Below are 489,221 nucleotides of genomic sequence, written 5' to 3'. Positions count from 1 at the left end.
CCCCAGTCTCAGGTATGTCTTTATCAGCAGCATGAAAATGGACTCATACATTAAATTGGTACTGGTAGAGTGGGGCACTGCTGTAGATACCCAAAAATGTGGAAGCGACTTTGGAACTGGGTAACAGACAGACATTGGAACAGTTTGGAGGGCTCAGAAGAAAACAAGAAAATGTGGGAAAGTTTGGCACTCCCTAGAGACTTGTTGAATGGCTTTGGCCAACATGGTGATAGTATTATGGACAATAAAGTCCAGGCTAAGGTGGTCTCAGATGGAAACGAGGAACTTGCTGGGAACTGGAGCAAAGGTGACTCTTGTTATGTTTTAGCAAAGAGACTGGCAGCATTTTACCCCTGCCCTAGAGATTTGTGGAACTTTGAATTTGACAGAGATGACTTAGGGTATCTGGTGGAAGAAATTTCTAAGCATCAAAGCATTCAAGTGGTGACTTGGGTGCTGTTAAAGGCATTCAGGTTTATAAAGGAAGCAGAGCATGAAAGATTGGAAAATTGCAACCTGACAATGCAATAGAAAAGAAAATCCCGTTTTCTGAGGAGAAACTCAACCTGGATGCAGAAATTTGCATAACTAATGAGGAGCTGAATGTTAATCCCCAAGACAATGGGGAAAATGTCTTCAGGGAATGTCAGAAGTCTTCATGGCAGCCCCTCCCATCACAGGTCCAGAGGCCTAAGAGGAAAAAGTGTTTATGTGCTGGGCCGAGGGTTCCTGTGCTGTGTGTAGCCTAGGGACTTGTTGCCCTGCATCCCAGACACTCCAGCCATGACTAAAGGGCGCCAAGGTACAGCTCAGGCTGTTCCTTCAGAGGGTGGAAGCTCTGAGACTTGGCAGCTTCCATGTGGTGTTAAGCCTGTGGGTGCACAGAAGTCAAGAATTGAGGTTTGGGAACCTCAGTTAGGAAGTCAGACTATCTCTGTTGTAGACAATATGATTCTATAACTAAAAAACCCTGAAGGCTCTGTCCCAAAGCTCCTAGATCTGATAAAGAACTTCAGCAAAGTTTCAGGATACAAAATCAGTATAGAAAAATCAGTATCCACCAGGAGCAGTGGCTCACTCCTGTAATCCCAGAGCTTTCGGAGGCCTAGGCTGGGGGATCACTTGAGACCAGGAGTTTGAGACCCACCGGACCACCGTGGCCAAACCGCATCTCTATAAAAAATACAAATTAGCCATGCATGAAAGCACACACCTGTAGTCCTAGCTACTTGAGAGGCTGAGGCACAAGTATTCCTTGAACCTGGGAGGCAGAGGTTGCAGTGAGCCAACATCACACCACTACACTCCAGCCTGGGCGACAAAGTGAGATTCTGTCTCAAAAAAAAAAAAAGTGTTTCAGTCCCACTGGACCAGCCTGGGCAGCATAGCGAGATCCTGTCTCTATTTTTAAAAAATAAATAAATATAATTAAATTAAAACAGAAAATTGACAAATGGGACCTAATTAAACTAAAGAGCTTCTGCACAGTAAAAGAAACTATCGGCCAGGCGTGGTGGCTCACGCCTGTAATCCCAGCACTTTGGGAGGCTGAGGCGGGCGGATCACTAGGTCAGGAGATCGAGACCATCCTCGCAAACATGGTGAAACCCCATCTCTACTAAAAATACAAAAACGTTAGCCAGTCGTGGTGGTGGGCGCCTGTAATCCCAGCTACCCGGGAGGCTGAGGCAGGAGAATAGCATGAACCCGGTGGTGCGGAGCTTGCAGTGAGCGGACATCATGCCACTGCACCCCAGCCTGGGTGACAGAGCGAGACTCTGTCTCAAAAAAAAAAAAAAAAAAAAAGAGAAAAAAAGAAACTATCAACAGAATAAAAAGACAACCTACAGACTGGGAGAAAATATTTGTAAACTATGCATCCAACAAAGGTCTAATATTGAGAATCAATAAGGAACTTAAACAAATTAACAAGCCAGAAAACAAACAACCCCATTAAAAAGTGAGCAAAGGACGGTCGGGTGTGGTGGCTCACACCTGTAATCCCAGCACTTTGGGAGGCTGAGGCAGATGGATCACCTGAGGTCAGGAGTTCAAGACCAGCCTGTCCAACATGTTGAAACCCCATCTCCACTAAAAAAAAAAAAAAAGATACAAAAATTAGCTGGGCATGGTGGCAGGCACCTGTAATCCCAGTTACTCGGGAGGCTGGGGCAGGAGAATCGCTTGAACCCGAGAGGTGAAGGTTGCAGTGAGCCGAGATCACGCCATTGCACTCCAGCCTGGGGGACAAGAGTGAGACTTCATCTCAAAAAAAAAAAAAAAAAAAAAAAAAAGAGCTAAGGACACGAACAGATAATTTTCAAAAGAAGACATATACTTGGCCAACAAGAAAAAATGTTCAACATCACTAATCATTAAAGAAATGCAAACCACAATAAGATACCAACTCACACCAGTCAGAATGACTATTAAAAAGTCATAAAGTAACAGATGCTGGTTTGTAATCCCAGCACTTTGGGAGGCCAAGGCAGGCGGATCACCTGAGTTCAGGAGTTCGGAGCCTGGCCAACGTGGCAAAACCCCATCTCTACTAAAAATACCAACAATTCGGCCGGGCGCGGTGGCTCAAGCCTGTAATCCCAGCACTTTGGGAGGCCGAGATGGGCGGATCACGAGGTCAGGAGATTGAGACCATCCTGGCTAACACGGTGAAACTCCGTCTCTACTAAAAAATACAAAAAACTAGCCGGGCGAAGTGGCGGGCGCCTGTGGTCCCAGCTACTCGGGAGGCTGAGGCAGGAGAATGGCGTGAACCCGGGAGGCGGAGCTTGCAGTGAGCTGAGATCCGGCCACCGCACTCCAGCCTGGGCGACAGAGCCAGACTCAGTCTCAAAAAAAAAAAAAAAAAAAAAAATACCAACAATTCGCCAGGTATGGTGGCAGGCGCCTGTAATTCCAGCTACTCGGGAGGCTGAGGCATGGGAATCGCTTGAACCAGGGAGGCAGAGGTTGCAGCGAGGGAAATCGTGCCATTGCACTCCAGCCTGGGCAACAAGACCAAAACTCCATCTCAAAAACTAAACTAAACTAAAAAAACAGATGCTGGCCAGGCCCGGCGGCTCATGCCTGTAATCCCAGCTCTTTGGGAGGCCAAGGTGGATGGATCACCTGAGGTCAGAAGTTCGAGACTGGCCTGACCAACATGGAGAAACCCCGTCTCTACTAAAAATACAAAATTAGCCGGGCGTGGTGGCACATGCTTGTAATCCCAGCTACTCGGGAGGCTGAGGCAGGAGAATCGCTTGAACCTGGGAGGTGAAGGTTGCAGTTGGCAAAAACTGTGCCACTGCACTCCAGCCTGGGTGACAGGTCCTCACTCTGTCCCCCAAACTGGAGGGCAAAGGTGAGATCACAGCTCGCTGGATCCTCGACCTCCCAAGGCTCAGGTGATCCTCCTGCCTCAGCACCCTGGAGTAGCTGGGACCACAGGTGGGCACCACCACGCCCAGCTAATTTATTTATTTACTTATTTTGAGATGGAGTCTTGCTCTGTCGCCCAGGCTGAAGTGCAGTGACACGATCTTGGTTCAAGCAATTCTCCTGCCTCAGCCTCCTGGGTAGCTGGGACTACAGTCACATGCCACCAAGCCCGACTAATTTTTTTTTTTTTTTTTTGAGAGATGGGGTTTCACCATGATGGCCAGGTTGGTTTTGAACTCCTGACCTCAGGTGATCCACCAAAGTGCTGGGATTACAGGCATGAGCTACCACACCCGGCCGTCCAGCTATTTTTTATATTTTTTGTAGAGATGGGGTTTCCCCATGTTGCCCTGGCTGGTCTCGAAATCCTGGACTCAATTTATTCTCCCACCTCAGCCTCCCAAAGTGCTGGGATTATAGCCATGAGCCTCCACACCTGGATTTTTTTCCTTTGCATATATATATACACATACACACACACATATATATGTATATTTTTTCCTAGTTATTATTATTTTGAGACAGAATCTCACTCCATCACCTAAACTGGAGTGCAGTGGTGTAATCTCTGCTCCCTGAAACCTCTGCCTCCTGGGTTCAAGCAATTCTTGTGCCTCAGCCTCCTGAGTTGCTGGGATTACAGGCACCCACAACCATGCCCAGCTAATTTTTGTATTTTTAGTAGAGACAGGGTTTCACCATGTTGGCCAGGCTGGTCTTGAACTCCTATCCTCAGGTGATCTGTCCCCCTGCACCTCCCAAAGTGCTGGAATCACAGGTGTGAGCCACAGTGACTAGCCATTTTTTCCTAATTTGTGACCCAGAAAATCCTGTTTAAAATCTGCCATCTAGTGTGGGATTTGTAAAATGACAAATCACCGGACACAATCGTGTGTTTATACTAAGGCTTCTCTCCTGAACACCAGGTTTAAAACTCTTCAGCATCAAATGACATTATCCAGTAAAGTAGCATTAAAAGTGGTTACCCATTTGGTTTTACTTATAGTTTTAGATAGATAGATAGATAGATAGATAGATAGATAGATAGATATAAGTATATTGATATGCAAGGTAAAATTTTTTTTCAAGTTAGAGCTTTTGATCAGCAGGATATGGTAGTATAGGAAACCTTTAAATAGCACAGTAAGCTGGAAGGAATGTGGCTCAAAACTGTAATCCCAGCGCTCTGGGAGACCAAGGAGGAAGGATTGATAGGAGTTCGAGACTGCCCTGGGCAACATAGCAAGATCTCCATCTCTAAAATAAATAAAAATGAATAAATAGCAAAGTAAAAGCTATCTCATAAGTAATTTTTACTTATTTATTTATTTATTTTTGAGACGGAGTCTCGCTCTGTCACCAGGCTGGAGTGCAGTAGTATGATCTCGGCTCACTGAAACTTCTGCCTCTTGGGTTCAAGTGATTCTCCTGCCTCAGTCTCCCAAGTAGCTGGGACTACAGGCTCGCGCCACCACACCCAGCTAATTTTTGTATTTTTAGTAGAGACGGAATTTCACCATGTTGGCCAGGATGGCCTCGATCTCTTGACCTCAGGTGATCTGCCCGCCTTGCCCTCCCAAAGTGCTGGGATTACAGGCATGAGCCACTGGGCCCGGCCAAATTTTTATTTATTTATCTTTGAGATGGAGTCTTGCTCTGTTGTCCAGGCTCTAGTGCAGTGGTACAATCTTGGCTTGCTGCAACCTCCACCTCCTGGGTTCAAGCAATTCTCCTGCCTCAGCCTCCGAAGTAGCTGGGATTACAGGTGCACGCCACCATGTCCAGCAAATTTTTGTATTTTTAGTAGAGATGGGGATTCACTATGTTGGCCTGGCTGGTCTCGAACTCCTGACCCCAAATGATTTGCCCACCTCAGCCTTCCAAAGTGCTTGGATTACAGGCATGAGCCACTGTATCCAGCCAGTAGTATAATTTTTGTTTTCTTTTTTTTGAGATGGAGTCTCGCTCTGTTGCCCAGGCTGGAATGCAGTGGGCCGATCTCGGCTCACCACAACCTCTGCCTCCCAGGTTCAAGTGATTCTGCCTCAGCCTCCCAAGTAGCTGGGACTACAGATGCGCGCCACCATGCCTGGCTAATTTTTGTATTTTTAGTAGAAACAGGGTTTCACGAGGCCGGGCGCGGTGGCTCAAGCCTGTAATCCCAGCACTTTGGGAGGCCGAGACGGGCGGATCACAAGGTCAGGAGATCGAGACCATCCTGGCTAACACGGCGAAACCCCGTCTCTACTAAAAACACAAAAAATTAGCCGGGCGAGGTGGCGGCGCCTGTGGTCCCAGCTACTCGGGAGGCTGAGGCAGGAGAATGGCGGGAACCCGGGAGGCGGAGCTTGCAGTGAGCTGAGATCTGGCCACTGCACTCCAGCCTGGGCGACAGAGCGAGACTCCGTCTCAAAAAAAAAAAAAAAAAAAAAAAAAAAAAAAGAGGGTTTCACTATGTTGGCCAGGCTGGATTCAAACTCCTGACCTCATGATCCAGCTGCCTTAATTTTTGTTTTCAACTATGAAATATATTTTTAACAAACTCAGACCAGGTGCAGTGGCTCACACCTGTAATCCCAGCACTTTGGGAAGCCGAGGCGAGTAGATCACGAGGTCAGAAGATCGGGAGCATCCTGGCCAACATGGTGAAAACCCGTCCCTACTAAAAATACAAAAATTAGCCAGGGTGGTGGTGCGTGCCTGTAGTCCCAGCTACTCAGGAGGCTGAGGCAGCAGAATCGCTTGAACCAGGAAGGCGGAGGTTGCAGTGAACCGAGATTGTGACACTGCCCTCCAGCCTGGGCAACAGTGCGAGACTCCGTCTCAGAAAACAAAAAACAAAACCAAAAACTCAAGAGGAAAAGAATATTCTATTTACCCAGGTACACACTATTTACTCAGGTATTTACCCTTTTTATTGTTCTTCATTCATTTCTTATGTTCCTAGCTTTCTTCTGATATAATTTCTCTTATATCTGAACTTCCTTGGCAATTTATTCAGAGGAGTTTTGTTTGCAACAAATTCTCTTAGTTTCCTTGTATCTAAGCATGTCTTTATTTCATCTTTATTCCTGAAGAATATTTTCATTGAATTTTGAGGTGACATCTCTTTTTTTTTTGTTTTGTCTTTTGGTGACATCCTTTTTTATTCAGCACTTTTTAAAGTTTTTTTTTTTTTTTTTTTTTACTTTTTAAAAATAATAGAGACAGGGTCTAACTATGTTTCCCAGGCCGATTTTGAACTCCTGGTCTCAAGGGGTTCACCTGTCTTGGTTTCCCAAAGTGCTAGGATTATCGATGTGAGCCACCATGCCTGGCCTGTTCAGCACTTTTAAAATGTTGTTACACACACACACACACACAAATACATTTTTCTTTTTTTTCTAGTGGCTCAATAACAATAATAAAATGTTTTTATTTATTTATTTATTTCAGAGACGGAGTCTTGCTCTGTCACCCAGGCTGTTATGCAGTGGAGGGATCTCGGCTCACTGCAACCTCCTCCTCCCGGGTTCAAGTGATTTTCCTGCCTCAGCCTCCCGAGTAGCTGGGACTACAGGTGTGTGCCACTATGCCCAGCTAATGTTTGTATTTTTAGTAGAGACGGGGTTTCACCATGTTAGTCAGGTTGGTCTTGAGCTCCCGACCTCATCATCCGCCTGCCTCAGCCCCCAGAGTGCTGGAATGCAGTGGGCAATACACTGTCTTTCCCTGGCTATTTTCAAGGTTTTCTTTGTCTGTATTTTCAAAGTTTGATTGCAATCTATCTCAATTTGGATTCATTTGGGTCTTTCTTTTTTATTCATTTATTTATTTTATTATCAAACGGAGTCAGTTCAGAGAAGCTTTCTGGGTTTTTCCTCTTTAGGTTCTGCTGGCCCTTGTGAATGTCAGTTATTGTCTTTTGCCAACATTTAGAAAAATTTTAGCCATTGTTTCTTCAAATTTTTTTTTGTACTGCACTTTTTCTCCTTTCCTTCTGGAACTCTGATGTCATGAATATCAGCCCTTTGGTATTGTTCACTGATTCCTGAGACTCTTTTTAGTTTGGTGGGGTGGGGAATTTTTTTTTTTTTTTTTTTTTTTTTTGAGACGGAGTCTCGCTCAATTGCACAGGTTGGAGGGCAGTGGGGCGATCTAAGAATCGCTTGAACCCAGGGGCCTTTGACTCTAAGGTCCTCCTTGAGGCTCCTTCTCCTTCCTTGGGGCATTTGACCCAGAAAATAAGGTCAAAAACTGCTGCCGCAAACATCTCCAGTGCCAGTAGCCAAGGTCTGGGGAGACCCATAGGGTCTTACTAGGAGGCTGAGGCAGGAGAATCGCTTGAACCCCGGACGTGGAAGTTGCAGTGAGCTGAGATCGTGCCATTGCACTTCAGCCTGGGTGACAGGGTGAGACTCTGTTTTTTTTTTAAAAAAAACAACCGGAAAACCTAGGTCTAGGTCTAAAAAGGAAAAAAATCAATCAGCAAACATAAGTGTGACTTTTTTTTTTTTTTGAGACAGAGTCTGGCTCTGCCGCCCAGGCTGGAGTGCAGTGGCCCGATCTCAGCTCACTGCAAGCTCCGCCTCCCGGGTTCACGCCATTCTCCTGCCTCAGCCTCCCGAGTAGTTGGGACTACAGGCGCCCGCCACCGCGCCCGGCTAGTTTTTTGTATTTTTTAGCAGAGATGGGGTTTCACCGTGTTAGCCAGGATGGTCTCGATCTCCTGACCTCGTGATCCGCCCGTCTCGGCCTCCCAAAGTGCTGGGATTACAGGCTTGAGCCACCGCGCCCGGCCATAAGTGTGACTTTTAAGAGACATCCTTGTAGAAAAAAATGCTGCTGACAAAGGATTACTAATATGAAAATAATAAGGGATGAAACAGACTAAACAATACAGCTGCTAGGTAATCAATTAATCCTCTTGTCTTAAGTAGAGCTAATGAAATTAGGTTGACTCAAATGGTTTTGTCAGTGGTGGGGGCTTTACCCCTTCAATGGCATCACTGAGGCACTTCGTTCAAGCAAAATCACATCTACCTTGTACACAACTATCACCAGCACTCCGCACAATTCAGGGCACATGGGAGGTATGAGGCACATTTTCATTTATCGAGTTAACGAACAACAAGGATTATCAAGAGTGTGCATCTTTAGTCTCACAGTTATCTTATGTTGCTGTTAACTGTTATTAAATAAGGAGAAGCTAGAACAAAGAATAGTATTTTCTGCTTCCTTTTTTGTTTTTTTGAGAGGGAGTCTCACTCTGTCGCCCAGGTTGGAGTGCAGTGGTGCGATCTTGGCTCATTGCAACCTCTGCCTCCTGGATTCAAGCGATTCTTCTGCCTCAGCCTCCCTAGTAGCTGGGATTATAGGTGTGTACAACCAAGCCCGGCTATTTTTCAGTATTTTAGTAGACACAGGGTTTCGTCATGTTGGCTAGGCTGGTCTGGAAATTCTGGCCTCAAGCGATCCACCTGCCTTGGCCTCCCAAAGTGCTGGGATAACAGACGTGAGTCACCATGCCTGTCCCAGATTTTCTGCTTTCTATATGGAATCCGCAGCTAGTCAAATTCACTCGACTTGTTGGGGTGGGGGACACCTGGCAGCTAAGTGACTCACTAATGTGAAATCCTCTCTAATTTTTCTTTTTGAAATAAGGTCTTGCTATGCTACCCAGGCTGGTCTCAAACTCCTGGGCTCAAGCAATCCTCCCATCTTGGCCTCCCAAATTATTGGGATTACAGGTGTGAGACATCACATTCGGCCCCTCTCCAGTTCTACATAAAAAATCAGCTTCATCCAGATAACAACACTGTGTTACCTCTAAGGGGTGGGGTGGGTGGGGAGGCAGACTGACCTCTGGAGACTCAATAGCAACATCGTTTGGAAAAAAAAATATTTCCAAACATAGGATAACTCAGGATCTAATTCACATGTGATTTCCTTGAAAAACTAGTAACAGCTGCCAGGCACAGTGGCTCCTGCCTGTAATCCCAGCACTTTGGGAGGCTGAGGCGGGCAGATCACGAGGTCAAGAGATTGAGACCATCCTGGCCAACATGGTGAAACCTTGTCTCTACTAAAAACTACAAAAATTAGCTGGGTGTGGTGGCGTGCACCTGTAATCCCAGCTACTTGGGAGGCTAAGGCAGGAGAATTGCTTGAACCCGTGAGGCGGAGGTTGCAGTGAGCTGAGATCGCGCCACTGCCCCCTCCAGCCTGGCAAAAAAGTGAGACTTCGTCTCAAAAAAAAAAAAACAAAAAACTAGTAACAGCTTAATTTTTAAAAATATTTATAATAGAGACAGGATCTACTATGTTGACCAGATTAGTCTTGAATTCCTGACCTCAAGCAATCCTCCTGCCTTGGCCTCCCAGTGTACTAGGATTACAGGCATGAGCCACCACCCCCAACCAACAGCTTAATTTCTGCCAGGTAAGGCTGTCTTTATTGTCCTTGATGGAGGTTTGGGCACACAGACTCCAGGAGTGGTGTGCTCCAGGGTTGTGGGGAAGCAGAAGAGTCCTTGGGATGCTGAGAGGGGAGAAGGACTGCAGAATGAACCAGGGCAACGTAGCGGGTGGGGAGGGCAGGGGACGCCTGGGGCACTGAGAAAGCTAGGCAGGGCTAATACCCTGCAGAAACATGCCTCCAGCAGATATACGGGATGGTGGTGCACAGCCAGCCCTCTTCCTCCTCCTATTCCTCCTGGTCCACCTCCTGGTCCCTCTCCTCCCCTGCCCTTTCACCTTTGACCCCATGGATCTCTTGGCTACTGGCACTGAAGATGTTTGCGGCGACAGTTTTCGACCCTATTTTCTGGGTCAAACGCCCCAAGAAAGGACAGGGAGCCTCAAGGAGGGCCTTAGAGTCAAAGGAGCATCTCAGGATCAAGAGTCAGGGAAAATTTAATCTTTATGATGATAATGTTCCCTCCAACCTACAGTTCTCAAACTTTCTGGTCTCAAACCTTCTTAATGTTGAAAATTGTCTTCATGGGTATATCCATCAATATTTGTTATATTTTAAAACTGAGAAAAATTTAGGCTAGCGATGGTGGCTTGCACCTATAATCCCAGCACTTTGGGAGGCCAAGGCAGGAAGATCGCTTGAGCACAGTGGTTTATGACCAGCCTGGGCAACATAGTGAGACCCTGTCTCTACAAAAAATAAAAAATTAGCCAGTGTGCTGTTGTGTGCCTGCAGTCCCAGCTACTTGGGAGGCTGAGGCTGGAGGATTGCTGTAGCTTAGGATCACAGAGGAGCTGTGATGGCACCTCTGCACTCCGGCCTGGAGTGCCCTATCTCCAAAACAAAAAACAAAAAACAAAAAACTGCCATCTATATTTATTGTATTATATTACATTATATTATATTTTATTTTTTTGAGATGGAGTCTCACTCTGTTGCCCAGGCTGGAGTGCAGTGGCATGATCTTGGCTCACTGCAACCTTCGCCTCACGGGTTCAAGAGATTCTCCTGCCTCAGCCTCCCCAGTAGCTGGGACTAGAGGCGCATGCCAACACGTCCGGCTACTTTTTGTATTTTATTTTATTTTATGTTTTGAGATAGAGTTTCGCTCTTGTTGCCCATGCTGGAGTGCAATGGTGTGATCTCAGCTCACCGCAACCTCCGCCTCACAGGTTCGAGCGATTCTCCTGCCTCAGCCTCCCAAATAGCTGGGATTACAGGCATGCGCCACCATACCTGGCTAATGTTGTGTTTTTAGTACAGATGGTGTTTCACCATGTTGGTCAGGCTGGTCTTGAACTCCCAGCCTCAGGTGATCCACCTGCCTTGGCCTCCCAAAGTGCTGGGATTACAGGCATGAGCCACTGTGCCTGGCATACTTTTTGTACTTTAGTAGAGACAGGGTTTCACTGTGTTGACCAGGCTGGTCTTGAACTCCTGACCTCAAGTGATCTGCCCACCTTGGTCTCCCAGAGTGCTGGGATTACAGGTGTGAGCCACCATGCCCAGCCAGCCATTTTATATTTTAAAAGAGAAAAGTTTAGGCCAAGTGTGGTGCCTCACACCCAAAATCTCAGCGCTTTGGGATGCCAAGGTGGGAGGATCGCTTGAGACCAGGAGTTCCAGACCAGCCTGGGCAACATGGTAAAACCTCGTCTTTAAGAAAAAAAATTAGTCAGGTCTGGTGGTGCACACTTCTGGTCTTAGCTCCTCAGGAGTCTGAGGTGGGAGTGCTGCTTGAGCCCCAGGGGTTGGGGCTGCGGTGAGCCAAGATCACTCCACTGCATTTCAGCCTCAGTGATAGAGCAAGACTCTGTCTCCAAAAAACTAAACCAAACAAACAAAAAACCTGAGCCCAGGAGTTCGAGACAATTTAAGACACAAGAACATAGAAATATACATTCTCTTAGCCTTCAGGGCAATGGAGTTTTCTGGAAACACTCCACTGTATGCTCCTGAGTGAATGGTAACGGAAAAGTCAGATAATGTCATAGTATTATTATAAAAATGGTTTTAACCTTGCCAGTTTCTGGAACAAATTTTGAGAACCACTGCTTCAGAAAATCTATGCCTGCACAACTTAGAGCAGGGCCTTTGCTGCCTGAGCAGCCCGCTTTGATCCAGAATTTAGAGGGAGTGTCCTGGGATGCCATCCCTATCACTGCCTTACTGGCATTTGCCCTTTAGTCCACGGAGGATTTCTTTCTAAGAAAGAACAGAGGCTGGGCGTGGTGGCTCACACCAGTAATCACAGCACTTTGGGAGGCTTAGGCAGGCAGATCATGAGGTCAAGAGATCGAGACCATCCTGGCCAACATGGTGAAACCCCGTCTCTACTAAAAATACAAAAATTAGCTGGGTATGGTGATACGTGCCTGTAGTCCCAGCTACTTGGGAGGCTGAAGCAGGAGGATCGCTTGAACCCAGGAGGTGGAGGCTGTAGTGAGCCAAGATTGCGACACTGCACTCCAGCCTGGCGACAGAGTGAGACTCCGTCTCAAACAAAACCAAACCAAACAAGACACACCAAGTCAGTTGCTGAGGATAACCTTCACTTGAAAGGAAAATAACAGGCAAGGTGTTGGCCAGGTGCAGTGGCTCATGCTTGTAATCCCAGCACTTCGGGAGGCCGAGGTGGGCGGATCATGAAGTCAGGAGTTCGAGACCACCCTGGCCAACACAGTGAAACCCTATCTCTACTAAAAACACAAAAATTAGCTGGGAATGGTGGTGGGTGCCTGTAATCCCAGCTACTTGGGAGGCTGAGGCAGGACAATCATTTGAACCTGGGTGGTGGAGGTTGCAGTGTTCCACTGCACTCCAGCCTGGGCGACAGAGCTAGACACCCTCCCAGAAAACAAAACCAAAAACAGGCCAGGCGCAGTGGTTTACACCTGTAATCCCAGCACTTTGGGAGGCTGAGGCCGGTAGCTCACTTGAGCCCAGGAATTCGAGACCAACCCGGGCTATGTGGTGAAACCTTGCCTCTACTAAAAACACAAAAATTAGCTGGGTGTGGTGGCACATGCCTTTGAGGGAGGCTGAGGCAGGAGAATCACTTTAATCCCTGAGGCAGAAGTTGCAGTGAGCAGAGATCACACCACTGCACTCCAGCCTGAGCAACACAGCAAGACTTGGTCTCAAAAAAAAAAAAAAAACAACAATTAAAAAATAAACAGGAATTGGCAGGGCACAGTGGCTCACGCCTGTAATCCCAGTACTTTGGAAGGCCAAGGCGGTGGATTACCTGAAGTCGGGAGTTCGAGATGAGCCTGACCAGCATGGAGAAACCCTGTCTCCACTAAAAGTACAAAATTAGCCAGGCGTGGTGGCACATGCCTGTAATCTCAGCTACTAGGGAGGCTGAGGCAGGAGAATCGCTTGAACCTGGGAGGTAGAGGTTGCAATGAGCTGAGATCGCGCCATTGCACTCCAGCCTGGGCACTCCAGCCAGAGGAAAATGTACTTGCTGTGGTGTAGGCCAAGAAGAAAATGTAAGGCAATTTGTAGAAAAGCTGAGGTTCATATTAAAATAATGAACAAGAATTTAGAAAATTTTTTAGAGATAAGACAGCTCTTCACAGCTGAGCGCGGTGGCTCATATCTGTAATCCTAGCACTTTGGGAGGCCAAGGTGGATGGATAACGAGGTCAGGAGTTTGAAACCAGCTTGACCAATATGGTGAAACCCCGTCTCTACTAAAAATACAAAAATTAGCTGGGCATGGTGGCACACGCCTGTAACCTGAGCTACTCAGGGGGCTGAGGCAGGAGAATCGCTTGAACCTGGGAGGCGGAGGAGGTTGCTGTGAGCCGAGATTGTGTCATTGCACTCCAGCCTGGGTGACAGAGCGAGACTCCATCTCAAAAAAAAAAAAAAAAAAAAAAAAAAAAGAAAAAAGGCTCTTCACTAAGCAAAAGCACTTGAAGTAAAAGTGAAGCATAGCTTCTGTCTTATTATAGGAAGTTCAGGAACAAAGTTAAAGTACATCACTGGTTTCCAAAGAGAGAGGAAAGAACCTCTTAATTATAAAAATGATGTTGCTAAAGTCTTGAATAATTCTCTTAAGTTTGACACTGAGGAGAAAAGTAATAGAAAAGAAATTGTATTATCCGAATTAGCCAATGGAGAGCCAGGGGCTCACCAAGGTCAGAAAGTGAAAGACAGAGAAGGCAGTTCTAGCTGCTAGTACTGCATAATAACCTCAAAACGTAGTGGTTTAGAGGAGCAATGGTTTATCATTTTTTACTATTCTCTGGGTTAGCTGACAGTTACCTGCTGGTTTTGCCTGGGCTTGCTTTTGTGGCTGCATTCAGTAGGAGGTGGTTGGGCTGGAAGGTCAAGATGGCCTCACTTACCCATCTGGCAGCTGGTGCTGGCAGTCCACTGGGTGGGTACCTTGGTTATTTTTTAACGAGACCTCCCATCCTCTGGTAAGCTAGACCAACTTCCTTACATGACAGTCTCAGGACAGTATCATAAGAGAGTGAAAGCAGAAGCTGCAATGTATGTAACGTCTAGCTTTGGAAGTCACATCACATCACTTCTGTCATATTCTGTTGATCAAAGCAAGTCAAAAGATCAGCCTAGGCCGGGCATGGTGTCTCATGCCTGTAATCTCAGCACTTTGGGAGGCTGAAGCTGGCGAATTGGTTGAGCTCATCAGTTAGAGACCACCTTTGGCAACATAGCGAAACCCCGTCTCTACAAAAAATACAAAAATTAGCCAGGCATGGTGGTGCACACCTGTAGTCCCAGCTACTAGGGGAGCTACTAGGGAGGCTGAGGTGGGAGAATGGCTTGAGCCCAGGAGGTGGAGGTTGCAGTAAGCCAAGACTGCACCACTGCACTCCAGCCTGCACCACTGCACTCCAGCCTGGGTAACAGACCCAGACCCTGTCTTAAAAAAACAATAATAATAATCAGCCTAGATTCAGCAGGTGGGGAAATAGCTGACCTCTTGATAGAAGGAAGGGCAAAGTCACATTGCAAAGGATCATGGGAGGATCTTGTGGCTACATTTTACAATTTATCACCACAGGGAATGGGTATGACAAGGACCCAAACTATATTAACATTAGATCAAGAAGACAGAACCCATTTGTAACTTTAGCTGAGTGATGAGATCTCAATTATGCATAATCAGAACACTTAAGGAAGATGAAACAGGATAGTTGTTCACTATAGTCAGCTCAAGGCCCCTAGAAAATGTATTATAAAGCTGCAAGCTGAAAATCGAGCTCATTAATCAGACAGGATACCTTCTGGAAGAATTTGAGTAGAAAAGAAAAATCAGAGCAATCAGGTATGGAGAAAGGGAAATATTAAAATCAGTGAATTCAATAAATAAACTACAGAATGTGAAAATATCTTACAAGACAAATTTTGTTCTGCAGAAGAAAGCCCAAGACAATTGGGTCCTTGTTTGTGATACCAAAAGAGCTGTTGCTGGAGAGATTAAGCAAGCCACATTCCTGAGTTAAAAATTAACAGAGGAGCCGGGCGCGGTGGCTCAAGCCTGTAATCCCAGCACTTTGGGAGGCCGAGACGGGCGGATCACGAGGTCAGGAGATCGAGACCATCCTGGCTAACACGGTGAAACCCCGTCTCTACTAAAAAATACAAAAAACTAGCCGGGCGAGGTGGCGGGCGCCTGTAGTCCCAGCTACTCAGGAGGCTGAGACAGGAGAATGGCCCGAACCCGGGAGGCGGAGCTTGCAGTGAGCTGAGATCCGGCCACTGCACTCCAGCCTGGGCGACAGAGCGAGACTCCGTCTCAAAAAAAAAAAAAAAAAAAAAAAAAAAAAAAAAATTAACAGAGGAACAAGTAAAACAAAAAAATTGGTAACGTTCTCAAAAGCAGGGACTTTTTTCTTTTTCTTTTTTTCTTTAGAGTTTCGCTTTTGTTGCCCAGGCTGGAATGCAATGGTACGATCTCAGTTTACTCCAATCTCTGCCTCCCGGGTTCAAGCGATTCTCCTGCCTCAGCCTCCCGAGTAGCTGGGATTACAGGCATGCGCCACCACGCCTGGCTAATTTTGTAATTTTAGTAGAGATAGAGTTTCACCATGTTGGTTAGCCTGATCTTGAACTCTTGACCTCAGGAGATCTGCCCACCTCACCTTCCCTGAAATTATAGATGTGAGCCACCCACTCAGCCTAAAACCAGGGATTGTTAAAGCAATTTCCAAAAAGTTACATTGTGGTCTCTTTCCAACTAATATATGAATTTCACTTATAAACGCCAAGTGTTCTATTTCCTGTTATAATCAGAGACTTTATAAAAATAGCAATAACATATCTGTGTTCCTCAATGAAGAGATCTTTTAAGTTCATGCCTGAGGTGGAGGAGCATTTTATCCCTCAGTGATGAAAGATGTCCTGTGATATTCCAGGCACTCTATGATCATTAATGGAAGAAGTGTGCTTGGACTGAAACCCATGCCTCACCCTAGTTCTAGGGGACCACTAAGGAGTCAGAAATAGCAGCTGCTTTTGATCTGAGCCCTGATGTAACTACAATACTAATCAGTGTCTCAAGAAGTTCCTCTCCTTCTACCCCAACGGATGGCTTGGTTGACTCTGGCACAAATCCTAATCCTTATCAGGAATGGCCATGATAAGCTCACCTAGAGCAGAACTTCTTCCTGGACCATCTTTCCAATGACAAGGATTTCATGGACCTAAAACTTTTCTTCCACCTCTTATTTCTGAAAGTCTTCCAACTCAGGCCTAAGAGTAAGCATACCTGGCATTTACCTGAAATAATGGACTTGTTCCGTGATTATTAAATCTATAAACACTGACCTCTATCTTTCATTTGTAGTGTCTTGGTCTATTTCGTGGTGCTATAACAGGATACCACAGACTGCGTAATTTATTTTTATTATTATTTTTAATTGAGATGGGGTCTTGCTATGTTGCTCAGGCTGGTGTTGAACTCCTGGGTTCAAGTGATCCTCCTGCCTCAGACTGCCAGAGTGCTGGGATTACAGGTGTGAGATATCTCACCTGGCAGACTGGGTAATTTATAATAAACAAATTTATTGGCTCACAGTTCTTGAGGCTAGAAAGTCCAAGACTGAGGGGCTGTATTAGGTGAGGGACTTTGTGCTGCATTATCCCATGGCAGAAGGACAAAGAACAAGAGAGAAGGGGATGAACCCATTCCTGCAATTATGGCATTAACTCATTAATGAGGGCAGAGCCCTCATGGACTAATCACCTCTCATTTTTCCTGTATAAATAACATGCAAATTTGATAAAGGTAAAGGTAAATAAAAACAGTATTATTATCATTCAATGCTTTTTTTTTTTTTTTTTTTTTAGACGGAGTCTTGCTCTGTCACCCAGGCTGCAGTGCAGTAGTGCAGTGGTGATATCTTGGCTCAGTGCAACCTCCGCCTCCGGGGTTCATGCCATTCTCCTGCCTCAGCCTCCCGAGTATCTGGGACTACAGCCGCCTGCCACCGTGCCTGGCTAATTTTTTTTTATTTTTAGTAGAGATGGGGTTTTACTGTGTTAGCCAGGAAGGTCTTGATCTCCTGACCTCAGGTGATCTGCCCGCCTTGGCCTCCCAAAGTGCTGGGATTACAGGCATGAGCCACCGCACCCAGCCTCATTCAATTATTTGTATTTGTCTTCTTTTTTCTTTTCTTTCTTTCTTTCTTTCTTTCTTTCTTTCTTTCTTTCTTTCTTTCTTTCTTTCTTTCTTTCCTTCTTTCTTTCTTTCTTTCTTTCTTTCTTTTTTTTTTTTTTTCTGAGATGGAGTTTTGCTCTTGTCATCCATGCTAGAGTGCAGTGGTGTTATCTTGGCTCACTGCAACCTCTGCCTCCCGGATTCAAGCGATTCTCATGCCTCAGCCTCCTGAGTAGCTGGGATTACAGGCACCCGCCACCATGCCCAGTTAATTTTTGTATTTTTAGTAGAGACAGGGTTTTACCATGTTATCCAGGCTGGTCTTGAACTCCTGACCTTAGGTGATCTACCTGCCTTGGCCTCCCAACATGCTGAGATTAGAGGCATGAGCCACCGCGCCCAGCTTTATTATTTATATTTGTAAAAAGTGTAGTGTACTTCAATAGATTCAAAATTAGACTATTATTTAGAAGTATATCAATTTGCAGCCAGGGCAGTGGCTCACACCTGTATTCTCACCACTTTGGGAGGCGGGAGGATCACTTGAGCCCAGGAGTTTGAGACTAGCCTCTACGAAAAAAATAAAAACATTAGCCAGGTGTGGTGGTGTGTGCTTGTAGTCCCAGCTGCATGGGAGGCTAAGGTGGCAGGATTGCATGATCCTAGGAAGTGGAGGCTGCAGTGAGCCATGATAGTGCCACTGCACTCCAGTCTGGGCGAGAGTCAAGATCCTGTCTCAAAGTCCAAAAAAAAAAAAAAAAAAAAAGGCAGCATATAAATTTGTTGCATTATATATATTTTAAGAAACTTGGCCGGGCACGGTGGCTCAAGCCTGTAATCCCAGCACTTTGGGAGGCCGGGACGGGCAGATCACGAGGTCAGGAGATCAAGACCATCCTGGCTAACACGGTGAAAGCCGGTCTCTATTAAAAAATACAAAAAACTAGCCGGGCGAGGTGGCGGGCGCCTGTAGTCCCAGCCACACAGGAGGCTGAGGCAGGAGAATGGCGTGAACCCGGGAGGCGGAGCTTGCAGTGAACTGAGATCCGGCCACCGCACTCCAGCCTGGGCGACAGAGCGAGACTCCGTCTCAAAAAAAACAAACAAAAAAAAAAACAAGAAACTTACAAGTATTGGCCAGGCATGGTGGCTCACGTCTGTAATCTCAGCACTTTTGGAGGCGGAGGCTAGCGGATCACTTGAGCTCAGGAGTTTGAGACCAGCCTGGCTAATGTGGCGAAACCCTGTCTACAAAAAATACAAAAATTAGGCCAGGCATGGTGGCTCATGCCTGTAATCCCAGGACTTTGGGAGGCCGAGGTGGGTGGATCATGAGGTCAGGAGATCAAGACCATCCTGGCTAACACAGTGAAACCCTGTCTCCACTAAAAATACAAAAAGTTAGTCAGGTGTGGTAGCACGCGCCTGTAGTCCCAGCTACTTGGGAGGCTTAGGCAAGAGAATCACTTGAACCCAGGAGGCAGAGGTTGCAGTGAGCTGAGATCGCGCCATTGCACTCCAGCCTGGGCGACAGAGCGAGACTCTGTCTGAATTAAAAAAAAAAAAAAAAAATAGCTGGGCATTATGGCACATGCCTGTAATGTCAGCTACTCAGGACAATGAGGCACGAGGCACAAGAATTGCTTGAACCTGGGAGGTCAAAGCTGCAGTGAGCTGAGATGGCACCACTGCACTTCAGTCTGGGCAACAGAGCAAGAATCTGTCTCGAAAAATAAAATAAAATAAAATAAAAACAAGTATTGTCTCCAAGGTTATCTGATAATCTGGACATTAGTTCCCATTACATATAAACTTCAAGGGGAATCTATGTATTGTTTATACAGCCTTCCATTAATATATTGCAATTGGGATTTAAAAAATAGAATCTAAATAAAGAATTTACTATATGGCTAAAATGTTTTCATGATAATTCAGAATATGGGGGTATTTTGATACATTAGGGACACAACGCTGCTCTCAGTGCCACGAGTCCAGTTGATTTTCTAGTAGGCTGTCTTCAATTTCCAGACTGTGAAGCACTTAATAGATTCACACAGTGCTTTACAGCTTTTGAAGTGTTTTGACATTTTATCTTCCTTAAAATTAAAAAGTGCTCAGTGAAGTCCGCAAGGTTAGTATATCCACTTTAGTTCTTCAGGTTAAAAAAAGTGATACTCTAATTTACAATGGTAAAGAAATGTTATTTGTGCATCTGCAAATTCTGAAGAAAATGGATTTCAGGTTTCCAGATTTTTTATTTTGGTGCACAAGATTGCTATTATAATATAGCATATGGCTTCCAAAAGACCCTAGCTGTTTGATTGTGGGCATATTAATCTCTATGCTTCAGTTTCCACATCTGTAACAATGAGGTATTAACAGTATCTATTCATTGAATTATTATATTTAGTTAATACATGTGAAGCTCTTAAGACAGTGTCTAGCTCACTATAAGTTATAAATAAATGTTGGGCTGCATATTTATTATCTGAGCATATCCAATTTACTTGTAAGGATGGCTGGGATCCTGACAATACACGCACACATTTGGAAAATTCCCAGTTGAGTATACGTTAGGCAAGTTCAGAAGTGTGTGTGGCCAGGTGCAGTGGCTCACGCCTGTAATCCCAGAACTTTGGGAAGCCGAGGCGGGCGGATCACCTGAGGTCAGGAGTTCGTGACCAACCTGGCCAACATGTCGAAACCCTGTCTCTCCTGAAAATACAAAAATTAGCTGGGCGTGGTTGTGGGCTCCTGTAATCCCAGCTACTTGGGAGGCTGAGGCAGGAGAATCTCTTGAACCCGGCAGGCGGAGGTTGCAGTGAGCCGAGATCACGCCACTGCACTCCAATTTGGGCGACAGAGCAAGACTCCGTCTCAAAAAAAAAAAAAAAAAAAAGTGTGTGTTTGGGTAGCAGAACTTTGTTTTTAACAACTAAAGAAATATGGTGACCCAATTATCCCGTTAGCCTTAGCTCAATTAACCACATTCCATCTGTCCTCACAATGTTCATCCCAGTGAGAAACGAGTTCAAGGGCGTGGTAAATGGTGTCGATATATTTTTAAAAAGCTGATATCAGTATAATGTAACAGAAAATTCAGCATATTAGACAGCCCAGCTTTGCTCACTGGTGTGAAGATATGCCTAATCTTTCTTAGCTAAGACGTTAGAGTAAGCGCCACAAGGGACCCAGCTGGGAGCTCTGCAGGAAGTTTAAAAAAAAAAAATCATTCAGCTTTGCAAAACATCTGATGCTCAACCATCTGTCTTCTGCAGTACAGGGGCTTAAGGTCTGGTTGGTTCCTTCTGACACCTCAGAAGGCGGAGTTACAGAGGAGAAGCAACAAGTTGTAGGACGTTAACTTATCTCAGACGCTGGAGGCACCTGCATTTCTAGTCACTTCAGTTCAGGCCAAATTGTTATCAACTCTAGTTTTTGAGGGACCGCCAGCCCGGGATTCCTATTTGGGTCACCTCTGTGCCTCCTTAAGAGCACACTTGGGCGGGTCGGAGCGGGACGTGCTCGGTGAAGGGTGACTCGAACACCGGACAGTTTCGCTTCCAGAGGCTGACAAAACGCTCCTGCTCGGTAGTTACTTGTTAAAGGTTTGGGACACGCAGATACTCTTCGCCCATTCGGGATCTCCCTTTGTGGGAAGGATGCTCAGAGGTCCCGGCCACCGGGTGAAGGGAGAACAGGCATACAGCGCTGTCATTGCCGGACAGCTGCGAGCCCCGACTTTCTCGCCAGGCTCTCCAGGACATTCCGAGGCTCCACCCCTGGCAACGCCACGCTGACGTTCGCGCGTCGGAGGCCGCCATAGGTGCGCGTCGGAGCCCAGGAGGACGTGTGGCGCGTGGACTACATCAGGTCCAGCCCTGCGGGACCCCAGCAGGCGCTTCCGGGCAAGGTTCTGTGCACCTGTTTTCTCCTTCTACGCGAGTACCTTCCCCCTCCGGAAAGACTGGGATATGCCTGTGTCCAAAGGACAAGAAGATGCGAACCAGCAAGCCCAAGTTAACCAAAGCGCGGAAGTTGAGCCCAAACCAAGAGCGTGCCGGGCACCTTTAAGCTGTTTGTAAGCTCACGTGATTCACCAAGTGCTGGCCCCAGCGGTCACGTGACGGCGCGCGCGCCCTCGCGCAGGGAGAGCCGGCGGTGCGCGCGCCTTCGCCGCTGCCTCCCACCCACCGCCTCGACGGGAGGGTGAGGCGCGGCGCAGTGATCGGGCGGCCGGGGTCCTGTGCGCGTGCGCAGCGAACAGCTGTCACCTAGTGCGGAACAAGTCTTCCGAATTTCCCAAATCTCCCTGGGCCGGAGGCCACTGTCTTCTTCTTTTCCTCCTCCACCGGGTTGTGCTCTCGCCCCAACCCGCGCGCCAGGTAACCGCTTTTCCGGAGTCCGGAGGACGGGGCGGGGGGAGGGGCCGGAGAGGTCTTCCCGGCACTGCCCCCCTCCGCGTGGGGCACGGGGGTGCTGGCGTCCGGGCGAGCGGCGACGCCGGGGCAGAGACGCTCCGTCCGTGACTGCCGCGACTGTCACGCTGGGGAGGGAGCGGCCGGCCGCGGCCGCAGGGGAGGGATGCGGGGGCCGGTGACAGCCCGCTCCGACCCTTACCGAGGTTCGGTGCCCGCGCTCGCCGTTTTCCCTGGATCCGGAGTCGGAGTCGCCTCCTTGGGGCACAGGAGCGCTCGGGCGGTCCGGGGATGCGGACCTCTTAACGCCCCCAGTCGGTCTGTGGCTGACTCCAGGAAGGCCGGGCCTGGTGCACCCTTCGGGGCCCTCCCTTCCCTGGGAGTGTCACGACCCGCGGGGTGAGGGTGGGAGCTCCTCTCTTGACCACCCGTTGCAGGCAGTCAGCCCGTCATTCGGGGTCGTCTTCAGCCCTCGCGGCTGTCCTTTTGGTGTTTCTTTCCCCCGGCATGGGGCCATTTCTTCTTGCAGTGCATGGAGGAACCATGATGCGGTGTAGACAGCGGGTGCTTAATAAATGCGAGTTGGATTAGGGCGCGTGGACTGCCAGGCACAGAACGTGGCGTGCAGTGGGGACGTGGAGGAGGGAGCCACACAGGCCGGGGCTGCAGGCTGGAGCTTGGGGTTTTCCTGCGTGCTCTGCCAGTAAAGCCAGCAGGCGGGATTCAGATGCTTTCCGCGTGGACTCGATGCTCGGCTCCCTCTTCGCGGCGCGGTGCAAGCCTGCGCTGACTCGCTCTGATTGTGGGCGATTCCGGGAGGGGTTTTGTCAGGTTTCTTTTTCCGGAAGAGACAGGGTAAACTTTTTTTGCACTTGATAAACTAACCTCGAGAGGTGATTTATAAAGCACTGTTCGGAAATGTAGGTTAGAAAAGCAGAGTCACCTTTATCCCGGTGAAAGTTACTAGTAGGTTCCGGCCACTTAGGTTCACACTAAACTTTGCCCTATTTTCACCCATTTCAGTTTGCGGTATTTAAAAAAATGTTTAAATTCCGGGCAACTTGGCTTTACTGTTTCTATGGCAACGGTGACTGATACTCTCATTTCGAAGTGCTGTGGTTGAAAACTAGTGTTTTTAATTTTTAAAGATCCATTTTTTACTAGCAAGCAGTCGGCTCTCCTTTGCGATTATCGCTTGTTTTCTTACCTTGCTGGCTTCCGCGCATCCCTCCCATAGTTTGTTTTGGAACGGATTACACGGTTGTTCGGGTTTTTAGGTCCTTTTTCTCCCAATTTCAGTGTTATGAAGAGTTTTCACGTAAGCTTTTACTGTACCCCACAAACTTGGTAATGCAGTACAATTTAAACCGAAGTCTTACTTCTTTTTATTAGCAGACTTTAGTCAGTTGCTTTTCTAAAGTTGAAAATCAGGCCGGGAGCCGTGGCTCCTTGTGCCTGTAATCCCAACACTTTGGGAGGCCGAGGCGGGTGGATCACCTGAGGTCAGGAGTTCAAGACCAGCCTGGCCAAAATGGCGAAACCCTGTCTCTACTAAAAATCCAAAAATTAGCCGGGCGTGGTGGCGGGCGCCTGAAATTCCAGATGAGATAGGAGAATCACTTGAACCCGAGAGGCGGAGGTTGCAGTGAGCCGAGATGCGCCACTGCACTCCAGCCTGGGTGACAGACTGAGACTCCATCTCAAACAAAAAAAGTAAAAATACAAATAAATAAATAAACAAATAAAAAATAACTTTTAGTAAATGAATAGTCTTGTGCAACCATCACTACAATGAATTTTTAAAATTTTTTTATCATCCCCAAAAGAAGCTATGTTCCTATTAGCTGTCATTGCCTAGTTCCCTCCAGTTCTCTCCCCTTCTATCCCTAGGCAACCACTAATCTGCTGTCTGTCTCAATAGATTTGGCTATTCTGTACATTTTATATATGTGGAATCATACACTATCTGGTCTTTTGTGAGTGACTTCTTTCACTTGGCATAGTGTTTTTTAAAGTTCATTCATGTTCTGAGGCCGGAGAATGGCGTGAACCCGGGAGGCGGAGCTTGCAGTGAGCTGAGATCCGGCCACTGCACTCCAGCCTGGGCGACAGAGCGAGACTCCGTCTCAAAAAAAAAACAAAAAAACAAAAAAACAAAAAAACAAAAATAAAGTTCATTCATGTTGCAGCCTGTATCAGTACTTCATTCCTTTTAATGGCTAATATTCTATTATGGATACATCACATTTTGTTTATTCATCAGTTGATAGACATTTGTGTTATCCCTACTTTTGGCTGAATAATGCTGCTATGAATATTTGTGAACTAGTTTTTGTATGGGCATGTGTTTTCTTTACTCTTGGGTATATATATTTATAATTGGTGGGTTAAACATCTTCTGTTGAATGACTGCATGCATAAGGAGCGATAGTCTTGGGGAATACTCTTTCAATCCTTGAAGGATCCTGTTGACCTTTCCCTGCTCCATTACCAACTTCAGTTCTCTAAAGTGAGGCTTTATCCTATGGCTAGTGCTGTGTTTTCTTTTTCTGGATGTCTTTTTTTTTTTTTTTTTTTTGAGATGGAGTCTCACTCTGTGCCAATGGCACGATCTCGGCTCACTGCAACCTCCACCTCCCAGGTTCCAGCGATTCTCCTGCCTCAGCCTTCCCAGTAGCTGGGATTGCAGGCACCCGCCATCATGCCTGGCTAATTTTTGTGTTTTTGTAGAGACAGGGTTTTACCATGTTGGCCAGGCTGGTCTTGAACTCCTGACCTCAGATGATCTGCCCACGTCAGCCTCCCAAAGTGCTGGGATTATAGGTGTGAACCTCTGCGCCTGGCCTCTGGATGTCATTATTAAGATCATCCTGTTCTTTTTTTTTTTTTTTTTTTTTGGAGACAGGGTCTAACTCTGATGCCCAGGCTGGAGTGCAACAGTGGCACAGTTTCGGCTCACTGCAACCTCTTTGCCTCCTGTGCTCTGGCAATCCTCCAGCCCCAGCCTCTCAAGTAGGTGGGACTACAGGTGCATGCCATCATGCCTGGCTAATTTTTCTGGTCTTGCCATGGTACCCAGGCTGGTCTCAAACTCCTGGGCTCAAGCAGTCTGCCTGCCTCAGCCTCCCAAAGTGCTAGGATTACAGGTGTGAGCCACTGCACCTGGCCTGATCATCCCTTCCTGTTAGCACAGTCTTTATACTGCTCATGGTTATTCCCTTGATATTCACTTATTTGCTCTATATTTATTAGGGATATAGTGATAAGACACGTACATTCTGTGCTTTGATTAAGCTCAATATCTACTGAAAAATTTATGTTCCCTTTTGTTAAATATTAATATTTAATGTTTCTCCCCCAACCTCTTCTTTTTTCTTTTTCTTTTTTTTTTTTTGAGACGGAGTCTCCCTCTTTCACCCAGGTTGGAGTGCAGTGGTGTGATCTTGGCTTACTGCAATCTGCATTCTCCAACTCCCTGGAGCAATGCTCCTCCTCAGCCTCCCCAGTAGCTGGGATTACAGGCATGTGCCTCCACGCCCAACTAATTTTTTTTTTTTTTTTTTTTGAGACAGAGTCTTGCTTAGTCGCCCAGGCTGGAGTGCAGTGGCGCGATCTCGGCTCACTGCAAGCTCCGCCTCCCGGGTTCACGCCATTCTCCTGCCTCAGCCTCCCTAGTAGCTGGGACTACAGGCGCCCGCCGCCTCGCCCGGCTAATTTTTTGCATTTTTAGTAGAGACGGGGTTTCACAGTGTTAGCCAGGATGGTCTCGATCTCCTGACCTTGTGATCCGCCCGCCTCGGCCTCCCAAAGTGCTGGGATTACAGGCGTGAGCCACCGCGCCCGGCGCCCAACTAATTTTTATGTATTTTTAGTAGAGAGAGGGTTTCACCATGTTGGCCAGGATGGTCTCGATCTCCTGACCTTGTGATCCGCCCGCCTCGGCCTCCCAAAGTGCTGGGATTACAGGCGTGAGCCATCATGCCCGGCCATTTTTCTTTTTTTTATTATACTTTTAAGTTCTAGGGTACATGTGCACAACGTGCAGGTTTGTTACATAGGTATACATGTGCCATGTTGGTTTGCTGCACCCATCAACTCATTATTTACATTAGGTATTTCTTCTAATGCTATCCCTCCCCCAGCGCCCCACCCCCCAACAGGCCTCGGTGTGTGATGTTCCCCTCCCTGTGTCCATGTGTTTTCATTGTTCCTTCTTTTTTTTTCAATTAAAAAAATTCTTTTTGTAGAGATGGGATCTCACTGTGTTGCCCAGGCTAGTCTCAAAATTCTGGGCTCAAGTGATCCTCTTGCCTTGACTTCCCACAGTTCTGGGATTACAGGTGTGAGCCACTGTGCTTGGCCTGCAAGCTCTATTTCTGATATGAATTTCTTAGGAGGTATATAATAAGGAGGTATATAATAAAGTCACTGTATGTTTTTTATCCCTACAAATCTATACCATTTTGTGGAGCCTAAAATATAAATTTAAAATATTAGGTCATTGTCTTTTTTTTTTTTTTTTTTAAGCTGGAGTCTTGCTCTTGTTGTCCAGACTGGAGTGCAGTTGCGTGATTTCGGCTCACTGCAACCTCCGCCTCCTGGGTTCAAGCCATTCTCCTGCCTCAGCCTCCCAAGTAGCTGGAATTACAGGCGCCCGCCACCATGCCCAGCTGATTTTTGTATTTTTAGTAGAGACAGGGTTTCACCATGTTGGCCAGACTGCTCTCGAATTCCTGACCTCAGGTAATCCACCTGCCTCAGCCTCCCAAAGTACTGGGAGATTACAGGCATGAGCCACCACACCCGGCCAGGTCATTGTCTTTTTTACTCCCCCACCCCCTAAAGATTCCCTACTTCCTCATCCTCCTTACCCTTCGGGGGTTACGACCTTCTAAATCCACACTTGCTGGGCCTAATCCTTTCCCCATATTAACAGTCAGAATAATTCCTTTAAGGAAGCCTATCCCCCCTGCTCCTGCTTCAAGGCTGTTTTCTCTAGGGAACAACTCCTAATTATCAGCTCTGTGTGTGACTTTGCCCAGCCAGTCTCCTTCCTACCAAACTCATCTTTCTTCCTAGTTCCCTGAATGGGCTTGGTACTCTGCCCATGCTGTTGTTCCCTGTGCCTGGACTGCTACTACCCCAGTTGCACTTCTTTGGTTGATTCCATCTCACCCTTCAGGAAGCTCAGCTCAGTTGTCAACGTCTTCAAGTTAGTCATCCCTCAATCCTGCACACTGGCCATAGCAGCATTCTGTAGTCTCCTTCATAGTCTTAAGTAATCATGCCATTACTTATGTATCTCTCTTCCCTTCCTACCTTCATGCATGCTCACAGAAAGGTTCCCACAAAAATATTGACAGTAGTTGGTAACTTCTGGGTGATGGAATTGTGGGTAATTTGTTTCCTTTGTGTTTATGAGCATTTTCTAAATTTTCTCTTATGAATTATTGTTACCTTTGTGAACAAGTAAGTGAATAAAAATTCATGTTTGTTAGAAAAGCTGGGAAACAGGAGAAGATAGAGGAAAAAGAAAAATAATCAGTTGTTGCCATTTTCACATTGGAGAATTCACTTTTTTTTTTTTTTTGGATATGGAGTTTCCCTCTTGTTGCCCAGGCTGGAGTGCAAATGTAGTGATCTTGGCTCACCGCAACCTCCGCCTCCGAGTTTCAAGCAGTTCTCCTGCCTCAGCCTCCTGTGTAGCTGGGCTTACAGGCATGTGCCACCATGCCTGGCTAATTTTTTATTTGTAGTAGAGACGGCAGTTTCTCCATGTTGGTCAGGCTGGTCTCGAACTCCCGACCTCAGGTGATCCGCCCACCTCGGCCTCCCAAAGTGCTGGGATTGCAGGCATGAGCCACTGCTCCCGGCCATAATGCACTTTTAACAGTTTTTGTTTTGTTTTAATAACTTAGATGAGATTTTGTTATAGTTTCAGCATCAAGCTTTTATTACATTTTAGCTATTTCTCGTATTACTCAGAGACTTCTAGAGAATGGTAGGAGTACTTACAATAGGCTACCCAGTTGGAATTTCTGATGCTGAAATTCAGCTAATTCTTAGAGAACAGAATATAGCATTAGATATATGTAGCATAGAACAGAATATAGACTATTAGGGTATGAGCACTAAGTGCTAAATAACTGTTTTCCCTTTTTCCTTGAAAAATGTCCTAATTGGTTGATTTGTATGTTTCATAGTACAAAGATTCCCCTTGCACCGTTGCTCATTATTTGCACTGTTTGTTTTATTTTTGATGGGTGGTTTATTCTGCATAGTAGTGGATACAATTCTTCAGTAGATTAACTTGTACTATGTGCCATACACTGTGTCAGATGTGGACAGCAGTGAACACAATAGGCTAGATTCCCTATGATTTCATAGAAATGGGTTATTTTAAGAGTATGAATGTTTAGTTATACTGTTGCACGGTATACTGTTCAGATACACATGGTATTTCAGCTGCTATGGTATTTATGAGCCGCTACTGCATAAAGTCTCAAATTTATTCTGAATTCTTCTGGTTTTATATTGTATATTACTATGGGTGGATGTTTAAGGAGCAGAATGATGAGTCATCAAAGCGTTTGTGCTAATGACTTCTTTTTTTATATCTCCATCCAGTTCCAGGTATTAATTTGGCATCTCTACTTGTTAACTATAACAAATGGAACTCTGATCTTTCCTCTCAGCTCTGCTTCTCTGGGATTTCTCATGCATCTCATCTCATTTCATTGCTCACTCATTTCATTATGAGTTATCCAACACTTTATGGTTCCTCAGCCCTCACATCCAAAGTATCACTTACACCTTGTCACTTTTGCTTCAGGAATAATACTGGTATCCTACCATTCACTCCCAGCCTCCCTCCAATCTCTTTTCAGCCTGATCTTTAAAATGCCTATTGGATTATTCTCATAGGCCTCAGGATATTTAAAATTCCTGCCATATCTCTTTCTACCCCAAGCTCCACCCAAGTCTTATCTAGATGGTTCTTCATTTTCTCTCTACTTACTGGCTTTTCTTTTCTTCAAACTGTATACAACTTTCTGAATGTGCCGTTTTTTGCCTGACTGATTTCTCCTCTCATTTTCCCCCTTTTCATACATTTTTCTGAGCTCTACTTGAATGTACTTCTTCAGAGAAACCTGACCTGTTTACTCATTTCTCTTCTCCGATTAAATCAGCTTCCCTAATGATGATCTATCTTAATTCCTTGTATTTTTCCCTAACACTTAGTGGTTTATAATCGTGTATTTATGTGATTATTTGATTGTTTCTACCCTGTAAAGATTCCACAAGGGCAGAGACTAAGTATTTTTATTCCCTTCTATTACTTCTGTATAGCACACTGTTGCCTCACCAGCACTATAGTATAGGTGCTCAACAAACATTTGTTGCACAAATTAATGACTTTTACATATATGCAAAAATAGAAACTGTAAAACCAGGACACACATTGGGAAATACATCTTACCCATCATGACCCAACACACACAAGTATATAAAATTGAAACAAAAGTTTCACAAAACTTTACCACCTGTGCTGTACTCGATTTTCTTTTTTTTTTTTTTTTTCTGGGGGATGGAGTCTTGCTCTGTCACTGAGGCTGGAGTGCAGTGGCATGATCTTGGCTCACTGCAACCTTCACCTCCTGGGTTCAAGTTATTCCCCTGCCTCAGTCTCCCGAGTAGCTGGTACTACAGGGGTGCGCCACCACACCAGGCTAATTTTTGTACTTTTAGTAGAGATGGGGTTTCACCATGTTGGCCAGGCTAGTCATGAACTCCTGACCTTGGTAATCCGCCCACCTCAGCCTCCCAAAGTGCTGGGATTATAGGCATGAGCCACTGTGTCTGGCAAAGTAAATATTTTAAAATATATGAAAATATATTCTGTAGGTTGAGTATTCCTTATCTGAAATACATGAATTTTGGATTTTTTTCAGATTTGGGAATATTTGCGTTATATTTACAGTTGAGCATCTGTAATCTGAGAATTTGAAATCTGAAATGAGCATTTACTTTGAGTGTCATGTTTGCCCTCAAAACTTTCAGATTTTGGAGTATTTCGGATTTTTGGATTGGAGATGCTCAACTTATATATGATAATCATACAAAAAGCTATCATTTTAAGTATTGATTTGCTGTTTACTGGGAAAGAACGGGAAAACTTTTGAAATTAGAACTGTCAGAGTTAGGACAGTTGGCCCCCTTTGGTGAGGGTCTCTTTGTGGGACATTTTATGGGGGTTCATAGTCCTGCTCCCACTTTTAGCATTGCACATTTAGAAATAAGAACTTTTCCAGTTGACCGAGAGTGTCAGGCACTGGAAGACTAATGTCTTCAGCGTCGTTCCCTAGTTAAACTGGCAAGAAGAACTAGAACCTGGATCCGAAGTGCTGTGTCTGCTCATTAGGGCTCTTTCTAGAAAGTCTTGGTCCCTGGGAAAGCATGTAAATGATCACACATTGTTTGGTGACAGGTAGGCCCCAGCTGATGGGTAGTGTTGAACAGGATTTTTTTTTTTTTTTTTTTTTTTTAACCTGCTGGGTTTCCCTGACCCTTGAGCATTCACCTCTGCTTATAAGAACATTCTTCTCTGCCAGTGCGCTTTCTCTTGTTGAGCAAGGTTAAAGAAGCAGATACATTCCTTCATTTGGCTCCCTTTTTTCCTCCATCTTTTCATTCGTTTTTGTACTAGATGTTTGTTTAAATTCCAGTCCCGAGGACATGCTTTGTCTGATCATTAGTATATTGTTGATTCTGTTCTGTTTTGAGAGTCCATCAGATACTTTGAATGGTCGCAGGCATCCCTTTGAATGGGTGAACTGAAGTTTTTTTTTTTTTTTTTTTTTTGCAGGTAGGCGGGTAGTTTATTTAACTTTCTTTCTTTTTTTCTTCTTCTTTTTTTTTTTTTTTTTGAGACGGTGTCTTGCTCTGTCACCCAGGCTGGAGTGCAGTGGCATGATCTCGGCTCACTGCAACCTCTGCCTCCCGGGTTCAAGCGATTTTTCTGCCTCAGCCTCCTGAGTAGCTGGGACTACAGGCGCCTGCCACCATGCCTTGCTAATTTTTGTATTTTTAGTAGAGATGGGGTTTTGCCGTTTTTAGTAGAAATGGGGTTTTGCCATGTTGTCCAGGCTGGTCTTGAACTCCTGACCTCAGATGACCTGTCCGCCTCAGCCTTCCAAAGTGCTGGGATTATAGGCGTGAGCTGCTGTGCCCGGCCATCTATTTAACTTTCAAAAAGGAATCTTTCCCTAAAATTTGGGCACGTAAAGTGATACCTCTCAGTCTATAATATTCAGGCAGCTTTCGTTAGCAGGAAGAATCTGGCCCTGAGATAGGTAAATTCATTTTCCTTTTTTGATAATTTTTATGTATTTTTCTAAATTTGTATTATGTATACACATATAATATTTCTTTTATTATTTTCAAATAGGCAGTACAAGGTGTATAACAAGATATAAAATTCAGAAGGTATGAAAGGGTAAAATGTACGTGGTTCTCACTTTTAGCCTTTAGACAGCTTCCAGTAAACCCCTGTTAAGGTTTCTTTTAGGGAATTTTAGAGATATTCTAATAAATTTATGTTTATGTTTAAATTTTTTTTTTTTGAGACGGAGTCTCGCTGTGTCTCCCAGGCTGGAGTGCAGTGGCGTGATCTCGGCTCACTGCAAGCTCCGCCTCCCGGGTTCACGCCATTCTCCTGTCTCAGCCTCCCAAGTAGCTGAGACTACAGGCGCCCGCCACCATGCCCGGCTAGTTTTTTGTATTTTTAGTAGAGACGGGGTTTCACCATGTTAGCCAGGATAGTCTCGATCTCCTGACCTCGTGATCCACCCGCCTCGGCCTCCCAAAGTGCTGGGATTACAGGCTTGAGCCACCGCACCCGGCCTATGTTTAAATTTTTTTTTACACAAATGGTTGTCTTCATGCTCCCTCACTCCTCAATAACTCAATGTGTATTTCCTACATTTTTCTCTGTAACTGCGGTATATCTATCAAAATCAGGAAATTAACACTGATATATTACTGTCATCTAATTTTTAGATTCTTCGTATTTCACTGTTTGTTATAGTAATTAATGTTCTTGGTAACAAAAGTATCCAGTGCAGAATTGTGCAATGTATATTCTTGTTTTAGTTCTTTTAAGCATCCTTCAATCTCAAATATGGATTTGAGAAGGATTTTCATGATCTTGATTTTTTTTTTCCTTGATCTTCATGGTCTTGATTTTCATGTTCTTGGCACTTTTTGTTTTTCTTTCTTTTTTTTTTTTAAAGATGGAGTTTCTCTCTGTTGCCCGGGCTGGAGTGCAATCTCGGCTCGCTGCAACCTCTGCCTCCCGGGTTCAAGCAATTCTACTGCCTCAACCTCCCGAGTAGCTGGGACTACAGGTGCCCGCCACCACGTCTGGGTAATTTTTGTATTTTTAGTAGAGGTGGGGTTTCACCCTGTTGACCAGGCTGGTCTCGAACTCCTTACCTCACTTGATCTACCTACCTCGGCCTCCCAAAGTGCTGGAATTACAGGCGTGAGCCACTGCACCTGGCCTGGAGTTTGTTCATTTTAAAAAGGAAATTTTCATCAATACTCTTAAATGAAGCTGGTTTGCAGTTTTCTTGGGTCGTTTTTAAGTTTTGTTACTCATTTTAGGCTTCTTAAGAAAGGATTTCTAAGCTTGCTATTTTTTTTTTTCCACGCATTTTGGAACATCTTAAATAACATGTCATACATTTCTGAAAAATTGATCAGAATTCTTTACCTAGTGGAGAGAAGATTTGTTTCTTGTTTAGTGGGCCTTGGTGTGAACTTTTTTCTTTTTTTCTTCTCTTTTCTTTTTTTGGCAGCTGGAGAGCCTAGCAAAGAGGTCAGTTATATTTGGGATCTGGGTCCGGGATACAAAACTTGCAGTCAGTTCATTGCACTTATTTGCTGTTTGACCTTAGAAAATTTATTTCCATTTCTGAGCCTTGGTTTCATCATTTCTCAGATGGGAATAATCACAGCCTGCTAACATCATAGAGAACTTTTAAGAATGAAAATGAAGTAATATATGTTAAAGCACAGTAAAGAACCAAGCAAATGCAAGACTTTTTAAATAAGAAGGTTCTTTTTAATAAGATGTCAGTACTCGAGTTGTCAATGAGGATAGCTCTCAGTGTTATGCTACTGAAGGAGTTTGTGTAGATGGACAGTGCCTCCTTCAGCTCCAAGAGCAAGCACATGGAGAAAGGGTCAGTGGAGACATTTGTTTTGCTATTTAACAACAAAGAAAAATTATGAATTAGACAAAATGTAGTCTAGATAGAATTTATTTTTGTGAACATTAGTAAGGGTTTGGTCATGTATTTATTAAAACCATGTGTTAGGCCAGGCCTGGTGGCTCATGCCTATAATCACAACACTTTGGGAGGCTGAGGCGGGTGGATCACCTGAGGTCAGGAGTTTGAGACCAGCCTGGCCGACATGACGAAACCCTGTCTCTACTACTAATACAAAAATTAACCGGGCATAGTGGTGCATGCCTGTTACCCCAGCTACTTGGGAGGCTGAGGCAGGAGAATTGCTTGAACCTGGGAGGCGGAGGTTGCAGTGAGCTGAGATCGTGCCATTGCACTGCAGCCTGGGCAACTAGAGTGAAATTCTGTCTCAAAAAGAAAAAAAAAAAAAAACTACCAAAAAAAATCCCCATGTGTTGTAAATCAAGGAAAAATGTTGGGTAACAGACTATGACTTTACTTTGTGCTTGTATCATGATTGTATTTAATTTTACTATAAGTTCGTTAAATATTTGAGACTCTGGGGAAATTAAACTTGTCAAACTGTCAACTTATCAGTTTGGATTTATGGTTTCCTATTTCATTTTGTAGATATTGAAAATACATTTAGATGTATTTTCATGTCAAGGAAGCTGTGTATTGGTATCAGGATTGAAGGAATACATGATCAACAAATACTTTTGCAAGTTTCAGTGTCACAGATTGCATATGGCATATGTCAAATTCATTTCCCTCAGGTTTGTTTTTTTTGACACATAGTTAACAAAAAATGTGCAAATTGCCATAATTCTCTAAAATAGTATTTCTTGCATTCATTAATAATGAAAAAAGCAAGGATGGTCAGATTATTTTGTTTGATGTTTTTCAACCTCTTTTTTTTTTTTCAGTATAGACGATATCATATATGGTTTTTGAGATTTTGAATTTTTTTTTTTTTTTTTTTGGAGACGGAATCTCGCGATCTCGGCTCACCGCAACCTCTGCCTCCCTAGTTCAAGCAATTCTTCTGCCTCAGCCTCCAGAGTAGCTGGGACTACAGGTGCGTGCCACCACTTCCAGCTAATTTTTGTATTTTTAGTAGAGACGGGTTTTCACCATATTGGCCAGGCTGGTCTCAGTCCTCCTGACCTTGTGATCCACCCGCCTCAGCCTCCCAAAGTACTGGAATTACAGGTGTGAGCCACTGTGCCCGGCCATGAATCTTTTTTTTTTTTCCTTTTTAAGAGATGAGGTCTCTCAAAGTTGCCCAGGCTGGTCTCAAACTCCTGAGCTCAGGTGATCCTCTTGCCTCGGCCTCCCCCTCCCAAAGTGCTAGGATTACAGGCGTGAGCCATTGCACCTGGCCTGATTGTGAATCTTTAGGAATAATTGGAAAGTTTGCATATTAAATTGTCTTGAATTATGTTTTCTAAGTATTTCAATTTTTAAAATTTGTTTATTTATTTATTTATTTATTTTTTGAGACAGAGTCTCGCTCTGTTGCCCAAGCTGGAGTTCAGTGCCATAACCTCTGCCTCCTGGGTTCAAGCGATTTCCTGCCTCAACCTTCTGAGTGGTTGGGTTTACAGGCATGTGCCATCACGGCCAGCTAATTTTGTGTTTTTAGTAGAGACGGGGTTTCTCCATGTTGGTCAGGCCTGGTCTCGAACTCACGACCTCAGGTGATCCACTCACCTTGGCCTCCCAAAGTGCTGGGATTACAGGCGTCAGTCACCGCGCCTGGCCAGTATTTCAATTTTAAGGCTTAGTTTTTATGTTTTAAACTAAGAATGAGTAGTTTATGTGGCCTCCCCTGAGTCCTTCTGATGGGACTAAAGAGACTGGGTAATCTCATAAAAGTCACAATATAGAATTGCTGGAAAGCAATGGTCCAGGCAACAGGTGGGTGCAGAGGCAGTGCAGTGTGCTAGTTGGTGAGGGGCTTGCTGCCCAGGCTGAGTGCTGGAGGGCCTCAGTGGGTGACCTGGGTGGTAGTTGCCAGGAAGCCACAGCAGGCCCAAGGGGTTGTGACCTACCTGGGAGACTCAGGTAGCCTTTGCAGGTGTTGGGAAGGCCTCTCCCCATTTCAGCCACCACGAGGGAGACAGTGCAAGCCCAGCAGGCTTTTAGTGTGAACTCACAATCCTGTGGAATGCAAATTTTGGAAACTGTTGGAATGGCTTTGTTTGGCTGCCTTCTGTCTTTATCAATTCAGTTACATAAAAATAAGGATTTAGAAAGTGAATGAGTTAGGTTTCTAAATTAATATTCATAGAACAGTCTGTTTTTCTTTTTTCTTTCTTTCGATACAGAGTCTTACTCTGTTGCCCAGGCTGGAGTGCAGTGGCGCGATCTCGGCTCACTGTAACGTCAACCTTCTGGGTTCAAGCAATTCTGCCTCAGCCTCTCAAGTTGCTGGAATTACAGGTGGCTGCCACCACGCCCAGCTAATTTTTGTATTTTGGTAGAGACGGGGTTTCACCATGTTGGCTAGACTGGTTTGTGTTTTTTTTGAGACGGAGTCTCGCTCTTGTTGCCCAGGCTGGAGTGCAATGGCATGATCTCGGCTCACCACAACCTCTGCCTCCCGGGTTCAAGCGATTCTCCTGCCTCATCCTCCCAAGTAGCTGGGATGACAGGCATGCACCACCATTCCTGGTTAATTTTGTATTTTTAGTAGAGATGGGGTTTCTCCATGTTGGTCAGGCTGGTCTTGAATGCCCAACCTCAAGTGATCCATCCGTCTCGGCCTCCCAAAGTGTTGGGATTACAGGCATGAGCCACTGTTCCCAGCCGGCCAGGCTGGTCTTGAACTTCTGAGCTTAGGTGATCCACCCACCTCGGCCTCCCAAAGTGCTGGGATTATAGGCGTGAGCCACTTTGCCCAGCCAGAACAGTCTCTTTATCTGTTCAAGCAGAAATATTTGTTGGCATTGATTACGTAGATATTTGGTCCTGTCTGGACCCAAATTTTAGCGTAGTTTTGTAATTTTTCTAGAAGTGAGAATTAATTTAGTTTAGGTTTTTTTTTTTTTTTTTTTTTTTTTTAGGCAGAGTTTCACTGTTGTTGCCTAGGCTGGAGTGCAATGGCACGATCTCGGCTCACCACAACCTCTGCCTCCCAGGTTCAAGCAATTCTCCTGCCTCAGCCTCCCTAGTGGCTGGGATTATAGGCATGTGCCACCAGGCCCAGCTAATTTTGTATTTTTAGTAGAAACGAGGTTTCTCCATGTTGGTCAGGCTGGTCTCGAACTCCCGACCTCAGGTGATCCACTCGCCTCGGCCTCCCAAAGTGCTGGGATTACAGGCGTGAGCCACTGCGCCCGGCCTTTAATTCAGTTTTTTAAAGCACAAATTTACTGACAACTGTTCAGAATTTTTCTTTTTTTAACTTTTCATAAGGATCACATCTCATATCGGATACAGTGTTAGGTTTGCAAGTTTTAAAAAGTGATTTTAACAATCTTTGTAACTTTTTTCTTTTTTTTTGAGATGGAGTCTCGCTCTGTCGCCCAGGCTGGAGTGCAGTGGCACGATCTCGGCTGACTGCAAGCTCCACCTCCTGGGTTCATGCCATTCTCTTGCCTCAGCCTTCTGAGTAGCTGGGACTACAGGCGCCCCCACCATGCCCGACTAACTTTTTGTATTTTTAGCAGAGATGGGATTTCACCGCGTTAGCCAGGATGGGCTCGATCTCCTGAGCTCGTGATCCACCTGCCTCGGCCTCCCAAAGTGCTGGGATTACAGGCATGAGCCACTGTGCCTGGCCACAGATTTCTTATTTAGAATTATTGTTGTTTGTAAATTTTCTTGTCCCCTCCCCCACAGCCATTAATGGCATATTTATGTCGAGATTTGCTACCATATCAAAAGATATTGGTAGGGTGCATAATATACAAATAATTTTCCTTTTTTTTTTTTGAAACAGAGTCTCACTCTGTCGCCCAGGCTGAGTGCAGTGGCATGATCTCGGCTCACTGCAAGCTCTGCCTCCCAGGTTCTCGCTATTCTCCTGCCTCAGCGTCCCGAGTAGCTGGGACTACAGGCGCCCGCCACCATGCCCGGCAATTTTTTTTTTTTTGTATTTTTAGTAGAGACCGGGTTTCTACTACATCCTGTTAGCCAGGATGATCTCGATCTCCTGACCTCGTGATCCGCCCGCCTCGGCCTCCCAAAGTGCTGGGATTACAGGCGTGAGCCACCGCACCTGGCACAAATTATTTTCTTTCAATTTTTTTCTTTTTCTTTTTTGAGACGGAGTTTCATTCTTTACCTATGCTGGAGTGAAGTGGCGCCATCTCAGCTCACTACAACCTCTGCCCCCTGGGTTCAAGCAGTTCTCCTGCCTCAGCCTCCTGAGTAGCTGGGATTCCAGGTGCGTGCCACCCCCCCATGCCTGGCTAATTTTTGTATTTTTAGTAGAGAAAGATTTCACCATGTTGGCCAGGCCAGTCCCAAACTCTTGACTGCAGGTGATCCACCCATCTGGGCCTCCCGAAGTGCTAGGATTACGTGTGAGCCACAGTGCCTGGCTTTTCTTTTTCTTTTTTTTTTGACAAAGTCTCACTCTGTCACTCAGGCTAGAGTGGAGTGTTGAGATCATGGCACACTGCAGCCTCGACCTCCCAGACTCCAGTGATCCTCCTGCCTCAGCCTCCTGAGTAACTGGGATTACAGGTGCACACTACCATGGCTGGCTAATTTTTTAATTTTTTTGGAGAGACAGAGTCTCCCTATATTGCCCAGCCTCGTCTCGAACTCCTGAGCTTAAGCGATCCTCCTGCCTCAGCCTCCCATTGTGCTGGAATTACAAGCTGTGCCCAGCCACAGTGTGCAAATGCTACCATAAATTACCATTTTTAAAAAAACAGAAGCAGATACTTTAGACAAATTTATTAAATGCCAATGTCGTCGTCGATATTATAGTTTATGATTAATTAGAAGTTAAAGGTATTTTACCAAAGGAATTACAAGCTGTGCCCAGCCACAGTGTGCAAATGCTACCATAAATTACCATTTTTAAAAAAACAGAAGCAGATACTTTAGACAAATTTATTAAATGCCAATGTCGTTGTCGATATTATAGTTTATGATTAATTAGAAGTTAAAGGTATTTTACCAAATGAGCTACACTTGATTGTCCATTTAATCTTTTTTATCTGTATAGGTATTCATAGGCCAGGCGTGGTGGCTCATGCCTATAATCCCAGCACTTCGGGAGGCTGAGATGGGTGGATCACTTAGGCCAGGAGTTTGAGACCAGCCTGGTCAACATGGTGAAATCTTGTTTCGACTAAAACAAAAATTAGCTGGATGTCATAGCGCATGCTTATAATTCCAGCTACTCAGGTCGCTGAGACAGGAGAATTGCTCGAACCCAGACGGAGGTTGCAGTAAGCCAAGACTGCACCATGGCACTCCAGCCTGGGTGACAGAGTGAGACTCTGTCTCAAAAAAAAAAAAAGAAAATGTATAGGTATTCGTAGATGTGTTACTGGTTGTGTAATAGAGTAAGATTGGGGGAAGAGACCTAGGCAAGTTATTTCCTTTTTAAGGTCTTGGATACAAATGCATAACCAAACCCTAGGCATTTGTTTTATTTATTTTTATTATTTATTTGTTTATTTTTGAGACGGAGTCTTGCTCTGTCGCCTAGGCTGGAGTGAGAGTGGCACAATCTTGGCTCACTGCAAACTCTGCCTCCTGAGTTCAAGCAATTCTCCTGTCTCGCCTCCTGAGTAGCTGGGACTACAGGCGCATGCCACTACATCTGGTTAATTTTTGTACTTTGAGTAGAGACGGGGTTTCACCATATTGGTCAGGCTGGTTTCGAACTCCTGACCTCAAGTGATCCACCTGCCTCCACTTCCCAAAGTGCTGGGATTACAGGTGTGAGCCACCGTGCCTGGCCACTCTAGACATTTACATTAAAGTAATGTAACAAAATACAATGAAGAAACAGTTTACAGTCCTCTGTTGGGGTTCACAGTCCTTCACTGGGCATGCAAGTTTGTCTTCCTTTAGGTAATATACAAACATATGGAATTGTCAAATTAAAAAACTTAGAGTAATTGCTTGACATACAGAAGGATTTCTTTTTTTTTTTTGAGACAGAGTCTCACGCTGTTGCCCAGGCTGGAGTGCAGTGGCGCGATCTCGGCTCACTGCAAGCTCCGCCTCCTGGGTTCACGCCATTCTCCTGCCTCAGCCTCCTGAGTAGCTAGGACTACAGGCGCCCGCCACCGCGCCCGGCTAATTTTTTGTATTTTTAGTAGAGACGGGGTTTCACTGTGGTCTCGATCTCGTGACCTTGTGATCCGCCTGCCTCGGCCTCCCAAAGTGCTGGGATTACAGGCTTGAGCCACCGCGCCCGGCCCAGAAGGATTTCTTAAAGAATAGTTTTAGGCAGGGCGCAGTGGCTCATACCTGTAATCCCAGCACTTTGGGAGGCCGAGGTGGGCGGATTGCTTGAGCCCAGAAGTTTGAGACCAGGCTGGGCAACATGGCAAGACCCCTTCTCTACTAAAAATACAAAAATTAGCCAGGTGTGGTGGTACACACCTGTAATCCCAGCTACTTGGGAGGCTGAGGCAGGAGAATCACTTGAACCTGGGAGGGGGAGATTGCAGTGAGCTGAGACTGTGCCACTGCACTCCAGCCTGGGTGACAGGGTGAAACTGTTTAAAAAAAAATTAGTTTTAACATAGAATTAAAACATTTTCTTGGTGATATTTATAGAAATATGTTACCTATATTGATTGTTTCATCTTTAAAAAAGGTTTTATATGAACTTGGAGCATGCAAAAGACATAATATAGTTCTATGAATTCACCCAGATAACACTGTGTGTTTCTCTTCTACCTCATCCACCTTCTCTCCTTGGCAACTGTGTCCTGATTTTTGTGTTCCATATGCCCTTGCTTTAAAAAAATGGATTTTTTATGCATTTATCCTTAAAGAGTAGATTAAATTTTATTTTTTAGATTCGTGAAAGTGGACTTATGCTTTGGTTAGTTCAAGACTTTCTGAGATTCATCCATATTTATTTTCTTTTTTTGAGATGGAGTCTTGCTCTGTTGCCGAGGCCAGAGTGCAAGTGCAATGGCACAGTCTCGGCTTACTGCAACCTCCGCCTCCCAGACTCAAGCAGTTCTCCTGTCTCAGTGTCCGGAGTAGCTGGGATTGCAGGCATGTGCCACTACACCCACCTAATTTTTGTATTTTTAGTAGAGATGGGGTTTCACCATGTTGGCCAGGCTGGTCTCGAACTCCTGACCTCAAGTAATCAGCCTGTCTGGCCTCCCAAAGTGCTGGGATTACAGGCGTGAGCCATTGCGCTTGGTGATTCATCCATATTTCTGGGAGTAGCTATGATTTGTTAATTTTCACTGCTGTGTAGTTCCATCAGGTGAATATATTGTGATTCATTTACTTATTCTCTTGTAGATTGACTTTTGAGTTTTCAGTTTTTAACTGTTACAAAAATGCGGTAATGAACATTATTGTACATGTCTATTGTTGAACTTATGCTAGAATTTCTGTGGGTACTAGCAAATGGTTTTTTTTTTTTTTTTTGAGATGGAGTTTTGCTCTTGTTGCCCAGGCTGGAGTGCAATGGCACAAGCTCGGCTCTTCGCAACCTCTACCTCCCAGGTTCAAGCAGTTCTCCTGCCTCAGCCTCCGGAGTAGCTGGGATTACAGACATGGGCCACACACCCGGCTAATTTTGTATTTTTAGTAGAGACAGGGTTTCTCCATGTTGGTCAGGCTGGTCTCGAACTCCTGACCTCAGGCGATCCGCCTGCCTCAGCCTCCCAAACTGTTGGGATTACAGGCGTGAGCCACTGCGCAAATGGTTTTTAAACCATTGCACTACTGATGTTTTGGTGCTTGGCAGTTGCTTGTTGTGGGGACTTTCCTATGTTTAACAGCATATCTGGCTTCTACCCATTAGATGCAACTTGCACTCTTCCTCTTGTGACAAAAATGTCTCCAGGCATTGCCAATGTCCCCAAGGATACAAAATCACCCCTGGTTGAGAACCATTGTTACTTTTGATACATGAACAATTAAAAATTATTTTTGTGTGTTGCCTATATCCCAAAGAAGGATAACACACCTTTCTCTTTTTTCTTTTTAGAGATGGAGGCCTCACTCTGTCTCCTGGACTAGAGTGTAGTGTGCGATCATAGCTCACTGAAGCCTTGAGCTCCTGGGCTCAGGGTAGTCTCCTGCCTTAGCCTTTTGGGTAATTGGAACTACAGGAATTACAGGTGCATGCCACCATGCCCAGCTCAACACATCTTTCTTTGCTTTTTTGAAATGGAGTCTCGCGCTGTTGCCAGGCTGGAGTGCAGTGGCACGATCTTGGCTCACTGCAACCTCTGCCTGCTGGGTTCAAGCAATTCCTGCCTCAGCCTCCCCAGTAGCCGGGACTGCAGGTGCATGCCACCACGCCCAGCTAATTTTTTGTATTTTTAGTAGAGACGGGGTTTCCACCATGTTGGCCAGGATGGTCTTAATCTCTTGACTTCTCAACTTGCTACGATTACAGGCGTGAGCCACCGTGCCTGGCCTCAACACATCTTTCTTTGGCTCAAGTCCCATTTATCTTCAAGGCCCATCTCAAACTCACTTTTTCTTTTTTTTTTTTAAGATGGAGTTTCGCTCTTGTTGGCCCAGACTGGAATGCAGTGGCGCTATCTTAGCTCACTATCACTGCAACCTCTGCCTCCTGGGTTTAAGCGATTCTCGTGTCTCTGCCTCCCGAGTAGCTGGGATTACAGGCGCATGCCACCATGCCTGGGTAATTTTTGTGTTTTTAGTAGAAATGGGGTTTCACCATCTTGGCCAGGCTAGTCTCAAACTGCTGACCTCATGATCTACCCGCCTCGGCTTCCCAAAGTGCTGGGATTACAGGCGTGAGCCCCCGCGCCTGGCCTCAAACCCACTTTTTAAAGCCTTCTCCTACTGGGCCCATTTTTAGTCCTATCTTTTCCCCAGGAATTCCTGTAGCGCTTAGGTTTACCCTGAAGTTTTTATTGTCTTGTCTGGTAACTTTTCCAGGATTCCTCACCCTTCTGTATTTTCACCCCCTACCCCCAAGTACGGAAAGAATGGATTTTCACTTCCTAACAAAGAGGGAGAAATCTGTAGTCAGTTGGCTAATCTGTATTGCTGTTGTTGATTTCCTTTGGACTTTAGTCAATTTAGGCAGCTATCTGGGAAGAATACTTTTTTTTTTTGAGACGGAGTCTCGCTGTCTTGCAGGCTGGAGTGCAGTGATCTTGGCTCATTGCAAGCTCCGCCTCCCGGGTTCACGGCATTCTGCTGCCTCAGCCTCCCGAGTAAGTGGGACTACAGGCGCCCGCTGGCACTCCCGGCTAATTTTTTGTATTTTTAGTAGAGACAGGGTTTCACTGTGTTAGCCAGGATGGTCTTGATCTCCTGACCTTGTGATCCACCCGCCTTGACCTCCCAAAGTGCTGGGATTAGAGGCGTGAGCCACTGCGCCTGGCCGAATTCTTTTTATTAATATTATACTTTTGGTGTTTTCATCTACAGCAGGGTGGAAGCAGGACTTAAGCACCCAAAGCTGTCTACACCTTTCTGCCACTTAAGTTCTCAGAAAAACCTCAGTAACTCCTAGGCTTTCTCTTTTCGAAGCTAATTTTGAGTAGGTTTGTTATGTTCATGTTAAGTACTTAAATGTTAGCTGCTCTAGCTGTTAGTCATGCAAAGATTCTTCCTTCAGCTTCAGCTGGGCACATCTCCGGGGGCTGATGGGAGGAGTTTTAGAATGACAATGTGGTCTGCCTCATTTTATCTTTTCTGTAGTGAGTGTAGCTCTTTTAGTAGTGAATGCCTGTGTTTTACATTTTTGAGATTGTTCCCTTTACCTAAGACTAGAAAGTTGTTATCTCTGTTCTCATTGCCCCCAGGTCCTTGAAGTTAAAATTTTTTTTTTTTTGAGACTCAGTCTTGCTCTGTCGCCCAGGCTGGAGTGCAGTGGCGTGATATTGGTTCACCGCAACCTCCACCTGCCTCCACCATGTTTGGCTAATCAAATGTAACATTCTTAACAAGTCATCCTCTAGATTTAAAATGGTTTGTAATTGCAAACTAAAATGGTTTCCAATTGCAAACTGAAAAACTTGAAATTCTTAAGTTTGACAGTCAAGATAACTAGTCCCATCATTCTATCATTTTTCTTCAAAACAAACAGCTTTTCAGGCCTCCCCCGTTCCCCGTAAAGACAGAATCTCAGTCTGTTTCCCAGACTGGAGTGCAGTGGCAAAATATAGCTCACTGCAGCCTTGAACTTTTGGTCTCAGGAAATCCTCCTGCCTCAGCCTCCTGAGTGGCTGGGACTGCAGACATGCCACCATGCTTGGCTAATTTTTTCTTTGTTTGTTTGTTTTTTTTTTTTTTGAGATGGATTCTCGCTTTGTTGCCAAGGCAGGAATGCAGTGGTGCAATCTCAGCTTACTGCAACCTCTGCCTCCTGGGTTCAGGCAATTCTCCTGCCCCAGAGTCCTGAGTAGCTAGGATTACAGGCACCTGCCACCACCCTGGCTAATTTTTGTGTTTTTAGTAGACACAGGGTTTCACCATGTTGGCCAGGCTGGTCTTGAACTCCTGACCTTAGGTGATCCTCCCGCTTGAGCCTCCTAAAGTCCTGGGATTATGGGCATGAGCCACCTCACCCATCCTGGTTTTCAGGCCTTTATAGCTAAATAATTTATTCACTCAAGTGACAACTCTCTGCTTCCACAGCTAAATACAAAGATCTATCAGATTTTTCCAAGGCCCAGTGCAGTGGCTCATGCCTGTAATACCAGCACTTTGGGAGGCTGAGCCAGGAGGATCACCTAAGGTCAGGAGTTTGAGACCAGTCTGGCCCACATGGTGAAACCCCGCCTCTACTAAAAATACAAAATTTAGCTGGGCGTGGTGGCACATGCCTATAATCCCACTTACTTGGGAGACTGAGGCAGGAGAATCTCTTGAACCCAGGAGGCGGAGGTTGCCGTGAGCTGGGATCATGCCACTGCACTCCAGCCTGAGTAACAGAGCAAGACTCTGTGTCACAGTGTTACATTTGTGAGATCTATCTAGGTGGAGGTTTGGTGTCTTTTTTTTTTTTTTTAATGAGAAGGAGTCTCACATTTGCCCTGACTGGAGTGCAGTGGCCCGGCCAATTTTTTTGTATTTTTAATAGAGACAAGATTTCACCATGTTGGCCAAGCTGGTCTTGAACTCCTGACCTCAGGTGATCTACCTGCCTTGGCCTCCCAAAATGCTGGGATTACAGGCCTGAGCTACCTTGCCCAGCCCGATTAAAGTATTTTGATATGAAAAGACTTAGATTCAAAACTGAGCAGAGTAAGGAGAGAGTGGAAACCTGTAAGGCATTCTTCTTGCTGGAGCAGATCTAGCAGAAGTAGCTTGGGTCTGAAGAAATAGTTCTGGCACGATTCCTGACCCCCAGATCATAACTAATTTGATGTGTTCATGAAACAAACAGATGCCACAGCAACTTCATGCTCCCCAGATCTCAGCCAAGGTGCTATGAACTTGGACCCTGATCTTCTATTTGTAGTAGCAGTGGCAGTTCCCTTGACAGCTCCTGCTGCAACAGTGTTCTGGGAGACTTCCCTGGGGATCCAGCTGAGAGCCTGCTCTTGCAACCTTCAACAGTGCTCTAACACTAGTCAATATCAAATCCCTTTCTGCTTAAGTTAACCAGAGCAGTGTCTACTATGGGTAATTGAATCATGACTGATGCAGTTATCAAATATAAACTGATGACAATGGCAAGTGGGAAACCTGCTGTTTTACAAATACCAGATGTGCATCACATGGAGGTTTATTCACTCTTGTGTTTTGATAATAATCCTTTCTAATAATTGGTTCCTTGGTGTAATCTTTATGAAATTAACCTGAATGGCTCAAAATTCATTTTGTATCACTGAATGCAATTACTAATTGAGCTATTTAACCAAACTAACCAGCCACCTACAGCTACTTAATCTTACTGGCCTACTATAGTAGAAGCTCTGAATCACCCTTATCTTAACCAGATAAGGGATACCATACATTCTCTCTAAAGAACACCACTGACGCTCACACACTTGGCTAAATAGGCTGTGCTTATTATTAATATATCCAAGTACCAGTTGAATACTCAGCAAGTCCACAGTATTTCCAATCTAGTTTATGCCAGCTGTGTAAGTATGAGATATAATTAAAAATTATGTAAGTAGATTAGCTGTGAATACAACAATGTTATTGTTTCTACCAAATTTAACTTGAATCCTTTGGAAAGCACCATTAAAGAAGAGGTAATTTATTTTTAATCTCAAATGAGATGTGAGAATTGTAACAGTAAAAAGTTAGGAGATCGGGAATTTGTAAACATCTACAAGGATTCTGGCTAATATTGCTTCTCAAGTATCCTAATTCTCGTACTACTGTTAAAAACAACCCCCCCCCCCCACCAACACACAAAAACAAAAGAGAAACTGGCCAGGTGCTGTGGCTCACACCTGTAATCCCAGCACTTTGGGAAGCCAAGGCAGGCAGATCGCTTTGAGCTCAAGAGTCCAAGACCAGCCTGGAAACATGGCAAAACCTTGTCTCTCCAAAAAAATATGAAAATTAGCCGGATGTGGTGCTTTCCACCTGTAATCCCAGCTACTTGGGAAGGCTGAGGCGGGAGAATTGCTTGAACCCAGGAGGTAGAGGTTGCAGTGAGCCGAGATTGCGCCATTGCACTCCAGCCTGGACAACAAGAGTGAAACTCCATCTCAAAAAAAAAAAAAAGAAAAAAAAAAGACTTTAATCATATTTGGAATGTCAAATATAATGTAGATTTCAGCTCTCCAGAGTGCAGTCTCTTGAAGGTGCAGATTCTTCAGGCATCGAGCACGTGATTTTCATTATGCCTGTGATGATTCCGTCTTGGCTTTCTCGTCCCTTCATCTTTTTTGGGGCCTTGCATTCTCTTGACTTTACTTTTCTCTGCTGATCTCTTTCCTTCTCTCATTGTTTGTTTATGCATATAGCAGACAGTGGGTGCCGTAGCCCCTCATGACATTGTCTTTGCTCTCTAGTTCTGAGTCCCCGGGGAGTGATTGTGCCAGCTTAGTCAATTGTAGTCTGTAGGAGTGGCTGCCTGAATTTACCCCTGTAGGCTGGGAAGCTTCTTTGGGGCAGGGGCTTTTTCTGAATGGTCTTATTACAAGGGCCAAGGTATAGTTGATTCTCATTATTTGCAGTAGTTATGCTCTATAAAGTCATTATAAACAATGAACTAGTGAATACTGAAATGTTGCTCATAGTGGAAGTACAAGTTTAGGTTCCTGTCAGCCTCTGGTCAGAACATTTTCATCAATTATCAATATATAATCTTGTTTTTTGTGTGTTTTCTTTTTAAAGACACTGTATTTAATATATAATTGTTGATTTGTTAACATTGAACTCATGGCCAACAGCACTGCAACTCATGACTGAACCAACCTTATGAAACATGTATTTTTGTCATAAGCCATATAGCTATAAGCCATAAACCATACTATTCTTGTACTTAGAAACACAAGATGGCGCTTCAGCATTATGCTTGGGGGCCATTTTAAGCAGCTAAATCACCAACAGACAGTGCAAAAGTGCAAAAACCATGGCACTAAACAGACCATAGAATGGACACTTGTTTGCATTATGAGAGCTGAAACAGGAAAGCCTTTGTTTGGCCTCTACTGGGAATGTGTGCATTAGGCAATTCAAATTTTTCATTGCTCTGTGCATGTCTGTGAATGACCGTACAAGTGGTGATACAAGTACCGATTTTGGGGTTATAATTTTTTTTTTTTTTTGAGATGGAGCCTCACTCTTGTGCCCAGGATGGAGTGCAGTGGTGTGCTCTTGGCTCACTTGCAACCTCCGCTTCCTGAGTTCAAGCTGTTCTCCTGCCACAGCTTCCTGAGTGGCTGGGATTAAAGGTGCCTGCCACCATGCCCGGCTAATTTTTGTGCTTTTAGTAGAGACAGGGTTTCATCACATTGGCCAGTCTGGTCTCGAACTCCTGACCTTGGGTGATCTGCCCGCCTTGGCCTCCCAAGTGCTGGGATTACAGGTGTGAGCCACCGTGCCCGGCCTGGTTATAAATAAATTTTAGTAAGTAGGTAAATTTGTAGATATGGAATCTATGAATAATGAAATTTGATGACGCCTGTGTGGAGTGTGGGTGAAGAGAACATTTAAAAAGAACGTTATCAGTTGGTGGGTAGTGTTGCCCGAAAAGCTTTGTAAGGGAGTCAACGTGTAAGATAAAGTCTGAAAGATGAGTTTTGCTAGATAGGCACCACTAAGGATAGGACAAGCCAATAGCAAAGCAGTTATGAGTAGAATCTCAGATTAGGCTCAGTTCCCATCTTCTGCTCCTACTAACTTGGGACTTTGAGCAAGCATTTTATTCTCCATCATTAGTGAAATAGGGATATTCATGGTCACTCTCTCAATGGAGTTCTTATGGGATTTAATGAAGAAAATGAACATTAGTGCACTTAACAGATGTCTCGCCCACAGAAAGTATTCGGAACGGCATACACGTGACACATATGTCTATATACAGCACCAGCAAAGGAGGGAAATGGCTTCACTCCCTTGGGAACATCGAGTGGCTTTAAGTGAAGCAAAGGTTTCCAGTGGGCAAAAGGGGTCTTTGAGGGCCAGGCATGGTGGCTCATGCCTGTAATCCCAGCACTTTGGGAGGCCGAGGCGGGCGGATCACGAGGTCAGGATATCGAGACCATCCTGGCTAACACGGCGAAATCCCGTCTCTACTAAAAATACAAAAAATTAGCCGGGCGTGGTGGCAGGCTCCTGTCATCCCAGCTGCCGGGAGGCTGAGGCAGGAGAATGGTGTGAACCCAGGAGGCGGAGCTTGCAGTGAGCCAAGATTGTGCCACTGTACTCCAGCCTGGGCGACAGAGCGAGACTCCGTCTAAAAAAAAAAAAGAGTTGGGGGGTCTTTAAGGAGGGAGGGGAAAGGCAGGAGCTAGATTCATGGCTCCGTACTGGAACGATATTGAGCTATTGAAGAGTTTAAAAGAGGGATAACATCATCAGTTTTGTGTCCAGAAAGTTTGCTTTATGTTTTTATAGATGTATAGAAGAGAATTGAGGGTGATGAACTAAAGGGAAAATCAGCAAAGGCTCTTGGGGTGGTTGAAGAAAAAAAACGACAAAAGTCACTTAGGATAGTAATAGTTGGTATGGAGACTAGAGAATGGATATGAAAGATGCTCAGGATGTTTAATTGACTACAAAGGTCGCCACTCAGGCGTGGAGAGTAAGGAGGTAGGCTTGGGAAGGCTCTTGGGATTCTGATGTTGGCCTTGCGGTAGAGGATGGGCTTGGTGTATAGGAGATGATTTCACTTTTCACATCTTTCTCCATCTTTACCCTGGTGAAAGGTGGCTCCCATTGTTCTTGTTCTAAAGGCTTTTGTGGTGCTTTGTGCTTCCCTTTATTGCAGCACCTGACCTGTGGTATAATAACCATCTGTGTACTTGTTCTTTCCTGCACTTGTAAGCTCTTTGAGGATTAGCTGTGGTCAGTGCTGCCCACAAAGAGGCAACCTAAACTGTGGATGGATTGAATGAATAAGGACTGAGACTGGGATAGAGAAGCAGATTTTGGAGGACAGATTCCTTTTTATCCTTGTTAAGTTTCAGATTCATTGTTGTCTCTATACAGCTTTATATTCATCTTCAAATGGCTGTGCCAGCAGGCACTTAGATTTACTGGACTGAGATTCATGGGAGAGAGGCCCAGGTAGCATTTTTCCGAGGTATTGGGAAGGACAGTTGAGGCCAGCGTGGATGGAGTCTCCCATAGTGTCTATGTTTGGTGGAAAGGGAAGATGACTGCAGAAAGGGCCTTGTAGCATACCAGTAGTGGAGGGGTTGGCTGAGGAGTTAGGGGCATGGAAAGGAGTTCCAGAGAGGGCAGTGACCATCAGAGAGTGAGGAGGGGCTGGTTTCCCACCACCCACAAAAGCTGTGCCTGGAGAGGCCTTTCCAGTTTCAGAGGCTGCAGAAGGGTGGGTAAGAGGACTAAAAACAACATAATGGTTGTAGCAATTAAAAAGTCACTGGCAACTTTTTCTGGTGTGATTTCAATCCACTGGTGGAGGCAGATGTAAGATTGCAGTGGGGATGAAGATTTGAGTTAGGAGGTGAACTGGACAAAGTGAGTGGAGGTCATTCTCTGTTGGGGTTTGTCTATGAGAGGTTGGGCAGAGAAGGCTGTAGCTTGGGTGAGTCTAGGAGGGGACATGGTATACAGGAAGCCTTTGAAAATTATATGGGAGAAATTTGAGCATCTGTAGGCAGTGAGGAAGAAACTCATCGAAGATATTTAATTTGAATGTTTTTTCTTTCTTTCTTTCAAAGCCAGCATGCAAATGTTACTATAACCTGGCAATATGCTAAATTCTTATATGTAGTGGCTTATTGCATCCCCATCACAATGCAGTTGGTTAGGTCATGTTACCCCATTTTACTGATGGGGAAGCAGAGGCCTTGTTTAAGTAACTTTCCTGAGGTCACACAGCTACTAAGTGGAGGGGGCATGTGGGAGGGATTAAAATCCAGTTATTTTTTTCTGATCCTGAGGAGAAAATAAAAATCCAGTTAGATGTGTTATGTCCTGCCTCAGCCTCCCAAGTAGCTGGGACTACTGGTACGTGCCACCACGGCTGGCTAATTTTTTTGGTATTATTAATAGAGACAGGGTTTCACCATGTTAGCCAGGCTCATTGTGAACTCCTGACCTCCAGTGGTCGGCCCGCCTTGGCCTCCCAAAATGGTGAGATTACAGGTGTAATCTCACGACACTCGGCCCACTATGTTCTTTATAGCAAAAGAAAGAGGAAAAAAAATCTTTTTGATCTAGGATCCAAGGCGCTGTGTCGCAGAACTATCTCCTTGAGTCTGCCCTTCCATTCCTACCCCTGGCCTCAGCAGGCTGGTGGAACAAGATGGAGTGGTGATCAGAATGGGATGAAAGGGATGAAATAAAAGCGGCCTGGACTTCTGAGAGAGAAATGAGGCCTGGCTCAGTCAAAAATGGTCAAGGGGCTTAGGGAGTTTCTTTGCTGTGTTGCTTTCTAACGTGGGGCCCAGACCTGGGGGGCCCCTTCAAGCCCTCTTGTGGTTCAATAACTGGGTAGATGTGCTAATGGTTAATGGAGAGTTGTGGAGGTGGCCTGCGACTTCCCTTTTCCTCCCCAGTTTAGAAACATTTGAGAAGGATGAAGTTAGATGAAAAGTCTTAGTATTAGGAGCTTTGTTGTTGATAAAGCTAAGATTGGAGAACGTGGTTCTCTTCTCCTTTCCCTCCAGTCTGGCCCTTCATGCCTGTATTAGTTTCCCAGGGCTAATATAACTAATTATCACAAACTGGGATGGCTTAAAGCAAGAGAAGTCTATCCTTTGACAGTTCTGGATGCTAAAGGTCAAAATCAAGGTGTTGGCAGGACCATGTTTTCTCTGAAGGATTTAGGGAGGAATCTGCTCAGTGCCTTTCTTGTAGTTTCTTGTGTTTGCCGGGAGTCCTTGACATTCCTTGGCTTGCAGCTGCATGACTCCAGTCCCTTTCTCCATCTTCACATGGCACTCTTTCCTGTGTCTCTTCTCCTCTTCCTCTTTTTTTTTTTTTGAGATAGAGTCTCACTCTGTCACACAGGCTGGAGTGTGGTGGTGCAATCTCGGCTCACTGCAAACTCTGCCTCCCGGGTTCAAGCAATTCTTCTGCCTCAGCTTCCCCAGTAGCTGGGATTGCAGGCACCTGCCACCTTGCCTGGCTAATTTTTTTGTATTTTTAGTAGAGACAGGGTTTCGCCATGTTGGCCAGGCTGGTCTTGAACTCCTGACCTGGTGATCTGCCTGCCTTGGCCTCCCAAAGTGCTGGGATTACAGGCATGAGCCACTGCGCCTGGCCTCTTCTCTTCCTAAAAGGACACCAGTCATAGTGGATCAGGGCCGACCCTAATCAAATATGACCTCATGTTACCTTGATTACATTTGCAAAGACTTTATTTCAAAATAAGGCCACATTCACAGGTGTTGAGGGTTAGGTTTCAGCGTGTCTTTTGGGGGGAAATACAAGTCAATCCCTAAAAATGCCCAACCAAAGCAGTGTGCAGAGCAGAAGCTTGCTTGGCTCCTGTGAGGCCACACCCAGTGTGCTGAGTGTTGGGATTGAAAGGCCAGACTCCATCACCTCAGGTGGGGCCCAGAATCCTTCTTTTTCTAGCCAAAGACGTAGTCTGCTAACTGCGAGTGCCTGGGTTCCTAGAGGGCTGTGTTTTAAAGTGGATACTGAAGTGTTCTCTTCAGAGGCAGTTAGCGGTGCACATCAGTTCTGTGGCCGGCTTTGTTGAAAAAACTAATACATGATGAGAGCTGTCAGTTTTTACTCCTCCCACAGAAGTTGTTTAAGAGAATGCAAGTCAGAAACACAGGTGTACACAGGGAAGGAAGGCATTGTCGGATAGAGTATTACATTTGGCCGGAAAGCATCAGCCTTGGTTTCTTCTTTATTACCAAATAAAGACACATTCTCAGTAGAACAAAGAGAGTAGATGTTTGTCCTTTATCATAATGTAAAAAATTTCAGAAACAAACATGGGTTGTTATATGAGTTAGTGCTGGACTTTATTCAATGGAAAGGTCTTTAGCTTATTAAAAAAATTATTAGGGTACTTGCTCTAAATATTGTTTTTGCTGTAGGTGGTCTCAGAAACGTTGAAGACCAGCTCTGTGGAAGCAAGATAACAGTTGCCATCAGAGATAGTATTGTCATTCACTTTGGGGACTCAGTAAAAGAAGGGTAGCATTTAAAAAAATGATTATCACCTTCAGCTAAAAATCATAGTGGTGCTTGTTGTAAGATATACCTTTCTTCCTATGACTTGGAAACATTACTGGAAGAACATTTTAAACTTCTATTTCTTCTTGGTCCAGAAAAATAAAGGTAAAAAAGAAACAAGAGGGACTGGGGATTTAATTGTAGCATGATTAAGTTTGGTAGTAATAAATATGGACTAGGAGGAACTCAAGGAATGGAACATTTATTAATATAAATACCTTTTAAATGTAATGAATGTAAGTAGGCATCCCCCCAAAAAAGAAATGAAAATGGCTATGTGTGTTCAGAAATGATCACTGTCACTAACAAATAAATGAAACTTAACCAGACTTTTTTGCCTGTCATATTGGCAAAGATCTAGGTGGTGTAGTAGGTGTTAGATCATTTAACATATTTAAAATTTTATGATTATCCTATGTTAACTTCAAAGATAGAAAAAGGTCTAAAACCTAAGCTACCTAGGTCTTTATATATCTGATTTGTAGGTAGAAATAGTTTTGTGTAATCAAGGGAGTAGTGATGCTAGAAACTGGCAGAGTATATTTCCTAGACCAGTTAGCAAACTAGGTCAAAGGCTAGGTTTAATTCTAGTAGCTATTAATTTGCTGCATGTCTTAACAATCTCTGTGCCTCAGTTTCTTGTCAGAGCCATTTTTCGTTTGTTTGTTTTTTGAAACTTAGTGTCTCTCTGTCGCCCAGGCTGGAGTTCAGTGGCAAGGTCTTGGCTCACTGCAACCTCCGCCTCTGGGGTTCAAGTGAGTCTCATGCCTCAGCCTCCCTAGTAGCTGGGATTACAGGTGCGCACCACCACGCCTGGCTAATTTTTGTATTTTTAGTAGAGACAGGGTTTCGCCACGTTGGCCAGGCTGGTCTCAAACTTCTGACCTCAGGTCATCCGCCTGCCTCGGCCTCCCAAAATGCTGGGATTACAGGTGTGAGCCACCATGCCCAGGCCCAGAGCCATTTTTCTGTTGCTTAGACCAGAAATCTTGATTCCTATTTCTCTTCTGTCAAGAAATTGTGTTCAGAATATATTTGCAATCTGCAATCTGACCATTTCCCTCTGCCCATCCTGGGTCCAAGCTACATCTTAACTTGCTCGTGTGGAGCATCTTAACTTGTTCGTGTGGATTGCCTCCTTGTTGACCTCCCTGCTTCCAGCCTTGTCCTTTTTTTGACACAAGAGCCAGAATGTGATTTATGATATGTGAGCCAGCTCACTTCTCTGCTTCAGCTGGTCCAGAAGAGTTTCCTTAGAGACAGCCTTATCTCCTTAAAGGGAAATGGATGTTTGAGTACCAAGAACTGGATGACTAAGAAGGGGAGGAACCCCAGGAATCAGTTCCCATTTCATGGAGAGTAAATGCCAAACTCCTTTTCTCCCCAGTTTCATCTCTCACCATTCTTCTCCTTGCTTACTGAGTTCCAGCCACACGCATCTCTTTGCTGTTCCTTGAAGAGTCCGATAGTCTCTTTCCTTGTTACCTCAGCCTAAAATGCTTTTCTTCTAGGTATCTGTATGATTAATTCCCTCCTTCAGCCCTTTGTCCCTCCGAAGTGCCTTCCCTTGCCTACCCTGTGTAAAATAGCCACCCCTCCCCTTTGCACTCTATCCCCTTACCCTTGGTTCTTCTTCATAGCATGCACTTTTTATTGTCTGTTTCATTCCGTTAATGTCAGGACTTTGTTCCCTGGTGAATGACTGCGGAGCAGTTTGGCATTCAGTAACTATTTGTTGAATGACTCAGTGGATTTCCATTTTCCTAGTGGCTTCTTCCTCTGCCTAGAGAAATGCGCAGGCCACCCTTGTTCTTTAGCCTGTTGAAGATGAACACTGCCTTCTGTGTTCCAAATGTTTCTGCAGAGGTGATCTGTGGGCTTCTTCCCTGTACTCACTGCCCAGATTTTTCTGTTGCATTATTCTTTACCAGTCATGCAGGGAAATCTGTTTTCTAAGTAACTTTTCTGTGTTTGGGACTAGTGCTTTCCTTTTCCTGAATTTGGTATCATTATGTAAATATGTTAACAATTTGGCACTTATTCCATCATTCAGCTGGCAAATAATTATTGCAGCAGATACTGTGAGCCAGGCTGGAGTGCCAGACTGTATGCTAGGGCTTAAAGAGGTGGTGAGCCGGCATTTCCCTGGGGGAGCTGATGGCTCAGTGGGTGGTTGGAAGTGCCAGCAGCTGGGACAGGCAACTGCTACAATGAACGCAGAGAGGGAGTCGGGAACACAGTGATGGGTCAGGCAGGCCTGTTCCAGAGGATTAGGAATCTCAAGGGTGTGCAGGAGTTTGTCAGGTGAGGAAGCAGGCAGAGGCTGCTGTGAGGGGAAGGAATAACGTGCAGAAACACAGAAAGCTTTGCTTGTTTACAGAAGCATGAGTCAGTGAGTATTGTTGGAGCATAAAGTACAGTGCAGACAGTGATGATGGATGAGGCCACAGTAGTTACGCGAGGGCCAGATCCAGATTGTTTTGTTTTTTTTGAGACAGGGTCCCACTCTTTCACCCAGGCTGGAGTGGGAGTGCAGTGGCACAATCTTGGCTCACTGCACTGTCTGCCCCCTGGGGTGGTAAAGCAATCCTCCCGTCTCAGCCTCCGAGTAGCTGAGACTATAGGTGCCCGCCACCGCGCCTGGCTAATTTTTTTTTTTGAGATGGCGTTTTGCTCTTGTTGCCCAGGCTGGAGTGCAATGGCGTGATCTTGGCTCACCACAATCTCTGCCTCCTGGGTTTAAGCGATTCTCCTGCCTCAGCCTCCCTGGTAGCTCGGATTACAGGCATGTGCCACCACGCCTGGCTAATTTTTGTATTTTTAGTAGAGACTAAAGGGTTTAGGGTTTCTCCATGTTGGTCAGACTGGTCTCGAACTCCCAACCTCAGGTGATCTGCCTACATCGGTCTCCCAAAGTGCTGGGATTACAGGCATGAGCCACCGTGCCTGGCCACGCCCAGCAAATTTTTGTATTTTTTTTGTAGAGACAGGGTTTTACCATGTTGCCCAGGCTGGTCTCCAACTCCTGGGCTCAAGTGATCCTGCCTTGACCTCTCAAAGTGCTGGGATTACAGGTGTGAGCCACTGCGCCTGGACCAGATCCAGATGCTTCTAAAGGACTGTGTGTTTACTATATAGAGTGAGGCTGCTATCCTGAAGCCCGTGGATTTGGGGGTGCGTACCTGTCTACACGTGAACAGAGGCATGTAGGAAGGTAGCCTGGAAGGTTTTTACCTGTTGCAAGCCCCCTTCCTGAGGCAGGGAGAATCCAGAATATTTTCTACCATATGTTAATATATTTTCGGGCAGATTATTTTCTCCTTTGGATTGTAAGTTCCTAAAGGGCGATGAGGTTTAATTTTTATGAATCTCCTACCTCCTCACGTGTGCATTGTGAGATAGATGCTCATTTAAACTTTCTAGGCTGGGTGTGGTGGCTCACGCCTATAATCCCAGCACTTTGGGAGGCCAGGGCAGGTGGGATCGCCTGAGGTCAGGAGTTTGAGATCAGCCTGGCCAACATGGCAAAACCCCGTCTCCTCTAAAAATACAAAAATCAGCTGGGTGTGGTGGCATGCACCTGTAATCCCAGCTACTCTGGAGGCTAAGGCAGGAGAATCACTTGAACCCAGGAGGTGGAGGTTGCAGTGAGCCAAGATCACGCCACTGTACTACAGCCTGGGTGACAGAGTGAGACTCCGTCTTAAAAAACAAAACAAAAAAACTTTATTTTTGGAGTATAGTGGCACGATCTTGGCTCACTGCAACCTTGGCCTCCTGGGTTCAAGTGATTCTCCTGCCTCAGCCTCCCAAGTAGCTGGGATTAAAGATGTCTGCCACCACACCTGGCTAATTTTTATATTTTTAGTGGAGACGGGGTTTTGCCATGTTGGCCAGGCTGGTCTTGGACTCCTGACCTCAGGTGATCTGCCTGCCTTGGCTTCCCAAAGTGCTGGGATTATAGACGTGAGCCACTGCCCACTGCACCCATGTAAACTTTATTTTTCTTTTTTGTTTGGGACGGAGTTTTACTCTTGTTGCCTAGACTGGTGTGCAGTGGTGTGATCTCGGCTCGCTGCAACCTCTGCCTCCCAGGTTCAAGTGATTCTCCCACCTCAGCCTCCCAAGTAGCTGGGATTACAGGCATGTACCACCACGCCTGGCTAATTTTGTATTTTTAGTAGAGACGGAGTTTCTCCTTGTTGGTCAGACTGGTCTCGAACTCCCGACCTCAGGTGATGCTCCTGCTTCGGCCTCCCAAAGTGCTGGGATTACAGACGTGAGCCACCTTACCCAGCCAAACTTGCTTTAAATGAATAATGACTACATCACTATCTGTAGCCCTGCTCTGTTTTTTTTTTTTTTTTTTGAGACAGTCTCGCTTTGTCGCCCAATCTGGAGTGCAGTGGTGCAATCTCGGCTCACTGCAAACTCTGCCTCCTGGGTTCACTCCATTCTCCTGCCTCAGCCTCCTGAATAGCTGGGACTACAGGTGCCTGCCATCACGCCCAGCTAATTTTTTTTTGTATTTTTTAGTAGAGATGGGGTTTCACCATGTTAGCCAGGATGGCCTGGATCTCCTGACCTCAAGTGATCTGCCCGCCTGGGCCTCCCAGAGTGTGGGGATTACAGGTGTGAGCCACGCCCGGGCCAGCCCTGCTCTGTTTTAACCTCTTACTATCTCATAACGTTTCACCCTTTTATCTGCCCCATCCCTCACTTTCAATTTTTCTATTAGGCAGATTAAATTCAGAAACAAAGAAAAAAGAGGAAAACTTTGTTCCAGGAGGATTTGTTGTTTGTGCTGTCAGATGCCAGGTCCTAATGGATTTAGAAGAAGGTTGGGGTGGGACTCCTTCCTGAGGCAGCCACTTCAGTGCTTCTTTGCATTCTCTGTGCCTATTTCTTGATAGGTGCTCAATAAATGTTTGCTGAAGGAATCATCCTGTTTATTGATAGCAAGACTAAGCCTGTGTTTTCATAGTAAAACCTGCCTACTTTTCTATTTTGATCTCCTATAATCTTTCCTTTCTATGCTTCAGATACATTATTAAACTCTTCATTCCAGCAGTACTTCCAGATATTTCCGCTGCCTGGAGTGCCGTCTCTCTTGTCTGGCCAACTCCTATACCTTCTCATAAGACTTAACTCTCCTCCTTTCTGGGAAAATGATTGCTCATTAACCCAGGTGGAGTTAGTTACTTCTTCCTGTGTACATTTTTTTTTTTTTTTTTGAAATATAGTGTCACTCCATCATCCAGGCTGGAATGCAGTGGCACGATCTCGGCTCACTGCAACCTCCGCCGCCCAGGTTCAAGTGATTTTCCTACCTCAGTCTCCCTAGTAGCTGGGAATACAGGCGTGTGCCACCACGCCCGGCCAATTTTTTGTATTTTTAGTAGAGATGGGGTTTTACCATGTTGCCCAGGGTGGTCTCAAATTCCTGGCCTCAAGTGATCTGCCCGCCTCCAAAGTGCTGGGATTACAGATGTGAGCCACCACTCCCAGCCCCTGTGTACATTTTTATGTTGACGTTTGTTCAGCCTCTAGACCGCTTGGAAGGTGAAGATAAAATCCATCCCTTTCTGTCTCCATCCTCATTCTTTTCTGTGTCTTGCCTGATGCCTGGCTATTTTGCTGAATGGATAACTTGTTAATTACTGTAGGAAGGCATGATATGACAATCTGGAAGCACACCTGAGTAAACGCTAATGATTTTTAACCTTCTCTACTCAGCCTAGACTAGGCCTTTGTACAGGTGTGTATGTGAGTGAGAGTCTGTTTCAGAACTGGTAGATAGTAGCAACATCTTTTGTAAACTTGCAAGGTTAGAAAATTCATTTTTACAGCCGGACACGGTGGCTCATGCCTGTAATCTGAGCACTTTGGGAGGCCACGATGGGTGGATCACCTGAGGTCGGGAGTTCGACACCAGCCTGACCAACATGGATAAACCCCATTTCTACTAAAAATACAAAATTAGTCGGGCGTGGTGGCCCATGCCTGTAATCCGAGCTACTCGGGAGGCTGAGGTGGGGGAATTGCTTGAACCCGGGGGGTCAAGGCTGCGGTAAGCTGAGACTGTGCCATTTCACTCCAGCTTGGGTAACAGGAGCGAAGCTCCATCTCAAAAAAAAAGAAAAAAAAAATTATTTTTACGTCTGGGCTTGGTGGCTCACATCTATAAATCCCAGCACTTTGGGAGGCTGAGCCTGGCGGATTGCCTGAGGTCAGGAATTCAAGACCAGCCTGGCTAACGTGGTGAAACTCCATCTCTACTAAAAATATAAAAAAAGTAGCCCTGCATGGTGGCGGGCGCCTGTAATCCTAGCTACTCGGGAGGCTGAGGCAGGGGAATCGCTTGAACCTGGGAGGCGGAGGTTGCAGTGAGCTGAGATCGCGCCACTGCACTCCTACCTGGGCAATATAGCGAGATTGTCTCAAAAGAAAAAAAAAAAAGAAAATTTATATATTTATTTTTTATTTCTTTATTTTTTGATACAGAGTCTCGCTCTGTTGCTCAGACTGGAGTCTCACTCTGTTGCCCAAGCTGGAGTACAGTGGCGAGATCTTGGCTCACTGCAACCTCCACCTCCCAGGTTCAAGCGATTCTCCTGCCTCAGCCTCCTGAGTAACTGGGATTACAGGCACGCACCACCATGCCCGGCTAATGTTTGTACTTTTAGTAGAGATGGGGTTTCACCATGTTGGCCAGTCTGGTCTCGAACTGCTGACCTCTTGATCTGCCCGTCTCAGCCCTGCAAAGTGCTGGGATTACAGGTGTGAACTACTGCGCCCAGCCCAGAAAATTTATTTTTACTTGGAAGGGTTTTGGGGAGGCTAACAGTACAGTCAGATCAGTGGTTCTCTACCAAGCATAGGGAACTTGGCAAGAGGAATGACTAGAGGCCCTTGTTTGTTCAGGGGTTCAGGCAGAGATGAGGGAGTGAGACTGGTAGAAGGGAATGGGAAGTGACTGAAAGAGAAGGGTTCCTGCTGGGGGAGCTGACATACTGTTTGTTAAAAATGACCTAAAGCACATAATAATTCAGTTCTGTTAACCCTGTTGTCTTCTCTGCAGACACTGCCCTAGCCATCATGGAGGTGGCCGACGCAGAAAGTCCTCTGAACCCCAGCTGTAAGATAATGACCTTCAGACCCTCCATGGAGGAGTTCCGGGAGTTCAACAAATACCTTGCATACATGGAGTCTAAAGGAGCCCATCGCGCGGGTCTTGCAAAGGTGATTTTCCTCAGATGCTTTAAATGAAAAACAATCACTTGGCCTTTAATTTATGTTCTTAGTTTTCATGATGTGGGACATTGTTTCTGAAAGAAGAAATTTGCAAAATCTTTGTTCTTGTTAATCCATATGGAACATTTGATTTCTTCAAATAGTAATTATCTTATTTTTCTTTAAGTATAACTATTCATACTAGATTGTCTTCTAAGGCTTAAAAAGAAAAATCAAAACCAACCAAGGGTGGCTCGTGGAAACCAAGGAGATCCATGTATGGGTTTCAGAGGTGTGAGCGTATTCATATTTTTTGTTTGTTTCTTTGTAGACAACAATTATTAACCTGAAGCCTAACCACAGTTTCTCTCTCCTTTCCTTCTTCTTTCCTTCTATTATTTTTTAAATTTTCTTTCTTTTTTTTTTGAGACAGAGTTTCACTCTTGTCACCCAGGCTGGAGTGCAATGGCGTGATCTCGGCTCACTGCAGTCTCCACCTCCTGGATTCAAGTGATTCTCCTGCCTCAGCCTCCTGAAGTAGCTGGGATTACAGGCACCTGCCACCATGCCCCACTAATTTTTTTGTATTTTTAGTTGAGACAAGGTTTCACCATGTTGGCCTGTCTGGTCTTGAATGCCTGACCTCAGGTGATCCATCTGCCTTGGCCTCCCAAAGTGCGGGGATTAAAGGTGTGAGCCACCATGCCCGGCCTTTTTTTTTCCCCATATAATACTTATTGATATATTTTATCATATAATAATGCCATATAATGCAGCAGTTTAAAGTGTGCAATTCAGTGGTTTTGAGTATATTCACAGAATTGTGCAACCATCACCTCTATTGAATTCTATAACATTCTCATCATCTCCCAAAGAAACTTCATATGCATTAAGCAGTCATTCCTGATTCCCTGCTATCACCCCTAGCCCATAGGCGACCACAAACTGACTTGATTCTCTCTCTACATTTGCCAATTCTCTTTTCTTTCTGCTTATTTGTTCACCAAATGTGGAGAGTGCCTGCTATGTGCCAGACACTATGCCAGGTGCTAGAGGTAGGGATGTGGTAGAGCAGAACATACAATGTTCCTGCCCCCATGGAGCTTACTTACATTGTAGTGGTAGCATCTTAGAATGATGAAATAAGGACATTTAAGCACAGATCCAAAGGATAAAAAGAAACCAGCCTTTTCAAGATATGGGGGCAGAAAGAATAGCAAGTCCAGAGGCCTGAAGGCTGACCTGTACTTAGTGGCTGGGAGGAATAGGCAGGTGGGCAGTGGACTTGCCCGGCCATAGTAAGGCATTTGGGATTTTAAGTGTAGACGGAAGCACTGACAGGTTTAAAGTGGGAGAGGAAGATATGGTGGCTGTTTGTTTCTTTCTTTTGCTATTTTTGGGACATTATTTTGAAAAGGTCACACTGGCTCCTATGTGAAGAATGAATTTGGTGTTGTGGGGGCAGAGCACAAATAAAGCACCTTGTCTGGGATGGTTGTATTTATCTAGTGAGGAGCCAGTGGTGACCCAGACCAGTGAAGATGGGAGAAGTTGTCTTTGGTCTGGATATGTTTGAAAATAATCATCCTGTTCTTACAGGTGCCAAATAATATTCTTTTTTTTTTTTTTTTTTTTTTTTGAGACGGAGTCTCGCTCTGTAGCCCAGGCTGGAGTGCAGTGGCCGGATCTCAGCTCACTGCAAGCTCCGCCTCCCGGGTTCACGCCATTCTCCGGCCTCAGCCTCCCCAGTAGCTGGGACTACAGGCCTCGCCCGGCTAGTTTTTTGTATTTCTTAGTAGAGACGGGGTTTCACCGTGTTAGCCAGGATGGTCTCGATCTCCTGACCTCGTGATCCACCCGTCTCGGCCTCCCAAAGTGCTGGGATTACAGGCTTGAGCCACCGCGCCCGGCCAATAATATTCTTTTAAAAAAAAAAAAAAAAGATAACAACTTAAGCCTTGTGGGTATAAGTGACACGCCCAGAGTCAGTGAGGTACTGAGGACTGCATCGCACATTTGGTTGCATAGGTCCAAAGTAAGATCTTTGAAAGAGAGAGATCCATTATATAATATAATTCATCGTCCAACTTGAGATGGTTTGTGTGTCCCTTCTATAATGTAAATCTATTTTAATTTAAAAATTTCCCATGGAAGAATATGTTTTATTTCATTTATTTCAATTTATTATTGTTTGAAGGGGTGGCCTGCCCCTCCACACCTGTGGGCATTTCTCGTTAGGTGGAACGAGAGACTTGAGAAAAGAAATGAGACACAGAGACAAAGTATAGAGAAAGAAAAAGTGGGCCCAGGGGACCGGCGCTCAGCTTACAGAGGACCCACGTGGCTACGGTCTCTGAGTTCCCTTAGTATTTATTGATAATTATCTTTACCATCTTAAAGATAAGGGAATGGCTGGACAATGGGATCATTGTAGGGAGAAAATCAGCAGTAAGACATATGAACAAAAATCTCTGTGACATGAATAAGTTTAAAGGAAAATGCTGTGCCTTGAGATGCATATGCAAACATCTCCATAAACCTTTTAGCAGCATTGTTTCAGCCTATCACATGGGGAGAAACCTTGGACAATACCTAGCTTTCCTAGGCAGAGGTCCTTGCCACCAGAAGGCCGTGTACGTGTCCCTGGGTAGTTGAAATTAAGAGAATGGTGATGACTTTTAACCAGCAAGCTGCCTTCAGGCACTTGTTTAACAAAGACACATCCTGCACAGCCCCAAATCCATTAAACCTTGAGTCACCACAGCACATGTCTCTTGCAAGGACAAGGTTGGGGGTAGGGTCACAGATTAACAGCATCTCAAATACAGAACCAAATGGAGTCTCTTATGTCTGCTTCTTTCTATATAGACACAGTAACAGGCTGATCTCTTTCTTTTCCCCACAATTGTTCTAAATGTTAAATTTATAATCTGGGTTTCTGTAGACTTGTCAATATCACTGCATAAATCCGTGAGCCCTGACAGAGCCTGCTGCCGGGCTGAACCACTCAGTTGCACTTAGGTAAAGTGTTCTCCTTGAAATCCCCAGCTGTGGAGGTCAGATAGCATGGAAAACAGAAGATAGTTGAGGAGAGAACTTCTGGAACTATTGGGATTGGTGTTCCACTCCTCCTGCAAATGAACCTGATGCTACTTGTAACCCACTACTTTACTGTTTCTGGTATCTGTACCCTGAGGTCTGTAATTAGGTTGTGTGTGTGTGTGTTTTTTTTTTTGTTGTTCTTTTTTTTTTGAGGTGGAGTCTCGCTCTGTCGCCCAGGCTGGAGTGCAGAGGCGTGATCTCAGCTCACTGTAACCTCTGCCTCCCAGTTTCAAGCAATTCTCCTGCCTCAGCCTCCTGAGTAGCTGAGATGACAGGCATGTACCACCATGCCCGGATAATTTTTGTATTTTTAGTAGCGACAGGGTTTCACCATGTTGACCAGGCTGGTCTCGAACTCCTGACATCAAGTGATCTGCCTGCCTTGGCCTCCCAAAGTCCTGGGATTTTGGGCGTGAGCCACTGTGCCCAGACATGTATCTTGTTAAAGTTCATGCCCTTCCTAGAAAATTGTTTCGTTATTCTCTTTTTTGATGGAAGAGTCTCATTTTGTCACCCAAGTACAGTGGCATCTTATTAACTCACTGCAGTCTCAACCTCCCAGGTTCAAGCGATCCCTCTCCCTCAACCCTGCAATTAGCTGGGATTACAGGTGGGCACCACCATGCCTGGCTAATTTTTGTATTTTTTGTAGAGCCAGGGTTTCACCATGTTACCTAGGCTGGTCTCAAACACCTGGGCTCAAGTGATCTGCCTGTTTTGGCCTCCCAAAGTGCTGGGATTATAGGCATGAACCACTACTCCTGGCCCCTTCCTAGAAAACTTTAAAAATTTGGGAATATTAAGTTGAGTGAAAATTAATTAGGGGTGGGTGAGAGAGAGAGGAAACAAGATAAAGAGAAAACAAAGGGAAACTAAAGCTTTTTAATGACTTTCTCAGATGACCTATCCTTAGTTTAACTTCTTTATTGGGTTAGCTCATCAACAAAAAAAAATCTCATTTGGGCTGGGTGTGGGGCTCACGCCTGTAATCCCAGCACTTTGGGAGGCCAGGGCAGGCGGATCACTTAAGGTCAGGATGGCCAACATGGTGAAACCCCATCTCTACCAAAAATACAAATTTTAGCCATGCGTGGTGGTGGGTGCCTGTAGTCCCAGCTGCTCTGGAGGCTGAGCCAGGAGAATCGCTTGAACCCAGGAGGCAGAGGGCAGAGGTTAGGGATAACCATCTCTTCTCTTCTCTGGGCTCTGAATGCAGCCCTTTGTCCTGTTGTTCTCTCCCACTTTTGTTTCTGGAAAACATGTACTGTGTTCCACTGAGATTAGTAGAGTGTCCTGTGGTAGGGTGGCACGTTCAGTAACTTTAGAAGAGGAAACAGCAGCTACCCTCACAAGGGAGCTGCATGCACACAGAGCACACCTGCGTCGCTGTCTGCATTGTGTAACAGAATAAAGTTAATGAGAACTATGATTACAAAACACACCTGAGTCCAGACCGTGCCTCTTTTTTAAAATTGAGACTCATTGACAAAGTTGGAGACATTCATTTATTCAATCCTGTGATAATTTCCTATTACTCATTATTAGGAATACAACAAACTATTTCAAATCATTTTTGCCATGTTTGACGTCAAGTCACATAAGCTCAGTTTTACCTACTTTCCCTCTTGTTCTGGAAGTTGCAATAGTAGCAAATGTATAAAACTGTACCAAATCAAATCATATTATAAAAATCAAGACTGCATTAATGAAGCTGGTTTGCTTTGGGGGCTAGTCCTGGGGAACCGAGCCACCCATGATGTTCTTTGTTAATGCCCTATTTTTTTTTTTTATTTGAGACAGGATCTTTTCCTATTACTCAGGCTGGATGGTGTGATCATGGCTCACTGCAGCCTTGACCTCCCACGCTCAAGCAAGTAGCCTGTCAAGTAGCTGGAACTCAGCCTCCCATGTAGCTGGGACTACCCATGCCTGGGTGATTTTTTAAAAAAAATTTTTTGTAGAGATGGAGTCTACTGTGTTACCCAGACTGGTCTTGAACTCCTGAGCTCAAGTGATCCTCCCACTTTGGCCTCCCACAGTGCTGGGATTACAGGCATGAGCCACTGTGCCCGGCCCGTTAAGCCACTATTGACAACATTTAATGAATTGGTCTTAATTTATGATTTGAGTAAATTGGTTGAGTAGGTCCAATAGTAGTGACTGTAGCCTCAGATGACAGTCGGTCTTGGTTTTTCTCTTCCCCATTTTTTAGATTCATGCTTTAGATTTAACGTTTATTTTTTGAGTGGAAGGTTTGACACTGTGACTGTCTACAGAGTTGATGGTCAGGTTGGGAAAATGAAAAGAAGTGACAGTCTCTTCCAATGTGAAACTTGTAGTGTTTTTGTGGAAGGAGATTATGATGAACCTTTTTTATATATGAAGTGGGTGAAATTTGTTCCCAACAGAAATCTGAACATAGATTGACCTGGACCGTAGCTTATGCATATCATATAGTTTTATGAACAGCCAAGAGAGTGCAAATAGCTATCTTTGCCCACAAGGTGAAGAAAGATTGTAAGAAGCACCACTCTTTCCCTTCCTCCTCCTTCCTCACTAAGTAGATGGTAGAAATTGCAATTTATTTCAAGACAAGTAGTGCAAATGCACATTTTAGCAGAAAATTTCCCACAGGGAATAGGGGCCAGGCTGAGTTTACGGGGATGGTGATAAGAGAAGTTATATTCTATTTTGATATAATCAGGAAGGTGAACTTCAGGAGGAATGGCTTTCCCTCATTTAGATTAACTAAACATAAAGATTTAACTTTGGAATCTTTTAAAGACCTCAGTATGTTGTGTTTCCCTATGCAAGAAAATCTGATGTCTTAGGATTTCAAATTATAGTTAAAATAAGATTTTTGTTACAGACCTGAACTTCTGAAAATATATTCCATTCGAACTCTTTAATTGAAATTAAATGAACTTGTACACAAAAGCACAAGGCAATATTTGGGTTTTTGTAAGTTTATTGTATGCCTTGCTTCTCTTTCTTTAGAAAACTGCTACAAAATATTTTATAGGCAAGCAACTGCCTTTTTCTTTTTAAGACAAAAACATATTTAATTCTACACATAATATTAATTTTGATTGTGGACATCTTTATTGCTAGTGAAGAGCCTGAATAAATCTATGTTCATTTTTTTTTTTATTATTCTGGCTTATTTCTGAGGAAGAAAGTTAGTTTTTATAACGTTCTTAAATACAGTGCCCATCGCCTTTCAATATGTCATCAAGACAATGTAGTAAGGTTAACCATATTCATATAGTCTGATCATATTCTTTTCAAATATTGAGTGTCGCTGGCATGGTGGCTCACGCCTGTAATCCCAGCACTTTGGGAGGCCAAGGTGGGAGACTTGCTTGAGCCCATGAGTTCGACACCAGCCCTGGCAACATAGTAAGACCACATATTTACAAAAAAAAAAAAAAAAAAAAAAAAAAAAAAAAAAAGCCTGCCACGGTGACTCACGCCTGTAATCCCAGCACTTTGAAAGGCTGAGGTGGGTGGATCACTTGAGGCCAGGAGTTTGAGACCAGCCTAGCCAAAATGGCAAAACCCTGTCTCTACTAAAAATACAAATATTAGTTGGGCGTGGTGGTACACATTTGTAATCCCAGCTCCTCGGGATGCTGGGACATGAGAATCACTTGAACCTGAGAGGCTGAGGTTGCAGTGAGCTGAGATTGCTCCATTGCACTCTAGCCTGGGCAACAGAGTGAGACTCTATCTCAAAAAGCAAACAAAGAAACAAACAAACAAAAAAATAACTGAGTGTAGGGCTATGTGCCTATAGTCCCAGCTACTTGGGAGGCTGAGGTGGGAGGATTGCTTGAGCCTGAGAGGTCCAGGCTGCAGTGAGCTGTGATCATGCCACTGTACTCCAGCCTGGGCAACAGAGTCCCTGTCTCAAAAAAAAAAAAAGTTAAATAAAATAATGAGGGTGTGATTTCAGTAACATATACTATGAATATATATGTATCCATTTTATTTATTTTTATTTAGTTTTTTTGAGACAGGGTGTTGTTCTGTCACCCAGGCTGGAGTGCAGTGGTGTGATCTTGACTCAGTGCAGCCTTGACCTCCCAGGCTCAAGCAGTCCTCCCACCTCAGCCTCCCGAGTAGCTAGGACTGTAGGCGTGTGCCACCACACCTGGCTAATTTTTGTATTTTTTTGTAGAGATGAGCTTTTGCCATTTTGCCCAGGCTTGTCTCGAACTCCTGAGCTTAAGTCTTCCTCCCGACTTGGCCTCCCGAAGTGTTGGGATTACATGCCTGAGCCACCGTGCCTGGACAGTATTCTCATTTTAAACAAACATACCTTGGAGGATATAAAATATGTAGTATCCTTATATTGCTGATGAAAATTAAGGTAAAATTGACAGCTCACTGTGAAGTGATTTTGTTTTTTTTGAGCTAATAACTCTCACTTATAAGCTGTATAGCATTGGCCAAGTTACTCATCTCCTGACCCCAAGTTTCTTTATCTGATGAAGCTTGACTTGAGTTTCACAGTTATAGGTACATTTATATCTAAATGTGAAAGACAAAACTTTAACACTCTTAGAATATAAAGTAGACCATTTTTGTGTCCTTGAGTAGGGAAATATTTTTTTGAACTGAAGATTATAGCAGTACCTATAAAGGCAAATGTGAAAAGTTGGATTACATTAAAATTAAGAATTGGTGTTTATCAAAAGATAACATAAAAGCCCATACAAGCCTGGGCAACATAGCAAAACGCTGTCTCTACAGAAAATTAAAAAATTAGCCAGGTGTGGTGGTTGCACACCTGTAGTCCCAGCTACTCAGGGAAACTGAGGTGAGAGGATCGTTTGAGCACAGGAGTTTGAGGTTACAGTGAGTTAACCTCGTGCCATTGTACTCCAGCGTGGGTGACAGAGCCAGACTTTGTCTCTTGAAAAAAAGATTGGAGGGCAAGTTACAGGATAAGAGAAGATATTTACATGCTCTTGTGTACGCATGCTTTCTCTCTGTCTGTCTGTCTGTCTCTCTCTCTCTCTCTCTCTCTCTCTCTCTCTCTCTCTGTGTATATACCTACATACACACATACACATCCAAGAGTATTCTCCTTGGATATATAAAATAATATATAAAAGACTCCTATACATTAATAAGAAAAAACCCAACAATGAAATAGTAAAATGGTAAAGAGACTTGAATAAGTACTTTATAAAAGAGAGTATCAGTGAGCTGGGCACTGTGGCTCACGCCTGTAATCTCAGCACTTTGGGAGGCTGAGGCGGGTGGATCACCTGAGGTCAGGAGTTCAAGACCAGCCTGGCCAACAGTGAAACCCTGTCTCTACTGAAAATGCAAAAAATTAGCTGGGCATGGTGGCAGGCACCTGTAATTCCAGCCAGTATGGAGGCTGAGGCAGGAGAATTGCTTGAACCCAGGAGGTGGAGGTTGCAGTGAGCTGAGATCATACCATTGCCCTCCAGCCTAGGGAACAAAAGAGAAACTTTGTCTCAAAAAAAGAAAAAAAAAAAAAAAGAGTATCAGTAAGATCAGTAAACATATGTATGAGGAGGTTTCTTTCTTCAGTTTTTCGGAAAATACAAACAAAATTCACAGTTGAGTACCACTGTACACCTACCAGAAAGACTAAAAGTTAAATGATGGACAGTATTAGGTGATGATGGAGATGTGGAGGAATGGGAACTCTCATATGTTGCACTTGGGAGTGCATATTGGTACCACCACTTTGGCAACAGTTGGCAATATCTATTAAATTTGAACTACATGTATCCTATGTGTCAGTAATTTCATTCTTAGAGGTATCTGTGTATGCATGGATATTGTGGAGACCCATGTGCATATATGCACTAGAATATCTGTATAAGAATATTAATAGCATTATTTGCAGTAGCCAATAATTAGAAAAAGCCACATGACCATCAGTGGTTATCAGTTTATAAATACATAAATATTTATAAGAAAAAATACTGAGTAGTAATGAAAATCAATGAGCTTCAGCTACATAGGCCGTTTGTTTGTTTATTTATTTAGAGACAGAGTCTCACTCTGTCACCCAGGCTGTAGTGCAGTGGTGCGATCTCAGCTCACTGCAATGATTCACCCTGCCTCAGCCTATGGAGGAGCTGGGATTACAGGCATCGACCACCACGCCTGGCTAATTTTTGTATTTTTAGTAGAGACAGGGTTTCACCATGTTGGCCAGGCTGTTCTTAAACTTCTGACCTCAGGTGATCTGTCTACCTTGGCCTCCCAAAGTGCTGAGATTACAGGAGTGAGCTACCGTGCCTGACCTAGACCATTATATTTAAATCTCACAAAGTATGAGTGAAGTATAAAAGATAAACCTCAAATAGTGTATACTGTAGGATTGCATTTTTATACATTTGCAAAACTGGTGAATAGGTATGCATATAGAAGCATAAGACTAAAGCCCGGCAATGAAATGATTGCCGTAAACACCATAATTGTGGTTACCTCTTGGGCAATAGGGAAGATGTAGTTGGAAAAGGGCGCTTGGAGGGCTTGTGTTGTGCCAGCAATATCTTGCCCCTTACAACTGGGCAGTGGGTCCTTTGGTGTTTGCTTTGTAATAATTCACAGAGCTGTATGCTTGTGATTATGCATTTTCTACATGTGTGCTATGTTTTTCAATAGGAAACCTTAAAAAGATTGTTTTAGGCCAGGTGCGGTGGCTCACGCCTGTAATCCCAACACTTTGGGAGGCCGAGGTGGGCAGATCACAAGGTCAGGAGATCGAGACCATCCTGGCCAACATGGTGAAACGCCGTGCTACTAAAAATATAAAAATTAGCTGGCGTGATGGTGCGCCCCTGTAGTCCCAGCTGCTCGGGAGGCTGAGGCAGGAGAATTCCTTGGCCCTGGGAGGCGGAGGTTGCGGTGAGCTGAGATTGCGCCGTTGGACTCCACCCTGGGCAACAAGAGCGAAACTCTGTCTCAAAACAAAAAAAAAGATTGTTTTAAAAAAATTAAAACGACTTCTGAAGGTGGTAAAGTGGCCAGGTGCAGTGGCTCACGCCTGTAATCCCAGCACTTTGGGAGGCTGAGGCGGGTGGATCAGTTGAGCTCAGGAGTTCGAGACCAGCCTGACTAACATGGAGAAATCCTGTCTCTACTGAAAAAAAAAAAAAAAAAAAAAATTAGCTGGGCGTGGTGGCACATGCCTGTAATCCCAGCCCCTCGGGAGGCTGAAGCAGGAGAATCGCTTGAACCCAGGAGGTGGAGGTTGCGGTGAGCCAAGATCACGCCATTGCATTCCAGCCTGGGCAACAAGAGTGAAACTCTCTCTCAAAAAAAAACAAAAACAAAACCCAAAAAAACCCCCAAAAAATAAAAAAGAAAAGTTCCAACCATAGATCGTGATTTTATGATGTTATACATTCTATTTTTATGTTATTTTATTTTATTTATGAGACGGAGTCTAACTCTGTCACTCAGGCTAGAGTGCAGTGGTGTGATCTTGGCTCACTGCAGCCTCCATCTCCCAGGTTCAAAGCAATTCTCCTGCCTCAGCCTCCTGAGTACCTGGGATTACAGGTGCCTGCCACCACGCCAGGATAATTTTTGTAATTTTAGTAGAGATGGGGTTTCACCATACTGGCCAGGCGGGTCTCGAACTCCTGGCCTCAAGTGGTTTACCATCTTGGCCTCCCAAAGTGCTGAGATTATAGGTGTGAGCCACCACGCCTGGCCAGTACTTTTGTATTTTAAATCCTATCAATATGTATTTTTGGTCTTAATGTTTTCTGGATCTTTTCACTCTTGGTAATGAAGTGCTTAAAAACTACAGGCAAACACTGGTGTGCTGAGGTACCTTATACTGGCATTTCAGAGTTAACAGTGCGCATCCCTTCCCAGCCGCATATATAGTGATGTCACATTGGTAGGTTCAGATTGGCCATGGTGGGAGTATTATACCATGGAAACGGGTAACAACTACAAATCAAGGTTTCCTACACCTTTCTGGAAGCTGGTTATTAAACATCTACTAGCATGCCACTGTGCTATGACCATATTGTGTGAGAAGTCTATAAAGAATATAATGTTGGCTGGTCACAGTGGCTCACGCCTGTAATCCCAACACTTTGGGAAGCCGAGGTGGGTGGGTCATGAGGTCAGGAGTTCAAGACCACCCTGGCCAAGATGGTGAAACCCCGTCTCTACTAAAAATATCAAAATTAGCTGGGCGTAGTAGCAGGCACCTGTAATCCTGGCTACTCGGGAGGCTGAGGCAGAAGAATTGCTTGAACCCAGGGAGGTGAGGTTGCAGTGAGCCGAGATTGTGCCACTGCACTCTAGCCTGAGTGACAGAGTGAGACTCTGTCTCAAAAAAAAAAGAATATAATGTTGACTATATTTTTACTTATTTTTCTCATAATAATATAAACAGCACATAGCTACTTACTTAGATCATATTCAATAAAGATTAACTTCTTTGGGGAAGAAATTATTTATGTAAATATAATTTCATCTTTTTTTTTTCCCTGAGACAGAATCTCGATCTGTCACCCAGGCTAGAGTGCAGTGGCGTGATCTCGGCTCACTGTAACCCCTGTCTCCTGGGTTCAAGCGATTCTTCTGCCTCAGCCTCCCAAGTAGCTGGAACTACAGGCACGTGCCACCACACCCAGCTAAGTTTTGTATTTTTAGTAGAGACGGGGTTTCACCATGTTAGCCAGGATGGTCTTGAACTCCTGACCTGGTGATCCACCAGCCTCGGCTTCCCAAAGTGCTGGGATTACAGATGTGAGCCACTGTGCCCTGCCAATTTCGTCTATTGAGAGGCAGGTTAACGTAACTGCTCAGTAATTAGAATCTCAGCTCAAGTAGTCTTTAGCCATTTTAACTTCAAATTATTTTACTTCTTTGTGTCTTTCAATTATATCTTTAAAATCAAGATGTTAATAGTACCTTCTCAAAATGAGTTTAATACAAGTACAGTGTTTAGGATAGTGAGTACTCAATAAATTTTGCTGTTGAATAACAATCATATTGCTTTATTGCAAATATTCATTTTTTTATGCATTTGTCATAGAAAGACTGAGAAATTCTTCAGTTGTATTTTATCAGAATACTTAAAAGCTAAATTACTTGGAGTATTTTCAAGATGATATTTTATTTCATTATTTTATTTTTAGGTGATTCCTCCTAAGGAGTGGAAGCCAAGACAGTGCTATGATGACATTGATAATTTGCTCATCCCAGCACCAATTCAGCAGATGGTCACAGGGCAGTCAGGACTGTTCACTCAATACAACATCCAGAAAAAAGCAATGACTGTGAAGGAGTTCAGGCAGCTGGCCAACAGTGGCAAGTGAGTAGAATCAGTTTGCTATTTCTGTTTCCTTCAAAAATTTATGTAAATATGTTAAGAAACAAAGTAGACAGAGGAGCTTATAAATGAAAAGCAGGAGTCTCCCATGCAATGTCTTTCACCCTTCATTTAACCGTTTCTGTTTTCTGTTCTTTAGGTGGTTGCCTAAACATTTGGCTTAGTGTTAAAGAAATTGCTTTTTATTATCTCATTCATAGTAGCTATAAATGGAACTTCTTATTCCATAGTTGCCATGAGTTTTTGATTCTACACATGATTCATGTTTGTCGGGCAGTTTTTTTGGTGTATGTTTGGTAATGTTTAAGCCTTAAATGATTTGTATGTATTAGAAAATTAGTACTTTTAAAAGCAAACCTTGAAAGACTTGAAAGGCCACCATTGCATTAGTTATTTATTGTTGTGTAACAAATTATCCCAAATTGGCTGGGCGCAGTGTCTCATGCCTGTAATCCTAGCACTTTGGGAGGCTGAGGCGGGCGGATCTCCTGAGGTCGGGAGTTCAAGAGCAGCCCGATCAACATGGAGAACCCTCGTCTCCACTAAAAATACAAAATTAGCTGTGCGTGGTGGCTGATGCATGCCTGTAATCCCAGCTTCTCAGGAGGCTGAGGCAGCAGAATTGCTTGAAACCGGGAGGCGGAGGTTGTGGTGAGCCAAGATTGCGGTATTGCACTCCAGCCTGGGCAACAAGAGCGAAACTCTGTCTCAAAAAAAAAAAAAAAAAAAAAAAAGAAAAATTATCCCAAATCTTAGCTACTAAACCAACCCGTAATTTCTGAAGGTCAGGAATCTGAGAGTGGCTTAGCTACGTAGTTCTGCCTCAGGGTCTCATGAGGTTGCAGTTAGGATGTTGCCTGGGCTGGCAGTCATCTGAGCATTTAATTGTGGCTGGAAGATTCTCTTACAAGAGTGCTCCCCTTCCATGGCTTTTGATGGGGTCCTCAGTTCCTTGTCATATGGACTGTTCCTCATGTTGTGGCAGCTGGCTTCTCCCAGAACAAGTGATCTGAGAGAGCGAGCAAGAAGGAAGCCACATGTTTTTCCTTTCCCTGTTTCAGAAGTGACACACTGTCACATCTGGCATATTCTTTTTGTTCCAAGCCAGTTGGTAAGTGTAGCCTCCACTCAAGGGGAGGAGAATGAAGCTCTACTTCTTGAAGGGAGGAGTGTCAATGAATTTGTGGGTATATTTAAACATTGTCACAATTATTACTAAACTTCTTTTAAAAAATTCTGATATGATAGTTAAGGCCCCAGAACAAAGCATAAATCTAACAAAAACAAAATTAAACAAAACCTGAAAGACCAACCAGAAATCATAGTTTCCGAATTCCCTGGATGGGTGTGAATGAGATTAAGACTTTGGATGAATTTAGGTATCTTCCTTTAAAAAAGTTATATTTGACATTGTAAGCACATGATGCTACATGAAGACTCTTATTTCTGCATATTAAATTCCTACTATGGAACATTCTGGCTATTCCAGAGAAATTGAAAATTTTATATTTAATATAATTTGAATCATTTCTTTTGAATTTTTAGGGTAGGTATTAATAGAGTTTTATTCTTTCAGATCTTATTAATCGAGAACATGAAACTTTCAGCGAAGATTGGAAGCATTTTCTTTCGAACTCTTCCAGAATTCTTTTATAAGTACAATGCTGTTGAAACAAGATTGCAGAGGCAATTAAACCTGTTTACGAGTATAAACTATTGACTGTTTTCTGTTACTATGTTTTAGTACCCATTTCCAGTGTCCCTCTTAAAGTGTTAATCGAATAGGTTAGGTCATTGAGTAATAACTCTGCTTGGCTCCTTTGATATTTCAAGGGATAATTTGTACTTAAAAGTAATCAGATTATACTCACTAAAAACTATGGTTAATACTCTTGATAATTATCATAACTGCCATAGGAAAGGTACAAAGTGCTATGAGGTTTCAAAGGAATACAAGGCTTCTGTGGTTGTTTATAAGTAATGGGTAATTTCCTTTTGTAGGCACTGTTGAGATGGATTTTGAAGAATGGTCAGAAACATTTCTACCAGTTACAAAAGTAATATGTGCTTATTTAAAATTTCAAAAATAGGCTGGATGTGGTGGCTCACACTTGTAATCCCAGCACTTTGGGAAGCCGAGGTAGGTGGAATGCTTGAACCCAGGAGTTGGAGACCAGCCTGGGTAACATGGCAAACCCCATCTCTACAACAAATAAAAAATTAGCCAGGCAGGTGGTATGTGCCTGTGGTTCCAACTACTCAGGAGGCTGATGATTGCTTGAGCCTGGGAGGTCGATGCTACAGTGAGTCATGATTGCACCACTGTACTCCAGCCTAGGTGACAGAGCAAGACCCTATCTTGAAAAAAATCAAATAAAATTTCAAATATAGCAATATATAACTTTGAGAGGCAATCATTGTTTGTATTACTTGGCAATTCAAAATATTGTTAAGACTTGAGGCTTGTAGTTCGTTCTTCTCTCGTTATAAAGAAACTTTGATCATCCTCTCTAGCCCATTTGATTATTGCAGCATGGTATCGGTTTTCTACCTCAAGATAATTTTACTGAGTACTAATTTTATACATATCTCTGTTAAATTATTACTCTACTGGCTTGGTTGTAGATTTACTCTTTCTGAAGATAGCCATTCAGGTGACATTGTTTTGTGTATCACTGTGTGCACAGTGCTTGGTATAGTGTCTGGGATATGGTAGGTGCTTTTTCAATATATATTGATGGAATGAATAAATAGTGTTATAAAAACTAAAATACATTTAAAATGGTATAAATTTTTAGGCAAATTATAAAGATTTACTTATTAAGAGAATATACATTTCTTGACATTCTGGAGTTTAGAGATGTTTTAAACAATTATTGGCTTTTTTTAGTTGTAAAATGTAACCATTATGGGAAATTATTTGAAAAATTATTTCTAGCTTTAATTTTATTTCTTTGCAAGTTAATTTACGCTGGGTACAGTGGTTCACGCCTGTAATCCCAACACTTTGGGAGGCTGAGGTGGGAGAATTCCTTGAGCCAGGAGTTCAAGACCAGCCTGGTCAACAAAGTGAGATCCCGTCTCTACAAAAAATAAATAATTAGCCTTGCATGGTGGCATGTGTCTGTAGTCCCAGCTACTCGGGAGGCTGAGGCAGAAGGATTACTTGAGCCTGAGAGGCTGAGGCTTCAGTGAGTCGTGATTGCACCATTGCCCCCGAGCCTGGGTGACAGAGCAAGACCATGTCTCAAAAAAAAAAAAAAAGGTAATTTGTCTTTTGATTTAGATTAGTTTCATTACAATTGTAATGTTAAACAACTTTTGAAATTCATATTGTTGTATTTCTTCTGCCAGTTTCATGTAGAAATTTATTTCAAATGCCAAGGAAATGGATTTCTAAGCATTTGAAATAAATGAACCAAGGCTTTTATTTGTCCACACAGAGCTGTGCCAGGATCGCCTGGTTGTGGAATGGTCATGTTATGAGATTAATTTTTACTGGAGACAGGAGGTTTTCTGCTGGTCTTTTTTTTTTTTTTTTTTTTTTTTTGAGATGGAGTCTCACTCTGTTGCCCAGGATGGAGTGCAGTGGCGTAATCTCCGCTCACTGCAACCTCCGCCTGCTGGTTTCAAGTGATTCTTCTGCCTCAGCCTCCCGAGCAGCTGGGACCACAGGCTTGCGCCACCATGCCAGGCTAAATTTTTTGTATTTTAATGGAGATGAGGTTTCAACATGTTGGCCAGGCTGATCTCTAACTCGTGACCTCTGATCCGCCCACCTCGGCCTCCCAAAGTGCTGGGATCTTTCCATTCATCTGTTTTTCTTCAGCACATGCCCTGGCATTGGCACACAGTCCCTCATGTGCTCAGTCTTAGCAGTAGAGAAGATGACACGCTCGTTTGGTTGATAATGCAATGTAGTCCAAAGTAAACCTAGAGATTTCCGATATAACTCTAATATAAAAATTTATAATGGTAGGTAATATGAATCACTTACATTACTGATGTGTACTTTCCTCTAGGCACAGAGCCAAGTGCTTTCCATAATTATCTCATGGAGCCCTCACAACAAGCTTAGCTGTATTTATCCCTACTTTTCAGAGGAATAACTGAGTTCCAGAGAAATTCAGCCCCCTGTCCAGGGTTATGTGGCTTATGAATGGAAGCCTGAATTTAAACATGGGTAGCCTGGCCCTGGAACCCACCTCTTAAGAACTGTGCCGCAGTGAGTGAGAGGTTCTGGGTAAGAAGATGTGGTTGAATCAGTATCGGGCAAATTTACACTGGATTTGTGGAACAGCTGTGATTGTTGGACGTCCATTAGGGAAGGGAAGGGCTCTGATCAGATACTAGCCATGTGAACTGGTCATTTTTTTCTAGTTGAGAATTAATATTTGTTTAATATATTTAAGGATTTTAGAATTTAACTTCAATGGACAATACCAAACTTTAAATTTCTCTCTTAGAGTTATGAGTTTTTAAAAACTGATACTGCACGTGCCTGTAATCCCAGCTCCTTGGGAGGCTGAGGCAGGAGAATCACTTGAACCCAGGAGGTGGAGGTTGCAGTGAACCGAGATCACGCCATTGCACTCCAGCCTGGGTGACAGAGCAAGACTCTGTCTCAAAAAAAAAAAAAAAAAAAAAAAGTTGTTACTGATTGAGTACATAGTGATATATTATATAGGTCTTGGTATATGGTATAAAGCAGATTAGGGCTTCAATTTCCAAAAATCTTGGAAGTTTCTGTAGAAGTCCTCATACATAGCATCTCTGTTATCTTCTCCTTTCTGATCATTCTGTGTTTTGGGGCAGCGGTCCCCAACCTTTTTGGGAAGGGACTGGTTTCGTGGAAGACAATTCTTCTCTGGATGGGGGTGGCGGTATGGTTTTGGGATGAAACTGTCCCACCTCAGATCATCAGGCATTAGGTTCTCATAAGGAGCGCGCAACCTCGATCCCTCACATGCACAGTTCACAACAGGGTTCACACTCCCATGAGAATCTAATGCTGCCACTGATCTGACAGGAGGTGGAGCTCAAGCAGTAATGCTCACCTGCCACTGACCTCCTATTGTGAATCCTGGTTCCTAACAGGCCACAGACCCGTACTGGGGATTGGGAACCCCTTGTCTGGGGAATAGGGGTGTACACCTGTCTCTGTCACCTGACTCTGACCTTTAGTTAGCTTGCTTAGCTTATGCCTAGAATTCCCGATACTACTGGAACCTACTAGTAGAAGTGGTGGAATGATGACAGGTTAATGGTGCTTTCATGCTAATTCTTTTTATTAAAAACATTTTTAAGGCTGGGCGTGCTGGCTCACGCCTGTAAATCCCAGGACTTGGGAGGCCGAGGCAGGCAGATCACCTGAAGTTGGGAGTTTGAGACCAGCCTGACCAATATGGAGAAACTCTGTCCCTGCTAAAAATACAAAATTAGCTGGGTGCGGTGGTGCATGCCTATAATCCCAGCTACTGGGGAGGCTGAGGCAGGAGAATCGCTTGAACCTGGTAGGCAGAGGTTGTGGTGAGCCGAGATCATACCATTGCATTAGGCAACAAGAGTGAGACTCCATCTCAAAACAAAACAAAACAAAAGCACTAACAAAATTAAAAATAAATTTTAATTCTTTAGAAAATAGAGACAGGGTCTCACTACCTAGGCTGATCTTGAACTCCTGAGCTCAAATGATCCTCCTGCCTTGGGCTCCCAAAGTGCTGGGATTATAGGTGTGAGCCACCACGCCCATCCCATGCCCATCCTTTTTATTTTTGGCTGTGCTTGAGATTCTAGTGTTCTGGATAAATTCAAATTGTTCTATATTTTGAATACAGTTGTTAAATTAAGTTGTTTGATATTTTGAATATAGTTGTTACATTATTTGATGTTCTTGTTACACAGATAACTAGTTTGGGGTCCCCAGTATAGTGAGTGTAGATGTCGGTTATTCTATAATTAGTCAATCTAAAATGTCCAGTATGCTTTATAGGGATTCTGTTACTGCTAAATACCTTCTTAACTTCATTTCATTATTTTCTCATTTGTTTCTTTCTTTGCTTATTTTCTTCCTGAAGAAACATTTGATATTCCTTTTTTGTGGTAAGATTATTGTTCAAATTCCTAATAATACAGAGAAGTAAGTGCTTTTCTGTAATTTCTATGTGAGAGATAACCATTAATACTATTAATTTGGTGTATATTTCTTTCTGATGACTTAATATACATTTACAGATTTTTTTCTTTTTTTACGTAAATTAGATATAGTATACACACTTATGTAACCTGATTTATTCTCTGTAGGTAGATTTGATGTCAGCATCTTGAATGATCTATCTTGTTTTATATTCTGTATTTTTTAAGCTAATTACTGGTTGATGGATATAAACTTGTATTTTCAATTAATGCTGCAGCAAACATCTGGGTCGACTGTCATTGTACATATCTCTGTGTTGTTAGGGTTAATTTCTACATTTAGATTTTGAGTCAAATATATCAATTTTTGAAAGCTTTTTTTTTTTTTTTTTTTTTTTTTTTTGAGACGGAGTCTCGCTCTGTCGCCCAGGCTGGAGTGCAGTGGCCGGATCTCAGCTCACTGCAAGCTCCGCCTCCCGGGTTGACGCCATTCTCCTGTCTCAGCCTCCTGAGTAGCTGGGACTACAGGCGCCCGCCACCTCGCCCGGCTAGTTTTTTGTATTTTTTAGTAGAGATGGGGTTTCACCGTGTTAGCCAGGATGGTCTCCATCTCCTGACCTAGTGATCCGCCCGTCTCGGCCTCCCAAAGTGCTGGGATTACAGGCTTGAGCCACCGCGCCCGGCCAAAAGCTTTTTATATGTGTAGAAAAATTATATCCTGGAATGGTTTTACCACCTTATATTCCTACTCTAGTTGTCTAAGAGGTGTCGTTATTTTCTTGTCATTAATATATTCAGCATTTGCCAACCATTTTGCTGAACTGCCAAATATCTTGTTTTAACTTTACTTTCTTGGAATTTTAGCAAGATTATTGTTTGTCAGTTTTTCTTTAAGTGTTATGTCATTTTCATATAAATATGTAAAATTTCTTAGCATGGTATAGTGATTAAAGATTTTAAAAATACTTTGAAAGCTAAAATAATGACTTTTAAATGACTTTTCTTCTTCTGTTGTTGATGTTTTCATGAAAGTAATTTTCTAATGCAATGTAAAGTGATATTGAGTTATTTAGCAACCTTAAGAATATTCAGATAGCTATGTAAATCAATTTGTTTTTTTTTTTTTTTTTTTTTTTTTTTTTGAGACAGAGTCTCGCTCTGTCGCCCAGGCTGGAGTGCAGTGGCTGGATCTCAGCTCGCTGCAAGCCCCGCCTCCCAGGTTCACGCCATTCTCCTGCCTCAGCCTCCCAAGTAGCTGGGAGTACAAGCGCCCGCCACCTCGCCCGGCTAATTTTTTTTTTGTATTTTAGTAGAGACGGGGTTTCACTGTGTTAGCCAGGATGGTCTCGATCTCCTGACCTCGTGATCCGCCTGTCTCGGCCTCCCAAAGTGCTGGGATTACAGGCTTGAGCCACCGCGCCCACCCTGTAAATCAATTTGTATGTTTACTTGTTAGATTTGACAACATGCAGTGTTTTCGTTTTGGTAGGATTTTGTTTTAGAAAGAGATTTAAATCACTTTGGTGGGAAAACCCCTAAAACTGACTTACTGATTTGTACTTTTTTGTCATCTACCGTTTACAGATATTGTACTCCAAGATACTTGGATTACGAAGATTTGGAGCGCAAGTACTGGAAGAACTTAACTTTTGTGGCACCCATCTATGGTGCAGATATTAACGGAAGCATATATGATGAGGTACATTCATATTTACAGTGAGTTTTGTAAAGGATCATTGGATGTGACAGTTTTGTTACCATTTAAGCAGTTTAGAAGTGTTCTTTTGTTGTGCTTTTGGGTGATTCCTCAAAGGATGACAGGAAATATTCATCAGTAGGATTTCTGCTGCTGGTATTTTTCAAACTGAAGCTAGGTAATTGTACAAATACCTGAAATTGTTAAGTAGTAATATGGTGTGTGATTATCTGGCTGATCTTTTCATTACATTAAAACTTTTTAAAGCAAAAATACATTATAAAAATGTTTGGAAAACAGGAAATATGATCCATCATACTGACACCTTAAAGCAGAAGCAGTATTTTTGATATATTTTTCCATTACTTTACCTCAATCATTAAAAAAAAGTTATATATGAACAGGCTTATATTGTCCTTTTTTTTCACAGACAAATTGTAATAATTTTTTTCTTTTTTTAAAAAAGTACATGTTATTACAGTATTTTTAGCCATTTTAATGGGGCATAATTCACTGGTTATATTCTAATTCTTTTTGCCTTTTCCTGATATTTTAAAACCCTAATTCTAAAAGTTCTTTGTCTTTTGAAACCTTGTATGCGCTCTCTATTTTCTTTTTTTATTTATTTTATTATTTTTTTGAAATTTTTATTGAGACAGGATCTCAGTATGTTGCCCAGGCTGGTCTTGAACTCCGGAGCTCAAGAGATCTAACTGCCTCGGCCTCCTAAAGTCCTGGGATTAGAGGTGTGAGCCACCAGGCCTGGCATGTTATTTTCTTTCGAAAAATTTCTTATCTACCAAAAGGTGGAACTAGTGCAATACATACCTGGATACCCTTCACTTAGGTTCACCAGTACAAGTTAAGCATCCCTAATCCAGAAATCCAAAATCCAAAATGCTCCAGTGAGCATTTCCTTTGAGCATGACCTTTGAGCATCATATTGAAACTCAGAAAGTTTGGGATTTTGGAGCATTTTGGATTTTTCAGATTAGGGATGCGCAACCTGTATAATGCAAATACTCCGAAATGGGAAAAAATCCGTCATCTGAAATACCTCCGGGCCCAGGCATTATGGATAAGGGATACTTGATCTATAGCTAATAGTTTGCCACATTTGCTTAATGTTTCTTTGTCTCTCTTTGTCTCTGTTTCTGTCTCTCTCTCTCTCTCCTGTAACATTTGATGTATGATGCAGACATCACGATAGTTTACCCTGAATTATATAAGCATGTATCTTTTAATTACAAGGGAGTTTAACATTTATATAATATTATCTAGTGTATAGACCATATTGAAATTTTCCCAGTAATGTTATAACTCCTCCCGCCCCCATCCTGTAATGATTTAGTCAAGGATTCCCCTTTGTCACTAATAAGTGATCTATGGGGTGATACTCAAATATTAGGTGTCTATCTGTCCCCAACAGCCTTTCATTTAGTGGATTTAGCATCCATGGCATTCATTAATAATCCTTGCCTTAATTCCATTATTATATTATTTTGAAACCTTTTTTATTTTGTAATATAAAATAAGCTAGAAAGTGCATAGAGCGTAAACCTAGAGCTTTATGAATTATTGTAAAGTGAACACCTGTGTACCATTTCTGACACCGAGGAAAACATTACCAGCACCGGAGAATTCCCTTACCTGCCCTATTACCTAGTATAGGCTCCCCTTTTCCTTCAACAGTAACTAGATATTCTGACTTTAACAGTACAGCTCAGTGTGGCCTGTTTCTGAATTTTATATAACTAGGATCATTCAGCGTACATTCTTTTATGTCTGGCTTCTTATACTTCATACCTTATACCTTCTACTTTCTTGTATACCTTATATATACATGTTAGCTTTAGAAGAAAACGTTTTTTCCAGCTTACACTTCCTATAGCAATGTTTCCAAGTTTCCTTTGCTCCACATCCTCCCTAACACTCAATATTGTCATTTCTTTAATTTTAGCCGTTCTGTTGGTGTGTGTAGTCGTATCTTTTGGTTTTTAAGTTGCATTATGATTTTTTTCCCCTTACGTTCACTAACTGTTTGGATTTCCCCTTTAGTGAAGTGCCTTTTCAAGTCTCTTATACGCTTTTCTTTTTTGTCATGCTTTTCTTTTTTTTTTTGGCTTAAGTTCCCTTTTCTTTGGTTTTAGCGATTCTTACTGGTTTATACTTCTTTATCTATCCTGCGTATGAGGTAGTAGCACAATTTCAAATTTTATATATGAATTTTTAATTGCTGAACAGTTATTTCAAAGACCATTCTTATTTTTGAAGGTATTATATGATATTGTAGAATTGTCATATTGGGTGGAATGATGGCTGTGTAATTTTCTTAACTTAGCAATTAAAGATGCATATTGAAGGATATATGGTTGAAATAACATGAGGACTGGGATTTGTTTTTCAGTTACTTAAGAAAATAAAGCTGAATGGATACAGATGAAAGAAGATTGGCTACACACACACACACACACACACTTTTTTTTTTGAGACAGTCTTGCTCTGTCACCCAGGTTAGCATGCAATGGCATGATCATGGCTCACTGCAGCCTTGACCTCCTGGGCTCTAGCAGTCTTCCTGCCTCCGCCTCCTATGTAGCTGGGGCTACCTGCAGGCGCCACCATGCCTAGCTAAATTTTTTTTTTTTTTGAGACGGAGTCCTGCTCTGTCTCCCAGGCTGGAGTGCAGTGGCGCGATCTCGGCTCACTGCAAGCTCCGCCTCCCGGGTTTACGCCATTCTCCTGCCTCAGCCTCCTGAGTAGCTGGGACTATAGGCGCCCACCACTGCGCCCGGCTAATTTTTTGTATTTTTAGTAGAAACGGGGTTTCACCGTGGTCTCGATCTCCTGACCTTGTGATCCGCCCGCCTCGGCCTCCCAAAGTGCTGGGATTACAGGCGTGAGCCACCGCGCCCGGCACCTAGCTAATTTTTAAAATGCTTTTTGTAAAGACAGGGTCTTCCTATGTTGCTGACGCTGGTCTCAAACCCCTGGAGAGCAAGTGATCTCCCTCCTCAGCCTCCCAAAGTATTGGGATTACTCATTGGCATTGCTTCAAGGGAACATTGACTTCTAGACTTCAGATTTGAGTAACTTTTGTTATTAAAATCCAATGAACAGAATCCACTGGTTTGTAAACACGCAGTTTTAAAACATCCTCATCATTTACAGGTTTTAGAGCTGGGAATCTATCATTTTGGTAGGACCTACAAGGCAGTATTTTGTAGAATTTCTGCAGGCTCTGTGGAAGCATTTAGCAGCTCCTGAGCTGGACTGACATTTTCAGTGCTTTTGTAGCATAAAGACAGACATGAGAGGAGTGTTGCAAACTGCTTCTGATAAACAAAACCAATCACACTCAAGACACTTAAATTCAAACAAATGAAAAATAACTTGTATTTACCCCCCTTGAGGTAGACGAAGAATAACAAAAGAAAGAGTGCTTTAAAGGGCGTGATGAAGAGTGAGTGTAATAATAGCTTACTGTCAGGAATGTTTGAATTCATTGCAATGAATGTGCATTTAAAAAGCCCATGCATTGTTTTGCTGTTGACTGTCTTGTCTTTACATTAATTCTTTAGTTCAGTATTTAAATTGAACTGGTTTCTTATGGTTCATGGCATTATTTTGAAAGGAATTAGAGAGTCATCAAATTGCAGTTTACTTTTTCCTTGAATTTCTAATGGTAGCTATTTCCCTTAATCTTAAAAGAGTGGTAAGAAAATCGTAGCCTTTGTTTGGTGGGGTGGGAGTTCTTGGAGAGGGTGTGGAGAGATAAGAGAAGTAATTTGTGCAAGGTGCAAAGATGGATACGAATCCTGCTTCTCAAGTAGTTCATAGACTTAGTGGGGTGGAGGGACAGTTGGTGCAGTGGTCTTGAATCTTTGCAGCCTGCAGGAGAGATAGTATGAGCAGGCCTGCATTCAAGTAAGACTTTCTGGAGTGGGGAGGACATCTGAACTTGGCCTTGATGAGTAAGTTCCAGTGAAAGGAGAGAGAGTAAAAGGTGGGACTGGAGCTAGGTAAATTGAAGGGTGAAACCATAGCTAATAGTCTCAGTATTTTTGCTGAAATTGTAGGTTGTTTGCTGAGCAGGAGCATAGGAGGATGAGACAAAACTTGAATAGCAGCTGTGGCATATGGGAGAGAGGCCTGAATCAGGGCTGTGGGCCTGGGTCATGGATCTGACCCATGGCCCCACAGCAGCCCCACTTACTTTGTTCTAGACTCTGAATTTTGTCTCTTAGCCCCAGGCAAATCTTTTAAGGAGCAGAGAAGCTACCATGGTAGTTTTGATCCAAGCTGGGCTATAGCACAGGAATTAGGGGTGAGGGTGTACATGAAGGACTAGATCAGAGTAGTCATCCTTGACAGGAGAGGGAGAAGGGTCTGGAAATCCCCTGGCTTGAGTCTTGACCTCTCTCTCTTTTTTTTTTTTTTTTTTAAATTATACTTTTAAGTTCTAGGATACATGTACACAACATGCAGGTTTGATGCATAGGTATACATGTGCCATGTGGGTTTGCTGCACCCATCAACTCATCATTTACATTAGATATTTCTCCTAATGCTATCCCTCCCCCAGCTCCCATCCCCCCCACAGGCACCGGTGTGTGATGTTCCCTGCCCTGTGTCCAGGTGATTTCATTGTTCAATTCCCACCTATGAGTGAGAACATGTGGTGTTTGGTTTTCTGTCCTTGTGATAGTTTGCTGAGAATGATGGTTTCCAGTTTCATCCACGTCCCTGCAAAGGACATGAACTCATCCGTTTTTATGGCTGCATAGTATTCCATGGTGTATATGTGCCACATTTTCTTAATCTAGTCTATCATTGATGGACATTTGGGTTGGTTCCAAGTCTTTGCTGTCGTGAATAGTGCCACAGTAAACATACGTGTGCACATGTCTTTATAGTAGCATGATTTATAATCCTTTGGGTATATACCCAGTAATGGGATTGAGGGAAGAGAGAGACTCTCTCACATTATTTTATATAGTTTTATACTCAGTACCTGTTTTAAGAATAAAAAAGGAAGTGAAACCAAAGGCAGGCAGCCCGGCACTAGGCACCAGATCCAAAACCAGACCTGAAACCAGGCCTGGGCCTGCCTGGCCTAAACCTGGTAGTTAAAAATCAACTTATGACTTGGCAACTGATGTTATCCATAGATTCCAGACATTGTATGGAAGAACACCATGAAACTCCCTGCTCTGTTCTGTTTCACGCTGACTACCAGTGCATGAAACCCCTGTCACGTACCCCCTAGTATGCTCAATCAATCGCGACCCTTTCATGTGAAATCTTTAGTGTTGTGAGCCCTTAAAAGGGACAGAAATTGTGCACTCGAGGAGCTTGGATTTTAAGACGGTAGCTTGCCGATGCTCCCAGCTGAATAAAGCCCTTCCTTCTACAACTCGGTGTCTGAGGGGTTTTGTCTGCCGCTTGTCCTGCTACAGGATGGCTGAGTCAAATGGTAATTCTAGTTCTAGATCCTTGAGGAATCGCCACATTGTCTTCCACAATGGTTGAACTAATTTACACTCCCACCAACAGTGTAAAAGCATTCCTATTTCTCCACATCCTCTCCAGCATCTGTTGTTTCCTGACTTTTTAATGATCGCCACTCTAACTGGTGTGAGATGGTATCTCATTGTGGTTTTGATTTGCATTTCTCTGATGACCAGTGATGATGAGCATTTTTTTCATGTGTCTGTTGGCTGCATAGATGTCTTCTTTTGAGAAGTGTCTGTTCATATCCTTTGACAACTTTTTGATGGGGTTGCTTTTTTATTGTAAATTTGTTTGAGTTCTTTGTAGATTCTGGATATTAACCTTTTATCATGTCTTGGCCTCTCATTCTTTTTTTTTTTTTTGAGATGGAGTGTGCTCTGTCGTCTAGGGTAGAGTGCAGTGGCCCGATCTCAACCTCCGCCCCCCGGGTTCAAGCAGTTCTCTTGCTTTAGCCTCCCGAGTAGCTGGGATTACAGGTGCTTGCCACCACACCTGGCTAATTTTTGTATTTTTAGCAGAGACAGTGATTCGCCATGTTGGCCAGGCTGGTCTTGAACTCCTGGCCTCAAATGATCTGCCTGTCTTGGGCTCCCAAAGTGCTGGGATTACAGGCATGAGCCACTGTGCCTGGCTGGCCCCTCTTTTATTCTGCTGCTGCTTTTAGAGCTTGATTTCCTTAGGTTATACTAAAAAATCTGAACACCATGGGTGGTAACCTATGGCAACAGTAACACAACTTAAGCAAGTTATTATTTTTAAAACCAAAACACAAAGACTCTCAAAGGCATGGGGTGAATCCAGCCTTTGGGTATATATGAAGAGTAGGGTTTGGCTGTCAAGTTCTGCCTTTTGCTGGTTTTTGTAATAAAACTTTCTTGGAGCCCAGTCTTACTTTTTCATTTGCATATTATGTATTTTTGCACTACAGTGGCAGAGGTGAGTTAGTTGTGACAGAGATTATATGGCCTTCAATGCCTAATATATTTACTGTTTCTTTGCAGAAAATGTTTGTCAGCCCCTTACATAGAGGACAATTATTTGTTCTTGGGGAAGGGTGTACAAATCCTTTTTGAGATAGATGGGATATAAAAAAATTTGAATATTCTCAGGAGGATGAGATTAATATAATTGACTGCATTGATTCCTTGCAAGAAAGAAATTGGAGTGTTTAGTGATTTCAGGAACCTTCTGTAGTTAGAAAAAGATCTTAGAAATAGAGCCATCTTTGGTCCTGGGTTAAGTCTTAGATGATTCTTTGGAAACAGTACATACACATAAGGAACTTAAGATCTGAATTTTTTTTTTGTTATGTTTCACTAAGGGCTGTTCTGCCAATGGAGTTTTAATTAGCCTTTGTTAACTTCCTTTACATTAGAATACTTAGCCCTCTGTTAGAAGCAGTATGAGAGTTTCTTTGGGAAACAAAACACACAAAGATAAAGATAAAAGAGGGACAGAGAGAAAAAAAAGTCCTGTAACTTGGTGGGGTGATAAGATTTGGCTAAAGGACCTGCAAGTCAGCAGATGTCTGTAGAAAAGACAGAAGGTATAACATTGCTGAGATGGCCAGTAGCCATGTACACCTGCACTGACCTTTGAAGGCAGAGCTGCATCTCTTTTTTTCTGTGTGTGAGAGCTAAGAATAGACATCAACATTACCTACGTTAGTGCAGTGACAAAAGATCATCAGGCTTGTATTCTATGCTATTTTGGGCTGCATTTCTAGCAATACCTATTGTATAGCATAATGATGATTCTTCTAATGATAATGCTTCATTAAATAGAGGTATAAAATGAAGTTCCACATGTTTTGCTCATGCTATTATCTTCATAATCTATAACCCTAGATGAACCTCCTGTGTGTATTCAAGTCGTCTTTGTAAGAGTTTCCGTTTGCTGAGTGGTGACACATAGCTCCTCCCCTAATCCTCATCTCTATCCTCCATCGTGCTGGCTCTCTAGTTTGAATGCCTCATAGCATAACATACAGGGCAGTCTTCAGTGGCCCCTTTGAACCAATGTTTTGCACCAAAAGGGGGTAGCTTATCCTCATTGTCAGAGTACCCATGGAGCAATTTAGCCTTTGGATTCTGTAATAAACCTATGGGATAGCATTTCATAAAGACTGAGAATTTCCTGTGTGTGTAACCATCTTTGGCGATAGTTTTCTGCAGGTCACTGGAGGAAGACAGCCACACTTCACTGTGAGGGGATGCTGCCCTACCTGTTACCTTCAATTTCTGCTATCTTACACTGTTGTTGGATCTTTCAGACCATTTTGCACTTGCTTTGAAACTCAGCTCCTTCACTGAATCATGTTGCTCCTTCATTGCTGCTGCCTCCAGATCTCCAAAGGTGTCCCCCAACCTTTCCTGTACCAGCCTGATAATCATTGGTCTCCTACCCTGAGAATGGCTGTGAGTCCACTGCAAAAGGAATTTCTCTGGTTTTTCAAAATTTTGAGTCACATGGTGAAGCTCTTCAGGAGCAACTCTGCTATGTTGAAGAGATTGGGACATGTCAAGTTAATATCTGATGGGCCTCCTTCCTTCAGTACGTGCCATCATTTCCAACTCTTCATAGTCTTCTGTAGGTCTCATATGCTCACTTACTTTCTCCTCGGGGTTTTCTACTTTTTCAGGAGACATTTTCACTCACTGATGGGAAGATGACAGCAGTGATGCCAATTTATTTAATATGGGTGCTAGGCATATTCCTTTTGGGAAAACATCTGAGATACAACTTAGCTGCAGACTATATTCTCTGACCTAGATTTGTATACAACTGAAACAGTTGTGTTGGTGGACACCATCATAGAGAGTCTTTACTTTGGACAGTGAATATTGGGTAAAAAAATTATTATAGCATGTATTTGGAAAATGGTAACAGAAGATGAAGGTTACTTGTATTTATTTTTGTGGCATATCTTTTCATGGCTATTTCTTCTGCAGTAGACTCTGAGTTCATTGGTGACAGGTGTTATTTCTCATGTACTCTCTAGCTCCAGTCTCTGGCATAGTGTCTGATGAGTGCATGGCATAGAAAAAATAGCTTTGAAAAATAGTGTGATCTAACAACAGACTACAACAAGATGGTCTGGTTACAGCAAGAGACTTGGGGAGGGCTTTGGATGAGAAGGATGAGGAGGGTTGAGGTGACCTTCCCCAGTGGGCATTTTTCTGAACTCTATTATTCCAAGACAGTAGTTCTCAAACTTTTCAGTCTTAAGGCCCTGTTACAATCATAATAATTATTGTGAACCTCAAATAACTTTCATTTAAGGAGGTTATATCTATTCTTTTTTATTGTATTAGAAATTCAGGCCAGGCACGGTGGCTCATGCAAAAAAAAAAAAAAAAAAAAAAAAAAAAAAAAAGGAAATTAAAAAAAAAATAGTTAATTCTTTAAAACAATCCATTACATATCAACATATATTATTTTATACAAGGTGACTATAGGATGGAGGGGAGCAGACAGAAAAAGAAAAGGTGACTATTTTCCCAATTAAAAAATTAGTAAGAAGAGTCACATTAGTTTACATTTTTCAAATCTCTTATGTCTAGCTTAATAGAAGATTGTGGCCGAGTACAGTGGCTGACGCCCATAATCCCAGCACTTTGGGGAGGCTAAGGCAAGGGTTCGAGACCAGCCTGGCCAACATAGTGAAACCCTGTCTCTACTAAAAGTACACAAAAATTAGCCAGGCATGATAGTGTGCACCTGTAGTTCCAGCTGCTCGAGAGGCTGAGGCAGGAGAATTGCTCAAACCTGAGAGGCGGAGGTTGCAGTGAGCTGAGATCATGCCATTGCACTTCAGCCTGGGCAACCAGAGTGAGACTCCGTCTCAAAAAAAAAAAAAAAAAAGATTGCTGGATTTTTATATCAGCTTTTACATTTAATCTGTTATAAGGTCATATGTCCTATAGCTTCTGGAAAACTCTATACTCATGAGAGTGAAAAAGGCAAATACTAATGTACTAATGTTCTGGTATAATTTTGAAAATAGTTTTGATGTCACAGACCCTCTGACAGGGTCTGCGTGTCTCCTGGTGGTCCTCAGAAAACACCTTGACAACTGCTTCTGTAAGATACTTAGCAAAAGATGACTTCTCTGGAGTTATCTATTGCACATAGATGATGCATAGATCTTAGGGCAAGGTAACTATGTTCTATCTTTATTTATTGGCCTTCAGGTAACTGCATTCCTGGTATGTGTCTCAAATAATGAATCACCTTCAGAGACAGTGGTTCTCAAACTGGAAGCCATGGAGTTCTCTGGGGCACATCATGTCCTGTGTTTTGTCTTATAAACCAGGCAAAATTTTACAAGTGGACAACATATGAACTCATGTCTCTGCATCTCAAAATATAGAACATATTTTAAAGAAATTGTACCGCCAAGATTTTTCTTTAATATTAATTTGCTAGCCTATTACTTTTGTTATCTTCAGGTACTTATTAATGGAAAAATGATATAAAATTTAAAAGTTTGAAAAATATTGTGGCAAATCTTTTTTTTTATTTCTCTCTCTCTTTTAAGACAAGGTCTCTCTCCATTGCACAGGCTGCAGTGCAATGTCACAATCACAGCTCACTGCAACCTCCACCTCCCGGGCTCAGGTGATCCTTCCATCTCAGCCTACTGAGTAGCTGGGACTATACGTGTGCACCTCCATGCCCAGCTAGTTTTTTGTATTTTTTGTAGAGATGGGATTTCACTATATTGCCCAGGCCAATCTCAAACTGCTGGCTTCAAGTGATCTTCCTCCCTCCACCTCTCAAAGTTATGGGATTACAGGCATGAGCCACTGTGCCTGTAATCTTAAGATTTTTTGTGGAGAATCTTAAAATAAAAATAAATGTCTTATATGGTATATTTTTCCTTGAGCTGGGGAAATTTTTTTTTTTTTTTGGCTGTGCTTGTACTAGGTGGATGGGTGGTTGGTGTCCTCTTTCCATTTTCTGTTTTTAGTTTTCTTTGTAATCTATAAGTATAAATTACACCCCTTTAAGGTAAAAGTTACCTTTTTGTTAATATAAACATTACATGTGAAAAATATGGGAAGATATTACATAGGAGAGAAAATGAAAATCACTCAATCCTGGCATTCAGAGAAAGCAGCTATCAAAACTGTTTTGTATATTTCCTTCCACTGTTTTTTTTCTACGAAAAAAACAGTTAAATGCTGCATAATTGCATGTAAAAACAATTTTTATAGTACAGTAAACATAGTTTTATCCCCCTTCCATTTGACCCATTGTGAATGCTTTCCCACGATGATAGATGTTCTTCAGCAAGATGATTGGAAATTTATCTTACTTGGCTGGGCACGGTGGCTTATGCCTGTGATCCCAGCTCTTTGGGAGGCTGAGGTGGGTGGATCACCTGAGGTCAGAAGTTCGAGAGCAGCCTGGCCAACATGGCGAAACCCTGTCTCTGTTAAAAATACAAACAATTAGCCAGGCATGGTGGCAGGGACCTGTAGTTTCAGCTACTGGGGAGGCTGAGGCAGGAGAATCGCTTGAACCTGGGAGGCGGAGGTTGCAATGAGCTGAGATTGCACCACTGCACTCCAGCCTGGGTGACAGAGTGAAACTCCATCTCAAAAGAAAAAAAAAAAAAATTATCTTATTTTTATTGTTTTTATTGGCAGGATGGTTTTCACAGGTAGAGGAAAGCAGATAAATCTAACATGAAGGGTGTGGGTGGGTGGAGGAGGGAGCGTATGACAGCTCCTGGTCTTGTGTTGGTCAGTGTGGGGCAGGGCACAGTCCACAGTGGGTGGCCCGATCACTGCTAACCTGAGAGAGAGGCACCTTGCACAGACACCCACTGCCCCATTTTCTGCCTTTCTTCTGCAGCTTCTTGAGATAGAAGGCGTTATTAAACAGCACAGAATATTTGACCTGTTTTCGTATATAATCAGTGTTTGCCATTCCTAGCTGTGACTTTCAGGAAAGCTCTCTCTTTTCGTCATAGTCTTCATCTACAAGGGGAAGAAATTGAATTAACTGCTGTCTCTTGTTCCTTCCGGCTCAGAAATGTTTACTTTATGATAAGCAATATTTCTTTAAGAAGATGAACTAAATTCAATAACAGTGAATTTTTGTCAGTTCCAGATTTCTTTTGTATTAGAATTTTGTCAAATCAAGAGCTCCTTTATAAGAAACCTGTTGGTGAGGCATGGGAATCTTTTCACACCAAGGTGTTAGGCATAGTGGCATTTAACCTATAGACTTTTTTCCCTCTTCCCTCAATGGAGTAGCTTAAATACCTCTATCCACCAGATGGTGCTCTTGGACAGCAAATTTATTTGAGGCTGTGGGTTTCCAAATGAGGTAAAACAGTTTAAACGGTTTGAGTCACCAGGAGAATTCCTTTCCATTTTGTACTTTTATCATGTCAGGATATCATTTACTTTGAAATAACAAATCGTTCAAAGCCAGAACACTAACTGCCTAAATTTCACATCCAAGGCAAACATGTCATCCTAGACAGGTTTTGATGCAGAGAGAGAGCTATTGGCTTGTAGGATTGTGACTTTCAGGTTTTAGTTCTGTGAAATAAGGCTTCTAGGTAATCACAACTCATTTATCTGCTAGCATGTTATGGCTGCTCTTCAGTGAAGCAAGTCAGCTCACATGACCCCAAAAGTTGTCATCCATACGGGAGGTGATGGAAGGACAGCTTTACTGGTCACATTGCATCCAGAATGTTTCTGTTAGTTCTGGAAACTGTGTTTTCAGAGGAGCGTTGCCAGAGCTGCACAGCTGGGATGGTGCAGGAGTTGTTGCTAGAGCAGTTAAAGCCCATGTGGTTGTTGCCCCTGAGAATGGTGCAAGTAAGAAGGTTAGGTGGGATCGCTGTGGGAAAATTCAGTCTGTCTCTGGAATAAGTTTCTTTTTTTTTTGTTGTTTTTTTTGAGATGGAGTCTCGCTCTGTCCCCCAGGCTGGAGTGCAGTGGCACGACCTCGGCTCACTGCAAGCTCCGCCTCCCAGGTTCACGCCATTCCTTTGTCTCAGCCTCCCGAGTAGCTGGGACTGCAGGCGCCCGCCACCACACCTGGCTAATTTTTTGTATTTTTAGTAGAGACGGGGTTTCACTGTGTTAGCCAGGATGGGCTCGATCTCCTGACCTTGTGATCCACCCGCCTCGGCCTCCCAAAGTGCTGGGATTACAGGTGTGAGCCACTGCGCCCGGCCATCTCTGGAATAAGTTTCTAAGGAATGCATCTGCCCCAGAGCAGATTGGGCTGCCACTTGAGGTAAGGAAATACTGACCTTGGAATGTTCACATAGAGACTGTCTGATCTTCTGTCAGACATAGTTTAAAAATTTGGGTTGGGTTGGGGCCAGGTATGGTGGCTCGTGCCTGTAATCCTAGTACTTTGGGAGGCTGAGGTGGGTGGATCACCTGAGGTCAGGAGTGCGAGACCAGCCTGGCCAATGTGGAGAAACCTCGTCTCTACTAAAAATATAAAATTAGCTGGGCGTGGTGGCACGTGCCTGTAATCCCAGCTACTCAGGAGGCTGAGGCAGGAGAATTGTTTGAACCTGGGAGGCGGAGGTTGTAGTGAGCCGAGATCGCGCCATTGCACTCCAGCCTGGGCAACAAGATCGAAACTCGGTCAAAAAAAAAGAAAAATCGAGTTGGATAGGATGTGAGTAGAACTGGTCATTTCTCTTTTCACTCTTCTCTACCTCTTGACTGTTAAACTTCGCAGTTGAAATATACGTAAATGTTTAATAAACTAGTAAATTGATAAATCAACGAATATATGTGGAGGACCACTCTGAGTGATCAATGGGGTTGTGAGACGTGTCAGCAATGGTAGGTATTGGCCAGTGCAAGGAGCTCACTGGTTAGCTCGAGAGTCATAAATGGTTTCCCTGAGGGATAAACAACACACACTATATGGGCGGAAGCCTGGTGGATGGCACGATTACTATGCACAGTAGGAGTGTAAAGAGGTGAAGATTACTGGGCACTGGCATAGTCCACAAGATTGTAATGAGAATACAGGGCATTAGGGCATTATGGACATTAGGCACGGTGAGCAAGGTGAGGGATGAGGAAGCTGAGCCTATTTTGTGAATTCTGGATGATTGGCATGCTGCCTTGAGGGGCAGATTTCTGTGGGAAAGTATTAGGGACACAGCAGTGAGAATTACTGAAGGAGAAAGAACATGAAACTCAGGTGAAAAGTGAGAGTTTTAGTGCTGAATTTGGCTGGTGAACATAAAGTCATTGACAATTTCAGCTGGAAAGAATTTTGGAGATGATCTGGTATAATAGTCAACACATTGATAGATGAGGAAGCTCAGACTGAATGTTAGGGTTTATCATAGATGACTCCTACTTAGTGGCAGAGCTGGGAGGACCCCCCTTTCCTATTCTCTCTCTACTCTTTCAGATAGTCACCAGGAAGGATGGTTAAAGCTTGAACACTGTGTATACTCTGGAGCTCTTCTTATCTTGGATTGGTGTCTGTTGAGGCCTCTACCGGTCAGAAGGGCATTTCCCCTGCAACCCAGCCTTGCCTGCAGATTTACAGAAGGGCTTTGATAAGGAGCATCTGTTGGAAGCCCAGTTCCTGCTTTGGGCCTGCTGTTTTCCATTTCATAAAAGGAATGTGAAGATAATTTAAATTTTATCTTTATTATAATTTTGTAAGATATAAAAGCCTGTGATTTTTTCCTAGGGGGAATTTACAAATAGAGTAGAAAGATTCAAGTAATTCTTGTCAGAAAGGAACCATTCATCTATAACTTCTCCTAGAATCTGTTTTGCAGATGATCAAATATATGGGACAATGTTTCTGTACCAAATTTTATTTTTTAGTGTTTTTCTTACTACAGCAAAAAAAGTAAAACAACTTACATGTCACAAAGGAGAAGTACAGATACAAATTGTTAAAGCCATGAGGTAATATGTACAATAAAGTAAATGTTAAGAAAATGTTTGTAATACAATGGTATGTGAGGAAACCAGGATAACCGTGTATAGATATATCTCCAAGATTTTGGAATGCCCACTCTGGATTTCCAGTATTGCTTACAGTCTCCCTCATAATTCATCCACTTGCCCAAGGGTAGAGAGCAGCAGGTCTGGCTGAGATGAGGGAGGTCGTGGAGCTGCTTCCCACACCCCAGCATCCTAGTATGGTTTCCTCAAAATAAGTCACCAGCTGTCAGTGGGCTTTTGGGGGTCACTGGTGCAGAGTTAGAGTTATGAATGCCAGGAGTCTGATTCTAAATATATGCTAGTTACAACAAGTTTTTAAGAGAAAGATGTCACTAAAGTGATGACATGGTTTTCTCTTCTTTGCAGATTTATATGTTTGATATTTTAAAGTTTACTTTCCAAATGTCCTGTAACGATGACGTATGGTTTAATATTCAGGAAAATTATTGTTAGTTTTCCTTTTCCATTGAAGGAATAATGTGCCTATGTGTATGATCCAGAATTTTATTCTGTGAAGAATGAAGAATGAAAATGAGGCCACTAGAAATACCTTAGGCCGTTTTTCTTTAAGAATAAAAGGGAAACTCAATAGCACCAGCCCTCTGCCATGTGTTATGAGAGTATGTTAAATCTGACATTGCTTTAAGAAATAGCAGCTGTAGAGAAAATGAAGCAAGGTGGAGAAAACAAACAACTGGGAGAAACTGAAGGAAAAATCACAGAGTGGTATAGAGGAATTGGGAAGAACAGGTATATTCTTTATTTAAACTGGAATTTTCCAGGTATTAGTGGTTAAGAAAAGGCTCAAGTGCAGCCCATACTTGGCTACCATTCAAGAATTAAGTGGTATTCACTTTTCCTTTTGTTGGGTCACATTAGTGTTGTGGACTCTGTTATGTTTTTTTCTTATTTTAATCCACTAGTCAGTGGGGGAAGTGGGGATCTGTGGATTTGTTTGCTAACGAAGAAATATATCAGTTAGACATTATCCTGCTGCCGGTAATAAAGACCTCAGAATCAGTGGCTGAAACAAATTGGGCATTTAGTTTTCTTTTGTGTAAAAATTTGAGGTAAGTAGCCTAGGGCCAGTGTGTTGGACTATGATGTCATTATAGACCGGTACTCCTCAATTCTTCTGCTTTCTTTATGATGAGATCTTTTTTTTTTTTTTTTTTTTAAGACGGAGCCTCACTCTGTTGGCCAGGCTGGAGTGCAGTGGCATGATCTTGGCTTACTGCAATCTCTGCCTCCCTAGCTCAAGTAATTCTCTTGCCTCAGCCTCCCGGGTAGCTGGGATTACAGGTGTGTGCCACCACGCCTGGCTAATTTTTGTATTTTTAGTAGAGATGGGGTTTCACCATGTTGGCCAGGCTGGTCTCGAACTCCTGACCTCAGGTAATCCAGCCGCCTCGGCCTCCCAAAGTGCTGGGATTATAGGCGTGAGCCACTGTGCCAGCCTATGATGAGATCTTTACCTTCATGTTCTCCTGGTAGATGCCTAAGCCCAATAATTGTGTCTGAATGTCTTATGGAAGGAAGAGGGAGTGAGAGCGAAGGGCACAAAGGGCTTGTGCCTGCTGAGGTAGCCCTTCCAAGCTGTCTCCTGGGAGCTCTACTCAGCGATGACTGCTCACCTTTCGTTGGCCAGAACCCTGTACTATGACCATCCTTAGCTGTAAGAGAAGCTGGAAATGCAGTTTTCATTCAGCTATATTGCTCTTTCTATTAAATGAGGTTCGTTATTAAGGAAGGTGAAACTAGATCCTGAGTACTTAGGCAGTTCTGCCATAAAAGTTTATTACAAGCCACGATGACTTTGTAATGCTGTGTTATACTGTATTATATACAATTTAAAGAGTTGAATTTGTTGGCTGGGCACGGTGGCTCATGCCTGTAATCCCAGCCGTATGGGAGGCCGAGGCGGGTGGATCACAAGGTCAGGAGATTGAGACCATCCTGGCTAACACGGTAAAACCCCATCTCTCCTCAAAAAATACAAAAAATCAGCCGGGCATGGTAGCGGGCACCTGTAGTCCCAGCTACTTGAGAGGGTGAGGCAGGAGAATGGCGTGAACCCGGGAGGCGGAGCTTGCAGTGAGCCGAGATCGCGCTACTGCACTCCAGCCTGGGCGATAGAGCAAGACTCTGTCTCAAAAAAAAAAAAAAAAAGAAAAGTTGAATTTGTCAAGGGGCTTAATAGTCTGGAAAATATGAATAAAGTAGTAGAGATTATTCTTTTTCTTTTTCTTTTTTTTTTATGGAGGCGGAGTTTTGCTCTTGTCGCCTAAACTAGAGTGCAATGGCGCGATCTCAGCTCACTACAACCTCTGCCTCCTGAGTTCAAGGGATTCTCCTGCTTCAGCCTCTGTAGTAGCTGGGATTATAGGCGCCCACCACCACGCCTGGCTAATTTTTATATTTCATTTTAGTAGAGATGTTTCACCATGCTGGCCAGGCTGGTCTTGAACTCCTGACCTTAGGTGATTTGCTTGCCTCGGCCTCCCAAAGTGCTGGGATTACAGGCGTGAGCCACTGTGCCTGGCCATAAAGTAGTATAGATTATTGTGTTTTAAATTTTTCATATGTAAAAATGACAGATTCTGAGCATGGGATATGACTGTTTTTGTAAATGTTGAGATAATTGGTCTCCTTTAAAGAGGGGCATCATATGGTTTGGGTCCCCTTTAGGATTTTCTACAAGAGCCACATGTAGATATGTAAAATAAAATTAATATTTCTGTTTAGTTTGTTTTTTTTTAAAAAACAATGCACATCTGTGAGTATATCCTGTACTTCCTCTATGCCAGTATTTTTTAAAACATCTTCTTGACAGGGAGTGTTTTAAAAAAATAGGAAATATAGTTACCAAATTACTGACTTTCCTAGGTGTTGGGAGATAGAGGGAAGTTTCTCCCTCCCTGATTATATAAAAAGTGTGTAGTGAGAGTTGACTTTCTGGTTGATCGTTTGGCCACGTGGCTTCAGAAACAATAGAGCCAGCATGGGTTAGAATTTTCGTTCTCACGCTTGAACCCCGGCCCTGTGATTATGAGCTGTGAGGTCTTGGCAAGTTATCTGTCTTTGCTACAGTCCCCTCATTTATAAAACAGTATTGATAATAGTTGATAGTAGTGTTTAGCTGGTAGGACAAAATGAGGTGACATAAATAAAACACCTCATACAGGGCCTGCTCCCTGTTATGTACTGAGTCAGCGTTAGCTGCAGCAGGTGGCAGTACTAAAGCAAAGCAAGACAGAAGTCTCCAGGCCTTAATGAGCTAGTTACTCACCAGCTGATTCTGATCGAGAGAATTGTGAAGAATTCTGTTCTGCAGTTGCCATTTTAAGTTTGTCCAGCCTGCAGCCCTGCGATTTATACTCTTTGACATCTGTCAGAGCCATGAAGAATGTTTGTTTAGGAGTCACTGCTTAAGAAAATGCTTCTGCTGTTTTTGAGAAATATACCACTATCTTCTTGTCAGTAAGATCCTGCCGTGTGCGGTGCCAGGACAGAAGTGACCTCATGGGATATGACTCAAGAAGTAGTCCTTTTTTTTTTTTTTTTATTTTAAAAAGACAGAGTCTTGCTCTATCACCTAGACTGGAGTGCAGTGGTGCAATCTCGGCTCACTGCAACCTCCGTCTTCTGGATTCAAGCAGTTCTGGTGCCTCATTCTCCCAAAAAGCTGGGACTACAGGCATGCGCCACCATGGCCAGCTAATTGTATTTTTAGTAGAGGCAGGGTTTTGCCAAGTTGCCCAGGCTGATCTCAAACTCCTGAGCTCAAGCGATCTGCCCGCTCCCAAAGTGCTGAGATTACAGCATGAGCCACCGCATCTGGCTGATAGTCTCTTTGTCATGATTTTAAAAATCATCTTGTTGGCCAAGACCACGTCTGCCCTGTGAGCACAGACCCTCGCCCTCGCTTCTCTGCCGCTTGTCCACACCCGCTGCCAGCTCACCATAGATGATGATATTGCTGTGCCATCGTCAACAATGACTCCAGCATGTGCAAGGGTGGCTTCGCAGGCGATGATGCCCCCCGGGCTGTCTTCCCCTCCATCGTGTGGCACCCCAAGCACCAGGGTGTGATGATGGGCATGGGTCAGAAGGACTCCCATGTGGGCGACTAGGCCCAGAGCAGGAGAGGCATCCTGACCCTGAAGTGCCCCATCGAGCATGGCATCGTCACCAACTGGGATGGCATGGAGAAGACCTGGCACCACACCTTCTATAAGGAGCTGCATGTGGCTCCTGAGGAGCCCCATGCTGTGACCGAGGCCCCCCTGAACCCCAAGGCCAGCCGCACGAAGATGACCCAGATCATGTTTGAGACCTTCAACACCCCAGCCATGTACATGGCCATCCAGGCCGTGTGTCCCTGTATACCTGTGGCTGTACCACTGGTATCATGATGGACTCCGGTGATGGGGTCACCCACAGTGTGCCCATCTACGAGGGGTATGCCCTCCCCGACGCCATCCTGTGTCTGGACCTGGCTGGCCGGGACCTGACTGAGTACCTCGTGAAGATCCTCATTGAGTGGGATTTCATGCATGACATCAAGGAGAAGCTGTGCTGTGTTGCCCTGGACTTCGAGCAGGAGATGGCCATGGTGGCCTCCAGCTCCTCCCTGGAGAAGAGCTGCGAGCTGCCTGATGGCCAGGTCATCACCATTGGCAATGAGTGGGCCTGCTGCCCCGAGGCACTCTTACAGCTTTCCTTCCTGGGCATAGAATCCTGTGGCATCCATGAAACTACCTTCAACTCCATTATGAAATGTGACGTGGATATCCACAAAGACCTGTATGCCAACACAGTGCTGTCTGGCAGCACCACCATGTACCCTAGTGTTGCCAGCAGGATGCAGAGGGAGATCACCGCTCTGGTGCCCAGCACGATGAGGATCAAGATCATTGCTCCTCCCGAGCGCAAGCACTCTGTGTGGATTGGTGGCTGCATCCTGGCCTCACTGTCCACCTTCCAGCAGGTGTGGATCAGCAAGTAGGAGTATGATGAGTCTGGCTCCATCGTCCATCTTCCAAATGCTTCTAGGCAGACTGTGACTTAGTTGTGTTACACCCTTTCTTGACAAAACCTAACTTGTGCAGCAAAGAAGATGAGATTGGCATGGCTTTATTTGTTTTTGTTTTGTTTTGTTTTTGTTTTGTTTTGTTTTTGTTTTTGTGTTTTTGTGGTTTGAATCAGGATTTAAAAACTGGAACGGGGGGTGACAGCAGTTGGTTGGAGCGAGCATCCCCCAAAGTTCTACAATGTGGCCGAGGACTTTGTTTCTTGTTTGTACATTGTTCTTTTTTTTACTAGTCATTCTAAATACCGTGAGATGCATTGTTACAAGAAATTGTTTGCCCTCCTAAAAGCCACCCCACTTCTCTCTAAGGAGAATGGCCCGGTCCTGTCCTAAGTCCACACAGGGGAGGTTTCGTGTGATTTATGTAATGCAAAATTTTTAAAATCTTTGCCTTAATACTTTTTTATTTTGTTTTATTTTGAATGATCAGCCTTCGTGGCCCCCCTCTTTTGTCCCCCAACTTGAGATGTATGAAGGCTTTTGTTCTCCCTGGGAGTGGGTGTATGCAGCCAGGGCTTACCTGTACATTGACTTGAGACCAGTTGAATAAAAGTGCACACCTTAAAAAAAAATCGCCGGGTGCGGTGCCTCATGCCTGTAATCACAGCACTTTGGGAGGCTGAGGCGGGTGGATCACCTGAGGTCAGGAGTTCAAGACCAGCCTGGCCAACACAGTGAAACCCCGTCTCTACAAAAAAAGAAAAAAACAACAACCCAGAATTAGCTGGGCATGATGGCGGGTGCCTGTAATCTCAGCTGCTCGGGAGGCTGAGGCGGAAGAATCGCTTGAACCGGGGAGGTGGAGGTTGCAGTGCGCCAAGATCGTGCCATTGCACTTCAGCCTGGGGGACAGAGCAAGACTCTGTCATAAAAAAAAAAAAAATATCAGCTTGTTGAAATGTAGTATTTGATTATATATGTGCAAAATATTTAAGTTTTAAAGCACAATGATTTTGAATATTCCAAACTCACCCAGCAGTCAACAACTGCAACATTAACAACACTGCTCAGGGACCACTCCCTTGTAGTCCTTTCCTGCTATGCCACTTCCGTCACTCTGGGGTGGCCTGAATTTTGTGTTTGATTTTTACTTTGTAAAAAATAGTTTTCTCAGGCATGCACATATTTTAACACAATATGTTTAGTTTGGCGTACTTTTGACCTTATTAAAAATAGTATCACTTTATGTAGTTTTCTGGGACTTTGATTTTTCACCCAACAGTATTTCCCAGTTGATACATACTATTTTGTAAGTTATTGTAATGTTCATTCATTTTCTTTGCTGTATAATATTCTACTTTGTGAATATACACCTCTTTTTATTCTGCTGCCAGTGAACATTTTCTTTCTTTCTTTTTTTAAAAAATAAATATTGCAGGCCGGGCGCGGTGGCTCAAGCCTGTAATCCCAGCACTTTGGGAGGCTGAGATGGGCGGATCACGAGATCAGGAGACCATGCTGGCTAACACGGTGAAACCCCGTCTCTACTAAAAAATACAAAAAATTAGCCGGGCGAGGTGGCGGGCGCCTGTAGTCCCAGCTACTCCGGAGGCTGAGGCAGGAGAATGGCGTGAACCCAGGAGGCAGAGCTTGCAGTGAGCTGAGATCCGGCCACTGCACTCCAGCCTGGGCGACAGAGCGAGACTCCGTCTCAAAAAAAAAAAAAAAAAAAAAAATATATATATATATATATATTGCTGCTATGAACACATTCCATACATGGTACCTGGTCTACACGTGTAAAAGTTTCTTGAAGGTATTTACGTAGGAATGGAAATGCTGGCTCAAAGAGTGTTTAACTTTACCAGATACTGTTGAATTGCTTTTCTAAGAGTTTGTATCACTTTATATTCCTTTAGCACTGCGTATCATTTTTGTTTTTTTTTTGAGACAGGGTCTTGCCGTGTCAACCAGGCTGGAGTACAATGCTGCGATCTTGGCTCACTGTAACCTCAGATTCCTGGGCTCAAGTGGTCCTCCCACCTCAGCCTCCTGAGTAGCAGGGACCACAAGCTTGCACCATCATACTGGACTAATTTTTATATTTTTTATCAAGACGGTGTTTCGCCATGGTGCCCAGGCTTATCTCAAACTCCTGGGCTCGAGTGACCGCCTGCCTCGGCCTTCCAAAGTATTAGGATTATAGGCGTGTGCTACTGTGCCCAGCTTATAATCATTATTAAGACAGCTTTATTGAGCTATAATTTATATAATACAAAATTCACCCATTTTAAGTGTATATGTCCGTGATTTTCATGCAGCCATCACCAGTCTAGTCGCAGAACATTTCCAACAGCTTTAAAAGCTTCTTCATGCTGATCCAGTCTTCACACTTAATGTATTACGACTTGATGTCATTCCTGTGCCTGTAAAATATGTTATGTGAATTTGCACTTCTCTGATTAAAAATGGCTTAGAATATCTTTTCATGTCTTTATCGGCCATTCATATTCCTGTCTTTATGAACTGTCCTCTATTTTCCTATTAGATTGTTTGGCTTTTTTAAAATTTGGAATTCTTTGTTTATTCTGGATACCAAAACTATGCCAGTTATATTTGTTGAATTATTTGCTCCAGTTGTGGCCTTTCTTTTCACTATTTTGTTTGTCTTATTTACAGTATCTTTTAATGAACAAATGTTTTAATTTTAATTTTAATAGATTTTTACTAATTTATTTAGTTTTTTTTTATTTCTCATTGTTCCTGGACTGATTAGATTCTGTCTTATAATGTTGGGTATTCTATCCTCAGTGTTGCTTAACTTACCTTTCAGACTTTCAATCTCATTGTATTTCTGTACTGTACTATGTTAATGTCCTAAATATTATCTGCTGGTTAACTACTTTTCTTGCTTGTTAATACTGGTTAACTGCTTCTCTTATTTAACTCTTTCACTGAGTTTTTAGTTTAATGATGATATATTTCTTTTCGAGTTCACCCCTCCCTTCAGGTTGGACTGGACATTCCAAATAGTTTATTTTTCTTTGCTTGTCTTAGTGATTCTATTTTGTATTTCTTTAAACATTTCTTATTCCTTGATGACAGAATAAGACAATTCAGTATTGGTGGTCCTACCTGAGGGGCTGTTCTGAACAATTTGTTCGTTATTTCTGCTATCTCTCTGCGGTGTTGGCTTCTTTCCTGGTACGCACAGTGATCTTTGTTTGTATGCTTAGACTTGATCTTAATTTGTGGAATAATTCTGGATCTAAATGTATGATTCTTTTCTCCCAAGAGGATTGCCTGGAACCAGGAAACTCCATTAACTTCACACTCTCAGTAGTCTAGACTCAAGGTGGGAGTCTCAAGCTCTCTGCAGTCTTTTATTTGACTGGACATTTTCCCCCTTTTTTCTCTGTCCTTTTTGCACTCATATTTGCCTTTATCTTTTTTTGTGACACTTTCACTGCAGAATTATTTTGTTTCTTTCAAAACTTGCTATATGATGGTTATTGTTGAGAATTCTAGAACACAAAGCACTGCTGTAAAATCGTAGGTATTTGATGTATAAAAATGCAAAAGGGAAAATAGTTTCATTTTAAAATACAGATTTAGGGAATATAAAACATTTATAAAAAAGAAGCAGCAAAAAAGCTATCATGTCAAACATTGTAATTAACTATAAGCAAAATGTACTCCATATGAGCCTAATCTTACTGTGTAAAGATCCAGGGAAATCCTCAGTCTATTTTAAAGTGTAGACCACAGCTTTCAATTTAGGTATTAGAAGGCTATTTTCTTTTATGGAGAAAAGACTACACATTGTGGTGTGAAATGGACTGAATTTTGAAATCTTTAAAGAACTAACCAAATTTTATTTTTTTCTCCATGCACGTTACCTTTGAAACTTCAAGGGCTTGTTCCAGCTGTATGAATTTGTGGCAGTATTTTATATTAGCCTAGCTTTAAGTTGCCAGCACAGTAGTAGAGTTTGGTGGATGGTCTTTTCTTTAAAGACACAGTCTTCTAGTCTGGGCTTGGATAAGAGTCCCAAAACGGGATAATACAAGTCAAATGAAGAAAGGCATAAATTTGTCTGTTGTTTTCCCTTTGACACAGGGTCTCATTTTGTTACCCAGGCTAGAGTGCAGTAGCACCATCATTGCTCCCTGCAGCCGTGACCTCCTGGGCTCAAACCATTCCCCCACCTCAGCTTCCCTAGTAGCTGGGACTACAGGCACGTGCCACTACGCCTGGCTATTTTTTTTTTTTTTTGGACAATTTTTTTTTTTTTCCCCCTGGTAGAGATAGGGTCCCACTATTGTTACCCAGGCTGGTTTTGAACTCTTGGGCTCACCCCATCTCTATTAAAAATACAAAAAATTAGCTGGGCGTGGTGGTGGGTACTTGTAGTCCCAGCTACTTGGGAGGCTGAGGCAGGAGAATGGCGTGAACCTAGGAGGCGGAGCTTGCAGTGAGCTGAGATCACGCCACTGCACTCCAACCTGGGTGACAGAGCGAGACTCCATCTCAAAACAACAACAACAACAACAACAACAACAACAACAGAAACTCTTGGGCTCAAGCAGTCCTCCTGCCTTGGCCTCCCAAAATGATATGGGTTTACAAGCGTGAGCCACCACGCCTGGCCAAATTTGTCTTTTTAAAATTCTTAAAAATGAGTATTTTTTATTAAAAAATTTTAAGTGTTTTTACCCTTAAAAATCAAGAAATGGCTGGGTGCGGTGGCTCACACCTGTAATCCCAGCACTTTGGAAGGCCGAGGCGGGCGGATCATGAGGTCAGGAGATTGAGACCATCCTGGCTAACATGGTGAAACCCTGTCTCTACTAAAAATACAGAAAATTAGCCGGGCGTGGTGACAGGCGCCTGTAGTCCCAGCTAGTTGGGAGGCTGAGGCAGGAGAATGACGTGAACCCGGGAGGCAGAGCTTTCAGTGAGCCGAGATTGCGCCACTGCACTCCAGCCTGGGCAACAGAGCGAGACTGTCTCAAAAAAAAAAAAAAAAAAAAAAAAAGAAAAAATTAAGAAATGTGGCTGGGCACGGTGGCTTGTGCCTATAATCTCAGCACTTTGGGAGGCCGAGGCAGGAGGATCACTTGAGGTCAGGAGATCAGCCTGGCCAACATGGTGAAACCCTGTCCCTACTAAAACAAACAGAAATTAGCTGGGTCTGGTGGCATGTGCCTATAATCCCAGCTACTCAGGAGGCTGAGGGCAGGAGAATTGCTTGAACCCGGGAGGTGGAGGTTGCAGTGAGCAGAGATCATGCCATTGCACTCCAGCCTGGCTGACAGAGTGAGACTCCATCCCTCCACTCCTCACTAAAAAATGAAAGAAAAAAAAAAAAGCTGCACAGTAATGTGTTAATGAGAAATGCCGTGTCACAATGCTGAAATATAAAAATGAGACCAATACCAGTATTTATGAAGGGATTGTTTACAAAGAGTTATGATGTACTGGACAGACAATACATTTGCTGTTGAGGAGACTAACTGCTCTGTTCTAATTTCCTTTTTTTTTTTTGACAGGGTCTCCCTCTGTCACCTAAGCTGGAGTGCACTGGCACAGTCATGGCTCACTGCAGCCTTGACCTCCCAGGCTTAGGTGCTCTTCCCACCTCAGCCTCCTGAGTAGCTAGGACTACAGGCGTGTGCCACCATGCCCACCTGATTATTGTATATTTTATAGAAATGGGGTTTTGCTATGTTGTCTTGGCTGGTCTTGATCTGCTGGGATCAAGTGATCTGCCTGCCTTGGCCTCCTGAAATGCTAGGATTACAGGCATGAGCCACTGCACTTTGGCCTGTGTTCTAATTTTCTCTTTTTCTTTCTTTTTTTTTTTTGAGACAGTCTTGCTTTATCACCCAGGCTGGAGTGCAGTGACTCAATCTCGGCTCACTGCACCCTCTGCCTCCTGGGTTCAAGTGATTCTCCTGCTTCAGCCTCCCTAGTAGTTGGAACGACAGGCGTCTGCCACCATGCCTGGCTAATTTTTGTATTTTTAGTAGAGACGGGGTTTCACCATATTGGCCAGGCTGGTTTCAAACTCCTGATGTTGTGATCTGCCCCCCCCCCCTTTGGCCTCCCAAAGTGCTGGGGTTACAGGCATGAGTCACCGTGTCCAGCCCTTGGTTCTAATTTTCAAATAAGGAGTCCTGTAAGTTACTGACTGGACACCTTCCTTTCATCTGTAAAATGAGATGGTGTTTTGCTTTTGTTTTCCTAGCATGATGGTTATGCCACCTCTTGTTTCTTTCCAGTTATTCTGTGTGAGATGGTGGAGCATGCCATGTTGTTAGGTAGAAGACATGTCCCCAGCTCTACAGTTAGCAAGCTTTGAGATAGGTAATTTAATTGGGTGCTAGCTATGTCAGCCCTTGGAAAGACCAAGAGCACATCTAAATGTAACTTGGTGATGGGCACTTTTGTAGTGGAAGAAAGACTGTAGTCCTGTCCATTTGTATATTCTTTTTGATGACTTCATTTGAGTTACGGGGTAGACCTGGAAACTTGAGAATCTTTAACAGGTTCTTTCAGTATTTTCTCAGATTCTTACAGAATCCAGGTAGCAGATCTTCTTTTTTTAATAATTGGATTTTCTAATGAAGTGGTAGTTCCCCCTGTGAATTCTTGCATTTCAAAAATTTTTGTTGGTCGTTATTGGCCCGGTTTGGAGTTGGCTCTGTGGCCCTGAAACTCAAGAGGAAGATGGGGGCCCCTAGCTTTGTTTGGAAATCAGCCCCATGAGGCTAATATTGAAGGTGCTGAGGGTGACAGCAGGAAATGGGAATGATGTTGTTGAGGGTGGAATATAGAGTGATAACTGTGAAGATGTGGAAAGACTTAAGAGAGTGACAGGTTAGTGGTTTTAACCTAATTTTGGGGAACAAGATTCATATAGACTTTTTCTCTTCTATTATATGGAAAGTACCATACAAATATTAGTAATAATCATATATGTCAGTTTATCAATTTTTCTGTAGCCAGCTATGCTTTTATGTACAACAAAGGAGAAAGCAGCCCCTAAAATATTGCCAGAGTGAAGAACACACGTTTTGTGTGCTCGGTTGGAAGTGTTTCCGTAGTCATCCAGGGCTTCTTTCACAGTGACCGTGTTGATATTATAGCAGTTTCTCAGGTTTATGGGCAAGTGACTATAGCTATTCCACTTGGTGGACAAAGCAGAATGCATTATCAGGCCATCTTTGGTGCACTTCACAGAATTGTCACCTGTGCCTGGCGAATGGCTAAGTTCTAGCAGACCCTCCCTGCCATTCTGCTGCCTCACAGAGACTCCTCTTAAGAAGTTATACAGTTTTGTTTAGGACTGTGCTAGATCCCACTTATCCTGGTGCTGGTTATTCAGTTTTCATTATTGCTCAGGCTTTTATTTTGCCTTTTTTCTTTGGCCATTTGCATATTGGTTATGGAACAGAGAGATAAAACATGCGCGTAGAGTGGATTCCTGTTAGGTTCCTGCCACTTGTACAGTCTCGCTCCAGTTACTGGACACGTTTATGGAGTAACTGATACAGCTGTTTAGTATTGGACAAATATGTGATTCACTTTAAAGTAGTAAGCTCAAAACCACTAACTTCATATTTATAGACTGTCTCCAAAACTCCTCCTTCCTTTATTCTTTTAAAATTGCTGTAATAAGTATGGATTCTTTAATGCCTGCTACATTTTTTGCAGATTTGGCCACAGATTTATTTGCTTTTATCCACATTTCTTTTTTTCTTTTTTTTTTTGAGACGGAGTCTCGCTCTGTCATCCAGGCTGTAATGCAGTACCATGTGATCTCGGCTCACTGCAATCTCCGCCTCCTGGGTTCAAGTGATTCTCTTGTCTCAGTCTCCTGAGTAGCTAGGATTATAGGCCCACACCACCATACCTGGCTAATTTTTTTTCTTATTTTTAGTAGAGATGGAGTTTCACCATGTTGACTAGGGTAGTCTAGAACTGACCCCAAGTGATCCGTCCGCCTTGGGGTCCCAAAGTGCTGGGATTACAGACGTGAGCTACTGCGCCTGGCCTGATCCACATGTTTTTAAAAATTGGTTAATGTCACATAAAATTGGGATTTGGGGCTTAAAAAAAATCAGAAAATCTGGCAGCATTCCCAGTGACTGAGTAATGGCTATCTCCTTTAGACAGGATAGTATGTTGTCTCCAAATACACATCACCCCCCATACCCACCATTTTTAATATACACCTGGCTGCCTTCACTAATTGCTGTTACCTGCCTGGCTCTTTGGGCACCTGAGTTTGTAATTCCTGCTTTATTACTGAGCTCTCCACTTCCTGCTGTGCTCTTGTACTCTTTGTTTTTTGTTTTCTTTTTTTGGAGACAGAGTCTCGCTCTGTTGGCCAGGCTGCAGTGTAGTGGTACAGTCTTGGCTTACTATAACTTCCGCCTCCTGGGTTCAAGTGATTCTTGTGCCTCAGCCTCCCAGGTAGCTGGGATTACAGGCGTGTGCCACCATGCCTGGCTAATTTTTGTATTTTTATAGAGATGGGGTTTTACCATATTGCCCAGACTGGTCTTGAACTCCTGACCTCAGGTGATCCTCCCATCTCTGCCTCCCAAAGTGCTGGGATTACAGGCATGAGCCACTGTGCCCGGCCTCCTGCTGTGCTCTTTGGAACAGGATACTGACTGCCCTCTTTGAGGTGGAATGGGCTGTGAATCCGTTGAGATGCCCCTCAAAAAAGCTGTGGTCTGAACCGTCTCCCTATCTTTTAAAATGAAAATTTTAGGCTGTTGTGGGTAGGGGAACCATCGTGGGGAAGGATGGTGTGCGAAAAATGTGAAAAGAAACTTGGTACTGTTACCACTCCAGATACATGGAAAGATGGTGCTAGGAATACCACAGAAAGTGGTGGGAGAAAGCTGAATGAAAATAAAGCTTTGACTTCAAAAAAAGCAAGATTTGATCCATATGGAAAGAATAAGTTCTCCACTTGCAGAATTTGTAAAAGTTCTGTGCACCAACCAGGTTCTCATTACTGCCAGGGCTGTGCTTACAAAAAAGGCATCTGTGCGACGTGTGGAAAAAAGGTTTTGGATAACAAAAACTACAGGCAAACATCTGTCTGGATGTATTGATGGAATTCCTGGCTTTCTAAATGATTTTACTTTCTGCCTTGAATTTTCAAGGCATAGATGTCAATTTACAGAATAACGTGTTTTAAGACAATAAAGTTTAAACCAGAGAATTTGATTGTTACTCATTTTGCTCTCATGTTCTAAACAGCAACAGTGTAACTAGTCTTTTGCCATAAATGGTTATTTTCTTTACAAGCATTTTATTGAACTAAGTGGCAAATTCCATGAAATTATTTCTCAGTTCTGTATGCACTTTTATTTAATATTATTCATGTAATTCTCCCCCCCCCTTTATAGATACTGCAAAAGTGAGAAGGAAATAATAGATACTTTGCTCTGAATTTGGCATCCCGAGTTAACAGTTCTCCCCTCACTTCTTTACTGGTGTCACAGTTATTAAAATCAACAGCCTCTTAGCTAATTGCAGTTTCATAGGATATATAAATGTTTCAAGCCATTATTGCTGAATGGTTCTTGAGTTATTAACCTAGACCCAAATCAAAGACCAGTTGGATTTATGATGTTTTTTATTTGTTCTTGCAGCCAAAGTGCCAGTTCCGTTAATATGTGACCAAGAACACAAGGAACATCCATATGTCCAAATAAATACACTGAATTTTAGGGAAAAAAACCCGAAAATTTTAGTTAAGCAATTTTTCAAAATATTTTTACTTGTGTTTTGCAACCCTGTCTTTACAGCTGTCCTATAAGGTAGGCATGTGTGGATTTATGTCCTGTTGGGAAGCCGTAGGGCTTTTTCTACTTCTGCTAGGAAGGATGTATTTTCTTGAAAACAATTTCAGTGAAAGATTGGACTTTTCCTGTGGTCCTTTCAAGGTAGCCACAGTCCTCTTGTGGCCCAGTTTGCAGCATCGAACCCTGGGCACAGCTTTGCCATGAAAGGCCATTGAGAAACCATCAGATCCTATAATTGGTTCGTGGTGGAGCCACCATTTGGTTGGAGAACTTTTGATTCCAGTGCAGCACGGTGCTATTCTGACACTGGGTTACTCTTTCAGATTGAAATTCTTCATTCCATTTTACTGTTTGCTGGGTGAGTGCAGCAGTGACACGGTTGTCAAAAGTTTACTAATAATCTATTTTTTGTCTAAAAAAAAAACACCTTTTGTAGTATTTGATGAATATGCCATCTTTTTCTTTTTGAGACATCTTACTCTGTTTCCTCGGCTGGAGTGCAGGGTCACAGTCGTGGCTCACTGCAGCCTCAACTCCCTCCTCAGCCACCTCCTGAGTAGCTGGGGCCTGTGGCATGTGTCACCACACCCGGCTACTTTTTAAAATATTCGGTAGAGATGAGGTCTCTCTCTGTATTGCCCAGGATGGTCTTAAACTCTTGGGCTCAAGTGATCCTCCTGCCTCAGCCTCCCAAAGTGTTGGTATTACGGGCATAAACCATCATTTTTACATACTTTAAAAAAAGCTTATTCTCTGTTTTTCAGTACATTTTATAGTTTTATAAAGTTTGAGTCTTCTCTTTTGTCTTCCTAGTTTTAATCCTTTAGATTATCTTCATTTACAAATATCTTTTGTTGTTTTAATTGCTTGTAATTTACACTGTCTCTTTTTAATTTCAGGTGACATAATCAAATTAAATATGTGTATTTTGACAATAAATGTGACCATACTCCAGCCACCCCTTCACACACCCCGGGTTCTGAAATGCATCTCTGATGTGGTCACAGTAATTTTTTGTTTTACTGACTTGCATTTGCACTACAATGTTTAGGGAACTGCCTATCATAATGCTTCCTTTAATATGTTGTCCCACACAGCACTGTTTTACATGATGTAAATGTGTTATACAAACAAGCTTCCATGGTCAAATGATTTTTGGGAAATGCAGAGTTAAGCAGAGTTACACAGGTTTCCTTATGGGTGTCTTTGTGGGGGGTCTGTCAGCACTGTGACTGTCTGAGAGCTGGAGTCAAAGAGGACAAACTTTTTTGGTCTCGGCATCTGATAGGACTGATATTTCTTTTTTTTTTTTGACACGGAGTCCTGCTTTGTTGCCCAGGCTGAAGTGCAGTGGCATGATCTCTGCTCACCACAACCTCCGCCTCCCAGGTTCAAGTGATTCTACTGCCTCAGCCTCCTGAGTAGCTGGATTACAGGTGCGCACCACCACGCTGGGCTAATTTTTGTATTTTTAGTAGAGATGGGGTTTCACCATGTTGGTCAGGCTGGTCTTGAACTCCCGACCTCAGGTGATCCACCTGCCTCGGCCTCCCAAAGTGCTGGGATTACAGGCATGAGCCACCGCGCCCAATCTAGGACCCATATTTCTAATGTTGCAGTGGAAATATTTTGGGAAAAATTGAGCTGCTGTGATTTTTGCATTATTACTTTGTGTAGGTGGAAATGGCTCATTGTTTCTCAAGGTTTCTAACATGGCATGTTGCTGCATTGTTCCCTTTAGTTTTGCAATAACTGAGTGCAGTCACTGGAGAGAGTCCAGGATGGCCTGGTTGAGACATTGAAGATTTAGGAATGCATTGATTGATTGATTGATTGATTGAGACAGGATCTTTCTCTGTCACCCAGGCAGGAGTGCAGTGGCACAATTACTGGCTCACTCCAGCCTCGACCTCCTGGGTTCAATTGATCCTCCTTCCTCAGCCTTCCGTGTAGCTGGGATTACAGGTGCAAGGCACCACACCTGGCTAATTTTAAAATTTTTTGTAGAGACAGGGTCTCACTATGTTGCCCAGGGTGGTCTTGAACTCCTGGCTCAAGTGATTCTCCTGCCTTGGCCTCTGAAAGTGTTGGGATTACAGGCATGAACCACTGTGCCTGGCCTAGGAATACTTTTAAACTGCTGTCTGATTCCTGATAGGAGGAAGATACTATCACTGATTGAAAGGGAATATCCCTGATAAAGTTCTCAGTTACACCTATGTGCACAAATCATGGTCCAATTGTGAGTTGTTTTAGAAAACAGATGCAGGGTACATAAAGGAATGGGGCAGGACAGGCTCCAACTGGGTAATTGGCGTGAAAGGAACAAGGGGCCAGGGGACATGAACTCCTAGGCCTAGGACTCCAGTCAGCCCACTGGAAGTCAGGTGAGTTATGAATATTGCTCATGTGCCTGCTGAACATGTGTGGGAGAGTTTAATTTGAGGGAGACAGAATCCAGGAGGAGACTTTTGTCTGTGAACTTGGGCTGGTGTGCAGCCTTTCTCCTGAAGCCTGATGGAATTAAGCTTTGAACAGTTCGGCAGATTCTCACTTGTCATTGTGGGGCTTGTTTGTAGCTGGGGTGTGGAGACTGCTTTTATGCTAAATCATTCCTGTCACGCGCTCTCAAGTGAAGCAGTCTGCGGTATAAGCCTTGCTGACGTTTGTGTAGAGTGGCTCTGCCGCTGGTGAGAAGAATGCAGCAGCTTCATGTGTTTGCTGCTCCTGAACCTTAGATCTTTGTTGACAGTGATGCTGAGAGAAGAGGATGATATGTCGTATTTCAAAAGGATCAGAACTAAAGCGTAAACCTTTAAAAAGGAAGGTCCGGGAGTCAGATAGATTTAGGTTAATCACTACCACCTACTTCTAGCTAGGAGAATTAATTTTTTCATTTGTTCATTTGGGAATAACATTACCCATTTTATAGGATTGTTTAGAATAAATGTAGCATGCAAGTGTGTATAGTGTAATGAGGTAGCATATGGTATAACACTTAATGATAACTAGGTGTGTTTTTGGTCTAAGTATATGAGACAGACCTGGTGCTCTTCAGAAGAGCCTTTGTGGAGCGTGTTTTTGGAGTCAGCTAACTAGTTTAATAGTAGAGAACAAAAATTGGTGAATTTTGAAGCAATAAGATTTATCTCTCTCTGTTGGTTGTTATTAATATTTGTACAACTGCTTAATTGAAATTATGAGACTTTTAATTTTAGCAAAAGAAATTACTTTTCAGCAACTTTGTCTTGCTGAGAAGAAACTGCTGCAAATATGCTATTTGTCCATTAACGGGGAGAACTTCAGTAGTGAACTTAAACACATTTTATTAAATATCACTTCTGACATGCTTGACTTGTTTTTGGGAGACTTTCCAGTAAGATTTGCTAGAGAATAGTGGTGATATTTATTATATCAGTTCTAAGAATTATATTTTATTTTATAAAAGTTTATTTTCATTTAGCTTATTTACTGCTCTGAGCAACTCTAGGAGGGTGCAAGAACCCTTGTGTTTCCATGAAGAAAGACTTGATGCTCAGAAAAGCTCTGTGACTTTCTCCTCAGTGACCTGCAGAGCTGAGGTTATAATCTAGGTCTTTTTGTCCAGCACTATTTGATCTCTACCCTCTTCCCCTTATACCATGGGTCTAGGATGTCAAGGGATTCAACCTTGGTTATTTTTAAAAGATAGTGGCAGTCAGAAATAAAACTTAGATGTCTCTATATGTAGAACTTTTAGAGAAATAGTTTGTGTCTAAATTTGCAAGCTCATTTAGTTTAAAAATGGTTCCTATAATATGGTGCTCATTTATTACTTCAGATTCATTGCTTCAGTAATGACTTTTAAATAGAACTCTATTATTAGGGTGATTGGACTGAAGTCTGATTGGACTAGAGTTAAGAGATTGCATCACTATAAATAGAGTGAGATAAAATATTTTACTTAATGTGATTGAAGTTTTATGAGGTCTCAAAAGTTGGAACCTAGGATCTTCTCTAAACGGATACTTTGACCAGTTTCAAATAACAAGCTTCTCAGCGTGCAGCTTAAGTTGTAGACAGAGTGGCTACTTAAGAGAATTTGGGAATTAAATTATGTCCTTTGGCATGTTCAATTATGTTACCTGAGTCAGAGTTTCATTAGCTGCTTCATCAATAGTTTTTTAACCCCAAAGCTTTAGAAAGTAAGATTAGCACACTAATTAGAAAATCATTTGAAGACCAAAATGAAAACAGAACAACTCTAAAAGCTTTTAGTGTGTTCAGGAAATGTTAGAAGTGGTCGTATGTGAAGCCATTGGTATAGTTGTTGGAGAGGACAACCGTTGGTAGACATAGATGAATATAATACCCTTCTTTTAGTTTTTATTTTTAAAATAGACATGGGGTCTCGCCATGTTGCCCAGGCTGGTCTTGAGCTCCTAGGCTCAAGTGATCTGCTTTCCTCAGCCTCCCAAAGTGCTGGAATTACAGGCATGAGCCACTGCACCCGGCCAATGCCCTTCTCTAATAGTGCATTAGCACGAAAAGGTTGGAATGGCTTTAAAGGCATTTCAGTTTCCCCGTGATTACATAGGAATGTGCCTAGTCTCTGTTATTTAGAATTTGATAAAAATATATGGGAGAAATGTATAGTTTGTAAAAACTTCTAAGCAGTTGTGAACTGTAGTGAATTCATAAGTGATTGGCTGGGTGCAGTGGCTCATGCTTGTAATCCCAGCACTTTGGGAGGCCTTGGCGGGTGGGTCACTTGAGGCTAGGAGTTCAACACCAGCCTAGGCAACATGGTGAAACTCCTGTCTCTACTAAAAATATAAAACATTAGCTGGGTGTGGTGGCCTGCACCTGTAGTTCCAGCTGTGTGGGAGGCTGAGGCATGAGAATTGGTCAAACCTGGGAGGTAGAGGTTGCAGTGAGCCAAGATTGCACCACTGCACTCCAGCCTGGGCGACAGAGTGAGACTTTGTCTCGGGGGAGGAAAAAAGATTGTTAAGTTCTAATCAAACCAGAATCTTTTCCTGTCACCTTAACTCTTATAGTAGTGACTCTAACCTTCCCTTGCTCTGCCATCACCATCCGTATTGGGTTACTGTTATAAAACTACATTATTCCAGCAATTTTACCAAAGTTTGGATAAGTATTTTTAGTAGGCATTGTGTGTTTAAATTTTTCCACTAATATAAGAGGTTAATATTTAGTTGAAGCATTAGTAGAAGCACAGTGATCAGTGGATACTGCCAAAAGTTTTTCCAATAATTAGAGTGGAATTTTGAGGAAACAGTGTATTACATGCTAAGATTGAATGGATGGGGATGGGAGAAGGATAACAGAAGTCATATTTTGCTATTGGTTTCTTGATGTGATACGTGATGGTGAATATTACCTCTAAACTAATGTGCAAAAAAATCTCAAGAAAACCCAAATCTAAAAACCCCCAAAACAAAAAAGTGTGCCAAAGAGGGAAAGCCCATGCCAGATCATCTGCTTTGAATCAGTAATTTTTTGCTGACAGCCACTGGGGAGTGGGGCTGTAACTTTCATTTCCATTTGGTATCAGGAAGCTATTTGTTATAAATTTCTACCAAATAGTTATATGGAACCCCATTATGCTGGTAGTAATCTTTGACTAATAATAATGGATATATGTATGTGGCTCATGAATAGGGATTGTTTTATTTTTCAATTTTCAGTGAATTAGAATATACAGTGTAATGATTTTGGTGGATAGTGGTTTGATCAGTAAATGCTATATTTCATGGTTTGGTAAGATTTGATTTCTCTCTCTTTTTTTCTCTGTCATTCCAGGGTGTGGATGAATGGAACATAGCTCGCCTGAATACAGTCTTGGATGTGGTTGAAGAAGAGTGTGGCATTTCTATTGAGGGTGTAAATACCCCGTATCTATATTTTGGCATGTGGAAGACCACGTTCGCATGGCACACCGAGGACATGGACCTCTATAGCATTAATTATCTCCACTTTGGAGAGCCCAAGTCTTGGCAAGTTACTCGTTAATATTCATTTGCTTTGGAGTTTTGAAATTTGGGCATCAGGCACATATTGAAGAGGATTTTGTTCTTTGATTTGGTGGATTCAGATTTATGTGAGCTGTAAGGAAGTTTTTGACCGTAATAATTAATTGTCTTCTATTCTGTCTGGGATTGTGCTTGGGAACCATAAACCCTGTGGTAATTTGTACAGTCATGCACTGTATAACAACGTTTAGATCAATGATGGACCGCATATACAATGGTCATCCTGAGTTTACAATGCAATTGGAAAACTCCTTTTCCATGTTTAGATATGTTTAGCTACATAAATACTTTGTAGATAAGTACTTTGTGTTAAAATTGCCTAAAATATTTAGTACAGTACAGATTTGTATCCTAGAAGCAATAAGCTATGCCATATAGCCTAGGTCTGTAGTAGATCCACCATCTAGATTTGTGTAAGTCCACTCCATGATGTTCACACAATGGCGAAATTGCCTTACAACATATTTCTCAGAAAGTATCTCTGTTATTAAGTGATACATGACTGTATATGTAAAGTTGCCTGTAGTCCATTTTGTGAGCCATGAATTGGTAGATAATTTAGGCTCCAAGAATTTGTTAGGCATCTTTACTTCTTTGAGCATTTGTTGGATTAGGTATGTGGGAGGTAGTTAGAAGTGAAGAGTTGACTTCCTCCGTGTAGTTTCAAATAGTCTTCATGATCTTCTAGTTCATCCTCCTCTAATTATTTTTATTTTATTTTAATTTTTTTTGAGGTGAAGTCTTGCTCTATTGCCCAGGCTGGAGTGCAATGGTGCCATCTCGGCTCACTGCAACCTCTGCTTCCCGGGTTCAAGCAATTATCCTGCCTTAGCCACCTGAGTAGCTGGGATTACAGGCCCAGCTAATTTTTTGTATTTCAGTAGAGACAGGGTTTCCCTGTGTTGCCCAGGCTGGTCTTGAACTCCTGAGCTCGGGCAGTCTGCCCACCTTGGCCTCTCAAAGTGGTAGGATTACAGGCATGAGCTGCCACACCCAGTGAATTTTTTTAATTTTTTATTTCTATTTATTTATTTTTTCGAGAAGGGTCTTACTCTGTTGCCCAGGCTCGAGTGCGGTAGTGCAATCTCAGCTCACTGCAACCTCTGCCTCCCGGATTCAAGCGATTCTCCTGCCTCAGCCTTCCGAGTAACTGGGATTACAGGTGTGCACCACCACGCCTGGCTGATTTTTGTATTTTTAGTAGAGATGGAGTTTCACCATGTTGGCCAGGCTGGTCTCAAACTCCTGACCTCAGATGAACTCCCCGTCTCACCTTCGCAAAGTGCTGGGATTACAGGCGTGAATCATCCGCACTTAACACACGGGGCCTGGCTATAGGATCGATGCCCTGTAAAGAATTCTTGTATTGAATCAGGAGAGTGTTAAATTATTTTGGATCAATCTGTTTAAGGGCAGGCAAGGAAACATTTAATAAAAAAGATTCTTGTCTAGGCCAGGTGCGGTTGCTCATACCTATAATCCTAGCTCTTTGGGGGGCCAACCTAGGCGGATCACTTGAGCCCAGGAGTTCAAGACCAGCCTGGGCAACATGGCAAAACTCTTTCTACAAACAAGAATACAAAAATTAGCCGGTCATAGTGACTCACGCCTGTAGCCCCAGCTGCTCGGAAGGCTGAGGTGAGAGGATCACCTGAACCCAGGGAGGTCAAGGCTGCAGTGAGCTGAGGTGGTGCCGCTGCATTCCAGCCTGGACAACAGAGGGAGACACTGTCTTAAAAAAAAAAAAAAAAAAAAAAAAAAAGCCTAAAAGGTAACTATTAAGAATACTAAGTTTCCTGAGTTGCTATACATAGATATGCACGGCTCCAGGTGGAAGCTCTGAGACATACATTTCTAGCCACCGTGTGTGGCAGGTTTGCGGAGTAAGTGTTCATGAACACAGGTTTGTACTGAAGAGACTTCAAAGCAGCTGATGATTTATTTGAACACTTCTGGCTTGAAGGTTTAGGGGAAAAGTATCCTTAGAGTAAGCGGATAGAGAACTGCTTTGACAGTCAGTGGTAAAGTATTATTTTCCTGGAATGAATATGAACTTTGGAGCCAGAAGTCCTGTTTTAAAATCCAAATCTGTCACTTACTGGGAATGACTTAGGGCAGATCACTACTTTCCTTTCATCAGGAGTTTCTTTCACTGCCAAATGGAGGCATGATTTATTCTCTGTCTACTTAAAGGACATCTAGGAGGGTCCAGGTATATACTGTGTATAAAAGTGCTTTGTAAACTGTAAAGTATTATACAAATACTCATAATTACTATTATTTTAATAACCATGAAAATAATTTTTTTTTTAGTCATAGTAGTTGAAGTCTGAACTTTCCATAGTGTATGTATTTATAATAGAATAGGAGTTTCAGTGATAAAAAAAAATGTGATTCTCCTTTCCAAGCCTGTTGTGTGAGTAAGGTTAACTGCTGGAGGATACAGAATTCAGATGGTACCTTGAGTCTTTCTTTCCCAGACTGGGTACAAACAAAATGAATAAGAAACTTTCAGATTTACTCTGTAGAGAATGAGGGAGACGAGGTGTAAGAGGATGTGTTTTAAGCTATGAAAAGGTCTAAAATCAGGAAAGGTTTTCCTGAAGGTTTTTAGAAAATTAAGAATGGGTTGTAGCATTTTGGACATGGTTAAATTTCATTCAGTAAACTCAGATTTTGTTAAAATACTGTGTAGCAGTTAAGAAGTATCCAATTATTCAGGATAGATACACGTTAGTTCAAGGCTTTCTCATTAGATCTTTTGATCAGTGTTGTGTAGTACTTACCAGCACAGGTTTTTGTGTCAGTCTTGAGTTTTGTGTTCTGGCATTCCTCTTTACTGAGCATGTGATCTTAGGCAATTATTAAATAACCTCCATGCCTCAATTTTCTCTCTTAAACTACTCAGATGGTTTTGGCACCCACCTCATAAGGCAATTGAGTGAATTAAGTAACATACTGTGTACAAAGCACATATCACAGCTGGAGATGTAACATAGTGCTCAACAGATGCTAACATTTCATACATTCATTTAGCAAATATATATTGTATGTATACATGGCACGAAGTGTTTTAAACATGAACTTCTTTAATTTGTATTCATAAGTGTTCTTGGTTATAAGTGACAGCCGGGCGCAGTGGCTCACGCCTGTAATCCCAGTACTTTGGGAGGCCGAGGTAGGCAGATCATGAAGTCAGGAGTTCGAGACTAGCCTGGCCAACATGGTGAAACCCCATTTCTACTAAAAACACAAAAATTAGCTGGGCATGGTGGCGCATGCCTGTAGTCCCAGCTACTCGGGAGGCTGAGGCAGGAGAATCACTTGAACCCAGGAGGCGGAGGTTGTGGTGAGCCGAGATTGTGCCACTTCACTCCAGCCTGGGGAACAGAGCGAGACTCCATCTCAAAAAAAAAAAAAAAAAAAAAAAAGGGAAACCCAATTTAAGTATAATGGATTTTCCCCAGTGTTTGTAGCTGGGGTAAACCAGGGGTGTGGCTCAGTCTAGGAAATCAGCTGCTCCCGTTGGATGTCTGTCTCAGCCTTTCCCTTTATCTCTCCCTCCCTCCACTCTCTCCTACTCACCTTACCCTATCTCTTCCTGTCCTTTCTCCTCTCCATTCCTTGTTCCTCCCTTTGGGCTGGAGGAGAGAAGCTGCTTACTTATAACTAAGTACTTGATTATTGTTGAATTATATAATTCAAGTCTTATTTTTTAAAAGAACGAGCAAGTTATATGGTGCCAACTTGATCTAAGCGTGTTTAATGTTGTACATCTCCATTAAAATGTGAGCTCTGGGAGTTGGGGAGCCCCACTATCCATTCATTCATTGTGTGGTTTAAATTTTCTTTTTTATAGAGATGGGGAATTGCTGGGTTGCCCAGGCTGGCTGTGAACTTCCGGGTTCAAGTGATCGTCCCGTGTCTGCCTCCCAAAGTGCTGGGATTATAGGCATGAGCCACCGTGCCTGGCCCCACCAGTCCTTTAACTAGCATGTCTCTAGTGCCTGGCATAGCATTTGGCATGAGCCTGGCACTTGGTAGATACTCAGTAAACATCTGCTCAGTAAACAGTCTTACTGAAGGAACTCTTTATTTGAAGATCAAAAAACGAAAAAAAATCTAAGAACATTAGGGATTAGGCAGCTTGATAGTATTTAATGATACATTGAATTAACAGCCCATGGTAATAAGTCATACTGGTTACTTTTTCTGTTTAGTAACTTTAGACCTAGTAATATGTTCTAATTTCAAATGTTAAGACTTACTGGGTGGTGTAAAGCTGCATTATTTTGCTATTTTGTGTAGAAAAAATACTCTTAGAATTAACCATGGTTCATTTTGGTTTTAATTGCTTTTTCTAGAGAAATTTGTCCTTTACATAAGAAAATACTTTTATAAATACTCTTAAGTTGAAGTAATAAAATTAGCTGCATAGGTTATTGATTAGTTTTAGGCATGTTTCTCTGTGTGTGTGTCCGTGTGTGTGTGTGTGTGTGTTGAGACAGAGTCTCACTCTTTCCCAGGCTGAATGCAGTGTTGCGATCATGGCTCACTGCAGCCGCAACCTCCTGAGCTCAAGTGATTCTCCCACTTCATCCTCCCAAGTAGCTGGGACGACAGGTGTGTTCCAATATGCCAGGCTAATTTTTGTATTTTTGCAGAGATGGGATCTTCCTATGTTAACCAGGCTGGTTTTACACTCTAGGGCTCAATCAATCCTCTTGCCTTGGCCCCCCAAAGTCCTGGGATTATAGGTGTGAGCCACCATGCCCAGCCATTATATGTTTCAAAGATAGTGTTGTTACTTTGGGAGGCCAGCACAGAAGGATTGCTCAAGCCCAGGGGTTCGAAACCAACCTGGTTAACATAGGGACACCCTGTATCTACCAAAAACAAAACAAAACAAAAACAAACCCCAAAACAGAAAAGATAATAAAATTTAAAAAGTGTTAGAAATATACCAAAAAGTATGGCATTAGCTTTGTACATAGCTGCTAGCTGTATTTGTAAGAAGAAGAGAATGCAGTGTTAACTGGTAGTAAAATATTTATTGATCAAGTGAATCACATTTTATTTAGACCTGAGCATCTAGTTCCTGAGCCTCACTTGAATGTGAACACAACCACTCTAGCACACACCCACTTGCTTGCAGCCCCAAACATTGATCTTTGTGGGCCACTGCTCAGCACAGAATTCCCTAAAGGAACCATCCAGGATATCTAGTGTTTGTGAGTTGGAAAGTCTCACTCTTTTTTCCTGAACTGATGAGATTTTACTAATTAGTTGATTGGTAACTGGATTGTTACCGATCAAGTTTAACGTTGGTACTTTGATGATGAAATTATGAACTGGAACTAATCCTAATAATGTCTGTCAACTTGCAAAGCAAATAGTTTTCCACAGTAGCCAACTGTACTTTTTTTTTTTTTTTTAAGACAGGGTCTTGCTCTGTTGCTCAGATTGGAGTGCAGTGGTGCAATCTTGGCTCACTGCAACCTCTGCCTCCCAGGTTCAAGTGATCCTCCCACCTCAGCCTCCTGAGTAGCTAGGACCACAGTTGTGTGTCACCACATCTGGCTAAGTTTTTTTTTTTTTTGTAGAGATAGGGTTTTGCTATGTTGCCCAGGCTGGCCTGGAACTCCTGAGCTAAGGCAATCTATCCATGCAGTCAGTCATAGCTTATTGTAGCCTCAAACTCCTAAGCTCAAGCAATCTTCCTGCCTTGGCTTCCCAGAGTACTGGATTACAAGTTTGAGCCACTGTGCCTGGCAGTAACCTGTTATGTTGATGGTAGATTTAAAGGAATGAATTGAAGAAACAGAAGACTCAGGGCAACATCTTACCCATTGTGAGACTCCCTTTTCTACCTGCTTTTGCTTATTTTGTTATTAGCAATGTTCCAGATTTACATATTAATTAATTACTGCTTAGTAAGGGCCTGTAAATTCCCCTTAGGATGCTTGTTGAATCTTTGTTGCTACTCTTTTAGTTACAACCACCACCACCACCACCACCACCTACAACATTGACATCCCTTCAAATGAGTTAAATCCATAACTTTTAGGGAAAAATCAGATCAGAATATTTACCCAAATTTCTTTACTGTGTACTAGATGGAAAGCAACCATTAGTGCTGTTCACCTTGCAAATTACTGTGTTAGGGCTGGGCATGGTTGGGAGGCCTAGGTGGGCGGATCACTTGAGACCAGGAGGTCAAGACCTGCTTGGCCAACATAGTAAAACCCTCTGTCTACTAAATATGAAAAATTAGCCGGGTATGGAGGTGTGCGCCTGTAATCCCAGCTACTCAAGAGGCTGAAGCGTGAGAATCGCTTGAACCTGGGAGGTGGAAGTTTCAGTGAGCCAAGATGGTGCCACTGCACTCCAGCCTAGGTGACAGAGTGATTCTGTCTCCCAAAAAAAGAAAAAAATAAATTGCTGTGTTAGTAGTTAACAAGTTATTTTACTCAGCTTTATCATTTTTTTGGTATCTCTTTTTTTGTTTTCACACACTGCTTAATGTCGTTGTTTAGACTGGAGTTTGTAGAAAATGCATGCTATTTAATATTTTTTTGCAAAAATTGTTATTTGCCTATAGTATATAGGAAAGTTGCTTTTTTCATGATTGCATTTCTAAAGCTAGGATTACAAATAGATTTATAAATGTTGTTACTCCAAATGTCTTCATTTTTTATAAGCTTGCTTTTTAGTTAGTAGGGTTTGAACAAGGTTGTAAAGTGTGTTGTCTTTGGTGACTCCATTTCATTTAGTGAAGTCCTTTGATGTTTGCCAGGAACTATACTAATCACTGTTAGAAGTCATCTCTGGTGGCCAGGCACGGTGGCTCACGCCTGTAATCCCAGCACTTTGGGAGGCCAAGGCGGGCGGATTATGAGGTCAAGAGATAGAGATCATCCTGGCCAACATGGGGAAACCCTGTCTCTACTGAAATACAAACGTTAGTTTGACGTGGTGGCATGTGCCTGTAGTCCCAGCTACTCAGGAGGCTGAGACAGGATAATTGCTTGAACCAGGGAGGTGGAGGTTGCAGTGAGCCGAGATCATGCTACTGTATTGCAGCCTGGCGACACAGTGAGACTCTGTCTCAAAAAAAAAAAAAAAAAAAAAAAAAAAAAAAAAAAAAAAAAGAAAAAAAGAGATAATCTCTGGTAGCAGACAATAGATGTCTCAAGTAGGTGGACTTTTTATTTTTTTATTTTTTATTTTTTTGCCCCATTTTAAAACTGAGGACTCGCCGGGTGCGGTGGCTCACACCTGTAATCCAGCACTTTGGGCTAAAAATACAAAAAAAAAAAAAAAAAAAAAAAATTAGCCGGGCGTGGTGGCAGGCGCCTGTAGTCCTAGCTACTTGGGAGGCTGAGGCAGGAGAATGGCATGAACCTGAGAGGCAGAGCTTGCAGTGAGCCGAGAGCTGAGATTGCGCTACTGCACTCCAGCCTGGGCGACAGAGCAAGACTCCGTCTCAAAAAAACAACAAAAAAAAAAACAAAAGAGAAAAGACTCTGAGAATTAGAGTCTTAAAGGTTTATCTAGTTATTAATAAGTCTTGCAGTTGGGATTCAAACTATTATCTGATTTTTCCTGTAGCTTTAAGGAGAAAAGAGTAAAGATGAAGGAGTAGGCAAGAAGAAAGCCTCTCTCTGTTTCTTTTTACACCATCAACTTTCTTTTAATTAGATTTTATACAGAACTAAAAAAGAAACATGCCCCTCGTTTTGGGGGGCCAGACTGTGGCATAAGTAAGAAGATTTTCAGAGGGCTGTAATGTGGCTAGATTCTAATCTTGAGATAATCGACAGGTGATGGGGATGGGGGAGCCTTTGGAGGTGTAGGCAGGAGAAATGTCTGAACCAACACCGTTTGTTTGCCACCTAAGGTTCTTTCTTTAGATAAGTTACTTGGAAACATTCTTGAAGTCAGAAATAAAACCCCACATTTTGAAAGAGCAAGTTTTATCTTGACAGAGGGTTTTGTTTCTCCTAGGGAATAGATGGTGATTTTTCAATTAGACATCTACTTAGATTCTGTCCCCTTCGGAAAGTACATTGGAAGAAGCTAGTCAGTCTTTGTCAGGAGTTAAGTGTACTTTATCTGTTTAACCTATCAGATAAATAACTGTTGGGTACTAGGCTTAATACCTGGGTGATGAAATAATCTGTACAACCAACCCCTATGACATGAGTTCACCTGTATAACAAACCTTCACATATACCTGTGATCCTAAAATAAAAGTAAACAAATGGAAAAAGATCTGCTAGGACTGTGACAAGAGACACAGAGTCTGAGCCCAGCTTCTAAAGGCTGTAACACAGTCCTCTTTAGTCTTCCAGTAGTACAGGGCAAATAATTTTTACATTAAAGTTAGTTTGTATGTTTCTCCATGTGTTACTTGGAATGTATTTTAATTCATGTTAAAATGATCTCAGCATTGTGTTTCTCTAGATTGAGAATAATTTTTTGAGATTATCTGGGCTCCTTGCTTAAAATCTTACGAAGGTTGATTAACTTACCCCAGCTGACTCCTTTTTTATAAAAGTGTCAGAAATGAAAAACTGAAGATATTTGTTTAAGATGGAATATATCTATATATAATATTACAGTTATTAAAAATGTATGTTTGCTTAAGTTATTGTAAAAGCATTTCCAGCAAGTGATTGATAACTTTTACCCAAGGCACAGTCAGTAGGTGGAAATAAATCTCTGCACTGGACTTGAAACTAACAAATCTATAATTTGTAATTTTTTCTGTCACTACTTGAACCAACATTGGTCTTTTTTCTTGTGATTTATATAGCTCTAATAGTCAGTTTTACCACTTTATTATGTTCTGTTCTCATAGAACTCTTCATTAATTTGTGTATTTCGGTTTTGTCTCTCCCATGAGATATTCAACTTCTTGAGAGCAGTGGCACATGTATGCTATTTTTATTTGTTGACCAGGCATCACAACTTGTATATCATAGATATGTGCAGTTTCATGCTTCTTTCAGCTGTTGTTAGTCTAACATACTTTTAGCTTCTTAGGGATAAATATTACAAAGTCAGCCTATAGAATAGTACAGTCATGCATCCTTTGTGATGCCTTGATTAGAACTAGCCTGATGTGTAGGAAATTTTAGAATTATAGGAAACTGTTTATTAGAAATTTTCAGACACTCTACCATATTTTGATTGTCAGTGATTATCACAGATTTATATTTGTTGCATAAGAGAAATCTACAGACAACATACCTCAAACTGAATATAGCCAATTGTCATGAATCTATCCCTTCCTCTCTTCTTCCCTTCCTTCCTCCTGGTGACTTTATGATGTTGTGTGGACTTCGTAGAGGATTTCCTTATTTGAGGAATCATGCATAAAGTTTCTTGAACTCATGCATAAAGTTATTTTACAATATATATATTTCTTTTTTTTTTTTGTTTGTTTTCTTGAGATGGAGTCTTGCTGTGTCACCCAAGCTGGAGTGCAATGGTGTGATCTCAGCTGTAACTGCCGCCTCCCAGGTTCAAGCGATTCTCCTGCCTCAGCCTCCTGAGTAGCTGGGACTACAGGCATGTGCCACCACACCTGGCTAATTTTTGTATTTTTATTAGAGATGGGGTTTTGCCACGTTGGCCAGGCTGGTCTCGAACTCCTGACCTCAGGTGATTCACCTGCTTTGGCCTCCCAAAGTGCTGGTCTTACAGGTGTGAGCTAACGCGCCTGACCTAAAATATATATTTCTGAGAGGACATAGCAGTCAATTGTATGATCTTTGATATGATTTTCTAATCAGAGACAGAAAGCTTATTTAACAATTTTCCTTTAAGTGTGGTTAAAAAGCCGAGTGGCTTTTGGGAAGATATTATGCCTGAGAAAGGACTTGAATTAGTTGGGTTGCCTTTGTTGTCTTCATGTCGGGTAAGTTATCTCTCTGTGCCTACCTAATGAGGATTAACATTATTTATGAAATGTTTGATGTTAGCAGAAACATTTGACCATTTACTGTTTATTTTTATTTTAATATTTAAGGCTTTGTGTATTTTTTTCAGTTTGCATGTTACTTGTAGTTTGGCTGCTTTGAATAAAGTGCACTTTTGAAAGCCTCTTAATTCTCGGGGAGGTTTCCAACTGTAAAGAAGCCATACAGGTAGTTTTCCCTTAAAGGTTAAATTTCAGCTGGGTGTGTGGCTCCCACCTGTAATCCCAGCACTTTAGGAGGCTGAGGTGGGTGGATCACCCAAGGTCAGGAGTTTGAGACCAGCCTGGCCTACATGGTGAAACCCCATCTCTACTAAAAATACAAAAAAACATTAGCCAGGTGTGGAGGCGTGTGCCTGTAAACCTAGCTACTCAGGAGGCTGAGGCGGGATAATTGCTTGAACCCAGGGGGTGGAGGATGTGGTGAGCTGAGATCACGCCACTGTACTCCAGCATGGGTGACACAGCGAGACTCTGCCTCAAAAACAACAACAACAGCAAACTTCTATCGTAGGCAGTCTCCTTGAAAATGCTTCAGTAGTTTGTTGGAGTTCATTGTGGTGGAACTTTATAAGCCAGTTTTTATGGAACCCTTTAAGCCACTTTATCTTATTTGTGGATGGTGTAATTATCATTGATTTATTCGTTTTCATTCATACATAATAGTTACACCTATTTTGGGGTACACGTGATAATTTAGTACATTCATATAATATATAAAGATCAAATCAGGGTAACTGGGATATCTATTACCTTAAATATTTAAAGAGGTGACAACGTATACAGAAAAGAATAGAAACAACGTAAAAACAAAAAACTCTACGCTTTAACTCCCGCCCACCCCACGTTTTGATTTTTTGTTTTCTTAATTTACATATTTTAATATTGCCTGCTTTTTAATAGGTTGCTGTAGGTACTGTTTTTGAGATAGTTTTCTTTGGAGCTTCATACTGGACTTACATGTGGATTGCATCTGACTTTCCTTGTGTAGCTATGAAGGAATACCTGAGGCAGGGTAATTTATAAAGAAAAAAGATTTATTTGGCTCACAATTCTGATGTTTAGAAAAGTTCCGGATTAAACTTCTGCATCTGGTGAGGCTCACCTGTTGCTTCCATTCTTGGTGGAAGGTGAAGGGAAGCCAGCATGTGCAGAGATCACATGGTAAGAGAGAGCGGTGGCTCATGGCTGTAATCCCAGCACTTTGGGAGGTGGAGGTGGGTGGATCACGAGTTCAGGAGATCGAAACCATCTTGGCTAACAAGGTGAAACCCTGTCTCTACTAAAAATACAAAAAATTAGCCGGGCATGGTGGCGGGCACCTGTAATCCCAGCTACTTGGGAGGCTGAGGCAGGAGAACGGCATGAACCCGGGAGGCGGAGCTTGCAGTGAGCTGAGATTGTGCCATTTCCTGCAGCCTGGGTGACGGAGCGAGACTCCGTCTCAGAAAACAAAACAAAACACAAAATCAGAGAAGGAAGGGAAGGCCAGGCTCTTTTTAACAGTTAGCTCTCATGGGAACTAATGGAGTGAGAACTCACTCATTACCATGAAGATGGCACCAAACCATTCCTGAGTGATCCACCCCGGTGATGGAAACACCTCCCATTAGGCCCCACCTCCAGCACTGAAGATAACTTTCAACGTGAGGTTTGGAGGGGTCAAATATCAAACCATATCAATACCACTATTACAGTAATAGAGTATTCTGAATTTGTTCATATACTTAATTTTACTGGTGAGTTTTGCATCTTTAAATGTTTTCTTCTTGCATGTTAGTGGATTTTTTCCTCTCCCTGCTTCATATCGAAGAACTCCCTTTAAAATTTCTTGTAAGATGGGTCTGGTGATGACGAATTCTCTCAGCTTTGATTTGTCTGGGAAGGACTTTATCACTCCTTTATGTTTGAAGGACAGCTTTGCTGGTTACAGTATTCTTGGATGACAATCCCCGTTTTTCAGCACTTTGAAAATGCCATCTCACTACTTCTTGGCCTATATTATTTCATTGAGAGATCTGTTGTCAGACCAATTAGATAGAGCTCCTTTATATGTCATTACTTCTTTTCTCTTCCTGATTTTAAGATCCTTTCTTTATCTTTGACCTTTGAGAAACTTATTGTATGCCTTGGGGTAATCTTATTTGGGTCATATCTCCAAACTTTTCTATACCTGGATATTTATATCTTTTTCAAGTTTCGGAAAGTTTTCTGTTGTTATTTCTTTGAATAAGCTTTCTACTCCTTGCTCTTGCTCAGTTCCATCTTGAACACAAGTAATTCTTAGATTTGATCTTTGGCGGTAATTTTCTATATCTTGTCGGCAATCTTTTTTTAATTTTTTTTTCCTCCTGTGTCTATGTATGTGCCTGTCTTCAAGCTTACTGTTTCTTTCCTCTGCTTGATTAATTCTGCTGATGAGAGCCTCTGATGAATTTTTTAGTTCAGCAAATGTATTTCTTAGTCCCAAGATTTGTTTGATTTTTAAAAAATTATTTCAATCTCTTTGTTAAATTTCTTTCTTTTTTTTGTGTGTGTGATGGAGTCTTGCTCTTTTGCCCAAGCTGGAGTGCAGTGGCTCGATCTCGGCTGCAAGCCGATCTCTGCAAGCTCCGCCTCCCAGGTTCATGCTATTCTCCTGCCTCAGCCTCCTGAGTAGCTGGGACTGCAGGCACCCGCCACCATGCCCGGCTAATTTTTTGTATTTTTAGTAGAGACGGGGTTTCACCGTGTTAGCCAGGATGGTCTCGATCTCCTGACCTCCGCCTCCCAAAGTGTTGGGATTACAGGCGTGAGCCACCGTGCCCCACTGTCTTTGTTAAATTTCTTTTTTTTTTTTTTTTTGAGACGGAGTCTGGCTCTGTCACCCAGGCTGGAGTGCAGTGGCGCGATCTCGGCTCACTGCAAGCTCCGCCTCCCGGGTTTACGCCATTCTCCTGCTTCAGCCTCCCGAGTAGCTGGGACTACAGGCGCCTGCCACCTCGCCCGGCTAGTTTTTTGTATTTTTTAGTAGAGACGGGGTTTCACCGTATTAGCCAGGATGGTCTCGATCTCCTGACCTCGTGATCCGCCCGTCTCGGCCTCCCAAAGTGCTGGGATTACAGGCTTGAGCCACCGCGCCCGGCCTGTTAAATTTCTTTGATAAATTCTTGAATTGCTTTTCTGTGTTATCTTGGAAATCACTGGTTTCCTTGAAAGTGCTATCTTGAACTCCTGATCAGAGAGCTCACATATAACTATCTTATTAGGGCCAATCAGTCACAGGTTTCTTGCTTTGTCTATTTGAGAAGGTCATGGTTCCCTGTTTGCTATTGTTTCTTGTGGATGTATGTATATGACTTTGCATTGTTATAGGCTTAATTATTTATCTTAGTCGTCTCTTCTCTTCTCTTCTTTTTTTTTTTTTTGAGACAGTCTTGCTCTGTCACCTGGACTGGAGTGCGATGGTGTGATCTCAGCTCAGTGTAACGTCCGCCTCCCAGTTTCAAGCAATTCTGCTGCCTCAGCCCTCCGTAGCTGGGATTACCGGCATGTGCCACCATGCCCAGCTAATTTTTTTTAATTTTAAAATTTATTTTATTTTATTTTTTTTTGTGAGACGAAGTCTTGCTCTGTCGTCCAGGCTGGAGTGCAGTGGCACAATCTCCATTCACTATAAGCTCAGCCTCCCGGGTTCATGCCATTCTCTTGCCTCAGCCTCCTGAGTAGCTGGGACTACAGGTGCCCACCACCACCATGCCTGGCTAATTTTTTGTATTTTTAGTAGAGACAGGGTTTCACTGTGTTAGCCAGAATGGTCTCGATCTCCTGAGCTTGCGATCCGCTCGCGTCGGCCTCCCAAAGTGCCGGGATTACAGGCGTGAGCCACGGTGCCTGGCTGCCCAGCTAATTTTTGTATTTTTAGTAGAGATGGGGTTTCACCATGTTGGCCAGGCTGGTCTTGGACTCCTGACCTCAGTTGATCCGCCTGCCTTGGCCTCCCAAAGTGCTGGGACTTACAGGTGTGAGCCACTGTGCCCAGCCGTTTTTTTTTTTTTTTTTGGTTACTATTAGATATGTCTACTTAGAGAGTCTTATAATTTACCTTGGATATATTTACCAAGGGTATTCTAGACCTTTCTTTCTTTCTTTCCTTTTCTGATTTTCTACTAGGTTACTACTTCCTTTTTGGTACCAGATGGTGCCTTAAGCCCAGGTTTTCCTTAGCTCTAGTAAAGGATCAGAGTGCTGCCTGTCCTGAATGGGGTATTTCCCAAAGGGTGTGAGAGGGCTAGCTAGGGGTTCATTCCCAGGAGACCTGTGGAACAAACCAGCTACAGTGTAGTATTGCTGAGCTACTACTCTGATTTGGCATCTGCTTTGGCTGAGTTGCAGAGTTTCCAGGGCTGGGAATGGTATTCCTGCCATTGCTATTTGAGTCTGGCTGTCTTCAGGGTTATTTCTTTCTTTAGGTACCCAATGCTTCCTACAGATTGAAGAAGGGGACAGGTCTCCTCCTGGGAAACCCACAATGGTGGAGAAGCTGGTTGTCCACCTTGATCTCTATTCTAGTGTAGAAACCGTGAGTTGTGGTGGTGGTGGGGGTATAGTTTCTGCACACTTGACTTCAGGCAGATCAAAGGAAGGGGTGCTGAGGATATAGAAGTCTCTTATTCTCTTACCATTTGCTTGGAATTTTTTTACTTCTTTGGGAACGGACTCCTTCTCATACTTGAGCTCTAGGAAATTGCTGGTGATGATTTGGTGCTCTGTGTGTGTGTGTATATATATATACACACATATATATATATTTTTTTGCTCTGTCACCAGTCTGGAGTACAGTGGCATGATCTCAGCTCACTACAACCTCTGCCTCCTGGATTCAAGCAATTCCCCTGCCTCAGCTTCAGAAGTAGCTGGGATTAAAGGCACGCACCACCATGCCCAGCTGATTTTTTGTATTTTAGTAGAGATGGGGTTTCACGATGTTGGCTAAGATGGTCTTGATCTCCTGACCTCGTGATCTGCCCACCTCAGCCTCAAAGTGCTGGGATTACAGGCATGAGCCACCATGCCCGGCCAGTGCTGTATATTTGTTTTTGGTTTTCTGTGAGGGTTGTAGGAGGTATGAATCCAGCTTGCTTCTGTAGTACCATTTTGGTATCAGAAAGCACAATTGATATTTGAATAAATGATCACTTGGAAAGGGTAATGTTCTCAGAAGATTCCTATATTAGGTAAGATTTTTTGTTGGGAAAAGTTTCCTTCAGAAAATTTTGGATATGGGCAGACAGCTTTATATGGGCATGTTTTTCATTTGTCATCAACTTTTTATATTCTTATATTTTAGAATCTTCTCGAAATGGCATCTTTCCCTGTTTTATTAATGCTTGATGCTGTTATAAAACATTGCATCTGTGTTTGGTGATTTATGGTTTTATCTGTTTTTCTAATTTGTTCATTAAATACTTACTGAGCACACGCCTGTGTCAGGTACTGAGCTAGGTGTTAATAACACCATGGTGAACTCGACAGAATGGCTTCTACTTATGAAACTTACTTACAGTTGAGACATAAAGCTTTTAGCCCCTCCCCTCCACTTCCCCACTGTATTTTATTGCAGTAGCAGAACCCTCGTGGGCAAAATTTCAGTGGGATTAAAATCTTATATGGAATCCAGATCTTACACAGAACACTTATGTATCAACCAGAAAGAATGTTTTCTGTGATAGGTCCCTACTTCGGAAAAACTTTAACACAGAGATTTTCAAAACTTTCTATACATGAAAGTTTCTGCAGAATCTCAGTATTTAAAGCAGAAAACATAAGTCAGAGCTGATCTGGATGAATGTGTGGTGAGAAGCTTTCCCACACCAAACCCTCCCTGGAGGGCACCTTGTAGAGCTGAGGCCCTATAAAGATACCAGATAAAAAGCCCCCGAGGAAAAGAACTCAGCTTGAGCTTTGCTTCTCCCTTGTGCCACCCATGGCGCATTTCCTGACAGAACGTTTAGGTGAAATAGAGAAACTCTAGCAGCCGTATGTGCAGGCAGTCTTAACGTGAGGAAACTTTAGTATGAAAATATCCTCACATGAAGAGAGTTTCCTGTAGATAACAGCATTAATCACAGGAAACCCTGGGAGCTTTGGGGTGTGACATAGAAAGCAGTTTGAAATCAGTCAACTGGATCACCTCGTTGAGCCACCCCTTAGTATCCATGAGCAATTGGTTCCAGCTTGCATTCACAATATTGAAACCTGTGGCTGCTCAGGTCCCTGATAAAAAGTGCATGGTATTTACATATAACCCATGCACATCCTCCCCTATACTTTAAATCATCTCTAGATTACTTGTAATCCCTAATACAATGTAAATGCCTATAAATAGTGGTTATACCAAATTGTTTAGGGAATACTGACCAGAGAAATAGTTTAGACATGTTCAGTACAGACACAACAGTTTCCTTCCCAACGTATTTTTAATCTGTGATTGGTTGACTCCATGGATGTGGAACTCTCGGTGTGGAGGGCTGACTGTACTAGAAAAGTCACTTTACTACGGCATGTATTATCTGTTGAGGATTTTGGAGAGGTCAGGAAAGCTTTTTAAAAAGTTGTTCAGGGTTGATACCAACTGATTTAGAATACCTTTTTTTCTCATGAAAAATAGTGTGTAAGATGCTAAATTATTTTCTATTTAGAAAATACTCAGTAGACTATGTAATATAAAATATATTATTTCTTGAAAGTCAAGTTTTGTGCAGTTACTGTCTTACTAGATTTTATAATAATGATGTTAGATAATGGTAACTTACTAATTTTTCTGATTGCTCAGGGAGTTAATTTACATGTATATGGATATCGAATTGTATTTGAAATCCCGGATTAAAAAGAACTGCCCACCTTTCTAAAGCTTAGTTATTCCCTTCTTGTAAGGATTTTTTCTCACTGTGGCTTCCACAGTTATGACTGCCTGCACATACGGTTGCTAGGGTTTCTGGTTTTCATCTGAATGTTATGTCAGGAAATGGGTCACAAATGGCGTTAAGGGTGCAGCTAAGCTCTAGCTGAGTTCCTTTTCTCAGGGGCTTTTAATCTCATGTTCTGTAGGACCTCATTTCAGACCTCATTCTCCAGGCTGTACTCTTAGAAGCCTAGCTTACAAGGCAAGAGGACTGGCATTTAAGTGACACCTTTTTACAAACATGCTTATTGTTATTGTTTTAGCTTAGATTACTTGAGGAGTTCGCACTGAGATTTGTGTGCCGGAGCTTTCTTGTATAGTGCTCCAGGAATAACCCTTAGCACTGCTCACAAGGGGGAAGGCAGGACTGGGCAGAAGGGGAAGTTAAACTCCAGCAGAGTCCTGGGCAGACCTAAGGGCAGTGCTGGAGCTGACATTGCCGTTCAGAATTGCCCCAAATTCAAACAAGATGGCCAAGCCTTTATACTCAAGTCTGGAACATCCATTGCATGTAGGCCGCCATTCCCTCCCTCTTCAAGGGGTATGTTCTTGAGGGAGGGAAGCAGAGCTCATGAAGGCAGCAAGGGCCTTGCCAGGAGTGGGACTTGGCAGCCTGCCTGCAGCATCCCCTATGACCATGCTTTCTGTTTCTCACATTCATCTATTTTTAAGAAGTGAAAATTAGGTATGAAATGTTCTCCTTTCCACAGTTAACTAACAAGACTTCATAATTTAAAACGTAATGCTTAATCTTTAATAAATGCACAAGTATTAAAACTTGTTAGCATCGTAAGTAATATGAAAATGTAACATAGTCACATCTATAAAATCCACAGTGGTTCAATCTTTTTGACAATTGGTTATGAGTATGCTTTGATTAAAAAGTGTATTATAAATTAACTACTTTAGGAGTTTTGAGTTTTGTGAAATATACTTTACTTTTTGATTCATAAAGTGTTTTTGTAACAAGAACTCCCTTGCGTCCTCCCTGAAAAAGACAACCACTTCAGGTAGTGCTTTGCTGGTCTTGTTCTTTGTATCTGCAGTTTATTTAAAATGCCATTGTCTTGCTTGTTCATTGTAAGAGGGGGGTTTTTCCCTTGGGGGACAGATGGACCCTGTCACTTCTTTCCTTTTGATATCTTCATAGTGCTTGTTGGGGAAACAGTGTTGGAAAATGGGTTGGAGAGTAAATCTTGTACTTTGGAGTTAGGTCTGTGGTTGGGTGTCAGCTCTGTCATCCCCTTGCTTGAGTGAAGAGATGCCTGTAAGGAAGCTTTGGCTTCCTCATTAGTTAAATGGAGGTAGTAGTAGAACTTGTATTACAGCATCTTAGCATAAGCTCTGGTGTGTGATCAGTGCTCAATAAATGATGGCTGTGATGAGCTGTAATCATATTTATTGGTCAGTTCTTCTTTTTCACTGTGTTTTTGAACACTTTAGTGAAGGTAGAGGGCAAGTCAGGCACACAAGCTTATGCCAGGAATGGGGCCAGGGGGATCATTTTGAGGTTGTTATCCATTAAAAAATTGTCCTTGAGGGACTGGGCTTTCTTATTCACAGGGGATGACTGTGAGCAAAACAGCAACAAGAAGCCGAAACATAAATAAGGGAGGAAATGACTACTTCACACAGCCTTAGTTAGGTGCAGGGAGCATAGGACAGGCCTGTTTTAGGACTGACCTGCCAGAGCATGACATGGGCCTGGAAGGAATTCTCCCCTCTGTGGTCCTGGATGTCACAACGTGAGTGGAAGCTGGGCCGTCTGTAGGTGCTGCAGCCTGTGTTGGTGAGAGCAACAGACGGACCTGTGGCAGCTGCCTGTAACAGCCCTCTGACAGATGTCTGGGCAGTGGGACAGCAGAAACCATTTGTTCCTAAACACACAGCCGAGGGCTCCCGAAAGACAATAGGGAGTTTTGAGGGAGTGATCTGAGAAGTAGGAGTTAGTCTTTGAGAAGTACTGGCGGAGAAGTAAGTGGACAGAGCATTATTTTGAAAGAAGTACAAAGAGGACAGTTCCTAGAGAAAACTTGAGAGAAAGTAGATTTTCAAAAGTATAGATTTACCTATTATTATTGTGAAATGTTGGCCTAATGTCATTCAGTTCAAGATAGTGTTTGTATCACAACTACAGGGCTATATCAGTTTATGTTTAATTTTTGAATAAATCACCCGAAGATATATTTAGAGGAATTTTGCTTTCCTTGGCCTTCAAAATAAATCTTAAAAAAAATTTATAAAAGACTTCAGTTTTAAGGCCGGGCGCGGTGGCTCATGCCTGTAATCCCAGCACTTTGGGAGGCCGAGGTGGGCGGATCACAAGGTCAGGAGATCGAGACCACGGTGAAACCCCGTCTCTACTAAAAATACAAAAAATTAGCCAGGCACGGTGGCGGGCGCCTGTAGTCCCAGCTACTTAGGAGGCTGAGGCAGGAGAATGGCATGAACCTGGGAGGCGGAGCTTGCAGTGAGCCGAGATCGCGCCACTGCACTCCAGCCTGGGCGACAGAGCGAGACTCCGTCTCAAAAAAAAAAAAAAAAAAAAAAAAAAAAAGACTTCAGTTTTAAATGCAACATAATCCTATAAATATCTAATTAGTGTGTTCGTAGTTCATTAGTGATTCAGTTTTTTAGTGTTAGCAGTACTTTAGCAATATGCAGAATATATCAAGAAAAACCGTACTGTCCCAAAGCTTAAATGAATAATTATTAATTTTAACAAACCATTAGGTACTTGAGGATATATAATGGTAGGCATTTTATTTGATGGTTTTCAAAGTATACAAAAAAAGTGCAAAGTACATTCTTATCCTCAAAGAATTTGGAATTAGCTACATAATTGAGCAACTGTGGCCCATAATTTAGGGCCTGGCTGTGGAGCAGGCACTATACAAGGTAGACAAAAATGGATAGTTTCAAAATGTCTGGGTGGTGGTAGGCTTTTTCTACCTCATAGAACTTGAGACCTATCAAGACAAAAATGATGTATGCACATTGAGCAGCATCTTGCTTTGGGAAGTAGTATATAATAGTACGTAATATACAATTGAAGTGCTCTGGGAGGAAGAAAAGGGATGAGATGGCTGAGATTTATAATGGTCAAAGAAGGCTTCTAGGCGGTGGAATCTGGGTGGGGTTTGAGAGGTTGTGAATTGAAACATGGAGAGGGGTGTTTTGAGGGGAGGAGTGAGGTAGACACCTATGTGAGTGATAGAATAATTCTTAGTCCAGCCTATAGGGAGTGGAATGTTCATATTTAAGAAGGCTGGAGTTAAACTGGGGGGGGTCTTGAAAGCCAGGCAGTGAGGCATGAAGGTTTTTAAACTGTAATAGTGACAATAGTCTAGCCGAAGGCTGATAAAGGTTGAAATTGGGGTGATACTGCTGGGAGATAGATACAAGGTTATGAGATTGTAGAGTGGATAGGACTTGTTACTGGCAGAGAAGACGAGAAATAAAGAGGTGTTGATTTGGGGTGGGTAGTTATGTAGATGTCTGTTAGGTCCACTTGGTCCAGAGCTGAGTTTGAGTCCTGAATATCCTTGTTAATTTTCTGTCTCATTTATCTGTCTAATATTAACAGTGGGGTGTTAAAGTCTCCCACTATTATTGTGTAGGAGTCTAAGTCTCTTTGTAGGTCTCTAAGAACTTGCTTTATGAATCTGGGTGCTCCTGTATTGGATGCATATGTATTTAGGTTAGTGAGCTCTTCTTGTTGCAGTGATCCCTTTACCATTATGTGATGTCTTCTTCGTCTTTTTTGATCTTTGTTGGTTTAAAGTCTGTTTTATCAGAGACTAGGATTGCAATCCTTAGCTTTTCTTTTGCTTTCCATTTGCTTGATAAATATTCCTCCATCCCTTTGTTTTGAGCCTGTGTGGGTCTTTGCATGTGAGATGGGTCTCCTGAATACAGCACAGGCAAAGTAGATTTAGTATAATTCTTCAGGGTCCTGTGATTTTTAGAATGGTAAATGAACATTGGATGTAATTTAAAGTTAGCAGCCGCATTTGCCTTTAACAAGAGAGTTGTGCCTGTCCTTTGAAGCTTTTTTTTTTGGAGACAGAGTTTCGCTCTTGTGGCCCAGGCTGGAGTGCAATGGTGCAATCTCGTCTCATTGCAGCCTCTGCCTCCTGGGTTCAAGCGATTGTCCTGCCTCAGCCTCCTGAGTAGTTGGGATTGCTGGCGTGCACCACTCCATCTCCTAGGTTCAAGTGATTCTCCCACCCAGACTCCCGAGTAGCTGAGATTACAGGCATGCACCACCATGCCTGGCTAATTTTTGTATTTTTAGTAGAGACGTAGTTTCACCATGTTGGCCAGGCTGGTCTTGAGCTCCTGAACTCAGGTTATTCACCTGCCTCGGCCTCCCACAGTGTTGGAATTTCAAGCGTGAGCCACCGTACCTGTCCCTTTGAAGCTTTGAAGCTAGGCATTGACTCCTCTATCTATGTAAGTTCTAGATGGCATCGTCTTCTGGTATGTCTAGATGGCATTGTCTTCTGGTATGTATAAGGAGGTTTCCTCCACATTGAAAATCTGTTGTTTAATGTAGCCACCTTCATGAATGATCTTAGCTAGATTTGCATAATTTGCAGCAACTTCTATTAATACATCAGCAGGACTTGCTGTTTCACCTTGTACTTCTCTCTTATGGATACAGTGGCTTTCCTTAAACCTCATGTTGCTAGAGGCCAGTTTTATTCTGCAGCTTCTTCACCTCTCTCAGTCTTCATTGAATTGAAGAGAGTTAGGGCCTTGCTCTGGATTAGGATTTGGTTTAAGGAAATGTTGCTGGTTTGATCTTCTATCCAGACCATACAAACATTCTCCATATCTGGAGCGTTTTTTGTTTTCTTATCATTCTTGTGTTTGCTGCTGTAGCACTTTTAATTTTCTTCAATAACTTTTTCTTTGCATTCCTAATTTTCAGTTTGTGCTTTCAAAATGCCCTCCTTACTAAGCTAAATCATTTCTAGCTTTTGATTTAAAGTGCGAGGCATGCGGCTCTTCTTTTTTTTGAACACTTAGAAGCTACTGGAAGGTTATTAGTGGCTTAATTGCAGTATTGTTGTGTCTCAGGGAATAGCGCAGCCCGAGGAGAGAGACAGAGAGAGAGAGAGACAGGATCAGCTAGCCAACGGAGCAGTCAGAACACACAGATTTATTATGTTCACCCACTTATGTGGGCATGGTTTGTGGTGCCTCCTAACAATCACAGTAGCAACATCAAAGATCACTGATGACAGATCATCATAACAGATATCATAATGAAAAAGATTGAAATGTGAGAATTACCAAAATGTGACACACAGATTCAAAGCGAGCACGTGCTATTGGAAGAATGCCACAGATAGGCTTACTTAGCACGGCATTGCCATAGAACTTCAGTTTGTAAAAATGCAGCATCTTTAAAGCACAACAAATTGCAATAAAATGAGGTATGTCCATAGTAGTATGTTAAACAGAAATTAATAAACACGTGGATGTTATCAGAGCAGCAGGATTTAAAACTTCTTAAAAGCCCTGGGTTTTTTTTAAGGACTTTTTTCCTCCTATCATTTGCTCTCATTCAGGGCATTCTGTTTCAGCTATTGTCTGACAGTGACTTATACTGATTTTCAAAACTTGTTTAGGTAAAGACCACTAGCATATTTTAATAAAGTACAAACATGTTGCTGTTTAACTTTATTACTCATTTTTCATTTTAGAAAGGAATTAGATACGTTTTTCTGGGAAAGTGGTTTATGTGGAATTTCAGAGCCCCAAGCCTGCCCAGTCTATCTGGAGCACATGTTATCTGTCACAGCCTATGGACTTTGTAGGCAGCGTAGCTCTGGGTAAGTCCCAGGAGGAATGAAGAGAAGGCAAGGATGAAGCATAAGGAGACCATGCTATAGTGAAAATGTAGACTGGCACAGTGGCTGATGGCTCATGGTGGCCTGTAATCCCAGCACTTTGGGAGGCAGAGATGGGAGGATCACTTGAGCCCAGGTGTTTGTGAGACCAGCTTGGGCAACATAGTGAAACCCTCATCTCTACATTAAAAGAAAAAAAAAAAAAAGTTGATCCTGGGAGACATTTAAGTCTTGGGAGTTTGATTGAAGTAGACGTTTGATTGGATCTGGAAGTTGAGGATGGCAGCAGTTAGTCCTGAGCAGCCCAGGCTGACCCTACAGTCAGGAAATGAAGTTTGCTAACATAGTCTTCCTTCCCATTTTCTGCTTTCATGATTTTTTCATCTTCCCTTTCCTTCCTCTTCTCCAGGACTTCCATCTTGGAGGAGCAGGAATATGGTTTATCATTTGAGAGTGGTACAAGTCAGCAAACACAGAATATCTGTTCTTCTGGCGCTGTATTCCGGGAGAAAGCCATAGACTCTTCCTCTTAGGGAGCTGAGATAGGATAGCAGGGGGGCAGGAAGGTAGACATACACATGTATTCTGAGTGCCACGGTGGACGCCTGCATGTGGGATTGTTGATACAGCAAGAGAGGGAGTGGGAGTTCTCTTGGGGGGGTCTTGAGCTGAGCTTGGAAAGAGGAGTTGGTGTTTTGCTGTATCTTATTCCTGTTTAGGACAGGAAGACTAATTTTGTCCTGGTACCTGGTAGATAGAACTATGAAGTTATCTTAGAAATGTAAATAGGTAATGATACTTATTTCAGATGTAAGAGAAGTGTCCCAGAGTTGAGGCATTAGAGTTCATCCCTAGTGGCGATAACTTTGGGTGTTTTGAGAGATCGGAGGTCTTCCCTTCTCTTTTACCCTCCTCTTATTCACACTAACTGCCACATGATAGTACGTGTGCCTGGTCACTTGATGTTGCTGAGGTCCACGTGCCACAATCTAGGCTTCACTCTGATAGGTCTTAGCGATATCTGTATGTATCTCTACCCCCGCTACTTACTGGAAAATGCCTTGAGTTCTTTGAACTGCAATGCTTTAGATGTGGCAGGTGGTCAGCAACTATCTCCTGAATTGAATTCGTTTGTTTTAAAGTGATTCTTACTAGCAGCACATCTATCATAAAGGAAAATTTTGGGACAGTAATCCGAATGACTCAACCACCTGGTGATTTGAGTATCCTGCATTTGCTCAGGGCTGTGATGGTGCAGTAGAGAAAGAGAATATAGGGCCTGATCATCAGGCTGCTGGAGGGTTGAGTTTTGGATATTCCAATGGGTTGCAAAAAGGTACTGTGCTTTCCTGGGATCTTTCAAATTGTAATCAGCCTTTTATGTGCCTGTCTGACCCTTGATGTTAGGATTGTTTGAACTGATATTTTTTGAACATTTTCTCAAGTTTATTGGATGTGGGGGGCAGCAAGTCAGGCTCACCTCATTGCCTTGTAGCCATCATTTACACTTGATCTTAGCCAAAAGGCCAAGAAGTGATTTAGCCGTCATTTAATAATGAGCTCCTAAATATGACTCAGCCGATCGTTCCATGTTGTTCTGTGAGGTAGACGAGGTCTGACAGTTGTGAAGCGGCTTGTGCAATGTCTCTTAGATGTTGCTTTCCAGTTCTTGTCGAATGTGGGTTCCCCTCTACCAGAGGAGGCTGGTTGCTGGAAAACACATGAAAACATATGCACTTTGCTGTTTTGTTGTCTTTCCTTTCTTTCTCTCTCTTCTCATGGCATGCTTTGAAACAGATTAGAGTTGTGTTTGGCTTCAAATTGCTGCAGTTGCCCATCAAGGTAGTGCCATGGTGTAGGGTTAGCAGGGGTGCTGTTGCAGAGAAGACAGTGAGTCTGGTGCTCAAATGCAATGTGACTGAGTGCCCCTGAAGCCAGGTGCCCACCTTCTTACAGGCAAGGGCTGTCTGTCAGCCTACACACAACAGCCAACACACATTGACTGCAGGTTTGAAAGTGCTATGTGAAGCTTTTGTTTAGAATTCTGACTTGGGCCATTCATTGTGGTATTACTGGGAAAAAAAAAAAAAAACCTGAAGGAAAAACATAAAAAAGCATGGCATACACAAATCCATCATCTGACATCAGGAAGGTTATGGGGAGTCAGGACCAAGCAAAGATTCTTAGATATGGTAATTAGAAATCACCCCATCCTTTCATTCATTCATCATAATGTACTGCCCTGTCAGAATCACCTAGGGAGCTTTTTTCAGAGTACGCTGGGTACTGCATCCCTGAGGCATGTGTGTTCTGCAAGAATAGTAGTATCTTTTGAGCAAGATTTTGGGGTTGTCAAGATGGTACATGGAGGCATATTGCTTCTTGACTGCTGAGTAGGGTAGTGCTCTGATTTTACTGTTCATGGCAAGAACAATGATTTGGCTCTTGGTTGAATTTCTAAAAATTTAAAATTAGTCTTTCCTAGTTCCTTTATTATGTGGAAACATTAAAAACAGAAAAATCTGATGATTACGTTCCAGTTTTATTAGCATTATTACTTATCTTCAGACTGTCCTTTGTCAGACCCTCGGGCAGGGTATTGGGCTCATTCAGGGAACTTTTAAAGTTATTTGTATACGAAACATTGCATAGCTATGTCATTATTTAAATACTACGCCACAAAGCATAGCATTGATAACAGAAGAGAGAAGCATGCAAAATATTTCACAGGGATAAGCATGGAGATGAGTAGGTTCACTCTGAGCAAGTTAATGACTAAGGCAGGGAAGGAGAGTGACCTCTCCTTGAAGGCATTTTTGTCTAGTTGTGCTTCGCTGGATATTACCACAGTATGGCTTTCATGGTGAGGATTTAGTTCTACTTTGGAAATATTACATGTCTTCCTGTGTATGGGGCTGTGATTGGAAGCAAGTTTTCATCCTTCGATTATTTCTGAAGCTATTAAACTATAGCAATAGTTGGTTAACTGTAAGAATTTTATTAATAGTTATGATTTTAAAATGAACTTGATCTTTATAGATTATGAAAAGAAATTGAGACACTGTCTTCCATCTAAAAGAAGAAAAGTAGAACTAATTAGATCATTTGGCTAAGGCAGGAATAACTGCACCTGAGAAATACTTGTAGAAAATAATAGGCCAGTAAGCCCAGCTGGGAGGAGAGGAATGAGGAGATTGAATTGGTATGATTCGGATCCTAGGAGTAAACTGAGGATCAGAGTAGGGGTAGAGCTATCTTGCCTTACTTTTTCCTCCTTTCTGCAGATGAGGGTAGCTACATTTTCTTTGAGCAGATGGTTGAACTTTAGATTGAGGAGCTTTAACCTTACCAATTTTTCAGAAAAATGAATCTGCATATATAAATACCTCCATATCCTACCTTTTGTTGGCAGGCATATTCATATTACGTGTGTGTGTGTGTGTGTGTGTATGTATGTGTGTGATGAGTTGAGGAAGGTTGACTCTCTTGTTTGGAATGGACACACCCCCACCCCCACACCTACACCACCCACACCCCTTTTCTGGGTATATTTGTGATGTAAGCAAGGAATTAAGAACTGGTAAGAAGTGGCGAAAATATACATTGAGTGATCGTCATGTAGTTATGCTAAAATTTTATCTTCCCATTTCAGTTGGAATAATTTCATTAGCAGTGCCTTAAGCAACAGGATATATGATTGAATTTTCTTTTAGTGAATTGCCTAGTTACATCGGATCCAATTAAGTTTTGCATATGTTATCAGTAGCATTAAATGAAACCAAGTGTTGTGTTAAGTACAATTAGTTAAGTTACTTTAGTAAGAAATAACTTGTACTAAATATATATTGAGCTAGTAACTACAGCAAATAGAGCTCTTCCAAAGTATAGTTTATATGTAAAACATGGAATGATTATTCAGATTTATTGTTAATATCCATACATTTTCTCATTAAAATGCCTATACAATTTAGTATTTATATAGGATATTATGGGATTGTTGTTTTAAAATTTCTTAGCAAGGCCATAGTAAAAATAACTATGGAACTAGAAATGAGTATTTCTGTTCTTTAAGGGTGAAAACTTTTTATTATAATCAAGATTTTTAAAGTCACATAATTATGAAATGAATAAAAACTTTTTTTAAGGCTGATAATCTTTTGCTTAAAGTCTGAAAATTACAGTGTTTTTAGTAACATTTGGTGAAAATATAAGTGTTGGTGTAATAATTTTATGTTCTGTTCTGCTTGTCAATAAAAATATTTTAAAATTTAAAAAGAGAGCAACCCAGATTTTCTTAAAAACAAAAGCCAAAATCAACCAACCACAAAACAAAAAACATACAACCAAAATCAACCCTAGAGTGCTGCAGTGCTATGAGAGCTGGCAGAGGGTCTCTAGGTTGTGACTAGCTATCTTGTTGCTGAGCAGTTTACTTACCTTGGGCCTTTGTTCCCTAATTTGTAAAATATGGTTGGCACGATGAGTTGTGACATTGAAATTGGTAATTTGTAAGCATATTTTTCTTCCGTTCGTTGTCTAAGGGATATGATTCTGTGATTGGCTTTCTAATCTCTACTCAGTTCATCTAAGTGGAGTTTCGTGTTGAATTTCTTTTATGTGATATTATTTAGGAATAGATATCCTTAGGCTACTAGCTGAAAAATTATAAACCTAAAATTTTTATTTGTGTTTAAAATTTTAGGTATGCTATACCTCCAGAGCATGGAAAACGACTTGAAAGACTAGCTCAAGGTAAAACTTGCTTTCTTTGTTTTCTGTGTTTTATATGTTTCTGTGTTTTGTAGGTTGTTTGTTTTTGAGGTACTTTTTACAGTATAGACCGTTACTCTGTTGGTTTTATTCTATTCAAGTTGTTGACTTCTACATGTTTTTTTTTTAATTGAACAATTTTAAATTTTTTCACGTTAGTTTGTGAATATTATTTTTTCCCTGTTGCATAATCATCATGGTTATTTTGGTTGACTGTTTAGTATTTCATCAAGTGATTGCCCTTAATCTGTTTTGGTTGTTTCTGAAAAAATGGTTTTTAATGTAATGTATTTGACATCATTGTGCCAGTAATTTTTTTTTAAATTAAGTTACATTCTTCCAGGCAGTATTGTTGCTGCATCTTGGGGTACGGTTGTTTCATGACTACTTTTTCTTTTGATCTACTATTTCCCCCAAGGGTTATGTCACTGCCGACACCCAGTTCTTCCGTGGCCCACTGGGACTGGGAGTGTGCCCTTATGGAAGTATGAAGGTGAATGGCTCTGAGTAACAATACACGAGATTTTGGGCCTTTTTGGACTGGCAAAATTAAACTTACTTTACTGCAGGTTGAATTTTTATTTTTCATGGCCTGCTGCTTCTTTATAAGGGCCAGACTAAAGAACTTTTCTGGACCTATATTGATGGTCCTGTGCCTGCTTTTGTGTGTGCAGACAATGCCAGTGCAAGCAGCCACCTTCCTCCTTCCTCCTTGTTTTTAAAGATACGCCAGGCAATCTTGCCCTCATCTGCTTATGTATGGGAAGCAGAGTCACATTCACCCCCTGCCATCCTTATTTTCTGTTTCGCTAGCCACCCTTCCCGAAAGAAGATGTAGGCTGGTAGTGAATTATTTCCAGGGAAAAGTGGAGTTCCATTTGAGTGGCAACTGAGGAGCAAGGCCTTCTGCCTTTATCCAGGATTGAGTCCTCAGCGAGCAGTGCTCTTTTAGTCCAGTGCAGGTCTAAGTTTCATTGGTGTGTTAGATTTGCCTTTTATTAGGAAAAGAATTTTGTTCCTGCCTTATATGTGCTTTCAATTAATAATGAAATGGAGACACTGAGAAACCTCATTCCTTGACTTGACAGTTTTTAACAGAAACTGTTAATGGCACCTAAAGGTTACTTTCCCCTAAATTACAGAAGAGTATTAGAAGGAACAGTTATAGTATTGCATTTTAAGAAGCATTATTATAATTTTGTCAGGCTAATAACTATAAAGCGTCTTTTTAGAAATGTAATACATTATAGTAATAATAAAGATTGATGTAATCTTGAACTTTGTTAGGGACTGTTTTCATGAATAGATTTTGGATAATAGATTATAAGATGATTACCATAACCCTTAACTACATAGGCAGTGAACTATGTGTTAACACTATATACTCAAGTATCTTCTTCTGTAGTAAAATTATTCCACCATTTTCTATTAATCTTCCTACCAGAGAACTTTTAAAATGAAGCCGATGTAAACCTTGCAATATTGAGTCACAGATTAAAATTTCTGATACAAACTTCTAATGCTTTGAAGTAAACTGTCTAAAAATGACATTCCAGAAAATGGTTACCGTTTGTTTAATCAGTAAGAGGTTAATGAATTTGAAGGATGAACAAGAACTTGAAATCAATTGGCTGTTTATTCAAAACTGTTTTGCAGCAATATTTTGGGAAGTAAAGCAGGGAAAAGACCCTACGAGATAGTGAAGGATTTGTATCTGCTGACCAGATGCCAGCCAAATTAATTGAATTCTGCTAAATAATTAAAATGATAAATAATGCTGTGTGAATGATGGAGTATTATAGAATATCTAGCTCATAGCAACACTTGATACATAAAATGAAAAGTAGGCTCAGATATTTTCCATTATCTTGTCTGTGCATCATAATTATCACACTTGCCTTTTATGCGTGAATGCTTTCATCTTTGGTTTCTATTGAAATCTTGATTGACTGTGGCACCTACAAATATTTTATCTGAAAGACATCAGGCCTGCATCTAATAAAGCCAGGAGTTTGATTTTGCCCTTCAGCTGCTTTCTCATTTATACAGGTTTTCCCCAATATTATGTAGACAGAAATGTAATAAAAAATCTCAAGTGAATTGTTACAATTTTTATACTTGTTACAGTCATCTGTAATGCCATTGCGTTCTTTCTAATTTTTGGTTTGATACAATTGGATTGCAAATATGGAGGAGAAGGGAGGTATAATGTTAAATCATGAATGACAGTTTGGAAGATTTTCAGTTTTTAAAATGTCTAAATCTCACCTATTTTAGAAAAAAGGTAATATTGCTGTTATATTACATTAAGCAAAATATAGATTAAGGTAAATTGAGAAAGTCTGCAGATTTTTGTGGAAAGTAGTATTTCATTTGTCCTTTATTGGGAATAAAATGCTATTATTTTAAAAAAAACTGAAAAGGATTTACTTTGAAAATTTTGGTTACTTGGCCAAAATATGTGATTTAGGACTTTGTGCAGCCAGTTTTGAAAGTGTGAATGATTAGGAGGAAACTTATTTCAAAGAATAGTATAGTAGAAGTGAGTCAATTCTTTTAGATCCTTATATTTACTTGTAACAAATGTTTTGATTTTTGTTACCTTATTAAAAAAGCAGTATTCAGCAAAAGGGAATAGAAGAAACATTGCTACCAAGGGTTAGTTTAGTTCATGCTTTTAAGCATTTGTGTGTGTGTGTGTGTGTGTGTGTGTGCACGTGCACACATGATGTAGAATATTTTTAATGACTAGTAATCTTGATTTTAATCCTGTGGAGTAGAAGGTCACAGCCCGATTTGCAGGGATCCCTGTGCCAAGGGGTAGATAAAGGTCTATGGGTGGGATGCAGACAGGCATTCTATGAACTCTTTGAAATTGTATTCAAAATTGGACATATATGTAGATTTCTGGGAATGCCATCATCAAATCCCCTGAGATGGTTTGGCCCAAAAAAGATTATGAGCCTGTGCTGTCAAGAGAATAGAAGAGCAGCAATAAATAAATCATTTTAATTTTATGACCAGATTCTAAATTAACCTGCTCTCATACCTCTCTCTTGGAATTAGGAAAATGTACTTTTATTAGCTCTCAAAATGGTAAATATTGTTCCCTTAAGCATTCACTTAGCTGATAGTCTGAAATATTATATTAAAATGTCTAGTTTTGAAAGGCTTATAAATAAAATACCTCTGATTACAAATAATCAATTTTAAAGTGCCCTGTAAGCCATAAAAAATGCAAAAGACCAGTGATATATCCTCTGCCTTCGTGCCTCACTCATGCCTTAGGCATGGAGATCAGTGTGTGGCAGGTCAGGGTATGTTTATTTTTGTCTGTCAGCTGGGTTTCACTATGAGTAGAGAAATAGTTGGTAAACTTAATTTCTTAATAATTTAATGTCAGTGATATCACTGTATTTAAATGTAATTGGATAATTTATATCCAGCCATGTTCCTAGTAGGGTTTTAGACATTGGACAATAATACATGAAATACACCCAGATAGCATAATTCATATGTGAGTGAAAGACTTTTAGTTTCCTTCTCTTAACTGAGAATGGAGAGGAAGAATTCAGGAAATGAATGCCAACTAGTAAGTAGGGAGGAATTTTGTGGAAATGAAGATTTCTATGATTTGAGGGTACGGATGGGGCTGGGCAGAGGCAGAGCCAGAAGAATCCTGGTTAGTTTAACTCTGACCTGTTTGATCCCAATGTTCTTGGCTTGGGGAGTCCTTGGTGACTTGTGTGTAGGTTATCTATGTGACATTTCAAGGGGGTGGGAAGTGAGAGCTGAAATAAAGTGGTCTCAGGAATGCAGTAAAAAAACCATGCATTTAGTGATACACATACCAGTTAAATTGGGTGGAAATTTTAACTCTAGGTTTTCTGCTGATTATCTTGAAATGGAAAAAACTTGCCCATTACACAATGCGCACCATGTCTAGGAGATTAAAACAAGCCATTTGCTTAGGAAAAGCGCCATTCTTCTCTATCCCAAGATCAGTATGAAGTTCTCCTGGCACTCCTCCTGGAGAGTCCTGCAGTAGAGATGTTGATGGATTATGGGATGTTAGGGTTGAGTGAGGCCTGGGAAGTGATAATTTTCTATCCAGTCCTGAGTAACCACTCCATGAATGATAGGAAGTACCAAGAGGCCAAATGTAGTATGTGCCTCTCGTGTAAATCTCTCAAGTAGAGATGTGGGTAAATGTTACTAGGTTTCTCCCCATATAATGTAGGTCATTGGTTCTTTTCATAAATAAGCTTGCCAAGAAATTTCATGTGTAAATCAAATACTGTACGTCTGTTTCTGAAAGCGTTTTCCACTGAACCAATTTTCTGTATTCATTTGTTGTATTCTTTTCCTTAGCATTTGTTTATATGGTTAATATATTTTTCAGGTCTCATCCCGGTCATATATAACCGTGATAAAACTTCATCAATGCATACTTGGGGCAAATTTAAATTATCAAAATTGTCAATAAAAATTTTTTACTAGTTTGGAAATAGATCTACATGTTTGATTTCTCTTCCCTTCCTTCCTCCTTTGTTCCCTGTCTTTCTCTCCCCTTTCCTAAGAAGTTAACAGCTGTCCTCATCTTTGCCAAATTAGTGTTTGTATACCCATAAAAAAGTCACTAAGTTTTGATCTTAAAATCTTTTCTCAAGGCTGAAATTTTTGGTGATTTAATACTATAGTGTGTGTTTGTATTTGAATCATAAAAGATTGGGATTTAAAAATAATTTCTTAGCAATAGCAAATACATTATAAAATATAAACCAGTTGACAGTATGGAGAACTTTTCATTTGAAGGAAGGAACACACCTGTTTCATATTTTTAGAACACATCTACTCTATCTCAAAAATAGTTTCAAAATATTTAATGATTTTTTTGAGTCAGTTTTATTCAGGTAAAATCTACAGTAAAATTCACTTATTTTAAGAATAGAGCTCATTGAGTTTTGACAAAGGTCTACAGTGGTGTAACTAATAAACCACATGATAAGCCACTGTTATCAACATGTAACACATTTCTAGTACCCCAAAAAAGTTCCCTCACACCTCTTTGTGCTTAACTGCTCTTCCCTTTGCTGGCACCCACTGGTTTCCCTAGTTTCTGTCCCTATCGTTTTACCTTTTCTAGAGTGTCATGTAAGTGAAATCATACTATGTGTAGACTTGTTTTTTTGCTTTTTTTCACTTAGAATAATGCTTTTCACACGTGCTTACTTTTACATTGAATGTGAAACATCCTTTGGATGGGTATAGCATGTGATCTTTGAGAGATCTTATGGGATCCTACACACTTCTCTGTGTTGCAGAACTCTCAGCAGCACTTTGGTATTCTTAGGAAAGGTTATTGTGGATTGCTTTTAGGGCTCTGTTGGGGTCTCTGGAATATAAGCTCTTTATTATCATCACCTTCCATCCCTCTAACTTATTATTTGGTTTGGAAGAATGATTCCGAAGACCATCTTTGCTTGCTTGATCCTATATAATATCTTAAAAAAGACAAAAAAAAAAAAAAAAAAAAAAAAAAAGGCAGTTGACTTTAGTATGGCAAAGAATTGACCATGTTTTATAGACTATGGAGTGAGAGTGAGTATGAACCGTGTAGCCCCTGCAGGTACTTTGAGGTAAAATTCATTTTAAGGCACATACTTTGTACATAAGATGTGTTGTTTATGAAGTGTTTTTCAGGACTATGTAAAATATAATTCTGATAGCATATTGTAAATAAAAACTCTGAACCAATATGAAGTTCTTAATACACTGCAAATTACGTTCCTTCAGTGGTTTTCCAATTTAAATTAGCTTATGACCAGTCACCACATTGTTCAGGACCTGATTACAAATCCTTATCAAAAGAAAATGGAATAGGTACTTCTTTCTTCACTGATTTTAACTTAAAACTTAATTCATCTGGTGTTGCAGAAAGTTACAGATTTGAGAAGTTTGATAGATCCATTTGAATTGTTTATAAAAACGTTCCCATGGATTGTGCATTTGGGGACTGCCCATTGGCGCCCTTCTCTGTGTGTAGGACTTACAACATCTTGTTGTATGGACATGGCCATTATGTTAGTGTGTTACTTTTCCTCCACTCACCAGTGTTTTATTTTGTGTTGCATTATTAAGAAACAAAGGTGGGGAACTACTCTGTCTGCTGTGTGCCGAGGATTGGGATGAGTGCTTCAGGAATGATGAACTCTAGGCTGCATTATTAAGAGACATATATGGCAAAACTATGCTTCTTATTGCTATTAATATTGTAAAGAATTAACATTTCTCATGTTTTATTCCTTCCTTCCTTCCTTCCTTCCTCCCTCCCTCCCTCCCTCCCTCCCTCCCTCCTCCTCTGTTGCCCAGGCTAGAGTGCACTGGTGCAGTCTCAGTTCACTGTAACCCTTGCCTCCTGGGTTCAAGCAAATCTCATGCCTTAGCCTCCTGAGCAGCTAGCTGTAGCCATGCACCACCATGCCTGTCTAATTTTTTTTTTTTTGAGAGGGAGTCTTACTCTGTCATCCAGGCTGGAGTGCAGTGGCGTGATCTCGGCTCACTGCAACTTCTGCCTCCGGGGTTCAAGCGATTCTCCTGCCTCAGCCTCCTGAGTAGCTGGGACCATAGGTGTGTGTCACCATGCCTGGCTAATTTTTTTTGTATTTGTAGTAGAGACGGGGTTTTACCATGGTGGTCAGGCTAGTCTCGAACTCCTGACCTTGTGATCTGTCTGTCTTGGCCTCCCAAAGTGTTGGGATTACAGGCATGAGCCACCACACTTGGCCTGTATTTTTTAGTAGAAACAGGGTTTTGCTATGTTAGACTCGTCCCAAACTCCTGGCCTCAAGTGATCCGCCCGCCTTGGCTTCCCAAAGTGGTGGGATTACAGGCGTGAGTCACCGTACCTGGCCAAATTGGTCACGTTCTTGAGTTGTTTGCATAGAGAGATCCACAGAATTAGATGTCACATTTCCAGCAGTTTCACCCCTCATTTTGGTGGTGGAGGAGTCAGACAGCATCTGCTCCTCTTCCTGTCACTCATACACATTGCATGTGCCTTCCTGGTGCCTTCTGTCTTCCTGCTGTGTTCTACCTCCATGATTCTCTGTCTTTTCCTTGTTTCTTGTTGTCTTCTTGTTTTTCCAATTCCTTCAGCACGACTCCCTTCCCTCTGAGTGAGGAAGGTGTGAGCAGTACATCAGGCATGTTCATTTTCCTCCCGTTTGCATCACTGAGTTAATGAGAGTCTGCCTCAGACAGAACTGCAGGTTTGAAGTCAGTGATGGAGAAAACTGACTCTGTCTTGGCGTATAATATACTGTTGAATGAAAGGGTTGCTGTATGTTTAACTTCCTCATGTAAAAGCCTCCTCAAAACACTTCTCCCATTCAGGCTGTTCAGGCAGGTTCTCAGACATTTGATGGGTGATGGCTGGGAAGTTCATTCAGGAGATTAGTAGCAATTAGTTTCAGATGGATCAGAAAAGAAACAAAGGTGGGGAACTACTCTGTCTGCTGTGTGCCGAGGATTGGGATGAGTGCTTCAGGAATGATGAACTCTAGGAGTCTAAAATATTCTTCTGTTAAAATGCATACTTATCTTTCCTTTTTTGTTTTTTTTCCCTGTATTTTTAGCTACAGATCCAGCATCCCACGTATTTATCTTTCCTAACTTCCCTAAATATTTTTTCCATTTATCAAATAATAGGTTGAATCCACATTTGTTTCAATTTGAAATTTATTCCTAAAGTTTAGTAATTTTACAGGTTACAAAAACAACTTATGGTAAATCTGTTTGTAAAGAAGATCAACCTTTGGTGATGTATCCTCTAATTTTTAAGAATTCTAACTCTGATTTTTAGTACAAGGGCTTTTTGGCGGAAGAGGTCAAACAGTAAGAACACTAGAACTTACACATTGAAAATCCTATCTGATATTTTCTCTTAATTGACACAATGCCACTTACATTTATTGTTTCTTTTTAGGTTTTTTCCCAAGCAGCTCCCAAGGGTGTGATGCATTTCTTCGCCACAAGATGACTTTGATTTCTCCATCAGTATTGAAGAAATACGGTATTCCCTTCGACAAGGTATATTAGTATTCATCTTACACAAATTAATTTTGTTTGTGTAGGATTTGTATTTAAGAGATAATGTATCTTTAACTTCAAGTAGAATTTTTAGGATGTGGGTAGAGAAATTCAAATTTATGTTTTATAGCATATCAATTATTTATCTAAATCCTAATTAGAAATTAATTTTATTTCAGATATATTTACTAGAGATGTCATGTTGCTATAGTTCACTTATACTGAAAATAAAATGTAGCACATTCTATAAAATAAGAGGAAGCACTTCTATATTAAAATCTTTTTTATGAGCAACATAATTTATGTATATGTGATCTATTTTCTAAAAAATTCAAAGCAATTATTAGCAATGGGTTGGTTAGAATCAATGACTATGGTAGCACTATGTTGCTTCTAAACACATTTAGACATAATACAATTGAGATTTCATTATGGATAAAAGTGCCTGATGATTTAATAATCTGATATTGCTTCTGCAAGTTTTCTGAAGATTAGGTTCTATAAAACTCAGTAGATGCTGGATCTCGCATTCTTTGTGTCTATGGGTGGTTACTGGGTCAGAATTATTGCAGAGCCTGAACATTTTTATGTGAAGCAGCTGAAATGAAAAAAGGTTTTGACCAGATAAACAAAAGCTCCCTCTGAGTCTCGGGAGGATTAAGTACTTAGCTACTTGCAGAAACATTAAAAAATAGCTCTTCCTTCTGCGTTTTTCATTTGACTTTTCTTCCCATAATCCTTGCTGTTTTCCATCTTGGAAGCTTTTCGCTTGTGACTAAATCTTTACATTTTCTTCATTTTGGGTTCTTACTGTGGCCTTCTTTGTGTGTGTGTGTGTGTGTATGTGTGTGTGTGTGTGTGTGTGTGTGTGTGTGTGGGAGGGGGGATTTGTTCAAAGTAGAACTTTTCCAATTGCCGGGATTCATTCTTCAGCTTGAGGTGATTCCCTGTTCCCTCCTAAACTGTCTATGCAGCAGTCACGCACAAGATATGCTTGCTTTTGGGAACGTGCATTCATCACTGGTTTACTCACACGTTTTTACCATGAAAAAATCGTGCCTCCGAGATGTGCACCGTGGGGGCTGCCTGCAGGTGTAGGGAGGCACTGGGGATGGGCTGCAGAACTGTTGGGGACAGAGGGCACAGGCTGTGCCACTCAGAGGGGACACTGTGGCTGCAGGGCTTTGTCCTGTCTGCAGACACCTGGGCACCAGGCTTTTGTGAGTCTCAGACACATCATCATCCAGTGCTTCTTTTAAGTAGTTGGCATCAGCTTCATTAGGTACTTTTACTTAAGTTGGAATATTACAAGGTAGATGTGAAGGAGTGCAACAATATCCCCAGAGACACAAAATCCTTCTCTGTTCCTTTGGGGCTGGTGTTAGGTGTTGGTGGTAGCTTAGGGCTGATACGTGAAGAGAAGTTATGTGAAGCAGCAGGGCTCTGGGGTTGGCTCCCTTTCCCCAGGATGGAGGCCTCTGGAGCTTGGAGCTCTTTTCTAGAGGTGGCCGGCACCCTCTTTCTAGGCTGCAGCTCTCTACCAGTACTACGTGATAGATCACTGGAGGCATCGGGCTCTCATCTGGTGTTTTGTGGATGGCTTCTGTGGAAAGTGGCAAGATGAATTTAAGTCCTGAAATGGTGAAACACTAGTGGCTTTGAGGGTTGATTGGCAGTGGCACTTCCTCTTATGAAATTCTGTCACTTCCGGTTTCTATCTCAATACAGGGCCTGTCATGACACTGTATTCCTCAAGGAGCACATTTCTCTGCTGATGATAACGTAACATGTGATAGGGCAGCAAAATGGTAGCACAGGCTACAGCATTAAACCTCCTGAGTTTCATCCCTGATTCAATCACGTAATTTTTCTGAGCTTTAGTTTCTTCAACTGTAAAATGGGGATAAAAATAGTGACTACTTAATAGGGTTATTGTGATGAGAAAGACAATCTGTAGGCAGAGCTTTGCATAGTATATGTTACATAGTAATGTACTCTTCCTCTTCAACTCAGCCCTCTTCCTGTAGTTAATAATGTCTCAGTTGGATTACATTTTTTCCTTCTTTCTTTGCATTTGCCATAGTCATACATATGTATGAAAAACATAAGTGTAATAAACAGCTGATGTCTGCATTTAGATTATATCCACTCTCTTCTTCAGCTTCTTTTATGGTATGAGATTGGGACTGACCTGATTTTGGAAATGACAGGGGTCTCAAATTTAGAGTTGCATTCTGTGGAACAGGTGCTCTTTTTTTTTTTTTTTTTTTTAAGTCATGGCATGAGCAGGATTTTTTAGGTAGGGTAGAGAAGGTTTGTAGGTAGGATTCCATGGAGCAGGAAAAGTAGTTTTCTTATTCCAGTGGCAGCAGTCCTCCCCCTCCTGTCACCTTTATGTGGGAGCAAGTTGAGTTTTGTTTCATTACGTAGTATAAGAAACAAGCACCTAGATAATTAATTAGATTCAGTGAGACCAGGACAGGAGAGAGCTGGGTTATGTTCTCACATGGCTCAGATAATGGAGCTAGAACTGTGCTGGGCACTGGTAAGCCTGTGTCTGCTGCCAGGTGACAACTGAGCTCATTGTAGCAGAACATCATCTGGGGTTTCTTTGGCAGGGGACAATGGTGTTATGAGTTACATTTCAGAATTGTTGGGAAAAAGAATACTCTCCCCTGTCTCCAGTACCATTTTAGCATCCATAACATGGCAAAGCTAATCAGTGGTGAGAGGTATCAGAAGAGTGATTATTCCTGAGGTGGGAGTAGGGGATGGGCTGGTGATGGTCTAGGATAGGAATGAGGGAGCACTCTTGGGCGATGAAAATAATAGGGGCGTGGACAATTATCCATAGCACCATTATTCCTAGTGCCCAGAGTGGAAATGACTAAATGTCTATTGGCTGATGAATGAATAAACAAATGTGATATATTTTATATAACGGAAGATTATTCAGCCATAAAAGGGAGTGAAGTACAGATACATGCTACAACCTAGGTGAACTTTGAAAAGTTTATGCTAAGTGGAAGAATTCAGTAACAAAAGATCACAAATTATATGATTCTATTAATATTAAATGTCCAAAATAACAGATCTGTAGAAACAGAAAATAAATCAGGGTTTTTTTTAGGGCTGGGATGAATGAGGGGCTTGGGGATGACAGCTAAAGGGTGAGGGGGTTTCTTTTTGAGGTGATAAAATGTTCTAAAATTAATTGTGGTGATAGTTGCATAACTTTGTGATATACTAAAAACCAGCAAATTATACACTTGAAATGAGTGAATTATATGGTATGTGAATTACATTTCAATAAAGTTGTTACTGAAAATAAAATACTTAAAAAAATGCTATATGTAGATACAGATATTTGTCCAAAGAAACAAAATACTACAAATGTAGCTATTACTATTTCAGTGTCTTCTCCCTCCCAGAGATAAGTAATTTTCTGAGGTTGATATATTTAATAAATGTATTTCTTCCTTGGATTTTTATCATAAAAAAAGAAAATAATAGGGGCATGGGATATATGGGTATATGCATTTGTCAAAACTGATCAAACTGTACATTTACTATCTGAGCATTTTATTATATGTACATTATATCTCAAAATATAAATTGTATTAGAGTCAGTAGGATAATTAAAAGTGTGGTTTTACAACTTTTATTATCAGAGCTAGCAGAGAATACAGGCTCTGAATGTGAACATACAGCATTTGCTAAATACTTTGACAATATATGTCAAGGAGAAACATTGCTTCAGTGGCCAAATTCTATGAGTATTTTTATATTACTTTGCAGCAACTTAAAGAATTTAAAGATATAAGGAGTCCATCCTATTGGGTGCTGGGTTAGAAACATTTTAAGATCAGATAATCCAAAACAAATATGAACAAATTTACTTGAATAACTTGAGGATACCTTCAATTAAAATGTAATAGCTTTGATTATGGATTGTTCGATTGAATTCAAGTGCCAGCAAGCCACATCCTATCTAGGAAAGTCTTTTAAACGTTTCCTGAAAAAGCACTATTAAAGGATTAAGTAATGAATCTGGTGGAACTCTTTTTGGTATTGCTCTGATATCATGACTTTTTTTCTTTGTTTTTTAATGGCAAATATATTTTAATTGTATTCATAATTTGGGAAGTCTTATTTTTACAAAATATTATGTTTCCTACCTTGCAGATAACCCAGGAGGCTGGAGAATTCATGATCACTTTCCCATATGGCTACCATGCTGGTTTTAATCATGGTTTCAACTGTGCAGAATCTACAAATTTTGCTACTGTCAGATGGATTGACTATGGAAAAGTTGCCAAATTGGTAAGCTATGCCTCAAAAAGAAAGCATAAATTAAATGTGCATTCTGGTTATTTTAGGAGGAACCCTAAGATCCTGTGCAGCATTTATTTATTTTTCCTTACTGGCGCTGTGTGCCTCTCACCACAGCAGTTCACTTCAGGCTAGATACATTTATTTTACAAAACCAGTATTACCAATTTTAGCTGAATTTGTCTGTTTTGAGATTAATGTGGAGCAGTTTACCCTGATAGGTAATTTGCTGCGATGTGTATTTGCTTTTTATCTTGAGGCCTCCAGTTGGTGTTTTGCAAGATTTTCCAGTGGCATCATGTGGCTCCATGTTAGGTAGACTCAGATCTCTCCCTGTTCGCGATCAGTTCGTGGCTTGGAAAACAACACTTTACAGAAGGGAGTGTCTGATAAAATTGTAGCAAGAGATGGAGGGAGGTTGGTAGGAAGAAATGATTAAAACTGCCCTTAGTGCAGAAATGAAATTCTTGAAAGTAATAATGTAGAACACATTTTAACAGGAAATACATGTTCATGTTAAATTTGGTATAAAATTTTGCATCTCCTGCCCAGTGTATTTAATTTAGCTCACATATTGTGTATTTTCATTCACAGGCAATAACTTCTATTAAATTTAATTACTTTCCCCCTGTGGTGTTAAATAGAAGACATCTTCAAAGTGATGGTGGTTTCTACTAGGTTTGAATCCTTTCCTGTAGCTTTTAAGGGAAAGGTGCAGGCTGGCAGAGGGCAGCTTCTAAATGAAACTGTGTGTTTTACAGAGGATGTAAAGTTGACATAGATTTAGCAGAAAATGATAAATAAAGTGTATGTGGTGCTGTTTTGGCCATTGCTTGGCTCAACTGTCTCCTTTCATTCTACGTTGATAAAACTTACATGTGGAGCCATTAGGTGAACTTAGAAGTATATTTAGGGAAGACAAATCTTAGTTTAGTTCACGTGTGTATTTAGAAAATTGCGTAATATATTAAAAAATAAGTAAAAGTATAGCCCGTTGACAGCCCAGGAGTCATTTGAATACATTCTTGACGTAAAGGAAAGCCCCTGGTATTAGAAGACTTTTTCTGTTCTAAGTAATTTCTGTTTATGCTGAGTAATTCAGAAAGGAACAGAACTGTACTACTACTTCACATTGTACATCCTGTGTATTCTAAGAAAACCTCATAAGAAATAGAAAACTCAGTGTGTACCTTGGCCAACCACTGCATTGCTTTTGTGGAAATGTAATGCTTGCATCTGCCTTGAAGCAGTGTCTTGGCCACGAGGTTATAACAAGGTCTGTTATTTTATAGTTTGCACCTTTACTTACAGATATAAGTCAGCTATCACAGCTGTTCAGAGTCACCGCAAATATTGATTCTTGTTTAATACAGGTCTCAGAAGTAGCCCATGATGTTGGCCAGAATAGGGCATTTCAGCCTTGGGGAGAAGCTAAACTACCATGTACATTGGAGTTGCATTTCCACATTTCCATGTGGAAGTAGAGTGGGTGTGGAGTGGAAGGAAGAGAGGCTGGTAGTGCTCCTCCCTGAAATCCCAGCTGACAGAGCCCATCACAGCTGTGGAAATGTGAAGTGTTGCACTGTGGTGGAGGAGGCTGGATCTGACAACCAACTTTTCTTCTTTGGCTAGCCATGTAACCTTAGGAAAGTCATTTATTCTTCATATGTAAATTAGAAATATCTCTGTACCCTGTAGGCTTATTGCAAAGAGAAAAGAACTTAGGTATGTGACTATCTGTTTATTCAGTTTAGTAAGGGCTTTGACCGTTTTGTTTGGTTCTGGGTACAAAATATTCAATGCTGTAATGCAGTTTTGGCCAGCCAATTAAAAATTGCTATAATTGAATGTATTTGAGATTTTTTGAGTTATGGCCACCCCTTACTTCCTTTGGCCAAGTGATGTCATCTGAGAATATACTAGTTGTCTCTTGCTGCTGTAGCAAATTACCACAAACTTTGTGTTTAGAACAGTAGCCGTTTATTATCTCATGGTTCTATAGGTAATAGGCCCAGCATTGGCCTCACCAGTTAAATGTCAAGATGTTTGCAGGATTGCATTTCTTACTGAGACTCTGGGAAAGAATTCATTTCCTTGCTCCTCGGGTTGTTGGCTGAATTCACTTCCTTGCAGTTGTAGGACTAAACGTTCAGATTTGCTGCTGACTGTGAACTAGGGGCTGAACTTTTCTCCTAGAGGCCTCTCTAGTCCTCCTGTGTAGTTCCTGCATTTCAGAGCAGGCAATCCGCAAAATCCCATGTGTCATGTAAGATAGCGTATTCATAGATCTCTGGGATTAGGATGAGGACATCTTTGTTGGGGCGCATGAGGGGAAACATCTGCCTACTACAGGGGGTACCAATTTATCATTGACATAATATATTTAGAATCTGCTTTGGGCTGGGCACAGTAGCTCATTCCTGTAACTAGCACTTTGGGAGGCTGAGGCAGGAGGATTGCTAGAGGCCAGGAATTCAAGACTAGCCTTAGCAACAGAGTGAGATCTTGTCTGTACAAAAAATAAAAACAAAAATTAAGAAAAAAGAGTATTTTGAGTCATGTAACCAATTTTAGTTTTTTTGCATAAAACAGGAAAATAACCTTATAAACAGATACAGTTTTGAATGTTTCACTAAAATATCACATGCTTTCTTAATTTATACCAACAATATTAATATTTTCATGTCTATTCCTGGATAATAAATTATCTTACATTATGGTAAGCTGAGTTAGCATTTTTCCCCCCAGATTTTGGTATCTTTTTTTTTTTTTTTTGAGACTGAGTCTGGCTCTGTCGCCCAGGCTGGAGTGCAGTGGCCGGATCTCAGCTCACTGCAAGCTCCGCCTCCCGGGTTTACGCCATTCTCCTGCCTCAGCCTCCCGAGTAGCTGGGACTACAGGCGCCGCCACCTCGCCCGGCTAGTTTTTTGTATTTTTTAGTAGAGACGGGGTTTCACCATGTTCACCAGGATGGTCTCGATCTCCTGACCTCGCGATCCACCCGTCTCGGCCTCCCAAAGTGCTGGGATTACAGGCTTGAGCCACCGCGCCCGGCCTCAGATTTTGGTATCTTTAATCAGTTATTTGACACCTATTTTTGATCTCTAAGTCTGATTCATTAGGTAACCTTATGAATTTACTGTATTGCATGTATATGTACTCTCTAATCCCTGGCCAATTTGTGCACTGGGCATAAATTTATGTGTTTTGCTGGAAACTAATGTGTAGTGAATTAATGAATTGCTCTAAAAAGACTTTTAGCATTGAGGATGCCCATGTTTGTCTTAATTCTTTGTCTTCATCAGTTTGTTCTAAATGATAACTATAAAAAAGTCATTGTTCATAAGTGATAATGAACAGTACTTTTATAATTACTATGAAAATATGAGCACTTTTTCATAATGAGGCATTGGTGGTGATGTCACCTGCTTTACCTGTCACATGGGGTTTATTGAACATGTATAAGTATCTAATAAAGTATTTGTCGTACAGCATTAAATAAGCAAAACAATGCAGAGTGTGGAGTCTGCATACATTATATTACATGTGCATATATGTAATCATAAACACTATGAAATATATATATAAAAAAATATAATTTTGTGTAATACAAACCAGTATTTTTAATTAGGTGATTCAGAAAAGAGCTGTTACAGAAGGCAATTTTTTTTAATTAAAAAAAAAAAATAGGTTTTGAAAAGATAACCTCATGTTCCCCAATAGGGACCTTTTGATCATAAGCCAACAGGCTTTGTCAGTAGGGACCTTTTCAGATGCCTCAGATGGCTGGTAGATGGGGAAGAAGTTCTACTTACAGAGACTAGGCTTATCTGCTGTGTGCCAGGCACCATGTGTGTTTCTATGAATTCATCACTCGTGAGTGCATTGTTCCATGAGAACAGGGGTGAGAGTAAGAGCTGACTCTGGCAGGGGTTCAAGGTGTGCTTCCTTTGCTGTTGGCTTCTTGACTTCTGCTGGTGTCCCTAGAGCAGGACTGGAGAGGGGCCTTCTGTGGCTTTCATTGGAATCTGTTACTGACCTATTGATATGTGATAACTTGTTCAGGAAATCTTCCTGGCTCTTAAGATTTGGGTACATTTGATTAGAAATTTCATTATTTGTGTAAAGCTCAGATACACTTCCAAATTTTAGCAAATTCCTGGATGTTTGATATTCTCAGCTGAATTATTGTATTTGGGAGATATTTCTGTCCCTGTAGGTAAATTCTCTGTTTTTTTAGTCTTTCAGTTCAGATGGTCCTTTTCCACAGTATCCATCCAAACTGCCTCATCTCTCAAACAGACTTTATTTTGTGTGTATGGATTGTGTGGAAGATCTGGGGAAAATAGGCAGAGGAGGGAGTGAAGGGACATTGACCTTTTAGTTTTGGTAGCGACGTAGTTTGACCATCCCTGTTTCTAATACTCTGATAATGGCCCAGGCTTTACCATTCTTCTCATTTCTCTCTTTGCTTCTGTTTTCCCTCACTGAGGATCATTCTGCTCTCTTGTCTTAACCTGCAAAATATAGCATAGCCAAATCCTGTAAGATGCTCCAGAACAAAAGGGCCTTTCATTTAGCAGCAACAACTGACCTAAGAAGGCAGTGTGTAGTTTCCCCCCATTTCTCTAATCAAAGACAAGATCATTACTGAAAAAAATTGAGTGATGTTTCAGGTACCCACATGTTCATTTGCTGCTGACGGGCAGAGGTCAGATTTGGTGAGTGCCCAGTGAGTTCCTCCTGTGCTACATGTGTGTACAAAGAAGAAAGACACATATATTGTCTTCAAGGAGCTTTCAGAAAGAACAGAAGGACTTTTAATAAAACTCCACTTGCAAAGTTGTAGTATTAATGGACCATACCACCTAGTTCTTTGTTTTAGGCATCTCTGTAGCTTTGAATGCTGGCATAACAGAGTGAAATTCAATTATTTTTTCTTGATAGAGATTTAAAAATATGTAACAGCTCGTTTAGCAGTTGAAATAAGACGCTTGTACATATTTGAGATGACTGTTTTCTGTTTCTGGAGCATTCTTTCCTTCTGTGGTGAAATGAAGTCCGTGATTACTCTGTGCAGCTGCTGCCGTGACACTTACAGGTCTGCTTCCTGGCTAGGTTGGATCAAAGCGCTGGCCTGCAGGTTGTATTTCATTTTTCCGTTTGCTGGGATGAAGTGCAGTTGTTTGATGTTAGGTTTGATGGATTTGTTTGCCACTGCATTCATTAGCTTCACATCAAAAAACTGACAGGCTGTTAAATGAAACTTTGGCTTAGATTTTCAGCTTGACTGTTTGGAGACATTTGTGAAGATATTTTGTTTTTGTGTTTCAGCAGCCTCAAGCACTATGATTGTCTCGAAGGGAAGAAGAGTTATTTACTGTACTGATTTTCTTGAGTAAAAAAGAATCATTGTCTTGGGGACAGTCATATCTCGTCTATACCGTCTGAAGCAGTGTATTTATTACAGTGTGTGCAGTGAAAGAGACTTACTGTGTCACGATAAATAATTTTATCTTATTAGAAGGAAAGGTAATAGTTGGTGACACGAAAATGGTATCTTTTATTTTGTATGAATTTTAAGTGATCATATTAACATGATATGTCAGAAAGTTGAAAAATTGTACTGCAGAGCTGGGAATGTTCTCTTATAAACTCCAGGAGTACTACCTTACTATGTAATTTTAAGACATTTTGATATTTGAGTCCCCAAATGTTTGAACAAGTTTAAAAAGAGATGATAGAGTTTTAAAACTGATTACCCTTTAATCTGGCAAGGGTTTCAACTATTAAATTGTCTCGCGTGTAAGTGCCATGATGTGGGGTCATTCTATTTTATATTTCAATTCTTTAAAATTAAATTAGATATTTCTTAAATCTGGTAGCATCCTTCCAGAAAATCTTTAATCTTGGGCAGTCTTTATCAAAACAATCAGGAATCATTTTTGTGGTGAGTCTCTAGGTTGTATTTTAATATGCTTTTGATCACAAAATACTAGTGTAGTGATATTTCTCTGTTCCTGTGACATATGAAGGAAAGAAAATGTAGACTGCTTTGAATATTGTTCATTTAACAGTTCTTGGCATTTCAATTTTGAGTGTCTGACATGACATATATAATATGAACTTCGTGAGTATGGGGATTGTATGTTCTGCATTGTTTTTTTTTTTTTTTTTCAATTTTACCTATACTTTTTGCTGTTTCTGATTCCTGGGTTCTGATGGAACAGTGTAACAGAGCTGATGGGTAGTTTTGCTGCTTTTTTTTTTTTTTGCTTTACTTTTAAGAGCATCTATAGGTTCACAGCAAAATTGAGAGGAAAGTATAGAGATTCCTCATATTCCCGTTCTCCCCACATGTGCATAGCCTCCTGCATTATCAACATCCTTGACCAGAGAGGTGCACTTGTTACCAATGAAGAACCTACATTGATGCATCATTATCCCCCAATGTCCATAGGTTTTTTAAAATTTTTATTTTTTGAGGAAACCCAAGCAACCAGACCAAAGTCCATAGTTTACATTAGGACTCACTCTGGGTGTTGTACATTCAATGGGTTTGAACAAATATACAATGACAGGCATCTGACATTATAGTATCATACAGAGTGATTTCACCACCCTCTGAGTCCTCTGTGCCTTTTCCACAGGGCGTGTGTGTGTGTCTAACTCGCTAGCCCCTGAGAAACCCCTAACTTTGGAGAGTTAGTGTTCACACATCTGGAAGAAGTATTAAGAGATACGAAGAACACAGTCACATTATGTCCTCTTTTTATACTGATAAAATATTGAGTTGTGGGATTCAGGATATTTGAAACTTGAAGAAGTCTGAGACTTCAGGTATGATGGTATCAAACCAGTGGTTAGTATATATCGTGCCTATGGGAGAGATGTCTGGAGCTGAAGTCTGGAGCTAGGGAGCCTGATTTCATTTGTTGTTAACTTGCATTTGCTGCATTATGGGATTTGAAAGGAAGTGATAGGCCTCATGATGCTGGTGTTTAGTTCTTAACCTGAAATCAAGGCATTATCTGCTTTTGAGTCTATAGTTTGTCAGTACCTTAAGAAAAAGTAAATTTGCCCTTTGAATAACTTTTATACTCTATTGAGAATTAGTTTGTTTTTAATTCAGTCTAGTTTCTTATAGTTAAGTACAATAGTATTAATAGCTGACATTGTCTCCAGTATGTCAGATTGAGCTCTGGGCACTAGATACATGTTACTTTTCTTGATCAGCGATGATGCACAGATATAATTGCTTTCTGTCCTATACTAGCCCCCTTTTTCCAGTGTCTCATTTTCAGGGTGGTCCTTTGTCTTACGTTGAACTGGAGGGAGTTTGGGATGAAGAATAAAATAAGGCAGTGAGGCCTGGCTTAGATGTAGGTTTGCCCCCAATGTCGTATATCCTTCTGGACTCATTTTTCTGAGTGTAATGGCTTAAATAAGTGCCAGCCACATCTCTGATTTGTGGGATCACTCTTAAGGTTCTTGAAGATTCAGAATGATCATGAAAGCTGTAGCTGATGTCACCACCAAGTGGTTCTGAACTCTCTCTCACAGTTGGTTGAGTTTGGATTCCTAAAGCCAGTGGAGCGAGGGGCATGGTGGCATACGCCTGTCATCCCAGCACTTTGGGAGGGTGAGGTGGGAGGACTGCTTGAGCCCAGGAGTTCAAGGTTGCAGTGAGCTGTGATCACGCCACTGTACTCCAACCTGGGCAACAATGCAAGACCTGTCTCAAAACACGAAGAGAAGCCAATGGACTTGTTATTTTGGATTCTTCTTCTCTGTTGATAAACCTACATGTCAATTCTTTTTTAGTCCTTAGTGCAACTGTCGTTAACTCTGAGGCTTTGACCTTGCTCTTTGATTAAGGTGGTGGGGTGAGAGCAAAGGTTCTATACCTTCTCTGTCATTTTATCAAGTGTGTGTGGGGAGATTCTGAGGCAGTCTGGATAAAAGGACTTGTGTATAGAGAATGAGGTCAAAGTTAAGGAGCACCTACCTCAATATATGTTTCTATGATTATCAGGGGCCAAATTTTAGTGTAGCACTTTTGAAGCTTTAGGATTTTTTTTTTTAATGCCTTAGTTTGGACTTTTCCTGTCGTTTCAGTGTTTATAATAGTAAACACATAGGAAAAAATTCTACTAAAGGCTCTGTTCTAGATACAGTGACTGGAGTAGAGGGCAAAAGTTGGTAGTGTGTTTTCTGGCTCATGGTTACCCAGAAGGGAAAGCAGTGGGCAGAACATGAGGTGACGTTTGAGAGAAGCAGGCTGGCCAACCACTGGAGGGAAGGAGGGGCTGGTGGGAGAGTCAGCAGGGCTCTGGGCACCCCCCAGAATTTGCCATAGTCAGATGCCCTGGCTTCCCACAGCTTCTCATCTTTTCCTACAGTGGCTTTCCTGCCCTTCCACCCCTGCAGCTTCTGCTGAGGTGACACACAGTGGTTTATCTCATAAGGACCCTTACCTCACATAAGGGATTGTCAGGTGTGTGCTGCTAGGGTTGGTGCAGCAGCTCAGCGGCCTCATGAGATCTATGCACTTCCCGTCCTTCAGATTCACTGTCTCCGGGCAGGCTTGTCTTTTTTTTTTTTTTTTGAGACGGAGTCTCGCTCTGCCGCCCAGGCTGGAGTGCAGTGACTGGATCTCAGCTCACTGCAAGCTCCGCCTCCCGGGTTCACGCCATTCTCCTGCCTCAGCCTCCCGAGTAGCTGGGACTACAGGCGCCCGCCACCTCGCCCGGCTAGTTTTTCGTATTTTTCAGTAGAGACGGGGTTTCACCGTGTTAGCCAGGATGGTCTCGATCTCCTGACCTCGCGATCCACCCGTCTCGGCCTCCCAAAGTGCTGGGATTACAGGCTTGAGCCACCGCGCCCGGCCACCAGGCTTGTCTTGATAGCTGTGCTTACTTCAGACATCTTGCTGCCAAGGGCAGGAAGGAAGGAGACAGTGTGAGAACTAGGCTCATCCCCATTTGCAAGGAAACATCCTTTTATGTCCCGTGGCCAACTGTTAGAAAGGCTGCAAAGGTAACTGGTGAGTAACTGGTGTGTTTAGGGAGAGGGGCTCTGCCTGTGGAGAAGAAAGAAAAAGATGGAAGAAAGAAGGAAAAAGATTCATTGACAGAATCTGCCACAATATGTGCTTCTGATACCTCATTTTGTCACACATTTCTGAAATCTTCCTGTGACTCTGGTGGATGCTATGGGTTGAGAGCCATGGGTTTTTAGGGAGTTAAATTAGGCCCTTGTTGTTTGGGTTGGGGTTCTTCTGCATGTTGTATTTTTTCCCACCAGTATGAATTTTGAGTTCTAAAACATCAACTTAATATCTATTTATAAATTGGATATGTGTAATGTTTTGTACATATCTCATTTACAACCTCTTTTCTGCAAGAGTTAATAGGTATTGTGAGCACATATAGAACTGTGCCCACATATTTCGTGGATATCAAGTAAACATGCCATGTAGTACTTTTAAGGGGAGGAAGGGAGAGTGTTGGAAAAGCAATAGAGTAGATGGTAAATATAGGAATGCACTGTATATACCTCTTTCTGAAGAGCTTAGTAAATGTCCTGATGGCTGTCTGGAGTGCTTGTAAAAAAACCAACATAATCACCTGGGTCTGTGTTGGAATTCTGGTTCTGTGTGGAATAGTTGTGTGACCTGGGGCAAATGACATGTCTCTATGAGACTTAGTTTTCCTACCTGTAAAGAGGGCGTTCACTTGTGCCTCACAGGTTGTGGTGAGGATGCGGGCAGTGATGGGAGAACTTGCCTAGCACCATGCCGCTCTCACCAAGTACATACTTAGGAAGTGATTCACTCTGGGTCATTTTTATGTCAGGGAACTCCTTGAATACTAATTTGGGGGAAGACTGGTGGAGTTCAGGCCTGAGGGGCTGAGAAGCAGTGTCTGTGGGGACAGTGTTTGCAGGGTAGTTGCCAACAGCAGGCTGGGCAGATGGATATTAGATAGTTTTACCGACTTCTCATTCGCATTCAGGTGTGCTTTTTGCCAAAATGAAGGCAGTATGAAAAGAGGTGCCAATAACTTAACAGTGTGTTTTTGTGGACCAGATTGCAGAGAGAAGGAATTTGAAGGAGCTGTTGCTTATATCTTCAAAAACACAGTGTAGCTCTTGTGTCCCTTGTTGAATTTGAAAGGCTGTGTTTTGTAATCCCTTGGAAAAAACACCATCCTGGATGGTAGAGATTACTGCTAAGCTTTGACTGTATTTCACACATCAGTTTCATATACTTCAGGTTATTTGATTGAATTAAAAAAAACCCAGTTAGTTTCTATTAACTGTTTAAAATTTTTATAAAAGGTATTTTTGTAAGGCCTAATAATCATTTTCAGTGATTTTTGGCAGCATATTATTCCCAGTTCTCAGGAATGCATATTCAGGGTTGTCCTTTGATTTTGAGTGTTAATTTTTTAAAAAGGTGACTGATTTGTTGATTATTGAAATAGCAATAAAACTTGTTTCTTTGAAAGTAAATAAAATTGAAATAGTTTTGAAACTTATATAATGATTTCTTTTCTTTTTAAAAATCATATTAGTAAAGATAAAAAGAAAATTCCCAGTGCCTGGAAGAGTGTAGCTGGTAGAGTGGGCACTGTGTTCTTTTGGCAGGAGTATGATTGGAGTAAGCACCCTGAAGAAAAGGTGGGCAGTGTGTATCAGTCTTGGTAAACATCTTCTTGCCCTTTTACCATTTTCTTACACTCCTAGGAAATGAGCAGAAATGTAGGCAGAAGGTGATTGTTGTAGTGCCAGTTTTATCAGTGAAAATAAAATTACAACTAAAATGTCCAATGATATGGCAATCATTGAATAACCAGTTGTGTCTATACACTATAATTAAAAAAAAAATTACAGAAAAGCATTGGAAAGGAAATCACTATGGCTAATATTATTACTACCCAAATATCCATTTCTGAAATTTGTAAAAATAAAATAAAAAATTTAATGACACCCTTTCTAGTTTATTAAAGGTAAAAAACTGTTAACAGTTCATTGTATATCTCTTAAAATATCAGCATATATCTGTATCTTTTCGAAAATCTTCACAATGTTATTCAAGATTCTATACATTATTTTGCAATGTCTTTAATATATCATTCTGTTCAATATATATTTCATTAGTTGGGTATGGTGGCTTATGCCTGTATTCCTAGCACTTTGAGAGGCTGATGTGGGCAGATCACTTGAGATTAGGAGTTTGAAACCAGCCTGGCTGACATAGAGAAACCCCATCTCTACTAAAAATACAAAAAAAAAAAAAAAAAAAAAAAAAAAAAGAACCAGCCATGGTGGTGGGTACATGTAATCCCAGCTACTTGGGAGGCTGAGGCAGGAGAATTGCTTGAACCTGGGAGGCGGAGGTTGTGGTGAGCTGAGATTGTGCCGCTGCATTCCAGCCTGGGCGACAGAATGAGACTCCATCTCAAAAAAAAAAGAAAAATCTGTATCTATATCTATCTATATATTTTTATCTATATATATCTTTTGTTTATGGCAAGTAAAACATTTTTGGGTTATAGATACTTACTAGAAGAAAATTGTTGTAGCATATCCCAAAAGAGTGTGACAGGTGGTTTGCAGTGGATTTTTTTTTTCTGAGGGGCATCACAGAACCACAGTAGTACATAAGAGTTCATTGCACAGATCTTGTTAACAGCTCAGAATGTTGAAAATGAACACCTTAGCTCATGGCTCTGTTTGCATTCCCTGGGTGCAGAGCAGATGGTAGGTGGGCTTGTGCTTGGTGCACGGGTCCAGTCTTGTCTTTGTTGATGGACTGTGTCCACACCTGTCACCTTGGCTTATTCCACTACAGTTAATACTGGAAGAGATTTATAATGCCTTTGCAGTTTCTGTTTTACTGAATGACAGCATTTATAACTGGGTCTGTATATTTGAAGGAATGTATATTTAAGAAAAAGTTTAATAAATTTCCTAAGTAATGCCTTTCTCTGGCGTCATAAAGGAGTATTCCAGTGAATTTGAAAGATATGAGAGGAAAAAGTAACTAAATGGCTTTAGTCAACAGTTTTATGGCAATGGGAAATTAAACTGGGAATAACACAAAAGAAAAAAAAAAACTAGCTTGGTTTCTAAGCCTAGGCAAGGAGGGCTACATTAAACAAAAAACAAACAACCCTCAGCACAACAAAATGCCAACTGCAATAACCATAAAGGATACTATAGATTTAAAACATGATTGCCCATTGTTGCAGAGAGCAGATGGTGCTTAAAATATCCTTTAATTTGATGTGCGTCTTAAAAGAGCAAACAACCAAAGAGTATATATCATCTGTATTAAAAAATTAAATGCAAACTTTCTATTTTTGAGGATGCCATAGTATATATAGTTAACGAGGAACAAATGTAGCATCAGTATGCCAACAGGGACATACATTGGAGGCCGTCTTGGCAGGGAGTTGAGGGATAGATGAGGGAAAAGACTATGAAGAAACACTTCTAAACCCTGGTTAGGCCTTGTATGAAACTCTTCTCGGTTATGTATTTTCCCCTCAAACTGACTCTGCAGAGTGTTGATTGTCCTGAACCGTCTGGATTGTCTTACAACTATAGCCATTAGTTTGGGGGAACATACTTAGGTTTATGGTCATAATTTTTAGAAAACATGGTTTCCTCCTTTAGTCTTTGACATTTGTTTAGAATATTAGAAAGGTTCTTTTGAATTTGGGTACTGTTTACACTCATGACGTTCAGAATTAATGCTGAATCCTAAGCCCTAAAATGATTCTTTTGAGAAAGCATGACCAAGACTTCGTAACAGATAACTGCCCTTCTCAGATTTGTAGGTGGGTTTACACTATAGCAGGGAAATGTGCTGAGCACAGATTCTCCTTCAATTTCTACTACCCTTTATTTTATGTTCACATTGAGGATCCTGCCAGGTAGAGTGGACTCTGTGCAAATGAAGAAAAGAATTTGGAGTTCAGATCCATATTTCTGAAAGGCTTTGGGTTGTGGAGCATTGGAAGCCCAAATTCAAATGACTGAGTGATTGACATGTAGCTACTTACCGAGAAAATTGGAAAGATGCAACACATTCTGTTTTCAAAGAAACATTTTGAGGTTGGAAAGTATACAGACTTAGAATTTCAAAGGGCATATGTCAAGTTTAGTTGTAGATGAACATGATGCCATTTGTGTTGATTTCATGATGAGAGAGCACTTTTCTCATGTTTTTTTTCCCCCTCCGTTTGCTTTCTGGAACTGATGGACATGATCGCAGATTGTGTCAGATTTGTTTTCTTAGAAGTAATTATTATTAAGCTTTGAAGTAAATGGTTCTTCTCGTTTGTAGAAACTCCACATGCTAAACCTCTCCAGGCAATGCTATGGAAGGAATTCTCATCGTCGTGGTATACAGTTCCTAAGTGCCTGTTGTTGTCTCAATAGAGTCTATGGGCAAATTGGGAGATTAGTGACTCCAAGTCTTCTGCTTCAGTGATTTTGTCTCTGAGGCAAAGGGCTGGCACACTGGTCACAGCCTCCCACCTCAGCCTCCCTAGCAGCCGGGACTACAGGTGCTCCCACCTTAGCATCCCTAGTAGCTGGGACTACAGGTACTCCCTCCTCAGCCTCCCTAGTAGCTGGGACTACAGGTGCTCCCTCCTCAGCCTCCCTAGTAGCCGGGACTACAGGTGCTCCCTCCTCAGCCTCCCTAGCAGCCGGGACTACAGGTGCTCCCACCTTAGCATCCCTAGTAGCCGGGACTACAGGTACTCCCTCCTCAGCCTCCCTAGTAGCCGGGACTACAGGTACTCCCTCCTCAGCCTCCCTAGTAGCTGGGACTACAGGTGCTCCCTCCTCAGCCTCCCTAGTAGCCGGGACTACGAGTGCTCCCTCCTCAGCCTCCCTAGTAGCTGGGACTACAGGTGCTCCCACCTCAGCCTCCTGAGTTGCTGGGACAACTACAGGCACACGCCGCCATGACTGGCTGATTTTAAAATTTTTTATAGAGATGACGTCTTGCTTTGTTGCCCAGGCTGGTCTTGAACTCCTGGGCTCAAGTGATCCTCTCGTTTCAGCCTCCCCAAGTGCTGGAATTATAGGTGTCAGCCACTGTGCCTGGCAGGTTTAAAAATTTCTCTTTGGGTTACTAAAAGTGTTTGGCATTACATGATTTTTGTAGTCATTTATGCCCAGTTGTAGACTCAGGTGAATTTTAAAATGAAATTGCCTGAATTGTTAGTATGGCAAAAATGAAAACTACATTGCATAGTATTGTTTTTTTATATGGGTGACATAGATAGGCATTTTATTTCATGGGAACAATCTGAGATTTATGATATGGATCAAGGATTCTAGAAAGTATTCTCGTAACCAGTTTTAAACAAGGACGTTTATAACACCTCTGCCCAATTTTACTATTGTGAAAATACGCTTACAAGCAGTAGAGGATTGACTCAATAGATTTTTAGAAAAATCTCTAAAACAGCAGGGTGTATTGTATTGATGTGATAATGATCTTTGAAATATATTGTTATGTGACAAAGAGTAGTTAACGAATACTTCCTTAGTGTGAAGCTGTATTTTTAGAAAGCAATCTTAAAATATGTAAATTGAATGAAAAGTAAATGAAAGATACACTTGGTTAATGGACATGGTTAATTGTGGTAGCCTATGGCCAGAGGAATGAACTTGAGATACAGACGGGCAAACCCTCATCTTTTATGCAGTCTGCTTCTGTGAGGTCGACATTTATTTATTTATTTATTTATTTGCAAGTCTATTTTCATGTGTTATTTTGTGCTATTTGAAAAAGTTCGGTAAAATTATTGTTACAGTTTTCAGTAGTACACATATAGAGCTCTGGACCAATGTCTAAGTAAATGCATCTTATAGACACATAGCAGAGATGTTTTAAAATTTGTTTTCTCCAGAATATTTAACTTGTAGCCAAAAGTTTAGGGGAAGAGGGTAGTATAAATATATGTCTTTACTCATAGGACTTTTTCAGCATTTAAAGCATTACTCTATAATTAATAATTGATATCTAATTAAGGGACATTTCACATTGATTCTGAAATGGAAGTAAACAACACTAATACAATTACTCAAAATGCTGTTGAAAGAATTAAAATGGAATTCTCTGTTGAAACTATATTCAGATAAAATGGTGTTCTTTATTCCTTGTTGTAAAACAGCCTGAAAGTTTGTATTGGCTTTGGCTCTGTGTTTGTTTAACATTTTCATACAATTAAAAGTCACTATTAGATGGTAAATTGTATCATGGACTGTGGTACTTACATATTAACATATTAAATTTTCTATTCAAAGATTCATAGACAGTGTGGAAAATTCACCAGCAGAGGACAGTGTCTCTTCATACATTTTTTTCCTGCAAAGTCCTTTGTAAGGAATGGGTTTCCCTTATAACCTTGACCTAGAGCCTTAGAAGGTATTTATTGGTTGTACATTTGTAATCGGTATGTTTTATATTGAAGAGAAGATGATAAAAATGGATGTAACTTAATGTAGTAAGGGATACTTATAGTATTGTTTATATTCCCTTTACGTTAGTTGTTTCTCTCTTTTTTTTTTTTTTTGAGACGGAGTCGCGGAGTCTCGCTCTGTCACCCAGGCTGGAGTGCAGTGGCGTGATCTCGGCTCACTGCAAGCTCCGTCTCCCAGGTTCATGCCATTCTCCTGCCTCAGCCTCCCGAGTAGCTGGGACTACAGGCGCCCGCCACCGCGCCCGGCTAATTTTTTTTTTGTATTTTTAGTAGAGACGGGGTTTCACCGTGGTCTCGATCTCCTGACCTTGTGATCCGCCCACCTCGGCCTCCCAAAGTGCTGGGATTACAGGCGTGAGCCACCGGGCCCGGCTGTTAGTTGTTTCTTAAATGAAGTGCCCATTTTATGTGTAGGAAGTGTGTGCATTTAACCTAAAATATCATCAAATTGAAGTGCTGTCTTTTGTGAAACGAGGTTATATTTTACTTCCAAATCTATTGCAAAGTGTTAATGTGTTTAACTTCTACATGTTGCTTCGTGTAACTGCTGTGCAAAGTGGGCACAGACAGGCACACACTGTACAAAAATGAAATAGAACGTATTGGGAGGGCCTTACAAGCCCACAAGTAGCAGTGTGTGCAGGTCCCCACCGCTCATTCGTTCCCTGGGAGAATGAGGCTTGAGTGGGGCACAGCTGGGAAGGGGCGTCCATGGAGGGACCCCACCTGGCCCGACGTGCTCCATTTAGTCACGGAGAATCAGGGCAGAACACATCCCCGTGGGACCAGGTGTGACAAGATCTTCTTGGGGGGAGGATGTAGTCTTGGTGGCACTGACTTAGCAAAGAGGCCTATTTTTACTAAGTTTCTGAGGTGGGGGACAGGGGGGTACCTAGCTTAGTTGGGGACATTAAATAGATTTTAGTGGTAAAGAGAGGACATTTAGTCTGCCTGGGTTTGAATCCTAGCATTGTCATTTACAGGTGATATCATCTTGGGCAATTCATCTATAAATTGAGATAATAATACCAAATTGGAACAATAATGATAGGTTAGTTGTAATGATTAAATCGGATAATGAGAGTAAACTCCTGGAATAGTGACTGACACATGGCATGTAATAAACATTTTTTCTTTCTACGAGGTATTAAAATTTATTAACCTCTGAAAAGCAATTTGGAATCCCTTTGTCTCATATTGTCCTGTGACAGTTACCATGAGTGCATTCCCCCATTTTTGTTTACCAGATCTGCCCCAGGAACTTTTAAAAATTGATTCTTTTAAAAATAAAGCAAATATGTGAAACATACTGAAAAGGCTGAAACCTACATGAGAATATTAGAAAGTAAAGAATGCAGTTCTATAATCAGCTACATATGGATAGGCAAAGAGAGGGGTCTGCTTCTTGTTCAGCTGTAGCTCTGTGCTAGTGGAAGCATGTCCTGGAGTTAATGGTGTGGCCAAGAGAACAGATGTAGTTAGGCAATGGAGGTGGGACAGAGAGCTGCAAAGTGCCGCACTTGCCCCTCTTACTGGACCCAAAAGACTCTCAAGTGTAACACGTTTCTGTAGTGCTGTAGATAATTAATCTGGGTGTGTGATGACCATCTGATCTATTACATCCAGTGGCACTGATGCATGTTGGGATAGGAATTTAATTTTATAAACTCAAGCTATTCAGCAGGGCCCGTGAAAAATCACCGGAAGGGTAGGTGGATCTTTGCCACTGTCTGATGTTTCAAAGATTTCTTGTATTAAATGCTGTGTCCAAATTTCCAAAATGATAGAATACTCTCCAGTTTGTATTTATGTTAAAAAAAAATAAAAATAAGCTTTCATTGGTATTTTTAACATGGCAGACTTTGTAAAAACATTTAATGAAACAAGTAAGTGTATACGCTTACTTTGAGTATATTTGACAGCAAAAGAGGGTGAGGAAAAACAAATTTGGATTTCTATCCCACTAAAAAATTCTTAAAAAAAATTTAGTGTTAAGTATATTAGAAGAAAATATAGGGGAGTATTTATTTGATCCTTGAGTGGAGCAGGACTTTTGAAGCGGCACATCATTGGTGAACACCATGATAAAAGATTTGACGTGTATCTTTGAAACTTTGAAACTGAATAAAAAAGTATGTGATATCCTTAATATTAAAAATATCCTTAATAAGGTACATGTCTAAGTAATCCCTGGATGTCACTTAATAGCAAGTTCGTGAGAAGGAAAATATAGTAAAATTGCTATATTTTGGAGCTGAGTATAAAATTTACTTGCATATTTTAAAATAAAACAATGTTTTAAGGAAATTTGATACATGTGGTATGCTGCTTGGTGTTTACCTTCAGATGCCGTGAAGTTACGAGTTACTCTTTTTTGCCATTAGGGGTCGTTTTTGGGCAAGTTTGAGAACCAGCACTACATTAATATATAAAGAAATTCTCATTTGTAATTCATTAATCTTTAAATGGCTGAACTTCATTGAGTCCTTACTTTGTGTCAGGCATAAGGCTGAACTTACATTAACTTGTTTGAGTTTTACAACTACCCTATAAAATAGATAATGTTATTACCCCCATCTTATTAGAGAAAATTAAAGCACTGAGAGACACAATTGTGGGTCCCTCCACACTAAAATTAGAAAAACTGGGCAAAAGACAGGCAGTTCACTAAAGCAGAAATATAGTCAGTAAATAACTACAAAGCGTAAATATAATCTCATTAGTAGTCATAGAAATGCAAAGAGGTTAGTGCCATTTCTTACCTCTCAGATTGGTGCGGAAGACAAATGAAAATACTCCATGCAGTTTTAAACTATGCAAATTAGTACACCCCATAGCATGTCAAGGCACCAGCCTTAGAAATGTGTGCCCTGTAACCCTGCATCCACACCTGGGAATTTGTCCTATGGAAATAATTAGTAGTTGCCCAAGAATGCATTTGTTTGGGTAGTCTTCACAGTGTTGATTATGAAACTGAAAAAATTGATAGCAAGTAATTGTAGAACACTATGGGATAGTTGAATAGATTATGGTACTTCTAGTCACGATATGCTAATTAGCATTAAAAATGATGTGGAGGTACGTTTATTGATATGTGTAGATAGATGTTTGTAATACACAGTCATGGATTAAAAAAAGATTATAGAATAGGATCTTTTCTTAGTTTGAATGCATACTTGTGTTACAAATTATGGAAAGATGTTTATTAAATTTTAGCATCATCTTTGCAGGACTTTAATTTGTTTATCTTTATTTTAAAATATTTCTATAGCAACCAGTTATCACATGTGCAGTGAAAAAAATAAAAGATTCATTTTTAAAAGGGCTGGCTTAAATTACTTAATTTACTTAAAATTATGTATAGCTCTATTAATAAAAAACTTTTATGCCATCACTTAGAGGATGAGGGGGAAAAACCTCCAACTTTTAATATGGAAGTAAAAAGACAAGAGGGTAGAAAAAGATCATCGATGAGGAATCTGAAAGATTTGAGTTTCCATAATTTGCTAGATTCGAGGCTTTGGATAAATTACTTGTTTTCAGCTTCAAACAGGAGTATAAATATCATTAATTCTTCAGTGTGCATAATAGTATCTGATATTTGTAATGATGACTGTGGGCTGTCAAGCTAGTTAATGATTTTGATGAATTATATATCCTGATTAAGAAAATAAGCTAGTACATTAGTGAATTTTAGAATGAATAGTGTTAAATAGTTGAAATTCATGCCTGTCCTTCATGGTACATTTCACTTCCTACCTATGCTAGGTAAGTCAGACCTGTTTAACAATGTTAGCAGTTGTATAAAATGTTCATATTTAAATCAAAAGGGAGAAATTTGACTAATCTCTTAGATCTCTAAAATAAGTTGTTATATCTTAAAACTTAATTAAATTTTCGTGGTCATGAAGCTTTTGCTGAGGTATTGGAAAGGGCATGTTTGTGAACGTGTGTGACCTAGCTGAATGTTTCTGGCTCTGCATAAGAACATGGGAGGAGGCTGGTGCTGGGGCTCGGGGAGGTGGCAGGGACTGGGCACTGTTGCCTGAGGAGGTAAGCACCCCATGTCCTATGGATCTTGGTTCTAGCTTCTTAGGTCATGATGCCCTTCTGCAGGGTTGCTCCCCTACTTTTGCCCAGGCCTTGGGGCAGTTTCGATGGTTCTGAGATTTGTGAGGAAGGTGGAAACCCAGTGCCAAAACTAGATGGTAACCAGACCATCTGTGAAGGTTTCTCCCGGGGGGTTGGCACAGAATGGGAAGATGGCAGGTGACCTTAGGAAAGAGGTTTTCTCAAGGTGCAGGCAGAGCCAGGGAGGGGCCTGCATGATGCCCTGCTGTTTCTGGCCAGCCTTATTTCCTGCCCCTTCCTCCTCTCCTGCCATTCTATGCTTCTCTGCATTCTCCTTTAGAAGCAAGTTGAGCTGTTCCTCCCTAGACTAACGAATACTTGATACCATGCAGCTCAGCTTTGCTGTCACTTCTTGCAGGCAGGACCCTTTACCTCTCCCCTGTGTGATAACAGTACTGTCTCCCAGGGTTATTCTGAAGACAGCTGGAGAAGATGTACACACTGTGCTGGCATTCCTTGACATGCTCCACGTGGGCGCTGTTCTCTGAGGCAGGGTTCCAGGAAGCTCATAGTCCTGGCATTCATTGTAGAATGAATGAATACAAATGCCTCTGCCAAACACAGTGGATAAAAACAGAAATGCTCATTAATGTATGTGAATGGAGTAGATTGAAAGTACAGAAAACCCATGTACAAATTGTTCATTGGTCTATCTGAAGGGTAGTAAATATACTGGGAGAGAGAGAATTTATATATTTGCAGCTTTAACTAATTTTGGTTTTGCTATAGTCCAAAGGCATTTCTGCTTAGAAATGTTTGTAAGGTTGTTTCTTTCCCCAGTAACTGGATTCTAACGAGGGTAGCATGTATTAGTGTCTTTTGAACCGATGGTTGTTCCCAGAGATGTGTTGGTATTCCCTATGTGTTACCGTGTGTGTGTGTGTGTGTGTGTGTGTGTGTGTGTGTGTGTTTTAACCTTTTTTACTACTTTTGGTAAAGAAATAAGAAAAAGAATAATTTTTTCACCATTTCTATTGTGGATATTTCAAGAATTGTGATATTATATTCCTGGAGTTTTTCATATGGTACCCTTTCTATATTGTTCCAAATCAGTGGGCATTTTCAATATGTTGAGGAATTTAACAAAAAGTGAAAAATAAAAAGCAAAGAAAATACTGGTCTTATCAGTCCTCCCTGGAATCAGTGGAGTGAAAACTATGACATACTTGAGACATGACCTTGATTTAGTAACTGATGGTTTTAGTTTTGTGTTTTCAACTAAACAAATAAAGCACTAGTGCTTATTCTGGGATAAGGAAATGGCCATTTTCTTTCTAGATAATATGATTGTATTTTTCAAAAAATTAACTACCCAGGAATATGAAATGAAAAATAAAAAATCTTTCATAAAAGTGTTTCCTAGTATTAAAATTTAAATGCAAGCAAGTTGGTTTAAAACAAATAATTAGGTAATCTTGAAGGATATGGTGAAACAAACCCATTTGTTGTGATGTAATGCAATATTTAAAGAATCTAATGCACTGTCTTAGGCTCTAGTTTGCAAAATGGGTTTTTATCATGTGTTTCTTTCTTTACCTCATACCTTGCGCCAGCTGATGAAGAATACATTTCATGTACAGTGTGCTTCTCCGTTGGGATTTGTGAGAGGCAGGCAAAGGACTGTTACCTGTACCTCTTCTCTGAGGAGTGGGTCAGTGGACTTCACTTGTCCTCTTGCCCTCTTGGTGGGCATGGCACAGCCCAAGGGGAGGGGAGTCATTTCAGTGATAGCCAATCTGGCTGCCTTCACTTCCTTCTTATCAGGAAAGCTAGCACATGGGAAAAAATGGACAGTTTCTACTCTATTGTGATAATCCATATAAGCAGAATCACAAAATGCCCAGATGACAATTCAAACAGTTACTGTAAAAAATAACAAGGTGTATTTGACATCCTTTGAGGCCACACTAATGTCAGAGTTTCTGATAGTTTATGTGGTATTAATGGACACCATAATACTGTTAATGTAGATGGAAAGGATAGTATGGGAGTTGAGAGCAGGGAACAAGCTAACAGGGTTTAAGCACTCCTTTAGGAGCAACTGCACTTTCTGCGTTTCTTTTTCAATTTTGTTCCATTGTCCTTGTTTGCAGTTCAAAGCCTGGGACTGTTATTTGTTTACAACATAGTACATTTTGTATTTTCCCTTTTTTTTGAGACGGAGTTTTACACTTGTTGTCCAAGCTGGAGTACGATGGCGTAATCTCGGCTCACCACAACCTCTGCTTCCCAGGTTCAAGCGATTCTCCTGCCTCAGCCTCCCGAGTAGCTGGGATTACAGGCATGAGCCACAATGTTTGGCTACTATTGTATTTTTAGTAGAGACAGGATTTCTCCATGTTGGTCAGGCTGATCTCGAACCCCCGACCTCAGGTGATCTGCCCACCTCACCCTCCCAAAGTGCTGGGATTACAGGCGTGAGCCACCGTGCCCGGCCCATATTTTCCCATTTTAATAAAGCATTGTCTAAAACAGTAACAGAAGAGTACATCATTTCCTGGCTACTTGTAATACCATTATGATATGCCACATGCTTTTGGTAAGATCAGTGCTTATAGTGAGGGATGCAGAGGTACTGGACCAATTCATGAGTGCCTTTTGACATTAAAAAACATCAGCATTGTTTGTATTTATTATTATGTCTGCTATGGTTTGAGTATTGGTGTCTCTCCACAATTACTGTTGAAATTAAACCCCAATACACTAGTATAAGAAGTGAGGCCTGTAGGAAATGATTAGGCATTGAGGGCTCCACCCTCATGAATGGGATTAGTGTCTTAACAAAAGGGCTTGAGGGAGCAAATTCGCCTTCTCTGTTCCTTCCATCTCTTCTGCCATGTGAGTATACAGAAACAAGGTACCATCTTTGAAGCAGAGAATGGGCCTTCACCAGACACCAAATCGGCTGGTACCTTTACCTTGGACTTGCCAGCTTCTAAAACTGTGAACAGCAAATTTCTATTGTTTGTGAATTATCTGTAATTTGCTTTGTTAAAGCTGCCCAAGTGTACTAAGAGTCTTTTTGATTTTGCTGTCTACATATCTTTCTCTCTTTTAAGAATTAAGTGTTGAACTTATAAAAAGGGGCACAATTAGACATTCTAGAGGTAATCTTACTGAAATTAACATGCTAAAAAGTTCTAGAATAATAGAATTTTTTGTGGAGTGCTTTTTTTGGAAAAATTTTAAACTTCCTTTACTACTTCAAAGTTACTTTATTAATTTGCTAGAATGCAGCTTACCCTATATTGTCTTACTGGTAAAAGTATGCAAGAAGCACATTATCTCTTTCTACTGTTTAGGTTTTACAAAACAGGTGTTCACACATCTACCTAAGAGAGTTTGTTTTAGATGCTTCAGATTTCCTGTGAGGGGTTTAGGGGGTTGCATGGTAAAGCATTAAGTAACAAAAGAAAATGACCTTCCTCTGAAGCAATCATTTTTACTGTATTGTCTTCTCACTACTACTATGATGAGCACTTGGAGATGCCTGCCACTTTGAGATTGGGGGTTACATTCCATTTTAATTCAAAAGATGGTTACTGTCTAGTCATTAAGAAGTCGTTGTCCTAATTGTATTTGACACATATTATGCTATTCCACTGGCAAAATTTGGTTATATTTAACCCTTAAAAGAGAGAACAAAAATATGGAAAATAATCCACTTGACTGTCTCAAGAATAAAGAGACTGTCTGCTTTTGTTTTTCTTTCCTTAAATGGTACAACAATTTGTGTATATTCCTTGGACCTTATTGGAGCCTTAGTCTTGGTGGCTATGCCCTGCATCCAAGATATAGCCTTGAAGAACAAGGAAAGGCTAGTTTTACATTTCCAGCTTCCTTTGGAAGCTGCCTGGTAATAATGCTGATGTTACCAAGTGTCAGGTTGCAGTTTGCCGTCATGGAAGGACCTATGCTGGGGTGTGAGAAGCTCACAAAGACTCCTTTCCAGCACTTGAATTCACAACAGGCTGGGCTTTTATCACTGACAGATGCTGTAAAATATTACAAGGTAATCAGGGTTATAGGATGGGGGGAATTTAATTTCAACATGGCATGAATTTGAACGGCTTTGTGAGAGACCTGATATTTGGCCTGGTGAAGATTGGATGCTGTTTTGGAAGTACATATTTGGAAGGAGAGAGTCTGCAGCCTGAGTAAAGATGGGGCTAGATGTGGTAAGGTGTTTTTGATGGTCACTTCTGAGTGATTTGAGGTGTAGTGTGTTTAGAAGGGTGGATGGAGCTGGGCCATGAAGTATCTGGAAAGTTTTACAGAGGTGTCCGGACCTTTTTTATTCTGAGTAATGGGGAGCCTATGAACATTTTAAAGAAGAGGTTCAATATAAACTTCTAAAGGACAGTGGTGAAAATATAATAGATGTGTTTGCAATTTTAATGAGAGGTTTTTGTTTTGTTTTTTTGAAACAGGGTCTTGCTTTGTCACCAGGGCTCGAACGATCCTCCCACCACAGCCTTCTGAGCAGCTGGGACTTTTTAATTTATTTTTTATAGAGACAGGCCTCACTATGTTGCCCTGGCTGGTCTCAAGCGATCCTCCTGCATTGGCCTCCCAGAGTGTTGGGATTATAGGAGTGAGCCACCGTGCCTGGCCGATATTTTTCTTTTTTGGCTAATTCTTTTGACCAGATGAAATTCTTTTTCTTTATCCAGCAAATATATATTAAGCTTTAGTTACAGGCAAGGTAATTTATATGTGTAATAAAATATGAATAAAGCCAGTTCTCACTTACAAAGAGATTTTAGCAGGATGTTTTATTTTATTTCTCTTTCAAGCACTGAATATTGCATACTTACTAAGAGGATTATGTCTTCTAAAATGGACCTTCTTGTTTTTAGAAATTTTGATCACCTTTGAATAGGTTCTATTTTGGCTAAGCAACTTTCAAAGCAACATCACTGTATTTTTCTATGCTTGGTGGATGGACAAATGATTGTAGATTAGAGTAGAAACATCCAGTTTCATTAATTTTTCTCTCTGATGTTGGGGAAATGATATAAAGTTGAAGGAGGGAATCTGCCTATTCATATTCCACCCATGAAGATTATTGAGGTCATTCTGTTTTTTTTTTTGTTGTTGTTGTTCAAGAGTTAAAATATCATTTATATAGGTATGAATTATTTTCATTGGCAGAAGTGAATTGGAGAATGTGGGAGATTGGGAATGAATTGCAGGACTGTGGGAGAGATGCTCAGGAAGGAAAATGGCTGTTGGGCAGCCCCTGCCTCCCTTACTCAGTCTCCCAGTCTTAATATGAGCACCATATATGTATCCATATTCTTAGTTTCAGGCATCCCTTCCTCTGACCTACACCACCTGTCTCTCAAGCTCTTTTTCTCCACTGTCCAAACTGTAGCATGCACTTGGACCCCAGTAGGGTTTAAAATCCATTGATCCTACTTTTCATGGTTGCTCACTCACCTCAACTTCTTACTTCCCCCTTTCACTGGTTTATATTGCATGATCCATCATTGTAAAGATGCCTTTGGTTTCACACCTTGCCTTTCTTTCACTTTGTCATGCTCATCTGGCAAAAATCCCCATCTTGTTCAACTTAGCTATTTCTCTTGCTTGTCCCTATGTATCTGACCATGGCTGGAGATGAGCATGCAGCCATCTCATTTCCTCTCCCTAAATTCTAGGCCTCTAATGAGTTGTTCACGATGCCCAGCAGTCCAGCCATGTTCCCTGAGTTCATTGGGTCTCCCTCTCTCCTCCTGTCTCCATCCTCATTCTTTGCTGATTATCCTGCTTCTCATCTCATTGAGAAAATAGAGAACTTCTGCACACTGCAAACAGCACATTTACCTATCAGTGCCAGTGCCTGTACACTTGAACTCCCATTCTTTACCTGATTGAATTGTTATGGGTCTGTGTGAGGCCACTTGTGCACTTGACCCCAGCCCCTCTTGCAACTTGAAGACCATTGCCCAGGCATCTCAGTTCTTCATTCATTGTATCATCACGTTTTCCTTTTCCACTAGATCAGTCTCATCAGCATACAAGCTGTCATTTCTCCCATTTGAAAAAGATCTTCTCTTTTTTTAAAATATAAACTTTTATTTTGGGTTCAGAGGGTAGATGTACAGGTTTGTTACATTGGTATATTGTGTGATGCTGAGGTTTAGGGTACAATTGATCTCATCACCCAGGGATCTCATCACCCAGTCTCAGGGAGACTGAGGCAGTGAACATAGTACCCAAAAGGTAGTTTTTTAGCCTTTGCCCTGCTCCCTCTCTCCTTCTTCTGGTAGTCCCCAATGTCTATAGTTCCCATCTTTGTGTCAATGTGTATCTAATATTTAGCTTCCACTTGCAAGTGAGAACATGTGGTATTTGGTTTTTTGTTCTCATGTTAATTTTCTTAGGATAATGGCCTCCACCTGCATCTGTGTTGCTGCAAAGGACATGATTTTATTTTTTTATGGCTGCATAGTATTCCATGATGTGTATGTACCATATTTTCTTCATCCAATCTATTGTGGATGGGCATTTAGGTTTATTCCATGTTTTTGCTATTGTGAATAGCACTGTGATGAACATAGACTGCATGTGTCTTTTTGGTAGAATCATTTCTTTTCCTTTGGATATATACCCATCAATAGGATTGCTGGGTCAGATGGTAGGTCTGTTTTAAGTTCTTAGAGAAATCTCCAAACAGCTTGCCATAGTGGTTGAGTTAATTTACATTCCTGCCAGCAGTGTGTGTTCCCTCTTCTCTACAGCCTCACTAGTATTATTTTTGACTTTTTAATAATAATAGGTATTCTGACTGGTTTGAGATGGTCTGCATTTCTCTAATAATTAGTGATGTTTAGCATTTTTTCATCTGTTTGTTGGCTGCTTGTATGTATGTCTTCTTTTGAGAAGGCTCTGTTCATGTCCTTTGCTCACTTTTTTTTTTTTTTTTTGAGGCGGAGTGTCAGTCTGTTACCCAGACTGGAGTGCAGTGGCACAATCTCAGCTCACTGCAACCTCTGCCGCCTGGGTTCAAGCGATTCTCCTGCTGCAGCCTCCCAAGTAGCTGGGATTACAGGTTTCTTGCCACTGTGCCTGGCTAATTTTTGTAGTTTTCAGTAGAGACGGGGTTTCACCATCTTGGCCAGGCTGGTCTTGAACTCTTGACCTTGTGATTCACCTGCGTCAGCCTCCGAAAGTGGTGGGATTACAGGTGTGAGCCACCATGCCCGGCCTGCTCACTTTTTAATGGGGTTGTTTTTTGCTTGTTGTTTTAAGTTTCTTACAGATTCTGAATTTTCTTTCTTTTCTTTTCTTTTCCTTTTTTCTCTCCCTTCCTTCCCTCCCTCCCTCCCTCCCCCCCTCCTTCCTTCCTTCCTTCCTTCCTTCCTTCCTTCCTTCCTTCCTTCCTTCCTTCCTTCCTTCCTTCCTCCTTCTTTCATTGAGATTGTGGATATTAGACCTTTCTCAGATGTGTAGTGTGCAAATATTATCTCCCATTATGTTAGGTATCTGTTTGTTGATAGTTTCTTTTGCTGCGCAGAAGCCTGAAAAAAAAATCTTAATCCCTCTTTCCATCTTACCTGTTATCCCTTTTCTTTGTTTTTCTATTTAACAATACTTTGAAAAAAGAATTGCCTATATTTCATCTATCTATCTATCTATCTATCTATCTATCTATCTATCTATCTATCTATCTATCTATCTATCTATCTATCTATCTATCTAATCTGGGATGGAGTTTCGTTCTTGTTGCCCAGGTTGGAGTGCAATGGTGCGATCTTGGCTCCCTGCAACCTCCGCCTCCCAGGTTCAAGTGATTCTCCTGCCTCAGCCTCTGGAGTAACTGGGACTACAGGCGTGCACCACCACGCCTGGCTAATTTTGTATTTTTAGTAGCAATGAGGTTTACCATGTTGACCAGGCTGGTGTTCAACTCCTGACCTCAGGTGATCCGCCTGCCTTGGCCTCCCAAAGTGCTAAGATTATAGGCGTGAGCCACTGCACCTGGCTGTATTTTTCTGTTCTCTCTTTAAATACCATAACCTTTGACCCACTCCATGCTATGAGAACTGCTTTTGTCAAAGTCAGTGGTCATTCATTGTGGAATTGTCTGACAAGTTCTTCCTGCCCGCTGCAAAGGCAGAATCTGTTCACTAAGTCTGTGGCATTGCAGTAAAGAAAGAGTTTAACATGCAGAATCACTGGAGTTGTCACTCAGTCTCCCCAAAGCCTTGGAGGTTAGGGTTTTTGTGGACAATTTGGGGGGCAGGGGGCTAGGAAATGGGTGCTGCTGATTGGTTGGGGGATGAAATCATAGGGGTGTGGAAAACAGTCCTCATGTGCTGAGTCCACTCAGGATCGGTTGAGCCATGTCTCGTGAGTCCCCTGGGGTCAGTCTGAAAAACAGTTCAAAAAAGAAAAAAAAATCTTAGGTTTTCTAATAGTGATATTATCTATAGAAGCAATTGGGAAGGTTCAAGACCACCCTGGCCAACGTGGTAAAACCCTGTCTGTACTAAACTACAAAAAAATCAGCTGGGCTTGATGGTGGGAACCTGTAATCCCAGCTACTTGGGAGACTGAGGCAGGAGAATCACTTGAACTGGGGAGGCATGGGTTGCAGTGAGCCGAGATCGTGCCACTGCACTCCAGCCTCAGGGACAGAACGAGACTCCATCTCTAAATAAATAAATAAATAAATAAAAATAGAAACCTGTATATCATCCTGACAAAATAGGTTATTGGGGGTGGAGGGGTGAAAGAGGGATTCTTTTGAGGAAATTACCAGGGAAAGTGAATGAGATCAGGGGACAGATTAATTTGTACGTTATCTTGTGAAAGGTTCTGTTAGGATGTGCTTACATTCTTGGTCTTGCACAGAGGGAAAGAAAACGTTTGTTCTGCTTGGTGGGTCTGGGTCTTAGGCAAGTAAAGGAACTACTTCACCTTCTTTGGAAGGGACTGGGGCCGGGAGGAAGTCAAAGAGACCTTGAGGTTTCTTCCCCTGCATAGGTCAAAATGTCATATTTTGAGGTACCAGTTTCTGAGCCTCAACACCAAATTACATTATTTAAAAATTCTCATCTTACATGACCTCCTAGCAGCACTTGATAAAGTCGTTCCTTTATCATTCTTTTAAAATCGCCTTTTCCCCTTGCTTTCTGAGACAGTACACATTTCTTGTTTCCCTCTACCTTACATGGTCTTCCCTTCTCGGTCAGTTTTGTTGGTTCCTTTTTATCTCTTTGACACCTTAACCTTGGAGAGCTTTAGGGCTCAGTCCTCAGGTTTCATTTTCTTGTCTACACCAGTTCCCTTATGATTAAATTCAGTCTTGCAACTTTAAATGTTATCTGTATTCTGATGACTAATGACTACTAAAATTTATATCTTTAGCCTGGACTTTTCCTTGGAACCCACAAACTCCTGCCATGAAATCAAGGCTGATTACTTCACGTGTCCACTTGAATGTTGATGGGCTTCACAAACGTTAACAAGCCTAGAAAGTGCTCTCAAAAGAGTTCTCTACCTCATTTAGTGGCAACTCTGTTTCTCCAGTTGCTCAGGCCAAACACTCTGGGAGTCATCGCTGCTGACTCGCTTTCTGTTTAATCACACACCCAATCAATTCTGTTGGCTCTAGAATCTCTGGGATGCCCACTTCTCACCACACTCACCACTGTTACTCTGGTCCAACCACTGTAAGTCAGTGGCCTGGCTATGCCAATGGATTTCACAGTCTCACTATTTCTCACTATTTCTCTCTATTCTTTATTCAGCAGTCAGCATGACAGCTTTAAAACCATTAGTCAGATTGTATACTTCTCTGCTCAGAATCTCCCCTTCTTGGCTTCCCATCTCACTTCCATTAAAATTTAATATGCTTACCATGGTGAGCAAATGCTATGTGATCACTGCCTGCCCCAACCCCTACCCCCCATCTTTGACTCCCTGTTTTACCTCCATGACCCTTGCCCACTCTGTACCAACACAGTAAGGCACATTAATGCCCTAGGTCTCCCAGGTTCCATGATCCTTTTCCCAGAATACCCCTCCCCAGTCTGCATGGCTTGGTCTCTCCCTTCTCTGAAGTATTGTTCAAATGTCATCTTCTCACTGATACCATTTCTCAATTTGAATTGGAACCCTCTTCACAATCCCCAGCTCTGTGAAGGGAATTTTACCTTATTCACACCTGTATCCCCAGTGCCTAGCGCCATAACTTGTACATAGTACATGTTAAGCAAATATTTGCTGAATGAATGAATGAATATATGATGACAGAATGAAGCATGCAGACTTTTAACTTACACAGTTTAGCCCAATCTTAGCTGCTGCTGCTATGTTTTTGTGAATTTCTATCTAATTCCTATCTTAATTTTTTGTTTTATAGCAATGTTATAACACCGAAGATTTCTGATTTCTTTTACCTTTGCCCATATGCAGAGCATGTGCATAGTGCTATCATGGTTATAGTCATAAGGAAAGCCACCCTGTTACAAGATTTCCTATCACAGGTTTCTGATTACATTTACTTCCCCCCCGCCCACCCCATTAAAAGAAGTAGAATTCCTGGAAATAGTCAGCTAACATCTTCAACAGTCTTCCAGGCTGGGCATGTTGGCTCACGCCTGTAATCGCAGCCCTTTGGGAGGCTGAGGTGGGAGGATTGCTTGAGCCCAGGAGTTTGAGATCAGTCTGGGCAACACAGGGAGACCCCATCTCTACCAAAAATACAAAAATTAGTTGAATGTGGTGGCGTGCGCCTGTAGTTTCAGCTACCTAGGAGGCTGAGGTGGGAGAATCACCTGAGCCTGGGAGATTGAGGTTGCAGTGAACCATGATTGCACCACTGTACTCCAGCCTGGGTGGCGGAGCCAGACCCTGTCTCAAAACAAAGAAATAAACAGACTTGCAACATATCCTCAAGCAGTGAACTGAAAAATGTCACTAAGTTTCTTTCACTGTCACTAATAATTGAACTTCAGCCAGAAATTCAAGATGAGATGCTTGTCTCTCCCTCTCTGACTCAAGCCACTTAAACTGTGCATTAGCTACAGAAATGGATGCATATTAGATTTGTTTCCAAAGTGATGTTTCCAAATTAACTTAAAAGGCAGTGTCATAGGGTGATGTCTCAATAAATCCTCTCATTTCTTGTTTTGTCATATGCTTTAGATTCTCCTCAGGTATGAATTTTCTCCCCTCTAAGTCTGTTTTATGGGTATTTATTTGGTAAAGCCTGTTTGATTTAATGTTTTTACTCTTTATGGGTTTGTAAAGCATTGTCCCCTCCCCCCTTCACCTGGGGACCAAGATTATGGTTATACAATAGCTCATTTGTTACATATTCAAAGCATTGGAATCAGACAGATTTTTTTTTTTAATCTTAAAAAAATTCTACAAAGAATGTTGCACTGTTGCTGCATGTGACCCTCTTTTCTGGCTATTGTGACTAATAATGGCACAAGTATGGTTTGTACTTGTGGTCTGTTTAAATGTTTTTTTTCCTTTGAGATGCTTAATCATTTATACTGATGTTATTTTTTTTTTGAGTGGTTATCTTATGAATGCAACTTGAATTTTAAGATTAATATGAATGTGCATTACTAGTGAATTGTATTCTTGGATTTATTTGAATGAGCGAATGACTGAATGATTACAATGACAGAATGAAGGATGCAAACTTTCACTTTCCATGAATTCCAAGAATTGTATTCTTGAGTTTATTTGCCAAGGGGTCATCAAGAGACAGAACATAGACTACCCATATATTATAGGCAAGTTCTTCAGAGTCTTGTGGGATTTGACATCTGAACTAATGGCTTGTAATTAATGACCAAAAAATAAGTCATTAATATAATTCTATCAAATGGCTCTTTATCTTGTTTTGTATGTATGTGTGTTGTCATTATTGTTTGTTTGATTGTTTCAAATGCTTCCTGTGTCAATGACTGCAGAATACAGTCTTCTCTTTTTGGGGGCAGAGAACCAAGGGCGACCACTGTGTCTTCAGTGTATTGGTTTTCATATTTATCTGTAAGAGAAAAAAGCAGGAATCTGAGAAGAGACTGATGCTTATGGCCGCTGCAGCCTTTCAGGTGGGGGCTTGGGATTCTTCTTTCCTTCCTCAGATATTTGGAAATTTCTTGGTAAGTTTTTTGAACATTTCTCAGCATGTCTTCCTCAGGTGCCTTAGGCAAGACAGTGTTTACTTCTTATAAAGCTCAGATATGGTAATCCAGAATCCTTTTTCTAATAGCTGCTGGCTTTTTCTTTTTTAAAAAAAGTCAGCTGTGGTTTTATATTTTAATAGAGAATAAGAACATACTGGAGAGAGAAAGTGGTTACTGGTTGCATGTGCTTTTTTGTTTGTTTAATCCATCATGACAGATGGTGTGGACTAGTTTAATATACTGAATAGTGTTTGCGCTTGTTAGTTGCAGTTTGTGCCTCCGAATCCACTTTGCCCTGGTCTCCATCTGTCTGCCCAGGGTTACAGGTCTGTATGGGCCACCACCACAGGCCCCCTTTCCCTCTGGCTTCTGGTAGAGCCCAGGCAGGAGATTGCAAGAGGAGGAGAGTGAGGGCCCTGGGCTGCAGCACTCTGTTGGACTTGCCTCACACCATCCTCTGTTGCTCTGTCCTTAGTTTGGGGAATTACACTCTAGTCCTTTTAGGACTAGATTATTGACAACTCAACTGTTAGCTGGCCTAGGGCACCACTCTATCTATCCTCTGGTGTTTCTGTACCCAGCCCACACCTATTCAGTCCCTTAATTAGATCTTCTCTGATTATTCCAACGTTGAATGTTACACTAGTTTTCTGCTGGGGTACTGATGCGTATAGTGTCATCCTGGGAAACTCCTGTGGATTTTGTCTGAGGAGTTTTTATTAAACACAAAAACTTAAAATGTTGAAAGTTACTTTCCCTATATAACTATTTTTTTTTTTTTTTTTTTTTTGGTTTCTGCATTCCACTTTGCTATTAACATGAAAATAAGATAGGCTGTCCACTGTATATTTTTTTCAATTAATATTTGGGGTGGTGGAGCATTTTGTTGGTCAGAGTACAGCCTTTAGTTCTAATACTAATGTGGTTATTTTCTTTTCTTTTTTTTTTTTTTGAGACGGAGTCTCGCTCTGTCGCCCAGGCTGGAGTGCAGTGGCGTGATCTCGGCTCACTGCAAGCTCCGCCTCCCGGGTTCACGCCATTCTCCTGCCTCAGCCTCCCGAGTAGCTGGGACTACAGGCGCCCACAACCGCGCCCGGCTAATTTTTTGTATTTTTAGTAGAGACGGGGTTTCACTGTGGTCTCGATCTCCTGACCTTGTGATCCGCCCGCCTCGGCCTCCCAAAGTGCTGGGATTACAGGCGTGAGCCACCGCGCCCGGCCTAATGTGGTTATTTTCAAACACGTTTTGGTAGAAGTGTTGATGTTTTGTGTTAGTGAATCTTAGGCTTCCTACTTCTGAATTGCTGAAATAAACCAGGTGTATAAGAATGACCATTCAAAGAAACATGCATTCTTTTTAAAATTTAACTTTCTAGTACAGACCATGCATTTTTCCTCTTTGAACTCTTTCATGGATGCCAAGCAGTGCCTCACTGGAAGTCCTTATCATCATACATAAATATCCAGGCTGTCACTGTTGGCAATACAGCTCACTTGAGAGCTGTGGCAGAGCTTCAGATGGAGTAATTGTGAACAGCATTGTAGGAGGTAGTTACTATAGGAAAATATAATAATGGAGGTCAAATAAAGGAGACATAAGCTTTCATCATTTGGGTGTGTTCATTTTCTTTTGGCGAGGAGAAGTTCAGTTCTCTTTGTAAATTAAAAGAGAACTTCCCTTTCCCCTTCCTATTTCCCCTTCCTCTTCCCCTTTCCCCTTTTCCCTTCCCCTCCCCTCCTCTCCCCTCCCCTCCTCTCCCCTCCCCTCCCCTCTTTTCAAATAAAGACAGATTCTCACCATCTTGCTCATACTGGTTTCAATCTCCTGGCATCAAGCAATCCTCCCACCTTGGCCTCCCAAAGCTCTGGTACAAGTGTGGGCCACCATGCCTGGGCAGGAGCTCAGTTCTAAAACCCTCTTGGCTGTCTGTAGTAGGATAGTTTATCATCAGCCCCTTCAGAGTTTCAGAAAGATGCTGTTATAAGAACTTACATAGTTTTGTTAAGGGAATTTTCCCATTAGTTCTATTTTTCTTTCTTTTTTTCAGTATCCCTCTCAGCTGACATGTGAGTTACATAAACTTTTTAATTGAGATTCATGTGTTCAAAATCATGTTTTAATTTTGTTTTTGGTTTTGTGGTAGCTTGATATGATGTGGTACTACCTCTTGTGAAGTTTAAAGTTTGTATTTTATAAAAGGGCATTGGGACGTGAAAAAATTCTGTTTTTTTGTCTTGAGCCGCAGCTTAGCTTGGGATATTGGGATTAGCAATCACTGGAGTGGAACTTTGCCAGTGGCTTCCTCAAAGTACCCTAGATTCCTCTTCTCTGGATTACTAGAGAGCAGTTTCCGAGCATAGCCGCCGTGAACTATAAAAGCTTGTGGTCAGTGAACTCAGTTAAGAGAGTGCTGGCGACGGTGAAAGTCAAGTCTCTTTAGATGGTGGTTCTTTCGTGGACCAGGTGTCTTCTCTTTGTGAGTAGATTACCCAGTGTGACATCAAGGGGGTGTTAGGCATTCCTTCTTCCAAGAAAACATTTCCTGAGGCTGTAGGACTCAACTATGAGAGGCAGTTGTGGTGGTGGAAAAATAATCTAAGAATTAACTGAGCTAATATAAGGTGTTTGTGAATAGAAACAAGAAGCAGTTGTAGAGAGATAATTAGTAAAAAAAAAAAAACGACCAAAATAAAAATGAATGAAAGGGGCACATGAGGTGAAAGGTGGAATCTTTGTTGTATGAGAGCTGATTTTCATTTTTTTGCTCTGAAAAGATTTTGTGGCCATATTCAGTTTTTTTTTTCATAATTGAAGTTATGTGTCTTATAGCAGCAGTTACAGAATAAAAATGATTATTTCCTTCTTAGTGAGACTCATCATCTCTTTCTAATCTTAACCTCAGACTCTTATTTCTATCTCATTCTTCACTCTAGCATGAATAAGGAAGGCCTGGTGCTAAGAACACATGGTGGGAAAAACAAATGCCTCCAGGCATTGCTTATCACAGGTATGGTCTAGAGAAATGGACATTCAGAAATCCAGCAATATTGGGGTATGTTTAATAGGTTGCAGATTATTAAAAGAAACTCTCGATGTTTTGATTGATCTATGAGATTCCGTATTATGGGGATTTATGACTTGTAGTTCAGCAGTAGAAAGCCTATTCAGATAATCTGGCAATTCTTGATTCCATTGCTGTCCTTTAATTGTTGCTCATTTTCTTATTCATGAACATGTCAATGCTATTGGTAGGTGCAATTAAATGTATGCATGTTCATTTATCTTAATTATTATTTATTAGATGGAGGGAAAATATATTGATTGGGTGACTATGGCTTTTTGGTAAAGCCAGCACAGATTTTAATCATTGTGTAACAGAAGAAAATTAACTGCTTAGATTCTATCCTTTAAAAAAAAGTTTCTTTCTTTCTATCTATCTATCTATCTATCTATCTATCTGTCTGTCTGTCTGTCTGTCTGTCTGTCTGTGTCTGTCTGTCTGTCTGTCTATGTATCTAATCTATCTGTTTTTTGAGGCTTTGTTGCTCTGGCTGGAGTGCAGTGGCATGGTCTTGGCTCACTGCAACCTCTGCTTCCCAGGCTCAAGTGATTCTCATGCCTCAGCCTCCTGAGTAGCTGGGATTACAGGCGCATGCCTCCATACCTGACTAATTTTTGTGTTTTTAGTAGAGATGGGGTTTTGCCGTGTTGGTCAGGCTAGTCTCGAACTTCGGGCCTCAAATGATCCGCCTGCCTTGGCTTCCCAAAGTGCTGGGATTATAGGTGTGAACCACTGCGCCCGGCCTCTTTTTTCTTTTTTAACATTTATTCCATATAGTAACTGTAACTTCTATATTTTATAATGCTCCTGATCATGTTGACCTGTGGTGATAATGGATTTGATAGTAAGTGATGTTAATTAGAATATGAGATGTTTAGGACTTGCTCCCCAAAAGAAGACCCTTTCCTTTGAGGAGATGATGCCTCATCTGCGTAGAGGCTTCCAGGGACCATACAAAACTGCTGGTCTCAGTTCTGCTCTTGGAAGAAATCACAATACGCCACTTATTTTTTTCATCTACATATCAACCCTCCACACAAGTGAACAAGTCTCTCAGTTCCCACCCTGTTAGCCTTGTAAGAAGATTAAGTTCTTAGCATTGTGTCTCACCATTTCCTTGTCGCTTCTCACTTCCCATTCTTCTCTTTTTTAAATTTTTTAATTTTTTTATTTTTGAGACCGAGTGCGGCTCTGTCACTGAGGCTGGAGTACAGTGGCACGATCTCGGTTCACTACAAGCTCCGCCTCCCGGGTTCATGCCATTCTTCTGCCTCAGCCTCCTGAGTAGCTGGGACTATAGGCGCCCGCCACCACATCCGGCTAATTTTTTTGTATTTTTAGTAGAGATGGGTTTCACCGTGTTAGCCAGGATGGTCTCCATCTCCTGACCTTGTGATTCACCCGCCTTGACCTCCCAAAGTGCTGGGATTACAGGTGTGAGCCACCGCGCCCAGCCACTTCCCATTCTTCTCGAGGTATTCTAATGACTATTTTGATCTGGCTGTTCCACTGAAACTGCTCTAATCATTGACTTGTACATTTCTCAGAACAACCAATCAGCCTGTTCTCATTTCATTTGAATTTTTGGTATCATCCTACCACTCTGTCCTTCTTGAGAATATTCCTATCTTGGCTCCCACACCTTTACACTCTTAGAAAGAGTTGCTGTACTCACCATCTCTATTTTCTCACCTCTTATTCTTTTTTTAGCCTACTCTAATTGGGCTATCAAACAGCTTTTAGCAAGATCATCTCTAGGCCAAAACCAGGAGTCAGTTCTTCATCCTCATGTTACTTAACCCCTCACCCTCTCCATCCTTGCAACACATTCTTCTCATAACATACACTCACCTTGTTTTCTTCCAGCATTCTAGCCATTATTTCACAGCCTCCTTTACCAGGCCTTCCAGTGTTAGAGAGCCGAAGAGCTCTGTCCTGAGCTCGCTTGTCTTTCTTTACCTTCTGCATATGGTCATTTGTCTTCCTTATACTAGAATGTAAGTCTCTTGCCAGCAGGCTTTAAGTCTCTCTTGTTTGTGCATGTATCTCTTGTCCAGAACAGAGCTGAGATATAGTAGGTGCTGCTTGCCTGGTTAGACCCTTCGTCATTCCCCTTATTACTTGGATCTGTGTATCCTCCTTCCTCGTGGTTTCACAAATGTAGAGGGTAGTTCTGTTATCACTTCAAATGTTACATCAGTTTCCTGGGCTATAGTATATCACCTATGTCCTCTTTTTTTTTTATAAGAATGGTATCGCCTGTTTGTGGCAGATAAAAGCTGTGGTCTTTTGCTTTGTTATTGTTGTGTCCATTATTTTTTATCTCCTATGATTAGTCACTTTGCATACTGCCTTGTTACCCACTCGTTTCTGTTCAAGCCTTCACTTTTTAACTGCCTTGGAGGTTGATGGCTACCCCTTGGCTCTGTCTTCCTCTTTAGTGTCAGATTATTCTGCTAATGCAGTGCTCTGAGGTTTCCTTATGAAAGGAGTGTGAGCAAGGAATCCCGGCTGCCAGCTGCCTGTTTGGGGCCCTCTGTAGCTTATCTGTAGCCTGTTTTCTTGTCTACGGCCCCAGCACTACCCACGCCATTGTGCTTTGGTAAAACCAAGTTACCTTGCACCCTGTTCCTGTGCTGCTTCGTCTTCCTGCTTTCCTTGTGCTGTTGCCGGGAATATCTTCTTTATCCAGACACTACACTTCAAGGCTATCCCAACTGCTTCCTCTTTTTGTGAAGATTTATCTCCTCACCCCCAGCTAATTTCTCTCTCTACAGTGAAATTCCTAGTTATCTTTACCTTAATTATAGGGCTTAGATTTTTCTTTCTTGTATTTGCTTATGTCTAATATCTGTTATAGGTCATCGAAGACACATGTTTAGCTATAGCCTTTGGTCAATAAATCTTGAAGAAATGAAAGAGACTTGAAGTCATTTAAAGAAACTGAGTGCCCTTTTACTATTTACTCAACTGTCCTGGCTGTCATTTCTCTTTTAATTGTGTTTATTCTTCCATTTCCAAGTTAATAACAGCTAACATTTGAGAGTAATGCTTTCCTTTTCACAAAGCAGTGTACACTGTATCCTGTTTGACTTTTTTTTTTTTTTGGCAACAATTCAGTAAAGAAGGACAGTATATGTAAATGATGAAATAAGGTGGAAATTGTGGTGCAGAGTCTGGTTGTTTAGTTAAGTGCTACTCTTCCCCAGTCACTGGTCTATCCTAATGGGTAGACTCTTCTTAGCAGCCCAGTTTTATTGAGGAGGAAACTGAAGCTCAGGAATTGTCTGCTTGAGGTCACTCTGCTGGAGTACCAGTCGGGACTGCAGTCCAGGTGTATTTGACCCCAACTTCTGCAAGCAGAAAGGATACTTTTATGGGTGCCAAAATAGAATATTAAAAAGTTCATCTTTCCTGTTTTGAAAAAGTTTGGAGGTTTTCTTTCAAATGTTTTCTTTAGTTTTGGAGGATTAAAATAGACTTGATTTCTACAACCCTCTGCCACTTCTTTTTTTTATGGCTCATAAGAAGTCTCATTACTAAAATGTCATTAATTTTATTGATCCCTTAAGGATGTTACTCACTGTTGATGAGTCTTGAGGGTCTTTGGGATATTAGTCTCATTTTAACTCTTACTGGTGTAATTGGATGAATGTGATGCATTTGATTTAATTGGTTTTAGTTTGGCCGAGGAGAAAGACATTCTCCTTGGTGCTATGCTATGTGTCTCTATCTCATAAGATTACCTGTAGAAATTAAATTATTAGCAGTCAGCAGTTCTCAAGATCTACTAGAGATCAGATTCAGCCACTGATGGGAACTACTCCAGGGTGGCCACAGGTAGGTTTTTTGGATATGTATGTTGAATTTTCACATTCTCAAAATAACTCTGCCCCATTCTGACACTGTTTCACTGACTTGTCAACATGAGTTGTTTCTGTAAGTTTCTCTAGAATCTTTTTATAGAACTCCACTCATTTTGTATTGAGTACTTAATACAGTGAATACGTGGAAAATACAGCAGGCATTGAATTTAGTGGCAGTTATTTAAAAACGTCTTCTGAAACAATCTGCATACCTTATACACAACATACAAAATATATAGTAACATGATATGTATTCATAAATATGTACATATATAATATGAACATATATTCATATGTATATAATAAAACATGTTATATAAGTATATTATATATTAATATATAACATTCATATGTGATATGAATACATGTTACATATTATAATACTACAGTTAATATATATTTGTTAATTATTAACATTATATTATGATTATGTGATTAATTATACTATAATAATAAGATTATATTATTATATATTGTTACCATATATATGATATTCATGTATCATTCTTTCATACATCCTCAGCAATGAATGTTCTTTTATTGTAGAAGAGTAACACCCCCTAATCTATTAGTTCTTTTTAATTTAGTGCACATGAGAAATACCTGGAGAATTTGCAAAAATGCAGAGGCTGGGTGCCACTCCTTTGCATCTACAGTTTGCAGTAAGCACCTCAGAGAATTCTGGTGTACGGGATCCTCTGAGTATATGCTGAAATATGCAGCTGAATTCTTACACTTCTTTGTGACAAATGTCTTATTTTACCAGGATTCATCAGGAGAACCCTGGCATTTACACAGAGTTGCCTAACTTGTTGCCTCCATAGGCACTTGGAACCCTCTCTCTTCTCACTCCCCACACACGGACACACTTTATGCCTTGAATTCCCTCAGTAACAAGGGCAGCAGGCATTGCTGGATACTCCCCTTGTTTTTCCATCTGGAACCCCCCAGTGTGAAACTACTATCACCTGACTTGTCAGCTAAAGGAGTGTATACTGAACAATATAATTTTAGTAATAAATAAATTGGTTAACAGTGATATACAATAAAAAATTTGCTGGAGTCTTTTTTTTTTTTTTTTTTTTTTTAGTCACAGCAATTTGTTTATTACCTCTTCATTTAGATAACAGGGACATTTTATGTACCCAAAGAGTGGCCATCAACTAAACATGCATGCATGAACATTAGCCATTAGTTTTGTTGGTTCTGTGGATGTCAGTAAGCAATAGTCATATCTTTTTTTTTTTTTTTTTAAAGAAAGGGTCTTGTTCTTTCACCTAGGCTGGAGAGCAGTGGTGTAATCTTGGCTCACTGTAGCCTCCATCTCCCAAGCTCAATCAATCCTTCCACCTCAGCCTCCTGAGTAGCTGGGTCTACAGGCATGCGCCACCACACACAGCTAACTTTTGTAGTTTTTGTAGAGAATGGGATTTCACCATGTTGCCCAGGCTGGTCTTGAACTCCTGGACTCAAATGATCCACCTGCCTTGACCTCCCAAAGTGTTGGGATTACAGGCGTGAGCCACCATACTCAGCCAGCAATAGTCATATACTTCTGGCAGTCTTATCTGGGAAAAATATTTACTGTCGAGCTATGTATGAAAACTATATCAACCTATTAGAGAATTGTAATTAATTGTCTAAAGGTAGCTGTCCAATTAAAAAGCAATAATGTGGCCAGTGCCCTGGCTGTGCCCTGCAGGGTAAAGAGAGGAGTGAGGACAGAAAAGGTGTCTGTGGTTCATCAGAGAAGTGAGCTTATTTGGGCCGTGACTACTGTGAGTCACTTGTTATCTCCAGAGTACAAATGCTATGAGAGGCCTTGGTGTTTGGGGTGGGGTCAGAGGGAGATGATCAGAACGTCATCAGGGATGTACTTCATGAAAGAGAAAGTGGCATTTGGTGCTGGATTCCGACAGGTGTGTAGCTCCACATGAACTGTGGTCATGTCCCGCTTCAGACAAGAGTGGCATCCGGAGTGCAGAGGGAGGCGTGTGTGCAGCATTCCGGTGACCAAGCTGACTATCCTATTTCTGCGGTGCAGGGATTATTAGTTTCAGTTAGGGTTTGGATCATATTCTTAGGGCCTTGAAATGGACTTTTAGGAAGAATCTGTAATCCATAAGCTTAGTAATGCCCCCTCCTACCTTTGAGAAAACTTTTGTTGAAAAATCATACATTTGGGTCATAGGGAGACTGAAGTTTAGAGAGATGCTACAGTGTATGCAATTGAAGCAATCATAACAGTAGCAGTAGCAGCAGCCACTATTCAAACCTTTTCTAATTTAGTCCTTACAACTGTTATTTGGGGAAGGAGGAAACTGAGGCAAAGAGGTTAAATATCTGCCCCGGTGCATAGCCAAAGTAGCAGAGCCAAACTGCAACCTGTGTGTTACCATTTCTACTCCTTCATTGGTTCTGACCCCAGCATGATTTTGTCTTATAAAGGACATTTGACGATGTTGAGGGACGTTTTTTTGATTGCATGATGGGGGAGGTGCCAGTGGCATCAGCGGCTTCTGCCAAGGGTACGACAAAACATCATACAATACACAGGGGAGCCTCCACTACAAATGGTTATATGGCCCCAAATTATCAATTGTGTAGAGATTGAGCAACTCTGCACTACTGCACTTTGTAACTATCTTTTATGTATTAAGTTTTCCTTTGTTGTAGAGCTAATTTAAGAAAAAGGTGTTTGTCTTATTGTTGCCTTTTAGGTTGTACAAGAAATTACAGGGAGTTCATTTGTACTTCTTCAGTGGTGAAATACCATCTCAAAGAATTTTAATTCCATAAGAAATATTTATTGCATGTATCAGATAATACTATATTTAAATGGCACAAAATAAACTATAGCATAAATTGAATCAGCTTTTCTATTGGACATTCTGGAATTTTTCTATGGGAACAATAGGTATAGGATATTAACTTTCAAAAGCCTTTAGTAGAATCTGACAGGTAATTACATCTTCAGCTTCTAAACCCCTTGGTTTTTTAAATTCTGAAGGTGACACATTATGCCTAAGGGAAAGATAAATACCAGCGTTACTTGCCTATCTGAGATAGATTTTAGCTATCTCCTACATGCACTGCTTGGTGAGGGGGCATAACCATCAATGGTTGAAAGGAAACAGTGTTAGGAAAGCAATGGCTTGGATCACATTCAGGGTCAACTTTCCTTTTGGAAAATAGTGATTGTGATGATGAACGGTGTACTTTGAATCTGGCTCTGCAAAATTACTTTCAGGCTAAATTTGACATACGATTTAAAAAAGAATGCTATGTTAATAATTAACCTTAAAGGGACAAATAAAAGCCATTCCAGCAAAGTTTAACTTGCTGGTAATTTGATAAGTATTTACTTATGGGTAGTTCTAATACACATATAAGACAGTGTGCAAATTGCAAATGGAGTATTTTAGTTAAGAACATGGAGGTTTGGCAATGAAAGATACTGTGAGGGCAAAGATTTTGGTATGGTTGTTTTTAGAGTAAATGGTTTTTGTGAATTGCATTTTTTTCCAGGTGTTCCTGATTTTTAACTTTTATTTATTTATTTTTTTTGAGATGGAGTCTCACTTGTCACCCAGGCTGGAGTGTAGTGGCGCGATCTTGGCTCACCACAACCTCCGCCTCCTGGGTTCAAGCGATTCGCCTGCCACAACCTCCTGGGTAGCTGGAATTACAGGTGTGAACCACCAGGCCTGGCTAATTTTTGTACTTTTTGTAGAGATGGGGTTTCACCATGTTGGCCAGGCTGGTCTTGAACTCCTGATCTCAAGTGATCTGCCTGCCTCAGCCTCCCAAAGTGCTGGGATTACAGGTGTGAGCCACTGTGCCTGGCCCAGGTCTTCCTGATTATAAAAAAATCACTGTAAAAATTAAAGTTGGGGCCGGGCGCGGTGGCTCATGCCAGTAATCTCAGCACTTTGGGAGGCGGAGGCGGGTGGATCACGAAGTCAGGAGATCGAGACCATCCTGGCTAACATGGTGAAACTCCGTCTCTACTAAAAAATACAAAAAATTAGCTGGGCATAGTGGTGGGCACCTGTAGTCCCAGCTACTTGGGAGGCTGAGTCAGGAGAATGGTGTGAACCTGGGAGGCAGAGCTTTCAGTGAGCCGAGATCACGCCACTGCACTCCAGCCTGGGTGACAGAGCAAGACTCTGTCTCAAACAAATAAACAAAAAAAAAATTGGATAATTTTATCTAAAATTAAATTTAAATACCAACATATATCCTTTTTTTTTTTTTTTTTTTTTTTTGAGACGGAGTCTCGCTTTGTCGCCAGGGTGTGCCTCAGCCTCCTGAGTAGCTCGGACTACAGGCACGTGCCACCACACCCGGCTAATTTTTTATTTTTAGTAGAGATGAGGTTTCATCATGTTGGCCGGAATGGTCTCGATCTTTTGACCTCATGATCTGCCCACCTCAGCCTCCCAAAGTGCTGGGATTGCAGGTGTGAACCACTGCACCCGGACCACTCTAGTTTTTATTGAGAATTTTAATTGGTTATGAACTGATCCTTTTTTTTTTTTTTTTTAAAATAAGGTTTTATTACCAAGATGAGGCAAAGTTGTTAATATTCAGGATTAAAAAAGAATATTTCTAATGTTTATATCGTGCCTGTATTTCTCCTTTCTAATTTCTCATTGTAATATTTCATAACCAATGTACTTTCTTAACAGAATCATCCAAAACTTCGTTTTTATTAGGAAATATGATACTTAAAGATAGAGACTACAAAAAGCCATAAGTATGTTGCTTTAATGTATGTCTGCATAGTTTATGTTATGTGTTGTTACTGAACAGCATTAAGTTTTTGCAGGGAATTTTTCTTGATAGAAAATAAAAGTCCTGATTTCTGTCAACAAGAAACTTATATTCCAGATTTCGGGCTTGAATTTTTTGGAGACATGAAAAGTAGATGAAAGAATAATAAACAGTAAGAGTTTTAAAATGTCCGCTTCTTGTTTAGGAAAAGCTATTGAATTACATTGTCAGAAAAGTGTACGTATGTTTAACTTTTCACATATTTTGCTTTGAATTTTTATGAACAATTTTTTTTTAACTTATTTTGGCTTTCAAATGAAAACTAGAATTATGTAGTGCCAGAAGGTAGCTTGAACACATGAGTTTATTCAAATCCTAGAGAGAAGGGAAAAAATTCCATAAGCGAACAACATAAAAAAAAGATACCTTGTGATTTCAGGATATCCAGCTGTTTGTTTGTTTCGTTTTTAAACTTCACTGCTCACTAAATCAGTGATTTAAATGTTAGAAAGATACTACCCTGTACAGAACTGTATATCTAATTTAAAAACTGTATTTGTCAAAATCATGGAGATTTGTGGGCATGGGGGTATACATGTATACAAACAGTATTACTTTACATAGATTTGATTTGCTAAAAAAATGCATATATAAATTTATAGGTAACAAAAACATTATTGCCATTGAATATTTCATATTTTCACTTTTCAATATAGTGAAGTCTTGGTCAGATAGTCCAGTAAATTAGGTAATACTATTTTAAGATAAAGTAAAAATTTCCCACCAGAAATCACTCAGCCCATTTTCAGTTTTGCTTTTCCTGGTTTAGGTTGAACGCCATATCATTCTGATGAATGAGAATAAACCTTGCCATGGCTATTCTGTTCTCTGGAAGCCAGTGGTATGTAGTGTAGCAGGTTAAGAGCACAGGCTTTTGAGTAATAGGGACCTGCTGGTAACTCCCATTTTTGCTGCCTAATAGCTATGTGTCCTTAGCTAAGTAACTTATCTCCTCTGTGCTTTAGTTTCCTTAGCTAAGGTGGTAAGACCTCCCTTACAGAGCTAGAGGAAGGGAAATGTAAAGATTTTAGCACAGTGCCTAGAACTTAGCATTGAGAAAATATTCATTAAATGTGTTCTTTTATTGACTTGGTTTTAGTTACAGATTCTAGACCCATATCCCTGCAGTTACCTATAATCTTTTGGCCATTTTATTGTGTAGATTTTATGTCCATTCTTGCCACTTTTATCAGATAGACAAGGAAGGAAACAAGTTATTGTAGTCAATCAGAAAGACTAAAGCAATTTATAGATGATAATTAAAATTTTAATGTATTTCTTTTTAACATAAAAACCTCCGCAAGTGCTAGGATTACAGGTGTGAGCCACCTCACCCAGCGAGTAATTAAAATTTTACTCTCCTTGTTCATTTTTCTTGCAGAATTGTCGTTCACATTAAAAGTTTGAAATTCCGAAGACAGAAAAAGCAAATTAAAATGTAAAAATAGACAGCCAGTGGTGAAAGGTAAATAGTTTATTGGTGCATGGCAGAGCCTTCTGCTTGCTATATATAGTAGGGTACCTCTAAGGAAGGTGTTTCTCTTGCAGAGTTACTTGTTGCAGTTAGGTTTTGTTTTGGGCATGATGCCAAGTATTTATTCTTCCTATGTGTAATATAGTAGGGTTGTTTTTGTGTTTAAACAACAGTTTTTATTGTAATCTTATGTCTTACTGGATATTAACCTCTTTCATAGCATACAAGCCATTCTTACCTGTTGTGCATATGCTGCTGTAGCAGGCTGGGAGTCTTCACCACAACACTAGCTACGTAATAGGGCATTGCTTCCTGAGGTCTGGGAACACTGTTATTTTCTTCTCTGCTATGGAATAAATGTTTTATATTTAATTTAATTTAATTTAAGGTAATTTAATTTTTTGAGACAGAGTCTTGCTCTGTCACCCAGGCTGGAGTGCAGTGGCATGATCTTGGCTCATTGCACCCTCTGCTTCCCAGGTTCAAGCAATTTTCCTGCCCCAGCCTCCTGAGTAGCTGGGACTACAGGCGTGCGCCACCATGGCCAGCTAATTTTTGAATTTTTGGTAACGATGGGGAGTTGGCCAGGCTGGTCTTGAACTCCTGACCTCAGGTGATCTGTCCTTCTTGGCCTCTCAAAGTGCTGGGATTGCAGACATGAGCCACTGTGGCCAGCCACAATAAATGTTTTACATTAATCATTTTGTCAGTTGCTTTCAGTATTTTACAAATCGATAACACATATCACATAAATGGGACAGAATGATTTGGTACTAATTAGATTTGCAAGGTGTGCTCCAGATCGCTTGCACTGCCCTCCTCCAGCCAATGTTTGCATGTTTGTGTGAATATATGTGTATATAATATTTAATATATATTATAGGATGAACATAAAACATATTTATATGTTATGTGCAATATGTGTTTGTTAAATATATTTGTGTGTGTTTATTCCCATGGCATAAGCCCCATTTCCAGAGGATGGCTCATGATGACCCAGAGAGTGCAGCTTAGGTCTAAACTTTTTTAGGAGGATGAAAAGAAATAGTTTTTTGTTCTCCTCTACAGGAAGCTAGTAATTTCATTGCTCCTACTGTCCAAAGTCTGGAATAGTAGTGTAACAGTGGCAAAGAAAGGGAAAATGAAAACCAACCGTATGAAGCTGTTTTTGGAAGATACTCTAAATGGGAACAATCTTCTAAGCTCAGCTGGCTTTTTAGTCGGTGAAACCATCTGTTTGGTTTTTCAGCTGGCACTCTTTTCATTCTCCCTGATTTTTATAGCTTCCCTTGGGAAACCACAAGATTCCAGCTCACTCCAGCAATGCAGAGCCTTTTGAAGAATTGTATGTGGCTTAGTGGTTTATTTGTCTGTCTTCTGTTGTATAATTTCAAATGGTTTTTACTTTTGCTATGCAAATCATGATTTTAGGAATATTTGGAAAGAGAAGAGTCTAAGGAGAGTAGAAAGGTGGTAATTTTTTTTCTTATATAAATATTTTTCAGATGCACTAATAGTAAAATATTATAGTTTTTTCATAGAGGTTAACTTACTCATGTTTCGTTTATGAGGAATGCATAGACCTGTTACTCAAAGCAACATTGTGTTATATTTGTTGTTCTGTGTATAGTTTCTAACATTTTTAGACAGAGTTCAGTGATGTTATAGATTGTAAACATTCCTTAAAGCAGGGATCCCCAACCCATGAGCCACAGATCTCCTGCTGTGTGGCCCAGTTCCTAACAGGCCACAGACTGCTTGTGGTTAGGTTCTGGTGGCCTGTTAGGAACGGGGCTGCACAGTAGGAGGTGAGCTAGCGAGGGCAGCTTCCTCTGTAGGTACAGCTGCTCCCCATTGCTAGTATTACTGCCTGAGCTCCACCTCCTGTCAGATCAGTGGTGGTATTAGAGTCTCAAAGGAGTGTAAACCCTATTGTGAACGGCACATGGGAGGGATCTAGGTTGCATGCTCCTTATGAGAATCTAATGCCTGATGATCTGTCACTCTCTCCGATCCTCCCCTGAGGGCATGGCCTAGTTGCAGAAAAACAAGCTCAGGGCTGCCACTGATTCTACATTATGGTGAATTGAATAATTATTTCATTATTTCATTATATTACAGTGTAATAATAATAGAAATAAAGTGCACAGTAAATGTAATGTGCTTAAATCATCCCGAAACCACCCCACACTGGATTTGTGGAATATATGTCTTTCACAAAACCAGTCCTTGGTGCCAGAAAGAATGGGGACCACTGCCTTAAAGCATGCTGGGATTATGATTGGATGTAGAGTTGGGTGTTGATGTTAAAGGTACTTATACTTCATTACAGTGGTTATGGTTACTTAGAGCTATCACATAGTTACTTTAGAATGGATATTTTAAAACTGATGAATTGGCAGCAGTCTGTTTCTAATTAATGAGAGGGTTCCTTGTTTTGAAAGTTAAACACTTTGGTAAGGATACATTTGAAGATTATCATGTGATGGTCAGCAAGTGATTCCGACCCTCTCTTGGCAGTTATATGTTATTTGTATTGAATTACTCTTGGTAGAGGAAATAACTGAAAGCCTAAATAAAAATTTTGGCTTTATCCTGTGGGAAGAAACCACTTTTTATTTTTACTATTACCCCATGTGCTTTAAACCCAATGATAACCCCCTCCCCTCCCTTCCCCTCCCTTCCCCTCCCTTCCCCTCCCATCCCTTCCCCTCCCCTCCCTTCCCCTCCCCTCCCTTCCCCTCCCCTCCCCTCCCCACTTTTCTTTTTTTTTTTTTTTTGACGGGGCCCCACTCTGTCATCCAGGCTGGAGCGCAGTGGTGCAGTATTGGCTACTGCAACCCCCACTTCCCAGGCTCAAGTGATCCTCCTGTCTCAGTCTCCCTGGTGGCTGGGATTACAGGCATGTGGCATCAGGACCAGATAATTTTTGTATTTTTTATAGAGGGAGAGTTTTGCCATGTTGCCCAGGCTGATCTTGATTACAGGTGTGAGCCACTTCGCCTAGCTGAGATAATCATTCCTGACTTTCATGTCATTAGAGCTTCAAAATGTGAAAAATTTTCACATTTGCTGTTGTCACTACCTTGGAGAATAAGATGAGTACAGCTTTTAAAATCTTTGCAGGAATTGTGGCAACTCTCATTTCCACCCCTATAAAGATAAGATCTATATGCTAAAGGATTAATAATGGTGCGCATTGCTACTTGAATATTAAAGATTTAAAATCATCCACAAGGCAGACATATTCTCGAAAGTCATTTCAGCTCTAAAATGTCATAATTTTATTGAAAGTGGGAAAAAAACATAGCCACCATTTAAATATGTAAGTTGTCATTTTTGTTACATTTCACTAGCCTTGTATTTGAACCAAATATTCATCTTTTACAGCACATAAGTATACATATATTATAAGACATGCAACTACCATATTCCTTTCCCAGAACTTTATTTCCTCATTATCATTTTAGTTTCTTTTTGGCTGCTCTACATTGGGTGAGCTTTGTGTAATATTTGGTCTTTACTTAATAATGCATCCTCAAAATATTCACCCTGTTTAAATTGATTCCCTCGTGCTTAAGAACAAAAGGCATCTCTTCCTTTTTTTTTTCTTGGAGAACGTCTTGCTCTGTCATCCAGGTTGGAGTGCAGTGGCACAATCTCTGCTCACTGCAACCTCTACCTCTTGGGTTCAGGCGATTCTCATGCCTCAGCCTCCCAAGCCACCATGCCCAGCTAATTTTTGTATTTGTGGTAGAGATAGGGTTTCTCCACATTGGCCAGGCTGGTCTCAAACTCCTGACCTCAAGTGATCTGCCGGCCTCGGCCTCCCAAAGTTCTGGGATTATGGAACTTTGGGCTTTTTTCATATGCTTATTCACTGCATTTATGTCTTCTTTTGGAAAGTGTCTGTTTATGTTCTTTGCCCACTTTTAATGGGGTTGTTTGTTTTTTTCTTGTAAATTTGTTTAAGTTTCTTGTAGGTGCTGTGTATTAGACTTTATCACAGAGCATATATTTTAGAATCAAGTATACATTATCCTAAATTAAATCAAAACAGATTATCAGAACATATGATAGAATAATGAAACATAACAACTAAAACAAAAAACCATGTTACATTTCAGGGTCAGTGGTCTAATTTTGTTTTTCCTCTGACTGTTACCAGGAGGGCAGGGGATGCATGTAGCCACGTGACCTGAGAGCGAGAGGGAAATGGATGAGTTGCTTACTGTCAGATCTATGCCACTGCCCTCATGCTTGACCTTGTAGCAGCCAAGCCAGAGATGGCCATGCCCTCCTTACCATGGTCATTCTCAGCTGAATCCACATCACATTCACCTGGAAGCCTGGGAATAATCCGTACCTAGCCATCTGCAGGGCATGACCAGCCTGCAAATGTGAGCGAGTGTGTGTGTATGTTTGTGTGTGTGTGTGTGTGTGTGTGTGTATCCTGTGGTGCCTCACAGTGTCTTAGAAATATTTGAATGACATTAATTGCCAGTGTTTGAGTATCACAAGATTTCACATAACCATATGGATTTACATGTTGTCTTGAAAACTTGGGATGATTTGAAACTCTTTTTTTAAAGGCCTCTTTTAAAAAGGGTTCCAATATAAACTGGTAGAGCAGTTATTGGTAGAGCATATGCTTTCATCATTGTTAGAATGGGTTTGACCACATCGTGTTTGGGGGAAGTGATAGAGCATTAACTGTAAGATAAAACAGGTTTCTTGTAATTTATTAAACGTATCCATGTATTTGGTTCCCTTTTCCCTTTTATTTTATTGTGTCTGTTTTAGCCTTATCTGTTTTTCTCATGTTCTAGTCCTCAAAGTGTGTGTGTGTGTGTGTGTGTGTGTGTGTGTTTTAATCCTCCAAGCTAGAAGTCACTCAAGCTTCCTGTAATCTAGGTTGTAAGGTACTGAGGCCAATGGTTGCCCCTTTGTCTTTTCTGTTTTTTTTTTTTTTTTTTAAATTTTGTGTTTTGTTTCTTTCCAGTACTGTGTTGACTAGGAAGATGGCTGCCTCTTTGATACGAGATAGGGCTCATCTGCATGTTAGGTATAGTGGCATGTCTCTGCTGCCACTGCTCTTCTGCTACCAGGATGGCTCAAATGCAACATAGGCTGCTCCACGTGTGCTTTTCCTCTGTTATGAAACTTCTTCCTGTGGGGTTTGTGAACTAATTGCAAATCTTTCTTTGTTTTAGGATGTGGATGCTGTAATTAATACAATTGTGTACTTTTCTTCCTTAAATGAAGGCATTCACCTAGTAGCGATCTGCCTTTCCTTTGACAATTTTACCTTGATGTTTTATATAATGAAGCAAAACTCAAGGAATATAGAAGGAAGCATGGGGGGGGGGTAAAGGATATTCTTAAATGCTAAGCAGTGGTTACCTCTGTGATCAAATTTATTATTACTTTTTTGAGACAGGGTTTTACTGTGTCACCTGGGCTGAGCGCAGTGGCATGATCACAGCTCCTTGTAGCCTCGACCTCCTGGTTTCAGGTGATCCTCCCACCTTAGCCTCCTGAGTACCTAGGACTACAGCCATGTGCCACTTTTGCCCGCAGAATTTTTTTAAAAGTTTTTTTTGTAGAGACGAGGTCTTGCCATGGTTCCCTGGCTGGTCTGGAACTCCTGGAGTCAAGCAGTCCTCCTGTCTCAGCATCCCAAAGTGTTGGGATTATAAATGTGAGATAATGAGCCTGGCCTCTGATTGAATTTTAACTGATTTTTATTCTTTTTTTTTCTTACCTCTATTATCCAAGTTGGAAACAATTGAATGTGATTCCCTTTAACAAGAAAAATATTTATAGTCATTTTTAGAGCATAGATGTTAAGTAATTTATTTTCTATAATGATTTGTAAATCTTTTTTTTTTTTTTTTTTTTTGAGACAGAGTCTTGCTCTGTCACCCAGGCTGGAGTGCAGTGGCTGGATCTCAGCTCACTGCAGCCTCCGCCTCCCGGGTTCACGCCATTCTCCTGCCTCAGCCTCCCGAGTAGCTGGGACTACAGGCGCCCGCCACCTCGCCCGGCTAGTTTTTTGTATTTTTTAGTAGAGACAGGGTTTCACCGTGTTAGCCAGGATGGTCTCGATCTCCTGACCTTGTGATCCGCCCGCCTCGGCCTCCCAAAGTGCTGGGATTACAGGCTTGAGCCACCGCGCCCGGCCGATTTGTAAATCTTTTGAAGTCATTATCATTTGAGGAAAATTATTTTACAAACTTTGCATTTCTCTTTGGATAAAATACCACTTTAAAATTGCACAAATAAGGGCCAGGTGTGGTGATTCTTGCCTGTAATCCTGGCACTTTGGGAGGCCCAGTCCGGAGGATCGCCTGAGCCCAGGAGTTCTAGATCAACCTGGGGAACGTGGTGAAACTCTGTCTCCACAAAAAATAAAAAAAAAATTAGCTGAGCATGGTGGTGTGTACCTGTGGTCCTGGCTACTTGGGAGGTTGAGGTGGGAAGATTGCTTGAGCCCAGGAGGTCAAAGCTGCAGTGAGCCATAATTGCCCCACTGCACTCCAGCCTGGGTGACATTGGGAAATCTTGTCTCAAAAAAAGTTGCACAAATAATTATCTGCCCCAGTGGAAACACTTTGGTCTGCTGCTGTAGAATACTTTACTGCATTGTGTAGAAGTGGGAACGGAAGGCCTTCTGTATCAGAGCAACTGAAATGCTTGTCAAGAATGCAGATTTCTGGGCCTCACTTGAATAATCATTAAGCCAGAATGTTTTTTACAGGATCCCCAGATGTTTCTCATGCTTGCTAAAGTCTGAGATTCACTTTGCTATGCCCTGCTGCCGGAGATCAGTGTCAAATTCCAGACAGATTTTTACCTGGATCCTTGCTAATTTTCAGGCATGCCAGGCTTATTTAAATGTAAAATGTCATAATGTATTCCTTCTGGTTAGCTTAAATTTATATATCTTAAATGGGTTACATTAGCTGCATAATTTAAAAGATAGATTTTGTCGAATTATATATTGGGTTAGGAAATCCTCTAAAATGAAATTAAGTTATCTGCAAGCAGAGGGTGCTGTTGAATTGGCTTCTGAATTTATTATCTTTATTGATTGAATATCCTTGCATTTGAACTTATGCCAGATTCAGAAGGCCTAGGTAGTGCAGGAAGTGCTTAATATTACAATGGTAGTTTATCCTTTAATTGTCTGGAAGCTGGGGTGTTAAACTCTGTTCTCCAAATTGATTTTCATTTGCAGGATTTCATGCACATCAGTTATGGAATGGCACCTCCTTTTAATAGTTTGAGCACATTGTTCAAAAGAGCTGCAGCATGTCTTTTGGTGACTCATTAGAGTTTGGCTCACATCTTTTTGCTTTTTTCACCTAAATTAGAGTATCATCAAATACATGAAAACTGCTGTGTATTTTGGCACCATTTTCATTGTGAAAGTTAAATATATAGGTTACTTAGGGATAAAAATTTAACTTGAATATTTTTTCTGTAAATGTTCTCCAACTAAAATCCACCAGTAACACACTTTTTGTCAAAGTAGAGTTTGTTTGTTTGTTTTTGTTTTTGCCTCTGTGCAACAAAGGAAACAGCACAGCATGGGGAACCATTGATCTTAGGAAGAGCTTGTTAGTAGATTTCGGCTTGTTTAGGTGTTGTTGGGGGAAGGGTTCAAAGAAGAGTGGTTTTGGTTTGGATTGGATGCTGGCAGAATGTGGGGGCAATTGTATGATCTGATATCTTAATTTTATCTATAAAGCAAGGGGACTGGAGCAAGCTAGAAGTGTAATTAGCAAAAACGTAGGAGTTACTCAAATTAGCTGGAACTAGAGGTGTTGGGTTATTGCTGTGGTTTGTATAGTGTTCTTATTTTTGCATGTGTTTCGATGATTATGCAGTGATCTTGATTTTGTCTTGTTCCACATTGTGATCACCCAGTGACCTTATGTGATCTCCTTCTCATTCTCTTTCTTGCTCTACACAGCCACAGATATACCTTCCACCTCCTGCTCACTGCACGAACCCACGGACCTGCACACATACCCACGAAAATGCTCACATACTCATGAAAATGTTTACACACAAGGAAGCTTGTTTTCTCTATAATTTTTTCTTTGTTAGTCAATTGATCTTAGGTAAACAATAAAACATGAATATAACTTATCTTTTTTCTGTTATTACCAGTTTCATCCTTCCTTTGAAACAATTAACTAAACCAACTTTACCTGTCACCCTGGCTGTGAAAATGTATATATAAATATTATTTTGGGTAACATCAATTCAGAGCAATTTGTGGATTATAAAGCATTTAATAGTAGCATTGATGTATTTTTTATTGATATTTATTTTCCTAAATGTATCTTGAACTCATTATTGGGAGAAAGTGTTGTAAGCTTAAATTAATTAATTTTGACAAAATCATCACCTTTTAAGTAGGATTTACTTGAGAAGATTAAAGATGGGGCTACTAAATTTATAATCTGAGAGTATCAAAAAATAGATGGAATTTACTAGAGATAATATTTATATGAATTTAACTATATTTTAGATTTTAAATATTATTTTAAACCAGTATTTTACTGCATATAGACAATAGTAAGTAAATTGAGCTTGGCTTTTATTTTAATCTAAGGTACTTATTAATATTTTTCAAGATAGTAGAAATAATCTTAACATGTTAAGATCTTGAATCTTAGGCAAAATGTGTTCTTAATGTTTGCTTAAACTTTTCCTGGTCATGGGAGAGGCTGAGCTGTCTTTACTTAATTCCATACAAATCAGAAGCAGCACAGTTGGAACTCAGAGATTTTATGATATTTTATTTGGTCTAGATGTCTTTTCTATTGGTATTTTATGGCAAAATTTATACCACTCAAATGATAATTCAGTTGTGGTAAATTAATGTAAATTTGCATGAATTTCTTGGTATGAAAACTTGAATGAGTTATGTCCAGTCACTTCATTTATCATTAGATGAGAATGATCCTATGGTATTGCTTGTGTAATCAAGGGGGTTAATGGATCCTATGGATTGGAGAATATGAAGTAGTTGCAATTGATGCTATACATGGAGAGATTTTGACAATCTATATTTAAAGAAATTATGCTTACTGCATTTTCTGACTTCAAAAGTAAGCTATGTAAAGTGGGGTTCTGCTAATATATCAATACTACATTTTTTAAAATTAATTATATAGAGATGTACCTGACACACCTGCATGACATTTTTCTTTCCTTTTGTTCCTGCCTATTATTGATCTCCTCTTCACATCGCAATAATTTTGTAATATTTCTAAAGAGAATATGGCAAGATGATTGAGTTTTTGCTTTATCATTATTTAACATGTTTTTGGAGAGCATTACTTATAGTTTTAAAACATTTCTTTTATTGTCACAACTTGGTATTTGTATGCCTTGCAGATTTTTAGGATTGTTATCCAGATTTAGGGTAAATCTCTACCAAGTTTCTGTGATATGTGAGTTGTAAATTTTGAGACTTTTCAATGTGTTTGTTTATGTGTGTGTGTTTGTGTTGTCTGTGTGCATACACTGTGAATAATATTTGAATATGTTGAATATACTCTTTGATGTTTATAATCATTATGTCACTCATGTTCTGTCTGTAGTTCATTATGAATTTTTACATTTTTTAATGTTGGCATTTTATGTTTAATCAGCAGAAAACTTGTCTTTTTCACTCTTCTTTAATTGAATTATTAAATAATTCTAAAGTCTTTTTATTATTTTTTGTTTCCTTTTTTCTTTTTTTTTTGCCTTCTTATTATTTATAAATTAAAATTCATCTCTAAACTCAAAATAAATGCATCTCACTTCATTTGCTTCTTGGCTAGATCGCAAATATTCCAGCAGCTCCTCTGATGCCAACTGATCTAAGTCACTGAAGGGAAGCATTATTGTGGAAGAGGTCAGGGTGTTTAACAGAATCAAATTAAAATGTTGTACTTTTGTAAATTAACAAACAAATATAGCCATGTGAATACATTTCTAGGTCCTTCCCAGTGTAATCTCTGGGAGGTGTTTACATTCACTTGTGCCGAATTTCTCTGAAGAATGTCACCTTAGAGTTTCTACAACCGTATTTGTGTTCTGATTCCTCTGTATTCTAAATAGCTCTAGATGTGAAAGCTTTTTTTTCTAATTTTATTGGTAAAGAATGGAAATTTTTCAGTACATTTATTTACATGAGAAACTGAACATTTCTCATCTTTAGTAGTCATTTTATGTTTTGAAAATTCTTTCCTTTTTGTCCTTTATATTTCATTTTCCTGTAAGCATTAATGCTTCCTTAATGCATATAAGAAGAGCTGTTTGTTTAGATAAGGTTAATCATAACTACCAGTCTTCTTTCTTACCGTCGGTATTCAGCATTTCGTTTTATGCTCAGAAAGGCTTTGTATATTACAATGTCATAGTCATGGTCATTTAGATTTTTAAAAATTTTATAATTTTTAAAAAAACCATCTAGTATTGTTTTCATTGTATGGTATGAGGCAGAGACCAACTTAGTTTTCCTCTAGGTCCTTGAATTTCAAATTGTTTATTTGAAATGTTTCAAATAACCTTAACCCAGTTTATCCCTAACCTATTTGCCATTTTCCAATATGGCTGTGCTTTAGAATCACCTAGGGAGTTTTTAATCAGTATTGGGGACCATCCTGGTGTAAGTCAGAATCTTGGGTGTGTGGCTTGTTCCTTGATTTTTTTTTTACCAGCTTGTTAGGAAATTATAATGTGTATGAGAACTGAGAACCACTGCTGTACACTTTTATAAGCATTTGCATTTTTGTCTGGGTTTTCATTTCTTTTTTATTGGTTTGTCAGTCTCATATATGTCCCATATTCAGAATAGATTTACTTCTCCTTATTCTTCTAAGTGTAATTTGATTTCCTGTTTTTTTCTAGGTGAGATGCTACAGTGTGTGTCACTTTATTCACTTGAATCGGAATTCAGCTTTGTATATTGAATCCCAATTTTTATGGTTACATCTGAAAAGAAATAATTACCTATTTGATATTAATTATAGAATCAATCTTTGAAATTTATAATCTGAAGCATTACTAACTGCATTAAAGAACATTAACTGTTTTGTGACTTACACAGTTATTTCTTATTAATATGAATAACTTTGCAAAACTACCTGAATCATTCAGCCATTACTTTGGTGGCATTCATTAGTTTCAAATAACTGTTAAGCAGAAATGCAGCACCTTTTCTTACAGTAGATATTTATCTGAACAGTAGGATTTCATTCTAAATATGCATATTTATAAAAGTGACCTTGTGGAAAGGCAAATAGTATTGACATGGTGATGATATGACACTTTTCTCATTTTTTTTGTTAATGCAGCAAAAGAATCAGAGATAAATTGATGTTCTTTCTGGATTTTTGAGATCCCTGCATTAATTGATTGAAGGCTCAGGTATAACTGGCTTATGTAGCCTAAAGGAGTCACATTTCTTCATAGTTAACTTTTGAAACTTCTTTGGCCACCCATGTATTTTTGTTTGTTTGTTTGTTTTTTGTGTTGGGAGTATCTTTTCATGTGTGTGTTTTTTTTTTCTCTCTCAAGCTTTATTGAGATATAGTGAACAAATAAATTGTGTGTATTTACACGTACAATGTGGTGTTTTGAGATACGTATATATTTTGAAATGATTAACAAATTTTATTATAGAAGGTTGTCTTGAACCTTAATTCTCCTTTCCAGAGGTTTTGTTGATATGAACTATTCTTTCTATAGTTCATTATGAATTTTCCCTTGCGTTTGTTAATGTTGGCATTTTAAATAATCATGATAAGTAGAAATCTACGTTTAGAACAAAGAAAATTACACTGATTTAGGCTTTTTTGTTTTTGATTTTATTTTTCCCTGTCTTTGAGAGTGCAACCTCTGGGTATGGGGCAAATTCATTCATACAGATTTTAGAGGATTGATAGATTTGAGGGGAAGTATTTCTGTGAAAAACTGTACTGGACAGTTGTTAATATGAATCCCTACTAAATTCAAAGCAAGTTTAAGCTGCCTCGTTGTCACTTAGCAGTTAGAAGATCATCAGGTGCTGGTTTAAGTGAGATTATCTCCGTGTTCTGTTTATTAACACCGATCAAACTCAAAACTAGCAGATTCTTCTAGCTGGCCAGTGCTCCCTCCGGATAACATTTATTGTAGCTGTTTATTATCATTTACATAAAAGTTGAAATTCTCAGGGAGAGAATGCATGCTTTTTAATGGTTAACTAATAAATCCCTTTAAGGAGGTGCATATGCCTTTTCATGGTTCACCTGGTTCAGTATCTTTTCTTTGGCTGCTCTACCAAAAAGCTGTGGCTGGGTTAAAATCTCAGATCCTTAGTAGTCATGCCATGAACCTTTCCTTAAATGTTTCAGATAACAGAAAATACTTGAATTTGGGGGGAGGAGAAATAGCTTGACAGTATCTATTCTTTGCCATCTCTGAAGGGAGACATTCATTTATTCATTCTTTAAAATTTTTTTATTTTATTTATTAAATTTTTAAAAAATTGACAGTAATTGCACATATTCATAGGGTACATAGTGATGTTTTAATACATATAATTGATAGTGATCAGTCAGGGTAATTCACATATCTATCCTGTCAGACACTTATCATTTCTTGGTGTTGGGAACATTCAGTATCTTCCTTCTTAGCTATTTGAAATTATCTATTTCTGTTAACTATAGTCATCCTACAGTGGTATGGAACAGTAGAACTTACTGCTTCTATCTAGCTGTAACTTTTTATCCTTTAACAGATCTCTCCCTATCCTTATATGCTTTTGAGTTAGAAATTAAAACCTGATAATAAACTGTCTTCTGGACTCTAAAGCGCAGTATCAGTTTCTTCTATTCATGATCTGATTACATTCGGGCGCCCTTAAGGAGATTGATACATCCCATGAGATTATGGGCACCACTAGTTGCATTTTTTTTTTTTTAAATTGGTAGACGGCTTTCTATGAAAGAGAGCAATGTCTTTGGAACTGGAGTTAAGAGTGTGTATTTATGGTGGGGGCTATTGAGTATCTCTTGTAACCAGAACTGACCATTTAAGCTGAATGTTAAACTCCGTAATCTATAGATAATTATAATAGGACAGTTACCCATGGTACACAGTTTAGATATAACGTTGGAAAAACACTTAACTGTATTGAGAATTTGACTGTCGTTGACCTGTTTCATGCATTTAATCATGTAGTGTAGAGATGCCCAAATTCATTTTATAATTAAAAGAGAAAAATTTGTGTGATTTACTTCACTTAGTACTTTGTATGTGAATTGGGTATGAAGTCATAAAAACAATAACTAGCAATATGATTTAAATGACATGTTATAAATATATGATTTATGAAAATTGATCTTTTGTCATTTTAAGTGTGATTAGATTTTTTTTCTCTTTATATCTTTAATATTGGGGTATGGTAATGTGATTTTTGAGAATTGACCCTGCTGTTACTTAGCTTGTATTTAAAAAATATAATAACCAGAGTTTATAAGACTGAACTTAAATGGGCTTAAAAATACATTGTTGGTGATATCATAAAGTGGTATAATCTTTATGAAAGGAAATTTGAGGAAAATGTTTGAAAAATTTCAAAATTCACCCCCTACAACCTGACATTTTATTTCTAAAAATTTGGGCTAAGGATGTAGAAATAGTTATTGGTATATGTAAATATGTTTACCATCGAGTTAATTTAAAACAGCAAAGCAAAGCAACCTAATAGTACTCCTATGTCCAAGAGTAAAGGGTTAGATAAATAAATCAGTCATGGTACAGTTTTACAGGAAAATAGTATGAAACCATTCAGTAGTGTCGTTAGGCTAATATTTAGTGATATGGGAAATTGTTCACTGTGTGTGTGTGTGTGTGTGTGTGTGTGTGTATATATATATTTATTCATTTATTATTATTATTATTTTGAGAAGGAGTCTCACTCTGTTGCCAAGCCCGGAGTGCAATGGCGCGATCTTGGCTCACTGCAACCTCCACCTCCTGGGTTCAAGTGATTCTCCTGCCTCAGGCTCCCGAGTAGCTGGGATTACAGGCGCCCACAACCATGCCCGGCTGATTTTTGTGTTTTTAGTAGAGATGAGGTTTCTCCATCTTGGCCAGGCTGATCTTGAACTCCTGACCTCAGGTAATTCACCCGCCTTGGCCTCCCAAACTGATGGGATTACAGGTGTGAGCCACCGTGCCTGGCCCCAGAGTATGTTTTAAAAGAAGGATGATGTACAGTATTTGTTCCAATGACGTAAGTGCACTTAGAAAGATGAACGTAAGATAAATTGGTTAAATGTGGTTCTCTGTAAGTGGTTATTATTTTCTTTATGATAGTCTTTGTTCAGCATTTCTACAGTGAGCATGGTTTGCAGTTGGGGGAGGGAGATCTAATATTTTTAAAGATTTTACTTCTTTACATGACTGGTACTTGCATTTTTATGTGATGTCATTTTAAAAATGGTTTAAGGCAGCAGGATGAATATGATAAAATGTAATGCATTATCTGAGCCATTTTCATGATTAATTGATACTTTACTATTTTAGATGTTAGAAAATTCCTTGCCAGCGTTTCTCTGTAAAATAGCTGGAGTAGGCAATAGATCTTTTTTGTTCATTTTAGCTTATTTTATGAATGGATATTTATTATGAAAAGCATCAGACATCTCCCTTTCACTCAAACAAGACAGCCTGAGTGTTCTCACTTGAAATATAGAGTGGTCTGTGTATTTAATCACCAGCTTATTCAGCAGTTTTGATTCTGATGGAATACAGCCTTTCCCGCCTTTATTTTCTGAAGATGAAATTGAGAGATTTAAACATAATTTATTCTGCTTTGACCTGTGGTTTGAATTAACTTGGCTATTTGCATGTATTTTCAAGATGAACATTTAATACTTGCAATGCAATAATCTAATCAATCTCTTCGTCTTTCAAATTGCTCTGGAGGCCGTTCTAAGCTGCCTAGACTATAAAGCTTTCTTTATTAGGATATGAAATATAAAATTGATTTTGATAGCTCATTTTGAAAATAATGTGTATTTAAGGGAGTAACATTTTGTTTCAAATAAAAGTCTCAGTGTACCATGTTATACAAACATTTTACCAGTTCGTGCTGACGTTTTCTTGCGATCCTCAGATATGATTTGTGACCTTCGAGAGAACTGAGGATTTTTTAAAATGTCTACTATAGAATTAGTTATGAGTAATAGTGAATACACTGATTTTCCTAATATGCCACCATATCATCCCTATTTTCTTCTCCCAAACTTGAATGGTATACTTTGCTTCCTGCTGCCTCATCATCATTACATATTCACTTCTGGACCCTTGGAAATCTGGTTCCTCTTCCAACCATTTAGCTGAAATTGCTCTCCAAAGTCACCACATACCTGGATTTTCTATTAAAGTCTTCATCTTGAATTTACCTTTTCAGCCTCTCTGAGGTTTCAGAAGTAGCTGTCGGGAGTGAGCACACCTTGCGCACAGGCCTTCTTTGCTTTCTCTTCCTTCACTGCATTCGTGGATACTTCACCTCATTCTATGCTCACATCACACCAATCAGGCAGTATACATTCTCTGCTGAATTGTCTCCTCCGTATACTCGGTCATGTCAGTGTCTTCATAGTGTGTGTGTTTTTATGTTCCTAGAAGAGTGGGGCTATGCTGTAATTAATTATGTCTGTATTTTCGTAGAACTCCGCACAATTCCTGCGCATATCAGCTCATAATTGTTTGTTATATTGAATAAAATGAAGGGTTTTATTGACAGTGAACTATTCTGGTAGCTACTCTTGACGAGTCTGAGACATGATCTTTTTATTTGTCTGTTCACAATGTGTTAGCCTGGGGACCAAGGAGAGGCCTTATTGGTCTATCTCTAAAATTATATGAAAAATTCTTATGTATGTTAATAATGTGCAGGTTTCTGGAGTTTGGATTCATAGCTTTGAGGAGATTGTGAAAGGCAGCTTTTACAAGACTATGATAGTTTAATTTAAATGATATAACATTCTATGTAACTTCTTAAAAGTACCTGCCAAACAATGGAGAGTGAAAGCCAGTAACTATTGTCAGGTCAGTTGAGAATCTCTGAATGGGCAGAGTTCGTGTACCCACTCCCTATTTCATGGGTTTTAGTATTTGGCAAATTCAGAAAATTCTTGTTTAGTTCAATTTTGGATTAAGTAATTTGACGAGGGACAGAATATTGCAAATTCGGAATTGAAGGCCAGAATCTGGCCCTAATTATTTTGCTTCAGTCTGTAGTACTGCAGGAGGCATCAGGGACTTTCTGTTGGAAGAGTGGGAACTCTTTATTAGTTTGCTAACGTGAGCAATTATGTACTTGGGGAATTGTATGGCTAGACCCCTCGGTCTCCCTTTCAGGAACAGGTACATCTGCTGGGAGCATAAAAGGCCCAGTACTGGTTGCTGGATGGTGAAACCCTCTGGGCTTCCAGACTAGAGCTAAGATCTATGCCTCTCTAGATTTTAGCAGAAATTCTTCTACCGTGGGGGTGGTAGGTGTGGACACAGAGTGTTAATAGTATCCGTTTTTGGTCAGTGATATGAGATAGAGTTAATCAATCAGTTCCTTAGGTGGGGTAAAGCACAGAGAGATGAAATGCCCAGTGCACAGTTGTGTCAGTAGGTTTTCGGTTTTACCTTTGAATAGAGACAAAGCTGTTTGCTGTTTTGTTTCTTGTCCTTGGTTCACCCTTCGTTTTTCATGCAGTGCAGTGGACCATGACTCAGGCCCTGCAGAGCTGAGTATAGAGGCCCCCTTTTCCGAGAGCTGAGCAGGATGCCTTTGATCTGGATTCACGTAATCATTCAGCTGTCTTACTGTGTTGCCTGCATGTTTGCATGGAGTCTGTGCCACAGCTTTATCGAAGTATGACTCTAGAAAAGGAAAACGTGACCAGCCTCTGATTAATGGCATGATGGCTTTTAGTGTTTCGCGCTTGAAATTTTTTCAGCTTTTCCCTTTCTTCTTTTGTAAAATAGTTATAATCTTTTGGCTCCTTTCCACATTTACCTTATGAGCAGTACCAAGTCAGTTAACTCAGTTGTGGAGAAAAATATTCTCTCTGTATCAAAGTGTCTCAAAATTTGATGCATTAACTTTAATTTCCAGAGCAAGTCATTAACCTCAGATGGAACACAGTGACACTTTGTCTAGTAAAAAATTGTTCTCAATCTTTATAATGCTAGTAAAAGAGCACATTACAGCCAGTTGCCTTTAGCTAGGGTTGGAAATACAACAGAACTGCATCACCTCTGCCTCTGCCTCATTTCCAGAGTTTGTTTTAGTTCCTTCAGAAACTGCAATATGCACATGTTTTCACTTATGAGATCCAAAAGTCGAAAGAATTAAACCCATGGACATAGTAAAAGGATGGTTACCAGAGGCTGGGAGGGTAGTTGCGGGGGGGCATGGAGAGTTGGGGATGGTTAATGGGTACAAAAAAAAAAGATTTAATAATAACTACTAGTTAATACTACAATATGGTGACTATAGTCAATAATAATTGTACATTTAAACATCTACTTCAAGAGTGTAATTGGATTGTTTGTAACTCAAAGGATAAACGCTTGAGGGGATGGATACTCCATTCCCCATGATGTGCTTATTTCACATTGCAGGTTTCTATCAGAACATCTTATGTACTCCACACACCTACTAAGTACCCATAAAAATTTATAAAATTAAAAAAAATTGTGATGCGGGTGCAGATGAAGGCTATCTTGTAATTTGGTGTTTGTTGCCCACTCAAAGGGTCAAATGTCACCTACCTGTTTTTCTGAAACTCCATTTCTAAGTTGGGTTTGGCACACTATGCTCCCCTGCCTGTATTTGTAAATAATGTTATATTGGGACACAGCCATGCTCATTTGTTTATCTAAGGTTGCTTTTGTACTACAATGATGACTTGAGTGGTTGTGACAAAGATCATATAATCCACAGAGCCTAAACTACTTTTACAGAAAGATACCATCAATCCCTTCTTTATGAGGTCTGACCAGGCCCAGGGACCTCATGTATTCAGATGTTGTCTATGCAGCTTAGGTGATTAACCAGTTGGCATGCTTTATGTTTTTTGGTAGCAGAATCTTTCTTTTATCAAGGCATAGTAGGGTATCCCTTTGTTTGGCCTCAGAGCTCAGCTGGAACTCTATAGTTTCTGGTAGAGTCTCTGGTACTGAAGCCTTTTCTGCCATCCTCTGGCTTGGTTGTATTTCTGAAATAGTGTCTTAGTGGTCGGGTGGTGTTAAGTTGCAGTGTTTCTCACAGTTGCAGTTCTTACACTTGGTTACGATGGACAAGGGACCAGCTGGCTTTGCTGACCCACTTCATAGTGGGGCTGATTAATACGAGCCATGATCTTCTGTTTGTGATATTTTTCAAACTGCATTATCTAGAGGTAGAAAATAATGACTCTGGCATAAGCTCTTTTATTTGTAATGCCCTGCAAACACATGTGCAAATTCTCCCTGGCACACAGCTGCTTAGGAAGATTATGTTCTGCATAATGCTGCCTGTTGTCACTTTTGATACTTATTTTTATCACAAATCCTTTTCTATGTTTCATTATAAATATTGTGCACTAACCCTACCATCTATTTTCTTTAAAAGATGACTAGTTGCAAGAAGGAAAGCTGTGTCCTCGCTTTTATGAGGGTTTTTGGCATTCACTTTCCATTGAAACTCTCTTATGGGACCCTGTTCTTTCCAGGGAAAAGAAGCCTGCCTTTTGGCCACTTTTAGAGCTTGTCAATACCACCATGATATTAGATAATTTTTTTCTCCCTGCAGTATTAGCAGCCACAGTGGTAGCTGCAGCGACATCGTCAGAGAATACTGGTAGGTTACCACCACCACCACCATAAGAGATCAAACGTGGAGGCTGCTGTTTCTTTGTGTTGTGATCGATATTTTCTATTGGATGCACAATTGTGTTGTTTGTGAAATGGAACCAGGAATGGGTCTGGGTGTTCATGTTATAGCGGGAGCCGTGTCAAGCCAGGGAGCTGGGGAGAGGGTGAAAACATGGTGGCATGCCCTCAGCTCTGGAATCAGAGAGCTGGGTCTGCGTACTGGCCCTCCTGCTTCTTGGCTAGAAACCCTTATGCAAACTGCCGGACTGTCCTGAACCTCATGTTCATGGACAGTAAAACACAGTTCAGGTACATGTATTTTAAATTTATGAGGTAATAATAAACAGTGTTATCGAAAGCCTGTAGAATCTGTGTTTGAGGGCCCTGGAGAAGTTGGGTGGTGAGATGGTATGACCTCCAAGTATATTGCTTCTCCGAGAGAGAGAACAATTGTAGACATATAAACATTTGTTATAACAACTGAGGCTTTGCTTCAGCGAAGTAGCTTTTTTTTTTTTTTTTTTTTTAAATAATTGCTTGTAGGTACTCTTTTTATTGCAGGGACAGAAAGTTTTTCTCCAGCTAGGTGTTTCCAAAAGTGACTCACACTTTACCTGTTAACTCAGCAGTCTTGTCAAATAATTAATAATAACAATACTACAATAGTGTTTTTAGTAGAAATTACTTAACTACTGTGACAGCAGCTAAGGATAAAGAATTGTATCACACTGAGGCCGGGTGCAGTGGCTCACGCCTGTAATACCAGCACTTTGGGAGGCCAAGGTGGGTGGATTTATCTGAGACCAGGAGTTTGAGACCAGCCTGACCAACATGGTGAAACCCTATCTCTACTGAAAATACAAAAAAATTAGCTGGGCGTGGTGGCATGCACCTGTAATCTCAGCTACTGCGGAGGCTGAGACAGGAGAATTGCATGAACCAGGGAGGCAGCGGTTGTGGTGAGCCAAGATCGTGCCATTGTATTCCAGCCTGGGCAACAGAGCAAGACTCCATCTCAAAAAAAAAAAAAAAAAAAAAAAAAAAATTGTGTCATACTGAGTAAGGAATATTTGCCTTCTCCCCCACCCTGAGTAGTTTGGCTATAGTGTTAAAATACATTATGCCTTTCTTTATATGATTTTTTTTTTTTAAGATAGGGTTTCGCTCTGTTACCCAGGCTAGAGTGCAGTGGCATGTTCATGGCTCACTGCAACCTCCATCTCCTTCCATCTCTGCCTCCCATGTAGCTGGGACCGCAGGTGCGCACCACCACACTGGCTGATTTTTGTGTTTTTCATAGAGATGGGCTGGTCTTGAACTCCTGGGCTCAAGCGATCCACCCACCTGGGCCTCCCAAAGTGTTGGGATTGCAGGCGTGAACCACCATGCCCAGCCTATGTGTAATGTTATGATAATATTATTAGAGTGCAGATAGTAGGGTTAATAGAAGGAAAGCCTAAGGTTCCTTTTATGCCTGCCTTTTAAAGCCTGGAGCCTAGAATATAACATTTGTAGTCCTTCCCAAGTTTTCTCTGCCTTTTTCAGAGATATCCAGGAACCCAGTGAACAAATGACTTAGCTTGATGTAGATTTACTCCCAGAAACTACTTTTAAAAGAAATAGGTGAGAAGAGGAGCCCTAGAGAGCCCAGTTTTCTTTGTAGTCTTATAGTCTGTTTGAAATCCCTAAGGCTCATCCCACCATGTAGTCCCAGATGTTACCTTTTATTTGACCATAGTTAGAGGAGTGGATGTCAGAGTCCCCTCACTCTTTAAAGTGTTGGTCTGTTTCTTTTCCTCCCTGTCATTTTCTTCAGATATTAGACTGTGGTACCTGTCAGGGGCTTTTGGAGAATATGCCTTGAAGAATGATTTCTAAACTTTTGTCTGCCTATTATATTTTAAGTGTACTCACTCTGTCTTGCTTGTGGTTATCTTAGTATAGTGCCACCTGATACATGGGGGCTACACATTTACTCTGAGCAACTGCAAGAGCCAGCTGGTAGGTTTTTACACTGGTAAGATTTACTGGGGAAGTTTTTATCTACTGTCATTCTATATATTTGTTTCAGTTTAAGAGTCTATATTATAGTTAATAAGACAACTTCATGAAGAGTATGTGAATTGTAGTATATAGTCATGGCATGTTAATTCTGTGAAATTGTTGTCTAGTTAGGCTACGCGAATTATGACTGTACTCATAAGTTGTTTACACCAAATAACATGACAGATATATATGTCTTCCTTTCAGTTGTAATAAAAGGAAATGCCTGTCAACTTAATTTATCACCAGGCATGTTCTTATTTAAAGCCTCTTAAAATGAAATATAAGCCTGACCTAAGATTATGGTTACTACAAAAGTGACAACAGCTGTGGTATAAAATACTGTAGGGGCCTCTACTGCCATCCTAACAACTGTGTAGCCCGTATGAAAAGCTGTTATGTCCAGTGAATGCTTGTAGATACAGAAACGATTAAAGTAATCCTCCCAAGCGGAAGTCTGAGAGGCCATCTGATCCAAGTCCCTGAGAGACTCCTTAGGGGTCAAGACCTTCCCCAAGTCACAATGGAGAAAGCTTGGCCAATATTCCTTTCCCCATTCCCTCTCTGCTCCAGGACAGAACTGCTGCAGTCCTGATTTTATTACAGATGCATATACTCTTTCATTTCACAAAGACTGTGAAGCAGTGGAAAGAAGGAAAAAAGGAAGCTCTTTAAAATTTTTTTTTTTTTTTTAAATACAGAGTCTTTCTCTTTGTCACCCAGGCTGGAGTACAGTGGCATTATCATAGGTCACTGCAGCCTGGACCTCGTGGGCTCAAGGGATCGATCCTCTTTCCCCAGTCTCCTGAGTAGCTGGAACTATAAGCTTGCATCAGCACACTCATCTAGGGGTCTCTCTCTTTGTTTCTCAGGCTGGTCTTAAACTCCTGGGCTCAAGCAATCCTCCTGCCTCGGCCTCCCAAAATGCTGGGATTACAGGGATGAGTCACCGTGCCTGGCCTATAAAAAAGAAGCTCTTTAAAGATAGTCATAGAAAGTAGGGAAAAAGGAAGTTCTTTAAAGAGTGTCATAGGGAGAAAGATGGTTTAAAGATGATTTCACACTGACACAAATTTTCATGTACATGTGCATCCATTTGTCCCATATTTGAGTGCCCACCCTGTGTAGGCAGTAGTCTCTTTCCCCAAGTTGCTTAGACCCAGGGCAGAGATTCTCAGCTTCAGCAATATTGTCATTTTTAGCAGCATCCTGATCTTTAGAAATGCCTCCAGGCATTCTCAAATATCCCCTAGGGAGCAAAAATCACCTGTAGTTGAGAACCACTAGGCTAGTGAGCAGTACAGTCTAGTGTGGGAAACGGACAGCCACACAGAAAAGTGACATCCATATACACATTGTGAAACAGTCGACTACGTATCAACCACATGGGGTTCAGTGATAGAGAACAGCAAGAGGTGGCTTCTAGGACACTCACAAATTCACTTTCTTTTTCTTAGGCTGACACTTAAACACCATGTAGTGCCTCTTGAATAGCCACACAAGTTTGTTTATGTTATGTCAGCATTGTGAGTTTGCAAACATATGACAAAATTTGTTTACTAAAGGCAATATCTAAAATTATTTGTCCTTTATTTTAAAAGTTAAATATTGCTATAGCTTAATAGTCAAGAAATAGCAAAGGATGGCTTGATAATTATCCTGTGATAATTATAGAGGACAGTCTTGCCATCATGTTACTACATGTGTGCGGCATTGAACGTGGGGTGGTGAAAAGAAACACCATATTACATCCAGATGGCTTGCATACATATATAGTGCTTTGTGTTTATATTAGTGCCTTACTAGATGCAGGTACTGAAAGTTATCCACCTACTTTCTGACAGAGATAGTAGTGGTTGTATAAACTGTCAGAAAATGAGTGCATAAACTTTCTGTTTGTAAAGAAGGTAACATTGTAAGTATTTCTCATCAGAGAGAATATAGTATTTATACATATCACAATTCATTAGTAATGTATAAATTTTTAAAAAATATCTAATGTCTTAAACTATGACTTAACTGAATTCAAAATTATTTATAATAGTAATCCTTGTTATCAAAATTCAAATAGGTGAGTGTAATATACAAGCTTGGTAAAGGGTCTGTAGCCTTGTCAAACAAAAACAAAAATAAAAACATGGTGACCTCTTTGATGGTATTTAGCTTTGTTACTTTTATGTCATCTGTTCATTGTCATAATTATTTTTCCGTATTATTGCATCTTCACAATAGAAATTGCCATCATTTTAAAGTTTTTTTCCCTACGAGCTCATGGTGTTTTAAGGATGTTGTTAATGCAGTTTCTATGTACTACTGAATGAGTGCGTGTATAAATTAAAGACTGTAGGGAATGCCTGCTGGCCTTCACAAGTGCATTTATAAATCAGCTTCTGGGTCGGTTATGCTTGGTAGCATTAACTTCGTTATGCACTTATGTCAGAGTCGTGAGGAATCCTGGAGTCATAGTGGGATACAAGAGGAGCACCAGGGGGATCTATTGGCTATGATTTTGAAGAAAGTGAATTAAATTGATTGATTGAAAAAAGCAATAGGAGTGAATTTGGGCATGCATGTATACATTTAAATCTATCTTGTACTTTGTATACTCAACAGCCTGGATCAGCACACAGCATATTATAGTTTAAGCTCCCTTCTTGTAGCAGTGTTTAATATAGTTAGCAGTAATTCAAGAAAAAATTATATCCAATGCATTTGGAGATGAAATGTAGATAACTTACCCAGTTTTCTAGTATTCAGAAACACAAACTGACCTTTGGACAGTGAATTCATTAATGTTCAAATGAGTTAAGAATAATTGCAGTTTTCAACTTTTGAGGTAATCACATAATTAGGCCATATGAAGTCAACACTTTATGGTTTCATTTTTAAACAAAGTATGAACAATGCTCTTTTTAATCAGTATGATTTTATTAAAGGAAGAAATAATCCTATACATGTTTTCAGCATTTACATTTTTACGTAGTAAATTTTTTATAGTCCACATGATAGATTCTGTAAAATAAGATATATTTCTTTGTTCCATTAGTAGGAAAAAAAAAAAGACATCAGCTGTAATGACTGTCACAGCCCTGACTCAGATTTATTTCTTCTTAATCCAGCAATTATTCTGGACATTTGGATTATAATACATAAATGCAGTGGTTAACATGAAAACTTTAAATTGTGTATTTATTTTAAAAATCTCATGTAATTTCTCAATTACTAAAAAAAGAAATCAACATCAAGAATCAAGTACTAATGTTTTTTGTAATTCATTATGCATGTATGAGAAATATCTAGCTAAAATGTTAAATCTCAGACCTATAAATATTTTACAAGATACATATAAGCTGTTTATGGACATTAATTTGATATAGTTGGTTTAAAATTAAAATTTGAGCCAGTAATGTATTGTGGAATCAGGCTTCTTGGGTTTGAGTCTTGTGTCCACCATGAACCTTAAGCAAGTTACTTAATCTTTCTGTGCGTTGGCTTTCTCATCTGTTATGTGGGGATAATAATTATGCCAACCTCTGAGGATTGAGTTGGTAAATGTAGTGTACTTAGAACGGTGGTCAGTACTTAGTAAACTGTAAAGTGATTAAAAAAGTGATTCTTAGCAAGTAGTTTTTAGTAAGCAAATAAAAAAATAAAATACTAGACAAATGCTTTTAGTAGTAGTAATAATTGTTAGAAATATATTCATGGACACATTTTTTATTCGGTTATTAATTCATGTAGTAAATATTTATTGACCACTGTGGTTGGGAGTTGCGGTGATGCAGGATAAGCACAATCTTTGTCCTCTTACAGGAAGCCCAGAAGCTGACATTATGAAATAATGATACAACGAGTTATGACCAGTATCTTGCCACATACTCATGGCATTGAGTTGTTTGTGGTAGGGGAGCTGACCTAGTCTATGGGCATTTAAGGTGAAATATGAAGCATGTTAACTAGATAAATGCAGTTGGTGCAGGAAGGCGATGATAATCTTTCAGCAGAGGTAACAATATAGAGGAAGATTCAGGATGTAGCAGAGGGGTAACAGTGGAGACACAGGACATCTGAGTTGATACTGATGGTTTCATTGCTGTTTAAACATATGAGATCCATTCCTTCTCTTATAATGTGTCCTGTCATCTGTCTTCTGCACATTCTTTCAGAGAAGCATCATTTTTCCTGCCTCTCAGTCTTCTTAGACTACCTCAAGGCCCCTAACAGCTATCTATATGTTTTTCTACTTGATGGTGTTTCTACCACCCTGATAGTTCCCTCTCACATTTCATTTTTTTAATCCTGTGTTTCTTGCTATCGCTTTTTCAACTATTCCTAGATTAACTATTCTTCAGTGCAGAGGAGTATTTGAATGTTTCAAAAATGGTTAGAAAGCAGCTTCATTTGCCAGCTGTTGGAGCTAATAATTTTGACTATTAGAAAGCTAAGAACATAACTCTAATGTTAATATTTTTATTATTATTTTTTCTGTAATCTTTATTGTCATTTTATTTTATTTACTTTTTAAAATTATACTTTAAGTTCTAGGGTACATGTGCCCAATGTGCAGGTTTGTTACATATGTGTACATATGCCATGTTGGTGTGCTGCACCCATTAACTCATCATTTACATTAGGTATATCTTCTAATGCTATCCCTCTCCTTCCCCCTCCCCCAACCCCACGGCATTCCCAGGTGTATGATGTTCCTCATCCCATGTCCAAGTGTTTTCATTGTTCAGTTCCCACCTATGAGTGAGAACATGTGGTGTTTGGTTTTCTGTCCTTGCGATAGTTTGCTGAGAATGATGGTTTCCAGCTGCATCCATGTGCCAAAAAGGACACGAACTCATCCTTTTTTATGACTGCATAGTATTTCACGGTGTATATGTGCCACAGTTTCTTAATCCAGTCTGTCATTGATGGACATTTGGGTTGATCCCAAGTCTTTGCTATTGTGAATAGTGCCACAATAAACATACATGTGCATGTGTCCTTATAGCAGCATGATTTATAATCCTTTGGGTATATAACCAGTAATGGGATTGCTGGATCAAATGGTATTTCTAGTTCTAGATCCTTAAGGAACCGCCACACTGTCTTCCACAAAGGTTGAACTAGTTTACAGTCCCACCAACAGTGTAAAAGTGTTCCTATTTCTCCACATCCTCTCCAGCACCTGTTGTTTCCTGACTTTTTAATGATCGCCATTCTAACTGGTGTGAGATGGTGTCTCATTGTGGTTTTGATTTGCATTTCTCTGATGGCCAATGATGATGAGCATTTTTTCGTGTGTCTGTTGGCTGCATGAATGTCTTCTTTTGAGAAATGTCTGTTCATATCCTCACTTGAGATTTGGATTTTGAGGGTAGCCTGAGTAACATAGTTCAGTCCCTGTCTCTACAAAAATTACTTTTAATAAATGAAGAAATGCCATCAATTATTTGCCATTGAGGAAAGGAGACCAGGATTACCATTTCTGTGTATGCTGGGTGGTTCTTGGGGAAGCAGTTTTTTTTATGCAGCCTCTGCTGCAGGAGCTTCGCATTCTGCTTAGTCAGGTCTTCTCAGAGAGAGGACCTCTGCTCTCTCTGATGTTGCTGTGGTTAAACAATAATTAAGTTAAACTGTTTTCACATATTTTATGGTTTCATAAAGAAAGAATGTAAAAGGAAAGTAGTTGAATTCTGCCCTTCTGAGTTGTAAGTTTACTTTGTTGGAACTGCTAGAATAATTCCAAGGTGAGGGTTCTTTGAAAATAGGCTTCCAAAAACCTTTGTAGTTCAATGCCAGTTACTTAATATTATCTTTGGACCTATGTTATTCATTTTCAGGTACTTCATAATTTCATATCTCTGTGGTTATAGGACGTCGTATTTTTGACATTTTATTAAAATTACTGTTTGAATCTATGTATTAAAGCGAGATGGTATTTTATATTGGGCTTTTAAAATAATCTGTTTTAGATTGAGTGTTTAAATTTTTTATATTGGTTCTGGGATATTGGAATATGTAACTTCTGTTGAGTTAATTGTGTGTGTGTGTGTGTGTGTGTGTTTTGAGACAGAGTCTTGCTCTGTCATGCAAGCTGGAGTGCAGTGGCATGATTTGGCTCACTGCAACCTCCACCTCCTGGTTCATATGATTCTTGTGCCTCAGCTTTTCGAGTAGCTGGGGCCACAGGCGCGGATCACCACACCTGGCTAATTTTTATATTTGTAGTGGAGATGGAGTTTCACCATATTGGCCAGGCTGGTCTCGAACTCCTGACCTCAAGTGATCCTCCTGTTTCTGCCTTCCAAAGTGCTGGGATTATAGACTTGAGCCATCGTGCCTGGCCTGGGTTAATTGTTAATTTCTATTTTGATACTTATTTCTTAACGCTGTAGAGCCAGAATTGCATTTTTATATGTATAAACTTTTCATATTGAAGGCCTTTTTGTATGTTCTGACTGACATTTAAAATGGTGGCTGGTTTAAACAGCTATCTAAAAATCAAGCCTCCACATTAGGAACATAGGGTTATTTTATCTGTTTACTTTTAGACCTGATATTCCAAGCATATTAACTGACTTTAATTGTTTTGAACACATGTAAAAATGGAAATGTAAATAGTCTGTTTTGGCAGATCCTTATATATACTGTTCCTTTATTGATTGTCTTGTTAATTTAACTTTTACATCCATACCTGGATCACATCATATGACTGTCTTACCTGCTAACCCATTCCATCCCTTGCTGACTATAAAACCGTTTTTTTCATATGTCAAATACAAATTGTTACACTCTGGTTTCAACTGTAGATGCATTTCCAGTAACAGACTGGAGGACCGTTTTTATTTAAAATTGTTTTCTATGTTCAGAGATGATTTTAATATTTATTTTGAGTGTCATATACTTAGAGATGAATATTAAGTGTATTGATTCTGCCTTAGCTGGTCCTATGGGTAAATATTTTCCGGATGCAGGACTACCTACTTGACATCTCTTTTCATACTCGCTGCTCTATGGATTTCTTTCTCAGGCCGTTGTTTCCCGTGTTGTGGTAAAGATGACTGTTAGCTTCTCTAGGATAACAAGCTACCGACACATTCCCACTGAACCCGTTGGTGTCGCTTGGGCCGTGTGCCCATGTCTGAACCAGTCACTGTTGCCATTGGGATGGAATGTTTGGCCAGTCTAGCCTCCCTAAATTACATGCCTGAGCTTGGGGGACAATCAAGGTGCTCCTTTTAGTCAGAAAGCATCCTAATGAAGAGAAATCTTAGGAACAAATCATGCGATGCAATTTTGTCATTTAATTCAGCCACATCGGTTCCAGTAAAATTTTTTGAAGAGATTTAATAATGAGTAATGATTTCTTATGAATAAAATAGCCCCATTAGGTTTCCCAAAACTTAACCAATGATGAACTTTGAAAACTTTTTAGACTTCTGCCCTCCCTCTTGTAGTTTACTTACTTATGAACCTTGGTCACTGTAATTGTACCTGTTGGGACACATTAGGCACCAAAATATTTGTAGAGTGAATGCTTCATAGCTGGTTACTGTGGACATACTGCTGTGGCACAAGTATTAAATTTGAACCGAAGATGGATGTAATTTAATATTTGGTTAAAGTGCTGGACTTCCTGTTAGTTTTCTTCCCAATATACATTTCATAGAGAGGGGAAATTAGAGCTTGTGGTGGCATAGGCTTCATGATTTTGCGCTGTGAAGGAAAGGCTTGTAATTTAGTCTTGGGACAGAGATTATATGGATCAGGTGTGATAATTTTGTGGCTAAGATGACTTAGAATAGTTGAGAAGCCATTTTCAACTTATTTCCTGTGTTCTTGGACAAAGGGAAAGACAAAGTATGAGCAGAATTGGTATGTGATAATTGTTTATTGCTATTTAAAAAACAATATTCCCACCTCCCCCCACCCTGACCCCTACCCCGGTCTGGCCCCCAGGGTTCCTCCTCTTAGCAACAGCTCATGGAACGTACCCATCGTTCCTTCTCCTCTACCCTCTTCTCCCTTTTAATTTGGTCTTTCAGACCCCCTGAGGAAAGGGTTTTGCATTTTGATTTAATGGATAGCTGCTGCAGCTTATATTTATGCACTGGTGGTGACAGCACATTCCTTTTTTTAAAAAAAAAGATTTAAAAAAATTTTTGTGACAGTAGATGGATTGTAATAGGCAGCCACATCTGAAGAAATAAGTGAAACTATAGCCGTGTAATGATTTCTTATTACACATATAGATGAGTAATCTTTACTGTGATTATTATATAAGTTATACAAATGTGGAGCTTTTTTTGGCTCTAGAAATATGGAATTGTTTTAAAGGGGTCTTTACTGCTTGGCAGAACATGGGGCTGATTTCAGCTGCATTTGTGATTCCTTTTTTGATTTATTCCAGTTTGGATTTAAATATATTAAAAGTGCCTGTGAATATGAGGACATGTAGATCATTAAAACTGCATTTATTATGTAGCCTGTTTTAACATTTGGACTGATTAATGAATCTCTGTAGAGTAAAAATACACCTGATAATACCAAATCACTTTCTAGATTTTATCAGCAGTCTCTTTGCCCCTCGGGTAGTCAAGGAATTCTTTTGTCCAGAGCTTGTTAATGATTCATTATATCAATGATGATTCTACATTTTATTTGAATTAACCAATTTCTTAACAAGTGTATGCATAGTTAGAAATCTGTATTGTAGTTTCTAGATGAATGTCATTTCCTGGGCAAATAAAGCTCCTTAATATTTATGACATGTTTGATATTAATTAAGGCAGACTTCCCTCACGTAGTAATGTAATACTTTAAGGTCATCTAATCAAGGGTTCTACACAATGATCAGGTAATTTAATTTAAAAATAACTTACATAAATAGAAATGAGGGAAGTTATTGAATAATTCAAATATGGTGAGTCAACATTTGATGTTAATTTTCATTTTTGACTTGTTTCTAACATTGCTGGCATTACTCTAGTGGGCTAGCCATCATTCAGCTAATATTTATGGAGCATATACTATGTGGTGATGACAGATACTGAGTGGTAAAACAGACCTGATGCCTGTCTTCACCGAGTGTAGGTTCTAGTGCTGAAAACAACTGAGAACTAAGAAAATACACAAAATACGATTACACATTGTGACAAGTGATCTGAAGGGAAAATAACAATGGGTTTCAAAATAAAACACCTTTGGTTTAAGATAGAAAGATCAAGAGTGACAGCGAGAAATCAAGAGAGAGACGTTGATCTCTTACTCGCTCCATCTGTTTAGTGGGGAGCCATTTCCTATTTTGTGAAAATAGAGGGGTGTGTGTGTGTGTGTGTGTGTGTGTGTGTTTGTGTATATATATCTACATGTGTGAAAAATATATATATATTTGTAGATATACATATCTACACATGTGAAAATAGAAAAAAAATACACACACACACACACACACACACACACACACACACCCCATTTTCTCTACCTAATGGTAATATGTTTTCATATGATTAAATATTCTCCCATAAAATCAGTTTACATGGCTATACCATACTTTCTTAAAAGAGTATCAGAAATTTTTTTTCTAATTTTGAGATATTTGATAAATGCAGATGAGCTGTGTGTTGTTAAAATTAAGTTGTATATTAATTCAAAATTATCTGCTTAGGAAAATGCCACCAATTGTGGTCATAGGTTATTCATATTTTAAAAGACTGTTAAATATTTTAAACATTCTGGTATATGTTGCCAAATTGTTGGCATGCTTTATTCTTACCACGTCACAGACTGGTTTAACGCAGCTTTGTTTTGCTATTTGTGAGTTTCATGTTAGGCAGCTAATGGTAACAGTCATGGGAGTTAGTTCTGCGTGTTGGATACCTGTTGGGTTTAAACTGATTTAAATCCTGTTCTTCTCATTTTGATTTGTTAGAATAATAATGAATCTTCTTTCAAGAAATGTTTCTCCATATTCTTCCTGTTTGATGATGTTTAAATTTGGCTAGAGATAAATTGTAAGAGCACTTAAATCTATTGTGCGTTTTTCTGTCTTCTGTTTGCTTTTTTTCTGATTCAAGTTTAATACATCTGTCTTTTGTCCACTTTAAATCATTTCATGAAACTAATAACAGAGAAAATATAATAGCGGGGCCAGACATAGTGTCATACTTGAGAGGGAAGGCAGGGATTGCTAGGTAAAGTGAATCTGAGATGCTGAATTATTTACTTATAGTACTACTGTTTTTATAGGGAAGTTTGGCTGAAAAAGTATGTTTTGTCATTGAATTGTCAAATTTTTATTTCAAAAACATGAATTGTTTTCCTTTTCTTATTTAGTGTTAAATTTCTGCTGCTGTTTTTTCCCCCAGATACGGGGTCTTGCTTTGTTTCCAGGCTGCTCTTGAACTTACAGCCTCAAGAAATCTTCCTGTGTCGGCCTTCCAAAGTGCTAGCATTCCAGGCGTGAGCCCCACTGTACCCAGCCCCTGACCATATTGTTAACATTAGAAAATCAAATAGACTAAAAGCATTACTGTCTTGGTCTAGTTAGCTTTCATTAGGTATTTTCCCGCTTTAAGAACAATACCAGAGTTTTCAGGTGGCAGGTGACATATAATCAGAGTACATGGAGTGCAGGTTATTGTTTTCAACATGGCTGCTAAATAAATCAAGGTTTCATTTTTTCTAGAGACTCACACTCAAAATTAGTATGACATATAGCATTTTAAAATGTGGTAACCTAGAGTTTATTTGAAAATTGTTATTTTTGTTTCTCTCAAGTGAGAGCACCCTTGATACACTATCTAGAGCTTCTCTTCTGGGTATTTTATTATGCATGCATAGCTAGTTTTAAATTTTTTCTCCTTATTGATTAACATCCTTGCCCCTTCCCTTCTTTTAAAACATTATTTCCTCATTAATATTTACCTACGTTCATACTGCTGTTTGACTTGTGCAGAAAAGATGGAAGAGGACAGGAGATGCTGTGTTATCTCATATTCAGCAGAAGTAGAAAAAGGTAAATGTCTTCAGCATCAGTCAGATGGTACTTAATGGCGGCCAGCATTGTGAAACCTGTAAGACAGCTAGTTCTGTATTCAGACCCCTTAAATTACTCATTATGTTCCTGTGTACTCAGTGGTTACGAAATTGAAAACCCAAAGAGGCTGGTGGGTAGGATACTGAATCTCACATGACTTAAACCCCTTTTTCCCCCAGTTACTATCCTTGTGACATCCAACAAGTCAGTTAGCATTTTTTGTGCCTCAGTTTCTTATCCATGAATTAGAATATGATGATTCAAGTGGATAACTTACTTCCTAAGGTTCATTCTGGGTTCAGGATGCCTTCTAATTGTATTAACTTAGTCATTTAAAAAGAAATATCTGAAAGAGTCTCTAACAAGGAAATCAGTATACCTGAACATTTTAATAAAAACATTTTAGGAGAAGGATTACATACAACATTATATTCAACAATATGCATCCGTGCCATTTCTGTCTGCTTTTTTTTTTTTTTTTTTCTTTTGAGACAGTGTCTTACTCTGTCATCCAGTCTGGAGTGCAGTTGTGCGACCTTGGCTCACTACAACCTTCGCCTCTTGGGTTCTAGCAATTCTCCTGCCTGTTTCCCGAGTAGCTGAGATTACAGGCATGCGCCACCATGCCCAGGTAATTTTTGTATTTTTAGTAGAGACAGAGTTTCACCATGTTGGCCAGGCTGGTCTCAAACTCCTGACCTCAGGTGATCTGCCCACCTCGACCTCCAAAAGTGCTGGGATTCTAGGCGTGAGCCACCACACCCTGCCTGTCTGCTTTCATATATGATCATGTAGACTCATACAAATATTTATGTTTATAAAGAATTTAGATCTCTAAGAGTGTGCCAAGCCCTATTTTTATCTGATCTTCCTCAGATTTATCATCCGTATAAACTGTGGCATGGAGTGCATGAATTCAGAACAAAATAACTTTATCTACCACTGAATACTAAAGAGTTCAATTTCATGCTGTTTTACATGGCACAGCAGGAGTGGATTGTTTAATATCTGTAACTCTGAACTTCCACAACCTTTCTGTCAGATATTCAGCTAAGTGTTGAGAAGCAGAAATTCTAAAAATAATTTCCACAGAATCTTTTGGAGACCCTGGAGCAAACTGTTTGAATCCATTCCCCTTCTTTTTGCATAGTTTTTGTCTATGTGAACAGTGCTCTCATGGGTCGGAAAGATTGAGTTTCTAGTCCCATACCTTAAATTACTTTATAATTGCCTTACTTTATAAGGGAGACATATCCTGGCACAGTGAAGCCTGCACATATTCCAGAGAAATTAATCTGAACCTATTAGAAGTGGGAGGAGGGAAGGAAACTTATTTTGGAAAATTGTTAGCTAGGCTGGTTAAACTCTATCAACACAGCATGATATCATGCATAGAAAGCAAATATAATGAGTCCCGGACGTTTATTTGCAGCTACAATTTCAGTTTGGCTATGGGTCATAGATAAAGAAGATTGAGATGGAAAAATGTGGCCATTTAAATTATAAAACATGTTATATGTATTGAATGTGGTTTTGTTTTGGAATTTCCACAGTAGATTGGGTAAGAGTATAGAACTGCTAGATTTGATTCTAGCAAAATCTCTGTTACTTATTAGGTATGTGACCTTGGACTAATTAATGTGTATCCTCCGAGCCTGTCTCTGTTTCCTTACATTTTTTTTTTAAGGTTATTTAACAAATATTTTTAAGGGACTCTTTAGGCACCTAGAATATACTTCTCTATAAGACAGACACTGTTTGCATGCTCATGGTTAAGAATAGAGTGGTGTAGGAAGGTCAGATGGGGCAAGGTATCTGAGATAATTCACAATAATGGTTCATTAGAAATAAAGTAAGAAATTCAGGGCCAGGCGCAGTGGCTCACGCCTGTAATCCCACCGCTTTGGGCGAGGCAGGTGGATCACCTGAGGTTGGGAGTTTGAGACCAGTTTGGCTAACATAGCAAAACCCCGTCTCTACTAAAAATACAAAAATCAGCCGAGAGTGGTGGCACATGCCCTGTGATCCCAGCTACTTGGGAGGCTGAGGCAGGAGAATCGCTTGAACCAGGGAGGGGGAGATTGCAGTGAGCTGAGATTGCGCCACTGTACTCCAGCCTGGGTGACAAAGTGAGACTGTGTCTCAAAAATAAAATAATTCAGTTAGGGTATTACACTTTTTTTTTTTTTTTTTTTTAGACTAACATATCTGAACTTGCACAGATCTACGTGATTATGAGAGTGTAGTCTGAGGAGCTAGAATAAAAATTACATGTCAGGCCTAATTAATGATTTTGGCCCTATTAGTTACCACCACCAGACATATTCTTGGTTAAATAAGAGGTTACTTTGATTCCTGACACTTAGCAGTGCTTTGTTACTTCTTAATATAGAAATAATGAAGAAAGAAATGATGAATAATTATGAATTATGAAGTCATAATACAAATTAGAAATGATTGTTAATACATTCTTAATTCTTATTTTCTTCACTAACATTAAGGTTGTTAGAAAATAATGAAATATCGAATGTCTCTTCCATTTGTTCATAATATTATATGTATAGTACTATTCAGAGGGCAACTTGTGTTAATAACATATAAACTGTTGGGTTCTTAAAGCCAGTGAATTGCAATTTCATTGAACATTTTGCATTTTAAAATTTTATACACAGTCCCATGTTTTTATACCTTATATATTGGAGGATGTCAGGCACATTTGCTTTGTGTTGGATAGAATATAGAATAGATGCCTTTTTCATTCTGTAGTTCTGATCTAATGTAATTTGTGCCTCAGAGATAATTAGCTGATAACCTTCAAGAGCAATAACATTTTTGGGAGAGGGGAGGCTGGAGTTTGATTTAAAAATTTAGGGTGTTTAAAACTAACTTTTGCTTTTTAAATTATCCATTCCCATTTCTTAAGGAAATAGCAATATGTTGTTTGTTTGTTTTTTTTTTTTTTTTTTTTTTTGGCATAAGTCATTTTTATCGGTAAATACATTTTTGGTGGCTACTCTAAAGGACAGTATTTCAGATCTAAAGGATAGGACAGGATAGGATAGATCTAAAGGTATGGTATCTACTCGTGCATCACCAGAAGACAACAATATGTGTTTCATTTGGGCTTATTTGTTTTTGAGACTGGGTTATGAGATTGTTTGTATTTTTAGTAGAAACGGGGTTTCAACATGTTTCCCAGGCTGGTCTAGAACTCCTGGGATCAAGCCATCCACCTGCCTTGGCCTCCCAAAGTTCTGGGACTACAGGTTATACCCACACGCCTAGTGTCATTTGGACATATTTAAATCTTCAAAATAAGAGTTTGCCATTGGCTCCTCCCTTCTTTATGATTGTCCTGTTCAACAAATCTAATTCATCTTCTACATTGGATTCTTTTCATAATTGTTGGAAAATTAACACTTTTCTATGAAAGACAGTAATTCTCTTTAAATTTTAAATATCCTCTTTAGGTTATGATATGATATGTTTGAAATTCACTAGAGTTTTATATTATGTAAACAAGAAAGGAACTTTTCCCCGGTATGTTCTGAAAGTTATTCTTCAATCCTGAGATTCAAGTGGATATTATTTCATGTCTCCCAAAACCGCATACATGTTGCCATGTAATACTAAGCTCTTATGTTGAAAGGAGGCCTATTTTGTTTTTTAAATACAGTGGAGAACGAAGAAGTCACATGAGTCGAACCCCTGCCTCCATCTTATTTTACCTTGCAGCATCCTACCTTGAACACCTGGGCAGTGTTAATTCATGTTATGGGCATTTCCTCTCATTAATGCCTGTCATCTTCTGGGCCTCCAGTTTCAGTTGTTTGCTCTAGATGTGAAGCCATGGAGTTGAGTCTGGTTGCAACATAGGATACAAACAGGAACTTGAGGTACACTGCTCTCACCTCTCCCGTGACAATGGCCCAGTCCTCTAGGATTTTCTCAATCTCCTAGAAGTCTGGGATTGCTCCTTCTGTTTGATTCTTCAGAAGCACCATGCACTTACTTCCCCTTGACCCTTAAGACCATTTGTTAGATGCAGTATTCTGATTCTTATTTCGTTTGTTGCTTCCACTTTTTCGGTAAGGCAAAATAAGATAACACTAGAAACCTCTATGTTCTTGTGGTCAGAATACTAAAAAGCAATTTGTATAAGCCAATTCTATTATCAGCCCCATGAGGATAGTTACCACTGTTCCTCCCAGTTTTTCAGATGGGGGAACTGAGGCACAGAGAGGTTAAAGAAGCTGTTGAAGATTTCGTAGCTTGTCAGTGTTGAAGCTGGAGTTTGAATCCAGTCTTCTAAACACTATTTGCATCATGGGTTTTACAGTTTCTCAGCAAATTGATATGGTGTTATCTTTTTCCCATCTTCCATTGCATAATAATTCCAAATAAACTTTAAAGGTGTAAACTTATCTTTTTATATTATCTTTTATACCGTTACTGAGATTGTAATTGTTGGTGGATTTAGGTCATTTAGAAAAATTTAGTGTAGGTGGGTTTTCTGGTTGATTTAATCCTCAAATAACAAATCTTAAGACACAGGGTGGCATGTTTCTGTACCTCCTGAAGGGTAGTTTGTTAGGGCTGTTGTAATGGCCCAATGAGGTTCTGTTGACTCAGTCGTTCTGCGTTTGTGGCTCTGTCCTTGGAGTCGTTCCTTTATTTTTTCCTGTCTCTGGTCCTTTCAGTTCAGGCCGGCAGCATTTCTGCCGGTATAAAAGTCTCAAAATCCTTGTCAGTCTTCTGTGCAGTTCATGGACATCCAACCATCAAGCAAGATGGTCCTGCACAGCTCTTTCCTGGATAACCACGTTCTCTGTTCCTGGCTTCTGCTGACACGCTTGATTGGATCCATGAGTCACATGCCTAATCTGTTCAGCAAGTTTGTCTAGCAATACCATCCTCCAGTCTCTGAGCAACCTCCTCTTTGACCATGGCTTATCTGCTGTTTCTGTTTAGGCTTCGTAGCATCATCTGAGCAAACAAGATGAATATTAATCAAGTCAAAGGTTTTTTTTCTGAGACACTTTCCTCAGAAATAGTGTTCTGTACCTCACCAGCTTATCTGCCCTAGGGATGTTACAGTTGTAATCATGATCAGGCCTACATTAGCTCATTAAAATGGGGAGCATCACTTTGTTCACTGTTTATTTTTTCTTTGTGAAGCAATCTGAGTAACACTTGAAGAAAGTTTCTTGTTATAAGTCCAAGCTTTTTTTCCGCTTTTGTCAATAGATTACATCTTAATCCAAAATATCTTTCACTTTCTCAGGACCCTCATTTTCTATATTCCAGTGGCAAGATAATTATAGCAAGATAACTTCGAACCCTCATTATACGTAACCAATAATAGAAAGCAGCGGTGTAGATAAATAGTATTAGGTTCAGAGGAACAGTTGGGACAGTTTATAGTCAGAGCTAAGGATGAAGTTTTGCTGGATAGCAGACTAGTATGCAGGAAGGTGGTGTGGTAGGAGGAAAATACTGAAGTAATGAAGCATATGGGGCATTTGGGCTCCCATGACTTGGGTTGAAGAGGAATATTCATGTTGACTTGCTGCGGGAGAGAAACCGGAAAATCTCATTGGTGGAGTAGAATCTTGGAACCCTTAATGCCAGGCTCATAAATTTAGACCTTATTCTAAAGGAAAAGCCAGGTGATTACACCTTATTGAACTCAGGAATGAAAGATTGTAAGATATTTGGGGGAGATGAAAGTAACAGCTATAATGATGGATTATTGTTAGGAGAAATGACAGGCAGGGAAATTAGCCTTCTATGCTAGGATTCAAGGCAGTGCAGCTGCAAGGATGCTGGCAGAAGGAATTGAGACAGGAGACACTGTATATGGAGACAAGGCTGAATTTTTAGGGGTGAAGGCGTAGGGAGTGTCTAGGAAATGTGGACTATGAATGTAGGAGAATAGAACTGTGGTATCATTTGGTATAGACAGTGTGGTTTGCAGTTGAAGACATTGAGTTTAGGTATTTTGAATGTAATGGTCATTAGGATGAGAACTCTGTGGTGGGAGTTTGGGTTTGGATATTATTAAGACTTTGGAATTAATTTGCATGGAGGTCATAATTGTATCACCAAGATATCTAAAGTCTTATTGTGTCAAAACTGTTCAGTCAGTCTGTTACCAGGTATGTTAGGGATTGTCAAGGTGTATCAATTAAATCTTGGAGATTATTTATGCACCACCATTTGAATGATAACTTCCCTGTTGCTTAGTGTTGGCCTAGACCTGATAAAACTTTGCGTGAAGTCTTTATAGAAAACTTGGTTAATAAGATGTGACTGATAACTATGTATTCATGAGCATTAAAGGCATAGTAGATCAAAATAATTTTTTCTTTGAACTTCTCACCTTTACCCCATGTCTTCATTTTAGTGGATATGTTTGTTGTTGTTGTTAATGGTATTGGATGTTGTATGTAATGTGATGTAGAAAAGGCTATTCATTTGCTCCTAATTTTGGGTTACCTTATGACAGTTTGTTAATAACCATAAATATAACAAAATATATCTTGGAGTAAATTTATCTCAACTCATTGGTTAAAGTATTCTAATCACACATTCATTGGGTTGTTTTATTTGTTGACAACCCAGGTTTTCGCTTTATAGACCTTTTAGTGCTCAGTTCATTGACACATCATTGTGATGCGCAGATAATCTTTCCATTGCAGACATGCTTCCAAATGAGCACTCTTTCCTTTTAGTTTTTCTTGGTACATAGTTACCTATGAGGTCCACAAACCATTATAACCACATTACAAATGTGAATATATAGATTCTTATCTCTATTCAGAAGAAATTGGGTTTATCACCCACTGAATGTTTGATGATGTAATGCATTATCCTCCATTATGTAGTGACTAAGTATTCATGGATGGTGTGTTCAAGGACTAACTCTGTGTTACTGTATAGTTAGTGAAACATTTAACACTCTCCAACCCGGTTGTGTTTCAGTGCACTTGCAGGAAAGACATGGTGAAAATTTCAATGGATATCTTTGTGAGGAAATTTCAGCCAGACAGGTATCAGCTTTGGAAACAAGGAAAGGATATATATACCATTGATCACACGAAGCCTACTCCAGCATCCACCCCTGAAGTAAAAGCATGGCTGCAGAGAAGGAGGAAAGTAAGAAAAGCATCCCGGAGGTAATGACCCCTCACCCCACTGACGCTCCTTGCCTGTAGTGTTTTCTCAGTTAAAATGGGTCATTGGATGTGGTGTTCTCAAAGGCAATCTACTTGCTTTTTCTATTTATTCATTGTAACTTAATACCTTTCTGAAAATGTGACACAAATTATTTTTAATTGTTAGATGTGTAATAAATACAATATAGGAAGAGATGTATATTTATTTTGTTTGAGAATATTCCTGAAGTTGCTGTACATGGCAAATAGAACAATATAGAATTTGTTAGACCACTTACATGAATGTATTTTATGTCTGTATTGTTCCTTTCTGTGCATTTCCATATGTTAATCAATAACTTGATTTTCCACTTTTTCATTTTGCCACCGTTTTGCTTTTTGGCTTTAGTGGTCATCTTCATTTGTCCAACATCCGAGCTACTACTCTCATCTAGATGCTTATATTTTGCTACATTTTATGCACTTGGTTTTATTCTTTCATAAGATGTAAAACACAGCACATGGCATTTCTGAAACATGCTTATCCTTGTGAACTTTATTTTCCATTCCGTCTTTGTGGCCAGGATCATTTCAAAAGCTTTTAGATCTGCTGTGGGCATCTTGTTGTTTTAAAACCTATTGAATAGGGTGTGTGTTGTATTGCTCAGGTCCTTAGGCTACCTTTTAAGGCTCTTATGTTTTCCAATTTTATATTAAATTTTCCTCTTCAATATTACTCATTGTTTTTCTTTCAGATTATAAAAGTAATATTTGTGCATTGGAGGAAATTTGTAAAATAAGGAAAAGAATAATGAAGGAATCCCATATCACTCATAACCTCACTATCCAGAGATAACCAGTGTTAACATTTTGTATATATCCTTTACCTATATATTTATTATGTATTTTATGAATATTATATATCTTTCCAAATCTGGGGCCATGCTCTATTAACAATCTGATGATGAGTTTTGAGTGTTTTTTTCATGTAACTGATTGATTTGCTGCAACATAATTTTTAATGCCTGCATGTATTTTATCCCCTGTAGAGTGTTTCCACTTTTTTGATACTAACTAACACCATAATTTTACATCTTTGCCCAGACTTATGATGCTTATTTTCTGTCTTTTCTTTTCCCTGATATTTATTTTCTGCTAATTTAAAATGGTAGTGAGTGAAAGAACCAACATGGAGCCAAACTTCGGCATTTTGTAAGAGCTAGACCTGAGGTGCAAAACTAACTCAGGTGTTGATATTTCACCCTATAGTTTACCGCAATGATTGTCAGTGTGTTTGTTAGTAGGTCAGGACCAACATTTTAAAATGAGGTGGTAAAATAGAATAAAAACGATTGTAGTGCTTCCTCTGTGGTAAGGGCAAATATTCACTCATGACGTGTGAGTATGTGTGTCTGTGGTATGTAGTGCCACTATCTGAAATGTATAACTCACTGTGTGTTACATTCAAGAAGAGTTTGAGAAATACTAATTTGGACAGTCAGTGTCTTTGATAAATGTGTTAATTCATAGCACGAAAGAACCCAGCATTGGAAGGAGGCAGTATCCAATCCTGAGTTCAGAATACATACCAGTAGAACATCTTGAACATTGTTCTTTAGTGGATGGAAAACACAATATTTTCATTAGGTGTATGACTTGGTTTCCAGTTATTAACCACAGTGGGCCTTTTGGGTTGATAGAGACCATAGATTTATGACACTTGAAGAGATCGAAATGCTTGTCAGTAGGTTCAAATAATCAATGGAACTTGCTTACCTAGTTAGAAAGCCTGACTATGGGCTTGTTTAATATGCTCAGCCTTGTAGCTTGATATTTAGAGATTATTGATCTCCCTTTGGAAATATCCCATTTAGGGAAGTCTGATGAAGGAAATGATTCATTGACGTCTCAAGCACATGTCAGCCTTCTTTTTTTCCACACGTACTACACTGTTTATAATGTTGAGATTTTCCTAAATCAGCCAATGCATGGATTTGCAACAAAAGTAATGATGGTGATGACAGTACTACTACTGTTACTGCCATCAGCAGCAGGGAAAGCTGATTTATATAGGTTATCGCTGGCCACCCTATTCTCTGCAATCTCTGACATCGTACAGTGCTTAGTCCTGTGGTAGTTTCTCGGGTGTGTGTAATACATATGGGTGTGTTTTGGACACTGTTGCTTTGAGTTGATTTGTAATTGTTCCTAGTTGTTAGGAATGTTTGTTTCATATGTAAAAAGCATATATGCCAAAGCTATCAAGTGACTAGCTGGAAAATAGAGAGGAAGAAGATAAAAATTGTGTTCACTCTGAAAATAGTATGTTGATGTATGATGTTAAATACATAAAATTAGGCTGAATGTGGTGGCTCATGCCTGTTATCCCAGCACTTTGGAAGTCTAGTGAGGGAGGATCACTTGAGGCCAGGAGTTCTAGACCACCCTGGGCAATATAGTGAGACAGTGTCTTTATGAAACACACACACACACACACACCCACACCCACCCCCACCCGCACCCACACCCACAACCACGTACCAGTTAGCCTTGTTTCTGTTTTAAATCCTTTAGCTGTTGATGAATTGACATTTAATTTGAACTATTTTCATACATACCTGATAATTATACAAAACTAAATGAAAAGTAGTCAGTGGTTTACCTTGAAATATAAAAAATTTACTTTTAGCACTAGCCTTACAGGATATCCTGATTTTTCATTTATTTTCTTCATTATCTAAATATTTTATTGATTGATTTTATTTCTCTCTCATTTCAACATTTTTTACTTTATTTTTATTTTCAGACTTTTAAAACGTTGCTACAAAATTTTAGCAATGGCCCTTTTTCAAAATAATGTTTAATAATCAATTATTAACAGTTGTGTGAATTTTAAAATTTTATTGATTGATCTGAGAATTGTTCTTAAGATTTTGATTTCAAATTTAATCTTTCAGTTGTGAACATTGACTTGGCATAGTGATTAACAATGTCAGTTTTTTCCTTCTTTAAGCAAGTGAAAATGACATTTATATTGGGATGTGTTTTTCATATTCATTGCAGACATCCCGCTCTGACCACTGCTTCTCTTGTTGACAGCTTCCAGTGTGCTAGATCTACCTCTAAAAGGCCTAAGGCTGAGGAGGAAGAGGAAGTGTCAGCTGAAGTCGATGGGGCAGAGGTCCCTAACCCCGACTCAGGCACAGATGACGTCAAGGTCAGTGAAAAGTCAGAAGCAGCAGCGAAGCTGAGGAACACAGAAGCACCTTCAGAAGAAGAGTCCTCTGCTAGCAGGATGCAGGTGGATCAGAATTTATCAGATCATATCAAACTCTCAGGTGAGAAGATGGTTGATTATGTTTCACATATAAGTAGTAGGTGGTTGATGATCAGATGTCTTAAACCGATGTTCACTATGACAAGTATCTGACTAGTCCACATAGCTTAATCAATAATCTACCCAAAGTCATGGGGTAACTCAACCAAGAGTCCCAGGGGATATTATACAAAGCCTCACTGCTGTGTGTCGCAGAATTGTGAGACAAGCAGCCAGCAGTGCCTATTTGGTTTAATAAAAAAGAAGAGACTAAAATGATTATTATTTTTTTTTTTTTAGTGCAACTCAATTTACAATATACGTTTTTGGAAGGCTTCTTTTGAATTCACATGAGTAGAGAAAACCAATTATCGATAATTCTTTGTAGATTCTTAGCTTTCGACTTAAGAAGAAAATAAAGATCAAGGTTTTAAGAACAACAACAATAATAAAAAGTCAACCTAGTGAAATGACATGTATAGTCCCCTCGCTTCTCTTCTGTACTAAAGCAATTGTCTAAAAATCTCAGCTACTTTGCCTTTTCTCCCTTTGGTAGCATATTTTTCTGAAACTGCTTTAATGATTTGCCTCTTTCATATTTGTTGGAGTTTTTGTCTCGTAATAATCATGCTAATTCCTGTGTTCCTCTCATACCTCTCATCCTGTAAATCCTTCCTCATGGGATTCCCCACTCTGCCAGAATCTGACTCCCTCTGCTGCTTCCCCCTCACTCATGGCACCATTGCTCTTGCCTGGACAACTGCAGCAATTGCTTCCTTCTTATTCAGGAGTATCAGCTGTAGTCACGCCAGCTAGTCAGTTCTCCAGGTGACCATCAGAGTGATCCTTTAAAAGAAAAAAGCTTAGGTCTTCTCACTACCATCTTCTTAGTATTATTCCACCTACAGTAAAAGAAAAAGTCCTCATATAGTCCTGAACTGGTCCTCAGCTGCTTCTCCAGCGTCATTGCCTTTGCTCTTGAAATAGCTGTGTGGATAGAGTTGAAACCACAGAACTTTAAAAAAATGAGTTTATGTTTTGGTGGAGAGCTAGGCAAATAACCACATAATTACAATCCAGTGTGGTAAGTAGCATTATAGAGATCGCTTAGGATGTTGCTGGTTTACCAAGGAAGGACTTCAAACACACAAAAGCTGGAGAGCCAAGGTTTCTTGGCAAAGGTGATATCTGAATTGAGTTTTGATGAATGGATACGAGATAGCAAGGTAGAGAAGGTAGCGAAGGGAATTACAACAGATGCAGAAAAGAGAGTTAGGCAATACATATGGATATTTCATTATGGTCCTTTTTTTTTTTTTTTTTTTTTTTTTTGAGACAGACTCTCTCTCTGTCACCCAGGCTGGAGTGCTGTGGCACAATCTTAGCTCACTGAAACCTCTGCCTCCCAGGTTCAAGCAATTTTCTTGCTTCAGCCTCCTAAGTAGCTGGGACCACAGGTGTGCGCCACCATGCCCAACTAATTTTTATATTTTTAGTAGAGCTGGGGTTTCGCCATGTTGGCCCGGCTGATCTCGAACTTCTGGCCTCAAGTGATCCACCTGCCTTGGCCTCCCGAAGTGCTGGGATTACACACGTGAGCCACCGTGCCCGGCCCCTCATCATGCTTTCTCTTACACTATGTTTAATTAGCCAGTTTATGAATTGCTGGATGGTTTTGCCTAAGGGCCCTCAATTTCATTAGTTCTGTCACTCTATGGTTCTTTGCACAATGATCTCCAGGTTTTGAACCCTGGCATAATACTTAAGTAGAAGAACTGGATTGTTCAGAATCAGAGCTAGTATGTTTGGGTACAAATGAGGCTTGTTTTGTGTGTGTGCATGTATGTGTGTGTGCATGCGTATGCATGTGTGTGTAAGATATGGAATCAGTTGGGAATAATTTACTAATTCTACTTCGTAATAATACAATGCAAGATTTATTAACAGTCTTCTGTTTTATCCTCAGGAAACAGCTGCTTAAGTACATCTGTAACAGAAGACATAAAAACTGAGGATGACAAAGCTTATGCATATAGAAGTGTACCTTCTATACTCAGTGAGGCTGATGATTCCATTCCATTATCTAGTGGTTATGAGAAGCCCGAGAAATCAGACCCACCCAAGCTTTCATGGCCAAAGTCACCTCAGTCATGCTCATCAGTGTCAGAGAGTAATGATGTGTTAACAGAGGAAGAAGAGAGTGATGTGGAGAGCCATGGGAATGGCCTTGAACCTGGGGAAATCCCAGCGGTCCCCAGTGGAGAGAGAAATGGCTTCAAAGTCCCCAGTGTATGTGGCAATATCCATTTTTACCATATTCATTATATGGTGAGAGCACATTTTGAAAACAACATTCTGTGCACTGAAATCCTCCTTTAGGGCACAGATAAATAACATTTTACATTTGTGGGTCTTAATCATTTTCATTCAGTAACTGGGAGGTAAGCCTTCTGTGAGCTGTGGCTCACATAGTGATAATTCAGCACACGCAGCTTATGGCCACGTGTCGACGCTTGGTTGTCTTTTTTTGTTAAAAAATTAAACTCTTTATTTTGAGGTAATTGTAGATTCATATGCATTTGTGGGAAATAGTGCACAGTGATTCTTTGTACCCTTTACTCAGTTTCTCCCAATGCTACCGTCTTAGAATACTATAGTACAAAGTCACAGTCATATTGACATTGATACAGTAAAGATTACAGAATTGTTCTGTCACTTGCAGAAGAATTCACCTGCTGGGCACTGACTACTTTCTGCTAATAGTTAATTCCTCCTGGTCCCAGCCTTCCCACAGCTTCTGTTTCAGTGTCAGGACTCACCTGGTCGTGCTTTCTTCTTACTCTTTCCTCATGGACCCTGAATCTCAGGACCAGGGTGACCTTTCTTGTCCTGCCCCCTCCTCGAAAGAGGTCTCTGCCTCTGAGGAAGGACCCCTCTGTGTTATTTAGCTTCCCATTGTGACTTTTTGGAAAATTGTACAATATTGTCCTTGTGCAGTATTACTATTCCATATTCAGTAGAAACTGTCCATGTAGCCATAAGAGTGGATCAGGGGAGCTAGGACTGTCTGTAGCAATTGTCAGAATTCAGTACTTTTTTTGATGTATCCAACCTTGATTAGGGAATTCAAGTGGATGAGGAAGGAGTAATTGTTTGAACTGACAAGTTGCGCTGGCTGCAGAACAGACACTGCTCCTGCTCGTTTCAACTCAAAACAGGTCTTTGTGTCCCTGAGTAGGAGCAAGGGAGGTTGTATAAGGATAGCAGCTTTAAATACCCTGCTTCTCATCAGTCGCAAAATGTTAATTAAATCTACTTTTCTGATTTGACCCAATAGCGTTTATCTTTTTATGTACAATTGTATATCTCATTGAATTTATAAAACATGAAAGATGAAAAAAAATATGGTCTGGTTTCTTTGAAGAGGCGCCTAAGAGTAGTCTGAAAATGGCATTCACATACTAGTAAGCAAAATTTACAATTTTGGCCAAATGTGGTGGTTCATTTCTGTAATCCCTGCACTTTTGAGAGACCGAGGTGGGAGGATCCCTTGAGCCCAGGGGTTCGAGATGAGCCTGGGCAACATGGTCAGACCCTGTGTCTACAAAAAAATTAAAGAAAAATTTAGTGGTGTGTGCCCGTGGTCCTAGCTACTAGGGAGGCTAAGGTGGGAGGATCACTCGAGCTCAGGAATTTAAGGCTGCAGTGAGCTGTGATCCCACCACTGTGCTCTATCCTGGGTGACAGAGTAAGATACCCTGTTTCTTAAAAACAAAGACGGGGGTACAGGTGCAGTGGCTCACGCCTGTAATCCCAGCACTTTGGGAGGCCGAGGTGGGCAGATCACGAGGTCAGGAGATCAAGACCATCCTGGCTAACACGGTGAAACCCCGTCTCTACTAAAAATACAAAAAAATTAGCCGGGCCTGGTGGTGTGCACTTGTAGTCCCAGCTACTCGGGAGGCTGAGGCAGGAGAATGGGGTGAACCCAAGAGGCGGAGCTTGCAGTGAGCCGAGATCGCACCACTGCACTCCAGCCTGGGCGACAGAGTGAGACTCTGTCTCAATAAAAAAAGGAAAAAAAATTTACAACTTAATTTCATGAATGAGTTAAATGTAGCCGAGCAGATATTCTTTGGACAGGTGAGTCAGTCAAATGCCCGCTTTAGTTACATTTAGTGACATTCTTTAAAGTAGAATGGAGCTGAAAGGTTCAGATTTCTTTGCTCTCAAGGAAGGTGATTATAGATCTAGTGCTCTTTTCCTTCATCTTTATCATTTCCCAAGCAAAGACTGACAGCAGAGAAACCAACATTGCTATTGAAGGTTGAGAGGCTTGGCTTTCCCATAAGAATAGCTGCATGACATTCTTTTCTTACATCGTGGTGTTGGATAACTCCTAGATGTAATACCGCCCCACTTAATTTTTGTGTAGTTTTGGTCAGTGTTTTTTAGTCTTCAGTGTAATGCTCTGTGTATGCTGATAGCTGCTAGTGTTAGTTGATCTACTCAGTAAGTATTAAGGTTATTTTTTAAACTCTGTCTACCCATCCATCCATCCATCTTGGGCTCCATGCTGTGCCTGGAACACACCACATATGTTCTCACTTTACGTGCTATTCTTGCTCCCCCAAATACTCCTCCCCCAGATAATCATATGTATGCACTCAAAGTTCCCCTCAAGTATCACTGTATCAGAAAGGCCTTCTCTGATTACCCTATAAAACTGCCCCTCCCCATCACTTTCTGTTCCTTTGTCCTTTATTTTTCTTCGTTGCATATTTACCGAGTAGTATCTGATAAATACAATTTATTCATTTATTATATATTCCCTTACACCTCTATAATCTATGCTTCTTGAGAGCAGAAACCTGATGTAATTTATCCTGTTACAGCTCCAGCTATGACAACAGTATGGTGCACAGTAGTGTGGTGATATTTCTTCTTGGCTGAGTTACAATTTCCCATGTTGTTTTTTAGCTATTATAAACATAGATAGCTGTCATCCTATATTGCATTTGTCATTATTTTCTTATTCCTAGCTTTGATTACAATGGTCTTACATATTTTCTTAGAATCATATGTTGGAGTCAGAGGCCAGAGTAGTTTCTCTGTATCTGGCCACTGCTTCTTCAGCTTACCAGGAAGAAGACTAAGATTGTTTTCTTTCATAGTCACCTCTTGATGTAAGCCCGCTGGGTTCAAACTCTCTCTGATATCCTCTTTCCCCTCCCCGTGCCTTTAGAAATTTTGTGTTGTGCAAGCAAGAGAGCTTAAAAGGTGGGTCCTAGCTGGAAGGTGTACGGATACACATGACTTTCTACCTGGGAAAGGAATATATAGTCTGTAAATCCCCGGACAGAAAAATCATTGGTAAAATTTAAGTGGTTTCAACATGGCATTAATGTATCATTTAAAAAGAGAATACTTTTGGTTTCTTGTTTGACTGTTTATGTATGTGATCTAGAAGTGGTGATTCATTTCTGAATGGAAAGAAGTATACAGCCTCAACTTTGCAGGATTGTCTTCTCTGGGAGGATAGAAAATAAAATTCCTTGCTAAATGTTAACATGGGAACATCTTAGAGGTGATCAAGAGCCACAGTCCTGTATTTTTATGAATGCAATCTTAGATTTACTTATTTATTTTTGGAGACAGGGTCTTGCCCTGTCACCCAGGCTGTTGTGCAGTGGTGTGATCTTGGCTCATTGCAGCCTCGACCTCCTGGACTCAAGCGATCCTCCCACCTTAGCCTGCTGAGGAGCTGGGACCACAGGCATATGCCACTAGACCTGGCTAATTTTTTTTTTTTTTTTTTAAATTATTGACACGGAGTCTCCCTGTGTTGCCCAGGCTAGTCTCAAGCTCCTGGGCTCAAGTGATCCTTCTACCTTGGCCTGCCAAAATGCTGAGATTATAAGCATGAGCCACTGTGCCTGGCCTATAATCCTAAATGTAGATTAGTTGTAAGACCTTTAGAAAACTTGCTAACTGCTTAGCTTATTGCAGGTTTAATAGGCCTACCCTGCCCTACAGCTTGTGTTTTAATACAAAGTAGAAGAAGAGTTAATTGACCTCTGGGTAAAATTACTAGAATTGATTCCTATTTCTTTTGACCTTAAGGTTAAATTTCTTAAAGGACTAATTCCTCAAGAGGTAAACAGCCACAAGATTTCCTCAACATTAAGTTATAAATCATTGTGAACGGTAGGTTTTTTTTTTTTTTTTTGGTAGTTTGTTTTTGATAATGGTATTTCTCCACCATTTTTGTTCTGTAACTAGATAACAGAGGGAGAGAACAAAACTTCTAAGAGTTGGCGCCATCCACTTAGCAGGCCTCCAGCAAGATCCCCGATGACTCTTGTGAAGCAGCAGGCACCAAGTGATGAAGGTGAGATGGTGACCCTTTTAGGATTTTTTTTTTGGTATGTAAAACAAACTATTGTAGAAAAATTGCTGGATAGAAAAAAAAATTCAACAAGTAACAAATACATACTATTAGGAGATCATACATAATAAACAATTTACAGGTAAAAGGAATTTGGAACTTAAAGAGTCACTTCATATAAGCTAGCCTTATTACTGGTAAAAGTCTTCCAGGTTTATGTCATGGGATAAAATCAGTCGGCCTTGACATTTGTTTTAGGGTTCTACAGAAGAAGCTGAGACTCATTTCCTAAACATGCTGGATTTTAGAGTTAACATGCTGTAGGTTTCTTTACAGTGTCTTTACTTTTAACTTGAACTCTTTACATTAATTTAACCACTTTCAGTAAAAATCTATGTGCCATATCCTTTTTCCGTATCCTTTTGTAACTGGTGTGGGTTGAAACATCCTTTTTCCTTCACTAGATTGCTGTGATGCAGCTGGATGTAACGTAGTTTCATTTATAATCATTTACCATTCCTGGATGTAAATTTATCTTTTTCCCCTTTTTGTCCTTTTTTAAGACAGGGTCTCGCTCTGTTATTCATGCTGGAGTGCAGTGGAAGGTGATCATGGCTCACTGCAGCCTCAACCTCCCAGGCCTAAGTGATCCTACCTCAGCCCCGCAAGCAGCTGGGACCACAGGCATGCACCATCACGCTTGGTTAATTTTTTAAAAAAAATATTTTTGTAGAGATGGGTTTTGCTATTGCCCAGGCTAGTCTTGAACTCCTGGGCCCAAGCAGTTCTCCTGCCTCAGCCCCGCAAAGTGCTGAGATTATAAGCATTAGCCACTGCGTGCCTGGTTACCCTTCTTACCTTTCTTTCATAAAAAAGAAATTTTTATTGCCTCAAATTAAAAATCAGATCCGTGACTACTAAGTGTCTTGTAAATGTCTCTTAGCATGAAGAGAAGGCCTTGTTTTTTCTGTGTCTAGAGGATTAATTCAGGCAGGCTTTCTGTTAAGAATCCTTCTCTGAAGTATTCTCCAGTTTTACTTATGGAAATTATTAACTAAGGTCACGTGTCTGTGAGAATGCTGTTAAGTGAGTAACAAGAAGCTCAAGTTTCTTGTTTAAATAAATTTATCAGAGTAGATAGATATCTTTCACAGATTTTTTCCCCTCTTTCCCTCACTTTTCACTTACGTTCTATGTTTAGTGAGAAAACAAGATCATGGCTGGGCATAGTGACTGATGCCTGTAGTCCCAGCTACTTAGGAAGCAGAGGTGGGAGGATTGCTTGAGCTCGGGAATTTGAGACCAGCCTGGGCAACTCGGGGAGACCCTGTATCATAAAAAAGTAAAAATATCATGAATGTAGGGATTAGGGATCACAGTAGTTTCTATAAAACCAACCCACGGTTGAATTCTAACTCTTGTAATAGAAGTAATGCGACGTATTTGCATTTATTTCCGTATATCACAATGTTGAGGTTTTTTTTTTTTTTTTTGCTACTTTATTATACCCAGTACAAACCATTTTCCCTTTAGTGTTAAGACAATTATAGGACAATTCTGTGTAAAGTAATTAATACTTAATGTACAATAGTCATGATTGTAATTACCCTTTCCCATGGTAGACTCTCTTCAGTATAACTTTTCTGAAGGAAATAGGCTATGCTAAGGCTGTACCAATACGTGGAAAAGGCTGCTTTCTCCTCTGTCCTTATTTGCCTAGGAAGTTTATTTTGATATGGGCCATCATAAATTGGCCCAGAGTTTCTTTTTGGAAAGCAGTTCTGATTTCAGTTTGTATAGCTTGCAAAATTTATAAATGGATTGGTTTGATGAAGTCGTCTCAAGGGTTTGAGGTTAAATATTTTGTAGAAATGATGATTGTAGCTTTTGCAACAGTCTTTCTTTCCTTTCTAGTATGTTAAGGACCCCTGGTGACCTCTGGGGATTTTTCAGAATTGATTAGAAAAATCAGAGAAGTTTTGTGATGGCTTAAGGTTTTTACAAGCTTTCAAACTGAGAACAGAGAATATTCTGTTGCCTGAAGTAAATTATTTGCATCACTGGGAACTTGAATGTTACCTCAGCCATTTGCCTCTGTGTCTAAGTTGCTTGCAAAGTTGAAAGTGAATAAACGTTATCATTGTTAGATTGTGATGTGCAGTGAGTTTTGTGCTCACTGGGAGCATACAATTCCAAATCCAACTTGTTTTGGGGATTTTCTGCGCTCACTAGTCTGCTCCTTTTGCACTCCTCATATATAGGAACATAACTATATTAGAGCATCGGAGAATTTTGCATCTTTAAACAACAATCAGTGTCTTCTATTGGTGAATGAGCGTTTCTCTATTGAAGCTGGAAAGTTTCTCCCTAACAGAAAGGCTGCACAGGGGAAAGTGACTTGGTCTAGGACCTCTGGGAGCTGCTATGCCACTGAGAGATGAGCCACTTGTACATTGCTCTTCTCTTTAGGACAGTGCAGTGGCTCTTTGATACTCAAATAACCTGAAATGCCATAGATCATTCTGACTGGTGGCACATCCTGTAATTACAGGATCAGGAAGGACTTCGTGACTCTTAGCCTGTTATTTTCTGGGAAAAGATTTTCCATGTTGAACAGCAAAACATGAAAGTTGGTGGTGGTGGAGAAGAAGGGTCTATATAATAAAAGAATGATGATTAGAATGTGTCTTTACATAAAAATTAGCATCTAACTTACTCTTTTTTGATGAAAAATAATCTTAAATATATACTGCATGTTTATATTTTATAATTTAAATGAAAATACTGAACTCTTTTTTTCTTTTAATTGAAATGTTTTTCAGTTGCATTTTTTTCTAAGGTTAGACAGCTGGATAAGGTGACTGAAACTTCAATTGAAATTCTGTTTAATGCCCAGTTGTTTAAAAATTATACAAATGTATTGAAACCTAGACTGATAAGCAAAGCTGTTTGGGTTGTTTTATTCTCGAAGCATCCAGGGTATGTAGGTATTCTTCTGTTGCCATTTGTTGATATTATTGGCATATTCCTGCTCTTTTCTGAGTTCACTGTCCATAGGGAAGGAGGATGTATATGAAGTGCATGGGTGAACTGTGCATGCTCTCGTACACCCATGCACTTAGGGGAGAGGGCAATGCTCTTTCTCTGGCCATGGAACATATTAGAAGTGATGAACCCTGAGGGGCAGCCAGCTTAGAAATCTGTGGCAGTATTTCTTTCTCTTTCTTTCTTTCTTTCTTTCTGTCTGTCTGTCTGTCTGTCTGTCTGTCTGTCTTGTTTGTTTTTGGTTGGTGAGGATGCCTGCTCAGAAGCTCTCATGTTTCCTGGAATTGTAAACTGCTTCATTACAGGTTAAATGCTCAATTTCTCTGTGTGGCTTTGAAGCCAGTTGTCATTCAATGCTACCTTCTCTCTAGCTTCATTTTCCTCAGCTTTCCTACATGAGTCTTCCTTTCTGTTTAGACCGTCAGTTCTTTAACTTTTCAGCACCAGGCACTGGTTTTGTAGAAGACAGTTTTTCCATGGATGGGGGTGGGGGGATAGGGGTGGAGATGGTTTTGGGATGAAGCTGTTCCACCTCAGATCATCAGGCATTAGATTATCATAGGGAGTGTGCAACCTAGGTCCCTTACATGCAAGGTTCACAAGATGGTTTGTGTTCCTATGAGAATATAATGCCACTGCTGATCTGACAGGAGGTGGAGCTTAGGCCTCTCTGCTCACCTCTTGCTGTGTGGCCTGTTTACTAACAGGCCACAGACTGGTACTGGTCTGTGGCCCGGGGGTTGGGGACTCCTGATTTAGACAACTTCTTCCTTACCCTCCCCCTGCTGCTTTTGCTTCCATGCATTTGCCCAGGCTGTTACATTACCTGTGGCACTCTTTTCCTTCTTGGAATGTTTCAATCCCTTGTCACCACTCACCTCTCCTCTTCCACCTCTCCTGCCCATAGACTCCATATGTGCTTGGTTCTCTTGCACCACTGATCACCTTACACTGTGATATGTTCTTTGTCTTCCATGTGTCTGTCTCCCCACTCTCATTCCTCTCCTTTGCTTCCCCTATCATGCTTTTGGTAGTGAACATTTCACTGCAATCATGGTAGCTTAAATCACGGATTCAAGAGCAGGAATACCCTGGATAAGGCAATCACTAATCCTTGAAATCAGCCATTAAAAAGTTAAATACCTCAATGTGTTACATACTGTCATATTAAAAGAAAAATGTAAATCGTTGTCCAGGAAATAGTCTCCCTATATATGTGTATAGAAAAACATGTTGTTTTAATTACCTGTAGAAATGTGATAAATTATATATTTAATATGTCAGCTCTTTCAGTTTTGTATCTTGACAGAATTGAAAATCTCTTTACCACTGTACCAGCTTCTATAATTACCTCAAAGTTAAAATGCAGCTGACCCATTGCAGATGTGGCTGGTGCCTTGGAGTTTGAGGGCTTTGGAGCTGTGACATCACGTTGGGTCAGTAAGTGACTGTTTCTTAAGGACTAGTTTATTTAGGCTATGGTGGTTGTACAGGCTACGGTGGTCCTGAGAGTGATTTTTTTTTCCCACCCACAACAAAGGAATGATGCATACACTATTGTCTTCAGCACGTTAATTAGAGAATGGGTTTTTTCCTAGGATTTTTTTTTTCTTTTGATTGCTGAGAAAGGAGTGTCGTATGAGGAAGAAAAGAAGAAAGATCAAGACTAAGTCAGTTCAGGAGAAGTCCCTAGTAAACTTAAATTTCCTACTCTTTGCAATTTGTATTTCTGTTGTTTTATAAAACCATTCTTTGAAACATAAATGTGTATATAATGTTTTCAAACTATCATGTTTAGTACACTCGGGATAATGCATCCGATATAAGGTTAAGTGGGAAAATACAGTTCAACTAGGTTTGTTTACATTGGAAACATTTTGAGGCAAGTAATTATCTTTTGATGGTTTCAGAAAGTACTTACACCTTTGCAGGTTTTATTTTTTATTTTTTTATTTTTTGAGATGGAGTCTCACACTGTCACAGGCTGGAGTGCAGTGGCGCCATCTCAGCTTACTGTAAGCTCCGCCTCCTGGGTTCACGCCATTCTCCTGCCTTGGCCTCCCGTGTAGCTGGGACTATAGGTGCCCGCCACCACACCCGGCTAATTTTTTGTATTTTTAGTAGAAACGGGGTTTCACTGTGGTAGCCAGGATGGTCTGGATCTCCTGACCTCGTGATCAGCCCACCTTGGCCTCCCAAAGTGCTGGGATTACAGGCATGAGCCACTGTGCCTGGCCCTGCAGGTTTAAAATTTTAAAATATATTTAGGGGGTACAAGTGCAGATTTATTACATGGATATACTGCATAGCGGTGAAGTCTGGACTTCTAGTCTAACCATCACCTGAATAGTGCACATTGTACCCATGAGGTAATTAATTTCTCATCCCTTACCAGCTTTGGTATCTGTGTTTGCTGCCTTGCTGCCCATTTTGATATCATTCAGACTCACAAATGTTTTAAGCCATGGCATGCTTCTTCTCACTAGCATTCTCATCAGCAGCACTTTAATCGTGCTGATGGCAACTCCAGAACTTCCTTTGAAGTGACGTTGGGCTAATAATCATCCTGCATTGACATCAGTATCTGAACATGTGCTTTATCACACCCCTGCCCCTGTTCTCCTGGCCTCATGGTGCATTGTTTGTTCTTTGAGGCTTTCATCCTGCACATGTGTGCATTTGTTTCCCAACATTTCTTATTTTACTACATTGTTTTCAATTAAAAAGTGAAAAATTGTTTTCAATAAAAAATTTCCAGCTTTTGCTACTGTTACTTCTAGTCTGCTCATTGCTTTTGTGCTTACTGTGTATCCAATCCCCTTGGTTAAGAGATGAGGTTAATGATGTTTCTAATGCAATTGTAAACTAAGGACAAGCAGTGCTAGTGTACAGCGGACTTTGTGAACGTGGCATTTGCTGACACAGTGATACTGCTCTGCTCAGCGATTCCCACCATGTGCTAGTGGTGAGTATAGCTAACATACTTGTGCTGACAGTGGAGTTTTGTTGGAGTCTGTGAAAGTTAACTGGAAAATTTATAAGAAAATTGCCAGACTGTTATTAGGTGATTTTCATTTTATTTTTTATGCTGATAATTTTTCATATTTTCTATAACAAACATTTCTTTTGTATTTGTCCAAATGAGTGTTTTTTACAGAGACTAGGCGTATCAATATGATGGAGTAGGTTACCTGATAATCCCCTAGCTATAAAACAACTAGAAATAATGGATAGTATAAAATAAACAACTTTTATACGTGCATAGAGAGTCAAAAATAGCACAAAGGATAATACCTCTCCATGCCAACAAATCAGGGTCAGTCGGCTCCAGCACTCTATTCACTGTGTGATGTCTCGGTGCCTGCGTTTACAAAGTAGTGATGGTAGCAGCACCTGCCACATGGAGGAGTTGTTTTGAGGGTTAAAAAGTGTTTGGCACATAATGACTATTTGTTGTTGCTGTTGTAAGGAGGTGGAGAAAGTGACCGCTGATTGGTAAGGGAGAGCCACGTTGTGGCCGTTTAGGAGAAATTTGCCAGGACCATAATGGATGCAGAGCAATCAGAACTAGGATGCCAAACAAAGGACCTCTCAGACATTCTGAGCTGGAGTCTTAAAAGCCTACACCTTTACTTAAGTACACACTTGAGAAAAAGAAAAAGTGGAAAACAAAATCAAGAAACAAACAAAAACAAGAGAGCTTGCTTGCCTGAAACTTAGGCTTGGGTGGTGAAGGGCAATATGATAGAAGAGAAAGTTATTCTAAGAATTCCTACCCATGTGGTCAAATTTGTACCTCTTCTTCTAAGTGAGAAATTTAAAATGAAACTTAGGCTGGCGATTAATGCCTCTAGGGCATCTGGCACAAGCAGTTGCAAAATCTTTGAACACCCCCTGAATAAAAGTCTGGTTGACTAACAGTCAATAGATTGTGGAGTCTTGACTTTGTGCTTTATATGTTTTTTGACTTTGGGTAAATCTTCTCTCTGCCCTTTTTCCTCCTGCGTAAAATTTGAGGCTTGGTCATGAATGATAAGTGTTCCTAACCTGTAAGTTCATGTATGGATTTTGGGCATTTTAAATCTCCTGAAATAGCATGTGGTGACAGGTTGAGGGCCGCTTTTCCAAAGAGCTGATTGCCATTAATCTAAAGTTTTACTTACAACTCTTCAACTATAATTTTACGATTTCTAGAATAATTAACACAGAAAGTTGGAAAGATGCAGATAACCAACTGTACTGTGTTTAGTCAAGTGCAGAGGCAACCTCATCCATTAATACAAGTTTGAATATTGGCAATATTCAGATTAAAGCCCTGGTTTTGGGTCAGATTTTCTCTCATCTGAATTGTCTGAATAACTCTTTATCAATCATCACTTCAGCAAGTGCACTACTGTAATGAGCTGTTAAGCATCTTTTTGAAATTAAAGACAGCTTACGCCCTGATCCCTATCTCTGTAGTGTCTGCATGCCTTGAGGATTAGATTAAGAGTGTATTTCAGGCAATGTTACAGTAATTTATTTCTTGCAAAGTCTGTATATATATAATATTTCATTCAGTAGTGGATTGAATATTTAAATATAGAGATGGAAGAGGTGGAATTGGAGATCTTTCTTGGTGTTTAACCATCATTTAACCCATCTAACCCAGGTTTTCTGTTGTTTTGAAGAATAAAATGTATACATTTATTCACTTATAAGTAAGTGAAATCTCAGGAAGTCCTGTTTGACAAAATTTGATTACTTCCCTAAGTAGTTTTCTCTAGTTCACAGTTCTTTTATTAGAACAATTGTTTATAGGCCGGGCATGGTGGCTCACGCCTGTAATCTCAGCACTTTGGGAGGCTGAGGCGGGCGGGTCATCTGAGGTCAGGAGTTCGAGACCAGCCTGGCCAATATCGCAAAACCTTCTCTACTATAAATACAAAAATTAGCTGAGTGTGGTGGCGTACGCCTGTAATCCCAGCTACTCGGGAGACTGAGGCAAGAGAATCGCTGGAACCTGGGAGGTGGAGGTTGCAGCGAGCTGAGATTGTGCTCTTGCACTCCATCCTGGGCAACAGAGCAAGACTCTGGTTCCAAAAAACAAACAAACAAACAACAAAAAATCAAGTGTTTATAAGCAATTGAATACTAAACTGGTCCTATGTGTGTTTTCCCAGGACTAGAACAGCCCACTGATTGCACTTCATTCTAGGCTGTTGTTTTTCTGGCATTGCCTGGGATTTCCTGTGGTATTTTCTGAGTACTTCACCCCCTGTCTTGTAGTCATGGTCCTGCTGGTACTTTTAGTACACAAGCTGGCTCTTAGACACTTTGCAATTGTCCCTCAAACAAAAGGACATTACTTAGAAGTGAAATTTAGAAAGAGAACTAGAAATCAAAGAGTTAGAATTTAGAATTGGCTGTTACCCTTTACCTTTTGTAGATAGGTGTTTGGGGAAAATTATGCCCTCCTGCTCCTGGCAAGCTGTTACTCTCTCTGTTTTAACTGTATTGATGTAGATTTGCTGCTCTTATTTTAAGGATTTATTAAGTGAATATGTTGACCAAATATAATAATGATGTCTTTTTGATTCAGAAATTATAATATTTTAAGTATTAAATACAAATATTATTTTAAATATTAAAAGCAATCTTTTGTTTTCCAGATGCTACTGGGTACTTGACTGTCTGCTTTATGGTAGGCAGGCTGCGACCTGGCTTAGTGAAGAATAGGTACATCCCTCATCGAGAGTCTTTCCCCTCTGTAAAAATTCTTTTCCCTGCCAGTTTTGAAAAATAAGTGCTATTTGATGGCTGCTGCATGTCATGCTCCAAATATTATTAATTTTAACATAATGATCTCTTTGTTCCATCAATTCTTTTTAGCTTGAGGTATTACTATACTTTTATAATAAGCCCATTTATAGTTCTGTCTGTTTAAGCAATAAAACAGCAAAGTCAGCAGATTACTAAGTAGATTGGCTTGGAATGTTTGTTGCTAGGTCACAGCCAGTGTTTTCCTGCATTGTGTGGACATAAAACGTTACATGTTGTTGGCATTCAGATAAAATGGATATTTTGTCTAGTGCTTAGGTTTGTAATAATAATTTAGTGCTCTCAGTTTAGCTTGATTTCTGTCGGTAAATTCCACTAGAAGTCCCAGTGGCGTTGATTTTTACTGTAGTATGGTGAATAAAAAAACCACCTCACTTCTATTATGCTAGTGGCTTGGGCAGGTTTTGATTAAATTAGAGACAAAAATGCTGGCTTTATAATTTATGTGATGCTGTTACTTTCTGTACTTTTTACGTTCAATTTTGAAACTTTTCTAAACAATGATTATCATGAAATCTTATGATCAGGTTTCTGAATGTGCTAAAAGCATGGAGATTGTAAGATAATAATAAAGACTTTGATTCTTTTGAGTTCATGTATGCTTTGTTATTTTTTTTAAATTAACTTACAAATAAATTCAACCATAACCTTGTTACTCTTAAAGTCTTGTAGAAAACAACCCAGGAACAGATTTTGATAGCACAATTTCGTGGTACATTCAATTCTTTAGAAAAATAATGATTGTATTAGGTTGTAATGTATATGAAATTGTCAATATTTGAAATTTTTTTTACTCAATGAAAACTGCAATTTCATACAACTCAAGTCTGCTACTTTACATTTTTTCAACCTGAACACAGTTTCTTTTCCTTGGAGACAGAATGTCTTAGCTTTATAGACCACTGAATTAGCACATATTTTGGTCCACATTTTTTTTTCATTGATATTTTCACCTTTTCTTTGGTTGTAAAACTAGCTTTGAAGATGGAGAATCAGCATGGAAAGTTTATGTATTTTAACTTTGTGGTGACTTTATGTCTTCATATTCTTTGTTTTACCACTGGCCAATGAAAACTTAGTCCTGGCTGGCAACATTCTGCAGGTTGGCATTTGTGCACGTTGGTCATAGAAGTTAAGTAAACATGTTCAAGACTTCCAGCTAGTGAATGATTAGAAGATGGCTCTCTTTATCAGCATTTTAATTTTCATAGAGTTGTTTTAGTCCTTTTCCCTTTCGGAGGTGTTAGGTTTCCAGGCTTCAGAGAAATGATGAGATGAGTTATATAAATTCTAGACTGATACTTCATTGTTTTAGTGTTTATGTTCTTTGTTTTGTTTTGCAGAGATTTTTGTTGTGCTTTAAAAAAGTAGAAAGTTAAGGAGAAAGGATTGGCTATGATATGTATATGTGTTTGAGTATTACATAAATATTTCCATAGTTGTTGATAAAGTCTTTTCTTGAGGAGTAAACTGGATAATGCCTTCAAGTGAGTGAGCCATGGATCTGGGTTAAGAATCTTCTTGGGCACCCCCAGGAGAAGATTGAATCTTTTATGAGGTAAAGTTGACAGGACCATGTAATATATTTTGAAGGGAAATGAGAGGAAGAAGATTTATAGCCTTGTTCTCTCCTTATTTCTGTATGCACCCCTGAATAGTCCATGTCCTTATCTTCCTTAGTTGGCATGATGGCCGCCCTATTTGAAGTTCTCTTCTTAGCAGCTGTTTTGTGTGATCTGCCACATGATAACTCTCTATTAGTTGTTGGGTCAAAATAGCTATGATTCCTGCTGTCACATACATAGGTGACCAAAGCTGACTTTTTTTTTTTTTTTTTGGTATGGGGAGCTTCTTTTTCATGTGGATTGCATCATGCTAGTGTTAACAGTTTCTTGCTTGGAGATCTTGTTTTGCCATTTTTTGACTTTATGTTATATATGCTGTTAATGAAATAGCTTATGAATCTGGAGGTTTTTCCCATGGGTAGTTTTTGTTTGTTTGAGACAGAGTCTCGTTCTGTTACCCACACTGGAGTGCAGTGGCATAGTCTTGGCTCACTGCAGCCTCTGCCTTCCGGGTTCAAGTGATTCTCCTGCCTTAACCTCCTGAGTATGTAGGACTACAGGCACGTACCACCACACTCGGCTAGTTTTTGTATTTTTAGTAGAGACAGGGTTTCTCCATGTTGGCCAGGCTGGTCTTGAACTCCTGGCCTCAAGTGATCCTCCTGCCTCGGCCTCCCAAAGTGCTGGGATTACAGGCGTGAGCCACCACACCTGCCTCACATGGGTAGTTTTGAACTCCATAAAGGGGCAGGACTGTTGCTTTTAATTTCTTATTTCCAGAATCTGTCATATTATGAAATTCTAGCATATTATGAATTTCATATGCTTAGTCTTTCGCCTGTCTTTGTTTTTTAATTGTAAATTGACAATTTATAATTGTATAAATTTGTGGGGTACTAAATGGTGTTGCGTTTTATTAGTACAATGTGGAATAAGTTAGTTGACTTACATGTCACCTTAAATACATAACATTTTGTGGTGAAAGCATGAGAATTTTACTCTGTTAGCAACTTTAAAATGTATAATACTGTTATTTCTCTTCAGATCACGTGGCTCTTTCTCCTTTTTCACCTGTCTTTGATTTGATGCTCAGAATATGTTCCTTCTGGTGCCAGGTTGACAGCTAAGTTTCCCAAGGGTATGCCAGCTTTCTTTAGGAGTTTTCTTCTTCTCCTTCCTACCATGATATGAGAATTGACTAAGCTGGTTTCCTCCTATTTGTTGTATACATTACTAGTAACCATTACTTATAATTCTTTTAGATGATGCTAGCATCATTTTTACTGCTAAGGCAATCGAAGCTCATAGACGTGAATTCACTTGCCCTAGATCACAAAGCTAGTAAGTGGTAGATAACAGGCTTTAAATACTGTCTGTTCAGTTCCAGAGTTTATACTCTACACTGTTGTTTTTTAGACGGATGGATGCTATGTCTCCCAGGCTGGAGTGAAGTGGCAGTATCTCGGCTCACTGCAGCCTCCACCTCCCAGGTTCAAGTGATTCTCCTGTCTCAGCCTTCCGAGTAACTGAGACTACAGGTGCCTGCCACCTTGCCTGGCTAATGTTTGTATTTTTAATAGAGACTGGGTTTCACCATATTTGTCAGGCTGGTCTGACCTCAAGTGATCCACCTGCCTCGCCCTCCCAAAGTGTCAGGATTACAGGCATAAGCCACCGTGCCCAGCCTACTCTTTCAACTTTATCACACTAACAACCTCTCATAGCGGCTAGAATACTGGTAAAAGAAGTTGAAATGGACACATATAAATGTCTGATTATAGCCAGATACCTTTGTTAATAGTGTAGATCAGCTTCCCAGCATTTCTTGTTTTTGTTCACGCATGTTGTAAAATGTATATAAAATATGAGCTGATGTTCTGTAAGAAACTTAAACCACTCTGGTTATGCCATAGTTCCTGGCGAAACCCATTGCCTCAGAGGTAGCATAATTATCATGGCTTTATTTTTTTTTTGTAATAGGAATTTTGAAGGTGTGTCCTTTGGAATGTTTTTCTTATTTAAAGTGTATATAGAGTCAGTTGTAATGTATCCTTTTGAAATACTTTGGTATCAGTGTTATTGAGAGGTGATACATAAAGAACAAAACTATATACATCCATTTAATTTCTTAAGTGCTTTAGACTTTAAACTGTAGAATTCTCTGCTATTCATTATTACATTAGCATTTTGGGGGAACTATAATGTAGAATTTAATTTTTTCTCAATGTCACCACTTCTCAGTAAAATCATACCTAAAGTTCTATAATTTTTTTCTCTTTTGTACTTCTGAACACAGCTTTATAATATAAACATTTGAAGGTCAGCATTTAAAAAAAAATCACTTAAATATTGTTTTCATACATTATTCAGTACAGAAATTATAAAGTTCCCAAGTTTGAATCTTTGCCTTTTTGAGTACCTCACTTCTGTACTTACCCCACCCCACTATACCCCGCCTTTCCTGCAGGATGTTTGAAACCATATATAATGCCTCCCAGGACTGAGATTTTGCTCAGGTACCTGAAATGGAACAGATGCTGCTGTGCTCTTCATAGCAGAGAATGGTGCTGTACCAGCCAAAACACCTCACTGGAGCATCACCCCAAGCAGCAGAATGACTGTGATGACTGGCAGAGGGAAATTATGCTGTAGTGGAATCGATAGCTTTTCTCATCTGCTGAGTTCCATCCACAAGTCCTGGCAGCAGCCCTTTCACAAATGGCCCAAATATTTTTCTTTAGGGACGTCACTTACATGTAACAAAATTTGTTCAAAGAGACTGTCCTGGGTGAGTGAATAAATCTGGCAAAAATCTGTTCTTAAAGCAAGGTTTCCCCCAGTTCATAGTTCCCACCTAATATTATTTTGACAGCAGTTTTTAAAAAACTTTTAAGATGACAAATTTTTATAATTATGAAAACTTAAAAAGCCTCTTTATTCCAGACATTTAACTTTTTTAGTAGAATTGGCAATATTCCCTATGCACGGTTTTGTGCTCCCATTTTTTATTGATTATAATATTATATTCAACTAATATGTTGTATAATGTATATATTCATACTATATATTTCATTAATCCTCAAAAGCATTTCTTCTAAGGCATGCATTATATAGCTATGCCATAATTTATTTGCATATTTTAAAAAAGATTCTTTTGGATACTTTTGTAAAGGACATTAATTTCTTTATTATCATCAATTATATTCAGTGATGTTTTTGAGTGAATGGGAGAATAAAGGCTTTTATTTTTCCTACAAGGCTAAACCTTTTGATGGAAATACTTATGTATAGGAGATAACTTGGTATCTGTCTAGATTGGTTCTGTTCTAATCTGTGTTGTCATCTTAAAAGGTTAGTATTTACGGCATACATTTTAAGAAATTTTCTGAATGGCTGCTGCGGGGTTCTGTCCTGCAGATCCTGACCCAGTGACTGAATAAAGTACACTGACACACAAATATTCTGCTTTGCCAGTTCTATAGAGTGTATGGCCACTTAGTCACAGCCGTGGCCCCGACCAGCCAGTGAGACTCACATTTATTTAGTAAAGATTAATTGACAAAGGCTTGAGTCAACACTACGAGAGGGTAATTGACATTGTAGACTTCCAGAGTGTAAAGGAATTAAGCACCCATGGTAGAACAAAGGTTAGTGTTAAGACCACATGAGTAAACTAGATAAATGCCTCACATTCCTTTGTTTCTACTCTAATTTATTTAACTAAAGGTAAGGGGACTCGGCTGCCTTCAGCCAGATTTATTACCGAAGTTATGTAAACTCTCAGGGCTTCCGAGAGCGTTTGTGGCAATTATAACTAAAATTTTTTCCACCAGCCTGACTGAACCCCCACAGACCTTTGCAGAGATTATGTTGGAGGCCTAGAGAGGAAGGATCATCATGTACTGAAGTACTAGGTTGCACATACCAGCAAATAGCAACTTTTGGCTATCTCATATAACTTGTTGGAAAACCCTGACATTTAACTGATCTTGTACTCATCTTACAGATTGAGAAACAGATTTAGAATCATCACCCAACCAAGACCATATAGACTGCATGAATGAAGCATTATTTTAATTTATTCTGATAGGTTGGAGCAGAGCTCTACACTTTTAAAACCATGCTTATCTTAGAATAATTTGGTGACGCTTGGACTAATGTTTTCAAATATATATTTTCTAGTGTGACTTTTTACTTTATGTAAAAGTCATTTTCCTTTTTGTATGAAAAGTAATACAAATTAATGTGTGTACAAAGCAACCAAAAATAAATAACATTAAAATAAATACTGTATGTTTACACAGTTGCTAACAACATCTCCCCAGTGTGACCCTTCCTCACCTTGGGAAGTTTTATTAATCTGCTGGAATACTGCAAATTAGTGTAAGTAGAAAACTTTTGGAGATTCTCTGAATGTCTTAAGATACTCTTTCAGCAAGGCTAACTTTCTTATTAGAACCAGAAAGTTTTTAGTATTTCCTGTGCTTCAAATTAATGGGGCCTCCCCTTCTCGTACCATGTCCTGTGGGATGAGTCTCTTCCAGGCAGACCTCTCTGACTTTTGGGGAATCATTGGGTGAGCATCAGAGGTGATACTGATTGTGTAGTTAATGATCAATGACAAGACAAAATCTAGCTATCCTTTTGAGGTGTTTGAAAAGCAGAATTGTTCATGGTCCTGAGGAGTGGACAGTGTGATTTGAATGGCAAGCAGAGAGAATAGCTTTGGAGATGCATTTGAGACACCTTGGAAAGGCTGAGAAGGGAGGGTTGTAAGCAGGCAGTGAATGGCTAATTGCTGTGATTTTACCTGTAGGTAATTGTAGAAGCGGAAGTTGTGGCCAGTTTCTTAATACCCAGCCATCACTTGCTCCTTTATAACTTAGAATACCCTGAATGCTTTCCTGGAAGTCCTTGTACCATTTATTTTTTCTGAAGTTTATAAAATGGCAGCTCTTAAGGATTACTAGGATGCAATTTTCCTGTTAGGTCTAAATAATAATTAGAGATGATATTAATAAAATTTATCAAGGAGTCTTCATGGACTACAACCATGGGCCCATATGTCCATCAACTTAAATATAAATAATACAACTTTATATATAAATAATACAAATATATATATATTTATATATATAATATATATATAAATAATACAAATATATATATAAATAATACAAATATAAATATAAATATTTATATATAAATAATATATAAATAAAAAAGATAAATATATCTTTAAATATAAATAATATAAATATATTATTTATATATAAATAATACTTTAAATATAAATAATACAACTGAAATATATAGTATATTTGATTGAAAAATATCAAAAATAATCAGATATTTTTGTTTTGACTCATGTTTCTTCTTGAGGAGTATTCTTAGGCCCTGTTTGCAGAGCTATTTCTACTACCTTTGTCCAGGAGTTTTTAATTCTGTCAGAAATAATTCACAGTAAGAGGCAATGATTGGTTTCCTGGGTCTAAGTGAGAATGAATACTTTTCATACTACTATAAAAAAACAGTTTCAGTCTATTGTGTATATGATCCAGGAGTTTTGTCTATAGGCAAGTTCATTTATAAAATGAAACAATTTATAAAATAATTTTTTTTTATTGACATGGTGATTAAAAAATTTGAAAACAGGTATTGAAGGTATTGTTGACAAGGTGGCAGTATTTTCAACACATTTCTTCAGTACATTTATCCAAGTTAGTATCTGGTTTTCCCATTTCCACCTCACAGTAGTGTTTGTTGAGGGGCTAGCCCTCTTCCATAGGATGGCCCTTTTAGCTACTGCTTATGCTTCCTTATTTAGGACAAAGTTCCTCATACCTTGGTTCCTGGTATACTGGGCTTCTGTAAATTTAGAAAGGCTTACATAGATTTGAGGAACTGCTTTGTATTTAGACTCATGGTTTTCTTGACGGCATGTTACTTGCTACAAGGAATGACAGTGTTTTTGTAAAAATCTTAATCTAGGAGTATGGGTTTCCACCATGAGGTGAGAGGCTCACTGACTGAGGAAGAAAAAAATTAAGTGCTCTTGGCATAAAATCTTTTTTTTCTTTAATTTCTGGCAAACCACGCAGACATTCATGAAAGAACCTAGAGAGAAAATGAGGCCCTTTTGCTGTGTTGACTCTTGTTTTCTTTTTGCTTAAGTATTTCAAGTTGATTAAGGCAAGTTGTTGATGAAGTTACTGCTTGGTTTTAAGAGCGAAGCCTACACCAGGTCTTTTTAAGGCTTGTATTGTTTAGCAGTGACTCTTTGATACTAACACTTTTAGAAAAATGTGCACATGTATATGCCAGTGGTTCTCAGTCTTTTTGGTCTCAGGAAGCCTTATGTTCTTAACTCTTCTGAGGACCCGAAAGAAGATTCTTTTATTTCCTTTTTTGTGCGTTTATTTTATTGATACTTACTTACTGGAAATCACACCAGGGAAAATTTAAATTATATTAATTCATTTAAAAGTAGCAATAAAAACTACATTTACTTAAATAGTTACATTTATTTTCATAAAAAATAATGATTTTCCCAAACCATAAAAAATAATTAGAAACATCAGCAAGGCGGTTGAATAGGACTTCACAGCGCTTGTCCCCTGGCAGAAACATCAATTTAACAACTATCAATGCTCAAAAATGTCTTCAAAAGACATACGGGAACCAGAGGAGAGATGATGGCACCTGAGTATAGCACATAAATGAAAAAAGATGCATTGAAGAGATGGGAAAGACAGTTTTGCATTACCTGTATTACCGCGCCCCTAACCCCAGGCAGTACAGTGAGGAGAGCCATAGGGATACCTGTGTGGGAAGGAGAGTGTTGTGAGAACCAGATTTTGCCTCAGACCCCAATCTAAGGTCTGTTGCAGTGAAACCCAGCACCACACAGTCCCATAACCCTAGATTCCTGGCTGGTACCTGCAGACTGAGCCTCCAGGATTGCTCCAGTGTCAGGCCATCTCTCAGCCTCAAGACTAGTTCAAGTGTCAGGTCAGTACCCACATCCTTAGATTCTAGATCAGCACCCACGAAGCCAGCCTCCAAGCCTGCCTCAACAGTAACCAGCATTTACAGTCCCAGACTCCAGGCCTACTCCAGAGCCAAGACAACCCCCACAGACTCAGGCTCCAAGCTGTTCCCCTGGTCTAGGATGTAGTCCAGCACTTGTGGACCTGGTTTTCATGCCTGCCCTAGTGAACCCAGGGTACAGGTCTACCACAGAAGACTCTGGCATTGGGCCAACTCCCACAGACCAAGCATCCAGGAACATCCCTGTGGATCCAGTTGACAGGACCACGCCAGTGGAACATTGGTGCCAAGCTGGCCCCCATGAACCCAGGATCCTGGCCTAACTCAGTAGTCCCAAGCTCCAGTTCTTACATGGTAGACTTAGGCCCCAGATACAACCCCATGAACTCAGGTGCCAGGCCAGCTCACATACTGATGCAGACATAAGGCTGGAGGATTCCAGGAGCAAGCCTACCCTTGGACCATGCCAGATGGCCTGCCTAGAAAATCTGGATGGGCTGACTGGTGAAGGGTTTTCCAAGCCAAAGCCAATCTACAAAGACTGGGATAAGTCACTGCTTCTTCAAATGCATAGATACCAACTCATGGTCACAAGATTCATGAATAATCAGGGAAACATGACACCACTGAGGGAACAAAATAAAACCTGAGTAACCAACAGTAAAGAAATATGGATTTACAAACTGCCTAAAAGCAATTCAAAATAATAATCTTAAAGAAGCTTAATGAGCTGCAAGTGAATACAGATAGACAACTAAATGAAATCAGGAAGATAATGCACAAACAAGTTGAGAATTTGAACGAAGAGATAGAAGCCATAAAAGAGAACCAAACATATTCTGGAGATAAAGAACACAGTAACTGAACTGAAAAATTCCAAGAGGGCTTCAACAGTGGTCTCAAGTCAAAGAATCAGTGAACTTGAAGACAGGTCACTTGAAATTAACCAGAGAAAGAGAAAGAAAAAGTAATGACAAAGAATGAAGAAACTTGGTATGATTTCAGTGTGTTCTCTCTAATAAAATTCATGTTGAAATCTAATACCCATTGTGGTGGCATTAAGTAGTGCAACCTTCTGTTGAACACCTGCAGAATACACATTCTTCTCAAGCATACATGGGACATTCTTCAGGATAGATCATATGTTAGGCCACAAAACACATTTTACTAAATGCTAGAAGACTGACATTGTACCAGGTGTATTTTCTGACCACAATGCTATGAAACTGGAAGCCGATAACAAGGAATTTTAGAAAATTCACAAATACACGGAAATTAAGAATATGCTCCTGTGAATAATCAATGAGTCAAGGAAGAAATTTAAAGGGAAATTTAAAAACATCTTTACACAAATGGAAAGGGAAACACAACATAAGAAAAGTTACAAAATGCAGCAAAAAGCATTTGAAGAAGGAAGTTTTTAGCAATAAATGCATACACCAAAAAAGAAGGATTTCAACCTAATATTACACCACAAGGAATTAGAAAAAGAAGAACAAACTAAGCCCAAAGAAAGTAGAAGGATGGAAATAATAGAGATCAGAGCAGAAATAAATGAAATAGAGAATAGAAAAACAGTACAAAAGTCCAATAGATACCTTTTCTGGAAAGATAAAATTGACAAACTTTTAGTTAGATTAAGGAAAAAAGAAGACTAAAAATCAGAAATGAAAGACATTACAACTGATACCACAGAAATACAGAGGATCATATTAATAAAAGACTAAACAATTATAACAACACTTTGAATAACCGAGAATCAACACATAAATTCTTAAGACACAAATCATCTACCAACACTAAATCCTGAAGAAATAGGAAATCTGAACAGACCAGAAATGAATAAGGAGTTGGAATCAGGAAACTCTTCTATAAAGAAAAGCCCCAAACCTGATTACTGCCAAGTTCTACCAAACACTTAAAGAACTAAAACCAATCCTTCTCAAATCCTTCCAAAATATCGAAAACGAAGGAATAGTTCCAAATTCATGTTGTGAGGCCAGCAGTACCCTAATGCCAAATCCAGACAGGGGCTCCGCAAGAAAAGAATGAAGGCCAAAAACCCCATGATCATCTCAATCGTTGTAGAAAACCATTTGATAAAATTTAACATTCTATTGTGATATAAAATAATTAGCAAATTAAGTGTAAAAGGAACATACTTTAACGCAATGAAAGCCAAGTACAACAAGCCCACAGCTAACATCATTGTTGATGAAAAATGGAAATTTTCTTCTAAGATCAGGAACATAACAAGAATTCCCACTCTTGCCACTTCCATTAAACATGATACTGGAAGTTTAGCCAGACCAGTTAGGCAAGATAAAGAAATAAAAGACATCTAGTTAGCAAAGGAATAAGCTAAATTGTATCTTTTTGCAGATGGTATGATCTTATATATAGAAAACCCCAAAGATGCCACCAAAAAACTGTAAGAACTAATAAATCAGGAAAGTTGTAGGATACAGAGTCAACATAGAAAAGCCAATATCATATCCATATACTTACAGTGACTTCTCTGAAAAATAAATAAAATAATTCTACTTACAGTAGCATCAAAAAAATAAATTCCTTAATGAATTTAACTTTTAAGTTCAGGGGTACATGTGCAGGTTTGTTACATAGGTAAACTTGCGTCATGGAATTTTTTGGTACAGATTGTTTCATCACCTTGGTATTAAACCTAATATCCATTATCCATTATTTTTCCTGATTTTCTCCCTTCTCCAACCTTTCACCCTCTGAAAGGTCCCTGTGTGTGTTGTTCTGCTTGTGTGCCCATGTGTTCTCATCATTTAGCTTTCACTTATAAGTGAGAACATGCAGTATTTGGTTTTTTGTTTCTGTTAGTTTGCTAAGGGTAATGGCCTCCAGCTCCATCATGTTCCCACAAAGGAAATGATCTCCTTTTTTTATGGCTGCGTAATATTCCATGGTATATAGATACCACATTTTCTTTATCCAGTCTATCACTGATGGGTATTTAGGTTGATTCCGTGTCTTTGCTCTTGTGAATAGTGCTGCTATGAACGTATGTGTTTATGGATCTTTATAATGCACTTTATGTGGTTTTTATTGCTTTGGGTGTATACCTGGTAATGGGATTGCTGAATTGAATGGGATTTCTGTTTTTAACTTTGAGGAATCACTACACTGTCTTCCATAATGGTTGAACTAATTTATACTCCCACCAACAGTGTATAAGTGTTTCTGTTTCTCCACAACCTTGCTCTCATCTGTTATTTTTTGACTTTTTAATAACAACCATTCTGAATGGTGTGAGATGGTATCTCATTGTAGTTTTGATTTGCATTTCTTTAATGATCAGTGATGTTGAGCTTTTTTTCGTATGCTTGTTGGCCGTATGTATGTCTTCTTTTGGAAAGTGTCTGTTCGTGTAATTTGTCTAGTTTTTAATGGGGTTGTTTTTCTTCTTGTAAATTTGATTAAGTTCCCTTTATATGCTGAATATTAGACCTTTGTCAAATGCATAGTTTGCAAAAATCTTCTCCCATTCTGTAGTTTGTCTTTTCACCCTATTGATAGTTTCCTTTGCTGTGCAGATGCTTTTTAGTTTAATTATATCCCGTTTGTCAATTTTTGCTTTTGTTGCAATTGTACTCCAAAAGCACAGGCAACAAAAGCAAAAATATATACATGGGATTTTATCAAACAGGCTTCTGCAAAGGAAAGGAAGAAAGAACAGAGTAAAGAGACAACCTACAGAATGTGGGAAATTATTTTGCAAACCATATCTCTGATAAGTTGTCAATATCCCAATATTGACATTATATAAGGATATATGATATCCTTATATATATATCCCAATATATAAGGAACTTAAACAGCTAAATAGCAAGAAAACAATTAACTGGATTAAAACTGGGCAAAGGACCTGAATAGATGTTTCTCAGCAGAAGACATATGGATGGCCAACAGTTATATGAAAAACACCCCACATCACAGCTCATTAGGAAAGTGCAAGTGAAATCCTCACTTCTTATCCCTGTTAGAATGGCTATTATCAAAAAGACAACAAGTGTTGGTTAGGATATAGAGAAATGGGAACCTTTGTACAATGTTGGTGGGAATGTAAATTAGTACAGCCATTATGGGTAACACTACGAAGATTCCTGAACAAAATTAAAAATAGGTTTACCTTTTGATCCAGAAATCCCCATCTGGGTATGTCTAAAGGATGTAGGAGAAATGAAATCCGTATGTCAAAGAGATATCTGCACTTACATGTGCAGTCAGCATTATTCACAATAAGTACAATATGAAATAAATCTGAAGTATCCATCAATCAAGGAATGGATAAGGAAAATATTGTATGTGTACACAGTCCAATACTGTTCAACCTTATAAAAGAAGGAAATCCTGACATTGCTGCTTCATGAATGAAACTGGTGGGCATTATGTTAAGTGAATTGAGCCAGGAACAGAAAGACAGATACCACATGATCTCACTTATGTGTGGAATCTAAAAACATCAAACTTCTAAAAGCAGAGAGTAGAATGCTAGTTACCAGGGGCTGCAGGATTGGGAGATGTTATATTTTTTTCAAATGTCTTTAGTATTGGATTTAATAAAAGACAGCTGCATTCTTTTATTTGCTTCTGCATTCAATCTCTTGCACTATGTTGTTTTGGTTGAAGAATATGATGAAAATTTTGGCTTCCCCCAGATAATGTGGTTGGAAAGGGAGCAAGCAGTATTTTAATAACCTTTCTAGATAGTTAAGGGGACGTTCTTCTTTGACTCTTTATCAAAACCTGACAAACAGTAGTTTAGTTTCAGTGTGGAACCTAAAATCATATCAGTGAATTTTTTGTACTCTATTAAGCTGAAAGTTCATTGGTGTGTCTTGCATTTTAAGTGGCTTTTTAATCCATGCATGATTTTTGTTACTATGCGTTGGCAAAGATGTGAGTTATCCAGATCTTTTAGATGTTGATGCATCTCTTTATATGATATAAAAAATTACATTCATTATTATTATCACTTCCACCAGAGACAGATTTAAGCATTTGGAATCTGTTGAGCTTACAGTAATGGATACAAATTTTCCAGAAATTTTAATTGTGACTTATAAGCTTGATTTTTATCATTGTTGACAAATACTCTAGTTGTTTTTTAAAAAATTGACAGGTTTTTTTTGTTTATTTTCAAGAGAATTCCTGCCAGCCACCCAAGTCTGAATGACCATAGTTTGTCTGCTAATAATTTTTTTCATGGAAAAAGTGGCATTCCATGAAAATGGCAGGCAATTCAATCCGCAGTTCAATGAATTGCACAAGGGCTTTTCTAAAGACTACTCTTGAACTTCAGTGTGCACAGAAATACTTTATGCATACATTCCTTTTTTTCCACAGATGTAATAAAATTGATGCTTCCCCCCATCAAAGGCATTACTAAGAGAAACTGCCTTTTTGTTACCTCTGTAAGTATGAGGTAGTCAATATAATGATTCCTTTGGTACCACTTGATTCATGCTGAGGCACCAACAATTTTACTCTCTACTGCTTTTGTATCACTGTTACAAATCTCAACTGGGTAACATAGTCAAATAACGTGCATTATTATGAAAGTAGTTTTGACTATACAGATGCCATGCAACAGGATTGTGCATCCCCTGGAGTTCACAGATCATGTTTTGAGAATGGCGGTTATCTTTCAATTCCAGTTGACTCCTTGAACATCACTGGTTTGAATTGTTTGGGTCTACTTACATGCAATTTTTTTCAATAAGTACATTAGAACATTTCTCATAGACTTGGAACAATTTGAAAAAACTCACAAATGAATCATATAGCCTGGAAATATTTAAAAAATAAAAAAAAAGATAGGTCATGAATGCATAAAATATATGCAGATACAAGACTGTTTTATCGTTTACTACTATAAACATAAATCTATTATAAAAAGTTAAAATTTATCACAACATATGCACACAAACACGGATGTAACCAAATATAAAGGTGCAGTATTAAATCATAAATGCATAAAATTAGCTGTAGTATATCCTGTGCTATAATAATTTTTTAGCCATCTCCTTTTGCTATTATGGTGAGGCCAAGTGCTGTGAGAAACAGTTTACATTTAGAGTCAGATTACTTTATTGCAAATATAGGCAAAGATTCTTATCTTTTGTTTTGTTTTCAAATACTCTACCCATGGGTGAATACCAAGTGTTTTCCATTGTAAAAATAATAACAACAACCATGATAACATGATTATTATAATAATGCCACCCTTTGTGCTACAGTTGACATTTGACATATTTTGAGTTATTTTCAGCCTCATTCAGTCCTTCCCATTTTGCCATCAGTGCAAATCTAATTTGACTTTTTCTGAAACAGGTAGGTCAACATGGCAAGGGCTGGAACACACTCACTCACCAGTGCTTTGTAGTTAAGCACATTGCTCTACAGTATTCATTTATCGGACTATGAAAGCTACTCATGCAGATGTTTAGAATGTGTCACAGCCCTAGACACTGGGTGCAGCTTTTATTCTGGCCACTTGCTCTGATGTACTGCCCTCTGCTATAGGCATGAAGAGTTTTTTGCTAACATGTTGTGTCTTTCTGTATTTTTCTGGTGCTCTGTAAGATTTTATAAAGTGCTGTTCTTGTGGAGTAAAGAAATATACATTTTAGGCCAGGCTTGGTGGCTCATGCCTGTAATCCCAGCACTTTGGCAGGCGGAGGTGGGTGGATCACCTGAGGTCAGGAGTTCTAGATCAGCCTGGCCAACGTGGTGAAACTCCATCTCTACTAAAAATACAAAAACAATTAGCCAGGCGTGGTGGTGGGCGCCTGTAATCCTAACTACTCGGAAGGCTGAAGCAGTAGAGTGGCTTGAACCCCGGAGGCAGCGGTTGCAGTGAGCTTAGATGGCACCATTATACTCCAGCCTAGGCATGAAGAGCAAAGCTCCATCTTAAAAAAAAGAAAGAAAGAAAAAGAAAAAAGAAATATACATTTAAAAGACTTGACCCTCTAGGGGTATTTTATGGAACAAATGAGAAGATCTGACTAGGGATTTTCTTTTATATCCGTGTAATGCCAGTATATTGCTTGGCACTTTATAGCTGGTCTGTAAAAATGTTAATTGTAATAAATTCTTGAACCCAGGAGTTAATTCAGTGAAGTTCAATTAAACTTTTATTGAGCCGTGTACTATGTTAGATGAAGAAAGTAAAAATTGGCAAAGTAGTTTCTGGATTGTGAATTACTCTGATAACTAGAAGATAATCTCATACACACAAACCTATTTTAGTATTGGAGCTTTTACCGTAGCAGTAGAGACACGGAAGGAGTAATGTGGGAAGGAGGGAACAGTGTAATTATTTCTGGTAGGGATGGGGAGGGTCACAAAACGACGGTGGTTGTCTGGCCATGAGATCTGATTCTGGCTCTCTCAGGATGTATCTGAAAGACAAAATAGGTTTGGTTTCTGGCCTTAGTATCACAGATTCTGTGGAATGTTTGCTGCTTTTGTACTCAGGGTGATTGTTTTCCCTGGTTCCCATGCTCACGATACTTTCCTGCCTTCTCCCTTAAGAATTGCCTGAGGTTCTGTCCATTGAGGAGGACGTGGAAGAAACAGAGTCTTGGGCGAAACCTCTCGTCCACCTTTGGCAGACGAAGTCCCCTAACTTCGCAGCTGAACAAGAGTATAATGCAACAGTGGCCAGGATGAAGCCACACTGTGCCATCTGCACTCTGCTCATGCCATACCATAAGGTAAAGGGGAGCTGCTGTCACAGTTGCCTTCTTTGCCCTGCTTTCCGTGTGACCACATACCACAAGATCACTGTAAATTGTTGTGGGCTTCCTTTGCACATAAGAAGGAAGACATCCTTAGGTAGCTGATGGCTTTCATAGAACCACAAACACTTTCTACATTCTCCTTGGGAGACACTTTTCTGAAAATACTTTATCTTTTCCTTTTGAGATAGGGTCGTGCTCTGTTGCCCAGGCTGAAGTGCAGTGGCATAATCATGACCCCACGTAGGCTTGTGCTCTGGCTCAAGCGATCCTTCTGCCTCAGCTTCCACAGTAGCTAGGACTATAGGTGTGAGCCACCATACCTGCCTAATGTTTTAAATTTATTTTTTAATTTTTCTGGCGACTTGGTCTTACTATTTTGCCTAGGCTAGTCTTGAGCTCCTGGCCTCAAGCGATCCTTCCACTTTGGTCTCCCAAATCTTTTCTGAGTGTCTTATTTTATTTCATGGGAGGGGGGTTACTTTCAACTTTTCTACCTCTTTTACCAAGAAACACAACTTAAAACTTACAAATAGTAGAAGCTTTCAAAGATAGAACTTTAAGTTTATCTCTGTTTTTTTTGGTTGTTGTTTGAAAATGTCATTCTCAAATAATAGAAATGTCAGCCCTAGGTCCAAATTTTAAGTGTCTCTTCACCTTCCCATGTGGAACATGCAAAAGACACAGCCAAGACTCACTACAAACTAAATTTTCCAGTTCATCCTCATCAGCTGGCTGTGCTTGGTGATGTTTTCAGCATCATTCCATAGATATGATACTGATAGCACCTCAGCCAATGGAGGGTCACAGTCCTCAGCACTCAAACAGTTGAAATGATCTTTAGGAATCTTGTAAGGGTGGAACTATGTGGTTTATTTTAAGGTACAATATATTATGAAGTATATTGACATGAACATTATGTTTTGGGTTATATTTTTATTTATAGAAACAAATATTTTATTCAAGATTATGTCTGTCTTAGAGTTCCTTATAAAAATAAACTGTTCTGTTCAGACATTTCAGAGCAAGAAAATGTGTGGTATCTCACATTTTCAGACCTTTGTAACAGAGGAAATAATTTATTCCCTTCATGTTTTTTAATGTGGCACTGGTGAGTGATAAACATTATTTTTCTCTTCCTTTAGTCATTAAATTTCTGGGTTCTGTATATGTCTCAATAATGAAAAAATTCAAACTAAAATCGTAAGATTCGTGGAGATTTAATATAAAATAATACAGTATAAAACATAAAATAATATAAAATCTGTGAGGTAATTCATTACTTATACTTTCAAGTAAATACTAAATGTACTAAATGTTTTTTCTATCTTTTGGTGTGAGGTAATAGTTTTGTTTGATACATTATTCTTTCTTATTTAGTGACATGTGCCAGTTCTCTCTCTCTTGCTTTCAAATATTGTGATGAGGCAAAAATTCTTAAAGCCTCTCCTAATACTGCTGCACAGATTAAAACTGGGTCTTTGTACACTCCTTCAAGTGTAGCAAAATATGATTCTTCAGTAAATGAAAACAGATCTCTTAACCCTAGTGCATATGAAGAAGCAAAAGAATTGATGCTTTCCATGAACTAATTTTGGGAAGACACAATTTGATTAGCTAGTCACTTTCTTATATGAACAGACATGATAGAATATTGTCCTGTTCCTGCAGATTAGCTTTTGGGTGGGAGTCTGAGGTGGAATGTTGATTTAAAAAAAAAAACAAAAACCAAAAAACTAGTAGTTTGATCAAGGAGAACAACAGGAAGAACAAAAGTTAGAAGTTAGTGTCTGGAACAGGAGTTAGTGGATTTGAGTGACTAGAATGATGAGCTCTTTTCCATGTTTTTCACTCATGTGGAAACGTTGTGTTTTTCAGCCAGATAGCAGCAATGAAGAAAATGATGCTAGATGGGAGACAAAATTAGATGAAGTCATTACGTTGGAAGGAAAGACTAAGCCCCTTATACCAGAGATGTGTTTTATTTATAGTGAAGAAAATATAGAATATTCTCCACCCAATGCCTTCCTTGAAGAGGATGGAACAAGTCTTCTGATTTCCTGTGCAAAGTGCTGCGTACGGGTTCATGCAAGTAAATGGATCTATAATTCATCAATCACTGGCTTTTCAGCATTTCACATCATCTTTATTTCTCACGTTTTTGGAACCTGTCAGATCTGTTGCATGGACTATTGGCATTCTTCATGGTTATATCATTCTTTTTCACATTTCTTCTAGTAAAAGTATGAGTTAGTATATTCATCTTTTTTTCACCACTTTCATGTAGTATCAGTGGAGAGCAGGTCTGGGTTTTTTTTTTGTTGGTTTGTTTGTTTGGGGTTCAGGTGAGGAGTTATCATGGAGTTCCTTTCACATACTTGAATTTTACTTACTTTAAGATCTAGTTTATAAAAACTTAATTTGAAAGTCTGATATTGTTGAAGACTGTTTTTCTTTGTGACTTTTAAAAGAGAAATGGATGTTCCTTTGGTTATTCTCAGAATTGTTGTATTGAGTTAACTTTTTTTCATTCGTAAGGGTGGAAATCTCTCTTGCTTTCCAGGGGAGAACACTCATTACACTTGTTTTACCCCTGGACTGAGATAGTCTCCACACCTATCTCAATTTATTATTTTTAACAGTTGGATAAGTGGTAAACATTTATTGATCTGCCATGTAAATCCTATGAAATATGTAAAAGGGATCTCATATACTACAACTGTATTTTAAGGCATTTTAATATTCCAGATCTTACCAAATCACATATTCTAGTAACTCACTTAGGTATGGCCTGTCCTCTGTCAATGTAGTTTGAATGGTTTATAATATAGATATTATCTTCTGTATTTACCTCAGAGTAATAATTGCTTTATATTAGAGTTGAAACAACTTAGTCATTTATCATTTATTGATTGATTAGATACTATCTACTTAAAGGATTTAAATAGTATCTGCTTGAAATATAATAATAGCCATCTTGTTTTCGTATTGAAGGCAATTTGGAACACACACACATGCATATACACACCTTACATTGTTATGTGTATACAATAGGTAAAGCACCAGGACACAAAATAATTGGGATATAATCTGATTCCTGAATGTAGCAGCTATGCAGTGTAACCATACTATTTTATACACATATGCTTTAACTCATTATTTCATGGACATGGTTAACTATGATAGATTTTTTTCTCGGGAAATTACATTTCTGTTATTTTGTTTCCATCTCAAATGTTATAGAAATTTTCAAAAATTACTCATTAAATCTTAACCCTCCTATAAGGAGGGGGTTTTAATATCAGAAATATTAAAAATTACTCATTTAAATATTTCAAAATTCTCTTATCTCAAGAAGTCAGAGTGACATGTGTTCCTTGATGCCATGTAATTGCTATGTATATTTGCATAATCAGCCATCACCTTAGATAGTTATTTTGGGTCAGGCATGAGCTGAATAGACAAATTGAATTGAAAATATTCCTTCATCGCTAACTCTGAGTTTGCAACATTTGCCTTATCATTGAGGTTGAAGGTAGTTAGACTTAATTTTTGAAGTAATTTTAAATTACTTCAAAATTTAAATTAATTTAATAATATTAGGTCACAGTATATTTATTGTATTATTTTTAACATTTCCTTAAACTTTGCCCCGTGGATTGCAACTTATTTTGAGATGTCTGTGTGTGAACAAATTAGTAGACTTGACATTTTAAAATTTTATTACCCATTCAAGATGTTCCATAAGTATTCTCTATAACTATTGTGTTAGTTATCAATAAGACTCACATTCACCTTGCTTATGTTTTGTTCTATACAGTGAGAATCAAGACAGTATGGTAGGCTAGTGTTCCATTTTTATTTATTTCAGTACTGAGATCTGCAATATTTTAAAGGTGAAAAAGACCTAATGCATGGATACATACTATTATTTTATAGGTTGTTATGGTATTCCTTCTCATGAGATCTCTGATGGATGGCTGTGTGCCCGGTGCAAAAGAAATGCGTGGACAGCAGTAAGTGGCTTATTTTAGTATTGCTTAATCTTTCTTCCCACCCCACCCATGGTGGTCACATTTGAGTCTAATGAAAAAGATAAGATTGTTCAGGTGCTTATAGATGCAATTCCACACTTCCTTGTGTTTCTAGTCTTCCCTCTCAAAAGCATGTTATCTGGTGGTTCTATATCCATTGTAGAAATATTAGGTAAATTTCTTTTCTTTTTTTTTTTTTGAGACTTAGTCTCACTCTTGTCACCCAGACTGGAGCACAGTGGCGAGATGTTGACTCACTACAAGCTCCGCCTTCCAGGTCCACACCATTCTCCTGCCTCAGCCTCCCAAGTAGCTGATACTACAGGCACCCGCCACCACACCTGGCTAATTTTTTGTATTTTTAGTAGAGACAGGGTTTCAATGTGTTAACCAGGATGTTTTTGATCTCCTGACCTCGTGATCTGCTTGCCTCGGCCTCCCAAAATGCTGGGATTACAGGAGGGAGCCACCACTCCTGGTCCTTTTTTTTTTTTTTTTTTTTTTTTTTGAGATGGAGTCTCTCTCCGTTGCCCAGGCTGGAGTGCAGTGGCGTGATATCAGCTCATTGCAACCTCTGCCTCCCAGGTTAAGCAATTCTCCTGCCTCAGCCTCCTGAGTATCTGGGACTACAGGCACCTGCCACCATGCCTCGCTAATTTTTGTATTTTTAATAGAGACAGGGTTTCACCTTGTTGGTCAGGCTGGTCTTGAACTCCTGACCTCAGGTGATCCACCTGCCTCGGCCTCCCAAAATGCTAAGATTGCAGCCGTGAGCCACCGTGCCCAACTATTAGGTAAATTTCTGGTGTCAGTCCTCTACTTAGGAACCTGCAGGGACTGTCAGTTTATCGTGTCCACATTTACGTTTTCAAGGCTTCAGAATTTTGCTTCATTTTCTTGTCCGTCCCTATTTTGCAATACTTGAAAAGTATTTCAAGTAACAAGGTAGGGGATCCTCAGTGACCCCTGAATAAACCATGTTCATATCCAACATTTATTTTTCTTTTTTTGAGACAGGGTCTCACTCTGTCATCCAGACTGGAGTGCAGTGGTGCAATTATGGCTCACCGCAATCTTGAACTCCTGGGCTCAAGCGATCTTCCCACCTCAGCCTCCTGGGTAGCTGGGACTACAGGCATGCGCCACCATGCCTGGCTAATTTTTTAATTCTTTTGTAGAGACAAGGTCTCACTATGTTGCCCAGGCTGTTCTCAAACTCCTGGGCTCAAGTGAGCCTCTCACTTTGGCCTCCTGAAGTGCTGGGGTTATAGGCATCAGCCACTGGGCCTGATGTCATATCCAACTTTTCAACTAGCATAAGGTCTTTCCCCACTTACTCATCCTTACATTTATACCTTAGTACATTCTAGAGTTTCTGGTCTGTACTAGGCATTGCTGTGAATTTTAGACAGAACATTTAATAACAAATGATCCCCCATTTAGAGACAAAGAATTGACTTGACCTAAATTGTTTTTCCTAAAGACCTTGTTAAAAATTTACCTTACTACTTTCCTGCAGATTTTTGGGGGCAGAAGAAAATAATAATAATAATAATAATAATAATGATAATATAAAAATTTAGCTTACTTCGAGTCTTTGATTTTCATTCCAACAATCTATGTCAACTTTGTTACTGTTAGTTTTACCTTAATTTTTCTTAAAAATTGTCTTCAAAAGGAATCAGAACATTCTTGAAAGTGAAGAACAATCAGACCTCAGCAGTGTATCCCTCACTCATGATCTCAGAGCAGGTGCTCAGCTTGATGATTTCAGCTGTAATAGCAGCATTTACTTTATTCCTCAATGATCTCTAATGACAGAGAATTACACTTCCTTGCAACTGAAGTTAAAAACCTGAATGACAATATAACGAATACGCCTTACATGATGAAAATTTTTGTCATGACTGTGTATATTTAGTTCTCAGTAAGTCTGAGAGGGGTGTCTTTCTGGATGATTTTATTGCTGGCATTCACTTTGGGGAGTGAAAGAAGAGAGGAAAATATGGACACTCTTTATGGTCTGAATAATCTGGTATATTTTAATGTTAGAGGTTTTATCTCCCATTTAAGAAGTCACTACATCAGTGGGCCCAGAAAACATTTTGGTCCATTTATGCATTGCTTAATGATAGGGATACATTCTGAGTAATGCATCATTGGCAGTTTTGTCATTGTGTGAACATAATACAGTGTACTGACACAAACGTGGACGGTATAGCCTGCTACACACCTAGGCTATACGATGTAGCCTATTGCTACTACTGTCCTGAGTAGTGTAGGCAATTGTAACACAATGGTAAGTATTTGTGTACCTAAACATAGAAAAGGCACAAAAGAAAAACAGCCTTACAATCTTATGGGACTACTGTCATGTATGCAGTCCATCTTTGACCAAAATGTGTTTATGTGACACATGACTGTATTTTCCTTTCATGTGATTATTATGTTAATAAATGTAAGACATATTTAACATAGCCAGGAAGTCCTGCTTCTAATCTTGACTATATAAATATATCAAGCTCTTATTTATTATATAGGTCCTATTCCTAGTACATGAGCCACCATAAAGTATTGCAGAATCAGTTTGGTCAGTGATGTTCTCTCCTTTGCCCTGAATCATAAATTTAGAAATTAGAGATTATGTGATCAGCTCACCAAGGCATTAAGAGTTCTCTGTTCCATCCACAGTTACTGCCTGGCTCCTGTGCTCACACACTGAGCAGTCCTGTTGTCCAAGGTACCATTGTCCTTTGCATGGCAGACCCAGGGCCAGGTCTAGGCCACTCACCCTGATTCTAAAGCTGTTCTGATTGATTATGCTGTTTTCATGTAGCATGTTTCATACAGAAAATACTACGATTAATCACTCTTTGGAATAGATTTAAAGCATCTTTCTATTAATTTTAACTCCTTGTCCCCTCAAAAAATACAATCTTGCCATTTTTATTTTAATATTGAAACTATGTAAATCTCTATCAATTTACAGTTGAACTGGGAACTCTTGAATATAACATTACAATGATTTTTAGACCTACATAATTTATTTCTACCTGTAAATGATCTGAATTCACAGTGGATTCCAATTGTTTTTTCAGCGTATCCATTTGAGTGTACTTTTTCTATGAAGCTCCATTCCTATTTCTGTTGAAAAATAGTTGAATGAAGTTTAAGTATTGTAGAAGAGTAACTGACAGTATTGATATTCTGACTTTAACCCTCTGATTTAGTGTGGCAGTGAGTGTTGCAATATTAATTTTTACTAAACACTTAAGTATGATTTCTTTAAATTTTATGGCTGCAATGATTGCATTTTAAAAGTATCCTTAAAACTGACTTCTTCAGCAATCAATCTCGTATCTTCAGGTTTATACTCCAGAGGAGCCCTAGCCTCCTTGTAAATAAAGGGCTCTAAAGGAGCTCATGGAAATCAAATAGTGCAGCTGAAGCCAGATGATATTTCATTGGTGGCCTGTAGTTCACTAACTGTCATTCCTAATTTCCTGGAATTTTTTTAAAGAAACCTGCCTTGTGAAGGTGAGGTTGTTCATCAAGAATGTAAAATATTCCTATAGGATAGTTAGTTTGAGACACATGATTATACAACAAATGTAATTGTTCGGTTGGTGTTTTCTTTTATGGTAAGTGCTGTTGAACACCTCGTGTTCATTTTTTATGAGGTATATGAGAATTGTATGTGGTGGTTCTATTTTTTAAAGATTCTTTTTAAAAAGAGAGACTATAAGAGTACTGTATCATAGAGTTAATATTTTAGAATCAAAGACATCTTATTATTTCACCCATTCCCAGACATAAATAAATAAATTCATGTTAAAATGTAGTAATTTTTTCAGCTTCAGCCTGAGCAAAAAAGAAAGTGGAGGGTGTATGCATGGCTGGAGTCAGTAATCATAGATCAGCTCTCTTTTTAATTTCCAATTCTAAAGACTAGATGTCACTCTGGGCTCAAATTAGGAAGACAGAGATCATAGTGACATAGGCTCGATCTTTATCTGTGACTTTCTGTGTCCTCACCATTTCTAAAGATTAGCTTCAGACCTCACTCTGATTCATTGTGCTCCCATTTTCTTACTTTTCCATTCACGTCCATTAAAATAAAAACCAAAATGTATATTGCAGCTTCAATTGCATATGCTTGAGGAGAGATTAGTTACAGTTTTTTTTATTGTACCCTAATTTGGATTCTAAGATTATGGCTGTATGCCCAACCTCAACTGAAATGAAATGATACAAAGAACACACGTAACTGTTTATCCTTGGATACAGTTTATATATTTCATGATTCTAATTATATGTCATCTCTTTGAGTCCCTGCCTTACCCTATTTCTGTATTACCCAAATAAATAGACACAACTATCTGACAGCTATAGCGTTTGACTTATGGCTTGTAAACCAGCTTTATTATTTCATTTTCAGCTTTGTTGGATTAAACCCTTTTTGGTCTATTTATATCATTCTTTTTGGAGCAAATTTTCCTCCTTTTTTGTATAATCATTTTAGAGCACATTCCAAACATTACCAAATCCAAATTTTAGGTATCAAAAGTCAATACTCCGATATTAGTATCTGCGTCTCATTATTTTGACTTTTCATACACATCTCACTACTTTGTAAAAAATATTTTTATTTGTAATTTTTTTGGGTATGTCATAGGTATATATATTTATGTGTTACATGAGATACTTTGATACAGGCATGCAATACATAATAACCACATCAGGTTAAATGGGGTATATGTCATTTCAAGCATTTATGCTTTGTGTTACAAACAATCCAGTTGTACTCATTGCGTTACTTTAAAATGTACAATTCTGTAGTTACCTTGTTGTGTAGCAAATACTAAGTGTTTTCATTTTGTGGGTTTTTTTTTTTTTTCTTTTTTGTACCCATTAACCATTTCCATTTCCCCCATCCCCACTACCCTTGCTAGCCTCTGGTAACCATCCTCCTAGTCTCTAGCTTCATGTGTTCAGTTAGTTTTTTCTAATTTTGTGAAGAATGTCAATGGTTGAGCACCTTTTCATATACCTGTTTGTCATATATATATGTGTGTGTGTGTGTGTGTGTGTGTGTGTGTATATATATATTTTTTTTTTTTTTGAGACAGAGTCTTGCTCTATGGCCTAGGCTGCAGTGTAGTGGTACAGTCCCGGCTCACTGCAACCTCTGCCTCCCGGGTTCCAGCAATTCTCCTGCATCAGCCTCCTGGGTAGCTGGGATTACAGGTGCATGCCACCACGCCCAGCTAATTTTTGTATTTTTAGTAGAGATGGGGTTTCACCATGTTGGCCAGGCTGGTCTCGAACTCCTGACCTCAGGTGATCTGCCTTCCTCCGCCTCCCAAAGTGCTGGTATTACAGGCATGAGCCACCATGCCCGGGCTGTCATTCGTATATTTTCTTTTGAGAAATGTCAATTCAGATCTTTTGCCCATTTTAAAAATCAGATTATTAGATATCTTTCCTATAGTGTTTGAGCTCCTTTTATATTCTAGTTATTACTCCTTTGTCAGATGGGTTGTTTGCAAATATTTTCTCTCTTTCTGTGGGTTGTCTTTTCACTTTGTGTTTTTCTTTGCTGTGCAGAAGCTTTTAAGCTAGATGTGATCCCATTTATCCATTTTTACTTTGTTGCCTGTGTTTGTGGGGTATTACTCAAGAAATTTTTGCCCAGACCAGTATTCCGGAGAGTTTCCCCAAATTTTTCTGTCAGTAGTTTCATAGTTTGAAATCTTAGATTTAAGTCTGTAATCCATTTTGATTTGATTTTTGTATATGGGAAGAGATAGGGGTCAAGTTTCATTCATTTGCATATAAATATCTAGTTTTCCCAGCATCGTTTATTGAAGAGACTGTCCTTTTCCCAATGTGTATTCTTGTCATCTTTGTTGAAAATGAGTTTACTATAGATGTATGGATTTACCTCTGGATTCTCTATTCTCTTCCACTGATCTAAGTGTCTATTTTTGTGCCATTACCATGTCATTTTGGTTATTACAGCTCTGTATTATAATTTCAAGTTAGGTAATATGATTCTTTCATTTTGTTCTTTTTGCTTAGGATAGTTTTGCCTGTTCTAGGTCTTTTGTGATTCCAAATAAATTTTAGGATTTTTTTTTTCTTTTTCTGAGAAGAATGTCTTTAGTATTTTGATAGGGATTATATTGAATCTTTAGATAGCTTTGGGTAGTATGAACATTTTAACAGTATTGATTCTTCCAGTTCATGAACATGGATTATCTTTCCATTTTTTGTTTCCTCTTCAATTTTTTGCATCAGTGTTTTATAGTTTTCATTGTAGAGATCTTTCACTTATCTGGTCAAGTTAAATCCTAGATATTTACTTTTCTTTGTAGCTACTGTCAATAGGATTAGTATCTTGATTTCTTTTTTAGATTGTTCACTGTCGGTGTATAGAAATGCTCTGATTTTTATATGTTGATTTTCTGCACCTTTACTGAATTTATCAGTTCTAATAGTTTTTCGGAGTCTTCAAGTTTTTTCAAGTGCAAGATTATATCATCTGCAAACAAGGATAATTTGAATTCCTCCTTTCCAATTTGCAAACCCTTTATTTCTTTTCTTTCTTTCTTTTCTTTTCTTTTTTTTTGGGGGGAGTCTGATTGCGCTGGCTAGGATTTCCAGTACTGTGTTGAATAACAGTGTTGAAAGTAGGAATCCTTGTTTTGTTTCAGGTCTTAGAGAAAAGGCTTTCAGTGTTTCACCATTTAAAATAATACTAGCTGTGAGTTGGTCATATATGGCTTTTATTGTATTGAGGTATGTACCTTCTGTACCCAGTTTTTTGAGGGTTTTCATGAAGCGATGTTGGACTTTATCAAATGCTTTTTCAGCATCAATTGTGATGATCATATGGTTTTTCTTCTTCATTCTAATGATATGATGTATCACATTGATTGATTTGCATATGTTGAATCATCCTTGTATTCCTGGGATAAATCCCACTTGGTCATGATGAATGATCTTTTTAACGTGTTGTTGAATTTGGTTTGCTAGTGTTTTGTTGAAGATTTCTGCATCAGTGTTCATCAGGGCTATTGGCTGTGGTTTTCTTTTTTTGATGTTTCATTTTTCTGGTTTTGGTATCAGGGTAATTCTGGCCTCACAGAGTGAGCTTGGAAGTTTTCTCTCCTCCTCTACTTTTTGGAAGAGTTTAAGTAGGATTGATATTCTTATTTAAATGTTTGGTAGAATTCAGCAGTGAAGCCATTGGGTCCTAGGCTTTTCTTCACTGGGAGACCTTTTTATTATGGCTTTGATCTCGTTACTTGTTATTGGTCTGTTTGGGTTTTGGATTTCTTTGTGGTTCGATCTTAGTAGGTTGAATATTTCTCGGAATTTATGCATTTCTTCTAGATTTTCCTATTTATTGGCATATAGTTGCTCCTAGTAGCTACTAGTGATCCTTTGAATTTCTGTAGTATCAGTTGTAATGTCTCCTTTTTTATCTCCAATTTTAATTATTTGGATCTTCTCTCCTTTTTTCTTAGTCTGGGTGGAGGTTTGTCAGTTTTGTTTTTCTTTCTTTTTAAAAAACATCTTTTTATTTTGTTGATCTGTTGTATTCTCATTTCAAATTCATTTATTTCTACTCTGATCTTTATTATTGTTTTTCTTCTAATTTTGTGTTTGGTTTGCTCTTGCTTTTCTAGTTTTTTAAGATGCATTGTTAGGTTGTTTATTTGAGTTTTTCTCCTTTTTTTATATAAGCTCTTACAGCTGTAAACATTCCTCTTAGTACTGCTTTCGCTGTATCCCATAGATTTTATATGTTGTGTTTGTGTTATCATTTGTTTTAAGAAAGTTTTCAATTTCCTTCTTAGTTTCTACACGGACTCACTGGTCTTTCAAAACATATTGTTTAATTTCCATGCATTTGTACATCTTCCAAAATTCTTTTTGTCATTTATTTCTATTTTTATTCCATTATGGCCAAAGAAGATGCTTGATATTATTTCACTTTTTTTTGAATGTTTGAAGACATGTTTTGTGACCTAACATGACCTATCTTTGAGAATGATCTGTGTGCAGAGGAAAAGAACGTGTATCTTGTGACCTTTGTATGAAGTGTTCTGTGAATATCTGTTAGGTCCTTTTGGTCTATAGTGTAGATTAAGTGTGATGTTTCTTTGTTACTTTTCTATCTGGAGGATCTGTCCATTGCTGAATGTGGTGTGTTGATGTCTCCAGCTGTTACTGTATTGGAGTCTATCTCTCTTTTTATCTCTAATTTTTTTTCATGTATCTAGGTGCTCCACTATTGAATGCATATATATTTATAATTGTTATATTCTCTTACTCAGTTGACCTCTGTATTATTATAATATAGTGACCTTATTTGTCTCTTCTTAGAGTTTTTGTCTTGGAATCTATTTTTTCTGATACAAGTGTAGCTACTCCAGCTCTTTTTTGCTTTTGTTGCCATGGAATATCTTTTTTTCATCTGCTTATTTTCAGTCTATGTGTGTCTTTATAAGTGAACTGTGTTTCTTGTAGACAACAGATCATTGGGTCTTGTTATTTTTTTTTTTTTTATCCATTCAGAGCCACTCTGTGTCTTTTGATTTGAGAGTTTAGTGCATTTCCATTGTTATTGAGAAGTAAGGATATGTTCTGCCATTATATTGTTTGTCTTGCTTGTTTTGTGGTCTTCTTTTCTTCATTCCTTCATTTCTTCCTTTTATCGAAGATGATTTTGTCTTGTGGTGTGATTTAATTTCTTCCTTTTTATTTTTTAGGTATATGTTATATGGTTTTTGATTTGAGGTTATGACAAGTCTTACAAATACTGTCTTACAACCTATTATTTTAAGCTGATAACCACTTAACACTGCATAGACAAAAACACACAGAAGGAAAAATAAAACCAATAAAAGCTCTACACTTTAGCCCCTTGCTTTTTAACTTTTTGTTGTCTCTGTTTATATCTCATTATAATTTCTATGTCTTGAAAAGTTGTCATTATTATTTTTGATTGGTTCATCTTTTAGTCTTTCTCCTTAAGATCAGAGTATTTTATATACTACATTTACAGTGTTTATAATGTGCTGCATGTTTCTGTGTACTTACTATTACCAGTGAGTTTTGTACCTTCAGTTGATTTCTTATTACTCATCAACCTCCTTTTCTTTCTGATTGAAAAACTTGCAGGCTGGGCACGGTGGCTCATGCCTGTAATCTCAGCACTTTGGAAGGCTGAGGTGGGCTGATCGCTTGAGGTCAGGAGTTGGAGACCATCCTGGACAATGTGGCACAACCCCATCTCTACTAAAAATATAGAAAATTAGCCAGGTGTTTTGGCGGGCACCTGTGATCCCACCTACCTGTGGGGCTGAGGCAGGAGAACCCAGGAGATGAAGATTGCAGTGAGCTGAGATTGCACCACTGCACTGCAGCCTGGGTGACAGTGTGAGACTCCATCTCAAAAAAAAAAGAAAGAAAAAGATAAATTCCCTTTAGCATTTATTGTAGAACAGGTCTGATGTTTATGAAATCCCTCAGGTTTTGTTTGTATGGCAAAGTCTTTACTTCTCCTTCATGTTCGGAGGATATTTTCACCAGTTATACTATTTTAGGATAAATGTTTTTTTTTTTTTTCAGCACTTTAAATATGTCATGACACTCTCTCCTGGCCTGTTAGGTTTTCACTGAAAAATCTGCTGCCAGATGGACATATTTGGAGCTCCATTGAATGTTATTTTTTTCTTTTCTTTTGCTGCTTTTAGGATCCTTTTTTTCCCCTTGACCTTTGGGAGTTTGATTATTAAAAGCCTTGAGATAGTCTTCTTTGGGTTAGATCTGCTTGGTATTCTGTAACCTTCTTGTACTTTGACATTGATATCATTCCTAGGTTTGGGAAGTTCTCTGTTATTATTCCTCTTGACCAACTTTCTACCCTTATCTGTTTTTCTGCCTCAGCTTTAAGGCCAGTAACTCTTAGATTTGCCCTTTTGAGGCTTTCTTGATCCTGTAGGTGTGCTTCATTGGTTTTTATTCTTTCTTCTTTTGTCTCCTCTGACTGTGTATTTTCAAATAACCTGTCTTCAAGTTCACTAGTTCTTTCTTCTGCTTGATCACTTCTGTCCTTATAAAACTTTGATGCTTTCTTCAATGTCAGTAGCATTTTTCAACTCAGAATTTCTACTTGATTCTTTTTAATTATTTCAATTTCTTTGTTAAATTTATCTGATATAATTTTGAATTCCTTCCTTGTGTTATGTTGAATTTCTTTGCGTTTACTCAGAACAGTTAGTTTGAATTCTTTGAGAGGTCACATATCTGGGTTTCTCCAGGACTGGCCCCTGGGGCTTTATTTAGTTTACTTGGTGAGATCATGTTTTCCTGGATTGTCTTGATGCTTATGGATGTTCATCAGTCTGTGCACTGAAGAGTTAGGTATTTACTGTAGTCTTCCAAGCCTAGGCTGGTTTGTACCCATTCTCCTTGGGAAGGCTTTCCAGGTATTTGAAAGGACTTGAGCATTGTGATCTAAGCTGTATCTGCATTAGCAGACACCCCGAGCTCAGTAACACCATGGTTCTTGCAGACTCATAAAGGTACTGTCTTCATGTTCTTGGATAAAATCCAGAGGAATTTTCTGGATCACTAGGCAGAGACTTGTTCTCTTCCCTTACTTTTTTCCAAAAAATGGAGTCTCTCTGTTCTGAGCCATGTGGAGCTGTAGGTAGGGTGACAGAAGACTCCCTGTGGCTACCACCTCTAGGACTGTGCCGGTTCAGAGCTGAAGCAAGCACAGCATTAGGTCTCACCTAACGCTGGCCCACTGTAACCACTACTTGGCTACCAGGTACTAGGTTTGCTCAAGGCCCTGGGGCACTACAGTCAGCAGATAGTGAAGCTGGCTAGGCTTGTGTCCTGCCTTTCATGATGGTGAGTTCTTTTGGGCCTAGGTGGGTACTGAAGTACCATCCAGGAGCCAGGGACTGAAGTGAAAAACCTTAGAAGTCTTCCTGGTGTTCTGTTGTCCTGCAGCTGTGCTGGCAGTCAAACCAGAAGGCACTGTACTTCCCATCTTTCCCATTTCTACTGGCAGAGGAGCCTCAGCCCATGACCACCACTACTATAGGCCCATCGGGAGTACTGTCAGCCTACCACCAATGTTCAGTTAAGGCCCTAGGGCTTTTAAGTCAGTTTGTGGTGAATAGTGCCAGTCTGGGACTTAACCTTCAGGACACTGGGCTTCCTGCTAGCCCAGGACTGGTAAAGCAATGCTGTCTAAGAGCCAAGGTCTGGAATTGAGGACCCCAAGATCCTGCTTGGTACTCCAATTCCTGTGGCCAAGCTGGTACCTAAGGTGCAAGAGAAAGTCCTCTTTACTTTCCCCCATACTTTTCTTGTCAGAAAGAATCTCTCCCTGTGGCCACCATTGCCTAGGAATGTGCTGACTTTCAACTAAAGTTAGCAAGTCTCAGAGTCTCACCCAGGACTTACGGAGTACCACCTGGGTATCACTGCTGGTTATTCAGGGCTGAAGGGCTTTTTAGTTAGCACATGATGGGTCTTGTCAATATGAGGTCTGTTGCTTCAAGGCACTGAGTTCCCTTCTGGCCAAGGATGTGTCTAGAAATGTTGTCCAGGAGCTAGGGCCTGCAGTGGAGGCTTCATGACTCTGACCAGTGCCCCGTCCTATAGTGGGTGAACTGGTATCCAAGATGCAAGGCAAAATCCTTTTTACTCTCTCTTCTCCTCTCCTCAAAGCAGAAGGAAGGGATCTCTTTTCATGAGCTCTACTGCCTGAAATTGAGGTCGGAGGTGACATAAGTACTTCTTCAGCTGCCTCGATTAGTGTCTCAGTAAGTTGAACGTCCAGTGTCTCTGAGCCCAGCCCAGTCCTCGCCTAGGAGTTGCAGACCTTGTGGCCTAGACTGCCTTTCGTGTTTATTTAGCACCCCAGAGTACTCTAGCCCATGGTGGAGAGGCTTGCTGGAACTGAAGTTCGATCACTGGGAGGTGTGATTTCCCTCTGGCTTGGGCTGGTTTAATATTCCCTCTGTGGGCAGGCATCAGGTCAATTCAGCTGGGTTTGCTTTCTGTTGTGACTGGGCAGCACTGAATTCAATGCATTTTCTTACAATTTCTGTGCTCTCCTGTGCCATGTGACCATTGCCAGGGGATAACGGAGGGGTGGTGTTGGTGATTCAAGACTGTCTTTCCTACCCTCTTCAGTGCCTGTTTCAGTGATAGGAAGTTAAAAACCAGGTACTGTGGGTGCTCACCTGATTTTTGGTTCTTACGAAGGTACTTTTTTTATATAGATAGTTGTTAAATTTGGTGTCCCTGCAGGAGGGGATGATTGGTGGAGCCTTCTGTTTGGCCATCTTGTTCTGCCCTGTCTCCAAAATCCTCTCATTACTTTTGACTTAAGTTTCTATAGTTTGTGTCTAATCTGTGCATCAGTTTATACTGTAGGCTATTGCTAATTTAAAATGTAATGCTAATATGCTCACCATAAAAATGTAGAATTTGAAGTGCTTTCTTTCTGGGTTCCCCCCCCCCCCCATTTTCTGTTTTCTGCCTATAGTGAAAATTGTTGAGGCTGAGTATTTCTGTGAAATACATGAACCCTAGTGTAGGGATATACTTTTAATTATGAAGGAGGATGTTAGTTAAATGCCTGGAATATGGTGATAACCTAAATATTTACCTCTGTTCCAATAAATTATAATCCAAGTCCTTAATCTTCTGTAGAGTATTGAAAGGTAATTGCTAATAAGTAATAGGAGAATTTTCTATGTGATCTTCTGAAGAATTTAAATTATAAAATTCTAAAAGGTAATTAAATATAAAAATAAAATTAATATAAAAATAAATTAATAAATTAAAAAGGAATGTGTGTAAGATTCTTTTTTAATTTGGGGGATAGTATAGCATTTGGTAGATGTTTCTCTCCAGGAAATTTGGATGTTTCTTCTGGGACCTTTCAGGGACTGAGGGCTGTGGGATTTTGTTAGAGTGCCCCAAGTATGAATGAAAACTGCATTTGAAGATGGATAATATAACATCACAGAAAGTCACAGAATGTAACATCCAACCCCGTTTTATGACTTTCACCATCATGAGTTGCCTGGCTTCTGTGCATGGCAGCATTAAGCATATGCTGTCATTGTTTATTGCCAGTTTGAAAAACTCCAAATAAAGTATCATTTGTGCTATGTCCTTCTAGGGAGCTTTTTTGTTACCTGAAAGAATTCTTGAAGATTAGGCAGGGTAAATACAGTAGCCAGTATACCTATGATCTAGATAACAAAATCAAAATTGAAGGAAGATGTAAAAGTAACATAATGAGAAGGTTTGGCTTTGTTAGAGATCTTCAGCCAAGGTTCTTTTTGGCCCTAGAATTTTTTTATTCTGGCTTGCTTTGTATTTCCATTTTGCTTTAATTAGTTTGTCTTAAAAATTAGGGACCTTAAATAAAACTAAATTTACTTACGCACTTTTTAACCTAGGGGTGATGGGTAAGAGAAATATATAAGAATAACATGTGACACTGATAAATACTGACCAGATGACTAATTACATGTCATTATACATTTTCATCATTATACATCATTCGTCTATGAAAATGCTGTGTATGATAGTATAATGGTAAATATATGTCATTATACTTTTGTCCAACCCATAGAATGTATAACACCAAGAGTGAATCCTAAAGTAAACTGGGTTCTGGGTGATGATGTGTCAGTGTAGGTTCATCAGTTGTAACAAATGTGCTGCTCTGGTGGGGGATGTTGGTAATGATGGAAACTATGTATGTGTGCGGGCAAGAGGCAATTGGGAAGTTTCTGTACCCTTCAATTATGCTATGAACCTAAAGTTGCTAGAAAAAATAAAGTTTAATAAAAAAGTTATTTTAAGGCCTTACTGTAACCCTATCTGCTTTGATGCAATGTACTTTATATTTTAAATTATATTTTATTTCAATATATACCTTTACACTTAATTCAGGAGAATTCGAATATTTATGCTTGGTAGTAATATAGTACAACAAAAAAGCAGCTACCCATTATACCATTATAGTTTGGGATGACTATTGCCATGCTATCAAAACCTAGATTTTGTAATGAAAAATATAAGAGCACTTTATAGGTTAGAATTCTCATTCCATATAATGGAATGCATAAACTAGGTAATTATACACATTTATTATTTAGTGAAAAGTATTTATTTTACTCTGCAGAATCATAAAGTTGTATTTGTTATATACATATAACAAACATTCTTTTTCTTTTTCCCAAAATGGTTTTAAGAAATCAACACCCAAACATGAAATGGGTTTCCAACTTGTCCCTACATGTGTTCATTGTGTCCTTTATTTTACTTGTTTATTTATTTTTTGAGACGGAGTGTTGCTCAGTTGCCCGGGCTGGGGCGCAGTGGTGTGATCTTGGTTCATTGCAACCTCTGCCTCCCGGGTTCAAGTGGTTCTCTTGTCTCAGCCTCCCAAGTAGCTGGGATTACAGGTGCACACCCCCATGCTCAGGTAATTTTTGTATTTTTAGTAGAGACAGGGTTTCACTGGGTTGGCCAGGCTGGTCTCAAACTCCTGACCTGGGATGGTCTGCCTGCCTTGGCCTCCCAAAGTGCTGGGATTACAGGCGTGAGCCATTGCGCCTGGCCTGTTTTTTTTTTTTTAAGTTGTAGTAACAATTAGATATAAGCAAATTATACCTTGATAATCACTTGGGATTAGCTTTCCTTTTCCACTTACAAAGAATGGAATATACAGTTGGAGTGTTTTAAAGAAACTATTTTGGTGGCTGTTTATATATACATATATACACACACATATACACATATATATATATATATATATATATAAACAGCCACCAATATTTTATATATGGGTTTGTGTGTATATATATAAAAAATATTGCTTGTTTATAAGTAAGTGGCATCTGCATATTAAGTAATGGTTGCCACTAATGCCCTTCAGTGCTGCACATGGCTGTTTTGTCTTCTGAACCAAAGTGAAGTCATTTATCTGCATAAATCATAGTTATAGAATTAACTTCCAGAACTATCTGAGGTGTAGTGGTCTTCATAAATCCCACCCCCTAGTATTGCTAAATTTTGTTAGCTAGAGATTCTAAGTGACTTGTTTTTGTTTGTTTTTTTTTTTTTTTTTTGAGACGGAGTCTCGCTCTGTGGTCCACGCCGGAGTGCAGTGGCAGGATCTCGGCTCACTGCAAGCTCCGCCTCCCGGGTTCACGCCATTCTGCTGCCTCAGCCTCTGGAGTAGCTGGGACTACAGGCGCCCACCACCTCGCCCGGCTAGTTTTTTGTATTTTTTTTAGTAGAGACGGGGTTTCACCGTGTTAGCCAGGATGGTCTCGATCTCCTGACCTCGTGATCCGCCCGCCTTGGCCTCCCAAAGTGCTGGGATTACAGGCTTGAGCCACCACGCCCGGCCAAGATTCTAAGTGACTTGTTAAAAAATATTTTTCAGACCTCGGGAACTTTGGAGTATACCTTAGTCTAATTTCCAACCTTAAGTCTCAGGTAAAGATAATTCATGTCTTAGAAAACCGGCAACTCTTGACATCATTGAGAACCATGAGGCTCCAACCCCTGTGAGTCTCTATTTACTTTTCCATGATATTAGGCAGGTGGTGAAAGAATGTTAGGTAGAATCTCTGACTCCCACCACTGTTTGAAACTGACTCCAGAAATTGAGCCTAATTCCTGTAGATGGAGGCACATCTCGTAAGAAGCAACCCTAACTCCACTCAGTTGAATCTGAAGGCAGCTTTCTGTCCTGTCTAAAGCAAGAGTTTGCTTAGAGTAGAGATTATTAGACTTAAAGAAAATTTGTATGGTTGAGGATTATGTTACTTTTATTCCAGAACACAACGTTTATTACCCCTGTCCAACCTCCCAAATAAAAATAATGATGCTGATAATTGATGTTAGAAATTACCAAACATTTGTCTCTTGGAATCTTCTGTTTTAGAGAAAGTAGTTTCATTTTCGGACTTTGGACCTATGTATTCAGAATGACTATGGATTTTCATGTAGGCTAATATAACTCGCAGGGATAGACTTTTCTTTATTTCCATGGAACGTGATACTGATAAAGGCTAAGGAATTCTTCGTCTATCTCAGAAGCCTTGTTTTACAACTAATGAACCAGAGGGTTTTAGAGTTGTGATTCCTTTGCCCAGGATCACCCTTGTGTGTGCTACGAGAGCCAGGATGCCGGGCCATCTCATTCCCAGGCCTTGCCTCCTCTGCTCAGCTTTTGTTTTTGGAGGGAAAGAAGGCCAAACTACTGACCTAATCCTGAACAATTTTTTTTGACTAGTTTTTGTTTGTTTACATTGAAAATAAAGCCAGCACTAACTTTTAGTGTTACTGGTTTTCTGCTTAATGTAGTATAATTAGCTTTATTGGTTGGATGAGCAGGTTCTTTTCCTTTTCATATGTACTCTAGGTTCTGCCTAGAGGACTTTTCCCGGAACTGGATAATGTCTTGAATTCAGTTTCCCACTGACAACAGCGTTGACATTTTTCTTTTTTGAAGAGCTCTGAAGTGGCTTTGTAGATCAGAGCGATTGATTTTGAGATCAGATTGGCTTATGGCCTTGAGAGGTCATGGTGGCATCGCTGTTCCCTCTGATCTGTTTTATGCTGGATTTTTTTTTTTTTTTTTTTTTTTTTTTTTAGATTCCACGGTATACTGTCAAGACCAGGTGATGAGATGCTGTCAGCCTGCAAGGCTGACTTTGATCTTTATACAAAGTAAAACTAGTGGAAAAAGAAAGGCCCAGTTCTTGTCAAAGGCAGGACATTCACCATTGGGCGGGTAGCCAAGTGGTTGCTTTTGCTGTCTTATTCTTCCCCATTGTGGTGTCTCTTAAACCACTGGACAGGACTCTACTCTCTCATTTGAGGTAATATATTTGGCTTCAAAATTACCTCTTGCCTCCTGAGGTGGCAAATTATTCTGAATAGCTGCAGACTTAAACCTTGGCCTGCAAAGGCCATGCTGGTAATAATTATTTCACTTTAACCAAACAGAAGAGCACATAAGAGGATATCAGTTATCCTGACAGCATAGCTATGATGTGGAAGCCGTCCCGTTAGGGAAGTGCTTAGTGGATAAAAAGTCACAAATCATTTTTCTCTGTTCTTTCCTCTTTTTTTTGCTCAATAACACCCCCTACCTCTGCTCTGTAATGGAGAGAAATAAAAAGAAGTCTAGATAGCTTACTGTAAGTGGAACTGTATTCATAAATAGCTTCTTGATTGAGAACAAATGCCTCATTAATCTTTAGTGCTTCAACTAGAGAGCACAAGTAAAGTCAAGAAGAATAATGAGTGACATTATAGGGAGCCTAACATGCTGTACTACACCCCAGGCTGTGCATGCCTGGAGGTCACTGGGCTACAAGGCACATCTCTTTTGCAATGAGGAGAGAGATCCCCAGGAAGAGTGTGGAAAAACTGCAGTGCAGGCATTTCTCTTGAGTGGCAAAAATTAATTGAGTGACATGATGAAGAAATCATGTACCTTTTTTTTTTTTTTTTTGGTGGTGGAGCATCAGTCTCTCAATGATTGTTGCTTTTTTAAAAAAATTGTTTTTTAAATTGACATAATTGTACATATTCATGGTATACACAGTGGTGTTTCAGTACATACAATGTATAGTGATCAGGGCAATTAACATATCCATCATCTCAAACATTTATCATTTCTTGACGTTGGGAACATACAATACCTCCTTCTAGCTATTTGAAATTGTATATTATTGTTAGCTATAGTCATCCTACAGTGGTATAGAACACAGAAATATAGAACTTAGTCCTATCTAGCTCTAATTTTTTATCTTTTAACACATCTTTCCCAATTCCTCCTTTCTGTCTATCCTTCTCAGCCTCTAGTATCTTGTTTTCCTTTTTATTTCTAGGGGATCAACTTGTTTCAGCATCCACATATGAGTGAGAATATGCAGTGTTTAATTTTCTGTTCCTGGCTTATTTCACTTAATGTCTTCCAGTTCCTTCCATGTTGTTGCAAATGACAGGATTTCATTCTTTTTATGGCTGAATAGTATTCCATGGTGTATATATGCCACATCTTCTTTATTCATCTCTCGTTGGATACCTAGGTTGATTCCATATCTTAGCTATTTTCAACAGTGCTACAGTAAACATAGAGGGGGCATATATGTCTCTTTAATATAATGATTTCTTTTCCTTTGGATAAATTCCCAGTAGTGGTATTGCTATATCATGTGGTAGTTCTATTTGTAGTTTTTTGAAGAAGCTTCATATTGTTCTCCATGGTGGCTTTACTAGTTTACATTGCCACCAGCAGTGATAAGAGTTCCCTTTTCTCCATGTCCTCACCAGTATTTGTTACTTTTTGTCATTTTAATAATACACATTCTAACTGGGGTGAAAGGATAACTCATTCCGGTTTTGATTTACATTTCCCTGGTGATGTTTACCCTTTTTTTTTGGTATATTTGTTTTCCATTTGTATGTGTTTTGTGAAGTGTATGTTCAGATCATTTGCCCATTCTTTGTTTCTTTGTTTTTGTTTGTTTGTTTTTGAGACAGGGTCTCACTTCCATAGCCCAGGCTGGAGTTCATTGGTGCTCTCTCAGCTCACTGTATTCTCGACTTCCTGAGCTCATGTGATCCTCCCACCTTTGCTTCCCCAGTAGCTGGGACTACAGGCACATGCTACCACAGCCAGCTAAGTTTTTGTATTTTTAGTAGAGATGAGGTTTTGCCATGTTGCCCCGGCTGGTCTTGAACTCTTGGGGTCAAGTGATCCGCCCGCCTTGGCCTCTCAAAGTGCTAGGATTATAGGCATGGGCCACCGTGCCTGGCTATTTGCCCATTCTTAAATCAGTTTTTTTTTTTTTTTTTGCTATTGAGATGTTTGAATTCCTTGTGTATTCCAGATATTAATCCTCTTTTTCAGATGAGTAGTTTGCAAATATTTTTTCCTATTCTGTAGTTTTTCCTTTCACTCTATTGTTTCCTTTGCTATGCAGAAGCTTTTTAGTTTGATATATCCCATTTGTTTATTTTTGCTTTTGTTGCTTTTGCTTTTGAGGTTTTATTCATAAAATCATTTCCCAGACCAATGTCCTGAAGTGTTTCCCTTATGTTTTCTTCTCATAGTTTGATTGTTTTGGATCTTAGGTTAGGTCTTTGATTCATTTTAAGTTGATTTTGTATAGGGTGAGAGGTGGGAGTCTAGTTTCATTCTTCTGCATATGGATATCCAATTATTCCAGCACTATTCATTGAAGAGACTGTCAATTCCCTAACGAGTGTTCATGGCACCTTTGTCAACAATCATATGACTGTAGATATGTGGGTTAATTTCTGGGCTGTCTATTCTTTTCCCTTGATGTATGCGTCTGTTTTTATGCCAGTTCCATGCTGTTGTGGGTTACTGCAGCTTTGTAGTATATTTTGATGTCTGGTAGTGTGATTGCTCTAGCTTTGATATTTGCTTAAGACTGCTTTGGCTATTTGGGGTCATTTGTGGTTCCATACAAATGTTAGGGTTATTTTTTTCTATTTCTGTGAAGAGTGTCATTGGTGTTTTCATAGAGATTGCATTGAATCTGTAGATTGCCTTGGGTAATACTGTCATTGTAACAATGTTAATTCTTCCAATCCACGAGCTTGGGATGTTTTCCCATTTATTGGTATCCCCTTCAGTTTCTTTCTTGATTTTTTTGTAGTTTATCTTATAGGGGTCTTTCACCTTCTTGGTTAAATTTATTTCTAGGTATTTGAAGTCAGGTACTTTGCTGTTTGTTGTCAGTGGTCATGCTGGGAAGAAAGAATAAGCCAGCTGGGTTTTTATTTGAAAACCAAATGTTGTATAATGTTAACAAAGTTAAGATGTGTGTTCATCTTAGAGTACTTTACTCAGGATCCTGGAAATACTATTATGTAAATGTAGTAAGCTCCATGTAGAGTACTTCTGACCAGTCTTAAATTATTCATGCTTCTTGCCACTTAATACGTGTCTGGCTTGTAACATAGCTACCAGAGCGGTGCTCTGAACACCTCAAATTAATTTTCATACCATTGTAAGCAATGCCATTAGGAGGATAAATCCAGAAAAAAAATATATTTTGAAACAAACAGAACATGATTTTCTGTTCTTCTATAAATTGTTGTCTGATGATATTTAAATAGATAAAATGTAGTAAGTTTACTTGGTTAGTGTTGTAAATTAGATGAAGAAAAACTAAATTTCTAGAATGCAAAAAATACTGAATGAAAATTCAATTTGTGTATTATAATTTTCTCAATATTTTCAGTTGGTTCGAATACAAGCCTACTTCACTTAAAAGATTTGTCTGCACCACCCCCTGTATAGGTCAACTGTGAGGGCAGGATCTTTGTCATTCACTGCTGTTGCTCAGGGTCTAGAGCACATCGTGGTGATTAATATTTGTTGAGTTAATGAATGAATGTTTTCACTAAGTGAGAGAACTTATTTGCTAGTACAGAATTCATTAGAGGTGAATTTTGGATTTCCAAATTTATGGAATTTCCATTTAAAAGGTACTGCAGGACACTTGTCATTCAATTTTATAATCACTCAGAACTCATACCAGCTCTGTCCTTCGATGAGAGAGCCTGTCCTCTCTCCAGCCCTGATAATGAGCCACATATCCAGAAATGGTTCTCCCATGTCTTGCTGATCAGCACGGGTTTTCTGCTACTGTGATTAATTACTCTTTGTTTTCCCAGCTCAGACAACCCTATTATATGGTTTTGCGTTTCTGTTATGAACATGTCAGATAAATGAGGGTGTGTTTGTGGGGGTACTTCAATCTAATTATTTTTCTACGACACTGAAAATTGGCTTTAGTGGCACTTATGGATATGCTAGCTAAAATGAGAGCTTCCTACAACACAGCTTGAGAATGTTGGTATTGGCATTTCTTTAACTGATGTTTTATAGAAGAGACATTGGAACATGATTTCCCTTGGCTGCAAATAATGAACAACTGTGATAGCCATATTATAACAATGCCGTTCTCACCATTGTTAATGTTGTGTCAGCATTTTGATGATAATACTCTTTTCCATGGTTTAATAACTGAGCCATAAAGAAATCATTCCATGTTATGAATTGCTGTACTAACTGTTCATCTCAGTGGTGATTTTTTATGAAACCAAATTTTAAAAATACCTGGCATTGTTAAAAGGGGATTTTGTCAGTGGTGTTAGGTGAGCAAAAGGGACCTCATCAGGAAAAGTATAAAACTGTTCAGAATATGATCAGATTTTATATTTTTTCATTCATCTTTTAGCTACCCTGAGGAAAAAAATATACAGCAGAATGCCTTTTTAAATGCTGTTCTTTGGAGGCAGAAATAACAGCTGCCTTATAGAGTAATCATGTTATAACAGGCATTTTAGTATATATATTTTTTGTTTTGTTTTAGGGAACATTGGCTGACTAGCAGTATATCCAAATCTTTGTAATAGTGAGTCATTTTACACTGGGTGTTATTGTTCCTTAAAAAGGCATGCTCATTAAACATAAAACAAGGCTGGCAATGAGCAGACTGTTTGATTTTATTTATTTATTTTGTTCTGTAAGGATGAACAGTTTTGATATCGCCATAGGTTAGATTGGAAAGAAGTTATAGTACACTGAAAGAGTCTAGAAGAGATCGCAGGTGCCTGTTTTAAATTTTCATCTAATTAAAAGAAAATAGAAAAAAATGATATAAATACCCACAGTCACACTAAGTTTAAATGGCACATTTCTTGTCAAAAGGTTTAATTTCTTTTTGTGTGTGTCTGTGAGTTTGCTTTCTTTAATACAAAGAAACTAGATATTATCAGGAAAGTCTACCGTTTCCAACACTTTCAAAATCTCAAATTTCATTTTTTACAGAAAACTACTTAAGCTGTTTTGTCAGTTGGGCTTTCAACTCTTTTCTATGTATTACAATCTAGTGTTACGGCTTGCTGTAAGGGACCCAAATGGTATCACAATGTATTTAACTTGCCTTAGTGTTTTCCTTCATACTCCTTTTTTTAATTCTTAGTATCCCAGTGGTTATGGATTTACCATGTTGCTTTCATTACTGTTTGAAATTTCAAGCTTTATTATAAAAATTTGGACATTACAAATAAAATTTAGGCTTCTGATAATTCCAGTTCCCACCAGAGGTAACTATTTTCTCCATTATAAACAGAAATGAAATTATAGTCATTATATAGTCCTCCATAGATTTAAATATTTAGGGTAGATTACAAGAAGTCAACCTGCTGAGTCATTATTTCTGTGCATTTAAATTTTAATGGACAATATTAAATTCTTCTCCAAAACCATCATAGCAACTTACATGCCCCCAAACTAGATATATTCTGATTTTAAAATGTAAGGGTAGATCTCATTCTTTTCTTTTTTCGTTTTCTTTATTCTTGAGGTTGGTTTTCTTTTCGTGTGCTTACTGGCTGGCAATGAAGAGTCATTGAATTTGTTGTATATTTTTTGTAACTGTGGGCTTTAAAAAATATTTCCAGAAAACAATTTTTGATATTTATATTGGGAATATTTTTATGTTATTTTGTGTCAATTATGTTGTATTTTATTCTTTATGATTTTTAAATTTTGATATGTATCTTTTGTCTTTTAAATATCTTATTAAGGAACCATATTTATCCTAACTTCATCAGTATATTTACCTGTATTTTCTTCTAATACTTTTATAGGTCTGTTCTGTTTTTACGTTTAGGTCTGTAAACCAATTGGAATATATTTTTATGAGTCAGGGACATACACATAAAGACATACTGTATTCAGTTGGATCTGGACATTTTGAATACCGTTATTGAATAGTTTTTGGTGTGAGTTTTTGGTTATTTATTCAGCTCTGTCTTTCTGCTCTCTAATTCTGTTCTTAGGAGTAACCTGCTATTCAAAATATTATGTATATTTCTAATTTCAGTGTTTTTCTTTTGTTCCTAGAATTTTATTTGGTTGACTTCTGGAAATGTAATTTGTCATTTAGAGTCTTTTAAAAATATTTTTAATATACTTGTTTATTTTAAAAACTTATTAAAATACAGCTAACTCTTGACCAACATGGGGGTTAGCGGTGCTGACCCCAATGCAGTTGAAAATCTGCATATAACTTTGGACTCCCCCAATACCTAACTACTAATAGCTTACTGTTTACTAGAAGCGTTATTGATACAACACAATTAACACACAGTTTATATGTTATATTTATTATATACTGTATTTTTACAATAACATAAGCTAGAGAAAAGAAAATGTTATTACGAAAATCATAAGGAAGAGAAAATATATTTACTATTCATTAAGTAGAGTGGATCATCATAAAAGTCTTCATCCTTGTTATCTTCATGTTGAGTAGGCTGTAAAGGAAGACGAGGAGGGGTTGGCCCAGCTGTCTCAGGTTGGCGAGTCTATATGTAAATGGCCCCATGCAGTTCAAACTAATATTGTTCATGGGTCTACTCTATGTATTTTACATTTTGTGGCTTAGATCATTTTGCATCTAATTCCACTATTATTTTTTGCAGATAGAGCCGTATTTCTTGTGTTTTTTTTAGTTTTGATTGTGAGCTTATGTTTCTTAGAATTCAATACTGGGAAATATTTAGAGGCCTTTGTTATAAATGGTTGCCAAAAATTACAATTTGCATTTTTGAATGAGCACACTCTGCCTTCAAATAATATCCTACTTCATGAACAATGTAAAAGTCTTAAAACAGTATAACTTCATTAGCACTTCCCTTTGATTTTTGGTCTTATCTTACATTTTACTTCTTCATGTACTGTACTCCACAGTGTTATTATTTTTGTTTTAAGCATTTGTCTTTTAATGAAATTTGTTCATTCTCTCTTTCCCTTTCCCTTCCTCCCTCCCTCCTTCCTTTCCTCCCTCCCTCCCTCCCTCTCTCTTTCCCTCCAACCCTTCCTCTCTCCCTCTGCCTCTCTCTCCCTACCCCACTCTGTGTGTGTGTGTGTGTGTGTGTGTGTGTATGACGAAGATACTAAAACATGATTTTATATCTACCCAGGTATTTTTGGAGTTCTTCATTCCTTCCTGCTGATCTTCGGTAATGCGTGATTTCATTTTCCTCATTCTGAAGAACTTTATTTTGGCATTTGTTATCATGTGGATATCCTGGGGACAAATTCTGTTAGATTTTTATCACACTGAGAGTGTTTCTGTTTTGCCTTTATTTTTTAAAGGTTGTTTTCTTGGGAAGTAGAATTTTAGGCTGGCAGCTTTTTCTTGTAGTATTTAATAGATATTGTTCCATTGCCTTTTTGCCTTCACAATTTCAGGTTAGATGGTACGTGTAACTCATATAGTTGTTTACTGAATGTGACTTTTTTCCCCTCTGATTTTAAGATATGTTCTTTTTATTTGGTTTCTAGAATTTTGATTAGTATGTAGGCAGGTGTGTTTTATTTATATTTATCTGTTTAGAGTTTGCTGCAATTTTTTAATCTGTGGGTTGATATCTTTTATCAGTTGTGGAAATTTTTCTGTCAATATCTCTTCCAATATTATCACCCCTTTTCTCTTTTCTGACCTTTTAGTACTCCAATTATACATAAATTGAATATATATATATATATATTTTTTTTTTCCCATAGATCTGTGTTGGTTTTTAAAACTCTCTTTTGTCTTTCAATCCTATACATTTGGCCCTCTGTATCCATGGTTGGATATGTGGATTCAACCAACTGTGGATCAGAAATGTAGTTAGGCCTGTAATGGTTGTGTCTGTATTGAACAAGTACATCCTTTTTTTTTCCTTGTCATTATTCCCTCATTGATACAGTATAACAACGGTTTACGTATTATTTACATTGTATTAAGTATTATAAGTAATCTAGAGATGATTTAAAGTATACAGGAGGATATGCATAGGTTATATGCAGATACTAAGCTATTTTATATAAGGGACTTAAGCATCTCTGGATTTTGGTATCTGTGAGGGGTCTTGGAACAACTCTTCCTTGGATACTGAGGGATGACTGTACTTCCTATTCATTTGTCTCTTAAGTCATTAAACTTTTACTCTGCCAATTCCAGTTTGCTTCTAAATCTGTCAAATGAAATCAACATTTTATTATTTCCTATCTTGATCATAAATAATTTTTTTTGCTTTTTAGTATATCTTGTACTTTTTTTATTGTGTGCTAGACATTTTGTCTCTGATGACTGAAATGAATATTATTATTTCCAGAAAGGGTGTGCTACTTTTTCTCTTAGGTTCCTACAGTGGGGTGAAGTCAATCTGATTTATGTTTGAGCTGGGCATGTGCTTTGCTGCAGCTTTAGTTTGATTAAGTCCACTCAGATTTCAGGTGTTTTGAGGGTGGGATTAGGACTTTCCCTTCTGCAGAGTCTGTTATCTGGGCACTGTGGAGATTCTGAAGATCTGCCTGCCTTTCAGAGTTGAGCTGGCAACTTTTAAGAACTATGGAATATCTTTTGCTTTTTAGACCACAGTTGCCTGGACGTTGGGTTTCTGGAATTTTCTTTTCTCTCCAGTTCTATTTCTTGCTTTTTGTACCTTAAGAGGATTATTCGTCACAGATCCATATTTTTTGTTTCCCACTAAACAGCTACACTGAGGTTATGTACTGACAATGTTATATTTACGTTATCTAGAACCAGTTAATCTTGTGCATGTTTAACTGTTGTACCTTTTGTATTTAGTGCGTGCTTAGTCAGTGTTTTCCATATATTAACTAATTTAGAGAAGTACTGTTTTTTTCCCCTATAGGTAAAGTATCTGAAGCACAGAGGTTGAGTAACTGATCACAATCATAAGAGTAATAAATGGCAGAACTTTGATTTAAACCTGGCTATCTGCTCTATATTAAACACTGTGATATGGTATGGCTGTCCAGTTTCACTGTTCTTCTTCTCAGTTAAATTTGATTCATTTAGCCTGAGGTTATATTGCACAGCATAACTAAAATGTTGGTTTGTTTCAAATGGTATCATTACTTGGAAGGATAAAGTAGGGAAAATTTAATGATGTTATACCAATGAGATGTTTTATTAGCTAGATTAACGAAACAAATAGGAACACAAATTGTTACATGCTGCCGGGAACACAATTTTTTACGATATGGGTTCTTTTGCAGGGATTGTGTTTTGAAAAGAAGTTCTTGATTATTTATGGAAATGAGCACATGGAGACTTGGTAATGCCTCTGCCGGTATCATCTTCATGTTTTGTTTAAGTACATACAAGAACTTTCTTCTTGTCAGTTGTGAGCTTCACAGGGCAGGCATCGTTTCTTGTTTATTTTTGCACTCTGCTTTGATACCTTATGCCTTGCCTTATACTTTGGGGCAGAAGATGCTAGAGAAAAGGTGCATGGACATTTGGATTAGGCAGACATGAGTTTGAATCTCAGTTGTTCTCCTTGCTGATTGGATCATGTCTTGGAAAGCTTTAACCCATGGTCCTGATCTAGCCCACTGCCTATTTTTGTAATTAACAATGTTGTTGGCATATAGACACAACCAGTAGTTTAAATATTTTCCTCCAGTGGCAGAGTTGAGTGGTTACAACTACTCTATAGTTGTGCAAAGTCTAAACTAGTAAATATCTAGTCATTTACAGAAAAAGTTTGATAACCTTTGGGTTGGATGATTTTAGGAATACCACTTAATCTTTTGAATCTGAGTTTCTTTATTAAGTGAAATAATGAATTACCTAATAAATTTGTGTTAAAGAAGGGAAGTGAAGTATATGAAATTTTTGGCATGGTACCTGGAATGCATTAGGCTTTCAATACATGTCTGTGTTCTTCTAATTTTTATTCTTGATATCAAGTTTAATGACTCAGTGTCTTGATGGATACTCTAGAACTTTCCTACCTTCTCCTTAACTTCTTTCATTGAAAGATTTGAAGGAAAATGATACAGGTACAATTACTCTGTTTTGTGTAGTGCCTTTACTAGTGTCAGGCTTTGTAGATTCTTAAGAAAACTTGGGCTGCTTTTTGAGTGAGAGTTAACTTGTTAATTTTTAGAGATAGCAATTTGTTCTCTGACAGTAAAGTACTATTTAAAAAGGAAAGAAAGGTTAAACATTGTCTTACAGTAAAGTACTATTTAAAAAAGGAAAGAAAGGTTAAAAGTTGTCTTATCTGGTATGTTTTCTACTGGGCTTTAAACATAGGTATATAATGAAACTACAAATTAATGAATGGACAGGTTGGCATCTTTATGTTTTTACCAGATCAACTAGTTTGACCCTCTGAGGGACATTGAGTCAAACAAATGATGTAACTTGACATGACTTTCATTGTTTCCTACTTTTTTTTTTTCAAAATTGGGAGAAGAGAACAGAAACTGTGATATCATATAAATAACTTACGAGTGTACCTGGCCATGAATATTTTTGTTCTTTACAAAGAAATAAGATTTCTCAAGTAAATCATGGCAAAAATAACTTTGTCAACTCACTAAAGCCTGCAGCATACTTTCCTTAGAAAGTCCCAGTATGTGAAAATGGTCTTTGCATTTTATTAATCCTTTGTTAACTTTCAAGATTTTCACTCTTCCCTGTTTTGCCATGTTTTGTTATTTATTTAACAAACTCATATTAAGGGTATACTCTCTATTGGATATCATAATAGAGTAAGAGCAATTAACCTGACAGATATTCTCATAGCACTCAGTGAGTTTACAGTTTAGTGAGGGCAGCAGATAGCATGCAACAAATAGTTGCAAGAGTAATAAAGCTAATAAAAGGGGAGTATCAGTGAAAGTGTCAGTGGGAATGCCTGAGATAGAAGTACCTGAGCCAAGGGATTGGGGATTCTTGTTTGAGGGAGTAACATTTAGATCGAGATGTCAAGAATGTGCTTAGTTTATTGATGAGTGGCACAGGCTGGCTCTGAAGTGTTTAGGACAGAAGGAACCTCGTGGAGGTCCTTGAGGCGTCTAAACACAGTGAAGGTGGCCAAGACCAAGACCTGATGATTCTAGCCATCTGAGGCCATATTAAATACTGAGAAGCATTAAAAACCTTCTCTCATGGGGTTCAGAGTAGCTCTGGGTGGCTATTGCAATAGTTTAGGTCTCGTGAAGGATACTGGGGCTATCAGCGAATGGCAGTGATGATGGAGAGAACAGGGTGGATTTGGAGGTGGGATTGACAGAACTCAGTTGATTGGATCTAAAAGATGAGAGGAAAAATATGTCTTCCAATATGAGCTAGAATGGATAGTGGGCACCACTGATGGAAAACAGTGGGGGAGTACAGGCTTGAGAAGAAGAGAGTTCAGTTTTGCATGTGTGTTTGAGATGCCTGTGGCACCGTCAGCCAGACACCTCAGGGAATTAAGGTGTGAGCCATTGGCCTATAGAGAGTGATCCGAATCAGGGTAGTAGATCAGATGCTCAGCAGGCATGTGTGGAGAGAGAAGTAATAGGGGTTATTACAGAAATTCCAGCATTTGAGGATAGTGAAAGAGAAGCCTGTGAAAGGAAGCTGAGAGTCAACTAGAGGCACAGGAGGACAGTGAGGAGTGTAAGGGTCATGGAAACCACAGGGAGAAAATGTTTCAGGAAGAATCAACAGTATTGTATGGTGCTAAGAGGTCAGGTGAACCAAGGACTTGGAATTGTCTATTAGATTCTGTGACTTGGAGGGGAGGCTAGAAAGAATGAGTTTCTTCTTGTGATGGTGGAGCATCTTAACTCCATTTAAAATCTTGAGCCTACACCTTGTATTTTAGAGGACTTTTTCCTCTTATTAGATTGGTGTTCTAGAACATGTGTACCTGTTAATGATCCTAATCAGGTGCTTTTGAGCAGCTTCCATGCTGCTGCGCTGTAGTTAACTTTCCTAACTTGTCCCTTTAGGCTTCTTCTCACTGCTAGTTTCATTAATCAGACATCTAATTCTCTTAGAGCCTGAGTCCTTCACAGTCCGCACCTCTTTGCTGCGTTCCCACTTTGAAACTAACATCTTCATGTGTACAATGAAAGCACTTGACCTCAAGTTTTGTTTCCTTTTTCATTCATTCATTTTCTTTCTCACCTCCTCTTTCTTTGTAGAAAGTGTGTTAAATTACTGGAAAAATACCTAAAATTGAGAACTTATGAAATGAACTACCAGAGTTCTCATTTTCAGTATTTGGACTGTGAAATTTTGCTTTCTTGGTATGATTCATCAAAACCAGTTATTCCAAGGGCCTCTAGGATATGGCTTTGTGGTATGGATAGAGAAAATTCTTCATTGAATTGTTATTTCCTCGAGCTGGGTTTATAGTGGATTCAAATCAATACACACAATGTATCTCTTACTACTCTGAATCCAGGAATTTTCATATAGACGTACAGAGACTTTTCAGACACACAAGCCTGTTGGACAATTCTGGTTGTTTGCATTTATTACTGCCTAACAAAAGTTACATAGATACATGATTCTTTCAGTTGTTTTTGTATCGTTTTCCTCAGAAAAGTATAAGCTATGAAGTTTCACACCTCATTAATGGTAGATCAGTTAAGTGGATTCCTCGTAAAGCTAGGCAAAATTGTCAAATTTTGTTTAGGAACATCACTTTAGTGGACAGGGTAAAGAGGTTTTGTATATGAAGTTTGGAGGAAAAAACCCCAAATAACTTCTTCCGATTTAAAAAATGTGTTAATGCAGAAAATTGTGAGGACAAGCTTGAAATTAAAAATTTTACTTTGGTATTTAATGTAAAAACAATTTAGGTCATGAGAGGGCAGTGCACTGCTCTCTGGTCCTCCTTATCCTGGTCTTTTTCATGAGAGTGTAGTGAGAAATAACTAGTAAGATCTGTATTTGTAGCAATTGGAGTCATCTTGGAGTGGAAAATTACATTCTAAGCTAAGACACATAAGAATGCTGAGAGGATAAGCTTATGTGGGAAGGATAAAGCAAAACGTTTCTTGATGCTGTTTTCTTGGGCCGGATAGCTGGGGTTGATCAGGACACTTTTTCTAACACTGTTTGCCCACAGAAAGAGTGAGGCCCAAGTGTTACTTTGGTGAAAAGAGTATCGTTTAAAAATAGCCTCTTGCTTATTCTTGTATTAGAAAAAAGCCTGCCCACACTACATTCATTAGCCGCCCTTAGCCGCCCTGTATCCCGGAGTGAATTCCCAGAGCACAAGGCTACACCGTGTGTGTGCATTCTCTGCTCTAGAATTCTTGCACATACCTAGGTATGCAGACTAGGTTCTCTGGACTGCTGGGTTCTCTGTGTCACAGCTTTCCTTTGATGACAATGTCAATTTAAAATGATACCAGGTTCATGATGGTTCCCTCTGGGAGAATTTTACACCCTGAAATTTGAGGGGCATACCTTTACCATTCCCCCTTCCTCTATCTTTCTTTTTGAACTTCTCAGAGATAGACCTTCATGTAATTCCTGATAGTTTTAATTTTAGAATGAAAAATCAGGATTTCTGAGAATATTTAGATGAATGGTAATGACTTTTGTTGTGTGGGTCTGGTCATCATGTGGTATTTTCTTTTCCCTCCAGGAATGCTGTCTCTGCAATTTGAGAGGAGGTGCTCTTAAGCAAACGAAGAACAATAAGTAAGTAATACATTAACTGTGTTGAATTTCATTGTTTTTCTTTCTCCATTCTAGAACCTTTGGATGACAGTTCGCTTTACCTCTCATTATACATGTGGTTTCAAAGCTTTTGCTGCTCAGATCTGAGGTTGGAATTCTGTGCTTCAGAGACTTCTACTGTTAGCACTGTCATCTCGGCAGGGCAAGAGTAGTCCAAGTTACGCTTCTGTTCTTTGTATTTGAAGCCATGAAAAATAACCCCTCTTTTACTTACGGAGTTTCAAAAATGAAGGTAGCCCATATCATCCAGGTGCCATTAGAATCCTGGTGTTTAATATGTTGAATGCTATTGGTCTGTTAAAAACAGGGCATACCTTCAGCCAGGCGTGGTGGCCGGAGGCTGAGGCGGGAGAATGGCGTGAACCCGGGAGGCGGAGCTTGCAGTGAGCCGAGATTGCGCCACTACACTCCAGCCTGGGTGACAGAGCGAGACTCCATCTCAAAAAACAAACAAACAAACAAACAAACAAAAACAGGGCATACCCAAGAACGTGAAACTGTGATCTTTAGATAATTCAGTCATAACAATGATGATAAAACAAAACCATTTACTTTTTACATTAGCAAATTAACAAGAATATAAGTGTACTAAATTAGAAAAGATTGAGAGAAAACATTGATACTAAGATTTAAAGGGATTAGGTGGAGAATATGAAGAGAGTCTTGAAAGAGAGTCACAAGTGAACATAAAAGGAAGGCAGTCTAGTTTTTATGACTGTTCTACATAGATTTTATTTTTTTTCATGACCAGGTTTTAATATTGAAAATGTGGCCAAAGCATATTATTACAGGGTATGCTGGAATAGAGACATGTCAAAATAACGTGGGCAGATTTTGCAGGCTGGCACTTGAGGGCCAGATTCAGGTCCAAGATATGTTTTGTAGGACCCATGCACCATTTTATAAATTGCATCTAAAATTTTTAAATTGAGAGATTTTTACATTAAAAATCCAGATTTTCATCTTTAATTGCAAATGATTGTATATCCCTATAAGGCAGTAATAACAGGTTGGGATAGCAGTGGGGCAGGTACTCCTCAGTTCACCATGATTTCCTGGTATATGTGTATTTGCTTACATTCCGCCTGGCCCCCTGGGCACTGGAGTTAGGACTCCTGGTGTAATGTAATGGTGGAGTTAGCATAATTCTTTACATGTGCACATGTTTCTGATTGCTGGGAAGGAGGAGTGAAGGTATTTATCATTATTACATTAATGAAATTTGTTGTAAGGAGCTGTAGGGTTTGCTTAATTTTTGAAAGATGATGTTTTTCCACAGTCCTGGTTGATATGATTTGCACTATACTAAAAAGTCTTCACTAGTTCTTGGATATTGCACTGGATGCCACACTGTGAGATGGTTTAGGTGGTTCCTGTATAAAGACAGGTGATAAGAAGTTTTCTTTCTGTGCTTGGACCACAACAAAAAGAAATAGTGTTTTCTATAGAATGATAGTATTTATTTCAGTGTGGAAGAATCCCCTGGTGGGGTTGATACTTGTTTTCTCTTCCTGTGGTCTTGAAAGACAGGATAGAGTCCGATGCTGTTTGAGTGAAGTAAATATGCTTTGGCTTAAAAATATGTTGATGGATTTGACAATTCTTTCAAGATCTCTTCAAGCCTCATGATTCTTTACATTTATTTTGGGATATAACATTTATGAGACATTTAATAGTATTAATGAGAAGTTGTCATTTTTCAGAAAGTGAAAAAAGTAGGAAACCAGGGTACAACATAAATTTCATTTCTCTTTGTCTCTGGGTCTCATTGATTATAGTAAGATTGCAGTGAGAAACAATATAATTAAGGATTAGCATTAATTCTTTTGGAGAACTTTTGCTACTTGAACAAGTTTGCTTCATGACATTTGTATTATTTAAAAAGGTTATATGCTATACTCAGTTCATACCTTTTATTAATTGAACTAATCTCTTGGCACATATTGATTAGCTTAAGTACATTAAGCACATGCATATTCCAGCATCACGTGAAATAAGAAACCTACATTTCAGTGTTTTGCAGATCAAGTGTAGAAAAATATATGCACTTTGATAGGATAGAGTCCTGGGCCTTTACCAGCTCTTCATGGCACAATGTTGTTGGGCAGCTGTGGTACTGAGTCTGTCCAGGTATCATTCAGGAGGTTTACGGTTCAGAATCTGTTCATGATGGATTTAGGCTTTTGGCTTTCTTGCTCATCTGTGTATTTCCCGTCTGTGAGAACTGGCATCACGAAGTTGAAGTATGTAAGTTTAGGGAACTTTTGTTTATGTTTAATGTCTCCTTTCCTGTAGGTGGGCCCATGTCATGTGCGCCGTTGCGGTCCCAGAAGTTCGATTCACTAATGTCCCAGAAAGGACACAAATAGATGTAGGCAGAATACCTTTACAGAGGTTAAAATTGGTGAGTGGCAAAGCTTCTTTTTTACCTCATAAATCAGTGTTAATTTCAAGTTTGAATTTTTCCATTAATGCACACATTCCCAAGATATATTTTCTCCTAGTTTCCTTTTACTTTTCTACCCTTATTTTCCTTTAACCTAAATTTATTTATTCTTACACAATCTTTTCCTGTTATATTGTAAGTCTGCATATAACCTTCCTCAAATTCTGTCTGAAATGAGGAAAAAGGTAGTAATACATTTCCTGAATTAATGTGAACTTTCAAACTATAGGTTATCTGGTAAGATTTGTCAGTATTGGAGCTGAGCCATCTAACTAAATTGTTTAGATTTTTCTCACTTTTCTCACTTGACTCTCTTTGGTTGGTCTTAATCTAGCAAAATGTATCTAACCTAATTTCATTATCTCTTCTCCAAGAAGAGACACACAGAGAAATAAAGAGGCTTTTATTTTTACGAAAATATTTTCTCACTCTTGAATAGGTACAAGTCACTTAATAGGCCAAACTCTCTGACTTGTTCAGAAACTGTGTAAAAATCTTCCCGTTGGTTTCTGTTAAGAGTATTTTTCATTGAAAATATAGGCCTTTATTGTCTTTAACATTGAAGTAACTTTGTAGTTTTATTCAATTATGAGCCAATAGATCTTTAGTTTAGACCCTTATATTGCATATACCTAATTAGAACATTCCCCAGAGTACAACTGCATGACCTTAATGTATTGGAGCACGTCTTACAGGTGGACCTAAAACTCTAGAATTTCCTGAGTCCTTGTTTTCCACTGAAGGTCTTTCCACTGTACTGCATCTCAGGCACCATCGCTATGACTCTTTCTTCTTGACTGTTGCTTGTTTTCCCACTGTTCTTTTCCCCAGTGGGGAGCTGGGTGTGCCATCTCTGGGCCTCTCTTGCAGGAACTCACAATCTAGTCTCCTGTATTTTGTTTTCTGAGAAGTGAAAGTGAACACTGTTATTTGCCATCATACCTCCATCAAGAATTTCACTTCACTAGGAAATATGTGGGCCTTTCACGGAACTGAAGATTGCTGTGGGCTGATGTGAGTGTCGGGCTTAGGATGCTCAGCATGTGTAGTTGGAAGTTTTGTATTCTAAAATGGAAATGAGTGGGGCATTTAAATTGCTCTCTAGAGGTCACAGTGACTGTCAGAAGAAGTAAGAAGGCAGTATAATTCTTCAGCTCCTGGACTTCCATAGGAAAGCTTAAAATCTCATACCCAGATTACCCCCCCCCCAAAAAAAAAAAAAAAAAAAAGACACCAAAAAACAAACAAAAGGTTTGTAAGAATTAGGACTGTAAGACATGATATCCAAAAAACAGTTGAACTACCACATGTTAAATAATTTAATGTTTAGTGTGACAAATATTAACAAATGTTAACATTTCAATTTTTTTTTTCCTGATTATAAAAGTAATATATACTTGTCAAAATCCTACCACCACCTTTTAAAATCCCCTTTGTGTCTGCATTGTTACCAGTGCAGTACCCTCACAGGGAGTAGTCACTGCTCTTGAGGCTGCCTCCACGGGCCTATGTCTTGGCTTCTCTGGTCCATAAATACTTCCTTAAAGATTTAACGTTACCCGCATCAGTCCCAGAGGGTTTTTGAGAGAACAGCAGGGAAGGGCAGCAGGATTATTTCATCTACAGTCAGGCTGTTATGTCTAGAATGGTGAAGCTTGTCGCTTTCCTCACAATGCTGTGCTTCATCTTGATCGCGCATATCACAGGTTTCTCGTGGAACGTTTCCATCCTTAAGTGATCGGTACCTTTAGAAGAGCATGTCTTAACTGAATGTCGGATCACCTAAAGTCTATTCAAATGATAACATAGAGCTGTGGTTACAGATACAAACTGAGATCTGTGAAATATTTTTGGATGAAAATAGCAGCCTATAGACCAGATTATTTTTCATATAATTTTATATTTATGGAAAGTTTCTTAGAATGATCCTCATCAAAATGCTTCTAGTCGTTATCTTTAGTAGAATAATAATACGAGGAGCAACTTCAGTTGGGGGGAAGAATTACTCAGTTTGTATGACAGGGACAATGACCAGAAGTCTGGATTCCTTTTCACCAAGAGTCCTCAGGAAGGAATCATCATCCTTGTGAGTCCACTGCAGTCCGTCGTCTGTGCCCCAGTCTTCACTGACGTTCCGTGGTGATCAGACTCAGAGAGGCTGGCTTTGAATAATACAGTTTACTTATGTGGGGGATGAAGCACACCTTTCCAGGGAATAGGATGCTCTGCCTGTATGTTGTTAAGGGTACACTTTCCTGACATAGGCATTCTTCTGAAGTTTAAATGGTAATCTAACAAGTTTAAGGCCGGCAGGAAAGCAGAGTAGTTTTGTGTGGTATTTCATCCAGGCCAAAGTAAGTCCAGGTAAGCTATTTTATTCTGCCTATTTCATAAATATATATGTGTCTGCTAGTGTCAGTTTCAGTATTTTTTCTGGAGCTGTGGGCATTCCTTTTCTGAACTCGACTGTCCACTCTGCCTTCCTGTTCATACAACTGGAAAATAATAAGAATTGTTTAGATATCATAATCAATTTATTTCACCAAACAGTTATCACTTATCTTGCCATGTAGTGTACATTTTTGAATAAGACACAGTTTTTGTTCTCTCAGCCTTGGCACTATTGACATTTTACAGCAGATAATTCTTTGTTGTGGAGGACTGTCATGTGCATCATAGGATTCCAGCATCCTTCACCAAACAGGCATTGCCAGCCATCCCCTGGGAGGCAAAATCACTCTCATTTAAGAACCCATGGGTCTACAGCGAAGATATAGACAGAAAGAGAACATTTTCAATATTTGCCATTTTTACAGAATATCTTGGTTGGAAGAACTGAATTCAAGACTGACAGAACAGAAATTATTAAATGTTTTGAAAAACAATCCTGGAATTTTTTTCTTTTTTCAAATCGAAATTTCTTTTTCGTCAGCAAAGCAATAAAGCCTGGTAACATGTGAATATTAGCTACTATGTACTTATTAATCATATAGTCTGATTTAGCAATTTAACATTACCTGTTCTTGTAGAAATTGAACAACCAAATTGAATACTAATAGAGTTTCACCTAAGATTAAAATTCTGTGATATATGTGTATGGGCACATAGTAGTCACTGAGTAAGTATTTATGAAATGAATAAAAGGCAGTATATCATTATTCATTGTTTGTGCTTCCGGCTTAAAATGACTGTGGCTGGAGAAGTGTGAGCAGACAATAACAAATGGCCTGTGCCTTTCAACGGTTTCTCCTTTAAATGTAACAGTAGAGAATTCACACACGTCTCTGCATACTGCTCTAAAGCAAGGCATTACTTAACTTATCTGCATCACAGGGGACATATGATTAAATTGTAGAGCCCAGCAGCACTCCAGAGAGCCTATGAAACATGCATGCAGTACTCGTCTTGTTGGTTGAAAATTCTGATCTTGGAACTTTTGGTCAGCTGGGGATTGAAAACCAAGTGGACAAGTGGTTCATCCCTGAAGCAGCAGCAAGGGCTGCATCTCTTCAGTACCCACCAGGTGGTGCTGCTGCACCAGTTTCTTAACGTTGCTCTTAAACTGCCACTTCCCTTCTCTAGTGCCTCACCAGGGCTCTGGCCACACCTGCAGACAGAGAGAGAGCACGAGCGAGAGATTGTTGTACACTGGGGTGCTTTAGCCCAAGGGATGGCAGTAGGGCATCGAAAGTGCTGCTCGTGATGCATTCGAAGTGTTGAATTCCAAAGGACAGCTTTTTAGTTTAGTTTTTCATTTAGCTGTATAAAAAGAGCTGCTTTCCCTTGGGGCAAGTTAGAGTTTTTCTGAATAAGTAATAAACAACAGTAGTAAAAGCTAGTAACTGCAAGAGGCTAATAGAATGACTGGTGAGTAAGCGTAAGTTTAAAATGTCTTCCAATATATGAAGGCTGTTTATTTTTAAAATGCTCATTATTAGCAGTCTTTCTAGAATATGAAATACTGGAATTTATGCAGAGATATTTGAATATTTTGGTAACATTGTTGTTAGTCTTTTATTTATTCAGAGTTTCAGCCTACAACTTTTGAAAAGCTCCTCTGTTAAATTATTTGTGCAAAGAGAATTTTGTGGAGGATACAGGAAAGGATTTGTTTACTTGAGCAGATTTTTCCTCTTATGTATAATGGCCAGTTTTTAAAAAATGACGACAAATGGAAAACAAGTCTTTTGGTGCTCTTCTGTGGATTTGTTGATCCCAAAATGGTGTGTGCTTCATGGAGATCCTTAGCTCATCCAACCACCTTGCTTGATAATGTCACGGGTGTGGCCTTTGTTCATCATACAATTAAATGGACAACAATGATGGCATTAGACTTATCTTCAAGACATTCTGTTTTCTTGTATTTCTGTGTCCAATTTTAAATACTTTAATAATTAACTTTTAAAAACCTAAAACATTTTAATGAAAAATAAGTTTGGCTGTAGTGATCTCCATCCAATTAAATTTGTTTTTTCTTTCCTTTTCTTTAACAATATTTCACTTTTGTGTGGAGTAATTAAAGTAATTGCTGCCCAGCTAAAAAAATGCTACAGGTTGCTATCCAAAACTACCAGGTTGTTAAGTAGAGTCATCCTGTTACAGGGAAGAAATAAAAATGTTAACAAATCTTAAGAAATGAAAAGTTAGCTGAATGGGCTAAGGACTGTCATATCCTTAAATGACCTTCCCTTAAATTTTATAATGAAATCTAAGCTTTTTACGGTGATCTGCTTCCAAACCCTACCACCTTCTTCCTTCTGTGTGATCAAACAACAAAAACATCATTTGTTATCTCTAAAGTCCCATCCTTAATTCTTCTTCCTGATCATTTTTAAATTGTAAAAACAAAATAGGCCATTCTGTCTTAATATGTGTTTTCCTAAAGGAAGAACCAATCCTAAAGGAAGAACCAGTTTCCCTGTCAGCTTCAGGATTCTTCTGATATTTAATGCAGGTTTTATATTACTTAGTATTTTTATTACCTGCCCGTTAGAATAAATCGCTTTGCTTCTGAATGACTTCACTGTATGGGAAAAGTAATCCTTAAGGCAAGTCCTATTACTGCAAACCCCTTCCCTGTGCCCTGCAGCACCTTCTCTGTTCACCAAAAGAATATGCGAGGATTGGCACTTCCTAGTACAATAGGAGGCTGCTGAGGACATTTCCTTCTTCCCATGTAAGTGTGCTTCAGGGATAGCCCGTCTAGGGATTTGTGTGAAGTCACAGGTGATTGGTGTGCCTGAGGCACTTGGAGGACTTGAAAGAAAAGAATTAACCCCAGGTGGTATAGATTTAGAATTTATTCAGAATTTTTTCCTTTTCTTCTTTCTGTCTTTTGTTTTCTCTACTAGTATGATTGATTGGCCATAGTCATAACTGAATCTCTGGAAGAAGAGCAAAATTGTGCACAGACAAAAACAAAGAAACGTCGAGATGTATAAAACACACATTAAGACAGAATGGCCTATTTTGTTTTTACAATTTAAAAATGATCAGGAAGAAGAATTAAGGATGGGACTTTAGAGATAACAAATGATGTTTTTGTAGTATGATCACACAGAAGGAAGAAGGCGGTAGGGTTTGGAAGCAGATCACCGTAAAAATCTTAGATTTCATTATAAAATTTAAGGGAAGGACATTTAAAAAATCTAGCAAAAGGAATAAAAATATAGTATTGATTTCTGGTAGTTGCTGTATGTTTACCATCAATGTTTATTGTATACATTGATCATTTCCTGCAGCTTAAATTAATTAAAGATCTGTGGTATTTTTGTAAGTAAGCTAGCAAAGCAGGTTTGTGGGCTTTAAGAAATCTTAGGAAGTTGTAGCAGACCCTAAATGCAACCATTAGTTTTAAATACTCTATTTGGAGATAAAGTTTTCAAATAGGCTGTTGTATGAATATTTAAATATTAAATCACATCTTTCAGTGCAGTGGATGTCTGTTTTGATTGCTGTCATTGCATAAAAAAACTTGGCATTGAGACCAGCCTGGCCGACATGGTGAAACCCCATCTCTACTAAAAATACAAAAAGTAGCCAGGTGTGCGTGGTGCTTGCTTGTAGTCCCAGCTACTCGGGAGCCTGAGGCAGGAGAATTGCTTGAACCCGGGTGGCGGAAGTTGCAATGAACCGATATCGTGCCGCTGTATTCCATCCTGGCGACAGAGCGAGAGTCCCTCTCAAAAAACAAACAAAAACAAAAAACTTGGCCTCGTTCATTGGTCACAAATGCATCTGTCCTCACAGTGGTGTAGCATGGTGCCTTTGGTTTCTGTATCTTTATTCCTTTCTAGGATTTTTACATTTGAAATCCTATTTCTACAAGCAAATAGAGGGAGAAATGAATTTTGGAATAGCAGAATTTGCCCCTGGGCACTTGATGACCTCTGATTTGTATTTGACAAGTGCACGAAGCACAGGCACAAGTGTTCTCTGAATGAAGAACATTATTTTGAAAAGGAATTTACACTGCAATGATGACTGAGCTACAAGCCTTTCAGTATCTGGCTGAGACCATACTATTCTGCTTAGAAGCCTCTGTACACTTTAAAATTTGTACCTGAAGGCAAATAATAGTGAACCTGAAAGCCAAAGATTATAGTTTTGAAAGGTACATCAATTCTGAAAATAGAGTAGTTTCACTGTGATATTCCATCTCAAGAGTTGAATCAAGGGGGAAAAATACAATCACGCTTCCTGTTTCTTAGACGAAGGCGCATGTTCTCTTGCTAACTTGACTCATGTTATCAGATGTACTGAATACTAAAAATAGAATTATTAAGAGATAAAGATGGGCTCTGCCTCTTGTGCTGTGAGATCACTCAGAGTTCTATTTAGTTAATGTTACAGCAATGTTCATGAGCAACTTGGCTTTCTTTCTAAAGGAATCAAGGTTGTATTTGACAGGGCCTCTGTTAATGCATTTTAGGAAATGTAGAGACATTGATTATCTTTCATCATGCTAAAAGAAAAGAAGTGGTGTTGTAAAGGCAATCAGAAAAAGTCATTATGTTCCACATTAACTCATGTACCAATTTATTCACAGGCTCAGGTATTTTTAAAGACGGAGAAGTTCTAAGAAAATAATAAACATTGACAATAATGAGAAAACTTATTGCTTAAACAGTGATCAGTAATGTTAATGTGCACAAAATGTGCTTTGAATAGTGAACTATTCTAAAGGAGGAGTAAGAGATACTATACTACAGATGAGATGGTTGTGGTATGATATATGGTGTCCTATTATTTAATACTGCCAGTATAAAATTATATAACATCATTAAGATAATGTTCTTCAGGATTTCAACATACACATGTCTCCAACTTTGTAAGGTTTTTAAATAAGTGTAGTGCAAAAAAAATAGTACATTAGTAGCTGTATAGTACTTAACTGTCAGAATGATTTGCTACAGGGACTAGATCCTATTGCAAGCTGTCAAATTTGTATATTGCTGTAATACCAAACCATAAAATCTTTTGAGTAAAATGGAAAATGTCAGATGGGCATGACTACAAATAATATACTTTCTGAAGGCTGTAGATGTCTATAGGAGGAAATGTGTAAATGCATGAAATGTTATCTTGTTACTATGGATTTTTCTTTATCTGTTGAGAGAAAAACTGTGAGGCAAAAGGAAATTGATTGGAGCCTTTAAATTTTCAGTTTTGAAGTCATTTTTTTCCTGAGGACTAATTTTAAAAACATTATTAGAGAGATAAGTAGAACTTCAGATAATTCATGATTAAAGAGTGTTGTGAAAAAATATTCTTATTTTCTTACTTGCATTGCTGAATGGTCCAGTTTTTTCTGATCTTGTCTGTGTGAGTAGTGATTACTGACGGATCTTTTAATTGAGTGAGTGAGCCAGGCTGGAGTTTCCGAGACAGGGTCACTCCTTTCACTCTGGTTCTGCCTGGGTCAATACCAACAAACACATACCAAACTGAGGCAGCTGTTAGACAGCTCTAAACAGTCTGTAGGGTTTTGCTTGGTCAACAGTGATTGAAAGCAGAGAGATTATAGTTTTGGAAAGGTACGGTCATTGTTGTATAACAAAGAATTCATTATTCTTTGTTTTTCTGAGAAGAAGGGGGTCAGGACTTGGTTACTTTTCTTTGTTTCATATTTTAATGTAAATTAGGTTATTCATTTCCTCAGAAGGGTATGTTTTAAAAATCCACAATAAAAGCTTTTTGTGTAAAGTGAGAACATTTTCATACTTGGAGTTATAATTTCACTGTGGTATATTTTAGGTGTGGTCCCACAATTAAGTGAGGTCTTTAACATGAGCTCCTGGTTAGACACAGATACTAGGACTGTTTTAGCCAGCCATGGACTGGATTTATTGATCTCAATATCAAAGTTTCTCTGCATTCATCTGTATCACGCTTTAGATCACGTAATTATAAGAAGCCTCCCTTCGGTTGAGATGGAGAGTGCAGGCTCTGGGTTAAGACTGCCTGAGCCCTGTATCCTCCACTTGGGCAACCTTGGCTATGCAGATTAACCGTCTGAAGCTCATCTGTAAACTATGGTGGTTGTGAGGATGAAATGAAAACGTTAACAGTCTGATATATAGTTTGCACTCAAAGAACGTTAGCAGTATTAGCTATTATTCTCTTAAGTGATTTTTTTCCCCTTTATTTTTCTAACACTGTTACGAACATAACTGTATTTTAAACAGCCTCTGGGCAGTTTGTAAACTACAGGAATTTTCTTTGAATGGAGTCCCATTAAACTGGAGTGTTCTGTCATCTCCAAGGGAGCAGGGCATAGAAGGGCTCTTGTGCAAAAATCTGAGATTTCACCAACTTCCCCTGCAGTTATTGCTGAAAACCATACGATGAATAGGTTGATATTCTCTAAAACAGAAGTTCAGAAATACAGCTCTTGCTTCATGTTGAGCACGGAGATTGCACGTTGAAAAGCAATCTTGTTCAGGACAGTTTTGCTAAAAATGCCATTTCCTCGCATGGTGCAGCTGGGAGTCTTAAGCAGTTTGGTGCCTAGGGAATGACTGTGACCCATGAGTACTGCTATTTACCAGGATACCCTCTCATCCATTTCTGGCTTTTTCTCCCTTCTTGTAGAGGAAATGAATTGGACAGCCTCTCAGAAGGAATTGGGATTCTTTGAAAGCACAGGGGCCAGCAGTCAGAAGAGTTCAGTCTCTGCTATGGTATCTTGGCTGAGCCATTTTGCCTTTGGGGGACAAATCACTATTTGGAACAGAACTGTGGTTCTCAAAGTGTGATCAGCAGACTCTGTTTCCAAGCCCTTTTCAGACATCCTAAGGCATTTAATTTTAGGCTAATGATGCAAGTGCAACGGCTGGTGAAGCTCTCCTAGAAAAGGAGAAAAAAGCCCCTCATTTGTAGTGTTTGCAGATTTCATTGGTTGAAATACTCTCACTATGTCCAGTTTCAAACTACCAATATGATGTGAGCCAGCTCTCAAAATTCTCGAAGATCTAGCAGTCACTCTCAGGAGCTTGTACAAGCTTGCCGCAGCTTACTGTTGAAAATGGCTGGCACTTACCATACATCAAACCAAGGCATCAAATTGCATTAGTAACCATTGTATTCTCCAATGCCATGCACCTGGCATTAAAAAAAAAAAAAAAGGCCAGTTTCACTTAAGAAGGTCCTTGAAATTTAGAATGGTTAATTATATTAAGTCTTTGATTCTTGAACATGTGCCTTGTTTACATTCTGTGTGATACGATAGGAAATACACTTTGAAAGCACTTCCACTACCTGCTATAATACATCATGGCCTTAAGGTAAAACATTTTAGTGATAGTTTGATTTGCATGCTGTACTACCAGCTTTTTCATGCAACTTTTTTTTTTTTTCTATAATGAATGCCAAACAATAATTACTTTATGTATTTGGCAGACATTTTCTAAAAAGTGAATGACAAGATTTGTTGCCTGTGATAGAATTTGAGCTTTCTACGTGAAAATTGGAATTTTAGAATACTTGTATCCATCAGTGTGATAATTTCCCAGTACTTACAGGCCTTTTAAATGAGATCAGTGGTGATATTAATTAATATAGACTTTGATATTTTGTCATGAAATATGCCAACATTTGGAAGATTGGTGTAACTCAGTGAGAGTATTTTCTATTTTTTGTTTGTGTTTGGAGCAGGGTCTTGCTCTGTCACTCGGGTGGGAGTGCAGTGGTGCCATCATGGCTCATTGCAGCCTCTATCCCCTGGGATTAAGCGATCCTCCCACCTCATTTAAAACTTTTTTTTGGTAGAGATGAGGTCTCACTGTGTTGCCCAGGCTGGTCTCGAGCTCTTCTGGGCTCAAGCAGTCTTCCCGCCTTGACCTCCTGAGTAGCTGGGATTACAGGACTAAGCTGCCGTGCCCAGCTCGTGAGAGTATTTTCTAAATGACCAATGCATGATGTTACCAAATTATGCCTGGGTAAACTGTCTGTTCCAAATGCCTGATAGACTAGTGGATTTTAAGCTACCATAGTACGTAGTATGAAAAGTTAATTACCTTTAGGAACTACCATTTAAGTTTTGTTGAAGTATCATGAAGAATGTCCATGATTATCTGGAAAGGTTATTAAAATACATCTCCTTTTCCAAGTATTTATGTGTGTGAAACCACATAGTCTTCATGTACTTAAACCAAACAACATATTACAACAGATCAAATGCTGAACCAGATATGAGAATCAGACTCTTTTCTATTAAACCAGGCAGAGATTGGCAAAAATTTAAAACAGTGCCACTCTTCAAGCTGGTTTTTTTTGTTTTAGAAAATAGTTATTTTCATAAAAATACTTTATTACGTAATGGGTTTGTTATTTTTAAATGAACTCATAAATATTTAAAAAATTTTTCTGTTTTAATTTCTAATGTGAAAAGTATTGTTAGATAAAGCCCACATAAATCGAAGTTATTTGTGATCCTTAATAACATCTAAGAATATAAAGGAGTCCTGATACCAACAAGTTTGAAAACCACTGGAATAGAGAGGGAATCCCCTCATAATACAGTATCCTTTCTTCTTCACTCCAGTGTTCTCACATTCCTTGCAATGATTTTGTTTATTTATTATTTATGATATCTTGCAACTTTTCAGGTGGAAGGGAATCGTTCTGTCTTCTACCATTTTAGGCACATGGCCTTTGCTTTCTCTTGTTCCTTATTTTAATGTCGTTGTCATGGATTTTTTCCTTCTTACTGGTAAGAACGTGGAGAACAGAGGAGAAGGACAGCTATTGCATACTGTCTGTATACCTTGTTACATATTTGGGTTTACTGATTTCTAACTGCTTCCTACGAATTTAATTTGAAACTGTTAACTGTTCTTTTCCCTTTCTCTTGACCCAGTAGCTCCTAGGATAGTAGCTGGTGAGTAAATACTAATTCTAAATCAGGGATGACATTTTAGCAGGATTTTTTTTTTTTTTTTTTTGAGGCATAGTCTTGCTTGGTTGCCAGACTGGAGTGCGGTGGCGTGATCTCGGCTCACTGCAACCTCCGCCTTCTGGGTTCAAGCGATTCTCCTGCCTCAGCCTCCTGAGTAGCTGGGACTACAGGTGCGTACCACCACACCCGACTAATTTTTGTGTTTTTAGTAGAGACAGGGTTTCACCATGTTGGCCAGGATAGTCTCCTGACCTCGTGATCTGCCCGCTTCGGCTTCCCAAAGTGATGGGTTTACAGGTGTGAGCCACTGCACCTGGCCAGGATTTTATTTCTTAAAGGAGTAGACTTTTGATATAGCAGTTGTGTGGGCATGCATATTTGTTTTAGGTTGTTGAGAGATAGTTTAAGTTGTCAAGTCCTTCTACACCTTATCATGTGAAAGACAGCTGTTCCTCTTCTCCTACTCTCCTTACTTCCCTTTCCTCAAAGGAAACCACATTCAACTATCTTTGTCTGTCTGTATCTCTCAATCCATCCTCCCATCCATCTCTTTATTGTCATTTGCCTCTAAAGAGCTAAATAATATGCCTATATTTACTTTGTTTTTTAGTCTCAAGCATGACCTATGACCCCTCGTTTTGGAGAGGGGAAGGTTTAGCTCAGTTTGCTTCGGTCAGTTGCACTACAGAGATGTGCCCTTCTCCTCCCTCCGGTGGTGTTCCATGTATTTTACATACAGTGGTTGGATAGGTAGTTGAGGGTTTATGTTATTATTGCTTTGTAAACACAGTTTGTTCACAGTTGAGCCATGCTATCTGAATAGAATACCATCTCCTCTCAAGGTATTCAGGTACACCAGGATGCATATCAATTTCATGTCTTTTGAGAAACCTGTCCCAGAATCTTCTATCCTGTTACAGTCTTTGACTGCCTGTTGTCTACCTGATTTGGTGTTTATCTTCCATGAGGCTGTGCTTGGATGTCTGATCATCCCTGGTTGCTTGCCCATTTTTAATAATGGGATTGAGTAGAAGCCCAGTGCTTCTAGGTTGAGTCAGATAGTTAACCTGAAGGATTATGATCTGGCTGGGCATTACATTGGGGAGATACTGGTCAGGTATCTCTAGAGAAGACTTCCAGTCTCCAGATTGAGGGTAAAAGCCTGGCTGTGGACACCTTAGAGCCCAGTGAGGCAGGAGAGCAGGTGGTCTCAGTGCTCTTTAGGGAGAAGTTCACTAAGTCTGCCTTTTTTCCTATATCGACTCTACCCTCAGCAATACCTCGTGTTCCAGAGACCCTCTCTTTTACTGGCTCTGAGAATAAACCTTCAGTTATCTCCCCACCCCACCCCCTCCCCCATTTTGTGGCAGTAGAGTTGCTTAGTTTCAGAGACTGAAGAAGGAATCTGGGAACCTAACCTCTTGTTCAGCAGGTTTCAGCCAGTTCTCTGTACTTTACCCCCACCCTAATTTTAACACCTCCAGACGCACCTGGTATCACCAATATCTTTGGGAGGTCCTGGAGTATGAATGGTCTGGTTTTGGCTTTTTTATTTTGCCTTCTTAGTATGCAGCTTTCCCCGTTTTGCTGAAGTTGTTTACTTTCTAGCTTCCAAATTTTTCTTTCCTTTCTTTTTGTTTGTTTGTGAGACAGGGCCTTGCCCTGTAGCCCAGGCTGGAGTGCAGTGGTGTAGTCATGGCTCACTGCAGCCTTTACTTCCTGGGCTCAGGTGATCCTCCCACTTCAGCCTTATGAGTAGCTGGAAGTACAGGTTTGCACCACCATTTCCAGCTAATTTTTTATTTTTTGTCGAGATAGGGTCTTGCCTTATTGTCTAGGCTGCTCTCAAACTCCTGGGCTGAAGTGATCCTCCTGCCTTGGCCTCCCAAAGTGCTGGGATTATAGGCATGTTCCACCGTGCCCAGCCCTTTTTTTTTCATCATTTGAACTTACACTTACATAATTATTCTCTTTACTGTTTTTAGGGAGTTTGTGGAAGGGGTGAAATTAGATCTGTGTGTTTAGTTTTGCCTTTTAACCCAGAAATTCCATGAAGTGACCATTGATGTTTTTGATATGGGGAAACAATGCTATTGACTTCTTTTTTTCCACTTTGAGAAGGAATTGACTTCTGAAACTATTTAGAAATATAAACTAATTTTTCCCTTGTTTTAGGAGTAATAACAGAATATATGAAAATTATGAAAAACTAGACCTAAGAGGCACAAACTTTGTGAAACTCTTAATTAAATTTTTGTATAAATACACTTTAATTTCTTAAAACTAGAGATAATGTTTGTTTATGTTTATGGATATAAATAATTATGGAAATGAAATAACCTTAGCAAAAAATGGAATTCACCATATATCTTTAGTAAAATAATATATCATAAACATGAGATTTTGGCAGTGTATGTATGTAAGAGCTAGTTTTGGGGACCAAAGTAGACAAAAAAAATTTGAATTGCTTTCGGTTGTGGATTTAGCAAATTAAATTAACTGGAAATAATGCTTGCAACTGAACATTTTTGCTGTCTCAACATTTTGATGTCTAACAATTTATGGAAGATACTAGCTTGATTGTGACCATCACTTCCCTATAAGAACAAAGCAGTGAATTCATTGCTGATGGCTAATGACCAACAGCTCCTTGCAGCATAAATTCCTGTCAGTTCTTGTTTGGTCTGTCAGGATCAGAACAGATGAATGTTTTTAAGGAGGGAGCAGAATTCCTGGTGGTTTCTCATTTGTTTATTCATTTATTCAATAACTATTTATTGAGGACTTACTCTGTAGTTAGGTGATAGAGTTACTTGCTTTCTGGTGTTAACAATATGACCGAGTAATGGAAGTTACTGAAAGTTAGACAGACAGTTGTACAGCAGTGTGGAAGCTTTTATTATTGTAAAAATGCAGAATGTAGTGAAGGACCTTATTAGATTTGGGCATGAGAGTTGGCAGTGTAAGACTGTAGAAAAACTTTCTGGAAGAAACAGTGCCTAATAATGCCTACTCTGAGCCCTGGAGAGCTAGCTGGGAGGGAGGGTTCAGAAGAATGAACAGCATGCTCTGTGGCCTGGCAGTGGAGAGAACTGTAAGGTCTAGGAACTGAAATTTCAGGAGAGCTGGAGCATGAAGCACGAAGAGGGAGCTCTGAGTCTTGAGAAGTTCTAGGAAACCTCCGGTCTTTTGGAGCTGTGCTGTCTGTGTGGTGACCGCTGGCTGCTTACAGCTACCCTGCACTTGGAATGTGGCAGTGTTACTGAAGAACTGAATTTCAAATTGTATTTAACTTTAAATTTGCTATGTGTAAAATCTGAAGCAGCTACTTTTAAAAACTGAAGCACTTTAAATACAACTATAGTTTTGGTAGCCTACCTTTCACATGTAACCACCTTTAAACATTTAGCATCCAAATTGAGATACGTTGTAAGTGTAAATACACAGCAGATTTCAAAGACTTAATATGAAAAAAGATGTAAAATATCTCACTGAATATTTTTATATTGTCAACATATTTTAGATTTATAAGATTAAAGTAAAATATATTACTAAAATCAATTTCGCCCTTTTCTTTAAAGTTTTAAAATGGGGCTCCTAGAAAAATTTTAAAAGATGCATATGTGGGATATGGTGGCTCACCATGGTGGCAGCAAGGTCAGTTTCAATAATCAGGTGAAAGGTGATTTTAGCATGAACCTAGGTTGGAGAGAAGTGGTCAGGCTTGGTGAATACTCAGACTCGTTAAGGAGCATGACAGAATAAAGCCAAGGTCCTGGCATAAACAGCTGGGTGATTGGTCCTGCCATGTGCAAGGCTCCTCAATACTGGGAGAGGCATAGGGTTTAGTGGGAGGAAGTACATATTGGACTTTCTTAATTTGGGGTCCTTGTAGACCATCTGGGTGTGGCTCAGAAGAGCGATATGCTAGGGGGTTAGAATCTTACTGCTCCTAGGTATGTAGTTATTTAACAGAGTGCTCTTAGGTTAATAGGAACTGAAGGTATGTGATGTTCAGTTATTATTATCAGGGCACAGTAAACAACTGTCTTCTTCTAGGTGTGCATTTGGCCAGTGATGATAATGTATCTATCAACCCATTCTCCTTTTGAAGTATAATAATCAAGTGAGACAATGCAAGTTCTGGAAGTCTCATGTATATTCTCTCTTAGAATAATCAAGTGAGACAATGCGAGTTCTGAAGTCTCATGTATATTCTCTCTTAGAATAAAGGGACTTAAATAAATTGAAAACAAACACAAGACCAGAAGGAAGTCCAGTGTTCTAGTGAAAGATAAATGTGTCCTACAGTCAATGAAAACATAATCTAACACTGGTATATTGTTGTCAAGATGTGTGGCCACCTATGAAAGGGAATTTGCATTAAGAACTACACAGATTTTTTCTCAAACCCATGAAAATGAATTTATTTCGGAATCCCTTTTAGTTTTAATTTGAAGTCTTCTTTTTACTAATAATGTTCTGAAATGAAACTTCCTTTAGAACAAAATTTTAAACTGTGGACTTTTTTTTCTGTTGGGAGTATAAAATATATTCCATCTTTCTTTAGTAATAAAATGTTTTACTTAAATAAATGGAAAAAGTAGTCAAATAAATTGACTACTTTTCATTACAGGAATAGTGTTTAAGGTTAATTAAAACTTTCAAATTTTTTTTCCTAGAGCCATCTGTTGCTTATAATTGAATTTAGAAAATCATCAGTTTTAAACATTTATTTGCTTTGGACAAAGCAAAAAAGTATGGTCATGAAATATTTTTACTTAATAGCAGACATATTTCAGCAAAAAGAATCATGACGTTCTGGCAAAGGTATAATTTTAATAGACTAATGAGCTTTCTGACCAGAGCTGACTGAGCCTCATCTGATTTTTACAATGATGAATCGACTATGTCAAAATTTGCAATGTAGACTAGTGAAATATTTTACTGTGAAAGTTTAATTCTCATTTTTTATTTATGAAAGCAATGGTAGTGTCACAGTAGCTTATAATATGCTGGCCATTTGGTATGATTTATTTTAATAAGTGTCACTGGTTGATGCGTTTAGTGATTGTTGACCCATATTTAATTCTAAAAACTCTAAGTAGTGTGAAATGTAATAAGTCAGTGACTGTAGTTTGAAAAAGCAAAAGACAAAAAATTGTGATCCACAGGTCTTTTCCTAGCTTTCATGATGTCACAGTTCTATATTTGACACCTGTTGCTTTGGGGACAATGGAGGGGTAACAGCTTTAAAAAAAAAACAAACTGTAATTGAGATCCACATAAAAAGATTTCTGTCACAAAGCATATATTTGAAATATAATAAAATCATCTTCATTACATCAGTTGGGGATTCCAGCTTGTCATCATTTCAATGGTTTTGAGAAAAATTATAGAATAAAGAGCACTTTTTTCTTTCATTCATTTATCAGTTTTTTATTTAATAAATACATACAGAGATGATCATAGTGGCTTGCATTCGATGACGGGGGCATAAGATGGACAGGTCATCCCTCTCATGGGATTTACATTCCGGAAGGATGTATGGTATCCCTCTCTCCACCCCGCAAAGGATTTAGATAAAGATTTTACAGAACTTTCAAGGATGTCATTTGTTCTTTTGGCAGTTTTGGAAGGCACAAGAGAAGGGCTGGAATAAAGCCCTTTTTTTCGGGTATTTCTTTACAGAGATATAATAAGCATTTCTGTTTCCTAATGTCAGGATATTTATGTAGCATAGGTCATTTAAGTAAATATACTCTTCCACATAGCAATAGTGTATATTTTTCAGCTACGATGGAATTATTTTAAGATCATTTTAGAAATGACAATAAACATCTGTTAAAAATCAAAATTTTAATTTTTATAGTGGTATTTATTAACATAAAATTTTAAATTATTCAGAGCTCAGAGGAAAATGAAGTATCTGTGAGTCGTGAAGCACTTTTCATTGTAGTACTGCTCCAAATACTATAATGTCTTGGAGTTGTTTTTTGTAAAGAATTCAGAGATTATATTGTTGTTGTTACTTGTTTTATTATACACAGTAAAAGGCATAAACTGAGTACTGCTGCAGATATTTGCTTTAAAATTTCTCTAGGAAGAAGCCATCCAGAGATAATTATCTTTTGATATTATCCTCTTCTTACGTTTCTCAAAGCAATTCGTAAATATTTTTTGTATAATAATGTGAACATTACAGAACTCTTTATTTGGCAGGTCACCTTACAAACAAGAGGGAATCAGTGACCCAAGTTTGGAAACAACAAGGAAATTTATATATTTCTCTAAGAATCCTATTTTTTCATAATTAGAAAATGAAGGAACCGGCAACACAAAATCACTCCTTTTCCTGGCAGTTCTAGCACTTAATATATGTGCATTTTCAGGCTTCTCAATTTAGCAGGGCAATCACCATTTAATTTCAAAACTCCATTTATCTTAGTGATAGCCCATGAACTATTGACTCTCTTTTTCCTGTGTATGACAGTAGTATCATTTTTGTGCTTCTTGCCTCAGGCTGATATGGGGGACCCCTACTTCCCACAGCCGTGGTGCATAACATAACCACAACGTACATTCTGCATAGATAAAGCACAACAGTTTTTTTTAACTTCAGCTTGCTGTACATGTGGCAGGTGACAGCCCACCTGCATTGGGGAAAGCAAACAAACAAGCAAGATGTGTTTGTCCTGAATCACATTCTATTTCTCTGAGAGATGTTCCACTTAAATGACAGACCAAGCTCAGAGTTTAGGTTATCAGCCTGAGACATACAAGATGCAGGGCATCTCCAAAGGAGATAAGGCTCAGTTGCACTGTTAACTGTGACTTGCTTATTTGAGGTTAGAATTCAAATATATAGATCGTATAAGACTCTTGGTCTTTATTTTTATATTTTATTTTCAAAGGCCTATTGTTTTAGTTACAAAAGTAACGTGTTTATCTTCAAAATATTTTTAAAAACCAAAGTGTATAAAATCCAAAATGAAAGTTGTCTTTAGCTTCATGCCACTCCACAGAAGAAGTGATCACCGTTAACGTATTAATGATTTTTGACTTTTTTTTTTTTTTGAGACAGAATCTCACTCTGTTGCCCAGGCTGGAGTGCAGTGGCGTGATCTCAGCTCACTGCAAGCTCTGCCTCTTGGGTTCACGCCATTCTCCACCTCAGCCTCTGGAGTAGCTGGGACTACAGGCACCCACCACCACACCGGGCTAATTTTTTTGTATTTTTAGCAGAGATGGGGTTTCTCCATGTTAGCCAGATGGTCTCGATCTCCTGACCACCCGCCTCAGCCTTCCAAAGTGCTGGGATTACAGGCATGAGCCACCGTGCCCAGCCGAGTTTTGACTTTTTTCTATGGAGAAAATAACTTGGAAGGATGCAGCATTTTACCATGCTGTGTTAGATTTAGTAGTGTTTAAATAGCATACTATATTGGTCTGATACTCTGACACATATATGTGAATCTGTTTTATAAAAATAATCAACTTTTTCTTAAGGATAGTTGTATTTTTCCTTCTTTGATCTCACTGTAAACCCATTAGCCTCATGACATTTGACATACATTTGCTTATTTCCCTCACTTAGAAGTTTTCCAGGCTGCATTTCAAAGCTTGTATGTATACAATTTAATCACCCGAATTTTACTAAAGGTGGTGACAACGGATCTTCAGGTGTACGATTTGCTGCAAAGTATGAAAGCATTTGAACGTAATAATAACGGTTATAAGCCTTGGAGTCAGACAACCTGGGTTCACATCTCAACTCTGCCACATGCTAATTATTTCAGAACGCGCTGGCTGCCTTGAAACTTTGTCCCTGATTTTCCTGACAGCTCCTCGTTGTGTTCTTTGGCTTTGCTGGCTCCTTTTCCTCTATTTCATACATGTTTATGATGCCCTTTCTGTTTTTTTTTTCTTTTGAGATGGAGTTTTGCTCTTGTCGCCCAGACTGGAGTGCGATGGTGCAGTCTCGGCTCACCGCAACCTCCTTCTCCCAGGTTCAAGCAATTGTTCCTGCCTCAGCCTTCTGAGTAGCTGGGATTACAGGCGTATGCCACCACACCCAGCTAATTTTTGTGTTTTTAGTAGAGACGGTGTTTCACCATGTTGGCCAGGCTGGTCTCGAACTCCTGACCTCAGGTGATCGTCTCAGCCTCCCAAAGTGCTAGGATTACAGGCGTGAGTCACTGCTCCCAGCCTATGATGCCTTGCTTTCTATCTGAACATTTCTTCTCACTCTTTACATCCTTAGGGAAGCATTTGTAGAGTCAGAATCACCATCATAGTAGCTTTTAACATTGTTCTGAGTGTCAAATAAGATTCAGCACAGAGTACTCCACCAGTGCCTGGCCATATAAGTGCTCAATAAATGTTCCTTCTTATTGTTATTATGATATATTACATTACTAATACCATTACAACAGTGAAATGATGTTAAAATAACATAATGATGAATATATAATCTACATTTTATAAATAAATGATATTAAGGTTGTTTTAAAGTTAGCTTTTGTCACATGCAACACATTTTTTCATACATAGAATATTACAAATACTTAATTGCCAGGAAAGTTTATACATGTTTATGTAACTTTTTAAACAAACTTTAAATTTTAGGCCAGGTATATGGGAGGATTGCTTGAGCCTAGGAGCTCTAGGTTACAGTGAGCCATGATTGCACCACTGCACTCCACCTTAGGCTACAGAGCAAGACCCTGTGTCTAAAAGCAAAACAAAACAAAAAACTTTAAATTTTAAAATAATTACAGGTTTCACAGGAAATTGTGATGGTTGTAAAGTTGTGTCAATTTCCTTTATTGGTTACTTCTTATATAATTATAGTATAATATTAAAACCAGGAAATTAACATTGATACAACAGGTGTATATAGTTTTATTTAATTTTATCACATGGAAATGTGGCTGTCATTTTTTTTTCACAAGGAAATGTGACTCCCTAAATGGGTAAAGGGAAGGTAAAGTCAAAATAGTAGCAATGTATTGTGGTTTATAGCACATGTGAAAATAAAATGTATGACAATTACAATATGAGACATGAGGTGGACTAATTGAGAATATATTAAGGTTCTCACACCAGATTTGAAGTGATACAATATTATTTGAAGATAGATTATAATTGGGTATTATAGACTCTAGTGTGACTAAGAATATTTTTAAAAGAGAGGTACAAATTTAAGTCGTTAGTGGAGATCAAATGAAATAAAAATAAATTTAGATAAATCAAAAGCAGGCAGAACAAGGGGAAAAGAGAACAACAAACAGACTGACAAAATCAAACCATTAAGTCGTTGTTACAGTTTGGGAACTTAGGTGACATGGACAAATTTCTTGTAAGAAACAAAACATCAAAACTCACCCAAGAAGAAATAGATAAATAAGAAATAGTGTTTTATTTATTAATGGAGTTGAATTTGTAAACAAAAGTCTTTCCAGTGTAAAACTCCAGGCCCAGATGCTGTCATTGGTGTATTGTAAATTTCAGTATTATGATGTAAAATGTTAAAGGAAGAAATTATAGCAGTTCTACCTAAATACTTTCAAAAAATTAGAGGTGAAGGGAACACCTCCCAATTCATTGCATGGGGCCAGCATAACCCTGATACTCAAACTTCGCAAAGACATTATAAAAAAGGAAAACTATAGACCAGTATTCATCATGAATATACATTTCAAAAAATCCTCAACATAATATTAGCAAACTGAATCAGCAGTATATAAAAAACTTAATTGGGTTTATTCTGAGAACATAAGGCTAGTTTAACTTTTTTAAATCAATCAATGCAATTAGCTATATTAACAGACTAAAGAAAAGCCATATGATTAATATACTGGAGAAAAAAACATTTAACTGGATTCAACATTGATTCCCAATAAAAACTCACAGCAAACTATCCATAGAAAGAACTTCCTCATTCTAATAAAGCGTACTTACAAAAATACCTACTGCGATCATTAGACATAATGGTGATACACTGAATTCTTTCCTCCCTATGACTGTGAACAAGGTAATGAATTCAGTTCCCATCACTCCTATTCAACCTTATACTGAATGCAGGTCCTAGGTGGTGCTGTAAGGCAAGAAAAATGAATTGAAATCATACTGATTGGAGGAGGACATGGTTATTTCCATGAAGTCCCAAAGATTTACAAAAAAAAGCTAATAAAACCAATGAATGAGTGTGTCAAGTTTTCAGGGTACAAGGTCAAAAAATTCCATTGTATTTCTGTATGCTAGCAATGAAAAATTTGAAAGTTAATAAAAATGCCTTTCCATTAATGCCAAAATAATGAAATACGTAGATATAGCACGAAAACATATATGCAAAATCTGTATACACACTAAAGGGTGAACTTTATGTTATTTACATTGCACTTTGAAAATTAAATATAAAACCCTGTATATTTTTAAAGATTTCATTTACATTTGATGTACCATAATTGTACATGTGGGGTACAATGTGATATAAAATGCTAGTAAAGGAAATCAAAGAATAGCTAAATAAGTAGAAATTTACAACTGATTGGAAGACGCATTGTTGTTAAAATATTAGTTCTGCACCAAATTGATCCATAGATTCAATGTAATTCTAATGAAATTTCCAGCAGGATTTACTATAGAAAATGATAATCAGATTCTAAAATGTATGTGGAAAAGGAAAGCCAAAATAATTTGGAAAAGAACAACAAAATTGGATGAATCTCACTGCCTGATTTCAGTGCTACAATTATCAAGTTAATGTGGTGAAGGGATAGACATACAGAACAACAGAAAAGAATAGAGATTTTGGAACTAGACATATACACGTATGGTCATATAATTTTCAGTAAAAGTTCCAAGGCCGTTAGTTTGTTATTTAAGTGATGTTGGAAAAATTTGGAAAATAAATACATAAAATTGAATCTTGATCCATACTCATTTTATGTACAAAAATGAACTGAAATTGGATCATAAACATCAAACCAGAAACTATAAAACATATAGAAGAAAATCTTTGTGATCATGGGTTTTAGGTCACAAAAACCCTGTGAGATTTCTTAGATAATTAGATCAAAATTTTGACACATTAAAACAGTTGAAAAATTGAGCCTCATAAAAATAATAAACTTCTGCTCTTTGAAAGACACTGTTTGAGTCTACGGCCATACCACCCTGAACACGCCTGATCTCCTCTGAAAGACACTGTTTGAGAAGCCACAGACTGGGACAGAATATTTGCACAACACACACTTGATAAGGAACTTGTCTCCAGGGTATATAAAGAACTCTTGACACTCAATAAAAAGAGTGTTATAAAAAATTGTGCAAAATTTTATCTTACACTTCACTAGAGGACATAGATAGATAGCACATAAGTACATGACAAAATGCTTAATGTTATTATCTGTTAGATAAAGTAAGTAAAACCACAATGATATGTCACTATGCATCAGTGGAATAGTCAGTGTTAAGATAACTGACAGTGTCAAGTAGTGATACTGATGTTTAGCAACTGGAATGCTTATAAATTGCTTGTGATAATGCAAAATGGTATAGCCATTTTTGGAAAACAGCCTGGCAGTTTTTTATAAAATTAAACATACAATTTAGCATAACATCCAGCAATCCCACTTCTAGGAATTTACTTAAGAGAAATGAAAATTTGTGTTTACATATATCATAATCACCAAAAAATGGAAACAACTCAGTGTTTTTCAACTGGGGAATGAATTCTCAAAACATGGTACCTTCATACAATGTAATGCTACTCAGCACTAAAAAGGAACAAACTAGAGATTTCATCAACCATGGATGAATCTCAGATTCATTACCCTAAGTGAAAGATGCCTGACTCAAAAGGCTCCGTACTGTTGAATTCTGTTGATATCAAATTCTGTAAAAACAAAACACACAAGGACAGAAAACGGGTTAGTGCTGTGCCTTATACATGGGTGGAGTGGCTGACTACAAAGGGGCACAAAGAATTTTTGTGTTGATGGCACTGTTGTATATCTTGATTGTGGTGGAGGTACACAACTGTATTCTTTTTTGGAAACTTACAGAAGTATATACACTAAAGGGTGAACTTTATGTTGTTTACATTGCACTTTGAAAATTAAATAAAAAACCCTATATATTTAAAGATTTCATTTACATTTGATGTACAATAATTATACATATGGGGTAAAATGTGATGTTTTGATACATGTATGCATTGCATAATGATCAATGAAACCATATTTTTAATGTTACTAGATTGACTGTGGAAATGACTGATACTAATGGTATATCAGTGACGTAGGGAGAAGGACAAAGTGGTGAAGAAAGGTAGTAGGAGAAGTAGTGAGAGGAAGGAATGTAGATGATTGGAGAAGGGGAAGTGTTTTGGGAGATGAGAGCTACAGTCCATCATGACAGCAACATTCTACCCCATGCTCAGTGTTTACTCTCCTCTGGACTCTGAGGGGTGGACTCTTCTTCTTAGGATGCTTTTGGCATAGATCTACCTCCATTTAGAATGTTCCGATGTAAGATAGCTATTTCGTAGCTAAAATCCTGTTGTCAGAATCATTAATTAGATATTACAGTTTCTATTGCTTTTTCATTGTGATAATTTTCTCATTACAGATTAAATGAGATATATGTGATGTTAGCACAATGGTTGGCACTGAGTAAGTTTCAATAATTTACTCATGAAGTAATGATGACAACTCTTATTTTATATGTTATATAGATAATAGTTGAAGAGCTGTGTAAATCCTGGACTCCTGACCCAACTCCCATGTTCTCTCCCACTAAGCTATACTCACCTTTGTGGTGGTAGCTTCCTAATATTCTCAGAGGCTGAAAACAAACATGGAGATGCAGAAATTAATTGTTTCTGGTATTTTCCAAGAAAACGATTATCTCAGTTCAGTTTTACTGCCTGTTTTTTGTTTGTTTTACTTTTCATTTCAGAGGACTTTAAATGTGTGCAGTGCGATAAAACTATATCTGCATTATTTCAGCCCTTGGGAGATATAGGCTGCAGGTGAATGGGAGAAGTATTCTTAAATTAAGTTTGAAAATATCCTCACATGGTGCCATTAGCCTTGCAGGGCCCGTCAAATTGTAGTTCACTCTTGCCTGGTGTCAGATCTGTTGGAAAGCTTTGACAAACAGTTGGTCTGTCAGAGACAGCTAAAAGCCTCAGAGAGGTGCAGAGAGACGCATACATCTATCATCTAATAAACTCCACTTGTGGCAGGTGTCTTGGAAGTCTAACTCACAGTGATGTGGGCACATGGGTTTTGTTAACCAGAAACAACATTTTAGCATTGACAGCTTTTAAAAAAGACAGTTCTAGACAGGAATTTGCTATCTAAAGAGCTGCAAACTAATCTTGCCTTCAAATAAAAAGATTTTAGTGCATCTTACTTTATAGAGAAAAAGGATGTCATTATTGAGCTTATTTCCTAACATCTGAATCTTTTAAGTGCTGAGCACATATTTTTTTTCTTTCTGAGTTGGAGTTTCGCTCTGTCACCCAGGCTGGAGTGCAGTGGCGTGATCTCTGCTCACTGCAGCCTCTGTCTCTTGGGTTCAAACAATTCTCCTGCCTCAGCTTCCCAGGTAGCTGGGATTACAGGCATGTCCCAACTTGTATGGCTAATTTTTGTGTATATTTTAGTACAGATGAGGTTTCACCATGTTGGCCGGGGTGATCTCGACCTCCTGACCTCAAATGATCCACCCACCTTGGCCTCCCAAAGTCCTGGGATTATGGGCATGAGCCACAGTGCCCAGCATTGCTGAGCAATTTTTATATAATGTATTCTTTAATCTCAATCAGAATGAAAACTTTTGTTTAGAAAGTCACATATAAATGATGTTTGACCACTTTATTTTTCAGCTTACAAGCAAGTTTTGATCAAATCCACATGACTGTCTTTATATTATAAAGGAATGCATATATTTTTGTAATTTTCCAGGCATCTTATTAAATTCAGATTTAGCAATTTGCCTATATACTATTGGCAGTTTTAATTACTTGCTAGTAACCCTAAAAGACTAGATCATTGAATTAGTTGTTTTGCTGAGCCTTTTGTGTCTGCTGTATAGGGCGTCACTAAGATAATGAGTGAGCCTAGCTAGCCATCCAGCATGGACATGCTGATACGTTTTTATTTCTGTATATCTGAATGCACATTTTACATGAAAAGGTATGTATTCTATTTGAATGCATCATGAATTTAGGAATTTACAAAGATCTCAGGATGTCTGACAAGATCTTCTGCAATACGGTGAATGGATAATTTTCATCCTTGAGAATGATAGACCCCTTAGTTTGTATATGAAGAGCAATAAACAGAGTCCCCTCTTTCTTGAGCAAAAGTAGGGATATGAAACTTTCTCCCCAATTGGACCCCAGCAGAAAGCATCCCAGCTGTGATGGTGGGTGTGATATGCAGTCAGCCAGACAATTCTGCTGTCAGGTGTTATGTCACCATCTCCCAGAACGGATCCCAGAGCATAATACCTCATTACGTGTAGTAAAATGACTGGTAATCCATTCTATCTATGCCCAGTTAATGGTTTGCTTTTGGTTTTGTGTTTTGAAGTTCAACTGACCTGTTTCATGTTCTATGGTTTGTTTTGTCTCTGCCAAAATTCATGTTGAAATTTGATTCCAGTGTGGCAGCGTTGGGGGTGCGACCTAGTGGAGATGTTTGAGTCTCTGGGGTACCTCCCTCGTGAATGGATGAATGCCCTTCTGTACGGGTTAAGCTGTCACTGAGGGAATAAGTTAGCTCCTGAGAGAGTGTGTTGTAAAAGAGAGTCTGGCTTCCTCGGTTTCTGTCTCGTACCCTCTCACCATGTGAGCTCTTTGCACTCCTACCCCACTTCTGCTTTCCACAGTGAGTTGAAGCCACCTGAGGCCCTCACCACGTGCAGATGCCCAATCTTGAACCTTCCAGCCAGCAGAATCTTGAGTCAAATAAACCTCTTTTCTTTATAAACTACCCAGTCTCAGGTATTCTGTTACAACAACACTACTTATCAGGAAGTACAAACTGGTGAAGAAAAGCGGGAGACTCCATCTCTTGGGCATACTCTTTAATCATCCTGAGGATTTTTTTTTTTTTTTTTGAGAGAGTCTCTCCTGTCACCCAGGCTGGAGTGCAATGGTGTGATCCATTCTGAGGATTTTTATTTGGGTGAAAAGTTAAATCTTGGGTGTGATAAATTGTTAGTTTATTCTCAAAGTAAGTCAACCCTCCCTGTTCCTCGGTTGTAGAAAAGAACAGTAACAACACAGCTTATGGGATAGAACGAACATTTATGGCATGTGAGCCTTGCACTGAGTGCTATATATACCTGGTGCCATCATATGTGTTATCCTTGTGCTCCTCCACTCTTCTGTATATATTTGGTATTTCAGTCTCTTTGCCAGGCCCAGTTCTGGCCATCTTACTGTAATAAAATAACAACAAGAACAACAGGAGAAAAAAACCCCCAAAATCTTCTGCTTGTGATACTTTATGCTAAGCATAATTTCAAACCACTTTTACTGGAAACTTAGATGATTTTAAGGAAACATAAATGGTAAACAGTTTATTCAAGGAATACATATGGGAAGTGTCTGAGCTGGGATTAAATTAGTTTGTCTCATGCTAAAGCCGTTGCTATTTTCACTATAATTTATTAAAATCTAGCATATTGGACTTTTAAAATTTGCAGTACATTGTATTTTTCAGGGAAGGCTGGGAATCTAGACACAGCAACAATAACAACAACAACAATAATAACAATGAAGGCTTACTGTGAAAACCTCAGTTTATTAGGAAAGTTACATCCCCTCTACCACTGTTTCAGATGCTGTTTCTCATTCTCGATGGGAGCAGCCAGCATCATGTTTAGGATGGGGATACAATAGCCTGAGCTCCTGATTAAGTCAAACCCTGGACTTTCCCTTTTGTACCTGTCATTTTCCTCTGGATCCTCACACCTTTGTGCTTAATTTTTTTAAATTTCATTTGTTGACTTCCTATGTGGGGTAAAATGCCTTCCTTTGATTAATGTACTCTCTATATCCTAGAGTTTCCCTTTCCCTTTGTGATTTAGTCCAACATGGCCTACTACAGCCTCAAAATTGTCATTGGACTCAAAAGCTTTCCAGGGTGCATCAGGTTAATGATCTGGATGCATCTTGAGGTTGTCTCCTGTAGCATGGAGGCATTATAATAGGAGTCTCAGAAGTTGCACCGTTTTTCTACGGCACATCACAGGCCTAGAGGCTTGAATCTAAGCGAAAACACTCTATATCTCTCAGCCTGAATCCTGCCTTCTTGCTGCACAACAAAGGAACTGAACATATTTTGAGTTTAGGTGAAAACTATCACTCATTCATCAAAGTTCTGTCTGGGTGATATATGCTATTGAAAACAGATGTGGACACTGGGCTGACAGATGTTGAGAATGGACCTGTTGCTGAAGCTCATGTTATCACACATACTGTGGGAAGAGAGGTCATTGTCATTCAAGATGCAACACCTACAATATGGTGAATTAGAGATGCCATTTGCATGGCTCTTGGATGAGTGCTTGTAGTTTGATTTGCATATTTACATTGCTTTGGACATATAGTTGTTGTCATCCTATGCCCCTCCCCTCAACCATGGCTGAAAAAAGTAAATATGAAATAGAGTAGCTTACTATTTAGCGTTTATCTGTAAGCTATACTAATGTTTTTGTGTTGAGTATTCTTTTTTCATTTTGGCAGCTCTGTACTAGGCCAGACATTGTCTAGTAATCTTCCAACAACTCTTTCATATTGGTATCTTTATTCCCACTTTATATTTTATGAAACTGGGGCTAAGAAGAGTTCAGTAATTTGAGCTCATACAGCCACTAAGTGACCGAACTGCTCAACCATTTTGCTGGCTGTACTGCCTCTGGAATATGGTGAAGTGGGAGGTCTGTGACTCCCAGGAACACCTTTAAGCTGCCTCATCAATCCTGAGTCTCATCATCATTGCCTGGACTTTACAGTGTAAGTCAGCCCATCAAGGCAACACAGTGCATGCACCACATTTTCAACTTGCTGACCAGTCACTCTACAGGGAGAGATGTCTATCTAATTTCTCTATATTTGTCAAATAGTGACATGTCTGAGCCATGGCAGGAAACACACGGTCACCCTCTTACCTTGAGTTTCTCAGGTGTTTTGGCTCTGGGATCAAAGTCCTCCAGGTTCCACATGTGAGGATCTCCAAGCACAATGAAAGGAAAGTTGATCAACATGTCTGTTTAATTAATGTTTCCAATATTTCTTTAAAAATCAAGTTTTGATGAGAAAAAAACTAAAGATAAATTATATCCGAGTGTTCCCATTTATTTATTTATTTATTAATGCATTGGGAGAAGACTCAAGAAATACAACATATTGTGGTTGTCTCTGGATGACAGGATATTGGGTGCTTTTAAAAAAAATTTATACATGCTGTGGTGTAATTTGCATCTTTTCTGTAGGAACTTTTTTATAGCTTGTAAAATCAATGGGGAAAAAGTAAAATATTAAATCAGATAAAATGTTATTTAAACACCTTAGTTTTTTATATCACTTTGCCTAGTGACTGCAGTAGGAAGGACATGGACACAACTTTTAGCAGATAAATTGTTCCTAGGTTTCCTTTTTTTTTTTTTTTTTTTGTCTTCAACACAGAGCCTCTGGGTTTTCTTTTCTTTTCTTTTTCTTTCTTTAAAATGCTGTATACATTTTTCTTATTAATGTTCACAATTCCATATTCATGTTCTCCTTAATGGTTCTCTTCTGATATCTTTAGTATTAATTTTCAGAGAATCCTTGTTTTACTTGCTAGCCAAGCCCAAGGTCTGTATTTTATATGTTTTCCATTATTGTCTTGCATTTTAAAGATCCATAGTTTAATTAGCTTGAGTATAAATTACCTTCATCCTTTTCTAGAGGTCCCATATCCAAAACAATAACTTAAATACAAATATGCTGAAATTCCTATATTAGCAATGTTCTTAATATCCTGAAATCAATCTATACTTATCTGTTGGATGTAATTTACATGTACTCTGGAGGTGTCCAGGAGCAACCTCATGATTGGATGATTGACTGGGAGAATTCACAGGATATAACATGTAGGTGTACTCACAGCTAAGATTTATTGCAGTGAAAGGATACAAAGCAAAATTTGCTCATACATCAGTGCTCAGGTTTTTTGCGAGGGCTGATCACATAGGCACCCTCTGCCTAGCATGTACCAAAATTTCAGACTCCCAGAAGAAAAGCAGGTTTACAGATTCAGCATAAACCATATTGTTGGTACATTTTTGCTACAATGAGCCGTTCTTATCATTGAATGGTGGGCAGCTTCCTGAAATTCAAGTTCCTGTATGTCTGCCAAGGGCCAGCCTTGGAAGCAGTACCTTCAAGGGATAACAGTTTCAGCCCTGCTGTATTAACTCTTCTATTCAACATGTAATAAAAAGCCAGAAATATTCTTTAGTGCCAAAGGCCACAATTAGTTTGTTGAAGTGAAGAACAGCCTGATTATATACATTCATCTCTACAAGAGTGAATTTGTTTTTTGTTTGTTTGTTTGTTTGTTTGTTTTGAGATGGAGTGTCACTGTGTTACCCAGGCTGGAATGTAGTGGCACAATCTTGGCTCACTATAACCTCCACCTCCCAGTTCAAGCAATTCTTCTGCTTCAACTTCCCAAGTAGCTAGTACTACAGGTGCACACCACTACTCCCAGCTAATAATTTATTTTTAGTGGAGACAGGATTTCGCCATGTTGGCCAGGCTGGTCTTGAACTCCTGGTTTCAAGTGATCTGTCTACCTTAGCCTCCCAAAGTGCTGGGATTAGAGGTGTGAGCCACTGCACCCAGCCTAAGAGTGACTTTGAACAAACTACCCTTTACCTCACTTTTCACTTCTGTAAATGGCACTTAGGCTCTGCATAATCGAATTCTGTGATTCTATGTGTTTTGTAATACTTCATATAACAGAGATTCCTAAACTGGGATCCATGTATTCCAGGGTTAAATGAAGACTTTCCTAGAATTACAATGCACTGATATCTCTAACAGAATTAATTTTCAGGCCCTCAGCTTTTAACATGTACTCTTTCCCAAGCTTCATCTGCATGAGAGTGAACCTTGGAAGGGGCTGCTGGTTCTTCTTTCCCACAACTTCTTTTGCTTTACAGAATAAATGCATCACTCCCAGGTAAACACATAAAGGTACAGGCTTTGAGGGCAAGTCTCAAAAGAGCAAAGTAGAGATAGATTTGGTAATAAATACTGGAAAAAAAATAGCACTTCATCTAGGCCATGCATTTATTGCAGAATTTATGTACCTTATCCACTAGGTGTTCCCTCAAACCTATGGTGTCTTCTTGGTCCACAAATAGTCCACATTGCCCAGCCTCCCTTACTGGTAGGAGCACAGCCATAGGTATTGGAGCAGAAGTGAAATATATTACTCTCAGGTTTGGCTCCTAAATAACCTCCATGTGTTCTCCTCCTTACTGTTTTCTGGAGTGGAGTTGACCTTCAAAGAGACCTCGAGCCCAAATGTTCAGATCACAATACTTTGTCAACCTAGGCCCCTAAATGGCCATGGAGGAGAGCTACCCTACCCACTGAACTATTTGCCAGCCCAGTAGTGTTATTTGAGCAAGAAATGAGGTTCTGTTGTGTTTAAGCAATTATATAGTTGGGACTATCTTTTATTCACTGTTGATTGTTTCTTTTAGAATTCAGAAGTGAAATGCTTGATATGGGAATGTGTATTAATACATTTATTTGAATTGAAAAATGAATTCAGACTTTTTCTGATAAAAAACAAGTCTGTTTTGGCAGATTGCTTTGATAATGAGGACTGCCTTTGTCTACTGGGTTTTATATGTGGGGCAGACTTTTTACATAAATTGGGCTGAATCTGCTGTCTCAAAGTTTTACAAAAAATATAATTTAAGTGCACATATAATTATATCCTGGAATTTGATGCTGGGAAATAATATCCTTTTGCATCTATTTCACCTTAAAGTTAAAAACAGTACAACCCTATAAATCTCAAGTTTAACATTCAAGGAGCGGTATAGTCTTCCAAAATTCTTCTAGGGAATTGTAAGCAAAAACATTCACTGACCACTAGTATATAAGAGAGGGCTGTTAGCAAGTAGTTTAAATGAGTCTTCGTTGACCTGATTAATAAACAGGCCCTTAGTGATTCACTTGTGTAAATGAGCTAAATGTGTGGGCAAACCTAAGGCACATGACAGAGACTAATGCTACAGCTTGAACAACTTCTGCTATTGTAAGTCTTCCAAATTACCCTCTTAAAATATTTGTAGATTCACATCAGACAGGTGAATGGAAAGGCTGAGTAACTGATCTTCCTGTAAGAAAAGTATGTGGAGGGGGATTACTTCACTTAATGTTGCCAGTAAACCTGAAGTTTTATTGTTCCATCTTCTTCCCTGAATCTCTTTTATGTGCCACGGAGACACGTAGATATGGGATGGACTTCGGGACCTGGGCCAAGTGTTTGTGGGAAAGAAATTGAAGAATAACTAGGTGCCTGAAGTGCTAAGGGAATTGCATTCTGACTGAATGCAATTTCCTAATTTTATGATTTGGCAAGGCTGGCGTGCACAGAGCTTTAAATAACTTTAGGGAAGTATTCCTACCGGTGCCCCATCCAGCATACCAAACTCACTGCAAGTGAGAAACAGCAGAGGGAAGCCTGTGCTGTTGTCCTGCAGGTGAATGAGTGAAAATCATCCGATCTCACAGGTAGTGCTGCCCCATTGACTGAAAGTGTCTCCAGTAGTGTGTTCCTGGCATTCCACTTTGAAGATGTTGGCAATCGTAAATGCCAGAATCACACCTGGCGTTTCTGTGGAAAAACATTAAACACCTCATGAGCCCAGAGCCTACAGGGATAATGGGGAAATCTGGAAGTACGATAATTACGCTGCGTGAGGAAATGTTCATGTTGATGGAAGGAATCCTTGGGATTTCCACTATTTACTAAGCATGTTTCTGAAGCCTTGGATATGAGTTCAGAGGGGCTAATAGTAGAAGGTAGACCAGGTGCTGGTACGGAAAGGCATGTATTACCTCTGAAATTCAAGGGACAGGATGAACATTATACATCTCTTGTGTTAGCTCCTTTAGAAATTGAATCAGAGCAGGAACCTAGAGAGCTAGTTGCCAGCTAACGGACTTTTTAGAAAGGTGCTTTGGTGGTCGATATCTAAATATCAGATGTCTTCCACTTAGCCTGGCCTTTGCCCCTGTGAAAGCATCATAGTGGCTCTAAGAACAAAGTCATCAAATAAATGCTTCTGAAACTACCTTCTCTAGAGATTCTGCCATGCCTCCAGGGCAAGGACTCTGACTTGTTTGTGTCACTACAGCCTCACATGGGGCCTGAGTTCATACTCAGGAAAGGCTTAAATTATGAATGAATCCTCCTGGAATGGGCATTAGAAGGTTTCTTTCCACCTTAGCCCACCAGAATGGTACAGAGAGACTCAGACCAAAAGGCCCATTAGGAATAATGTGTGTTCCACCTGAGTTTCATTTCAGAATCTTTAACAAGTGGGATTCAGTGGAGTTACACGGAGAGCCCAAGCAGGCATTGTTACTAATACTATGACCAAGATAAGACACTAGGGGCAAAGGCACCCCGTTAAGAATGATACCACAAACAATCACTGGGTCTTCCAGAGCCTTTCGGTTTGGGTCCTCACCATGGCTGATGGTGGAAGGGATATGGCTTTTTCAGTAGCCATATGCAGATACAGAGCTCTGATTGCTTCCTGTCCGTGAGTCCCAGGGTGCCTTCGTGGGGCTGCGGGCAGTTCTTTTCCTGTGAGAGTCTTGCTTTTCTCCCTCGGCTGGCATTTGTCTGCTGACTTGACACTTCATCTCAAGCCTACTGCGTTGTCACGCTTGGCTCCAAATCCCATACTGCTTTAGAGCTGCTTCCTTGAGGGCAGGAAGATCTACAGGGAATAAACAATGAAGCAGGCAATTTTGTCAAGCATTTGCAGTAGCGAAACACAGAGCTGACAAAAGGGACTTATGCCTTTTGTTCAGTAGAATTAATGATCAAGTTGTATGCAAAAAAAAATTGTCAGATTTAGGAGAAATGATAAAATATAGTACCAAACATTAAGAACTTTTTCTTTGTTTACTATTGATATTAATAGCCATTGTTTATGGTTCAGTCTCCAGCAGGGATGGACCTGCAGTTTCTCTATTATCTATTTTTATGAAGTGCTTGCATTTTTAAAATTATTTATCAAATAAGTAAGAGTTCTCTGTGTTCGTAAGCCTGGATATACTCAACAGTTCAGGAACATTTTCCTCCCCATCCTGAGTCAGTATTTCAAGTCACACACATATACCCATCTACACATTGAGGTTGAGTATCCCTTATCCAAAATTCTTGGTACCAGAAGTGTTTCAGATTTTGGATTTTGTAATACTTGCGTTATATACTTAATGGTTGATTGTTCCTAATCTGTAAATCCAAGATCTGAAATACTCCAATGGGCATTTCTTTTGTGTGTTTTGTTGGCATTCAGAAAGTTTCAAACTTTGGAACATTTTGAACTTTGGACTTTTGGATTAGATATATTCAGTGTGCATTGCTTAACAATGGGGATGCATTCTGAGAAGTGCATCAATAGGCAGTTTAGTCTGTGTGCAAACATAGAGTGTGCCTATGCAAACCTTGGTAGTATAGAGTACTACACACCAAGGCTATATGGTGTAGCCTATTGCTCCTAGGCTACAAACCTGTACCGCATGCTATTGTATTGAGTATGGCAGGCAGTTATAACACAATGCTAAGTGCTTGTATATCTAAACATAGAAAACATACAGTCAAAATTAGGTATTATAATCTTATGGGACCACCATGGGATGTGCCATTTGTCATTGACTGAAACGTTGTATGTAGCACATGACTGGTGTGTGTGTGTGTATGAGACAAGGCGATTGCATCGTGTAAACATTAAAATTGTTGGATAGATTATGTTCCTTCTCTATCATCACTTTCTTGGAAGGTAAGATAGAAGAGGTTCAGTCCTCTGTAACTCTATGAGAATTTGGTTTGAATTCAATAGGGATTTTTCATTTGGGCGAAGATTGTGTGAGTAAAAACATTATGTAGAGAGAGGACAAAAAAAGCTATGGAGAATTGTAGTGTGCAGTGGCAGAGTTACTCAAATTATCATCTTTGAATCCTTGTAATCAAATGCTGAGGGAAGTCAAGGCTCTGGGTAACCTAGTGTTTGCTGTCTTAGAACATTTTAGTGAAAATAAGGAATTTAATGGTGTTAGTTTCTTGCTTCCAACTGTGCTGGGGAGCTTAGGAAGAAAAGATCATGAGCCCTGGGCTTCTAACTTAACACAGATATTGATGACCTGTGCCACTACTCAGCTGAAGCTTTAGGAGCCACTACATGGTGCCACCATCTCTCTTTGTTTTCCCATTTGTGAGAATGGCATAGTTCATATAGGGGCTGCTCTCTCAGCCTGGGTCCTAGCTTAAACAAGACTTGGAGCAGAGCCACAACCAACATTCAACATGAACCACTGTGGTGTTAGAGATGATTTTTACTGGAACACGAATGATAGTTTGTTATGAAGTGTTTTTAGAAAATGCCCACATAGTGCCCTAGAATAGGGTCCATTATGTTAATAGGCCTTCTCCTTAATAACTTTCAAAGCATTGATTATGGCCTTGTGTGGGTCTGCATGACTATTCATAAAGCTCCTATCATAAATGATTCCCAGTGCTACATTGTATATATTTTAAACAATCCGTCCATTTAGGAGCTGCATGATCTTAGTGTAGTTTTTGAACTGCTCTGTGGCTCAGTTTCTTCATCTGTAACACAGTAATAATACTATTGCCTACCTCAATGAATGGAATATGTAATACCTTCAAAGCAATATCTGACATGTAGTTTATTATCTTCATTAAGTTTATCTACATATATTGAATGGGCACTCTCCATATTCCAGTTCCTGAGCAGTTCCTTATAAAGATGAAGAAGAACATACGGGTTCAACTGTTCTTGGACCTCATAGATCTATGAAGAGAAATACGTTAAACAAATGATTAGTTATGAAGAGGTGTTGTGCCATGAGAGTGCCCATCAGGGGGCCCGACCTAATTTGGAGGGTCAAGAATGGATGGCTCTGAAGGAATGACATTTAAGGACTAAAAGATCAGTAGGTGTGGCCAAGATGAAGGTAAGGTTGGGAGAACAGTTACCCGGGTAAAGGAAGGGTGTATTCAAGGACCCTGAGGTGGAAAGGTGCTTAGCACAGCAGAGTACTGAGAGAAGGCCAGAGGGGCAGGGCAGAGTGAAACCAGGAAGGGGCCTTGGAACCCTGTGGCAGAGGAGGAGCACACTGGCCTTTGAAGGGGCATATTTGGCTCAGGGCCATTGTTGTGTGGCAGTGAGCAAACACTTACCTTCTTCAGACCTCAGTTTCTTCATCTCTAAAATGATTTTTTTCAGTTGCAAAATCCCCATTCTAAGATTTTTCTTGCTTTCTCTTTTTCCTTGTTTCAAAGAGCCAGTGTGCTGTGCCAAAAGTTGTTTCTAATGAAATCTAATTGTTTAGAGAGAACTAAGAGGAACAACAAAGAGGAGGAAAAACAGGCTTTTTTCAGGTCTGTTGGTTAACCTGACTTTTACACTGTAAAATACGAGGTCATGATGGCTGACCCTGGGACAGCTGCAGTCTAGGATGACATTTAATTTTGCTTGAGGATGGCATCATATTGAAACCTGTGAGAGGAAGGCTGGTGTTTTGGTTTATGGTTCCTTCCACTCTTTCCCTGCTCATAGGAGCAGGAGGGTTTTTTATATTTTAATTTTTTTTTCTGTTGTTGTGTTTATCTTCTCCGACTGCATGGTGGGATAATCTGAGCATTTATAGAAAACGGAGCTCCCCACTGGGCCTATGCGTTAACCCCTCCTGAAGTGAATGGAGCAGGCAGTCTCAGAGGAACTTAGATATTCTTTCCCTTTTTCTTTCTTTTTTATTTTTCATTTAAAAAAAAATTATTGGGGCAGGTACGGTGGCTCATGCCTATAATCCCAGCACTTTGGGAGGCTGAGGCAGGTGGATCACCTGAAATCAGAAGTTTGAGACCAGCCTGGCTAACATGGCAAAATCCCGCCTCTACTAAAAATGCAAAAAATCAGCTGGGCATGGTGGCAGGTGCCTGTAGCCCTAGCTACTCGGGAGGCTGAGGCAGGAGAATCGCTTGAACCCGGGAGGCGGAGGTTGCAGTGAGCTGAGATCACGCCACTGCATACTAGTCTGGGTGACAGAGTCAGACCCTGTCTCAAAAAAACCCAAAAACAATTATTTTTTTCCAGCACATTTGAATCCTAGAGCAAACAGGAATTTTTAAAAATATTATCTAAAATTGGTAGATATTTCTGTATTTTATAACTCCACTGGCCCTAATCATGAATTTCTGAGTTAGGCCAAACAGCATTTTTATTGTGTGTCCCCTTATATAGAGTGATTACTGCAACACCAGCATCGGGATAGTTATTACCCTGTTGAGTAAATATGCCATCGGTCACAGACGCAAATAATCATCCACACTTTGTGCTGTGTTTCTCAGTGGGATCTTTTTTAGAAAGGTGAGGCTTGTGAGAAATGGGTGAGTCCACACTGGAATAGGCTTGCTTTAAGAGAGATGCCCACCCTCATTCTCAGTTCCAGTCTATCCGCTCCCCCTACCACACTGCCCTCAGGTAAGTGCTGTGCTGGGCACCACCCTGTTCAGCCTTTGATCCTGTCTGGATTGCCTTGAGTGTGTTCTCTGGCCTTTGATTTTCTCCTCAGATAATTGCTACGGAGTTACCAGCAGATGCCTGAGATCATGGACTATGCGTGCAGGATCATCTGGCCAGGGTCTTCCAGCTGATACACACACACACCCATGTACCCTTTATAAAGACAGTTACAAGGACAGTTCTTTTCTATATCCTAACTCCCAAACATACTTTTTCCTAAAGTTGATCTGCCTGAGAGCCGGCCTGCAGTCTGCAGGGTCTCCTGTCTCCTCTCCTTCACAGAGAGGGGCAGACAGTTGGTCTTTCTGCCATCTATCTTTGATCGCGCATGTGTCTCTGAGCTCACTGTTGTACTCTGCCCTGTGGTAGAAGACCTCTGGCATGCCAAATGGGGAATTGATGCAAAATATTGGCTCTCGTAAAGCTGGAAAAGGGAATGAATGGAGTAGCTGGATAATAAGACTTTTTATTGCAACTTAGGTGGCTCCTTTTTTTTTTTTTTTTCACTTTTGACAAAATTAAAGGAGTACCCAAGTGATGTCAGCTGATGATTACACAGTGATGGTTTCTGACCAGTGTGCATGTAGGCATATAACTCAGAAAGAGTTCACAAGAATTAAGAGACATTACTGCAACAAAACCCCTCAAATCCCATTTAGTTTTTAATGTGAAGGCTCTTTTTTTTTTTTTGAAAAAAGAAAAATATAATTAAAATGACACAGAAACATGCCTTACTTCAGCAGTGTGTAACATACATTCATAAAATAATTTTTAAAAGCTTCACCCATCTGATTAAGAGATACATTTCCAAAAAAATTACTTTTTTCTTTAATAATTACCAGTATTATAGTACATGTGTAGCTTTGATCAGTTATAAACTGAAAATAAGTATAATAGCCAAACTAGAGGTTTTTTAAACTTAGAGTCTTGTCATAGGAAGTGTTTTTTAAAAATTAAACTTCAATTAATATGCATATTTTTGTTAAAGGGGATTATGGTACAGTGATAACTAAAAGAGTTTCAGGCATAAAATTATCTTACATTCAGATAAAATTCTGTAGGGAGTGGAATCGAAATAATATAAATTTAAAGGGAATAAGGAATGCTACAAAATGTTAAAGGAGAGCCTGTTCTTTTATTTGTTAAGTGGATGATGGAGTTATCAAATGACCATGGTATTTAGAGATATGTGTTTTATTTCTAAATGTCAATATTTAATCCACAAAATGTATAGCTTCTACAATTATTTAAACTTATGATGAGAAATTTTGTGCCCACTTAAAATTGTGTGAGAGGGCACATAGTTTTTCAAAATTCTATCTATTGCTAGTTTATGAAGAATGCTGATTTGTAATCCTACAGTGATTTCTAAATGTGGCTTTGCGCTAGAATTGCTTTGAGGTACTTATCAAAAATACAGACTTCTGGGCTCCCATTTAGATTTATGAATCAGAATTTCTGGTGACAGGGTAGAGATGGACAGTATCTTTAGCAGGTTTCTCTGATTCCTAGTGATTTTGGTGCAACCAATCCTGAGACTAGTGTTTGGCTCCCCTGTATCCACTTGCTTCTTGCTCCAGGCCTGAAGCCCCTGCTTTGTCCACCTGGGAAGGACTCTTGAAGTGGACAGGAGCCATGGGGCCAAAAGTACTTGTTGATGTGAACCCTAGAATGGGACCTAGAAGAAATGCTGTTTTGTTCATTCACATTTAAGGGAGCATCACATTCTCTCTTTAATCCAGCTCTTGTTGTCTTATCCTAAAATGTGGCATTTTTAAACTCTCGTTTAAGAACTTGCAGTTCTTTGTTACATTTTTCTTCACTGGTATTAGTATTGGCCCACGATCTGCTTAAGATTACTCAAAAACATTGATTTCAAAACTATTTGACTGCTAAAATTTGAGTCTGTTAAAATTCAGAAGCAGTCCATGATTTCTAGCCAGCTTTGTGGATCTTTTAATGATAAAATACTCCTTCAACATATGAGGTGTGGCTCTTATTAGATAATACACAATCGTCTGAAAGGTTTGTCTTAATGGACTAAATTTGCTACACATTACAGGAGGTGCATTGTCTTTCTGTATTCCTTCTTTATGTGAGAGATTTGTCGCCGTTTCCTGTGTCTCAACAAGATAAATGAACTAATTTAAAATATTTTCCATGCCTCATCTGTCCACTCCACAAGCTGTCAATGGGCTTGGATTGGAAGCTTGCATGCCAGCAGTCCTGAGCCAGGAGTACTGTTATTTTGGAAAAAAAGAAAAAGGAAAAAAAAAAAAAGCCGTTTCCATAGCAGCTTGGAACTCCTTTGCAAGTGTGCTTTCACATTTTTGTAGAATCTGGTAAGAAAGCCGGTATTTTGTCCAGCTTTCTTAAAGCACATTTGCCTGACTTAAATGAAATCATTACTTTTTAAAAATTGAAGTGGTGGGGGAAAATTTTCAAGAATTGAGAAAAAAAATCGAGATGAGTTAAAAACCAAAACAGGAAGGAAAAAGAAAAATATTGGAGCTGCTAAAATTTGGAATTATAAAAACCAAAATTGGAAAGTGTCATGTTTCCTAGGTAAATGTTTCTAATTTACCATGTTTTATTTTGTGTGTTGAATAGTGTAAAAAAAGCAAATTGTAGAATCTTCACAGGTTTATTATTATTATTATTTTTTGCGGTCACTTGAAGTCATCATATGTTCCTCCATAGCACATTTAAGGTCAAAATAATATACAGAGTGTCATAGTGGCACACAACTTTGAGGCATTTTCATCTTCTTTTGCAGCAGGATCAGGTTCTTCACAGTATTGACTTAGTGGTATTTGTAGGGAGGCAGAGCAAAGGAAATAATAAGTTGGAAAGCATTTTTACTGTTTCTGAGATAGTATAGACGGGTTCCTTTTGGATTTTCTGAATTTTTCTGCTTAATAATACATTTTAATGAGTCTTTGGGGGAAGTCATAACTTCACTTCACTGCTTATCGCTGCAGCCTGCTCACATGACACAATACTCTTGTGAGGTATAATATGAAAATTATCTCTGGTTAAAAGGGGGTTTTGGCTATTAGCCTAACACTGAGCAAATAACCTTTCCAGTCCAAGTTAAATGTTCCCATAAGCTCCTTAAAACCAAATTTTCCTTGTTAAAAAAAAGTCACTGCATATAATTCCCAAAGGGTGGGGTTATGGAAGCACTTTAAATTAGACTTAAAGAACAACAACAAAAAAGCAAAAAAAACAAAAACAAAAAAAACAAAAAACAAAACCTTGCCGTATTTTGCTGGCTGGGTCTTTCTTTTGCTCAGATTTGGTGGATGCTACTTTGCTAGATTTGGCATGAGAGGTCAGAGTTCTCATGAGGGATTTCAAATGGCCATCAGCTGGGTTCCATTCCTAAGCTTGAACTGTGGCTTAAAGCAGAATGCAGCTGCCTGCCTACCCATGCCAGTGCATCTTCCCTGGGGAACCACTGCAGAATCCCCCAAGCCTTATCTTTGTGCTTGATTGTGACCTTGTTGCTGTCCAATGCTTGAAACCCCCAGCCCTTCCAGCTCCCTCATTACACAGGACCAGGCTTTCTGTGGTTTCCTCAGTAGGTCAGCCTAAAGGTAGATGAAAATTTGATAGATGCACTTATAACCTCTTCAGAGCTTCCTGTTGGAACTTGACAAGCAGATTCTTTCTCCTAAATATTTTAACACGCAGCCTTTAAAATGACATTTACCTCTTCTAGGACCATTTTTGACAGTAGCTTGTAGAAGATTTATTTTTATTTTATTTGAAAACATCATTTGGGGTTTTGTAGAAAAAAATAAAATATTTATCTCCACAGCTTGTTATCAGCAGGGAAGATAGGCATTCTTGGAGGGATGGGAGATTTATTGGTAGAAAGATTCAAGAAGCTATTTTGTGATAAAGGATTTCTTTGCACTTTTTCCTCTAGTCAAGTAAATTGCTTGTGGGTTCTTGCTAAAAAAAAAAAATAATAATCCCTCTGGTGCTACTTTTAATTTGGTCAGGTTTAAAACGTTTTCAGAAGGGTTAAGCTTCCTTTGCATTAGTGCCTGGTGTGGTCAAATGAAGGAATGACTTTGGAATGGACTGCTTGTGTTTATAATTGACCTCCCCATAGAAGGTTCAGAACTGCAGAATAGTCAAAACCATAATACTATTTCTACATGTCTATTAGATATGTGGTGTCTCCTCCTTCCCTCAACAGGTCAACAGGTATAGTTTTCTAGGCATGTTGATCTGTGACTCACATTGTAAGAATATATGTTGCCTGTGATTTGTCCAGTGTGTCCAGCCGTCACTTTCAAAAATACGTACACACCAGAATATCAATCCATTGTTACAATTCTCATATGTGACTACTGAGAACTGTACTTTTCTTGCAAGGGGAAGAATGAATTGAACATCCTATTCATGTCCATTATGTAAGTTTGCAAGTGAAACTATTAATACTGGTGGAGCATGGAAGCATTTTATGGGCAGGTGGGCCATGTTGTGAAAACACCATTATAAAGCCTAAAATTTGAGGAAAAACCCCCAAAACCTCCATTGCTTGGGGGCTCTATTTTTAATCTGATCTTCTGTTGAGTTCATGAATATTTCAAATGAACCTGACCAGGTGACTCTTTCTTTTGAGGCTCTCGAATGGTTTTCAGTGGAAACTTTCTTTTGTCACTGTCATATGAATGGCTTTAACCCAGTACAAGTCCAGAGTGGAGGTCTGAATTCACTTGGGAGAGAGGTGAAAAATATGTGGAAGATTTTGGCCAACTGGATAAACATAGGCAATAAAAGAAAAAAAAGAGATTTCGGCAAACTTTACACAAGTCTGGTAATAGAATACAATAATTTTTCCACTCTGTTACTATAGAATTTTTTTTCACTAAAACACTTTATACTTAAAATCATTTAAACAAAGAGTTTTTTCCTCTAGGAAATGGCAGAAATACACATTCCCTGTACTTTAAGAAATATATTTGGGCACAGATGTCTAGTTTCTTATCTTTTGTTAAGAGTTACATAGATGTGTGATTTTAGTGAATGTATTTATAAAAAATAATTTACTAAACATGGCTACAAAAACAAAATACTTCAAAGTCCTGGCTGAAAACCCTGAATCTGACAAGTATATTTTTTTTCTCTCCGCAAAAATAAATCTGAGAAACATAGACTGAGAATATTAAGTTAAACCTTGGCCATCACACTTGCCATGAAAATGGGAAGCAAGGGTTGAAGAACGAACACATCAGCCTGAGACTGGGAAGACATGGGCAGGAAAAGTCACATGGTGCTGAGGCAGGCTCGACCAGGGAACCTGGTAGAGATTAGGTTGAGAAGAAGGGAGAAGAGTTGGTGATGCTTGTCCTGACACAGGTCTCAGACCCTGGGCTCAGCACGTGCTTCTCTGTACTGTTTCCTGAAGTGTTATTTGTTTAACATCACTTACTTTTTGTCCTTTTTTCATATATACCCCTGATAACTGGGGTGATCTGATTTTTTTTTTTTTTTTTTTTAACCCCATGTGGATCTTATACTCAAGCTCTTTTGCCTTTTGCATTGGCAAACTGAAAAGAACTGATGTATTATTACATTGTGTTGTGGATCTTATACCCAAGCTCTTCGGCCTTTTGTGTTGGCAAACTGAAAAGAACTGATGTATTATTACATTCTGCTGTTTCTTTTTTATTTTTTCTTCTTCATTTTTAAAAGAAAATAGTAGGAATGACTGTGTTCGTGATGCCTTTTTTTGTTTAGAGAGCACTTCTGTATCCATTATTCCATTAATGACCACAGTAATCCTCTGAAGTACAGCTGTGGAACCTGAGGTTCAGAGGGACATGGTAACCGGCATCTTAGTGGGAGAGCTGGGACTCCTACGCACTCTCCTTTACTCTGCCAGGTGAGGGTGAGGGTATTGAGTTAGCCTGAAAATCTGCTTTGATGGCAGTGAGCGTATCATGAACCCCAAGTGTTACCCTTATTACAAAAAACTAGAGGCCTTGAACTCTTCTTTCTCTGTCCTCATTTTGCATTAATCTGACCAGGGTTGTTTGGATAGGATTCCAGAGAAAGATGTTTATCTTCATAATTTATCACTGAAAACTACCACTTTGGCCTCACAGTTGAAGCACTAAAATATATATGTACTTACACTTAGAAGCACTTTGTCTTTCACTGCCGTGAAGCTTGCTGGGCATTTCTTCTGTGGGCTTCCTACTGATCCATAGGCACCTGTAGAGAAACGGAGGTATAGGAATTCCAGGATGGACTGGGTAATCTTCGTCTTTCAAAAAAGTCCTGGAGATGATAGAAGACCACACTTCGGTTTTATGATTGCCAGTGAGCCAGAACATAAGCAGTACACGTCTTTTAGAGGATGAATGTGTTCTTGCACACATCTGCTTGGATAATTGTTCTGTTTGAAGAGACCTCATAGAAATGGAATTTTTAAATATTGAGGAAATTCCATTAAGAAATAGAGGGAGAATGGAAAGTGCATTATAAAAGTCATGCCAAGAATAAGTAAAGTGTGGCCTAGCATCCATAAAATATTTACTTTTGATTGAAATGAACTTTTAAAAGTTAATGTTCTCACTCTTTGGCTAAAGAGTTAATTGCTGGGCTTGTCCAATATCTGTTTGGAGTCAGTCATCCAATTTTTCATGATAGAAAAAAACATTATAGGTAATGTAGATGGAGTAGTGTTACTTCCATGAAGACTGTGTGCATGTTTGCATTTACCTTACTCCTCTGTTATGGCCACCCCTCTTTTGAGAACCTGTTAATGGCTAACAAGAAACACAGGAAAATGAAGGGTAGAGCATTGTGTTGTTGATTCATTGTGAGAGTGAATCTGCCAGTTCTGAGTCTGAAACAATATGACGAATAAAATAACTCTAAAGATAATCAGGGTTTATGCTCCATCTTTTTTCATTATTATAAAAATAGTAAAATAATAACACGAAAAAAGAAAGAGGAAAACTCAAGCTTCCCCTAATTACACCATGATGTTCTTCATTTTTGCTTATTCATTTTATCTCTGTCACATATGTACATGTTTATTGTTACTGTATTCATGTAACTTATAATCCATGCTTCTCATTTGGCATTGGATGGTCAGCATTTTTTATTGTTCTTCATCTGGGTTTTTTTGTGTTTGTGTCTTGGACTCCTTTGGCAGTTTTTGGTAAAGCGTATGGACCTCTTCTCAGAAAAATACTTTCAAGTATTTAAAATACACAGGATTACAGCGGAAACAATTATATTGAAGTACGGTTATTAAAATATTGTAAAAATTAATTTGTACTGCAGCGGTCTATTAATGCATTAAGTAAGAAGATGTACTTAGTTGTATAATGTCTAAGTAATTATAAGCATAAATATTTTGAAACCATCTGTGGATCTGAAGGTAGAGGGGAGGGAAGTTGAGGAATTTCATGCCCCATGACTGGTATTATCTAGGTGAAAGAAGAGGCACGACTGTCTTTAGAATGTGAGGACTTTAGTTCTGATTAAAGAGAAGTAATGTTTTAAAACAGATTTATTGAAGGATAAGAGCAGCATTATTTACCTTTTCCTGTGTATCAGGTGCTGTGCTAAACCTCTTATGTATGCTGTTTTTTTAAGGGCAGCTTCATGAGGAATAGGTGCTGTTACCATCTTTACCTATCCAGTGAAGCAACTAAGCTTGGAGAAGTGACCCATTGTTCTAATCACAAATAGATCACTGCAAAAATATTGACCATTTACTTGTTCTCAAAGGAAGTTGGCCTGGATAATCTAGAAGCAGTGTCCTGATGAGTAATACAGTGCAAAGCCACATGGTGGCAGGGTTAGGATTCAGGCTTTAACAGAGCCTGTTTTACTACCTTTTGTCCATTCCTTAAGTTGGGAAAGGTAAAAGGAATTTCTAAGTGACCTTAAGGGCCACTTAAGATTGGAAACACCAAATTTATCTCATCTAGAAGACAAATCCACAAACTCCTGCTGCATGATTTTTCTCCTGTAGCAACCATCTCAGATCCTTAACGTAGAGGAAGGTGGTGGTTGGGGGCTACAGGAGAAGGGATGGGCTCTGGACTGGACAGCCTGTGTCCTTACAGAGGAACCATATACTGAGTTAACTCTTCTCATGGCCGCAGTTGTCTCCCCTGAAAAGGCGCTTCCTCTGAAAGGTCACCTGGGACATGTCTGCACTGCATTGACTTTATAGCTTTTCATCACTGCTTCCTCAGTTTTATTTGGAGACACAGTGTGTGGGTATTTCGACTCAATCATAAATTTCCTCAATGTGGGCTGCTGATAGCATAATTGAAAGACAAGAAGCAAAGAGGTTGTGGCAGGTCACAGACAGAACAATTCATGGGTAACAGTTTCTAATAAGGGTCAGATGCACTCAGGGGCCTTGGGATAGCTTCTAGTGTTCAGAAAAGGAAGAATACCCCAGCGTAGCAGCTTGTGTAGTTATCAAAGAAAAATGATGAGATCTTTTTATTGTTCCTTTTCCCAACCACTGTAACCAAGGTAAGTATATATAGCAGGAATGTCTACAAAGGTTCATCTAAACTGTTAAAAAATGCCTGGGGGAAGTTGGACAGGATGGAGGTGCTTGAAACTCACTTGTGGGACACAATTTCTTTATTGCACATCCGTGAATCAGAGATATCTTTACTGTTCCACCCCGGTCCTCATAAATGGATGTGTTTCGATAAATATACATGAAACAGATTTAAGGAACTACACACTCCTCTCTGAAAAAATGTCAGCAAACCACAACTGCAACCTTTCATGCTGTTGGATATTTGCACTGCCCAAGAACAAATATTGCTAAGGATAATTAGTTCTTATCTTTGATGTATCCTGTTGTTGTTGTTTTTTTTTCCTCAGATACCTTTAGGCCTTCAGGTCCAAGGCCAGAAATAAATAGAAAATGTGTACTAGTCTTTGCTTCCGTAATGCCAATAGCAGATCATACCTGATATTCATAATAAATACAGATTTTTTTTTTTTTTTTTTTTTTGCTTGTTCTTGGAGCAATAGAGAGCTTGTAAGGCAGCCTTCCTAAATTGTGCCATATGGGAAAATTATGTGTCCTTTAATTTAACTAATGTGAATTCAATCATTAAAATATTACGGTTTCCAGCATGAATTCAGAGAGATCTAAAACTAGGTAAGTTGAATAGAGTTAAGAAATTCTTCTAAGTAATAAGTAATTAAACCAATCTGGGTAGATTTTTCTAGGGTGGAGAGCATATACATCAGTGTCTCTAGCAGGGTACAGTTGTAGCAGAAAGGACAGAGTGACTTTTGTTAACCAAATAATTCAGTAATTCTGAGTTCAACTAATAAATGCTTTATCCAATGAGAGTAAGGATTTCTGTAAACAGTAATTTCAAATAATGAAATTTCCTTTAGGAAATAGATGCTCTTTAATAGGAACATAAAAAGAAATAAAAATGCAAATACAGAAGTACTTAGATAACACCTATTTTGTGGTTTAGGAGGCTTTCTTTCCCCACCCGTCAGCTGAAAGATGTTTAGTGGCACTTAATAAGTATTCAGAATAAAGCTCTCTATATGCTATCATTGTGTGCTCCTTTTGCCCTTTAAATTTGAAATAAAGGATAGAACCCAAACAGGCTATGAGAGAAGTAAAAATGGTAAGTGATCGATTTTTTTCAACATACATAACATTGCTTATTTTGTGATTCATCAGCAAATGCTGCTGTATGCTATCAGCGAAGTGCTTCTTTCAACTTGAGATTGTTTTATTGCCTTTAATATTTAATTTCTTTGTAAATGCTCCTTTTATGTGTGTGTTTTCTGCACAGCACAGGTAGTTAAGTGCAGAGGGGAAGCACTATTTTCTGCTAAGAGGGCTCTAGGGAAAGGGCCAGGAAGCATCCAGAGACTGGCCTGTTTCACCCACAACCTTCTCACCCATTCACTTCTGTCTGTTTGGACCATGTTAATTTTGCAGTTTCGGTGACTTACCCTTATTCCTGTGCCAGGCTAGAGTTCCCAACCAGGTCTGTCTGAATTCACAGACAAACAACTAGGAAGTACTACATACTCCCTACTTGGGAGCCTAGAGGAGTATGGCAATTGGTCGAGGTACTCCCCAGATACTTAGCTTGTATACTGTGACAGGTGCCTTTAATAAAAAGGCAGGTTAGAATTTGTCCCACTCTAAAGGAGCAAAAAGATGGACAAAGAGACATGCCTGACCAACAGGCATTTCCAGCTAAAGATGATGCTGATTTTCTGGGTTGTCTGTAGAATTGCTTGATTGCCTGAGGCTTAACGCAGAGCCACTCAGAGAATTATAATAAAATGGTAGTCCTAATTTCCACCTAAAAATTAGCTGCTACTAATAAGCGATAGTGAGTCTTTCACCTGGGCAAGTGAAGTTTGTGCCAGAGTACAGTCCAAGGCCTTTCAGGATCCCACCTTTTCAGCCTGCCATCCCTTGGCTGTGCTCATACTTCCTGACTCCGTTTTGCTCATGTTTATTTTTTTTTTCCTTCTGAGCTTTGTTACTTCCATCTAGAATGTTTTTCCTCCTTCTTCATCCCACTCCTACATGCAGTGGCTGAAGCTGGCTAGTCCTTCAGGGTAAGCTCACAGTCTGCCTCTTCTTTATGGCGTTCTTAGTCCTTTAAAACCCTGCTGGGTAGCTTCTCTGAGCCATGAGGCAGGCCCTGGGTCCCTGCGGCTGCAGACTCAGCCCGTGTGCAGCGTGTCTGCCAGTAACCCTCCAGTGCAGCAGCTGACCTGGTGCCGACACACTGCACACAGCATCTAAACTCCGAGAAATTAATTACAGAAAACTTTGAGAGAAACCCTGTTTTTGCTTTATTATGAGTTCTTGGGAGCCATCAGGATGGAACTCATCCAGCTGTGTCTGGTCTCGGTGACTCTTGGCCTTCAGTTCAGAGTGGTGCAGAGGCGAGCTGCCTACACTCTCCTGCCACATCATGGGCTCCTCCATGACCTGAGTCATCAAAGTAGAGTCATACCTGCTTCCTTGTCCTGTATTTAGTGCCCCTCAGGTAGCTGTGATGAATTTCATCCTCTCCTGCCCCCCTTCTAGATCTGCTCAGTAGAATGGTTTGAGGGCTGGGTGGGGGTAGGTAACCCAGTGAGGCTCACATGCTGCTTCGCCTTGCCCTGCCAGTCCAATCGTCTCTTAAATCTGTCAGTACTTTATCTTTCCTATTGTGATTATGGTTGTAAAGCTTTTGTTATAGCTATTTTTTATACCAAATTAAGCTCCTTAAATACAAGGATTGTATATCTTTTTCATTTTTCTACCTTTGCATTTTGCAAAATGATCGTACATAGAAGATATTTAGTAAGTATTGAAATGGCTGAAAGAGTGAAATAATACATTATATGCATTAAGGGAACAGTCATATAGTTAGTGGCTGTTTATGTGTACAGTCAGTGTTCTGCTACTTGGCTACTTGGCTTAAAAGGTGCTTCCGAAAGGATTCATACTTGATCTTCCTTGTGATGTATCTGTTGATCCAAAATAAAACAAAATATGACTGTGCTGTTGGCGTCGTACTTTTCACAAGTCATTTGTTAATTTGTCGGTTTGTGTCTGAACTGCCTTGGCCTTTCAAGTTCTAGAATTCTTTTGTGATTTTTATTTAACATTTTCTCAGTGCCAGCAGTGACTCATTAACCTTATTGTGAATATATGTAACCTTGTATCTGATCCCTGGCCAACTCTGTCCATTTTTTTAGCTCTGTCTCTTGGCCTAGCTGAGCTCATCCCACTGGCCTTTCCCCGCTACTTGACTTTTCTTAGCTTTCTCACCTTTTGCAGGGTGAATCTTACCAAACAAAAAGCCTTGAGATAAATGGCTTCTTATACCTTATTTATGATAAGGATTTAATTCAACACACTTGGCATTATGAGCCATTTATTTTAATGCTCTGAACTCGGAGTGCATAAGAAATAACTTTTTTTGGGAAGAGAGACAGAGGACTTACCATGTTATGACCAGTTGCCCAAGTAAACAGGATTTGTTTTATCATATCATTCATATGTGGATGAGGCTGCATATTAATTGCTGCCTCTCACAAAACAGCCCAAACCCTGTGGTGGCAGTGCACTGGGGACCTTGCTTTTCAATATCCTCCATTTCCTTCCTTCCCCAGCCACTCTTTAGCTGACTAGATAAATTGATTTCTCTTTATTAATCTACTCTCTCTTCTCCTTCTGAATCTCCCTCTCAAATGGCAGTTGTTCCATTCTGCATTTTATTGTGACTAGACTATCCTCCTTACTGTAGAACTCAGACTTCCCCCAGTGCTAGCCAGTATTGACACATGAGTGATTGACTTAATGAATACTAATGAGCAGAACATAAGTCTTACAGGTAGGGTTAAAAATCAAAGGATTCTATTACGAACCCTGTATTTAAGGACTTGGAGCAAACTGAAGGTTTTAGTCTCAATCCTTTGACTTCCCTGCAGCAATAGTGATGTCTGTTGAGCCAAACATTGTTCCCTGTTTGAGCTGGGAATGTTAACTTGCTGTGTGGTGCTTAGAAAAAGTGTCTTTAGGGGGCAAAAGGAAAAAGAAATTAGCTAATGTGTCATTATCATTAGCCTGTGACTTGATCACGAAACAACAATTAAAAAGCATTCACACCTGTTTTGGAATTACCTGCCTATTTGTGTAAGAAAAAAGAATCATAAAACTGGCAAAACAACAACAAAATAATGTCAGAAATCATATTAACAGGAAAAAGGGGAAGGAGATGTGCTTTGAACCTCCAGCTCCTTCACAGCTCATCATTTCTTGATGCCCTTTGCCAAGCTGGATGCTGAAGGAAATCTAATGATACACAAAGCCTCATTGCCAGATACTTCATTACTTCTGCAATCCATTAGTAGCCTTAATGGCCTATGCCACTGGAATAAGTATGGAAATCCAGTCCCCCAAGAAAGTACAGTGCTCTATAAATCACACTGGCCTGAGGATTCTCTCAGCCCTTGACACTGAAGAATAGGTGAAAAAAAATCATTGCACTTCCTTAACTCCCTTGTACTAGAAGCTGTCAGCATGAGTGACGCCTTTTCACTTTTTAACCCTGTAACCTCATGGTTCTCAGAGTGTAAGCTGTGGATCAACAGCATCAGTATCACTGGAAACTTGTTAAAAATGCAAATTCAGTGGCCCCACCCAGATGTGCTAGAACCTTGGGGCACAACAGAGCCACTTCTCTTCTTGACATCAGCCTTGCCAGAACTGTCCTGTCAGAGATACCCACTAACAGCTTTTGGCTGGGCGATCAGCTCCCTGGAATCCAGTGCTCTCTAACCTTCTTTCATTCCCTTCCCTACAGAACATACACTTTTCGATTTTCAGTTTTTCCAATTTTATTTTTTAATTTTATTATTTTATTTTTCAATTTTTATTTTTAATATATGTTTTTATACAGAAACTTCATTTATCTTGAGTTTGGGGTTGATTCAAGGTTTTTTTTCTACTTCCCTCTCTAGCCTTGACTCTCAGATGAGACAGGAGCTCTGCCCTGGCATATTATTTACTTTGGTTTTCTAGTAATTCTCATGGCTTTATTCTGAAGGCAAAATCAAGGCTGGGCGTGATGGCTTATGCCTGTAATCCCAACACTTTAGAAGGCCAAAGCAGGCAAATTGTTTGAGCTCAGGATTTTGAAATCCAGCCTGGGCAGCATGGCAAAACCCTGTTTCTAATATAAAATTTACAAAGAATTGTCAGTTTCTCAGTAGGCTAGGGATAGAGAAAACGTTAACTAGCCCACCTGTCCTACAGCAGTGTTTACCAAATCTTAGTATGCATAAAGATTTTTTTTTTCCCTTTTTTTGATACAGAGTCTCACTCTGTCACCCAGACTGGACCGCAGTGCTGTGATCTCAGCTCACTGCAACCTCTGCCTCCTGGCTTCAAGTGATTCTCCTGCCTCAGCTGCCTGAGTAGCTGGGATTATAGGTGCTCACCACAACGCCTGGCTAATTTTTGTATTTTTAGTAGAGACGGGGTTTTGCCATGTTGGCCAGGCTGATCTTGAACTCCTGACCTCAGGTGATCCACCTGCCTCAGCCTCCCAAAGTACTGGGATTATAGGTGATTATGAGCCACCACTCCCAGCCTAAAGATCTTTAGAAACATCATGTTAAAAACATTCTGAGTGGCACTGTTTTTAAAATAATTACCTCATGTTGACCTGGGGTTTCTGCTTCTTTTAATTATGGATTCTTTTTTTTTTTTTTTTTCCTTTTTTCTTGTTTTTCTTTTTTTATTGTGGATACTTGGTTTGGGGTGGCTCTGAGGCTTTGGGGCTGAGAATTATTCTTATTCCTTTGGTATCCTTTGCCTAAAGGATATTCTTTGCCAAACACTTATTTTGCATTAGTTCTTATCTTCTTTGGTTTCTCTGTTGGTTTAATTCCACCTGTTTCCCATGATCTAGGAATTCCATAAATTTTCTGGTCCTCTGATGGCACTGTCTCTTATTTGTCAGTGCTGTTTTGGCTTCATCCTTTTTCCTACATAGTTATGTAGGGGTTGGGCCTGGATAGATGGTAGCAGGGATTGAGTGTACCACCTTGATCCAGTCCGTCTTTGCTTTTCTTAAAGCTTTCTTCCCTCTGTTGTCCCCAGGCATGATTCATTCATTGTACCATGCCTGTTCATATTATTCTAGTGCCAGGTAGCGGTTTGTTCACTTCTTTCATAGCACGTATTTTGTTGTAACATTCTTAAGTGCACATAGATGTCTTAAACCTACTAGATTCCATTCTGTAGCCCAGGTATCTGTAGGCATCAAATTCCAGAGATTTTTCTGCCAGGGTGGAAAAAAAACCATTTTAGCAACAAGCAAATGAAAATGGGGGTCTGAAATACTATGTTAACTGTCTTACAGGATGCATTCACAACGGCTCCCCTCATAGGTTTTATGGGGTTCTGTGTCTCTGCAAGAACCTATGTGATGTTTAAGTCTTCTCAACTCTGAATAAACATCTTGCAAAGCATTGAGTTGTAATAGTTTACTGTTAGGTTGACTTTCTAAGGAAACTGTGGTTCTGTCCTTAGAAGTCACCACTTCTGGTCCTCCTGGAATAGGGCAAGTCTCTCCTTAGATTCCAAGGATTGAATCCTCTCTGGGCTTAAGTGTATTCTGTCTTCTTACTCCTTTGGTGAGGAAGTTAATGGTGATGGAGGTTGGAAGATACCAATGCTTTAATTAGCTAAGTCACAACACTCTGTCCTACTCTTAAAAGATCTTATTTAATTAGGAAAATAAGACATCATTTCACCTTTTATATACCTGTCAATATCTTAACTTATTCAAACACTGACCTCTATGTTGTATAATTAGACTCTTAAAAGATTGAAAATGCCTAGGGCTCCTAATAGGAGTTTTTGCTTTTGTATCTGCCATCACATTTCAAGTATTTGGAACTGACAAAAAGATACCAAAATACTAAAAATTACGAACAATGTAATGAAACTGATAGCATGGATTTCTAAGAGATACCATGATAGAATATTAAATCGTGCTCTTAGGCAGATTATGATGTCTTTTTAGTTTTATGGTTCTCTCTGTGTATTTGTGTGTGTATATACATGTGTGTGATTTTTTATTTTTATTTTATTTTATTTATTTATTTATTTATGTTATTTTCATTGAGATGGAATCTTTCTTTGTCGCCCAGGCTGAGTGCAGTGGCACGATCTCCCCTCACGGCAAGCTCCACCTCCCGGGTTCACACCATTCTCCTGCCTCAGCCTCCCGAGTAGCTGGGACTACAGGTGCCCGCCACCACGCCTGGCTAATTTTTTTTTGTTTTGTTTTATATTTTTAGTAGAGATGGGGTTTCACCGTGTTAGCCAGGATGGTCTCGATCTCCTGACCTCGTGATCTGCCTGCCTTGGCCTCCCAAAGTGCTGGGATTACAAGCATGCGCCACCGCGCCCAGCTGTGTGTGATTTTTTTAATCAGCTAAGCTATATCCTCAATCTCCACTTAAAAATGCTTAATTATACATCGAATCTCGATGTATAAGGAAATCACATAAGTACTTAACGTGTAGGGTTCTTATGGGGACTAGTGAGAAGTAACACTTAGATCATGAAGGGCCTTTTATAAGCTTTGCTCTTCCACCTAATGCTTTTCCTTTTTTTTTTTTTGTAATGACTTGGAGATAAAGAGAAACCTTTAATTATATGAAGGATATTAAGTACGGTGGTGGTGACATGAGATTCATGTTGTAAAGAATCACTCTGGCAGCTTTGGGGAAGACGAATGGAGATAGAATGAAATAAAGGATGGAGATACACTTTGAGAATCCATTAGGATGCTGGGCAAGACACTATGGACAGAGGCAGTGGCAGTTGGTATGGATGGTAGGGAGAGATCAGGGTAAGATTAAGAGACAGAATCTAAAAGATTAAGTCACTGATCAGATGTCAGGACATGAAGAGTTAGGAGTTAAATGCACATTGGTTCTTGCAAGTCTCTGATAAAATATTAGTTTTTAGAAGGGTTTGAGTTTAAGTACCTTTATTGTCCCAGGAAAGAAAATCTACCTGTAAAAGAAGAGCACCAACATTTGATCAGATTTCAGACCTTTTTTACTCTTCGGAATGAAAATTTGAGCTTTTGATCATTGTTTCTTCTGCTTTCCAGAGCTGACCCTGTGTTTTTCTACAGCCATTTTTTCCTAACCCTCGAGTATTTGTTCACAACTTACATTTAGTGAAGCTGTTTTTCTCTATCTCTCATAACAAATGTACTGATAATGTTTAGGGCTAATTGTATGCAATTTACTTTTTGAATTGTGGTAATCATTATTGCTGTTTTTATTTTCATCTTCTCTTCCGCAGGCATCATCAGCTATAGATATTCAACCAAATTACGCCCTTTGGGGTGATTTTCAATTTTCTCCCTTTGGGAGGCATATTTTTTTTGTCAGTCATGAAGGGTTCAGATTTGGATTATTAAACACTAGTTTCCACATTGGACCATTTAACACTTTACATTTCCTTGTCTTTGGAAAACTTAACTTGCCCCTATGCTGTTTGGGTGTTTTTGAAGACCACATCTAATTTATGAAAGAATGACCTGTCCTCCAAACCCATATTCTACTTCTTGTTGCACAGAAAGACCTGCAGTACAGGAGGGTAAAACAGAAGTAGCTTCAGCATTCATGGATTATTTATAGGAGCACCTCTGGGGTCTTTTCCTGAGCTCTGTGCCTACGGGAGTATGTGCAGAAGTGTTTGGCTTTCCTTGCTACAAGAAATAGTTAAACATATGTCTGGTAGTCTGTGACCATAGCAGTGTGCTGCTTTTAAAGTAAGTAGATTACGTTGCCACAGATGCTGTCACCACTAGGGCCCCTGGAGGGTCAGGACTTCTTGATGTAATCAGTTTTTTCTTTTTTTTTTCTTTTCTAGTAGCTATTGTTCTGTAAATTGTGGGAACTGACTGGGTTACAGAACGTGAATTGATGTTCTTCTCTGTTTTAACCTTCCAGAAATGCATCTTCTGCAGACACCGGGTTAAGAGGGTCTCTGGAGCCTGCATCCAGTGTTCCTACGGTCGCTGCCCGGCCTCCTTCCATGTCACTTGTGCCCATGCTGCTGGGGTACTGATGGAGCCTGACGATTGGCCTTATGTGGTGAACATTACATGCTTTCGACATAAGGTCAACCCCAATGTGGTAAGACGTGCCCTCCCTTCCTCAGTGCTAGGACCGCGTCTGGATTTTCTCCTGTTTTAGACTACCTCCCAGACAAAATGTGCTTTATTCTGTAATATTACTCATTGTTGACATGTCTGGACCGTGAGTTCCTTGAGGGCGGGGATTGCACACTATTATTTACTGATATTTGCCTAGGACCTGTCAAGTGTCTGGTGCACACTAGACACAATAAATCTGTATGAGTTGAATGAGTGAATGAACAGATGAATGCAGAAAACTCTTCATGCCTGTTCTGGTGTTGGATCTATACACAGGGCTGCTGAGTTTAGTTGTACACATTGTGCACTGCCCATATCCAGGATGAGAGTGAAATCATTTCTGCAAGGGGATCACCACCTGAGATTATGTAGTGAACAGTCTATGAAACTGTACACTGTGGTCTTGGGATGTTGTTTTATCTCTTTTAGAAGAAACAAAGAGCAGCAGCACAGTCAAGGAAGAGGTAGGATGGCCAGGAGCTGTTGGGACTTTGCTGCCTGAGATGACATATGTGAGGGACAGCCTGGGGCTCTGGAAGGAGTGAGGATAGTCTCATAGAAAAAAATAGAAAAGTAGAGGAGAAATATAGAGAACAAATGTTTTTGAGCTTATTTCTGGGAAAAGTGTTTGCAAGCAAATAACATGAATTTAGCCATATTTCTGTTGACCTGTCCTTGGAGAATGAAATCTTTCCTCTGGTTTAAACACTTAGAAATATGCCAGTGTAGGGATAGTTGATATGTCTTTGTTAGCTTTCCATTTCACCATAATTGTTTTTGGCTACCAAATAGGAGGCTAAAGCATTGTCTAGATGCTCGGCTCTGCTAACTTGCCGCACTTTGTTTTCCCTGAGAGACTTGGCCACAGGCTATTAGCAGCCTAACATGCTTGTCCTATGTCCCTAATAACCTCTTGTGAGTGGCCTGCCAAGTCATCAGCATTGGCTTGTGGAGTCACACACAACAAATCTCCCAGCTCTTGGTAATGCTTTCAGCAATTTCCATTGACGTCTTGAGAGATATTTGATGTTTGTGGACTGGGGCTCTGTGCGGATGTGAGTGGATGCACAAATGTACAAAATGATGTCACCAACTGTCACATCTATTTTATTTGTCTTATTTTTTCATTGTTTCAGGTTCCAAGTTGCATATTCATTCATGCCTTTTCCATAGTTTCTTGAGTTGATGTCCTTTTGCTAAGAATAGTATTATGTATCCAGTAGAAAATACATTTTAGCAACTTTTAAAAAAATATAGTAATAACACCTTACATGACTGTGTGCAGTCAACAGGATTACCTCATTAGAGAATGTATATGAATGCATTTTGAGATGTGAACAAGTTCATGACCTCTGAAGTCAGAGTAGTTGGTGTTCACACTTAGATTCTGCCAGTAACAGACTGTGCAACCCTGTGCAAGTTCTTATTTCTGAGCCTCAGCTTCGTCATCTGTAAAACATGGTATCCCACCTCACCATGTTGTTTTCAGTTCACAGCACAGAGTAAGCACTCAAAAAATGAAAGTTGTATTGCTACTACTACTTCTACTGCTGCTGCTGCTGGTGCTACAATCTTATGTGAACTGGGCCACGTGAGTAGTGTTTTTCCTGTTTTGAGGATAAGAAACCTGAGTTCAGAGAAGTTTAATTCCTTGCCCAAATAGATGCAGATAATGAGTGGCAGGTGCTGGAATGTAAATGCCTTTTTAGCTCATACTCTATTATTTGGTGAATTCCAAACCTCAAATGGCGCTAGAGGTGTTCATCTGAAGCTTTGCTTGGGATCATGCATTACCATTTTAATTTTCCAAAGCCCTGTGGTTACTGATGATTATATTGAAGTTGCTATTAAAGAGATCCAGGTGTTTAATCAGGACTCATTCCTCTTAACTCTGGTGTGTGGTTCAGTCAGGTTTAGGTTACTAATGTGTTTCCTAAATGATGATGAAAAAGAAAATATTTGACTTTGAGGTGATTTAGAAACTACTATCTCCTACAGATCCGCTTTCAGCTTGGTACACTTTGTAAAGACTGGGGAAAACATCATGTAATTTACAACATTACATGAGGCAGCTTTTCCTGATGACGGAAAAATTTTCGTGTTCATAAATTGCCTTTGCTACATTTTCTGGGAGAAGCACTATTAGCACTCTATTTCTGAAGTATATTTCTAGTAGCTATTTCTTATCCATTCTTCTTCCATGAGACTCCAAGTATGGATTCCTCCCCAAAGTGTTTGGGAACTAAGCAGAAGGAATTTATAGAATCTGGCAACTTTGGTTAAGAACATTGTGATTTGCCCCTATTGCTTTAAATGTTCTTTCCTTATCAAGCATAGAAAAGTTCAGATTCACTCAAATATCTCTCTTTGTGTCAACTGTGAATGCTAAGAGATATGCTTCTTAGAGCAGAAACTGTAGTTTGTCTGTATTCTCAACCATGCATTGATTATTTGAAAGTAATGGGCAATTGCCGAATCATAGCAGTGAAAACTATAAAATAAAGTTCAGGCTAACTTGGCAGCCTGGCCCAGTTGTTTTACAGAATAGTGGAGGATGCCTGTACAATTTAGGTGAAATGAAGTATAAACCTACTGTTGCTTCAGTAGAATCTCCATTTTTACTCACTTTAGGGTTTTTGAGTCCCTTATTTTTTATTTCTCCCAATTATTTGCTATAAAGCATCCAAAAGGACCATTTTAAGGAAAATTCTACTATTCCATTAGTGTCATAAATTATTATTTTTTAATTAATATATTTTTAAAATAGTTCTCATGTTGCGCAGGCTGGTCTCAAACTCTTGAGCTCAAGAGATCCTTTAGCCTCAGCCTCGCGAAGTATCGGGATTATAGGCATGATCCACTGTGCCCAGCTAATTATTTTAAGTATATGAGCTTATTCATTGTTTATTGAGCTTTGGATGTAAAATTATTTTGAATAATTGTATAAAATTCATCTGATTTATTAACACATTATTCCATCAAGCAGCAAGCAGAGTTTATAATTAGAATAGGCAGTGTTTGAAAAAAATAGGGTAAAAATTCTTAAAGATGGAAAAGAGTATGTCACAGGAAGTATACAGCTGATCCCTGTTATTTCAACCTAAATTTTAGCATGTTTTTGTCAAACACCAGCGTTTTTGTCAAACACCGTTTTTGAATGTCACTGCTGTGTTTCAGATGTAAGGTCTCCTTCATGTGTGCACATGAGTGTGTGCTCATCTGTCAATGTGTGTCGTCACGCTGTCCACTTCACCACCTTTTGCATGATTCATTATAACCTATTTTCTGGCTATATTTCCAAAGATTCCACTTGGATATATTCCTAACCCAATTATCTGAATGTTGCACAGATGTTTGTAAGGAAAAGACAACATAATACATAGTAGTTATGAAACTGAAAGCCTTGGAAATGTATTTTTTCTTCAAAGCAAATAGTCAGCTACCTGTAAACCATATACTTCTGCAAAATATAGCACCCCACCGGCCATCTCACACTTGAGTAAACTAGACAGATGCCCAGTGGAAGGGATGCCTGAAAAACAGGTGAGAAGATGGCATGCAATGTTTTTTCCTGGCAAGTTACTTAGTAAACTTTCATATTAGGTTAGAATGATCTGCATATTTAATTCACTGCAATGAACATGGCCTCTTTATACATCTTATATGAGGTACATAGTGTTTTTTCTTAATATTCTTTCCTCCAGAAAAGTATGACATTTAAGTTGTATTCATAGTTTTAGAAACCTTAGAAGTCGTGGCTATTAACATGGAGACAGATACCTATTTAAAAGAGAGGAAGAACTTTTATAGAGAAAACACTGCATTAGTTAATTTATCTGATTTTGTGTATTTTTCCTTTAGTATTATTGTAGCTATGTCAGGACAGTATTTGTTGTTGTCGTCGTTGTCTTTTTATTTCTATCAGCTAGCACTTGGCTATCCATAGGAGCAGCTTGGTATAAATTTGTTAAAATAATTATCTGATGCTAGGGAATGGGATTAGTGGAGGAGAACAAGAACTAGTGTTTATTGAGCATCTTTTATGTCAGGTGTGTTAGGTATTTCACATATGCGCCTTATTCAGAGCAGTGTTTTTTGTGTGCATAATGGAAAGCAGGGTGAGTAGGGTGGCTTCTGTACTGGCACCTCCCATTCTAGAAACTCATCTAGGATCTTGTTATTCCACCGTCTGTCTCTCTCTCTCATGTGTCTTCTAACACTCATCTCAGTGATACAGCTGAGTCCTTGCTCAGCACTTACTGAATGCTTTTTTGTTTTTTATTTTTTTGGGACAGGGTCTTACTCTGTTGCCCAGGCTGGAGTGCAGTGGCATGATCTCAACTCACTGCAACCCTCTGCTTCCTGGGCTCAAGTGATCCTCCCACCTTTGCTTCCCGAGTAGCTGGGACTGCAGGTGTGCGCCCCCATGTCTGGCTAATTTTTGTATTATTTGTAGATACTGGGTTTTACCATGTTGCCCAGGCTGGTCTTGAACATTTGGACTTGAGCGATCTGACTGCCTTGGCCTCACAAAGTGCTGAGATTACAGGCATGAGCCACCGCACCCAGCCTGAATGCTTTTTCCAGCCTCTGGGTCTTTAGGCCAGTTTTACTGCAACTCCTTCCTGTCATCATGAGGCTGGGGCTTAGGACAGGAGAGGACACCACAATACACAGAATCTGCTGAAGGACTCAAAGCAAGAGCTCTGTGGGTTAACCTATGACTATATAACTAATCTTGGGGTGATGATGTAGTGGGCTACCTCTCATTGCTAACAACAGTGAAACATTCTAGGCCTCATTAATATGGAAAGATGGATGTTTGAGGCTTCCAAATTCTATACCCTAGAATAGTAGTTCCTATCCTGTATTGTGTTGTAGAGCATATTATGCTTTTAGTGTCTGTTATTGAGAAAATACTTAATGAAAAAATAAGAATCAGTATACTTTTATGTGAATTCATTAATTATAAAAGGCCAAGCAGTATTTCAGGTTGATTATGGATTGATAGGGAGAGACTCCAAAACACTCACTCCCACTGTAACATTCCCTTTTAATTAGCCAAGGATGCAGAATTGTAGCACAAGTGGATTCAGCAAATAGGGTAGAAGAGAATGCAGCCTATAATAAGAAAACTTCCCCCTGGGTCCTATTTCCCTAATGGCCATATGCAGTTTTGTATATGTGTAGGCTGTTGCCAGATCTGAAACTAAACCTGTATTTTTGCTATACTATAGGCTTTTATACTTGTGTCTCATTCAGGAAAACTGAGTATCCATGCTTCTCGTTTTAATAAAATTTTTCTAAACATGAAGATGCCCTAGTTCTTAAACCAAAATCAAGGTCAGCAATACTATATAATCAACTAGGGGAAGGAAGTAGTTCTGTTCCCAGATGGGTACCTGAACGATATCTCTCTCCAACTTTCTAGAATTTTTAGAAAGTCTGTTTTCCTCCAGAGCCTACCCCTGATTCTGGTTTATACATTTCAATCCAATTCGTTCCAACAGGATTTTTGGTTGGAAGGCCAGAATTACATTTCACCATATATGCATTTCACTATATTGTGCCCCTTGGATGTAAGACGGGTTGTCAGATAATTGTGTTTTTGTAATTAAGCAGCATTCAGCTAATTTATATCCGTGGTTAGGACTTTGCTTAGCTTTACTTTATATTACTTGACTCTTTTAAACATCATCATGGTTTGTAGCCTTTTATGAGCCCATTTCATACCAGTTGACCAAAATTTTCTTCTTGATGTTCTTGCTCCACTTGGGCCTTTTGGAGCCTCTTCTAGGTGACACTTTATTTCTAATTTTAAACCACTTTTAAATGGTTTGACTGTGTCCCCACCCAAAATCTCATCTTGAATTATAACCCCCATGTGTCAATCGCAGTCCAGGTAGAGGTAATTGGATCATGGTGGCAGTTTGTCTCACAAGATCTGATGGCTTCATAAAGGGCTTTCCCTTTCATTCAGCACTCATTCTCTTTCCTGCTGTCCTGTGGGGAGGTGCCTTCTGCCTGAGGCCTCCCCAGCCATGTGGAACTGTGAGGCAATTAAACCTCTTTCCTTTGTAAATTACCTAGTCCCCAGAGGTTCTTTATAGCAGCTTGAGAATGGACTAATCCACACTTGTAGAGGTCTTTGAAACTACCTTTGTTTTTTCTCAGCAAGAAATGCCCGAGTTATCTTGGTTTCTATTGTACCAAACTTGGAATCAGTGATTCATCAAAGAGCCCTGGTTCTGTTTTATGGGAGCTCTACTAGAGAACAAATTTGCCATGAAAGGTGCACATTACCATGTTTTGTTTCATTTGAGTGCTGGCTAATTTAGTACTAGAGCCACTTTAGTGACAGAGCAGATGAATAGTATTTTTTTCAAATGGTTCAGGGTTCATGTTGATATGTCCAATTTACCTGGCTTTAATAAATTCATTTTTACATTGTTCTAACTTGAGGGCTTATTAATGCAATTTCTTCTTTCCTAAGTGATGCCTAAAGATTTGGACCTGTTTTTCTAAAATTCTCTTAACTCTTCCTGGGTTTGCATGGTTTAGCGGGTGGGAGTGAGGTATAGGTTGGGCCTACCACCTTCTCGTCCTCTGTGTGCTTGGATCCAGAGCCTGATTATGTGCACATGCTCTTCCACAGGGGACCTTTGCTTTTCAGGTCTCTTTCTTTAAGAGGAAAGTTTACAGTTCCTTTGAAGACAGTTTCCCACATTTGAAAATATTTTAAACCTATTCAAGAAGGGATGAGAGTGGGGTAGAAATCTCAGAAACTGACCTCGTCCCAAGATTTTTAAACTGACCTGAAACCAAGGAAAATACAGCTGCTTTTCACTTTCAGTATTGGAGAGAAACTGATAACTAAATATGGCAACTATACTGCTTGCTTTCCCTTTCTTATCCCGGCACTTGTTTAGCCAGATATAAAAAATATGGCTTAGCACAAAAGTTAGTTACGGAGAACTTTAGTTAGACTGCCTTAAAACTGTTCAGTTCGATATATGTAGGGACCGTGAAGCATCCTGGAAGTAAACGTAACTTTTTTTCTTTAAACTTCTCCATCTGACTTCATTCTTGCTGACCAGACCTCATTCACACAACTGTTTCAAGCAAACATATATATATATATATATATTTTTTTTTTTGATGAGACAGTGGTGGGACACATTTATTTAATACAATGTGATAAACTGCGTTCTAAAGGCTTTTCAGATACTAACTTATTTAATCTTCAGTGCCCCATTCATGGTAGGTATAGGTTGAGCATCCAAATCCAAAATGCTCCAAAATCTGAAACTTTTTGAATACCAACATGACACACAAAGGAAATGCTCATTTAAGCATTTCAGAATCCACAATTTAAGATTTGGGAAACTAAATCAGTAAGTATAATGCAGACACTCTAAAATTTGAAAAATTCTGAAATACTTCTGCTCCCAAGCATTTTGGATGAGAGATGTGCAACCTGTACTATTACCTTTTTATTTTTTTTTTTAACAGATGAGGAAACGGAAACAGAGTTTAAGTTTATATAACTTGCTGTATATTACACAGGTAGTAGGTGGAAGAGCTAGGGTACAAAGCCAGGCAATCTGACTCAGAGTCCAGGGTGTTCTAAGCACAGGGAATAGTGTGTGCACAAACTTCCTCAAAGGCCTGGTGTATCTGAGGAAGGCTGAAGAGTTCAACGTCACTGGGTCTAAGACATGTCAGGTTTAGGGGGAGTCAGGATGGAGTGGTGAGTGGGAGGGTGGAGCTGGTGAAGTAGATTGGGTGATCAGAGATTGAAGACTGTCTTTCATAAAAAGTGAAACCCCCTTTTTATATGTCCCTGAATTAAAATTTAAAAAATCTTCTCCCATCTTCAAATTAGGGAAACATTCTTGGCTAAACAAGGATCCGTTTTTAGGGACGAGGTGAGGGACAGGAAGGATTATCCTTTCTAGAGGAGATGAGTCATGGTGAGGAGAAGATTGTTTTGGGGAGGCCTCCTGGGAGCAAGACCCACAGGTACTCAGTTCACCCCTTGGTGGGGTGCAAACGCGTTACCCAATAGCTGTCTCTCACATGCGCCCACATGCACAAAGTGGATCATGCTGAGACCAGGCAGGAGAGGCTATTATTTATCTTGTTTCAAGAGTTCCTCAAAGTAGGGAAGATTAAAAAGAAAAAAGAGTTTCCCATTCAGGCATTAATCTTGAGACTTTCCTTCCTCCATGTTCCCCAAGGGAATTCCTTGGACTCCTTTGCCACTGCTTCAGGCAAATTTAGGGGAGTTCTGCTTTATTCTACAGTGGATGGTCCCATGCAAGGTTTATGTGTGGGCAGTATTAGGAAGCTCAATCTTGAGGCCAAGTGGGAGTGGATTAGAGAGTAGAAGGGATTGATTAGAGGCAGGAAACTGATGCTCCAGAGCGGGTGAGAAGAAACAGAGACCTGGATTTCCACCATGGCCGTGTCCCAGGATGAGGAGAAGGGTCTTGATTATGGGGACACTTTGGAGGTGGAATTAGAGGCCTTGGTAAATCAGATATAGTGGAGAAGGGAGAGAGAAGACCCCAAGGGACAACCAGTTAATTATAACTGATGATGAGTAGGAATTTTGCCTACTGTCACTTTCAGTGTGCCCATCTAATGCCAGTGAGCTTGCCCTGGCCCCCACAGGGCTGATACGTCAAATGTAGCTATAGGTTGAATCTGTCCTTTCAATTTCCTTTTTATTTTCCCTCACTTCATCTGGAGCTCCCTTCCATGGCTTGTTACTGTCTTATTTTAGTTTCTGCTTTCTCCTTTTCATAAAGTGAACCAGAGTTTAGCTAACACTCATCTCACAGTGATCTGAATGGTGTCATTTCCGTAAACTCTCATCTGTGTCTCTAAGATCCTGGGTGTCTTTGTGTTTTGCTGATGATAGAATTGTTTTTCCTTTAACAATTTGGATATTGCAAACTAAAATTCTGTTTAACAAAGTTTGTTTTGACCAGCTATACTCTTTTTTTTCTCAGACTTGCACATAATCATCTAGTTTTTGTATATGATTTTTTTCTTCTACGTAAGTTTTTAAACAAATGGTCTGCTGAATTTGCAGTGTTATTATTGACAAAGAGAGATTTCTGACCAAAGCAAAGGTATGGAGTAAAGAGAATTCTTAGCAAGGACTTAAAAAACACTACAGTGATTCAGACCTGAATCTGATCAATATTCCTAAATCTAACACACATTTTTAAAAAGAAATCTCTCACCTTTCTATCAATAGAAGGGTTTTGTTGAGCTCTCTCTCCACTTATCCCAATGATAGGAAGTGAAGGTTAGATTTGCCTGGGAGGAGGAATATTTAGCGTAGACCTTTTAGAATATTTACATTCAGAACCTATCTTTCTCTTATTCACATTATCAGGTGAAGCTAGAGAAGATAAAATTTTTCTTAATTTTGCTAGGAAATTTAAATATATCCCATTAAACATTTTTAAACCCTATTCAGTACCCCCTAATTTGTTTTCTCACTGCTGATCTTTAGCCGTTTCCATAGGAAGGGCTGGGTCAGTGAGTACTGTGCTTCTCTCTCTGTTCTTTCTGTTGATAGAGCAAGGGCTTAAGGAGAGCCGCTGCAAACCCCCATGCTCACAACAGCCTCAACATACTCTATGAAAGAAGGCAAGGGAGTTTAACGTGATTTTGGAAAAATTACTCTAAAAATGGTTGAACTCTAGGCTATTCTTGGTACTAATGAAAAATAATTTCCCGAGCATTTGATGAGCTCCTATTATGTTGATGAATCTTCAAAGTCTGGGAAATGAGCTTCAGAGGACTGGTACTTCTCAGAATTCTGGATTCATGAAGGCTCGTGCTGGAGAGCATCAGGAGTTGCCAGCATCTGGGAGTGTGGTGTAGTCAAAACAATCGACTCCAGGCAGTCCTGCATTCTGGTTCCTGCTCTGCTTCTTTACTGCTTGCCACTTAGAACCATGCTGAAGTCTTGTTGAGAGACTTACCCGTATCTTAAAGCCCTGATAAATACTGATGTGAGGCCAAATGGGTCCCAGGATGAACATATGAAATTGCTATTTTTTAGGTTAAAACTGGTTTAATACCAGTCATTTCGTAATATTTGATATAAAACATATTCAGAGGAGAGGGGCTGCTACCATACTATTCCTTAAATTCTGTTTTCTGGGGACAGATCCTTTAGGCCTGGTTCATAGTAGTTAACATCTGAAACATACTGAAACATAGGAAGCACTGAAAAATCTTTCTGCAGCTATGCTACTCTTCTTTATTTTGGAAATAGCTGACATTGTGCATGTGAGCTAGGAATTCATGTTCCTGAGTCTTGTCACCCTCAGGGACAAAAACACAAAATTTTTTCTGTTCTGATATATATGTGGGTACATTGAGAAATTAGTAACAATTGATAACGTTTTAAACTTAATTGGAATGAAGGGAATTAGCACCTATTTAGTTATGAATAATCACATCAATATATTAGCATTTTCATTAGTAAAACTTAATAGCTTTCCTGTCTCTCAAAATACGGCTTTAGTTCTGTGTGTAATAATGTGGTTTCAGGAAAAATATTTACCTAAATTTTTTATTCTGTCCTTTTAAAACTGCAAATTGACCCTGATTTTTAAAAAATTCAAGACAAAGGCATTTTGGTGTAGGTGTTTGGTTTTTATCACAAAAGCAGACTCATCAGAATTCTTAGGTGAAACTTGTCAGTGCTGTGTTTTCTACTTGGCTCTGTCATTTCCACCACAGAGTACACTGTGGAACCCGGGAGCCCCTTAGCCGACCTAGATCCCACTGTGGGGGCAACTGCATTAAGAAATACTTACATGGGGCTAGGTGCAATGGCTTTCACCTGTAGTCCCAGCCCTTTGGGAGGCTGAGGCGATATCAGCCTGGGCAACATGACAAAAACCCATCTCTACCAAAAATACTAAAATTAGCTGGGCGTGGTGGTGTACGCCTATGGTCCCAGCTACTTGGGAGGCTCAGGCTGTAGGATCACGTGAGCCCAGGAGGTAAAGACTGCAGTAAGCCAACATTGCGCCACTGCACTGAAATACAGCCTGGGTGACAGAGCAAGACCCCCATCTCAAAAAAACAAAACAAAACAAAAAAAAGAAATATTTACATGGGACATTTGATACTTGACAACTTCAAAGGCCAACTTACTGAGGAAAATCAACTCTTCCATTCCAAGGACCACCTATTTGGGTTTTTTTCTTTTCCCTAGATAAGGTGTACTTTCATGTAAAATGCTTTCTTGCTTTTGCATGGAATTAATATTTCTCAGTTCCCAGGAAATTTTAAGCTTTGCAGCAATTTGTACTTTTTAAAAAAAATAAGGCATACAGAATTGTCTGATAGCTTGTTAAGAAAATTAAGTAGTGACATTAATCTCATATTTTAATATTGGTATTAGAGTCAAGCATCATAGATACAGTAGAAAAATATAAATGGAATGTGTCAACAGACACACAACAGCAAAGGGTATTTGACATTCCAACATCTTGTAATGCATAAGAGGCAGGATATTCAATTCCTTCACGTAGAAAACAGTAATTAGATGCCATAGCCATAATGAAATCCTTAGATACTGACAAAATGTAATGAAAGTTTAATATTTTTAAGACTATTAACTACAAGCAATAGAAAAGGCAATTAAATGAAATAACTTCCAATATTTCTAACTAAAAGGCTACCCTCCAAGTCTTGATTGTGTGCCCACTTTCAACAAATATGATACGCAAAACTCAGGATTAGCTCAAAAGGCCTCCTGAAGCCTCTTGGCAGGAAGCCAGTGATTCCAGAGGAATGCGTTATCTTCTTTGTCATATCCTTCCATGGAATATTGGAGCATCCCTGGGCTGTGCACATTTCTCACATGCAAGTCAATACCTCTTTTCTTTCCAGGGAAAACGGGCAGTTTCTTGACCATTGCCAGTCAGAAGTTGGCATCTTTTCACCTTGAAGTGTCACATGTCCTTTCTTGTCTTCTCATCCTACGCTGGTGTAGTGGGTCAGTGAAATTATAATGTCTGAAGAAATGTAAGAAATTCCTGTTTCTTCTGGAATGATACTCTGAAATATCATTTTGGTTTCTCTCTCAACCATAACTGGGCAGACCTGGCACTCAGAAGCTTTTGGTTGGAGCAGGAGGCAGGGAGAAGTGAAACTTTCTTCTTTGTAAGCATCAGATACCTTTATGAGTTATTTTCCGTTTTGTTTGTCCCTCCTTGAGTGGGCATTTTAGTTAAGTTTGTTCAGCTTTCCCCATACATTTCTCAGGAATTAGAAGAAAATATAAAATTTGGTGAAATCCTTACATTCCACAACTTTTAATTATACCTTAAATTTTCATCTTTATTACATATTTGGAGAACAGAGCAGTGTCCTTACTGCATCTGAGAAAGTAACTTTAATTGAGGTAATGTGGACCACCTAAGATTACGTGGACCTTAGGTGATCGAGAACAGGAGGGCCGCAGGCAAGAAACTAGGAAGGATGCAGTTACCGTTAGAGCATCCCAGTTCTTTCCCATCCTGCCCCCACGTGAACCCCATAACATACCTCTCTTTCATGCACAGTGCTGGGTACATGGGTCCACTCAATTAACACTAGACAATGTGACAGATGGATTTAGTTTGCTGATTAATACTGGACTTTAAACACTTTGTGGATTTATCCTTTTTGAGTAACATTGGCAAGATAGACAGAATATGCGCTCCTGCTGTGGATGTGATGGCCAGTAGAAAGCTTTTGGCTGACTTTCCTTTCACTCTACCTTTAGTTGCTTCTTCTGAAGTCCAGAGAAACCTAGGAAGTTTGTGTTTTCTCTTTCTCTGTCATTCTCTCCTCATGTAAGCAGTATGTCTTTATAGGTACGATTACCTCTTCCTCTCTAATTTTGTCTCCTGCTAACATTTGTATAGTGTGTTTTATAGTTACACATAGTACATTATCTCATTTGATGTTCATAGTAAACTTGTGTATGGTACATATTATGATTATACCCATTTGACAGATTATGAAATTGAATTTCAGAGAGGTTCAACAGTCTTCAAAAGTTACAGAATGTTCAGGTTGTCAGAATCAGAGCACATGGCATTTCATTTAGATTGTGCTGTTTTAGTAGTCATTTTTCTAATGTGAGACTATGACTTGGATTTGTTTACATGGTATTATGATTTACCTGGACTTCCTTCTTGGTGGTACGGAAAATCTGTTAAACTATTTAATTAGTCTGTTTTACTTTGGGTTACCTTGTTCAATAACAAAATATTTGCATCTGTTTTAGGTGTGTTTAACCCATTCACCAACTGTATTTGAGAGTCAGAAATCGTTACAGGCAGGAGTTACCATTGAGGGATACCCTGTGTTCCTTGCTTCTCTCGTTTGAAAGTGTCCCATCAGAAGTCATTTAAAGGAAAATTATCTTATTGTTGAGTAAATACTTTTCCTTCCTCTTTTATTCTTTCCAAATTGTAATTCCTCCAACTTTTTTCAACATTGCTTTGAGTATTTTAGGTTCTTCACATTTTCATATAAACTTGAGAATCATCTTGTTAATTTCTACACACACACACACACACACACACACTGCTGTTAATGACTGGGATTGTGGGAATCTGTTGCTCTTCCTAAATTATATTATTGGCACCCAAGAAGCCTGAAGAACTCCTGAAATAAAAAAGCCCAAGGCGGAGCTTCTGGGGCCTAGCATGTGGGGACTCACTGATTCTCTAGCAACAGTCATGAAATCACATGTGACTGTAGGTGAAGCTCATGCCAGGTTTTAGCTTAGCAGTGGCCGAGCTCCACCAGTCAAACTAATGTGAACTCTCGTCTCTGCTCGTGATGAATTAAGTTGCTTACTATTTAGAATACGTAGCAAGCAGGTGGTGCGTTCCTGTTGAGAAGTTGCCACATTAACACAGTGAGGCAAAGATTCTGCTATATCTAAAGATGGTTCTCTCTTCCCAGTACTCTTCACTTACCAAACAGGGCCACTACCTCCAAGGTGAGCTCACGATTCAGATGGAAAAAAATTAGTTTTTCTCAGCATCTAATGCAGCCTGTTTGTGCTTCTACAGACATTAAAGTGAATAAGACCTTAAATCTGCTGGGAATCTGCTTACCACCATTTCCCACTGTATTATATGTTTGTAATTAAAAACACATGAGAAATAAAAGCACACGTGAACAAACAGATATATGGAAAATTAAATACTTGTGACGTTTTGTTGAGTTGTATGTGTGTTTGTGCTGTAAGAGCAATTATTTGTTCACGAAATCGCAGGGATTTAGGTTTTTCTGGGTAGAGGATTTTTACATAGCTCTTGTAATTTACAAAGAAAGCTCTCACTATGACAAGGCAAGTTTAGATGAGTGACTCCTGCTGCATACCTCTGGTAAAAGAAGAATAGTTTGTATTGATTTATTTATTCCAATCCTTGTAGAAATTTTTATCAGATGGACACTTTGAAAAATACAATAATAATATTTCACAGGTTATTAATTCATAGAAATTAAGGAGAAATAACAAGGTTGAGATGGTGAAAGGGTCATTGCATACAAATGGAAATGTGCTGTTTGGCCTGTACATTGACTAAGTTACTTAGTTTGGTTTCTTCACCTGTTCAGCCTTGCTGGCGCTGTGGGTTTCTACATACATTATTGGATTTGGATTTACGCCCTTTATTAACATCATATGTAGATGGAGAACCCAGTTGGGGATTTTCCCAAGATGACATCTCCGCCCATGACTCATCTTGCTAAATGTCGGGTGACCCTCCTTCCAGATGTAAACACAGGTCACCCTTGCCAGGTCTGATAAGAGAGTACCTATACGGCCAAAGCAGAGAATCTTCCCTCATTCTACGTCACAAAAGCCCTTCTCTCTGTGCTCTTGCCCTAGAGATTAACTGTTCTCTCTCTGGTCTCTGTCAAAAACTCAGTGGGGAGAAATGATATTTAAGAATGTAGTACGTATGTCCACTTGAATATTTAAGTTAGATTCCTGTGTCAGGTTAGGCCACCAAAAAATTACCAATTTTAGCCTCCATAACTTAACCCTTCATAAGGTGCCTTCGTTGAGTTTCCTTTCATTACTGTGTCTTTTTAGTGACGGTATATATAAGCACCATTTTATAAATATTATTGTTGGCTGGGCGCGGTGGCTCAAGCCTGTAATCCCAGCACTTTGGGAGGCCGAGACGGGCGGATCACGAGGTCAGGAGATCGAGACCATCTTGGCTAACCTGGTGAAACCCCATCTCTACTAAAAAATACAAAAAACTAGCCGGGCGAGGTGGCGGACGCCTGTAGTCCCAGCTACTCGGGAGGCTGAGGCAGGAGAATGGCATAAACCCGGGAGGCGGAGCTTGCAGTGAGCTGAGATCCGGCCACTGCACTCTAGTTTGGGCGACAGAGCGAGACTCCGTCTCAAAAAAAAAAAAAAAAAAATAGTATTGTTGCCATTTTCATAAGTTTACTGTTAAAAGATTGGCTACTGTGTCATTAAATATTCCAGGTGATAAAATCTTTTTAATTATTATGAAGAAAAATTTGTGTCTTAGAAAATGGGAAAAAATATTATTTTCTTTCATTAATTCTAGCACAAATTTAACAGTTCTCTCAATTTTGAGCGTAGGCGGAGATTGCATTAACAGTTTTTGTAACTCTGTCTACTGTTACCATTTTAACAGAAATTTAAAAAATATTATTTATGCTCATCAACAACTCTATAATCAGGATATTAATAGTTGTTAGACCTACCTTTGGATATTATTATTTAATGCATTATTTTAAAAGCATATTTATTTTTCCTTCCTGGTCAGGGAACCAAAAAAGAAAAAGAAAAAGAAGAAAAACAAGTTTATTTTGTAAATATAATTGTTTGTTTGTAATCTTCTGTGTTTATTTTATGCATTTGAAAACATAGTTCTAAGTAGGGCTTCGCAGAGTAGCCAGAGAGGTCCCTGGCACATATTCCAACAGCCTTCCTGGGGTGGTGCATGTGTACTTCCTGGCAACCTCTGGCCTGGTTCAGATCTTTACCTGCATTTTCTTATCTGGAGGGCCTCCTCTTCCTTCCCTGATCTGAGCTCTCTTAATACCTTGCATTATGGTCAGCCATGTCTGTCTCTCTTACTAGTATGTGAGCTATTTGAGAGAAGGGACTCTCTCATTTTTTTATTTTTATTCTTAGCACCTAGGAATGTGCCTTATTTGTAGTGAGCTGTTAGTCATTTCTTATTTAAATGCCATTTTTTTAAACCCCATGCCATCCTAGTACTGCTTTTCCTCCTGGCATTGATTGACAGCTTGTTCTTGGCATTTTGGCTCAGAGTTCACTGCTGTAGAATGCTCATCAGGCGAGGAATGATGATTTTTTTTTCATTGGATTTTCTCAATGCTAGCTTTCAATTTTTTAAAGTCAACCTTTTGGATGTTGTTGTGCCTTTGATGAAGCAGTCCAGATATTAGGAACGTACTTTCCTCCTTCTTCAGGTTGTAATCATTGGTAGTTAGCTGTCTTTTGTTTGAAATTTGCCTGTTTATTTCAACATTGGTAGTCTTAGGAAAGCTAGAGAGTTTTCTTACAAGGGCCTGTGTAATTTCCAAGTTCACACCTGATTGAAGGCAGCATGGTATCAGTGGAGAGAAGACTCTTCTACATTTAAACAGTTGGATCTTATTATTAGTGCTGTCCCTTAGAGGTGGCTTAGTATGATGGGAAGAACAGGTATAGTAATGAATTCCAAAAAGACTTGATTAGTTTTTTTCTTAATACAGCCCCAAACCTGAGAATGAAATTATTTATTTGATTGAAACAACATGTCTTTGGAATCAGTGGTGATTGTTAAAAACAAAGTAAAAGTGCAATTTTTTTCTTATATCACATTTGCCTTAAATATGAGATGTAGGTAAGTCAGATGAAATTTTATGACCAATTTTTTATCATTTCACTTTACAAAGTGTTCATTCTCTCAAGTCTTTCTTACATCATGATTACTGAACTGAAGAATAAATGTTGGAGATGATGTTTTCTTCCTAACTCATTTGGTTGCTGGTTTTTGTTTTTGTTTTTAGCATATCAGTTGAATAGTTCTGACTACACATGGATTAGCTGATATTTAAGGAATTTTTAAAAATTGGAAGGACTTAGTTTTTTATATTTAGTATTTCAGGAATTATTAAATATATAATCAATGAAAAATACAGAGAAACACATAAAGAAGTACTAAATAAATCCCATTACCCAGAGTTATACATTACTAACATTTTAGTAATGGATTTTCTCAGTGTTGCTTTTTTCTAGGCATACATATCTGTGTGAGTGACAAATCATCACAAGATATTGTGGTTTAAACCAGTGATAACTATTTAGCTCAGGATTCTGTAGGTCATCAGTTTAGGCTAGGCTTGGCTGAGGGCTTCTTCTGGTCAAAGCTATGCTGCCTCATGCATCTGTGGTCAGCTGCAGAATAGCTTATCTGATCTTGACTGGGTTCTCTCACGTTTACTGCCTGTGGTCTGTGTGATCTCTCATCTCCAACAGAATAGCTTGGGCTTGTTCACACAGCAGAGTCTGAGATTCTTAGAGAGAAAGCAAAAGTGTTCAAGGCCTCTTGAACAAAAGGCTATGAATTTGTGTACCATTACTTCTGCTGTATTCTTTTGGCCAATGCAAGCTAAGCCACAGTCTAACCCAGATTCAAAGGGTGGGAAATAAACTTCAGTCCTTGATGGGGGGAACTACAAAGTCACATGCACGGGATGTGGAAACGGGGAGGAGTGAAGATTTTTGGGCAGTTTGGAAATTTACCACAGTGTACGTGTGTGTATACATATGTGTATGTAGATGAAAAGTGAGAGCATATACATTCTGCATTTTTATCACCAGACCTGCTCCAAATCCAAGTTACTAATCCAACCCTTTGGGTATATTGGGGAAAGTAAATAAATCTTATGTGGGAACTGCCTCAACAAGTATCTAGAAAAATACCTCCCATTCAATCAATGGAAGGCTTAAAAAAATAAATAAAAGGAAATGTAATTTCTTTAGGCCACTACTTGAATTCTATTGGTGTTACTTCCTGGTTGGTTTTATTTCCTAGCTCATGTTTTCCTGTGTTTACTTCCTGGTTGGTTTTACTTCTTCACTCATTTTTTCCCATGCTTATTTCCTCTCTCATTTCTTTTCATGTTTATTCTTCTGGTTGATGGTCTGGAGCACCCATGTTGTATTAGTCTGTTTTCACATTGCTGTAAAGAACTACCTGAGACTGGGTAATTTATAAAGAGAAGAGGTTTAATTGACTTATGGTTCTGCAGGTGTACAGGAAGCATGGATGGGGAGGCCTCAGAAAACTTACAATAATGGTAGAAGACGAAGGGGAAGCTGCTCATCTTACATGGTGCGAGCAGGAGGAAGAGATAGTGGGAGATGCTATACACACACACACAGTTAAACAGCCAGATCGTGTGAGAACTCTATCACAAGACAGCACTAGGGGGATGGTGCTAAACCATTAGAAACCACCGCCATGATCCAGTCACCTCTCACCAGGCCCCACCTCCAATACTGGGGATTCCAATTCCATGCGGCTTTGAGTGGGGACACAGAACCAAACCATATCACATGTCATGGGAGAGCACTGCTCTAGACTACTTCTAAACTGTTCTGAGATCTTAGAAAAGTCACTTGACTTTATCAAGAGTGTCAGTAGATGTTACATCATCTATTTATTCAAAATAAAAACTACCTCACAAAATTATTGGGAGAATTTAATTACCTCATGTATATGGACATATGTTGGAAACTCTAGATGTGTTATTTTTCCTAGGAATTATTTATGCTTTTATGGAATATCTATAACTTTTTTTTACCTAACATTTTGGTCATCTCCCCAGCATCTCTAACTGGCTCTACCATTTTAAAAAATGACATGTATATTTTTTTAAGCTACTGTTTGTTCATTTCTGCTTAGTTCATATTAAAGAAAATTCAAGTTTTACAGCCTTAGCTTGCACACTAATCTTCAGAACACCATAGCCATTTCTTTAATCTGATGGATGCTCTCACATGACGCCTGTCTTTTCTGATCAGAAATGACATTCTTAACATCAGTGGATTCTTAGGCTTTTCTGACAGGAAATATTTTTGAGGATATATAATCAGTTATGGGGTATGCTTGTCAATACATTTTTCCTGCAAAAATAAATCAGAAATCCTATCAAAATAGCATTATGACAGGATTATAATCCATTTCCCTTAGTACTCCTCATGAAATGGGCATGCCTGACGTTTCTGAGAATTTTTATTTAGATGAAGGTTGTGTATTTAATTTATATACTGGCCATTTTTCTAACCAGCCAATCTGCATAAATTTCATATTCTAAGCAGGAAGAAAATGGTTGTGATCTGGAACCAGCCTCTTCCTTATAAAGCCTGCATCACCTTCCTTTTCTCTTGGCTGGCCTCTTCTACTTTCCAGACCCTGTGAATTTCACCATAAACCTTCTCTATTCCCTTCCCCTACCCACATACATGCACACCCAGACAAAGAAAGAGAAACCAAAGAAACAGAACCTGTAGGAATGAATAGGGATATCACTCTACAGTGCCCCTTTGCTTCTCTTTGCCCTTTTCTGGACAGAAGCAGATAGAATTCATTCCTCTTCCATTTTGAAAATTTGTGCGCATTCACTCACCCACTCATTTATCCATCCATTCATTGATTCACTGTTCATCTGTCAGGAACAGTGTTACAGACACCGTGCTGGGTTCTCTGGATAAAAAGACAAGCTCTGGCACTGATTCGCAGAGTTTACCCTGTCATTAAAGGGATAGTAACTGAAAGAGTCATGTGGCTAGGGTCTTAAGAGAGTTGTAAACAAAGGCTCTGGGAGCCCTGGGGATGCAGAGGAGACCACATTATGCTTTCCTTCCTAGGGACCGTAGCTGTGTGCCTGAATTTGACAAGAGTAGGGTCAGAGGCTGCTGGAGCGGGTGAGGTGAAGGGTAGGTGCCTAGATTGTTTTTTCAGCAGTGATTTGGGGCTGGATTGGTCCTTGTCAGTGTGAAGTCAGGGTACTGCCCACTCATCCATGCCAATGACTCAGGTACTGTAGGAAAGTGGTTGATTTGCCTGAGCCGAAGGTCTCAGGTATGTTCTTCATTTCCTAGATGAAGCCAGTTAGGATTTACTGAGAGTCTGCTACCGATGAGGCTAGGCATCCTTTGTGCTTCATCCTGTTTTATAGCATAACTTTGATTTAGGTATAATTTCTTCCACAGGTGACCAAACTGAAGCTGAGGATGACAAGGGTTATGTAACACCCCTGAGATCACACAGCTTGAAAGAGTAATCAGCTTAGAATGCAAATCTCAACACATTGTCCCCTTTGAGGGCAAACAATTTTTAGTAAAACTGCCAATATACACTAAATAACTAATACCATATTAAAATACAGTGCTTGTATTTCTGACCATGACTGTGTTTCAGTTTGACAGAGAGGGCAGCATCTGCAAGAAAGTTCTGCCAAGATGAAGCCTGTGTATCCCTAATCCACATTACTCAGGGCCACTGTCTGTGGCCACACAGGTTGTGAATGTGGCCTCCTAGAGTTAGTTGTAACCTGTACAACCTGAAGTAGCTGTCACGGGCCCAATCTTGGAGTCGCATCACTTGCATGCTGTGCCTCCACTCATATTAATTACTACATCCAAGTCATTCTCTTCGTTTAAAAGGTTTTAAAAGGTTGGATATATTTAAAGGGAATGAATGGGGGTAAAGTCGTAAACTGCATAATTATCTCAGTATATGTTAAATACTATCACCTAGCTGTTAAAGATTTCTACTTCAAGTGTAGTGATATAAATCAGGCTTCTTACTGTTGTGCTTTGTCAAATGTTTACATACCTACCCACACCTAAAGGTATAGAAAAATTTCCCAAGCAACCCACTAATCACTGGGGAATGATTTCAGGGAGGAAAGAAGGAAAGTATCCTTTTGTTCTGTCAGGTATGTGGGACACTAGATGGGAGAGATGGTTAGAGACCCTTACGAAGATGTGTGTTGGGAGGGGGCCTGCCCCTTTGTCCAAATCATGAGCATTCTTGTCCCCAGTTCCTTTCTCCAGATCCTCATCTCCCACTGTACTGTCGCTCTAAGCTCCACCAGCCCCTTGTCTATGGCCATACAGACCTGGATCACCTGTCTTCTATATCTAAACCCCTCAGTGGCTTCCTAGGTTCACAGAAGAACATTTAGACTCCCTAGGATGGCATAAGAACGGTTCTCCCCCACTGCCAGTGGCCTGACCCCTGGTCCCTAGGCCATTTCTCTAGTTTCTCCTACTTTCTACACCATAGCAAGACCTCTTGCAGTTCCCACAACAGAATGGCTGCTTCCTGCTTCTGGGCCTTTGGTCATGCCCGTCACTCTGTCCTTGATTGTGTTCTTCCCCTAATTCTGACTGCTGCACGCCCAGGAATGAGGAGTCCTGCTGTAGTTGGCATGCTGGAATGTGTTCATCAGTCTTCTCTCACACCACCTGTGAAGTGGCTTCATGGCGCATACCTGTGTAGGCCTGTTCCAGGAAGGAATACAGCCTTAGTGGTTTTGTATATTTGACTCTCCAACACCAGATCTGGTGCCCACTGGTTAGCTATAGATGACTGTTGAGGAAATTAGTCAATGAATGACTCTCTGGGAATGTCTTTGTTTGGTTTCTAGAAGAAAAAGATTAAGCATAACACTGTGCACACTACAAGGTGTGTTTTAGCTTTTTTGAAATTCATGGGGGAAACAAAAGCAAAGCCTCTAATTGACTTGTGATTCTGGATGATGATAAACTGAATTTCCCAGGAGTGTTCTAAGTATCTATGCAAGAAAATACTGGGGTTTAATGAGTCCCAGCTTCCTGTAGGTACAGATGACATGTCAGGCTAATTTTGGTCCCTTCGGGATTATGAGGGCCTGGACCTTCCCATGAACTTGGTTCAGGGCCTTCCCAGCAGGTCAGAGCTCATGACATCCAACAAATCAGAGTTGATGCATGAGCCTTTGAGGCTGGTATAAAGAAGATCCAGTCTTCAGAGCAGACTTTGGCATTAGATATTGACTGCAGTCTCTTCCTAGTAGGTACGGGCTTTGTAGACAGAGTTCCTGAAAGGGGAACAGGGACTATAGCCTTATCTTGAAAATCAAGCAACCCAAAACACATCAAGCTAACATTTCTAGAGCACTTAATATGTGCCAATCACTCTGCCAGGTATTTCTGAGAGAAGTCATTTGTTCTTAAGTCTTAAGTTTCCTTAGCATGATGTGTATACCCTGAGGCCTACACCTGGTTTTATAGGATGCCAGGAATATGTGTGGAAGGAGAATAGGGAGAGGGAGAAAATGAAATAAAGATGGAGTCTACAACTCATGCCCATATTCTTAGGAAAGGACTGCAACCCAGCTGTTATCAGTATGAGCTGGTAATTGAACTTGAGTCTTAATTTTTAATTTAAAAATAAGATGAACTGTCATATGTGTTAGTTTTTCTAGTCTAAAACTATTACTACAGCTCTCCTACAGGTCTTAAAAATTACTTGGGTGTATTTAGGGATTGAGCAAATGAGTGAATGGGTTTATATTGTAGAAGCCAACGTTTTCGCTGAAAAAGGATGAAGATACAAATACAGAATAGAGGGAGGCAAGAAAGAATCTGCAGGGATGAATAGGGATATCACTCTGAACTGGTGATTTCCAATATATGTGTGCTTGTGGCAAATTGATATATGCATGTGTGTATTTATGCACATAAATGTGCACATGTTAAATGCATGTATTTCATTGTTCCATCTGCTGGAACAACTGAGAATCAAAGATACTCCTGAAATAAGAGCATACCTAAGCACCTGTATCTGAGTTTCTAACGTCACTGCCCCTCTGAACTGAACTATACTCCTGGAATGGCTAATTTCAGGACTAGTGCAAGATGATCCTGAAACATCTTATCAGACAAGATAGTAAGGAACTGCCGGTTAAAAAAAAAAAGGAAGATCACAAGAACCAGAAGGGGGCTCTGACTGGTCAAATCTGGGACAGTTTGAACACCAAAATAATAAAGTAAAGTATGAACTATAAACAACTGGGGAGGAGGAATTCATCAGTCCATAATGACAATGGATGAATAAAGACAGATGGACAGATGGATTGATGGATGGATGGTTGGATGGATGGATGGATGGATGGATGCGTGCAGGGAAATATGGGCGACTCCTGCTTACCAAATGTCAACTAAATAATAAATGTGGATGGGGTGGTAGAGCAGGAAATATCAGTATACACCACCATTGCAGTAAAGATTATGCACGAAACTCAATGGACACTAATTCCAAACAGTTTAAGAGGAACAGGACATTTATATAGTGACAAAAGTGTCTTTCACAGATTGCTTTAGTATAATAGAAAAATAGTAATTAAGTGGAGAAATTGAACTATACTTTGATCAGGATCAAAATTAACATCACCATTGAGGGGTAAGCAAACACCACGTACCTTCATATGAAATATCCTGAGAACAAGACAACATCACCTATTTGGGATTCTGGCCAAAAATGTATAACCTGAATCTAATCATGAGGAAGCTTAAGACACATGCTTTGTTAAAAAGCAGGAGGAGGAAGAATTGTATCCTTCCAAAGTATCACTGCCATAAACAAAGACAGAGGAAATGGTCCTGATTAAAGAAGCCTAAAGAGATGTGGCAACTAAACGCAATACTTGAGTCTAGACTGGATTTCTGTACTTGGGAGTTTGAGGGTAGGGAAGGTGGATACCATAATGGCCATTATTGGATCATTTGACCAACTGGAGTGTAGATGGAGATTAAAGTATCCTATCAGTGTTCAGTTTCCTGAAGTTGATATATTTGGATATACACATACACGTGTGTATATATATATATACACACACATGCATATTCTTTCTCTCTTTGTATATGCATACACACACAAAACCAATGGATGAACCTGGGTAAAGAGTGATAGTATAAACAAGTATTGTTTATACTATTTGTATTCTTGCAACTTTTTTGTAAGTTTGAAATTATTCTTCAATATTAAGTTAAAAATTTTTAAAAAAATCTTGGCGAAATAAATGATTGATTTTCAAATGAATACTTTTTATTTTATGTCCTTTCTTTTCCTGTTCTCTCTCTTATTTATTTTCTTTTTCGCGTCCCTTCTTTTAGAAGCCCAAGGCTTGCGAGAAGGTCATTTCCGTGGGACAGACGGTCATCACGAAGCATCGGAACACCCGGTATTACAGTTGCAGAGTGATGGCTGTGACGTCGCAGACCTTCTACGAGGTCATGTTTGATGATGGCTCCTTCAGCAGAGACACATTTCCTGAGGATATCGTGGTAAGTGGGCTTCCTTGAGTGCCTGCTACCCAGAGTCATTAAAAAAAAAACCAAAGTAGCCGAGCCCTTCAGAATTTTTATTTTGGCTTTTTGAGTAGCTCATTCACTTGGTTCATAGCCTTTATCATTCTAAATAATAGCCAGGTGAACTTAGACTGATCTTCCCAGATTCTTTTAATTGAGTGAGAAATGTTATTTGGCCAAGAAATAAGGGAGCAGCCCTCACGACCTAGTCACCTCTCGAAGGCCCACCTGTTCATAGTATCACACTGGCAACCCCTGAATTTTGGATGGGACCTATTCAAACCATAGCAGATACGAATCCACCTATTCTTTTCTGTTACAAGATGTGAACAAATTTGAATTCCTTTATGACTTCTTTTTCTTTACGCTTAACTAGAGAATATGGCTTTGATTAATCTGACTTGACAATGTGTTTAAATCTTTGGCTATTCCTCATGGGAGTAACAAAAGTCACACAGAAGAGAGGCTGTGGCATTTAATGAGTTGCGTTACTGTGGCAGAGACTAGAACTCTGTGTGTGTATGCGTGCGTGTGTGTGTATGCGCGCGTGTGTATGCGCGTGTGTGTGTATGCGTGCGTGTGTCTGGCTGTCTTGTTGGTCTGTTTCCATCTCCTCCTGCCTCTGTCCCCCACCAAACACCTTGAGGGCGCTCATTCTGAGGAACTAGTGAACGTGTGCCAGGGCAATGACTGACCTTGTTTCAGGCTTGCTTTTTAGCAGGTGTTTTCACAAGAAGAGCACTTTCCACAGAGGGTTTTTTTTGGACACCGAAATCAAAAGTCTTACAGTGACTGAGAGGAGAGTGAGTGAGTCTGGTGCTGATCCTGTTATCCCTTCTCCTCTCGGGGGGTGTGTGAGTTTGGGGAGCTGACCCTTCATAATGTAGTCGTCACTTCTGCCTTGTCCTGGGTCTCTGTTGATGCTTTGCTTTTGTTTGTACTTGGAAAGATATTTTCAGCGACTCTTTAATAGTCATAATTGTATATTATGTGCGGTTGAAAATTAAATGTAACCTTTTGAGATTGCTGAAGACAGTTTCTAGGATTTTGGTCTCCAGGAGTTGAAGAAACATTGCTTCGGTTAGTTTTGTTATACTTACCTCTCTCTATGCTGGTAAGAATGACAAGTATATAAACAAAAGTGACCTTATTTGAAAGATTTTAAAGCAAATGAATGTAAATTATTTAAAAATCCCAGAAGAGTAAATTGTGTTTCTTACCAGGGTTCTAGCTGGAGCTTACATTTACTGCATTGCCATTGTTATTCATAAACAGCATCCCTTAGGTGACATACTCTCCTCCTTAGAGTTAGAATTAGTGTCCCTTCAAGCACTCAATCTACATTCACTGAATACCTGCTCTGTGTCACGTACTTACCACACTAAGTGCTGGGAAACATAAAAAGAAAGAAGATGTAATCCTTGCTCAGTCTTGGTGGGAGGTAGGCTGGTAAATGGATGCTTTCTCCACCGTGGACCCATGTCTAGAACCTGTGTGGTTCTATACTTGAACTACAAGCAATCTACCACCTGTTGGGGCTGGAAGAATGAGTAACACTTACTGACATTTACCATGTTCCAGGCACTGCTCCAAGAACTAGACCCATGAACTCAGTTCATCCTCATAACCCTACACACTAGGGATTATAATTTTTTCACATTTTGCTGTTGAGGAAACTGAGGCACAACATGGTGAATAATTGTCCCAAGGTCACACATAACTAAGAAGTTTCAGAAACACTATTTGATTACGTGTATTCCGTCTCTAGAAATTCCACTCTTAATCCTGGGGAAGAAAGGACATTTAAAGCAGTAGGAGAAGGGGTATGTGGGAGCAAGAAAGGCTTGAAAAGCCATTGGTAGAATGAGGCCCCTGGACTTTCACCAGCCCTGTGCAGGCTACATAGTTATTTCAGAATTAGCCTTCTCTTGTGAAGACTGTGAATACTGAGCTGGCAAAAGACAGAAGACCTTTTGGTGAGGAACACTGTGGCAGTGGGATGAAAGACTTCTGAGCACTAATTTCAAAACCTGAGCACAGTTAAACAGGTAAAACCAGTGAGGTCTTTAGCCATGATAGGAATTAATGAACCCTAGATTCTCTTTTACATCACAAGCCTATACACACTACACCAGTTTGAGGCTTTCCTGGAATGTCTTTACATTGGAAAAGAATGTCTGTGATCCTGTCATGTTTGAAATCCTGCAAGCATTTCCTTTGACACCCTCCGTTTCCTCCCTCTGTGAACCAGAACCAATGTGATTTTAAGTACACTTGAGTGTTGTGAGAAGAACACAGACGCTAACCCATAGAAGAGTTTTCCCGAGCGCATGCCGTTTAAATCAACGAGAATGAAAAAGCAAAACTCTTCACACCTTGGTTAGCTGTCACTTAGCATTTTTGATAAGGATTTGAGACTTAGCAGCAGTTGCCCATGTGGTCACAACTGTTGCCCTGGAGGGTGGCGGGTAGCATGGAGTGGCATGAATTCACATAGATTGGAAAGAACACGTCTATCTAAATGTGGGTGAATAGTAATGTCTTTTTTTTTTTTTTCTTCTTTGTGACAGGACCTCATTTCGTCACCTAGGCTGGAGTGCAGTGGTATGATCACAGCTCATTGCAGCCTTGAGCTCCTGGGCACCAGTGATCCTCCTGCCTCAGCCTCTTGAGTAACTGGAACCACAGCCATGTGCCACCATGCCTGGCTATTTTTTTTTTTTTTTTTAATTTTTTGTAGAGGTGATGTTGAACTGTGTTGCCCAGGCTGGTCTCAAACTCTTGGGCTCAAGCGATCCTCCTGCCTCGGCATCCCAAAGTGCTGGGATTACAGGTGTGAGCCACTGCCACTGGCCTAATAACTTCTTCAGAAAAAAACAAAACAAAACAAAACGAAAACCAAATTCATCTTTGAGCAGGTCTTCTCTATTTTGTCTGACCTTTCCTCCTTCTATGCTCTCCACCGCCATATACTAATCTCTTGCCTTCTTGGTTCCCCATTCCAGGCTCCTAGTAGGAATAATTCAATCGGACTGTATTTCAAGTTCCATATACTTTCTAACAGTGTCACCATTGTTAGCTGCTGTGGCCTCTTCCCTCTCTTACCTTGGTGATGAATGAGGCTTCCTCAGCTCCCTCTTGCTGACTCTATAGGGGAAGTTTTTTTTCCACTTATAATATTGTATTAGGCAGGGTTCTCCAGAGAACCAGAACCAATAGGAGATACACTTATAGAAAGAGATGATAAGGAATTGGCTCTGTGATTATGGAGGCTGAGAGGTCCCAAGATCTGTAATCAGCAGGCCCAAGACTCAGGAAGAGCTGATGTTGAATTGGAGTCCAAAGGCAGGAGAAAGACTACTGCTCAAGCTTGAAAGCAGTCAAGCAGGAAGAATTCCCTCTCCCTTGGGGAAAGGCCAGTTTTTTTGTTCTATTCATGCATTCAAACTGATTGCATGAGGCCCATGCACATTAGAGAGGGCAGCCTGCCTTACTAGGTCTATCATTTTAAATGTTAAACTCATGTAGAAACACCCAGGGTAAAGTTGGATTAGATATCTGGCCACTCTGTGTCCCAGTCAAGCTGACATAAAATTAACCAACATAAATATATTGTCCTGGGATGCTAGGTTTGTGGATTGTAGAAGACTCTTTAGCTTGTGGAGACAGAGGCTGGGACTCTGTGGCAGAATGCATTTTCCTTTCCTTTCGAGCAGCCATGTGGGTCAGTCAGTGTGTAGGTCCCCTCTCTTTGCAACAGTTTGTCCTGGTCATCATCCAGGTATCTGAAATGCAAAGCCATGGGTTTAAAAGGTAAGCTTTAAAGCCTGGGCAACATGGTGAAACTCTGTTTCTACAAAAAAATAATTAAAAAATTATTAGGCATGGTGGCACATGCCTTTAGTCCCAGCTATTTGGGAGGCTGCAGCAGGAGGATCTCTTGAGTGCAGGAGTTTGAGGCTGCAGTAAGCTATGATCACGCCACTGCACTCCAACCTGAGTGACATAGTGAGACCCCTTCTCAGATAGATAGATAGATAGATAGATAGATGGATGGATGGATAGTAAGTTTTTAAAATTTCAAGTATTAATAAAGATTGGGAGCCTGTTTCTCACTGAAATTAATGAAAGCTACATAACTAAATGCCTTTATAGTATGCCAGCTAGACTTCAATTTCAGATATAGAAGTTTGATGTTATATTTTAAGATAAAATGTATATGTATAATTAAGTATAGTTTCATATATGCTTTATTCCTTATATGATATAATTATGTTTATACCATACACATTTATTCATTTATTTTTGAGATGGGGTCTTGATGGCTGATCATGGCTCACTGCACCCTTGGCCTCCTGGGCTCAAGTGATCCTCCTGCCTTAGCCTCCCAAGTAGCTGGGACTACAGGCATGTACCACCATATGCAGCTAATGTTTTTATTTTTATTTTTGTAGAGATGGGGTCTTACCATGTTGCCCAGGCGGGCTCAACTTATCCTTCTGCCTCAGCCTCCCAACGTGCTGGGATTATAGGCATGAGCCATGGTGCCCAGCCCCACACACCATTATTTAAGCCATGGGGCTTAATTGCTAAGATCATCCCACTTCCACTTTTGATAATTCATCTGCATCAGAACTGTTGTCTGGGAGATGGGGACCCTGCTCAGTACCATAATGGAAAGTTACATCAGGACATAAAAAAACAACGTAATCAGGTTTGTTTCTGTTTCAGTATCTTGAAGATCATGGCAAAATAATTACATGGTGAAAACACTAACTACATTTCACATTCCTCAGAGAAATCTTGTTTTCGTTAGGTGATATACCTGTAGCATGAGCAACTGGTGGTAGAAAGTGATGTTTTTCTTCTGTGTGTCCAAAAACTCTCTAATCCACATAATGTGCGTATCAGGTGTGAGTGCCACTGGGAAGAATTATTCATCAAATTATTCATCAAATGTAGTGTGACCCCGATGTTACTGGCTACTGAAGAACCAGTTTCTCTAAGCCTCAGGTACTTGTTAACTAGAATTGCTCTAAGGGTACAGTGCAATTTCAGTTTCCTATGAAAATCAAATTTAGGATATCAAGTTTAATCATCCCAAGCTATTTATCTGTGTATGACACAAATATAGTCCCTTGTGGAGCCTGATGCTTTAGTAAAGAAAGTTACATACCCGTATTTATAGAGTTGATGATTGCAAATCATTTCATAAACCCAACAGATGAGAACCCTTTAATGCAGGCTGGCCTATCCCATGTTTGAGAATAAATTTGGCAGGCGTTAAAAATGCTCATGTTAGGGTTATGTGACTGGAGAGAGCACTTGGAGTAGTAAGGAGAAACACTCTTTAACTACCAGGAAATGTCTTTCCCTACCTAGGTACTTTATTTCTGTGCTAGCCAGAAAAAATGTCCAAAAAATTCTCTCTCAACAATGCACCTGCAAAATGTATGTATCAGCCCAGTTAAACTCCACATGCAGTCTGTAGCTGTCAAGGGAAGTAATAAAAGATGTATTACTACACACCTCCATCTGTCAGTCTATGAAATTGGGACACACTTCTGACGAATTTTTTTGCCTTCCACTATTTTGATGGAAATGAAAGTTGCCCACCTGAAAGTACTCAACGAACATAAAGATTCCAGGGCCTCTGTTAGCCTCTGCCAAAACCTGGGATCCTCTAGCATGCCCCTGTTGACAGTGGAGTGATAACTGTTTCCTTTCCTCTGAACTTTGAGCTCACTTTGAGGGAGGAGAATGGTACAGTGGACACTTGAGTTCTCACTTACCATTCACCCCTGGGCGTGAGAAGAGAAACAGGACCGTTTAAAAATTTGATAGCAGGAGTCCATCACTGAAATTTCCATGAGGACTGGCTACGTTTTTCAGCTTTGGTTGAAATGTGAAAGAAGCATGAAAACAATACTCTTCAAGATTCTGGGGGTGGGTAGTCATGGGCTTTAGTTTTGAGGGCTGTACGATGCAAACTGAGGTTCTTGCAGCCAATTTTTTTTTTCTCACATAAAGGCAGTTTGCTTAAACTTTCCGGCCCCAGTTTTTTTTCCCTACTAGTTTGAAAGGAGCAAACTAAATGCCTGACACATAGTAGGCAAAAGTCCAATTTTTTAGAATATAAACTTCAGTATGTAGAACTTTTTTTTTTTCTTTTTCCTTCCCATCTAGTTTATACTAACCTTTTCTGGTCTTGAAATTTGGAGTTAGAAGATGTGTCCTCAGAACTTCGTGCCTACTTGTCAGATTAAATGAGATCCTGTACTCGTGAGGTTTTGCTGGGTCCATTTATCATTCCCACTTGTTATAAAGTAGTCCCAGCATCTTTTAGACTTTGTAGTAGCCTAGTTCCCTACATTTATGCTTATGTTTTCTGAGTGTATTGTTTCAGTATTATTTCAGTGGCTTTCCATAACAAATCCTGTTCCAGAGTAAGTTCATGCTCATTTCACAGACATGATACTTGCCAAGTCGCACAAAAGCTCCTCAAAGTACATGGTGACAGAGGTAGGTCCTGATTGCTGGTTAGTCCCCTTGTTCCATTGCTTGTTGCCTTAGAAGGGCTGCTCTTTGTGGCTTAGTGCAGCTGAGGTAGAAGACACTGTGCCTGCCCTGAGGGAAAACACAGCATCCAGTAGGACATGGTGTAAAAAGCGTCTCAGTGTTGAGCCCCACACAAGCCCTCACTTGGCAAGCATAGGTGTAGGAGAGATCTGGGTATTCCAGAGGCAAAATAAAATATCCAAGTGGGTTTGAGAAACTAGAACAGAGTTGTTCCCAGAAATGTTCTCTACTGTAGGATCCCAGGAAACATTGTTGGATCCCTATTGCCTCCTAGATTTTGAGGTGTCCTAGGTTTTCAGGTCAGGTAGCCATGCATATATGGCATTGGCAGACACCCCTTGTCAATGAACTCACCTCAGCTTTGGAAGCCCTGTCCTATCCCAGACCATTTGTGTTATGTGTGCTCTAGAGGGATGCCCTTTTCCTCTTCCCTCTCCCACTCCCTGCTAGGCAGTTCTGGTTCTTTTGGAATCAGTGGACATTTGCCAGAGAAGGCTTTGGAAACTTTCTTTGGTTTAGAGGTCTGCAGGCATGGCCTTTCACTGTTCAGGGTTCTCTTGCATTTCTCTCTTGATTGTAGAGTTGGGAATCCATGAGATGAAAGGCTTCACCAAATCCCAGTTAATTTTTACTTCCGTGGGAAACCTTTACACATGTCAAAGAGTGTCTAAATTTAGTTTTCTAAATGTTTAAATTTATCTGACAAATTTTATTTATAAATCTAATATTTGCATAAAAAATAAGAACAAACTCATTTGTTCCTTGATTAATGTTCCTATAATGCATAAATCAAATCCTAACCATTTTATGTTTATGTAACCAAATTTCCTTGGACGTTTTAACTATGATTATAAATTTATTATATACGTTTCTCACAAATGTCGCAATTTTTCTAGGCATTTAATGCCCATAACTTTAATAAATCAGACATTAGTTAGTTTGGATTCTCCTATTTCAGACATCTTCAAAAACAGTATGTAAACCAGTACAATATTTTACAAAACACAGTTGCACCTTTATAAACACAATTTACATAAGATTGATAGATAAGTAGACAAGACTTTGCCCAATCAAGGGGAACAATATTACCGTATTGGCTAGGAGTCTACTAAGAAAAAATAATAATAGAATCTCAAGGCCATTTTAGAGGCATAGAATCTGGTTATGCCTTTGAAGAATAAACCTGCAGTTATTGGGCAGGGGCTCCTAATTAAGGTCAGGTTTTATTTGATTAATCAACTCTGTATACCTTACACCTTTCACTGGGGTCCTGACTAGTCTTACAAGTTTCACGAACTGTCTCTTAAGTCCATGGAGGTGGGTACTTTCCAGGTCCTGGAATTTTATTTCCTTTTGTGTAACTCATATGACTTTTCACATTAAAGCCTTGGACATAGGATTTTCACATTAAAGCCTTGGACATAGGAATGAAATGTTGAAGCCTTTACTCCAGTTGCCATTGCATCTTGTTCCTTTTTTTTGCGAATTGTGTGTATCTCATTGACCACAATTCTGTAGGCATCATAGCGACAGTTTCCACTCATCACTGGGGATCCTGTGGAGAAAGTATGTCATTTCCCTGATGTCCTATGCAGGAGATTCACTAGTTGCCACAAAGACAGACTGTCAGTTATGTTTTTCTTCATATATGTACCTCCTTCACTTGAGGGTATTTCTCTTATTTTCTCTTTTGGTAATTATCTCAAAGTTCCTGGCACTTCCTTCCCACTTTTTTCTTTTCAGGAGAGACTCAGGTATACGATTTCATCTTCAGCCTAACAGAATCAAAATAACTACCTGAACTTGAGGGCAGTGTTATTAATTTCCAGGACTTCATCATCTTTTCTCAGTGCTGAATATTCATGGGTGAGCCTGCTTAAACCCATGGGCAGTAGGCACCATGAACCAAATCCACTCCGTGTTTGGGAGTGTCCAGTGATGTTGTCCATTCTGAGCTATGTTTTGAACGCTGTATTAGGCATCATGGGGGATTCAGAGATGTGTAAACACAGGTGTAGGAGGAGTGACGTGGGTGTTTTGGTGGCAACACGCAATACCCAAAGAAGTTTGAAAGACTAAGAAAAAAGCCATTCCCAGAAACTTTTTCAGCTATGGGATCTTGGGAAGCAAGTTTGGATCTGCATTGGTGCCTAGATTTTGAGGTGCTCTGGAGTTTTGGGTCAGGTGGCCAAGACAGTGGCAGACACCTCTTATCAGTGAGCCCATCTCAGCTTTGGGAAGTCACATCCCATCCCAGCCCACTGATGTATTATGTTGCTCCACACTAATGCGCTTACACTCCCTCACCCCCACCAGGAGCTGATCTGAAATATTTTACAAGAAAAAAACCCAGTGAAGCTTATTGACAGTAAATTCGGGGAAAGAAGCAATTGTGATGGGTCAGAGTGTTTAAGGAAGTCACATTGAGGAAGAGAGATGTCAGCTGGGTTACTGACTTATAAGAGTTTTTTATGTATTCTCGATACAAGTCCTTTTTCAGATGCTTTGCAGTGTTTACTCCCCGTCTGCATAATGTCCCATTTTATAGTATGAATATAACACATTTTGTTTATCCATTCGCCAGTTGATGGACATTTGGATTATTTCCTGTTTGGGGCTATTATAAATAATTCTGCTGTGAAATTTGCTTTCAAGGCTTTGTATGGACATGTGTTTTCATTTCTCTTGGGTAAAGACCTAGGAGTGAGATTACTGAGATATATGGTAAATTTGTGTTCAACTTTATAGGAAACTGCCAAACTGTTTTCCAAAGTGGCTGTGCCATTTTATCTTCCCACCAGCGACATTTGAGGTTATAGTTTCTTCACATCCTCACCAACACCTGTATTGTCAGTCTTTTGGAAAATGACCATTGTAGTGGATGTATAGTGTTATTTCACGGTATTGTAATTTATATTTCCCTATTGACTAATGATTTGAGCATCTTTTCAAGTGCTTACTAGCCATTCATCTGTCTTCTATGGTGAAAAGCCTATTCAAACCAGTAATATATTTTACATTTTATTAATTGAGTTTTCTTATATTGAGTTGTGGGAATTTTTTAAATAGTCTGTACATATCCTTTATCAGATCTTTGATTTACAGGCACTCTCTAGTTCGTGTCTTGTTTTGTCACTTTCTTAATAGTGTATGAAAAGCAAAAGTTATACATTTTGATGAAGCCCAGTTAGTCAACTTTTTCTTAATGGATCATGCATTTTAAAATTTGAGTTCATGAAATTTCATGTCCTTTCTAGGTAAAGAATACTTTTTCCTCAGAGCAGGGCTGTGCTCTAGCAAGCAGCTCCAGGGAAAACTCAAGCCTTCAGTGTTTTAGCTTTCTTGTGAGATTTATTTATTTTTTAAATAAATCAGAAACCCCCACCCCTCTCTCTCTCTATATGTGTGTGTGTGTGTGTGTGTGTGTGTGTGTGTGTGTATGTGTGAACTTTCTTTAAACAAGGAGATCTCTGGCCCTGAAAAACTCTGAAACCACTGGTTCAGGTGAAATCGATCATTACCTGCCATTTCACTGCCATGAGAGTGAGAAGTCTGTCATGAGAGAGGGCTGAGGGAGTCAGGGCATTGGCGCACCTGCTGGTCCCTGTGCCAGCCTGAGAGCAGGACTGTTGGGAAATGTTGCCAGTGGTCTTGGCAGGCCCATCCATGAATATTCAGCACCAAATTATGAATGTCCATGACACCATCTCTAAATGTTAGGGTAGGGCTGAATCAACTTACATTTAATACAAAATATAAACATTATGAAAATCCCTTGTTCCTTCTAATAACTAACATGGTCAGATGTCATTATCACGTCACACCATAATATCAGATTGTCACCATTCATGATTGACCCTTCGATTACTCTTTAAATTAAAATGGTACATTAGCTGCCTATGATGCAAAGTTTTAGACTTTTTAATCGTTTCTTGCTCTCATTTTATTTTTATCTCAAATCTAGATACCATGACTATGTGTGGTATAATCAGGTTGCTACATGCACATTTCAGAAATGTCTGAAATTTTCCAGAGCTGACCTTTCCTGTAGTGCATTTGTAAGCACAGCTTTCTGCATACAATTTCTGAAATATATAGCAAATGGCAAGAGCTTCCTGAGGCGAGTAGTCAACAGGGAGCTGCCTGTTTACAAGCCATTATCTTTCATCTCTATCCAACCCCAGGTGCTAACACCCCAGGATATAGCACATACATTGGCAACACATCCCAGAAGATATGAGGCCCATAAATCAATGAAGAGTTTATGTTCCTTTTCCACCATGGGATTTAGATTATTTTAGCAATAGAGTGAACTTAGATTCTTATTTGATAGATATATCCAGAAGAAGTCAATGCTATCTACTTATTGATGAGCAACATTGCCTTTATTTTATTATGTCCTTTTTGTACCTTATTTAAAAGAAGTTAATCTTCGTAGGTGAGAAAGAACCAGTAATAAATCTTGCCTTTTGCATTATTAAATAAATTATAATTTTGAGGTCAGAATATGTGGGCAAACAGAGAAAAGGAATGATAGAAGAAAAGGTAGAAAGAGAATGGAGTGAGTGCATTTTTGTCCTTCAGTTTCTAATCTTTCCCACAGAGAGTGTTCTATGCTAAGAAGTGAGTGAGAAACTTGGAAGCTGTCGCCTGCAATAATGCTTGTTGGTTGTGTGTGTTTCTACTAATCAGTTTCCCTGTATCATCTCATTTTTTGCCCTTTATAAAATGGAGGATATATTTGAAAGTCTTCTGTGCCTTAGATGTTTTATCCAATACCATTATAGAACTTTGTATTTGTACAATGTTTAATTTCTTCTAAAGGTTATAATAGTACAATATGTAGAATAATGTTACATGCATGGTTTTCAGATCTAAGTAAACTTTTCCACGAGTAATTAAAGCTGGTGTGATCTGTGCCTGAAAAAGATCTCTTTTGGCTCACACCTGACATCCCAGCACCTTGGGGCACCAAAGCAGGAGGATTATTTGAGTCCAGGAGTTTGAGACCAGCCTGGGCAACATAGAAAGACCTCCTCTTTACAAAAAAAAAGTTAAAAAAAATTTAGCCAGGCATGGTGACATGCACCTGTAGTCCTAGCTCTTTGGGAGGCTGAGGCAGGAGGAAGCCTTAAGCCCAGGAGGTTTGAGGTTACAGTGAGCTATGATCACACCACTGCATTCCTGCCTGGGTGACAGAGCCAAACCCTGTCTCTAACAAAATAAAAGATGTCGTTTGTAGATTTATGCCTAACAACTCAGCAAAAGGGGAGGGAGTAGTTAAATTATGCATACTTCCAGTAGCATAGTTATATTTGTAGGTTATGTTTTTAAAACATGCTAGATATTTACTCTTTCTAGCCTTTAATTAATACTCTAGGTCAGGTGCAGTGGCTGACACCCGTCATCCCAGCACCTTAGGAGTTCAAGGCAGGCAGGTGGCTTGAGCTCCAGAGTTTGATACCAGCCTGGGCAACATGGCAAAAACCCATCTCTGCCAAAAAATTTCAGGAATCAGCCAGGCATGGTGGCGTGCATCTTTAGTCCCAGGTACTCAGGAGGCTGAGGTGGGAGGATCACTTGAGCCTGGGAGGTGGAGGTTGCAATGAGCTGAGATTGTATCACTGAACTCCAGCCTGGGCGAAGGAACCAGACCCTGTCTTAAAACAAAACAAAAATAAATAAATAAATAAATAATCTGACCCAGTGATTGCTTTATGTGTTATATTACCGTTCTTTTCCCCTGAGTAACACATAATATTTAATCATCTAAAGCAGCTTCTTTGACCATAAAAGAAAGTGACTGGCACAAAACAAGCCAGGCTTTAGTCCTTATGTTCTAAGCAGCCAACTCCTGAAGTCATGTTGAAATACAGACTATAAGAGAACTATTGAAAGAATGTGGATGTGAATGCCATTGATATTGAGACTCTAAAATGTTATATGTGTATTTTGAAGACTGTCTCATCCCACAATAACCTTAGACCAGGCTGCAAATGGCCACACTAGACCCTATAACTTTTCCTATTTTGTTCCCTACATGAATTATGAAATAATTTATGTATTACATATGAATTTAATATTTTCCTTACCGTTTTTAAATGTATTTCAATACTAGTGAAACCTTTTTTCTACATTATTTATGCTGGAACTTTATCTCATATCATTATGTAAGCAGTGGTAGTTGTCTGTATGAGTCTTCAGCAACCTCAAATCTTGCTGCCTCGGAAGAAATAATTTGACTCAGGGGCATATGGCAGAAGGAGAGACCAAGGCAAGTTTTAGAGCAGGAGCTAAAGTTCATTAAAAAGCTTTAGAGCAGTAATGAAAGGAAGGAAAGGACACTTGGAAGAGGGCCAAGCAGGCGACTTGAGAGACCACATAGGCGACTTGAGAGACCACGTGTGCGGCTTGACCTCTTGACTTGGGATCTTATACGCTGACATATTTCTGGGGCATTGCAGTCCTTCTCCCCACTCCTGAGATCTTCTCCAGAAGCTGCTGCTCACCAGTTTCAGGTGTTTCCCATGTATTAGGAGACTGTCGTTCCCTGGTGCCAGCTGTGACCAACTATTCGTTTAGAGAGAGAGTTAACAACCTGACCATCACCTGATGATCACCCTACACTCCTGGTGTATGTGGCAGGGGCTGAGGAGCCCTCTCTTGCCCTGCTCATACCTGACTAGCTATGTACTATAACAACTAGTTATGTTTCTACAGGGCTTTATGTTTGTTTTGCTTGTTTGTTGTTGGGTTTTTTTGTTTTTGTTTTTGATTTTTGTTTTGCATGAAGTTAGAAGGGCAGAAATCTAATCAGTATCTAAGAGTAGGTTCCCTCCAGGAGAAATCTAATGAGGATGAGGAAATAGTATGTGTGGTGCTCAAGTCCTCTTTCTTCTTAGAGTTGGGAGCTCATAAAGATGGGGAAGGCTAATGCTCCCCATGAAGGCCCTTCTTTTAGTAGATGGGGAATTCCTGCAGGGCTGGCCTTGATAAGCCACATCTGGGTACCTGCATATGGTCATACATGGATTCTCTACTCAAGAAATACCTTATCCTTCCATGATGGTAGCCTTATGCCCCCAAGTTTTTTTTATAGTGAGCACCTACTGCATGCCACACATCATGCTGGGTTCTGGGAAAATGATAGAAGTAAAATTGGAATGGTTTTTGATCTCATGGAATTTACAATCTAGTGAGAGAGAGTGACATATGACAGCACATATAAAAGATGTGCTTCAAATTGAGAGAAGTCCTGGGATGACAGGAATATGATCCAGTAAGAGCATGTAACTAGAAATAAGCATCTTATCTAGATGGGTGATCAGTGCGACCTGAGTGAAGATCTGTAAGGTGAGTTCACTAAACACAGGGCAGAGGGAAGGCAAGTGCGGCTGCTGGAGGAGGTGAATCTTGAGCCTGGAGGAAAAGGAAAGGGCCAGACTGGGTGGGGCCTTGAGGGCCATCTTACAGGGTTGGGGTTTTATTCTAAAAGCAGGAGGAAGCCCTGTTGGACTATCTTGAGCAGAAGTCAAAGAGATTTGTTATGAAGTGGGTTTTTTGGCTATAGTGAAAAAGAATTGGCTATAGTGAAAAGAAAATTTTGGCTATATTGAAAAGAATTTACACACACGTAAACCCCATTATCTAACTCTCACCCATTTGATGAAATAGTCATTTTGCCCAAGAAATTCTTCAGTATGAAAATATGGCCACCAAAATCGATGAGTTATATTTACCCTTTATGGGGCTTCCATCTTGACACACAAACATTTAAGTTGAGCATTTATTGCTCTTGAATTTGGCTGTTTTAAAAATAAATAAATAAATTGAGCATATAACCACACATATGTAGACTTGGCCTCACTATATAGCTGATTCTAATATCTCTTAATCCTTAGCTCTCTTCAGCACTCATTTTTGTGATTTTGCTTTCAACCCTTTATTCTGTGCATGTAGCTTTGTGTGCTCTACCCTGGAACTTTTAGTCCCCCTGTTTCCTTTTTAAATTTTTCATAAAGATGGAGTCTTGCTATCCAAGCTGTTCTGGAACTCCTGAAGCAATCATCCCACTTTGGCCTCCCAAAACGATGAGATTATAGGTGTGAGCCACCACACCCATCCTAGTTTCTCTTTCTGTTCAGTGGCTTTGCCTCCCCTCCCCTGGGCTCCCTCATCACGAACCAGTGTAGAGGCTGATGCATCTGTTCTGTTGCCTTGAGAAGAGCCATCATTTTCTAAAGGAGATGGACTACATGACTTACAGAGTCTTGAACATCTCTCATTTTTGAGATTCATTTACCTTTTAAAGGGAAAGAAAGACTAACTGGTAGACAAAATGTATGTGGTTAGTGGTAATAAAAATAATTAGCAACTAATATTTAATAATTGTAGATGTACAATGTTTTGCATAACATACCCATGGCTGGCTAAAGTCCAAGAAATACAGAAAGATTTAAGATGAAAAGTACATTCCTGTGTCTTCCAACATCTGGAAATCACCATCTCACCTGCTTCTCATATATCCTCCCAGGATTTTTAAAATGCTCATACAGGCTGTGTGTGTGTGTGTGTGTGTGTGTGTGTGTGTGTGTGTAGACAATGTAGATATTAATTTGAATGCACCTGGCATCATATTAACATGCTAAAAGCAAGGAGTTACATCCTGTGTACTGTTAGTGTCATAGTTACTATTAATTGGATGGTGTTTAAGGTTTGCAAGCAGGCCCATCTCCTTTTATCCTTTATCTTCCTCTACCTCCTTACCTACTTGTTTTATCACTGAAGTCCTACTCCCTCCCCTCCCAGCTTAATCTATAAAAGCTAGTCTCAGCTGTTCCAGCTCCAGCATCGCTTATACTGACCCCACTTTCAGGTGCCCACTTACCCTGGGAGCCCCCACACTGGCCTGTTTTGGTTTCCAGTTGCCTCTATATGCAAATCTACATCAGTGGGTGTCTGTTTCAAGGAAAGTAACCGAGGATGCTAACTAACCTTTTTAGTAGAGTGGAAAAAGATCATATCACAATTGAAATATTATTGACCAACTATTCAATGTTCATTAAGCAAATCGGGTATTAGCAAGAATCAGCCTTCAAATAAAGACTAATATCTGGTGTGAAAAGAATAGAAAAGCTCTTACTTCAAAGGTTCATTAACTATCTGAAAAAGGGCATGACATAATCCTTGATGTGATTCTGAACCAGGCATTCCACAGTGAGTGCATCAGTAAAGTGAAATTTACCACCCTCCTTTTATGTGTTTTTAAGCCTTGGTGGATTAAAAGCTCTTGTTTGGATAATAAATCTAACAATGGTGTGTTATCTACATATCATTTTCATTCTCCTTGCCTGGGTATCTACAAACAGCAAAATTCTTCTTAATTTCACATTAAGAATATTTTGATTTGACAGGCTTTCCACAACACAAGAATCATTTGGGGAGTTTCTGACTTCCCTTTAAGCATAATAATGTTGACTAAATAGATTGATTCATTATCCACTCCTCAGCCATCTTAGCTATCTGTCATTGGTGACACAGTAGTCCCTATTGAAGTGCTGGTAGTAATTACACATGTCCCTGTCTTCATAAGACAGTGTGTTATGAGCATGATTGGTTAACTTTATGCATTTGCATTTAATCTAAAAGGAAGGACATGTTAAACTCACAGAGAGAGAAGCTGTAGCCTATGTGAAAAGTATTTCTAGAATGGCGTTGCTCACATGTTTTTACTGTGCCCGGGAACACATTTCCAGTTCTGCGGATATCCTGGATTACTGCATTTGTGCATGTATACTCATTACTCCTCTTTTTTTTAAGAGACTAGGTCTTGCTGTGTTGCCCAGGCTGGTCTCAAACTATTGGGCTCAAGCAGTACGCTCACCTCGGCCTCCCAAACTCAAACCTTGGGAGGCCAAGGTGAAAGGGATTACAGGCGTGAGCTGCTGTGCCTGGCCACGCCTCGGCTTCTGAATACCATGAGCTGACATTTTTTGACAAATCATATTCTTAACAAATTCTTTGGTTAGTCGTCACCTGGCTCTGCTTTTTAATCCCCTAGTTAAAATTCTCCCCAAGTGTTACTCATTTGCTCAAAACCTTGCACTGCTGGGCTGTGAAACGCAAGATTAAATTATAGCCAGCTCTTGGTGACTTGTGACTGTGCAAGTCATTTCATTGTTCAGCCCTTCCCTTTCAACTGGGGACATTGGCCTAGGGGATCTCTCAGGTCTCTTGCCATTCTCACAGGGGAGAACAGCCATAGTGTTCTCTAGTCGCCTCTGATTGTAAGCATTGGAATGTGGCCCCTGGCCCCACCATCCACTCATCTACATATACATTTTGTTCCCCTTTCCCGGATTCCTGGCGTGGAGCATCACCTGTGTGGTGAATGTGACGGGAGCACATGCTCAGTCAGCTTGGGTGAGGTGGAGAGTGAAAATGCTGTTCATGTGGACACACAGCCTCCACACTGCAAGACTTGGCATGCCACTTGTATCAGAATATCATATGGAGACAAAGGGGGCTAAGCTACTCTTAGGTTTCAGCCCAGGAGTGAGCAATCTTTGACGTATTTTTATGCACCATGATGTCTTTGCAGTTGTAGCTTTACCACAGAAGCTTTGTGAAAGCTTTTTCCACCACAGTGGCTGAGACCCACACACCTGTTGCCTTCATCCTTTCTATGCATTTTGCTTCACCCATTTGCGCATCATCTGGCTGATTGAGTTATACCAGCCTCCCTCTGGGCCCACGAGAGAATAAGGTGGTCCTGCATTAACAGGTCTCCTCCTCAGGTGTTGATCCTCAAAGGATGCTCCTTTCCTTTGACCAAAGAGGAAGCTGGCGTTATAGAGTTAAAGGTGTGTGGCCAGAGGGTGGCTGGGGAGAAAGCTAACTACGTGTCTGCGTTTGATTTTTTCCTGCCATCGTTTTGCATTTTCCCTGTGCTTTGGTGAAGGAGGAGGATCACTAGAATGGGACTTGAGAATTTAGAAACCATAGTCTCAGCCTTGTCCATACTTCTAGTGAGACTTGGACAGGCCATTGAATGGCTAGAAGTTCTGAGTCACTGTGTCTCAGTTCAGGGGTGCTGCATAGGTGAGACAGGCTGATGGGGGGCGCACTCCCCTCCCACCTCATCCCTTAACTGCTCATTCTTACCCCTACTCTGCTGTGCTCCATCTTTCCCCCAACTCCTCGAGAACTCCCACCCGCAGCCGGACACCTCCTCTGCCGCGCCTCTGGTGAGGAGTTCTCAGATCCATTCTGGAACGCTGCACATGACAGGAGCTCACTCTCAATTTTGGCTCCAGTTGTTAAGAAGCAAGAGCTTCTTTCTGTGAAGTCTAACTGCTGCCTCTCCAGAACATCCAAGAGCCTTCCTAGGTCTCGATCTCTAGGGCAAAACTGAATCAACACACTCTCTCTTTCACTTAAGTTTCTTAACATGTTTGTAGAGAGGTCTCAAGTGCCTGCTAAGTCTTCTCAAATCCAAACAAAACAGTCCTCATTTCTCAGTCCTGAGGCAGGAACAAATGATTTGATGACCAAAAAGTGGTTTGTGAATGCTTTTCCTCCAGGACGCTCTGAGGATGAAATTTTCTTGGACAATGTCCCACTCGAGATGTTGCTCTCAGGTGTGGGAACACAGTGCCCCAAACACAGTCTGGCTAGTGCAAGCATGACAGCTCTTTGTTCCTTCGATCTGGACGTTGAACACTTACCAGTGCAGCCAGGAGGAAGGTTAAATGAACTATTTATGCAGCTATTAAAATCATGTTTTCAAAGGATATTTAACGATGCAATATAATAAATGGAAAAATCAGGCTCAAAATTGTATATACAGTAAGATCCCAATTATGTATAAAAATATAAATATGCAAGGGAAAAATCCTCAAAGGAAATACATCAAAATGTTACTGATTATCTTTGGAGAGTATAATCATAGGTGATTATGATTTTCAACTTTATCACCTTCTTATAGTTTCTGTATGAATGTGTTTTATTTTTATAATCAGAAAAAGTTTTTTTGAAACAGATCTTAACCCTTCTGAGAACTACTTATATCCTTACTCTTTTCCCCTAATTTTCCTTATCTAGATCTTTTCAGATTTTGTCAAAATTTCATTTTCAATCTCTAGCTCTTGTGGCATCTTGAAGCTCTCTGGAATGTAGGAACCATATAGTTACTAATAATCTGTTAAATACTTCTGCTTTATACTGTTATTCCTTATGTAGGAGTTCTTATACTTTTTTTTTTTTTTTAAGTTAATGCCTGCATTTTCCAATGAAGCAAAGTTTTCATGAAGTAAAAAACTACATCTGTTTAACTCACGACTCATTCCTTTGTTCCCTAAAACACGAGATGCTTGAAAATTCCCAGGTGACTGAGTGATAGCCCCACCCATCTACTTATTAGCCCTGTGGCCTCAGGCAAGTCGCTCTTCTCTACCAATGCTGGGAGATGTTGACACTTGCCTGCGTACCCTACCAGACTGTTTTAGATTCCAATTAGGATAACACATGTGATTGTCCTCTGTAGTTCTGTGTTCTATTGCAGCCTCCTTTCTCTCATAGTCTGGGTTCTTGGCTTCTCAGTGTTTTCTTCACTATTTTTAATCCCAAAGGTGGCCTCCCAAGGGTTTTGTCTCCTCGCTGTCCTCTAGATATATTCCTGTTGATGGGAATTAAATCCAGATGTGGTTCACTCAGTGTTCACTAGCTGCCAGGAATTGGGTTTTGCTTTTCTGTTCTCTTCTCTCATTCTCCCTGCAAGATTGCATTAATATCTCCATTTTACTACTGAGAAAACCAGGACATAAGGTTTATTAATGAGAAAACCAGGACATAAAGTGGTTGAGTAGCTTATGCACAGTAATGGGTTTTCTTTGTGAGCAGCCTGGCCTCAGATCTTGGAAGCAGTACGTGCATCACTTCAGTGTGAAGCATCCTGGGTAGGTCAAGCCATGCTCCCAGAAGTCGAACAGACACTGCAGAGCAGAGTCAGAGCCTTGGAAAACTGGACACATAAACAGAGGGCAGCCTTCTCTCCCCTGCATGCCTATCCTTAGCTTTCCTTTCATCTTTCTTTTTTTAGCTTTTGGAACTGACATGTATTTTTAGAAACCACTACAGAGAAATTCACCCCAAGCCTGTCTTTCTCCATTGTGCAACATAAATTTTTATTGACATAGTAAAATATTTTATTCCCCCTCATACATTTTAGTCCCTGCCAACAACAATAAAAAAGGGGAGAAAATCTTTCCTATATAGATGGAGCTTTTTTCCCTGTATTTGGGGGTGAGAAGTTGCAGTCCTGGACGCAGTGAGCCTTGGGGCAGTCATCAGGGCTGATGTTGGCTGTCTCACCCAGGTAGGAAGAGCCACATGTGTGGCAGACAGACCCAGGGTGCTCCTTGCTTTGCTAATTAGCTGTGCAACCAGGCAAGGGAGTTAACAACCAGTTACCTTATCTGTAAATTGGAGATAATAATGTCACAGGAGCCTTAGGGTGTTGCTGTGCCAGCCAGAAACCTCTGTGGCTGGTGGCCCCTCTGCTTGAGTTTTGCTCATGCCCGCTAGGCTTATTCCGTCCACTCAGCCCAGCAGGCTGCACTCGGCTCATGCTACCGGCCCGGATCCCACACCTGCCACGGGCAAGCCTGGCTTGGAGCGGCGAGGTTGTGTGTGAGCAAGTGAGCATGGGGCCTGGCCACTGCACTACAGCAAGTCATGCCAGCTGTTGTTGGGGGGTGGGCAGCTCCAGGTGCCAGCTCCATGCGAGGCTGTGGCTGGACCAGATGTACCACAAGCAGCTTCTGCTGTGGATATCAGTGTCTGCACAAGGGGAACACGGTGGCAGAAAAGCTTTAAATGCATAAATTCCTTATTTAAGTAGTTTTTATGTTTGGACCTTTCAGGAGTTGAACTTGGAAGATTTTCTATTTGGGCTCCTGGGATGGTGGGGCACAGCCCTGAGACCACAGTGGGATCCTTCCAGAATACTCTTGAGAGGGAGAGGAAGGGGTCAGGGCTACAACTCTGTCTCCTGTTTGGCCACACCACTCAGCGTAGTCAGTGGGATAGGCTGACCAGTTACGCGAGCCCAGACGAAATCAGGTTGACAATGCCAGAGCCCCAAACAGTGGTCCCCACAGGGTGCCGCAGGAGCCGCCTGCTGGCTTCTCCCTTTCACGTCTGTCTTTAAGGCCTACATTATTGCTCTCACCACAACTTGTCCTGAGAGAGGTGTCTGTAATTAGCTCAGTTTGTGCAGGTGGCTTAACGTGGAGGAAGCAGCATGAGGAACTTTGGTTAATCTTAAGAAGAAAGTCCTGACCACAGTTGATGTCCTGGGAGGGCGGGTCACAGACACAGAGTTCCCACCTCTTTGCCTAACTACCTACAGTCACACACAGCCTTGTATTGCAGATATTCATGTGTGTATTTGAGTCCCCAGCTGGATCTGAATCCTTTGAGAGAAATGTCTCCGAGAGGGCTGGGTCTTTTTTGTCTCTGTTTTCTCAGTGCTGAGCTCAGTCCCTGGCCCAGAGGACACTCTCCAAGGGAAGGAGAAGGCAGGAATGCAGAGAACCTCTTATCAGCGGGTTAGAACTGCTGCTCTCCTGCCCACATTGCTTTCCTGGTCCCTCCCCCGCAGGCCCTTTTGGGTGTGGTCAACCCCCCAGCGTCACCCCTGTTTCTAGTTATTGGCTTTTGTTATGCTTCCTCACTTCAAAGGAACCAGAAAAATAATTTCCAAAACAGCTGCCTAACTTTGTACTTTCTAGGCCTTTTAAAGTTTTTGCTTGCCAAAATCTCATCTATTTCTAATATCACAAAGATGTGTCTGCTTTGGAAAATATACCTCTGAGGCTTAATGCTGTAATGACTTCCAGAATAACAAAACAACTTCCATCTCTGGGACCTCGGTACCTTAACCAAGCGTTGTGTCCACTTTGGGCTCATCACTGGAGGGAAGTGCATACTAACAAAGCAGTGGGCCAGGCACTGTGGCTCACACCTGTGATCCCAACACTTTGGGAGGCTGAAGCAGGAGGACCTTTTGAGGGTAGGAGTTCAAGACCAGCCTTGCCAACATAGTGAGACCTTGTCTCTACAAAAAGCAACAACAACAAAAAACTAGTTGGCTTTCAGGAATTCACTAACACAGTGCTAAGTGTTAGTACTGTTATTTCTGTGAAAATAACAGACCTATCTTTTAGAAGATAGGTAAAAGTTGTGTGTGAGGACATTGGCCAAGTGTGGCTGGTGGAAAAAAAAATTGGCTGCTTGAGGAAGCAAGATGGGCTTCATTTCAGCTTAAGGGACCACCACAGCATCTTGCAGTTCAGAGAGGGGGTGTGTGTGTCCTTTACAAAGAAACAAGGCCAGGCATGGTGGCTCACACCTGTAATCCCAGCACTTTGGGAGGCCGAGGCTGGGCAACATAGCAAAACCTCATCTCTACTTAAAAAAAAAAATTAGCCAAGCATGGTGGCACCCACCTGTATTCTCAGCTATTTGGGAGGCTGAGGTGGAAGAATCACCTGAGCCCAGAAAGCCATGGCTGTAGTGAGCTGTGATAATGCCACTGCAATCACTCCAGCCTGGGCAACAGGAGTGAGACCCTGTGTCAAAACTACTAAAAAGGGAAAGTGGACAGTAGACTTGGAGTTTCCCTGAATGATTAGTATCAGTATAGAAGCAGCTTGACTTGAATCGATTAACCTAGAGCCTGAAATTACAGGGGTCTAGAACCAGCACAGAACACACTTAGATACAGATACCTCAGGGTGGAAGCATTCCAGATTTTCTTCTAAGCATGTTAGAAAGCTCTCACTCTGAAAAAGATGCAGTCAGAAAAGGGGCATAGAATTGGTTCTTTCGTTATACACAGATGTATAGTTTAGGCTGCGAGATAACCTCCTAGAACAGCAGTTCCCACCCTGCTGAGCACAAGATTGCCTGGAAGGGCATTTGGCTTGAACCAGCTGAATCAGAAATTTCTCTGGTGGTTAATACTAGATTTATTTACTGCACTAGAGAAATGAGTCTGATGTTGAATTTTTCAAAGCTGATGAAACTAAGTTTATGAATAGTTTATATGCCTTTTTACCAAGTAACTCTTGTTCTAAGAGTCTAAGAATAGAGTCAGTAATTCAGACAAAGATTTATGAAAAATATACAATAGCATTGTATATGATAGGGGAAAATTGCAATAACCTAAATATTTAATAGAAGAGTGGCTAAATTAATTGTGGTGCATCTATACTGTTGCATATATTTGGCAAGTAAAATGGGCTTTTTAAAAGATAATTAATAGCTAAGAAAATGCTCGTGACGTAATCATAGGTGGCAAATATCAAGGTATATTATAAATGTCCACGAAAGAAATGCTGTAGGATTTCGCTTAGATGAGGTACCCAGAACAGTCGAATTCTCAGAGACAGAAAGTAGAATAATGGTTGCCGGGGGCTGATGGCAGAGACAGTGGGGAGTTCGTGTTTAATGAGGGCAGAGTTTCTGTTTGGGAAGATAAAAAGCTCTGAAGAGGGAGAGTGGTGATGATTTCACAACGCTATGAACTTAATGCCATTGAAATGTACAATTGAATGTGGTTAAAATGGTAAATTTCATGTTATGGATATTTTACCCCAATAAAAAAGAAAGGGCCTCCACCCCAAAATGCTGTGGAAGGAAGCGAAGGAACATGGCACAAACTGCAGTTCCGAGCTCATGACAAATGGCTTTAGAGACAGATCAGCTGTGCTCTAACATGAAAGAAAATAAAGGCTGGACCTCTGCATGAGAAAGATTGTGCCTGTATAGGATGTCCTAATTCTTAAAGAAAAGAGCACAGAGAAAAATTCTTTTAATTATTTTTAAAAATTAGAAGTATAGGGAAAAAAAACTCCAAATGTGGTGACAGTGATCACTTGTGATAGACATACGAGGTTTAAAAATTTTTTTATATCTTTAAGAGATTTTACAGTTTCTCCCTAGTGAATATATAGAAGCTCCGAATTATTCATAAAAATACTTCTTCTTCTTGTTTTTTTATAGAGACGGAGTCTCGCTATGTTGCCCAGGCTGGTCTTGAATTCCTGAGGTCAAGTAATCCTTCCGCCTTGGCCTCCCAAAGTGCTGGGATTACAAGCGTGAGCCAGCATGCCGGGCCTTAAAAATAACTTTTAAGTGTTTTCATTCTTTGCTAATCTCTACATGAAGGGTGCTTATGACATGTTTAACAAGCAGTCCAAAGTGGTGTATCCCCATCAGAGTAGCCCCTGTGAGAGGCCATTGCTAAGAACTGGGCATTCTTCAGGTGCTTGGTGACTTTATTGTCTGGAATACATTCTTGTGGATATCCTCAGAGAGGGCACATCCTTATACTGGGGGATATTGAAAACTTGGAGACTGCTGCCAGTCATCTAAGACCAATCCTTGTGAACAGGTAGGTGCTTCCATCAATATGCCCCCTTCTTTTTGAGGAGGATGGTTTTGCAGCTGGGCCTTTGCATGGTGTGGGAAGTCCTCCAGTTTTATACTCCATTGTTAAGTGAGAGGTTTCTTTCCACTCTGTGAGAGGAGGGATCTGCCATCATGCAAACTAGCGGTTGCTTATCAGGATCGTTAATGGCAACCAACAGAAACTGACCTTGATTTAGGCTGTACAGAAATTTAGTGAAAGGTTATTGGGGAACTTCCATAATCTCCAGGAATGCAGAATAACGAAGGTCAGAAAACAGGCAAGAACAAAAAGGAGGCTGTTTAGCTGCAGCTATGGGCAAGACCAGGCCACAGACGCCATCCAGGAAGGACACACTGCCTCCCCTTATGTGGTGAGATTGGACCTAGCCTCTGCCATAGGCCTGCGAGTGCTGCTGCTGCTGCTGTCACTGCTGTCTGAGAAAGTTCTCCCTTCTACTTGTTTTCCTGCATCTCTGATCACAGGTTCTAAATCCTGGGCTGGTGTAGCCCACTGGCCAGGCCTCTGTAGCTGTCTTTGCTGTGAGAGAAGCTGGGGAAGGAAGTGTCTGGCAGTGTTCAGCGACTATGATGTCAGGCCAGCTCAGTCCCCATTAGACTGTGGGGAGAAGGGGGTTCCAAAGCTGGGCAGCCGAACAGATGACAGATAGTCACTACGATTCTTACATGGCTGTCAGTCTTGTTAATCCCTGCCAGGGTCCAGTAATGAGCAGGTGATTATCTGTGGAAATGCTAGCAGCTGTTAGCATTTCGCCCCAGGTCACCTAAGCATTCTCCCCAAGGGGGACTGCCAGAGGAGCCAAACTCTATGCCGATTAACTACTGGGAGCACATGTGCCACATCTTCATCTGATGCAACTCTGCTCACAGATGGGGCTGCCTGCTCTGTGGTTTATACACGTAAGGAGTAGTAATGGGGGTGGGGATAGGGCTAAGACAACATTTGAGGACAGCAGCTTCTAGGGGTCCCTTTAGAAGGGTCTCATAAGAGTTCCAAGAACTTAGTGACTTCAGAATTCAGGTAATCAGACTGGCAGACGAATTTTTCCTTTTAGTTGGTGGAGCAAGTATAGGTCCTTGAAGTAACTGATCATAGCCAAAAGGCCACTCTTCACCGTGATTATGATTTCTGTCTTTAATTTTCACATCATCTATTTAGTACTGTAGCTGCGGGCTTACTGACAGCTCCAGACACCAGTGTCCTTGTGAACAAGGCTCTGGTAGATTTCAGGCAAGTTTACACATCCCTGGAGGCAGTACAGCAAATGGTAAACAGCTATTTATGTTAGGTGAAGACGAACTGCTTCAAAGAGTCTAGACAGCAACTGAGAAAAATGCATTTATCAAGGTTTTAATGCATATAATTTTCCAGCAAAGGTGTTTACTTACTCCAATAACATACTAAGTAAACTGCATTAGGGAAAACCTCTTTAGCATTTTACATCCTTTTCTATAATCGACCTTAAATTCTAGATTGCTTAAAAGAAGTTGCCCAAGTCAGAGAGAGCTTTGGGGATACCTGGAATTCTCATTTTTAATGTGTGCCCCAGGGTTGGGAACACACTTTGAGAAGCTGTGCTGTAGTGCCTGGTGCCTGGTGCTGAACCCAAGGATATGTGAATCAGCTGGAGACCTGTAAGAGGGAGGGCAGACCACTAAAGCTGTTGCATTCCACAAACTATATCCCTTCATTTTTAGACCTTTTGATATACTTAATTTTTTTCAGATCTTTTATTTATTTTATTTTTTTCAAATTATACTTTAAGTTCTAGGGTACATGTGCACAACGTGCAGGTTTGTTACATAGGTATACATGTGCCATGTTGGTTTGCTGCACCCATCAACTCGTCATTTACATTAGGTATTTCTCCTAATGCTATCCCTCCCCACTTCCCCCACCCCCCAACAGGCCCCGGTGTGTGATGGTCCCCGCTGTGTGTCCATGTGTTCTTATTGTTCAGTTCCCACCTATGAGTGAGAACATGCGGTGTTTGGTTTTCTGTCCTTGTGATAGTTTGCTCAGAATGATGGTTTCCAGCTTCATCCATGTCCCAGCAAAGGACATTAACTCATCCTTTTTAATGACTGCATAGTATTCCATGGTGTATCTGTGCCACATTTTCTTAATCCAGTCTATCATTGATGGACATTTGGGTTGGTTCCAAGCCTTTGCTATTGTGAATACTGCGGCAATAAACATATGTGTGCATGTGTCTTTGTAGTAGCGTGATTTATAATCCTTTGGGTATATACCCAGTAATGGGACTGCTGGGTCAAATGGTATTTCTAGTTCTAGATCCTTTAGGAATTACCATACTGCCTTCCACAGTGGTTGAACTAATTTACACTCTCGCCAACAGTGTAAAAGCGTTCCTATTTCTCCATATCCTCTCCAGCACCTGTTGTTCCTGACTTTTTAATGATCATCATTCTTACTGGCATGAGATGGTATCTCGTGGTTTTGATTTGCATTTCTCTGATGGCCAGTGATGAGCATTTTTTCATTTGTCTGTGGCTGCAAAAATGTCTTCTTTTGAGAAGTGTCTCTTCATATCCCTTGCCCGCTTTTTGCTGGGGTTGTTTTTTTCTTGTAAATTTGAGTTCTTTGTAGATTCTGGATATTAGCCCTTTGTCAGATGGATAGATTGCAAAAATTTTCTCCCATTCTGTAGGTTGCCTGTGCACTCTAATGGCAGTTCCTTTTGCTATGCAGAAGCTCTTTAGTTTAATTAGATCCCATTTGTCAATTCTGGCTTTTGTTGCCATTGCTTTTGATGTTTTAGTCATAAAGTCCTTGCCCATGCCTATGTCCTGAATGGTATTGCCTAGATTTTCTTCTAGGGTTTTTATGGTTTTAGGTCTAACATTTAAGTCTTTAATCCATCTTGAATTAATTATTGTATAAGGTGTAAGGAAGGGATCCAGTTTCAGCTTTCTACATATGGCTAGCCAGTTTTCCCAGCACCATTTATTAAATAGGGAATCCTTTCCCCATTTCTTGTTTTTGTCAGGTTTGTCAAAGATCAGATGGTTGTAGATGGGTGGTGTGATTTCTGAGGCCTCTGTTCTGTTCCATTGGTCTATATCTCTGTTTTGGTACCAGTACCATGCTGTTTTGGTTACTGTAGCCTTGTAGTATAGTTTGAAGTCAGGTAGTGTGATGCCTCCAGCTTTGTTCTTTTTGCTTGGGGTTGTCTTGGCAATGCGGGCTCTTTTGTGGTTCCATATGAACTTTAAAGTAGTTTCTTCCAATTCTGTGAAGAAAGATGAGGATGGCATTGAATCTGTAAATTACCTTGGGCATTATGGCCTCTTGCATAATATTGGTTCTTCCTATCCATGATCATGGAATGTTCTTCCATTTGTTTGTGTCCTCTTTAATTTCACTGAGCAGTGGTTTGCGGTTCTCCTTGAAGAGGTCCTTCACATCTCTTGTGAGTTGGATTCCTAGGTATTTTATTCTATTTGTAGCAATTGTGAATGGGAGTTCACTCATTATTTGGCTGTCTATTCTTGGTGTATAGGAATGCTTGTGATTTTTGCACATTGATTTTGTATCCTGAGACTTTGCTGAAGTTGCTTATCAGCTTAAGGAGATTTTGGGCTGAGATGATGGGGTTTTCTAAATATACAGTTATGTCATCTGCAAAGAGGGACAATTTGACTTCCTCTTTTCCTAATTGAATACCTGTTATTTCTTTCTCTTGCCTGATTGCCCTGGCCAGAGCTTCCAACACTATGTTGAAAAGGAGTGGTGAGAGAGGGCATCCCTGTCTTGTACCAGTTTTCAAAGGGAATGCTTCCAGTTTTTGCCCCTTCAGTATGATATTAGCTGTGGGTTTGTCATAAATAGCTCTTATTATTTTGAGTTATGTTCCATTGACACCTAGATTATTGAGAGTTTTTAGCATGAAAGGCGTTGAATTTTGTCAAAGGCCTTTTCTGCATCTATTGAGATAATCATGTGGTTTTTGTCATTGGTTCTGTTTATATGATGGATTACATTTATTGATTTGCGTATGTTGAACCAGCCTTGTATCCCAGGGATGAAGCCGACTTGATCATGGTGGGTAAGCTTTTTGATGTGCTGCTGGAGTCGGTTTTCCAATATTTTATTGAGGATTTTTGCATCAATATTCATCACGGATATTGGTCTAAAATTCTCTTTTTTTGTTGTGTCTCTGCTGGGCTTTGGTATCAGCATGATGCTGGCCTCATAAAATGACTTAGGGAGGATTCCCTCTTTTTCTGTTGATGGGAATAGTTTCAGAAGGAATGGTACCAGCTCCTCTTTGTACCTCTGGTAGAATTCAGGTGTGAATCCGTCTGGTCCTGGACTTTTCTTGGTTGGTAGGCTATTAATTATTGCCTCAATGTCAGAGCCTGTTATTGGCCTATTCAGAGATTCAGCTTTTTCCTGGTCTAGTCTTGGGAGGGCGTTTGTTTCCAGGAATTTATCCATTTCTTCTAGATTTTCTAGTTTATTTGCATAGAGGTGTTTATAGTATTCTCTGATGGTAGTTTGTATTTCTGTAGGATCGGTGGTGATATCCCCTTTATCATTTTTTATTGCATCTATTTGATTCTTCTCTCTTTTCTTCTTTATTAGTCTTGCTAGCGGTCTATCAATTTTGTTGATCTTTTTGAAAAACCAGGTCCTGGATTCATTGATTTTTTTTTTTTTTTTTTTTTTGTCTCCATCTCTTTCAGTTCTGCTCTGGTCTTAGTTATTTCTTGCCTTCTGCTAGCTTTTGAATGTGTTTGCTCTTGCTTATCTAGTTCTTTTAATTGTGATGTTATGGTGTCGATTTTAGATCTTTCCAGCTTTCTCTTGTGGGCATTTAGTGCTATAAATTTCCCTCTACACACTGCTTAAATGTGTCCCAGAAATTCTGGTACGTTGTCTTTGTTCTTGTTGGTTTCAAAGAACGTGTTTATTTCTGCCTTCATTTTGTTATTTACCCGGTAGTCATTCAGGAGCAGGTTGTTCAGTTTCCATGCAGTTGTGCGGTTTTGAGTGAGCTTCTTAATCCTGAGTTCTAATTTGATTGCACTGTGATCTGAGAGACAGTTTGTTGTGATTGCTGTTCATTTACGTTTGCTGAGGAGTGCTTTACTTCCAATTATGTGGTCAATTTTAGAGTAAGTGCAATGTGCTGAGAAGAATTTATATTCTGTTGATTTGGGGTGGAGAGTTCTATAGATGTCTATTAGGTTTGCTTGGTGCAGAGCTGAGTTCAAGTCCTGGATATCCTTGTTAACCTTCTGTCTCGTTGATCTTTCTAATATTGACAGTGGGGTGTTGAAGTCTCCCATTATTATTGTGTGGGAGTCTCAGTCTCTTTGTAGGTCTCTAAGGACTTACTTTATGAATCTGGGTGCTCCCGTATTGGGTGCATATATATTTAGGATAGTTAGCTCTTCTTGTTGAATTGATCCCTTTACCATTATGTAATGGCTTTCTTTGTCTCTTTTGATCTTTGTTGGTTTAAAGTCTGTTTTATCAGAGTCCAGGATTGCAATCCCTGCTTTTTTTTGCTTTCCATTTGTTTGGTAAATCTTCCTCCATCCCTTTATTTTGAGCCTATGTGTGTCTTTGCACATGAGATGGGTCTCCTGAATTTGCACACTGATGGGTCTTGACTCTTTATCCAATTTGCCAGTCTGTCTCTCTTAATTGGGGCATCTAGCCCGTTTACATTTAAGGTTAATATTATGTGTGAATTTGATCCTATCATTATGATGTTCGCTGGTTATTTTGCCTGTTAATTGATGCAGTTTCTTCCTAGCATCGATGGTCTTTACAATTTGGCATGTTTTTGCAGTGGCTGGTACCGGTTTTTCCTTTCCATGTTTACTGCTTGCTTCAGGAGCTCTTGTAAGGCAGGCCCGGTGGTGACAAAATCTCTCAACATTTGCTTGTCTGTAAAGGATTTTATTTCTCCTTCACTTAGGAAGCTTACTTTGGCTGGCTATGAAATTCTGGGTTGAAAATTCTTTTCTTTAAGAATGTTGAATATTGGCCCGCACTCTCTTCGGGCCTGTAGGGTTTCTGCTGGGAGATCCACTAGTTAGTATGATGGGCTTCCCTTTGTGGGTAACCCGACCTTTCTCTCTGGCTGCCCTTAACACTTTTTCCTTCATTTCAACCTTGGGAAATCTGACAATTATGTGTCTTGGGGTTGCTCTTCTTGAGGAGTATCTTTGTGGTGGTCTCTGTTTTTCCTGAATTCGAATGTTGGCCTGCCTTTCTAGGTTGGAGAAGTTCTCCTGGATAATATCCTGAAGAGTGTTTCCCAACTTGGTTCCATTCTCCCCATCACTTTCAGGTACACTAGTCAAACATAGATTTGGTCTTTTCACATAGTCCCATATTTCTTGGAGGTTTTGTTTGTTTCTTTTTGTTCTTTTTTGTCTAAACTTCTGACTTTATTTCATTAATTTGATCTTCAATCACTGATGCCCTTTCTTCCACTTGATTGAATTGGCTATTGAAGCTTGTGCATGCATCACTAAGTTCTTGTGCTATGGTTTTCAGCTCCACAGGTCATTTAAGGTCTTCTCTACACTGTTTATTCTAGTTAGCCATTCGTCTAACCTTTCTTCAAGGTTTTTAGCTTCCTTGCGATGCGTTTGAACATGCTCTTTTACCTTGAAGAAGTTCGTTATTACCCACCTTCTGAAGCCTACTTCTGTCAGTTCGTCAAAGTCATTCTCCATCCAGCTTTGTTCCATTGCTTGCGAAGAGCTGTGATTCTTTGGAGAAGAGGCACTCTGATTTTTAGAATTTTCAGCTTTTCTGCTCTGGTTTCTCCCCATTTTTGTGGTTTTATCTACCTTTGGTCATTGATGATGGTGACCTACAGATGGGGTTTTGGTGTAGATGTCTTTTTTGTTGACGTTGATGCTATTCCATTCTGTTTGTTAGTTTTCCTTTTAACAGTCAGGTCCCTCAGCTGCAGGTCTGTTGGAGTTTGCCGTAGGTCCACTCCAGACCCTGTTTGCCTGGGTATCACCAGCGGAGGCAGAACAGCAAATATTGCTGCTTGATCCTTCCTCTGGAAGCTTTGTCCCTGATGGGGAGCTGCCTATATGAGGTGTCTGTCTACCCCTACTGGGGATTGTCTCCCAGTTAGGCTACACAGGGATCAGGGACCACTTGAGGAGGCAGTCTGCCCTTCCTCAGAGCTCATACGCCATGCTGGGAGAACCACTCCTCTCTTCAGAGCTGTCAGACAGGGAAGTTTAAATCTGCAGAAGTTGTCTGCTGCCTTTTGTTCAGCTATGCTCAGCCCACAGAGGTGGAGTCTAGAGGCAGTGGACCTTTTTGAGCTGCAGTGGGCTCCGCCCAGTTCAAGCTTCCCAGCTGCTTTGTTTACCTACTCAAGCCTCAGCAACAGCAGACGCCTCTCCCCGAGCCAGGCTGCCACCTCACACTTCGGTCTCAGACTGCTGCGTTAGCAGTGAGCAAGGCTCTGTGGGCATGGGACTCACCAAACCAGGCATGAGAGAGAAACTCCTTGTCTGCTGGTTGCTAAGACCTTGAGAAAAGTGCAGTATTTGGGCACGAGTGTCCTGTTTTTCCAAGAACAGTCTGTCACGGCTTCCCTTGACTAGGAATTGGAAATCCTCCAACCCCTTGCACTTCCTGGGTGAGGCGACGCCCTACCCTGCTTCAACTCGCCCTCCATGGGCTGCACCCACTGTCTAACCAGTCCCAGTGAGATGAACCAGGTATCTCAGTTGCAAAAATCACTCGTCTTTTGCGTCAATCACACTGGGAGCTGTAGACCGGAGCTGTTCCTATTTGGCCATCTTCCAGACCTTTTATTTTTAAAAGAAACTTTTTTACCCCAAATGAAATCTTACTCAGAAACCTAATTTGTAAATAAAATCAAAGTTCTACTCTGAAGCCCTCATAGATCTCCCCCCTTGCAAGGACCCTGGAGACCCCCACCCCCCAGAACTGTGGAGTTTAGTGTGACAGGCCTCACGTGTGGGTGCAATGCCCTCTGTCTGTCTCTGGCTTGGGCCGCTGGGCTTTATTGGCTCCTAGTGTCTCACACACAGTAGGTGGTCAGTAAATCGGTTTTGAATTAGTGATTGAAACAATTTTGGGGACACCCACCAGCTTCTACTTTGGAGAGAATCAGAGAAGCCTAAATATCAAACCTTTCAACTTCTTTTCATCAGCCCACATGCTTCTAGTCTCATTCTTGTTTAAATTTATATCCCACGTAGTCATAGGAAGTTGCTGGCAAACTCAAAATGTGAAACAGCTGATGAATTGACACTATTTCTTTATGATGAAAGTAGATGTTACAGAAATAAGCGGTTTTATGTTTTACTCCAAGCTACCTTAACTTCTTTTGGAAAGTAGCTAGGGAGTAAATAATAAATTTTACATACTAAATAAAGTTATATGCTCATCAAAATATATGTCCTTCCAGCTGAATGACCTGGTGAAGGATGAGAAAGGAGCTGTTATAGATGAGAATCGTGCCCCCTGGTTTTGGAGGTGGGGGAAGCACAGAATAACTTAACTTGTTACAAAGTTGGTTTGTTATTTTTCTTCTATAAATAAAGAAAAAGAGTTTTGAAAGCAAGAAGATTGAGAAAGCAAACTGAAGTGTCTTCTTGAGTTTGGCATGAAAGATTATAAATTTAATCTTTGTGGCTGATACCGAGCAACATTAGGAGGAGGCTGAGCAGTAAGGAGTTAGTTGAGGTCAGGCACTTCCAATGCTAAATTAAGATTTCCTGTGAGTAAAAGGTTAGTTTACAATTAGTAATAAAAGATACCAAAGTATCCCAGGTATTGTTTCCAAAAGCCTTTTTGAAAAAGAATTGTCACTTAGTAAAGTTCATCCATTCAGTTTGTTAATAAAACTATGTTTTTAAGATTAAACTGCTCGAATGCAGTTTATGCTTGTCTAGTCCGCGTTTCTATGTCCCTTACCTCTCCTTGGTGATATGATACCTAAAATTGCAGGTTGGGATTTATTTTGAGGGATTTTATTTTAAAGGTGAATAAAGTTCTGCTGAAGGGCAAATCTGTAAAATTAAGGACCTAAATGATAAAGAAAGTGAGGCCATAACTCTCCTGCTTGAAAGTTGTTTGTGTGGGTAAGAAAGTGCAGGGTACAGCCTCCTGAATTTCCCGAGGCTTTGACCTGCCTCTGTGGGGATTCGAGAAGGACCCAAAAAATAGCATGTCTCACCCTGCCTGAGGAAAAGCGAGACAGAGGAGTCAGGATTTGGAGGTGTAACGTATTACCTTTATGAGTAATAAAGCAGATATTGAGGAGTGCGGCTTATATCTGTGGGCAAACAGGTTTCAAATATGGACCCTGGAATTAGACAGGCTTAGCTAGTGATGGGCGGTGCAGGAAAGTGCAGGCTCTTGTCTGTGGAAGGAGCAGAGCAGAGTGCAGGTTCTCTGTCTGCATGATGGCTCCAGAGAGAAAGGGAAGGTGCTGAGCTAGAGGTCACCAAACTTTCTTGGCTTGCAGCACCCTTAGTACCTCAGCATGCTTTGCCTCTCAGTCAAAAGAAATGCCTAACAGTTCTATGTGTTAAGTAAATTAGGTCCAAATAACTCACCAGTATTAGTAAGCTGGGTGCCTCATAAGTGTCACCGTGCTTCCCTTGAATGTATTCTACAGGGTCCCCGTGAGTTTGCTGTGGCACTCCAGGGTACCATGACACATAGTTGGGGAAATACAGTCTCCTTCAGAATTCAAAAATAAAAGTAAGTCATAACCAATCCTCTTGTAAAAGGTTAACAGGGGGTGAAGATGAGCCAGATGTATTATCTGAGTGGAGATCCCTCCACATGGGAGAAAGCGTTAGCAGCGGGAAAAGCATATGCCACCTCCTGCCGCCACGCTTACCCCCCAGCACCTGGGCTTCAGCTCAGAGGAATCCAGAGCTGATGCGACTCTCTAACCTCGGAGACTGACACATGTAATCAGTTTATACTCAGAAGCTATACCTTCCGGTGTTCTTGGTACCACATAAATCTTGGGAAGGGAAATGGAAAAAGAGGTGGTAACCCCATGGGCATACATTGAATACATCTCTACAGCCTACCCTTTCAATTCCGCATGTCCTGAGGTCAAGTATTATGAAGGCCAACAAAAGACTTACTTTCATTTGACTAAGTTAGATGCATATTGTCAGTTCTGTAGAGCCTCTGAGCAAGCTATTTTTTTCTTTGCTGTAGCTCTAATGGAAGCATAGCCTACAGGTAGAAAAATGAACAGCTGGGCCTTCCATGTATACTCCTAACCCAGCAATCAAATGGCCACTCCTTTATAAGGCACAATTTCTATTAGTAATAAGAAATAATACATGGTAGATTTCCAGTCATAAACAACTAAATATTTCCTGTGTATGCCTCTCATTTAAACCACAGAATGTGCCCAGTCTGCATTTATAGCTTGATTGGTCAAGTGTGCATTTCAGTCATTCAGATTGTCCTCATCAGTAAAATACCAGTATTAGCAAATCATGAATTGCTAAATGTGCAAAAGAAATTAAAAATTACCATAGTCAAGTATTTAATTCCCTTGTATTAAAATTGTATAGTGTCCTACTCAATACATACAAATTTAAAAGTTTGCAAACTAGGTGTGAGCGAATGTTTAAATGTTTTACTATCTTCCCTGTCCCCCTCCCATGCCTTAAAAATAAAATAAAATAATAAAATAAAATAAAGTAAAATAAAAGCACCTTTCAGGATTAATCACTCGGGGAGTTTGTTCTGAATTACTGCCTTGGGAGGTGGCAACGTGAAACAGAAGATCTGAAATGAGAAGATTCTGGTTATGGGTGCCACCATGGTTACCTGCAGAAAAAGGTGGGCTAGTCAATTAACAGGAGATGCTGGCAGAAGCACATTTATGTAGGGAGGTCCAGGGGGTCTTTAGAAGGGGTGTGCTAAACAGGACACACCCACCCAGCTTCACCCGCCATGCTGCAGGTGCTCCTGTTTTCCCTTCGCTGCTGCATTGGCAAGTCCTGCCCGCTTCAATTGCACGCCATTTCTCCCCTGCTCCACTGTCACCTGGGTGTCTTTTATTCTCCCATTCAGCTTCACTTCTCCAGAGATCCTGGCAACTTAAAGGATCCTCGCAGGAGTCTCAGTTTCCTTGTCACTATAGCGGGGATAATTAATAATCTCTTTCTATGTCATGGGTTGATTATAAGATCACATGAGATGTATGCTGAAGCATTTTGTTAACTGCAAAATGCTATATAAATGTCAGGTGTTATAAATCATTAGCTGGTCTATTCCTCCACTAAAGCGGTTTCTATGCATATTTTAGTTACCCCCTGAACAATTCTTTTTCAAATAGCAAATGTAAATGCTGCTGTTTTTTTCTGCTTGGATTATGGTGGCTCCTTTGCAACTTTATGATGTAGGCTGAATCTTTAAATACTCCTTTGGCTCATATCTCTTCCCCTGAACACCCATGCGAGATCATAATCCATAAAACACAGAGGCAATAACTCCTTTTAATTGCCAGGAGTTCATCATTTGCGAAGTTCTAAATGCAGTCACTTAGGCACTCCTCTTGAAAAGCCTGTCTCTGTTTATTCTGTAGAGCCGAGACTGTCTGAAGCTGGGCCCACCTGCCGAGGGAGAAGTCGTCCAAGTCAAGTGGCCCGATGGCAAACTCTATGGAGCAAAATATTTTGGATCAAACATTGCCCATATGTACCAGGTGGGTTTTTCCTTCTCTGTGATGCTTGCTGAGATTGACATGATAAGTCAGAAGGAGATAGTATCTCAAGTGTGCTGCTGATCAATAAGTCACATCAATTTCGGGCACCTCTTATTTTATGCAGGAGGCAAAGATTCAATGTGTAATGACCCAGATCGAAACCCTGGAGTTTTATTACCAAGTTGGACACTGGGAAACTCTTAACAACATTTGATGAATGATTTAATTGTAAGGAATATGGTTCTGCCAGAAAGATAAGTGACTAGAAGGCAGGCTGCCTCCCGCTGTTTCTGTTGTATGGGGAGAGACTAGTTGGCTGATTTATCTCACCTTCAGCCATGACAGTCATGGCCACTCTTCAACCAGCAGCCCCTGAATTGGTGGCTTTTGCCGAGAGACATACTCTCCCCACTCCACCCGCTATCTCTGCAAAGCTAGACAACAGTGCATTGACATAGATGTGGCCAGTTAATGTCACAAGGAGCTGATGGTTATCATCCACCCAAGCTTAAAGGAATGCTTTTTTAAATGAAAAGTACGGCTATCAGTTGGACATTCTGTTCACTAGGGAACCCTACATAGTATTAAAGAGTATATATACAATTTAAAAATTAATTACTTTTATTTCACCCAGAAATGAGAATGAGTTAAGCTTTAATAAGGGAAACAACATGGGTAGCACATGTACATTTATATTCCTTCAGAAAGGTTTTAAAAGGGGACATTTAGAGCCAATACATTGTAGACTTTTCAGTAACATGGTGTCAGAAATCAAGATTCTCAGGCTAAACTGTAGAGTGAAAACAGGAGGATTGAAGTAAAAGGAGAAAAAGCAAGAAGGTTCAGGCCTGTTGAAAAACAGCTTGAGAATGATAAGACTATCAGTTTCAACAGAGAAATTGTTCAAAGACTGATAAGGAGCAAGAGCTTAAATGGAAGAGTGCATTATAAGACACTGCGTCAGGAACTGGAGCACAGTGCAATTAAAGGTGTTCAAAGAAGTTTGAAAAACTTAGGAGAGAGTGTTTTTCATGGTCTAGAAAAACCCAAGGGGAATGGATAGGGAAGGATGTATGCACATACATTGTGTGTGTGTGTGTGTCTGTGTGTCTGTGTAAAGGCCATTTCCCCCTTTGCATATGGTATTTGCATATGGTCTCAAGACACAAATTCAAGTTATTTATAATAGTAAAGGTACTGGAGCGTCTTTGCATTAGAATGACCAGAATTAGGCAAAAATCGCAAGACAGGCTAATAATACTGGAGGATCCAGAAAAAGAAGCATTACTACATAATGCACAATAAAATAATTACATTTAATTAAATAATAAGTGCAAAAGTAAAGCTTCTTACATGTAGCAAAGCCATTTGCTACATGAAAAGTATCACATAATGAGAATATGTTGAAATTCAGGCTAATTAGTAATCAGTGTGTTAACTTCAGTTGAATTTATGATGGTCTATCAACATAAAACTATAAGCATATTTATAGACTCAATGAAAAAGTTAAGACTAATATTAAAATTGTCTCTCAAGCACAAGTAGTTTAAAATTCCTCATTAAGCCAAGTGGCCTTTTGAGATCATTTTGTGTTTTGTGTCTAATTATTAAACTTCACCATCAAATAAAGACAGTTTTAAAAATAGATATGACAGATAAATACCTGCTGCACAGTGCTTAATATACTAGGCATATGCATTTTTTGACCCTCAGAGTAGTCCTACAAAATAGATGTTATTGACTCCTGTCTTACAAATGAGGGAAGAAAGGCTGTGAACCAAATTTTAATGATTTAAGAATAATTTTTTAAATAATTTGTCCGAGAGCACACAGCTGGTAAAGAGAGGGCCAGAATTCTCTCTCAGCTCCGCCCTAACTAGGGTGGACAACCATCCCTGCTTGCCTGGAACCATCCCTGATTTTAGTACTGAAAATAACTATATCCCAAGGGACCGCTGAGTCCCAGGTGAACTAGGACAGTTGATTACCCTGGTCCTAGCACAGCATACTCCCTTCTAGGTTTGTAATTGCTTTTTGTCTTTTAGATGTTTTAAGTGGTCTAAAACAAATGAAAGTAGGCACAGGTGGTTCTAGCTGTGCTATCAAATTGTGTAAATCAGATGACACTATGGCCTAGTTAAATGTTAAAGAAATTATTCTGCTCAAACAAGGCCAGGAAGAAAACCCTTCCCATTGTCAGCCCTCCCGGAAGTGGCAGCAAGAGTTCTCATGTGACTGGCACCTAATTCCACTGTATTGTTTAGCTTATTCAAAATGCTAACAGTACGTGGATAATAATACATTCAATTATGTGTTTGATCTTTATTAAGACAGTGATGGATGTTCATCAACCAGAATTGGTAACTTTTGCCTGAGAGACATACCCACCTGGGCATCTCAGCAAACCTAGACCAATGCATTGGCACAGATGTGGCCAGTTAATGATATCATCCACCCAAGCTTAAGAGAGTGTTTAATGCAAAGTACAGCGATATATCAGTTGGACATTCTGTGAATTAAACAATAAGTGTGGCTGGGCACAGTGGCTCACGCCTGTAATACCAGCACTTGGGGAGGCCAAGGCAGGCAGATCACCTGAGGTCAGGAGTTCAAGACCAGCCTCACCAACGTGGTGAAACCCCGTCTCTACTAAAAAAATATATAAAAATTAGCTAGGCGTGGTGGCGGCACACTTATAATCCCAGCTACTTGGGAGGCTGAGGCAGGAGAATCACTTGAACCCAGGAGGCGGAGGTTGCTGTGAGCCGAGATCATGCCATTGCACTCCAACGTAGGCAACAAGAGCAAAACTCCGTCTCAAGAAAAAACCAAAAAACAAAAATAAGTGTAAATTTTTTTTTCAAACTCTAGATTTTTTTTATTAACATGGCACTGCTGTGTGGTTTAACTTACCTCTTGACAAGAAGTACAAGCATATTTTCATTTCTTAAAAGTAAGAAATTCAAACAAAATTTAGGGACTTGAAAAATATGTGGTTCAGAATTAGAACATATTAAGTATTCTACCTGATTACATCCCTTTTGTTTCTGGCTAGATTAGTTCATGTTGGATTAAACCTAAACCAGTCTAAACCTAGGTGCTCTAGGTTTCTGTTAATTACATTTAATTAAATAATAAGTGCAAAAGTAAAGCTTCTTACATGTAGCACTAAGCAAATGTGGTTACTTATCTTTTCTTTGACAAAATCTTTTAAAATGTTAAAAAAAATTGGTTATGAAATTATTTGCTTCCATTTGGTTAGTGTGAAAAAAGTTTTAAACATTTTGTTTTAGATAATGATGTATTTTCACACATTGATGAGGTTTACATGTTAGCAAGTTGAGAAACAGATTTTCCTGGCTCCTTTGATGGCATTTGATTGAATTTGACAAGTGAGTTTTGAAAGTTCAAGCTCTGTAGGAATTGGAGAAATTATTTTATCCGGGAGGATTATTATGTAAGAGTAAACAGGCCAGGCATGGTGGCTGACACCTGTAATCCCTACACTTTGGGAGGCCAACGTGGGAGAACTGCTTGAGTCTAGTGAGACCTTGTCTCTACTAAAAAACAGTAAAATAAAATAGCTGAGCATGGTGGCACATGGCCATGGTTCCAGCTTCTCAGGAGGCTGAGGTGGGAGGATTGCTTGAGCCTGGGAGGTTGAGGTTGCAGTGAGCTGAGATCAGGCCACTGCACTCCAGCCTGATCAACAGGGCAAGGCCCTGTCTTAATTAAAAAGAAAAAAAAGGAAATATGTTATATTTCCTTTCACAGAGAGAAACAGTTCTCCCTGTTACGTTGTCAGAGCCTCCTAAAGAAATGGTGTTAACAGATCCAACCCATTTTAATGCTAAATTTCCCACAATTTCATGTTTTGTGATTTCCATTTGATCAGCAGCTACTTTTCTTTGTTTTTGCTTTGCCAGATAAAGTTTTCATATCCCATATTCCAAGACACTCATTTCCAAGAATTTTGGCCTGTTTTAAAATGTATTTTGTATTTAGTTTATTTATTTATTTTTTTGGTTTTGAGACGGAGTCTTACTCTGTCGCCAGGCTGGAGTGTAGTGGTGCAATCTCAGCTCACTGCAACCTCTGCCTCCCGGGTTCAGGCAAGTCTCCTGCCTCAACCTCCCAAGTAGCTGGGACTACAGGCATGCACCACCATGCCTGGCTAAGTTTTGTATTTTTGGTAGAAACAGGGTTTCACCATGTTGCCCAGGATGGTCTCAATCTCCTGACCTTGGAATCTGCCTCCCTCAGCCTTCCAAAGTGCTAGGATTACAGGCGTGAACCACCATGCCCGGCCTCTACTTAGTTTAATAAGGGAAATAACTCTTCTTACTTCCTTTGGTCTTCAGCTGGTTCCTTGTTTGTTCTGTTTGAGTCCTTTTCATCTTTTTATGTAGTTAATTGGAACCTTTAAAAATGGTCAGTGCTGTTTTTTTAATGTGTATCATATTATCTTATTTCATTAGGTTGAGTTTGAAGATGGATCCCAGATAGCAATGAAGAGAGAGGACATCTACACTTTAGATGAAGAGTTACCCAAGAGAGTGAAAGCTCGATTTGTAAGTGCTGGCAGATGCCACTTGGGGACCTGCCAAGTGAATTCCTTGTCTTTACCTCATGTTTCCCAAGCCTGGCAGGAAACATCCTTGGGTTTTTGGATTAATTCTAAAGAAAGCCAATGCAACTTTTTCCTTAGTGAAACCTATTGAATGCAAACTTCAAATTCAGCCAGAATCAGGGAAACTAATGCATGTGCCTTATTTTTCTAATGAAGTCAAATGATGCTTCTTTGTGTTGACATTTATTGGTGCACAAAAATACTTACTGAATATGTGCTCTGTGCAAAACACCAGGAGCAAACAAAGATACCATCAAGGCATTTGCAATCTTGTTAGTAGAAGCAACATTAAAAGAAAGTATTCAGGAGTAGATCAAAGAGGACTTGGCGTAATTGAATGTCTGTCTGTTCTTCTATAGGTTTATCATGGATTGACTAACTTCTGTCTCAGAAAGTCACTGATTCACTGATGTTTGTGTCAGTTCATAATTAAGCTAAACTCTGACTTTCATAATAAAAGCGATAAACAAAGCCTAAATGCCAATTGTGGGAATACTAAAGCAGTTTTTTTAAAAAGGAAATACTAGTTTCATGCCCTCACATACCATTAAAAGATGAACAAACATGGACAGATAATCAAAACTGAAGTTGAACAACATAATTCACAATAATTTAGGCTTCATATTATTGTATCATAAAATATTTAGTGGACCCTGAAATGAAGTCAGTTTTATTCATTTAGAATTATATCTATTGCATCTGTGAAATGATAAATCCTAAATAGAGAAATTTGAATGGATGAGGTTTTTCTGACTAAAGTGAAATTTTTTTTCGGAATAAATGACAATTTCGGTTTAGTGTGTGCTTATGATATACTTGTCTGCAGTGATAGAGACACTATAGATTACTTGGTTATTTTGGAAAAACCAAGGGTTTTCTTAAATCAGGGATGTCCAATCTTTTTGCATCCCTGGGCCATACTGGAAGAAGAAGAATTGTCTCGGGCCCCACATAAACTACACTAACGATAGCTGATAAGCTATTTAAAAAAAAAAAAAAAAAAAGGCAAAAAAATCTCATAATGTTTTAAGCAAGTTTACAGATTTGTGTTTGGCCGCATTAAAGCCATCCTGGGCAGCATGCAGCCTGCGAGCCATGGGTTGGACAAGCTTGCCTTAAACGTTCAGTTGTATATGCAGCTTTTTTCCCATCAGATGGGATCCTGACAGCAGAGTAACTGACTTTCCTCTCAGCTGCATCCTTCAGACGAAAGTCCTTCAAAGTGAAATTGTCAAGAGGAGTGGTTGTATTGCTACCCATTCAATGAGAAATATGGCTCAGAGGGGACCACACACCTGTAGATAGAGTAACCACTAGATAATAATGGCAAGCAAAGGAAAAATTAAATATTCCTGTTGTGAAAATACCAGCCAAATCTTAGTGAAGACCTAAAAATTTTAGATGACTTGTCACTGTTCTGAGACCTGAAATTTCTTGAGAAAAACTTTCCTTTTCGAGATGTTAGAGATAGCTTCCTCTCGTTCTGTATTCCTATCTTCCTTGGACTCCCCTCTTCCCTTACTTACTCCCTGCTCCTCTCACTCCTTTCTTTTCCTTTTTCAGCACCTAGAGATTTAGAGGATGGGGAGTAGAGTAGGTAGCCTCTTGAAGTCTCCTAGGTCTTTCATTTTCTAACCCATGTATGACTAAGCCTCCTACCAACTGAGTCTTGTAGATTTCAAATACTGTTTCTTAATCACATGAGAAGAAAGCTTGTTGCTTTCATACTGTGATCACAATTTCTTTGTTTCACAGAAGATTTCACAGGATGCCTTCCCCTGTGGCTGTCTCTGAACACAGGTCCTGGGTTTTCTAAGGTCTGTTTCACTGAACAAGCTCACCAACATTCAATTTTTTTTATTCTCAGAGAAAATTTTTAATTAAAAAAAAAAACAGTGAAAATATATAAATCACATCCATACACTCTGAATGCAGCCTGCTATGCTGAGCGGCTGAGCCAAGTAGAAAATATCTTCAGGAACAAAGGCTCACAGTCACTAAGTCCTGTTGGCCACCTTATTGTCTTGCCATAGCCAGCCTGCTTCTCCTTCAGGTTGGTACACAGCCCTCAGACCCTTGGTTAGTCTGTCCATGATTACTATTTTTTTTCCAGTTGGCGAAACAAATCTAATTGGAAAACTCATTAATGGAAGATATTTTATGGTTAGAAAAGTCTTTTTTGTTTTTTAAGGATGGAGGTTAGCAGCCCTTGTCAGGAGGCCTTGTATTTTAATGACTTCAGCTCACCCAGATGCACGCTGACTGGGGGAGAAATTGTTCAAAAGAGCCAGCAGTCCACCTCAGTGATCGTGTGGGGTTCTTCTCCACTCACTTCAGAAACAGCCCCATTACCTTTTATTGTCTCACAGAATAACCATAGCAACGGTGCATAATTAGCTAGAGCTCCTGGTAAATCGCTTTGATTATTGTATTTGAGAGGCTGACTTTTGCTGCTTCTGCACAGTGGCAACACTTTCATAGATGTTTTATTTTCTTCTTTGATAACTTTAGCACTTACAAAAGTGAAAGATTACTCATAGGAAGTATCTTGCCAAGAATGAATGAAACAAAAGTGTTTTCTCCTAGTGGCAGAGGGAACCCAACCAGCCCATAATGATTTAGTTTTCTTCCCTAGTGAAGCTAGATGCTATCTGGGGGAAGCCGTGGAGGTGGCCTCTTACCCCGAGTAACTGTCCCATGAACTGGCTGGAAACATGAACAGCTTTACACTTCGGTACATTTTTTGTTTTCAGGCTTCCTTGTAGCTGTTTTCTTGTTTTTCTCTTCTTTATCATGGACTGTGTGTTTTCGAGTCCTAAAGCGTCTTTCGCCTCTGCCAGCAGCCAGGGGAAGCAGTCTCAGCACAGTGAAATGTGCTGTGTGTTGATGTCATCAGAAGTCATCCACCTCAGTGAAAACAGCTGCCAGTGCATTTTAGGAAGCAAGATAGTAGGGAATTGGGAAGCAAAAATAGTGCCTACCATAGACTTTAGGCTTTATCTCATTATCACAGAAAAAGCCACATGCCCTCACTCAGCAAACACTTACTGAACAGCAGTCGAGTACTAGGCACGTTGTTTGCAGTGGGGAACACATGTAAAATTGGGTGCACAGTCCCTAATATCCTCATCTTTATGGGGTTCCCCTGATGGGGAGAAACTTATTTGCCCCTTACCTCGACCACTGCCCTCATCCTACTGAGTGGATGTGTCAGGGCCATAGGAGACCCACAGAAGGACCCTTAAGCTTGCCGAGGGCAGAGACAGTAGAATAGAATAACTTTCACAAAAATGAAACAGTGTGTCCGAAGACAGAGAAGCATGGGACCCTGAGCCAGGCAAGTATGGCCAGGACCTGCAACTGATGTCATCTGAGGAGAGCACGGGTCAGGCTTCTGGCCAGGTTATGTAGGTCTAGCCCAGGGAGTGAGGATGTCATCTTGAAGGCAGTTGGCTGTTGGGAAATTATAAGCAAGGGCATATGACCATGTAGAGTCTTATAATAAGAGGGTTTTTAGAGAGCTTTCTTCCAGTGGTACTGTGGGAAACAGGTTGGAGGTAAAGCATTTATTGCAGTGGTTTGGAGAGGTGAGGGCCTACCCCATAGGGTCAGTAAGGATTAACAAGAAAGGCTGAAGGGCTTCAAGGTACATGCAGGAGGAATCCTGGACACGGTGGGGAAATGTCTACAGTGTCTTTGAGTTTCTGGCCAGTGTAACTGGGTGCATGGGGATGGTGGTGCCTCTCATGGAATGTAGGAAGGACAGCAATGGAGAAGGAAGGTTTCCAGTTCAATTTAGGACAGGTTGATTTGAAGGGCCTCTGAGACAAGGACTTTGTGATGCCTGCTGGGGAAATGCACTTATACAGGCCTGAGCTGGAGCAGGAGATGGGAGCATCTCCTGCAGACACTGAAGCCAGGGGTGTGGGCATCAAGGCCCGGGGAACAGGAGTGGAGAGGAGAAGGCCCAGTGCCAAACATTAGGGCATTGTAGTTGAGCAGACAGTTAAGAAAGGGAACCCTTGAGACATCAAAATGAGCAGCCAGAGAAGGAGAAGCAGGAGAATGGGTTTACAAAATGACAGAGAAGAGAGAGAGCTTTAAGCAGTAATTAGTTGGCGGACTAGTCAAGTCAGTTTAGGGGTAGGAAGGTGTCACAGGAATTAGCAACTAGGACTTCATTCAGTAAGAACAGTTTCAGGGAAGGGATGGGGCAGAGGCCCAAAGCTAAGTAGGAGTAAAGGTAACTTAGAGATGACTGTTGACATTTGTCGAAAACCTCATTAGGCAAGAGCCAGAGGGGAGATGAAAAATGAGGGAAGTTTAAAATGAGACGTTAATCTTGCTTTTGTTTGGGGAAGGTCCCTGAGGGTGGAGGGTGGGGAGATCCTGGATAAAGTGGGGCTAAATGGAGCCCCCCACTTTGGGTGGGAGAGGTGAGGGAAAGCCCAAAGTCATGCCTGGGGCCCTTCTAGCGTGAGCTGGTGCCCGGGGCATCTACACCCTAACCCCAGCTGACCGAGTCAGATCTTTGTCCAGTCTTCTGAAGATAAAATGCCGTTCCCTTTTGCACTATAACACCAGCTGCTTTTAGTCCACAGCCTCTGACATGCGATTTGAAGACACATTTTATGGAGCAGACATTATCCAAGGGGAGAGAAAAAGACAAAGAGTGCTGAGCTCCAGGTTTAAGAACGAATATGTGGCCGACCCTGTGTACCGCACGTTTTTGAAGAGCTCTTTCCAGAAGAAGTGCCAGAAGAGACAGTAGTCTGCATACATCGCTGCAGGCCACAGAGCAGCTTGGGTAGGAAGAGAGAAGATGAAGGGACGACCTTGGGGCTGTGCCATGAGTTTTGCTGGCATAGGTGACGGGGTGTGTCTCTGACAGTGGTAAATCGGGTTCCAGAGTTTGGTCACCAAAAATACAAAATACACATTATTAATTGGATGCAGCAATCTGAAATCATCTCTAGTCTTGCTTTCACTTGTGAGCAATTGTCTTCTATGATCCCAAAGAATTTTTCTAAGTGAAAGGAAATACTAGTGAATCACCCACTAGGAAAAGCCACTGCCACAGAGGAGGCGGGTCCCCTTGTGTGGCTTAGGCCCCTGTCAGGAAACACATGGGGACCTCTCTCTCCAGCTCCAGCAGGTGGCACCTCGGTACCCAGCGGGGAGGGCAATAATTTATATATTTTCCACAGTCAGGGAAGGACTCTCACTTATTTGTTTCAAATTGCAGTTTTTATAAAACATTTTTAAAACACAAATGGCATGTATGCTAATGAGATTTACCCGTGTGCTATCTGTATTTCCCTTGTACAGAACTTTTACATTTTTGAATATTCCTATTACTTTTGATTGTGTCTGATGGGAACTGAGTTGTTGGCCTTTGTGAAATGAAACTTTGGCTCTTGAGAAAGAATTCTTATGAATTGTATGCGAATTTTATATATTTAAAGAGGGAGATCTGGGGCTGTTATTTTTAAACACTTTTTTTCATAATACATATTCTGAGTAGATATTTATAAAATATATGTTTCTTTCATTATGTGTTTGTAAAATTAGAGTTTAAATAAATATGCTTTGATGCATAGTTTTGAACTAATGTAACATGATTTTTCTTTTTTAAAACAGCCTGAAAATGTACTAGTGTTTAAAAATAAAGATTTCCATTTTCTCCAGTCCTGTCTCTGACTTGCTTATTTGTCTGGGTTTAAACCAATAGAAAAACAAGTTTGTTGGAGAGCTGGCTATCAGGACATACTGCGGCCCAGGTTTTTCAGACCCTCCTTCTGTCGCTGACTTTTTCCATGGTTGTGGCACATGCACGGTGATATTTTTGGAGACAAAGTCCCCTGCCTGCCCACTTCAGTACCAATGGAAGTGTTTTCTTCAGCTCCTTCTAGGCCCTGAATACATCTCAGACCCTTGAGTCTGGATCAGTTTTCGTCTCAGGATTCCTGGTCTGCAGCTGTCATTAGTAGGAATAGAGGTTCTCCAGTCCCTCCTTCATTGTATAAATGAGACCTGTGGGACAGACAGGAAAAGGGATGCAGGCAGTGGCAGGCAGTTTTGGTGACTGCTTCAGTTAACTGAGGCCACCATTTTGCTACATTACAAACAATTGCAAAATTGCAAAATCTTAATGGCCTGCAGCAGAAAGCATTTATTTCTCTCATCTAGGCAGGGCTTGGCTGGACAGCTGTGCTGATCTTGGCTTGGACTAGCTCACACACCTGCTCCGTGGGTCTCCCATTATTCTAGTGGGCCCAGTGGGCAACCCGGGTATGTTCTTCTCATGTCAATTGCAAAGGCAGGAGAGCAAGCCAGCCCAGCCAAGTAAGCACATTTCAGTCCTCTTTGGGGCTCTGGTTAACATCCTATGGGCAAAAGCCCAGAACCAGGGACTGGAACGGCATTTCAGAGTTTCATGGCTAAGGGTATGGGTTATCCTGGTTCTGGGTGGAGAGTGAAGACCAAAACAGTAAGGAAAGAGCCACAGCTAAAACCAATTCCCTAGACTGCTTCCTGGCTGGGCGCTCATATTCCAGAGTGCCTTGTGGCTCAACTCTGAGCTGGGGTAGAGCCCACCAGCCTTACTTTTACAGAGTGAGCACTCCACGTTCTCGTTTGTTTTTTTGTTTGTTTGTTTGTTTGTTTGTTTTGAGACGGAGTCTCGCTCTGTCGCCCAGGCTGGAGTGCAGTGGCGCGATCTCGGCTCACTGCAAGCTCCGCCTCCCAGGTTCCCGCCATTCTCCTGGCTCAGCCTCCTGAGTAGCTGGGACTACAGGCGCCCACAACCGCGCCCGGCTAATTTTTTGTATTTTTAGTAGAGACGGGGTTTCACCGTGGTCTCGATTTCCTGACCTTGTGATCCGCCCGCCTCGGCCTCCCAAAGTGCTGGGATTACAGGCGTGAGCCACCGCGCCCGGCTCACTCCACGTTCTCTACCAGTGTAGTCATATATTTTATCAACTAATCAAGCTTGAATTTTCTATCTCTAGGTTTTGAATGGAACTGACCTGCTCTCTACATGATATACCAGGAAAGTAGGCTTGGGTAAGGCATTAAAAGGAATTAATCTAAATAGGATCATTTGTTCTGTACAAGTTTGCCTGTCAGCAAGATTTCTGATTGGCTGCCACAGGGAGAAAATGTGCAGAGGTCTATGCGATCTCAAATACAGCTGTTTTTTATAGTCTCACTTAACGAATGTGCCTATAACCAAGTACAGCTGTATATGGCCTTAGTAAAATAGTGCTGGCCACAAATGCACTCTGGCTATTGAGAAAGGCACCTTTGTTTCACTGCATTCTGCATAAAGTGGTTATTAGCTCTATGACCAGACAGACCGTTAAACCTTTTTCACTTACTGTGTGGCACCTCAATTGTAATTTTAATTTTTTTGGTTACACTAACTGCATGTTTAGTGTATATGTGTAGCATAAAATCAGCTGAAGTCCTTCTAGTATTAAAAAAAAATTGCTAAACTGTGACAATTCTAATGTAACACTAATTGCAAGCCCTTTCTCTGGAGGTTAAGGGATTAGTAAAAACGGCCTGGCATATTTCATAACATTTTAATTCCTTTTTGTGTGTTTGAAATGAGAACAATGTGATCCTTGTCAGTTTACTTTTATTAAAGGATTTTTTTTTTTTTTTTTTTTTTAGTTCAACTAGAGAGAAATTGAGAAGCAGCATCCACTGAAGTATCACATGGCTTCCCAGAATGTATTACACATTGCTACTGGGTCACAGTACGTGGAAACGTGGAGACCGAGAATACAGAACCGTGTAGGAATGAGTGGGTCTGCCACCTCTCCCTGTACCCATCCAGTGTGAAACAAGGCGGTTCATGCACACGTTACTAGAAATGCCCTGGAGGCCTTATGAATAATCATTGGAGCAGTATCTGCTGCAAGATAACATTGTGCTTTATTTTTGCCTTTAAGTAAAAGAAATCTGAAATGAAACAATCTTCATTTCAGATATAAATCAGCCCCATAAACTTGAAGCTAACCAGAGATCCTGAGGCATTCTCATTACATGAAGTAATTGGTTGGTTGCAAGACTCAATTGTCCTGCAAAGTCTCTGAGAATTCAGATGAGCAGTTATCTGAAGAGTTACACATCCTCTCACCTGACATGTTGTAGCAACACATAGCACTGGCCAGTGGGGAGAGTGATTTCTAGTCTCTGATGAGGCCTGAACTCTCCAGCAAGTGGGTCTATGACTCAGAAACCCCGTGCTTCATTATCTGAAGGTGGCCGGGGAACTTTGAGGTCCCTTTGAGGAAATGAAACTTCATCAAAAGCAGCTGATATTAATGATGTATTGAGCATCTATTGTGTACATCCAGTCTTGTAGTCTCCTTGGTGACGTTTATCTTATTTAACCTCCCCAATAAATAGCAAAATAAGTACCATTACCCTCTTTTATGGAATAAAACTAAAACTCACAGAGGTTGGGTAACTTTCGAATCACTCAACCTTCTCAACGCATGAAGAAAAACTCCTAAATCTGACCCAAACAGGAGATATCGGAGAGGTGAGTCTGAAGCTCAAAAGAAAGGTTAACATTAGAGAGAGAGATAAATGTGAAGGCATTGTCTTTATTGTTAGATGTAAAAGTGTACAGGAAAATTATCTCCTGGCAAAGGCAAAACTATAGGGACAGAAAACAGATCCAGTGGTTGGCCAAGGACTGGAGGTGGGGGAAAGGATGACAACAAAGAATATAAGGGAACATTTTGGGGGTGATGGAGATATTCTTTATCTTCATTATGATGGTGGTAATAAGAGTGTATATATTTGTCAAAATTCATAGAACTTAACACTAAAATGGGTGAACTATGTGTAAATTACACTTCAATGAATGTGACTTTTTTTTTTTTCATTTTCCAGGATTATTACTTTTTTTGACTTTTTTTCTTAAAGTAAGTAAAAATCTAGGAGAATGGAAGGCAGGCTACTTAGAAAACATGCCACATGAATAAAGAAATGAGCAAAGAACAGAACCCTAGAGAATGGCTAAACATAATTGGGTAGGAAAAGACGATCCCAGGCGTGGGGGGTGAAAAGCTCAGTGAGAGGGAAACCCAGGATACTGTGGTTTCCTGGACACAGCAAGGGAAGAGCATGTTTCAAGAAGAAGCAGTGGTCAAAGCAAAAAGAAAATGTTACAAAATCCAAGTAAGATTGTGTAATTCGGAGAAAGGAGTGCAGAACCCCACGCTCAGTCCAGCAACACAGTGCTGGGAGGTGGGGAGGGAAGCCTCGTCCTGGGTCACTTGCTGCCACCAAGTGTGGAGGGCAATCCCAGACTTCTGTTTGGTCTTCACTGACACTGTGGAAGCAGGGGGCCGTGCCTTGCGTTTGATAGGGGTAGGAGGAGTATTATCAACATTTTTGTTTTCAGGGATTGCTCCTTATCCTGTTCTTTGACTAGACAGAACAGACTTTTCCTGGGGCTTTTTTTCTTTTTACATTGTGTTTGCTTGTTGGTTGTTGCCATTTATAGGATTTTCCAGTTCTAAGTCCAGGATATATGGGAGATAAAAAGAAAACCCAGAGAACTGAACCCTGTTCACACAGATTCCTTAAACCCTAAAGTCCTTGTTAGTCTGCTTTCCTCCTTCAACACTTTGTAGTTCTCTTAGGTTTATTTGTTGTACTGTGTCTAGGATTTTAAATTATACTTAGCCAGGGAGAAACAAGCCCAGAACAAGAAGTCTTCATTTTTTCTTTTTTTGTTTCTCTTTGTTGTTGTTCTGAGATGGAGTCTCAGTCTATTGCCCAGGCTGGAGTGCAGTGGCATGATCTCAGCTCACTGCAACCTCTGCCTCCTGGGTTCAAGCGATTATCCTGTCTCAGCCTTCCAAGTAGCTGGGACTACAAGCATGCACCACCATGCTTGACTAATTTTTGTGTTTTAGTAGAGACAGGGTTTCACCATGTTGGCCAGGCTGGTCTCGAACCCCTGACCTCAACTGATCCGCCTGCCTCAGCCTCCCAAAGTGCTGGGATTACAGAATTGAGCCACTGCGCCTGGCCACTTTTTCTTTTTGATAGGAGAAAATATTTATTTCTGAGGGAAAGGATCTAGATGAAGGGCAGAGATGGAGAATCTAAACAATAATTTCTGGAGAAATCCCAAAGGGAGGGAAAACGATTAGGAGCAGAGATGGAGTTGCAGGTTTTACACAGGAAAGGGGAGATTTTATCCGGTAAGACCGATTTCTTGATTATAAGAACAGAGAAGGCAGATTATAGAATTGTTCCAGGAGAGGGTATCCAGGTGGGTGTGACGTAAGGAAAAGAGTGTGAGAGAATTGAAGATGCCAGAAAGAACAGTTTCTTTCAACTCATTTTTTGGGGTGGATAAGAAAGGTAGTTGATGTCAAGAGGGGACTGACTGGGAGGAAAGAGAATTTCTAGGGAGTGGAAGGCCGTGGGAGACTGGATCATGGCTCCTAAAGATGTCCATAGCGTCATCCCAGAGCCTGCGAATGTCACCTTACATGGCAAAAACAGACTTTGTAGGTGTTACTAAGTTAAAAGCTTGAGACAAGGAGGTTATCCTGGATTATCTGGGTGGGCTCAGTGCGAATCACATTCTTCCTAAGAGGGAAGCAGGAGGGTCAGTGACAAACAAGGCCTTGGGATGGAGGGGATCTGCTTTGAAGATAGAGGAAAGGGCCAGAACCAAGGAATGTGGGTGGCTTCTAGAAACTGGAAAGGCAAGGGGACAGTTTGTCCCCAGAAGCCTCTGCACGGAACCAGCTGCTGACATGTTGACCGGAGCTCAGTGAAACTGATTTCAGACGTCGGCCTCCGGAACTGTAAGAATATACATGCGTGTTGTTTTAAGCCACTAGATTTATTCATTATAGCACCAATAGAAAATGAAGACAACTGTGCAGCAGATATAGCAGGAGGGAGACTGAGAGGTCTTTCATCAGGAGGCGTGGTCTGAGGGAGGGGCATTGGTTTCAGATTTCTACATTTGAGATTCCAGTGGGGATAGGTCTCAGGCTGTGGCCATAGGACTGCAGTGGAGCTGAAAGTCATTTCACAGTTAACTTTCAACTGTTTAGGTTTTTTTTTTAAATTGATAATCCATATACCATAAAATTCACCCTTTTAAAATGTAAAATCGAGTGGTTTTTAGTATGTTCACAAGGTTGTACAGCCACCATTGTTAATTCCACAATTAGCTGCTTAGTTTTCATTGAATAGTATTCATTCTGTCTCCATATATTACAGTATTTTATTTTTTTGTATTTCAGGCAAGGTCTTGCTGTGTTGCCCAGGCTGGAGTATAGTGGGGTGATCTTGGCTAACTGCAACCTCTGCCTCCCAGGCTCAAGTGATCCTCCCACCTCAGTCTCCTAAGTAGGCACATGCCACCACACTCAGCTAATTTTTGTATTTTTTGTAGAGACAGTTTTGCCATGTTGCCCAAGCCGGTCACAAACTCCTGGGCTCAAGTGATCCGCCTACCTTGGCCTCCCAAAGTGTTAGGATTACAGGTGTGAACCACTGTGCCAGGCCTATTACAGCATTTAAAAAAAAAAAAATCATGCAAAGTTAAAAAAAATATTCAATGTGTTGCTATCACAGCTCCTGGAGACTAAGGGGCACTAGGTGAATATTTTCATAAGAATATATATTCTTAGGTATGAAGATTTATTTTGAATATATTACTTAGTATACTCACCCATTTGCAAAGGCTATACAGCTGGCCAAATGTGGACTTGCCTTCTGTTGATTGGGCCAGGTGTATGATTGTGCTAGTGGGGGTGGTGAGTCTTTTCAATGGAAGACAGGCTACAAAGAGGGAAGGCACACACTGGCCACAGAGCTGCCCTGAAAGGCTGAGCCTGGGAGACTATGGGGGAGTCTGATCCTCAGCTCCAGCAGCCCCAGGAACACTGGACACAGACTTCTTGCAGCAGCCCTGGAGAAAGGCAAATCCCTTGGCCCCACACTCAGAAATGGGCCTTTCATACTCCACCTGTAGGAGTCCAGGGGTTCCAGTAAGGTTAACACCTCTCTGTTCACTACACCTGTGTTCTTTCCAGGGTGCAAGGGGACTCCAGAGGGTGCGTCAGATGGATCCAGTCGTTCATCATATTTCAGATAGAACCCCTTTTTCTTCCCCTCCTAGGTGGGTCTTCCTTTGCTCCCAGGAAAATTTTCCTAACTCATAACTCATTTAGAAGCAAAATGATCTGAACTGATATGAAACTGTTTACATTATTCATTCAGTTAGTATGAATATTCACACACATCACCTCAAAATATTCACGTGGGGTGTTAGGTAATATATGATATTTGGTAGGCCTTTCTAGAATCTGAACAGTTCTGAATTCACACAAAACAAACCTAGCTCCAAGTGTTTTGGATAAGGGATTATGGACCTGCATTCTTATTTTAGGTGTTCTATTCACACCATGCTCCACAGGCCTGATTTTTCTCCATATTTCCTGCAACACCCTGCACATACCAGATGCTCACCAAGCTTGGTTGAGTACCAGACACTTTCCTGATTGAATGCCACTTGGCCAGACTTGTGCTCTCACTGGTGTGATGGTTGATTTTAGGATTGGATTAAGGGCTAACCAGATAGCTGGTGAAGCATTATTTCTGGCTGTGTCTGTCAGAGTGTTCCAGAAAAGACTGGCATTTGAATCAGTGAGCTGAGTAAAGAGGAATCTCTCTGATACGGTTTGGCTGTGTCCCCACTCAAATCTCATCTTGAGTTGTAGCTCCTATGATTTCCATGTGTAGTGGGAGGGACCTGGTGGGAGGTAATTGAATCATGGGTGTGGGTCTTTCCCATGCTTTTCTCCTGACAGTGAATAAGACTCACGAGATCTGATGGTTTTATAAAGGGCAGTTCCCCTGCACACACTCTCTTGTCTGCCACCATGTAAGACATACCTTTGCTCCTTCTTTGCCTTCCACCATGATTGTGAGGCCTTAGCCATGTAGAACTGTGAGTCCATTAAACCTCTTTCATTTATAAATTACTGAGTCTCGGGTATGTATTTATTAGCAGCGTGGGAACAAACTAATATACCCCTCACCCAGTGTGAATGGGCATCATCCAATTGGCTAACGGCTCAGATAGAATGAAAAGGCAGAGGAAAGATGAATTTGCTCTCTCTCTCTCTTCTGGAGTTGGGACACCTAGCTTCTCATGCTCTTGGACATCAGAACTGCAGGTTCTCTGGCCTTCAGACACCAGGACATGTACCAGTGGCTCCTCAGTTCTCAGTCCTCAAACTCAAACTTGGACTGAACCATGCTTCTGGTTTCCCTGGTTCTCTGACTTGCAAGCAGCATATCATGGGACTTAGCCTCCCTACTCACACAATCAATTCCCCTAATAAATCCCCTCTTGTATATATCTCTCTTTATCTAATCATCTATATCTATATCTATATATCTGTATCTATACCATCTGTATTTATCTATCTCTATATACCTTATTGGTTCTGTTTTTATGTAGAACTGTGACTAATACACTGGGCTAGGGGCTGACAGTGAGAGACGGGACTAGCTGGATTTCCTAGGCCAACTAAGAATCCCTAAGCCTAGCTGGGAAGGTGACCACATCCACCTTTAAACACAGGGCTTGCAACTTAGCTCACACCTGACCAATCAGGTAGTGAAGAGAGCTCACTAAAATGCTGATTAGGCAAAAACAGGAGGTAAAGAAATAGCCAATCATCTATCGCCTGAGAGCACAGTGGGAGGGACAATGGGATATAAACCCAGACATTCGAGCTGGCAAGGGCTACCCTCTTTGGGTTCCCTCCCTTTGTATGGGAGCTCTGTTTTCACTCTATTAAATCTTGCAGCTGCACTCTCTTATGGTCCGTGTTTGTTACGGCTCAAGCTGAGCTTTCACGCACCCTCTACCACTGCTGTTTGCTGCCACCAAAGACCCGCCGCTGACTTCCATCTCTCTAGATCCGGCAGGGTGTCCGCTGTACTCCTGGTCTAGCGAGGCGCCCATTGCCACTCCCAGTCGGGCTAAAGGCTTGCCATTCTTCCTGCGTGGCTAAGTGCCCGGGTTCATTCTAATCGAGCTGAACACTAGTCACTGGGTTCCACAGTTCTCTTCCATGACCCACAGTTTCTAATAGAGCTATACACTCACCACATGGCCCAAGATTCCATTCCTTGGAATCCCTGAGGCCAAGAACCCCAGGTCAGAGAACATGAGGCTTGCCACCATCTTGGAGCGGCCCGCCACCATCATGGGAGCTCTGGGAGCAAGGACCCCCTGGTAACGTTAGCATTTGCCTTAACTTTGGGCACTAGATTGACATCTCTGGGCTAGAAAGTGGCAGTACAGCTGACAGGCACAGGCGCTCTGCCAGGTGAGGTTAGCTGTGAACACAGCAAGGCCCTGAGGCGGGTCATGGCAGTCTGCTGCCATCCTGATGGCTGCCAATAGAAGGGACTAGGTGTGCCAGAGGCTGACAAGGCTGTCTGCCAAGGCAGACTCACACTAGACAGACTCTTTCTTGACTCTAGAGAGCAAACAGGTTCTTTCCTGAGGCTATAAAAATACAGGCGTATGGGCCACCTAGGTAGGGAGAAGCATTTCTTGTTTGCCCTGAAACAAAGAGATTTAGACTCTAGGGGAGGGATTGTCTGAGACCTGAAAGGCTGGAAATTGAAATGTCTGCTCAGCTCATAGAATGCCCTGCATCAAGGCTTTGAGGCCACCCCCTATGGACTTTCAATGTGTGATTTTACTGTGATATGATTATGCAGCTATTCATTTCATATTTTTACCCCAAAATCAAAGCCATAATGAGAAAAAAAGGCCTCGTAATCATTTCTGTGTATTTTGGTGACAAAGGAAATGGCTGTTGATGATGATAATAAAAAAACTGCTGTTCAAAAACTGGCACTCTTTGTTGCCATTTTATAAACGAAGCCTGGTATTGTGGGCTCATTAGCAGCTGAACTTCATTTTGTCAAAGGAAATGGAGTCAAGAGAGATTATGTTTCATCTTTAATATGGCTGTTCAACAACAATGCCATTATCCTGAGTTTCAGATGAATTTAATTGAACCTTAATGAGCAAAATTAGTTGTTTTATGCAATTAGAATTCCATTTAAATGGGTTAGAAAATGAATAGGATTGTGACTGTGGTTGACTTGATTTTCCTCAAGACTGACTCTCTAGGCTCTTTTTGCCCCTAGGTTTTCTTTCCCCACTGAATAAACTAATATTTTCTTAATATAAGAAGATTTTTGACTTCCCCAGTTTTCCTACCAGTCTGTAGAAAATGCCTGGGACCTCTAAGAAGGTAGGAGGCAGATGGACTTGGTCAATGGGAACCAGTTACAGAGAACGAAGGTAGAAATGGCCTTCTAGTGCAGTATGTTCAGCCTCCCAAACACCTGATCTCCCTTTCCTTCCTGAAATGAGAAGGTGGATATTGAATCTCATTTAACAAGAGATGAGGGGAGAGAAGAGCTTCAGAGTCAGGCAGATATGGGTACAAATCTTCCCTTTACTACTTACTAAGTTGGCAACTTGGAGTGTATATCTTGACTTTTGAACCTCAGTGTCTCTATTGGTACTATGAGAATAATACTTATTTCTGAAGAGTGGTGAACATTCAGTGAGGGAATGTATATAAAGTATTTAGTATAGTGCCCAGCTCAAAAAGTAGATATTGCTACTGTCATTATTGCTGTTCTTCATCATCACCACCACCATCATCATCATCATCATCATCATCAATCTTGCAACTTCTTGGGACCTTGCCGTACTGAAGACCATACAGCTCATTAAGTTAGGCTGGAATTTTTGGTCAAAAATAAGCTTTCCCAAGTATTGTCCTGAACACACCAGTGAAGGAAAGGGATGAGAGGAGAAAGCCAATTTGCTTAGGGCACTAGGAGGGTTGGCCCTCTTCTTGGGGAGAGTAGCAGGAGCTGGTAAATCTTGATATGGAGGAAGGTATGGTTGTGTGAAATTCCTGCAGTGGACACACAAAATCTCATCAGTTGCCTCGTCTGTGATGTGAGGGAAAGCCAATTCCTATGGAAGTTTCCAGCTCTGAAGGTCTTTCTGACCATGGCTGACTCCCCTGCCTAATGGACCACATTCCAATGAGCAAACCCCTGCCAAATACTCTTTCTGACTTGCACTGGAATTACTGAAGCTTCCTGCTGAGTGTTCCCTACTATCATCAAGTTGACTCAGTGCTCTGGAATGTGGCTTCCAGAGACACAGCAGAGGTGAGAATGAGGATCAATGTGATTTGGCTCAGCTTTAAAGAACACAGCCTTCCCCATGCAGCACAGCATCAACTGAGGTGAGACAAAGGAAAATCAAAGAATTACTCATGTTCACCCACATCACATCAACCTGAAGGTTTAAATGGGTTCTCAGGGAAAAAACAAACCATTATTTTTGTTTTAACTACAAGATGCTATTGCAATATGTCCAGTCTCCTATTAAATGCTTCCAAATTGTTTCTGAGAGTTCCCATGGGGCGTCTCAGATGTGCTCATAAAATCCTCAGTTTCCACATGTGACTGCCATTTTGCTTTGTTTCTTCCCCAATGTTACTTCAGAAATGTCAGCTTTCTCAGCTGTCGCTGCCCTCCAGGTGGAGGGAGAGGACCTTTCTTCTTAGCCCTGTTGATGATGCTGAAGTTACCCCACCTTACTCCCCAGAAACAAATGTGGCACGGCCATTGTTAAATGCATACGTTGCAGTGACGTGCTGCTGCACAGCCTGCTGGTTGAAGTGGAGAATTGCAGGTCTAGGACTTCCGCCACTGTTTCTGTTGAGTTGGTGGTTAACTGAGGCTGATCCCCAAGGGCATTATCCTGTGCCAGCCCTGCACTTCTCTGAAGCAGGAGTGATTGTCATCCCACCTTTGTGCCTCTCTCCATGGTCGTGCTTGTCCCAAAACAGTGCAATTTCATGCTTTTAACCTTTCAAGGAGATTTTTTGTGCATCCTGGCTTTTTGGGTTTAGCTTTGTGCAGTCCTTAGTTTCATAAGGGATTATAATGGGCACCAGAGGGCTGAATGTTGGAGGCTCTTAAAAATATGAAGAACAAAAATTACTCATATTCAGTACTGGTGGTCTTATTGTAGAAATAAGAGGATAAAAAACTCAACTGCATACCTGGGCCTTAGGGGCTCTAGGAAGAATCTGGGCCTCATGAACATGACATTGCTGGCAACAGGCAGGTCTTCATGTGACTTGCTTCTCCTACTGGGCCCTCACCCTCAGTTCACTGGCCTTTAATTTTCTATCATCTGCAGTCACCTCCCTTACCTTCCTTTCGAACACTTTGCTGCCACATGGCCTCCCTGTCAGCTTTCAAGTTGGTTTTTTGTTTTGGTTTTTTTAGCTTCTGCTCCCAGTGCCACTCAACTGACTCTCTCTTTAAACATTCAAACCAAAAATTATCAGTATGAGGAGGGCATAGAGTTTTGTCTCTTTTGCTTATTGATCTATCTCAAATACATAAAAGAGTGTCTTTACTACTCAATAATTAATTGATTAATTGATACACCTTGGGGCAAATTACTTAGGCTCTCTGCACCTTTAGTTTTCTTTACCTTAAAAAGAGATAAAAATAGTAGTTTAACTTATACAGCTGTTATGAAAATTAAATGAATTAATATTTATAAAGCACATAGATTAGTGTCTGGCACAGAGTACATGCAGTAGAAGCATTTATTAAATAAGATTTTTAAAATGTCTAAACATGGTGCTCAATAAATATTTGTTAAATAAACTAATTTCTTTAGGAATCAGATTGGCTTGCTTAGTTGGCCTCCTCTATTTGAGACCTCTTTTTTTTTTTTTTTTTAATTTTTTTTCTTACAAGGTCTTACTCTGTTGCCCAGGCTGGAGTGCAGTGGTATGATCATGGCTCACTGCAGACTGTAGTGATCCACCTGCCTCAGCCTCCCAAGTAGCTGGGATTACAGGTGCATGCCACCATGCTCAGCTAATTTTGACTTTTTATTTTTAGTAGAGATGAGGTCTTGCTATGTTGCCCAGGCTGGTGTCGAACTCTTGAGCTCAGGCTATTCTCACTTCAGCCTCCCAAAGTGCTGGGATTACAGGCATGAGCAACCACTGGCTGTTTGAGACCTCCTGTTCCTAGCTACCTCACATTCTGCTTTAGCCTCCATTGACTACCCTTGGATTGCATTCCCACTCCAGGCCATTTTCTGGGCTAGGGGCTTGGGGTCTTGTGTTAAGAGCAAGGTGACTTATGTGGAAGAGACACCTTAAAAGAGGACTCTGGAAGTGGTAGGTACCCTGGGCGTATTAGTCTTTTTTTCACACTGATGATAAAGTCATACCTGAGACTGGACAATTTCCAAAAGAAAGAGGTTTAATGGACTTACAGTTCCACATGACTGGGGAAGCCTCACAATCATGGTGGAAGGCAAGGAGGAGCAAGTCACATCTTACATGGATTGCAGCAGGCAGAGAGAGCTTGTGCAGGAAAACTCCTCCATATATCTCATGAGACTTATTCTGATGATTTATCTGATGAAACCATCAGATCTCATGAGACTTATTCACTATCATGAGAACAGTGTGGGAAAGACCCATCCCCATGATTCAATTACCTCCCACCAGGTCCCTCCCACAACACATGGGAATTCAAGATGAGATTTGGATAGGAACACAGCCAGACCATATCACTGGGGCACACCTTGGGGTTCAAGGGTAAGGACATTACAGAATATGCAAAATCATCCCTCTTCTCCAATGGCTGAGTTACTGTGTATAAGCTCAGGCACCAGCCCCTGCCTTAGGACAGTTCTTTCCTGGAGGTTTTCTGTATCCCTTGCTAAGTTACTATGGTGGTTGTTCCCATCGGTTCTCTGAATAGGCTCAGTCTTCTCATACTCTCATTGGTAAATAAAACATTGAGACTCTTGTTTTTCAGCCCTCTTCTCTTTCTCTCTGTCATTCTTTGACCTTCTTCAGCTCAGGGACCTTCAGGTTCTAGAAAATTGGCTTCCTCCACTGTGTACCATGAGGGCTTCATACATAGTTACTGGCATTTAGATGCCAAGGTGCTCCATCTCTGACCTAAAGGTATTTGGATTTTTTATTTCCCAGCTAGGAGACCACCTGAGAGCCTGGGATAACATTTTTGTGGCCACCAATCAGAGACTGAGCAGAGTGCTTTCTTATTTTTCCCTCTGGCTCCTTAGAGAACTAAGTTCCATAAGAGGTCCTAAGTTATTAGGGAGGAAGTGTTTCACTTTAGTATTTTCAGGAAGTTGAGTCCCTGAAGTCTTACAAGCTAAAATGGAGCAGCCAGGGGAGCTGGCAAGATAGTCTCCATTGTGTGAGTGGGCAGGGCTGGGTAATGAGGGCAGAAGTGAGGTCCGACGAGGTCATTGGGAAGGAGTGGAAGAGATGAAGTTGTTAGCTTAGACTGTGGCAGGCTGAGATGGCTGCTGTCTGAAAGGTTAAATGGTTACATTCTGGGAACTGCCATTCACTTACCCCGGCCTTGAAGCCTACGGGACCCTCCAGACCACTTCCACTCCTTTTAGGGGGGCAGTTTTCAATCAAGCTACATTCCAATATCACCTAGAAAGCTATTTAAAAATAGATATCATTGGCTGGGTGCGGTGGCTCACGCCTGCAATCCCAGCAATTTGGGAGGCCGAGGCGGGTGGATCACCTGAGGTCAGGAGTTCGAGATTAGCCTGACCGATATGGTGAAACCCTGTCTCTACTAAAAATACAAAATTAGCTGGGCATAGTGGTGCATGCCTGTAATCCCAGCTATTTGGGAGGCCGAGGCAGGAGAATTGCTTGAACCTTGGAGGCAGAGGTTGCAATGAGCCGAGATTGTGCCATTGCAGTCCAGCCTGGGCAACAAGAGCAAAACTCCATCTCAAAAAACAAAAAAATCTAAAAACAAAATAGATATTCTTGGTCTGCACTTCAGACCTTATAAATCAGAATCTCTTAGAGTTGGAATCCAGAGATTTTTTTTTAACTATTTTTTTATTGTTATTATACTTTACATGTGCACAATGTGCAGGTTTGTTACATATATATACATGTGCCATGTTGGTGTGCTGTACCTGTTAACTCGTCATTTACATTAGGTATATCTCCTAATGCTATCCCTGGTCCCCTCCCCCCACCCACGACAGGCCCTGGTGTGTGACATTCCCCACCCTGTGCCCAAGTGTTCTGGAGTCCAGAGATCTTATGATTCTTTAATCTTCCACAGATGGTCCAAATACTGTCATGAGCCAATGTGGGCACTCTGTGGAAAATGAATCCAAAACCACTTTGATTGCCATTCTGAGTGGTTTATAAAAACATAAATATCGCCTTTGCAGAAAGCATGGATGGAAGGAAAGGCACTAACCTTGGCATTCAAGACCTAGGTTTGAACCTTGTCTCTGCCACTAAGTTGGATAAATGAGTCAACCTCTTTGAGCTTCAGGTTTCTTATCTGTAAGTGGGATAGCAATGCCTACCCTGTCTACTTCATAGACTCATTTCAAGGACCAATGAAAATGAATAGGAAAAAGTGCTTTGAGAACTGAAAATATTACTCAAATATATAACATAAAACTCTAAGGAGAGTAATCCTTTTATTAAAAAACTCTAAGGAGAGTCGTCCTATTAGTGTTCTATTGATAGATTTGTGAAGAATTCAATGAAACAGTTAACCTGGTGTGAATGTCTCCTTTGATTCTGCCCCATGTAAAAAAAAGTGCATGAGTGAGACAAGTTTATTTAAACTGTATGCGTTTGTTTGATCGCACCCTTGAGAAGCAATCACTGGACTCCCAGATGAAGATGGAAATAAATACATCCATTTACCTCTGTCTCCACCCTAAAGCTTCATTAAAATTATAGTGAAATGATTATTTAAAAGGCATAAAAACACAATGACATAGAAATGTGAGAGAAGGCACAATGAAATGTAGAAGATGAATTTGCATATAGAGGCAAAATTACTTCCAACCTTGAATTCTATATCCAGCCAAACTATCAATTTAGCTTAAGGCAGAAAGATATTTTTTGCATTTATAAATACTTAAGTAATTTACCTCTCATGTGCCCTTTCTCAGAAAGTTACCAGTGAATGTGCTATTCTGAAATAACGAATAAACCAAAAATAGAAAGACATGATTTGCTAGTTATTTTTAGTTTGCTTCTTCAGTTATAGTCTCTATCCTTCTCTTTGCTTCAGGAGACTGATGTCCATGGACTACATTATCTGAGCTCCCTTGCGTGTGGATTTACCAATGGGTTTGACCAATAGAGATGTGGGCAGGAGATCAGCAGGAAGAAACTAAGGTTGTAGTATTTATCGCTCATGTTCATCCCTTCTGAACTTCAGTTTGGCAGAGGATGCATCCTATGTAGGACCATGACTCCCACTGGGTGACCCCTTTCCCATAGATACATCTCTTACCAGGTTCAGATAACAGTTTTCTCCTTTGGCTAGTAGGGCTTTTTACTGCTGCTGTGTAGTGGACTTGGAGATCAACCAGTCCATATTCAAACAGGTCAAAATGCTTTGGGAGAGATTTCATCTAGAAGAGGAAAGCAATAGAATACTTACTGTCCTTGAAGGTATGAAGAGAGAGCCACAACTGGAGGGCAGACTTGAGGTTAAATTAGTGATCAGAACATAAAAGCAAGCAAGTGAAAAAACAAACAATGAAGATATTAAAAGATGTTAAACTCAGGAAAGACAAAATGTTGTGCTGGAAAGGAAAAGAAATTGTAGTATACTACATGGCTCAGCTATAGCACTTATGTAATCATAATAACATAAACAAATATTACTTGAATCAAAGTTTCTATATGACTTACTGAGAATAGGGGGAGGTGAGAAGTGGTGTGATGGTGATGAGAGCTGGTGATTGTGATGGTGGCAAATGGGATTTACATCCTCATGTTCCATAGTGGTAAGTCAATGAGTACTTCTTAAAATGAAAAGCCAAGAAAGAGCTGAATATAAATAGAAATAATCTCTATGAAAATTACTTAAAGTAACACTAAAAGAATCAACTAAAATAGGTGTAAAATTGTGTCTACATTATGGTCATGTATATATTTGATAAAAATAAAACCAGTTTTTCTTTAAAAAGGGGAAAAGGGAACTAACTTTTCAATTCTTTCTTTTTACTCTCATCTCAAATATTAGGACTCCCTAAATTCCCAAGCTACATTCCAGAAAAATAGAATACAAGACAGAAAGGTCTAGGAATAAGGAGGTGTAGAGGATGGGAAGGCTTTGTGTGTGTGCCATCCTCCTGGGATGACTAATAGACCCGCCAGTGACAGACAGAGGCAGCAGGTTGAACCCATACCCCTAGGAGGAATAATCAAAGGACCCAAGCAGAACAGTCTGAATTGTTCTAGAAATCTAGAAATCTAGAGGAAGAAGCATAAGAATTGAACAATAAGCTAAGTTTCTTTAACAAGGCCTTCTTTAGCTGCCAAGCTCTTGGCAGCTAAAAACCAAAACTGGGGCATGAACTGTTACATAATCCTCATGATCAGAAGAGAATTATGGAACATTTCTCAGGGGAGAAGGAAGAGCTTTTCTAAGCAGTAGATTCTCAAAGAAATGTCTCACATGGGTGGCTTTTATAGCAGACATTCGATGATCTAGATGACAGGGCCCTCAATGATTTTGCTACAGCAAGTATAAGGGTGGGTTTCCTGTGGTTTCCTTTGATGAAAGCCCAAGGCAGAGAGCTTTGCAGGGTTTAACGTTGAGAGCCAGTAGCCTGCATGGGGGGCATGATCAGAGAAGTGCCCAAGGATGTCTGGCTAATATCAAAGATAGAGAATATGTTTTTAAAATCTGAGAAACATGAAGACTTGTGTGAACAGCAAAATGAAGCAGATATTGGGAGCAGTTTTAAAGCCACACAAAGCAGAAAAGTTGAGAGGAAGATTCTATGAATATGAGAATAACTGGAATGTCTCAAGGCTGCCAGGAGAGCAATTGATCTAAGGTTCAGACAGAGAGAGCTCCACTTCCCCAGGGACTAAGAAGGGATGGAGAGCCACAGGTACCTTAGAACTAGCCGCTGAAGGCAGCATGAGGCTGCTGTCTTGGGAATGGAGCATGGTGGCTGGAGCCTTCTGGGTTTGGTGAATAATAAGCAAGGGTGGCTTAATTGTGCCCCGTGTCCCTTCTCAGTGTATTGTTACATCCAGAGCATTCTAAACTTGGCAGAAAGTCCTTATGCCTTTGATTTACTTGCACTTCAAAGAGGGACTTGAGAAAATACAGAGCATTCCATTCTGGAGTCACAAACCTTAAAAGCGTTGTGGAAGCTAAGAGGAGGTTAAGTTTTATTCCAGTTTGGAGGTTAGGGAGACTTCCTGGAGAAGAGGGCTTTTTTAAAAAAGAAATTTTTAATTTTAATTTAATTTTATTTATTTTTGAGACAGAGTCTCACTCTGTTGCCCAAGTTGGAGTGCAGTGGTGTGATCTCAGCTCACTGCAACCTCCTCCTCCCAGGTTCAAGTGATTCTCCTGCCTCAGCCCCTCGAGTAGCAGGGATTACAGGCATGCACCACCACGCCTGGGTAATTTTTGTATTTTTAGTAGAGATGGGTTTTCACTATGTTGCCTAGGCCGGGAGTTCAAGTGATCTACCCACCTTGGCTTCCCAAAATGCTGGAATTATAGGTGTGAGCCACTGCGCCCAGGCAAAAATGGCTTTTTAATTTAGGTTTGAGTGATCGAGAGGGTGTTGACACTGGTGACAGCATAGTCAGCATAATTAGCCCACAAGGACTCAGGGACAGGAACAATAAGAGTAGGGGCAGTGATTGGGTGTGGCCAGAATGTCAGGGGTTTGAAGGAAGTGGATACAAATGAAGATTGAAGTTAAGACCAGAACATGCTTTGGAGGGTCTTGGATGCCAGGCCAGAAGAGCAGCAGGGCATCCAGTGGCTGGTGCCAGCTCTCCTTGGCAGTGGTAGGTTTATGGATCTGAAAGTGGGATGTGCTGGTGGTATATGTGTGTTAGGAATGCTGCTTCTCTCTCCTATCCATTGCTTGAATATCATTTCTAATGTACAGACCAGCCAGACTGGAATCTCCTTGACAACTGCTAACATTACTTGAACTCATACTATAAGTGCGGGCATTGTGCTGGGTGCCTTACATTTCTTATTCCCCAATCAATTAAGTAAGTACTATTTTATTATAATTTTATGCCAAGCGAAGCCTGGTAAAAAGTGGATGTTTTGATCAAAGCTACATAACTGGTAATGGTGGAACTGAGTTCAGTCCCAAGCCCCATACTTCTGTTCATTACCCCTTGGTTCCTCCATGAATGAGTCCTTCTTTTATAGCCTTGCTGATCCCAGGGATCAGTGCAGAGCAAGTGCTCAAATGATTCTTCTTGGCTTCCTGACTGCTGCCAAGACATCTCCAGAGTAGGACGCTAGGAAGATCAGCCTGGCTTAGGTAGAGGGGGCTACTTCCCTGGAGACAGACTGGGGCTCAGCTGCTGGGGTAGTAGTGACTCCTATCTCCCAACCTGCTTGCTTTGGCCTTCCTAAGCTCAGGGAACTCTCCTACATGCCCTTGATGTCCTGCTCCTGGGGAGAGGGCCCAGAAGGGCAGATTGGTGGCTTCCTACCTCCTGGTGCATCTGTGGAAAGCGCCTCTATCCCTGCTCTTGGTTTTCAGACATCTAGAGCATGGGCTAGGCCTTACTAGTGCATTTCCTTCTCCCTCCCCCTTGGCCCAGGGTCTCTAGCTTGAAGATTTGCTAGTACACTTTAACCATGGAGAAGAGCTACTCTTGGGCACTGTGACTTCTGCAGCCCCCAAGTTAGTGCCTGCCAAAGTGTCTAGCATGGCCAAAAGTGTCCATCATTTGAGACAATAACCATGAGATGTTCTGCTCTCAATTCCTGGGTCAAGGTAGGGGTGAAAGGAAATGATGTGGACTCCTTGTGTTAATTCCTACTCAGCCACAGGAAGCCTGGCCACAGGACCACCCTTACCAGTCAGAGAATAGGCAATTAAGCAGGTTTCTGTCCACCTCCTATCATGGTGTCTAAAATACCTTTACTAGAAACCTGTACTTTTTGCCTATTTTATCCTATTAAAATGCAGATGCTCCTGGCAAGACTATATTATAAGTGCCTATTACTTTACTTTTCAGCTAGGAATATTTGAGTGAAGTAATTATGAAAAACCTAGAGTAATATATTTAAGCAGATGAGATGGAGAAGGGTTGGAGCTTCTAGGCAACTAACAACAACAGGAATGGAAGAAAGATATGTATTAGGGAATTTTGAGGCACTAGGGACAGCTCTACATAACCATGTCAGTAAGGACAGGTTCTAAAATTTAAATAAAACAAAATAAACTCACCCAAAAAAGTTATCAAGCCAGGAATAGGTAGGAAATCCATCCATGCATCCATCCATGCATCCATCCATGCATCTATCCATCCATCCATCTATCCATCCATCCATCCATTTATCCATCCTTCAAACGTATAACAAGGGCCTACTTTATGCCAGGTACTGGGCCAGTACAGGAAGAATTACTTAGATAATTTAGACATAATCCCTTCCCTCAAGTAGCTTCTAGTCTGATGAAGTTAGGGGAGAAAATATGTGATATATGTGAAAATGACCTCCAAACAAGATAGTAAATGTTAAGGTTCATGAGACAGGGACAGATAAACTGCTGTAGGAGTTTTGAGGTGGGCAAGCCCAATAACACTGGGTGAATCTTCCCGGAGGAGGTGGCATATAAGCCAGAACTTGAAGAGTGAGTAGAACAAAATTTATAGCTAAGGAAGGGCATTGGACATAGAAAGGACAGAAGGAAAGGAAAGGAGCAGGAGATTGCAGGATACACTGGGACTGTGACTAGGAAGTGGCCTTTGTGGCTTCACAGAGTATAGGAAGGAGACATTGGAGATAAAGCTGGAGGGGCCTACCCTGCACTCTAAGAAGCCCTGAGGCCTTGGCTCAGGGTGGACTCTGTTCCCAGGAGGGGGTTGCCTTGCTCTGCTTGGAAAGCCTGGGAAGGCTGTGAAGTGAGGGAGAGCAGGGCTTTGTGAAACACGGAGCGCAGTGGAAAGTGGGGAGGAAAGAGTGCTTTAGTGTTAGACAGATCTGAGTGGGATTCTCAGCTTTTTTTTTAAATTTTATTTTTTGCTGGGAAATTTAGAGCATGCTATTTGGTTTTTTGTGCTTTCAGTTTTTCTATCTCTAAAAATGTTTCTTAAAATAAAACATTTAATATAATTAGATCTAGAACATTCTCAAACTCCAAGGCTAGAGACTATGGCCCCATGGCAATTTACAGATTTTTTTTTTTAGCTCTTTTGAGTTGCAAAGCAGGAAGAAGCAGTGTCTATTTCAACTCTCCTATGCCCTACCCAGCACAGAGTGGGCACATCCCTCTGGCTGGTAGAGGCTGAGGTTGGAACAAGTGGCATGATTAGCAGGGGATCAAGTGATTCTTCCCGTCTGTGCTCTGCGTCTTAAGTGTAGAGCAGGGTTCCAACCTTAGAGGGGGGATAAAGCTTGGACAGGGGCAGCCCCACATCACTAGCTCAGGATGACTTCTGCAAGAAGCACAGAGTCAGGGTACTAGAGTCCAAGAGCCTGGCTTTTCACTCTCTGTATCAGTGAACAACAAAAAACAACCAAAATGTCCCATAAGAGGAAATTGATTAAATAAATTATGGAAGACGCATGCTCTGAAATACTGTGAGACCATGTGGTATTGATCTAATTTTATTTATGAAGTAACATTATCATAAGATAGCCAATTAAAAAGTAGACATTAATATATATAGTATATGCCCGTTACACATATTTATATGTTCCCTTTTATTATAATTAATAAGTGACTATTATTCTAGCAAAGACATACTGCTCAACTTGTATATAAGACTACTCATTCCGCCTCCTCTTAGGGCATGGACCCATCATAGTCACATCCCCCTTCTCTTCTGGATAGTTACCACCACCTTAAAAACTTGTCATAATATGACTCGTTCAAAAAACTAAAATGAAATATGAAAATTCCCTTGACTCCCATCTCCTACAAGTTACCATGTCACTTTTTCTTCCCTTCACAGCAAAACTTTTGGAAATATTTATTTTTGCCTCTATTTCCTTCCTGTACATTTTCTCCTAAACTTACTTCGATTGTGTTTTTCTTCCTACTATTCCATTCAAACTGCTCTTGTGAAGTCATCAATGCCAAACTTGGGTCAACATCGCCCGTTAGATGGTCAGTTTCCACCCCTCGTACTTAATCTTCCAGCAGACTTTGTTGTAGCTAATCATTCTCTCCTGCTTATAACCCTTCCTTTGTTTGGCTTACGGCACATCAAACCCTCCTTCTTTTCCTCTTGCTTCTTTGGCTGTCCTTTCTTAGATGATTTTGCCGGATTCTCCTCGTTTCCCTTACTTTTTCATGTAGCTTTGCTCCAGGACTCAGTCGTCAGACCTCTTCTCTTTTTTTATACTCTCTGTAGGAGATCTCATCTGGCCCATGGATTTAAACACCTATACAGTGCAAATTCCAAAACACTATCTCCAGTCTCAACACATCTCTGCTTGGCTGCTTAACAGGCATCTCACACTTAAGTTCCCCAAATGGAATTTATTGTTTTCCCAGACGTGCCCCTTCTGTGCTCCAAGTCTCATGACATCCCCCTGTCCACGTGGGTCACTCCGACTTCCCTGTTTCTCTCACATCCTACAGTGATGCATTGGCAGTTTTGCTGATACTACCTGAGATCTGCTGTTAGCAACACCCTAGAACATTTCCTACTTCTTATCACTCCACAGCTCTCAGCCTAGTCTAAGCTACCAGTATCACTCTCTGATTCTACCTGGCCTCTCTACCTCCCCACTGTGTTCTCTAGACAGCAGCCAGACTCATCCTGAAGACGTTCATCTCTGCTTACAACTCACCAGTGACTTCCAACACACAAAATAAATTCCAAAGTTTTTACCGTGTCCACGAGGCCCTATGATCTGGCCCCCACTACCTCTCTGATCCCACCCTTTTCCTCTCACTCACTGCCCTCAACCCCCACCAGCCCCTTTGCTGTTCCCCAATCATGCCCGGAACATCCTTGCCTTAGGGTTTTTGCATTTGCTATGTCCCCACTTGAAAGTCTCTTCTCTCAGATTCCTCTGAGTTTGCTCTCTCACTTTCTTAAGATAACTCTCGAATATTCCCTAATCAAAGAGGTATTTTCCAATCTCCTATTCATAAAATAATATTTGTCCTTATTCTGCTTTATGTCTCATATAATTAACCATTATGTGTGGCATAGGTTGTGCACTGCCCAATTCCTGGGGATGTCATTCACTTTAACTGCAGTGTGATTGGCTCCCCCTGGAGTTCTTCAGTGCACAACTGTGTAGCCAGACCTGATAACATACATTATAATACAAATTTGTTTGGTTATTTGCTTATTTTCTTTCTTTCTTTCTTTCTTTCTTTTCTTTCTTTCTTTCTTTCTTTCTTTCTTTCTTTCTTTCTTTCTTTCTTTCTTTCCTTCCTTCCTTCCTTCCTTCCTTCCTTCCTTCCTTCCTTCCTTCCTTCCTTCCTTCCTTCCTTCCTTCTTTCTTTCTTTCTTTCTTTCTTTCTTTCTTTCTTTCTTTCTTTCTTTCTTTCTTTCCTTCCTTCCTTCCTTCCTTCCTTCCTTCCTTCTTTCTTTCTTTCTTTTCTTTCTTCCTTCCTTCCTTCCTTTCTTCCTTTCTGTCTGTCTGTCTGTCTGTCTTTTTTTTTTTTTTTTTTTTTTTTGAGTCTTGCTCTGTCACCCAAGCTGTAGTGCAGTGGCACAATCACAGCTCACTGCAGCCTCTGCCTCCTGGGTTCAAGTGATTCTCCCACCTCAGCCTCCCAAGTAGCTGGGACTACATGCACCCACCACCATGACCGGCTAATTTTTGTATTTTTAGAAGAGACGGGGTTTTGCCATGTTGGTCAGGCTGGTCTTGAATTTCTAACCTCAAGTGATCCTCCCACCTCGACCTCCCAAAGTGCTGGGATTACAGGCATAAGCCCCCGTGCCCAGCCTGGCCTATTTGCTTATTTTCTGACTCCCCCACTAGAACGTAAGCTCTTCAAGGTCAGGACTTGGAGTAGTCCAGCCTGTAGAGCAGTACCCACAACATAGTATATATTCAAAAATTATTTGACATATGAATGAATATGTGCTTGGTGTATGTGTATTTCTACGTGGATGCATAGAGGGAAAAGGTCTAAAAAGAAATACCCAAATGTTGATGGTGATTGTATCTGAGCAATGGAATTACATGTGATTCTTCGCAGTCTTCTTTATTCTTTCCTTTAAGCATGGATATTTTAATAAAATGAATATATTATTTTCACAGAGACAAAAGTATTTTGGAGTCAGATAAACCTGAGATTGAATTCTGGCTCTACTCATTGTGTAACCTTGGGCAAACTTATTACCATCTCTGTCTCTCTTTAAAATGGAGATTCTATCTAGTTCACTGGGCTGTTGTGAGGCTTAAATAAATATGTATGTCAAAGTTTGGCATGGCACCTGTCTGAGAGCCAGCCTTCAGTAAATAGTACTACCTCTTCTCCTTTTACTTATTATATTTTTATTATTTATATTTTATTATTTTATTTTTATTATCACTACACATAAATAAAGGCCCCCAAGCCTTGAGGATGAACCTCATGTTCATCCCCCGATATCCGTCCCTGATGGAGAAGGGAATTGCTAGGCTGGCCCAATGCCCAGGACAGTGCAGGGTAGTGAGTTAGTGAAGGAGAAACCATCACACCTCAAGGGAGACCCCATCATTAATACAATCTAAGATCTTGAAGACACCTGAATCCCTATATGTTTGCTTGTGGATTGTGGCTGGATGGGTAGGAAGAGGAGGGAGGTATCCTGTTCTTTACTTTTCACTGGGTCTGGAAATGGAGAAAACCCAGGTAAAAGAATGACTGGGGCCACCGGGGGCAAATGAAACTGGATCTTTTGGGTCTGCTGGAAGGAAGAAAAGCTGAAGGGAGCCTGTCAGAAGCCCAATATGCCCACCTGGGCCAAGTGCCCAGAGCCAGGAGAACATCCTTACCTTGGGCCAGAGACCTGGGAGCAGTGGAACAGGATGAGGCTCCAATCTCATCATGCCATCCTTTAGCTCAAACAGCAGAGGACAGATTGGCTAGTCATAGATTTATGGTGACATTTATCTTGGTCAGAAGTTATGTTCATGTCCATCACAACGATGTACTTCATTGTTCACCTGCTGGCTTCCCAGAGAGCCCACCAAGGAATGTCTCAGCCAAAATGGCTCAATTATCAATCCTGGCAATACTTCCGGCTTGAATCCTGCTACCTCCTTACCATAGAAGGCTCAGTAATATTAATTTAGAGTGAAATCTGAAGGTCCTACTTCCCCTCTCTTGTTTAGAACAATGGTTGGGCACAGTGGCTCATGCATGTAATCCCAGTGCTTTGGGAGGCTGAGGTGGGAGGATGCTTGAGCCCAGGGTTCTAGGCCAGCCTAAGCAACAGACCCCCATCTCCATAAAAAATACAAAAATTAGTTGTGTGTGGTGACATGTGCCTGTATTCCTACCTTCTTGGGAGGCTGAGGTGGGAGGATCACTCGAGCCCAGGAGTTGGAGGCTGCAGTGAGCTGTGATTGCACTACTGCACTCCAGCCTGAACAACAGAGAAGACCTGTCTCTAAAAAATAAGTAAATAAGTAAGTAAACAGATAAATGAAACTGGAGCAAGCCTCAAGCAGGCAGCTCCCTTCCCCCATGCTCTGGTCTATCCTTATTCCTGTAGGATTTCCAGAGGCATTCCAAACAGAAAACATTCCTAGCACTCCAACATGAGAGCAGCAAAAAGAAGGAAAAAGATGGTCAATGGCCAAAGGTCTTTCGTTAGTCAAGAGTCTTCAAACCCAAAAGATTATTCTTCCCAAACTTTGAACCCCAAATGTCTCTCCTTAGGAATAATTAAAGGCAGATAAAGAAGTATTTGTTTCTGGTTCACCTAGAGGGACTCTCAGGCATTCTGTCCCTTAGCTTTTTGAATTCTCTTCCTGAAGAAAAGGCAAGAGGATCAAAGAAATGAGCTTGCCTGTCATTAGCCTCCAAGCCATATGTACCAGAAATGTCCATCATGGTGTCTATCATATCCATGCCTTTTCTAAAAGAAATTTCTCTGACCTTAGCACCAGGTTTCAACCCAGCATTAATGTTCCCACCCCGCAACAGCTGGTAGGACCAGGAGTGGGGACCTGATCCAAGGGCAGTGGAAACATTGGCCCATGAGGTGGTGTTGTATAAAAGAAACTCTGCCCCAACTGAAAAGAGCAGGGCAGTGATGTTTGTGTCCTCAGGAATTTGAAATGGAGACGATCTAAGGCTGAAAGTATGTATCTCCTAAAACAAGAGGGCTCTTTAACCAGCTGTGGTTGGGATAAACCAAAATTGTGAGAAAGTAAAAAGCATGACATGGAGAAGACATACATATTAAAGGTGTTGAGGCAGTTACTGGAAGCTTGGAAGAAGAGCAGACACAGATAGAAGCAAATGGTATTACTGAAGATTAGTTTCCCTGGTAGAACTTCTTCTGGATTTGATTGTTTCATAGTCATAACTTCGAGCAACTCCATAAACTGACTCACAGTACAGCAACTAAAGCTAGTTTTCCAAGCTCTTTTTTTTTCCCCCATAGTACATAAAATAAGTAGTGTCAGTGTCACTGTGGGGCCTCAATCTTCCAGCAGGCATCACCAGCACATTCTTACTATTGACAATCAGTCTTGGCAAGCTTGCTCGTCTCCAACCATCCATAGCTATTTTCCACTGGGCTTCTTTAAGGCCCACATGACGATGACATGAGAAGTAGTTTCCATTTTCCCTCTGTTTGGCTCCATGAACACATTTAGTATATATTGAGCCACAGCTGTACAATTAAGACAGGTACATTCTTCTCCCCTTGTGTGCTCCCATATTCCTCCAGGGTGAAGCCCCAGTGGATTCACAGCCTGGTCAAGCACATTTTACATTTGGTAATAGAGCCCCTGGGGATTAAGTGTGAAAGGATGCAACAGAGATCGAATTTCTTCAGACCCTTTGCTTTATATTGCATCTTGATTTTTGCCTTAGCTCCTCTAGTTTTTGCCTTTAATTATGTCCGTAGAATAAGCCTAGAAGTTGCAACCAAGAAGATCAAGAGGGTAATTGAAAGTCATTTTATTACGTGGAAGAGGCTTAGCTTTAATAGGGAGTAGATAAAAAGATTGTAAGAGTCCCTACAGTTCAAAGGTTTTCAAGAGTACACATAAAAACAATTTATATCCTTTGAAAGCCAAAAAAATGTAAAATCCAATCAATTAATATAGTAGTGTAGGTAAGTATGGCTAATTTGCCTGGAGAGATGAAAGAATTCTGAAACAGTCCCTACTGTAGACACATGGGGATTCACGTGTTCCATCCGTGTTGTGACAAAAATTCTGTCATCATCCCACAAGGAGTCTCTTTGGTAGTTAATAAATCATTGCAAGAGGGGATGGTAAATACAAAAATATTTGGGAAGATATCCCAAAATTGTTTGGGATTATATAAATTAGCATCTTTCACCTCAGATTTAGAATTGAGTAGAATTTTTTAAGAAAACCAAATATAAATTATTTATGTTTTTGCATTAAGGAATCTGTACATGTTTAATATTTTATCATTTCTAAAACATAAAATAATTTTAGCCTGTTAGAATAAAGGCTGGTGTAGTAATTTTAATTTCATATGCACACTTCAGTAATTATTTAAACTTGTTATTTAAGTTGAAGTCAGTTTATAAATAGTATTGGAGTATGTAAAAATATTAAGATTTGCTAAACTTATAAATTTAATTCATAGCTTTAGGGGTTAAGTATTAGTTTTATATGCTAAATCAGAAAATTGGTGTAGAAAAAGGCTATAGGATGGTAATGATGATGGATTTGACACCCATATAACTCTCCTCCCTCTTAAAATCCTACTAAAGTTATAGCAAAGAAATTATCTTTTTTAAAAGACAGAAATCCATAAGGATGGGAAGAAAAGGCAAAAAGACAATGGCAATACATTTTGGAAACTGAAAAGTAGAATGACTGTTAACTTACTTTAGCAGATGCAAGAGACTTGAATCTTAATCCTGAAATGGAGAAAGCCAAGAATATCCTGATCTAAACCACAGAGCCCTCAAAAGGCTCAGAACAACACACAAGTTTTTGGGAAGCTACTGGAGGATGTGTGTCATCAAAACACAATCAGCAGTCCTCTCTCTAAGAAGAAACAACTGGAAGGACCTCCAATCAGCAGTCCTCTCTCTAAGAAGAAACAACTGGAAGGACCTCCAATCAGCAGTCCTCTCTCTAAGAAGAAACAACTGGAAGGACCTCCAATCAGCAGTCCTCTCTCTAAGAAGAAACAACTGGAAATGCTGGGTTCTTGAATTCTGATTTTCTTTTAGGGTGAGAAAGTGGGTCACTCAGCTCTGCTTTATAATATTGGGCTTCTGAGAATGATTAGTATGTAAATGAGCAGAGATACTTCTAAAGTGTTCTATTATATAAATTATACAGGGATAAGAAAATGGGAGGTTAGCACAGACAGAGGTAGAGTGAACCCCCAGGGTGAGGGTGAAGGGAGATGTCTGGTACATAGCCCAGCCCTGGGCAGGGAGGATGAACATCCAGACCCAAGCACTGAGGCACAGGAGGTAGGCAGGCTGCGGATTGTCATCACCACATCATTGGCTGCCATACCTTCTTCTTTTTAATAAACTTCATTTTTAGAGTAGTTTTACGTTCATAGTAAAATTGAATGGAAGATACAGAGGTTTTCCATATACCCTCTGCCCCAACACATGCATAGCGTCCTCAATTGTCCACATCCCTCACCTCAGGGGTATGTTTGTTCCAATTGATGAATCTTTATTGACACATCATGATCACCTAAAGTCCATACTTTACATTAGCGTTTACTTTTGGTACATCTAAATTCTTTGGGTTTGTATAAAAGTATAATGACATGTCCATCATTACAGTAACATACAGAGTAGTCTCACTGCCCTGAAAGTTCTCTGTGTTCTGTTTGTCCCTCCCTCCCCCTTAACCCTATGGCAATCACTGATCTTTTTACTGTCTCCATAGTTTTGCCTTTTCCAAAATGTCATACATATGAAATCATACAGTATGTAGCCTTTTCTTTTTTTCTTTTTTTTTTTTTTTTTTTGAGACGGAGTCTTGCTCTGTCACCCAGGCTGGAGTGCAGTGGCGGGATCTCAGCTCACTGCAAGCTCCTCCTCTCGGGTTCACGCCATTCTCCTGCCTCAGCCTCCCGAGTAGCTGGGACTACAGGCACCCGCCACCTCGCCCGGCTAGTTTTTTGTATTTTTAGTAGAGACGGGGTTTCACCGTGTTAGCCAGGATGGTCTCGATCTCCTGACCTCGTGATCCGCCCGTCTCGGCCTCCCAAAGTGCTGGGATTACAGGCTTGAGCCACCGCGTTCGGCCTGTAGCCTTTTCAGATTGGCTTCTTTCATTCATTAATATGCATCTAAGGTTCTTCCATGTATTTCATGGCTTGATAGCTTATTTCTTTTTAGTACCAAATAATATTCCATTGTCTGGATGCACCACAGTTCATTTATCTACTCACCTACTGAAGGACATCTTGGTTGCTTTCAAGTGTTGGCAATTATGAATAAAGCAGCTATAAACATCCATGTGCAGGTTTTTGTGTGAATATGAGTTTTTAACTCCCTCGAGTAGATACCAAGGAGCATGATTGCTGGTCATATAGTAAAAGTACGTTTAGTTTTCTTAGAAACTTGAAAGGAAGGACAGCTGTTGAATTAGCCCACAACTGAGGTTGGGTCCTCATTTTTAATGAGGTTTCCAGTCACTCTCAGGAACCAATTTTGTTCACATTTTATTGTCCTCCAGGCCTTCTTCAGAATGTGAGACAAGAGGGGCTAAATTTAAACAGGCAGGATAAATCTAAAGTACTGCATTGGACAGGATGCGGTGGCTCACGCCTGTAATCCCAACACTTTGGGAGGCCGAGGCAGGTGGATCACCTGAGGTCAGAAGTTTGAGACCAGCAGGGCCAACATGGTGAAACCCTGTTTCTACTAAAAAATACAAAAATTAGCCAGGTGTGGTAGTGTGTGCCTGTAATCCCAGCTACTTGGGAGGCTGAGGCAGGAAAATCACCTGAACCCGGGAGGTGGAGGTTGCAATGAGCCAATATCACGCCACTGTACTCCAGCCTGGGCAACAACAACAAAAAAGTACTGCATTGAATAGGACTTCAGAAGGACTTCTCAGACCAGGCATGCACAAATATTGCCTGTCTGTAAAGGGCTGGATAGTAAATCTTTCAGGCTTTGTAGACCTACAGTCTCCATCCAAACTGTTCAGTTGTATCATTTTTGCACAAAAGCAGCCATAGACAGTATGTAAGTGGGGGAATGTGGTTGTTTCAATAACACGTTGTAAAAACAGGTGGTGGTTCAGACTTGGCCCAAAGACTGTAGTGTGCTGACCCCTGCCTTAGATGAATGTGTGAGGAGGTAGAAATGCGAAGGGCTGGGTCACTAATGGTGGGATTTCAGGCTCTTTGGCAAGTGGGCGAATATCAGTCAGAATATTATTTGTTGCAGTTATTGGAAGACTTTCCAAACTTGTTTAAGCTGAAGGGGAATTTATGGCTTATATAATTGAAAATCCAGAGGCAGATTGGCTTCAGGAGCAGCCGGGTGCAGGAATGTATTGACTTCTGTTTTTTCTCATCTTCAGACTCACGTTCTCCTGTTAAGTGCATTCCCAATCAGCTTCTCTCCTCAGGTTGGAAAGTGGCTGCCAGCAGCTACCAAGGTGCTATCCTTCCAGATTCACATCCTGCAGAAAGAACATGAGATTCCTGGCAGAAGATTTGAGATGCACTCAAAGTATACTGGCTTAAGTCGGGCCTTAAGTCTGGATGGGATGCCCCTTTACCGGCCCCCACTGGGTTCCATACTTCCACCTTCAGAACACTAACCACGCTAGAGTGTGGCAGCTCTCAAAGTCTTGTCCTCCAGCAGCATCAGTATCACCTACCTGGACATTTGATAGAAATGCAGATTCTCTGGCTCCATCCACATCCTCTGAATCAGAAACTGTTGCGGGGGCACGCAAGAAATCTGTGCTTTAACAAGCCCTCTAGAGGATTCTGATGCACTCTCAGCTTGAGAACTCTACTTGCTCTAATGCGATTGCCTGTTTACTGTTGGGATCCCACACCAGATGTAAGCACCAGGAGGTAGGGCTGCATCTGTTCCATTCACCACTGTATCTGCCAAGCCCACAGTAGGTACTCTGCTAATTCTATGTGGTAGACTTCAAAGGACAAAGGTAAGAAAGAGTGAGGGGACAAGGCTGGAGACAGCTGCCAAGTGTCACACTTCTGCCTTCCTCCTTCCGCTTTTCTTCCTCTCGCCTGTGGAGTCAGTCACACTAATGCTCCCATCTTTTTGCTTGTTTGTTTTTTGCATTGCCTAGGGCTCCATTACCTTCCAAATCAAATGGCTTCTATAGAAGCAGTCCTGGGGCTCTGGGCAGGCACCATTAGCCTGAAGAAGCACCCTGGGACAGGACATACCCTCACACAGAGCTGGGGTGAGTGGTGGGCTCTGTGTTAGCAGTGGGATTTGGCTGAGCTCCTTCAAGTCTATGTCCCTCTCTGGGGACTTCCAACAGCTTGTGGTTGGAAGGTGTGTTGACTTCTCCGCAGGAATCTATAGCACAGCACAGTAAATGTGTTGAGACAGTAAGTGAGCACACACAGTAAGTGTGATAAGGGTAGAAGCCAAATGACTGCAAGAGAACCAAGGGGACCAGCTGGGGGATAGGGAGGGTACCAGCCAGCGACAAAGGTTGCAGCAGCAAAGAAATTCTAAGGGTTCCCTCTGAATTTTTCTCTCTCTTCTCCTCCTTTCCCTTTTCCACACTCCATCCCTACCCCTCTATCCTTGTTTCTTGTACTGTCCCTGTCTTGAAGTATCCATTTTCAGATAGGACAATGAACCCAACTAGGACCTTTTGCTTTTTTTTTTTTCTTTCTTTTTTTTTCTGTGAGACAGGGTTTTGTTCTATCTCCCAGGCTGGAGTGCAATGGTGTGAACTCAGCTCACTGCAACCTCCGCCTCCCAGGTTCAAGTGATTCTTCTGCTTCAGCCTCCTGAGTAGCTGGGACTACAGGCGTGCACCACCACGCCTGGCTAGCTTTTGTATTTTTAGTAGAGATGGGGTGGGTGTCACCATGTTGGTCAGGCTGGTCTTAAACTCTTGATCTCAAGTAATCCACCTGCCTCAGTCTCCCAAAATGCTGTGATTACAGGTGTGAATCACTGTACCCAGCCTCTTTTTCTTTTTTTTAAATGAAGCAAAACATTCACTCTTTGAGACTGCGATTTCTGAGGAGCAGGTTTTCCTGTGTGCATGTGACTTTCCCCCTTCATGTCTAGACTGACATTTGAAATGACATTCTGGTCTGTTTCTTGCGTGAATGTGAAAATTGTCATCTGTGTTCTCATAGATATACTGTGGGCACCCACGAGGTGAGAGGGCTTCACTTTGTGACTTCCCCTATCCCTGCTGTCAGTCACTGTGAAGACAGTGGCAAGGGTGCTCCAGAGTGGCACGGGTTAAAGATAGAGCCTGCCACAGGGAGCCAGGTAGCGAGAATGTCCCTCTAAGGGACCCAAATGAATGGGGGCAAATAGGATCCCAATTATTGAAGTCAGAGGTTGGCAAACTACAGCCTTTGGGCTTGTTTTTATAAATAAAGTTATATCGGAACATGGTCATGCCCATTCACTTACATAATCCGCAAGGCTGCTTCAGCAATATGGTGGCAGTCAAGTAGTTGTGACAGAGCCTTTCTGGCCCACAAAACCTAAAATATTTATTATCTGGCCCTTTACAGACAAAAGTTTGCCATCTTCTGCTCTGATGGAAGATTTATTTCCCCTTTTTATCACCAGCCTTGTCCTAGCCTGGTTATGTTTATAGGGTCCAGCTTGATTTTACCTATGCTAATGGGCTTCAAATATTTATTATAAACATTTTATTTTTTGAGACAGGGTTTCACTTCTGTTGCCCCGGCAGGAGTGCAGTGGCATGATCATGGCTCATTGCAGCCTCAGCCTCCTGGGCTCAAGCCATTCTCTCATCCCTTTTTATGTTTTATTATTATTATTATTATTATTATTATACTTTAAGTTCTAGGGTATATGTGCACAACGTGCAGGTTTGTTACATATGTATACATGTGCCATGTTGGTGTGCTGCACCCATTAACTTGTCATTTATGTTAAGTATATCTCCTAATGCTATCCCTCCCCCCAACCCCCTCCCCACAATAGGACCCAGTGTGTGATGTTCCCCTTCCTGTGTCCAAGTGATCTCATTGTTCAGTTCCCACCTATGAGTGAGAACATGCGGTGTCTGGTTTTCTGTTCTTGCGATAGTTTGCTGAGAATGATGGTTTCCAGCTGCATCCATGTCCCTACAAAGGACATGAACTCATCCTTTTTTATGGCTGCATAAGATTCCATGGTGTGTATGTGCCACATTTTCTTAATCCAGTCTGTCACTGATGGACATTTGGGTTGGTTCCAAGTCTTTGCTATTGTGAATAGTGCCGCAATAAATATATGTGTGCATGTGTCTTTATAGCAGCACGATTTATAATCCTTTGGGTATATACCCAGTAATAGGATGGCTGGGTCAAATGGTATTTCTAGTTCTAGATCCTTGAGGAATCGCCACACTGTTTTCCACAATGGTTGAACTAGTTTACAGTCCCACCAACAGTGTAAAAGTGTTCCTATTTCTCCACATCCTCTCCAGCACGTGTTGTTTCCTGATTTTTTAATGATTGCCATTCTAACTGGTGTGAGATGGTATCTCATTGTGGTTTTGATTTGCATTTCTCCGATGGCGAGTGATGGTGAGCATTTTTTCATGTGTCTGTTGGCTGTATGAATGTCTTCTTTTGAGAAGTGTCTGTTCATATCCTTTGCCTACTTTTTGATGGGGTTGTTTGTTTTTTTCTTGTAAATTTGATTGAGTCCTTTGTAGGCTCTGGATATTAGCCCTTTGTCAGATGAGTAGATTGCAAAAATTTTCTCCCATTCTGTAGGTTGCCTGTTCACTCTGATGGTAGTTTCTTTTGCTGTGCTTAAACTCTTTAATTTAATCAGGTCCCATTTGTCAATTTTGGCTTTTGTTGCCATTGCTTTTGGTGTTTTAGACATGAAGTCTTTGCCCATGCCTATGTCCTGAATGGTATTACCTAGGTTTTCTTCTAGGGTTTTTATGGTTTTAGGTCTAACATTCCCTTTTTATGTTTTTTGTAGAGACAAGATCTCATTGTGTTTCCCAGGCTAGACTCACACTCTTGGTCTCAAGCCATCCTCCTGCCTTGATCTCCCAAAGTGCTGGGATTAAAGGCATCAGCCACCATATCTGGCCCTAAATGTTTTATTTAGAAATAATTTTAAACATAAAAAAATTATAAGAATAAGAGTACCAAAAATATAATATACTCTTTACCAGATTCACCTATTGCTAACATTTTATGCTTTTTGCTTTATCATTTGTGCTCATTCTTTTCTTATATATAAAAAATTTATATTTTATTTCAAATTTATTATATGTAATGTTTTCAATCATTTAAAGCTAAGTTACATACCTCAAAGCCTGTATGTATAAATACTTCATGTATATGTACAGGTTTTTTAACAATTGGGATATTTTCTTTCATAACCAAGTATAGTTTTCAAATTTAGTAAAGTTAATATTGATACAATACTTTTATCTGTTCTACCAACCACATTCCCATGGATGTCCTTTGTAGCATTTTTTTCTCCCATCCAGTACAGGATTCAGGGACAGGAATTGCATTTAGCTGCTATGAACATGAACCTTTGGCTTTTGAGGTTTGATTCTAATAAAGAATGAAGCACTTCCTTTAAAGCTCATTTTTAGAAAACTGTAAGGAAAAGGCAATCTTTTCTCCAGTTCTTTAGAGCTTATACCTGGGGAGCACCTTGAACAGTCTGGGGGAAATTTCTAGATAAAAGGCCATGGAGCAGGGCTTCTAGAAAGACAGGTTCCGCTAGCTGCCTACCCTATTCTCTGAACATAGCAGCGAGGCCACACATTTGGAGACCAGCATGGTCTTCAAATAAGATAGTATCATGCTGGTCTCCAAATGACCCCCAGGGAGATGGATTTCCAGCGGAACCTCTTCATTCTCTGGCTGCAGTGGGTCCAAAAGATTCCTTTCCATGATGGATCCCAGCCTTACAGAAGAAATGCATGTTAGACCCTTCTGTCATCCTGAGAATTTGGACATGTGAAAATAAGCAAGAAACCCAGAACCAAATGTATAGATTTGGAAGCTGTTGATCTGAGAAGGATCTGAGCCTGGTAACTTAATAAGGATCAACTTCATGACATTCAAATTAATTATATCAATTACAGCTGCTCTTTAAAGAAGAATTACTGATCTTTTTAAAACAAAAAGAGAAAGAGAAATTTTGTTAGCATAAATGGGTTAAACAAAAATGAATGTATACTACAGGCAATGAAGTTCGATTTAATATATGTGTAATGTATATTCATGTAATCTTGCAGAAGTGAGTATATATACAGCATACCATTCATTTAATTGTTTACTCATTTTTTCCATAAATGATTTATTGAAGGTGTATTGTGTGCTAAGTGCTGGGAATAGAGAAATGAATCACACATTCCTTGATAAGTGGGGAGGGCCATTTTGTTGTATTAAAAAATTTGGATTTATCTTTCAGAAAGTGTTATTCTTACTGGATCTGGCCTGGGCCAAGAGAATGCAGGTCTGAAATTTTGAGATTGTTTTCGGAGGAGGGTGGTGGCAGTAATCTTTTGGAAAACATGAAGCCCAGTAACTGTCTGAGGCTAAACCGAAAACACTGGTAAAGGGTTTAAGATTCTAACGATTCTTCCAGAACAACGAGCTTGACAATGAGTAATATGCAGTTTGATGTGAAAATTAGAAAACTGGCAGACGAACCTGCAAAAGGGAAATTGGATTTCCAGAGAGACCAATGGGAGGCCATGCGGCTGAATAGAGTTCATAAGATGCAAACACATGCAGGGAGCTGCAGCCCTCCCCCATTCCCAGCGTGCGAAGGAAGTCCCTGCATCCTGTGCCTATTATTTATTTATTTATGGGCAAAAAGGGAGAGTTCCATGGTGTGATGTTTATTATCAAAATGGATGGATTCAATATCAAGCAATGATGTGTTCAAAATGAAAGTCACATCATTAAGTGTCACAGGCGTTTATTAACACAGTTTCCTCCTTAGTCGAATAAAACAGCCATTATCCCACCAGGTCCCACACTGTCTCTCACCTTTTTTCTCTGTCTGGCTTTGGCGGGGTCTCCATTTCTGGAGGCAGCTTGGCCGAAAGCAAATCTGGGCAGAGCAGAGATATCCAAGGGAAGGTGATGAGGGATGGAAAACTCCTAGATAGTAGTTTCAACAAAGAGGAGTCCATCCTCTAAAAGTACAAGCATTACTTGTTAACTGACTGCACTCTCGCAACCATCTATGCCATTAGCTTGTCCATTTATTGTCCATCCCTTTTCTCCTCTCTCTTACCTCTTCTCTCATTGCATATTATTAAAATCAAGAAATGGCTTCCATTCTGTGAGCTGTGACTTCTAACATGGCCACATAACTGGTGGAGAGGTGGCAACTTTCATCTCCAAGGATCCCCTGTGCTGCTCGCTTTATGCCCAGAGCAACCTCATGCTGACAAGGACTGCACAGTTTTGAACACCCAGGCTCCAATAGAAAGAAACCAATTTGTGAGAGACGATATAAATCCATGATTACTGCACTGAAACCTCTTTCTGCTCCAGGCAGAGAAGATAAATTACCACCCGAGTGATATAAAGTTAGTTTGAATGTTTCATTGGATCAAACGCAACATGTCTCAGAACCTCTCCTCTTTTAAGTCAGAATTAAAGAATTGTTATCAGGCATAATAATAGACACTATCATTTGCATACATTTTATCTCAAGAGACTTTTGAAGTTATGCAATACACCAGTGGTTAATTGTTCTTCACACTCCTGACATATCAAATTACAGCTCAGATGAGAGAGCAACCCCTTTGTGATTGGAATGATTGGCAGGAGCCTACAAGGAGGGCATCTTCGAGGACTGAAGGAGGAGTATCTTTTCCATGGAGACCTTGGAGACCATGGGTTCTAGATGGTTCTGTTATAACATGATAGAGACTTCATTAGTCTGGGTTCCTAGTTGAGTGTGAAACATTTTCCCCACTGATTGAATTACAATTATAATGTGAAAGAAAAATAAATCTTTATTGTGTAAAACTACTGAAATATCAGAGTTACAATACTGTAGTGTAGCAAATTCTGGCAAATACATCCCAGCAGATTTTCAATTCCATTTCATTGGCCAAACCTAGACGATGTGGTCACCTATAGCTGGAAGGAAGGCTGGGAAAGATGGAAGAGGATTGCTAATTTGGCTTAAAAGAATCATGGTCTGCCCCCTGAGACTGTTCTGACCCAGAAAAAAGTTGAGGTTCTATTACACGGAAGAAAGATATTAGGTAGGCAACGTTCAGTGTCTGCCAAATCACCAGACACTATTCAGGCTAAACAAGGAAGAAGCTAAAGCCAAAAAAGCAGAGGTGAATATCCAGGTATATCTGTAATTCCATGCCTCAGACTAAGTGTCCCAGAAACGTCTGATCCCAAGTGGCTCCTTCTCCACTGTTTGAGCTGTCAAGATGCCTGGTTAAGTGACTGTTAAACGGCCACTGCCTCCTGCCTCCCACTTCCCAAAAGGCTGCCCTTGAGGTAGGGAGGGAAGTGATCCCACTATCCCTTTGCAGAATCTCTCAGAGAGGTTATGAGGCTGAACAGATTTGTGTTTGAAAGGAGCTTTGAGGCTGTGGCTTGAAAGGTACCACAGAAGTGCAAATGTCTGCAATTCATCGGCCTGCTGAATGGAACAGGAACTGAATTGCTTTAAACTAGAATTTCAGGGCCTATGGTGGGTGTCTGGGATATGCACAATGGTGTTTTTTTTTTTTTTTTTTTGAAAGTACTTTCTTCTGTGAATGCTGCTGTCTGTTCCCTCAGTTCCTCACCCAAGTTAACCCTCAGCACTCTCCTCTCCATCTCCTGCTGGAAGAGGCAAAACTGTGAATTGTCCAAAGTTTTGCTCTCAAACTTTTATCAGCTCTTTCCCTAACCTTTTCTGGTATTCAGCCCTTCCACCATTCCAGAGTTTTCTGCTGCCTCAGGCCTTTTCTGTTGGGAGAAATTGAACTCCTACCAGCCAGACCCAGGGATTGGCCTCATGGGGACAGGCGGGTGGGTTCTGAGGATCACGATGGGACCCACCGAAACAAACTACCTGGAGGGTTTGTTAAAAGTGCATATTCCCAGGCCCAGGCCCAGCCCAGAGCCACTGATGCAGGATCTTCAAGGGTGAGTTTCAGGAGTCCGCATTTTCCCAGGCATGTGAGTGTTTGCTAGAAAGTGTTCTCAGTAAAGATTCCCTACACGATGCAGGAATTGTGAACACTCGTAGTGTCCCGGGTCCTGCACTGAGTGTCTTCCCTTTATGTTCTCATTTTATCTTCTTAGGACCCTAGGAGGTACCTGTAATTCTCTGCATTCCTCCATTTTCCAGATGGGGAAACTTGGCTAAGGAACTCAGCCAGGATAGGGACCCAGGCTCTACACTAGCACTCTAGCCTGATTGAGTTATCTGTTTCCCCTCCCTGAAAATTACCATTTTAAAAAGGATTTCAGGGCGAGAATCTAGTGTAATGGATCTGCAGTGGTGACATCTCCGGCAGCAGAACTGGTGGGAGGCTATTACCCAATGCCACGGTGTCAGGAAGAGTTAAATCTTTTTGACAATTCAATGGCTCCCTTTAGCTTTGCCCAAATGGCACCTGTTGTTGAAGTCAATAGAGCTTACAATTTAATTTCATCTGCTTGCAAACAATCTCTTTCATTAGAGAGTGGAATGATGATAGGATTCTCCCAGCCATGCAGTTTCACTTTCTACAGGGGCAATGTATGAGTACAGTCATTGTTTTCTGCAGAGAGAGAGAAAGAGAGGGATATATATATATATGGAGAGAGAGAGAGAGAGAGTCACTCGCCACACTCCTTGTTACAAGGAAGTAGGTGTCTGGGTAAATTGGGGTGGGAATGAGTGAGAATGAGAAGGGATGGGAAGGGGTCGAGCTGCACAGGGTCCCCTAAGCGACTGCTCGGTCTTTTCCCTCTATGAGCTGTCAGCCGTACCCTTGCAGGCTAATCATTATGCTCAACAGAATCTGAATGCCTCCATTATCCAAATCACAAGGAGGTGGCTTTTACATCTATTATAGATGAACTCACAGCATGGGCACGAGGGACTCTTTCTGTTCAACTCTGAGCTAAATGGAACCTTTGGTTCAATGATAAAGGTGATGAAGAGAATAATAACTAAGCAATAGCAGTGCTAGTAATAGTTAGCATTTACTCGCTACTGTACTAGTTGCATTGCATACATTTCTTTATTTAATTTTCTCTACAACTCTGGGAAGTAGGAATCTTGTGCCCATTTTATAGAGGAGGAAGCTGAGACAGAGCTAGAAGAGGTAACTGTTCAATATCGCATAGCCAGTAAAAGAGAGCTAGGACTGGAACCCACGTTTGTTTGAATTCAAATGTGTACTTTTCTACCACCCCCGTGACACTCATCCTCCAACTGAGTTTCAATAATGAGATAAAGGGCTCATCATTTTCTGTGGATCAGAACCATTTCCATGACAACCATGAAACATTACTCATTATGTCCAGAGTATTGAAGGTATTTAGAGACTCCTTTCTTTTTTCCCCGGGGAATTTCTTAGAGAAATTGGCAGGAGGATACTGTTAGAGATTTCATTTTCTTTTATGAGTTATTGGTGATAGAGTGTACGTGTGTGTTTGCATGTTCTGGCAATACTGGTATCTGGCGTGTGACCTGTTTTTTATTAAAGTTATAGTTTTTCAGGGAGATGGGGTTATTACTGGTGCTTTGGGAAAGCAGGTGTCAATGCTGGAATGACTCTGGCATGCGGAAGGTGATTTCAAGTTCTTTGTCCAAGAGATGTACATGCTAATAGGAAAAATACACTTTCTTCTTTGCAGGCTAAGTTCTGAAAGATTATACTAGCTCTGCGGATTGCAAAAGGCAAATGAAAGTACAGACATGGCCCTGGGAGGCGACTTGGAAGGGAAAGGAAAGGAAGAGAGAGCAATGTCTCTGAAGAAGGCAAAGGAAGGGCACAGTCCCTTCCCACAGTGCTGTACAGTGCATGTTGCATGGGCAGACACCTGGCCTGTTTCCACAAGTGCACCCTTGTCTCTTCATCTCACCTGAACATCATCTTTTCCCAAACCTGCTTCCCTTCTTCTCATCCAGAACACTGCTGTCCCCTTGAGCCAATGCTCTTATCCTTGGCCTCGGTTGGGGTTCATACTTTATTTATTCTCTGCTGCTTTCAGACTCTGGTTCTGCTATTGTGACTGGGCAACTCCTCTTCTCTTGAAAACTCAAGAGAAACCTGCTGCCTATACCCTGGTCCCTCATCCCCACCCGGTGCCTTCCAAGGCCTCCCTGCTCTACCTCTTGGTTAAGACCCCCTCTTCTATCAGTCAGTACCAGCTATCATTGTCAGTGTCTTCAGTATCTACATTACTGACTCTTCCAATATCTAACCTTCTCCATTGCTTATTTTTTAGAGACAGGGTCTCTCTCTGTGTTCCAGGCTAACAGGAGTGCAGTGGTGCAATCATAGCTCACTGCAGCCTTGAACTCCTGGGCTTAAGCAATCCCATCTCAGACTTCCAAGTAACTGGCACGACAGGTATGCACCACCATGCCTGGCTAATTTTTTTTTTTTTTTTGTAGAGACCCATCTCTACAAAAGATGGTCTTGTTATGTTGCCCACCGTCTCAAATTCCTGGGCTGAAGTGATCCTCCCATCTCAGCCTCCCAAAGTGCTGGGATGACAGGCATGAGCCACCGTGCCTTGTCCATCCCAAATTTCTTAACTTCTTCAATCTCAAAGATAGTCCTGTCTGCTCTTTACGTCACCCACAAGCGCTCTTATTCTAGATCTCACTACTGCTTAGGACTATGCTGCTTCTTATTTTACCAGCTATTTTGTGAACACTTTGAGGGTAGGAATGTAGTTTAACTTGGATTCACTCATTTTTGTCCCCTGACCCATCACTGAACATGGAATTTTGTACCTAATGAGTGCCAATGTACCATGAATGAATTGTGGCAGTGAATTCAACAGGTTACTAGAACTTAATGCTATGAAAAAAAGAAAACTGTCATATACATAACTTCCCATCTCTAACTTCATGTTGAACAACTTTCTGATGGTGTGACAGAGCCAGCTGATCTCCAGGTCAGTCAGCTGATGTGCAGTGGTCATTTATCATAATCATGGACACCCTACATCTTTTGGGCTCCCAGCTTATATTTTGGTGATTTTTCTCGTTGAGATTTTCACCTTTGTACCCAGGTTCCAAACCAGCCTTAACACTAAGGCCAGACAAGTGATCCAGGTTCCACCAGTGAAATGGGCCCCATGACGAAGAAGGTCACATTCAGCATCCACCTTTCCAGAGAGAATGGCAGGAAGTAATTGGGCTTTCAGGAGCAAGAGAAGCAAAATACCTAGCAGTAAAATCCTGTAGCCACCACACAGAGTGTCATGCATTGTGTTCACTGGGCAAGCTGTGTTGCTGCATCCACAATGACAGCAAGACTGACCTGTGAGTGATCCAGCATCTGGGTTTACTTTTTGGTTGTAAGGTCTCTGAGCCTGTTTCGCTGGCTCTGAATTTCTGGAAATTCTGTGAGTTTCACATTATCTTTAATGATTTCCTTTTATGGCCTAAACTAGATAGCATAGGTTCTATTGTTTTCAACTGAAAATCCTGGCTTATGTGGGTGGGCATTTCTGTTTCTTACTGTGAACTAAGAAGTGGCATTCTTTCATACCTGTAATCCCAGCACTTTGGGAGGCTGAGGTGGGAAGATTGTTTGAGCCCAGAAGCTCAAGACCAGAATGGGCAATGTAGTAAGACCCTGTCTTTATGGAAAACAAACAGAAAAACGAAGTGGGCATTCTGGTTTCCCTGATTCTAGCCTGCTCTGGGACAGAGACAAGATCCATGTTACTGAATCTGCAAAGCAGAGAGTGTCAGGTCCTGGACCCTGGATAGTGATGGATTTCCCAAAGTTTCGAAGTGGCAGATATTCCAATGCCATTGGAGATGTGTCTGCATGACAGTCTGGCTTTCTCTAGGTAGCACTTTCAGCATTGCTGTATTTTCACTGATTTTCCATTTACAATCACATCATATAGCTGTTAGAATTTAGAGGTCACATTTCTGTAGGAATAATACTGCTCTTTGTTTTCTATCTTCTTGGCTTTTTTTTTTTTGAGACAGAATCTCACTCTGTTGCCCATGCTGGAGCACAGTGGCACAATCTTGGCTCACTGCAACCTCCACCTCCTGGGTTCAAGCAATTCTCCTGCCTCAGCCTCACAAGTAGCTGGAACTACAGGTATGTGCCACCACACCCAGCTAATTTTTATATTTTTAGTAGAGATGGGGTTTTTCCATGTTGGCCAGGCTGGTCTCAAACTCCTGACCTTAGGTAATCCACCTGCCTTGGTCTCCCAAATTGCTGGGATTACAGGCATGAGCCAACGTGCCCAACCTCTTCTTTGCTTTTATACTGCTTTGATGGTTTTATTAGCCCATTCAGGAACCCATAATGGCTTCCTGTTGTCTGTGGTCAAAACTTCAGACCTCAAACTCTAGTATTCAAGGCTTTCCACATCATGGCTTCACTTTCCAGCTCTATTTTCCAATACTCTTATACCACTATCAAAGTGCAACATATGTTTTTCCATTTGATTAAAAAAAAAAAAATCTGGTTCTTCCAAGATGGTGGAATAGGAACAGCTCCAGTCTGTGCTCCCAGTGAGATCGATGCAGAAGATGGGTGATTTCTGCATTTCCAACTGAGGTACCTGATTCATCTCATTGGGACTGGTTGGACAGTGGGTGCAGCCCACAGAGGGTTAGCCAAAGCAGGGCAGGGTGTTACCTCACCCAGGAAGTGCAAGAGGTAAGGGGATTTCCCTTTACTAGTCACAGGAAGCCATGAGTGACTGTACCTGGAGGAGCAGTACACTTGTGCCCAAATACTGCTTTTTTCCCATGGTTATCACAAATGGCAGACAGGAGATGCCCTCCCATGCCTGGCTCAGCAGGTCCCACACCCAAGAAGCCTTGCTCGCCGCTAGAGCAGCAGTCTGAGAAGGACCTGGGACACTGGAGCTTGGTGAGGGGAGGGGTGTCCGCCATCGCTGAGGCTTAAGTAGGCAGTCCTATGCTCACAGTGTAAACAAAGAGGCAGGGAAGCTCAAACTGGGCATAGCACACTGCAGCTCAGCAAGGCCTACTGCCTCTCTAGATTCCACCTCTGGGGGCAGGGCATATCTGAACAAAAGACAGCAGACAGCATCTGCAGACTTAAATGTCCCTGCCTGACAGCTCTGAAGAGAACAGTGGTTCTCCCAGCATGGCGTTCGAGCTCTGATAATGGACAGACTGCTTCCTCAAGTGGGTCCCTGACCCCCATGTAGCCTGACTGGGAGATACCTCCCAATAGGGGCTGACAGATACCTACACAGGTGGGTGCCCCTCTGGGATGAAGCTTCCAGAGGAAGAATCAGGCAGCAATATTTGCCATTCTGCAGTCTTCGCTGGTGATACCCAGGCAAACAGGGTCTGGAGTGGACCTCCAGCAAACCCCAACAGTCCTGCAGCTGAAGGGCCTGTCTATTAGAAGGAAAACTAACAAACATAAAGGAATAGCATCAACATCAACAAAAAGGATATCCACACCAAAACCCCATCCATAGGTCACCAACATCAGAGACCAAATGTAGATAAAACCACAAAGATGGGGAGAAAGCCTTTCACAGCAGAAAGGCTGAAAATTCCAAAAACCAGAATGCCTCTTCTCCTCCAAAGGAATACAACTCCTTGCTCTCAAGGGAATAAAACTGGACAGCGAATGAGTTTGATGAGTTGACAGAAGTAGACTTCAGAAGGTTGGTAATAACAAACTTCTCTGAGCTAAGGGAACATTTTCTGACCCATCGCAAGGAAGCTAAAAACCTTGAAAAAAGGTTAGACGAATGGCTAACTAGAATAACCAGTGTAGAGAAGAGCTTAATTGACCTGATGGAGCTGAAAACCACAGTACGAGAACTTCATGAAGCATACACAAGCTTCATGAGCCAATTTGATCAAGCGGAAGAAAGCATATCAGTGATTGAAGATCAAATAAATGAAATAAAGTGAGAAGACAAGATTAGAGAAAAAAGAGTAAAAATAAATGAGGAAAGCCTCCAAAAGGTATGGGACTATGTGAAAAGACCAAATCTACATTTGACTGGTGTGCATGAAAGTGACAGGGAGAATGGAACTAAGTTAGAAAACACTCTTCAGGATATTATCCAGGAGAACTTCCCCAACCTAGCAAGGCAGGCCAACATTAAAATTCAGGAAATACAGAGAACGCCACAAAGATACTCCTCGAGAAGAGCAACTCCAAGACATATAATTGTCAGATTCACCAAGGTTGAAATGAAGGAAAAAATTTTAAGGGCAGCCAGAGAGAAAGGTCAGGTTACCCACAAAGGGAATCCCATCAGACTAACAGCGGATCTCTCGGCAGAAACCCTACAAGCCAGAAGAGAGTGGGGGCCAATATTCAACATTCTTAATGAAAAGAATTTTCAACCCAGAATTTCATACCCAGCCAAAGTAAGCTTCATAAGTGAAGGAGAAATAAAATCCTTTACAGACAAGCAAATGCTGAGAGATTTTGTCACCACCAGGTGACATAGGCATGGGCAAAGACTTCATGACTAAAACACCAAAAGCAATGGCAACAAAAGCCAAAATAGACAAATGGGATCTAATTTAACTAAAGAGCTTCTGCACAGCAAAAGAAACTATCATCTGATGAACAGGCAACCTACAGAATGGGAGAAAATTTTTCTAATCTATCCATCTGACACAGGGCTAATATCAAGAATCTACAAAGAACTTAAACAAATTTACAAGAAATAAACCTCAGTTTTTTGTAGGTTGACCCCAGTCAAATGTAGATTTGGTCTTTTCACAAAAAGTGGGCAAAGGATATGAACAAATACTTCTCAAAAGAAGACATTTATGCAGCCAACAGACATATGACAAAATGCTCATCATCACTGTTCATCAGAAAAATGTGAATCAAAACTGCAATGAGATGCCACCTCATACCAGTTAGAATGGCAATCACTAAAAAGTCAGGAAACAACAGATGCTGTAGAGGATGTAGAGAAATAGGAACACTTTTACACTGTTGGTGGGACTGTAAACTAGTTCAACCATTGTGGAAGACAGTGTGGCAACTCCTCAAGGATCTCGAACTAGAAATACCATTAGACCCAGCAATCCCATTACTGGGTATTTACCCAAAGGATTATAAATCATACTACTATAAAGACACATGCACACATATGTTTATTGAGGCACTATTCACAATAGCAAAGACTTGGAACCAACCCAAATGTCCATCAATAATATACTGGATAAAGAAAATATGGTACATATACACCATGGAATCCTATGCAGCCATAAAAAAGTATGAGTTCATATCCTTTGCAGGGGCATGGATGAAGCTAGAAATCATCGTTCTCAGCAAATGATCACAAGGACAGAAAACAAAACACCACATGTTCTCACTTATAAGTGGAAGCTGAACAATGAGAACACATGGACACAGGGAGAGGAACATCACACACCAGGGCCTGTTGGGGGGTGGGAGACTGGGGGAGGGATAGTGTTAGGAGAAATACCTAATGTAAATGACGAGTTGATGGGTGCAGCAAACCAACATGGCACGTGTATACCTGTGTAAAAAACCTGCATGTTGTGCACATGTACCCTAGAACTTAAAGTATAATAAAACAAAGAAACAAACAAACAAAATCTGGCTGTTGATCATGATATTCTCTCTACCTGAAGGAATCTGGCCTACATCTCTGTCTACCAGAATATTAGTCATCATTCAGCACACCATTCAGATTCCACTTCTTGAATGAAGCCTTATCTAATGTCCTTCTCCAGAAATATTTGCTTTATCTTCTGAAATCTCTGCCTTTGAGATAATCTATTCCACTATGACTTGTAGAAGAATTAGTTTGTATTTTAGACATCTTCCAAAGTAGATTGTGGACTCCTTTAGGACAGGGCCATATCTTACCACTCACTATGTTTCTTCTTGCATCACTGAATATTGAGCCTTGGATACTTTTGGCTCCAAGACTAGTAGATGTCATCACAGTCAATGCATAAATAAATAAATTAGTGAACCACTCACAATAGGCACATTAGCTGTCAAAACAGAAAAAAATTAGTGTTTTTTAAAAAGGAGATATCTGGAAATTTCACTAGATCTTCAGGATTGGGGTGTTGTTGGATTGAAAGGACCACGTGGGATCACAATTCTTTAGCAGCACAATGTATAAACCTCAGTTATGACACATAGATTTATAGTATTGGAGGAATCTAATGTTCAATAATAATAGTTCAATGATAACTTGTGGGTGAGAGAAAAACTTTCTCCATCCTTTTACATATCCCTTCACATGTAGACTTGGTAGTACGTGGGGGTGCCTTCGGAAGAGTGGGAAGAACAGAAGTCTTAAGGGTCCAATGTCCTGGTTTCTTTAGTTTTGAATCTGCCTCAAACTAGCTGGGTGACCTTGGGCAAGTGATTTATTTTCTCTGGGCCTTTGTTTCCTCATTTAAAAGTTGGACCATAACAATGTTTCTGTTTCATTTGATTGCTGGTAAGTACAATTACTATATGAACATCTTGGAGGTAAAGGAGGGGAAGATGGGGATAGAAGTCAGTGGGGAGGGCAGAGAAAAAGGGATTAATAAGAAGCAGGAGGTAAATAAGGTAGGAGAGACAACGGTACAACAGAACCAGAAATTGGCTTAGAGGCACTGGAGGTGGAGGGACTCTTCTTCATCAAAAAGGCATCAGGGGGTCCTTCTGAAAGTGTTTCTCAGGGCTGTAGCAGAGATGGCTATTTGTCCACCAAATTTCATTCTCCTTCCTTCTTCACTATCAGACCCCTATATTGTTAGGGTTAGCCACCTTGGGAAGAGCAAAGGTTCTCAAACCTGGATCTAGGGCCTAGCAAAGCACTTGCATTTTCTAGGCATTCTGCAGACCTTGGAGAATCAGTGCTGTTGAAAGAGCCTTGTGAACTTCGTTGTGAAAAATTAGTTTGGAACAGAGCTTCAATAATAGCATGAGGCTGGGGCTCTTTATGTCTTGGGATATTAAAAGATCTCTTTTTACCTATTATCTGCTGGGGAAATATTTTCCCTTCCTCCTACCCCCACCCTTCCTTCTTTCCTTCCTTCCTTCCTTCCTTCCTTCCTCATACAGTCATGTAGTCAGTGTTAAGTAGCAAATAGCAATGCTAAGATTTTCTAAAAGATCTGTCATAAAAAGAACTTGAGTGTATTCAGGGAGCCCAAGCCAGCACATTTTAATCTACACTCTTACCTGTGCTCATTGTTGCTGCAGCCTCTTCCTCCTCTTTTCATTCCGATGATGAATTTTCATCATGCTGTTTATCCCAAATGAAGAAAGATTTTAAAACACCCAGGTATAGTCTCAACCCTGTGGTCCTGCTTTGTACCAGCCTGGCCCGGAACAGGGCAAAACATTTGCGCCTCATTATCACCTCATCACTCAGTTCCCCTTGTCTGAGTCAGGTCGGGAGGTGGGGCTCGGAGCTGAGCGCAGGAGCTGAAGTGCTAATGAGGAGAAAGTGTTCAAGCATGACCCTGCCCTCTCACTCAGGCCCCATGGAAAATGGTAACACTGTGAGCTCATCTTTCTTCTTACTCCTAAGTTCAAATGGATTTTAATGCAGCTTTTCCCTGGAGTAAGTAGAATGTAGAGTGCATTAGTTATAAGCTATAAATTGTCCCAGGGGAAAGAAAATTAATCAAATATTAAATTGATACAGAAGGTTATTTTCTCTCTACCAAAAGAAAGTCATCTTTTATGTGGGGGGAAATATTTTAGAGAACAAGGCATAGCAGTCAATCTGATATATAAACCAAGTTTCTGTTAAACATACATTGGTGGGACACCTGCTATGTGACAAGCTTTAGGCTAGGTGATAAGAATATTTATACAAATAAATATTTAATATGTATTAAATGCTTTCTTTAAAACAAGAACCATGAGGTCAGAGCCTTTGTGATGGTTTTACACTTTGTTGACTAGGCTAACCTGAAGCCCTGTTTCCCAGGTTTCTTTCCTGGGACGGGTTAGGAGTGACTGCAAGAGAAATCTGCCTGAGACTTGGAAGGTGGGACAGAAGCCTCAGCAGGTCTGCTCCGGAGGTCGGGTAGGTGACCAGGGGCTGCTGCAGCTCATGCAGTGCCACTCACCTTGTCAGCATGGGGCAGCAGTGGAGCCTGCAGGTCCTCCGAATTCCACACAATCTCCCCTTTCCGCCTCCTGAACCAGACATGTGTGTGTCTTTGTGGTGCGGGGAACCTGCATCTTTGATGTAGAGGTGATGAGAGACAGATGTGGTTTGCAGTTTGCCCAGTGGGTTCAGGTTTATGAATTCTATGTTTCCTCTCTGTCCTCACTTCGCATCCTGACTGCTGGCCCTGCTGAGCTACAGTCACTACACAGGCTCTTCCAGTTCCTACTGGAGTCCCTCTTGGTGACTCTTCTCTGATGCTGCAGATATCCCCTTTGGGACTTCTACTTCACGAGTTTCTCCCACAACTGTGCAAGGTGTAATCTGTATAATCCCTTGTTCACATCACTCATATGGCATTGGTTTGGGGACTGACAGCAGCTTGAAAAGTCTCATGGAGACTAGTTGTGAAGACTCGAAGGACAGTCAGGAAGTTGATTTTGGAGGCTGGAGAAAGGGCAACTCAAGTATATGGTGGGGGAAAGTTTGGGAACACAGTTGTATTAGTCTGTTCTCAAGCTGCTAACAAAGACATACCCTAGACTGAGTAATTTAAAAAGGAAAGAGGTTTAATGGAGTTGCAGTTTGGCATGGCTGGGGAAGTTTCACAATCATGGTGGAAGGCAAGGTGGTGCAAATCACATCTTACATGGTGGAAGAGAAGAGAGAGCTTGTGCAGGGGAACTCGTCTTTATAAAACCATCAGATCTCATGAGACTTATTCGCTATCATGAGAACAGCATGGGAAAGACCCACTCACATGGTTCAATTACCTTCCACTGGGACCCTCCCACGACACGTGAAAATTGTGGGAGCTACAATTCAAGATGAGATTTGAGTGGGAACACAGCCAAACCATACCAACAGTTAACTAGAACAATGTAAACAATAGCAAATATATCTAGTAAACTGGTAGATTTGGTTAAGAAGATTTCCAGAAAGAATATGGAAAGTGCCGACTGATTTCTTTTAGCAATGTATGATAAGGTAGAGATAGAAAGAGATGAGCTTAAAAGGAAACTATTATGTTTTCAAACACAGTTTAGAAGCAATATAGAGGGCCCAGGCAAAAGCCAGCAAAGGGACTTCAAAGCGAGAAATGGTCTCAGGGAGAGGATTAAACTCAGGGCAGTAAAACACAGTCTTAGAGTTAAAATAAAAGTCCAGGGCGTGACTGTGAAACCTGATGTTCAGAACTCTGAAGTACGTAATTAATCGTATGTCTTGTGGACATCAGGTAGACAATAGTACTTCTAAGAATTGTAGTGGTATGCCTCTTACACATGTGCTTGACAGCAGAACTTCTAAGACTTTGAAGGGCTATGTCCTGCAGTGGCCTCACACCTGGCACAAGATAGAAAAGGGCCTGTCTGAGAAAGAAATCTAGATGTGGCATTTGCCTGGTGGAATGGAATATAGTCTGATACAATAAAAAACATATACTTAAAAGGGTTTGTATTAAATTGAAGTGAAATGAGCAGAGATAATTCAAAATGAAAAGAGGCCTGTGGGTCTTTCAACTTCTGTGGGCAGGAAGTAGGCTGAGAAAGCTACTCAGCTGTAGATGCAAACCAATTCTAATCGAAAAGGAAGATGACGGGGGCGGAGCAAGATGGCCGAATAGGAACAGCTCCAGTCTCCAACTCCCAGCGCGAGCGACACAGAAGACCGGTGATTTCTGCATTTTCAACTGAGGTACTGGGTTCATCTCACTGGGGAGTGCCGGACGATCGGTGCTGGTCAGCTGCTGCAGCCCGACCAGCGAGAGCTGAAGCAGGGCGAGGCATTGCCTCACCTGGGAAGCACAAGGGGGAAGGGAATCCCTTTTCCTAGCCAGGGGAACTGAGACACACAACACCTGGAAAATCGGGTAACTCCCACCCCAATACTGCGCTTTAAGCAAACAGGCACACCAGGAGATCATATCCCACACCTGGCCGGGAGGGTCCCACACCCACGGAGCCTCCCTCATTGCTAGCACAGCAGTCTGTGATCTACCGGCAAGGCAGCAGCGAGACTGGGGGAGGGGCGCCCACCATTGCTGAGGCTTAAGTAGGTAAACAAACTGCTGGGAAGCTCGAACTGGGTGGAGCTCACAGCAGCTCAAGGAAACCTGCCTGTCTCTGTAGACTCCACCTCTGGGGACAGGGCAATAACAAACGCAGCCGAAACCTCTGCAGATGCAAACGACTCTGTCTGACAGCTTTGAAGAGAGCAGTGGATCTCCCAACACGGAGGTTGAGATCTGAGAAGGGACAGACTCCCTGCTCAAGTGGGTCCCTGACCCCTGAGTAGCCTAACTGGGAGACATCTCCCACTAGGGGCAGTCTGACACCCCACACCTCACAGGGTGGAGTACACCCCTGAGAGGAAGCTTCCAAAGCAAGAATCAGACAGGTACACTCGCTGTTCAGAAATATTCTATCTTCTGCAGCCTCTGCTGCTGATACCCAGGCAAACAGGGTCTGGAGTGGACCTCAAGCAATCTCCAACAGACCTACAGCTGAGGGTCCTGACTGTTAGAAGGAAAACTATCAAACAGGAAGGACACCTACACCAAAACCCCATCAGTACATCACCATCATCAAAGACCAGAGGCAGATAAAACCATAAAGATGGGGAAAAAGCAGGGCAGAAAAGCTGGAAATTCAAAAAATAAGAGCGCATCTCCCCCGGCAAAGGAGCGCAGCTCATCGCCAGCAACGGATCAAAGCTGGACGGAGAATGACTTTGACGAGATGAGAGAAGAAGGCTTCAGTCCATCAAATTTCTCAGAGCTAAAGGAGGAATTACGTACCCAGCGCAAAGAAACTAAAAGTCTTGAAAAAAATGTGGAAGAATTGATGGCTAGAGTAATTAATGCAGAGAAGGTCATAAACGAAATGAAAGAGATGAAAACCATGACACGAGAAATACGTGACAAATGCACAAGCTTCAGTAACCGACTCGATCAACTGGAAGAAAGAGTATCTGTGATTGAGGATCAAATGAATGAAATGAAGCGAGAAGAGAAACCAAAAGAAAAAAGAAGAAAAAGAAATGAACAAAGCCTGCAAGAAGTATGGGATTATGTAAAAAGACCAAATCTACGTCTGATTGGGGTGCCTGAAAGTGAGGGGGAAAATGGAACCAAGTTGGAAAACACTCTTCAGGATATCATCCAGGAGAACTTCCCCAACCTAATAGGGCAGGCCAACATTCAAATCCAGGAAATACAGAGAACGCCACAAAGATACTCCTTGAGAAGAGCAACTCCAAGACACATAATTGCCAGATTCACCAAAGTTGAAATGAAGGAAAAAATCTTAAGGGCAGCCAGAGAGAAAGGTCGGGTTACCCACAAAGGGAAGCCCATCAGACTAAGAGCAGATCTCTCGGCAGAAACTCTCCAAGCCAGAAGAGAGTGGGGGCCAATATTCAACATTCTTAAAGAAAAGAATTTTCAACCCAGAATTTCATATCCAGCCAAACTAAGTTTCATAAGTAAAGGAGAAATAAAATCCTTTACAGATAAGCAAATGCTTAGAGATTTTGTCACCACTAGGCCTGCCTTACAAGACACCCTGAAGGAAGCACTAAACATGGAAAGGAACAACCGGTACCAGCCATTGCAAAAACATGCCAAAATGTAAAGACCATCGAGGCTAGGAAGAAACTGCATCAACTAACGAGCAAAATAACCAGTTAATATCATAATGGCAGGATCAAGTTCACACATAACAATCTTAACCTTAAATGTAAATGGACTAAATGCTCCAATTAAAAGACACAGACTGGCAAACTGGATAAAGAATCAAGACCCATCAGTCTGCTGTATTCAGGAGACCCATCTCACACGCAGAGACATACATAGGCTCAAAATAAAGGGATGGAGGAAGATTTACCAAGCAAATGGAGAACAAAAAAAAGCGGGGGTTGCAATACTAGTCTCTGATAAAACAGACTTTAAACCATCAAAGATCAAAAGAGACAAAGAAGGCCATTACATAATGGTAAAGGGATCAATTCAACAGGAAGAGCTAACTATCCTAAATACATATGCACCCAATACAGGAGCACCCAGATTCATAAAGCAAGTCCTTAGAGACTTACAAAGAGATTTAGACTCCCATACAATAA

At 40.3% G+C, this 489,221-nt stretch overlaps 1 protein-coding gene, 1 long non-coding RNA gene and 2 pseudogenes across 11 annotated transcripts; all 4 read left to right on the top strand.

Annotated features, from left to right (window-relative positions):
• The first annotated feature begins 21,783 nt into the window (after positions 1 to 21,783).
• Positions 21,784 to 436,962, top strand: KDM4C (lysine demethylase 4C). 9 transcript variants are annotated; one of them, XM_077966109.1, is made up of 24 exons: positions 21,784 to 21,922; positions 58,666 to 58,941; positions 59,243 to 59,403; positions 71,655 to 71,830; positions 79,568 to 79,682; positions 114,827 to 115,020; positions 142,548 to 142,597; positions 150,603 to 150,706; positions 154,892 to 155,029; positions 239,052 to 239,245; positions 242,324 to 242,562; positions 244,507 to 244,829; positions 248,823 to 248,931; positions 273,978 to 274,159; positions 276,062 to 276,275; positions 278,123 to 278,199; positions 308,812 to 308,867; positions 311,202 to 311,310; positions 366,170 to 366,355; positions 367,865 to 367,966; positions 390,650 to 390,820; positions 426,526 to 426,645; positions 431,124 to 431,216; positions 435,870 to 436,962. In XM_077966109.1, exons 3-24 carry the CDS (start codon positions 59,260 to 59,262, stop codon positions 436,044 to 436,046), a joined length of 3,273 nt encoding a protein of 1,090 aa, XP_077822235.1. In that variant the 5' UTR covers positions 21,784 to 21,922; positions 58,666 to 58,941; positions 59,243 to 59,259; the 3' UTR covers positions 436,047 to 436,962. The 9 variants fall into 9 exon arrangements, 7 of the variants coding, with proteins under 7 accessions (XP_077822235.1, XP_014973188.3, XP_077822237.1 ...); XM_015117702.3 differs by lacking the exon at positions 58,666 to 58,941; XM_077966111.1 differs by lacking the exon at positions 367,865 to 367,966.
• On the top strand, positions 98,049 to 99,302 carry LOC106993761 (actin, cytoplasmic 2 pseudogene; annotated as a pseudogene).
• On the top strand, positions 107,946 to 108,430 carry LOC715323 (cysteine-rich PDZ-binding protein pseudogene; annotated as a pseudogene). The gene has a single exon (XR_001440097.3). The product of XR_001440097.3 is annotated as a cysteine-rich PDZ-binding protein pseudogene (transcript).
• Positions 436,963 to 438,284: 1,322 nt separating the features above from the next.
• On the top strand, positions 438,285 to 440,014 carry LOC144334700 (uncharacterized). Its single transcript, XR_013404842.1, has 2 exons — positions 438,285 to 438,340; positions 438,953 to 440,014. It is a non-coding gene; the product is annotated as an uncharacterized LOC144334700 (long non-coding RNA).
• Positions 440,015 to 489,221: the final 49,207 nt, after the last annotated feature.

This window comes from Macaca mulatta, chromosome 15 (genome assembly GCF_049350105.2).
Source record: "Macaca mulatta isolate MMU2019108-1 chromosome 15, T2T-MMU8v2.0, whole genome shotgun sequence".
NCBI lineage: Eukaryota > Metazoa > Chordata > Mammalia > Primates > Cercopithecidae > Macaca > Macaca mulatta.
Note: the sequence above shows the minus strand (reverse complement) of the source record. Positions and strands in the feature narration are given on the sequence as shown.

What these genes read in the sequence shown, in the direction of transcription:
- KDM4C (XM_015117702.3), top strand. Translation starts at nt 59,260, where the DNA reads ATGGAGGTGGCCGACGCAGAAAGTCCTCTGAACCCCAGCTGTAAGATA. An exon ending in ACTTGAAAGACTAGCTCAAG is followed by an intron (nt 142,598 to 150,602) that starts GTAAAACTTGCT and finishes GTTTCTTTTTAG; the next exon opens with GTTTTTTCCCAAGCAGCTCC. An exon ending in ATAAGGTCAACCCCAATGTG is followed by an intron (nt 366,356 to 367,864) that starts GTAAGACGTGCC and finishes TGTTGTTTTCAG; the next exon opens with TTCACAGCACAGAGTAAGCA.